The sequence below is a fragment of the Hyperolius riggenbachi genome, chromosome 4 (genome assembly GCF_040937935.1).
Source record: "Hyperolius riggenbachi isolate aHypRig1 chromosome 4, aHypRig1.pri, whole genome shotgun sequence".
Taxonomy (NCBI): Eukaryota; Metazoa; Chordata; class Amphibia; order Anura; family Hyperoliidae; genus Hyperolius; species Hyperolius riggenbachi.
This window is the reverse complement of record NC_090649.1, coordinates 472,684,516-473,261,231: the sequence shown is the minus strand read 5'-3', so window position 1 is coordinate 473,261,231 and position 576,716 is coordinate 472,684,516. Positions and strand designations below refer to the sequence as shown.

At 46.2% G+C, this 576,716-nt stretch overlaps 2 protein-coding genes and 1 long non-coding RNA gene across 11 annotated transcripts in view; all 3 read left to right on the top strand.

Annotated features, from left to right (window-relative positions):
* EPRS1 (glutamyl-prolyl-tRNA synthetase 1) overlaps positions 1 to 42,220 on the top strand; it is a 147,568-nt gene extending 105,348 nt beyond the window's left edge. For all 3 annotated transcript variants that reach the window (XM_068232914.1, XM_068232916.1, XM_068232915.1), the window contains 13 exons: positions 1 to 60; positions 151 to 202; positions 1,737 to 1,946; positions 4,719 to 4,791; positions 6,816 to 6,895; positions 6,975 to 7,076; positions 13,757 to 13,912; positions 25,286 to 25,483; positions 26,188 to 26,361; positions 29,211 to 29,371; positions 34,378 to 34,456; positions 41,286 to 41,350; positions 41,905 to 42,220. The exon at positions 1 to 60 is cut by the window's left edge and continues 212 nt beyond it. In XM_068232914.1, coding sequence (XP_068089015.1) covers positions 1 to 60; positions 151 to 202; positions 1,737 to 1,946; positions 4,719 to 4,791; positions 6,816 to 6,895; positions 6,975 to 7,076; positions 13,757 to 13,912; positions 25,286 to 25,483; positions 26,188 to 26,361; positions 29,211 to 29,371; positions 34,378 to 34,456; positions 41,286 to 41,350; positions 41,905 to 42,055 — 1,561 coding nt within the window. In that variant the 3' untranslated portion in view covers positions 42,056 to 42,220. The remainder of the gene's footprint in view (positions 61 to 150; positions 203 to 1,736; positions 1,947 to 4,718; positions 4,792 to 6,815; positions 6,896 to 6,974; positions 7,077 to 13,756; positions 13,913 to 25,285; positions 25,484 to 26,187; positions 26,362 to 29,210; positions 29,372 to 34,377; positions 34,457 to 41,285; positions 41,351 to 41,904) is intronic.
* Positions 42,221 to 73,591: 31,371 nt separating this feature from the next.
* SLC30A10 (solute carrier family 30 member 10) lies at positions 73,592 to 170,565 on the top strand. Of its 5 annotated transcripts, XM_068232910.1 has the most exons (5): positions 76,213 to 76,663; positions 86,062 to 86,090; positions 145,824 to 145,872; positions 153,238 to 153,477; positions 169,163 to 170,565. In XM_068232910.1, the coding sequence occupies exons 1-5, from the start codon at positions 76,213 to 76,215 to the stop codon at positions 169,642 to 169,644; spliced, it is 1,251 nt and encodes a 416-aa protein (XP_068089011.1). In that variant the 3' UTR covers positions 169,645 to 170,565. The 5 variants fall into 5 exon arrangements, with proteins under 5 accessions (XP_068089014.1, XP_068089011.1, XP_068089013.1 ...); XM_068232913.1 differs by lacking the exons at positions 76,213 to 76,663; positions 86,062 to 86,090 and adding an exon at positions 73,592 to 73,664 and having other exon boundaries at positions 145,789 to 145,872; XM_068232912.1 differs by lacking the exons at positions 76,213 to 76,663; positions 86,062 to 86,090 and adding an exon at positions 120,451 to 120,530 and having other exon boundaries at positions 145,789 to 145,872.
* A 94,138-nt stretch (positions 170,566 to 264,703) lies between these two features.
* LOC137504457 (uncharacterized) lies at positions 264,704 to 505,341 on the top strand. Of its 3 annotated transcripts, none has more exons than XR_011019486.1 (4): positions 264,704 to 265,029; positions 492,099 to 492,288; positions 502,076 to 502,168; positions 505,142 to 505,341. It is a non-coding gene; the product is annotated as an uncharacterized lncRNA (long non-coding RNA). The 3 variants fall into 3 exon arrangements; XR_011019487.1 differs by lacking the exon at positions 264,704 to 265,029 and adding an exon at positions 395,292 to 395,539; XR_011019485.1 differs by lacking the exon at positions 264,704 to 265,029 and adding an exon at positions 465,961 to 466,172.
* Positions 505,342 to 576,716: the final 71,375 nt, after the last annotated feature.

Genomic DNA, 576,716 nt, shown 5'->3' with positions numbered 1-576,716 from the left:
AGACCCTGGAGATGGTTCCTCTGGAACAGGAGATGGGCAAGGTCCTAAGAAACAGACCAGGTACCTCTTAGGTTTACATTATGGGCTTCCCAAGACCATCTTGCAGAATAGTAGCACTTCATTTTTTTTATCGGTTTTCTCCTTATTCAGGTTGGGGCTGGAGGCCAAGAAAGAGGAGAACCTGGCAGACTGGTATTCTCAGGTAAGAATTCTTCAAGAGGAAACCTTTTATTCTTGTCTCTCGGAGGAGCTCACCAGAGATGGCCAATGAGACACTAATAATTTTGGCTTGTATGCAGCTTTGGTTTAGATTTTAGAATTGGGGCAGATGCTTCCTGTCACTTTTCATTGCCCCACTTTAAAGCTGCTTAAAGCGGAACTGAAGATTTTCAAAAAACAAACGTTTCACTTACCGGGGGCTTCCCTAAGCCCCGAGCAGCCGTCCTGTCCAGCGCCGGTCCTCCACGATCCTCCGTTCCCCCGCCGCCAGCTAGTTACTTGTAAGTTGACTGCAACTGTGCCTGCTCGCCCTGGGCTACACGTAGCTTTCTTAGCGTTCCAGGGCCGGAATGCGAGGAAGGCTACATGTAGCCCGGTTTGCGCAGTGACAGTTGCAGTCGGCGGTAATGAAATTAGCTGGTAGCGGGAGAACGAAGGATCCTGCGGGACAGGAAGGCTGCTGGGGGCTTGGGGAAACCCCAGTTAAGTGAAACTCTTAGTTTTTTTGAAGATCTTCAGTTCCACTTTAAAGGGAAGATCCGCGCAGACTATAAAAAACAAACTGCACTTACCTGGGGCTTCTTCCAGCTCCTGGCAGTTGATCGGTGCCCTCGCCGCAGCTCCTTTCCCTCCCGGCGTCCAGCGGTGAAGAAACCATCCTCGCCAGGTCGGCTTCATGTGTGCTCCACGGCGCGGGTCACGTGGTGTAAGTGCCGTCTTCGGGTCTCTACTGCGCAGGCGTAGTAGAGACCCGATGACGTCTCTACACGACGTGACCCCCCGCTGTGGAGCACATAGAAGCCGACCCGGAAGCCGGCCTGGCGAGGTCGGCTTCTTCACCGCTGGACGCCGGGAGGGAGAGGAGCTGCAGCGAGGACACCGATCGACTGCCAGTAGTTGGAGGAAGCCCCAGGTAAGTGCAGTTTGTTTTTATAGTCTGCACGGATCTTCCCTTTAAGGTTTGCCTTAAACTTGTATTCATTCTAATGTAGCCTGCGCAGGAAACAGAAGTGAGACCTGATCACGTGATTGTAGGAAGCCATTCATAGACTTATAAATCAACCACCTATCTAGATTGATCTTCTGCATCTTCATGAATATTTAGAAAAACTGATTGATTCCAATGATATTTCATATGTTCTGCATAATAAAATAGTACGAGCAAAACAAAGCAAATGTGGTTAAATTGTATTATGACTGTTTTAAAGTACACCTTAATTGAGGGGGATTTTGTAGCTGCCATGTTTATTTCCAGTTAAACAATACCAGTTGCCTGGCTATCCTGCTGATCTCATTGGCTGTGGTAGTGTCTGAATCACACACCTGAAACAAGCATGCAGCTAATCCAGTCCGATTTCAGCCAGAAACACATGATCTGCATGCTTGTTGGAGGCAGAGGATCAGCAGGACAGCCAAGCAATTTGCATTGTTTAAAAGGAAATAAATATGTCAGCCTACATATCCTCCTCAGTTGGAAGTATTTTTGCTGCCTCTCTGACTGGCCTTCTGTCCCTTAGGTGATCACAAAATCAGAGATGATTGAGTACTACGATGTCAGCGGCTGCTACGTGCTGCGTCCCTGGGCTTTTGCCATCTGGGACAGCATTAAGGACTTCTTTGATGCAGGGATAAAGAAGCTGGGTGTGGAGAACTGCTATTTCCCCATGTTTGTGTCTCAGGCCGCTCTGGAGAAGGAGAAGACGCACATTGCTGACTTTGCACCAGAGGTAAGGAAACTGTACCCCTTATCACATTTTAAGGCATGGACAGGGGTATTGTTTAGCCCAGGGGAACGTCCGCTTGGGGCCTCACCCACTGCAGGGGCCTCCCATGCTTCCAGGGCTGCCCTGGCTTTGATGTGTATGGTTACTGCTGCTGTCTCCCTGTCAATCAAATACAGACTTAAAGAGAACCAGAGACAAAGCACCCTCATGTATTTTACCATATATATCAGTGGGGACAATAGAGAAAGCACCTACCCTGCTCTCTGCTTCATCCTTCACTGCTCAGCCTGCTTCTTATCGCCCCTGATAAAACCCCTGACTGAGCATTCAGTCTGGCTTTGCTCAGGAATCATTATAGCTGAGTCATTATAGCAGAGCCAGAAGGGGGCAGGCTTGGGCTTAAAAAGACATCAGAGAAGACAGACTCAGCTATAATGATTCCTGAGCAAAGCCAGATTTCGGGGATTTTATCAGGGCTGATAAGCAGGCTGAGAAGTGAAGGATGAAGCAGAGAGCAGGGTAGGTGTTTTCTCTAATGTTCCCACTGATATATATGGTGAAATACATGAGGGTGCTTCATTTCTGGTTACCTTTAAAGGATACCACAACCGAACGGTTGTGGTAAAATTGACTGCAGCACTGTGTAGGGTAAAAGGAGTACATACCTTCCGTGCCTCCAGCCCCCCTCCGTCTGCCGCCGTTCTTAGTTTATAGATGCCGGTGTCCGGCGACTTTCCTGACCCTTACCCCGGACATACTGCGCCCTGTGTGTGCAGTATGTCCTTCCCCCTTGCTTCTGGCCGGCGCATAGTGCGAGGCTCAGAAGCATGCTGTCCCCTTTCTGCTGCGTGTGCGCTCCATTACACAGAGCGTCGCATGTGACGCTCTGTGTAATGGAGCGCACACGCAGCAAAAAAGGGGACAGCGTGCTTCTGAGCCTCGCACTATGCGCCGGCCAGAAGCAAGGGGGAAGGACATACTGCACACACAGGGCGCAGTATGTCCGGGGTAAGGGTCAGGAAAGTCGCCGGACACCGGCATCTATAAACTAAGAACGGCGGCAGACGGAGGGGGGCTGGAGGCACGGAAGGTATGTACTCCTTTTACCCTACACAGTGCTGCAGTCAATTTTACCACAACCGTTCGGTTGTGGTATCCTTTAAAGGACCACTCCAGCGAATAAAGTCAGCAGTTAAAATCTGACAGGTTTTGGACCAATCCGTCTCCACATGGGGGATTCTCAGGGTCTTCTTTGTTTACTAAAGCATTTCCTGAACGGCAGTTTAACTGCAAAAATAGAAAACTATACCAGCCAGCCTCCCTAATCACTGGCACACACTATTTTGTCAGTTACACCTAGCAACTGCCATTCAGGAAATGCTTTTGAACTTTTGAACACAAAGAAAACCATCACAATCCCCCATGAGGAGATGGACTAGTCCAAAACCTGTCGGTTCTGACAGATTTTAACTGCTTACTTATTTTGCTGAAGTGGTCCTTTAAGTTCAACGACGTGAACAGAGGGGAGAGCGGGCGGTGACCAAGCAGTATGCTTTGGATGCGGAAGTGATGTCATTGTTTATTTCCTGCATTTGAAGTGTCCTGCGGGGTTACTGTGCGCTGCTCTTCCTTCGGGTCGCCACTGATCTATAGGTCTATGAGTGTTCGGGATAGGGAGGCACCAGGAAGCTATACAAATCCTCACTGACACCAGTGCCCTATATGGAAGGGGGATTCCTATACTGATGGGACACCTTGGCTACCTAACCTGGGGGATACTTTGGCTTCCTATATTTGGGGGACACATTGGCTACTTATACTGAGGATGGCTACCTAATGGTATTTAGACATAAATGGTAATGGCTGAAATAATTGTTTATGATCGTTTAAAGTGACTGCCACATATTATAAACTAAACAAATCTAAGCAGCCTTCTTGTCCGTAAATTGTTCCACCACAACCCCCACTATTCTTACTTTTTATGGAAGCCATCAAGTGGTGTCCACACCAGTCAGTCAGAAGGAGAGAATAGCTGGCAGCAGAGCTACAAGGAGGGTCAATAGAGTAACCAAGCAGCTCGGGGTGACCCAAACCACTAGGAATGTATAGGGGGCTAAAAGAGACCGAAAGCCCTCCTACTAAAAAGCATTGTTTGGTGTGGTTTGCCTTCTTAAAACAGAAGGAAACTTGCAATAATTCAGCTTTAAGTAAATATTTGTGGTTACCCACAATGCACCGCTACTGAATATGCAAATTATCTCTATGCCCCTATCAGCCAGGCTAGCATCCAGAACCGCTGGTGTATAGCAAGCCTATAGCTTTACATTTTACACAGCCTCATCAACCCCACATGTAGAAAGCCTGTTTCAGACTTTTGATCCTCATCAGTACATGGCAGGGATTGATATGGCTGTATGGGATAGGGCTTTGACCAGTACAACAGAGTAACCAAGGAGGGTCCTGCACTTCAGGTAGTGGAGATGAAGCTAGAAGTGAAGTCAGTAAGGGCAGCAAAGAATACGATTCCAATGTAAACATTGCTGCTGCCCCATAGGTTGGATCTTGCACTGTGGATCTGTACATGCAGTGTAAACAAAGCACTTGTAGGTCCTATTCAGCATTGGGATTGGTAGCTATCTGGCTGGATATTTTTGTCTCTTCGATATGACCCTGGGTGCTGCTAGTGGAACATGTGGGGTGCCATGTGATTGTGGGTAGCTTTGACGTTGGTGATTGCTAGTGATGACTGTGTAAGTGACTTTTGCTGTCCTGCAGGTGGCGTGGGTCACTAGGTCCGGGAAGACAGAACTGGCAGAACCAATCGCTGTTCGGCCTACAAGCGAAACCGGTAAGTGATTGTGGTACAGGTCTGGAAACGTCCACCACGTAGGGAAAAAAAAAACTGAGCAGATCTTGTAACACCATTCACACCTTTCTTATTTAAAGGACACCTGAAGAGACTAGGATATAGAGGCTGCCATACTTATTTTCTTTGAAACAATACTAGTTGCCAGGCAGAACTGCAAATCTCTTTGACATCAATGGTGTCTTAATCTCACACCTGAAACAAGTATGCAGCCAATCCAGTCTAACTTCAGACAAAGCATCTGATCTGCATGCTTGTCCATGTTTGTTTATAGCTAAAAGTATTGGGGTAAGGGTCATGAGGCCGCGGTAAAACCAGGGCTGTGGAGTCGGTACAAAAATCATTCGACGACTCTGTTTATGAAACCATGGACTCCGACTCCAGGTACCCAAAATGGCTCCGACTACTCGACTCTGACTCATTAGTCCAGTGATCTGCAAACTTGGCTCTCCAGCTGTTAAGGAACTACAAGTCCCACAATGCATTTGCCTTTATAAATCATGACTGTGGCTGTCAGACTCCTGCAATGCATTGTGGGACTTGTAGTTCCTTAACAGCTGGAGAGCCAAGTAGTGTGCAGATCACTGCCTAAAGGTGGGTACACACGTCAGATAAGTCTTTGGAAAATGAAAGACCACAGACCAATTTTACCCCCTTCCATGTAGTATGAGAGCCATACTATACACAGTCTATTCTATGGAGCTGAACTCCCCATCAGACAGAAATCTTTGCAAGATGCTGCACACAAAGATGCTGCACACATGCAACAGATCAGTATCTGCAAAAGATCTGTTCCTGCAAAAGATCCATTCCTGCAAAATGCATTCATAGTCTATGACCTAGGTTCTCAACGTGTGGTACGCGTACCCCAGGGGGTACTTCTGATGGTTCCAGGGGGTACTCGGGCTCTATATACTTAACCAAGTATAAAACATTTAGAGTTGTAGGAAATGATCAATCTTATTTAAACACCAAATTGGTGTTTTAGCTATTTAAAAGCAATAGTAAATGCTTGGAAATAGTTTAGAACCAATTATCATGTACTAGCATTAAATATATATTTGTCAAGGGGTACTTGTGATAATGTTTACTATGCTAGGGGGTACTTGGTGAGTACATTGTTTTAAAAGGGGTACTTACCAATAAAATGTTGAGAAACACTGGTCTATGATATCTGCAGATCCCATACACACCTTGTTTAATGGACATTCATCTGCAGATCAGACAATTATCTGCCGATCTGAAGATCCAACCTGGTGGATCTGATCTACAGATAATTGTCCGTTAAACAAGGTGTGTATGAGGATCTGCAGATATCATAGACTATGAATGTGTTTTGCAGGAACGGATCTTTTGCAGATACTGATCTGTTGCATGTGTACAGCGGTCTTTGTGTGCAGCATCTTGCAAAGATTTTTATCTGATGGGGAGTTCAGCTCCATAGAATAGAGTGTGTAGAGTATGGCTCTCATACTACATGAAAGGGGGTAAAATTGGTCTGTGATCTTTCATTTTCCAAAGACTTTTATCTGATGTGTGTATGCACCTTTAGTCTAATAATCTGCATTTTTGGCCAGCAGCCAGCTGACTGTCTGCAATAAGTATTTGCACGCATTTTGTGATAGAGTAGCAGCGTCAGCTCTCCACCGACCTCCCTTCGATGTGTTCCACCCTGCTTTCCAGCTTTTTACACTTCTGCCTCCACAGCAGAAGTTCCAGTTTAGAAGACAGAAGTGTAAGAAGCTGGAGAGCAGTGTGGAATGCATCGGAAGGAAGGCGGTGGCCTTGTTCTCACTCATCCTTATTGAGCAGGTCAAAAACTGCAGGTAGGGCATTCGATTGACCAGGTTCCGAACTATATACAATTTGCATGAAGCCAGAATTTTTAGCTTCTCATTTCCCATCTCTACAAGGGAAGAGTTTAGGAGACGTTCTCAATCTGGAAGAGGTAACGTTTCACAACCCACCAACCGAGTCCTCCTCACTTGTGTTTGTATTTGTTTCAGTCATGTATCCCGCCTATGCTAAATGGGTGCAGTCCCACCGAGACCTCCCCATCAAACTTAACCAGTGGTGCAATGTTGTGGTAAGTGCTGATCTCATGACCGGACATTGGATTGTGCAGTCTGCAGGTCATTGATGGATATTTTCTTTACTTTTTCCAGAGATGGGAGTTCAAACACCCCCAGCCGTTCCTGCGCACCCGGGAGTTCCTCTGGCAAGAAGGTCACACGGCCTTCGCTACCTATGAGGAAGCTGCAGAGGAGGTAGGCGCTGGGGTATTAAGGGACAAGTATTGCAAAAAAATGTAAAATACATAAATAAAAAGTGCATTTCTTCCAAAGTAAAATGTGCTGTAAATTACTTTTCTCCTAGGTTGCAGTCACTTACATTAGTTAGTAGAAATCTGACAGAACTGACAGGTTTTGGGCAGGCATATCTCCTCAAGGGGGATTCTCAGGGTTTTCTTAATGTTCAAGAGCTATTGATGAATGGCAGTTGCTCAGTCCAACTGCCAGAATAGTCCATTGCAGAAGCAGAGTTGCTCACCATACATTGTATTGAGGTGCTGGACAATGTAATCCACAAGGCAAAAAATCCGAAGGTCCAAACACTCAATGAAGTTCTATGGGATTTTTTCACATAGTACACCAAGTGTCCATTCTGGTCATCGACTGTTTCTAGGCCACTGGGGATCAACCAGGGGCGTAGCAATAGGGGGTGCAGAGGTAGCAACCGCATCGGGGCCCTTGGGCCAGAGGGGCCCTGAGAGGCCCTCCCTCAACTACAGTATTAGCTCTCTATTGGTCCTGTGCTCATAATAATCACTTCTATAGATACTTTGAATAGTAGTGATCTCTAACAAACTGTTCCCCATCCCCTTCTTGCACCTCTGACACTGTAGTTGCCATTGGCAGGTTTTGGTGTGCCGTATCAATTGTTATGTATCGAATGCTTGGGGGGCCCCATTGTAAAACTTGCATCAGGGCCCACAGATCTTTAGCTATACCACTGGGGTCAACGACTGTTTCAGGGCCTCTGGGGGTCCACTTTATCAAGGCATATAACAGGATTAAATCATGTTGAACTTCATTGAGTGTGCGGACCTTCGGATTATTCAACTGCCAGAATAGTGTGCAAACAGGTTGGGCGTGGAATGGCCGTCATCTTTGTATGTATCCTTTCCAGACAGTGCTTTTGTAAAGAATAAATTAAATAATAATTATTTTGTTATTTATAAAGCGCATGCACGCACAGTCTGTTCGGGTCAAAGGGCACACACGTGGCTACATCTTTCCGTGGGCGTGTACGCGTACTTCCGCGGACATGCTGCTGCTGAGCCGACCACTACTTTGGAACGGGACCTTTTTTTTTAGATGAATGGAGTCAAACACCTGGCCACGGGAGGGGCGGTAAGCCTTTGCGCACCACCCCACACACACGGCGTCAATTACAGCATTAAAGAGACTCTGTAACAAGAAAAAGTTTCCCTGGGGGGTACTCACCTCGGGAGGGGGAAGCCTCAGGGTCCCAATGAGGCTTCCCCCTCCCCTGTAGCTGCAGGCAATCCAGCGCTGGCTCCCCCGAAGCGTCCCGCAATCCAGGCTCGACAAGCCTGCCAGGCTTGTTATATTTACCTTCCTGGCTCCAGTGGGGGCGCTGTTGCGGCTCTCAGCACGGAGATAGTTGGAAATAGCCGATCTCTTTCAGGTCCTCTGTACTGCGCAGGTGCAGGAGACTTGCACCTGCGTAGTAGAGCGGACCGACAGCGATTGGCTATTTCCGACTATCTCCGAGCAGAGAGCCGATACTGCGCTGGAGCCGGGAAGGTAAATATTTACATCCCCGCTGTTCAGAGGGGCACAGCGACACCGCCGTGGGACACAGGAGGACGGGGGAAGCCTCAATAGGATCCGGAGGCTTCCCCCACCTGAGGTGAGTATCCCCCAGGGGAACTTTTTTAGTTACAAGTTTTCTTTTAGGGCTAATGTATCCTTTAAGGGGCCGGAGACAGCTGGTACTTAGGTGGTTTAAGCTGAGGCTGACACACCAAGCGGCGCAAAGAACATATTAAAGTGGTCTTGTAGAGCAGACCTGAGTGAGGACAAAAAGCGTGTTCGAAAATGAATTGCAATAACTGATAAAACTCAGTGGAATCCTTCTATTTAATTATTTCTTGAATACTTCAAGCTGCTGGCAGGAACATATGGCTTGCAGTTGCTTTTCACTTGCTGACCTCTAGATGGCACCCTCTGCCCGCAGTACCACCTCTTACCTGCCTTTGGTTTCACAGGCAGCTGCCTGGTGTCCTCAGTTCACCTCGCCACGGCTCGTTCCTGCAGGGACGTATAACGAAGCTTTGCTTGAACTCTAGAAGACAGGGAGGCTCATTTTAATTCTATCCATGGTTTACCTGTTTTTTCCCTTCTATAAGTCTGGGTATAAATAACCCCGGCCCCTCCTGTGCAGGAAGTTTGGAGAGTCTTTAGCTACATGAGTGAGTCCATTTTACTAATAAACACTCGGGTATCCCATTTCTTTACTTAGTTGTAATATAAGACAAGGAAAGCAGCCTAAGCTGGAGTCCTGCACAGCCCTGATTTGATGAAAATTCCATTAATAAATCTACTTAGTAATTTATAGCCCCAGTGTTTGTTGTGTTTAGAGAGGAGACCGGGCTCCTGGCTTCTGCTGCCGCCGCGGCGGTTAATAGACGTCTTGTGTCTCCGCTCCGGTCAGGTGATGTCAGCCGCTCGCCCAGCCAGGGATTGTGCTGCCTTCTGCTTGTTGGTCTACAAGGCTTAGACTGGCGGCCATTTTGTACGGCGAACCAATGAATAAGGATTGATGGTAGTCATTCTTGCAAAGTCCCCAGACTTGGAGAAACAACAAGTTTTGAATTAGGACGATGGCATTTATTGGCTAATGGCTACAGACTTTGAGACTGATCTCTGGACCTCGCTGTCTACTATGAAACTATAAATCTTACTGGACTGCAGCAAATTGAAGCCTTTCTTGTTGCTTCCGGCCTTGACAGCCACACCAGCAGGTGGAGCTCTAAGCTCTACAAATTACGTACTACATATCTACATAAATATTTTTCAGATTTAAAAAAGAAAAAAATCTGCTGTTTTGTAATTGACATAATAAAACAGCAATGAAGACAAAGGCATTGACGGCTACCATATTAATTTGCAATTTTCACCATGTAGTTTATCTTGGTTTCAGGGAAGTTTCGATTTTGCCCAAAGACTCTTTGTTTGGGCCCTTTCATGTCCTGTGCTTTGCATCGCAACGCACACCCTTTACAGTGGAGCATGGATGCTGTTATTATTTTATTATTATTATTTAGTATTTATATAGCGCCGACATCTTCCGCAGCGCTGTACAGAGTATATATAGGCTCGTCACTAACTGTCCCTCAGAGGAGCTCACCATCTAATCCATGCCATAGTCCTATGTCTATGTATGTATCATGTAGTGTATACATCATAGTCTAGGGCGAAATTTGGTGTCCGAGAGATATCGGCGCAGGAGACTTGGGCGCAGGATAAAGCCGGTATATGGCTGATCCTGCTTCTGCACAAGTTCCCGGCCGTGTTAAATACTATTCCCCCTCCAGGATGATGTAATTCCTATTACGGCCTATGGTGGCGCCGGGGGAAGCCCATTAACTTATCTGTATGTTTTTGATATGTGGGAGGAAATTGGAGTTCCTGGGGGAAACCCACGCAGACACAGGGAGAACATACAAACTCCTTGCAGATAGTGCCCTTGCTGGTAATCGAACCAGGTAGCCAGCACTGCAAGGCGAGAGCGCTAACCACCACGCCACCGTGCTGCCCCTATGCTGTTCTTTTTGATAAATGGCAGAAGTGTCTGCTGTCTGCAAAAATGTAGGCAGTGGGTCATTGTGCACTGCAGCAGAGGAACTGAGAAAGGAATGTGTTTTTTTTTTTTTTTTTGGTTCTTTTACTTCTTTTCTTTTTACTTTAGTTTAAAGTAACACCTGTAACTTTAAAAGTAGAAAGTTATGTGCTTAAAGGGGAACTTCAGCCTAAACAAACATACTGTCATTAAGTTACATTAGTTATGTTAATTAGAATAGATAGGTAATATAATTTTTTACCCACCCTGTTTTAAAAGAACAGGCAAGTGTTTGTGATTCATGGGGGCTGCCATCTTTGTCATGGGGGCAGCCATCTTTTTGGTTGAAAGGAAGTGACAAGGAGCAGGAGACACAGTTCCAACTGTCCTGTATCCTGATTACCCCTCCCAGCTGCACACGCTAGGCTTCAAATGTCAAATTCAAAATGTAAAAAAAAAAAAATTTGCACCAAAACAGCAGAACGAGAGCAACAACTTCAGAAATCCCATCATGCTTGGCACAGCATCAGGGGAAAAAAGCCCGGGCAGTTTTCTTCTGTGCAGCTAAAAATGAGGCTTGGATAAGAGAAACAAAGTTCTGATGCTGTGAAACTGTTCAAGAAACACCAAGCCTTTTCAGTGCTGCTGAGTCGATTTTTAGTCCGGATGTTCACTTTAAGTCAGTACCTCCAGAACTCCTCTGCGGCCATCCGGGACCCTCTTCTTCTTTGCAGCCCTGCACTTCTATGCGTATGAGCGCAGGTGCATGGAGGGTTTGTACCTGTGCAATAGCACAGAGATACTCATGCACAAAGAAAAAAAGCCTTGCACAAGTGGCTCTGTGCTCCTTCGCAGACACGGGCTGTTCATGCACCTCTGCAGTGTGGCCGGAGGGGTGCACAGCCAGAGCAATCTTAAGGTGTCCATACACTGGTCGATCTGCCATCAGATCGACCAACAGATAGATCCCTCTCTGATCAAATCTGAAAGGTATGGCTTCCTTTGCTGCAAACAGATTGTGAATCGATTTCAGCATGAAACCGATCAGTCTGTGAAGTTGCTGCTGCCGCCGTAACTCCTCCCCTGATTGGCCGCAATCGAGACCAGAATCTAATGGGACGCGGCCCCGTGTTCTACAGATGCCGGCCGCAAAAATTAATGGGACGCGGCTATGAGGCCGCAATCTACCCACCCGGCGGTCGTGATCGACCTATTGGGCAACCCTGCACCTATGCAATACATACATAGACATAGGACTATAGTAGGGACTAGATTGTGAGCCCCTCTGAGGGACAGTTAGTGACAAGACAATACTCTGTATGTCAGCACTATATAAATACTAAAATAAATTTAAAAAATTGAAAACATGGAATGGGGACTGTTAAAATAATGTTTAACCTCACCCACTTTTAACCACTTGCCGACCACGCACTCATAACGCTGGTCGGCAAAGTGGCAGCTGCAGGACCAGCGGCGCACATCTGCGTCGCCGGCTGCAGGCTAATTAATCAGAAAACAGCCGCTCGCGCCTGTCAATTCACGGCGGGGGGCTCCGTGAATAGCCTGCGGGCCGCCGATCGCGGCTCGCAGGCTAAATGTAAACACAAGCGGAAATAATCCGCTTTGTTTACATTTTTACAACGCTGCTATAGCATGACAGGGAGGAGCCTGTTAGAGGCTGCACAGGACAGACCCGTTCCTGTGCAGCCTCCGATCTCCGGGGCAGGGAGGGAGGAGAGGGAGAGGGGGAATCCTGCGGTGGAGGGGGCTTTGAGGTGCCCCTGCCAGCCACACGCAGGCAGGAGCGATCAGACCCCCCCAGCACATCATCCCCCTAGTGGGGAAAAGAGGGGGGGCGATCTGGTCGCTCTGCCTGCTATTTGATCTGTGCTGGGGGCTGTAGAGCCCACCCAGCACAGATCTTCTAAATCAGCGCTGGTCCTTAAGGGGGGGGGGGGGGGGGTAAAGGCTGGGTCCTCAAGTGGTTAATGACCAATCCTAAGATAAAATAAATCGCCTCTCCCGACGTTAATGCTGGGGTTCCCTGAGATCTGAAAATTATTTGAAGGGGTTCCTCCTGGGTAAAATGTTTGAGAAAGGCTGCTTTAGAGTGTTGCAGTGCAGGAGGGGCAATAGGCAGACCGGGGAAGCTTTTGGACCATCCACAGGCTTCCACCTACTGAGGTGTATATCTGTTTTTAACTGACTTTACACTGTGCACGTTGCGTCTTCTGAAAACCACAACCGTGTTAAAAAGTCTCATCACACATTACGAGTGCGAATCGACGCATACTGTGAAACATACATTAAATAGACGCATGTTTCACTGCAACTTTAAGCGCAAGTGTCGCCCATTAAACGCACAGCATGCTGTGCATCATTTTGAAGGAGTCTGCTGCACTATACAACTGATTTGTAGATGTGATCGTACCATTAGGATACAATTGCATCACATTGGGATGCGATTCTAGTGTTTCAGTTTGACGCATGCATTGTGAAAGGACCTTAGTGGAGTTCGGTAGGGGTTACATGTTTAGCACAATGCCCAAACAAGTTAAGGCAGCAGGGACAGCGATGATATCCTTGGAAAATGTGTCAGTACATAAATACTTGTTCTACTTACATATGTCTTGTACTGTCCACATTTTGATTTCAGGGAATTCTATATAGTAAATAAAGAGAAAACTGTTCCAGGCATTGTACATCTTTACTGCCTCTGACTGAAGCCAATCCTGATGTCATTTCCTCCCTTGGGCTTTTTTTTCCCCCTCAGCCTGTCACACTGAACTGCCCTCAGCCAATCAATGAGGAACAGTAATGTGGGAGGAGAGATAACAAACGTCCCTCTCCTCGGCAATGTACCAGAATAGAACCAGGCATTACAATATAATCATTGTTTCTGCTGTAATGAACCATTACAGCAGAAACATTAATGATTATATTGTAATGCAGACTACATAGTAATGTAGTCTACATAATGCATGTAGACTACATAATAAACACGGAGCAGTGGGTAAATGGAATTTATGGCCAACAGCAGGAAGTACAGTTGGATTTATTGCGCTTGTCTTGGTTGCAGGTTCTGCAGATCCTGGATCTCTACGCTCGCGTTTACGAGGAACTTTTGGCTATTCCGGTTGTGAAAGGAAGGAAGACCGAGAAAGAGAAGTTTGCAGGAGGCGACTACACGACCACTGTGGAGGCATTCATATCAGCTAGCGGCCGAGCCATACAGGTGCGTACAACTAGGAAACCGGTCTAACAGTATATGGCAAGCGTGTCCTGGTCTTACAGCTGTGTGACAACCCCTATACTAAGGTTATGTTGCAGGAAAACAGAAGTGTTTGGACCCATAATTGAAGAAATAGCAGAATAGGAGTCTCACACCATTCCTGTGGTGCTGGACCAATGTAAACAATCAGAAAATCCAGCGGGTGCGCACACTCGTTGTGAGTAAAGCCTTGTTTTTATTCACCAACTTGACAGTAGTCCATTCACAAAAACCAACGACCGTTTCGGGGTCCCCTTTGTCACAGTAACAGAACAGAATGGCAGCAAGTTGGCGTAGCGGTTATCGCTCTCGCCTTGCAGCGCTGGGTCTCCAGTTCGAGTCCAGCCAGGGCAACATCTGCAAGGAGTTTGTATGTTCTCCCCGTGTCTGCGTGGGTTTCCTCCGGGCACTCCGGTCTCCTCCCACATTCCAAAAACATACAGAAAAGTTAATTGGCTTCCTCCTAAATTTGCCCTAGACTCCAATACATACACTACATTATACATACATAGACATAAGACTATGGCAGGGACTAGATTGTGAGCTCCTCTGAGGGACACTTAATGACGAGACAATCTATTCTCTGTACAGCGCTCCGGAAGATGTCGGCACTATATAAATACTAAATAACAATGGCAGCCTGCCATTCTGTTACCTTGACAAAGGGGACCCCATCGGGGCCACAACACAGTTGTTGGTTTTTGTGACTGGTCTATAGTTCACAATTGGTGAATAGACAAGGCTTTAGTCAAAGCCCCCTGGATTTCATGGACCCATAATTGGGATTAAAGAGGGGGAAGAGTAGAAGGGGGAAGGGGAAAAGGGGTGAAATAGGGAGAAGAGAGAGAAAACACCAGAGAACAAGCAGGGTAAAGAGAACATTAAGCATAGTGTAATAGAAGTATAAAGGTGCCCATACACTCGTCAGATTGGCAGCAGATAGATAAGAAATGCATCTGATGATCTATCTGATGCGTTTTTAGAACATTTTTTACCAGGATAGAATTCCAATAGATTTCAGTTTGAAATCTATTGAAATTCGATCTGATGGCATTTTTTTGCCATCAGATTTCCATTAAGGCCAATGCAAACTGATAAGCAATCTCATCAGATCGACCTAAATTTTCCACCCTGCCAGTTCGATGGAAATCCATCGAAATCGATCGAAATCGGCCATCGATCGGTCGATTGGCCAACCGATTTGCAATCGATCTATCGATCGATCGATCGGGATCGATCGGTCGGCCAGAAAATCGGCTGAGTGTATGGGCCCCTTAAGGAAGTGTAATAGAAGTATAAGGGCTCAGTCCATGAATCCATGCTTGTCAGATTCACAGGAACTTCTTCTGGTGTTTATCTTCCAGGACACTTGTGATTTTCTTGTTAACCATAAAATTAGTCATCCTGGGTTTAACCTCCATAACATTTGTAGGGGTCTTTTTCCAGATCTTTGCGATAGTCATTTTTGCAGATAAGAACAGAAAACAGCTTCTTGTTAAACATAAAATTAAATAGCAAAGATATAGGATATCTACCAGATAAAGTTTGATCCACCTCACCTACAATGATAGCCTAGTGATTTACAAAACAGCGGAGCCTAGGACAACAGTACAAAATGATTCATGTTTATTTAGACCAAGGGTGTCAAACTTAAGCTGACCATACACTAGGCCGATTACCCGCCGATCGACAGCAGATTCGATCACTGGGATCGAATCTGCTGTCAAATCGTTCAAGCAACACGCTAATTTTCAATCTATTTCGGCCCGAAATAGATCGGTCCCGTTGATCGCGCCGTGCGGGAAATTACCGCCGCCGCGGGTAAGGAGCGCATCGCTAGCGGCGTATGACCGAAACAGGTATACATTACCTGAAGCTTGTTCCCGGCATCTTCTCCGCATCACCACCCGGCTGGCATTTTCTCTGCATCCGCTTCCACATCCCGGCATCCAGCATAACTTCCTGTGTCACTGCAGTGACAGCGGAAGTACAAATATTTGAACTTCCGCTGTCACTGGGGTGACAGAAAGTTATGCCGGATGCCGGGGTGCGGAAGCTGATGCGGAAAAGATGCCCGAGACCAGGCTTCAGGTAATGTATGCGGGGGGCGGCAACTCAGCAGATTGTGAATCGATTTCAGCCTGAAACCGATCACAATCTGTTTGCAGTAAAGATAGCCATACGATCCCGCTCTGATCGGATTCGATCAGAGAAGGATCTATCTGTTGGTCAAATCTGATGGCAAATCGACCAGTGTATGGCTACCTTAAAGGTCCGTACACACGCCTGATCAAAGGCAACGACGGGTCCGCTGTCGCCCCCTGCTGGTCGTGTTTTCAGCAGACTGTACAGCGCCGGGCAGATCGCTCAGAAACAGCCTTATCAGTCCACCGACAGACTGTACACACGCTGTACAGTCTGCTGAAAACACGCCCAGCAGGTGGTTACCCTTTACAGTTTCCTGGTGTCTAGTGGTCCTCTCTCCCCTATACATTTCCCTGGTGTCTAGCGAGCACCCTCCCCTATACATTTTCCTGGTGTCTAGCGAGCACCCTCCCCTATACATTTCCCTGGTGTCTAGCGAGCACCCTCCCCTATACATTTCCCTGGTGTCTAGCGAGCACCTTCCCCTATACATTTCCCTGGTGTCTAGCGACCACCCTCACCTATACGTTTCCCTGGTGTCTAGGGACCACCTTCCCCTATACATTTCCTTGTGCTTCACCTCCAATATGGGTAGAAGACCGAATGTTCTACTCCATATCCTGATAACACGAGGACAAGACCACTAGAATCAGAATCCTTTATTTCCAATTATTTCGGAATTGGTTTTGACTCATACAAGTTCTGGAAGGATGGGGAGGATAATGTCCGAAAGTCAAGAGCCGAGGCTGCCATACTACAGCGTCACCAGTCGCACTTGGCAATCATCTGTTCTCTTTAAGGAGATGGGGGGGAGGGGGACAGAGGGAGGCAAAGGTTCACCTGATATGGAACATAGAACCCTCCTGCCCCACAGCCTCTGAAACACCTAGAGTCTGAGGAATACCCATTAGCTTAGACAGTCTTTCTTGTACCACATACCATCTGGGCTTTACTATAGGCCAGCCAAAAAGATGTGTGAGACCGCACACAAGCGATGTCGGGGAATAAGCGTGCAGCGGATCCACCCTTGTACCCAAAGGGTATAGCGTATAGTTTCTCCAAGGTGATCCAGCCCAGCTCTTTTATCAGAAAATAACTTTATTGGATCATAAAAAGTACATACATCATAGCTGCATAGTGGCTACAGTCCACCGTTTCGGACCATCACAGTCCTTGTTCACGCCACACAGCCAAATGAACAACTGCAAGCATGCTTCTTATATAGTCAAAACTATGACATGGCAACCAATCAGAGGAACCTATGCAAATGACTGGACCTGATGGGGAACTACAGGGCTTGTCCACAAAGGGTACCGCCCTCCCACTCCATTGGTCAAACATTTTGAAATGCATGATGTCATTGCAACAACATAAACATGTAAATGAAAAACATTTCTAACTCTGATCTATTGTACCTATTAGAAGTCTAAAAAGATCCAGGGTAAAATCCAGGGCATCATGATGCAGAGGGCATGGGCACAGACATGTCATCAGCAATATAAAAGTGCATATAAGAGTACACCGAGCGCTGCTCGCCGTCGCCATGGCAACCGACGTCACATGACCGCCAATGTGGAAAGACGTACGCAATGACGCCTATACAGGCGTCCAATTACCTCCGCGATGCAGAAAAACATACGCGTTGTACGCGTATCAAAATACGGAATGGACACAAACAAAAGTACGCATGCCCAATGCTATCAATAGATGACCTGGATTCAACCCATAAAGTAACACCCCTAGTTCTATAATGCATTATAAAAAGTGCAAAAGAACATAAGATAGAACATGACCATAAGAAAAGGACCCTAAAAGGCACCCCCCACCCCCAAAACAACAGACACAGAACCATAGGACATCTACCATACAAAATTTAAATCGTATTCCTTATTTAATCCCCCACGACCAATGGTCCCCAATTCCCTTATCCAACGTGCCTATTTTTTTTAACAATTCTCCACCCCTATCACCCCTAAACCCATCAATTACTTGAACTCTAAGCTGACTAAATTGAACAAAATGTTCTGAAACTGCATGGTCCAAGCTTTTACCCCTGATATTGGAAAAAGCTAATAGGGATACACTATTTTAAGAGGCAAAAAGGCTGCCAAGAAAAATAAACAGGCCAGCAAAGAGGCCTGAATTGTGCAAGTCAAAAGTGCCCAAGTGGAAGAGAAGTGGACCAAGGATCGCCCAGTCGCATAAGCCTTAATGCATTTCGCGGGCTAACTCCCGCTTCTGTCCAATGAAACCCTATGAAAACGGACACTGTCCATTCTCACTGGGCTATTTTCCGCATCCGGGTCACCCATTTTTCCCGCATCCCGTCGCCGCCGCGACTTTTTACCCGCGCTTTCGGCCACCCTTCACCACCACTCGGTGCTTCATAACAGCTCAGTGGCCGGTGGATCTCCACTGAGCTGCAAAAGACCAATGGGAATCCTCAGCAACAGGGATAATTCTCATTGGTTCAGGTTTGACCAATGAAAATTCACCCTGTTGCTAGGGAGAATTGGCCTGCTGCAGCCTGTGGAGAGCCACATGCTTCTGTTGGCCTCTGGGCTGTTGAAGGTCCCGAGCAGCGGCGGGGCAGGTGTGCAGTGACTCTTATGGGCCGACATGATCAACGCTGCAGATGTACAGACGGGGAGTGGACGCGGAACATATGCCAACAATAGTTGCCTGTGGATGCAGAACTGACGGCATGCATCCGCCTTGTGGATGCATTTACTGTTCCGTTCTGCATCTGCACGAGTGTGAACCGGTCCGTACCCTAATAAGTCTACTGATGTTCTAGTAACTGTGGCCAAGTTGGTACCTATTTGCACACCTGCTGATTTTGCCCAGAGATTTTGGTCTCAGTCTCCATGCTTACTAATCAGGTGCTGAAGAAATCACTCCCTCCTGATTTCCTATTGCTGCTTCTGGGTGACCAACCTGTAGGATGGAAATTTCCACATCACCGCCTTGCACAGCACAGCACCAAGGCTGCCAGGTTACGTGTTGCAAGACAGAGACTCTGAATCACACTATCACTAGATCTTACTGAGAAGATTAGAACTAATATGTACTCATCTCTGAGAGATTAATGGCAATTGCCAATGACACTATTTACTAAAACCTGGAAGCCCTGGCTCTCCACCGCTGAGGGAGATGGCTTAGTGCCTGTTCTCTTTCCATTTGAAGCCTAGCAAACACTCTTCCCCTTACACCAATGTCTCCATTATGTGTTTACTAGCTGCTGACTCGGTGTTTCCCTGGTATGCACTTGGCTGCTGTTGGCTCTGCCCACTTTTTCTAACCATAACACAGAAACACTCAATGACCAAGTTTGTGAGCTTTGGGATCCTTGGCATCAATAATTTGTGTTTTCCCAGTGAAATGAAACTGTCATTCACCCAGTGACCAAGTGTACCAAGTTTGAAAACCCTGCGATTAACAGTCTAAGAATGGCTGCAGTTTACATTTTCCCATTTCAAATGAACGGCTGAAATTTGATTGGCTGTTCTATGCTCCGCTCACTTTTCCGGGATTTCCAAGTGACTCTGGCTTGGTTACTGTGAGGATGGCAGCCTTTTACATTTTTTCCATTGACATGAATGGGGGAAATCTGATTTGTTGTTTGTAGCTCCGCCCAGATGTGCAGGGGGGACACTAGACCCCCAGAACATATCATCTCAGGTGGTAAGGGATCTGTATACCAAGTTTCGTTCAAATCGGTCAAGGCGTTTTCAATTGATCGCAGCACGCACGCGCACACACACACACACACACACACGGTCGGACTGGGACACTGGGGGCCCACCGAAGAAATTTCAACCTGGGGCCTACACATCCCATGATTGCGGTGAAAAAAGGGCGTAACCAGGCACCGGAAGGTGGGCGTGGTCATGATGTATTATGGACAGGGCCAAATGTACATGATCTTAGCAGCATTGTAATTCAGAGACACTGCTGCCCAACAAAACTTTGCATAGAGTCCCCTCCTTCAATATAAAGTAATGTCCTACTTTGCAGAGGTAGCGACCGCATCGGGGCCCTTGGTCCAAAAGGGCCCCGAAGGGCCCTCCTTCAACTACAGTATTACCTCTCTATTGGTCCTGTGCTCATAATAATCACTTCTATAGATACTTTGAACAGTGGTGATCATTAACAAGCTATTTCCCATCCCCTCCTTGCACCTCTGACACTGTAGTTGCCATTGGCAGGTTTTGGTGCGTCGTATCAATTGTTATGTATAGAGTGCTTGGGGGGCCTCATTGTAAAATTTGCATCGAGGCCTACAGCTCCTTAGCTACGCCACTGCTCTCAGCATGAGTGATTACAGCACTGAGAAGAGAATTTTTGTGCTGCAGGCAGCAATTGGAGCTCTGTCAGACAAGGAGGGGGGGGGGGGGGGCACCAGAGACCTGGAGGTGGGGCCCACCAGAGACCTGGAGGTGGGGCCCGCCGAGGGAAAAAACTGTACTACTGTGGCCCAGTCCGACCCTGTACATACCTAACGTTGGCGTGTGGGATCGTTCGCCGTCACCTCATGGCTTCCCTGAGAGCATATTCCGGTCTTCTTCTCGGTGATCCCTGGCAGCAATCTCCTCCTCTTCCTCCTTCCTCACTTCCTGTCCCTCGGCAGTGTCGGGCGCACGCAGCGTCATCACATCAGGCAGCCAATTCATATCTTTTGTATTAGATTTAATATAAACATCTGTATTGGATCCAATATGAAAACATTGTAAAGGCGGCCATACATCGGGCAGCTGATGGACCATCCGATTCGATTATTAAAAACTGAATCGGATGAGAATCGGTGCTGCCAAGTACATGCCCGATTGACAATACGACCAATTTCTGGCGAGCGATATCGGTATGAACGCGAGGAAACCCTGCAATGTGTATGTATATGTGTAAGCGTGGGTTTATACATTACCTGTCCTGTGTCACGGTGCCCGTCCATCTTGTACTGCTCTTCTGTTAACTGCATTCACGCTGTCAATGCATAGCACGCCGGAGCGTGATGTCACACTCGCCATGCTGGTATATATACGGGTAATAGAAGACAGACAGGCACTGCAACAAAGGACAGCTAATGTATTAACGCACACTAAGGCCTTGTTCCCATTATAAATCACCAGCGCTATCACAAGCGCTGAGCGATTTATTGAGTGATTTTGAAAGCGCTTTCAGAGCGATTTGCGCTTTGAAAATCGATTTTCTAATCACTTTTGTGTAGCGATGTTTTTTGTTTTTTTTTTCAATTCCTGACGTCAGTCAGGAAGTGAACTCTTTTCCCCGGAAATGAATAAATACAATGTATTTATTTATTAAAGCGCTCGGGAAATCGCTTTTCAAAGCCCTTAGCGATTTTCCTATCATTTCTATTGCATTGTAAACGCTCAGAAAGTGGTGCAGGAGCTGCGTTTGCGATTGGATAGAAAGCTCATTGCTCATGTGAGAACACTCACTTAGAGGAACATTGCAGAAGCCCTTTTAAAGAGACTCTGAAGTCTCAAAAAAAGATCTTTTTATTTAATAAAAGTGTTTAACATAATAACCCTGCCTAATCGGCCGCATCCTCGCCGCTCTAATCTAACTAAATCCCCCCAAACTCTCCGGGGGGCAATCTGGGCAGCGCTTCCGTGAGAGGCAGAGCTATGAGCCGCAGCCCTGCCTCTCAGCGCGTCTGTCAGCGGCGGATCTCCGCCTCTCCCCCGCCCCTCTCAGCCTTCCTTCACTGAGAGGGGTGGGGAGAGGCGGAGAGCCGCCGCTGACAGACGCGTGTGAGGCAGAGCTGCGGCTCATAGCTCTGCCTCACAAGCAGCAAAATCCACGACCAAGAAAGTTGTGAATTTTGCAGGGGAGAGGGGGGAGTTAGGGGGGATTTAGATAGTTTACAGTGTCGGGAATGTGGCGGTTTAGTTAGGTTATTATGTTAAACACTTTTATTAAATAAAAAGATGCTTTTTTTGACACTTCAGTGTCTCTTTAAGGTGATTTAAAAAATCACCAGCGATTAAAACTAAATCGCTCTAAGGGCTTGATTCACGAACCCGTGATATGACTAATAGCACACCTTATCAAAGAGAGCACACCTTATCAAAGTTAACACGCCTTATCAGAGTAGCATAGCCAGCACTACAAACTCGCAGGGGCTCAGGGCAGGATGAGTGCCCTTGCAAATTAGCAGGCATAAGTTCGTAGCGCTCGCTATGCAACTTTGATAAGGTGTGCTATTTGTCATATCACGGTTTAGTGATTCAAGCCCTAGAGGGGCCCATACACTCAGCCGATTAGCGGCCGTTCGATCGATTTTAATCATCTGACATGCTGGAAAATCTAGGTCGATGTGAAGAGATTGCTTATCAATTGGACCTAATGGAAATCTGATGGCAAAAAAATGCCATCAAATCGATTTTCAATAGATTTCATACTGAAATCTATTGGAAATCTGTTCCTAGTAAAAAATTTTCCTAAACACATCAGATCAGAGAATCTATCTGATGATCTATCTGCTGCTAATCTAACGAGTGTATGGCCACCTTAAAGGGGCCCATACACTTACCGATTTTCCCGCCGATATACAGCCGATTCGATCACTGTGATCGAATCGGCTGTGAAATTGTTGCGCAAACGCTGACTGTACAATCGATTTCCGTCTGAAATTGATCGTTCCCGTCAATTCCCGCCCCTGTCCGTGCGGAAGATTTCGCTCAATCGCCGGCAGGTCGGGAGTGCATCAATAGCGGCGTTTGAATGCCCGACGACCAACGCTAGCGGCAATACATTACCTGTTCCGGCCGGCGCGAGTCGCCGCTGCTCCGTCTCCGCGCTGGGCTCAGAGTCCGGCAGGCTTCACTTCTTCCTGTCCCGGCAGAAAGTTTAAACAGTAGAGCGCCCTCTACTGTTTAAACTTCCCCGGACAGGAAGTACACTGAAGCCCAGAGCGGAGAAGAAGACAGCAGAGACCGGGGGACTCGCGCCTGCCGGATCAGGTAATGTATGCAGGGGGGGCAGCGGCAGCTTCACAAATGGTGAATCAATTTCATGCTGAAATCGATTCACAATCTGTTTGCAGTAAGGCAGCCATAGGATCCCTCTCTGATCAGATTCGATCAGAGAGGGATCTATCTGTTGGTCGATCTGATGGCAAATCGACCAGTGTATGGCCACCTTTAGTGTGAACAAGCCCTTAAGCCCCATACACACACTCAAAATCGGTCTTTTAGGCTCTCACAACTTTTCTTGTGAAACATCTAAAAAAAAATCTCTTGCTATTGTTCAAGCAGCTGATAAGACTGATAAGAAGTCGATCCAAATGTTGAATTGGCTTCTTATCAATCTTATCAGCTGCTTGAACAGTAGCAAGAGATTTTATTTTAGGTGTTTCACAAGAAAAGTTGTCAGAGCCTAACGCTGGCCATACACTGGCCCGATTTGCGCCCGTTTCGACAGCAGATTCGATCACTGGGATCGAATCTGCTGCCAATCGTTCACGCTACACGCCGAATTTCGATCCATTTCGTCCGATCCCGTCGATCGCGCCGCGCGGAAAATAACCGTCGATCGAAAAGAGCGCATCGCTAGCGGCGTTCGAGTGCCCGACGACCGACGCAATAGAGCCCGCATACATTACCTGCTCCGCCGGCGCGCGACTCCAGTCTCCCAGTCACCGCTGCTCTGTCTGCGCTCTGGTCTCCAGGTCCGGCATGCCTCACTTCTTCTAGCCCGGCAGGAAGTTTAAACAGTAGAGCGCCCTCTACTGTTTAAACTTCCTGCCGGGCTAGAAGAAGTAAGGCATGCCAGACCTGGAGACCAGAGCGCAGACAGAGCAGCGGTGACCGGGGACTGGAGTCGCGCCGGCGGAGCAGGTAATGTATGCGGGCGGGCGGGGGCAGCAGCAGCAGTACCACCACAACAGATTGTGAACAGTTTCAGGCTGAAATCGGTTCACAATCTGTTTGCTGTAAAGGTAGCCATACGATCCCTCTCTGATCAGATTCGATCAGAGAGGGATCTATCTGTTGGTCGAATCTGATGGCAAATCGACCAGTGTATGGCCACCTTAAAGGTGCGTACACACGCTCTATTTGCAGGAACAACGGGTCCGTCGGACCCTCCCGCTGGGCGGGTGGGTGTTCCAGCGATAGTAGAGCGTGTGTACAGTTTGTCCGCAGACTGATGAGGCTGTTTCTGAGCGATCCGCTGAGCGGATCATTCAGAAACCGTGTAATCAGTCTGCAGATAGACTGTACACACGCTCTACTATCGCTGGAGTGCCCACCCAGCGGGAGGGTCCGACGGACCCGTCGTTCCTTATAGTACTGCGTGTGTACGCACCTTAATGCTGGGAATACGCGGCTCGATTTTGAGCCATTTAGATGGCTCGATTGATCATTTCCGACATGTCCGATCTCCCGCCCGATCGATTTCACGCTCGATAATCCATAGGGAACAATGGGAAAAGATAAGAAAAACTAATGGAAGATAAGAAAATCACCCGCATAATCGAGCGTGGAAAACGATTGGGCAAGAAATCGAGCGACAAAATCGACCTGTGTTTTTCCAGCATAAAAGACCACTGTTGAGTGTGTGTATGGGGCTTTACAGCACATTTACACATTCCATACATACATGCACAGCAGATGATTCTTGAGAGATTTCATGCTGAAGCTGACAGATCTCTCTAATCAGATTTGATTAGAGAGCGATTTGTCTCTTGGTCGATTCTGCCCATCATCGCTAGATGTTTGGCTACATTTAGTGTAAAAAAATAAGTAAAAAAAAGCTATGGGCAGCACTACTGCCTATAACGGCAAATAATAAAGTAAAAATAATAATAAAGTGCTTTTTTTATGTTGTGCACATGCTTGTGGGCAGCTTGCAAGACCATAACTTGCAAGCGTTCTGCAAAAAATGCTTACAATATAAAGCAACGCTTAAAAAAAAAAATGATTCCGCTTTTGGTACAAAAATTGCACGGAAATTAAACGCCAGTAAGGTTAATAATTGTGTTTATATACCATACTTTTCTCTGTGTGACGTTTTAATTTGAAAGTTCCTCTCAATGGGACAGTTATATTCTATATTGCTTACAACGTAAATGACTCTTTTGTCAAACAAAACTTTTTGAAACTTAATGTGACTTTTTCATATGAGGCAAGATAATATCATTGCTTTTACTTGGTTTCGTTATTTCAGGGGGCAACATCACATCACCTGGGACAGAATTTCTCCAAAATGTTTGAGATTGTGTTTGAAGACCCGAAAACCCCCGGTGAGAAGCAGTATGCCTTCCAGAATTCGTGGGGTCTCACCACCAGAACGATAGGAGTGATGACCATGGTCCATGGGGACGATATGGGTCTTATCCTGCCACCAAGGGTGGCCTGTGTGCAGGTAGGTTGCTTACAGCTCCAGGCAAAAAAAACGAACATCCTGCTGTGAAGTCCTCGACACGTGTCATGTTCCTCCTGGTCCTTCTCATCACTACTTAAAATTATTACTTTAAAGAGGAACTCCAGTGAAAATAATGTATTAAAAAAAGTGCTTCGTTTTTACAATAATTATGTATAAATGATTCAGTCAGTGTTTGCCCATTGTAAAATCTTTCCTCCCCCTGATTTACGTTCTGACGTTTACCACATGGTGACATTTTTACTGCTGGCAGGTGATGTCACTGGAAGTAGCTGCTGCTTGCATTTTTGGCAGTTGGACCCAGCTGTAAACACCTGTTATTTCCCACAATGCAACAAGGTTCACAGACATGAAACTGTCAGGACCATGGTCCTGGCATCACACCGTAGGAGGAGTTTCACCATAATATCAGCCATACAGAGCTGTATGATGATCAGTTTGCGAAAAGGAAAAGATTTCTTATGGGAAAGGGAGATCAGCAGAGCCCAGAAACTGAAGTTGGATTTCACCACTGTGCGTACTGCCTGCAATTTGTGCTGGTTTGTTGAGGCTGCTGGTTAGTTGAGTTACAGATAACTGGGAGAATACTGTAATTATATCAATAAAGGAAGATGGAAGGTATTTGTAAGATGTTTAAAAAAATTGACCAAGCCGCTTTATTTAACGTCCTGTGCCTTTGATTCCAGGTGATCATAATTCCTTGTGGTATTACGAACACCTTGTCCGAAGAAGATAGAGAAGACCTCCTTAAAAAATGCAACCAGTATCTCAAGCGCCTTCTAAACGTGGACATCCGAGCCCGGACGGATCTGCGTGACAACTACTCACCCGGGTGGAAGTTTAACCACTGGGAGCTTAAGGTGAGGATCTGACTATGTGGCATGTACTGTGCTTTAATTGCCATGCTGTGTTGCGTGCAAGATGTAGAGCGGCGAAAAACTATATGTCTGCAACCCCGGGATCATTCGATAATTTCTTTATTATTCTTTATGGCCATTTCCTCATCCGGCCATAATGTGCTGTAAAACAGTAAAATTTAAAACTTACTATTATTGAAAACAACCATTACTTGTACTTTATGTGTGACTGATTAAAATACTAAGCTCACACTGGTTAAACATTTGCGTTCGCTGGTAGATAACATTTATACCCGGACCAAATTGCCTTGAATTTATTGTAAAGGGAATGTATTATTTTAACATTATTAAAAGGTGAATTCCAGAAATTTCGGAACATTGGATGAAGTCCACCCGCTTCTGGAAATGTACATTTTATTACACACAAATAAGACCAATTTATATTTCTAGTTATTGCTTTTGTTTTTTCAGCAGGGGCGGTAAGAACAACACTACTTAACCTTTCTAAACTGTTTTAAGTGTTTTGTCATATCGGGCGCCTCCGAAACTAGTTTTTACACCACACTTCCTGATGTCCCCTGAGGAAGCCTTCTTTGTCCATGAAACTCATAATGGGGGTAGGGTTGCAACATTATGAAATTCCACGGTATGATAACTGTATTAAAAATATATATATACCACACTATACGGTATTATATTACATTAAATCATGTCTACCCCCCCCCCCCCCACCCTAGTGTGGGGTGCCCACTCCCTAAAAAAGCTCACCCTGCTCCTGCAAAAGTGCTTGTGGCGTTAGGGATAGGTGTAGCCAGTAATAGGTGGCTTCAGCTTAGGTAGCCAGGATGGGTGCAGCCAGTAATAGGTGGCCTCAGCATAGGTAGCCAGGATGGGTGCAGCCAGTAATAGGTGGCTGCAGCATGAGTAGCCAGGATGGGTGCAGCCAGTAATAGGTGGCCTCAGCATAGGTAGGCAGGACGGGTGCAGCCAGTAATAGGTGGCCGCAGCATGGGTAGCCAGGATGGGTGCAGCCAGTAATAGGTGGCTGCAGCATAGGTAGCCAGGATGGGTGCAGCCAGTAATAGGTGGCCTCAGCATAGGTAGCCAGGATGGGTGCAGCCAGTAATAGGTGGCCTCAGCATAGGTAGGCAGGACGGGTGCAGCCAGTAATAGGTGGCCGCAGCATAGGTAGCCAGGATGGGTGCAGCCAGTAATAGGTGGCTGCAGCATAGGTAGCCAGGATGGGTGCAACCAGTAATAGGTGGCTGCAGCATAGGTAGCCAGGATGGGTGCAGCCAGTAATAGGTGGCCTCAGCATAGGTAGGCAGGACGGGTGCAGCCAGTAATAGGTGGCCTCAGCATAGGTAGCCAGGATGGGTGCAGCCAGTAATAGGTGTAGCCAGGATAGGTGGCCGCAGCATAGATAGCCAGAGATAGGTGTAGGCAGGATAGTTGCCCGCAGTATAGAGAGCCAGCAGGGGGAGAGACGCAGCGGAGCGGGGGGACCCACCGGCAAGTGAGTATTAATCCCTGCCATTGTTTTTGCGCCCACTGCTGCCTCACATCCCTGCCACTACGTCACCCCGAAAACCGGTAAAACGTGATTGTGCATGGTATGATTACCATGTACAATCAAACCACAGCAAACCTACATGAGGGAGCTCCTGGGCATTACCGCTTGTTACACTTCTGTACATCCCAAAAAAGTGTAAGTATCACTTTAAAGAAACTAAACACAGGACATCTCCGCAAACCATGGCAGAAATGGCAATTAGTGCATCTGATACATGACCGTGGTTATTTTTTCTTGGCCGGGCATCAAATATTATTGATACCGTATCAGCTAAATTGCCACAATCTTGCTCAACAGATTGCCTGCAATGTCCCTAGATGTTGTATCAGCAGTCGGCTACCTGTGAGGTTTGTGGCATTGTATGACTGCCAGCACATCGGCTGAGATAGGCCACATGTGCCAATCTCTGCCACGTTCTACATACCTGAGTAACTTCGTTTACTGGTAGGGTGTCTCACCTTGCCACCATCTCTGCACTCCTTTGCCAGAATGCTGTGTACAGTACAGGGGCAGAGTAGGGTCAAAGAGTCAGGCAGCGAGGTCAGCTGAATATGCAAATTGTCAGTTTTCGCCCCTGTAAGCCAGGCAAGCATCCATGCAATCCTCTTTCTGAAGGGATCACTGGCGTAACAATAGGGCCTGCAGCCCCTGTTCCTGCGAGGGGCCCGCCCCCCCCCCCCCCCCAATGGGGCCGGCTCGGGGCCATTTTGTGGGGGCTGAAGGGGTGGCAGCATGAGGGGAAAGCCTTGGTCACAGTCGGTGGGGGGAGGGGAAGTTCCCCCCCCCCCCCCTCTCCCTCACCTCGGGGCGCTCCCCTCCAGCTTAAGTTCCGGTGTGGGCAGCGGCGGGCAGATACATACCTTCCGTACATTCCACCGCATACTCCTCGCTCTAGTGTCTGACGTCACTTCCGGAAGTGACAACAGACGCTAGAGCGAGGTGTATGCGGTGGAACGTACGGAAGGTATGTATCTGCCCGCCGCTGCCCACACTGTAACTTAAGCTGGAGGGGAGCGCCCGAGGTGAGGGGGGGGGGGGGGGACTTCCCCTCTCCCCACCGACTGTGGCCAAGGCTTTCCCCTCATGCTGCCACCCCTCCAGCCCCCACAAAACAGCCCCGAGCTGGCCCTAGGGAAGGGGGGGGCCGCTCTGAAATTCTGCAGCGGGGACCCGGTGGGGCCTAGTTACGCCCCTGGAAAGGATCTTACCAGTTGCTTTTATTGTTTAACAGTTTCCATGTTCACGTTCCCTCTAACGGTCCTTTTGCTGTTTTTGGCAGGGCGTTCCCATAAGGCTGGAAGTTGGTCCAAGAGACATGAAGAGTCACCAGTTTGTGGCAGTACGACGCGACACAGGAGACAAACTGACTATTCCGGAGGCCGAGGCTGAGACTAAATTAAAGGGTATTCTAGAGGAAATTCATAGCAACATCTACAACAGGTATCGGGCCTGATTTCATGAATTCCTCTAATGCCTATAGGTAGCCATACATGGGTCAATTTTTCCCTGCAGATTTTAATCTGTCAGTATCTATTTAATGCTGCCAGTCTATTCAACGGAAACTCTGTGGGTTACGGTCATTCTGTCCGCCCTCTTACAGCAAACGTGTTTACAAGACAGTCTGTGTAGATTCACAGCCAACTGACAGTGTTTTGAGTAGGGCCGGTCAGTGAGATGCTAATTCCAAATTGATGCAAAGTTTATACAAATTTTATGGAAATTCACATAGCTTTTGAAATGGAAAAATCAAATGCAGAATCAGTTCTGAACTAGTCAATAATTGTTGGCCTTTTATCAACCATCCCTAGTTTTTAGGGCAGTCAATACTGTCAGTGTGAACTCAGCCAGCGTGTGTTTGTGAATAGTGATGCAAATTATTCCAAGTTGATGCAGGATTAGGCAAAATTGTATGCAAATGCCGCTTGAAAATGAACCAATCTATTTCAACCTTGGTGGCATCTGATTGGTCAGTTTTCAAGCAGCATAAAATTGCATCAGCTCAGAATTATTTGGTTACATAGAAGCCAGTGGCATTGGCAGTCACTTTGGATCTTATGCGATATTTCTGTAAGGAAATCTGGCTTTGTATAGCAAAGGTTGCTGCATTCATTGGTGGTGATTGCACTTTCTCCTGCTCTGAGTTGATAAACTGCATCAAATGTGTAAGTTGAAGAAAGGGCCGGTTCACAATTGCAGCCGATCAAAACCGATCCTTTTTAAAATGGTTTCGTTTTTTTGAAAATAGATCCGTTTTCCACAATTTGTACTTTTTGTAGCACGTTTCCGGCACGTTTTAATGTATGGTAAAAAGGTGGTGGGTGTTTCTTATTGTAATGGACTTTTTTTGACCAATAGGAAGGAATTGGGAGTGGTTATGATGTACCAAGCAGTTTTTTTTACCCAAATGGCCTTGTTTAATGTACCACTTATTTTTAACCACTTCGGTCTATCTGGACGGATATATCCATCCAGATAGCCTGCCCTGCTGCAGCTGAGCCTGGCGCGCGATCCCATTCCTTCCGTTAGCCCGGAGATCAGTGAATGGGAACACAATTTCCATTCATTGATCTATGTCTCCGTATGAAAAACAGACGGCTTCTCTGAAAATCCACGATTTTTCTAAGTTTCACGTCATCCCTTTCGTTTCTCTAAGCGAGAGCTCTCGCTTACAGGATGAAAAACAAAAAAACAACTGTGGCCATCTTATTGCCAAATAGTAAAATTACATGTACATACATTTAAAAAAAAAAAAATATACACAATCCATTACATTTAAAATTACCTGTTTACCTCCCCACTCCAAAAAATCCCAAATACATTTTTTAATTAAAAAAAAAACTGGAAAAAAAAACAGTTACCTAAGGGTCTGAACTTTTTTAAAATGCATGTCAAGAGAGTATATTACTATAATTTTTTAAATTCTATGCTTGTAAGTAGTGATGAACGCAAATTGAAAAAAATACACCTTTATTTCCAAACAATATATATTGACGCCATACATTGTTATAGGGACATCATTTAAATGGTGTAATAACCGTGACAAATGGGCAAATAAAATACGCGGGTGTTAATTATGGTAGCATGTATTATTTTAAAGCTAAAAATGGCTGAAAACTGAGAAATAATTATTTTTTTCAATTTTTAAAGAAAGCCTAATTAGTGGCGGGGAAAAAAACAAGATATAGATCAATTCATTGTGATAAGTAGTGATAAAGTTATTGGCGAATGAATGGAAGGTAAAAGTTGTTCGGATGCATAAGGTGAAACGACACTGAAGGCTGAAGTGGTTAATGTATCGTTTATTATGTACTGTTTTACATTAATGTACTGAATGTTAATGTGAGACTACTGGTGGTTAATGTACTGCTAAAATACTGCTTGGTGGGCATGGTTGAAGCCCTGCTCGAGCCCTGTTACATAGTTACATAGTTTTTAACAGGAAGTCTGTAATAATGAAGCTTAGGGGAGGAGCAGGAAGTTTAGGAAATCCGCTTCGGCATACAATTTGAGTGTAAAGTTCTGTGTGTGTGAACAGGTCAGTTTTTACATTGGCATTCATTGCCGTGGGGATCCGCTCTCTGGAAAAAAATGGCAAGTTCAGACTCTACGTTCAGGTTTTTTTTTACAGTTATCGTTTTTTATTTGAAAGTCAAGACGGCCAATATTGTTAACATTAGGACCCGTTTTTGTCTGCGTCAAAAAGCGTACCAAATGGGTACTTTTTTTGTTGCAAGTGTGAACCAACCCGAACAGTCAGACCTCGGCACTGCTGCAAAAATAATCCTCTTAATTGAATCACAGGATGAAATAAAGAGTATTTCTTTCGCAGCAGTGCCGAGGTCGGACTGTTCCTCAGAATTATTTGCATCTCATTGACCTAAGGACTATTTGTGATGCACAATCCATAGCAAAAGCGCAATCCTATACAAACCAAAACCTCAAATACCGTGTACTGTATACTCGAGCATAAGTCTAGAAAATTAAGTATAGGGGTCAACTTGTGCTCAAGTCACGAGCAACACTGAGCACACTTGAGTAATGTGTGTACTCTTAAAGGACAACTGAAGTGAGAGACATACGGAGGCTGCCATTTTTATTTCCTTTTAAGCATTACCAGTTGCCTGGCAGCCCTGCTGAGCCTCTGCCTCTAATACTTTTAGCCATAGCCCTGAACAAGCATGCAGCAGATCAGGTGTTTGACATTATTGTCAGATCTGACATGATTAACTGCATGCTTGTTTCTGGTGTGATTCAGTCACTGCTGAAGCCATATAGATCAGCAGGGCTGCCAGGCAACTGGTATTATTTAAAAGGAAATAAATATGGCAGCCTCCATATTCTTCTAAATTTAGTTGTCCTTTAAGGCTCATACACACGTCCAACATGCACACAGCCACATGACCAGCATGACAAACCACACAACCTGACAAACCACATGACCTGTATGTACACGCCTAGATGGCTAAATAACCAACTGAATTAACATACTGCACACGCAAGAGGAATGACTGACTACACATTCAAAACAAGTACAAGTATTTAAAACAACTTGTACACACGTACCAACTGCATGATATCAGACCAACATAGATCCAACAGTTGGATCGGGCAAACCGCCTGTTATCAGCTCATCAAGTTGTTTGCATGCGCACACATGCCTGATTGTCATCCAACAGACTAAAGTCAGATGATAAACAGGCTGCAGGTTGGTCCGTGTGTACTTAGCTTAACCACTTGCCGACCGCACGCTTATACCGTGCGTCGGCAAAGTGGCAGCTGCAGAACCAGCGACGCAGTATTGCGTCGCCAGCTGCAGGCTGATTAATCAGGAAGCAGCCGCTCGCGCGAGCGGCTTCTTCCTGTCAATTCACGGCGGGGGGCTCCGTGAATAGCCTGCGGGCCGCCGATGGCGGCTTGCAGGCTAAATGTAAACACAAGCGGAAATAATCCGCTTTGTTTACATTGTACGGCGCTGCTGCGCAGCAGCGCCGTAAGGCAGATCGGCGATCCCCGGCCAATCAGCGGCCGGGGATCGCCGCCATGTGACAGGGGACAGCCTGTCACTGGCTGCACAGGACGGATAGCGTCCTGTGCAGCCCGGTTCACCAGGGGGGGCCAGGTAGGAGAGGGAGGGGGAGGATTTCGCCGTGGAGGGGGGCTTTGAGGTGCCCCCCCCCCCCGCAACACCCAGGCAGGCAGGAGCGATCAGACCCCCCCAGCACATCATCCGCCTAGTGGGGAAAAAAGGGGGCGATCTGGTCGCTCTGCCTGCACCCTGATCTGTGCTGGGGGCTGCAGAGCCCACCCAGCACAGATCAGCTAAAACAGCGCTGGTCCTTAAGGGGGGGTAAAGGGTGGGTCCTCAAGTGGTTAAGTGACATTCCCATTTGCAGCAATTTATCCAGTGGTAAGTGACATTTTCTTGATAAAGGAGACGCCAGGAAAACACCGGTCTGAAATTCCTGGCATCAACAAGGAAAGAGGCAGGGGGAAAGATACTATGCTGCAGTGCCTACTAGGGAGTGGGGGGGGGTATAATTGCTGCACTTGGAATCCTGGAGGCGTTATTGGCTGAGACAGGAAGGGTTAATGGCTGCAATACTGTATGCAGTGCAGTCATTAACCCCTTCTGGTCCCCAAGTGCAGCCATTAACTTTGCTGGGTAGACTTATACTTGAGGCATTAAAAATTCCAGCTTAAGAGTATCAAATATTGTAGTTGACCTATACACGAGGGGGTAGGGAGACACAACAGAACACTGAGGCAAACCTTAATAGGATCCTGAGGCTTCCCTCTCTTTAGGCAAGTATCTCATTTTGTACCTGAGCTTCGGCTCCGGTACACTTTAACCTTTTGACTGTCTCTCGTACTAAACAGCACTTTTTTTAATATTTATTTATGCCAGACAAACAAGTCTTGAGCTTTTTGAACTTTTTATCCGTTGGCTGAGGCTGGGTTCCCACTTGACCCGGACCTCAAATGGCCAACGGCACAGGACAGTGTAGTGTCCACTCCGATGGTCCGTTTGAAGCCCGGGGCAATTGCATTTCAACCATGGGCTATATAGGTAACGCATCAGTTTGCCCGGAAAAATTGCAGACAGCACAAAAGTGTTGTCCGCTTACCGCAACGGATCCGTTGCTGACAGACTAGTGTGAACGGATCCTACCTATAAAATGGGATCCGTTCACTGTCAGATTTCCAATATGGTAAAATGGACGAAAAATGTCCATCTTCCGCTGTGGTGGGAACACAGCCTGAGAGTTTCTCAGCAAAACAAGAATTTTATGAGCAATAAGCAGGGTTTACACTGAATCAGTTGCTCTCAGATACAATGCAATGGACAGTGCATTTGTTTGGTTGGAGCCTTAAAAGTGGATCTTGGCACTAAATTTAGAAGATTTTCTGACCCATTTACTGACCCCTTTCTTTTGTCTGAATCACAGGGCTTTGAGTGATCTTACCAGCCACATGGTAGCCACTGACAGCATGGAGGAATTCCAGAAGCAGCTGGAGTCTGGAAAGGTAAGCTAGACCATCTCCAACGTGTTCCCAGACCTCCTACTTTCAAAAGTTGAGGTTGCCAGGACAAGGGGATAGGTAACCACCCTGGCGTTTGATTAAATGCGGACATGCGGCAGCGGGTGGCTTTTTAAAAAAATGTGTCTACGTTGGTGTAGCTAGCACTAGGCCAGCTACACTTTGCCCCCAAGTCTCCCGGCACTGTTTACCTGGCCGTGATGGCCGAGACTTCCGCCATAGCTTCAGGCATTGCTATGGAGAGGCTGCGCCGGCGCGGGCCCTGGGGGGGGGGGTGTATGTATAAAACAGCACAATCGGAGGGATCAGAGCGGGCAGGTCGCGATCGGAGGGGTGATGTAGCTAGCCAAGTGCTAGCTACACCCCCTCTGAGAATCTGGTGTAAAAAGACCCTCCAGGGGCTGAGCAATCCACCGCGGCAGTAATGGACGAGCTGAGCTCGTCCATACTGCTCAGGTGGTTAAAGGACAGCTGAACTGAGTGGGCTATGGAGGCTGCCATATTTATTTCTTCCTTCTGGCCCACCCTTGCATCCTATTTACCTCCTCTTCCTCTCAGATCTCGCACATGTGCGCCTGGGCCACTTTACTACAGTCCTCAGCAGCGAGATCTGAGAGGCGGTAACAGGATAGGGCATATCACCCGGCATCATTGACATCCGGCGCATAAGACGACCTCCAACTTTTCAGAAGATTTTCAAGGGTTAAAAAGTAGTCTTATACACCAGAATGTACAGTAGGCACTAGCGTCACTAGCTAAGTGCGGGGGGTGCGATCCGCACCTCCAGCTCCAGCCAGCAGGGCGTGCAACAAGCTCCTAGCTTAAAAAATAAGAATACTTAAAGAGACTCTGAAGCGAGAATAAATCTCGCTTCAGAGCTTGTAGTTAGCAGGGGCACGTGTGCCCCTGCTAAACCGCCGCATACGCGCCGCTAAACGGGGGTCCCTTCACCCCCAAACCCCCCACTGCGACACTTGGTCGCAGGCTTGGTCGCTCCTGGAGGCAGGGCTAACGGCTGCAGCCCTGCCTCCAGTCGCGTCTATCAGCTGCGCATCGCCGCCTCTCCCCTGCCCCTCTCAGTGAAGGAAGACAGAGGGGCGGGGGAGAGGCGGAGATACGCGCTGACAGACGCGCGTGGTTCAGGGCTGCGGCGGTTAGCCCTGCCCCAACCAGGAAGCGCTCCCCCGCTGCACGGAGGGGGATTTGGGGGTCAAGGGACCCCCGTTAAGCCGCGGGATAGCGGCGGTTTAGCAGGGGCACACGTGCCCCTGCTATCTATGAGGTCTGAAGCGAGATTTATTCTCGCTTCAGACTCTCTTTAAAGCCTAATCTAGACGTAGCGATCCGGCTCGATTAGCCGCCGGATCGCCTCTTCCGCATCCCCGTGCATACTCGCCGCGCCCTCGCGCGCGTGCGTCGGATTCGATACCCGCTCGTCCCCGCCGGCGCCGCTTATCTTCCGCTCGATTCCCCGCTATTGTCCGCTCGCGGGGAATCGAGCGGCGGTGAGATCGGACCTGTCTGATCGATAAGTAACATCGCTCCATTTGTACCTAGCTTACGATCGGCACCATCCTGAACTACATTTCCTTCCTGCTCCCTGATGCTGTGCCTAGCTCCAGCTCCTGCCATGCCGACTTCAGAACTGAATCAGAGCTCTCATAATAACAGTTATCAGTGGAGCAAGGAACTTCAGCACCCTCCTGCAAGAGGAGAGTGAGCACGTCCAGCAGCCCGCTCCTCAGGAATGCGAGGATGAGAAGAGACACAGACACGCAGCAGCAGGGGTGACAGTGTTGTGTGAGTTGCTGTTTGTGTGTGCCGTATGTATTGTGTGTGTTGTATGTCTGCACATGTATGGAGTATCAGTGTATAAAAGTATGGTGTGTGTGTGTGTATAGGAAAAGGGTATGTGTGCCCACTGCCTATGTGTGTAAATGTATGGTGGAGTATGGGTGCCTGGCTATGTGAGCAGGCACACATACTTATTTCCATAAACACAAACCATACTTTTATACACTATATATGTACTGTAGTGGTCTATAGAGAGAGATAATGTTTCCCCCAGCATAAACTTTATGGGGCCCTTCTCTCCTCCTTTGTGACCAGTGTAGCAGCCCTCCACCCCATAGCAAGAATTGGTGACCAGACCTCTTTACCTGTGACAGGTCCCGGATCCAGGTTCCCCTGTTCCAGGCTAAAATTTGTCCAAGCCGGGGGACTGTGTGGTCCGCATGCTCCGCTTCCTGTCCACCTCTGATCCATCCGCTCAGTGTACAGTGTGACCAGGAGAAACCACGCACAGCAAAGCTTTAAAACGCATTTAGGGCTGGTTCAGACGGACGTTTGGAGGCGTCGCGTTTGTTGGCGTCGCGGCGGCAATGCGTTCTTGCTTTCAGCAGCGTTCGCATTGCATTCGGATGCGGTCGCGTTTTTTCTTCCCCTAGGGGAACATTACCCATTGTGGTTAACCGCCCCTGGAAGCAACATGTAGCTTCCAAGGGCTCCTTGAACGCCAGTGAAAATCGGGACCCGAACGCCGCGTTCCTGTAAACGTGCGTGAAAGCTTAAAACAAACGCTCCCATTCACTTGAATTGGAGCGTTTAACGCCAAGCCCCGAACGCTGGCAGTAAACGCTCCGCAAGCGTCCGTCTGAACCAGCCCTAAGTGTAAAAGGGCCCTTACAGTTGCTGTCCCTGTGTTTTGGGAGGAAACCCTGGGCACTGCTTTAGAGTTACATTATCACAATAAAGTTAGTGCCGCCTAAGTCATGTTATGGCCACACCCATTTTGTGCTTTGCATGATGCACTCACTTTTTTCTTTTCTTTTTTTTGGGGGGGGGGGGGGGGGGGGGGTGTATGTAATTTATCCGCACCGGGTGTCAAATAACCTAGCTACGCCACTGACAGTAGGTAAAGGTTACAGAAACATCTCTGCTACTTTGAAGGTCCCAGTGAGCATAGGGGCCTCCATCATCTGTAAGGGGAAGTAATTCAAAACCACCAGGACTCTTCTTAGAGCTGGTCGGCCATCTAAACTGAGTGTTCTTTTCAAATGGAGTATGTGAGTGAGTGCACACCAACTTGCCGCCATTCACTGTAATTTCAACCAGGCGGTGCAACTTCCAGGATAACAGGACAGAATTATTAATGATATATACTGAATATTCAAAGAACCTGGGAGCATCTCACCATCATATAAAACTTCAAAGCTTTAATTTCTAATTGGGTCTTGATAAAGCCCCAATGGGGGGGGCGAAACTATCGTCGACCACATCTCCTCCGCACCCCTGTCTGATGTCTACCACCTAGCTGCTACACTTACTTTGGAACTGATAAGTATTTGTGATTTTTCTCGCTCATTTTACTGCCTGATGTGTCTACATGTTTTAAGAAGATTGAAATTAAAGTTTTGAAGTTCTATATAATGGTGAGATGCTCCCAGGTTCTTTGAATCTTTAGTATAGAACATCTAAACTGAGTGGTTGAGGGACAAGGGCTTTGGTCAGGGAGGTCACCAAGAACCCCATGGTCACTCTGTCAGAGGTCCTCTGTGAAGAGAGAACCCTTCTGAAAGGACAACAGTCTCTGCAGCAATCCACCAATCAGGCCTGTGTGGTAGAGTGGCCAGACGGAAGCCACTCCTTAGTAAAAGGCACATGGCAGCCTGCCTGGAGCTTGCCAAAAGGCACCTGAAGGACTTTCATCAGACCAGAGAATTTTGTTTCTCATGGTCTGAGACAAAGATTGAACTATTTGGCGTGAATGCCAGGTGTCACGTTTGGAAGGCACCGCTCATCACCAGGCCAATACCATCCCTATGTTGAAGCATGGTGGTGGCAGCATGCTCTGAAAACTTTTCGGATGCGCTGTATTATATATATATTTCTTTTGGAGATCTCCATTGCTGTGGGCATACATTGCATAAAATTGCCTAATATTTGGTTTGTGCTGCTCACCCTCCTGCATTATTTAAGTGAACCCGAGATGAGAGGTATATGGAGGCTGCCATATTTATTTCCTTTTAAGCAATACCAGTTGCCTGGCTATCCTGCTGATCCTCTACCTCTAATACTTTTAGCCACAGACCCTGGACAGGCATGCAGCAGATCAGGCATTTCGGACATTGTCAGATCTGACAAGATTAGCTGCATGCTTGTTTTTGGTGTGTGATTCAGACACTACTGCAGCCAAATAGATCAGCAGGACTGCAACACAACGCCATGACTCTCTCTAATCGTAATGGTGCTGAACTGCTTTGGACAGCATTATCTGGCTTTCCGAATAAGGAAACCCGGATTTGAACAACACAACAACATAGGACGCCTTGGAGAACTCCCTTGCCTTTTGGTTGTTTATCACACGTTGTTATTGAGTTAACTTTTATGGAGGAAACCAATAATATTCATTATACATATAATATACATTTACAATATCCAGGTTGTTTTCCTCACTTCACACTAAATGTCCCGAAAGTCACATTTCTCAGTGTCCTTCACCTGAAATGGCTCCAAGTCGCAGATTTTTTGCCCCGATAAGTTGCCATAAAACGTTAGTGCGAGATAATGGACTCTGATAAAGGAAAGTACAGAGTCAAGGCTGATCTGGGAGATTATAACCCGTTACATAGACATAGGAAGCTGCCCTGTTTACTGCCTGGTGTGACTGGATAAGGTCTTTATGGTGGGTAATTGTGCAGCTTATATGCTGCTGTATGCAGTATCAGAGCATGGTCTGCGGGGCTGTGTACAGCGCACTCTAGAGTTCTCCACATTCACTAAATCTTTCTGTTTTTTTCCACGACTATATTTCTCAATCTGCTCCCACACCTTGTTTCTTCTTCGCCAATACAAATGTATAGTTCTGTCTTTAGGACAAATGTACATCTTATTTTGTATTTTGCATTCTATAATTTTTTGAAATAGTGGTCCTTTAAAAAAAAAAAAAAAAAAGTACAATGCGATTGTCATGCATCGCGCCATCAGCCCTCCTCTCATTCCAGAGCAACAAGAATGCCTCTGCCGGAAGGATACAGTTCCACTTCCTGCGGATTTTGGTCCTCGTACATATGTACGAGGCATGAGGCAGATTGGATGTGAATTGATGAGATAGGTAGCAGTGAGCAGAATATTGGCAGATCCCATTCTTTGCTCCCTCTGCTTCTTTAAACAAACTTAAACTCTTGCATAGGAGGGATGGAAAACGCAGAGAAATCCACCGTGTGTGTGTTTATAGAGAACAGCCTGTCTAATTCTCCATTTTCAGCAAGTAATGAGCCGGTGTAATTTGAGCTGTCAACTGTCTGCTGAGTTGTGAGCGAATATGTAAACACAGGAGGTTAACCCTTTCTGTACTCCCAAGATACTAGGAAGTAACCACACTACAGTACCTCTGAGGAGTTCTATAAGCCGTAACAAGGAAATGTTTTTCTTTTGAAGGTTATTATGCTGTTGCTTGTCTTTTAGATCAGAGAGGAAGTTCTGAGTTCAGGTCCTCTTTAAAACGGACCTGAACTGAGACCTGAACCTTTAAAGAAAAACATTTCTTAGTTACAGCTGATACAAATCCTGCAATAAATCTGCAGTGTGTCTACTTACAGCTTTCATGGAAGCAGACATATTGTTAACATCCTGTGTTTTCAAACTAGCTGCTCTGCCGTAGCAGAGTTGACACAGCTGAGAGATCAAATTACAGTGGTGATTATAGGAGTAATTAGATAGGCTAAACTCTCTAAATAATACAGGGTGCATTTATCTGTTTTTCTTTTTGTCCCGTGCAAGAGTTCGGGTCAGTGATGTTGAGCGTTATCCTTTGGCCAAACATTCTCTGCCGCTTATCAGCTCTGCCTGTGATAACTGCATAGCTCAGATGGTAGGAGGGGGGAGATAAGATGGCCATACATCTAGCGGTATAGGCTGTTGCCTGCCCATACACCATGGGCTGATTCCTGATTTCGGCATCTGAAATCGGTTCTTTGCCTCCGCTCCCTGCCTGACCGCCACCCTCCCCAAGTGGAAATGTCTTGTATGAAAAAGGGGGTTGCTTGTTTTTTTGTTTTTGTTTTGTTTTGTTCCCTTTTCCAATAGACAGAGTAATGCACAAACTAATATCGTGGGGTTGGGGACTGGAATTTTACATTTGGGAATGAGTTTTAAAACATGTAATTCAAGTAAAATGCAAGATAGATGTGTTTGCGATCTACCGGTATTTAACCTGTTCGGGACCAGCTGCTTAACTCCCCTTAAGGACCAGGCGATTTTGCATGGGGGGGGGGGGGGGCGTTGGGGGGGCAGGCAGCCGGATCCCTAGTATGGCCAGCTCGGCATGGTATCCCCAGTTTGGCCAGGTTTCCTCCTTATTGCGGGCGGCCTTTACTCACCTCCCAGGCTCCAGCAATGAGCAGCTGTGGACCCCTCCACTCTGGCCGGCATCCCCACTCGTACTGCTGCTCAGTTCCGGGTCGCGGCTTGATGACTTCATCAAACCAAGACCCCATACTTACGTCAGAGCGAGCAGAGCGACGATCGCCAGGGGGAACGTCAGGAAGATGAGTGGATCCTCTTCTTACCGCCGCAGCTCTAACACCGGCGATCGTAGTGATCAGGAGCCAAGCGCGATAGCTCCTGATCACTGAGGGGCAATGTCAGCTGTCATGACACCCCCTCTTGGGTGAGCACCACCTGCTGGATGTAGATTCCTACTTCATCGTTCCCCATCTGGTTAATATGAGCGCGTTATAGCAAATTATATTACATGGTAAGAGCCTTCAGATCAGTATGTCACGTGACTGTGATGCGTTTATATTCTCCACAGATTGTGCAGATTCCGTTCTGTGGGGAGATCGATTGTGAGGATTGGATAAAGAAAACCACAGCAAGGTAAGTGTCGGTGATCAGAGTTCATTTAAAGCTTCATGCGATTCGCAATGTAAAATCGCACAGCGCGTTGCTGTGTTCCCACATACAATGCTTTCCTACGCCACTCAAAAACTGACAACCTGTAGCTTTACAAAATAGATCTGATACTGTATTTTTCTTCATGGTATAAAGGCAGATAATTAAAGGGAATCTTTTTTTCAACCCAACTATTTAACCTCAAACTTTTAGGCTGTTACACAATAGAAAAGTTAAACTTACATTTTTGTACACTGTATGGTCCCTTCCAATAGGATGACCTCACTGCGGTGGAAGGGTCTAGTACAATTTTTTTTGCATGGAAACGGTTTTGGAAGCTAACATCCTCCATTAGTGTAAGCATCTGTTTCGGATGCAATTCGGTGCATTTATGCCTTTTTAGAGGCTCTGCACACCTTCTTGCTGTTAAGTCATTCAGATGCTGCCTGGTTTTGGAGGCGCTGCAATTTCTCCCTACTGTGTTTTTTTTTTTTTTTAATGTATGTCTCTAACTCCTCCTCTTTTCTCTTATAATGCAGGGATCAGGATCTAGAGCCTGGAGCTCCCTCTATGGGCGCCAAGAGTCTTTGCATCCCTTTTAAGCCACTGAGAGAACTTCAACCTGGAACAAAGTGTGTATGTGGCAAGAACCCAGCCAAGCACTACACACTATTTGGACGTAGTTATTAATAGGAAGACTCCCGGAACCTGTACTGAGCTCTTTATTTTTATTACCTAACCTCAAACAAAAACAAACAGATTTTAGGACCCTTTGTGTGTATGTGGGGGGAATGCCTGGCATCACTGCACACAATCTTTTGTGAGAACATGCCTATTAATAAAAGCTTATAAGGATCTTGTGCGTCTGTCATTATTAGTTCCGGAACCAAAACACAGCGACCAATCTGATCTGAAGGTTTTCATTGGACAACAAGATGTTTTGTTTCCTAAATCATTTTTGGCGTTTTTGATAATTTTTGATTCTGATCACAGAACTAACTTAGAAAGTGTTAAAGCTAATGGGAACCCACCTTACAAAAAAGTCAGATACTCACCTAAGGAGAGGGAAGGCTCGGTCCTTATGAGCCTCCCCTCTCCTCTCCCGGTGCCCTGTCCCGCTCAGGATCCCCCGTGGCAGTATTCAACCATTTCGGTCAAATACTGCCACTTCCACCGCCGAAGGGAGGTTTCGGAAGACTTCGGGAGCACTCGGGCTCCCGAAGTCTGACCGCTCCGTACTGCGCATGCGCGAGCGCCGTCATAGACGCACTCGCGCGTGTCTATGACGTACATGCGCCTGCGCAGTATGGAGCCGCCAGCCTTCGGGAGCCCAAGTGCACCCGAAGAATTCGGATGTCCCCACGGCAGCAGATTTGACCGGAGGATCCCCCGGGCACCGGGAGAGGGGAGGCTCATTAGGACTCAGAGCCTTCCCTCTCCTTAGGTGAGTATCTGACTTTTTTTTTTTTTTTTTTACAGATGGGGTTACATTAGCTTTAAAGGATGCGTCCAGGGGAAAAAAACAAAAATCCACTTACCTGGGGCTTCCGCCAGCCCCTGGCAGCCATCCTGTGCCCTCGCTGGTGGCTCGGCCTCTTCTGCACACCACCGCTGACGTCATCAGCACCTCGCAGGCGCAGAACTACTGTGCCTGTGCAGTACAGTCCTGATGACGTCAGCGGTAGAGCACAGAAAAAGCCGACCCGGTGAGGTCGGCTTCTGCAGCGGAGAAGATCGGGAGCTACTGGAGCTGCGGTGAGGGCACAGGATGGCTGCCATGGGCTGCCGGAAGCCCCAGGTAAGTGGATTTTTTTTTCTGGACGTATCCTTTAAGCAAAACAGAAGGTAGCACCCTCATGTATTTTACCATATATATCAGTGGGAACATTAGAGAAAACACCTAGCTTGCTTTCTCTTTCATTCTGCACTGCACAGCTTGCTTCTAATCAGCCCTGATAAAATCCTAGAAGGAGCATTCAGTCTGGCTTTGCTCAGGAATATTTATAGCTCAGCCTGTGTTATCTGATGTCTTTTCAAGTCCAAGACTGTACCCTGCTGGCTCTGCTCAGGAATCATAGCTGAGTCATTATAGCAAAGCCAGACTGAATGCTCAGTTGGGGATTTTATCAGGTCTGATAAGAAACAAGCTGTGCAGTGCAGAATGAAACAGAGAGCAGGGTAGGTGTTTTCTCTAATGGTTCCCACTGATCTACATGGTACAATACATGAGGGTGCTTCGTCTCTGGTTCACTTTAAGGTTGGAGTGAGCATATGATGTCTCCCACAATGCATTACTGCTGAATATGCAATTCATCCTTTGTTGTCCCTGTAAGCTAACCACACCTCCAGAACCGCTGGAATGCAATGATGTGTCAGCTTGTTAATTGTACAGAGCCACAATAATCCAGCAGTTCTGGTTCACCATGATCTTTGCTGGGTAGTCTGTAACTTAGAAATCACGTGATGCTTTTTGAGAAACTGGCAATTTTTTATAATTCCAATTTTGTAAATTTTAAATCTGGAAGGTTTCTACATTATAAGATTTTTATATTTTTTTGCTTCATTGAAACTTTTAGCTGCAACTTAGGGCTGTTTCACACTGAAAATCACTGGGGATTTTCTGCAGTCGCTCTCCAAAATGCTGCATGCAGCGCCTTTTTGAACACACAATCCCCCTTCCCTCGTGTTAAACAGCCCTTATGCATTTACTGATACAAAAGCAAGCAAGGCACCGGATATGAATAAAATTCTTAAAAACAGTCTGGTGTTGGTCTTACCTCTTCAGTAAAACTAGGCCAGTTTAACTGGGAAAAAAAGTATGTATTCAAGCTCAATGAAAGGCAAAACGTTTCGTGGGCACTTACATGCTTCCTCAGGTCAATTCAGAATGACTAGTGCCTAAAAACAAAAATATATACATGTTTTAAAAATTAACACACACACAAAATAAAAAAACAAGCATGACCGTTTTAAATCCTATCCTGGTTTCACTTTCCATTGTTATAAGGTACATTTTTTTTCTCCTTCAATGGTTAAATATCAATGTCCATCATAGTTCGTATTTATTATTTATTTATTAAAGTTTATATCTATAGTATAGTTCATATGCACATCACCATTATCCTCCCATACAGGCAATCGGTATTACTTCCATTGCTTAACTTATTGCACAATGAATTCACAATCTATTCTGTGCAACCTTCGATCTGTTGACTATCACAAAAATCACATTAAGGCCTGGTTCACATTAGCATTTTTTGCGGATTGGAACCGGAACGTATACTGTACAAACGGAACGTATGTGAAAGGATCCAATGTTAACCTATGGATCCATTCACATGCGTCCGTTGGTACGGATACGTTCCGTACGTTCCGGTCCCCGGATCTAAAAATTGCTGCAGGCCCTAATTTTCTGGACCGCTCTGCCCAGCGGAACAGATCCGGACAAAAAATGCTGCAGCATTGGGGCAATGGGAAACGGAACGTTTCTTCACACTAGTGAAGAAACGGACCGTTCCTCTAGGGATGGGGGGCATGTGCCGATGCAAACTTGAGCGACTGGAGGGTGCAGCAGCCGGGTGGGTGAGGGAGGGTTTTATACATAACTAATCTTCTGTAGCAGCCAGCAGTAGAGGCTTCCGCGTCATGTGACTACATGACTAGTCACATGACGCGTTGTGAAGTCACAGCGGAAGAAGAGGAAGCCTCTACCGCCGGCTGCTACAGAAGATTATGTCTGTATTTGCTGGCGAAGTTGAGTGAAAATGGATCCGATCAATCATTGATCAGATCTGTTTTCATTTTCCATTTTTAATGTGTGGCCGCAGACAGAGCCATTCGGATCCGGTGAAGCGGAGACCGGATCCGCTCACCGGATCCTTTTGGCTCGAAACGCTAATGTGAACCGGGCCTCTTGCACACTATATGTGATTCCGATTTTTTTTTTTTTTATACGTCCGATTTTTTTATTCAGATTAAAAAAACGTAACAGCATGCAATATGTTTTTTAATTGGAATCAAAAATTGGATCAGATAAAATAAATCAGAATCCCATGTAGTGTGCAAGAGGCCTAAAAAGTATGTAACACATACTAGTTTAATGAAAAAGCACCTTGTACGGTTTATCCATATGATTTGAGGCTCATTCTTAATGTAGGCATATTGCTCAGATCACTTACGTAGTGCGGGTATGTCCAGGTGTGTATTCAAGCCAGGTTGCGTAACATCCATAAAAATACATATTATATAATATTTATTTTTTATTGATATTATATTGAATTATAATCCTATTTCTTAAAGGACTTACGAGGCCAACTATGTAAAAAAAAAGTTAATTACTTGCCTCTCCGTTTCAGACACGGACGACGCCGTCCGCGCCCTCCGTTCCGCTCCGCCGGGTCCCCCCGCTCATTATACCCCCGGGCTGGCTCCCGACCCCAGGGCCCTGGTCGGGCTCTCCTTCCCTTCCAAAGATGGCCGCTTCCTCTGGCCGCGGCTGCGCAGTCCGCCTGGCCGCGAATGCGGCTGCGCAGCTCTAGGGCCAACCCCTCCAATCCACGCTACGTAGAGTAGCTTACAGCGAAGGGCACGGGATAGTGTCGGGTGCGCGGATGGGCTGTGCAGGCGCAGTAGCTCACGACAGCCGAAGTCACTAGCTTAACGGAATAACCAGCAGGACCATGGAGAGAACGCGGGGGGGAATTTTTCCTATCACTTTAGAAGACAGTCCAAATAGGCAAAATGAGTTTTGTTGGCCCAGTTTCAAACTGCGTTACATTTGTGTTCACAAAACGTTTTGGATCTGGATGATGCCATCTACTGGTTAACTTTAATAGATTCAGAGAGAAAGCTTTCATTCAGTAGCCCTTCAGACATTGTAGGAACTGAAGGAGGTCTATTGACTGAAAGCTTCAGGGCCCTTTTACACTAGGGCAGTTAGCAGGTGATTCCCGCCAATCGCCAAAGCGCTAGCACTTTTTAAAGCGCTAGGACAATTCTAACCATATGGCTGTGAACTCATTGCCGCCGATCGCGGATCATGACTGCTGCAGGCAACACGTTTCCTCCCGAAATCGGATCGGTCCATCGATCGCGCTGTGCTGGAAATTACCGTCGATCGCCCGAGGGTAGGGAGCGCGTCGCTAGCGGCGGCCGATCCGATACAGTTATACATTACCTGTGCTGGCTCCCGGGCATCTTCTCCGCGCTGCACCGCTCTGTTTCTGCTTCCATCCCAGCGTACATTAACTTCCTGTGTCACTCCAGTGACCAGGAAGTTCAGATAGAGGGAGCTCTATTTGAACTTCCTGGTCACAGAGTGACACAGTGTACGCTGGGATGCGGTGCGGGATGCGGGCAGCGCGGAGAAGAGGACCCGGAGCCAGCTTCAGGTAATGTATACGGGGGGGGGGGGGGAGGGAGGGAATGTTTTGTATCCACTTGCACGCTCCAACAGAATGTAGTCTAATGCATGCTGAATCTTTATGCAACATCTGGGGACAAATATACAGGTTTGGTTCTCAGCCGAGATGGTCCTGAGTAGTCGCCTGAACAAGTGTCATTAGCGCATGTACATAGCTTAACCTCCCTGGCAATTACTTTGATTACTTATGGATTTTAGGGGCTAAAAGCAGTGCAATTTTTTCACATGCTTTTAGACCCTAAAAACAAGACAAAAAAAAAATCATACCGTATCTGCTGCAGCTCAGCACATTACTCACCTCCCCTGGATCCAACACTACAATCATCCTTCTGTCCACTGTGTGGGGCTGTACCCTTATAGCAAGATTGCTTTCGTTGACATGACGACAGACAGCAAGCTCGCCAAAAGGGATTCAGAGCCTCTTGGGGCCAGAAGAAGAATGGCTGCCGGAGTCTGAATCCCGGGGGAGGTGAGTTACTTAGCCCGCTGCGCGCAAAGCTCTGCATTTACCTCCCAGCGGCTACCACGGCTACCACAAGTCAGGCTTCGGGGTTACCTGGCCCGAGCCTGACTCGGTGTTTACGCTAAGTAGGTTAATGTCTGAAACTACATCCACGAACTACAATCAAACTGCAGTGGCACTTTCTGTAGTGACACTTCTCTCAGACACTGCATGTATCAATCCATATCAGGGAGATTAGAAAAAGCTGCAGATTAGGGAAGTGGATTGGACTCTTTGTAGATGACTGATAATCGCTACAGTCTGAAGATAAGGCTAAACTCTGAACAAACAGCCAAAGGAATTGCTTAAAAGACAAAGATCACATCTGTCCTCACGACCTCTCACCTTGGAACAATGTGTGCTGGATCGGCAGAGGAGATGGGTTGACCTATGGCCGGCAGCCATTCACCTATTAGTTGTGGTCCATTATGCAAATCAGCATTGTTCCTCAGATAAAAAAAAGCCAATCGGTTGCGAATGTGAATACTCGACATTTAAGGATGGTCATTGTCAGGCTAATAATTGTGATTAGATGCAAATTCCATTCCAATTTATGCTTCTAGAAAATGGAACTCTCCAGTGATGAAGGGGATAGTCAATTAGATGTTAATTGTCCAACTGCCCAAATAGTAATATACCAGCCAGCCTCCCTACTCACTTGCACACCATTTTGACAGTTGGGCTGAGCAGCTGATGTTCAGGAAATGCTTTTTGAAAACAAAGAAAACCATAAGAATCTCCTAAGAGGAGATGGTCTAGTCAAAAACCTGTCAGTTCTGTTATATTTTAACTGCTTACTTTCTTCATGTAATGGTCCTTTAACTTTATTCTTTACATAAGAATACTCCATCCTTCTACCAATTACTGAATCTGAGAGAGCCTAAGCGCTTTGAGTCCTATGGGAGAAAAGCGCTATAGAAATGTTGTTGTATTGTATTGTATAAAAGCATTCCCTGGAAAGGATTTCTACTACGATGTCGAAAAACTTCCTTAGGCCTCGTTCACACCTGAGATGTATCAAAAATGTGTGAGGATCTTGGACCTCGTAGGACCGGTTTGTCATACCTGGACTAGTCCAAAATCTGTCAGATTTTCACTACAAACTGTAAGTGACGGACATAGGAAACAGTTTCATCAGCATTTTGGGAGAAATGTACCTAATTTTCCGGCATATACTGTAAGACGACTGGGCGTATAAGTCGACCCCCAACTTTTCCAGTTAAAATATAAAAATTTGGGATATACTTGCCGTATAAGACTACCCCTCTTGACTGTTGGACATGTGTATACTGTACTGTATGTACTAGTGCTATACTGTATAAACAGGTACAGATACTGGTGCTGTACTGTATGTGGTACCCAGTATACAACAACCAGCTAATCAAGGTAAGCGATGTACCTTACTGGCGATTGGCTGGTTATTGTATACAAAGCCTGCTTGGTTTGGTCAGCTATCTCTGTCTCCAAGACTATCAGAACAGTAGCGCAAACATGCCTCTATCACCCGTCTGGCCCTCCCTTGTATACTATTACCTCCTTCTCTGCCTCCCAGATCTCGCACATGCGTGGCTGCACCGCTTCACTGTAGTCCTCAGTAGCGAGATCTGAGAGGCAGAGAAGGTACTGTAACAGGATGCAAGGGCAGGCCAGACGGGTGAAAGAGGCGTGTTTTTCTGGGCTCAGCGCTGCTCTCTTTTTTCCATACCCCGGGAGTCCCGGACGCCTGCAGCTTGCTCCACCCTTCACTTACACTTCCCAGTGAGGTGCCCTCTCACCTCGTCATCGGGAAGTCACTTCTTTGCACGAATCCTGTTGAGTGGATTTTCTTATACCATACTTGTACAGCACCACCCTTGCCGCTTTCATACGGTCTCCGCATAACGCAGGGATGCGGCTGTGGATGTTTTTGAGCTCCCCCCACCATATGCGGCAAACGCAGATTCTCTAGTCTGGCTCGGAAGTTTCAGCACCCGCCCTATAAGATGACACCCAGCGTATAAGACGACCCCCAACTCTTGAGAAGATTTTCATTGGTTAAAAAGTAGCCTTATATGCCAGAATATAACACACACTTATACAGTATGTGGAGGATGTCCTGCTGGGGGGGTCTGATCACCGCCGCTCTGTGTGGCCGAGCGGGGGGGGGGGGGGGGGGGGCTCAAAGCCCCCTCCGCAGCGATTTTCCTCCCTCTCCCTCCCTACCTCTTGCGCTGGCTTTGGGCGGTACTAGGGTTGCCACCTTTTGACTGTGAAAATACCGGCTTTGGGGTGTGGCCTGGGGGTGTGGCCTAAAAGTGGGAGGGGTTAGTTACTGCCCTTTTTCAAAAATAGCACAAGAAAAATTACAAAAATAAATACAAATGTTAAATACCAGTAATTTAAAGAACACCGGTAAGGTTAAAAATTGCCCCTGGTTGGTACTTACCTCGGGAAGGTGAAGCCGCTGAATCCTAAATGAGGCTTCCTCCATCCTCCTTAGCCAGCCTGATACAGTGTTGGGACCCTGTTGCTGCTGCGCGCAGTAGCAGCTTTCCACCTGGGCTCTATCGAAAATAGCCGGGCTTGATCAGGTCTGCTCTACTGCACAGGCACGAGGCACCTGCAAAGCAGATTGGACCCAATCAGGCTTGGCGATTTCTGCCAGAACCTGAGCGGGAAGCAACTAGTACACATTCCAACAAGGAGATCTTGGGGGGGGGGGGGGGGGGTCACAGTGCTGGATCCCCTCTAGTGCGGAGGATGGGGGAAGCCTCTTTAATATCCAGAGGCTTTTCCCTCCCAAGGTAAGTTCCCCCTAGGGGCACTTTTTTCCTACAGGTACACTTTAAAGGTGACCATTAATGATACAAACAATTCCACGACCGATAATTTCCAATCACTGCGGTAATCGATCAGATGCAACTGGTCCTGCCCCATTAATGACCGAATAATTTGTAGCCAAGTCGATCAGATTATCAGAATCGATCTATTTTCGTATGGATTCCATCGAATTGGCTAGCAGGAATTTGGCCATTAATGGGTATGACTGATCATTTCTGCCTGATTACCACAGAAAGGATCAGCCGCAGAATTGTATCATTAATGGGCACTTTAAAGGTAGCTATACATCAGCAGATTATGGGCAGATTCGACAAAGAGACAAATGTATCTCTATTCGAATCTGATTAGAGATAAATTTGTCTCTAGTTGTAGCTGCCCATATACTGCAGGCTGATTCCCGACCGATTTCAGCATGAAATCTTCAGGGAGTCAGCTGAGCCTGCCGTGTCCGCTCCGCCCTCCAATGTATAAATGTGAGACACCCCTTCCCCCGTGTGTGCATTTATACATTACCTGTCCTGTAGCAGCCTCCGCCTATGCACCGCCAGCGTGTATGTGGCTGTTAGAACCCGGAGAGATGGACGGACACCGCGCGGAAGGCTGCTACAGGACAGGTAATGTATAAATGCACACACTACATTACGCCGACAGTGGCGGGGGTTTCGTCATTCATTCTGAAACACCGCTGTACACCTGACCAAGCAATTTCGGCCTGACACCTTGCCGCATGTGCGATCGATGATACAACCTATTTTAGCCCCCAAATTGGTTGCTTTGTCGGTCGTGCATGCACTTTGTGGCACCGATTTTCATCCAATTTGATTATAATAATCGAATCGGATGGTCAATTGGCCGCCAAGTCGCCTGAAGTATGGCCACCTTAAAGGACTTACGAGCCCAAATAGCAAAAAAAAGATAAGTACCTTAGTCGCTTTTAAATGCACGGAGGACGCCATCCGCGCCCTCTGTGCAGTTCCGCCGGGTCCCCGCAGTGTGATTGCCCCCCGTGCCGCTCCCGACCCCCCAGACGGGGTCGGGCTCCCCTTCCTCTCCAAAGATGGCCGCCGGCGCTGGCCGCGGCTGCACAGTCCGCACACACGTTAGTGCGGCTGCGCAGCTCTAGGGCCTCCCCCCTTGATCCACGCTACTGTGCGTGGATCGGGAGGAGGGCCCTAGAGCTGCGCAGCTGCACTGTGTGTGCTGACTGCGCAGCCGCGGCCAGCGGCCATCTTAGGAGAGGAAGGGGAGCCCGACCCCGTCTGGGGGATCGGGAGCGGCACAGGGGGCAATCACACTGCGGGGACCCGGCGGAACTGCACGGAGGGCGCGGATGGCGTCCTCCGTGCATTTAAAAGCGACTAAGGTACTTATCTTTTTTTTGTGTGGCTAAGCTGAGCAGCTGCTGCAGACATGCTAAGAGTACAATACCCAGGACGCACGCTGCTCAGGGAAGGCTGGCTCTCTGTCTGCTCGGCTCCTCCTTCTTCTCCGAGAATCCTCACTGATGATTGGCTGGCAGTGCCTGGCCAGCCAATCCAAGAAGAGAGGAGGGAGATCTGTCTCCAGGTTACTCGGCAGCAGGGAGCCTGGGGCTAATTTTCCGGCAGATAACGTGCCGGTGAAACTTTTATTCCGGCGCCGGTGTAATGTCTGATTGCGCTGCCTGTGGATTTGCGCTGCCCGCATGCGCAGTAGGAGACTGTGCGGCCACATTTCCTATAGAACGATGCTGCTGGAGATAAAATACGAAATATCTCCGCTCCCACACCTCTTACACTCCCCAAATTTTCAGGGTAGGGAGGGGACCCCCCGAACGACCTCTATGCCAAATTGCAGCCCCCGAGACCCGCTGGTTCAGGAGATAGATTACAGTAACTTTTCTCGGGAACCAGCGGGTCTCGGGGGCTGCAATTTGGCATAGAGGTCGTTCGGGGGGTCCCCTCCCTACCCTGAAAATTTGGGGAGTGTAAGAGGTGTGGGAGCGGAGATATTTCGTATTTTATCTCCAGCAGCATAATTAAATTCACACTGAGCATGCGTGCTATTCAGTGTGGAAGGGAGTTTCCGGGTAGCGTAATTAGACATTACACCGGCTTTAAAGTGAAATTTACGGTCAGGCCGGCCAGATACCGGCTAGGTGGCAACCCTAGGCGGTACACAGCCAGCCTATCAGACGGCGGCAATCCCCAGCAACGCTGTATGGATGTAAACACAGAGGATTTCTTCCCCGCGTGTTTACATTTAGCCTGCGAGCCGCGATCGGAGGCTCGCAGGCTGTTCACGGAGACACCCTCCGTGAACTGACATGGAACCGTTTCCATGGAAACAGCACTTCGACCTGCCGACGCTTATCGGCGTTAGCCGGTCGTTAAGTGGTTTTTAAAGGGGAACTGTAACCCAGGATTGAACTTCGTCCCAATCAGTAGCTGACACCCCCTTTCCCCTGAGAAAACTTTACCTTTTCTAGAATAGATAATCAGAGGGGGGAGGGGTTCTGTATGTCAGAGTTTGTGGTAAAACCCCTCCCACAGTGTGGTGTCATGACCTGTGGGAAATAACAGCTGTTTCAAACTGCCAAGCAAGCAATATATTTTTCTTCTCTGCCAATAGTAAAAATGATGTACTGACTCGTTGGAGATGATTCACAAAGCTTTTTCCCATCTTTTGTTTTCATCTGTTTTCACATTATCTTTGTTACATTTTTAAGATCCCAAAGAGAAGACAAATGATATAATTAGGGTAAGAAAAGAAATAATTATCAGGGACAACTTACTTTTATTTTTATTATAAATGTGCTAAAAGGTTATTTTTAGAAATTAGGTGAAAAGTAAGTACCGGTAATTTGTGAGAAGATTTGTGAATCGATTCCATTGTGGATCAAACAATATGAACACATTACATGGGGAATATCAATCATTTCATGATCTGTCCTCTATTTTTTAGTGTTTCACTTTGCAATGTATTGATTTATTTTTTTTCCTCCCTTTTCACTTAAAGTGTAACTGTCGGGCATAAAATCAAAAATCAATTCTTTATTTTTATCTGGTAAACAAGTAATAAGGATGCTAACCAGGCAATCCAAAAGTTACAATCACTATTACTTTTCTTGTTGATAAATGATCATTCCCCAGTTTACCTGACTCTTATTTGGTACGCACAGGTTTTCCCCTCCCACACCTCTGTTCCTCTCTGATTGGTCAATATTTTTCATGCTGAGACAATGCACTTTCTATAGTGAAGGGCGGGCAATGCATACACAATCAGTCAGAGGAGCGTAAGGGAGGAAATGACGTCAGGATTGGCTTCAAAATAGCCACAGTTAAAATGGGAAATGCTAAGAAGGATTTTCTTTTTTTATTGTGGAAAAATCACTAAAATCAAAACGTGGACAGTGCAATACATACGTTATGTAAGTAGAGCAAGTATTTATCTATTATATATGTGTTTTCTTCTGTGATAGTATGGCTGATAGCTCCTCTTTAAGTTCCTCTTTAACAGTAGATGCAAAAGATGTCCAGAAAGAATGTCCCCTCAAGGTAAGTTTAACCATTTCCCTTCCCCGGGACGAGTATCTACATCCCTGCTTTACCTTGCAGGGAGGTAGATACATCTCCCTTGCCGCCATGCGCTCCCACACTCGTTCTTGCTGTGATGGGGGATTAATGAATGTGAATACAGTTCCCATTCATTAATCCAAGTCCCCGTGTGAATGATCACTGGCTATCAATGAGAGACCACTCGCAGGACCCGAAAGCAACATGGCCACTCATTGCTTCCAGTTTAGCGTATTAATAGTACGCAATAGTACGCAACAGAAAGTAATGCACAAGGATATCTTGTGGCCAAATAGTAAAATTATACCTACATACAATTTTTTTTTTAGTAAAAAGTCCCACATTTACATTTAAAATGAACTCTTTCCCTCCCACACTCTCCCATAGTACACTATTTTTTTTTGTATTAAAAAAAATAGTTTAAATAGATACCTTAGGGACTGAACTTTTTAATATGTATGTCAAGAGGGTATTTCACTGTTATTTTTTTAAATCATGGGCTTGTAAATAGTGATGGACACAAAATTTTAAAAATGCACCTTTATTTCCATATAAAATATTGGCGCCATACATTGCACTAGGGAAATATTTTAAATGCTGCAATAACCGGGACAAATAGGCAAGTAAAATGTGTGGGTTTTAATTACGGTAGCATGTATTATTTTAAAACTATAATGTCCGAATACTGAGAAATAATTTTTCATTTTTTTTCTTATTATTCCCATTAAAATGCAGTTAGAATAAAATAATTCTTAGCATAAAGTACCTTCCAAAGAAAGCCTAATTGGTGGCGAAAAAAAACAAGATTAGATTGTTTCGTTGTGATAAGTAATAATACAGTTACAGGCGAATAAATGGAAGGAGCGGCGAGTGTGATTGCTCTGGTTTTTAAGGGGAGAAACACTTGGAGTTAAAGTGGTTAAAGGACTTACGAAAAGCACTAAAAAAGTAAAGTACCTGCATGATGATTAAATGCACGGAGGACGCCATCTGCGAGCGGCACGGGGGTGATTTCAATAAGGGGACCCGGCGGAACTGCACGGAGGGCGCGGATGGCTCCCTCCGTGCATTTAACCTCCCTGGCGGTAAGCCCGAGCTGAGCTCGGGCTATGCCGTCGGGAGGCACCGCTCAGGCCCCGCTGGGCCGATTTGCATAATTTTTTTTTGTTACACGCAGCTAGCACTTTGCTAGCTGCGTGTAACCTCCGATCGCCGCCGCTGCCCGCCGATCCGCCGCTATACCCGTCGCCGCAGCCGCCGCCCACCCCCCAGACCCCGTGCGCTGCCTGGCCAATCAGTGCCAGGCAGCGCCGTGGGGTGGATCGGATTCCCCTTTGACGTCACGACGTCGATGACGTCATCCCGCCCCGTCGCCATGGCGACGGGGGAAGCCCTCCAAGAGATCCCGTTCTTTGAAGGGATCTCTTGATCTCCGTTCGCCGGCGGCGATCGGAGGGGCTGGGGGGATGCCGCTCAGCAGCGGCTATCATGTAGCGAGACATTGTCTCGCTACATGATAAAAAAAAAAAAAAATTAAAAAAAAAGGTATTTGCTGCCCCCTGGCGGATTTTAACAAACCGCCAGGGAGGTTAAACATCATGCAGGTACTTTTTTAGTGCTTTTGGCCTCATAAGTCCTTTAAAGAGACTCTGAAGCGAGAATAAATCTCGCTTCAGAGCTCATAGTTAGCAGGGGCAAGTGTGCCCCTGCTAAACCGCCGCTATTGCGCCGCTAAACGGGGGTCCCTTCACCCCCAAACCCACCCCTGCAAGACTTGGTCGCAGACTTGGCCGCTCCTGGATGCAGGGCTAACGGCTGCAGCCCTGCCTCCAGTCGCGTCTATCAGCGGCGCATCGCCGCCTCTCCCCCGCCCCTCTCAGTGAAGGAAGACTGAGAGGGGCGGGGGAGAGGCGGAGATACGCGCTAACAGACGCGCGTGGGGCAGGGCTGCGGCGGTTAGCCCTGCCCCAACCAGGAAGCGCTCCCCTGCTGCACCGAAAGGATTTGGGGGTGAAGGACCCCCGTTTAGCGGCGCGATAGCGGCGGTTTAGCAGGGGCACACATGCCCCTGCTAACTATGAGCTCTGAGGCGAGATTTATTCTCACTTCAGACTCTCTTTAAAGTCATTTTTAATCCAGGTGCAATCACATATTAATACTTCAAGGCTATCATGTTTGTCTTCTTGGGGATATTAGCTTCACTGCATTATCTAGAATTCTGGCCTTAGAGACATCAATATGTTCTCCACAGAGAGATACTGTTGTCATTCTGTTTATCACATTAGTGGTGGTTTATCACTTAACAGTTCAATTGTTTATTACTTTTCAGTGCATGCTTGAGAATCGAATATCATCTCCAATCTCTATCAAATGAAAATCAATAATATAATGTTATGACAGTAATTTGGATGCCTGCGCTGGACTGGTACCGACATGCATACTGCAAACCTTGTGTAAGCAAGAGAAGACTTTGGCCAAGCATCAGAATATTTTACACGTTGCACACAGGAATCCCAGGTGTTATTTTTATGTATTTGCGCTTCTTATGAGGAGTTTATTGACTCGAGTGTGCAAACTGACTGAAAGGTCCTCCCAGAAGTCACTGTGGATAAGTGACAAGCAGGTCAAAACAAGGATGTGTACCTTTTAGGAACAGAGTAACCAAGCAGCTCGGAGTGACTCAAAACCATTAGAAAAGTATAGGGGACTAATAGAGACCGAAAAGCCCTCTTAAGGGGCCCATACACTTAACGATTTTCCTGCCGATATACAGCAGAATCGATCACTGATCGAATCTCCTGTGAAATCGTTGCGCAAATGCTGACCGAACGATCGATTTCCATCCATTCCCGTCGATCTGTCCATGCAGAAGATTTAGCTCGATCGTCGGCGGGTCAGGAGTGCGTCAATAGTGGCGTTCGAATGTCCAACGACCGACGCTAGCGGCAATACATTACCTGATGCGGGCGGCGCGTATCCCCGCTGTCACCGCTGCTCCTTCTCCGCTGGGTTTCGGCAGGCTTCACTTCTTCATGCCCCGACAGGAAGTTTACACAGTTGAGCGCCCTCTACTGTTTAAACTTCCCCATACAGGAAGTACAGTCAAGCTGCAGCCCTAGAGCCCAGAGCGGAGAAGAAGACAGCGGAGACCGGGGGACTCGCGCCGGCCGGATCAGGTAATGTATGGGGGGCGGCAGCAGCTCCACAGATTGTGATCGGTTTCATGCTGAAATCGATTCACATTCTGTTTGCAGTAAAGGCAGCCATACGATCCCTCTCTGATCAGATTTGATCAGAGAGGGATCTATCTGTTGGCCGATCTAATGGCAAATCGACCAGTGTATGGCCACCTTTACTAAAAAGCAATGCTTTAAAACAGAAGGGATTTGTGATAATTCAGCTTTAAGTGAATATTTGTGGTTACCCACAATGCACCACTACTGAATATACAAATTATCTCTTTATGCCCCTGTAGCCAGGCTTACATCCAGAACCGCTGGTATATAGCAAGCCTATAGCTTTAAATCGCGATCGGAGCCTCTCTAGGGGACAGCCAAGTGACACGGCTGTCCCCTAGAGAGGCTCCGATCACGATCTCCTGTCATAGGCTGATGCCTATGAGAAGGGATCGCCATGATTGGCTAGCTGGTGGGGGAGGGGAGTATTAAAAATAAATAAAAAATAGCGAAATTTATTTTAAAAAATCCCAAACCAAATAAATAAATAAACATCGCAGCAGCGATCATAGCCCACCAACAGAAATCTCTGTTGGTGGGCAGAAAAGAGGGGAATTTCATTTGTGTGCTCGGTTGTGTGGCTCTACAGCGAGCCATTAAAGCTGCAGAGCACTTATTTGTAAAAAATAGCCTGGCAGTCCTGCTGATCTCTTTGGCTGCAGTAGCGGCTGAATCGCACACCAGAAATAAGCAGGCAGCTAATCCAGTCTGACTTCAGTCAGAGCACCTGGTCTGCATGCTTGTTCAGGGGCTGTGGCTGAAAGTATTAGAGACACAGGATCAGCAGCAGAGTCAGGCAACTGGTATTATTTTAAAAGGAAAAATCCATATCCTTCTCAGTTTAGGTTCCCTTTAAATAAAAAAAAAGTGTCCATTTATTTCAGTAATTCAATTTAAAAGGTGAAACTAGTACCGTATATGAACTAGGAACCCTTTGCAGGTGTTTTGGATGAATTAGCTGATTGGAGTCTGACATTTTGAGCCGAGAATATTAAACATATTCACAGTATTCTAATGATCTGAGATTGAGATTTTGAGGTTCTCATAAGCTATAAGCCATAATCATCAAAATTATTACAAATACTTGAAATATCTCGCTTTGCATGTAATGAGTCCAGGGGCGTAACTAAGAGCCCCCGGGCCCCCCTGCAGAAATTGTGAGCGGGCCCCCCTCCCCCCAGGGCTGTTTTGGTGGGCCGGAGGGGTTGCACCATGAGGGGAAAGCTATGGCCACACTCGGCGGGGAGGGGGGAAGGTCCCCCCCCTCCCTCACCTCGGGCTTTCCCCTCTGCGCTCCCCTCCAGCTTCTAGCTATACAAGTGCAGCGGCGCGGCGGGCAGCGGCAGGCAAACATACCTTCCGTGCGTCTGGACGCTTCTCGCTCCAGTGACTGACGCGACTTCCTGTTTTATACAGGAAGTCGTGTCAGTCACTAGAGCGAGAAGTGTCCGCGCTGGAACGCACGGAAGGTATGTTTGCCTGCCGCTGCCCGCCGCTCCGCTGCACTTGTCTTGTATAGCTATTGAAGCTGGAGGGGCGCACAGAGGGGAAAGCCCGAGGTGAGGCCCCGCCGAGTGTGGCCATAGCTTTCCCCTCATGGTGCGACTCTTCCGGCCCCCCAAATCGGCCACGAGCAGGCCCTGGGGGGGGGGGGGGGAAGGGAGGCGGGCCCCCCCGCGGGCGCATGGGCTGCATCCCCTATTGTTACAGGCATGAATAAGTCTATTCCATAATATATTAGTTTCGCCTTTTAAGTTAAATTACTGAAATAAATGGACTTTTTTGCACTATATTCTAATCTTTCGAGTTTCACGTGCAATGTAATTTTTTATCGAAAGTGCAATCACACATTAATATGGCAAGGCTGTCACGATTTTTTTTTGTCCACTTGGTGATGTTAAAGAGAAACTGTGACCAAGAATTGAACTTTATGCCAATCAGTAGCTAATACCCCTTTTTTACATGAGAAATCTATTCCTTTTCACAAACCGAACATTAGGGGGCGCTGTATGGCTGATATGGTGGTGAAACCCCTCCCACAGGAAACTCTGAGGGCCGTGGTACTCCTGACAGTTTCCTGTCTGTGAACCTTGTTGCAATTGTGGGAAATAGCTGTTTACAGCTGTTTCCAACTGCCAAAAAAGCAAGCAGCAGCTACAGTACCCAACCTGCCAGCAGTAAAAATGTCACCATGTGATAATTGTCAGAATATAAATCAGGGATTTAAAAGATTTTACAATGGGCAAACACTGACTAAATCATTTGTACATAATTATTGTAAAAATGAAGCACTTTTTTATTACATTATTTTCACTGGAGTTCCTCTTTAAGTTCACTGCATTTTCTAGAATTCTGGCCTTAGAGACAAATCAAAAAGTTCTCCACAGAGAGATACTGCAGTCATTACGTTTATCACATCAGTGGTGGTTTATCATATAACAGTTCAATTGTTTATTACTTCTCAGTGCATGCTTGATAATCAAATATCATCTCCAATCTCTATCAAATGAAAATCAATAATATAATGTTATGACAGCAATTTGGATGCCTGCGCTGGACTGGTACCGACATGCATACTGCAAACCTTGTGTAAGCAAGAGAAGACTTTGGCCAAGTATCAGAATATTTTACACGTTGTACACAGGAATCGCTGGTGTTATTGTAACAAAGTTGTGCTTCTCAAGATGGCCACACACAGTACAATCAATGTGATTGATTTTCTCATTTTTTTGATAAAAATTATTAATTGTATAAGAAATCGTAAAGAAACATTTTGTTGATCAAGAAAAAAAAGATAGATTTTCCATCTTTATGGACAAAAATCTGATTGGATGTGTTGGAAAAATCAAATAGAGTTTATTAAAACAAATGGTGGCCTTGCACATTACAATTTTTATATTCGATTGTGCCCCAATCGAGAAAATGATCGAATCTCTCATTTTTCTCAGTTTTGTGAGACTGGAAAATTCAGACCAACGTTACCAATAATTGTATGGTGTGTGATGGATTGTCAAATTGTATTCAACCAGAATGAATTACCCGTATATACTCGAATACAAGTCGATCTTGTGTATAAGTCGACTCCAATATTCAACCCTCTTAACTTGTATTTTTTTATTGACTCAAGTATAAGTCTACCCAGCAAAGTTAATGGCTGCACTTGGGGCTCAGGAGGGGTTAATGACTGCACTGCATACCGTATTGCAGCTATTAACCCTTCCTGTCCCTAAAGTGCAGCCAATACCTCCTCCAGGCCACCAAGTTTTGCAATTATTCACTCCTTTTTATACAGCCCAGTATTTCCCCCCTGCCCCTTTCCTTGTTAATTGTTGTATCCAGGACTTTCAGACCTTTCCTCAAAGTATCACTTACCACTGGGTAAATTGCTACAAATGGGAATGTCACTATTAGCACACATATTACTCATTGTGCTCAGCGTTGCCTGTGACTTGAGTATAAGTCGACCCCTATACTTTTATGAAGTTAATCAGACCTACATTTCTAGACTTATACTCGAGTATATACAGTATATATAACTATTCAGTACTTTCCCAAACTTTGAGAGTGTGTGTATATGTAAATAATGAAAATATGAAGAGTATGTTATGTATGTAGTTTGAAAAAAAAAAATATAGAGAGAGAATTGTGTAGTTGTTTTTTTTGTTTTTGTGTGGAATTTTTGTAGAATTTTCATATATGTAACCAATACACAGAAATCATTGAATGTTTATGGCAAAATAAAGTGTGGTAAATGCTGTAAGCAGCATGTGGTGATCAATGATAATTTTTATGCTAATGACGATCGCATGAGATATTGATAGATGCACAAAGATGGAAAATGGTGATATATGTCTGTGGAAAATGTAGTTCTATGAAAATGTAAAATGATCAAAAGTTGATTGAGTGAAAGGTTGCCATGCGGGAGGGTTTTCTAACCAATCAACTTTTCTGGTGTTAAGATGTGTGTTAACCTACTGCAAGTTATTGCCCCTTAAAAACCACAGCAATTTTCACATATCACGCTCCTCCCATTCATTCGCTGATAACTTTATCGCTACTTATTACATCGAAGTGATCTATATATTGGAGGTTTTTTTTTTTTGCCACAAATGAGGCATTCCTTTGGTAATTTTTGCTAGGAATTATTTTATTTTATTTTATATGCATATTAAAGGGAACAAAAAGAAAAAAAATCATTATTTCTCAGTTTTTAACAATTATAGTTTTAAAATAAAATGTGCTACTGTACATTTTATTTGCCCAGTTGTCCCGGCTATTACAACATTAAAATGATGCCCCTAGTACAATGTATGGCAACAATATTTTATTTGGAAACAAAGGTGTATTTTTTCCTTTTTGTATTTCTTTACTTGTACTGTATGCTCTCAGTCCAGTTTCATCTTATTCCATCCCTTTTTTTTGGTTGTTCTTTGCAAATTCTAATAGTGCGTCCAATTTTTTTTTTTTTTTTTTTTTTTTTTTTTTTTAGTATTTAGTACTCTTAGCTTTTTGCACAAATACCTTTTTTTGCAAGTTTGCATATTGTTGAACAATATTGAACAATATTTTTGAGTGCCTTTTGCGTGATCCTGCAATCGTACTATTGCGTGATTTGAAAAATGTTTCAACTACCTTCAGACATTGCACATTTTGCACATCTTTTTGCTTCACAATATTTTTGAACAATTGCATTATTTTGCAATTATACATTCGCATATTGTGAAAATTAGTTTATGCATCCTACAGAGATTTGCATATATAGCACTTATTTGTACATACTTATTGCACAAAGCTTTTGCACATTTTCGCATTTTACTGCACAATACCTTTGAATACTTTTAAATGATCGTACATCTGCATGACTTAAAAAATATTTAATTATTTTATGCAACTCCCAGAGAAGTGTATATTGTTTCTTATTTTTACTATTTTTCCTTTCAGTATCAACATTTTCTATGAAATACTGTACTACAAAATACTCTAACAAAGGTAGGCCATTGATTGCAAACAAGATTTCTTAATTTGCACACACAAAAAAAATGATTTTCCTAACAAATTAATTTCAGCCCATGTTGCAAAAATGAGTACACCCTAATTATAGTCTTAGGAGAAAGGCCACACTTAAAGAGGAACTCCGGTGAAAATAATGGAAAAAAAATGTGCTTCATTTTTACAATATTTATGTATAAATGATTTAGTCAGTGTTTGCCCATTGTAAAATCTTTTAAATCCCTGATTTACATTCTGACATTTATCACATGACATTTTTACTGCTGGCAGGTGATGTAGCTGTTGCTTGCTATTTGGCAGTTGGAAACAGCTGTAAACAGCTATTTCCCACAATGCAACAAGGTTCACAGACAGGATACTGCCAGGACCATGGTCCTCAGAGTTTCTTGTGGGAGGGGTTTCACCACCATATCAGCCATACGGCACCCCCTGATGGTCTGTTTGTGAAAAGGAATAGATTTCTTATGTAAAAGGGGGTATCAGCTACTGATTGGGATGAAGTTCAATTCTTGGTCACGGTTTCTTTTTAACCTCCCTGGCGGTAAGCCCGTGCTGAGCACGGGCTGTGCCGCGCAGGAGGATTTCTCAGGCCCTGCTTGGCCGATTCGCATAATTTTTTTTTTTGCAACACGCAGCTAGCACTTTGCTAGCTGCATGTGCATTCCGATCGCCACTGCTACCTGCCGATTAGCCGCCGATTGCAGCACCGCCCCCCCCCCAGACCCTGTGCGCTGCCTGGCCAATCAGTGCCAGGCAGCGGTGAGGGGTGGATTGGGACTCCCAATCATCCCGTCGCCATGGCGACGAGGGAGGCCCTTCAGGAAATCCCGTTCTTTGAACGGGATTTCCTGATCAAAGATCGCCGGAGGCGATCGAAGCGGGCGGGGGGATGCCGCTGCACGGCGGCTATCATGTAGCAAGCCCTAGGCTCGCTACATGATTTAATTTTTTTTTTACAAAAACACTGCTGTGCTGCCCCCTGGTGGTTTCTAATTGACCGCCAGGAGGGTTAAGACTACACAATTCTAATTAACAGGCATTCAACCACAGGTGAGTCTAATGCTGGGAATACACGGTTCGTTTTTGCCTTCGTTTAAACCTTCGTTTCGATTGTGCCTTTTGTCCTTTTCGATCCCGAAATAATCGAACATACGGTTAATATCACCACCCACGGTTTCGTTTTTTTTTCCGATTCTGATGGTTTCGTTTTTCCAATGATCGAAGGCTGCAAAGAAACGAAACGAAAATCCCTTTTTACAGGGACGGACTAGCATAAACGAATATATAATCGATCTGAACAGCCATCAAGCCTACCAATGGCTCGATTAGATGGATAAAGAGAGATAATATCAAACATGTTCGATCACTAGTCGCTCGTTTTTGGGGTCTATTAATCGAAACTATAATGAGATTATGACTATTTTCACATACGTTTTCAACACTCGATTCGTTTACCGAACGAATCGAAGGTTTAAACGAAGGCAAAAACGAACCGTGTATTCCCAGCATAATGATTCATTTAAGAGGTGTCCAGCAGACAGGTGACTATAAAAGGGCATTACTTAACAAAGAAAAGCCCTTCCCATTTCATGCCGTCAGCAATGGCTGCACATGGAAGAGAAAAGTCAAAAAATCTGAGAAAGGAAATAATTACTTTACACAAAAAAAGGTGAGGGCTACAAGAAGATCGGCAAAGCTTTACATATCAGTGAAAATACTGTAGCAAAAGTGATCCACAAATTTAAGAAAGATGGAAGTGCAACCATCTTACAGAGACGCCCAGGCCGTCCATGGAAGTTAACACCTCGACAGGAGCGTCTTCTGATGAGAAGGGTTGAAGAAAATCACCATGCAAGTTCACTGCAGTTAGCTAAAGCAGTAGAAAGCCAAACTGGATTGACCATTTCACGTGGCACCATACGGCGCACACTGCAGAGGAATGGCATGCATGGGTATCGTCCATGAAGGAAGCCTCTCCTAAAGCCCATGCACAAAAAGCATGCCTAGAATTTGCTAGGGCCCATGCTGAAAATTATGAAGACTGCTGGGACTCTATACTCTGGAGTGATGAGACAAAGATCACTGTTTCTGGAACTAATGGTTTCAAAACTGTATGGTGTCCTAAAGGTCAGGATTTCAAAGAAAAATGCATGGTGCCTACAGTGAAACATGATGGTGGCAGTGTCCTTATGTGGGGCTGCATGAATTCTGCTGGTGTTGGGGAGCTGCATTTCATTGATGGTATCATGAACTCAACAATCAACTGCTCAATACTGAAGGAGAAGGTGCTGCCATCACTCCGTGCCCATGGTAGCCGTGCACATTTCTAACACGGCAATGATCCAAAACACACATCTAAAGCTACTGTTGCATTTCTGAAGAAGAACAGGGTGAAGGTGATTGAATGTTGGATGGCCAAGTATGTCTCCTGATCTGAACCCAATCGAACACCTGTGGGGAATTCTGAAGCGACAGGCTCTAAAAGAGGTTATTCTTGAAGAATGAAAAAAGATAGATGTTGCAGTAAGTCGCCAACTGGTGCTGTCCTTAAAATTCACGGTAGTCATACAAAACACTAGATGTAGTAGTTTGTTGTGTAGTGTATTAATTTCTGCTTCAACCAATAAACCAATATGAGTAAAACTGAAAATTTTGTGATCTAAGTTATATTATTAACCTAAATGGAGAGTGTTCAATAAAACTCAGCCTTGTGAAAATGTTGGAAATTGTTCTTTTGTTCATTGAGCTACTGATTAAATTCGTACTTTTTAAGGGGTGCGTACTCATTTATGTTGAGCACTGTATATATCTATATATATATATATATATATATATATATATATGTATGTATGTATGTATGTATGTATGTGTGTGTGTATTTATTCATTTGCATGCATTTTATGTTGCTCCTGTTTATTATTGTGGTGATTTTACACTTGTATTGAACATAAAGAATTCATTGATTATTTTATAATGAGGATATGTCCCTTTTAGTAAATTGCTTCTATTATATATTTCTTAGTCTCTAATGAGAGTTTTATATTGGATAGGTCATATTATTGTGATGATCCGCTCAGCTGGCTGCACAGGCAGACAGCTGTTTGTCCATTCCTCTAGTCTGTGGGCTGCAGGTCTCTGGAACAGAGACCTGTCTTTTCATTGCAAGTTTCTGTTCTGTTCTCTTGCTGGGGAATTTGCATACATTCGTTATGCAAATCCTCTACCTGCCTTCTTTGATGACTGGCACTATAAGAGCTTTATGTTTCCCAGAATGCTTTGCTGGTCATTTCCCTTCCTTGCTCAGTTCCTGATGGACACTGCTGGAGTGTCAGCCATTGCTATCTAGTATAGTTAATTCCTGGGGGTTGCTTTTGGCTCCCCTTCTAGCCCAGTCAGGTTGTATTATCTGTATTGCCTGTTCTGTCTTGTCTTGCCTGTTTGCCATTGTCCTGTCCCTATGGTGGTTGACAGGAAATGGTTCTGATCTATGTTCTTGGAGTATAGCTGGTGCAGCGGTTGCTACCAGCTATCTCTTCTGTTCTGTTTCCTGGGATCGCGCTTGCTACTTTGTGCTAGCGCTGGGGATCCTTCTGTTCTGTTTCCTGGGATCGCGCTAGCTACTTTGTGCGAGCGCTGGGGATCCTTCTGTTCTGTCTTGTCGGTCGCGATTGCGCTGTCACCAACGGCGGTTGATAGCGAATCGTTCTGTCTTGCTGAGATCGCACTAGCCGCTAGCGTTAGCGGCTGTGGATCTTTCTGATCTATGTTCCTGCTTGGATCACACTTGCTCTGGCGGAAGAGCAGTGGATCCTTCCTGCCTAGTTCTTGTTTTTCGTGTGTCTGTCTTGTCCGCTGCGCTTGCTACAGGCTCGGTGAGGTAACCGTTAAGCAAGCGCTCGCGTCCCCTGTTTCATGTTTGTCTGTTTATGGTTAGTTAGGCGTGCTTGTCTCTATTGTGCTTATCACGTGGAGATCGCGCATAACCGCTTGCACTGTTGCGAATGAGTGCGGTGTTCGCGGTTAGCTAGCGGTTGTTGTTTTCCGTATCTCCTTATTGTATTTGCTGTGCCTTTGCTACCCTTGTATTCTATTCTGTTCTGCCTTGTGTCACGTCTCGCGATCGCACCTCTCGCGATCGCGTTCCTATTTCGTATCTGCTGTTGTGTGTGCGCGGTCGCGGAGTGGCGACTGGATTGGCGCACACACATACAACCTATCCCTTTTGCTCAATCTCATTAACTATCCCCTCTCTTGCGATTGCATTCTGCGCTTCGTACAATTCCTGTCTGGCACTTGTGGAGGTACAGAGGATTGGTTCCTCTGCACTCCCCAGCGCCATCTGCCGACAGGAATTTCCCTCTACAGGTGCGTAGCACCTGTTGCTGGGTTCCTGCAAATTATACGCTTGTGGAGGATCTCCGCCGTGTCAGCGCACGCGTTGTGCGCTGATCACGGGGAAAGTTCCACAATCGTGACAGAATGACCAGCCCAACCCAAAACCCCAGTGTAGACGGAATTTCCGATTTGTACGATTTTGTCGAATATGGCTCTTGTACCTTTAAGAGATTTAAAAAACTTGAACCTGAATCAGCAGACGAATTTTTGTCTGAGTGTACGAAACTGTTAGCGAACCCTGAATTCCAATGCACCCCAGTGTCTACCTGGGCCCCCCAAATGGTCTACATTCTGTTGGGGGGCGAAATGTCAATGTGGGGTTATGATGTGTTAGATCATACCACCCTGAGTCAAAGACCCCTGGAATTCTTGGCCTTTTTAATTCACAATTGGCTGAGATTACCTCAATTACCATACCCCCTTAATGAGTTGTTGTCAGCAGCTCAATCAGCTGTTCCATCTACTCTTTCATCCATAAAGCAGCCATCCAAAGCCTCTAATGCTGCATACACACTTGAGATAAAAGTCTTTGGAAAAGGCAAGATCACAGACCAATTTTACCCCATTCCATGTAGTATGAGAGCCGTACTCTACACAGTCTATTCTATGGAGCTGCACTCCCCATCAGATAAAATCTTTGCAAGATGCTGCACACAAAGACGCCCGTACACATTCAAAAGATCATTATCTGCAAAAGATCTCTTCCTGCAATAGATCCATTCCTGCAAAATGCATTCATAGTCTATGAGATCTGCAGATCATCATACACACCTTGTTTAACAGGCAATCATCTGCAGATCAGATCCCCCAGGATGGATTTTCAGATCTGCAGATGATTGCCAGATATGTAGATGAAGTCTGTTAAACAAGGTGTGTATGAGGATCTGCAGATCTCATAGACTATGAATGCATTTTGCAGGAATGGATCTATTGCAGGAAGAGATCTTTTGCAGATAGTGATCTTTTGAATGTGTACGGGCGTCTTTGTGTGCAGCATCTTGCAAAGATTTTATCTGATGGGGAGTGCAGCTCCATAGAATAGACTGTGTAGAGTATGGCTCTCATACTACATGGAATGGGGTAAAATTGGTCTGTGATCTTGCCTTTTCCAAAGACTTTTATCTCAAGTGTGTATGCAGCATAAGTCTAAACGTAAAAGATCTAGGAAGGCTTCCCAGCGGAAAGATCCGTTGCCCATGGCAACCACAGATAGAGAGGTTATTTCTGTCAAGTCTGAAATGGGCAAAACCATGCATGATGATAATGATGTTTATAATGCATCTGCTGATCAGTTTCCAGGTTTTTTGCCCCAATCCAAAGCTTATGTGGATCCTGCTATAGGTAGGATCGCACACTATATTAAAGCAGTCAAAAAATCTGTACTCGTTCCTGATCCCCACCCATATGGAGATTATTTAGATACTGGGTTGTTCGAACCGCCATTTGCCTCATGGGAAATCGGGGCCTTGGTGGAGGAATTTGATTTGGATTGGAAAGCCTTTTGCGATTTTTACATCGCAAAAAGCGCGGATGTCCTGAACGATTGTCTTGACTCTGTGTGCCTTTTGATTGATTCTGATGAATGTGACAAGTGTGTTGTGGATCTGGTGATGTATGTGTGGCAGATCATTTTGGATGAATTACACACACACCAATTAATTGATCCCAATAAAGAGGTAAAAGATTCCCGTTCTGTTCCTGCTCCAGTTCCATCTGTAGACTGTGCGCACTATGATTGTTCATCCTTTGTTAAGTGTGCATGGGAGCCCCTGTTTGGGAAATGGGAGATCGAGCTCCTGGTCTATGAATTGGAATGTGATTGGAGATCGTTTTGCAATCAATACCGTTCTAAAAACGAAGCAGTTTTGTATGCGTGCATTGAGTCTGCGTGCACTTTGATCAAGGCTGGTGAATGTATCTCTGACTTTGTGACTCCGCTGTTTGACGTGTGGAGAATGATTTTGGATGAACTACATGCGCTTCAATCTGCTAAAAACACATTGTCAGCGGACGATTGTTCCAATCCTCTGGATTTAAAGAAAGTGAGTTTTGAATGTATTCCCTTTCCCAAAGCAACTGAGTGTTTGAAGTCTGAGTGCAAGTCGTTCAGAGCAGTTGCTTGTGTGGAAGTTGAACCAGTGCGGTCTGATGTCGCCACCGCACGTATGGCTGCAAAAGGTCTGTGTGGTCCTGTGTCTAAGGAAGACAGATTTTTTCCCTCAGGATCTCTAAGATCGTCCGTTTGTGAGCCTGCCATGGGGAAAATTCCTAAGTTATGCAACTTTAAGAAAATTATTGATGTGTCTAATAAAGTTTCTCCTGTTGTTGTCGCCACTTCTTTTGCAAATGAATCTATGTCTTATTCTGTTCGCACCTGTGCAGGCCTGTTGCCTGATGACAGTTGCTCCAGTGTTTCTGTCCTAGATGCCTTGCAGTCTGCTCCGCAGATCGCGGAGGTTTGCGATATGGAAGCGTCAGTTTCGCAACCTAAAGCGATCGTGGATCCGCAAATTTTGCGTTCTGACTCCTCGGATTCGACCTTGTTAGCCGAATCTAAGAGTGAGACAGCGCTTCGGTTTTGCGAATCTGATGCTGAAGCTTCTTTGCCTTGTCCAGAGAAGCTTTCTCTGAACCTGCCCTGTACCATGAATGAAGGCATGATGTCCACTTGCATTGACATTTGCGAGTCTGATTCTGAAGAAAGTATTGACTCTCCACCCAGTACTCTGGATGAGTCAATATTGCCTTGTACAATATCTCCTGCCCTGCCCCTAGAGGCTCGTCTAGGTATTGCTGCTATTTTTACCTGTCTTTCTGCAGTTTTGGAGTTGCAAGCTAGTTTGATTACTACGCAGAGTTCTGGGTGCAGCGAGATTAAAGTTAGGGAGTCAGTGTGTGGTCCAGTGAATATTCCTGTACGTTCCACTCATGATGATGAAATTCAGTCTCAGTTTATGGTGGAACCTTCCCTGGGACATCTGCCCTGTTCTCAAAGTAAAGTTCCAGTTTTGCCCTGTAACATGGATAGTACAGAATCCTTCTTAGACAACTTGAAAAATGATGTTCCTGAGGTCTTGTTTGATGATCTGAAGGTCTCCGAGTTCCTCCCAAAGGGTGCAGAACTTGAAGGAGATGTCTCCTGCCCCCCAGGTCCTTCTGAGGTGTTGCCCACTTCAGTAGGCATTGCTGCCTTGCTGACTACTTTTGCAGCTCTTGTGGAGCTTCATTCATGTGTAGTCAATGATGATATTACAGTTACAGAAAATTCTGAATTTGAGTCTTCTTTTGAAAGACCAGTACCTGTGACCTTTACTCGTGATGATTTTCTGCCCGGTACTGGTTTTGGTCTTGTCGTGTCGGACTCTGAGGTTGGCAGTTCCCCGACATGTCCTGAGGTTTCTCCTGTACTAGTGTACCCCGATGTGCTCTGTGACCCAGAAAGCCCAAGTGTGCCTCGGTTACCAGCGTACTCAGATGCTTCCTCAGTGGAGACATGTTCTGATATAGCCTGCTTGCTTGCATGCCCAGAAGTGGTCCCTGAAAGTCCTGATCTTGATGGGTGTCCTGCTAATTTTGAGTCTGGAATGATCATAGGTTCCATAGGGGTTCTTGGTGGTTCTCCATGTGAGCCTGGTGAGCGTTCTGGCTTCTTGGGATCTCTGCGGAGCTTCAAGGCGTTCTGGGAGATTCCGGGAAAGGTTTTGCTTGGTGCCCTGAATACGATCAGCAATGGCTTTGGTGTTGTAAGGGACACTTCGAACAGGTATTGCGGCAGGTTTGGTATTCTTGGACGCTCCTTGGAAGGTGGTGGGTATTGTCTGGAGGGTGTCGATGGCTTCTTCTCTGGTGTCCACAGTCCTGATGGGTGTTACGCTGAGACTTGTAGTGCTGATGGGCATGTTTCGGTGGCTTCTGCTTCCGATGAGGTCGGTTTCGGATGGACTGACTCTGGAATTGGGCCTTGTCGGGCTGTCCTGACCTTCATGAGTCTTCAGTTAGAGTTTTGTGATGTTACCAGTCTTGAGGGATGTCTGGAATCCATCCCTAGAAGGGGGGGTACTGTGATGATCCGCTCAGCTGGCTGCACAGGCAGACAGCTGTTTGTCCATTCCTCTAGTCTGTGGGCTGCAGGTCTCTGGAACAGAGACCTGTCTTTTCATTGCAAGTTTCTGTTCTGTTCTCTTGCTGGGGAATTTGCATACATTCGTTATGCAAATCCTCTACCTGCCTTCTTTGATGACTGGCACTATAAGAGCTTTATGTTTCCCAGAATGCTTTGCTGGTCATTTCCCTTCCTTGCTCAGTTCCTGATGGACACTGCTGGAGTGTCAGCCATTGCTATCTAGTATAGTTAATTCCTGGGAGTTGCTTTTGGCTCCCCTTCTAGCCCAGTCAGGTTGTATTATCTGTATTGCCTGTTCTGTCTTGTCTTGCCTGTTTGCCATTGTCCTGTCCCTATGGTGGTTGACAGGAAATGGTTCTGATCTATGTTCTTGGAGTATAGCTGGTGCAGCGGTTGCTACCAGCTATCTCTTCTGTTCTGTTTCCTGGGATCGCGCTAGCTACTTTGTGCTAGCGCTGGGGATCCTTCTGTTCTGTTTCCTGGGATCGCGCTAGCTACTTTGTGCGAGCGCTGGGGATCCTTCTGTTCTGTCTTGTCGGTCGCGATTGCGCTGTCACCAACGGCGGTTGATAGCGAATCGTTCTGTCTTGCTGAGATCGCACTAGCCGCTAGCGTTAGCGGCTGTGGATCTTTCTGATCTATGTTCCTGCTTGGATCACACTTGCTCTGGCGGAAGAGCGGTGGATCCTTCCTGCCTAGTTCTTGTTTTTCGTGTGTCTGTCTTGTCCGCTGCGCTTGCTACAGGCTCGGTGAGGTAACCGTTAAGCAAGCGCTCGCGTCCCCTGTTTCATGTTTGTCTGTTTATGGTTAGTTAGGCGTGCTTGTCTCTATTGTGCTTATCACGTGGAGATCGCGCATAACCGCTTGCACTGTTGCGAATGAGTGCGGTGTTCGCGGTTAGCTAGCGGTTGTTGTTTTCCGTATCTCCTTATTGTATTTGCTGTGCCTTTGCTACCCTTGTATTCTATTCTGTTCTGCCTTGTGTCACGTCTCGCGATCGCACCTCTCGCGATCGCGTTCCTATTTCGTATCTGCTGTTGTGTGTGCGCGGTCGCGGAGTGGCGACTGGATTGGCGCACACACATACAACCTATCCCTTTTGCTCAATCTCATTCACTATCGCCTCTCTTGCGATTGCATTCTGCGCTTCGTACAATTCCTGTCTGGCACTTGTGGAGGTACAGAGGATTGGTTCCTCTGCACTCCCCAGCGCCATCTGCCGACAGGAATTTCCCTCTACAGGTGCGTAGCACCTTTTGCTGGGTTCCTGCAAATTATACGCTTGTGGAGGATCTCCGCCGTGTCAGCGCACGCGTTGTGCGCTGATCACGGGGAAAGTTCCACAATCGTGACAATTATTCTTGTTAAATCCTGTTCCCTTCTTCTTGCCCTGTTTTTTAAGCCCTCCTCTCCTTTTATAGAGGCCTCTGGTGTGATCCCTTTTTTAGGATTGGTTGCAGGGGCGAGAGGGGTACAGTAAGGGAAGAATTTATTAGCCAAGCAGAGAGAGTTTCTTGCCCAATCTTTTTCAACCTGACCACCCCCTGAGCCACTCCATACTGCTTCCGTTCTCACGAGATTGGGGCCGATTCGCTGCAAGACCGAACTTGTCAATTTCACATGCTCATGCCTACGCCTAGAAAATTCCCCCCAAACTTTCCTGAATATCCTTTACATGTCAGAAATAAAGCTTCTAAATACCTTGAAAAAGTTTGCATACCTAAATTCTTAACCTTTACAATGAGAAAAAAGTACATAGCCTAGTTCTGAGTAGTATGGAATATACATACAGATGTTTATCTCATCATGTCAGGTCAGTTAAGGTACCCTTTAAAGCAAACCTGTGTCATACATAAAGCAATGTTTTCTAAGGGTATAGCCATACATTTCTCCCTATCGTGCTTGTATTGAAAAAGCGAAGCAGGAAAAGAAGGCACAGCAGCCCTTTCAGAAAAAAACAGAGCCACCTTAGGCACCCATTATAAAAGCCACGAATAAGAAGCAATCCGAAATGCTGAAATTTACCTATTTTTTACTTGGCTTTCTGGTAGAGTGGGGAGAAAAGGTTGGGGGGGGGGGAGGGGGGCGGTAAGGGTTAGACGCCACAGTGGGGGTTAGGGTTGGGCACCACCAGGGAGGGTCTTAAGGTTAAGCACCACTGGGAGGGGCGGGGTCTTAGGGTTAGGCACCACCAGGGGGGTTTTAGGACTAGGAACCACCATGGGTAAATATTACTGATATTTTACTATCAGAATTCAGTAGTAGAATATCACTAATATTAGCAATAGTCTACTAGTGGCAAACCTCTGCGCTTTTTTTTTCCAGGCGACGTTTTTTAAATGTATGCTTGAAAAAGAAGAAGACTGTAGTGTTTGTTTTTAAAATTATGCTTCCTCATCCCGTACTTATTGGTAGCTGCACCCCCACCTGCGCCAGCAGAGAGTTTCATCTGGTTTGGAAAGAGGTGTGGCCACAACTTACTCAGCCCCATCCTGCCCACCCAAATGAAACCCACCTCTAAGAGTCAGGTGCATCTTTACAGGGTGTGACCACACCCCTTTCCATCCATGTGACTATAAGCCAGCTTCTGCTCCAGTGTAGAGCTGGTAGAGTGTCAGGGCTCGTTTCCACTGTTGCGGTGCGGAATCGCCTGGATTCCACCGCGGACGAAATCGCATGCGGATGCGTTTCCGCATGCGGATTTCACTGCGATTTCGCATGCGATTTCGCATGGCAAGGAGCCAGGCGAATTTAACCATGTCACTGCCTGTGTAAAGCTCCATAGCTTTACATGTGAAATCGCACGCGAAATCGCGGGAAAATCCGCATGACAAAGCCGCATGCGATTTCCCTATTTAAAGCATTGCGGGCGATTCGCCCGCATTCCTGCCGCACTCGAAATCTGACGGCTCTGCCGTGCAGATTTCCCCCGCACGCCAAAACACACCTGCATGACGCACAAGTGGAAACAATCCCATCCACTTGTATTGACTATGCGAATCCGCATGCGGTGCCTGCATGCGGATTTGCTATAGTGGAAACGAGCCCTCAAGTGGGTGAATAAGAAATGTTGCTATGGTTACTTCAGTACCAGGATGTACTGAGAGCACGGTGACCTCACAGCATGTTGGTGAACCGGTTAAAGGTCAGAAATAATCATACCCATTAAGAGGATGACCAGCATCATCATCCACCCTGTCCTATTGTCCCCACATTCTACTAGGATTTACAAATGAGGTAACATTTGAATACGGTTTTTTTTTTTGCAGGGAATGGGGGAGGGGAGGTAATTTCGCCCCCTCTTACGCACCCTCCGCCCCCGTGTCCCAAGGTACTCCCCAATGTTACTATATAGGCCTTCCTTGCCACCTAACCTGAATGGTTGATGAAAGCTGAATGTCAAAAGCCATTTGGGTAGGTGCTGACCACGTGATACAGTTCTATGCTTGCATGGTGCTTTAAAGTGGACTTATACTTTTTGCACAGGACAGAAGGAAAACCGAGACATACACCCTGAATGCATTTGGAGAGTTTAGCCTGTGTAATTCCCCCTCATTTGTGTCTAATCACAAGTTGTAATTTGATCCTCCTCTGTGTCACATGACTGCCTATGGCAGAAACGCAGATAAGCCCATTTGAAAGCACAGGCTGTTAACAATATGTCTGCTTCCATGAATCAGGAAGTAGACACTGTGCAAATGTATTTTAGAATTTGTATCAGCTGTAACAAATACCTGTTTTTTGTTTAAAGTTTATTATGCTGTTGTGTATATTTTAGAGCAGAGAAGAGTTTTGAGTTCAGGTCTACTTTAAAGGGGAACTGAAGAGAGAGGTATATGGAGGCTGTCATGTTTATTTCCTTTTAATCAATACCAGTTACCTGGCGGCCCTGCTGGTCTATTTCTCTGCAGTAGTATCTGATTAAAACCAGAAACAAGCATGCAGCTAGTCTTGTCAGATCAGACTTATAAGTCTGAACCACTGAAACACCTGATCTGCTGCATGCTTGTTCAGGGGCTATGGCTAATATATTAGAGGCAGAGGATCAGCAGGGCTGCCAGGCAACTGGCATTGTCTAAAAGGAAATAAACATGACAGCCTCCATATACCTCTCTCTTCAGTTCCCCTTTAAGGGTTTAATAATGTAGTATGAGTGGGGTAGAAGTGGATTATTTTTTTTTTCAAATAAAAAAAATGAAAGAAAAAATTATGGTTATAAAAATGTGCATGTTTGCATACTATTCATTTCAAAAGCACAGATAATAGCTGCTATTATTATTTTTACTGGAGGACCTTAAAGAGAATCTGTATTGTTAAAATCGCACAAAAGTAAACATACCAGTGTGTTAGGGGACATCTCCTATTACCCTCTGTCACAATTTCGCCGCTCCTCGCCGCATTAAAAGTAGTCAAAAACAGTTTTAAAAAGTTTGTTTATAAACAAACAAAATGGCCCCCAAAACAGGAAGTAGATTGATGTACAGTATGTCCACACATAGAAAATACATCCATACACAAGCAGGCTGTATACAGCTTTCCTTTTGAATCAAAAGATCATTTGTGTGTTTACCTTCTGTCCCCTTCTTCTCTCATGCACTGAACATTACAGGCTTCCTGCAGACAGCTCTGCCTGTACCTGTGTTTGTAATTCCTCAGTATGTGTCAGCCAGCTACTTTCACAGCCTAACAGAGGAGGATTTTTATCCAGCACTCTTCTATCACTGATAAGATAGCAGAGAAGCTGCTGGCTTATGTAAATAAAACACACACTGGAGTGTGCATAGAGGAACAGACCAGCAGGAAGAGTTGGCAGCCTTCCAGACACAGGCCGACAAGTCTGACAGGGGAAAGATACATTGATTTATTACAGAGACCGTGATAGTACAAAGTGCTGCAGTAAGCCAGAACAGATTAGAATAGGTTTAGGAACTTGTAGGATGGTAGAAAAAACGTAATTTTTGTTACAGAGTCACTTTAAGAGAGCTTGTAGAGGAGGGCTTGCAGGGGTCGGGTTGACCGTCAGGATAGTTGTGGGTGTGCACGAGGGGTTAGTTAACATTTGATCCTAGAATTTGGATAAACTAATAATGCTAGGTACACACCATACAATTTTCTGTTAGATTTTATCTTAGATTTACCTGCCAGATAGCTTTTTTCCATGTTGTAGGTAAATCTAACAGAAGAATCTAACAGAAAATTGTATGGTGTGTACCTAGCAAGGGGTGTTCTAAAGACATGTGACCCCATCACAAGGTACGTATGCACATTGGAGAAAAGACCTGGTCAAGGAAAAAAACTTTTGGGGGCAAAACCTATCTAAGCCTACGTAGCCAACGGCAGTAATAGGACAGCATTTAAATGACAAGTCTTCCACGTCTATATATTTATACGGAGGGAAGACTAACTCAAAGCAATTCAGCGATAACCTTCTGCTGTTTTATGGCATTTGGCTCCCTTATCCACAAGCCTTCCACCTTATAAATCCTGCCACATAATCAATGTTACACAAACAAACTGTTTGAATATCTAAATGCTGTCACAATTATCGGAGAGTGTGCCTTGCAAAGATTGAACAGCCTTGCTTCTCCATAACTGTACCTTGGGTGATCGGGCTTCACTTAATTGGCCCTTCAAAAAAAAGTCTAGAAAGCAATAGGTTTACAGCGCCATAAAAAGACTTTTGAAACATGATGCATGCTGACTGGTAAAGCATATAAAGTTGCTGATAAGCGAGTGACAGGAGAGATTCAGTCTCGGTAGAGAGAGCAGACATAGGACGTCCGTCATGGGTCGTTATACGGGGAGGTCTGTACGGCTCATTGTCATGTGTGTTGTACATTTTTTTCTATTCATAGCGGAGTTGGTAGTAGGTTACATAGGGAATTCCCTGGCGTTGTCCTCCGATGGCTTTGCGGTCCTCTCTCACTTCATCTCGATGATCATTGGGTTGGTGGGCATCCGATTCAGCCGTGTCCAGTGGCACCAGAGGAACACGTACGGCTTTCTCAGGGCCGATGCAGTCGGAGCCTTCGGCAATAGTATCTTTGCTACGGCTCTGATGTTCAGTATCCTGATTGAGTCCATCAAAAGGTTTATCAGCCCCGAGAAGACTGAGAAGGCTTTGCTTGTCCTGCTCGGTGGGGTCATTGGCCTGGCCATTAATGTCCTAAACTACCTCATCTTTCTGGACTGCTGTTATCCCGCAAAGTCAAGAGACCAACTGGACCCAGAAAAAGGTAAACAACTATATATGTAAAATCTCTTAAATGCTAAAGTTTTTTGTAGAATTCACATATCCCATACACCAACAGGGCATGTCAGCTATAAAGGTGTCAAAATACTCCAAGGAACTCTGGAGAACAACTAAAGCAGCTGCCCAGAAGAGCCAATTAGAAGTTTTGGCTATATAGCAGCTAATAAACCTAATTGGAGGCTCTTGGCAACCGGCTTAGCATTGCTCCAGATTTCTTTGTACTTGTTTTTGTACACCTTATTATGGCAAAGTCTCCGTTATCTGAAACTCAGGCAACTGGAAGTCTCAACTAACTGGCATGTCTGAGGGGATAATGGGGACTGTTTCTTTGGAGGGTTTTGGGCAGGTTTGGAGGCATTAAAATACTTACTGAGCCTCCAACGACGTCTTGTAGCCTTCCTGCAGCTTCTAGCGGCTTCCTGGGTCAGGTGACATGCCGGCTTCCATGCATGGAGGTTCCCGGAAAGCCGCTAGGAGCTTCAGGGAGTCTACAAGACGTTGCTTGGGGCTCGATGAGTATTTAGGGGGGAGGTTTGTGCTTTTTTGGCCGGTTGCTCAAGCAACCGGCAAGTAGAAGTTTCCAGCAAAAGGTGATCCCCGCCGGTGCCAGCTACCAGGGACTCTGCTGTATTGTGAGAGAAAAAATAGTCCTTTCTTGCCCCAAGGAAGAAACTGCTGCTTTCTGGCTCCACCCAGTACAGTGTAGGCAGAGCTGGGACAAGGTCCTCCAGCACCCAAGGCTGAGACACCAAAGTGCGCCCCTCCATCCCTCCCACCCCAGCCATCACACACTGATTGCTATTAGACTAAGAAGCGCCCCAGGGCCCCCAACCTTCCCAACACCTTAATATGTAGTTATCTGGCTTGCAGTCACTGCCATGTATCCCCTTTTCTTGTTTATTGCTGCTTCAAACACAATTAGGAATGACAGCTGAATGAATTCTGCGCCCCCTCTTACACTGCGCCCTGAGGCTGGAGCATCTCCAGCCTATGCCCCGGCCCGGCCCTGAGTGTAGGTAGAAAGTCACATGGTCTACGGCTTGGTTTTCAGTCATACAGACCTCCATCTAAGTGGTACATATGAAAAAATAACACAAGTAGTGCATTTAAAGGACACCTGAAGTGAGAGGGGGATATGGAGGCAGCCATATTTATTTCCTTTCAACAGTGCATATTGCCTGGTTGTCCTGCTGATCATCTGCTTCTAATATTTTAAGTCACAGAACCTGAACAAGCATGCAGATCAGTTTTGTCTGACTGCATTAGACACATGCTTCTTTCAGGTGTGTAATTCAGACATTATTACAGCCAAGCAGGGCTGCCAAGGGAACTTTTGGCTTGGCTTTGTTTTAAAGTAATGCCAGATTGCTGGCATGTGACCTTCAGATTAATAAATTACTTATCATTCTTCAATACTCCATTTACATTTAAAGAGAACCTGAACTGAAAATAAAAAGTCAAAATAAACATACGCAGGTCATACTTGCCTCCTGTGTAGTCTACTCCTCAATCTCTTCCTCCTCTCCTGCGTCCTGTTTGTCCACTGTGATCAATGGAATTCTCCGTCCTCCATTTTATAAATAGCCATTAATCCCCTAACAACTTCATGGTCAGCACATTGTTAAACTGTAATATCACCAACTTGAGCCATAGGGAAACATGGACATTACCTTGCACCTTCAGTTGTAACTGACAGCTGCTGATACAGTATATAACTGACAGCAACTGGTATATTTCAGTTCTGACAAAATATTATCAGAACTTGAAGAGATCACTGTAAGAAGATGGTGAGCTTCTGAGAGGAACTGATGGTGAGGTTAGTATGTAATATTCATTTGCAGCTACATCATGAGCTTATTTTAAATAATTTTACTCTCTTCAGGTTCCCTTTAAGCACTCATAAGCTTTCACCCTAAGTATGCTAACAGTTTAACTCGAACTGCCAAGACCATTGCTAAACTTCAATACTTCAGTACACCGTAAACACTTGGGGCTTGATTCACAAAAAAGCGTGATAACTCAGTTATCATGTGTAAAGGCTTTGCACGTATCCTTATCACATGCTAAGTATCATTATCACGTGCTAAGTATCATTATCACCTGAAGTCACTACAAAAATCACGCGAACGGAATGTAGATCATTAATTATTATTGTATATAGTACATAAAGCGATGCGCGTTAAACTTTGTGCGCGCCGTATTACATTAACTGCACTGGTATATAACACTGCGTGCTTCTGTTATGCAGGTGCAGTAAACATCAACAGGTATGCAGGGATTGGTATTACAAATGTGCAGCTGTCACACACACAGGTACCGTGAACAGGTGCAGTGCATTCACATGTTAATGTAAGCACATGTATACAGTAATAATTCATGATCTACATTCCGTTCGCGTGATCTGCAGTGACTTCACGTGATAATGATACTTAGCACGTGATAATGATACTTAGCACATGATAATGATACTTAGCACATGATATCACGTGCAAAGTGGCTTATCACTTCCGTGCTAAGTGTTAGCACCCTTTAGTGAATCCAGCCCTGGTTTTATAAAGGGGTACTTTAAACCAAGTGTTAACTGAGTCTAGTACATTAGTACAGCACAGTCCCCAGTATCCGGCACAGGCGGGGATCGGCTTATGCCAAATACATGTGCTTGCCGGTTGTTTGAGCAACCGGACGAAAAAGCACAAACCTCCCCCCCCTAAATACTTACCGAGCCTCTAGCGACGTCTAGGTGGCCACCACCCCCCGGTGCAGCCGCTTATACATTACCCATCCTGGTTCCAGCGATCGCCGCAGCCTCCCTGCACAGCTCTGGTCTTCTCTAAGGATTGTGACTGCGCATGACGTCGGTGACATCATATATGATCCTCCCCATAGAGAAGACCGGAGGCTGCGGCGATCGCTGGATAGAGGCTGGGTAATGTATAAGCGGCTGGATCGGGGGGATCAGGGGGTGCTGACCACCTATACTATCTAGCCCCGTGCTAACTAAACCTTTTGCAGCCATTCAATCTAATAGATTAAATCTGGGGACTCTGAGGCTAGCAAAACCTCCTGAGCGGCGTAACGCTCAGGAGGTTAATATTTAATTAATAATTCTAGTATATATAAATATATAAATGTTCAGTTACCGGTATAACTGTATTTTGTAAGCAGGTAAAAGTTTAAGACACATATTAGCAAGGATTCCGCTGGAAGTAAGATGTTTTGGTTATGAATGTTCTATCCGGCATTCTGGAATGTCAACAATAATCATATCAGTCATTATTCTTATTGTCTTACCGTATATTTTGGGCAATGATGACTAGACTATGACAAGTAGCACAAGAGGTGTACCTCTGTCTCAAAAAATTTAGAACTGTCCTCGAGGTACCTCTGCTGGCAACTTTCACATCTTCCCCTAAAAACAACTAATCTAGCTGGGAGACTTGGGATGATAATTATTTATTTTGTAGCTGAACAAAATATGTTAAAGTAAATTAATTTGTTGATGGCGGTAATCGGCCTGTTCCGGTTTCACTTTTTCTCTTAGGTGATTTTTCACATCTTCTAAATAAAATGCATTTTAAGCCACCTTTGAGCAAGAAAATACTCAGAATAATTTTATAGTACTTTTTTGTGTATATGGCGTTCTGCCGCTGGTCACTTGACGAATGCCGGCTCACCCTACTGCTGCTGAAATACAGGGTGGCGTTAATTCAAGTCATAGCAAGTAGGACAGGGACCTAATTCGGGGTAGGCTATCGCCGGCACCTGAATTACACTTCTGCAGGGCCAGACACAATAACATTATGTTTACGGCGGTGCGCAGGTCAAGCCCAACGTGTGGAAGAACGAGCGCTGAAATGGCCTGCCTCGTACTAGTTCACCTACTCTGTGTTACTTTTTACAATTACAGGATGTTAAAAAGGAGAAAAAAGTTAATTGGAATGAGCCCAATAACTATTATAATTAGGGCAGCTACCCACCAATTTTTTCTCCAATGCTAATCAGCGGTGTCTATGTGAAATGTGATATATTTATTTACTTATGCAGGAGAACAGAGGCGCCAAGAGGATAAAAGGAAGCTAAATGAGCTTAAAAACCAATTTCTTGGTAAATAGAGGAGGTAGTGGTGGACTTACCTCCTCCAAGTAGACACACAAGGACTGTAGTAAAGACAGTCAATATATTTTATTTATGAACTCCAAATATGCAACGCGTTTCGCAGGTTTGATCCCGCTTCATCGGGTAATAACAATGGAGCAATAGCATATGTGGTCAGTACAAGAGCCAGGCACCTCTGTATTTATTTATTTACTTATTTAAGTATTTATATAGCGTCGACATCTTCTGCAGTGCTGTACAGAGTATATTGTCTTGTCACATAACTGTCCCTCAGAGGGGCTCACAATCTAATCCCTACCATAGTCATATGTCTATGTATGTGTTGTGTAGGGTATGTATCATAGTCTAGGGCCATGTTTAGGGAGAAGACGATTAACTTATCTGTATGTTTTGGGGATGTGGGAGGAAACTGGAGTGCCCGGAGGAAACCCACACAGACACAAGGAGAACATACAAACGCCGTGCAAATATTGCCCTGCCTGAGATTCGAACCAGGGAGCCAGCACTGCAAGGCGAGAGCGTTAACCACTACCCCACACCGTGCTGCCCACTAATTTAAATGCCCGAATATGGTCATGAAATTCATATCAACACATAATTAGTTGCAACTCATTGACCATCCCAATAGACCACTGGACCATAAGTGCTTCAGCCGGTCTTTGGGTGGTCATGGCAGAACCAGGTAATTTGGGCCTCGGTGATGCTATGGTAACCGCATAAACCTGCAACATTAATTGCGGCTATAGCAGTAGCTGGGGGGTAATTTGGGCACTCGATACAAATGGGGATTAGGTGGCTGGCACGTAATAAATAGTAGAGGAGAAGGGAAGAGAAGGGAGTATTTAAAGGTAAAGGCAGCACTAACACCATCGTAATTTGTGTCGGTGGTAGGTTAGTGTTAGGCCTCAGTAGAGGGTGGGTTAGTGTAGGAAAAGGGTTGGGCTTAGTGTTAAACATCAGTGGATTTTGCGTTGGGGAATGGGGGTGTGGGTAATAATTAGAGAAGGAGTACCTCAAAGAGGGGAGAAGGAAAAAGACACAAGGGAACCAGGAGCCTTTTAAGTGTAATAGCTTACCCTTCTATAAGTACTAGCATCAGCAAAGTACCAGAGGTTGCACAATTAGTGTGGCCCGTGGTACATGGGTAACATGAGCGTTTCTATGGTAATGCGTATTACAATACTTGCTTAATGTGCGTTACCATAGTAACACTTAAATGGGTTTGGCCCCCCAACAAGGTTCATCAGCCCTCCCCTTCCCCTCCACCGCGTGGACTAATAAAAAACAAAAATGGTGCATTAGGTGTGTTGTCCCTAAAATCCTCCCATGTGCGCAGCTCCCAAATTCTCCTTCTGCCCTCCCCCCCCCCCCCCCCCCATCTTGTAGAGCAGCTTCAGAGGAGCGTCACACTTTACCTCATCTCAGTGAAAGGACAGGTCCTCTTTACTCCTCTGTGTAGATGCCGTACAGCCTAGCTCTATATGACAGGCAATGGGAGCAGCAAGGTGGCAAGCTACACAGAGGAGCAAGGAGGACCTGTCCCATCGCCTTAATGAGATAAAGTATGAAGCTCCTGCCAATATGCACCCCTGGCCCGGGCCCCCTTAGCCCGCCTCCACCCACGTGGCAGCAGGGGCTATTGGTATGCCCCTGCACCTCAATGAACAGGATGACTATACAAGATATCATTTGAGAAGGAACCCGAAAGTTATCTGATCATTCAATTCATGTAGAGCATTATATGCATTTACCTCAAAAAGTCAGACTCGGATAAAGTTTTAAAGGTTTTGTAATAGCACATGAGGACCAGCCAAATAGGCACAGCAATGGAAAAAGTAGTCCAGATCCACAAAAATAATCTGATACCTTTTGAACGCTTCCTTAACCTCCTTGCCAGTCTAATTCTCCCCGGCAAGGAGGCAGCGCAGCACTTTTATTTTTATTTTTTTCAAATCATGTAGCGAGTCGAGGGCTCGTTACATGATAGCTGCTGAGCGGCGGCATCTCCCCACCCACTCCGATCGCCTTCGGCGATCAGAGTAAGCAGGAAATCCCGTTCAGAACGGGATTTCCTGCAGGGCTTCCCCGGTCGCCATGGTGATGATGATGATGATGTCACGGGAATCCCAATCCGCTCCTCAGCACTGCCTGGCACTGATTGGCCAGACTGCGCAGCGGTCTGGGGCGGGGCGGCGGCGAATCGGCGGGTAGCGGCGGCGATCGAATGTTACAAGCAGCTAGCAAAGTGCTAGCTGCATGTAACAAAAAAAATTATGCAAATCGGCCCAGCGGGGCCTGAGAAATCCTCCTGCACAGGTTACCCCGAGCTGAGCTCGGGATAACCGGCAAGGAGGTTAAAGAGGAACTACGAATATACGAATATGCCTTGACTGATTTGAACAAAACTTGGCATACAGATCTCTTACTACCTGGGATGATAGGTTCTGGGGGTCTTGCGTCCCCCCTGCACACCTGGGCGGAGTTACAAACAGGCAATCAGATTTCACCCATTCAAGTCAATGGAAAAAATGTAAAAGGCTGCCATTTTCACAGTAATAAAGCCAGAGTCCCCACACTTGGCACAGTTGGTCACTTGGTGACCAAGTTGAAAAATTCAGCAAAAGTGGGTGGAGCATAAAACAGCCAATCAAATTTCAGAAATTCATTTTTGAAAAGTAAAATGTAAACTGCAGCCATTCTTACACTGTTAATGGTAGGGGTCTCAAACTTTGCGCAGTTGGTCACTGGGTGACTGGGAGTAAAACATGATTTATATACTATGGGCCTGATTCACAAAGCAGTGCAAACACTTTGCACGCCTGTGAAAAGCCCTTTATCATGCCTAAGCTTAGTTTAGGCGTGATCTGAAGTAACTCGCGCGAAGCTCCCGCGCGCAGCGCCCATTAAGCCCTATGGGACTTTGCGTGCGCGTTTGCGTGCGCAAAACTTTGCGTGCGGGAGCTTCGCGCGAGTTACAGCACAAAGCGGTGATAACTTTGCTAGTGCAAAGGTTATCACGCATAAAGTCTTTTAGGCATGATAACTGAGTTATCACCGCTTTGTGAATCAGGCCCTATATGTCCAGAGACGTATCTAGGGATAACAGCGCCTATGGCAAGCACTGAAATTGCACAATCCCCCATGTTGAAAATACTATATGACACATATATGACACATACTATACTATATGACACATATAGAAGGACATACTATGCGTATGCACAGTATGTCTTCTCCCCTGTGCCCGCATCGAATGTCACTATACAGGAGCACGCACGCTCCCCGCGCTCCCACTGCAGTGAGAGTACACACAGGACAGGAGCGAGCGCGCTCCTGTATAATGACATAATTCGGAGCGGGGACAGGGGAGAAGGACACACTGTGCATACGCAGCACAGTATGTCCGGGTTCAAGGTTATGCAAGTCGCCCGGGTCGGCCAAAAGAACATCGAAAGAGGGGAAAGAGGTAAACGGAAAGTGGTATTTGCTTATACCACCCTGCCCTAACCACAACATATGCCTATTTAACCAGGCTCTGGTATCCTAACTTTGGTCAGTGGACGCTGGGCAGTGGTGAATCAATCACTTAGTTGTTATTATTATTACCTTGTAATAATTTAAATTTCACTGCTGCCAGCAGCCAGATGTGGTCTCTGCTGGACTGCTGCCCACTCTTAGCTGCCTCTGTCTGTCACCTAACCGCCTGTTGCCAGCTACATCCACGCACTATTTCCTCCTAGTGAGTCTCCCCTCTCTCACCTCCATTAGGTATGCAGCCAATCAGGAGGTGGATCCGGGATGCAAGGCAGCGAGAGGCGTCGACGTTGCTATGGCGACCAGAGACGATGTGGGGAGCTCTGTCCCCGCAGCGTCTCTGGTCGCCATAGCAACGTCGGCGCCTTTTGCTGCCTTGTGTTCCGGAATCCGATCCCCTTCCTGGCCGAATACGTAATGGAGGTTGGAGGGCGAGACTCACTAGGAGGAAATAGTGCATGGATGTAGCTGACATGTACAATAGCGCTGGCGGTGAGCCAGCTACTACAGAGGGATGATTAATTGCTTAGTGGGGATGTGCCCCCCCCCAGGTGAGTGACAAGGGGGCTCCCATGGCAGGTGCCCTATATGCACCCCTACAAATACGCCTCTGTATATGTCCAAATCTATAGTTGTCTGAAAGTAAATCATTTATGCACTTTTCACCATGTGTAAGGGCTGGTGCACACCAGAGCGGTTCTGAAGCGTTTTTTTAAAACGCTTGCATAAGGAAAACCGCTTGGCTAATGAAAGTGAATGGGATGGTGCACACCAGAGCGGGTCGTTTTTTCCACAAAGGCAAACTCGGGGGCTGCAGAATTTTTTAGATTTCTGAGGCGTTTCTGCCTCAATGTTAAAGTATAGGAAAGTGGAAAACCGCTCTGAAAAACGCTAGATCATAGCGTTTTTCTTACAAAAGCTGTTCAGTAACAGCTTTACTGTAACAATATTTGAAATCTGCTACACAAAAGCGCTCCAGAAAAGGCTAGGCATGTTTAGAAAATCTCTCTAAACATGCCTAGAATCGCTCTGAAAATCTGCTTCAAAAACCTCTAGCCTTTTGCGGATCTGCTAGAGGTTTTTGGTGTGCACTGACCCTAACACAGGACTCAGCAAAAAAATTCATCTTACAAAAGATCTCCCGGAATGGGGCCTGTGTGCAGATAGAAGACCACCTGTACAGTATTTGTATGAACCACATGTCGATAGAACACTTGCAAAAATGCTGCTCCAATAATTACACAAGGTATGATTTAAAGAGGAACTGTCGCGAAAATCTTAAAATTTTAAAAACGTACAAATAAGCAGTACATTTCTCCCAGAGTAAAAATGAGCCATAAATACATAGGGTACTTAAAGTGATCCTTAAGTCAGAAAAAAAAAAGACTTTTACTCACCTGGGGCTTCCTATAGCCCCCTGCAGCTGTCCGGTGCCCTCGCCGTGTCCCTCCGAGGCGGGGTTCTGAGAATAAAATCCCCATACAGAGGCTGGGTCTGTCTATACAGCCCAGCCTCTGTTGCTATCTAGGGGGATTGCTATCTAGATAGCAGGGGGCTGCTATCTAGATCGCCCCTAAACCCCCCCTGCGATCTGCAATACCCCATAAATCACAGCCGCGCTGCTGACACGCAGCTTGTCAGAGCGGGCTGTGTTTACCTCTCTCCTGCATCGCTCCGGTCCCTGCCTGCGTCCTTTCCCTCGAAGCTGATTGATTGACCGGAGCAATGCAGGAGACGGGGGGAGCAGACAGACAGACCCAGCCTCTGTATGGGTATTTCATTCCCATTACCCCGCCTTGGGTTCTCTTTAAACAAAATTAGGTAGGTGCATAAATTTGTCGTTTTATTGATTCCAAAACCTTTAGAACTAATTATTGGAACTCAAATTGGCTTGGTAAGCTCAGTGACCCCTGACCTACATACACAGGTGAATCCAATTATGAGAAAGAGTATTTAAGGGGGTCAATTGTAGGATTCCCTCCTTTTTATTTTCTCTGAAAAGTAGCAACATGGGGGTCTTAAAACAACTCTCAAATGATCTGAAGACAAAGATTGTTCACCATCATGGTTTAGGGGAAGGATACAGAGAGCTGTCTCAGAGATTTCAGCTGTCTGTTTCCACAGTTAGGAACATATTGAGGAAATGGAAGACCACAGGCTCAGTTCAAGTTAAGGCTCAAAGTGGCAGACCAAGAAAAATCTCGTATAGACAGAAGCAACGAATGGTGAGAACAGTCACAGTCAACCTACAGACCAGCACCAAAGACCTACAACATCTTGCTGCACATGGAGTCACTGTGCATTGTTTAACCATTCGGTGCACTTTACACAAGGAGATTCTGTATGCGAGAGTGATGCAGAAGAAGCCTTTTCTCCGCCCACAGCACAAACAGAGGTATGCTAAAGCACATTTGGACAAGCCAGCTTTATTTTGGAATAAGGTGCTGTGGACTGATGAAACTAAAATTGAGTTATTTGGGCATAACAAAGGGCGATAAGCATGGAGGAAAAAGAACACAGCATTCCAAGGAAAACAACTGCTACCTACAGTAAAATATGGTGGTGGTTCCATCATGCTGTGGGGCTGTGTGGCCAGTGCAGGGACTGGGAATCTTGTCAAAGTTGGGGAGCAATTTTGAAATGTAGTTTTGATTTTGTGTTTCAAGCTTTTATTAAACTCAAAATGTATACTAGACCCTTGCGTGACACATTTTGGTAAGTTACAGGAAAAAAAGTTGTGAAAATTAATTGGATCACTTTTTGTGCAGGCACAGATGCCTTGACACCCTAGATGTTGCCTTTCATGAACCTATGAACACCCGCCAAACTGCACCCCAAGTGTGCTGGCTGACCCAGCTGGCACTTCTCCCTTATGTCCCTTGCCCATCAACAGTAGCTACAGGTGCTTCTTAGTATTAGATAGCCAGAGGTACCCTCAGTATTAAGTTGCATAGGGAAGGAGGGAGGAAGGCGCTCAAGGAGCAGAGTCTGAGTGAGTCGCCTTCCTATCTTTAGGCGCCTGTAGGCACGTGCCTACAGTGCCTTATGGTAAATCCAGCCCTGGAGTCCCTAGAAGTCATTTGGGTCCCTCGCCACAGCTCCAGTCCTCCCTGGTGTCCCGATGCCCGCCTGTAAGGATCGCAGATCGCGCCCACGTCAGGCTGCCAGCGGGACACCGGGTTTAGGACTGGAGCTGTGGCGAGGCTCCCAAATGACTTATAGAGGCTGGAAGAAGCCCCAGGTAAGTAAAGATGGATTAAGATGTTCGCTTCGGGAGTCCTTTAAAGTGATCCTAAAGTAAAAAAAAAAAAATTACTTTTACTCACATGGGGCTTCCAATAGCCCTCTGCAGCTTTCCGGTGCCCTCGCAGTGTCCCTCTGATCCTCCTGTCCCCACCGGCAGCCACTTCCGGTTTCGCCATCAGTAAAAACTCACTTTTTTTTATGACTTAAGGATCACTTTAACACAAATGCGGGAAGAATGCAGCATGCAACATTTACTTTTGAGTAAAAACAAAATGAAATCTCATCAGTGGATTAACACAGTGGTGTAGCAATAGGGGGTGCAGAGGTAGCGACCTCATCGGGGCCCTTGGGGTAGATGCAGGGCCGGTTCAAGTAACAATTGGACACTAAGGCAAAATTAGCCTGGGGGCCCCCCAACAGACACCCCCCGACCAAAAAGCCATTAGAGGCCCTTTGTTGCAGCCAAATTTTTCTCCTGGGCCCCTGAGCTGGCTGCTGACCCTCCCCCAATCACCTCCCAACTTAACAGTCTCTGCAGAGTCCCTGGGGAGCAACAGTTAAGATGGGGGAGGGACACCTTGGGGGCCCCTACAGGCTTTGGAGCCCTGGGGCAATTGCCCATTTTTTCCTATGGTAGCTCCGGCCCTGGGTAGAGGGGCCCGAAGGGGCCCACCCCTCAAACACAGTATTCGCTCTTTATTGGTCCTGTGCTGATAATATTCACTTCTATAGTTGATTTGAATAGTAGTGATCATTAACACACGATTTCCCATCCCCTTCTGGCACCTCTGACACTGTGGTTGTCCTTGATTAGTTTTGGTGCGCCGTATCAATTGTTATCTATAGCATACTTAGGGGGCCCCAATGCTAAATTGGCACTGGAGCCCACGGCTTCTTAGCTACGCCACTGGATTTACATAGTAATCTCAGCTGCTACTGTAGCATAACATTCTCAAGCTGGTGTAGTGATGATTATGGACAATTCGCTGAAAGTTGTAATAAAACCTCCTTTGAGATAGACAGGCAGTTATATAGAGGATAGATAGACAGACAGACAGACAGATAGATATGGATGGATAGATATGGCTAGATAGATATGCAAATACCATATTTTTTTTTTTACAGATTTCACCATGAAACCAATACCCAGGGGTAATATGCGCAGTGAGTGGATATGTGATATAACTGAAACAAGCATTCTGATTGGTTGCTCAGGGCATCTACATCACTTCCTCCTCCATTTTCTTTGCACCTGTTCTAATAAATTACTGCCTATATATACCTGTATACTCCCTTCATTATTTGTGGGTGTTAAATAGAAGCTTTTGTGAATTTTTCCAGCAATGTCTTTGTTCTCCAGTCAGAGATAGGCGTTGAACAAAAATCACCTTTTAATGAGGTTTATTGTTTCAGCTTATAAATATACAAAGTCCATAGTACAAGTCTTCTAAGTAAAATAAAAGAGTTATTAAAGATCTTAAATAAAATAAGAATTAAATAAAGTTTCTTTGTCTTGAAATGTTTGTGAGAATAGTAGGACTTAGGTGTGTGTGCTCAGTCCAAAGTCCATCTAAGAATGACCAGCGTGTGTGAGCTCGCTCAACCCCCCTTCTCCTTATTTAAATAACAACCCGAACTTCTGACGTATCAGATTCCAAGCTGCCTTCTGATTGGTTGATTCAAATGATACTTAGTTCTATTTGCTAACACATATAAGCTTATACTAAACAAATGTACTCATTATAAACTATCTACTCATTACTAACTATATATATGTTCTTACATATAACTCACTATTCTAAAGATGCTATAGTTATTGTACAAATACATTCTTGTTAGAATTCTTGGGTAACTCCTATTCAAGGTTTGAAAGAGTTAAACAGGCTGCTTTGTCCAGTGCTGGCAAAGGAATTTCCCATCCTCCAACCCTCAATAATAGAAGCCAGATGGCTAGCTACCTTGTGGGGGAGACAGTATCTCCTGTTACCATGGGGGGTTGGAGTGGCATAACAACTTTTAAGACAGAGAAATGATGACAAAGATTCTTGTACTAGACTGGAAGCAAAACCATATCCCCATACAACCCTGGTTCACCTTCTAATATTTCCAAATGGGAGATTACTTCCACTAATTAAATAACCTCAGACATAAGTCTAATCAACAGGATCCTTGTCAATTAAACTTTATCAAAATATAATATTTCATATCTCCCCCTTGAAAATATTATAATATTTTAAAATCATACATAATTCCCATTCACGTCACATTCGTATCCATTCATACTGGTCTATGAAGATTTGGCAAAGCTCCTCTATCTACAAGATCTCTGTCCACATTAATCAATTGTCTTAATTTCCTTTGAATTATAGTTCTGATATACAATTCCATTTCCCTAATTTCTATTTTGATTAGTCTATAAAATTTCCTAATTCTAAATGCTAAAAGTATTTGACATATAATACAAAATATTATTATAATAAACAAAAGGAATATAGGATGTAATAATAAATTTCCTGCAGCTGATAACACTGAAGTATTCCCTAAAGTTCTTATCGATTTTTTCAAACTATTCCAAAAAGACGTACTAGAAAATGTGATAAAATCATGTTCTACATTTTCCAATATTCCTTGCTGATGGTTAAATTTAATTTCTGCCGCATGCAACTCTTTAGTCAGGGTTAACAACAATCCTTTGTCTTTAATTATTTCTTGTGTCCATTTATCCCAGGGAAATTCATTTATTTGTGAGACATTATATTGTATAGGGAGACTATCAACATCTTCAGATATCAAAGATGTGATATTAATTCTTAGATCATTTAAACTAACTGCATTTATGTCCCCTTCTACACAGTACAAACCTCTAACTAACTTCTCTGAATGAACACACGATTTAAAATGCCCTTTAACCATTTCTTCACTGGACATTACTTGAAAACATATCTTTCTTTGTTCCACGTGTGTGATTAGATCAGTGTGAGTGTTAACCCTTTCAATCCTTGCAGTACACAGACTCTGATTGTGATAACATGAATGATAAATAGATTTTCCCTGATTAGGCAAACAAATAACCTTTGATTGAAAATGCAAACACGATGATAAATCTAATTGATCAACATTATCACTGTTTTCATCCATGGCAAAATCATTATAAAACATTTGATAATACAATAATTGTGTATTACTCACTGGAACCCCTAATATAGTCACAGGCACTAAAATTTGTTCTTTCCCCGCTATTGGTATCATCGATGTACTAATGCATTCATACTGATTGCATCCGTACCATTTATTAATCCACAAATCTATATGATTTAACGCATATTTATATTTCTTAGGTAAATTTCGTAGTATTCCTAGAGGTGTTATTCCTCCTTGGAAAGCCTGTGCTATAATTTTAAAATTTGTTGAATATTCAGTTTGGGTTTCCAAACATATCCTTGCCAACTGTGATTTCTGTTCACTATCAATCAACATTAAAGCTATATCTTGCAAATGTGATACAGAAGAACCTAATACAGATGCAGTTTGTATTATCATATGCTCCATCAATTGGTTTATATTCCTTTGCACCTTTAATCCTTTACCTCCTAACAAACCCACTGTTTCCAAATCAGATTTCAAAGTTTTTACATCCAAGCTGTTAGTTATGGCACCAATGGTTCCTGCGCCTCCTAAAATACCTTCTAGAATACCTCGTTTGTTCCTAGGGAAAGTTTCAAAACTATTTTCAAACCATTGTTCCATTCCATGTATCGAATTTGCAAGATAATTTTGGCATATTGGATATCTTGTGGAAATTTTCCAACTTGAAATATTAAACTTCCAAACAATTATCACAAATCTACCTTCTCTTAACAGTGGCTTGGTCTGGAAATGATTGAATTGAAAAGGACTTGCCTTGTAGAATTTTTTATCATTACAAATGGTCCTTTCAGGAGATTTTACTGTGATTTGAGTCATATCACATTTAGTAGGAAATCCTTGTAAACTAATACAACATTTATAGGTTCCATTATCCTCCATAGCCACTTCATTAAAAGAATAAACCAATTTAGAATTTATCCATTTTACACTACCTTTAGCACCTTGATTAATCACATGGATATTACCCTTATAAAAATTTCCTAGAAATTCATTATTTTTACTCCATGTTAAAGTTGCATTTGGAGGTAACAATACACTAGTATTGCATATCAATTGTATATCCTTATATCCTTCTCTGATTTCTAAAGAACGTGGCATAACTTTAATCTCTGGATACTCTATATTTGTCACGGTCAAATTAACTTTTATATTTGCTACTACCTCTCCTCTGGATATTTGAAATCTCCAAAATCTATTAATATCTCCTTCAGCATCACTTTTAATGGCATTACTATCAGGAAATAAGAATACCATTACACCTTCGGACAATAAAACATCCTTTTCCCCATTTTCCCCTTTCATATACTCACTTCCAGTTCCTTTAGTAAAATTTCCAGACCAAACTGCTGAGTCATTGCCCTTGATTTGTACATACCAGAAATTAAATTCAGTTAAACTACAATTCATATTTCCTGTTATTTCATTATGGATATATTGTCCTGTCAATTTAGTGAATACATTTCTAGATTCTATCACTGCTTGGACACCTATATTTGTGTTATGTTGGAAAAACAATTGTAAACAACAATCATTATCTGACCCTAGGCAAAAACATCCTACAATGTCATTTGTGGTATCTACAGTGCTTTCTTTAAAAAACTCTTCATAAGAATAGCCTTTTCCTCTGGATAGTGTCTTTTTCTTCATCGAAACTTCAGAGTTTAAGTTTGTTTCTTCAGCTTGCACTGTCACTGTCAAACAATGGATCACCGAAGTCATCAAAGTCACATAAAAAATAAACAACAAGAAAACGTCTGTTGCTTTGTCTTTCAAGGCATCCCCCTTTAATCCATTCTTTGGATTAATCTTCTTCCATTTGGATTTATGCCCAGACATGATACCTGCAAAACAAATGCAGCATCATTATTTTGTAACATACAATTTGCATTGATCTACATGAACCCACATTTCCTGCTGCCTACGAATATTTTTAGCAGAGATCTGAGGTCTCTTAATTTTAATCATCACTTGGCCCAATGTATCAATAATTTCAAAAGGACCTTCCCAATTACTGTGCCATGGTCCTGGTTTTTTAAACATTTTGACCATCACTAATGCCCCTTTCACAAATTTTGAATTATGAGGTGGCACCATTTTCTGCATATGAGATGCAGCATGTGGCAAAATTGCATTCAAATTTTCCTGCAACAACTGTAACCATTTAGTTTTTTCTATAGCCTCTCTCTGTGGAGTAGACAATCTTGGCTCCTGAGGAAACAAAAGTGGCATTTTCCTTCCTGTCATCAATTCAAAAGGAGTGTATTTAGTAGTTGCATTAGGAGTGCTCCTAATACCCATCAAAACAAAAGGAATGGCATCTACCCAAGTATTTCCTTTTTCCATTAGCATTTTAGCAATTCTTTGTTTAATTGTCCTATTCATCCTTTCCACAATGCCTGCTGACTGTGGGTGATAAGGCACATGGAATTGTTGCTTAATTCCCATGATATTACACATTGCTTGCATCACTTTTCCTGTAAAATGTGTACCTCTATCACTGGATAAATTTTGTGGAATTCCCCATGTTGCAAACACATGACTGACTAGAGCCCTAGCCGTACTCAATGCATCATCTTTTCTCAAGGGAATAACTTCTACCCATTTTGAAAAAACATCAACCACTACCAATGCATATCTCAAACCTTGTTTACCCATAGGCAATGGACCTATAAAATCAATTTGCAATGTAGACCAAGGACCATCTGCAGGTGGAGTTCTCTGCAGAGGTGGCTTCTGTCCCTTTGGCCTGGGATTTATCTGTGCACAAATCAAACATGATTGAACTACATTCTGCACTGTTTCTTCCATTTTCTCCCAATAGAACTTCTCCTTCAAAACTTCTAGCAACTTTTCCTGGCCCAAATGTCCCAAACTACTATGATTGAATTTAACAAATTCCACTTGTAAATGTTTGGGAATTACTGGATACAGAATTCCTCTCAATTCGTAAAACAACATTTGATCCTTGCAAACAAAAGGAGATTTAGGATCTGTCATTTGAGCCACTAAAGAAGGATCTTTAGCCTGCTCTGCTGCAAAAGATACCTTTGTGACATCATCATCTTTCCTGACAGCTGCGACAATCAATTTAGACTTTTCCTGTTCTATCTCTACGCCTCTCATTGCTGCTTCTTTGGCCAACATATCTGCCAAATTATTACCTTCAGACAACTCACTATCATCTTTCCTGTGAGCGGGAACCTTTATAATCGCATAAGCTAAAGGATTTCTTTCTGCAATCTCGATAATCGATTGTAACATGTCTTTATACACAAGAGCCTTGTTAGATGAATCTACAAAACCTCTTCTCTTCCAGATTGGCAAATAATCTAGCAATGAACGTGTCAACCAAGAACAATCAGTGTAAATCACTAAAGGATTCTTATTCTCCTTTTCATCCAATTCCAGCACTGTTTTGACAGCTTGCAATTCTGCTCTTTGTGCTGAGTAATGACCAGGTAATTTATGCTGGATCGCATAACCTCTCTTAGGATACCAGATCGCATAGCCTGTACAATACTTCCCATCAACTTGATGTCGAGAACCATCTACAAACACTGGTTCATCAGACCTTTGCTCCTCCCGCCGGAAGAGAGAAGGAAAAGTTTCTGAACCCTCACAAGGACATACATGTTCTTGCCCTTGATAATCCATAAGTTGAGGAAGAATGTACTTAGCATTGTGATCTACCTGGATTTGTTTTGTCGACAAAGCTAATAACCACTGATTGAATCTTTGGTTAGTCACGCCTGGCAAATTCCTCTCTAGCAAAAGTTTCAAAGTAGAATGGGGAGTCTGCAAAATGATGTTATTAAATCCCACAATATGTTCAGTTGCTTTCACTGCATAATAAACTCCTAGCAGATGTCTGACACAAACATCAAATCCTTTTTCCACAGGTGTCAACAGTCTAGAGAAATATCCCAATATTCTCCAGTTTCCACTTTGTTTTTGTAAAAGAACCACTGATATGGACACATCTGAAACATGCACTTGAATAGCAAAACTAGCCTCTGGTGACTTATCAATTGTTGCTAGTGCTGGTGCATTTTGCAAAGCCTTTTTCAAATTTTCAAATGCCTGCATGTGTCGATCTTCCCATGGGCCAAAACAATCTTTACTTTCTCCTTGCAACAATTCATACAAAACCGCTGCTTTTTCAGCAAAGCCTTCTATGAATTCTCGCGAGTAATTTACAAGACCAAGGAATTGTCTCAGTGCTTTGTGATTGGTTGGAATGGGAAGTGACATGACTGCTTTAACCCTTTCCTGCAATGGCTGTCTTACACCATGGGCTATTTTCACTCCCAAGAATTCCACTTCAGTTTTCAAAAGTTTTACCTTGCTGGTATTTAATTTCAGACCTGCTTCTGACAAAATCATGAACAATTCATCTAGCAGTTGCAAATGCTCACTCTCTGTCTCACTAAAAAGTAAAATATCATCGATGTAGGATATAATACAATCTGGCCTCGAAAATTTTGACAAAACCTTTGTCATCGCTTGACAGAAAATTGAACTTGAAGAATGAAAACCTTGAGGCAGACGTGTAAATACAAATTGTTCGTTGTTGTAACTAAAAGCGAATTTGTATTGACAACTTCTTGCCAATTTAATGGAGAAGTATCCATTGGCTATGTCCAGACTTGAAAAGTATTTGGCATTAGCTGACAATTTTGACATGACATCAGGCGTGCTCGAAACTATCGTCGTAATGTTTGGAGTATATTTATTAAGCATACGTAAGTCCAACAGAAATCTATACGTTTGATCGCGCTTGACAATACTCCAAACCGGAAAATTACATACAGAATTTGCCTTTCTTATAACGCCTTGATCTAATAGATCTTTAATTAGTTTCCCGATCGGTTCAATCGCATCTGGCGGCAATTTGTACTGCTTTTGAGGGGGAGGATCTCTGCCCTCAATATTCACTACAACATCTTTCATTGTCCCCACTTCACTTCGAAACTGAGCCCATAACTGAGGATACCTTTGTATGACAGCTGTCAAACTTGGATTGTCATCCACCTCAGGCCATTTACGACAGGTGGTTTTGACTTCTGTCATGCAAATGCTACTCACTTCATGGAAATCGTTAGGGTCTAGCAACACAGGTTTACGGTTGATAGAATCTTTCCAAATTACTGCATTGCCCAGGTCCAAAACCCAGCCTCTTTTCGTCATTTCATTTGAACCAATTATCGACTCCGCCCCTTTATAATGCCAAATATCAATTTCAGTCTGCACATAACCTGGAATTTCAAAAGACACATTTTTGCACAAAGTAGCTCTGTTACCTGTCTTCCCATCAAAGCCCACAACTGCGCATGTATTTGCCCCAGGCTGTAATGGCAAATCTTTTGTAGTGACACTGATCTGAGCGCCTGTGTCTAGCAAAAATAAAAATTCCTCTCCCTCTAAAATGGCTTTTACAAATGGTCTCCCACAATTGTCTAAAAATAAAGGTGCTACAAATTCCAAATTCCTAATCGGTTTAACCTCTGCTAGTCACGGAGTTTTTAACAGCCCCACTGACTGAAACCTGTCATGATCATCATTACCATCATAGCTGATCTTGATTTCATGTAACTGTTTGATCAGAGGTGCATATGGTGAAGATGTCTGAACTTCTACCTCTGCAGCTGGTGCAGAAGGTTTGGATTGAAAATTGACCAATCCATTTTCTTTGCCAAAGTTCTTCCGCATTTGCACATCATTCAAAAATCTATAACATTTCCATTTAATGTGTCCAGGCTTATTGCAATAATAACAAACCATTGGAGATCTTTGGTATGACTGCTTCTCCTTCTCATTCCTGCAGGGGGCAGCATCAGCTGGTTTTGTAAAAGAGACCTTACCCAAATCTCCTCCCTGCATTTCAACATTTTTATTAGCAGAAATTTTAGCTTTGATATTCTTAGTTCTGATCTGCCTGCGAATTTTGTCAATAAACGCAGCTATTTGATTCAGATTCTCTTTTTCTACCGCGATAGTAGCTGAGATAGGGTCTAAATACTGAAATTTCTTAACAAAAGCTTTCCTTAAAGCTGAATCTGACTCATCCTCTACTGTAAACAGCATGTTATATATCTTTAAGAATTTCTGTTTGAATTCAAAAGGATCAGTTTCAAGAGTCGCCTTTAATGACTCTAACAAATCCAAATTTGGAACGTCATCTCCTGTCATAAACTTTAATAACTGTCTTAGTCTATCATCCTCAGTGTGGTGTCTTTCATCACCTCCAGCTGATAAAATAACACTTGGTTCTAACCGTTTACTCATGTGACTAGGTAACCACAAACGGAACAAAGTGTTTTTCTGTAATTGAGATAAATTAAAACGGTCCGTGAAATCCTCAAATATTGTGATCAATTCAACGGCATCCAAACTTTTATTAAAAGGTGGAAGCATCTTAAATATCTTCATCAACTGATCATGTATTTTTAATTTTAATTTTCTAGCTCTATCTAGCATTTCTTTTTTAATTAATTGCCTGGGAGTAAGTGCTTCTTCTTCTTCATCTTCATCCTCTTTATGTTCAGCATTCAGGCTGCTATCACCCTCAACACATGTCAATGGATCTGGAAATACATGCTGTTTACTAGGACAACCACTAGGTGGAGCCCTTAATGGAGAAACTGATGGGTCTGTAATTGTGCCAGATTTAGTAACCACAGAAATATTTTTTCTCTGCATTTCTAGCATTTGCTGTGTCCTAAATTCTAATTGCTTCTCCAATTCTTCTAAATATGCTGCTAAAATGTCGCAGTTTGGACAGCCCTCTGACTTTTGCTGAACCGTACAAATCTGAGATGCAGATTGCACGTCTGTTGTAACTTGTGACTCCTTTGCCTCACCAATAATTAAAGAATTAAACATCTGTACTAACTTCATTACATTTTTCGTTTTCTTTTTAATCTTACACAAAGTAAATCTAGAAGAATCTATTTCTTCATTAGCAGCCATGCATTGGCTATACATAGAAATCCACAACTCAGAATCTTTAGTACATGTCCCTAAATCCTTAAACACCAAATTACTCTTCTCTGCGGAAAAATTAATAAAATCCATACTTATCAGACTCTAGTCGATGGCCTCTGGAAAACCGTCACTTTAAGCCTCTGTAGATTCTCTTGGAAAACTTCCAACACTTTCAGAGATAGGAAGATTTTTTCCCGCCAAAATCAAAGTTCAAAAAAAAATGAATAAAAATTCTTCCAAATATCAATCTTCCCCCGTGATGAAAGTGAAAATATTGTTTTCCAAGTCCTTTGTTGGCTCGCCACTATGTTAAATAGAAGCTTTTGTGAATTTTTCCAGCAATGTCTTTGTTCTCCAGTCAGAGATAGGCGTTGAACAAAAATCACCTTTTAATGAGGTTTATTGTTTCAGCTTATAAATATACAAAGTCCATAGTACAAGTCTTCTAAGTAAAATAAAAGAGTTATTAAAGATCTTAAATAAAATAAGAATTAAATAAAGTTTCTTTGTCTTGAAATGTTTGTGAGAATAGTAGGACTTAGGTGTGTGTGCTCAGTCCAAAGTCCATCTAAGAATGACCAGCGTGTGTGAGCTCGCTCAACCCCCCTTCTCCTTATTTAAATAACAACCCGAACTTCTGACGTATCAGATTCCAAGCTGCCTTCTGATTGGTTGATTCAAATGATACTTAGTTCTATTTGCTAACACATATAAGCTTATACTAAACAAATGTACTCATTATAAACTATCTACTCATTACTAACTATATATATGTTCTTACATATAACTCACTATTCTAAAGATGCTATAGTTATTGTACAAATACATTCTTGTTAGAATTCTTGGGTAACTCCTATTCAAGGTTTGAAAGAGTTAAACAGGCTGCTTTGTCCAGTGCTGGCAAAGGAATTTCCCATCCTCCAACCCTCAATAATAGAAGCCAGATGGCTAGCTACCTTGTGGGGGAGACAGTATCTCCTGTTACCATGGGGGGTTGGAGTGGCATAACAACTTTTAAGACAGAGAAATGATGACAAAGATTCTTGTACTAGACTGGAAGCAAAACCATATCCCCATACAACCCTGGTTCACCTTCTAATATTTCCAAATGGGAGATTACTTCCACTAATTAAATAACCTCAGACATAAGTCTAATCAACAGGATCCTTGTCAATTAAACTTTATCAAAATATAATATTTCAGTGGGCTACTTTAAAAAAAACTTTTCTCAAGTTTACATATACTTAAAAAGACTATTGCAGACGCTGTCCCGGGCCCCCCCCGCTTATCTTTTTGCTGAGTCATGTACAGTATGTGTGGTGATTCCCGACAAAGGGAATGACTCCAAAGTTCATGCCTTAACCAGGCAGAAATGAACCTGGCGGTGCATTTCTGTCTGGAATTATCAAAAGTGGTACATTTTTTTCAAGAATTTTAGGCCTCCAATTCTTAAAGTGAACCTCTAGACTAAAAATCTACTCAGCAGCACTGAAAAGGCTTGGTGTTTCTTTAACAGTTTCACAGCATCAGAAAACTGCTGCCTCTGAAGAAGCGGGTTTTCCCGTGAAACAGCTGTAAGGCTAGATTGTTTGTGCATTTACGTTAGAGGGTGTCGGGAGCATTAATAAAGGTGACATTTTGGTGCCCGGAGAAAACTTTTTTCCTTCTTTTACTTACTGATGTCACTAATTGCTGGAGGCACAATTGCTGCATTGCACCTGCATCTCCTGACCTGCCAGTTCCACATCTAGTGCCGATTTTTTCTTCAGCTTCTTCAACTAATACATGAGAGAGTACTGCCATGCACAGGGGAAGCGATGAGAAGGCGTGTTGCTGGCCAGCTTTAAGGGTTCATCGCTGCTCCCTGGACAGTCGTTGCAACTTGCAAGGCAGAGAGCACAGGATAACTGCAGGGGGCTGCGAGTAGCCCTAGGAAAGTTAAACTGGAGGGGGAAGCCTCTGGGTCCTAATGAGACTTTCCCTGTCCTCCTCTGCACCTCGGTCCCGGCGCTGGCTCCCCTGAAACCACAGCAGACAAGGATGTCGGCTGTGGTGCATGCGCAGTAGTACCTAACCTGCAATAATTACCTTCCCCAGCTCCAGTGCAGGCTCTGCTTTATGGCAGAAATAGCGGAGCCCATTAGAGTCCGATCTACTGTGCAGGCGAGCTACCTGCGTAGTGTTGGGCGAACAGTGTTCGCCACTGTTCGGATTCTGCAGAACATCACCCTGTTCGGGTGATGTTCGAGTTCGGCCGAACACCTGATGGTGTTCGGCCAAACCGTTCGGCCACATGGCCGAACTAAGAGCGCATGGCCGAACGTTCCCCGAATGTTCGGCTAGCGCTGTGATTGGCCGAACGGGTCACGTGGTTCGGACCCGAACGTGCTCTGATTGGCCGAACTGTCACGTGGTTCGGGTAAATAAATACCCGAACCACGTCATATCTCCGCCATTTGTCTGTGGGTTTAGCTTTGGGTAGGCAGGCAGGGTAGTTCGCGCTCCAGCCACGCTAGCCAGGGTCCCCCCAGTCATTGTGTCGCTGCTGGGAACAGTAGTACACCGCTCGCTCAGCCACACTATCTTATCACTGCATCTTGACTATTTTGTCTTATTGATGTTGGCCACGCTCCCGTGTTTTTGAATTCATTTACTTGGAACTGCCATTGAGGCTCCAGTTTAATGGCCGCTCTGCGCGCCCGCTGTGTCCTCCTGGTTTGCGGAGGTCCGCAATCTGCGTTCCAGTTGCATGCTGGGGCGCGTGGCGTGCGCGCTGATTGGCCGCATACTCGTATGAATAGATTGAGTACGTATGATGTTGCGAACGTTGTTGACACGCCCCCTCGAGAAAGCCGGAAGCAAGCCGGCGAAACATGTCGGGTCTACACGGCGTGCCGGTGTGACCCACGTGGAGTTTGCTCGTCCTTCACCACTCCAGCTTGCTTGGTTGGGACACATTGTGACACCTTGTGCATGCCTCGATCTTGGTCCTTTGGCCCGCTGGACTCTGCGGACGCTCCTCCGCCTAGCAGCCGCAGCCTGCTTACACCGCATCTGTTCCTGTGGATTACAAATCCCTTCAAATTCCATCTAAGCGGTAGCGGTCTGTGCATTCACCCTTGAATGGGACTTCTGATATCGAGCCAGTCTACCATCGACACGGATCGGGTAGAGTATATCTGTACAGACTGTGATGCTGCTCTGTTCTATGCTGCTTATGCTGCTTTAATGACGTGCATGCCGCTTTGACTGTTACTGCTAACTTGCATGCTGCGTTGACTGTTGCTGTAAACAAGGAGATGACAGCATTTACTTCTGACACCTCTGTGCCGTAATTCACTGCCAATGGACCGGTACAGGATGAATTGCAGATTAATACTTCGGGGCCAGTGAAACATTGACAACCGAGCACAGCTTCCCAAAACATACGGAAGTTGTTGAACACATGTAGTGCACTACATCCCCGTATGTATGGTGCATGACTGTTGTGGTGTGAAGTATAGGACTAGCTTAAATTACCTCGTGGGTGTACACCCTTTTAAAGTTTCATTTTATACACATTATTGGATGTACTTTTTTTAAAGTGTTAAAATAAAATTCATATTTTAAGCGAGAAGCGTTAAAATTTATTTGCAGTGTACTCCTCCTCTTATTTACCCAGACACATTTTTTTATATAGCAGAGGGACACCAAGAGCCCCAATAGTGTAATTCGTCTTGGGGACAACAAAATAAATGAGAAGTTAAAATTATACTCACAAACCAGGGTTACCAATAGGCAACCACTGTATAGGCAGGTGGGGAGAACAATCCTGACCCCACTCAGGAATAAAAAGTCGCTCTCTGTAGACAGGAAGATAGGGTAACAACCCTCCACCCAGGGTGGACTCAATGTAGTGTACAAGATACAGAGGCGCCAAAAGAATAAAAGGTAATTAAATGAACTTAAAAAACCAACTGGTTAAACAGAGGAGGCAGCGGTGGTCTTACCCCCTCCAAACAGACACAGGCAAGGACTGCGATTCAGACAGTCAACAATTTATTCGGAACTCCAAAAAACAATGCAGTCCTTGCCTGTGTCTGTTTGGAGGGGGTAAGACCACCGCTGCCTCCTCTGTTTAACCAGTTGGTTTTTTAAGTTCATTTAATTACCTTTTATTCTTTTGGCGCCTCTGTATCTTGTACACTACATTTTTTTATATAGCATTGTGTTTACTGCCACTCTGTGTACCTCGCTCAGCCACACTATATAGCATTGTGTTTACTGCCACTCTGTGTCTGCTGGGAATAGTAGTACACCGCTCACCCGCCACTGTATAGCATTGTGCTCTGTGTCGCTGCTGGGAATAGTGGTACACCGCTCACCCGCCACTGTATAGCATTGTGCTCTGTGTCGCTGCTGGGAATAGTGGTACACCGCTCAGCCACACTATATAGCATTCTGTTTACTGTTCTGTGTCTGCTGGGAATAGTAGTACACCGCTCGCTCAGCCACACTATATAGCATTCTGTTTACTGCCACTCTGTGTACCTCGCTCAGCCACACTATATAGCATTCTGTTTACTGCCACTCTGTGTCTGCTGGGAATAGTAGTACACCGCTCGCTCAGCCACACTATATAGCATTGTGTTTACTGCCACTCTGTGTACCTCGCTCAGCCACACTATATAGCATTGTGTTTACTGCCACTTTGTGTCTGCTGGGAATAGTAGTACACCGCTCGCTCAGCCACACTATATAGCATTGTGTTTACTGCCACTCTGTGTACACCGCTCACCCAGCACACTATATAGCATTGTGTTTACTGCCACTCTGTGTCTGCTGGGAACAGTAGTACACCGCTCGCTCAGCCACACTACTCTCCTCCTGCGCCTCCTCCTGTTCCATCACGTCTGCTGCTGCTGGGTTAGCGTTGCCGGTCCCTGTTTATGGAACCTCTCATCTTTATTACATTTATGACTGCATGGCGGTAAAAAGCATGCTATCCGCACGCTTCTTGTCCTCATGCAAGGCCTGGGTTGTTGTGTCTCAAAGCGTGGCCTTCTCCTCCTGCGCCCCCTCCTGTTACATCACGTGTGCTGCTGCTGGGTTAGCGTTTCCGGTCCCTGTTTATGGAACCTCTTATCTTTATTACATTTATGACTGCATGGCGGTACAAAGCATGCTATCCGCACGCTTCTTGTCCTCATGCAAGGCCTGGGTTGTTGTGTCTCAAAAAGCGTGGCCTTCTCCTCCTGCGCCTCCTCCTGTTCCATCACGTGTGCTGCTGCTGGTGCTGGGTTAGCGTTACCGGTCCCTTTTCCTGCAACCTCTTCTCTGTATTACATTTATGACTGCATGGCGACAAAAAGCATGTTACCTGTGCAAAGAAACATGACATTTTCCACATTTAAAAGACAGTTTTTCCTTTGAAACTTTACAATCAATTTTCTCAAAAACTATAAGCTCTTTTTCAAATATTTTTTTTCCTCTTGTACCCACTCCCAAGGTGCACATACCCTGCAAATTTGGGGTATGTAGCATGTAAGGAAGCTTTACAAAGCACGAAAGTTCGGGTCCCCATTGACTTCCATTATGTTCGGAGTTCGGCGCGAACACCCGAACATCGCGGCGATGTTCGGCGAACCCGAACATCTAGGTGTTCGCCCAACACTATACCTGCGCAGAAAATTGGCCCTGATCGCCTGAGCCAGATCGGAAAGCCGCTACTGCGCTGGATTACGGTAAGTAAATATTTACCTCTGTCTGGTGTTCAGGGGCTGCCAGCGCTGAAACTGGAGGACAGAGGAGGACAGGGAAGCTTCATTAGGACCCAGGGGCTACCCCCTTCTGAGGTAAGTACCCCCTAGGTGATGTTTTTATTTTCACAAATCCTCTCAAGATTTCCTTTAGACCTTGTTCAATTTTAAGAGCGGGCAATTTTCAAAATCGCCCTGAAAGCGCTTGTGCAATGATTCTCTATGAGAGAGTTCATATAAGAGCGGTTCATTTGCGATCTGCTTTGAAAAGCGATGCTTGGGCCATTGTTGAGGTGATTTGCCTCAATGGAAGGTATAGGAAAAACGCAAAACGCTCACAAAACCGCTTTGGCAAGCGATTGCATGAGCGTTTTTAACCGGTTCAGCACCGCAGTACCGAAAATCTCATGCATCCGAGCAACGTTCACCTCCCATTCATTCGCCTATAACTTTATTGCTACTTATCACAATGAATTGATCTACATCTTGTTTTTTCCGCCACTAATTAGGATTTCTTTGGGTGGTACATTTTGCTAAGAATTATTTTTTTCTAAATCCATTTTAACAGGAAGGTTAAGAAAGAAATGAAAAAAAATTCATTATTTCTCAGTTTTTGGCCATTATAATTTGAAATTAATATACGCTACCGTAATGAAAACCCATGTATTTTATTTGCCCATCTGTCCCGGTTATTACACCGTTTAAATGATGTCCCTATCACAATTTATGGTGCCGATATTTCATTTAGAAATAAAGGTGCATTTTTTCAATTTGCGTCCATCACTATTTATAAGCTTATAATTTTAAATAATATAATAACATACTCTCTTGACATGCATATTTAAAAAGTTTAGACCCTTGGGTAACTATTTATGTTTTTTTTTTTTTTTTATTGTATTGTTGTTGTTTTTTTTGTTGTTTTTTTTTTTATAAAAAATGTATGTGGGTAATTTTTGGTGTGGGAGGGAAACTGCCTATTTTAAATGTAAAATATTCTAATTGTTTAATTTAAAAAGTTTGTTGGTGCAGTTTACTATTTGGCCACAAGATGGCCACAGTGAAAAAAGTCCTGGATGCGAACGATCTCGCATCCAGGAACTAAAATGCTGGGGAGAAGTGTCCTGGGGGCAGAAACCACGCTCTCTGGATAGAAAGCGTCGGTATTTCTGCGGGGAAGTTAGATCGGTGAATGGGAATTATATTCCCATTCACTGATCGGGGGGCTAGCGGCGGACGGCGGGCGCACGCCCGATCGCGCGCACCACGCAGGGAAAGCAGCAGTGCCTTTCTGGACGAGAAAGCTCGTCCAGAAAGGCCGAACTGGTTAAAAAACAAAGTACATTGTATTTATTTTTTCTGGATTGTTTTCCGGATCAAAAGATGGAGGCGCTCTGAAAAATACGCTTACAAAACGCCTCACAAAAATGAGCAAATGCACAGAAAATCGCCGGAAAAATCTTTAAAAAAAAGCGGAAAAAAAGCGCACCGCGGACGGACACACGAGTCGAACGCAAGGTGAACAAGGCCTTAAAGAGAACCCGAGGTGGGTTTGTGAAATCCTATTAGGACACAGAGGCATATTCTGTATACAATCTCCTGCCTCTGTGTCCTTCTATAGTGCATCCACACGACCCCCCCCCCTTCCCTGGGATCTGCTGTTCCCATTAACAAAAGCACCAGGCTAGCGACATGCAGATTGTCACTAGCCTGGTATCAGGGCCAGGCTGAGGAAGAGGCTGGAGAGGCTCCAGCTTTAGGGCGCAGTGTAGGAGGGGGGCGCACAATTCATTCAGCTGTCATTCCCAATTGTGTATGAAGCAGAAAGAAATAAGAAAAGGGGTTACATGACAGTGACTGAAAGCCAGATAACTAGAGATTAAGGTGTTAGGGAGGTTGGGGGCCTTGGGGCACCTATTAGTCTAATAGCTATCAGTGTGTGACGGGGGGGCGGGATGGGGGGGCGCACTTTGGTGTCTAAGCCTTGGGTGCTGAAGGACCTTGTCCCGTCTCTGCCTGGTATTTACCTCAGGCTGCACTCACCGCCACTCTCCCGCCTTCTGTATAGCGCGGCTCCCCTCCTGTGTCCTTTCCCTCCCCGCCTCTGTAAGCTTCCTCCAATCGGCTTACGGAGGCAGGGTGTGAAGGGGAGAAAGCTGAGTAAGGCCTGGTGCACACCGAGCGTTTTTTGAAGCTTTCCGCAAACCGCTTCCGCCTGTGAAAACGCTTGGCTAATGTATTACAATGGGATGGTGCACACCAGAGGTTTGCGGTTTCTAGCAAACCGCAAGCATGGGTCCTGCAGACCTTTTGCGGTTTGCAGAATGTATTTCAATGGGATGGTGCACACCAGCAGTTTGAGGTTTCTAGCAAACCGCAAGCATGGGTCCTGCAGCACTTTTGCGGTTTGCAGAAGCATTTCTGCCTCAATGTAAAGTATAGGAAAAACTCAAACCGCTCGGGAAAACGCTAGATCAGAGCGGTTTTCCAGGCGTTTGTTGTTCCAGAAGCTTTTCAGTAACAGCTTCACTGTAACAATATATGAAATCTGCTACACGAAAACGCTCCAAAAAACGCTAGGCATGTTTAGAAAACCTCTCTCGCTCTGAAATCAGCTCCAAAAACCTCTAGCGGTTTTGGTGTGCACTGGGCCTACGAGACTGTGTGCATATTCCGAGGTGGGTAGGGAATTCCACTTTGTGTGAACTCTGCCACTTTATGAGGACATTCATTTACATATTCTCATACCCATACTGTACAGACACACATGACAACTCACAAGCACACATAAACAAATATCTACAGTGGGGATGTCACAAGATTGTTTATCTGAAGCTGCATTTGGGTTATGTTATGTGAGTTGTTAAAATGCAAATTTGTAGTGAATTAAAAATAAATAAATAAATAAATCTGAGTATGGCCCTTCCTGTTCCTCTTACGGTCCCCACATTCCAGCACTGTTCCTGGTTCAAATTTGCCACCTCTGGGACCCGAGTGCTTCAGAAGACTGGTCGCTCCATACCGCGCATGCGCAAGTGTGTGCGAGAGAGCACTCGTACATGCGCAGCACAGAGCAGCCGTTTTCAGAAGCAATCGGGGACGCAAGTGTGTGCGAGAGAGCACTCGTGCATGCGCAGCACAGAGCAGCCCATCTTCAGAAGCAATCAGGGACGCAAGTGCTTCCAAAGGCTCCTGAGGATAACCGGTAGCAGGAAAAAAGGGCGCCGGCTGAGGGTGGACGAAAAGGGCGCCGCCATAGACTTTAATGCAATTATCGCTAATACGGCAAAAAAAGCAGAAAAAAGGGGCACCACGAAAAATGTTGTTAATAACATTACAACATTATAGTTTTTAAGGTAGTTATCGTTTTAGAAGTTTACAACGGTAAAGTTTTTGCCATATTATTTCCTTAATAACTACAGATTTTACGTTTTCAAAGGTATTATCGCTAATATATGTAAAAGGGTGTTTCTGCAGAGGGAGTGGTTAGGGCTAGGCACCACCAGGGGGAGTGGTTAGGGTTAGGCACCACCTAGGCGGCGGTTAGTTTTAGGCAACACCAGGGGGGTTGGTTAGGGTTAGGCACCACCGGGTGTGGTGGTTAGGGCTAGGCACCACCAGGGGGAGTGGTTAGGGTTAGGCACCACCTAGGCGGCGGTTAGTTTTAGGCAACACCAGGGGGGTTGGTTAGGGTTAGGCACCACCGGGGGGGGTGGTTAGGGTTAGGCGCCACCAGGGGAGTGGTTAGCTTTAGGCACCGCCAGGAAGGATGGTTAGGGTTAGGTACCACCGGGGGGGGGGAGTGGTTAGGGTTAGGCACCATCTGGGGGGTTAGGGTTAGGTGCCCCCAGGGGAGTGGTTAGTTTTAGGCAACACCAGGGGGGTTGGTTAGGGTTAGGCACCACCAGGGGGGTGGTTAGGGTTAGGCACCATCTAGGCAACGGTTAGTTTTAGGCAACACCTGGGGGTGGTTAGGGTTAGGCACCACCAGGGGAGTGGTTAATTTTAGGCACCACCAGGAAGGATGGTTAGGGTTAGGCACCACCAGGGGGGGGGGTGGTTAGGGTTAGGCACCATCTGGGGGGTTAGGGTTAGGTGACCCCAGGGGAGTGGTTAGTTTTAGGCAACACCAGGGGGGGTGGTTAGAGTTAGGCACCACTGGGGGGGTTATTAGGGTCAGGCGCCACCGGGGGAGTGGTTAGTTTCAGGCACCACCAGGGGAGGGTTCTGTGTGAGGTTTGGGTTGGGTTAAGCAGTATTGACGAAAAAAAAGGAACGACATTTAAAGTTAATATTTATTCGTTATTATTTCTGGGGTTTTTTTTGGCAACAGTAATTATCACTAATAAAGCTTGAGAACGATGGTTCTCATTAGCAAATTTCATTAATACCTGGCACCAAATTCGTTAATAAGTCGGGCCCTTTTTTCACACCGCCTTTTTTTCATGCACGCGGATAAACAAAGGCATATTTGACTAGTTGCTCAAAAACAGGGTGACAGCGCTGGAACGAGAAGACAGTGAGGAAGAGGAGAGGGAAGGCTCTGGATCCTAGAGAGCTTTTCCTCCCCATAGGCGAGTATCAAACTTTTTTTTTTTAATTTTACATTTGGTTCAGTACTACTTTAACCTCCCTGGCGGTAATTCAGAACGCTAGCTGCCGGGAGCACTATGCAGAGTATAGCACGCAGCGGGCATTTTTACTCACCTCCTGGGGGATTCAGACGTCAGTAGCCATTCTCCTTCCTGTCCTCAAAGGCTCTGAATCACTCTGGTGAGATCACCGTCATTGATCTCACTAAAGTGTTACAGCGTCACCCGGAGGACGGAGGTAAAATTGCAGCGCTGGAGCCCACGGAGGTGAGTGAGACAGCTGGGGCTGCTGCTGGTGTTCTAGCAGCATGATTTTTTCCGCCTGATTTTATGGTCTGAAACCTTTTAAAAAGACCCTAAAATCCAGAAATGATCATATTGCCAGGGGGGTTGAAGGGAAACTCTGCTTTTGTTATAACATTTCCATAAACCTAACCTACAAATAGGGGCGTAGCAATAGGGGGTGCAGAGGTAGCGACCGCAACGGGGCCCTTGGGCCAGAGGGGCCCCGATTGGCCCTCCCTCAACTACAGTATTAGCTCTCTATTGGTCCTGTGCTCATAATAATCACTTCTATAGATGCTTTAAATAGTGGTAAATATTAACAAACTGTTCCCCATCCCCTTCTTGCACCTCTGACACTGTAGTTGCCATTGGCAGGTTTTGGTGGGCCGTATCAATTGTTATGTATAGAGTGATTGGGGGGCCCCATTGTAAAACTTGCATTGGGGCCCACAGCTCCTTAGCTACACCACTGCCTACAAAGCTCACCACAATCTGTCACCTGTGTACATCTCCTCACCAGTTTCCAGATACCACCCCAACCACGATCTCAGATCAGCACATGACCACCTTTTGTCCTCTTCTAGAATTACGTCCTCGCATTCACGCATACAAGATTTCTCACTGCTTCACCCCTCCTCTGGAATGCCCTTCCACAACAAATACGTCGCTCTCCAACCTTTGATATCTGTAAACGCTGCCTCAAAACTCACTTTTTCTGATAAGCATACGCTCTACCTTAGACCATTCTCCTTTGACCTAAGGCCACGTCGCACTGTTACTACATAACCTAAAAACACACTGCCTCTAGGTATGTTTATTGTATACTGCTCCACCTCTTGTTCCCCCCTTTTCCTATAAATTGTAAGCTCGCAAGGGCAGGGCTCTCTCACCCTTTTGTGTCTTGTAATTTGTGATGCATTTTATTCATCAGGTTACTTTTGTCACTGTAATTACCAAATCTGTATTTTGTATATTGGTGTATACCATTGTCTGTATTATGTACTTCATGCTTGTTTTTTTTACTTTGTACAGCACCATGGAATACGTTGGTGCTTTTTATAAATAAATAATAATGAATAATACATTTAGATGGGTGCTGCACAAATATTCTTGGCCATTTAAAATGATTGTAGGGAAAGTGTGTAACTACTGTACCGTGTATTCCTGAAAATAAGCCCTCCCCCGAAAATAAGCCCTAGCTGTATACCGTTAGAAAATTGGACGCTATGTTAGTATATGGGGAGGGGGGCAGTCTCTTACTACACCTCCCTTGTGGCTGCTTCCCCCTCCGTTCACCTGTAAATGGCTCCAGTATCCTAACATGGATACTGGAGCCATGCACACTTTTTCCACGGCGATTCCCACCACACAATTGGAAACGGGCCCTTAGGCATATCCTATTTTATGGTGCTATCTAGGCATAATGTATACTTATATAGTACTGCAAGTAAATCAATTAACAAATCATTTAGACTGGGTGCACACATAGCAGAAACGCTAGCGTTGCGTAAAACCGCTAATGGAAGTCTATGGGCTGCAGGAGAAAAGTATATAAAAACGCATATGTGTTTTTAAACCTGCTTTTTTTAAAACCCTGGTTTTGTTGCATAATGTTCATAGACGCATCAAAAACGCACATAATAAAAGTCAGTGGAAACACAATGGTATGCGTTTTTCATGCGTTTTTATATGCATTTTTTCCCCAAAATAATTTTATTTGCTGTATTTCCGCTTCCTGTTATCTTCCTAGTGATTTGCATAAATGGAAATATAAAAATGCATGGAAAACTCATACAAAACACATGCATTTTGTATATGCGAGACGCAAACTCATTAAAACGCACGCAAATGCATGAAAAACGCATCACAAACGCACCAAAAATGCAGTAAAAACGCACAAAAAGCGCACACAACATTAACATTAAACATGACATAAAACACAGCCTTTCACGCTATGTTATGCGTGCACACAGCCTTACTGAATCAGAATTAAAGTTGCCTCTTAAGGTGGCCATACACTGGTCGATTTGCCATCAGATTGACCAACAGATACATCAGAGAGGGATCGTATGGCTGCCTTTACTGCAAACAGATTGTGAATCGATTTCAGCCTGAAACCGATCACAATCTGTGAAGCTACCAACAGATACATCAGAGAGGGATCGTATGGCTGCCTTTACTGTGAAGCTACCAACAGATACATCAGAGAGGGATCGTATGGCTGCCTTTACTGCAAACAGATTGTGAATCGATTTCAGCCTTAAACCGATCACAATCTGTGAAGCTGCCGCTGCCCCCCCCCCCACTAGCTATACATTACCTACTCCGCCGGCGCGATTCCCCCGGTCTCCGCTGTCTTCTTCTCCGCGCTGGGCTCCGAGTCTGGCTGGCTTCACTGAACTTCCTGTCCAGGGGGAAGTTTAAACATTAGAGGGCGCTCTATCGTTTAAACTTCCTGTCAGGACAGGAAGTTCAGTGAAGCCAGCCAGACTCAGAGCCCAGCGTGGAGAAGAAGACAGCGGAGACCAGGGGAATCGCGCCGGCGGAGCAGGTAATGTATTGCAGCTAGCGTTGGTCGTCGGGCATTCGAACGCCGCTATCGACGCACTCCCGACCCGCCGGCGATCGAGCAAAATCTTCCGCACGGACGGATCGACAGGAATCGACGGGAACGATTCATTTCGGACGGAAATCAATCGTTCTGTCAGCGTTTACGCAATGATTTCACAGCAGATTCGATCACAGTGATCAAATCTGCTGTATATTGGCGGGAAAATCGTTAGGTGTATGGGCCCCTTAAGAGGACTGTCGTGAGCCCGGTAATTCTAGCAGTCAGCTTGTCAGATTGGCTATTAAACTGTATCATCTTCATTCCAAACTTTCTGCTTCATCTGCTGGTGAACTCTGTACAATTACTGTACTACAGGCTTTATCAACATTAGCCCCCCAGAACTGCTGCTTCGCCACTAAAATCCCAAACCTAGAGAGTTGTGACGTCACTGTACAGTTATACTATGCATGAAACATCCACCAGAGCCTTTACAATTGACCTCAATTCAATCAATCAGTAGCATCAAAAGGGAATTCACTAATAATTACCAAATGTTTTAGACCTGTTTTTAGGCCTGGTCTAAAACATTCGGTAATTAGGTCTAATTTCCGTACGAGGTCTAAAGATACTAGTAGCTATGACTGACATCCTTCTCCTGTGACGAGCTCTCCTCTGGATATAATTAAACTCTGGCATAAATAATTCAAAAAGCTCCATCCTCACGTCTAAAATACCCCACAGAAGTACTTTACCGACAGAAATCAGCTGGTCTAATCTCTGTCAGAAAAAGTGGGTGTAGTTACTCCTTGTTTGATTTTGTAAATTGTGTAATTACTGAATGTTTTAGGCCAAGTCTAAAAACAGGTCTAAAAAATGTGGTAATTATTAATAATTATTAGTGAATTCCCTTTTGATGCGACTGATTTACACCAAACCATCAGTAGACTAAAACCATCAGTAGAATAGTCTAAACGGAGGCAGGAAATTTGGGCGCATGAGGCAGGTGGACAAAAAGGCCACCGCCATTCACTGCCATAATAAATATCGTTTAATGGGTGCCCAACAGGAAAAAAGGGCGCCGCAGAAAAATAACGTTTTACAAGCGGCGCCCGGAGACTTTTAATGTTTTATAGCTGCTTCTCATGATTACACATTATTTAATGATTTATAATGTTTTAAACATTATTTTTAAACAAAAACAGTTCAATATTTTTTAAAACATTATTTTTAAACGAAAAACAGCACAATATTTAAACGTTATTAAAGGGAAGGTTCAGGGAACTCTTGAAAAAAATAAAAATCCCTATCCACTTACCTGGGGCTTCCTCCAGCCCGTGGCAGGCAGGAGGTGCCCTCGCCGCCGCTCCAGAGGCTTCCGGTCGTCTTCGGTGGCCGACCCGACCTGGCCAGGCCGGCTGCCAGGTCGGGCTCTTCTGCGCTCCATGGCCGGGCTCTTCTGCGTCCCACGCGGGCGCGCTGACGTCATCGGACGTCCTCCGGGCTGTACTGCGCAGGCGCAGAACTACTGCGCCTGCGCAGTACAGCCCGGAGGACGTCCGATGACGTCAGCATGCCGGCGTGGGACGCAGAAGAGCCCGGCCATGGAGCGCAGAAGAGCCCGACCTGGCAGCCGGCCTGGCCAGGTCGGGTCGGCCACCGAAGACGACCGGAAGCCTCTGGAGCGGCGGCGAGGGCACCTCCTGCCTGCCACGGGCTGGAGGAAGCCCCAGGTAAGTGGATAGGGATTTTTATTTTTTTCAAGAGTTCCCTGAACCTTCCCTTTAATGCTTATCACAGGGGGGGTCTTAGGTTTAGGCACCACCAGGGGGGTCTTAGGTTTAAGCACCACCAGGGGGGTCTTAGGTTTAGGCTCCACCAGGGGGGTCTTAGGTTTAAGCACCACCAGGGGGGTCTTAGGTTTAGGCTCCACCAGGGGGGTCTTAGGTTTAGGCACCACCAGGGGGGTCTAGGGGTTAGGGGTAGGTACAGAGAGGGATCTGTGTGAGAGTAGGGTTAGGTATAGTTTTAATAAAATTCTTATTAATCTTTTATAAAACTTTATTATACATTTAACTTTTTAAACAGGGAAGATTAAAGTTTTTACAATTGCCGATTTCATACACATTATTTAATGATTTATAACTTTATAAAACATTATTTTTAAGAGAAATATAGCACAATTTTTTTTTGAAACGTTATTCATGCTTATCGTTTAAAACGCTGCGCCCTTTTTTCCCGACGCCCTTTTTAACATACGCAGTCTAAACTGCGTAGTGAATTGAGGCAAAGTGTGTGGGCATAACATGGTCATCTCATACTACGGTAACTGCAAGGCTCCTCACTGCATCATGTTATGTGCTAATCCTGCCCCCTGGTGGTAGAAATGCCTCATTACTAGCTATAAATGCAGCTCCACATTCAAAGACAAAAGTACATTTCCAAATGGACCCAAAGGTTTTTTTTTTCCCCCAACGTTTTATTGAAAAGATAAGCAAAGTCATTATATAGGAAAAAGCCAATGAACCTCGCACAGGAAGCGTTACTAATCATTGCCTAGCTATCTCCTAATACTAATCCCCTGCCTCTCCCCTGCCAGAACTAGCTGAAAGTGAACTAGTTATGGCTGCACATGAGCTGGCTACCATATAACCAGTGTAAGAAGAGCCGGGACAAGGTCCTCCAGCACCCAAGGCTGAGACACTAAAGGCCACCCCTCCATCCCTCCCACCCCAGCCGTCACACACTGATTGCTATTAGACTAAGAAGCGCCCCAGGGCCCCCAACACCGTAATCTCTAGTTATCTGTCTTGCAGTCACTGCCATGTATCCCCTTTTCTTATTTCCCTCTGCTTCAAACACAATAGGGGAATGCAGTGGCATATCTAAGGAGCTGTGGGCCCCGATGCAAGTTTTACAATGGGCAGGGCCGGATTTGTACTCTTTACCACCAAAGGCCACTGTCACCAGCCGCCCCCCTTCAGTATAGGTAGCAAACTGACCCCTCCTCCTTCCCTCCAGTCCAGTATAGGTAGCAAGATGACCCCTCCCCCCTTTCCCCCCAGTATAGGTAGCCAGATGGCTCTTTTAATCCCTCCTTTTCTTACCCCCTTTCAGTATAGGTAGCCAGCTCACCTTCGCACTGCAGCAGCCATCAGTGTCACTCATTTCTCCGCTCGTCTCCAGTGCCAAAGCTTCCTCTTCCTTTCCATCTCCAATGCTGCCCAAGTCCATAGCCACCGGCCACAATGCAGACGTGCATAGAGAGCAAGGTGGCTGCAGCACAGGCAGCTAGCGGCAGAGTACCATTGTCAGGCGCTCGCCTGATCTCCCCGCATTGCAGCATTTGCAAGCTTGCAAATGCTGCACCAGTTTAGCTCTGCTGCTTTGGTGCCCTTGCTCCTGCGGTGCCCTAGTCCATGGCCTAGGATACCTTGGCCTAAATCCGGCCTTGACAATGGGGCCCCCCAAGCACTCTATACATAACAATTGATATGGCGCACCAAAACCTGCCAATGGCAACTACAGTGTCAGGGGAGCAAGCTGGGGATGGGAAACAGTTTCTTAATGATTACCACTATTCAAAATATCTATAGAAGTGTTTATTATGAGCACAGGACCAATAGAGAGCTTATACTGTAGTTGAGGCAGGGCCCTTTGGGGCCCCTCTGGCCCAAGGGTCCTGGTGCGGTCGCAACCTCTGCAACCCCTATTGCTACGCCCCTGGGGGAATGACAGCTGAGTGAGTTGGTCCCCCCCCCCTTTCACTGCACCCTGAGGCTGAAGCCTCTCGCCTCTGCCTCGACCCAGCCCTGAGTGTAAGTCCCCATATACAGTATAAAAGAAAATGTAGTCTGAAGCCCCCATATAACAAGTGTACCCCCTGTCTCCATATTACAAGTGCTGCCCCTCATTGTTATTATTATGTATTTATGTAGTGCCGACATCGTCCACAGCACTGTACAGAGTATATTGTCTTGTCACTGACTGCCCCTCAGAGGGGCTCACAATCTAATCCCTACTGCAGTCCTATGTCTATGTATGTATCGTGTAGTGTTTTGTAGTCTGGGGCCAATTTAGGGGGAAGCCAGTTAACTTATCTGTATGTTTTTTGGGATGTGGAAGGAAACCGGAGTGCCCAGAGGAATATTTATAAATCAATAATAATAATAATCACCTTAGGTGGCTTTGCCTCGGGTCAGGTGTGTTCTAACTGACTAGCTTTTGTTATTTAGCTGAATAAACCTTACATAAACATAAGATCCTTGTACTGTATACCGTATATAAATGGAACCAGTGGCAACAATGCACTTTGCGACAGATTGTAATGCCAGGCTTTGCCACCAGGAGACAGCAAAGGATCTAAATATCACAAGCAAATGCTTACCGTAGTACAGTATAATAGTGTGATATTAAAGAGGAACTGTCACGAAACATTTAAAACACATACAAATAAGAAATACATTTCTTCCAGAGTAAAATGAGCCATAAATTACTTTTCTCCTATGTTGCTGTCACTTACAGTAGGTAGTAGAAATCTGACATTACCGACAGATTTTGGGCTAGCCCATCTCTCCATAGGGGATTCTCAGCATGGCCTTTATTCGTTATAAAGACATTCCTTGGAAAACATTTATACAAAGTTGCTAGCCAGCCTCCCTGCTCGCTGCACACTTTTTTGGCAGTTGGACAGTGCGACTGCTATTCAATAAGTGCTTTTAAAAATAAAGAAAACCATGAGAACCTCCCATGAGAAGATGGGCTAGTCCAAAATCTGTCGGTAATGTCAGATTTCTACTACTTACTTTAAGTGACAGCAACATAGGAGAAAAGTAATTTATGGCTCATTTTACTCTGGAAGAAACGTACTTCTTATTTGTATATGTTAACATGTATTTTAGGTCCTTTAATGCTTGTTTGAAAGATGGAGCCACTGAACTAAGACAAGAAGGCTCCACATGAAGCATCTAGGATAGGCTACATTTGGCAGTTTTATGTCCTCCAAGGGGGTCACAACGCAACAATGAACCGATGGAAACCGCCGCCGAAAGGTTACCAAATGCTTCTCTGTTTGGTAGCCGAGAAGCATTTCATTTCACTCCCTGAAAAAGATTTATACAAAGATGCTGGCCAGCCTCCCTGCTCACCGCACACTTTTTGGCAGTTGGTCGGACCAACTGAGATTCACTAAGTGCATTTTAAAAATAATGGTACGTACACACCTGCGATAACGATCGTTCGTTAGGAACGATAGTTCCATGACGAACGATAGTTGGACGAGCAGAGCAGTAAATGCAAATTAGGCAACTGAGAACGTAGCGCAGCGATTGTTATTGCAGAAACGAACGATCAGGGGCAGCACGGTGGCATAGTGGTTAGCGCTCTTGCCTTGCAACACTGGGTTCCCGGTTCAAATCCCAGCAAGGTCAACATCTGCAAGGAGTTTGTATGTTCTCCCCGTGTCTGCGTGGGTTTCCTCCGGGCACTCCGGTTTCCTCCCACATTCCAAAAAAAAAAACATACAGATAAGTTCATTGGCTTCCCCTAAAATTGGCCCTAGACTATGATACATGCACTACACGATATATGCATAGACATATGACTATGGTAGGAACTAGATTGTGAGCCCCTATGAGGGACAGTTAGCGAAGAGACAATATATGCTCTGTACAGCGCTGCGTAATATGTTGGCGCTATATAAATACTTAAATAAATAAATAAATAAATAAATAGATCAGTGAAGAATGGTTGCGTGCGCACACGGATATGACGTAATTAATGTTTTACAAAACATTTGGATTAACAGCAAGATTGATGTTTTTTTTTTCAAAATTCTCACAGAACGATTGTTACCAAACAAAATACTCTGGAAATACGTAGGTTCCAGCTATATGCGCATTTGCGCACTACATTCTGTAACGATCGTTCTTGCACAATTGCTGTACACACCTTTCTTTAACAGCGATGATCGCGCAATAGGATCCAACTTGTTGCAATGGTGCAATGATTGCACTGTCCTCGCTCTCCTTATCGATCGCTTCTGATCGCGACGGAAAGAACTTTATGTAATTGTCGGACAAGCGATCGTTAATTGGTGTTTACGAACGATCGTTATCGCAAGTGTGTACGCAGCATAAGGCAATCCTTGTGACCCTCCATGTGGAGATGGACTAGTCCAAAACCTGTCGGTTCTGTCAGATTTTTACTACTTACTGTAAGTGACAGCATCATAGGAGAAAAGTAATTTATAGCTCATTTTACTCTGGAAGAAACTTACTTCTTATTTGTATGTGTTTACATGTATTTTACATTTTAAGATTTTCGCGACAGTGGTCCTTTAATGAACAGGGAAGTAGAGAAGGACGGGGCACATGGAAATGCTGGAATACACCATTCATACTGCAATTCTGCCAACTCCACTCAAACTAAGAAGAGAGATTTTCTTTACTCAGATTAAACTATGAACGTATTTCTTGTGTCCCTATAATGAATCAGTGATATTGTCACCACAGACTCCGCCATCATATCACTACAAAAACTCCTAGCTGTAAGGCAATACTATGTGTTTTCTTTTCTTGGAGATCATTAAAGAGACCATGTACTGAAAAAAAGTTTCCCTGGGGGGTACTCACCTCGGGAGGGGGAAGCCTCAGGGTCCCAATGAGGCTTCCCCCTCCCCTGTAGCTGCAGGCAGTCCAGCGTTGGCTCCCCCCGAAGCGTCCCGGAATCCTCCCTCGACAAGACTGACAAGCTAGATTTATTTACCTTCCCTGGCTCCAGCGGGTGGCGCTGTTGCGGCTCTCAACAAGGAAATAGACGGAAATAGACGATCTCCATCGGGTCCACTCTACTGAGCGGAACTGACGGAGATCGGCTTATTCCGCCTATCTCCGAGCGGAGAGCTGATACTGCACCTGCGCTGGAGCCGGGAAGGTAAATATTTACATCCCTGCTGTTCGGAGGGGCACAGCGAGACCGCCGTGGGACACAGGACGACGGGGGAAGCCTCGATAGGATCCGGAGGCTTCCCCCACCCGAGGTGAGTACCTCCCATGGGAACATTTCCTCGTTACAGGTTTTCTTTAAAGGGACCCTGAACAGACAATAAAAATAGAATTTGAACTTACCTGGGGCTTCCTCCAGCCCTCCTGTAGCCTGCGAGGTACCTCGGCAACATCCGGGTCCCCTCCTTTCTCACACTGGCAGCTCTGGTAGCGCATGACTTTGCCAGGAATCATGCACAACTGCCCATCTGCGCGCCCATCTCGAATGCACCCGTCACCATAAGCGTTCTGCGCAACCGCAGTCCTGGAAAGGATGAACAGCGCTTGTGCAGAACGCTTACGGGGACAGGCGCGTGATTGAGCCAGGAATGCGGACGAGCCATGCACGCACAGTTCCACGACTCCCGCCGAAGTCGCGCGTTACTGGAAGGAGAACAGAGGGACCCAGGGGGTGCCAAGGGACCTTGCGGGCTACAGGAACAGTTCCGATTCCATTTTTATTGTCTGTTCCGGGTCCCTTTAACCATTTTAGCCACAAGGAAGTGAGTCTCATGTCCGTGGCTGCTGCTGCTACAGCCGCAGGGAGGTGTGCACTTTGCGGGGGTCTGCACGCGATCGCAATGGTCACAGAGACGGGCGGATCGCTGAAAACCAGTCTTATCACCTGAACGATAGTCTGTACACACGCCGGATTTGAGGTGCGAATGACGGAACGAATGACGGAACGTTCAAACGATGGGTCGTTTGCAAAAATCCGACGTGTGTATGGGCCTTAACCCTCAATCTCCCCTGGTGGTGCCTAACCCTAAGACCCCCCAGGTGGTGCCTAACCTTAAGACCCCCCCTGGTGGTGCCTAACCCTAAGACCACCCTGGTGGTGCCTAACCCTAAATCTCCCCTGGTGGTGCCTAACCCTAAATCTCCCCTGGTGGTACCTAACCCTAAATCTCCACTGGTGGTGCCTGACCCTAAGACCCCCCTTAGTGATCACTTTATTGTGTGGATAATGTTTTACAAATAGTGACTGTAAAAATTATATTACAACTTACTTACTGATCACTTTATTATGTGGATAATAATGTTTTACAACAGTAAGTGATACAATTTTTAATAATGTTTTAGTTAAATATGATACATATGTTTAGTATATTTGTAAATGTAATTCGTCACAGGCGCATTTTGAAAACTTAAATCATCACAAGCGCAGTTTGAAAACGTTAATAATCTCCGGGCGCCCTTTTTTTCCTGTTTGGCGCCCGTCAAACGATATTTCTAATGGTAGAAAATGGTGGCGCCCTTTTTGTCCACTTGCCTCATGCGCCCAAATTTCCTGCTTCCGGGGACATCAGACAGTGCAGTCTATGCAATTCTGATGTCCCTACAGATCACATAGAATCGGGTAGCCTAAAACGCAGCTGAAAATGCAAACGTGGCTAAGAGGCCTTACTATATAATTTAATTATAACCAATATTTGAGTTGACGGTAAAAGCATTGCCTCTTTGTGTTGAAAATGATGTCGTTTTTTTTTGTGCTGATAAACAGGGATGCTCATTCGGATTCTGCAGAAATCAAATTTCCGCATTTCTGATTGGAACTTGGAAATCAGATTTCTGTAGAAATACCACATTATCGCAACTTTTTTAGACCAATCACAAAACTCGGAAGCATTGGACCAATCAGAGAATGCAAAAAATTACCCCCAAAAAAAGACTCACTGGAAATCTGCGGAATCGGTAATCGGAATTGGCGGAAAATCTGACTTTCCACAGAACCGGAAATCTGCATTTGTGACCATCCCTACAAATAAAAACAGTAGCATCAAGTCCAGTACTTTTGGCTGTTGCTGTTACGAGAGCATTATACACAGCTACAGTCATCGCCTCTTTAAGGACCACTATCGCGAAAAAAGTAGGCAGTTAAAATCTGACAGAACCAACAGTTTTTGGGCCAGTCCATCTCCTCATGGGAGATTCTCAGGCTGCATTTCCACTTGTGCGGTGCGAATCGCCACAGTAAAAATTCGCATGCGGATGCGAATTTCGCATGCGGGTGTATGCGAATTTTCATGCGAAGTCGCATGCGAATTCGCATGGATGACGATGTATGCGAATTTAACCATGGCAGTGCTGGTGTGCTTTTTCCATTGTTTCTATGCGAATTTGCATGAAAATTCGCATACCTAAACCGCATGCGAATTTCCTATTAAATGCATTGTATGCGATTCGCATAGCGGTATGCGGTATGCGAATTCTGATGGCTCTGCCACCTGAATTTTTTCTGCACAGAAAAACGCACAGGAATCCTGACGAGTGGAAACAGTCCCATTCACTTGTATTGCTATGCGAATTTGCATGCGAAAAACGCATGCGAATTCGCGATAGTGGAAATGAGCCCTCAGGGTTTTCTTTGTTTTCAACAGCATTTCCTGAACAGCAGTTGCAAAGGCTAACTGACAAAATAGTGTGCAAGTGAGTAGGAAGGCTGGTATCTTACTATGTTGGCAGTTAAACTGCTGTTCAGGAAATGCTGTTGAACCCCCCTAAAGACCAGGCCATTTTTTGTTAAATTAGCCGCACAACTCAGCACACAAGTGATTCCCCCCCTTCCATTTCTCCCCACCAACAGAGCTCTCTGTTGGTGGGGTCAAAGCACCCACAGGTATGTTTGTTTATTTTTTATAAATATTTATTTATTACATTTTGCTATTTTTTTTTATTTATGCCACTCTCCCTCCCTCCCCCTGTCAGCCTATCACTGCCGATCGCTCCTGTATCCCCAGGAGGACAGTCGTGTCACACGGCTGTCCCCAGTACAGCGCTGCCTTATGCTGGGTACACACGATGAGATTTCCCGTTCGATTCCCGGATCGATTCGATTAAATCAAACATGTTCGATTGGATTTCGATCGATTTTTTCATGACAGGTATGCAAAATCGACGGAAAAAACGATCGAAATCCAATCGAACATGTTTGATTTAATCGAATCGATCCGGGAATCGAATGGGAAATCTCATCGTGTGTACCCAGCATTAGATCGCAGCACTGTACAGCCTAGTCTAACAGTCTCCGAGCGGCGATCACCGCTGGGAGACTGAAGGCGGGGCGGAGCTCCGCCTACCAAGCAGAGATGTGCGCGCATAAGTGCTCACGATCGCCTGCAAAAGCCAGCCCCAGGACTTGACGCCAATTGGCGTTAGGCGGTCCTGGGGCTGCCGCCGCTGTCACGCCCATTAGGTAGTTAAACAGTTGATTTAACAAATACAATGCTGCCAAACAGAAACAAAGACGAAAAAATCATAGCATTGCACAGCGCAGTGTGACGGGTGACAGGCACGTGGCCGGTCTTATTCCATCAACAGGACTTTATGTTGATTAGTGAGGGTGTAACTGAAAGAGTTTAATAGCTAGTTTACTTTAAATCTATTCTTGTAAAACACAGTGATTAGGAAAGTATGGGAGGAGGCCATAAACTGTCTGACCCCAGGCCTCCCTCTCTGGGCCAAGCCTACAATATCCTTCTCAAACTAAACATTACCCATAAGTACGTTCTGAAAGATCGTCTTCCACATCAAGAGCAGCTTCACCTACAGCTGTTATTCTCATATTGGCCTCAATTCACTAAGCGTTATCAAACACTTTACCGAACGTTTGATAATTTACCTCATAGGTAAAATCTCATTTTGAAATTACTAAGGTGTTATAGATCTATTGAACGTTTCGATAAAACATTCGATAAATATATAACACCTTAGTAAATTCAAAATGAGATTTTACCCATGAAGTAAATTATCAAACGTTCGGTAAAGTGTTTGATGAAGCTTAGTGAATTGAGGCCATTGTGTTAGTTTTGGTTAGGGGAATGCCCAAAGTGGGGCTGTCCCTAGTATGAAGCCCCCTAAATCATGTGATCAATCAGGTGGCAACATCTAGGGCAGGGGTGTCAAACTCCATCACACAAGGGGCCAAAATCTGAAACACGGTGGGCCACGTTGTTTATTAACATTTAATGGGGAGGGGCACCCTAACAATATCTGATACAATACCTGAATGTGGCCCATCCACTGATGTGCTCCTCTGAATGGGAAGGTATCATATTGTTGCCTGCGGTAAAAGAAAGGTGGCAGTGGAGAGCAGCAGCCTGTGTTGTATACGGTATTCCACAAATCTGCTCTCAACCAGAAGTTGCAAGTGTATTGCGGGATACCCAGGCCAGTGAATAGGGTTGGAGTGGAGGGTGTGGCAGCTCCAAAAAACAGCTGTCTTGCTTAACCATTTAATGACAATGTAACGCATTAAAACGTCATGCTTTAGCCTATTAACGGCAACATGACGTTTTAATACGTTGTGCATTCCCGCCGCCGCTCCGCACGTGTCCGCGCCGCTACCGCCGCCGTTTCCGTCGGGATCCCTTGTTAAGTGATTGGGGAAGAGGACCGAGCGGTTCTCTACCCAAACGCAATGCCTGAAGTGAATGGACGTGACCGCGAACAGCGGCCACCTCCATTCATAAAACAGGAAACTGTTTACGTTAAATAAAGTGTAAAAAAAATAAAAGTGATCACTTCCTTAATGGGAGAGTGTTCACTAGCGCCATCTTGTGGCCAAAAAGTATATTACACATACAAGCACAAACATACTATGTAAAATACATAATACTAATAAAATAAATAAATTACATTTCCACCCCCCCCCCCCATTTAAAAAAACACTTGTAAAAAAAAAATCTGCTTAAAATCACTAAATAGTTGACTGAGGGAAAATTAATTTTATTTTATTACATAGGAGTTTGTAATTATGGCTAAAATAAAAATAAAAAAAAAAACAGAAAAATAACACCTATATTTCAAAATAATATATTGTCGCAATACATTGTGATAGGGACATAATTTAAACAGTTTAATAATCGGGACAACTTGGCAAATAAAAAGTGTTGGTTTTATTCACAGGAGAATGTTTAATTTTAAAACTATAATGGCTAAAAACTGAGAAATAATGATTTTTTTTCCATTCTTTCTGTATTTTTCCCATAAAATGCATTTAGAATAAAAAAATTCTTAGCAAAATGTACTACCCACAGAAAGCCTAATTGGTGGCGAAAAAAACGAGGTATAGATCAATTTCTTGTGATAAGTAGTAATAAAGTTATTAGGGAATAAAAGGGAGGAGCATGGACAGGTGAAAATTGCTCTGGTCCGTTAGGGTAAAAACCCTTGGGGGTGAACTGGTTAAAGTGAATCTCCGGACTAAAAATCTACTTAGCAGCACTGAAAAGGCTTGGTGTTTCTTTAACAGTTTCACAGCATCAGAACTTTGTTTTTCTTACCAAAGCATCATTTTAGCTGCATTTTTAGCTAAGCTCCACCCGTCAAAGAAAACTGCCAGGGCTTTTTTTCTCTGATGCTGTGCAAAGCATGATGGGATTTCATATGTTGTTATTCATGTTGCCTAGCAACTGGGAGGGGTGATCAGCACACAGGACAGTTGAAACTGTCTCATGCTCCCTGTCACCTCCTTTCAACCAAAAAGTTGGCTGCCCTCATGAAATCCCAAACATTTGCCTGTTCTTTTAAAACAGGGTGGGTAAGAGAATATATTACCTATCTATTTTAATTAACATAACTAATGTAACTTAATTACAGTATGTTTGTTCCTCTTTAAAAAGACTACCGGCTTGCAGCTTTCAGTGGTATGAATGGGAACGCCAAAGATGCCATGCTTTTAAAGAGACTCTGAAGCAAGTCTAAATTAACTTTTTAAACTTGTAGCCAGAAGTAGAACTATAAGCCTGATAAACCGCTACTATCCCGCGTCAAAACGAGGGGTTTATACCCCCCAAAACCCCCCAGCAAAATCCACGACTTTCTTGGTCGTGGATTTTGCTGCCCGGGGAGGCAGAGCTTTAAGCTGTAGCTCTGCCTCCATGCACGTCAATCGCAACGCGGATCTCCGCCTCTCCCTCACCCCTCTCAGTGAAGGCAGATTGAGAGGGGTGGGGAGAGGCGGCGATCAGCGGGGATTAAGGCGCTGAGAGGCAGAGCTACAGCCATTAGCTCTGTCTCATTCAGGAAGCGCTCCCTGGAGTTAGGAGAGGGGATTTGGGGGGTATAAACCCCTCGCTTTGCCGCGGGATAGCGGTGGTTTAGCAGGCTTATAGTTCTGCTTCTGGCTATAAGTTAAAAAAGTGAATTTAGACTCACTTCAGAGTCTCTTTAAATGCATGCCGCTAATGTGCCCAAACAGTAGACCTATACTACAAATCACAATGGGTGATGGGGAGGGTGCATGTATTTAGAGATAAAACTAAAACATGTAAGGATGGGCACTGTCACTTAAATATATTGTCACTCTACCAGGAAATGAGTGAAAAAAGATATACATGTGTACGAGCCATACATCTGCAATGGTCTGCCGTCTCCATGGAAATGGGCCCTTCCTCTCCAACCCTGTACCACTAAAATACGGTGTACCTCAGGGCGCAATATTATCCCCTTTACTTTTCACCATATACATGCTGCCACTTGGAGAAATCATACAAAAACATGGCCTGACATATCATTGCTATGCTGATGACACCCAGCTATATTGGTCATTCAAACCTGACGTCACAGACCCTACTCCACAAATAAACTCATGCTTAGCTGAGCTTCAGGAGTGGATGAATATGAATTGGCTAAAACTTAATGCTGACAAAACTGAGGTCCTTGTTATCGAGGGCCAGGGCTCAACAGCAAAGCAGCCCCAGTCTCAACCAACACCGCTAAGGATAGGGAGCTCAGACCTGAAAAACTCAGCCTGGGAGTACTGATTGATGGGAAATTAAGCTTCAGGAATCAAATCTCAGCTGTTGTGAAACATTATATAATAAAACACTTCAGCGCGGGCTCACTTATGTCCACCACCGAGAACACCATAAAAACAGATGCGCTTACCAGATCCTTACAGACCTTAATTACAGGGTCTGTAATATGGCTTTATGAGGACAGCAGCAGGTGTCTTCACAGCCGGCCTCCTCTCCAGTTTGAACAGAATAACTCAAATCCTCATATGCAGTATTTCACCAAAATAGAAGCATGCAAAAAACAATGCACATCTAAGCGTATCTGTAGCAATTTTAATGTAGCGCAATAAAACAGCATAAAAAGTTTTAAAAGGGGTCACTCACATCAGGGTCCTTGTTACAGGGACCCACAGAGAAGACAGCACATAGATCATAGGACGCCGTCCAGCCACACGTCCGCAGCCCTGCCTCTCAGCGCGTCTATCTCTCAGTCTGCCTTCACTGAGAGGGGCGGGGAGAGGCGGAGATCCGCCGCTGATAGACACGCATGGGGCAGAGCTACAGCTCATAGCTCTGCCTCCATGAGCATCAAAATCTACAACCAAGTTGGTTGTGGATTTTGCAGGGGGGGATTTGGGGGGTAAAGACCCCTCGTTCTGCCACGGGATAGCGGTGTTTTAGCAGGGGCAAACATGCACGTGTAGAATATAAGGGAAAAAGCGAGTTTTATTCTCGCTTCAGAGTCTCTTTAAAGGGATACTGTAGGGGGTCGGGGGAAAAGGAGTTGAACTTACCCGGGGCTTCTAATGGTCCCCCACAGACATCCTGTGCCCACGCAGCCAGTCACCGATACTCCGGCTCGCCTCCGGTTCACTTCTGGAATTTCAGACTTTAAAGTCTGAAAACCACTGCGCCTGTGTTGCCATGTCCTCAATCCCACTGATGTCTCCAGGAGCGTACTGCGCAGACACAGACCATACTGGGCCTGCGCAGTATGCTCCTGGTGACATCAGCAGGATCGAGGACATGGCAACGCAGGCGCAGTGGTTTTCAGACTTTAAAGTCTGAAATTACAGAAGTGAACCGGAGGCGGGGCCGGAGCATCGGTGAGTGGCTACGCGGGCACAGGGTGTCTGCGGTGGACCATTAGAAGCCTCCGGTAAGTTCAACTCATTTTCCCCCGACCCCCCTACAGTGTCCCTTTAAGTGTCACTGCCTATTTATGTGCCTATTTATATGTTGTTGGGTTTTTTTTTCGTATTAATGGAGATGGGGCTTCATCCAACATTTTTCTGGGTAGGCCTACTTAGACTGCTGTTAAGTTCATGTAAATGTGGCTCTACCCATGACCACACCCACATTCTGGTGCATGGACACACCCATTTCTGTCTGGAGTGCCCAAAGTGCCCCAGATCTCTTATGTTCCTAGCAACGCCCCTGCTGCACGCGTTGCCGTCCGGATTTCGCCAATGCGTGCGGAAGGCCGACATGCACAACATCAGACATTGCATAGACTGCACTGTCTGATGTTCACACTGCATGCGTTCCGGATCAGCCTGCCTGTTAACAGCCTGCTCAGGAATCATTATAGCTGAGTCTTCTCTGATGTCTTTTCGAACCCAAGCCCGCCCCCTTCTGGCTCTGCTTTCCTGTTCTGTATACTTGCAGCATCACAGAGAGCTGCAGATGGGAGGAGCTGCTAATTTAACGGTATATTGAAAAACGTTTTTTTTCATTTACATTTGTTAGTCATAAGAGGTTTTTAGAAATGGTGATTTCATTTTGCACACAGTCCACTAAATAATATGCTTTTCTGATGAACTGTGTTGTGCATGGAGTTTTAGTAAAAAAAAAATGGCACACCAGAGCGGCGAAAATAGCAGGTATAGTATTTATTTTGTAAAATCTATCGGGGGATATGTTTATTTTGTGTCAAAGCGTTGATCTCTGGTTTCCTTTAAACCAGTACCAATGAATCGATAAGACGCTATGGAATGAAAGGGGTGTCTTAAAAATAAAACGCAATGATAAAGTAGTGCAGCGCAGTATGAGATATCAGGCCAGTTTTATTCTATAATTAAAACTTTTTGTCGATTACTGAGGGTGTGACTTCAAGAACTTAATAACTACCTTACTTTAAATCACGTACTGTAAAACGGAATCATTATGAAAGTTTGGGAAGTGGCCATAAACTGCCTGACCCCAGGCCTCCCTTTCTCTACCGCCCCCACCAGGTCCTTCATAATCAGTATTGGTACATTTGTACAAAGTACCCAGATAGCTCAGGATGACCCAGAACCAGTAGGTTAGTATAGGGGGCTAAAAGAGACCGAAAAAAGCCGTTACTAAAAATCAATGCTGAATTTAGCCTTTTTAAAGAAAATCTGTACCTAAAAAAAGTTCCCCTAAGGGGTACTCACCTATCGAGGCTTCCCCCGTCCTCCTGTGTCCCACGGCGCAGCGATAGATCTCCCCGAACGGCGGGGATGTAAATACTTACCTTCCCGGCTCCAGCGCAGTATGGGTTCTCCACTCGGAGATAGGCGGAAATAGACGATCGCTGTCCACTCTATTGTGCAGGCGCAAGTCTCCTGCATCTGCGTAGTAGCGCAGACGCGACAGAGATCGTCTGTTTCCACCTATCTCCGTGCTTAGAGCCGCAACAGCGCCCCCGCTGGAGCCAGAAAGGTAAATATTGCACAGCCTGACAAATTGTTGGCTGTGCGTTCCGTGGGCTGCAGCGAGACCGCCGTAAGACACAGGAGGGCAGGGGAAGCCAAAATAGGATCCAGAGGCTTCTCTCTACTGAGGTGAGTACCCTTTTTTCATTACAGAGAACTATTAGCCATGCAATGGATTGAAAAAAACCCACATAAGCAAGTAGATAATTACTTGCTCTACTTACATAACAGATGTATTACACTGTCCACGTTTTAATCCCAAATTAAAAACACGAATGAAATTCAGAGAATTCTGTTCCTGGTAGGGGCCATCTTGGGTCCCATAGGAAAAAGCATTCCCCCCTCGGCATCCCTTCTCCTACCCGCACTATTATAGAGCAGAGTGGGGAGGGATAAAGGCAGCTCAGACAGACTCACCTATTAATGGTTCCAAGCGCTGGAGTTCCCGTCTATAATCTCTGCACTACCACCGGCGGTAGTGCAGAGATTGTAGACGGGAACTCTAGTGCCTGGAACCAAACGTTGGTGAGTCTGTGTGCGCTGCTTTTATCCCTCCCCGCTCTGCTTTATAATAGTGTGTGTAGGAGAGGGGATGCCGAGAGGGCATGCGGGGCGAGAAAGATGTGGCGGGAGTGCGGACATGGCACACTGCAGGAGAGGGGCCGAGGATAGTGATGGAGGACAGCTTCTGGACCCCCTTCCTGTGCCCTAGCACCGTTAAGTGGCCAATCACAGAGGTTTGGGAGGGATAATCGAGAGGGACAGATACTTTAGCCAATCAAGGCTGATTTAGCATGTGACGCAACTTCTCTTTTGCGTCTGTGTACAAGATGAGAGCCAGGTGGCATGAGGAATAGAAATCAATTAGAAAAAATGTAAGATTGATTTTAAACATTTAAATTACCTGGTTAGCATCCATTTTACTTGTAGAACAGCTAATACTAAAGAATTGATTTTTAGATTTTATGCCTAACAGTTACTCTTTAAAGCGGACTTGAACACAGAACTTTCTCTCCCAAAGTATCAAATTTTTTTTTTCATTTTAAAGTCACGGATTCTTTTCAAGCAGCATTTACAGTGGTGTGAAAAACGATTTGCCCCCTTCCTGATTTCTTATTCTTTTGCATGTTTGTCACACTTAAATGTTTCTGCTCATCAAAAACCGTTAACTATTAGTCAAAGATAACATAATTGAACACAAAATGCAGTTTTAAATGATGGTTTTTATTATTTAGTGAGGAAAAAAAACTCCAAATCTACATGGCCCGGTGTGAAAAAGTGATTGCCCCCCCCCCCTTGTTAAAAAATAACTTCAAGGTGGTTTATTACACCTAAGTTCAATTTCTGTAGTCACCCCCAGGCCTGATTACTGCCACACCTGTTTCAATCAAGAAATCACTTAAATAGGAGCTATCTGACACAGAGAAGTAGACCAAAAGCACATCAAAAGCTAGATCCAAAGAAATTCAGGAACAAATGAGAACAAAAGTACTGTAATTGAAATCTATCAGTCTGGTAAAGGTTATAAAGCCATTTCTAAAGCTTTGGGACTCCAGCGAACCACAGTGAGAGCCATTATCCACAAATGGCAAACGCATGGAACAGTGATGAACCTTCCCAGGAGTGGCCGGCCGACCAAAATTACCCCAAGAGCGCAGAGAAAACTCATCCGAGAGGCCACAAAAGACCCCAGGACAACATCTAAAGAACTGCAGGCCTCACTTGCTTCAATTAAGGTCAGTGTTCACGACTCCACCATAAGAAAGAGACTGGGCAAAAACGGCCTGCATGGAAGATATCCAAGGCGCAAACCACTTTTAAGCAAAAAGAACATTAAGGCTCGTCTCAATTTTGCTAAAAAAACATCTCAATGATTGCCAAGACTTTTGGGAAAATACCTTGTGGACCGCGGAGGCAAAAGTTGAACTTTTTGGAAGGTGCGTGTCCCGTTACATCTGGCGTAGAAGTAACACTGCGTTTCAGCAAAGAACATCATACCAACAGTAAAATATGGTGGTGGTAGTGTGATGGTCTGGGGTTGTTTTGCTGCTTCAGGACCTGGAAGGCTTGCTGTGATAGATGGAACCATGAATTCTACTGTCTGCCAAAAAATCCTGAAGGAGAATGTCCGGCCATCTGTTAGTCAACTCAAGCTGAAGCGATCTTGGGTGCTGCAGCAGGACAATGACCCAAAACACACCAGCAAATTCACCTCTGAATGGCTGAAGAAAAACAAAATGAAGACTTTGGAGAGGCCTAGTCAAAGTCCTGACCTGAATCCTATTGAGATGTTGTGGCATGACCTTAAAAAGGCGGTTCATGCTAGAAAACCCTCAAATAAAGCTGAATTACAACAATTCTGCAAAGATGAGTGGGCCAAAATTCCTCCAGAGCGCTGTAAAAGACTCGTTGCAAGTTATCACAAATGCTTGATTGCAGTTATTGCTGCTAAGGGTGGCCCAAATAGTTATTAGGTTCAGGGGGCAATTTCTTTTTCACACAGGGCCATGTAGGTTTTGAGGTTTTTTTTCTCACTAAATAATATAAAACATCATTTAAAACTGCATTTTGTGTTCAATTATGTTATCTTTGACTAATAGTTAACGGTTTTTGATGAGCAGAAACATTTAAGTGTGACAAACATGCAAAATAATAAGAAATCAGGAAGGGGGCAAATAGTTTTTCACACCACTGTAATGGGCATTTTTTAGCGCTTCCAGTTAAAATGACCTCTAAGGGATGATTTACACTGCCAGTGAATACTGCCAATTTAGTGATGCTTTAGACCTCTAGCAAAACACTAGGGCAATGTAAACTCCACCGTTTTAAAGTGGACCTGAACTCAGAACTTCCTCTCTGCTCTAAAAGATAAGCAACAGCATAATAACCTTTAAAGAAAAACATTTCTTTGTTACAGCTGATACGAATCCTGCAATAAATCTGCAGTGTGTCTACTGCCTGCTTTCATGGAAGCAGACATATTGTTAACATCCTGTGGTTACAAATTGGATCAAGTTACGGCGGTGATAAGTAACAGATGAGGTGGAATTAAGATAGGATATACTCTCTGAATAGATACATGGTGCATTTCTCTTTGTTTTTCTTCTGTCCTGTGCAAGAGTTCAGGTCCACTTTAAAACAGAAGGTATTTATGATAATTCAGCATTAACCATTTCAGTCCCCAGGTATTTTTCACCTTATGCATCCGAGCAATTTTCACCTCCCATTCATTCGCTAATAACTTTATCACTAATTATCACAATGAATTGATCTATATCTTGTTTTTTTTTCGCCACGAATTACGGTAGGCTTTCTTTAGGTGGTACATTTTGCTAAGAATTTTTTTTTCTAAATGCATTTTAACAGGAATATTAAGAAAAAAATGGAAAAATGCAAACATTTATCAGTTTTCGGCCATTATAGCTTTAAAATAATACATGCTACCGTAATTAAAACCTATGTATTTTATTTGCCCATTTGTCCCAGTTATTACACCATTTAAATTATGTCCCTATCACAATGTATGGCACCGATATTTTATTTGGGAAAAAAAGGTGCATTTTTTCAGTTTTGCGTCCATCACTATTTACAAGCATATCATTTAAAAAATGTTCGCAATATACCCTCTTCACATGCATATTAAAAAAGTTCAGACCCTTAGGTAACTATTTATGTTTTTTTTTATTGTAATTTTTTTTTTCCATAAAATTTTTTATTTGGGTAATTTTTGGTGTGGGAGGTAAACGTTAACTTTAAATTTAATAACATGGGTTTATTTTATTAAAAACATTTATGTAGATATAGTCTTACTATTTGGCCACAAGATGGCCACAGGGAGAAGTGCTCGCTTCCAGAAAGCAGGAGGACAGGAAACTTTTTTTTTTGTCAGAAAGACTGCGGCCTCTAAAGAGAAGCCATCAAATTATTTTTTTATAAATGCATTTTCACAGGAATATTAAAAAAAAATTGAAAAAATTCATTGTTTCTCAGTTTTTGGCCATTATAGCTTATAAATAATACATGCTACCATAATGAAAAACAATGTATTTTATTTGCCCATTTGTCCTGGTTATTACACCATTTAAATTATGTCCCTATCGCAATGTATGGCGCCAATATTTTATTTGGAAATAAAGGTGTATTTTTTAAGTTTTGCGTCCATCACTATTTACAAGCTTATACTTAAAAAAATGTTCGTAATATACCCTCTTCACATACATATTAAAAAAGTTCAGACCCTTAGATAACTATTTATGGGTTTTTTTTTGTATTTTAACCACGCTCCCGCTGGCCCCCCGTGCGTGCTCCAGCTACCTGCCGTTAGCCCAGCGAACAGTGAAAGGGATTATAAATCCCTTTTACCGATCGCTTCCCCCCGGAGAAAAGCCTTCAGCGTCTCTCCAGACGCTGCAGCTTTTCTGCGTGCCAAAAAGTTCAGAGTCTTCTTTCTTCTTCCTGGGAGCGAGCTCGATCGCTCCCAGGACTATTTGACTGTGGCCATCTTGTGGCCAAATAGTAAAACTACACCCACATACATTTCACAATAGACATATACACTTTTTTACATTTAAAATAAAACTGTTTACCTCCCACACCAAAAATTACCCACATACAATTTTTAATTAAAAAAAATTAAAAATGTACAATAATAATAATAAAAAAAACCAAAACACATAAATAGTTACCTAAGGGTCTGAACTTTATAAAGATGCATGTCAAAGGAGTATATTAATATATTTTTTAAAAATTATGGGCTTGTAAATAGTGATGGACGCAAATTGAAAAATTGCACCTTTACTTCCCAAAAAAATATCGGCGTCATACATTGTGATAGGGACATAATTTAAATGGTGTAATAGGCAGGACAAATTGGCAAATAAAGTACATGGGTTTTAATTATGGTAGCATGTATGAATTTTAAACTATAATGGCCAAAAGCTGAGAAATAATGATTTTTTTCCATTTCTTTCTTATTCTTCCTGTTAAAATGCATTTACAGTAAAGTGGCTCTTAGCAAAATGTATCACCCACAGAAAGCCTAATTGGTGGCGGAAAAAACAAGATATAGATCCATTCATTGTGATAAGTAGTGATAAAGTTATTGGCAAATGAATGGGAGGTGAAAGTTGCTCAGATGCAAAAAAATTTCAACCCTGTGGGCTTAAGTGGTTAATTGTCATTTTTTTTCATTAAAAAATGTATTTGGGTAATTTTTGGTGCGGGAGGTAAACAGTTAATTTTAAATGTAATAATGTATGTTTATTTCATAAAAAAATGTATGTAGATGTAGTTTTACTATTTGGCCACAAGATGGCCACAGTCAACATTTTTTTTTTGTCCTCGAAGCGAACGCTCTCGCTTCTAGGAAGCATAAGGAGGATAAGAAACTTTTTTTCTTTTTTTTTTATCAGTACAACAGAGTAACCAAGCAGCTCAGGGTGACCCAAACTACTAGGAATGTATAGGGGGATAAAAGGAACCAAAAAGCCCTCCTACTAAAAAATTATTGCAAATTTCCTTCTTTCGCGGATGGTTCTCCCTCTAGTGTCTGACGCGTCTTCCTGTTTATACCGGAAGTCGTGTCAGAAGCTAGAGAGAAAAGCATCCGTGGAGCGCACGGAAGGTATGTATCTGCCGCTGCCCCGCCGCCTGCATACAATCTTTATTCAATGCTGGAGGGGAGCGCAGAGGGGAGAGCCCGAGGTGAGGGAGGGGGGGCCCTTCCCCCCTCCCCACCGACGTGCCACCAAGCTCTCCCCTCATGCTGCGACCCCTCCAGCCCCCAAAAACGGCCCTGAGCGGGCCCGGGGGGAGGGGCGGGCTAACTTAACCTGGGGGGTGCCGCCTGTCACTCACTACCTAACCTGGGGGTCCCTGTCACTCACTACCTAACTGGGGGTCCCTGTCGCTCACAACCTAACCTGGGGGTCCCTGTTACTCACTACCTAACTGGAGGTCCCTGTCACTCACTTCCTAACCTGGGGGCGCCTGTCACTTCCTAACCTGGGGGGCACCTGTCACTCACTACCTAACCTGGGGGTCCCTGTCACTCACTACCTAACCTGGGGGTCCATCACTACCTAACTGGGGGTCCCTGTCACTCACTACCTAACCTGGGGGTCCCTGTCACTCTACCTAATCTGGGGGCTCCTACCACTACATACACTGGGGGTCCCTGTCACTACCTGAACTGGGGGTCACCTGTCACTACTTACACTGGGGGGCTCCTGTCACTGCCTGAACTGGGGGGCTCCTGTCACTGCCTAAACTGGGGGGCTCCTGTCACTACCTAAACTTGGGGACTCCTGGCACTACCTTAACTAGGGGGCACCTGTCACTACCTAAACTATACAGGCCAGCCAGCCCAGCATCACCACCAGCCAACCAGCCCAGAATCACTGTCAAAAAGGCCACAGCATCACCACCAGTCAGGCCAGCATTTACTTCAACCAGCCAAGCACAGCCCAGCATCCCCGCCAGCCAACCCAGCCACAGTATCACCGCCAACCCAGCCACAGCATCGGCCACAGCATCACCGCCAGCCAACCCGGACACAGCATCACCGCCAGCCAGGCCACAGCATCACTGCCAGCCAGGCCACAGCATCACTGCCAGGCCTTTCAGCCCACACATCATCCCCAATCCCGCCAAAAACAGTATTGCCAGGCACAGCAGCCAGTACAGGAGAATTCAGAAGCCAGGTGAGAGGTGTCTACCATATTAAGGGGGCATTCTGCCTATTTATGTGAAATGCTGTCTATTTATGTGCCTCATGACTGCTGAATTTGTCTTGTTGGGGGCCTCATGATTGCTGAATTTGTCTTGTTGGGGGCCTCACGATTGCTGAATTTGTCATGTTGGAGGCCTCATTTTTGCTGAATTTGTCTTGATAGGGGCCTCATGATTGCTGAATTTGTCTTGATGGGGGCCTCATGATTTGTTGGGGGCCTCACGATTGCTGAATTTGTCATGTTGGGGGCCTCATGATTGCTGAATTTGTCTTGTTGGGAATCACATGATTGCTAACTGCGAGACTATGGGAAAAGCTGAATCATCATCATATGAGACAATAGCATTAAATCTACTTTTTTTTTGCTTTTTAACCACTTAACGACCGCCTAACGCCGATAGGCGTCGGCGGGTCGTTAGTGGTATAGCATGCCTTTCCATGCCAGTTCACGGAGACTGTCTCCGTGAACAGCCGGAGAGCCGCCGATCGCGGCTCGCCAGCGAACTGTAAACAGGCGGGGAAGAAATCCCCGCTGTTTACATCACACGGCGCTGCTGCGCAGCAGCGCCGTGACATAGATCAGCGATCCCCGGCCTCTGATTGGCCGGGGAACGCCGGCATATGATAGGCTGAAGCCTATCCTTCAATGCGCAGGACGGAAATCCGTCCTGCACAGCCCATTTAGGGAGAGGGAGGTAAGGGGAAGAAGGGGGCACCGAAAACGCTGCGGAGGGGGGCTTTGAAGAGCCCCCCCCCCCCGCAGATTACAAACAGCCGGCGGCGATCAGACCCCCCCAGCAGGACATCCCCCTAGTGGGGAAAAAAGGGGGGGAAGTCTGATCGCCAAGGCTCAATCCTGATCGGTGCTGCGGGCTGGAGAGCCCACGCAGCACCGATCACTGCAGAAAGCTCTGGTCCTTAAGAAAATTAAAACTGAAAATAAAACTGGGAGGTTCTAAAAAAATGAATATATTTTTCAGGAGTAGGATGGATGAAATTGTTTATCTTCACAGTTTATTTTCAACTTGGGTTTTCCACAATGTTCATGTATGAGTTAAAACGTTTGTACAGTATTTAGTTTACAGTGATGTGAAAAACTATTTGCCCCCTTCCTGATTTCTTATTCTTTTGCATGTTTGTCACACTTAAATGTTTCTGCTCATCAAAAACCGTTAACTATTAGTCAAAGATAACATAATTGAACACAAAATGCAGTTTTAAATGATGGTTTTTATTATTTAGTGAGAGAAAAAACTCCAAATCTACATGGCCCGGTGTGAAAAAGTGATTGCCCCCTTTGTTAAAAAAATAACTTAACTGTGGTTTATCACACCTGAGTTCAATTTCTGTAGTCACCCCCAGGCCTGATTACTGCCACACCTGTTTCAATCAAGAAATCACTTAAATAGGAGCTATCTGACACAGAGAAGTAGACCAAAAGCACCTCAAAATCTAGACATCATGCCAAGATCCAAAGAAATTCAGGAATAAATGAGAACAAAAGTAATTGAGATCTATCAGTCTGGTAAAGGTTATAAAGCCATTTCTAAAGCTTTGGGACTCCAGCGAACCACAGTGAGAGCCATTATCCACAAATGGCAAAAACATGGAACAGTGATGAACCTTCCCATGAGTGGCCGGCCGACCAAAATTACCCCAAGAGCGCAGAGAAAACTCATCCGAGAGGCTACAAAAGACCCCAGGACAACATCTAAAGAACTGCAGGCCTCACTTGCCTCAATTAAGGTCAGTGTTCACGACTCCACCATAAGAAAGAGACTGGGAAAAAACGGCCTGCATGGCAGATATCCAAGGCGCAAACCACTTTTAAGCAAAAAGAACATTAAAGGTGGCCATACACTGGTCGATTTGCCATCAGATTCGACCAACAGATAGATCCCTCTCTGATCGAATCTGATCAGAGAGGGATCGTATGGCTACCTTTACAGCAAACAGATTGTGAACCGATTTCAGCCTGAAACCGTTCACAATCTGTTGTGGTGGTACTGCTGCTGCTGCCCCCGCCCGCCCGCATACATTACCTGCTCCGCCGGCGCGACTGCAGTCTCCCGGTCACCGCTGCTCCGTCTGCGCTCTGGTCTCCAGATCCGGCATGCCTCACTTCTTCTAGCCCGGCAGGAAGTTTAAACAGTAGAGGGCGCTCTACTGTTTAAACTTCCTGCCGGGCTAGAAGAAGTGAGGCATGCCGGACCTGGAGACCAGAGCGCAGATGGAGCAGCGGTGACCGGGAGACTGCAGTCGCGCCGGCGGAGCAGGTAATGTATGCGGGCTCTATTGCGTCGGTCGTCGGGCACTCGAACGCCGCTAGCGATGCGCTCTTTACCCGCGGGCGATCGACGGTTATTTTCCGCACGGCACGATCGACGGGATCGGACGAAATGGATCGAAATTCGGCGTGTAGCGTGAACGATTGGCAGCAGATTCGATCCCAGTGATCGAATCTGCTGTCGAAACGGGCGCAAATCGGGCCAGTGTATGGCCTGCTTTAGGCTCGTCTCAATTTTGCTAAAAAACATCTCAATGATTGCCAAGACTTTGGGGAAAATACCTTGTGGACCTATGAGGCAAAAGTTGAACTTTTTGGAAGGTGCGTATCCCGTTACATCTGGCGTAGAAGTAACACAGCATTTCAGCAAAAGAACATCATGCCAACAGTAAAATATGGTGGTGGTAGTGTGATGGTCTGGGGTTGTTTTGCTGCTTCAGGACCTGGAAGGCTTGCTGTGATACATGGAACTATGAATTCTACTCAGGGGCGTATCTGGGTAATATAGTGCCTATGGCAAACACTGAAATTGCGCCCCCCCCCAGTCAGTACCCTTCCCTTCTAAAAACAGCATCTTTTCTCGCTCCATACATGTGTTATGGTGTCCTGTATTTTTTTGGCTCTGGGTTTTGCTGAGGTTTTTTGGGGGAAATGGCTCTTCTTATTTACTCTCTGTCTCTTTTCTAACACTAAGCAAAGTGCGTCCTACATAATTAAGTAGCCATGTTCACCAGATATTCGCATTAATCTGATCTGAGGTCTGAATGACAGGGAGGCATGGAGGCAGGCATGGTGGCACAGCATAGGGGCGGCACGGTGCAGTACAGGTGTAGGAATAGCGCCCATGGTGCTGTGGCGCCCATGGCACATGCCATGCTTGCACCCCTCTAGATACGCCTCTGATTCTACTGTCTACCAAAAAATCCTGAAGGAGAATGTCCGGCCATCTGTTCGTCAACTCAAGCTGAATCGATCTTGGGTGCTGCAGCAGGACAATTACCCAAAACACACCAGCAAATCCACCTCTGAATGGCTGAAGAAAAACAAAATGAAGACTTTGGAGAGGCCTAGTCAAAGTCCTGACCTGAATCCTATTGAGATGTTGTGGCATGACCTTAAAAAGGCGGTTCATGCTAGAAAACCCTCAAATAAAGCTGAATTACAACAACTCTGCAAAGATGAGTGGGCCAAAATTCCTCCAGAGCGCTGTAATAGACTCGTTGCAAGTTATCACAAACGCTTGGTTGCAGTTATTGCTGCTAAGGGTGGCCCAACCAGTTATTAGGTTCAGGGGCAATTTCTTTTTCACACAGGGCCATGTAGGTTTTGAGTTTTTTTTCCCACTAAATAATAAAAACCATCATTCAAAAATGCATTTTGTGTTCAATTATGTTATCTTTGACTAATAGTTAACGGTTTTTGATGAGCAGAAACATTTAAGTGTGACATGCAAAAGAATAAGAAATGAGGAAGGGGGCAAATAGTTTTTCACATCACTGTAAATTGCTGTTGCCACAAGGGGGCCCAGTGATTTCTAGTTACGCCCCTGACTACTACCTAAACTCGGGACACCTATAGACCTGGCTACTTATACTGTACTTAGAGGGGTGTGGGAATGTTGGGGTGGAGGAGGGTCCTGGAAGAATGTTTGGGTGGGAGGTCCGAGGTCCGTGGGGTTGGAAGTTCGTGGGGGGGGGGGGGGCATAAAAATACATATACATACATAGACACATACATAGACATATGACTTTGGTAGGGATTACATTGTGAGCTCCTCTGAGGGACAGTTAGTGAAAAGACAATATACTCTGTACAGCACTGAGGAAGATGTCATCGGTATATAAATACTAAATGATTATAAAGGGGGGAAACAAAGGTGAATGAGGGAGAGAAGAGGAGTGGAGAGAGACACTGAAAATAGCCTGAGATGGAACAGAGAGATTATCTGTATTGCAGTGATATCACTGAGGCTACTTGCCTGTAATGTGACTCCTACCCTTGCTAATCTCTCACACAAGTCAGCAAGCAGCCCTCCTGGAGTCTAGGGACTGTCAAAAACTTTTCAACCTGTGTAATAGGTTATCTAGCATGCAGTCTTTACAATGGTGAGACAGCAGAGTTTTTTTCTATGGACCCTGCAGGAAGCAAGCCTCTGCTTTGCTGCATGCTGTGTAGTGTGTGTACATTTACAGCTTAGCCAGTCTGAATGCAACAGGCACTGCACTGGTTGAAGTTGCCTGGGGGGGGGGGCAGGAGGTTGTGCAGGAATTTACCCCCTTTCCACCTAGCCGGTCAGCAGCACCTGCCTGGCATGGGAGGTAATGCTGATCACTGCACTCACTGCTGTACAGGAGGAGCCCTGGCTGTGTCGTGTCACATGTCACAGTCACCGAGATACTACTGACCTGAAAATAGGAGCGGCCGGGCTGGGCGGTGACGTCATGCAATGACTCTATCAGACTCTGCCCCATATAAGCCGCACAGCCGAGCCGGGAGCACCAGGGGAAGAGGCGTCGGGTGATCTGTCCTTCAGCACTGCAAATCTACACTGCAGCCTCCTCCAGCACTGCCAGATCCCACTGCATCTTCCTCCAGCACTGCAAGATCCCACTGCATCCTCCTCCAGCATTGCAAGATCCCTTTACATACGCCTCCAGCACAGCAAGATCCCTCTGCATCCTCCTCCAGCATTGCCAGATCCCACTGCATCCTCCTCCAGCACTGCAAGATCCCACTGCATCCACCTCCAGCACTGCAAGATCCCACCGCATCCACCTCCAGCACTGCAAGATCCCACTGCATCCACCTCCAGCACTGCAAGATCCCACTGCATCCTCCTCCAGCACTGCAAGATCCCACTGCATCCACCTCCAGCACTGCAAGATCCCACCGCATCCACCTCCAGCACTGCAAGATCCCACCGCATCCTCCTCCAGCACTGCAAGATCCCACTGCATCCTCCTCCAGCACTGCAAGATCCCACTGCATCCTCCTCCAGCACTGCAAGATCCCACTGCATCCTCCTCCAGCACTGCAAGATCCCACTGCATCCTCCTCCAGCACTGCAAGATCCCACTGCATCCTCCTCCAGCACTGCAAGATCCCACTGCATCCTCCTCCAGCACTGCAAGATCCCACTGCATCCTCCTCCAGCACTGCAAGATCCCACTGCATCCTCCAGCACTGCAAAATCCCACTGCATCCTCCTCCAGCACCTGCTACATCTTTCCACCAGCACTGCAATATTCCAGTGCATCACCTGCCAGCACCTTGCATCCTTCACACTGCCTGATTCCACTGCATGTAGCTGTACCAACAGATCTTAGTACAAAATCAACACTGCTGTACTGATTAGTATTTCACTCTGTACACACTGAACAGTTACTCAGGGACTGACTTTTCCAGGTACTTTCTTTGAAAATCAGGCAGTAAGTTTTGCACCCCCACCAACATCCCAGGTCAAGAACGTTACAACGTATGGTGCTCAACCTGGCTGACACACTGCTCGCTGCCCGTTGCCTTATGCCCAGTGTCTCCAGGCACTGCACGGGTATCTCAGCCTATACTAAAACACAGAGCTGACAGTGGCCTTATCGCTGACCCTCTGGAACCCTCCTTTGTAATCCGCACTGACCATCGGCTGTCCTCCAAGCTACCATGGGGCGCTACACTGGGAAGACCTGCCGGCTGATCTTTATGCTGGTCATCACGGTCATCTTCTTCTTTGCAGAGCTGGTGTCCGGCTACCTGGGCAACTCCATCGCCCTCATCTCAGATTCCTTCAACATGCTGTCCGATCTGATTTCATTGTGCGTAGGCATCACCGCCTCCCGTATTTCCCGCCGCACCAAGTGGGGTCCTCGGGTCAGCTACGGTTACGCCCGGGCCGAAGTGGTGGGTGCCCTGTGCAATGCCGTCTTTTTGACCGCCCTGTGTTTTACCATCTTGGTGGACTCGGTGCTTAGGCTGGCCAAGCCACAGAGGATTGATGGTGTGGAGCTGGTGCTGATTGTGGGTGCGCTAGGACTTGGAGTGAACATTATAGGCCTGTTGGTCTTCCAGGACTATGGATCATGTATAAGATCCATCCGACGGCACACAAATGCGCAGGATCCAGAGAATCGCAGGAAACCATCGAACGACCAACTCAACGTCACCCCCTACAAGGCAAACGACCAGGGACCCGAGAGCAATGACCACTCCGGAGCAGGTGCCTTTCGGTTATTTTATCAGGGGTCTTTGGGGGATGGCTAGGCTAGTATTGAACTCTTTAGCACAACACCAACAGGTGTACATAGGTGTAGGCTAGTGTAGGGGACCCAACAGGAAATCTCATAGGGAAAAAACACTTATGTGATTGGGTGGACGGCACCCTCTCAAACTGCTAGGTTTCAGATAGGTTGTAGTAAACTACGCCCACACTGTTCAGCTAATCACAACGCTTTGCGCCGTAGAGGCTGCTGTGATTGGACAACTGTTCCCTATGAGGTTTCCTGTTGGGTCCCCTAAAGTAGACCAGCGCATAGGTGTCTGTAGGCCATATACCATTGCCAAATCAGGTTAGTAAAACTAGCCACACATGTGGTTGTACAATCTTTACATTTTTGATTGAAAGATGCAAAATTGACCATATTTTATGCTAGGCACACACTATTCAATTTCCCGTCAGATCGATGGGTTGCACCCAATGGCGTAGCTAAGGAGCTGTGGGCCCCGATGCAAGTTTTACATTGGGGGCCCCCCAAGCACTCTATACATAACAATTGCTACAGCGTACCAAAACCTGCCAATGGCAACTACAGTGTCAGAGGTGCAAGAAGGGGATGGGGAGCAGTTTGTTAATGATTACCACTATTCAAAGTATCTATAGAAGTGATTATTATGAGCACAGGACCAATAGAGAGCTAATACTGAAGTTGAAGGAGAGCCCTTCGGGGCCCCTCTGGCCCAAGGGCCCTGATGCGTTTGCAACCTCTGCACCTCCTATTGCTACGCTCCTGGTCGCACCAATAATTTCCGACACGTCCAATCTGCTTCCGATCCATAACACGATTGATTTTGTGCAGTAGGGATCAGAAAATCAATCCCGTTATTGTTCGGTGAGCTGATCGGACAAGTCGGAAATAATCATTTTGACCCATAAATCTGCAGGGAAATTCGATGGTGTATACTTAGCATTACAGTCCATTCAGATGATGAGATTGTATTTGTGTGGCTGCCTGCTTTACCGTCTATGTGAGTCATGTGGACTTATCAGATGCATGCATTCAATTTAATACAAAATAGCTCGTCTCATGAGCTCAAACGAGCTTAGAATCCTGTACGTTTGTTAAAAACCAAAAATACTGATTGTGCAACCCACTTGCGATATCTGTAGTCAGTATTGTTCCCGGCATGATGACTAGGCAATTTATGGGCTATCTGAGGTCTCGCAAAGCTGGAAAAAAAAAACCTGTGGTTTTTGTTCTGACAGTTATAACTGTCAGTGTTCTCTTCGTATGCCTGTTGTCTCCCTACGGCCCCAATTTTGGTCTTGGGAACACAACATTTATTTATTTGTATTTATAAAGCACCAATATATTACGCAGCGCTGTACATTAAAAATGGATTAGATCTGTCTTGCTGTTATGTAGATCAGAGATTAAAAATATCTATTTTTGGAACCTAAACACAAGGTTTAGAAAGACATGCCCTTCCTCCTAATGTTTTCTGGCCCCACCCCTATTTCACGAAAGTTGTGAATATTTTCATTGGTGCACACCCCCTTTTGAATGTTACTTAGGACACTGACTGTTATTTCAAGGATAATAACTATAAGAATCGAATTTGCCTGTCCGCTGTCTATTATCCAGAATGGGATTATCCACCAGGCAATTTAGGCAGATGCCTGGGGCCTAGTGGGAGCCAAGGGGCCCACCATCCACCTTCTCTGACCTTTCTCCATTTCATCTTACCTAAAGGACTACATGTTAATCCACCTCTTTTATCCCCTTGCAACACCAAGTCCCCATCACCACTTAGGGCCCATTCACACCTGAGTGATTAGCGGGTGATTCCCGTTAATCGCTGAAGCGCCACCGCTTTTTAAAGCGCTACTGCTATTTTACCCTATGGCAGTGTTCTCACGGTCGAGATTGGCGGTGATCATGGACGTTTTGCGATTAGCGCCAATCGCAAACATGTTACCTGCAGCATTTTTGTCGCGATTCTGGAGCAATCGCGTTACAGTGCTTAATAAAGCACTGACCGCGATCGCTCTGAATTGCGGAAGTGTCCAGTGATTTTTACCGCGCTAATCACGGTAAAATCACTTGTGCAAAACGCTAGCGATTAGCGCTAGAATTTTGCGCTTTTAGATGTGAACGGGCCTAAGGGTGTCCATACACGTTTAGATTCCCACACAATGTGGCAAGCAGATCAATCCCTCTGTGATCTGAATCTGATCAGAGAGGGATCGATCCCCCTGATAAACTGCACATAGATTTTCAATCGAGTTCACAGTGAGATCTACTGAAAATCTATCAAACTGCAGCTCTGGACCATCGATCTTCTGCCGCTCCCCATGTGTATCCAAACTAATGAAATTGGCCATCCAATTGTGGTTTGGATCACTTTTTGCCATAAATCGATGCCTCTACTGCCCTCTGCTATTCACCATTGCATCAAAAATCCAACATGGCTGCCAGTCGACCACATCTGCATGTGTGTTAGGTGAATTCCCGAATGACTGTCTTGTACAAAGCATGGGTGAGGCATTCAGTTCTGCAGCAGCTCGGGGTGCAGGTTATCATGTACTGTATGCATGATAGTACCATTTGTACAATTCTGTTTATCATTACCATGTGCTATCTGGCTTGCTGCAACCTTTGCAGTATGGTAAGAAGAACAAGTCTTATCTGAGGTCAGAGGGTTAAAGACTTCATGAATTGCTGCTTTTTCTTATCTTCATTAACCTTGCAGCCTGTACATGTGGGTTGGCTGATGTGAGGCAGAGAAGCCTAGGCAGAAAACAATGTATACACCAGAGATGGATTAACATGTAATAGGGCTCTGGCAAGGTAGTAGATTTGGGACCCGTTGTGGTCTTTTTGGTAAGCTGAAGTGCAGAGAGGTCAGAGAAGGTGGCTGATAGGCTCAGTGACACCCACTAGGCCCCAGGCACCTGCCTTGGTTGCCTGGTGAATGATCTTGCTCTGGCAGCATGGTGGCCTAGTGGTTAGCACTCCTGCCTTGCCGTGCTGGGTCCCCGGTTTTTATACCAGCCAGGTCAACATCTGCAAGGAGTTTGTATATTCTCTCCCACAGCTTAAAAACATACAGATAAGTTAATTGGCTTCCCTCTAAAATTCGCTGAGCGGATCGTTCAGGAACAGCCTTATCAGTCCGCCGACAAACAGTGCGTACACACTCACTACTGTCTGCTGAAAGTCCGCGCAGCCGGAGGGTCTAACGGACCCGTCGTTGGCTTCCGTAGTGCATGTGTACGCACCTTAAAGACACACTGAAGCGAGACTAAATCTCGCTTCAGCTCTCATATATAGCAGGGGCACGTGTGCCCCTGCTAAAACGCCGCTAACCCGCGGCTAAACGAGGGTCCCTGACCCCCCAACCCACCCCCGCAAACCTTGGTCGGAAATCTGGTCGCAGATTAGCCCTTCCTAGAGGCAGGGCTAACGGCTGCAGCCCTGCCTCACAGCGCGTCTATCAGACGCGCATCGCCGCCTCTCTCCCACCCCTCTCAGTGAAGGAAGACTGAGAGGGGCGGGGGAGAGGCGGAGATACGCGCTGACAGACGCGCGTGGGGCAGGGCTGCGGCGGTTAGCCCTGCCCCAATGCGGAAGCGCTCCCCCGCATTACGGAGGGGATTTGGGGGGACAGGGACCCCCGGTAAGCCGCGCTATAGCGGCGTTTTAGCAGGGGCACACGTGCCCCTGCTATATATGAGGTCTGAAGCGAGATCTATTCTCGCTTCAGACTCTCTTTAAGTGACAAGAATGTATATACTCTGTAAAGCGCTGCGGTAGATGTCGGTACTATATAAATACTAAATAATTATATATAGTACCATATATACACAAACATAACCTGAGCTTAAACTACCCCCGGAGTGAAAACATATTTTGTGGATTAAACAGGGGGCCTAGATAACCTGCTACTGATCCTTTTCGTCATGCTCTTTGACTTACATTCCCCAACCTTTACCCTCCAACAGCTTTCTGGAATGTCACCTACAGGTGATCAAGCAATTCTGAACTGGGCATGTCCCAAGTTCCAAACCGCACATGCCCAGTGAAAGAAAGTGCTCTTCTTCCTGCCATGCACAGACACTTACTTTTACTGGGCATGTGCGGTTTGGAACTCACACATGCGTAGTTCAGATTTGCTCGTGGGGCGGCCGTGGGCTGACGACCCAGTCAAATATTAAAGAGAAACCGTAACCAAGAATTGAACTTCATCCCAATCAGTAGCTGATACCCCCTTTCCCCTGAGAAATCTTTTCCTTTTCACAAACGGCTCATCATGGGGCTCTGTATAGCTGATATTGTGGTGAAACCCCTCCCACAGTGTGATGTCAGGACATGATCCTGACAGTTTCCTGTCTGTGAACCTCACTGCATTGTGGGAAATAACAGCTGTTTACAACTGCCAAAAAAGCAAGCAGCATCTCCTTCCACTGACATCACCTGCAAACAGTAAAAATGTCACCATGTAATAAATGTCAGAATGTAAATCAGGGAGAGGAAACATTTTACAATGGGCAAACACTGACGAAACCATTTATACATAATTATGATAAAAATGAAGCACTTCTTGTATTACATTTTTTTCTCTGGAGTTCCTCTTTAAGGGCCCATTTCCACTGCAGCCAATCGCAGCAGTTACACCCGGATGCAAATTTGTATCAGCATGAGTTCCGCATCCATTTCCGAAACAGACATGGCACTAGTGAAAACCTGCCCTTAGAGGTCAGGTAAAGGGAGGGTTCATTAGAAAAAGGGTCAGTAGAAGGTAATCTAGACCTCCAGGGGTTTAATTCACAAAACATTTTTTCACTTCAGAGGTAGGTAAAATAGGGGTATAGAAAAATATGCACCTCAGAATTCCAGGTCAATTGAATGCAAATCATTTCGTCTTGCAAGTAATTTGTAAGCAGCTTAGAACTGGGCCAATTAGAATCACCAGGAAGTCCACTTGATTGGCCCAAATTCAAGCTGCGATTTGCATACAAGCTGGGAGGTATCGGCATCTATCTCAGTGGCCATCTCCAGGTCATTATTACCTTGTGTTTTGTGATGCTGATGGTGGTTCTTTTTGCCCTCACTTGCTGGAGAAGATGCTGCTTATGTACTATTTTTGGTGAAGCTGATGTTTTAAAAAACTTGGTGTTTCTTCTGTTTGTAGAATTTATACACAACACAGCGTTTCTTCTTTGGCTACAGGTGACCCTCTAGATGTGGAAGATGTTGACCCAGAGGAGGAGATGAACAAGAACAGTAACAAAGCAGCGGCCCTGAACATCAGAGGTAAGCAGAGGTTTTGTGGAACAAGTTACCCTATGGGTTGCATCTACTGTGGTCCTCTAAGTAGCAGGGGCAAATCCAGGATTTTCAAGGAGGGGGGGGGTTCCTGAAAGCGGCATGTGGGCGTGGCCAAAACATGATGTGCGTGTAGCCAAATACTAGCAGTTTCTAGGCTAAATTTCACCCAGGACGAGGGCGTAAAATGCGCCCAATTTGGAGACAGGTATAGGTGCCCACAGTATAGGTAGCCCATATAGTTGCCCTCAGTATAGGTTAGATAGGTATATGCCCCAGTATAGATTAGCTAGATATATGCCCCTCAGTATAGATTAGCTAGATATATGCCCCTCAGTATAGATTAGCTAGGTATATGCCCCTCAGTATAGATTAGATAGGTATATGCCCCCCCAGTATAGATTAGATAGGTATATGCCCCCCCAGTATAGATTAGATAGGTATATGCCCCAGTATAGATTAGATAGGTATATGCCCCCCAGTATAGATTAGATAGGCATATGCCCCAGTATAGGTTAGATAAGTATATGCCCCCAGTATAGATTAGATAGGTATATGCCCCCCAGTATAGATTAGATAGGTATATGCCCCCCAGTATAGATTAGATAGGTATATGTCCCCCAGTATAGGTTAGCTAGGTATATGCCCCAGTATAGATTAGCTAGGTATATTCCCCAGTATAGGATAGATAGTTATATGCCCCAGTATAGATTAGATAGTTATATGCCCCAGTATAGATTAGCTAGGTATATGCCCCAGTATAGATTAGCTAGGTATATGCCCCAGTATAGATTAGCTAGGTATATGCCCCAGTATAGATTAGCTAGGTATATGCCCCAGTATAGATTAGCTAGGTATATGCCCCAGTATAGATTAGCTAGGTATATTCCCCAGTATAGATTAGCTAGGTATATGCCCCAGTATAGGTTAGATAAGTATATGCCCCCAGTATAGATTAGATAGGTATATGCCCCCCAGTATAGATTAGATAGGTATATGTCCCCCAGTATAGGTTAGCTAGGTATATGCCCCAGTATAGATTAGCTAGGTATATGCCCCAGTATAGGTTAGATAGTTATATGCCCCAGTATAGATTAGATAGTTATATGCCCCAGTATAGATTAGATAGTTATATGCCCCAGTATAGATTAGCTAGGTATATGCCCCAGTATAGATTAGCTAGGTATATGCCCCAGTATAGATTAGCTAGGTATATGCCCCAGTATAGATTAGCTAGGTATATGCCCCAGTATAGATTAGCTAGGTATATGCCCCAGTATAGATTAGCTAGGTATATTCCCCAGTATAGATTAGCTAGGTATATGCCCCAGTATAGATTAGCTAGGTATATGCCCCAGTATAGGTCAGATAAGTAGGCAGGGGGGAGCGGGGAGAGAGGAGTTTCCACTTACCTGCCTTCATCCTGCACGCAGCTTCTATCTTCTGTTTGTCCCGGCGCGCGTCGCATCGGTAAGAGCTTCCCCTGTGATGACATGCGGTACATCATCACAGGGGCGCTGTTACCATAGCGTCAGATGCCGGGACAGGAAATACATGGAAGCCACGCAGGATCCAGGCACCGTAAGTGGAAAGTCTTCTCTCCCCGCAGCTCTGCCTTACGCCCGCCGCCAGCGAGGCCCCCCGCAGCGCCGCACACACATCGCGCGGGGGGGGGGGGAGTGGGGGTGGAATACCCCCTTCCGTGCGCCAGTGAAGTAGGAGCATAGATCTAATGGGCCTCGCTTCCCTGTAGACATATGTTGGTCGGTACCCCACTAACCTCCATCACAGAGGGGGAGGTGGGGCGAGCCGGCAGTTGGGGGGGCCCAGTATTGTACACAATGCAGAGTGGTAGGGGAGTGGGGCAATATACATAAACGTCTCCCAACGGCGATGCAGACCCCTCTTCACTGCCTTTTTAGTTTGCAAGTGGCGTGCAGTCAGACAGTCATCATGCAAGTCCTATGCCATGTGACGGGCAGAAGCCGCATGATGATTGACAGGCTGAAGAGGAAGTGAAGACTGAAAAGTAGAAAATAAATATGGACTCAGTCTACTAAAAACTATCTGGGATGTGGTCACAAATGTTTGCAGCCCTCACTCATATCATTGCTGGAGCATTGCTAAGTATTTATCTACTTATATATGTGGCTTTTTTTCTGAGATAGTATGCCTGACAGTTCCTCTTTAACAGGAAACAGAAGCAACACATGATCGTGTCCAGCAAATCAGAGGCTCACAAATCTATCATGTGATCAAAATGATTCTCCGTGACTTTTCCACATGGATCAACTCTAATCATTCTATATGCGTTATAAAAGATACTTATAATTGCAGAGTAACGTACTGCAATGATCTCACAATGGGCCCATCCACATTGTCGCATTTGGTTTGTGATGCATTGGGTTCCGTCATAATCGCACAGGCTTAGATACGCGCATTGCACACATGCTACACATGTCAACGGGATACTGGCAACTAGGCGTCAATTACAAAATCGGTTGCACATTGCAGCATATTGAATGTACAATGTACATTCAGTCCAGCTCTGCGTATTGCTAAATTTAAATGATTTCAACTAGCTTACCTTGTTTCTTGTGTTTATAAATTGCAGTCACTCCCAGGGTCGTATTTAGGGATCATTGTATCCAGGGCAGGGATAGAAAAGAAATGAATTAAAATAACGCTTTCTGTCGATTTAAATCAACATTTTAGGATCTTACCAAAACTGAGCTAAACCGATATTGAGAGTGATCTGAGCTCTCTCCAGTTCGTCTCTCCTTCCCGATTATTTGGCTGCTCTTTACAAAGCTCTATGTGCTGAGTAAAGAAACAATGAGGTTTTCTCAGCCACAGGTGATCAGGACGAATGCGTATGACAAGCAATAAGTCCCATACACTGAGCCGATTAGTGGCCGATCGATCAATCGCAAATCAATTGACCGGCCAATCGATTTGCGGCCGATTTCAATCGATCTGACATGCCGGAAAATCTAGGTCGATCTGATGAGCTTGCTTATCATTTTGCATTGGACCTAATGGAAATCTGATGGCAAAAAATGCCATCAGATTAATTTTCAATAGATTTCATACTGAAATCTATTGAAAATCTGTTCCTTGTAAAAACTGTTCCTAAACACATCAGATAGATCAGAAATCTATTGAGTGTATGGCCACCTTAAGGGCCTATTCACACTTGCTGATCGCAAAACGCTAACGATTTTGCTAGCGTTTTGCTCTGGCACTTTTTGGCGATTAACGCCAAAAAAATCACCATTCACACCTGGCTTTTTTTTTTTTTTTTTTTTTTTTTAGCGATCGCGTTGTGCGCTTCTATAGCACTAACACGCAATTGCTGGGAAATCGCCTGAAAATGGTGCAGGCTACGCGCTTAGCGTTTTTGGGCGATTTGCGGTGATTAGCGCATATCGCCATAGCCTCTGACAGCTGATCACTTCCCTGCCTCTGGAGGGGACAGCTGTTTCACATAGCTGTCCCCTGTACAGCACTGCCTTAGATCGCAGCGCTTTACCTAGTAAATAGACGGCAGTTTCACCTTCTAAGAGTCTCCTAGCGGCGATCGGCCGCTGGGAGACTGGAGGCGGAGCAGAGCTCCGTCATCAGAGCGGGGATGTGCGCGCATCGGCGCGCGCAATCGCCCGCAAACCATGCCCCAAGGACCTTATGCCGATCAGCATTAGGCGGTCCTGGGGCTGCCGCCACATTCACGCCCATCGGCATGACGCGGTCGGCAAGAAGTTAAAGGGATGAGGTGGCAACCCTGTTAGCATAACAAGTAAGTACAGGAAACAGGAAGTAAACCCCACAGTGATATATCATAGAGTTGCACTTACACATACATACCATCCATAACAGGGGGCGGCGCTATGCAAATGACCCTGTCAGGGCCACAATTGTCATTTTTTTGGGTTGCGTTGTGGTGGGATGCAGCAGGAGCATCTCTCCGTAACGCAAAAAACCTGTGCAAAACCGGCCTCACGGGTGATTGACTTGCCTGGCTCTGTGCAAAACCGGCCTCACGGATGATTGACTTGCCTGGCTCTGTGCAAAACCGGCCTCACGGGTGATTGACTTGCCTGGCTCTCTGGTTATTTACTGAGCTGGTTTTGCCTCTGGTGTTGATTCCTGCCGGTTCAGCTGATGCAGTTTGCAAACATGCGGCCATTAAGCTGAAAGAAAATGCGGTACGGCAGGTTTCTCTACAAATATCACTCTACTTTCTTCTCTGGCTGGAGGCGGCGGCTAAACCAGGAGGCGGGAGCTGGGGAACGTGTTGTGTGTTTGTACACATTTCCAACAAGGGGAATGGACCGGCCGAGACTGAGTTTATTTTAAATGCATATATAAGGTTTACATATACAGATCTATAAACTGTTTAAAGGGGACCTGAACTCTTGCACAGGTCAGAAGGAAAATAGAGAGAAATGCATGTATTTAGAGAGTTTAGCTTGTCTAATTCCCCCTCATCTGTGACTAATCACTTGTTGTAATTTGATCTCTCAGCTGTGTCAGCTGACTGTCATGGCAGAGCAGCTAATATGTAAACACAGGATGTTAACCCTATGTCTGCTTCCTTGAAAGCAGGAAGTAGACACACTGCAGGATTTGTACCAGCTGTAACAAAAAAACGTTTTTCTTTGAGGCTACTTTCACACCAAGACGTTGCGTTTTAGGGGACGTTAAGGTCGCATAACGTGCCTCTAACGCAACGCATGGTGATGTTGAAGTTGGACATCAGATTGAGCTGCGTTATGCAGCTCTCAAAGCAGCCGCTCCAGGATAGTGATGGGAAGTCTGGATCTTTTTAAAGATTCGGATCATTCGAATCGTATCATTGAAAAGATCCGGCTCTTTGAACCAAATCATTTTACTAGGGAAGCAGGCTGGGTGAAATGATTAGCAGGACAGGACTTTCCCTGCACTGTACATTCTGTATGTTCCTGTTTCTTCCAGACAGACATTCACTGTGAACCGAATCTTTCATTGTGATGATCCGGATGATTCGACTCACAAAAAAGATCCGAATCATGATCCGGACAACACTAGGAGTCCCACCACAGTCACCACAGTGCAGTGAATATTAATTAGCCATGTGGCTAGTCACTGAGCATGTGCAAACAATCTAACCAGGGCTGTGGAGTCGGTACAAAAATCTTCCGACTCCAACTCTGACTCCGACTCCTCAGTTTATGAAACCACGACTCCAACTCCGACTCCGGGTAACCAAAATGGCCCCGACTCCGACTCCTCGCCTCCGACTCCTTAGTCTAATATTTAACAGGGGTGTGGATTTTGTACAAAAATCACCCGACTTCGACTCCCGACTCCGACTCCTCAGTTTATGAAACCATGACTCTGACTCCAACTCCGGGTGCCCAAAATTGCCCCGACTCCGACTCCACAGCCCTGAATCTAACGCAGCTCTATAGGGGTATAACCTACAGCACGCTGCACTTTCATTTAACGTGCAGCGTTATACCTTAACGCAACGTGGGCACTGTGAACAGCCCATTGATTTTACAGTGCTGTGAGTTGGGCTGCGTTACAGGCTGCTCTAACGTGGGACTTTAACGTCCCACTGTGAAAGCAGCTTAAAGATTATTATGCTGTTGCTTATCTTTTAGAGCAGAGAGGAAGTCCTGAGTTCAGGTCACGTTCAGCTGTTTTAGTAAGGGTCGGTTCAGATGGGCAACAACCGGCGGCTGTACACACTGTTTACTGCCGGGATCCACCACGTCGTGCTTTGAAATGAACGGCAGAGTGCAGCTCAGTGGGTATGAGTCCGGGTTGATCGATTTTTCCGTGACATGTGTAGCTTCTAGCGTCGTTTGCGGCCCCGTGTCCACCTAGGGGCTCAAAACGTGATGTCCAAATACCGGGAACTGATGTCACACGCTTGTCTGCTTAGTAGTAGAAAAGCTTTTAGCATTGGCTAAACGGGCAGCCGGTAGCCAGCTGTGTGAATCAGACCTGAACTGAGAACTTCCTCTCTGCTCTAAAAGATACGCAGCAGCATAATAACTTTTTGAAGTACTCCTGCTGGAATCTTCACCGCGCTGACCCGGAAGTCATCTGAAAGTACTTCCGGGTCAGCGCCATAGCAGTGAAGATGCCGGCCCGGCAGATACGGGGGATACGACAGCAGAACGAGAGAACTGACAAGGCACAAAAGGCAGCGATTGGATCCAGGAGTAGGTGAGGCGCGACAGTGCTTTTTATTTTTACAGGTCGTTAAAGTGAATGGGAATATTAAAAAAAAATGAGACCGATACTTACCCAAGGAGAGGGAAGGCTCTGGGTCCTATAGAGCGTTCCGGCTTCTCTCCTGGTCCCCTCGTTCCAGTGCTGGCTCACCCGGTAGCAGTACTTGACTAATTTAGTCAAATACTGCTTTACCCGGCCGAAGGAGGTTTCAGAAGTCTTCAGGGAGCCCGAGTGCTCTTGAAGAAGGGCAGCCCTGTACTGCGCCTGCGCAAGCATGCTCTCTTGCACGCTCACGCCTGTGCAGTATGGAGCCGCACGTCTTCAGGAGGACACGGCTCCCGAAGACTTCCAATACCCTTTCGGCGGATGATTGAAACGGGGGGGGGGAGCCAGCACAGGATAGAGGGCACCGAGAGAGGAGACGGAAGCCTCTATACGACCCACAGCCTTCCCTCTCCTTAGGTAAGTATTTGCTTAATTTTTTATAAAATGCGGTTCCCATTCACTTTAATGCAGGACAGCACAAGGGAGCGTGAGCGGGGAGGATAACTGCCATATCCTCCCCGACCAGCTTCAACAATCTAGTCTAGTCAATGATTTCGGCTGACTAGAACAGGGACCCGAGAATGGTGCGGGACATATGTTGCAGCACCATTTACACAGCAGAAACTTTATTAATTAAATCCTGTCTCCATTCAGGGGTACTTTATAGGAAAGCGTTTCTTTGCAACAGCTGATACAAATTCTGCAATCAATCTGCAGTGTGCCTACTTCCTGCATTCATGGAAGCAGACATAGGTCTAACATCCTGTGCTTACAAATTAGCTGCTCTGCCGTGGCAGCCAGCTGACACAGCTGAGAGATCAAATTACAGTTGTGATTAGTCACAGATGAGGGGGAATTAGACAGGCTAAACTCTCTAAATACACACAGGGTGCATTTCTCTCTCTTTTCCTTCTGTCCTGTGCAAGAGTTCAGGTCCACATTAAAACAGTGTTTATTTGCAGTCGTTTCTCGAATGTGATGTATGTTGTTATTCCTGATGGTCACCTACAGTACATTTGAATGCAGTTTTTTTTTCTATTTATATATAATTTTTGCTAATAATCCATCCTTCTCTCCCTGCAGGGGTCCTGCTGCACGTCATGGGGGATGCACTGGGTTCGGTGGTTGTGGTGGTGGCGGCGCTTATATTTTACCTCATACCTTTGGATCCCGCCGCGCCCTGTAACTGGCAGTGTTACATCGATCCCAGCCTTACCTTAGTGATGGTGGCGATCATTTTATTCTCCGCCTTCCCTCTCATCAGAGAGACGGCCACCATCCTGCTCCAGATGGTCCCCAAAGATGTCAACGTCGGTGAAATCGGTAAGTGGCTTGTAGGGTCACAGTTGGAGAAGACTATTATAGATGTCCAAAACCATGAAAATCCCAGATTTTTCCAGTTTACAGTGGGGTTCCCTTCCTTCTGGGAACTACGTCGTCATGACACCTTCTTGGAGATTCTTCTCACGCTTCTCCTGTAGCACTCTATGAGAGCCACAGGCTATTGCTAGAACTCTAAGCACATTCCGAGAGGGGCTGTTACTGCGTACATGTGTAAAAGGCTCCTGGAAAAAAAATACCAATATTCTACCACTTAATTCCAGTAGTAAAATATCGGTAATGTTTACCAGTATTTGACTATGTCTTAATCTAACTCTACTCTCACACAGAACCCTCCCTTTACCGATGCCAAACCCTAAAACCTCTCTCTAGCGATGCCTAAGACCTCCCTTTACTGATACTTAACAAAAAGACCTGCTTGTGTCGATGCCCAACTCTAAGACCTCCTACCGATGCCTAACCCTAAGACCTCTTTCAGCGGTGCCTAACCCTAAGACCTCCCTCTACTGATGCCTAACTCTAAGATCTCCCTCTACCGATGCCTAACCCTAAGACCTCCCTCTACTGATGCCTAACCCTAAGACCTCCCTCTACGTATGCCTGACTCTAAGACCTTCCCTTACCGATACCTAACAAAAAGACCTGCTTCTACCGATGCCTAACCCTAAGCCCTCCCTCTACCGATGCCTAACCCTAAGACCTCCCTCTAGCGATACCTAACCCTAAGACCTCCCTCTAGCGATACCTAACCCTAAGACCTCCCTCTAGCGATACCTAACCCTAAGACCTCCCTCTAGCGATACCTAACCCTAAGACCTCCCTCTACCGATGCCTAACCCTAAGACCGCCCTCCATCCATGATGCCTAACCCTAAGACCTCCTTCCACCGATGCCTAACCCTTAACCATCCCTTTCCCTTTCCAATCATAAAGATCATTGCTGCTTCCACACCTCCCAAATGATTGACAGCCTATGGGCAATGGCCTATTAGGGAGGAGTAGCTTAGGCAGTGATCTGCTGTACCTTCCCCCTTATTGCAGGGAGTGTGGATATCATTCAGTGAAGGGGCGATGAATTCCAATAGTATTGCTTACAGAATGATTTTGTACATTTATACATTTATACATTTTTGTACATTTATACACAGGTTATGAAATTGGACTTTATTTTGCACTGCCTTATGTGTCTCTTGGTGCGCCATTTTTGTCGCATACTGATGGCACAAAAACGGCGCATGCGTTACATTTAAAAAAAAAAAACATTACTGAGCATGTGCAACACACAAAACGCAGCAAATTTATTGCTAAGGCTGCTTTCACAGTAAGACGTTACAGGCACACGTTAGAGCAGCCTGTAACGCAGCCCCACCGCACAGTAATGAAAAATCAATCAGCCCATTCACAGTGCCCACATTGCGTTACATTGTAAGGGCCTGTACACACTGCTGCTCATGCGTTTTTAAAATCGCAAGGTCTTTTGAAAAATATTGAAAATCGTGATGACTTGTACGCACTGGTGCGATGCGTTTTTAGAAAAACGCAGTCGCAGTGCCTGCTGAAAAACGCATTAAAAACGCATGCGCTTGCGTTTTTTTGCCTGCGTTTTTCAGAAGTCAGTATCCCAGAAGACTGCAATTTCCTAATTCCTGTTGAAATGTAAACTAGAAAAAAAGAAACAAAGGATTCTTTAGCCAATCAGCAATTACAAGAAAAACGCAAACGCATCAAAAACGCAGGCAAAAGCGCATACGATGCGTTTTTAAAACTACATGCACTTGCGATTTTAAAAACGCATGCGCTTGCGATTTTGCTTGCGTTTTTCAGTGTGTACAGGCCCTAACGCAGCACATCCATTGAGAGTGCTGCATGCTGTGCGTTATGCGCGGCTAAGCCGCACATGGCACATGGCTAATTAATAATCACTGCACGGTGTGACGTGCAGTGTTTACTTCCTGGAGCGGCCGCTCTGTGCGGCGATTGGCCCGGGCGGGACCACGTGATGCTGCATGCGTCCAAGAGTACGCATCACGGCATCACGGACGCCAGAGTGAGCTGCACAACGCGGCTCAGTCTGACGTCCACATCCAAGAGCACCAGGCGTTGCATTAGGGGCACGTTATGTGCCCTATAACGTCCCCTAAACGCAATGTCCTGTTGTGTAAGTAGCCTCAATGCACAGCATCTAAATATTGCTACACGTTACACACAACACAACGTGTGCACTGTGAATGTCGCACAGACTTTGTATTGCTGTGCGTTGGTCTGCGTTATACATTTTTATAACCTGTGACTTTAACGTCCCACTGTGAAAGAGGCCTTATAGTTAACTGTGATAAGTTTTAAAATGTATAAAATGTTTTTATTTATTACTGTCTGGCTAGAATGTGGAATTGCTGTGTTTGTTCTAGAAATTTAGAGAATATTCTGGTCACTTTTTGCTCCGGTGACAACAGGGGATAACAGGAAGTTATGAAATCTCTCCCCTATAGGGTACAAGGAAAGCAATAAATGCCTGAAAGATGGTCTAGCCTTTGCCAGTGCTATTCAAAACAAAAAGAAAAGCTTTTCCTTATGCCTCTTTGGCTGCACAGCTCCACCCCTACTACCTCATTGGACAGGACAATATTTTAGTTTGAGACTCACATGATGGCCACCCGTTTTTTTTCTTCTGGTCCTCCCCTCATAGGACAGATGGCAGTTTCTCTACAAAAAATCTATATTTTGCATCATGGGGTCATCATACATCATGGGCGTAACAATCAACCCTGTGACCCCTGCCATCGCAGGGGGGCCTGAAGGCTTTGCCCCCCCCCCCCCCTCCCTAACCACAAGTGCAGCCTATTAACAAAAAACCCTCCCCGTTTGCTCACAAAAAAATCCCTGCCACTGTCTCCCACCATGCAGAGTAGCAAGTAGCGGGTGTAATTTTTTCCTGCTTCCAGATGCTGCTGCACAGCAGAACACTCTCGCCATACAGGTCTCGCTTTCGCCATACAGGTCATCTCCCCTGTGCGAAGGCCCTCCAGCTAGCCTCTAATGGTCGCTGTGCAGGGCTACCCTGTTCTGCTGGTCTTGGAGGTAATGTAGCTCCAGAACTGACGTCAGGAAGTGAAAATCTGAAGCGCTCTGCAAAAGCGCTTTTCTAAGCGCAAATCACAGGGAAAAGTGCTTATTAAACTCTCAATAAATCGCTCAGCCCTTGCGATAGCACCGGCGATTTATAATGTAAACATAGCCTCAGGGTAGGAACACACTAGGCAGAAACACTAGCGTTGCGGAAAACGCAGCGAAAACGCACATAATGCAAGTCAGTGGGCCGCATGAAAGAATGCATATGCTTGCGTTCTGCAATGTGCGTTTTTAAAAAATGCTAGTCTTGCTGCATATTTTTCCAAAACGCATCTAAAATGCGCCTAATGAAAGTCAATGGTGACTTTCATGGGTATACTTTTTTTTTTACAAAACAAGTTTGATGATATATTTCCCCCAGCCTGTTGACTCCCTAGTGATTTGCATAAAAAACCACATACAAAACGCATATGCGATTGATATATGCGAACCGCAAACACATTAAAATGCACACAAAGCGCAGGAAAAACGCATGTGCTGAAGAAAATGCAAAACGCAAAAGCACAGAAAACTCACGGAAAATGCGCATATGCAGCAAAACGCTACCTAGTGTGTTCCCAGCCTTAGGCCAGAAACCCACTAGGAGCAATTTTCTGAACGCTTTGCGATTTGAAAAGCTCTTGCTAATGTAGTGCTATGGGTGGGGTGCGATCCCACTTGTGCGATGTGATCTTATAAAAATCCCCCATAGCATTGCATTAGCAAGAGCTTTTTCAAATATCAGTAGTGCTTAGAAATCACTCCTAGTGAGTATTTGGCCTAAAGAAGATTGACTCCTTTATTAATCAGATTTTTTATTTTGATTCCTTTTAGCCCTAGAAGACATAGAAATTCCTCAAAGAGTGCTCAATCCTCAGGGAGATATTAGTCAAGGAAACCTCACGGAAGGCATTGGTCTCATGCTTCCAGTAGATCCAGATCCTCTAGAAGATATTGTAGCAGAAGCAGATCCCCCAGAGGAAGGCACTCATCATCAAGATCTCCCCAAAAACAATGCTGGGCCTGTGGTTATCAAGGGGAAACTAGTTTGTACCAGATGTTTTTCAGAGATAAAATATCACCTGAAAAAGTCAGAATTACAGACTACCCACCCAGCAAGCTAATTTTGCTGAAAAAGTTACAAACAACTTTTCCTCTTAGGGCCTATTTCCACTAGCAAGCACTGCAAATCGCATCCGTAATTGCGCATGCGTTTTATGCGTGAGTTTTTCATGCGAAAATCGCGATGCGATTTTAAAACTGCCTAGCAACATCACAAGCCCAGCAGCTCCTTAGCATTAATTAATTTCCTGTGTAGGCCTTTCCTGTGTATGCTACCTTTGTTGGGTTGTAGAAGGCAGGAAATAACATTGTGCATGCTGGATACATTTGCGCTCGGGATGCAAATTTTTGTAACGTGAATTTATGTGGCACCACTGACTTACAGTAGCCGCGATTCGCATCCAGATTGCCGCGGAATGCGAAAAAAATGCAGCATACCATCCAGATTTTTACCGCATCTCATCCAGAAATTTGCATTCACAAACATGTGTTGCATTTTGGATGCGAAAATTTGCATTGAGGATTCGCGTGTAGTGGAAATAGGCCCTTATGGAGGAAATAGAGGTAGTCATCCAAGATGAACGGAGTAAAATTGAGAAAAAGCCTCCACTTAATTATCGATTGGGAAAGTTGTACTAGAAGAAGAATCCAAGCCATTAGACAACCCTCCTGTTATCGATGCTTCTATAATCCAACTGGCAAGGAAACTGACCCTACCTTTCGAGGACTCTGCCTCCTTTAACCACTTCCGTACCTTTGCTACGTATATCTACGCCCTTCTAAACTTTACTTGTGGATCAGGGGCGTAGATATGCGTATTGTTTACTTACCGTCGCTGTTCGCGGTTGTCTCGTCCCTCCCATTCGCCTTCGCCACAATCCTTTCGTTCTGTGATTGGGGTATGGGAAACAGCTGTTCCAAAACCTGATCACCGTGCCTGTAATGGATAAAAGCTGATGTCAGCGAGACGTCTGCTTTTATTTTCAAAGTGAAAGTAAACAGATACATTCATTAGTTTCCATCTTATTAGGAACTAAGTGGGGAGCCATCTTGTGGCCATAAAGTAAAAATACACCAAAATAAACTCTTACACTAATGAATAGAAAAATGAGGTACATTTTTATTATTTTTTAACCCCTTCCACCGCTACCCCATAGTTAACAAAATCAAACACTTGTAAAAAAAAATAAAAAAATTACATAATTAAAAACAAAAACATACAATAGTTACCTTAGGGACTTTTAATATGAGGATAGTATGTTGCTGTTAATTTGCAAATAAAGGCTTGTAATAAGGGATACAGTATTAAAAATCACTAAACGGAAAAAAATACACCTTTATCTCCAGATAAAATATTATCGCCATACATTGTATTTGCCCATTTGTCCCAGTTATTACAACATTTAAATTGTGTCCCTAGTACAATGTGTGAGTTTTATCCACAGCAGCTTGTTACTATTTTAAAACTGAGAAAATATGAGAAAACTGAGAAATAATGCATTTTTTCCTATTAATCCCTTTAAAATGCATATAAAATAAAATAATTCTTAGCAAAAAGTACCACCCAAAGAAAGCCTAATTTGTGGCAAAAAAATAAGATATAGATTATTTCAGTGTGAAAAGTAACGATAAAGTTATTAGTGAATGAATGGGAGGAGCGGGGAAATGTGAAAATTGCTCTGTTTTTTAAAGGGAACCTGAACTGAAAAGAATATGGATTTTTCCTTTTAAAATAATACCAGTTGCCCGACTCTCCTGCTGATCCTGTGCCTCTAATACTTTTAGCCACAGCCCCTCAACAAGCATGCAGATCAAGTGCTGACTGAAGTCAGACTGTATTAGCTGCATGCTCGTTTCAGGTGTGTGATTCAGCCACTACTGCAACCGTAGAGATCAGCAGGACTACTAGGCAACTGGTATTGTTTAAAAGGAAACATCCATATCCCTCTCAGTTAAGGTTCCCTTTAAGTGAAAAAAAAAACCTGTGGTACTGAAGTGGTTAAAGACACCTTAGATCAAAAGATGGACTTAGACTTGAGAGTATATAAAAGAGTATAGAGAGTATATAACTTGGCAGGTGGAGCTTGTGAACCTGCAATTGCTCTAAAGGCTGTAGGAAAGGCCATAATAGCCTGGACAGAAAATATTGAAACAGGAATTAGACTGAATATGGCAAAAGAATCAATAGTCCTGGCGCTAGAAGACTTCAAGTTATCCGCTGATTTAATAGGGAAAGCTGGAATTGATATCCACAGTTGTGCAGCTGAAGTCCCATGCTAGGTTAAGTTATGGCTAAACGTACCTTTTGGCTAAAATCTTGGTCAGCTGGTCCCACTTCCTGCCAGATCTGGTGTAGAATTCCCTATGATGGGAAGTCTCTTTTTTTTAGATAAAATGGATTCAGCTATTAATAGGGTTACAGGTGGAAGATCAGGGATCATCCCCCAGGACAAACGCCAGAGAAAAAAGTTTAAATCATAAAATACTTCATAAACAAGATTCAGAAATGCAAGAGCATATCGATTAGGGAAGAACTTTCAAAGGAATTGTCAAGTTCGCAAGCAAGCTTACACGAACTTACAAAACAGAAGAACTCTTCCACTGTGACCAGGAGCAACAAAAGTCTTTTTGACGGCACGTTAGTCCAGAAGGGTCCATTGGGAGCAAGACTTCTCTCCTTTGTGAACGTTTGGCCTCAGGCCATTTCTTCACCTTGGGTGATACGAAAAATTTCAGACTTTCAAAACAAGACCACCAAATAATCATTTTGTATCTATCAGGATACCAAGATCGACAGAGAAAAAAAAATCTTGTTAACTTAACTGCAGGACCTAATAACGAAGCAGTCAGTGAAGTTAGTTTCTTCAGAGGAGGAAAGGAAGGGGTTCTACCCCCCTCTTTTTTTTTTTTTTTTTTTTTTGTGAAGAAAAATGCGACTAGAGACTGTCATGGATGTAAAGAAACTCAACCAGTACTTACGGCTACAGAAGTTCAAGATGGAGTCCCTGCAATCCATCATGCTGGCAATAAGCCCAGGAGACTGGATGTTGTCAGTAGACTTGGAGGACACGTACTACCACGTCCCGATACAACTAGACCTCCAAAAGTATTTTAGAGTTGCGATAGGAGGTTGCCACCTGCAATTTGCTTCTCTGCCATTCGGCAGTTCAACAGCTCCCCGAACTTTTACAAAGCTTCTAGTAGCCATCATCGCCATCGTCCACCTACAAGGGCTCTGTGTATATCACTATTTGGACATTTTTCTGTTAGCATCCAGGGTGTCAACAATTCTGGAACACAGAACACTGCTATAACATACTTTGACAAAGTTCAGCTGGCTGATCAACACCAAAAAACGTCAATTACAACCAACACAAAATCTGATCTCCATCCATATTCAGTTTTGTCAATGTTACTACCACTACAGATGTTGTCTCAAGGTCCAACCGGGTTGTCTTCCTCACCCCAACCGGGAATGTGTCAACTTAGCAGCTCTGTGATTGAGAGGAGGAAACTAGAGCAATTGGCATGCTAGAAGCAGTTATCAGCACATATCTACAAACAGAATGCATCATAGAATCTGAGAATCTGGTCAGAATTCTCTACATTCCCCACAGAAGAGAACTTTGACCCAACAAAGCCTCAACCTCATCAAGTCTTAGCTTTCTTACAGTCTGAAGTAGAAAAAGGCCTGGGATATCACTCCATAAAAGTTAAAATCTCTGTGATATTGGCACTCTCTGTTGTCAGATGTGTAGATCACCCACTTGTCCGGAAATTTGCTTTCTTAAAGTAAGACCACCTAACATAGCATTTTTCCCAAGTTGTGATCTAACACTAGTCTTGAACTTTTTATCTTCCAAACCATTTGAACAGTTGGAAGAATGCAACTTGTGGAATCTAACAATTAAATATAATCTGTAAGAAAAAAGCTTGAGAAAAAGCAGAGAAGCTGAGAACGGCAGCCTGTCGCCATAGCCATTTTTACTGCATGATTTTTTAAAAACATTTTTTGAATAAAGAGCTATATTTTACTGCTAGTGGTGCCTTCCTCCGTGGACTTTGTAGACTATTTATACTGGTAGTGCTATCTGGGTATAGGAAATGAGAACCGGCCTCGACACGTACCATCTCCTCCTGGCTAATCCGAACAGAATCAGGTCGGCATACAGGGCTATCAATGTGCAACCTCCAGAAAAAGTCTGAGCGGTTTCTACTAGGAGTCTTCCAACATCCTGGCCAGCTTTCTCGACGGTTCCAGCACATAAAATATGCCAGGCCGCTAATTCAAGTTCAATAAATACATTTATCTCTCACCACCATGTTGACTTGTCTGCTTCCACTTGTCAACTTCCACGCAGTTATCTCCTCCACATTTATTGTTTCTTACATGAATTTGTTTTCTTTTCACCTGCAATACAATTAACACCCTCTTTTCTTTCTAGTTAGATCCCACTGTGCTGCCACGGTGGCATAAGGAAAACGGGAAATTGAATACTTACGTAAAGGTAATTTTCCTTTCCTGATGCATCCATAGCGGCACAGGGATCCCACCATATATTTCGGTGAGTTCCATTTGAACTAGACGGGTGGCCTTACGAGTCTCAAATTTAAATATTTACCTGTCCTATGGGGTAGTAGGGGCGGAGCTACTAACCACTGTGCTGCCATGGCTGCTTCAGGAAAGGAAAATTGGCCTTAGGTAAGTATTCAATTTTCTGTTTTCTTGGAGGTTTCAATAAAAAAAAAAAAAATTGGTCCACAACTAGGGTTTTTAAGAAGACTTCACTCCTGGGTTTTGGGGGGGAGAAAAAATGTGAAATGATGCCAGAAGAGAGGTATATGGAGGCTACCATATGTATTTCTTTTTGAACAATGCAAATTGCCTGGCTGTCCTACACAGGGCCACCATCAGAAATTTCTGGGCCCCATACTGGGTAGACTTAGGCTCGGTTCACATTAGCGTTTGCCAACGGAACTGGACTTAATTCCGTGGTCCGTTCCGCTGAACGGACAAAAAAATGCAGCAGGACCCAATTTTCCGGACCGTTTCACTCAGCGAACGGAAACGTAAGGTTTTGCAGCACAATAGGAACCTATATCAAACGGACGTTTTACAGCACACTGGCTATAAAAAGGGACCTTTCCATGATCCAGAAGGCCAGATCCGCAAAAAAACGCAGATGTGAACCGGGCCTAACTGGGTCCCCCTCATGCCAAATTACAATCTTCAGAAAAAAGCTATTTGAAGGCCTGAATACATGGACACTGCACCGCATATGTCAATAAGGCCTGGGCCCAGGACAGGTTCTATACTTTTTGCTGCCTTAAACAAACACTGTCGTAGGCGCCCTTTACTCGCTGAAGTGAATAATGATGAGAAGATGCACTCACAACAGGGGGGTCAGGAGGCCTGTGTGAGAGACAGCAGGACAGTGCTTGGCTGGTGCTACTACTTAATGACAAGCAGAATCTATATTATACCAGCAAGCATCCCGATCAGAACTTGCAGCTCTGATCAAGTGTCTGATAAGTGCCTTCACTTTGCCTCATGGTATGGCCCCCCTGGCTGGGCCCCAGAATCCCTCGGGCCCCATACACCTCTCACCACTGTGATGCCATAACTGCGGCTCTGGTCCTGCGTATCCTCTGCCTCTAATACATTTGGGGTCTGTTTCCACTAGAGCCAAATCTGCAGTGTTTCCCCGCAGGCGTCTCGGGTGGGAAAATGCTTTGTATCCCTACAAATACTTTGACGTCTGAATCGCACTGAGACGCGCACTGAGGGCGGCATGATGCAGTTTTCTGCAGGACGCGCCTGAATACCTATAGTTGCACATGACACAGCTAAGCCATTCAGCTGCATGCTCACATCACCGCAAGTACCGGCATGCGTCCTGCAAGACTCATGCCGGCTCAGTGGAATCCGTCCCTCAGCCATAGCCCCTGAACCAGCATGCAGATCAAATGTTTGACTGAAGCCTGACTGAATTTGCCACATACTTGTTTCAGGTGTGTGGCTCAGACACTACTGATGCATGAATGATCAGCAGGACTGCCAGGCAACTGATATGTTGGCTGTATAGAGTACTGGTTAAGGGCTCTGCCTCTGACATGGGAGACCAGGGTTTGAATCCTGGCTAGGATCAGTACCTGTTCAGTAAGGAGTTCACAGCAAGACTCCCTAACACTGCAGGGTGGCCTCTTGAGCGCATCCCAGTGGCTGCATCTCTTGAGCGCTTTGAGTCCGACAGGAGAAAAGCGCTATACAAATGTTCGGATTATTGTATGTTATTATGTTTAATAGGCAATAAATATGGCAGCCTCCATATCCCTCTCCCCTCTATGATATACAAGCTATCCACACACCTTCCCTTACTGTGTCCAGTCTACCCTCAGTGCTTCCGCTATATCCCCCGTTTGTAGCTCCAGTGGAATCTTTATGGCGCATGCGCTGTCCATCTGCATGCCTCTTTGTACGTGCTCCTGCTCGGCCGCGTGTAGCAGCTGTCGCCGGGACCGTCCTGGGCATGAGCAGGTCCGACTGTTTCCTAACTGGGCATGCCCAGGGCACTCTGGGCCACAGCAGTTCAGGAGTGCAATCCGCAAAGCGCATGCGCTGGGCTCCAAAAGTCCCAGTTGACACTACGAACGAGGGCTACAGCGGCAAGTTGGAGGGGAGGCTGATCACAAAAAGGAGCCTGGAGGGGTCTGCAGAGCTTCTATATCATGGAGGTAAGTATTTCTTTTAATATTTTTTTCCCCTTTAGATACAGTAACAATAGTTTCAGCCTATGATCGTTCTGTGTCTACAGCGGCTGCCAATCAATCCGGCTCAGGTGTCGGGAGTCATTAAAGGACCGCTATTGCGAAAATCTTTAAATCTTTTAAAATACATGCAAACACATAAAATAAGATGTACGTTTCTTCCAGAGTAAAATGAGACATAAATGACTTTTCTCCTATGTTGCTTTCACTTACAGTAGGTAGTGGAAATCTGACAGCACCCACAGGTTTTGGACTAGGCCATCTACTCATGGGGGATTCTCAGCATGGCCTTTATCCTATATAATAATCCGAACATTTGTATAGAGCTTTTCTCCTGTTGGACTCAAAGCACTTAAGAGGTGTAGCCGCTGGGATGCGTTCAAGAGGCCACCCTGCAGTGTTAGGGAGTCTTGCCTAAGGACTCCTTACTGTATAGGTACATATAATAAACTTCTAAATCTAAAATTTGTGGTCCTATCCATGCCTGAGCAGGTCAGACCCCTGATGCCTGTGCACGACCAATCACAACGTTATTTGCAACCCCCTCACACCCCCTCCCTCCCCCTCTCGATTTTCAACTGATGGAAGCCGCACTCCTTCCTGCGCTAACCGTCTTCCCTCCGCCCCCCCCCCCCCCTCCGTAGCAGCAGAATACATCACTAGCCTCAAAACAAAATTGTTCCCCCGATGGGAAAAAATGGTTCCCTCCCGATCGTTTCCCAATCACCGATGGGAATCACATCATGGGCTTGATTCACTAAACTGTGATAGCTCATATCACGGCCGCGCATTTTTGCACGCAATCGCAAATTTTCACGTGCAATCAGCGAAAACGCATGCATAACGTGAAAATGCACGTGAAAAAGCTAGCGCGGCCGTGATATGGGTTTTTACGGTTATCACGGTTTAGTGAATCAAGCCCCATATGTGTGCACATAGCTTTACTTTAGAGCGTGGGACATTTTGCCAGCAAAGTTGCCGCACCGTGCCAGCTTATGTAAACATTAGAAACTATATCTGTTGTATAACATGCCCCTGATCTTGTACGATGATTATCAGGACACTACGGGTGCGTGCGTATGCGCGCGCGCGTTTGTTTGTGTTGTCTGTTGAACCCAATAAAAAGAGATGGAAGTTTTGTAGGGAGTTGCCAACTTGCCCGGAAATCATCACTGTAACTCCACTTACTGGAATGAAGTATCTAAAGATCAGCTCCTCCTGTATGTGTTCCAGGCTGGCGCAGTTCCATCTGCCTTTGCTTCAATGCTGGGAATCGTGCCCGTTGGCACAAACTTTGCTGTTCATTTACAAAGGACATTACGTATGCTATTATTTTATATCTCATGCTAAAATATCCTGGGGGGGGGGGGGGGGGGTTGCAAAATCTGACCAGAAGGTTAAAGAAGCCCTGTAGTGACACATTGTAGAATGAAGTAAATTATTCAGAATACCCACGTTTATGGTAATTTTTGGTTTCAGCATCAAAAACACTTCCTATATCTATATATTGCTGTGTAGCTCCGCCCTTCCACTGATATACATCCCCACTGGTATGTAGACCCCACCCTCCCACGGATGCTTTGCCAATGATGTTAGCTATGCGGAATTCTCCTCCCCAGAGCATTCTGGGAAGCCATGGTATTATTAGCATTGACTCTGGAATTCTCAGAAACAAACATTCTGCAGAGCTGTACCTGACATGACCTAAAATGTTTCTGCCTGTGGTACATTTCTGAATGTAAACTGGGGAGAGGAAAGATTTAAAGAGACACTGAAGCGAAAAAAAAATGATGATATTATGATTTGTATGTGTAGCACAGCTAAGAAATAAAACATTAAGATCAGATACATCAGTGTAATTGTTTCCAGTACAGGAAGAGTTGAGAAACTCCAGTTGTTATCTCTATGCAAACAAGCCATTAAGCTCTCCGACTAAGTTAGTCCTGGAGAGGGCTGTTATCTGACTTTTATTATCTCAACTGTTCCTGGACTATTTACTTTTCCTTTGCTAGAGGAGAGGTCATTACTTCACAGACTACTCTGAAAGACTCATTTTGAATGCTGAGTGTTGTGTAATCTGCACATATTATAGAATGATGCAATGTTAGAAAAAACACTATATACCTGAAAATAAAAGTATGAGAATATTTTCTTTGCTGCTAATCTTCTAGTAATTATTCATAGTACACAACCAATTCACTATATCATATTTTTTTTTCCGCTTCAGTGTCTCTTTAACCACCCTGGCGTTCTGATTAAATCGCCAGGGTGGCTGCGGGAGGGTTTTTTTTAAATAAAAAAAAAACTATTTCATGCAGCCAACTGAAAGTTGGCTGCATGAAAGCCCACTAGAGGGCGCTCCGGAGGCGATCTTCCGATCGCCTCCGGCGCCCAGAATAAACAAGGAAGGCCGCAATGAGCGGCCTTCCTTGTTTTGCTTATATCGTCGCCATAGCGACGAGCGGAGTGACGTCATCGACGTCAGCCGACGTCCTGACGTCAGCCGCCTCCGATCCAGCCCTTAGCGCTGGCCGGAACTTTTTGTTCCGGCTGCGCAGGGCTCAGGCGGCTAGGGGGGCCCTCTTTCGCCGCTGCTCGCGGCGAATCGCCGCAGAGCGGCGGCGATCAGGCAGCACACGCGGCTGGCAAAGTGCCGGCTGCGTGTGCTGCTTTTTATTTCATTCAAATCGGCCCAGCAGGGCCTGAGCGGCAGCCGCTGGCGGTGTTGGACGAGCTGAGCTCGTCCAGACCGCTCAGCTGGTTAACAAAGGGGCAAACCCTGACTAAATAATTTATAAATTAATATTGTAAAAATTCACCACGTTATTTTCTCAACAGTTGCTCTTTAAGACTTGAACATAAGTTAGAGAATTGTCAGGCAAGACAATTGTTCTGAGCTCTGGATCTAATAGCATGTGCACGGCTGCCCCACTACATCGTTTAGGGGTCCACCCTGGCTAATCGGGGGGGGGGGGACTAGGTTCACACTGGGATGCTCCGAAATCACGCGCATATTATGACACACTTTTTTTTTTGTACACCACATGCTTTTGCATTTAAAAATAGGTTTGCGATTTTCCACAGAAGCACATTGGAAAATATAGGGCGAACATGAGTGGTGTCCGATAAACGGACGCCAGCAGTCCGAATTTTAATCACGCAATGCGACACAAATAGAAAAATCACACACGGTGTTAGCCACCATAAACCACGCATTGACTTTCATTGGATATCTGTAAGTTCACATTTCCTGATGGAAAAATGCATGCAAACTTGGACAAGTGTGAACCCTGCCTAAATGACGACTGAGGGCATTATCCGCTTTTGTTTTCTTCTTGCTCATTCTCTGGCAGTTATCCTTCCTCCCCTCTCCATTGAATAGTGCTAGCTGCTTGGTCATAGCTGGGCAGCAATATTGTACAGCATTCATTCCTTAAATGTTGCCTTAAGGATTGATGAACAATTGGTAAGTTAAAGGACCACTATCAGGGAAAATTGTAAAATTTCAAATAAATGTGTACAGATACTGCATTTCTCCCTGAGTAAAATGCACTATAATTTACTTGTCTCCTATATTGCTGTCGCTTACAGAAGGCAATAGAAATCTGACTGGTCTTACAGGTTTTGGACTAGTCCAACTAGTAATGGGGGATTCTTAGTATCTCCTTTATTTTTTACAAAAGCACTCCCTGAAAAGGATCTATACAAAGGTGCCGCCCAGGCTGCCTACTTGCCAACATTCTATTTTGGCAGCTTTTGAAAAAAAAGAGAGAATCCCCCATGAGAAGATGGACTAATCCAGAGCCTGACAGATTTTTACAACCTATTGTAAGTGACAGTGACGTAGGAAAAACAAAAAATTATAGCGTATTTTACTCTTGAACAAATGCACATTTTATACCTATACATACACATGTATTTCAAAATTTTCAGAATATTTGTCCTTTAAAGGGACTCCGAGCAGTGCAAAAACTATGGAAAGATGCATATTATTTTAAAGCTCTCTTTCTCCTCTTTCCAATGATATATAAACCACCACCCTACGTCATTTAGTTTTTGCTATTTTGGCGATTGAAATTGCCGCGGCCGCGATTTCGATCGCGAAAATAGAGAAAACTAAAAGGTGTAGGGCAACGATTTAGGTGTCATCAGAAAGAGGAGAAAGAGAGCTTTAAAATGATATCCATCAAGCCATAGTTATATTGTATTACACAGGACGACACTTTCCCCAGTGTCAGCAGCTCCATTCTGCTGAATGCAGCTGCTGACTTTGACAAAAAGTCACCCTGTGTAATACAATATAACTATGGAAAGATGGATATCATTTTAAAGCTCTTTTTCTCCTCTTTCTGACGACACCTAAATCGTTGCCCTATGCCTTTTAGTTTTCTCTATTTTCGCGAACGAAATCGCGGCCGCGGCAATTTCAATCGCGAAAATAGCGAAAACTAAAAGGCGTAGGGTGGCGGTTTATATATCATTAGAAAGAGGAGAAAGAGAGCTTTAAAATGATGTGCATCTTTCCATAGTTTCTGCACTGCTCGGAGTCCCTTTAAGTGAACTTGTGAACTTTAGGATGAGGATGGAGGTTGATTTTGGTGGGTGAAAGGTGGGGTAGAAGAGACAAAGAGTGGAATGGGGGCTAGGATAGGTAATTTCTCTCTTTTTAGAAGTTATGATTATGACAACACTAATGTCCAGTTCTGTTCTTTTTATCTTCACATTCACAGGTCAGAAAATAGCCTTACTTCCAGGTGTGAACAGCCTCCATGAGATCCACGTATGGGAACTGGCCAGTGGAAAGAACATTGGCACTCTCCACGTCAAGTTCAACAACTTCACGGACTACGAGGCAGCCAACCACGCCATCCGAAAAGTTTTCCACTCTCAGGGGGTCCACGCCGTGACTCTCCAGGCCGAATTCACCAATGAGAAGGACTTCTCGTTAGCTTGCAACAACCCCTGCATCTCCAAGAAGTGCGACGAGTTCCTGTGCTGCAGCCAGGACCTGGTCCCGTTCGAGGCGACGCCCAGCAAAGCTCTGAAGAGAGGTCATTCCTCTCAAGTGTGGTACCAAAGTAACGACTTAAACATACCGGTCGATGCCGAGGAATTTGTGGACTCTCTTCCTGACGAGCCATCGAATGTGAAGATCGTAAATGGTTTTGGCTCAGAAAATCAGGGGCTGAACTCAAAGGGCACTCGTTTTTAAACCAAGAAATCTTAAAAGTGTAACACGGGCCAGAAAAACAAATACATGCACAGATAAGTAAAATGCCCTCTCTTTTAGTAATATAACCATTCAAACTGACAGTTGCCTTGGAAACTACTTTAAATATCCGTTTGAAATTTGAGTCACATGATCCTTGTCTGCTGCTTTTAAGTAAGTGGGCGGTAACTTACGAGTAGCACAGCCCATTCAGTTCTGTGAAAGGGAAGGGCAGAATCTCCACTTCCTGTGCTCAGGCTTCTCAACTCCTCAGCAGCCCTTAGTATGATCGAGCACAGAGCAAATCTAATCAAACTATTTCATAGTAGTTACAAAGATGTTAATTGTTTAAGTCTCTTGATAAAGGTACGCTTTGTCTTCAAAACACCTAGGTAAGCACACAGGTCAACATAGGAGGGGCAGGAGCTTATTCACACCAACACCGTGGTGCTTGTTTTCCTTGTGTAGTTACTGAGTTGTACCTGGAGTGCTTCAAGGCCCTTGGACATGGGTGCCGTATTTGTCCGGCATTCACTGTTGAGTTACTTGTAGCTTTATTGCATTTGACGCAGCCAGGCAAACATTGCAGGAACCTCAGGAATTCATGTCATTTGGTGATTTTATGCACAAGTGGCGTACCATCAGTGCCTACACCTGGCACTGTGTCCTGGGGAACGGATCTTAACCGTGTAGAACAAGACTCTGGCGGTTAACTGCACTTCAGGGAGAAAGGACTATCATTTGAGGACCGGGATGATGCATGTTTTGGACAAAGTGGTTGGCAAGAGGGAGCTGGGAAAAAAGGGCGCATGCCGCTAGTGGACAAAAAGGGCGCCGCCATTCACTCCCATAATAAATAGCGTTTAATGGGCGCCGGGTAGGAAAAAAGGGCGCCGGAGCTAAATAAAGTTTATAAACGGCGCCAGGAGCTAAATAAAGTTTACAAACGGCGCCCGGAGCTGTTTAATGATTTATAACTGAACTTGTGGTGATTTACGTTTATAAAATGCACCCGTGCCGAATAACGTTTATGAAAATAATAAACATATTTATCTTATTTAAATAATTAAAACATTATTTAAAGTTTTATCCCTTACTGTTTGTAAAACATTATTATTCACAAAATAAAGCGATCAGTACGTAACGTAAATTGCAAAATATTTTTTTAATCCACAATTAGTAAAACATAATTATCCACATAATAAAGGGGGGTCTTAGGTTTAGGCACCAACAGGGGGGTCTTAGGTTTAGGCACCAACAGGGGGGTCTTAGGTTTAGGCATTAACAGGGGGGTCTTAGGTTTAGGCATTAACAGGGGGGTCTTAGGTTTAGGCACCAACAGGGGAGTCTAGGGGTTAGGGATAGGTACAGGTAGGGTTCTGTGTAAGAGTAGGCTTAGGTATAGTTTTAGTAAAATTTTAGTAATAATTACTAATGTATTACAACACTTATTACGAACGTAGTTATATTTATATCATCTTTATAAACAATATTTTCAGATTTTATTATAAGAACAAACCATAAATGACTGTTATTCACAATAATATACAATTATAACAATTAAACATATATTATTGGTTTTTTTATAAACGTAATTATAAGTTTAACTTTTGAAACAGGGAAGATTAACGTTTTCACAATTTCCGATTTCATAAACATTATTTAATGATTTATAATTTTGTTAAACATTATTTGTAAACGAAATATAGCACACTATATTTATAAACCCTATTAATGATTAATTATTATTTAGAGTTTGCACCCCGCGCCCTTTTTGTCCAGGCGCCCTTTTTGTACGTACGCTGGCAAGAGAGGAGAAAGAAGCCATGCATGTTAAACTAAAATAATCATCCTTAAACAGGGAGGCGGGGGGGCTTTTGACACCATTTATCATCAACACACTGCGTTATCATGCTTAGATGTACGTTTCATGAACAATACATACAGTTACCCAGGCTGGCACTTAAACTATTAACATCTGCAGGATGATTTGTTGTTACCCAAAGAAGGTTTCAACTAGGCAATTTTAAGTACGGATTACCTGCCCAAGTCTTTATCTCACCAGAACGTTAGAAATAACTTAGTGAAAGTGATGAAACATTTTTTACAACAGAAAAAAAGTATCTTGGTTGACCTCATCTGATTTCTTTCTTTAGATAATAACATAGATAAACAGAGATTATATAAAACTAATGCCAGAACTTTTGTTTTAAAAATAATTTTACCTAAGGACCAAAATGACTTGATGTGGTGATCTTGTAGTCTGGTGTTTTATACGTCACTTCAGTATAGTCGATTCCACTGGTACATTTATTTGTACATCTCAAGCTGGTTTGAGGAGATAATGACTGTTTAAACCATTGCCAGGCTGAGCCTGGCTGCACACTGCTGACACGTTCCCGAACCTTGCTGTCACCTTCTAATGTAAACATTTTTATCTCAGAGATGTTTATAGCAAGATAAAAAAAAGTCTCAGATGCAGGAGATTGCCAATTTTCATAGTTTGCAAAATGCAAGATGGCCACCTCCATAAAAAGGAGACAGCATGGTTCCGCAGTCTTGGCCTGCAAAGTGAGATGACACTGTGAATTTAATAGAATAAAATGTTATTTAGGTAGGTAGAACACAACAGGGGTAAGATTCAGTGAAAGAACGTTTGGTTCAGGTTTATTTTAATCACTTTGTGAAAATGGGGGACAAGGAGCCATTTTGTCAGGTACAAAATGGAGTCCACGTGGCTCTCTGCTGCTCTCTAGTGTAGGAGGGACCAGTTATTGGTGTTTTAATAGCTCTTGGCCCTGTGTCTCCTACTGACTCCTTGCACCAACCCTTGAAATGCAATTATTTTATCTTTGTTTCTGTTTTAAAAACATCCACATGACCTGGAAATTACTATTGGTGTACAGAATCTCCATGGTCCAACCCATCCTTGTTCTCTTTGAATCTAACCTGATTACTGGGAATAGGGAGAAAATTCAAAATGTACCAATGTTGGTGGAATGTAAACAGATCAAACAGAGGCGCCAATAAGATTAAAATATTTTATAACAAAAACGGGGTAAAGTAAATCTTACCTCCCATAGATGATTCCACAAAGTACTGGCATCAAAAATTATTTAATTGCACTCCAAAAATTGCGACACCTTTCGTGGGACTTGGCCCACTTCCTCAGGCAGTGAAAAAACAGGAGCAGCTGCTTTTATCTTATAGCAAGCATAGCGGCTCCTCAATGTTGGTGGGGATAGGTGGAGATTCTGCTCCACATTGTATTCTAGCGCACAGTGATTATGAGTAACTGACTGAAAACTGTCTTTGGTGACAGTTGACCATGCAGCCTTTGACTCCACGCCAAGGTCATCCCTTACCAAACTAGATGCTTCAACTAAACTTCACTGTCAGAAGCAACACTGTCTGTTGCAAAAAAACAAGAGTAGAACTTGAAGAACAAGAGCAGCCCTTCCTCCGGACACGTTCATTGGTTTCCAAAGAATAGGGCCACATTCAGAATGCTAAATGTTGCTATCCCACAGCGGCCAATCGCAAGTCACTTTACTGAAACTGGAGACATACAAGATGGAATTCCTTACTTTATGCTATGGAAATCAATGTGCTGACTACAATAAATGTAAAGCTGCTTTATAAAGTGAAAACAAATATGGAGCAGTTAACTATAGCAAACGATCAGGCATCCTCGATAAAGCAGGAAACTTGATTGGCTTCTGTAACTGCTTTTTTTTCTTTTTAGAGTGGACCTGAACTTTAGCACAGGACAGAAGGAAAACACAGAGAAATGCACCCTGTATGTATTTAGAGAGTTTAGCCTAATTCCCCCTCATCTGTGACGAATCACAAGTTGCAATTTGATCTCTCCTCTGTGTCACCTGACTGCCACGGCAGATCAGCTCATTTGTAAACATGGGATGTTAACAATATGTCTACTTCCATGAAAGCAGGAAGTAGACACACTGTAGATTTATTGCAGAATTTGTATCAGCTGTAACAAAAAGGTTATTAGGCCCCATTCACACTAGAGCGTTTTGCCGGCGTCTTCGGCAAAACGCTAACGCTTTTGAAAGCGCTTGTGTAATAAAACCCTATGGGCCCGTTCTTACTTGGGCAATTTGCGCTAATCACCCAAAATTGCTATACGCAAACGCGTAGCCTACACCATTTTCAGGCGATTTCCCGGCGATCGCGATTCAGTGCTATAAAAGCGCTAAATGCGATCGCGGAGAAATCGCTGCAGTGTCAAGTGATTTTCCGTGTGAAATCGCGGAAAAATCACTCCCGTAAAATGCCAACATAAATCGCCGGCGTTTTGCTCTTCTAAGTGTGAATGGGGCTTTAGGCTGTTGCTTATCTTTTAGCGCAGAGAGGAAGTTCTGAGTTCAGGTCCGCTTTAAATGACCCCCATTGTTTTTTGTATTACTCGATTATCTTTACATGCACTGTACTAAGGTATTGAAGATCAGAGCCTGACTGTATAAAATGTATAAAATATGTATATATAGAGATGGTTTATAAGGAAAATTCTTTGTTTTTTTATTAGTTCTTCTGAACTCAGGTTGTAATTGTGCCTTTTATCTCTGTATGATTAGAATTTTATTTTCGTATGTTGGATTTAAAAGAAAATACCAATAAATGAGGTGATAAAGTGTCTGAAGTGGACAGATGAGAATCAAGGAGGAGGAGAAGAACCATCTGAATTTACGCTGGTTCCATATACAATACAATTACATTAGCATTTGTAAAGCACTTTTCTCCCGCAATTGCCCTGAAAGCGCTTACACAATGATTCTGTACGAGATACCGTAGTTCACGTATGACTGGCTCGTTTGCGTTCCGCTTTGTAAAGCGGTGCTTGAGCCATTTTTGACGCGATTTCGCCTCAATGGAAGGTATAAAAAAAAACGTAAAAAAGGCTCACAAAACCTCAAAGCTTTGTGGAGCGATTGCGTTGCGTTTTTAGGAATAAATGTATTATTTTCCCGGATCAAAGAGTTCACTTCCTGACTTGCGTCAGGGAGTGAATTACCAAAACGCTCGGGATAAACGCGTCGGAAACCGCTAACCACAAAAACAAATTGCCCACCCAAGCGCCGGGAATTGGAAGAAAAAAACGCCTCAAAAAAAGCCCACCGCGGACAGACACGCGAGCGGATCGCAATGTGAACAAGGCCTTAAAGCACATAGATACGTCTTGGATCAATACAGGGTTGCAGGCTGGACTGTGTTACAGAGGCAATAGTCAGGTGCTCATATATGCCAGACTAAACAGGTGGCTGTTCAGTTTGGACTTAAAGGGATACTGTAGGGGGGTCGGGGGAAAATGAGCTGAACTTACCCGGGGCTTCTAATGGTCCCCCGCAGACATCCTGTGCCCGTGTAGCCGCTCACCGATGCTCCGGCCCCGCCACCGGTTCACTTCTGGAATTTCTGACTTTAAAGTCAGAAAACCACTGCGCCTGCGTTGCCGTGTCCTCGATCCCGCTGACGTCATCAAGAGCGCACAGCGCAGGCCCAGTATGGTCTGTGTCTGCGCAGTACACTCCTGGTGACATCAGCGGGAGCGAGGACACGGCAACGCAGGCGCAGTGGTTTTCTGACTTTAAAGTCAGAAATTCCAGAAGTGAACCGGAGGCGGGGCCGGAGCATTGGGGAGTGGCTGCGCCAACACAGGATGTCTGCGGGGGACCATTAGAAGCCCCGGGTAAGTTCAGCTCATTTTCCCCCGACCCCCCTACAGTATCCCTTTAAATGCTTCCAGGGATGGAGATGTCCTGATTGGGTGTGGCAGGGAGTTCCAAAGTGTAGGGGCAGCATGACAGACGGCTCTGTCTCCAAAGATTTTGAGGTGGACTCTGGTGGTGACCAAGGTATTGGACCCTTTGGATCTAAGATTGTGGGACGTGTGTCAATCCATAAACCGTTCAATGCTCTGCAACGCTATGCAGCAATCGACCCCCCGCCGCCCCTCCCTCTCCAGCTCGAACAAAAACTTTCCAACATGTCTGATCACACTTTTGATTTATAAACTGCCCAAACTCTATTGAAAATAAATCGATTGGAAACATTGGGAGCAACAGATGTCTGTCAGATTTGATTAAAGTGACCAAATCATCCAAACAGTTAGTATTCAGCTAATTACAATTCTGCAAAATTTTGCATGAATTTCGAAATTATACACATACATAATTACGATCTCTAGATTTTATTGCTTTTGTGTAATTATTCATAATTTTGCATATTTTTTGCATAATTTTGCACATTTTTTGCATAATGTTTGCTATCATCACCAAAATTGCTACATATGGTAAGGAGAATAGTGGGAACAAGTAAAAAATTTTTTTCAAAAAGACCTTGATAAAAATCGATTTTAAAAATGCAAAAGAAACGTTTTTTTAAACTCAGAAAAATTACAGTTTAAAAAAGCATTTTTCCTACCCACCATTCTCCTTAACATATTTAGCAATTTTGGTGGCAATAGCATGTATGGGAGCTGTGCTACCGGTATTATTTAATTGCTAAAATCGGCGTGGAAATTACACAAAATTACAAATTACTACAATAACAGACTAAATTAATGTTGTTTTTTCCTGAAAATTACCCATTATGATTTTGCATTGTAGTTGCAAATTTTGATGCAAAATTATGTCTATGAGAAATTTGTGCTAATCACTACACAGAATTAAAAATAATGTGTGTGCATAAAACTTTGTTTAAACTTATGGCAAGACACAATATTTCTGTTTCAGGCACGTTATCTTGTCTGTGACTTTACAATGACTAATAGTTTGTGACCACGATCTTGTAAAGCCTATTTTTCCTTCAGCCAAGTTCACGTGGCTCCAGACGATGACATCACAGCGTCAGCTGTTTTCACGGTCATGTGGTGACTTCTTTAAACCACTACCTCTTTTTTCCCCCCTCCTTTGGGTTGGAAGGAATTACTAAATGTGACAGTGGTGAAGACTTGATTTGCAAAAAATGCAGAAAACCGCATCAAAAGTTAAACAGCTATCTCTCCAACCAATCAGTTGTCTTGTGAAAAATTAAAAAATTTTAAATACATTAAACACATACAAATAAAGAATACAATTCTTCCAGAGTAAAATGAGCCATAAATTGCTTTTCTCCTATGTTGCTGTCACTTACAGTAAGCATACCTCCCAACTTTTTGAGGTGAGAAAGAGGGACACTTAAAGAGAGTCTGAAGCGAGAATAGATCTCGCTTCAGACCTCATATATAGCAGGGGCACGTGTGCTAACCGCTGCAGCCCTGCCCCACGCGCGTCTGTCAGCGCGTATCTCCGCCTCTCCCCCGCCCCTCTCAGTCTTCCTTCACTGAGAGGGGCGGGGGAGAGGCGGCGATGCGCGTCTGATAGACGCGCTGGGAGGCAGGGCTGCAACCGTTAGCCCTTGCCTCCAGGAAGCAAAAAGTGCGACCAAGTCTGCGACCAAGGTTTGCGGGGGGTGGGTTGGGGGGTCAGGGACCCTCGTGCAGCCGTGGGATTGCGGCGCTTTAGCAGGAGCACACATGCCCCTGCTATATATGAGAGCTGAAGCGAGATTTAGTCTCGCTTCAGTGTCTCTTTAAGCCATGCCCATGCCACGCCCCTGATTACACCCCTAGTCACTCATACAATAAAAATGTAACGAGGAAAATATGTTGTTTTATAATTCCAACCACACTGGTCCTTTCTATCCTGGTTCATTTTCCTTCATTTTAACATTTTAAAATGAGTAATATATCAATTTAAAGGATGGGAATAAAGTTTAGAGTCAATCAAACACACTTTTTAGTAGAGAAATATATATATTTACATAGAAAGAGGGACAAAGTCCTAAAAGAGGGACAAATTAGGAGGAAAGTTGGACAGGACTGTCCCTCTGAAAAAGGGACAGTTGGGAGCTATGCAGTAAGTAGTAGAAATCTGACAGACTTTATTCTTTTTAACCTCCTTGCCGGTTATCCCGAGCTCAGCTCGTGGTAACCTGCGTAGGAGGATTTCTCAGGTCCCGCTGGACCGATTTAAAAAAAAAAAAAATTCCCTGCACGCAGCTAGCACTTTGCTAGCTGCGTGCAGTTTCCGCTCGCCGCCGATTAGCCGCGCCGCCCCCCCCCCCCCTCCAGACCCCTTGTGCAGCTTGGCCAATCAGTGCCAGTCAGCGCTGAGGGGTGGATTGGGATTCCCTCTGACGTCCATGACGTCGGTGACGTCATCCCGCCCGGTCGCCATGGCGACCGGGGAAGCCCATCAGGAAATCCCGTTCTGAACGGGATTTCCTGCTAACTCTGATGGCGATCAGAGTGGATAGGGGGATGCCGCTTGTCAGCGGCTATCATGTAGCGGAGCCCTGGGCTCGCTACATGATTTAAAAAAAAAAAAATTAAAAAAAGTGTTGTGCTGCCCCCTTGCCGCCAGAATTGTAACGGCAAGGGGGTTAAAGACACTCCCTTTATACAAACATGCTGACCAGCCACCCTGCTTGCTGCACACTGCACACTTCCCACACTGGCCAAAATGTTTGCGATTTCCTGGACTTGAGGTGCCAACTAAGGCATCAGCTTCTGATGTTGGAATCCCGATATAACGCTTCCATTGCCATTGCCTGAGTCACATGACAACCTCATTCTCATTGGTCTGAATTGGTGGAGGGACGGTCTCCTGGATGAAAACTTTAAACTAGAGGCAATCATTTTTTGATGCAATATTACCTCTTTCCTATCCATAGAGTTCCATCAAACTTGGCCCACCAGCCCCAATTTAAAAATGTTTCATCTGTCCACTGCAGACACTCGACTGTAACAAATGGTGGAATAAAGTGTTCATGTTTATTCAGGGATGTTGAAATTTGAAATGTGATTTTGAAGGACTTGATGTTTTACATGCCGAGGATTTCAGTATAAACTTGGAATGTGTTCCACTTAGCTTAATGTGTTCAACGTAGCTATTTGAACACAGCACACTCCGGGGGACATTTATCAAGAGTGTTTGAGACAAAATCTAAGGGGGAGACTCTGAGGAATGCAGAGTACGAGACTAGGATCAATGCCTAGCACTGGAAGGGTTAAGCACAAAACAGCTTCACAGGACACCGGGCAGCAAGGAGAGGAGCACTTCACAAATCATGCCTAGCTTGCACTGCTGCACAGTATGTAGAATTGCTATTAAGCATTTCTTAATATGCTGCAGCTTAAGGATGGATTTGCACTTTTCTTAACTGTAGTGCAGTTCTAAAAATTCATGCTAAACTGTCGCTATCAACTACCTTAAGACGGCTCCACGCCCACGGGCGTGGTCGCGGCGGCAGCCCTAGGACCGCCTAACGCTGATTGGCGTCAAGTCCTGGGGCTGCAGTTTGCAGGAGATCGCAGGATGCGCGCGCATCTCCTGCTTGGGGGGCGGAGCTCCGCCCCACCTTCAGTCTCCGAGCGACGATCGCCGGTCGGAAGACTGGTGGCGTAATGGCCGTCTATTTACATGTACAGCGCTGCGATCGCCAGCAGGGCTGTACTGGGGACAGCCGTGTGACACGGCTGTCCCCTCCACAGGGTGGGCAGTCATAGGCTGAAGCCTATGACAGCTGATCACCCTGATTGGCTGGAGGGGGGATGGAGGGAGCAGGAAATACATATAAAAAAATAGTCATTTTTATAAAAAAACAAACAAACAAAAATATTGATTTATGGACGATCAGACCCCACCAACAGTGAGCTTGGATGGTGGGGAGAAAAGGGGAGGGGGAATGCTGTGTTGTGCGGCCCTGCAGCTTGGTCTTAAAGCTGCAGTGGCCAATTAAAAAACAGCTTGGTCTTTAGGGGGGTTTAGTACTGTGGTCCTGAAGTGGTTAAGTAGAATTTAAGAATGTTCTAATTATCATGCAGAACAGTTCCCCCTACTGGTTAGAACAGTTTAACAAGAAAAAAACTTGGCAATGCTTTGATAAATATGGCCCTCCTTGTTGTGTTCAAATAGTTATTATAAACTCATAGACTCGGGTCTGAAAGGTAAAACTACTGAAACCATTTTGTCTTGAACAACAAACTATATCTGTACACATTTTTTCTTTTTTGCTGTTTTTGTGTAGTTTATGTTCAGAATGATAACATCACTGTGAGCTGTTATCACAGATAGAGAGTATAGTTTATGCCTTGTCAGATACATTGTCTGTATGGGTTCTGGGACACATAATAAAATGTTTATTTTTGTAATAAATGATGTCACGTTTTCTTATTCTAATGCAGTGCTAGAAATTATGATTATAGGAACGCTGCTAACAATTGGTTGCTTGCAGGGGACGTAACTAGAGGGGAGCAGCCACTGTGATCGCAGGGGGGCCCGAGCTGTGGGGGGCCCCCAGCTACTAACCTTCCCTTCCTCCGATAGAGGGGACTATCTTCAGATCCGGTGTTTTTTAGGCTACACTTGTTATGGATTTGGAGTATATGTTGTCTTGTCACTAACTGTCCCTCGGAGGGGCTCACAATCTAATCCCTACCATTGTCATATGTCTATGTATGTATTGTGTGGTGTAGGTATCATAGTCTAGGGCCAATTTAGGGGAAAGCCAATTAATTTATCTGCATGTTTTTGGGATGTTGGAGGAAACCGGAGTGCCCGGAGGAAACCCACGCTGGGGAGAACATACAAACAGCACTTAAGGCATGCACTGAAATTGCGCTCCTCACCAATTAGTTCTATAATAATCCTCCTACCTAATAATCTACAAGTGTCCCTGCATCCCATGTCCCTGTGTCATTGCGCATGTCCTGCACTGACACAGCCGTTGGGACAGGAAGCAGGAGGCAGGATGGCCGGTCGTGTGTGCGCGCGCCGCAGTCGGGTGAGCGCGTGTGTGTATGCGGCGGGAGGGTGCGTGTGCGTGGCGACAGACCTAGAGCTCGTTTTTAAACAGGCTTAGGTCACTAGTATCAGATAAAACACTATGGCCCATGTGCTGGTCTGGTGGTACGCCTACTTGATCGCACTCCCAGGGCTGGAAGCGTTCTGTGGCAGCGCCTTTACATAACGCTCTATGGGAGTGCAGTCAAGGTGCCCTGGGCCCGCACATGTGCAGTAGTGCACACAGTTTACAGTGCCCTGTGGCACAATGGATCAAGAAGGAGGACCGGGAGGACAGCAAGCAGGGCCGGATTTGTACTTTTTACCGTACAAGGCCTGCTATCACCAGCTGCCCCTGGACCAACAGCATCCTAAACTCCCCCCCAAACGTCAGGGATTACATTATATGCTCTTCTGAGGACAGTTAGTGACATGATGGCAGGGATTATATTATAAACTGCTCTGAGGACAGTTAGTGAAGTGATGCCAGGGATGAGATTGTACAGTATGCTCCTTGGTAAGCAGCACAGGCAGCCGAGAGATCACTGTATGTGGCCGTTTGCTGCCCCTTCATCCCCATGTGACAGAACCGCCTGTTGGTAGCCGCCTACAACTAGGTGCAAACTGTGTGTAGCAGGACGAATGTTCGGCAGGCTAACTGCTACTTCCACCCTGCTGCCCACAGCCCGCCCCTTGCTCTCCTGATGCCCTAAGCCGTGGTCTTTGTGGTCTTGCCTAAAATCCCGCTGTGACAACAAGGGAACTACAAGGCTTCAGGGCCTGGATGTGAACAATCTTTATTTCCAACTGGAGTAATCTTATATCGCTCACACATTTACAATTTCTATTGTACAGCAGGCTCTTGTTTTCCCACATAATTTTAGTACTTCTGGGAAAAATCCCAGAAGAACTTATGTGGGGAAAGCAGGGGCCTGCTGTACAATGGAAACTGTAAGAATTAAACCAAATGTGGGAAAGAAGTGGCCGGCTGCTTCAGAATAGATTTTGTAATGTGTCATAAATAATCATTGCAGTGCTGTCAACTTCCTTAGTTGGTTTAATTACCTGTCCTTAACTTATCTCCGACTGCCTACTCAATGGCTATCATTCATAAAGCATTCCCGCATGCGGAAATGCGTAATACCGCTGACTTTACCGAGCACTGAGCAAGTTTTGTATTCATAAAGCCTCTTTCCGCATGCGGAGCTGACATTCCCGTGCAGAGTGACAACGTACCGCCTTGTGCAGTGTGGATACGCAGTTATCCAGAAAAAGTATCAAAATGTTCATTCATAAACATTTCCGCATAGCGGTATGCGGAAGGGGATTACCGATCCCCTGGATGTAGCGGGAAGCTTGCGGAGTACATGTAAGTGAATGGGACGGACCTCCCACACATCAGCAGAGAGAGCACCGCATGGAGGGACTCGGACAGCTTTTCTGTTTCCGCATGCCTACCGCCCGCCTGCCGACACCATTCTCCAGAAAACCTCCGCACTGCTACCGCCCCAGGCACAAAGTTTATGAATGACCACCCAGAAGGATAAACTACCGACGGCGGTATTCTCCCGCACGGGTTCCCCTTACCGACAGCCTGTTCATGAATGATAGCCAATGTCTGTAAGCACACACTCAGCACGCAGCACACACTGTTGTTCTCCTCTCCCCCCCCCCCCATCAGCCCCAGCGGTACACCCAATCACAGGCGCAGGTGTCTACTAGCCAATTACGAGTCGGGCAATGCTGCCAGGGTGACGTATATGTCACACAGACACAGTACCACTGTGGTCTGCCGCCGCGTAACGGTAATGGCCCGGTGTGAACTCAAACCTGGCTGGGAGGGAGGAATGATTTTTTTGATCACACTGATACGCCTCCCCCCCAGGAGGTGAGTCAAGGGGTGCCTATGACAGCTGCCCTATGTGCACCCCATCAGATACGCCACTGCTTGCTGCCATCTGTATGAATCCATGGAGCCAACCTGCGTTGTGTTGGCAGTCCAGGCTAGGGGTGGTTGGGGCTGCGGTAAAATGGGAGATTTGTAGCACCAATGTTCTGCTGACCAATTTTCTGAAATTGTTTGCTGAAGCAGAACAGTGGAGTGACTACATATCCTGGGGACCCCATAGAAGAATGCTGACACGGTCCTTCTTCTCCCCTCCACCATGGACGTGAGTGACTCAATGTACCATGTATAGACAGAGATGTACAATTACACCCCAACACAATGGCCTCAGTTCACTAAGGGCAGTTCGATAAAACAATTAAGGCCGGTAGAATACCTCAATCGGTATTTTACACTTTTTCCAAAATTACTAAGATTTCTCACACGAGGTAGAAGTTCGGTAATATACCCAAAAAGCATGCTTCATATCAGTAAGCCCTGCTCGGGAAGTCTCACCAGCTGTGGAGCAGGTCAGGCAAGAAGCTTTGAGTCTTCCCACAAGTGATGTGCATGAGTCAGAGTTTATGTGTCCACTGCATCCTTGGCATCCCTTTAGATGTGCATGCAGCCACTAGAGGGAGCTCTCCTCTATATCTGCCGTTCTGAAGTCCTGCCCTCCAGAGTAACAGATCAAATGGGGTGAGAAGCAGGGTTGTGTAGCTCTCTCAGTTGGCTGTCTGGCTTTTCCTATTGGCTGTTCCCTATTGGTCCTTAGTGAATTGAGGCCTAAGTGCCAAATGTCTGGTACAAGTATCTTGTGGTCACATGATGGAGGAACAATTTACAGGTAAATAGAGCTGTGAATGCGTTCAGGACCCTGGGTTAAAGTCCCTGCTCCTCCAGTAGCAGAAACTGTAGCTATTTTATTTGCTGTGGACCAGAGTCTCAAATGAGTACTTCTGATCTCTCGTGGAATCCATCCAGGTAGAACCTAATGTTGATGTTAAAGTGTACCTGAGATGGGATGAAATAAAAAATATACATACCTGGGGCTTCCTCTAGCCTCGCCAGCCTGATCCCTCCCTCATCGTCTACAATTGCCTCCTACTTCGCCTGCAACTGGCCATGAAAAATCTTCCAGCTGGCACCAGTCAGGGCAGGCGCAGTCATCCAGGCGCACTCCCGTCTCACTCTTGTTGCCGGGAGCGTTCTGCGCCTGCGCATTCCTACTGCGCAGGCACAGAATGCTCCAGGCGTTGTGAACACGGCAGGGTTGCGTTTCGCGGCCAGGCCGGACGTGCGTAGTTGGTCTTGGATCGGAGGACTTTCCCGGGGCCAATTGCAAACAAATGGGGAGTTGGAGGAGGAAGCGCCAGATATGTATAGTCTGTAGTTTTAGCCCCATCTCAGGTTCCCTTTAACATTTGTATTTCACTTTTCTCCTATAAGTGCTTGATAGCTGCAGCCACAGAGGTCACGCTCAATAGGCCACCCTGGTGTGTTGTGGACTCTTTACTGAACGAGGTACTGGCTTTTTTTTTTACGGGGCTTTTTCCAGCCCAGTGCTGGTCGGGAGGTCACACGACGGCGTACTGGCTCCTCTCCTACTCCCCGCTCCGGAATGGCTGACCGGCCGCAGCTCGGGCGACACTCGGCCGAGTGTCGAGCTGCTCCTTCCGCGTATGACGCGGCTGACGTCACACGCCGGCCGCCTCGCGTCATCACGGCGGCCAGCGTGAAAGTACCATGCATGCGCGCTTTAATCGCGCATGCGCAGTACTTTCACGCCGGCCGCCGTGATGACGCGAGGCGGCCGGCGTGTGACGTCAGCCGCGTCATACGCGGAAGGAGCAGCTCGACACTCGGCCGAGTGTCGCCCGGGCTGCGGCCGGTCAGCCATTCCGGAGCGGGGAGTAGGAGAGGAGCCAGGACACCGTCGTGGGACCTCCCGACCAGCACTGGGCTGGAAAAAGCCCCGGGTGAGTACAACTTTTATTTTTTAGATGAGCTCGGAGTCCCTTTAAGCACCAACTGCGTTAGCACCGCAGTGCACAGCTGATCAAAAGTTTTGCGCTAGCAAAGTCTGGTGCATTTCGCATAGAGTTTAATGGCGCTGCTTTGCACGCTATCTACACTTATCTAAACTTATCACACCTAAACTTGTCACGCCTAAACTGGCTTTTCACCAGCGTGGTGCAATGGTTATCATGCCTAAAGTCTCTAACTGGGTTAGCACCGCTTTGTGAATCGAGCCCTATGTCTGCTTCCATAAAAACAGGAAGTTGAAACACTGCAGATTTATTGCAGGATTTGTATCAGCTGTAACAAACAAAATGTTTTGCTTTAAAGGACACCCGAGGTGACATGTGACATGATGAGATAGACATGGGTATGTACAGTGCCTAGCATGCAAATAACTATGCTGCGTAACTTTTTTCATTCTCTGCCTGAAAGATTTAAATATCAGGTATGCAAGTGGCTGACTCAGTCCTGACTCAGACAGGAAGTGACTACAGTGTGACCCTCACTGATAAGAAATTCCCCTTTTTTTTTACCTCTTTCTTGCTCTCAGAAGCCATTTCCTGCTAGGAAAGTGTTTTATAGTTTGAATTTCTTATCAGTGAGGGTCACACTGTAGTCACTTCCTGTCTGAGTCAGGACTGAGTCAGCCACTTGCATACCTGATATTTAACTCTGTCAGGCAGAGAAAGAAAAAAAGTTACACAGCATAGTTATTTGTGTGCTAGGCACTGTACATACACATGTCTATCTCATCAAGTCACATGTCAGTTCGGGTATCCTTTAAAGTTATTATGCTAGAGCAGAGAGGAAGTTTGGAGTTCTGGTCCGCGTTTAGCTCCCTTTATTTAATAGGTAATCGTATATACAGTGGAGCACCCATGATAAGTAGACTGTAATATGCCTATTTGCCAGCGTCAGAAGAATTATACTAAATCTTTATGTAAATTTGATATATGTGCCTTACCTTTCTTTCCCAGAATTACACCTTGCATAACTGACATATAATCAGTGCATATTCTGATAGCACGGCGGAAAAACACAGCAAGACACTTTCATGAGTAATAAAGTTATCTGCAGGTTACAAGTATTTAGAAGGCAATAAGAAGCCAATGAAAACTGCATCAATCTGCTCCGAGGTGCCAATGGGTGGAAAAAGTCACAGGGAACTCAGAAGTCAGATTTTCCATGCAGTCTGACTGACACATAAGCTGGTTAACGAACCCTGACTGCCGATTTAATTACAGCTGGGAGACGTGCTACTTTATAACACCACAAATGTGAAGGTCACCTGTCATTTGGCCAAAAATGTGTTTGTGTGACAGAACCTCTCCTTGCCTGCTCGGAAGGGTTTAGGGGGCGGGGGGGGGGGGGGGGGGGGGGGGTCAAACACAAATGCAAAGTGGGCCAAAACCGAACACTGGGATCTAGTCACGGGGAACCTCGTACGTTGGGAGGTGTTGCTGTGTGGTCCCCCGATCCATCATAAGGTGAGTATTCAGCTAAAAAGAAATGTCCAGGCTCGCTAAAAAAAAAGGATCTACTTACCCGGGGCTTCCTCCAGCCCCTGGCAGCCGCTATGTTCCCGCCGGTGCAGAGGCCGTCCTCTACTGTGCCTGGGTGAGCTCCACTGTCAATCAAGTCCACATTGTCCGGAGTGTACTGCGCAGGCACAGAACTACTGAGCCTACGTAGAACACTCCGGAGAATGTAGACTTGATTGACAGCGGCGCTCACGCAGGCACAGTAAAGGACGACCTCGTGAGGTTGGCCTCTGCACCGGTGGGGACCCAGGGCCGGCAGCTGATAGCGGAGCTGTGGGGAGGGACATAGCGGTTTCCAGGGGCTGCAGGAAGCTCCGGGTAAGTAGATATTTTTTTTTCTATAGCTTGACATTTCCTTTAAGAATTGCTGTTCCCAAAGCAGTAGGAGAACCCAAACTCTACGGACATAAAATCAGTCCTTGTCCCGGAACCTGCATTAGATTAATAATTACTGGGAGGTGTAAACAAACAGTTCCAGACCAAGTATTCGGTTCATCGGCTCATTAATTTATTACTTCGTTTGCCAGAAAGTGTTTCCTGCAAGCTGAAGTTTCAGTTCAGCTTCTGTTACATCATATACAGCGTTATATATTCCGTGACTGCTGTATACATGTCCTACCTTAAAGAGACACTGAAGCGGAAAAAAAATATGATATAATGAATTAATTGGTTGTGTACTATGAATAATTACTAGAAGATTAGCAGCAAAGAAAATATTCTCATATTTTTATTTTCAGGTATATAGTGTTTTTTCTAACATTGCATCATTCTATAATATGTGCAGATTACACAACACTCAGCATTCAAAATGATTCTTTCAGCGCAGTCTGTGAACTAATGACCTCTCCTCTGGCAGAGGAAAAGTAAATAGTCCAGGAACAGTTGAGATAATAAAAGTCAGATAACAGCCCTCTCCAGGACTTTGAAAGTCTCAGAGCTTAATTGCTTTTTGCATAGAGATAACAACTGGAGTTTCTTAACTCTTTCTGTACTGGAAACAATTAGACTGATGTATCTGATCTTAATGTTTTATTTCTTAGCTGTGCTACACATACAAATCATAATATCATCATTTTTTTTTTTTTTTGCTTCAGTGTCTCTTTAAAATACCCCTGAATCCAAGGCCGGATTTCTGGAAAGGCCACCAAGGCTTGGGCCCTGGGTGGCTGCAGCCTAAGGGGCAGTGGCGTAGCTAAGGAGCTATGGGCCCTGATGCAGGTTTTACATTGGGGCCCCCAAACACTATATACATAGCAATTGACACGACGCACCAAAACCTGCCAATGGCAACCACAGTGTCAGAGGTGCAAGAAGGGGATGGGGAACAGCTTGTTAATGATTACCACTGTTCAACGTATCCATAGAAGTGATTATTATGCGCACAGGACCAAACTGCAGTTGAAGGAAGGACCCTCAGGGCCCCTCTGGCCCAAAGGCCCTGATGCGGTCGCAACCTTTGCTACTCCTATTGCTGCGCCCCTGCTGAGGGGGCACCTGGACATGAAAGCTGCTACATGTGAAAAAGGAGTATTGCAAATGGAGAGCAACACATGAAAAGGGGAAACTGATGCCCGCAGCGCTGTTCATGAAAGAGAGGTGGCTGCAGTACATGGATGATACACATGAAAGATAGGGCTGCTCATGGAATGGGAGGGGCGCTGCTACACATACCGTGTTTCCCTGAAAATAAGACACTGTCTTATATTTTTCCTTTCAGAAGATGTGCTAGGGCTTATTTTCAGAGAGGTCTTATATTTTGTGGTGGTAGCCAGATCCCCTTTAGTATATAGCCAGATTCCCCCTGGATATAGCCAAATCCCCCTGTATATAGCCAGATTCCCCCTGGATATAGCTAGATCGCCCTCATAGGCAAACGTTGGGGGGGATTACAGCTGCCCAGAATCCCCCCTCAGACCAGGGCCGGTGCAGTGTCTGGTGACAGGCACAAGCTGAGACACCAGAATATCTGCAGGTATGCTGCATCTTACAGCACTGCCCCCTTTCTTTCCCTGCTACAGTTGACTTTGGATGGAGCAGCAGTGTGTGTACAGACAGAGCATGGAGCAGCAGTGTGTGTACAGAGCATGGAGCAGCAGCGTGTATACAGAGCACGGAGCAGCAACGTGTGTACAGAGCACGGAGCAGCAACGTGTGTACAAAGCATGGTGCAGCAGTGTGTGTACAGAGCATGGAGCAGCAGTGTGTGTACAGAGCATGGAGCAGCAGTGTGTGTACAGAGCATAGAGCAGCAGTGTATGTACAGAGCACGGAGCAGCAACGTGTGTACAAAGCATGGAGCAGCAGTGTGTGTACAGAGCATGGAGCAGCAGTGTGTGTACAGAGCATAGAGCAGCAGTGTATGTACAGAGCACGGAGCAGCAACGTGTGTACAAAGCATGGAGCAGCAGTGTGTGTACAGAGCATGGAGCAGCAGTGTGTGTACAGAGCATGGAGCAGCAGTGTGTGTACAAAGCATGCAGCAGCTCTAGGGAACTTAACAGAGCCGGTTCTCTCTATTAAGAAATTTGTATCCCCTGCTGCTTATCCCCTGCATAATTCGCACCGCAGATTAGTGGTGAAGACAGCTCATGTAGTCCAGTAAGCGCTGCAGTGTACAGGAAGTGATCTCTGTTTACTTCCTGTATAGGGCGGTGCTGTTACTGGATTACATGAGCTGACGTCACCGCTGATCTACGGTTTAAATTGAATTATGGGGGGGATAAGCAGCAGGAGGATCGGAACTTTCTTAATGGAGGGGGCCAGGAGCCGGTGGGGACCGGATAGGTAAAGCAAGCGGGCGGGGGGACTTCAGGGAGCAGGTCCCCAGCGCCGGCTGTGTCTCCGCGTCGTCCACTGCCATTAGGTCTTATTGTAGGGGAGGGCTTATATTTCAAGCATACTCGAAATATAAGCTAGTTCTTATTTTCAGGGGCGGTTTTAAATGTGGGGAAACACGGTAGAGGGGGAGCCCCAACTTACTTGGTCTAGGGGCACAAAACGCATAAATCTGGCCTTGCCTGAATTAGTGGAAAAATACTGAAAGATGCCCATGGTGGTCTAGATTACCTCCTCACCAGTCTCCTGGTGCTGTTCTTTGTCTTCAGGATCCCTCCAAACATTACAATTAGAAGACGGCACTTTTTCTGTTTCAGTATTTCCATGTACAAGAATATGCAGGGAGTGGGGGGCAGAGACGGGAGCTTGGCTGCACAGGACCGGCAACAGACAGCCGGTTTCACAATGCTTTTATTATTACAGTATTATTTATTGTATTTATAGTGCAGCGCTGGACATTAACCTTCTTGGCGGTCTATTAAAACTGTCATGAAAAAAAAGCCTAGCGCTAGCTACATGATAGCCGCTGTGCAATGGCATCCCCCCACCCCTTCCGATCGCCTCCGGCGATCAGAGCAAACAAGAAATCCCGTTCAGAATGGGATTTCCTGTTTGGCTTCAACGATCGGGATGACATCATCCACGTCATGGCGTCTGCGGGAGTCCCGATCCACCCCTTAGTGCAGCCTGGCGATGATTGGTCAGGCTGCGCAAGGGGTCTCGGGGGGGGGGCCTCTAATGCGGCGGGGTAGTGGCGATTTGGCGTGGAGCGGCGGCGATCGGCTTGTACACGCAGCTAGCAAAGTGCTAGCCGCGTGTAACAAAGAAAAAAGTGTGCAAATCGTGCCGAACCAGGGGCTGAGAAATCCTCCGCGGCGGCTTAGCCCGAGCTCAGCTCGGACTTACCGCTGAGGAGGTTAAATACCTGCAATGATACAAAGGATGACAGACGTAACGTAACAAGGTTATACAACATGGGATAATGCTATACAAAGCAAACAGGGTACCGTACAAGATCCATGATCATGTGACTTTGGGCTGGATAGATAGGCCCAGTAATACAAGTATGAGGCGATCATAGGAAAGGAGCACACGATCTTATAGAATACACTAGGGAAGGGAGGACCCCGCCCAAGGCTTACAATCTATGGGGAGGTGGACACACTAGGTAGGGCTGTGGAATAAATATTCAGTTACTGTGTGGTAGGGGGTGGGTAGGCCATCTTGAAGAGGTGGCTTTTGAAGGCTTGCTTGAATGTGTTGAAGGAGGCAAGTCTGATGGGTGGTGGAATGATGTGCTAGGGATGGGGGCAGCTATTGAGAAACAGAGGTCACAAGAAAAGAACCTTAGGGTTTGTTCACACTACAAGAGCTCTACTAAGCGCTTTGTGATTTAAAAAGCTCTTCCTAATGTCATCCTATGTGTGTGTGTTCACACTGGAGCGATGTGATTTTATAAAAAAAAAACAAAACCATAGCATTGCATTAGCAAGAGATTTTCAAAATCACTAGCACTTAAAAACCCCTTTGCTCTTTGAAGCTATAGACAGGGACGGATTTGTATGCTTTACCACCCAAGGCCACTGTCACCAGCTGCCCCCCTTCGGTATAGGTAGAGAGATGACTCCTCCCCACCTTCCCTCTAGTACAGCTAGCCTTATGACCGCCCCAGTAGAGGTAGCCAGATGACTCCCTTAATCCACCCCCCCCCCCTTCAGTATAGGTAGCAAAATGACGCTTCCCTCCAGTATAGGTAGTCAGATGACCCCTCCCTTTTTCCATCCAGTGTAGGTAGCGTGATGACCCCTCCCCACCTTCCCTCTAGTCCAGCTAGCCTTATGACCGCCCCAGTAGAGGTAGCCAGATGACTCCCTTAATCCCCCCCTCCAGTATAGGTAGCCAGCTCGCCTTCACACCGCAGAACCCATCAGTGTCACTCATTTCTCCGCTCGTCTTCAGTGCAGAAGCTTCCTCTTCCTTTCTGTCTCCAAGGCTGCCCAGGTCCATAGCCACTGGCCACAGTGCAGATGTGCACAGAGAGCAAGATGGCTGCTGTACAGGTGGCTAGCAGCAGAGTACCGCCGTCAGGCGCTCGCCTGATCTCGCAAATGCTGCACCAGTTTAGCCTGCTGCTTTAGTGCCCTAGGCCATGTCCTAGGCGGCCTTGGCCTAAATCCGGCCCTGGCTATAGATGATCAATAAGATACTAATAATAAATCTCACTTCTATGAAAATGTATGCAAATTATATGCAGTTTGGAAATGGGATAATCAATTGCTATTTCCTGCTGATTTTGATTGGTTCAGAGACAAATTTGCCCATGGCATCACTTTTGTCCCACCAATATTTCATAATCAACCTATAGCATCTCTTCCTCCTATTAGTGAATTTATACCCTCTAATTATAGATTAATTTCCATTGCACAGTCTTGGGCGCAGTTAGCTCTAATTATAGCCCTCAATTATGTAATAACATAATTGTCTTAGCAGCCAAGTAACAACCTAAGAGAGAGAATGAATTAGCTGATGACAATGTAAGGCTGAGAAGCAGAGATACAGATTAGAATAGGTGCCCTAAAAGACTATTGTATTTCCAAAAGGTTCCAAGGAAAGTCTATCTTTCCCTCTAGACCAGGAGTATCAAACTCAAATAGACGGAGGGCCAAAAGATAAAACTTAAACCAGGTAGAGGGCCGACAGACATATTTATACCCCCCCCCCCCCCTCCCCCAGAACCACCATTTGGAATGATCGCACAACATTCCACAATTTGCACTGCACTTTATAGCTGCGGTGCAACAAAAAATTACACAAAAAAACCTGTTTAGGTTAACCAGGCATAGCTTCCCCGAGTAAAGGTTAGCCAGGTATGTGCCGCCTGTATAGATAGGCATAGGAGCCCCAGAATAGGTAGCCAGGCATAGCAGGTACCCCAGTATACTGTAGGTAGCCAGGCATAGGTGCCCCACTATAGGTAGCCAGGCAATAGGTAGGTGCCTCTGTATAGGTAGCCAGGCTTAGCAGGTGCCCCACTATAGGTAGCCAAGCAATAGGTAAGTGCCTCAGTATAGCTAACCAGGCAATAGGTAAGTGTCCCAGTATAGGTAGCTAGACATAGGTATGTGCACCAGTTTAGGTAGCCAGGCAATAGGTAGGTGCCTCAGTATAGGTAGCCAGGCAATAGGTAGGTGTCCCAGTATAGGTAGCTAGGCATAGGTAGGTGCACCAGTATAGGTAGCCAGGCAATAGGTAGGTGTGCCAGTATAGGTAGCCAGGCAATAGGTAGGTGTCCCAGTATAGGTAGCTAGACCTAGGTAGGTGCACCAGTATAGGTAGCCAGGCAATAGGTAGGTGCCTCAGTATAAATAGCCAGGCAATAGGTAGGTGTCCCAGTATAGGTAGCTAGGCATAGGTAGGTGCACCAGTATAGGTAGCCAGGCAATAGGTAGGTGTGCCCGTATAGGTAGCCAGGCAATAGGTAGGTGTCCCAGTATAGGTAGATAGGGAATAGGTAGGTGTCCCAGTATAGGTAGCTAGGCATAAGTAGGTGTGCCAGTATAAGTAGCCAGGCAATAGGTAGGTGTGCCAGTATAGGTAGCCAGGCAATAGGTAGATGCCTCAGTATAGGTATCCAGGCTATGGGTAGGTGTGCCACTATTCTAGGTAGCCAGGCAAAAGGTAGCAAGGCAATAGGTAGGTGCCTCTGTTTAGGTAGTCAGGCAATAGGTACGTGTGCCAGTATCGGTAGCCAGGCAATAGGTAGGTGTGCCAGTATAGGTAGCCAGGCAATAGGTAGGTGTGCCAGTATAGGTAGCCAGGCAATAGGTAGGTGTGCTAGTATAAGTAGCCAGGCAATATGTAGGTGCTCATTTATAGGTAGGTAGGTGTCCCAGTAATAGCCCGCTGGCCACTGCATTCACTGGTGCGGCGGGTGGTGGCAGTTCTGCATTCTGCACACCAGCGTGAGCCTCGCACTGGAGAATGACACAGGAGAGCTGTGTGTTCCTGACTGATGGCGCGCATATACAGGAACTTCCTGTATACGTGCGCCAGCAGCCAGGGACACACCACTCTCCGCTCTTCAGTGCTGGTGTGCAGATAGCAGTACTGCCGCCACCTGCCGCACCGGAGAGTGCAACGGCCAGTGGCGAAGAGAGGACAACGGCCAGCGGCGAGGAGGAGGGAGGGAGATACTAGCCTAGGCCGTCATCTGGAGGTGACGGGAGGCGGAGCAAGTTGGGAGGCGGAGCAGGTGAGTGATAGTGCATAGCAACGCTCTATCACTCATCTGAGGATGATGGGCAGGACGGTGTGGCCCTGGGGCGGACCCTCTAGCATGGCTGCCAGATTACAAAGCGCCGCGTGCCACAGCTAATCCTCTATAATAAAGCCCAAGTGTCTCTGCGTCCCATGTCCCTGTGTGTGTGTTTTGTAGCACTGCGCATGTGCAAGGAGGGATGCAGAGACACTGAAGGGGAGGAAGGGGCAGGCATGTGTGCGAGTGCACGCGCAGTGGATGGGCGCACGACAGGCGGGTGCACGCATGCATGCGGCTGGAGCGCGATGACAGACCTAGCCCATTTTTAAATGGCCTAAGGTCACTAGTGTTAATTAAAAAAGTAGTGACGGGCCAGTTTTCTGGCACTGCGGGCCAAATTTGGCCTGCGGGCCAGAGTTTGACACATGTGCTCTAGACCAAGTGACCTTATTGATTCACAGTGGGCCCACTGGTAGAATATGGCCAGGCCATATGTTAACCAAACCCAATTTACACTATTAACCTTCCTGGCGGTAACCGCGGTGCAGGAGGTTTTCTCAGGCCCTGCTGGGCCGATTTGCTTCATTTTTTTGCTGAACGCAGCTAGCACTTTGCTAGCTGCGTCAGCACACCGATCGCCGCTATCCGTCGCGCCGCGCGCCCCCCCCCCCCAGCCCCCGTGCGCTGTCTGGCCAATCAGTGCCAGGCAGCGCTGAGGGGTGGATCGGGACTCCCAATTACGTCACGACGTCGCTGACGTCATCCCGCCCCGTCGCCATGGCGACGGGGGAAGCCCTCCAGGAAATCCCGTTCTTTGAACGGGATTTCCTGATCGGAGATCGCCTTGGGCTCGCTACATGATTTAAAAAAAACAAAAAAAACCTGTTGCGCTGCCTCCTGGCGGAAATCATTAGACCGCCAGGAGGGTTAATGTAAATCTCAAAGCAAACCTGAACTGAGAATTTTAAAAGTGAAAATAAACATCCACACATCATACTTACCTCCCATGTAGTCTGCTTATCCATCTCTTTCTCCTCTCCCGTGTTCTGTTTTTCCACTGTGGTCAATGGAATTCTCCATCATCCATTTTGAAAATGGTCATTTCAGTTTCCTGCTCAGCACACTGTTAAACTGTAATATCGCTCACTTGAGCCATAGGGAAACATGGACATACCTTGCTCATCAGTTGACCTTTCGGTTACAACTGACTCACAGCAACTGATATATTTCAGTTCTGACAAACTCTTGTCAGAAATGGAAGGAATCGCTGTAAGAAGAAAAGTGATGAGCTTGTGAGTAACTGACAGCGAGGTAAGTATGTAATATTCATTTGCAGGTACATCATGTGTTTATTTTAAATCATTTTACTCAGTTCAGGTTCATTTAAACTAAAATCCATGGTCCTACTCTGAAAGAGATTATATGAACCTCTCAGCGGCCATTTTGTGCTGAGACGCCATTTTCTTTCTTTAACCACCTGAGCGGTTTGGACGAGCTCATCTTGTCCATGACCGCCGCGGTGGATTGCTCAGCCCCTGGTGGGTCTTATTTTATTTTAAACATGCAGCTAGCACTTTGCAAGCTGCGTGTTTCGTTCAATCGCTGCCGCTCACCGCCGCTACCTGCCGCGGAAGAGGGCCCCCCCACCCAGACCCTCAGCGCAGCCTGGCCAATCACGACAAGGGAAGCCCTGTTCAGAGCAGGATTTCCTGTTGGGTATTATCGCCGGCGGCGATCGAAGGTGTGGGAGGGATGCCGCAGAGGGGGGGGGGGGGGGGGGGGACCATGTAGCTAGCGCTATGCTAGCTACATGATAAAAAAAAAATAGGTTAAAAAAACCCACCCGCGGCCAAGCGCCGCAGATAATCAAAACGCCAGGGTGGTTAAGATGCCACTTTTCTTTAGTTTCATAGCTTTTGCGATTAACACAAGTAAATTACAGAGAGACATTGAGAAGTCATTTTTATATGAAACCAGTATATTAAATGCAGTTGTCCTCTTTAACAATAACTAACAACTTATTTGTATCTGTCTTGTATTCAAGGCTGGAAAACAGCATCTGGTCTTTCAAGGTCTATTTTTTCCTAGCGTGAAATGCGCCATAACATGGCAGCTTATTAGCCTAAATACTGCAGGCTTTAATAAGGAAAAAATAATTGTAACTGATTGGCGTCTCTGAGTTTCTCTGAGAAGAATTTAAACTCATGAGCATATTCTTTTGTTTAAAGTCAATGGGAACTGTAAATAAAATCAGCCAGATACTCACCTAAGTAGATGGAAGGCTCTGGGTCCTATAGAGCCTTTCTGCTGCTCTTTTGGTCCCCGTTCTAGCTCCTGAAGACGGGCGACTCCGTAATGCGTGTGCGCAATCGCGCTCTCTCTCACGCTCACACAGGCACAGCGTGGAGCCTCCTGTCTTGGGGAGCACTCGGGAAGACTTCCGAAGTCCCCCATGGCGGGGCATTTAATACTAGAATTCAATTCTATAAGACCCAGAGCTTTCCCTCTTCTTAGGTAAGTATCTGGCTGTTTTTTTTTACAGTTCCCATTGCTTTTAAAGTGAACCCAAGGTGAGAAGGATATGGAGGCTGCCATATTTATTTCCTTGTAAGCAATGCCCTGTTGATCTTCTTGCATAAGTAGTGTCTGAGTCAAAACTTTGGAACAAGCATATGGCTAATCCAATAAAACTTGAGTCACCTCAGTCAGAGTCCCTGATCTGCTGCATGCTTGTTCAGGTTGTATGGGTAAAAGTATTAGAGGCAGAGGATCAGGAGAACTGCCGGGTAACTGGTATTGCTTAAAAGGAAATAAATATGTCAGCCTCCACATCACTCTCACCTTGGGTTCCCTTTAATAATGTAATGTCGTTTATTGGTTACTTTCGCTGTGATGCTTGATGATGTAAAATACGTCATTCTCTCATATTTTATTGTGTACATCTAATTAAGGCCCCGGGAAACTTGGGCACAGAGTAAAGCCAAAAAACGTCTCACCCTACTCCTGCAAAAGTCCCGGCGGCGCTAACTCCTATTACCCCTCCGGGCCGCCATGGACTCTGGCGTAAGACGTAATTCAGCTGACAGCTATTGCTGGTGGCCGATTTACACTATCTTTTTATCTTAATTTGGGTGCCTTCTTTTGCCGGCGCCCCAAATTAATGACTGTGAGGGCGATTGTAGACACTTTGTAATCTTTGGCGGCACCTAGTGTGCCCAAATTTCCAGTAATTATCATAAAGATACATAAACTTTTGAGTAAGCGTTGGGCATACATACTGCCTTGCATGTTCCTTTTCTTATTCCCTGCGCCACTGATTGACTGATTACTGAGGCCGACTGTGGTGTATGTGTTTATTATGTTATTGGAGTTTCGAGAACAACCCACTATATGATCATTTCATACTCCTAAATAGAACTTTCCTTAAATCCCTCAGTCTTAGTTTGTGTTCAAAATCAAAAATGTAGATTTAAAGCAAGCCTGCAAGAAAGAAAACTTTATAAGATAAATACTTTCTGGCTGGTCCAGAGCAGTGCTGTCCAACTGGCGGCAGGGTCTGGCCAGCAGGCCCTACTCGCTTTCCCGGACAATTTTTTGTGGTAGTTCCCCCTCCTCTGGCAGGCCCTCCTCTCGTTCGCACTTGGCTCAAACCCCCCCTCCCCAAGCTGGGACGTTGATGCTTTGCCCTTTCTAGCAGAAAAGTCTGACGCTAGTCACACTCCCAACCCATGAAGTTGGACAGCACTGGTCCAGAGGAATTCTAGAACCTTCTCGAGCCCATTACTGCCCCCCAGGACCTTCTTCTAGCTTGCAGCCAATCTGAAGTCCAAGTATTAACTCCTCCATACTGGACATGCAGGACTCAGGAGCAAGGGCTTGTCAAACATGATTAGAGTGCCCCAGCTTTGGAATGTTGAGGTGTAAGAAGATCAGGAAAGGCTCTGGACTATCCTGAAGCATTCTACTCCAGATGTATGTATTTTTTGTATTTCAGTTCAGAAACGCTCTAATGTTTTGATGGTGTCAGCTGCTCATAAGGACAACGGGCATTGCATAGAAAGCAGTGACTCCCCAGTCGGTGTTTCCCTGATCAGTGCTGCACTGGAAAGGAGTGCAGGTGCATGGCTGGATGACATGTGGCCGCCTATGTTGCCTAGAGTGACAATCCTAACTGAGTGTCTGTAGGTAACTTTAGTAAATCATCCCTGTCATGGTCTTAGCTTAGAAGAGTGGGTGACTGTCTGATGTGATCTTTGTGTTGCACAATTTGGTAGCTTTTGTTCAGTTTTTACACCTTATCTGCCCTGTGCAGCCTTTATCAGTGCTATGCATGTTACCCACCTCCCATTCTGTGGTTGGAGTGTGCTCTGTCTCCTGATAATGGACTGTATGCCACAGGCAATGTGCTGACATGTGCAGCTGCAAGTACAGTGTATATCCTTGTGCTGCTGAACAATTTATGAAAGTCTAAAGGCTTGTACACATATGCAACTTTTCCACCCAACTATCCTCCAAACTTGGTCTGTAGGACAATAGCTGGGCGTCTGTACGCATTACAAACGATTAGCGAAGCGGCTGGTAACAGGTGGTCTGCCCGATCCAACCAGCGGTTCAACTCATACGACTGTTGAGCTGATATCCTGCAGTTGGCCACGTGTGTACAAGTTGTTTGAACGACTTGTTCTCATTTTGAATGTGGCTATACCATGCACTCCGTCCTTCCGCTTGTGTGCGCAGTATGCAAAGGAGTTGGTTTTTCAGTTGGTGCAGAAAATACAAGTCGTCCAATCACTTGGTTGTGTGGTCAGTCATGTCGTCAAGTTAGCTGTGCGCTTTTGTTGGATGTGTGTACGAGCTCAGAGCCGGGATAAAGTCCTCCAGCACCCAAGGCTAAGTCACTAAAGTGTTCCACCTCCATCCCTCCCACCCCAGCTCTCCCACACTGATTGCTATTAGACTAAGAGGCACCCCAGGGACCCCAGCACCTTAATCTCTAGTTATCTGGCTTGCAGTCAATGCCATGTATCCCCTTTTCTTATTTATTTCTGCTTCAAACACATAAGGGCATGATAGCTGAGTGAGTTGTGCGTCCCCCCCTACACTGCGCCCTGAGTGTCTGTCTGGCCCTGTATGAGCCTTAAGGCACACACCTGCAACAAGCATGCAGCCAGTGGAGTCACAGCATCTGATCTGCATGCTTATTCTGGGCCAGTCACTTATAGTATCAGAGGCGGAACATCAGCACAAAGGTCAGGCAACTGGCATTTATTTATTAGAGAAGGAGGATGGCAGCCTCCATAGTTCTCTCACTTCAGGTCCCCTTTAAACACAACTAAAACCAAAAGCTCAGCATGACAGTCAGATGACTGACATTGCTTAAAATACATAAAAGGATACGCACCTTTATAGAGTAATACATTTTATTCCATAACCAAAACAAACCTTAAAATATACTTAACTCCTGGCAGACGCATTAGAGCGGTGTGAGTTGTTACAGCAGCTGCCCGAACTAAAAGCCGTGGCCAGCGGCTTATGACACTGGAACTCCAGATAGATCCGTGCACTCCCCTTGCACAGAACACCACGTACCTACGCATTTTGTGGCTCCTCCTCCTTCATCAGGTGACCTTTTCACCCTCTCTACATACATTTATAGCCAGAGAATCTAAGTCCTATGCTACCTATACTGGGTAGACACCTGAGTTACCTAGAGTGGGGGTAGCTACCTATACTGGGTAGACACCTGAGTTACCTATAGTGGGGGTAGCTACCTATACTGGGTAGACACCTGGGCTACCTATAGTGGGGGTAGCTTCCTATACTGGGTAGACACCTGGGCTACCTATAGTGGGGGTAGCTACCTATACTGGGTAGACACCTGAGCTACCTATAGTGGGGGTAGCTACCTATACTGGGTAGACACCTGGGCTACCTATAGTGGGGGTAGCTTCCTATACTGGGTAGACACCTGGGCTACCTATAGTGGGGGTAGCTACCTATACTGGGTAGACACCTGGGCTACCTATAGTGGGGGTAGCTACCTATACTGGGTAGACACCTGGGCTACCTATAGTGGGGGTGGCTACCTATACTGGGTAGACACCTGAGCTACCTATAGTGAAGGTAGCTACCTATACTGGGTAGACACCTGGGCTACCTATAGTGGTGGTGGCTACCTATACTGGGTAGACACCTGGGCTACCTATAGTGGGGGTGGCTACCTATACTGGGTAGACACCTGAGCTACCTATAGTGGGGGTAGATACCTATACTGGGTAGACACCTTGGCTACCTATAGTGGGGGTAGCTACCTATACTGGGTAGACACCTGGGATACCTATAGTGGGGGTAGCTACCTATACTGGGTAGACACCTGGGCTACCTATAGTGGGGGTAGCTACCTATACTGGGTAGACACCTGGGCTACCTATAGTGGGGGTAGCTACCTATACTGGGTAGACACCTGGGCTACCTATAGTGGTGGTGGCTACCTATACTGGGTAGACACCTGGGCTACCTATAGTGGGGGTGGCTACCTATACTGGGTAGACACCTGAGCTACCTATAGTGGGGGTAGATACCTATACTGGGTAGACACCTTGGCTACCTATAGTGGGGGTAGCTACCTATACTGGGTAGACACCTGGGATACCTATAGTGGGGGTAGCAACCTATACTGGGTAGACACCTGGGCTACCTATAGTGGGGGTAGCTACCTATACTGGGTAGACACCTGGGCTACCTATAGTGGGGGTAGCTACCTATACTGGGTAGACACCTGGGCTACCTATAGTGGGGGTGGCTACCTATACTGGGTAGACACCTGAGCTACCTATAGTGAAGGTAGCTACCTATACTGGGTAGACACCTGGGCTACCTATAGTGGTGGTGGCTACCTATACTGGGTAGACACCTGGGCTACCTATAGTGGGGGTGGCTACCTATACTGGGTAGACACCTGAGCTACCTATAGTGGGGGTAGATACCTATACTGGGTAGACACCTTGGCTACCTATAGTGGGGGTAGCTACCTATACTGGGTAGACACCTGGGATACCTATAGTGGGGGTAGCTACCTATACTGGGTAGACACCTGGGCTACCTATAGTGGGGGTAGCTACCTATACTGGGTAGACACCTGGGCTACCTATAGTGGGGGTAGCTACCTATACTGGGTAGACACCTGGGCTACCTATAGTGGTGGTGGCTACCTATACTGGGTAGACACCTGGGCTACCTATAGTGGGGGTGGCTACCTATACTGGGTAGACACCTGAGCTACCTATAGTGGGGGTAGATACCTATACTGGGTAGACACCTTGGCTACCTATAGTGGGGGTAGCTACCTATACTGGGTAGACACCTGGGATACCTATAGTGGGGGTAGCAACCTATACTGGGTAGACACCTGGGCTACCTATAGTGGGGGTAGCTACCTATACTGGGTAGACACCTGGGCTACCTATAGTGGGGGTAGCTACCTATACTGGGTAGACACCTGGGCTACCTATAGTGGGGGTGGCTACCTATACTGGGTAGACACCTGAGCTACCTATAGTGAAGGTAGCTACCTATACTGGGTAGACACCTGGGCTACCTATAGTGGTGGTGGCTACCTATACTGGGTAGACACCTGGGCTACCTATAGTGGGGGTGGCTACCTATACTGGGTAGACACCTGGGCTACCTATAGTGGGGGTGGCTACCTATACTGGGTGGACACCTGGGCTACCTATAGTGTAGGTGGCTACCTATACTGGGTAGACACCTGGGCTACCTATAGTGGGGGTGGCTACCTATACTGGGTAGACACCTGGGCTACCTATAGTGGGGGTGGCTACCTATACTGGGTAGACACCTGGGCTACCTATAGTGGGGGTGGCTACCTATACTGGGTAGACACCTGGGCTACCTATAGTGGGGGTAGCTACCTATACTGGGTAGAAACCTGGGCTACCTATAGTGAGGGTAGCTACCTATACTGGGTAGACACCTGGGCTACCTATAGTGGGGGTGGCTACCTATACTGGGTAGACACCTGGGCTAACTATAGTGGGGGTGGCTACCTATACTGGGTGGAGGTACATCTTTGGCTATCTACCTAAACTGGAGAACTACCTATTGGGCGAGGGGAGGGCACTTTTAGCTTCCTAATATAAAGGGAGAAGGAGCCTCTGACAAGGGGGAAGGCACAAATTATGTGCTGCATGGATGGCACCACAAAAACCTTAGCAGCGCCCCTGCTAAAAAGCCAACCACAGTAGCCTGAATATGAACTTGAGGTGAATTTGAAGCTGGTGTAGAGATTTGCGGAGAAGAACCTCACATGTGGAATTGTGAGAATGACAAAGATGTCTAGCTGCCTGCCTGGTGCATTCATTATGGAACTGCTCTTCTCCAAATGTTTATGAAGAAAATTGAATGGCTCTATGTAGCTTTCTTGCACCTGACTACAATAGCAAAACCTATTAATTAGAAGGTCTGTACTTTTGCCAGGCTGTTTTACTATAAAAAAACAGCCCTGCTCTCCACATACGATTAGCCATGGGATGTAGTTTCATTATTGAGGTGTTTTACCTGACCTCACAGCTGAGCCTTTCCTCAGGAAGCAAGGCTCGCCTCCATCTTCTCTCCCCTGTGGATGGAAGTCGTTTCCACACGCACCTGAGGGAACTGGATACGCACGCACTGGGTAACATTAGCCTGTGACTAAGCAGATTTATGACACCTGGCGTAGCTTATCACCATGTCATTATCAATTATTAATTGTGGCAATGTGAGCTGTGGCAATGTGAGCTGTGATGTGAAATGCCACCTCTTGAGTTTGCTCAAAGTTTCCTACAACGGATGTCAGTGTTACACAAGCCATTTTATGATCAATGGTATTAAAATGGCATTAAAATGTCCTCTCTGCCTCAGTTTACAGCCAGTTAGGATTTTTTAAAATTAGTACGAGGTTCATATTCACCCCTCAATGCAACCAATGCTTTCACTGAACAAAGAGATAAAGGCCTCAATTCACCAAGATTATGCTGGTGACAATAAGGCAAGTGAAAACTTATCACCACACATTGATCAGTATTTTAAGTGTTAATTCACTAAAGAAGCTTGCCTTATTAACAAGAAGTTATAAACTTTCACGGTGAGAGTGTTGTCTTATCACTTCAGACCTTAAGTTATCATCTCTGTAGTTATTTTCACATGCAGTAGATAGGGAGGGGAGGAGCACAAGCAGGCAGGATGTAGCTCCACCCCTACTGCTGCCAGGACGACTACAGCTAGCCTGTGTAGGACAGCCAGGAAAGGAGATAGAGCGAGGTTGTGTGTACTGTATGTGGGTTGCTGTGTGTGTTAAAATGTATAAAATGTTTTGCCACACCTGACCACTGTGTACTTGTATTTACATGCATATTCATATGCAGTATGCAGCATAAAATCTCACCTGTCCCGCTGCCGCGACTCTCGGCCTCCTCCGCTGTCACCTCCGTGTCTGCCATCCCACCGAGTGCCACCATTTGGTGGTGCAAGCACCACGTGGCATGCGTTTCACATCAAACACACACGTCTGATGCCACACAAGGAGGTAGCGGTGCCCGGCAGAATCGCGGGCAGTATCCGGATGCGCCTGTCATCTGTCAGGAGACAGGCGCATCCGGATACTGCCCACGATTCTGCCGGCACACATTTGACCTGAGGAAGCGGCTTACGCCGAGAAACGCGTTGTCACAGTGCTGTTCGCAATTAATAAATGAAATCATATTCAATCCGGTTATGAATTATCCTCTTATTTTTTAAAGAAAACGTTTTAATATATAAAAATACGGTTTAATTTGTTTTGCATTTACATAACTTCTTCAATTGGGCGCCTCCTATCATCCAAATTAACCTAAGCATTTGTTGGTTTTGGAAAGCGACTGTCAGCGGTTTCTATTGTCGTTTAGTAAACGTTGACGACTCTAGAAGCTGCATGGGACTTTTGAGAGAAATCAATCAACCATGACCCTTTTGAAAACGATTGTCAATGCTGGCAAACGTGAAAACAAAAACACTCCCATTAAAAACCTTTTGGAATTGGTAGAAACGGGATTAAATGACAATAAAAAACGCTGACAGTCGTTCGTGTGGAGTGGCCCTTACTCGCTAGACTACCAGGTCTATTTATAAATTGGCAGTTGTATCTCGCGCTGTCCCTTTGATTGTTTTGTTTGTGAACGTTCAGCTGCATATGCCCTGCTTACCCTGATGACAGAAGACATGTGTTCCATTGTTCAGATACAGCTTGTTTGTATGTGTCTTATTGGCCAATATGTTGTGCATCCATGTTTGACTTAGTGCTTAGGAGTTGCAAAAGCAACGTTCATACACCCGCAACAGGCTGGCACAGTGAAGGGACTGCCACAGGGATGTTGGCACACGGATTAGTAAAGATTGATGTTCCCTTTCATAAGGACTTGAGAGGTGAAATGTTCCATTCAAGAACAGGTTCTACCGGTTCCACAGTAACACTGCTGTTTTGTCAGCAAAGTACGGATCACAGACGGCACTGTGCAGGTTCCCTATGCAGTGATTATAAAGAGGTGGATCACAGGGGCGTAGCAATAGGGGGTGCAGAGGTAGCGACCGCATCGGGGCCCTTGGGCCAGAGGGGCCCCGAAGGGCCATCCCTCAACTACATTACTATCTCTCTATTGATCCTGTGCTCATAATAATCACTTCTATAGATACTTTGAATAGTGGGAATCACTAACAAACTGTTCCCCATCCCCTTCTTGCACCTCTGACACTGTAGTTGCCATTGGCAGGTTTTGGTGCGCCGTATCAATTGTTATGTATAGAGTGCTTAGGGGGGCCCATTGTAAAACTTGCATCGGGGCCCAAAGCTCCTTAGCTACGCCACTGGTGGATCGCATCACTTGTATGAATACAGGGTTCCCAGGTAAATTAAACGAGGGTGTACCAGAATCAACCGGATTTTTATGGTAGGTCAATCAGGCCCGGATTTACCTCACAGGAGCTTGTAGGCACAGATGTCCTGGCACCTAAAGGTGGCCACTAATGATCCAATCTTTTTCATCCAATTTTACCAAATCTATGTAGTATGAGGGTAAATTGGGTTAATATATTGAATGGATAATTTGAGTGTGAGGAAACGCGGAAAAGCCGCCGTCTCTCGAGGTGAGGCGGCTGTTTCCGCGTCCAGCATGGCGTCACAACGCGGAAAAAACGCTGCATGCCGCATGTGCAGTGTGGCGGAATCCGCATTGGTAACGGCGGAATCCACATCAGAGGCGACCCCCGCATTAGATACATTGCAAAACAGTTCTGGTGTGGCTGGGACTGATAGTCCACCAAGATTCAGACTTACACGCGCGCGAGCACTGAGGCAGAATTTAAATAGCAGTTAGAAGGGTGTCGGCTGACCAGCTGGGTCAGCTGACAAATTCCACTGCTCCCATTGGACCAGCAATTAGGGAGGTCCTGGAAAGGTCCTAGAGTATATATACTGCTGGTTGTTCACTTGCTCCTTGTCTGGCGTTGCGTTCACATATGTGGGAGCACCCAGATCCGTAGTTAGATCCGTTAGTGTGCCGGGACCAGCTGGAGCTGTAATCCTACACTAAGCTAGATTCTGTTAATAGCTAAAGTACTAGTTTGATTGTGATTATCTGTTATGACTTTTGCCTGCCTTGACTATCCTCCTGAACTCTGATCTTGCACCTCGATATTTCTGATACTCTGTTGCCGAACCCCGGCTCGTACTTTGACTCTGCTTCTGCCTCCTGATTTTGTACCCCGATATTTCTGATACCCCGTTGCTGAACCCTGCCTGTACTCTGACTCTGCCTTTGCCTCCTGATCCTGTACTTTATCTGTCCGTGTGTGTACGACCTGGCTTGTCCGACCTCGAGAACCGACCTTACCGTTAGAGGCGGTTCCTCGCTCTGTTAGCGATCCTTTCTCCTGAGGGTCACTTTCAGATATCCCTTCCTACTGTCAGTCTGACTCCTCCCGTCTTGGAGAGCTCAGGTCTGCGGAAGGAATCTGTGCAGTACTCCTTACTGCATTGAGGCCTTGTCCTCTTAGTGTTACAGTTACACCAAACACTACACTCTATTCTGGTGATCAGAGGTTAGTTTGTATATCGGATTATCGGTGAGACTGCAGTTCACTTATAATCTGGTATATATCTGTGTTTCCGGTGATACTGCAGATCACCGGTAATCAGATACTCTCTGCGCCCACCGATCGTTACAGAACGCCAGACCAAAAAACAAAATGGACGCAAACACTGGTCGTCTGGGTATGCTTGCCACTTCGGTGGATAACCTCCATCAAGCACTGGGCCAGCACAAAGCTTTGATTGATGCCCTTTCAGGCTCTGTGCAAACCCTCCAGACGTCAGTTGATTCAGTGCGATCCCCTCCTAGTGATGACATACGTATGCCTGTACCTGATAAATTTTCCGGCCACAAGTCTGACTTCCGGAATTTCAAGAGTAGAGTGTTGTCATACTTCGAGTTAAGACCCCGATCCTCGGGGACTGAGACCCAACGGGTCATTTTCATTAAAACACTGTTAACTGGTGATTCCCAGTCCTGGGCATACAACCTGTCCCCCACTAATTTAGCTCTGACCTCAGTCGAGGAATTTTTTAAGGCTATGGCCGTAATATACGACGACCCTGACCTTGCGGCAACTTCAGAGCGGAAGCTCAAACTTTTGCGGCAAGGCAGAGGGTCGGTCGAGGATTACGCAGCAGAATTTCGTAGGTGGTCTGTTACCGCCAGATTCGACAATTTTGCTCTGATGGATTATTTTCTATCTGGGTTGTCGGAGGAGGTCTCTGATTTGATGCTAACCTTACCCGAGCCCGCAACAGTCGATGAGGCCATATCATCGGCCATCAGAGTCGATCGTCGACTACGCCATCAGAGGCAGACTAGGGGCAGTCACCGGGTCAGGGTGACTTCGTATGTGGCACCTTCTGGTACACCCGCAGTAACGGCATCTCCACCGGTGTCACCCTCTCCAGCCTCACCACCACCCGAACCCATGCAAATTGGTCGATCAAGATTGACCCAGGTGGAACGTAGGCGGAGAATAACAGAACAACTGTGCCTGTATTGTGCAGAAGCAGGGCACAGGGTGCGAAACTGCCCTAACAAGTCGGGAAACGGGTCTGCCTAGGAGTAGTGGGGGGTGACACCCTAGGCACTTCATTCTCACCCCAAAAAGAGAAGAAGTTACTTCTCCCCTGTACTATTACGTGGGATGATAAGTCTGTGGACACTGAAGCTTTTATTGACTCTGGCTCAGCGGCCAATTTTATGAACCTTGAATTTGCTCGGGAGTTGGGTATTCCTCTCACTCCAGTAAGTCCCCCCATTCAGGTCACGGCAGTAGACGATTCCCCGCTGCAACGGGATCGTCCCCTGTCTCAGACTCCGCAGGTGAGGGTTACGATAGGGGTATTGCATGGGGAACAGCTACAGTTTTTCGTTTTGAACATGTCAACCTCCACTATTATCTTAGGCATGCCTTGGTTACAGGCCCACTCTCCACAAATCGACTGGGCCACGGGTCAGGTAACCAGATGGTCTGATCGTTGTCACCAACAGTGTCTAGGAAAGGTGACATTGGGTCAGACCAAGGTGTACGTGGAGGGTGTTCCCGAGGTGTATTCCGATTTTTCTGATGTCTTTTGTCCCAAGTCTGCTGATCAATTACCTCCTCATCGCCCGTTCGATTGCCCCATTGATCTCCGTGCTGGTTGTATGCCCCCTAGGGGTCACCTGTATAACTTGTCCGGTCCCGAGAAGTTGGCCATGCAGGATTACATTCGTGACAACCTGGCCAAGGGGTTTATTCGGCCCTCTCGGTCACCTGCTGGGGCCGGTTTCTTTTTTGTTAAGAAAAAAGACGGGGGTCTTCGACCTTGTATCGACTACCGAGGTCTCAATAAAATCACGGTGAAAAATCGCTATCCGTTACCATTGATAGACGACTTATTCACGCAGGTCACTACTGCAAAGATCTTTTCTAAGTTAGATCTGAGGGGGGCATACAACCTAATCCGCATTAGAAGGGGCGATGAATGGAAGACGGCCTTTAACACACCCGACGGGCATTACGAATACTTGGTGATGCCCTTCGGGTTGTGCAATGCGCCCGCCGTCTTCCAGGAACTAATCAATGAGGTATTCCGGGAGGTATTGGGTAAATTCGTACTGGTATATCTCGATGATATATTAATTTATTCCAATAACCTCCCCGAACACAGGGTCCATGTGAAATTTGTCCTAAACAAATTAAGACAGAATAGACTCTATGCCAAGTTAGAAAAGTGTATTTTTGAGGTGACATCCGTCACGTTTCTGGGGTATGTGATTTCTACCTCAGGTCTGTCAATGGACCCCGCTAAAGTCACAGCTGTCCTAGAATGGCCGCAACCTGTGGGTCTGAAAGCCCTCCAGAGATTCCTGGGTTTTGCAAATTATTATAGGAGGTTTATAAAAGGGTACTCCACAATCATTGCACCCCTTACCAGTCTTACAAAAAAGGGGGCAGATACTACCCACTGGTCTCCGGAGGCTCAGAATGCATTTTCTAGTCTGAAAAAATTGTTTTGTTCCGCACCAATCCTGAGACATGTCGACACCGCTTATCCGTTCATTGTTGAGGTCGATGCCTCGGAGGTCGGGGTAGGGGCTGTGCTGTCTCAGCGATCAGGGTTACAGGGAAGACTACATCCCTGTGCGTACTTTTCCCGTAGGTTCTCTCCGGCGGAGAGAAACTACGATATAGGCAACAGAGAGCTCCTGGCCATTAAATTGGCATTTGAGGAGTGGCGCCACTGGTTGGAGGGGGCAGAGCACATGATCACTGTTTACACCGACCACAAGAACTTGGAGTACATCGAGGGGGCTAAGAGGCTTAGTCCCCGTCAGGCCCGGTGGTCCTTGTTTTTTACGAGATTCAGGTTTATAATCACATACACTCCAGGTAGCAAAAACATCAAGGCAGATGCCCTCTCCAGGTGTTTCGAACCTGAGACAGCACAGCCCCCCACTCCTGAATCCATCATTCCGCAGAAACTGGTGTTAGCCGCCACGGAGTCTTGGGAAGAGTGGACAGAGATCTTGGGTCCCTTTCAGCAGGAGGTTCCTGAAGGGAAACCCGAAGGGGTCTTGTTCATACCACTACCATTCCGGTTACAGGTTCTGCAACTCTTTCACGCCCATAAGAATGCTGGTCATCCTGGAGCTGCCAGAACGCAGGATCTGATTGCCAGGTGTGCTTGGTGGCCTTCCTTGGCAACAGATTGCAAGGAGTATGTTAGGGAGTGTGCGGTGTGCGCCCAGAGTAAGCCCTCCCGGCTGGCACCTGTAGGAAGGTTGCAGCCTTTGCCCACCCCGAGTGAGCCATGGACCCACTTGTCCATGGATTTTGTGGGGGAATTGCCCAGGTCTGAAGGCATGTCGGTCATTTGGGTGGTAGTCGATCGGTTTAGCAAAATGGCCCATTTTGTGCCCCTGAAAGGACTCCCCTCGGCTCAAGAACTGGCTGAATTGTTTATCATTCACATCTTCCGGCTGCATGGCATTCCGGAAGACATCGTGTCTGATAGGGGAGTCCAGTTTGTGTCTGGATTCTGGAGGGCATTTTGCCACCAAATGGGCATGAAATTGTCTTTCTCGTCAGGCTACCACCCACAGACCAATGGGCAGACAGAACGCATTAACCAATCCCTGGAGCAATTCCTGAGATGCTACGTTGCTGAGGCGCAGAGTGACTGGGTGAAATTTTTGCCCTTCGCGGAATTCGCTCAAAATAATTTAAAGAATTCCTCGTCTGGGTTTTCCCCATTTCAGATTGTAACAGGGAGGTCACCCAAATTTTCCCCTTTTCCAGTTGTCTCGTCTCCATTTCCAGCACTGGAGGATTGGCAGAGGTCACTCAGGGACAAATGGGGAGTTGTTAAGGGGAATTTACAGAAGGCGTTCCAGAGTCAGAAGGGTCAAGCAGATAAGAGACGGTCCGTGGAATGGAAGTTTCGGCCAGGGGATCTAGTCTGGGTGTCCACGCGTCACTTGACCCTGAAGCAGCCATCTGCCAAACTGGGTCCCAGGTTTGTGGGCCCATTTTCCGTGACCAAGAAGATTAATAATGTTACTTATTCCATTGACCTTTCCACCAGCATGCGGGGGGTGAGGTCTTTCCACGTATCCCTTCTTAAACCAGCAGTCCAGGTGGGTCCCACTCCTCCTCCTCCCGTGTTGGTGGATGCCCAACCCGAGTACGAAGTGGAGAAGATCATAGATTCACGTACTGTACAGAACTCGGTACAGTACCTCGTACATTGGAAGGGGTACGGGATTGAGGAGAGGCAATGGGTACCTAGGAACCGCATGCATGCGGACGAGTTAGTGAAGGAATTTCATGCTGTACATCCCGAGAAACCTGGTGGGAGTTGTCCGGAGTCCACTCCTCGGGAGGGGGGTACTGTGAGGAAACGCGGAAAAGCCGCCGTCTCTCGAGGTGAGGCGGCTGTTTCCGCGTCCAGCATGGCGTCACAACGCGGAAAAAACGCCGCATGCCGCATGGGCAGTGCGGCGGAATCCGCATTGGTAACGGCGGAATCCACATCAGAGGCGACCCCCGCATTAGATACATTGCAAAACAGTTCTGGTGTGGCTGGGACTGATAGTCCACCAAGATTCAGACTTACACGTGCGCGAGCACTGAGGCAGAATTTAAATAGCAGTTAGAAGGGTGTCGGCTGACCAGCTGGGTCAGCTGACAAATTCCACTGCTCCCATTGGACCAGCAATTAGGGAGGTCCTGGAAAGGTCCTAGAGTATATATACTGCTGGTTGTTCACTTGCTCCTTGTCTGGCGTTGCGTTCACATATGTGGGAGCACCCAGATCCGTAGTTAGATCCGTTAGTGTGCCGGGACCAGCTGGAGCTGTAATCCTACACTAAGCTAGATTCTGTTGATAGCTAAAGTACTAGTTTGATTGTGATTATCTGTTATGACTTTTGCCTGCCTTGACTATCCTCCTGAACTCTGATCTTGCACCTCGATATTTCTGATACTCTGTTGCCGAACCCCGGCTCGTACTTTGACTCTGCTTCTGCCTCCTGATTTTGTACCCCGATATTTCTGATACCCCGTTGCTGAACCCTGCCTGTACTCTGACTCTGCCTTTGCCTCCTGATCCTGTACTTTATCTGTCCGTGTGTGTACGACCTGGCTTGTCCGACCTCGAGAACCGACCTTACCGTTAGAGGCGGTTCCTCGCTCTGTTAGCGATCCTTCCTCCTGAGGGTCACTTTCAGATATCCCTTCCTACTGTCAGTCTGACTCCTCCCATCTTGGAGAGCTCAGGTCTGCGGAAGGAATCTGTGCAGTACTCCTTACTGCATTGAGGCCTTGTCCTCTTAGTGTTACAGTTACACCAAACACTACACTCTATTCTGGTGATCAGAGGTTAGTTTGTATATCGGATTATCGGTGAGACTGCAGTTCACTTATAATCTGGTATATATCTGTGTTTCCGGTGATACTGCAGATCACCGGTAATCAGATACTCTCTGCGCCCACCGATCGTTACATTGAGCAGTTCCCTTATATTACATAGAAATAGTAAGATTGGATGAAAAAGATTGGATCATTAGTGGCCACCATAAGACTTCGCCCTCCATAAACCTACAAACTCCCATCACACTGCCCCGCAAGTATGCTGGCTGTCCCCGCTATGGCTTTTCTCTTACTTCAGTGCAGCATAATATGTTGGCGCTTTATAAATACAATAAATAAATTAAATACTTCCCTTGCCCGCCATAGGCAGCTACAGGTATCCCATAGTATTAGGGAGCCAGAGCTAGCCTGAGTATTAAGTAGCTAGTGGTGCCCCCAAGCAGGGGCATAACTAGAAATCACTGTGCCCCCTTGTGAAAATTTGGATGCCCCCCCCCCATCGGTGCAAAATAATTGTAATGGGGCAGCGTTTCACCATAAAATATTTGTAATGCAGCAATTTTTCACCATAAAGTAATCGGAATGCGTCAATGTTTCACCATAAAATAATCGTAATGTGTGCAGCATTTCACCAGAAATTAATCGTAAAGTGGGCAGCATTTCACCAGAAAATAATCATAAAGTTAGCAGCATTTCACCAGAAAATAATCATAAAGTTAGCAGCATTTCACCAGAAAATAATCATAAAGTTAGCAGCATTTCACCAGAAAATAATCGTAAAGGTAGCAGCATTTCAGCAGAAAATAACCATAAAGTTAGCAGCATTTCACTAGAAATTAATCATAAAGTGGGCAGCATTTCACCAGAAAATAATCGTAAAGTTAGCAGCATTGCACCAGAAATTAATCGTAATGTGGGCAGCATAAGCATTTCACCATAAAATAATCGTAAAGTGGGCAGCATTTTACCAGAAATTAATCGTAAAGTGGGCAGAATTTCACCAGAAAATAATTGTCTAGAGGGCAGCAGAAAATAGTGTGCAATACACCTGCAAAAAAAATAAATTTACTCACCTGACAGAAGTCTCCTCTCCCGGGCCGGCCTCTGGCACGCAGCTCCCCTGATGATCCTCCTACAGTAAATCTCCCACACTGACAGGCAGAGAGCAGGGCTGTGGGAAGATGGCCCCCGAAGCCCTGTACTGGAGACACAAACAGTCTCCAGTGCAGGGCTTCGGACGCCATCTTTCCGTAACCCTGCTCTGCCTCCCGAAGACTCCTGCAGGCTAAGGTGAGCTGCCGGCTGCGGGGAATGAACTGGCGCAGCGTCTATTAGAAGCCGCGGCCAGTTCAACACCTGGGGGGTTCCACAATCGTGCGGCAGCGCTCCCCCCACACACAGCACTTCTGCCCCCCCCCAAATGGCCCTGGGTAGGCCCCAGGCCCCCCTGCGGCTGAAGGAGTTGCAGCCCCTATAGCTACGCCCCTGCCTCTAGGTATTAAGTAGATAGAGGAGACTCAGTATTAAGAGCAACATCTCCAGGGGGCTGTTGGAAGCCCCAGGTAAGTGAACCTTTTTTTTCCCTCACAGTTAAGGTTCACTTTAATAACCTTCTCAGAATAATTCTGAGAATCTAGCTTACATTGACATTTTTTCATTTAAAAGCTATATTAAAATCTCTTTTAAACCACAGTTATAACTTAAAGAGAGCAAATATGAAGTAAAAGTCATATGACTCATGTCTAAAGTGACATGCATTAAAGTTTATTGCGGAATGAGTGTATTTTTTCGCCTGTGTCAGCAACATGCGATGCCGCCGAGCAGAGGAAGCACTACACAGTCACGTATTAAAGTCTGTTTTATGATTTACATACACTGTATAGAAAATGCTGCAGTGCCACAATGCATTATGGGATTGATTCAATAAGGTTTAAGAACAACGTGAAACTGAAACTTGATTTTCCCAAAAAAACAAAAACGTATCATTAGTGGCTGACTGGGTGTTGTAATGGTTAGCGCTTTCACCTTGCAACGCTGGGTCCCCGGTTCAAATCCCAGCCATGTCAACATCTGCAAGGAGTTTGTATGTTCTCCCCGTGGGTTTCCTCCGGGCATAGGATAGGTTTATTGGCTTCTCCCTAAATTGTCTCTAGACTATGATACATGCACTACACGATACACACATATGACTAGGGTAGGGACTAGATTGTGAGCCCCTCTGAGGGACAGTTAGTGACAAGATAATATAATCTGTACAGCGCTGCTTAATATGTTGGCGCTTTCTTAAATTACAATATATTGAGAGGTGCGCTGAATAATTGCTTTCTTACTATATGGAATTTAAATCTCTTGTTTTATTAGTTCACTTTGCATTTGATTTATAGCGAAATATACATAAAAATGCTGCATTCACCACATCCACATTACTATCACTCACTACTAGTACACCAATACTCATGGGCGTCCTGGTTCCCTTAAAAAATACACATACATATATGTGTCTGTAAAAATATTCTACACTTTAAAAATATATATATAAAAAAATGCAGATTATGCACGTGTGTACAAAAATTCCGATGAGAATAAAACTAGGATTGCAGAAATTATGACCATTTTGTCTAGAAAAAGTTCATTTCATCTTCTGATTTCCAATATGACAGCAGGATGTCCCCACGTTATCACAATGTCCAATTAGGTATATATTGTCTCACCTGGTATTCCAACAGCGTTATGTTATTTCTAGAGCAGACACCCCCTCGGGTATTCCTCCCGCAGCTGAGGACACCGATTGGGTCTATCTCACCTCGTATAGTGTAGCTCCCGTGGATGGTTGTAATATCCTATTTCCACATCAGCTCTGGGCAGCTCGTGTCATTCGGGTGATCAGTCCCCGCAATCCTCCTCAGGGAATCGGCGGCGAGAGGCCGGCTCGCCACGCTATCCCTCACCCAACAAGCGGCTTCCGGTTCTTCGCTCTTCCGTGTTGACGTCACTTCCTCCAGTGCGTCTCACACTCTGTACAGATTACTTCCTTGCGTTCCACCCAACTTATATTGTATCTTGCACTCTCTTCGGGTGATATAAGCAATTGAAGTGCACTGGCTAGTAGGTAGAATGGGGCGCCCCTTCACCACTACTACAGTATACAGATGATTGACATGTTTCGACGGTAACGTCCGTCTTCATCAGAATCTAGAGAGCCATTGAACCAGTTGCCTTTTTTATACCAGCTGACATTCAGATCGTAATCCCTCCCATCTCTTCCATTAAAGGGACAGTCCTCCAAATAGCTTCACACAATCCGGCTGATATGTATATATTATATTGAGTTATAGTCCACTGCAACACTTCTTAGTGTATTGCAAAATCTTCTACAGCCCTCATTATCCAGAGGAGAGTGTAAAAAATTGCACATATTATAATGAACCATTATAAACTTATATACACATATAAAATCCTCAAGGGAACCAGTCCTCCCACAAAGAACCAGAATACCCATGTGTAGCACTCACACCCTAGTTCATAAATCCAAATAGCTCCATCTCCTCATTCAATCCTTTGGGGGCAAGGCTATCCAAATTAAAAATCCATCTGCTCTCCTGTCTTGACATTTTAGCAAGATAGTCGCCCCCCCTTATATCCCTATGTACCACTTCCAGCCCAAAGTAGATCACATTTCTCACACAGCAATTGTGGTGGTTTGCGAAATGTTTGGAAAGTGGGTGCCCCTGCCACCCCTTCCCAATATTGTTTAAATGTTCCCCAATCCTGCTGGACAGAGATCTTTTAGTGCGCCCCACATATATTTTCTTGCAAGGGCAGATCAGGCAATAGATCACACCTTTTGTATCGCATGTGATCAATTCCCTGATCCTGTATCTATCATGACCCCCTCTAACCTCAGTAATTTTCTTATAACCCACTGTCTTCCTACAGTTAACACATCTCCCACATCTCACAAATCCCCCCCCATCTCCCCCCTTAGGTTTCGTGATATAATCACCAGCCGCCAAGGCTACCCTCAGACCCACATTTTGGGATTTCCTATAAACGATGGCTGGGTTAGTAGGCAGGATCCCATTCAGCACCTTGTCTTCCCTTAGAGTGGGCCAATGTTTGGCAATAATGTTGCGTACCACTCGACTACGTGGGCCATACCTCAGGCTCATTTTCAGGGAATGGTCTTGTACACTTCCAACCCCTCTCTTACATAATAGATCTTTCCTATCCATCACCCCTACTTCCCTCTTGGCTGCTGTTATAATGTTCTCAGTATATCCCTTTTCTCTAAACTTATCTGCCAGGATATCTACTTCTGCTTGATATTGTATATCATCTGTGCAATTACGTTTCATACGTACAAATTGGCCTTTAGGGATATTTTCAAGCCACATAGGTAAGTGACAGCTGGTAGTTAAGATATAGCTATTGAAATCCGTAGGTTTTGTGAACGTGCGTGTTTTTAAACAGTCATTTTCTACATAAATGTTCAGGTCCAGAAAATTGATTTCCTTCTCGCTAATTTCTGATGTAAATCTAAGATTGACCACATTACAGTTGAGTCTGTTAACAAACTCTCTCAGGGATAGCTCAGGACCTCTCCAGACGAGCAGGACGTCATCTATAAAACGCTTCCAGAGGACCAGGTCCGCGCCGGGGCCCTCAGGCCATATATTCGGGTGTGGGTCTGAGGGTAGCCTTGGCGGCTGGTGATTATATCACGAAACCTAAGGGGGGAGATGGGGGGGGATTTGTGAGATGTGGGAGATGTGTTAACTGTAGGAAGACAGTGGGTTATAAGAAAATTACTGAGGTTAGAGGGGGTCATGATAGATACAGGATCAGGGAATTGATCACATGCGATACAAAAGGTGTGATCTATTGCCTGATCTGCCCTTGCAAGAAAATATATGTGGGGCGCACTAAAAGATCTCTGTCCAGCAGGATTGGGGAACATTTAAACAATATTGGGAAGGGGTGGCAGGGGCACCCACTTTCCAAACATTTCGCAAACCACCACAATTGCTGTGTGAGAAATGTGATCTACTTTGGGCTGGAAGTGGTACATAGGGATATAAGGGGGGGCGACTATCTTGCTAAAATGTCAAGACAGGAGAGCAGATGGATTTTTAATTTGGATAGCCTTGCCCCCAAAGGATTGAATGAGGAGATGGAGCTATTTGGATTTATGAACTAGGGTGTGAGTGCTACACATGGGTATTCTGGTTCTTTGTGGGAGGACTGGTTCCCTTGAGGATTTTATATGTGTATATAAGTTTATAATGGTTCATTATAATATGTGCAATTTTTTACACTCTCCTCTGGATAATGAGGGCTGTAGAAGATTTTGCAATACACTAAGAAGTGTTGCAGTGGACTATAACTCAATATAATATATACATATCAGCCGGATTGTGTGAAGCTATTTGGAGGACTGTCCCTTTAATGAAAGAGATGGGAGGGATTACGATCTGAATGTCAGCTGGTATAAAAAAGGCAACTGGTTCAATGGCTCTCTAGATTCTGATGAAGACGGACGTTACCGTCGAAACATGTCAATCATCTGTATACTGTAGTAGTGGTGAAGGGGCGCCCCATTCTACCTACTAGCCAGTGCACTTCAATTGCTTATATCACCCGAAGAGAGTGCAAGATACAATATAAGTTGGGTGGAACGCAAGGAAGTAATCTGTACAGAGTGTGAGACGCACTGGAGGAAGTGACGTCAACACGGAAGAGCGAAGAACCGGAAGCCGCTTGTTGGGTGAGGGATAGCGTGGCGAGCCGGCCTCTCGCCGCCGATTCCCTGAGGAGGATTGCGGGGACTGATCACCCGAATGACACGAGCTGCCCAGAGCTGATGTGGAAATAGGATATTACAACCATCCACGGGAGCTACACTATACGAGGTGAGATAGACCCAATCGGTGTCCTCAGCTGCGGGAGGAATACCCGAGGGGGTGTCTGCTCTAGAAATAACATAACGCTGTTGGAATACCAGGTGAGACAATATATACCTAATTGGACATTGTGATAACGTGGGGACATCCTGCTGTCATATTGGAAATCAGAAGATGAAATGAACTTTTTCTAGACAAAATGGTCATAATTTCTGCAATCCTAGTTTTATTCTCATCGGAATTTTTGTACACACGTGCATAATCTGCATTTTTTTATATATATATTTTTAAAGTGTAGAATATTTTTACAGACACATATATGTATGTGTATTTTTTAAGGGAACCAGGACGCCCATGAGTATTGGTGTACTAGTAGTGAGTGATAGTAATGTGGATGTGGTGAATGCAGCATTTTTATGTATATTTCGCTATAAATCAAATGCAAAGTGAACTAATAAAACAAGAGATTTAAATTCCATATAGTAAGAAAGCAATTATTCAGCGCACCTCTCAATATATTGTTATATCTCTCTTTGTGAACGGTGGGGAACGGGGGTTTCACCCCACCTGAGTAGGTTGCAGCAATAAAAAGGATATATAATATTAAACTGTATCCGAATATATTATTTGGGCAGCGCCCTCCAGTTATTGTATAGTTGAGATTGCTTTCTTAAATTAAAATAAAATATTATTTCTTTAGGTTTGCGGCTAAATGAATTAAATTTTACAGCAGACTGTCATGGCTGCAGTTTAGAATTCAGTCTTGGAAATGGAAGCCCTTAACCTGAAAATAAAAATAAGAGAATCCAGGAAAGTTCTCTTTACCAGGAGTACTACACCTACAATTAATTATCTCATAAGTTTATTTTCAGTTCAGGTTTACTTTAAGTCTCTATTTTGGAAGGAAGTTGTGTCAAATGGTTACCTGGCAGCTTTCCACACACAACAGGTAACAGAGAGTAAGAGTAGGTTCACACTTGTTCTAAAAACGTATCCGTGGCTCCGGCTTTTGGCCCGGATCAAACCCGGAGCCACGGATACCAATGTTAAAAATAGCATCCATCTTCACTAAAAAAAAAAAAAAAAAAAGGATCCGTGGCCGTTCAGGAGGATCCGTTTTGAAAAATGGATCCCCCCCCTACACAGGCGTCTTTGGACACAGAAACAGATCCGTTTTCTGTGTCCCAGCCTGTGGGTGGGGAGTGGGCCGCCATGCTGGAGGGGCTAGCGCCAGGACGGGGGTGACAGCGGTCAGCGGGGAGGGGGTGGCCCCCCCACCTCACCTGGGTCCCCCATCCCCTTTCCCCCTCGCTGCCTACATTACATTAGCAACTTTTGCGCAAATAGTTGGAGGGGGAGTGGGGAAATGGGACCCAGGTGAGGGAGGGAGGAGGACAAAGCTAAAGCAGAAATTGTGGAGGACCAAGCTAAAGCAGAAATTTTAAATGCTTGTTTTGCTTCTGTCTTTACCAAGATGATGCCTTTAGCTGATAATATGGCTGATAAAGCTGAGATAAAGGTGGATCAGCCTCGGAAGAAGCACCTCCGTGCGAAACGGCTGTTAGGCTACCGTTTTTGCCCTGCACCCACCACCACCACCTTTGATATGGTAGGACATCCTCCTCTTGAAACTGTTTGAATGTTCAAGATGTTTGCACATGACGATTTTTTCTACAGATGATGATGTTTTGTACCTACCTTTTTGAATGTCACAATTTTTGATATAACAATGGTGATTTTATTCACAATCAGAAACACCATTAAAACAGTAATTACTGCAGTGCCTGACTCAACTGATAATATGGCTCTGGGTTTTTCCCACTTTACCTCATTCAGCATGAATTTTCTAGCACAGGAAGGTGTGCAGGCACAATTAACTACTTTCGCTTTTTGGACGTTGCTATTAAGTCCAAAAGCTGCTTCTGCATTGCTGAAAGCGGCTGCACGCTCCCGCACCGGCGCTCGTAGCCCGGTGAACAATGAATGGGAACACAGTTCCCATTCATTGATGGAAGTCCCCGTTAGAAGCCCCGATCTTTCTAAAGAAAAAACAAGTTTCCCGTCCTCCATTCACTTCCTGTAAGCGAGAGAGCTTGCTTACAGGACTAAAAAATGTTTTTGATTGTGGCCATCTTGTGGCCAAATAGTAAAACTTAATCTCTAAAGTTGCTTGAATGCATAAGTTGAGAAACAACTGAAGGCTGAAGTGGTTAAATAAGATCAAGACAGACAAGACAAGAATTCAGTTATCGATAGGATCCATTATCTTATTTTCTTTCAAGTGGATCAGTTCCGTATGACTGGCATTCAGCTGATGTTTTCCCCTTATTCAAAACGGGGAAAACATCAGAACCAGTAAACTATAGAACTGTAAGCTTCACATATACATTGGCAAATAAAAGTATGAAAACACTTTGGAATTATATGGATTTCGGCACAAATTGTTCATAGAATGTGATCTGATCTTCATGTAAGTCACAACCATAGACAATCACAATCTGCTTAAACTAATACCACACAAATAATTAAATGTTTCTATGTTTTTATTGAACACACCATGTAAACATTCACAGTGTAGGTGGAAAAGGTATGTGAACCCTTGGATTTAATAACTGGTCGAACCTCCTTTGGCAGTAAAAACGTCAGCAAACGTTTTCTGTAGTTGCAGATCAGACGTGCACAACGGTCAGGAGTTATTTTTGACCATTTCTCTTTACAGACCTGTTTCGGTTCAGCAATATTCTTGGGATGTCTGGTGTAAATCGCTTTCTTGAGGTCAAGCCACAGCATCTCAATCGGGTTAAGGTCAGGACTCTGACTGGAACACTCCAGAAGGCATATTTTCTTCTGTTTAAGCCATTCTGTTGTTGATTTACTTTTATGCTTTGTGTCTTTGTCCTGTTGCAACACCCATCTTCTGCTGAGCTTCAGCTGGTGGACAGATGGCCTTAAAGAGGAACTGTCATGAAAAACATAAAATTTAAAAGACATACAAAAAAGAATGATGTTTCTTTCTGAGTAAATGAGCCATAAATTACTTCTCTCCCATGTTGCTGACATTTACAGTAAGTAGTAGAAATCGGACATTACCGACCGGTTTTGGGCTAGTCCATCTCTCCATAGGGGATTCTCAGCATGGCCTTTATTATTTATAAAGACACTCCCTGAAAAAGATTTATATAAAGATGCTGGCCAGCCTCCCTGCTCACCATACACTTTTTTGGTAGTTGGATGGAGCAACTGCCATTCAATAAGTGCATTTTGAAAATAGAGAAATCCCTGTGAACCCCCCATGAGGAGATGGGGTAGTCCAAAACTTGTCGGTTCTGTCAGATTTCTACTACCTACTGTAAGTGACAGCAACATAGGAGAAAGGTAATTTATGGCTCATTTTACTCTGGAAGAAACTTACTTCTTAAAGGAATCATCAGGCTGCAACGGCTTCCCCCCGATCTACTTACCATTGGCTTCCTCCAGCTCCTGCCTGGCAACATGTCCCATGACGCAGCTCTGCTCGCAACCCGCGGCCCGGTATCCCTGCCGGCACTGAGGCTGACCTCAGGATAGGCCCGTACTGCGCCTGCGTGAGCGGTGCTGTCAATCACGGCCACGTTGTTCGCGCTGTACTGCCGGAAGCCGTTGCAGCCTGATGATTCCTTTAACTGTATATGTTTACATGTATTTTACATTTTAAGATTTTTGTGACAGAGGTCCTTTAAGTTCTCCTGCAAAATGTCTTGATAAACCTGGGAATTCATGTTTCCTTTGATGATAGCAATCAGTCCTGGCCCTGATGTGGCAAAGCAGCCCCAAACCATGAAGTTCCCACCACCATACTTCACAGTTGGGATGAGGTTTTGATGTTGGTGTGCTGTGCCTCGTTTTCTCCACACATTGGGCTTGATTCACTAAGGCAAATAGCATGCCTTATCAGAGATAACACGCTTTATCAATGTTAACACGCCTTATCAAAGTAGCATAACGAGCGCTACGAACCCGCAGGGGCTTAGGGCAGGATGAGTGGAGCTCTCGTCATTGCCAATTAGCAGGCATAAGTTCGTAGCGCTCGCTATGCTACTCTGATAAGGCGTGTTAACTTTGATAAGGCATGTTATCTCTGATAAGGCATGCTATTTGTCGTAGTGAATGAAGCCCATTGTTTTGTGTGATTCTTCCAAACAACTCAACTTTGGTTTCATCTGTCCACAGAATATTTTGCCAGTACTGCTGTGGAACATCCAGGTGCTCTTTTGCAAACTTTAAACTAGCAGCATTGTTTTGGGACAGCAGTGGCTTCCTCTGCGTTATCCTCCCATGAACTCCATTCTTGTTTAGTGTTTTACGTATCATAGATTCGCTAACAGGGATGTTAGCATTTTCCAGAGACTTTTGTAAGTCTTTAGCTGACACTCTAGGATTCTTCTTCACCTCATTTAGCATTCTGCGCTGTGCTCTTGCAGTCATCTTTACAGGACGGCCACTCTTTGGGAGAGTAGCAGCAGTGCTGAACTTTCTCCATTTATAGACAATTTGTCTTACCGAGGGCTGATGAACTGCATGGCTTTTAGAGATACTTTTATAACCCTTTCCAGCTTTATACAAGTCAGCAATTCTTAATCGTAGGTCCTCTGAGAGCTCTTTTGTGCGAGGCATCATTCACATCAGGCAATGCTGGTATTTTTTATAGGGCAGGACAGCTGTAACCAACACCTCCAATCTCATCTCATTGATTGGACTCCAGCTGGATAAAGGTGGCGTACATCAGACGAGTTGACGGCCAATCGACCATCCAATTCGATTATTATACTCAAATTGGATGAAAATTGGTGCTGCCAAGTAGTGGTGCTCGGATATCCCTATCCACGAATTCAAGTAAATACGGAAATTCCGAATTCCCTCATCGACGGATTCAACAAACCCGGGCGGGTGGTTAAAAAAATAATTCGGAACTGTCATGATTAACCCATTCGCGTTCCGTCGTTTTCACTTGAGAAATGTTCACCTCCCATTCATTAGCCTATAACTTTATGACTACTTATCACAATGAACTGATCTATATCTTGTTTTTTCCGTCACCAATTAGGCTTTCTTTGGGGGGTACATTTTGCTAAGAGCCACTTTACTGTAAATGCATTTTAACAGGAAGAATAAGAAAAAAATGGAAAAATTCATTATTTCTCAGTTTTCAGACATTATAGTTTTAAAATAATACATGCCTACATAATTAAAACTCACGTATTGTATTTGCCCATATGTCCCGGTTATTACACCGTTAAAATTATGTCCCTATCACAATGTATTGCAACAATATTTTATTTGGAAATAAAGGTGCATTTTTTCCGTTTTGCATATATCACTATTTACAAGTTTAAAATAAAAAAAATATAGAAATATTTCATCTTTACATTGATATTTAAAAAGTTTAGACCCTTAGGTAAATATTTACATGTTTTTTTTTTTTTATTGTAATGTTTTTTTTTTTTTTTATATTAAACATTTTATTTGGGTATTTTTGGGAGGGTGGGATGTAAACTATAGTTTTATAATGTAATTGTGTGTTGTTTTAATTTTTTTTTACTTTTAGTTGTAGTTTTACTTTTTGGCCACAAGATGGCGGCCATGAGTTTGTTTACATGACGTCACTCTAAGCGTAACACACGCTTAGAGTGACGCAGGGGGGAGGCAACGGCCAGAAAAAGCACAGCTTCCGAGAGAAGCTGTCGCTTTTTCAGCGGGGGGGGGGGGGGGGGGGGGAGGAATCAGTGATCGGGCACCATAGCCCGATACATTGATTCCGTGGCTACCGAATCTGCGGCCTGGAGTGCGCGTGCACGCGCGCGATCGGCCACGGGAGCGCGCGGTAGCACAAATGGTTCCTGGACATAGTTTCTACGTCCAGGAACCAAAATAGGTTAAAATCAGGATTTGAAACTGAATCTGGATTTTCGAACTGGATTTTCGCTGTGAATGAGTCAATCACGGCGATCCATGGCTGTGATCCAGATTTTCTTTTAACGTTAATAGCGTTAATAGCAAAGCCCCCATACATACTACCATCCCCAAAATTGCATGGATTATAAAGGTGATCAGGGGCTACAACTTAAAACTTAAAGAACTTTTAGTTTCTGAGAAAATGGATTTTAGAGTGAAATCAACACTTGAAATGCAGCTATTAATTGATACTAATTGTTTTTAAACAGGGAAATACACTTTAAGCAATCGCAGAGGTATTGGCGAGTCCCAATGGCACCTGGCGGTGGTGGTACCACTGGAGGGAGGAGGATGAGACAAGTGGGCGATGCCACAAAAAAAACCCCCAGAGGTTTTGTCAATATTTTTTTATCATTTTTTTGCAGCAATAGCAATGACATGACACAGCAGAGCTGTCAGTGGACCCTGGCGTTGGGAACGCAGGCTTTAGTAGAGAGTCAGGAGGACTAAGTGATCAGTGTGGCAGCACAGAACGACCATGGCACCTCATTGGTAGTACCAATGCATGATTAATGCTGCCCAAACAAATTAGATGCATTCCGTGGACCCTGGCATTGGGAACACAGACTTTAGTAGGGAACTAGAACATCGGCGGCAGCAAGAGGAGGACTATGCTGTCAGTGCGGCAGCACAGTACGACCATGGCACCACACTGGTAGTACCACAGCAAAAAAAAGGAACCAAGGCAGGCAGGTTCTAACTTGCTTTGCAAAGGCAGGCATGGTTAACAAATTGCAGCAGCCACTTCATGTCCCCTTGTGGGTAGCACCCACAGCATGATAATCATACCCCAAAAAATTAGATGCATTTGGTGGACCCTGGCGTTGGGAATGCAGACTTTAGTAGTTAAATAGAGGAACATCAGTGGCAGCAGGAGGAGGAGGAGGATTAAGCAGCAGCAGTCAGCACGGCAGCACAGAACGAACGACCATGGCACCTCACTGGTGGTACCACAGCATGATAATGCTGCCCAAAAAAATTAGATGCATTCCGTGGACCCTGGCATTGAGAGCGCAGACTTTAGTAGTTAAATAGAGGAACATCAGCGGCAGCAGCAGGAGGAGGACTAAGCAGCAGCAGTCAGCACGGCAGCACAGAAAGAACGACCATGGCACCTCACTGGTGGTACCACAGCATGATAATGCTGCCCAAAAAATTAGATGCATTCCATGGCGTTGGGAAAGCAGACTTTAGTAGGGAAATAGAACATCAGTGGCAGCAGGAGGAGGACTAAGCGGTTAGTGCGGTAGCACAGAACAACCATGGCACCTCACTGGTAGTACCACAGCAAACAAAACGAACCAAGGCAGGCAGGTTATAACTTGCTTTGCAAAGGCAGGCATGGTTAACAAATTGCAGCAGCCACTTCATGTCCCCCTGTGGCTGACAACAGGGGCCAGGAAGTCACCTTCCACCCAAGCCTGGTTTATTTTGAGGAAGGTGAGTTTGTCCACATAGGCGTGGAATAACCGAGAGAGCTTCTCGGTGACCACGCCACCAGCCGCACTGAAGCATCTCTCGGAGAGGACACTGGAAGGGGGGCAGGACAGGACTTCCAGGGCGTACTGGGCAAGCTCTCTCCAGATGTCCAGTCTCTTGACCTGGTACTCCAAGGGTTCCATGGGGCTGTTGGTGTTATTAAGCCCGCTGAATGACTCCATGTAGTCAGACACCATGCTGGTCAGTCGCTGCTGGTGCTGGTTGGAGAAGGATGCTGTGTCTGCTGGTGGTGGCAGCCACAGTCACCTGTAGTTGGGTTGGCAGAACAGCTGGGGGAATGCTTCCAAGAGTCTGCGCACAAGGGCCTCCTGCAACTCCCTTGTGTGTTGCTCGGTGGTGGATGGTGTCATGAACTCTCCCAGCTTCCCCTTTAGACGTGGGTCCAGCATCAAGGTGATCCAGATGTCCTCCCTTTGCCACATCTGGATCGCCCGGGGGTCCCTGTGAAGACAGCACAACATATGCGCAGCCATGGGGAACAAGTGGGCATTGGCAACATCTTCATAATCGTCGTTGTCCCATATGACATGCCTGTCCTCTTCCTGTGCCATGTCCTCCACCCTAAGCCACCGCCCTGTACAACGGCAGCAGCGCTCTGCTTCTCCTCCTCCTCAGCATTAAGGTTAGGGACCTCCAACTCCTCCACTACCTGTAAACCCTTTTGTGAGCTGGACTGTGCTGCCATCTGCTCCTGAACCAGGTGCATCAGGGATGCCTCTCCCTCTTCCATCAAATCGCACATTGACCTGTCCAACAGGCAAACCAAAGGCACCCACTCACACACAGAGGCCCGCTCCTCGCTGACCATCTTGGTTCTCTGCTGGAAGGGGCTCAGCACGAGGCACACTTGCTGCATCAGTGTCCACTGTACTGCAGTGATGACAGGGAGCTGCCAGTTGCTGGGGACACTTTGGTCTAAAATGTAGGCCCTGAGAGCCACCCTGTGCTGACACAGCAGCTCCAGCATGGCCAGAGTTGAATTCCAGCGAGTTGGCACATCAATAATTAAGCGGTGTAGTGGCTTGCCATATGGCTGCTGCATGCTGGACACGATTGTAGAGGCAGTGGCTATGCGGCGGAAATAGTGCACCACCTCCGGGGCATCTTTCAGCAGGTTGCTCATCCCCCAGTAGGTGCGCAGGAAGCGCTTCACCACGAGATGCAGAATGTGGGCCAGCAGGGGATGTGCTGGAGGTTTCCCTGCTGCAATGCGGCCACCAGGTTGGCCCCATTATCGGCCGCCACATAACCTACTTTCAGGCCTCTGGGGCTCAGTCATCTGTCCTCCTGCACCCTGAGGGAGGCCAGAGTGTGGGCGCCCATCAATTTGTCCTTCCCCAGGCTGACCAATTTCAGCAGCGCTTGGCAGTGGCGAGGCTTGGTGCTGCTGCTGCTGAGGCGGGCTTGCTTGCTGTGGGGTGTAGAGGGAATGGGATCAGAGGAGCCTGCTGAATCCCCAATGATCCCGTGTGGTGGCACCACCAAGTGGCCTTCTGCGCTCTTGTCCTCCCCCGCTTCAACCAATGTCACCCAGTGCGCTGTAAAGGACAGGTAGCGGCCTGCCCCAAATCGGCTGCTCCACGAGTCATTGTTATGTGCACCCACTCGCCCACGGCGTAGTCCAGCAAATGGGCCACATTTGCCACCACGAACTTGTGGAGTGCTAGGATGGCGTTCCTTAAGAAATAGTGGCAGCTGGGTATTTGCCACTCGGGGATGCCAAACTGGAGCAGCGTGCGGTTATTGCTCCCCTCCTGCACCAGGGAGTAGGGAAGGAGCTGTGATGCCATGGCCCGGGCCAGCAACCCATTTCGTTTTCTGATGTGCCTGTGATTAGGAGGCAGAGGCTTGGTCAGACCCTGAAAGGTGTCGCTCAGCAGGGTCTGACATCGACGTTTTAGTGCAGGGGAAATAGAGGAGGCCAAGGAGGAGGACTTGCTGGCCTCACCAGCCACAATTTCTGTGTCACCTGCCGAGGCCGCACTGGAGGGTGTAGTCCGCTTGCGGCTGCAGTGGGGGCTTCATGACCCTGAGGGAGGGATGATGCTGCTGCGGTGGTGGGCCTTGTGCTCTAAGCCCCCCCTGCTTGCAGTTCCTGCATCCTCTTGAACTCAGCATACTCATTGCAGTGGGAGCTCTTCAGGTGTCCCTGGAGGGATGAGTTACCCATCTTGGACACGTTGCGCCCACGGCTCAATTTTTTTCTGCATAAAGTACAGAGCGCATACATTTTGTCCTGGCTTGACACTACAAAAAAGTTCCATATTGGGGACTTTAATGACCTGTGGCCCTGGCTGCTATGGCAAGAAGAGGGTGCAGCGGCAATCTCTGTGGTTGCGGTCTGCGTAGTGGTGGTGGTGGTGGTAGTAGTGGTGGTGCTACTGCTGGCGATGGTGGTGCCGGCTGAAGCAGCGGCCTGTCTTCTTCCACACCCACTGCTGGACCTGCCCCTGACATATGTACTCGCCTAGGTGACTCATCATCCTGCTCCGAGCTTTCTTCCACGGACTGAGGCTGCACATACAGACAGTCCACAACATCATCATCATCATCATCATCATCATCATCATCATCAGGAAAAAAACTCTTCTTCTGACTCCCCCACCTCCTCTTCCTCCCCTACATCCCCAGACATAGACCGCTCTTCATCCTCAAAACAGACTTCTGATCCTGGCCTGAGCACAATCTCCTCCACATCAGTCCCCAGTATGTCCTGAGCTTCAGCCATTAACTTGTTCCCAGACACCAGACTGAGGGACAGAACGCTCTTGTCCGGGGAGGGCTGGTGACCACTTGCTGCTGGGGTGAATGTCACAGCAAGCTAGGGGCGTTGGCTGCTGCTGCTGCTGGGAGTGCTGCTCACAGCGGAGGTCTGGGATACAACCATCATGTCCATCAATACGTCAGGTTCAAGCTGCTCAAAACACGGGGACCCGAAGGTTTGAACAATTGTGACACCGGTGTCGGCTGACTAGGCCCAGGCTCTGCTGCACCCCGGCCCTCTCCCTGGCCATGGATAAGTCCCAGAAGTGGCGGAGGCAATGGCACTCCCTCTCCTGCCACTCCCACGATCCCTGCCAGACATATTGAATGACAAATATTTCAAGGAGTATAAAGTGTGTTGATTTTTACAGTCAATACGTGTGTGGGCCTGGGGACAGACGGAATATAACAGGGGGCTTTTATTGATTTTTCAGAAAAGAACAAAAAAACCCAAAACAAAACAAAAAACAAACAAATGCGCAGACGATGCAATTTAGAAATACCGAATACAGTAATAGGACTCGAAAATCACTGGGCAGTGCCGCAGTTTGACTGCACTATGCGCACAGCAAAGTAACTGCCTGCACTAACTGTACAGTACAATGTCACTGAGTAAACTTAGTGACTGACCAGTGGCAGTGAATGTAACTAACTGAAGTTGATCACTGGCTATGACATAGCTCCCAACTGTCCCTTTTTCGGAGGGACAGTCCCTTTTTGGGAGCCCTGTCCCTCTGTCCCTCTTTCACCCTCATTTGTCCCTCTTTCAGGACTTTGTCCCTCTTTCTATATAAATATATATATTTCTATACTAAAAATGTGTTTGATTGACTCTAAACTTTATTCCCATCCTTTAACCTGCTGGGCGGTCTGGACGAGCTCAGCTCGTCCAGTACCGCCGGAGCCTGCCGCTCAGGCCCTGCTGGGCCGATTTGGCTCAAATAAAAAGCAGCACACGCAGCCGGCACTTTGCCAGCTGCGTGTGCTGCCTGATCGCCGCCGCTCTGCGGCGATCCGCCGCGAGCAGCGGCGAAAGAGGGTCCCCCCAGCCGCCTGAGCCCAGCGTAGCCGGAACAAAAAGTTCCGGCCAGCGCTAAGGGCTGGATCGGAGGCGGCTGACGTCAGGACGTTGGCTGACGTCGATGACGTCACTCCGCTCGTCGCTATGGCGACGATGTAAGCAAAACAAGGAAGGCTGCTCATTGCGGCCTTCCTTGTTTATTCTGGGCGCCGGAGGCGATCGGAAGAACGCCTCCGGAGCGCCCTCTAGTGGGCTTTCATGCAGCCAACTTTCAGTTGGCTGCATGAAATAGTTTTTTTTTTATTAAAAAAAAACCCTCCCGCAGCCTCCCTGGCGATCTTAATAGAACGCCAGGCAGGTTTAATTGATATATTACTAATTTTAAAATCTTACTATGAAGGAAAATTAACCAGGATAGAAAGGACCAGTGTGGTTTGAATTATAAAACAACATATTTTTCTTATGAAATTTTTATGGTATGCGTGACTACATGCGTGGTGGGTGCGTGGCCAGGGGTGTGGCAGGGGTGTTGCTTAAGTGTCCCTTTTTCTCATCTCAAAAAGTTGGGAGGTATGGCTATGAGCTGAATACAAGTGATACAGTAAAATAATATAGAACACAAAAATGAGTGGACAGCGGTCTGCCTGCACTAACAGTATGGTGGGGGGGGGGGGATTACTTGTGTGCTGAGTTGTGCGGCCCTGCAGCGAGCCTTTAAAGCAGCAGAGCACTGAATTCTGAAACATAGCCTGGTCACTTGGGGGGGTTATACGGTCCTGAAGTGGTTACAAGGAGATAAATATGGCAGCCTTCTTATTCTTCTCACTTCAGGTGTCGTTTAACAGAATTCGGTTGTAACGTATCCCCGCATGGCCATTTCATGTTTTTCACATTTCCTGAAGCTAATAGGCCATTCATTGACTGCCAAAACAACTTTGACCTTTAATCTTTGATACATTCCACATAATCTCCACGTTTTATTATTTTGCAATGTGTTTTTTCCCTTGAGAGCTAAGGTGTGCCACAAGGTCACTAAAGGGTTACGTTCTGGTCGTCAGAAACATTGTGAACGTGCAGCCCTAGCATGAAATGTTCCACTAAAGACCGGGTCACACTGGGGGGATTGAGACGCGCTTGCCAATGGCCGGCGAACAGCAAAGACTGAAGTTTGCCTTCTTAAAACAGAAGGAATTTGGGATTAATCAGGTTGAAGTGAGCATATGATGCCTCCCATAATGCATCACTGCTGAATATGCATCAATAATCCAACATGCCTACAGACTGTTTCGGACCGGTTGATCCTCATCTGTGCATGGCATGTTAATCAGGTCACCGCTCATTTTCCAAGCTAAATAAATCCAGTTTGTCCAACCTTTCTTGGTAAGTTAGACCTCCCACCCCCCTGATTAACCATTTCAGCCAGCGGGGATTTTTCACCTTATGCATCAGAGTAATTTTCACCTCCCATTCATTCGCTTATAACTTTATCACTACTTATCACAATTTATTGATCTATATCTTGTTTTTTCCGCCACTAATTAGGCTTTCTTTGGGTGGTACATTTTGCTAAGAATTATTTTTTTATAAATGCATTTTAACAGGATTAATAAGAAAAAAATTCATGATTTCTCCGTTTTCGGCCATTATAGTTTTAAAATAATCCAAGCTACCATAATTAAAACCTATGTATTTTATTTGCCCGTTTGTCTCAGTTATGACACCATTTACATTTTGTCCCTATCGCAATGTATGGCGCCAATATTTTATTTGGAAATAAGGGTGCATTTTTTCAGTTTTGCGTCCATCACTATTTACAAGCTTATAATTTAAAAAATGTTTGTAGTATACCCCCTTCAAATGCATATTTAAAAAGTTCAGACCCTTAGGTAACATTTATGTCTTTTTTTTTATTATTGTAATTTTTTTTTCAATTAAAAATGTTATTTGGGTAATATTTTGGTGTGGGAAATAAACAGTTAATTTTTAATGTTATTATATGTGTAAATTGTAATGTAAAAAATATGTAGATGTAGTCTTACTATTTGGCCACAAGATGGCTACCTTGAATTTTTGTCCCCCTCCTTGTTCTTCTCACTAAGCGGAAGCACAAGGGGAATGCGGAAATTTTTACGTGCAGAAAGACTAAAGCTTCTAATAAGAGCGCTTCGGTTTTTCTGCTGGGGAGACGAATCGGTGATCGGGAACCATGTTCCCGTTCACTGATCCCAGGGCTACCGGGGGACACCACGGGGGGACGGGATCACGCCGAAGCGCGGCACCGCAGCAGAGCAGCCGCCCGGACGTGAGCGTCAGGGCAGCAGAAATGGTTAATTTAATTGCGCTTCTTTGCTATTATAGTATGTCAATGCTCTGTATAGGTAGTGTTTGTAGCCTGGGGGGAGGGGGGGGGGGGCAATGTGTAGGCACGGACAGATTTGTACTTCCCAGTGCCCAAGGCCAGGGGCATAACAATAGGGGATGCAGCCCGCTCAGGAAGTAGTGTGAAGCACTTAGATATTGGAACCTCCGGTGGTGGATGGAGGTATGTGTCCTGCCTGCCACCGCTGCTGCCAGTGATAGATGCTGGTGTCTGTCCCCCCTCTCCACCGATGTCCAATGCTCTCCCTTCATGCTGCGACCCCTCCTGCCCCCCCAAAACAGCCCTGAGCGGGCACCCCAGGGGAAGGGCACATCCAAATTCTTGCTGGAGGGACCCGTGACTTCTAGTTACGCACCTGCCCAAGGCTCGCTGTTTACAATGGCAGCAAAGCTAAGCGTTTTTTCTCACTAAGTCCTACTTTCCTTCTGCTTTTACTTCCTAAGGCCATGGCCTTTATGGCCTTCACAGAAATCTGGCCCTGAGTGTAGGTATGCAGAGGGATCCCCGTATAGGTAGCCCCCTTAGTAAAGGTAGCCGGGGGGAGGGGGAGGCCAACGTAGGTAGGCAGTAGGACCGTATAGGTAGACATATGAACACCTCCACCGGAATGCAGAGCAGCAGCAGTAGACGAGTTTCCACCCTCTAGAGTCTGCTCTGTAGTGGACGCTCTAACCATAGAGACAGGGATGCCTGGAGAGGATAGATCGTCGGTGGAGCTGAGAGGTGAGTAACTTGTCTAAGGCTGACATTTTTCACCTTAAAAATGACAGCCCTATTTCAAAAGGCAAAATAATATTGTTGCCAGGAATTCTACTTTAACCAGTTCAAAGCCTCGGTAAGTAGAACCTGCGCAGCATCTGCGACTCTCTAACTCTGATGTGGCGTAGATTCTAAGCTGCAGCTTACCACGGTCATGAGCCAATCGCTGCTCCTGGAGGAAGCAAAATTGACTGTCATGTGCAGAGTTTCCTCCTCCGGTGAGGAGCCAGTTTCATTGGCTCTGTACCAGGTGATCACTGTGAGCCAATCACAATGATCACAGAATGGTCACATTAAAACAAGACTCTGGTCTTTATAGAGGAACTGTAGTGAAAATAACATAATGAATAAAATTGCTTATTGTTTACAATATTCATTTATAGATTATTTAGTCAGTGTTTGCTGCCCTGTGTAAAATCTTTACATTGTGACATTTATCACTGGTGGTGACATCTTTAGTTCTACCAGGCGATCTGTACGGAATGTTCGTTACTGAGAGTTCTATGCACAGAGTACACTTCTTGCTTGGCAGTTGGAAAAAGCCGTTATTTCCCACAATGCATCCAGGTTCACAGGGCCAGATTTATCAAAGCATTACCGACAGTTTTTTCTTCTTAAATAGTTGTAGCCAGCAGGGGGAACATTTCTGCATGATAATAAGAAAATTCCTAAATCCTACTTAATAGTGGCAGTTTAGGGTGGATTTCTAGAGCTGCACTAAAGTTAACAAAAGAGCAAATCCATTCCTAAACTGTCACAGATTAAGAAGTGCTTGATAGCACTTCTACAGATTGTGCAATGCAGGCTAGACATGATTTGTGAAGGGCTCCTCCCCTCTGCTGCCAGGTGTCTTGTGAAGTTGTTCTGTGCCTAACCCTTCCACTGGTGGGCATTGATGCAACACGGCAGATGTATCAGCAACAGAAATTTCCCTCACACACTGCTCTGTCTGAGAAACCTTCCTAACTCCTCCAATTTAAGGACAGTTTAAAATGTACCAGAGCTCACTGCAATAAAAAGATTTATACATTTACATTCCAGCGGCTGCTGGAGAGATACGCAAAGAGCGCACTTCTTCTGCATAGACTGGCTCCGATTGACGACAGTGACGGGACCCAGTATCAGAGCTGCAGGCAGCGGAGGACAGCGGCGTGGGAGCGATCCGAGCGGATTGGGCTGGAGGAAGCCGCAGGTATGTATAAATCTTTTTAGTGCAGTGAGCGCTGAGTCCCTTATAAGAAGGAAACTGCACTATCTAGTGATTTATCTGAGAAAGTTCTGCACGGATTTCTAAAAACCTACCAATCTTTTGTCTCAGACACTCTTGATAAATGTCCCCCACAGACAGCAAACTGCCAGGACCATTGTCATGACAATACAATGTGGGAGGGGTTTCACCACAATATTAGCCATACAGAGCGCCCTGATGATCTATCTTTCTCATGGGAAAGGGGATATCAGCTACTGATTGGAATTAAGTTCAGTCCTGGGTTAGTTTGTTCCTCTTTAAGGGGTGAGAGCCTTGCGATCCATGAGGTGTTATTGTGACACCTCAGCTAAGCGTACTTCAAAATGTTATGTCTCCAGGTGTCCTTTATCAGCCCTCCATTGATCTGGTTAATAAGTTGTAGACTTTATTACGTTGGTGTAAAGGAGTGACCTCAGCCTTACTGGTTGTCAATGAGTAATGCTGCGCCAGCTCTTCTGAGGGTAATATGATATCATAAAAACTGTATCTTTATGTAGAAGAGATAAAATCAAATCTAGATTGCGCCGAGCTGCATGGAGAAATCATTAGGCAAGGTTACCATGGCGACAAATGTTATTATATTCTATGTAACCCATTAGATCAAAACTGGAGCAAAGACAACTGCCGGTTACCGTGACAAGCCTGCCAATTGGGTTGCATTTTACATTCTTCAGCAGACTAAAACAAGGAATGTGATTGGCTGATCTAGTCATTAGTAGAGTGTATCATCATGTGCAGTGTGTGTAACTGTATACTTATCTGAAGGGGCACATTAACAACAATCTCGATTGTACAATCTTACCACATCTATGTTAAGGTGCCGATCAACGGTGCGATTTTTAGCAAACAATCTTATTTTCAATAAGGTCCTTTAAATCGAAAAAAAGATCATATTTAATCAACCCACAGGATCAGTGGCGGACACAGCCAGCAGTGGGCCCCTGTGCAAAATACCAATTGTGGGCCCCTAACAGGCAACTAAAAGTGGGTGTGGCCATAACTAAATTTGGTGTGGTTACACATTGCATATATTTACCAATACCTTCTATGGCAGCGATGGCGAACCTATGGCACGCGTGCCACACCTGGCACACGTAGCCGAATCTGCTGGCATGCTATCGCTGCTGCGCTATGTCCCGTCCATTGCATGAATTGGCCGCGGCGTCTACTAGACGCCGCGCCAGTTCATAGCCCGCAGCCCCGCTCCAGCCTGCATAGTCTTCTGGCAGGCAGAGCAGGGCTACGGGAAGATGGCGTCCCGTAGCTTTGGGCACCATCTTCCCATAGCCCTGCTATTCCATTAAGCATGGGAGATATGCAGGAGCAAGATGGTCCGGGGAAGCTGCGCGCCAGAGGCCGGGAGAGGAGACGTCTGCCAGGTGAGTAAATTCCTTTTTTTGCAGGTGAAATGTTGCCCACTGCGTTTGTTTTCTGGTGAAATGTTGCCCACTGCATAGTTACATAGTTATTTTGGTTGAAAAAAGACATACGTCCATCGAGTTCAACCAGTATAAAGTACAACACCAGCCTGCTCCCTCACATATCCCTGTTGATCCAGAGGAAGGCGAAAAAACCCTTACAAGGCATGGTCCAATTAGCCCCTAAAGGGAAAAATTCCTTCCCGACTCCAGATGGCAATCAGATAAAATCCCTGGATCAACATCATTAGGCATTACCTAGTAATTGTAGCCATGGATGTCTTTCAACGCAAGGAAAGCATCTAAGCCCCCTTTAAATGCAGGTATAGAGTTTGCCATAACGACTTCCTGTGGCAATGCATTCCACATCTTAATCACTCTTACTGTAAAGAACCCTTTCCTAAATAAATGGCTAAAACGTTTTTCCTCCATGCGCAGATCATGTTCTCTAGTCCTTTGAGAAGGCCCAGAGAAGGCCTAGGGACAAAAAGCTCATCCGCCAAGCTATTATATTGCCCTCTGATGCGTTTGTTTTCTGGTGAAATGTTACCCACTGCGTTATATTCTGCTGAAATGTTGCCCACTGCATTTGTTTTCTGCTGAAATGTTGCCCACTGCGTTTTGTTTTCTGGTGAAATGTTGCCCACTTCGTTTGTTTTCTGGTGAAATGTTGCCCAATGTGTTTATTTTCTGCTGAAATATTGCCCACATTGCGTTTATTTTCTGCTGAAATGTTGCCCACTGTGTAGGTATATGCAGTGATGGGTATTACAATGTGCACCTGTCACACACATAGGTAGTCACTGAATGTGCTGGGCCTGGCAGTGGCACACACAGTTGGAATTACCAAGGCTGTCTTGGGCAGCACGGTGGCGAAGTGGTTAGCTCTCTCGCCTTGCAGCGCTGGGTCCCTGGTTCGAATCCCAGCCAGGGCACTATCTGCAAAGAGTTTGTATGTTCTCTCCGTGTCTGCGTGGGTTTCCTCCGGGCACTCCAGTTTCCTCCCACATTCCAAAAACATACAGATAAGTTAATTGGCTCCCCCTAAAATTAGCCCTAGACTACAGTACATTACACTACATAATATAGACATATGGCAATGGTAGGGATTACATTGTGAGCTCCTTTGAGGGACAGTTAGTGACAAGACAATATATATATATATATATATACACTGTACAGCGCTGCGTAATATGTTGGCGCTATATAAATACTAAATAATAATAATAATAATAATAATAATGCAACACAAGTGTCTGTGAGACACACACACACACAAAAAAAAAGATCACAAGAACAAGATTAGCTCTCAAAAGAGCTGTTGAGGGGTGCTTTTTTAGCAATAAGAATCAACAAGGAGCAAGCTATGAAGCCTACAAGAGCCTAACTAAGCTTTCCCTATAGGTCTCTGCACAGCAGCTCTCCCTTCTCTAATTACTGCAGGCACACGAGTGAGTCCAATGCCTGACACTGCCTGCCTTTTATAAGGGGGGGGGGGGGGAGTGGCTCCAGGAGGGAGTGTAGCCTAATTGGCTACAATGTACCTGCTGACTGTGATGTAGAAGGCCAAAGTTGACCGTAATGATGCACTATGGGGTAGAATCGAACTTCCGGAAAAGTTTGCGGTTCTCCGCGAACGCGAACCACCGAAGTTCGCCGGCGAACCGTTTGGGCCATCTCTAATGATTTCCTGGTAGGGGTGGGCAAATAGATAGCCTGGTGGGAGTGGCAGGGTGGGCAGATAGATAGATGGATGGATGGATAGATAGCCTGGTGGGGGTGGTAGGGTGGGCAGATAAGATAGATAGCCTGGGGGGGGGGGGGGGCAGATCAGATAGGTAGCTGGGGGGGGGGGGAGGCAGATCAGATAGCCTGGTGGGGGAAGGTGGGCAGATAAGATAGATACCTGGGTGGGGTTAGGAGGGTTGGCAGGTAGATAGCCAGGTGGGAGGGTAGGCAGATAGATAGCCGGGTGGCAGGGTGGGCAGATACCCGGGTGGCAGGGTGGGCAGTTAGATAGCCGGGTGAGAGGGTGGGCAGATAGATAGCCGGGTGGGTAGATAGATGAAAAGATACATAGATAGATAGTTGGGTGGGCAGACAGCCGGGTGGCAGGGTGGGCAGATAGCCAGGAGGCAGGATGGGCAGATAAATAGCCGGGTGAGCAGATAGGTAGCATCAGATAGATAGCCGGGTGGGAGCGTGTCCAGATAGGTAGCATCAGATAGATAGCCGGGTGGGAGCGTGTCCAGATAGGTAGCATCAGATAGATAGCCGGGTGGGAGGGTGGCTAGATAGGTAGCCAGGTGGGAAGATAGGTAGCTGGGTGGGAGGGTAGGCAGATAGGTAGCCTGGTGGGCAGATAGGTAGCCAGGTGGCAGGTTGGGCAGATACGTAGCTGGGTGGCAGGGTAGGCAGATAGGTAGCCGGGTGGGCAGATAGGTAGCCGGGTTTGAGGGTAGGCAGATAGGTACCCGGGTTGGCAGATAGGTAGCCAGGTGGGCAGATAGGTAGCCGGGTGGGAGGGTAGGCAGATAGGTAGCCAGGTGGAAGGGTGGGCAGATAGGTAGCCGGGTGGGAGGGTAGGCAGATAGCTAGCCAGGTGGCAGGGTGGGAGATAGGTAGCCAGGTTGGCAGATAGGTAGCCAGGTGGGCAGATAGGTAGCCGGGTGGGAGGGTAGGCAAATAGGTAGCTGGGTGGGAGGGTAGGCAAATAGGTAGCCAGGTGGCAGGGTGGGAGATAGGTAGCCGGGTAGGCAGATATGTAGCCGGGTGAGAGGGTAGGCAAATAGGTAGCCGGATGGGAGGGTAGGCAAATAGGTAGCCGGGTGGCAGGGTGGGGAGATAGGTAGCTGGGTGGCAGGGTAGGCAGATAGGTGGGAGGGTAGGCAGATAGGTAGCTGCGTGGCAGAGTGGGCAGATAGGTAGCTGGGTAACAGGGTGGGCAGATAGGTAGCCGGGTGGCAGGGTGGGCAGCAGGGGCGTAACTAGGCGCCACCGGGCCCCCCTGCAGATTTTCCCCTCCCTGGGGCCCGGCACGGGGTCGTTTTGTGGGGGCTGGAGGGGTGGCAGCATGAGGGGAAAGCCGTGGCCACAGTCGGCGGGGAGAGGGGAAGTTCCCCCCTCTCCCTCACCTCGGGGCTCTCCCCTCTGCGCTCCCCTCCAGCTTAAGTGTGTGTCCGTGGGCATCGGCGTGCGGGAAACAGATACATACCTTCCGTGTGCTCCAGCCTGCGTTCCTCTCGCTAGCCTCTGACGCGACTTCCTGTTATAAGTCCCAGGTAAGTTATACCGTTTTCTTTTTTTTGGCTTTAGTAACCCTTCAAAGCTGGAAACACACTGCGGAAAACGCAGTGTTTTTGCCTGCAATGGTAGTCAATGGGCCGCATCAAAAATCGCATATGCGTATGCGTTTTCAAACATGCGGTTTTTAAAAATGCTGGTTTTGTTGCGTCATGTTTAAAAACGCATCAAAAACGCACATAATGAAAGTCAATGGTAACGCAATGTAATGCATTTTGTATGCGTTTTTCATGCATTTTTATATGCTTTTTTTTATTGTTTTCTGGTGTATTTTCGCTTCCTGTTGTCTTCCTAGTGATTTGCATAAAATGCAATAGAAAAACGCATACAATATGCATATGCGTTTTGTATATGCGAATCGCAAACGCTAGAAAAAAGCATAGGCGGTAAAAAAACGCAAACGCACAAAAAAATGCACTAAAAACACAAATGACAGAAAACGCTACCTTTCACGTACTGACAAGTGTGCATCCAGCCTAAGGAAATGATCAATAATGCAATAGTTCAGAATCAATTGGGTCCATCGGGATCTCTGTTTTCATACAATACAATCTGATGAAAAATCCAATCATAGTGCTGTGTTGTGATGGTCTGGTCTGCAGATATGCAGATGAGATAACCTGTTTGTATTGATTTTATTATATCTCTGTGAGTAATAAACTTTGATTTACTAAAAAAAATAAAAAATACAGTCATATACGAGGTTTGCTGTAACATAAAATTGGTGTCCTATATAATGTATTATATTCTACCACACAATATGTATGAAGACAACTGTAATTTACTTTACTTTACAGTAAGAGTGATTAAGATGTGGAATGCATTGCCACAGGAAGTCGTTATGGCAAACTCTATACCTGCATTTAAAGGGGGCTTAGATGCTTTCCTTGCGTTGAAAGACATCCATGGCTACAATTACTAGGTTATGCCTAATGATGTTGATCCAGGGATTTTATCTGATTGCCATCTGGAGTCAGGAAGGAATTTTTTCCCTTTTGGGGCCAATTGGACCATGCCTTGTGGGTTTTTTTTCGCCTTCCTCTGGATCAACAAGGGTATGTGGGGGACGGGCTGGAGTTGTACTTTGTACTGGTTGAACTCGATGGACGTATGTCTTTTTTCAACCAAAATAACTATGTAACTATGTAACTGTATCTCTTACACATATTTGGCTTGGATGTTTTTTTGGGGCCCCCTCTTCACTTTCCTCAACTGCAAGTGTAGCCAATTAGCAAACCCCCTTCCCCCATATTAAAGTTAAACCGTGACCAAGAATTGAACTTCATCCCAATCAGTAGCCGATACCCCCTTTTACATGAGAAATCTATTCCTTTTCACAAACGGATCATCAGGGGGCGCTGTATGGCTGATATTGTGGTGCAACCCCTCCCACAAGAAACTGTGAGGACCATGGTACTCCTGGCAGTTTCCTGTCCGGGAACCTTGTTGCATTGTGGAAAATAGCTGTTTACAGCTGTTTCCAACAGCCAAAAAAGCAAGCAGCAGCTCTATCACCTGCCAGCAGTAAAAATGTCACCATGTGTTAAATGTCAGAATGTAAATCAGGGAGCGGAAAGATTTTACAATGAGCAAACACTGACTAAATCATTTATACATAATTATTGTAAAAATGAAGCACTTTTTTTTATTACATTATTTTCACTGGAGTTCCTCTTCAAAGCGGATCCGAGATGAAAAACTAACTATAACAAGTAACTTGTCTATACAGCTTATCTAAAGTTTAGATTAAGTTTTACATAGCAAATCTAGCTGCACACAACTTCAATAGAATATGATTATTTCTTCCTTTGATACAATGACAGCAGCCATGTTGTTTGTAAACATTACACATAGGTAAGCTTATCTGCATCTTCAGCACTCAGCCTCCTCCCCTCTGCCTCTGAAATCTCTGGCTAGTAATACCTACCCCTCCTCCTGCCCAGACTGAGCTCCCATGAGCCCTTGCTACTGTCTGAAAATGCCAAGGCTCTCTGAAAGGCTATGGGCGAGGCTTGTTTAGTTTATAGGGAATTAGAGTATTAAAACAAAAACAAAAAAGTATTTGGCTTGAGGAATGCCCTATAAACAATAGGAAAGGAACACAATTATGCAATGAGTAAAAGTTCATCTCGGATCCACTTTAAGTCTAGTTTTGCCCCTGGACACATTGTAACTCTAGTTATAGGGGACTGTCTGTAAAAACAACTGGTACACTCAAGCTGAATCCCAGTAGCATGCAGGACAATGAAGATCGAGCTTGTGTAGAGAAACGTTAGACAGAGTGGAAGTGACGGTACATATCTGAGCTCTCCTGGCTTTGCTGTGCAGGTGATGAACATGAGTGACTCAGCAGGAAAATCTGACAGCTCACCCGTCTCCTGTGCCTCTAATGCATCCACAACAATGTGTTCCTGGGAATGAGAGATGCCTGTAATTACACCCACTTGTCTCATCAATCTTACATCAAACTTCCAATAATAGTAGAGAGAGAGATGCAATGTTCCTTTATATTGTGATAGCGATCAGAACCGACCCCACCCCTATGATGTGATCCGTGTCAATGGGGGTATTTAGCAATTTAAGGGGAACTTGAGATGGCATGTGTGGGCCAATGTATACTTACCTGCATGGCCGGATTTCTGGCAAGGCCACATAGGCCATGGCCTAGGGCACCCGATAAACAAGGGGTGGACTGCAGCCTGCCAGTGGGCTTTATTTGCAGATTAAGTGTCCAAACAAATGAAAACAATATTTGAACCAGCTAGCAGCTTCCTTTGCTGTGCTGCAGGCAGCTGCACTCAGTTAACCAAGCATGTGCGAATAGTGTGTGATTGGCAAGCAGCCAGACCTGGTCCAATCACACAGCAAAAGCTGTGGGCGGTTACGGAAGGCTGGGTCAGGCACACACGTGGTGTGGCACGTGGCACACACGATCGCTGGGCATGGGAGAGCGGTGGGAGTGCATGTATGGCTGAACCACGCATGCGCAGAAACACCACGACTGGCCGCGACTGACCAGTCTACCAGGAAGGATTCTAGGAGATCGGAGGGGCTGGGGATGGCGGTGAGGGACTCCAGGCACCTCACTGGGCTGGAGGAAGCTCCAAGGAAGGTTGGCCCACACACGCCTTTTCTGGGACACTTTAAGGGGGAGTACAAGGAGGTTGCTGTCTGGATATTTAGGAAGTTAATGTCAATTTTCTTTCATTATGGAATTTCTATATAATTCAGTTACAGAACCCATGCTAAAATGTTAAACTAGAGTTTTAAAGGGAACCTGAAGCGAGAAGTATATGGAGGCTGCCATATTTATTTCCTTTTAAACAATGCCAGTTGCCTGGCAGCCAAAGAGTAGTGTTTGAATCACACGAGAAACAAGCATGCGGCTAATCTTGTCAGATCTGGAAATAATGTCAGAAACACCCGATCTGCTGCATGCTTGTTCAGGGGCTATAGCTAAAGGTATTAGAGGTAGAGGACCAGCAGGACAGCCCGGCAACTAGTATTGCTTAAAAGGAAATAATAAGGCAGCCTCCATATACCTCTCACTTCAGGTCCACTTTAAATACTATTCATTTTTCTACAATATGACGTGATGACTGAGAGGCAGGGAGGGCGGCCTCCTGAGCTGAGATTTTCCATGTGGGCTCATGATGTGATACAGCCAGCTCAGTGCAGTTTATGTGTTATGAATTGCTGATGCAGTGAACCTAAAAAAAACAAGTGCTATTATGAGTTACATTTAATAATAGAAAACACCAATAGTTTTCATCAGCCTGTTTTGGGCAAAGGAATTGTGATCTGGCGGCAGTCAATCGAGAGGCCAACATCCCCGGTCACATGACAGGCCAACATCGCCGGTCACATGACAGGCCAATATCGCCGGTCACATGACAGGCCAACATCCCTGGTCACATGACAGGCCAATATCCCCCGTCATGTGACAGGCCAATATCCCCGATCACATGACAGGCCACCATCCCTGGTCACATGACAGGCCAATATCCCCGGTCACATGACATGCCAACATCCCCGGTCATGAGACTGGCCAACATCCCCAGTCACATGACAGGCCAACATCCCCGGTCACATGACAGGCCAATATCCCCGGTCACATGACAGGCCAATATCCCCGGTCACATGACAGGCCACCATCCCTGGTCACATGACAGGCCAATATCCCCGATCACATGACATGCCAACATCCCCGGTCATGAGACTGGCCAACATCCCCAGTCACATGACAGGCCAACATCCCCGGTCACATGACAGGCCAATATCCCCGGTCACATGACAGGCCAATATCCCCGGTCACATGACAGGCCACTATCCCCGGTCACATGACAGGCCAACATCCCCGGTCACATGACAGGCCAATATCCCCGGTCACATGACAGGCCAATATCCCCGGTCACATGACAGGCCAATATCCCCGGTCACGAGACAGGCCAACATCCCCGGTCACATGACAGGCCAATATCCCCGGTCACGAGACAGGCCAACATCCCCGGTCACATGACAGGCCAATATCCCCGGTCACATGACAGGCCAATATCCCCGGTCACATGACAGGCCAACATCCCCGGTCACATGACAGGCCAATATCCCCGGTCACACGACAGGCCAATATCCCCGGTCACATGACAGGCCAATATCCCCGGTCACGAGACAGGCCAACATCCCCGGTCACATGACAGGCCAATATCCCCGGTCACGAGACAGGCCAACATCCCCGGTCACATGACAGGCCAATATCCCCGGTCACATGACAGGCCAATATCCCCGGTCACGAGACAGGCCAACATCCCCGGTCACATAACAGGCCAAAATCCCCGGTCACATGACAGGCCAATATCCCCGATCACATGACAGGCCAACATCTCCGGTCACATGACAGGCCAACATCCCCGGTCACATGACAGACCAACATCCCCGGTCACATGACAGGCCAACATCTCCGGTCACATGACAGGTCAGCATCTCCGGTCACATGACAGGTCAACATTTCCGGTCACATGACAGGTCAACATCCCCGGTCCCATGACAGGCCAACATCCCCGGTCCCATGACAGGCCAGCATCCCCGGTCCCATGACAGGCCAGCATCCCCAGTCACATGACAAGCCAACATCCCCGGTCACATGACAGACCAACATCCCCGGTCACATGACAGGCCAACATCTCCGGTCACATGACAGGCCAACATCCCCGGTCACATGACAGGCCAATATCCCCGGTCACATGACAGGCCAATATCCCCGGTCACATGACAGGCCAATATCCCCGGTCACGAGACAGGCCAACATCCCCGGTCACATGACAGGCCAATATCCCCGGTCACGAGACAGGCCAACATCCCCGGTCACATGACAGGCCAATATCCCCGGTCACATGACAGGCCAATATCCCCGGTCACGAGACAGGCCAACATCCCCGGTCACATAACAGGCCAAAATCCCCGGTCACATGACAGGCCAATATCCCCGATCACATGACAGGCCAACATCTCCGGTCACATGACAGGCCAACATCCCCGGTCACATGACAGACCAACATCCCCGGTCACATGACAGGCCAACATCTCCGGTCACATGACAGGTCAACATCTCCGGTCACATGACAGGTCAACATTTCCGGTCACATGACAGGTCAACATCCCCGGTCCCATGACAGGCCAACATCCCCGGTCCCATGACAGGCCAGCATCCCCGGTCCCATGACAGGCCAGCATCCCCAGTCACATGACAAGCCAACATCCCCGGTCACATGACACATTGCTTGATAAGAATTCACACGTAGGACTTGATTTACAAAGGCATCCCCGAGCGAGTATGAATTTCAGCATCAGTTGAACGCTGGGTGATGCGGCTAATACTAAATTATCAGTAATTTAAATGACCGATATTTTACTCTGTACTATCTGGCACCTATTCTTACTTTATCCATTCGTTATAAGCTCCTACTCCTAACCTCCTAACCCCCCTGTAGGTGCCAGTTGCCACATGGAAAGCGTGCTGTCCAATTTAAGTTACTTGAGATGCACTTGTATAGATATATTTTAATTTATTAGACATTTAGCTTGAATTGTATTCTTTTTATGTGTGAGTTCACCTTTAAACAACACTGGTAAATAAACTTGAAATGCCTTTGGCACAAATACTGTTCATATTTTTATTGCTAGGTATGATGAGTGACAGGTGAATGTTGCAGCTGACCTCTGATTTTTCCATACGGGTATTTCGTATTACGCTGTTCATCTTAACGCCGGAGAAAGAATCTGTGTAATTGACCACTGATGCACTTAAAGGGAACCAGAGAGGAACGTTAAAAAAAAAAAAATGGAAAAAGCTTTTATATATACCTGGGGCTTCCTCCAGCCCCATACGCACGGATCGCACACACGCCGCCATCCTCCGCTTCCTGTATCAGTGGTACCGGGTCCCGTCACTTCCGGCGGACGCGGCCAATTGTCCGCATCACAGGGGCTCCCTCCATACTCGTACGCATGCGGCTGCGCAGTAGGCAGCCTCACGCGTACGTATATGGAGTGAGCCCCGTGTGATGCGGACAATTGGCTGCGTCTGCCGGCCGACTGGTGGCAATGACGGGACCCGGTACTGGCGGATAGAGGCAGCAGAGGACGGCGGCGTGCGAGCGATCCGTGCGTATGGGGCTGGAGGTAGCCCCAGCTATGTATAAAAGCTTCCCCCCAACGTCTCTGGTTCCCTTTAAAGGACTGCTGAAGTGAGAGGGAAATGGAGGCTGCCATGTTTATTTCCTTTTAAAAAATACCAGTTGCCTGGCAGCCCTGCTGATCTTCTACTGTATTTTTTTTCAGACCATGAGATGCACTCCCCCCCCCCAAAAGTGTGTGTGTGTGTGTGTGTGTGTGTGTGGGGGGGGGGGTGTCCCTGTGTCCTCAGCCTTGACTGCAAGATATAACATGTGTTCCCCCCCCCCCCCAGATCGCGACGCAAATGTGTCCATCCATGATTGGAATGCGAACGCACATACCCGATCGCGAACCGTACTTGCCTGTCCCTCTGTGTCCGCTTCTGCTGATTGATGTGCAGCCCTGTCAGTCACAGCTGCTGCTAAGTTACTGGCTTCGGCGGTGTCTCGGGCTGGACCACTGTGCCATCATTGGGCCAATCACTTACTACTGTCAAGATGAAACACTGTGAAATTTTTTTTGATCGGTGAGGTTAGCTGGAATATCACATGTTTTCCCAGAGTGCTCTGGGGCAGAAGGCTGCATGTCATCATAGCCTAGGCTGACATATAAGAAACATTTCTGATGTTGAAGCCAGGATAATTAAAGGACCACTATCACAATTTATTTTTTAATTTTAAGTACATACCCAGGGGCGGACTGACAACTCATGGGCAATAGGAGATTATGGGGCCCTGTACACCCGAAAAGCCACACCTGCCTATCCTCAAGCCCCACCCCCACACAGCCCCACCCACACAACCTACACTTGTTACAAATTTTCTCTTTCTCTTCACTATATTCAAAATAAATGTTTACTAATAAAAATGTGGCCACTATGACCATCAAATAAATAAATGCAGCAACCATTACCTCCGAGTCTCCGACACATGAAATGCAAGAACCATTACCTCAGACACATGAAATGCAAGAACCATTACCTCAGACACATGAAATGCAAGAACCATTACCTCAGACACATGAAATGCAAGAACCATTTGTAAAATATGTTGGTCACTCATGGCAGCGGAACACCGAGACCCACGCCCTCGGTCCATGCCCGTGCGCCAGAATGGGTCAGTCTGCCCCTGTACATACCTACTTATAAGAAGTACTGTACATCTCCCAGCGTTTGCTCTATACATTTATTTTCTCCCATGTTGCAGTCACAATCTGAAAGGTTTTAGACTCTTTCATCTCCTCATAGGGGATTTCTCAGTATTTCCTGTATACTATAGAAAATTACCCCGTGGAAAGGATTTATACAGCAATGCCGTGCAACCTAACTACACACTTGTATGCTGTTTTGGCAGTCGGACAGAACAATTGCCATTCAGTTAGCGCTTTTGAAAATGAACAAGCACCTGAGAACACTCCCCCCCCATGAGAAAATGGACTAGTCCAAAACTTGCCAGTTCTGTCAGATTTTTACTACTTACTGTAAGCAATAGAGATGTAGGAAAAATACATTTGACGTGCATCTGGCAATTGTTCTGTCTGAAGGGCCTCCCTAGGTCACAGCGCCACCTAGTGACTGTCCCTTGTATTACATCACACAGGTGCCCCGGGTACAGGAAGTAAAGAAGACGGAGCAGCTGGCGGGGAAAAGCAGAGACCACGTGATGGACAGGTGAGAACAACAAGGCTCGGGACTAGGACCCGTCAGGAACACACAGATGTTCAAAAATGTCATACTGAAATCGATTGAAAATCTGTGAGCGGTGTGTGGGGGGAATCAAGCAGATAGATCCCTCTCTGATGAGATAATGATCAGAGAGGGATCTATCTGCTGGCCATATCGACCAGTGTATGGCCACCGTAACACACACCTGGGGTTCACAAATTGCATATCGAGAGCTAGACTTCAAGGATAGTGTCACAATGGCGGCCGCAGAAAAATGTCAGCGTTTTCCTGTGGCTGAATCTGCATTCTTGGCCGGCAGCCAGCTGAGAACGCCTGACTGTCGGCAAAGGGGAATCGCATAACATGTGCGATAAAAAGCCACAGTCAGTGACAGCTTTTTTTCCCCTACTGTGGAAAAACGAACATTGATCTCAGTGCACTGGCATTTTGCATTTGGAAACATTATGTGCGTTTTCATGTTGCTGTAAATGCTCAAGATTTTGGCACGTCTGACCCTAGCCTGACATGAGAAAAGAAATGTAAAAAATCTCACGCTGTATAAAATGACTAGTGCCCTTTTCCACTGCAAAATGCAAGCGTTTTTGACCTATTTTGATGTGCGTTTTTTTATGCGTTTGCGTTTTCTGATTGGCAAGTGTTGTCTTGATTTTTGAATATAGATACTAGTGGTTAAATAAAATCAAAACAAAACGCAAACGTTTTTCATGCATTTCTATACTTTACATTGAAACATAATCTATATCTTTAGAATAATATCTGCACTCCATAATGTGATATGAGGGTGTGCAAATACAGGCCAACACGATCAAATAGCAAGAGGAGGAAAGCAACCTGTATATAAACACTGCACCACCATATGGAAATATACAAATTATAATTTATTTATTGAATAACAGCAAAAACACGAGTAAAATCAATTAAAACGTGAAAAAATAGTTTGAACACATGATAATGTCAAAACAGGATTCAAAAAACGTCACTCCACCTAACAATGGATAATAAAACTGTGCTACCTATGTACTCGGCTTGGGGTTCATATGAGCCCCAAAGCAGGAGGAGGAGACCTGGGTCTGAACTGTGATGACTAAAGCCTGATCATTATGAGTTGCAATCAGGCCCGGATTTACCTCACAGGAGCCTATAGGCACAGATGTCCTGGCACCCTAGACTCCGCCCTCCATGAACCTACAAACCCCATCGAACCGCGCCGCAAGTGTGCTGGCTGTCCCAGCTGTCACTTCTCCCTTACTTCTCTTGCCTGTCATAGGTAGCTACAGGTTCCCCTTAGTATTAGGTAGCCAAACTCTGCATAGGGAATGAGGGAGGCACTAAGGGAGGGGACTGAGCCGCCTTTCCATCATCCGGCGCCTGTAGGCACGTGCCTATAGTGCCTTATGGTAAATCCGGCCCTGGGTGCAATGCACACAGGGAAAGTGAAGCGTAGAACTTGATGATAAAGAGGTGAAGAACATATGCTCACAATGAGACCAGTGCTAATGAAGTGCATGAATCTAGGTATGGCAGGCATACAGATGCATGAATGACAGTGAGTAATTACTACACCGGTAAGCATCTCCAACGGTGCGGGAGTGAGGTAGCAATAGATCCAGGTGGTGGGGGGCGTACAGGAACGCTCCACGCATGGTGTGGTCCATGTATCGTAATCGCACAAACATGCGTTTTTTTTTTTTATTGGAATGCAGCAGTGGAAAAGGCCACCCAAGATTCTTATTTTAAACAGGCTGCACTTAAAAATCAACAAACGCATGCGTTTTGCGTTTTTGGCAAAAACGCAGCTAGTGGAAAAGGGCCCTCATATGAGTAGGAATTGCCCTACAAAATATGTATATGATCTGCGTGGTTGGACCATCCAGAATTAACTTCAGAAGACCCTAAGTAAATACATGTAATAAGGAATTCATGAATTTCCTTCCCATTACGCACTATTCACTGGCAACAATACTTAGATGAAGGTCATGGGGCTGGGAAGTCGACCTGGAACCTTTCTCTCTTTCTTCTCCTCTTCTCCCTTCCTCCTTTTTTCTTTCCTTCTCTTCTTCTACTTACTTCTTCATCACTGTCTACCTTACTTCGGAGTGTAATTGTAACGATCGGTGTCAGCACACAGAGAGAATCTGATTATCGGTGATCTGCAGTATCACCAAGAATACAGATATATACCTGATTATTGATGATCTGTAGAATCACCGATAATCCAAGTATAACTAACCTCTGGACACCAATATAGTGTGAGTGTTTGGTGCAACAGTAATGACTTTGAGTTGGACCACCCGAGGAGCAGGTGGTCCTTGGCAGTATGGGTGATACTGCCCTCTGGGAAGTGCGGAAACCTTCCAGCAGCCTGGGACCTCCTAAGGGGTGGAGCCCCAGGCTGAAAGTAGGAAGGACCTGACTGAGTGACACCTGGAAGGTGGATGTCACTAGTAGGTCTGGAGACTATCTCTTAAGGAGAGAGATAGCTCTCAAGGTCGGGCAAGCCAGGTCGGCAACACACGGGCAGACAAGGTACAAAGACAGAAGGCTGATTCGGTAACCAAAGGCAGGCAAGGTTGGCAACAGATAATCAGATGTGCATCGGTACCGAATCAGAAAGCAGAGGGGTAGTCAGAAGTGCAATAGGTCATAACAGATATCAAACAATGCCTAGTCTTGGGTGTGAGGTCCGTGGTCTCAACACCCTGGAACTAGTCTGAAGTATAACACAATGATAACACAGAATCCCTAGTCTTGGGTGTGAGGTCCGTGGTCTCAACACCCTGGAACTAGTCTGAAGTATAACACAATGATAACACAGAATCACTAGTCTTGGGTGTGAGGTCCGTGGTCTCAACACCCTGGAACTAGTCTGAAGTATAACACATTGATAACACAGAATCCCTAGTCTTGGGTGTGAGGTCCGTGGTCTCAACACCCTGGAACTAGTCTGAAGTATAACACAATGATAACACAGAGTCCCTAGTCTTGGGTGTGAGGTCCGTGGTCTCAACACCCTGGAACTAGTCTGAAGTATAACACAATGATAACACAGAATCCCTAATCTTGGGTGTGAGGTCCGTGGTCTCAACACCCTGGAACTAGTCTGAAGTATAACACAATGGTAACACAGAAGTAATCTGGCTAAGTGTGAATTCCCAGGTCCTCCTGGTTCTAACACACTGTAGGAGCTGACTGTGGTCTGAGTGCTTTCACGTAAGTGTTCGCAATGGCAGACAACCCGAGACTGACCAGCAGTAACTATATATAGAGCAGCACTCTCCGGCGCCACCCATCAGTGATCAACCAATAGTCACTTGCTCTGAGGTCAGCTGATCCCTCCTCGGCTGTCATAAGGGTTCTGCCTCTCCGCGCGCATGCGTGTATTCCTCAACCTGTGTGAACTAACAGACCCAGCCACACCAGACGCACGCCGCTGCGTGCAAACCGCCGCGCTGGACGCGGAATCAGCCACCTTGCCGCCAGTACACGCGGCGGCTATTCCGCGTTCTATTACAGTAATATGGTTACATATGTATGGAGATACAGTATCAACCAGTGATTTCTTTAAAAAATTTGATGTATTTGATACTGCTGATGCATTGATTACACTAAACATATCAGGAACCCCTCAATGCAAAAAGGGCGTCGGGAAAAAAGGGCGCGGGGTGTAAACGATAAGCGGTAATAGCGTTTATAAAAATATTGTGTTGTATTTTGTTTACAATGATGTTTTACAAATTGAAAACCTTTAATAATGTCTATGTAATCGCAAATTGTGTATACGATAATCTTCCGTTTTGAAAGTCAAAAAACGAATTAACGAGTTTTTTTATATGTATAATTGTTATAATTGTATAATATTGTGTATAACCTTAATTTATAATTTCTTCATGCAATAAAATCTGAAAATATTGCACGGCTGTGCAGGAAGCTCTGTGCAGGAAGCTCTGGGAGGAGATTTCCAGGGTGTACGTGGAGGGGTTTGAGGACCTGAGCCGGGCCGCAAAAAGCAAACATGGTATGTTGACAGCAAAAATTTGTGGGGGGGGGGGGGGGGGGCTAGTGGTTAGCATCTGTATTTTTTGTGCTTGGGGTGGGTTTCACCTTGCCCACACACCTGTGTCCCTGCCACGTTGTGGACCTGCCACCCGTGTCGCCCACCCATGTCGCCGGCACATGTGCCCCTGCCGCGTGTGGTCTACCCAACCGTGCCCCTGCCACCCATGTGTGTGCCCCTACCTTGTGTGGCCCACCCACCCATGCCCCTGCCACGTGTGGCCCACCTACCCGTGGCCCTGCCACGTTCAGTACCACCTTTATATCACGCACGTGTGTCTGGGCGGCAGTGCAAGACCTATTGTCCTGCGGCCTAGCCACACATGCTCTGTGCACGCACACACACAACAGACAAGATGACCATTCAAATTCTTGAACCAAAACTTTATTATAAACAACTATAAAAATGAAGAAATAGTAAAAAATAGAAACATTATAGGTAAAGTAACCAAACGAAAAAATTTTATGCTTGTCCCTCCCTGGTCATTAAGTAGTCTGCCAATTTGTCCCTATTTCGGAGGTAGACTGTTCTGGCCCTTGTCGCATACCTCCTCATTGGCTCTAGTGGAAGCACATTTGGTGGTTCTGGAACGTCCACATCCTCCTGGCGCACAAAGTTGTGGAGGATGCAGGCTGACTTCACAACATCGACCGCGTTGGCCGGTTTCAACATCAAGGGGGTGTAGAACATCCTCCACTTTGACGCCAGGATACCAAATGTGCATTCCACCATTCGTCGAGCACGGCTGAGCCGAGCATTGAAGTTGGTCTGCTTGGCACTGAGGCCCCTGTCTGGGTATGGCCGCATCACGTGGCTAGACAAGGCAAAAGCCTCGTCTCCCACAAACACAAACGGGTAGGCGGGTGCCGTTGTCCCAGGCCACGGTCTGTCTCTGGGTAGCTGCAGTCGGCCTTCCTCCATCCACTGGTGCAAGGTTGTTCTTTGGAATATGCCAGAGTCATTGGAACTTTCATACGACCCCACATCCACATAGACAAACTTATAGTTTGCATCCGCTCCTGCCATGAGCACTATGCTAAAGTACTTTTTGTAATTAAAGTAATGGCTGCCACTCCGCAGGGGTTTTTGAATCCTGATGTGTTTTCCGTCGAGCGCACCAACACAATTCGGAAAACGGCACTCGGTCCAGAAGAGCTGGGCGATCTCCTCCCATTTCTTTGTGTCAGGTACAGGCATATATGTGGCCCTCAGCCTTCTCCATAGGATTTTGGAGGTCCTAACAACAATGCCTGCCACTGTGCTCTTCCCTATCCGAAATGTGACATGTAGTGATGCATAACTTTGCCCAGTTGCGATGTACCTAGGAGAGAAATAATCAAATTACTTTTTTTTGTCTTTGCAGTGGAAAAGTTGAAAACAAGATGGAGGAGCGTCAGAGACGCGTATGTGAAGGACCTGAGGCTGAGCCAGAAGGAGCAAAGAAGCGGGAGGGGGTCATCAAAGAGGACCCCGTATTGCTACGTGCAACAACTCTCGTTCCTGAGATCGTCTGTCGACCCCAGAGAGTGAGTACCACTACTTTGACCATTTATCGACAACACATTGTATATGATGTTGACCGACAACACAATATATGATGTTAACATTCTCCTTTGTATTATCTACAGGACGGAAGACAACTTTGAAGAGGGCCAAGAGACCGACATGTGCGAGCTGCAGGAAAGCGGAGAGGAGATGGATGATGCGGTGTAGGACAGAACCTATGTTCCACCTACTCGCAGGGATTCATCAGACTCGAGGAGGTCGAGTGATGAGTTTGGTCTTGGCAGTTTTGTGCCCACTCCAGCTGGTACGTCAGCCACAGAAGCTGTTGATGCTACAGCCCCTGAAGTAGAGACCAATGAGCCAGGTCTTGACAAGACTGAGGACATTCCTGTGGCACAGGCCCAACCCAGGCGCACTACGTCCACCATAAGAAGGTCCAGAAGTGAGGAGACGCCAACAAGCAGGCGTAGAGTTCCTCCTGGTCCTGTGCCGACAAGAAGAGAAACTGAGGCAGAAATGTCTGGGGCTGTTTCCGGCCTACTAGGCATCTTGCGCAGCCAGGAGAGCGTACTGACAAGGCAGCTACAGGATGGGGACAGAGGGCATCTCATGGAGCAGTATCGTGCTCACATTGACTCGCTGCAGAAAGAACTGGAGACTGTGCACAGGTACTACCAGGAAGAGTATAAGCTTATAACTGATCAATATCGTGCACAAACAGATCACTTGGTACAGCAACATCACCACCACATTGCCCAGATGCAGCAGCAGATGCAGCAGTAAAACTTTGAATTGATGCGTCAGCAGACGCACCCTGCATATCATACCCTGATGTCCTTAATTCCATTTATGGACAAGGTACCGAGTGTACACATGTTGGCGTGCCACTCGAGCTTGATAGAGGCTGTCAAAGTGCACATGGACCAACAATTCAGACAACAGACCAGGTTCAGAGCACCTACACCTCAACCTCAACATAGCTGGACATCAGCATCACAAAGCTACATGGGGTACAGAGGGAGTACATACACACAGTTGGGGACTGGGTCAAGCACCTCAATGGTCAGTACCCCTGAAACTCCTGACCTCTCCACTTCACCGCAGCTTTACCAGCCAACTGGTGCTGACCCCAAATTTTGAGGAATTCCTTTGCCTCTTGGTTCTCCCCCCTGGACATGGCCCTCAGAGCCTGGGATGAAGGAAACCTATCAGGACATAGCTTGGCCTCTGGCCTTCATTGTCCTGTTTCCTTTATCCCAGGTTCAGAGGCCCATGTCCAAGGGCCTCTCTTGTTCACTTTAAGTATCCAGGGTCTAGAGTCCCTGTTGGGTTCTGTGTCTGCTGCTGCATCTGCTGCTCTGCCCAAACTTGCCTCTTGGTCCTCCCCCTTGGGCATGGCCTTCAGAGCCTGGGATTAAGGAAACTTGGCAGGACAGAGCTTGGGCACTTGCCCTGCTTTGTCCAGTTGACTTTCCTCTACCTCAGGCTTGGAAGGGCATGTCCAAGGGCATCTCTTGTTCACTTTAAGTATCCAGGGTCTAGAGTCCCTGTTGGGTTCTGTGTCTGCTGCTGCATCTGCTGCTCTGCCCAAACTTGCCTCTTGGTCCTCCCCCTTGCGCATGGCCTTCAGAGCCTGGGATTCAGGAAACTTGACAGGACAGAGCTTGGGCACTTGCCTTGCTTTGTCCAGTTGACTTTCCTCTACCTCAGGCTCGGAAGGGCATGTTTAAGGGCATCTCTTGTTCACTTTACTATTATCTAGGGTGTAGTGTCCCAAAACCACTAGTAGCTTTGGCCTCTGTGGTCCATACCACTGCCTGCAGCTCTGCACAAGCCTGGCTCTTGGTCCTCCCCCTTGCGCATGGCCTTCAGAGCCTGGGATTCAGGAAACTTGACAGGACAGAGCTTGGGTACTTGCCTTGCTTTGTCCAGTTGACTTTCCTCTACCTCAGGCTCGGAAGGGCATGTTTAAGGGCATCTCTTGTTCACTTTACTATTATCTAGGGTGTAGTGTCCCAAAACCACTAGTAGCTTTGGCCTCTGTGGTCCATACCACTGCCTGCAGCTCTGCACAAGCCTTGCTCTTTGTCCTCCCCCTTGGGCATGGCCTTCAGAGCCTGGGATTCAGGAAACTTGACAGGACAGAGCTTGGACACTTGCCTTGCTTTGTCCAGTTGACTTTCCTCTAACTCAGGCTCGGAAGGGCATGTTCAAGGGCATCTCTTGTTCACTTTACTATTATCTAGGGTGTAATGTCCCAAAACCACTAGTAGCTTTGGCCTCTGTGGTCCAAATTACCTCCACTTGTGACTTTTGATTAGCACTATTGGCCTCAGTGGCCTAGTTTGTGAATTTTGATTAGCACTATTGGCCTCAGTGGCAGGGCCGGGCCAAGGCATAGGCTGGAGAGGCTCCAGCCTCAGGGCGCAGTGTAGGAGGGGGCGCAAAATTCATTCAGCTGTCATTCCTAATTGTGTATGAAGGAGAAAGAAATAAGAAAAGGGGATACATAGCAGTGACTGCAAGCCAGATAACTAGATATTAAGGTCTTGGGGAGGTTGTGGGCCCTGTGGCCCTCTTAGTCTAATAGCAATCCGTGTGTGACAGCTGAGGTGGGAGGGATGGAGGGGCGCACTTTGGTGTCTCAGCCTTGGGTGCTGGAGGACCTTGTCCCTGCTCTGCTCAGTGGCCTAGTTACCTCTACTTGTTTGACTCTATATATTTGCACTAATTGGCCTCAGTGGCCCAGCCGCCCAAGTTCCACTTGTGTGACTCATCTACCTTGGACATGGCCTTCAGAACCTGGTAGGCAGGAAACCTTACACAACATGACACGACATGGCCCAGACTACACCTAGGCCTTGTCGTGTCATGTTGACTTTCCTGTCTCCCAGGTAGAAGGCCATGCCCAAGGTACACACTTTGCATTAGGATCAAGGGTATAGAGTACCTCGATTTGTGTTCTGTGGCCCATGCTACATGCACATGTCAACATTGTGTCCATTTTTTCAATATATCTTGTAAAAAAGTTTGTCTTCCATGTTGGAAGAATGTTGTTTCCATGTTGGAAAGTGTTGAATAAAAAATGTTGTTTTGTTACGTACCTCAGAGTGATCAGTAGTTGTTCTTGTGGTGTGACAGCTCTCCTCATGCTGCTGGTATCCTTCTTCCTTAGGTCACCCTTCACCATCTCCAAGAGGGTATCAAACCTGACAGGAGATGGAAAGGAAGACATTGTAAAGTTTGCTGTGGGAAACGGTGTTGTGGGGAGGGTGGGGATTGTATTCAGCTATGTGTACAGGGGTATGGGTGTTGTGGGGAGGATGTGTTTAGCCATGCATACAAGGGTAAAGTGGAGGGTGGGGGTGTGAATACAAGGGTTAAATAAGGTGTAGTAGGGGTTGGGGGTGGTTTGTAAAGGTATGGGTACTTACAGGGGTATGGACATCCTGGTGTAGCTGTAGAACTTCTCTGGGTGTCGTCTCAGGTCTCGGTACAGGGTCTGGAACTGTCCCTTCCTCTGTCTGCTCATGAGTAGAGGGTGCACCCACCATCTCCTGCGAGGAGCACGCTTCCTTCCCACATAATAGGAGGTGAAAATCAGAAAGTAGGCTATTCCAAGCCAAAAGCTGTACAAAATCACTGGATCCATGGTCCACACAGCAGTCTCCCTCTCCAAGGATGATGTCCAGACAGCAGTCTCTCTCCAACAATGACCCCAGTGCTTCTCCAGACCTTCCAGACCCAAGGTATTTATATTGTATGTTATCTCTTTAAAAAACGGAAACTGACCGGATCCGGATTGGAAACGGACCAGAACGGATCCGCATCTGTGTTCCGTTTTGTCAGAAAACGCAGGTGTGAATCGGGCCTTAGGCACCACCAGGGGAGGGTTCTGTGTGAGAGTAGGGTTGGGTTAAGCTGTGTTGTTGAACTATGTAATGATTTTTAACGTTAATGTATTTTTGTTATTATTTCCCGTCTGTTTTTACAACGGTTTTCATCGTTAACCAAGCTTGAAAATGATGTTTATCGTTATCAGATTTCGTTATCCACCTGCACCATTTCGTTATCTAGCCGGGCCTTTTTTTCACTGCGCCCTTTTTTCATGCACGCATTACTGTTGTATGTTGGCCCTATGGGCAGTTGTTATAATCAATAAAATGATTTGTTTAAAAAAAAAAAAGAAAAAAAAAGCATTGTTGAAGATAAAAATGACTTTACTGCCATCTGCTGTTTGAAAAGTAAAAGCTACTTTCGGTTAGTTCAGTTTTTTGTTAGTCCGATCTGAACCTGAAGTGCATGTGGAAAATCTGTTTGTCCTACATCATATATCCCAAAATGAGTGCAGTCACTGAAACAGGTTTTGTAATCCAAAAACGTATGTAAAAATGTCAGTGAAGACAACTACGTCAACGGCAAACAAGCAATGAGGAAGGAGAAGAGTATTGTAGAGAGCTCGGGTCACTCCCAGTCATAGTTGAGATGGTTTTTGTGAGATCTCAAAAGAGTGCTTCTGAATAACAGACTTTTTTAAAAGGTTATTTATTGAATTTTAAGAAACAATATACAATACGGGTCAAACAGATGGACCAAAATTAATGTAATGTTTTCTTATAAAATTCACAATTTACACCCGATGTTATACGAAATGTTCTTTTATTTTTCTCTATTTACCTAACGTAGGGGATACAGGACCAGGAATATGTTCTTTGTACTGGATTGTTTGGGAAGAAGGTCCTTTAGATTCTATTAGAATGTTTCGTCCCCAGCCCATCCATGAGAGATTCCTGTCCACAGAGAAGTGGAGATTCTCTTCAAGCATTGCAGTGTTGGCAACTTGGCAACAAATAAAGCTATCTTTGTAGATAGAGTCTTAGAAACCCCATCATTTCATATCCCCGTAGACAGAGCTGGGACAAGGTCCTCCAGCACCCAAGGCTGAGAGCTGGGACAAGGTCCATCAGAACCCAAGGCTGAGAGCTGGGACAAGGTCCATCAGCACCCAAGGCTGAGAGCTGGGACAAGGTCCATCAGTGCCCAAGGCTGAGAGCTGGGACAAGGTCCATCAGCGCCCAAGGCTGAGAGCTGGGACAAGGTCCATCAGCGCCCAAGGCTGAGAGCTGGGACAAGGTCCATCAGCGCCCAAGGCTGAGAGCTGGGACAAGGTCCATCAGCGCCCAAGGCTGAGAGCTGGGACAAGGTCCATCAGCGCCCAAGGCTGAGAGCTGGGACAAGGTCCATCAGCGCCCAAGGCTGAGAGCTGGGACAAGGTCCATCAGCGCCCAAGGCTGAGAGCTGGGACAAGGTCCATCAGCGCCCAAGGCTGAGAGCTGGGACAATGTCCATCAGCGCCCAAGGCTGAGAGCTGGGACAAGGTCCATCAGCACCCAAGGCTGAGACACCAAAGTGCGCCCCTCCATCCCTCCCACCCCAACCGTCACACACTGATTGCTATTAGACTAAGAGGTGCCCCAGGGCCCCCAACACCTTAATCTCTAGTTATCTGGCTTGCAGTCACTGCCATGTATCCCCTTTTCTTATTTCTCTCTGCTTCAAACACAATAGGGGAATGATAGCTGAGTGAGTTGTGAGCCCCCTCCTACACTGCGCCCTGAGGCTGGAGCCTCCCTCGCCTCTGCCTTGGCCTGGCCCATAGACAATTAATTTTTTATAGTAAAGCCACATAGCCCTGTGGAGATCCCAGGGACAGGAAGAGAGGCAGTACCTTTCCTGTGGTGATAAAAACACCATTAACCTCCCCTTACCAATCCCTTCTTCTTGCACTATGGTATACCAAAATAATAAAGAAAAAATCCTGGCTCCGGTATGGCTTCCCCAATCTAAACCCCTTCACTCCCCTTTTGTTTTTTTCCCCCTTTTTTTCTTTTCATGTCCACTAGTGAGAGCGTTTAACGTCAAGTCCCGGATGCTGGCGGTAAACGACCACCAAGTGCCTGTGTGAACCATCCTTTAAAGTGTACTTGAGCTAAAGCTCGGGTACAAAACCACATACTTACCTAAGAACACTGACAGACCTACCATGACGCAGCCTTATGCAGGGCCGGATTTGTACTTTTGTTCATTTTGATCAAAGTATTGCTTATGTGCTGGTAGACTAAATTCTTGAGATACTTAGGCTAAGGAAACTAAGCTAAGCTAAGATAAGAGGATTTCTACTGCCTCCTCTACTTTACAGAGGAACTGTTGTGAAAGTAACATAATGAATAAAATTACTTATTTTTTACAATATTCATTTATAGGTGATTTAGTCAGTGTTTGCCCATTGTACAATCTTTCCTTTCCCTGATTTATATTCGGACATTTATCACTGGTGGTGACATCTTTAGTCCTGCCAGGTGATCTGTACGGAATGTTCGTTACTGAGAGTTCTATGCACAGAGGTGATGCTGCTTGTTTGGTATTCGTAAAAGCTGTTATTTCCCACAATGCAATAAGGTTTACAGACAGCAAAGTGCCAGGACCATGGTCATGACATCACACTGTGGGAGGGGTTTCATTACAATATCAGCCATACAGACCGCCTTGATGATTCGAGAAAAGTTAAAGCTTTCTCATAGGAAAGGGGCTATCAGCTACTGATTGGAATGAATATCAATCCTGGGTTAAACTTTCTCTTTAACCACTCTGCGACCGCCTAAGGATGGCGGCCGCAGAGTGTCTCTCTCGTTCCTCCCGGACGCATATGTGCGTCATCTCGCGATGCACCAGATTTGCAGGGAGCTGGCGCCCGCTCTAGCACAGGCTCCCGTAAACAAACATTGCGGGGATCCGCTAGGAATAACAAACTATGTCCCAACAGGGGACCTGACCTATATGTACAAAAATAGTGACAGAGAGAATATCACTTGGTTGGTCAGCTGGGTATGGAGTGATGTACACCCGTGATCAACAGGTCACAAACATAAACGATTTATATGCGAGATCAGCAACTAGCAAATGATTGCCATTGTAGGTCTGTCTCGCACCAGTCAGTAACAATACATATATTTATTAAAAACACAATGCTTTGTAATGAGAGGTCTTTGCTGATTCCCCCCAGGTGGCTGGAAATCAGTCAACAAATACTGGGGTGCAGCTATTCACATCACAGCAAGGTGATAGAGCAAATACAGATACTTATATATGGCATTTAGGAGTGCGGTTAATATCTCAGCAGTGAATGATTGGTAAACAATTACCAACAGTCACAAACCAACCAGGCTGCTCCTACGTAGTAGTATAAAAATGCCTTCACAGAAGGTATAAAGCTGAGGTAGAAAGGGTGATATGTACAGTACATTCATTACAGTGCTCAGGTGTCAATTCAACTAGAACCAGTTTCACTCTATGAAAAGAGCTTTGTCAAAAAATAAGACACAGTGTACAAATAATAAATAGTAACCCCCCACCAGAGATTCCCCCAGCATTATAGCCCAAGACAGATCTTATAGCTCCGTTAGGAGGCTGCCAGCCATGGCTGGATCTTAGAAGAAAAAATCTATTTACTATTTGCACAGCACTACAATCTAGTGCAGCGCTGTACTGGGGACAACCCTGTCACTTAGCTGTCCCCCGGAGTGGCTCAGAATTGGATCCCTCTCATAAGCTGTTGCCTATGAGAGGTGATCCTTGTGCTGGATCTTGGAGAGAGGGAGGGGAAGGGAGGGGAAAAAAAAAAAAAAAAAAAAAAAAAAACTAAATTAAATAAAAAAAAAATGTTTTAAATGAAAATAAAAAAAAAAGTCATCGCAGCAGCAATCAGATGCCACCAACAGAAAGCTGAAAAAAGTACCGCCCAAAGAAAGCCTAATTTGTGGCGAAAAAAACTGTATAGATCATTTTGTTTTGATAGGTAACGATAAAGTTATTGGTGAATGGGAGGAGCGTGATGTGAATATTGCTCTGGTATTTAAGGGCAAAAAACCTGTGGTTGGGAAGTGGTTAACCACTTCAGGACCACAGGCTTTCCCCCCCTAAAGACCAGGCCATTTTTCACAAAAATGCCCACTGCAGCTTTAAAGAGGAGCTGTTAGGTATAAGGTCTCAGAGAAAAAAAACACATATATCAGTAGCTAAAGATTGGCTGTACTTACATTACATATGCATTTCACTGTCCACATTTGGATTTCACAGAATTTTTATATAGTATTTGCAGAGAATGATGCACCTGACAGCTCATGGCAGGTTCCATGTTTGTCTGTCTCCTATGAAGCCAATTGTGTCGTCATGTCCTCCCTGCTTCCTGATGATTCGACTCGCAAAAAAGATCCTAATGGACAACACTACTGTGCAGTGAATATTAATTAGCCATGTGGCTAGGAACAATGGCGGACTCATGCAGTATACTCTGCCCTTTGATTTTTCAGTGCTGTGAGCTGGACTGCATTACAAGCTGCTGTAACATGAGCCTGTAACTTCTCACTAGCAGCCGAGGGGAGGACCCAAGGTGGGGAGAAGCAGCCCCAGAATGCTTTGCAGTATGTTATGCGGCCTCTCGTCCTACTTACAGAGCTTGGGAATAACAGCCTTGCTGTTCAGCACACATCAAAAGTAAGAGAGATTTTTAACTTCAGTATTGCCTTTTTGGCTTCCTTCTAAACTGTTTAACACAGGAGAATAGAGGTTTAAATTAGCTTTTGCAGCCTGACAGTTACTCTTTAAGGCCTCGCTGCAGGGCTGCACAACTCAGCACACAAGTGATTCCCCCTTTTCTTCCCACCAACAGAGCTTTCTGTTGGTGGGGTCAGATCGCCCCCCAGATGTTTGTGTATTTTTAGTAAATATTTGTTTTTTTTTAAAAAAATTAAATTTATGTGTTTTCCTTTATATTTTAATACCCCTCCCTCCCCCCGTCTGCCTATTACAGCGATCGGCTGTGATAGGCTTCAGCCCCCCCTCTGTGCCCAGTGTACTATACATTACCTGTCCATGGCTGCTGCTTGTCCTCTGCTGGTTCCGGGCGTTATCCTTCGTCCATACAAGCGACTCAAGTGGTTTCCAGAGTAACGTGGGCGTGTGTTTGACGTCACATATGTGCTCCCATTACTCTGGAAACCATGTGAGCGCATGTATGGATGAAGGAAGGTGCCCGGAGGCAGTGGTGGCCACGGACAGGTAATGTATAGATTGCACTGGGCACAGGGGGGAGGGCATTGCACATTAGGAGGACAGGCTGATTACAGATGGATTTCACTCAGCATGAAATTGTTTGGGAATTTGCCTGCGGTGTATTATTATTATTATTTAGTATTTATATAGCGCCGACATATTACGCAGCGCTGTATAGTGTATATATATATTGTCTTGTCACTAACTGTCCCTCAAAGGAGCTCACAATCTAATCCCTACCATTGCCATATGTCTATATTATGTAGTGTATGTATTCTAGTCTAGGGCCATTTTTTTTTTTTTTTTTTTTTTTTTTAGGGGGAGCCAATTAACTTATCCATATGTTTTTGGAATGTGGGAGGAAACCGGAGTGCCCGGAGGAAACCCACGCAGACACGGAGAGAACATACAAACTCTTTGCATATAGTGCTCTGGCTGGGATTCGAACCAGGGACCCAGCGCTGCAAGGCGAGAGAGCTAACCACTACGCCACCGTGCTGCTAACTACGCCCACCGTGCTGTGTATGGGCAGTTGACAGATCTCTCTCTAATCAGATTAGATTAGAGAGAGATTTGTCTCTTGATCGAATTTGCCCATCCTCGCCTGATGTATGGGCACCTTAAAGTGGACCCAAATTAAAAATACAAGATTTCAGAAATAAAATCAATTCTCTAAATTATAATAATAAATAGCAGCCTTTTTTCAGCTGCATGATGACAAATATAATATATTTTACATTTATTGGAGGAACCCCTCCCTTCCTTTCATATTGCCGGGACAGAATCCGGCAGACTGGTGGAGTAGGTGGTGTCAGGCAATGGAGGAATTGCTAATGGCTGCCACCTGTATAATCCTAGTTATAAAAGAGAAGGGTGAAAAGCATGCACTGAAATGCTCATAGGTTTGAAGGATTGTTTATTTATCTTTGTACTGTTTGGGCTTGAGTCACAAAACGGTGCTAACCTACTTAGCACGTCTAAAGTCTTTAGACGTGCTAACCAGGGTGCTAAGTAGGTTAGCACCATATTTCTCAATCAGATCGCGCACAAAGTTTTGTGCGCAAAGTTTTGCGCGCCCAAAGTCCTATGCGAGTGCTAAGTCCCATAGGCTTTAATGGGTACTTCGCGCGGAGCGCCCTGCGCATAAAGTTTTACGCGCGAAAAGCTCGTTTAGACGTGCTAAGGGGGTTTTCACAGGCGTGCTAACAGTTAGCACCGCTTTGTGAATCAAGCCCTATGTGTCAGAGTGGTGCAACTAAATATCTGTAATTAAAAAAATGTTTGGTTTGGGTCCGCTTTAACACCCAGGTATATGAATCTTTGAGTAGATGGGTGAGTGTGTAGTGACCCTTTTTGCATAGATGCTGCCTGTCTTGGCCCAAACCTGTCCATGGGTCACTCACTGATTGGTTCCTGCTCTGACCTCTTATTATTATTTTTTTAGTATTTATCTAGCGCTGAAATCCTCTGCATTGCTGTACAGAGTCATGTCACTTAACTGTCCCTCACAATCCAATACTTATCATATTCATATGTCCATCATATTCTAGGGCCAATTTTAGGGGCAAACTAACTAACTTATCTTGAAAAACACAAAGCGAGACCGAGAGCCCAATATAGTGTAGTACCCTAGTAGCAGATGATATGGGGCTTGATTCACAAAGCGGTGCTAACCTACTTAGCACGTCTAAAGTCTTTAGACGTGCTAACCAGGGGGCTAAATAGGTTAGCACCAGATTTCTCAATCAGATCGTGCACAAAGTTTTGTGCGCAAAGTTTTGCGCACACAAAGTACTATGCGCGTGCTAAGTCCCATAGGCTTTAATGGGCACTTCTCGCGGAGCGCCCTGCGCTCTGTGCAGTGCGCGCGTAAAGTTTTACGCGCGAAAAGCTCGTTTAGATGTGCTAAGGGGGTTTTCACAGGCGTGCTAACAGTTAGCACCGCTTTGTGAATCAAGCCCAAAGTGTGTAATCAAGCAATGGTTATACTCACAAGTATAGGTTGCCACAAAAGGCAACCACTAGAGAGGCAGGTGGTGAGAATTATAACCTGACCCCACTCAGGTATAAGAAGTCGCTCTCTGTAGATAGAAAAAAGGGGATACACCCCTCCACCAGGGGTGGACTGGTTGATTTGTAAAACAGTATAACAGAGGTGCCAACAAGGGTAAAAGCGATTAAAAACCGTTTAAAAGGGAGAAGTTGGTGGACTCACCTCCCTTGTAGAAAGAAACGGACAATAGGAAATTACTCACATACAAAGTAACTTTTATTAAAAGCTCCAAGATTTGCAACGCGTTTCACGGGTCACTATCCCGCTTCATCAGGCAATAGTTTGGAGGGTACACAGACGGGTCAATATCCTGGCTAAGTGCCATTGTCTGTTTTTTCTACGAGGGAGGCGAGTCCACCAACTTCCCCCTTTTAAACGGTTTTTAATCACTTTTACTCTTGTTGGCGCCTCTGTTATACTGTTTTACTAATTAACTTATCTGTGTGTTTTTGGGATATGGGAGGAAACAAGAGTACTCCCTGCCCTGATGCTGGCCTGTTTGTTGGTAAATACTGTCCATGGGCACTCTTATTTTGTCCGGCCCACTGCTTATTCACAGTTACCCGTCCTGACACCAGTTTGTCTATAGTTATCCCCTGATTGCTCCTTGCCCTGATTCTGGCTTGTATACTGGTGAGGTGCAGTCATCCACCTGTTCTAACCATTGTTTTGTGACGATCACCCTCCCTGCCCTCCCTGTCCACTTTCCTTGTCAGATCTGTGACAACCATGGTTCTCATGGAGAGAAGGGCTGTAACTACAGGGCAGCAGCCTTTACGATCGCAGGGGTCCCAGAACTGTGGAGGGGCTCAACTAGTAACCTTCTCTTCCTCCGATACAGAGGACTATACTTCAGATCTGGTGTTTTGTGGCTCTGCTTGTTATGGGTGTGAAGATCATGTTGGCCAAACTTATGTTTTATGACCCTTGTGAGATGGGCCCCAAGGCCGTGAAGGGCACCAAGGGAAGGGGTGTGAACATTGGGGGGGGGGGGGCGTTATCAACGTTCACCTGGGAGGGCTCTTGAATTGTAGTTACACTGCTGATGGGCATTGTACTCGAATGATGTTTTAACATCAGATTTTAGTGTCTTTTTGCCAGAAGTGGTGCCAACCAAGTGAATAAATACAAATTACAGCAAAGCATCACCTAATTTACCCCGAAGTGCCGGCAATAAACTCTCCGTCACCTGGGTTATCAGGTTCATCGGTGTTATCGTTATCTGTTTTACGCCTGTTGATAGGTTAATAAACGTCTCCTTCACACCGGACCATTGCCAAGTGGTGCAGCTGAACTTGTTCAACTCAGGGCTGATGGGTAAATATTGACTTTGTAGCCATAAAGTAATTCAGGCTAAGTGAGACACAACTTTGCCAAATGCACTTTGAGTTCCACCAATGCTGTAAGTGGCTGCCACGTGGCCTGATGTGTTATATAATAGGAATGATGGTGTGTTGGTGCACCTGATTTATTAAGGCTCTCTGGTGCTCAAGAGCATTGGAGAACATAAGCAATCCTGCAGACCTGGCTTGCATAATTTTTAAAGAAGAAATTTAACCAAGGTTTGAACTTCATCCCATACCTTTCCCACCAGAAATATTTACCCTTTCTCAAATAGATCATCAGAGGGGGTCTGTGTGGCTGATATTGTGGTGAAACCCCGCCCACGTAGTGATGTCAGGGCCAAGGCCAAGGACAGATTCCTTACTGTGAGCCTCATTGCATTGTGGGGAATAATGGCTGTTTCCAACTGCCAAGCCAGCAGTATCTCCCTCTGTGCATACAGTATACAGTATATACTGTATATATCTTCTAGGAGAAAATTACTTGAATAAGGGACCAGGGCACTTTACATGAGACAGCATCTCCTCCCTGGAGGCCCGCAGCATCTGATCCCCCGGGATGCCGGGTAGGTGCTGCACTAGCGCCGCATCACTCACCCGCTCTCAGCAGATTAGCGATGGGAATCACCAGCCACACATAAAGTCCTGCTTCCTCTCTGACTACAGCGGCGCCTTATGTGACCCGTCAGCATGTAGTAGGTCACATGAGGCACTGCTATAGCCATGGATACAGGATGCTGGATGGAGATCCCATCGCTGGAATGCTGAGAACAGGTGAGTGAAGCGGCGCTGCGCATCTATGGAGGGGGAGAGAGAGACTGCAAGGACGGGTGTACCGATTGGGTGCTGCAACTCAGACGTCTGATTATTTGTGATCTGCAGAATCACTAATAATACAGACGCTATACCTGATTATGTGGTGATCTGCAGTATCACCAATAATACTAGTATAGCTAGCTGAGAGTAAGGTGTGGTGTTTGGTGCAACAGTATAGACTTCTCCAGAGGAGCTGGAGGGTCTACCAACACAAATAACAATACCTTTATCAGAGGAGCTGGCAAAGTACTAACAATGAGAGAACTAAAGAAGTTTGGCTAAACCTTACCAGAGGGGCTGGTAAGGTACTGACAGTACAAATGACTGAATAGTTAACTAGACCTTTCCAGAGGAGATAGGAAGGTAATAACAGCACAGGTGGCTGAATAGTTTAGCAAGACCTTGTCAGAGGAGCTTGCAAGGTACTAACCAGGGCCGTTTCTTGCCCCGTTCAGCCGGTTCTGCTGAACGGGGCGCCGATGAGAGACAGATTGGGGGGGCGCCAGGCAGAAAGGTGTGACGTCACAGGTCACATGACCAGAGGGCTCCTCTCCTCTTTCTCCTATGGGCCAGCGGCAGCGTGACTGACAGTAACAGGTGCCAGTCAGTCATGCTGCAAGTTGAAGTTAGTGCTGGTTCTTCCTGCTCCTCCTCCCTCCCCTCGGCTTAGTCACATGACAGTGACGTCTTTCTGGGCTCTGGAGTCTGGCGCGTAGTTCGAACCTGCACAGCTGCTGGTCTTACACACATTTCGCACACACTGTGCTTGAAGTGTGGGGCAGCGACAGAAGAGAGACTGCTAGGAGCACCCAGCCATGACGAGGAGGAGGGAGAGAGCCAGCCCGGCAAGAGAGAGAGGGGGGCCTGGAGACACCGAGACAGCACACAGAGCCTGTCATCAATAATCCTGTGGCAGGAGCCTGAGCCAAGCAGGAGGAATGGACTGTACACACTGCAGAGAGCCAGGCCAGGGGGAGACAGTAACACACTAAGGTACAATCATAGGGCAGCAAATCTATTACTGTGTGAAACAGAGACTGAAACTCTGTCATACCCTGTGATAATAGCCTTTGAGGTGTGGGTAATATTTATTTTTCACATTTATTCATATTACTTATGCTTTGTTTGTGCGGGTTCCTTGTGTGTGTTATGGCTGTTTTGGAGAGAGATGGTTAGGTGACACTGACAAGGTCTTTGACGTTTGAGCACTGAGCCCAGAAGTCTGTGTGTCCCTCACTGCAGCTTTGGTCCTGGTCCCACTGTCAGTCCCGTAGTGATGGGTTAGCAGCTTGCGCGGGCGCACTTTTCACAATCACACCCAGGAGCATTATACTCTGTGCAGAGAAGGCTTCTGGCCGTGGGATCATGAGAAGCACCTGCGCATGCACTATGGGACTGACAGCAGTACCTAGGAGAAGACCAGAGCTGCAGCAAGGGACACACAGACCTCTAGCGGCTGAATGAAGCCCCGGGTAATTTTCAGTTATCTAAGGTTTTTCTGGGCGGAACTTTGGGTCTGCCCATGATCCATCATCACCATGCTCATGTTCCAGTGCATGGCCACACCCCTTTTATTTTATTTTTTTTGCTGCGCGTGCCTCATATGGCAGTCTCCCATGCCAGTGAACCCAGGACCTGTATAGCCGCCCCACCACCCTCTGGAGCAGCCCCTGCATAGTCATGCCATAGACTCCTTAGAAGAGCTCACAATCTATTCCCTGCCGTAATCATAGTCCAAATAAAATTATTTTGTAGTTATATAGCACTGACATATTTGTGAATCCGGGGGGGGGGGGGGGGGGGGTGGGTGGGAGGGAGGGGGAAGGTTGGAGGCAGGGGCGGGGGGTGGGCGGTGGGCCCCAGGTTGAAACTTCCCTGGTGGGCCCTTAGTGTCCCAGTCCGACCATGATGTGACGTCACGTCACTGCTAGGCAGGGCCGCGCCTGGGTCTGTGCATTGCACCCAGGCGCCGGCCTCTGACAGGCGCTGGCGGGTCTACCGTCCTAACTTATCTCCCCGGGATGAGGATCTCCCCACTCCATTCCCAGCGACACACTGTGCGGGGTGGGCGGCTGTGCCTGACGTCACATGTAGACGTCGGCGCAGCCCAGTGGGGAAACAGGCAGCCCACCTGACCTCATGTCACGCTTGATGGGGGGAGGAGCCACAGCCTCAGCGTGTGAGACTGACGCCCACCCGACCCGTGGTATGTGCGTGGACAGAGCCAGAGTAGAGTCTAGAGAGACTCACTCTGAGAGAGCGACTAGCAGCGCCACCACAGACACAGTGAGTGCCCGCAGCCCGGCCAGCTCCTCCTAATGCCGCCCGCCACCGTGGTCACAGTCAGCTGCAGCCGCCTGCCTGCCTGTCTGCCTGCCTATATCCTCCTACCTCCTCCACCCAGACCCAGCCAGAGGTGAGTGAATTGCTGTGCTGCCAATAAGATTGCATTTGTGGGGAAATCTGGCTACCATTAAGATTGCATTTGTGGAGAAATATGCTGCCATTAAGATTGCATTTGTGGGGAAATCTGGCTACCATTAAGTCTTAATGGCAGCAGATTTCCCCACAAAGGCAATCTTTATGGCAGCAGATTTCCCCACAAAGGCAATCTTTATGGCAGCAGATTTCCCCACAAAGGCAATCTTTATGGCAGCAGATTTCCCCACAAAGGCAATCTTTATGGCAGCAGATTTCCCCACAAAGGCAATCTTAATGGCAGCATATTTCCCCACAAAGGCAATCTTATTGGCAGCAGTCGATTTCCCCACAAAGGCAGTCTTATTGGCAGCAGTCGATTTCCCCACAAAGGCAATCTTATTGGCAGCAGTCGATTTCCCCACAAATTGTGGGGAAATCGACTGCTGCCAATAAGATTGCCTTTGTGGGTAAATCTGCAGGACATGGGTGTGGTTATGTGGTTGGGCGCGGTTAATTTAACCACTCCCATAGGCGCCAGAGAAAATCTTGCACCCAGGTGCCAGGCACCCCAGGCTCACCCCTGCTGCTAGGAGTCGGTGACGCGCGGACACGGTGCAGCAAGACTGAGGCAGGAGGAGCTGTGTGCACCAGCATTTGAAAAAAAATAAAAATGGTGAGTTGGTTTCAAGAAGCCTTTTGACATGATTTCACTTAGCAGCTCTGATTTTGGGGAAGGGGGGGGGGGGGCATATTTTTGGACTCTCGAACTGGGTGAAATTTAGCCTAGAAACTGCCCTGGTACTAACAATCACTGGTGACTAGAGTAGTCAGACAGGCAAAGTACGATAACAGGCACTGGCAGGCAGAGACAGTACCAAAACGGCAGGCAAGAGAGTAGTAATATCAGGCAGAGGTTCAGCAGCTAAAGTCAGAAAGGCAGAGGTACAGAAACATTTAGCAATAGCAAGGTTAGAGAGTAGCCAGAATCATACACGGGTTATCAGAAATACAATGTAATATTAACTAACTATAGATAGATGTATATTGCAAACACTGCATATACATCTATCATCAACTGGAACGGCACTAGGTCTGAGCGCTAACACAAGTGTATTCGCAACAGCAGACGAGTTGCCAATGATTAGTGAAGGCTTAAGAAGCCGAAGAGAGCCCAGCGCCACGCCCCCTAACAATCAGCCAATCTGAGCAGCGCGAGTCAACCCTGACGTCAGCCGACCGGCAGGTCAGCTGACGCGCCTTCTTCCAGCATAAAGGTCCTGTCTCCGTGCGCGCCCGTGCGATACAGAGACCCTATGAGCAAGAGACAATGCCGTTCCCAGCGTGCTAGACGCCGCCGGGACGGACAAGGCCTGTGAACAGGGAACAAAGGCGACTGCGGGTATAACATGCGTATCCGCAGCCGCCAAGTTTACAGATGTTACAACGGGGACATTTGGGGAGGGGAGCCGTCTCTTGCTGACCTCTAATGTTTGCCACCTGATGCACGTTGCTTTATGGAAGAAACCCAAAGATAGAAATTCATGAAGTAACAAATGCTTATCCAGCCCAAAAGTATATGGAATATATAGATCCAGAAGAAACAAGTTATTTGGCAAGCAACAGAAGTTTCTTAACGGAGCTCAATCTAAGTTACAAAAAAAATATGCATCTTTCAGATGGCAATTCCGTTGCTGCTGAAGGAATTGCACATGGAATTCTTATTGCAATGCCTACAGATTCAGTCTGACTATACCACAAATGGAAATGCTGCATGTCGCTAAGCTAGAGGGTGGAATGGACCCTTATCTCTAAGACAACTGACAACCAAAGGCCTAATCATAATACCATCCAAAGTGATCATGGTACTATCCAGAATGGAGAAATATGGTAGCCACAGCTAGAGCAGATAAGAACCTTTATCAACTGGTCACAGGGACCAAGCTAGACTATACAACAGAAGCCAAACAGGCTGTCTGAGGTCATCGAGCCCACACCCCGTTCATTTGTCCAAAGAAATCTTGGAAACAGACACACAAGCCACGTAACCAATATTTTTGGGCCTCTTAAAAGGTACCTGGGTATTATTTATTTCTGGGCTATTTAACTTGTGTCGTGGTGGGGGGAGTATACAGGATCTTCTCAAAAAATTAGCATATTGTGATAAAGTTAATTATTTTTTGTAATGTACTGATAAACATTAGACTTTCATATATTTTAGATTCAAATACACACAACTGAAGTAGTTCAAGCCTTTTATTGTTTTAATATTGATGATTTTGGCATACAGCTCATGAAAACCCAAATTTCCTATCTCAAAAAATTAGCATATTTCATCCGACCAATAAAAGAAAAGTGTTTTTAAAACAAAAAAAGTCAACCTTCAAATAATTATGTTCAGTTATGCACTCAATACTTGGTCAGGAGTCCTTTTGCAGAAATGACTGCTTCAATGCTGCGTGGCCTGGAGGCAATCAGCCTGTGGCACTGCTCAGGTGTTATGGAGGCCCAGGATGCTTCGATAGCGGCCTTAAGCTCATCCAGAGTGTTGAGCACAGTAATGCCATGGTAAGTGCTGCTTCTCTGTAGCCCAGGTCAGGCGCTTCTGCCGCTGTTTCTGGTTCAAAAGTGCGTTCATGCTTCCATCTGCTGAAAAGCTTTATGGAGATGAAGATTTCATTTTTCAGCACGACCTGGCACCTGCTCACAGTGCCAAAACCACTGGTAAATGGTTTACTGACCATGGTATTACTGTGCTCAATTGGCCTGCCAACTCTCCTGACCTGAACCCCATAGAGAATCTGTGGGATATTGTGAAGAGAAAGTTGAGAGACGCAAGACCCAACACTCTGGATGAGCTTAAGGCCGCTATCAAAGCATCCTGGGCCTCCATAACACCTGAGCAGTGCCACAGGCTGATTGCCTCCATGCCACGCCGCATTGAAGCAGTCATTTCTGCAAAAGGATTCCCGACTAAGTATTGAGTGCATAACTGAACATAATTATTTGAAGGTTGACTTTTTTGTTTTAAAAACACTTTTCTTTTATTGGTCGGATGAAATATGCTAATTTTTTGAGATAGGAAATTTGGGTTTTCATGAGCTGTATGCCAAAATCATCAATATTAAAATAATAAAAGGCTTGAACTACTTCAGTTGTGTGTATTTGAATCTAAAATATATGAAAGTATAATGTTTATCAGTACATTACAGAAAATAATGAACTTTATCACAATATGCTAATTTTTTGAGAAGATCCTGTATATACATAAACTCTTGGAAACTGTCCATTAAAAAACAATCCTGAGATATATTTAAAAACAAAAGTTTGGTACTAACTTCGGTAGTGGAACTATTTCAAGGCTTCACCGGTTCATCTACATGCCAACCATCTAATGCTAGGACATTTGTTATCTTCTAATCAGGAGCGCGGCTGTGAATTAGCACAATTGCACTGGGCATGCACGAGTATGGTCCGCACATGCCCAGTAGAGGGAAGCCCTGGGGCACAGAGGAATTTGTAATAATAATAATAATATACTCATCCACGATCATGTTCCTGGCCAGGAGGAACCTATTTGGTCCAATGGATCGAATAGGAATAGAGAGAACCAACGCTGGATCGATGGCATGAAGAAGGACCAAGGAAGCCTCTGGACCATTCAGATACTTCCCTAAGTAAGTATCAAACTTATGTTTTAAAATTCAGTTCAGGATTGCTTCGCATCCAGACCTTGTTTCCCCCTTATGGACCAGAGCAGTTTTAAAATTTTAGCTATGTCCCTATTTAATCAGCAATAACTTTATCCTTACTTATGACACCTAAATGAAATATATATATCATTTTTTTCAAGACAAACTAGGCTTTCATTGTATGGCATTTATCTTGAATTTTGTTTTCTATGCATTTTAATGCAAAAAGAGGAATAAAATTGAAAAAACACATTATTTCTGTTTTACCAATTCCAGTTTAAAAATAAAAAGAGCTATTGTAGATAAAACCACGAATTTTGTTTGGCTATTTCTACCGTTTATCACAAAACTTAGTTTACGTTTCTGTCACAATCAATGGTGAGGATTTGTGATTCTGAAATAATGCTACAGTGTTTATTTTTCACTATAAGCTGAGAAAATAAAAGCATTTTTAGTGGTAAAGATCAATCTTATTGGCCCAGGGAATATATATTCCCTTTCACCAATAAGTGCTACTGCAAATAGTGCCAGAGGTGTGCACAGGAGCAATGCCCAACCCTGCAAAACTGTGCTTTAGCTACAAGACATATATGTACTTATATATCTTGTAGCTAAGAGGAAATTACACAGGACGTAGATATACTGTAGTGGTGGATAAAGTGGTTAAAGAACAAACCAAAATTGCCTGTCATAATAATCAAGTGCCAGTAAACATCACTCATTCTGAAAAACACTTTTAACTGTTTAAAAGCCTCATAAAGTAAAAATGTATGTGGTTGCAGGGTTAAAAAAAATTCTGCCGCCTGGCAGGGTATGCAGAAAGCGTTTTTATAGTGTCCTGTTTCGGATGTTGGACTGGCTTCTCCTCTTCATCCACCAGTGATGCTGCACTCCCGACATCCTCTTCTGACTTCCGATCACATGTGATTGTATGTGGTCGGGGCTCAGAAGATTGTGTCAGCGGTGCAGTGTCATCGGGGTCGTGGAAGAGGGGTGATGGAAGAAACTCTTCCATTACCCCTCTTCCACCACTGGGTGGCATTGCCACTGACACTATCTTCCTTAAACCCCGACCACATGCAATAACATGTGATCGGAAGTCAGAAGAGGATGTTGGGAGTGTAGCGCCCAGGGCTGGTTATAGACTTTTTGCTGCCTGAGGCAAACTTGTGAGGATGCGTCCCACCCCAAATTGGAATGATCGCACAGCACCCGACAATTTTCACCGCAAATTATAGCTCAGTATCGGTAGGTAGCCAGGTATAGGTGGCCCCAGTATTGGTAGCTAGGTACAGGTGCCCCCAGTATAGGTTAGTCAGGTACAGTGTCCCCCAGTATAGGCAAGCCAGGCACTCTCTTCACTTCCTGTTTCTGCCTGGTGCTGACCCCAGACTTTGCCACCCGAGGAAGTTGCCTCACTTGGCATCATGGGTGGACCGGGCTTGGCAGCGCCACAGGTGAATGAAGAGGAAAAGCTGATCCAGCAACTGGAACAGGTAACTAGAAAACGCTCCCTGCACCACTCTGCATAAACTCATTAGACAGAACAATTAGTTCTGCCAGCTGACGTAAAAATGAATGCGCATCTTCAAACAAAATATTTCGTTTGAAGATGCTAATGGGTTAAACCAAAAAGATCTATATTTTTATGCTTAAAATAATTGTTTTTTTTAAAAAACAAAAAGCTACTTTGGAAAGCTGACAAAAAGAAGTGCCAAAGAAACAAATAAAATGGCCACACTCAGAGGTTGTTGGGTTCACCGTAATATATCATTAACAGCTGCTGGTGGCGTTCCATTTGGAACCAAAATGCCCGGCTTTTACGGGACTAAACCTGTTCACCTCGGCTGCTACTGGGAAAACATCCACCTGGTGCCAACATGAAATTGTTACAGTTCAGGTGCTGTAAATCGTATCAGTAGATGGTTTATCTGCAAATATTATTTCACTGATAAGTGGCTGATAAGAAAACTCATGGCAAAACCAATCGTGCAACTTTTATTGTGCAGCCAGTCTGAAAAGCGGTTATTTTTTCTGTATCAAGTAGGGATGGTTGGAAATTCCAATTCCATGGAAATTCTGATTGCCGAAAATGTCGATTACCGATTCCATGGATTTCTGAAATCTGATTTCCGATTACCGATTTCTGAGGAAAGTAATTTTTTTGTGATTTTTTTTTTAAATATGAAGCAGAGTCCCCAGTATCTGGCACTGGTGGGGATCGCCTAATGACGGATACATGTGCTTGCCGGTTGCTTCAGCAACTGGCCTAAAAAGAAAAAACCTCTGCCGAAATACTCATCGAGCCTCATCGAGCCTCCAGCAATGTCTTGCAGCCTTCCTCTTGCTCCTAGTGGTTTTCCGGCTTCTCCGGTGCTTGGAAGCCGGCGTGTCACCTGACCTGTATCGGGTCATGTGACATGCTGACTTGCGTACATGGACGCTGGAAACGTTAGGAGCCAGCTAAGAGCATCAGGAAAACTAGGAGCCAGCTAGGAGCATCAGGAAAGCTGTAAGATCGTCACGTCTGTCGTCACCACGCCGGCCGCCTCGTGTCATCACTGCGGCCGGCGTGACAGTACTGCACACGCGCGATTAAACCGCGCATGCGCAGTACTGTCACGCCAGCTGCCGTGATGACGCGAGGCGGCCGGCGTGGTGACGACAGACGTGACGTTTCAGGAAGAAGGAGCCCGACACTCGGGCCCAGTGTCACCGGGAGCCACCGGGGAGCCATTTCTGGCCAGGCCCTGGGAGAAGAGCCAGATGGATGCCGTGGGACCTCCCGACCTACAGTGGGCTGCAGAAAGCCCCAGGTGAGTACCAATTTTGTTTTTATTTAGAGCTCGGAGTCCCTTTAAGAGCCTACAAACACCCCACCAGCACCACAAAAACAAAGTCATTGTTATCCCTCAGACATGACTTCCAGTTGCCTGAAATCTGGATGATGAGGACTTTGCTGTAGTCAGTTAACTATAATACTTCTGAATATTGGACCAATCAGAGACTGAAGAATTTTACTGTGGTAATCGGAACACCATAGAAATTTTAGGCCAATCACAGGACTCAGAAATACTCAGCAGTATCCTAGTCTTGTGATTGGTGTAAAATTACAGCAGTACTCCGATTTTCCCTGAAAAATTCGGCATTCTCTGATTGGTCTAGTGCTTCCCAGTTCTGAGATTGGGCTAAAATTCCTAAGTTGCGGTGATGCAGCATTTTCACAGAAATACGATTCCCAAGACTTCCGCTGCAGTAAGCCCATTTCTGATCAGAGATGTGGAAATTTCAATTCCGCGGACACTGCATAAGCATCTCTAGTATCTAGCTCAAATGACTGACATTTAACCAAACGTTTTATATACAGTATTATAAAAGATATTTCGCCAGTAATCCAAGAGGCTTCAACAAACTCAACCGGGGTGAGGGGCATTGCCAACACTTCAGTTATTGGGTCATTCAAGCACCACAGGGTAGATTTACTAAATAAGGGGTTTAAAGGGAACCAGAGACGTTGGGGGTAAGCTATTATAAATACCTGGGGCTTCCTCCAGCCCCATAAGCCTAGATCGCTCCCACGCCGCCAGCCGGTGCCGGATCCCGTCATTACCGCCAGTCGGCCGACAGACGCGGCCAATTGTCCGCATCACAGGGGGTTCCCTCCATATAAGTACGCGTGAGGCTGCATACTGCGCAGTCGCATGCGTACGGGTAGGGAGGGAGCCCCTGTGATGCGGACAATTGGCCGCGTCCGCCGGAAGTGACGGGACCCGGTACCGGCGATACAGGAAGTGGAGGATGGCGACGTGGGAGCGATCCAGGCTTATGGGGCTGGAAGAAGCCCCAAGTATGTATAAAAGCTTTTTCTATTTTTAATGAAGGTTCCTCTCTGGTTCCCTTTAAAGGAGCTTGAGACTTACCAGCATAATGGGCATTGCTCAAATAGCGCAACACATATTATACACAGCCTACATGTTGCTTGTACATTTTGAGCAGTCGGTGTTTAGGAGGAGGCTGGGTGACGAAGGTAGGCTGTGTGATAATAATAGGCAACAGCATGAGCGCTGCCAATTTCTCCCTGTTTCCCCCAAAAATGTGTAAACCATTTTATGGCCAGCTGCCCCCAGGTTCACACTATGGGCTTGATTCACTAAAGCGTGCTAAGCAGTGGCGGACACAGGCAGCAGTGGGCCCCTGTGCAAAATTGTAATTGTGGGCCCCCTCAAAATATGGGTGTGGCTACAAGGCAAAAAATAGGCGTGGATAGAACCTGCGGCGCGTAGCGACGCGGCAAAAAAATGGGCATGGCAATGACTGGATGAGGGCGGAGCTAACTAACTTAAAGCGAACCCGGGGTGAGGGTTTATTTCCTTTTAAACAATACTATTTGCTTGCTGGCCCTGCTGATCTATTTGGCTGCAGTAATAAACTGAATTACACCAGCAACAAGTATGCAGCTAATCTTCTCAGTTCTGACAATATTGTCAGAAACCCCTGACCTGCTGCATGCTTGTTCAGGGTCTATGGTCAGGGGCGGCGCCAGGGGGGTGCTTGGGGGTGCTCGAGCACCCCCTAGAATTGTCCAAGCACCCCCAAAGCACCCCCTGGAGTGAACTGAATTCAGGCGTCTAAAAGACGCCAAGTCAGTTCACACAGCGGCAGCACGGAGCAGCAGGCAGGGCTACGGTAAGATGGCCGCCCGGAGCCCTGTTCTGCAGACTTCGAGTCTGCAGTGCATGGCTTCGGGCGGCCATTTTCCCGTAGCCCTGCTCTCTGCATGCAGGCAGGAAGTCTCGTCGTGACGTCGGGAAGGAAGAGGATCGTGGGCGCGCGGGCGCTGCGCGCCACAATGAGGTCGGGACTCGGGACAGGAGGTCGGGAAAGAAGGTCTTCTGGCTGTAGGTGAGTAATGGGTTTTTCTTTTCTTTTTCAGGTGATGCTGATTGTACATATTGGGGTCATGTCTGCTACGGATTGTGCATATTGGGGTCATGTCTGCTATGGATTGTGCATATTGGGGTCATATCTGCTACGGATTGTGCATATTGGGGTCATTTCTGCTACCGATTGTGCATATTGGGGTCATTTCTGCTACCGATTGTGCATATTGGTGTCATTTCTGCTACCGATTGTGCATATTGGGGTCATTTCTGCTACCGATTGTGCATATTGGGGTCATATCTGCTACGGATTGTGCATATTGGAGTCATATCTGCTACCGATTGTGCATATTGGGGTCATATCTGCTACCGATTGTGCATATTGGGGTCATATCTGCTACCGATTGTACATATTGGGGTCATATCTGCTACCGATTGTGCATATTGGGGTCATATCTGCTACCGATTGTGCATATTGGGGTCATATCTGCTACCGATTGTGCATATTGGGGTCATTTCTGCTACGGATTGTGCATATTGGGGTCATATCTGCTACCGATTGTGCATATTGGGGCCATATCTGCTACCGATTGTGCATATTGGGACCATATCTGCCACCGATTGTGCATATTGGGACCATATCTGCCACCGATTGTGCATATTGGGACCATATCTGCCACCGATTGTGCATATTGGGACCATATCTGCCACCGATTGTGCATATTGGGACCATATCTGCCACCGATTGTGCATATTGGGACCATATCTGCCACCGATTGTGCATATTGGGACCATATCTGCCACCGATTGTGCATATTGGGACCATATCTGCCACCGATTGTGCATATTGGGACCATATCTGCCACCGATTGTGCATATTGGGACCATATCTGCCACCGATTGTGCATATTGGGACCATATCTGCCACCGATTGTGCATATTGGGACCATATCTGCCACCGATTGTGCATATTGGGACCATATCTGCCACCGATTGTGCATATTGGGACCATATCTGCTACCGATTGTGCATATTGGGACCATATCTGCTACCGATTGTGCATATTGGGGCCATATCTGATACCGATTGTGCATATTGGGGCCATATCTGATAACGATTGTGCATATGCACTTTTAAAGGGAACCCAAGGTGAGAATAATATTGAGGCTGCAATATTTATCTCCCTTTAAGCAATACCAGCTGCCTGGCTGCCGTGTTGGTCCTCTGCCTCTAATTCTTTCAACCATAGACCCTGAACAAGCATGCAGCAGGTCAGGGGTTTCTGACAATATTGTCAGAACTGACAAGATTAGCTGCATGGCTTGTTTCTGGTGTAATTCAGTTCACTACTACAGCCAAATAGATCAGCAGGGCTGCCAGGCAACTAGTATTGTTTAAAAGGAAATAAATATGGCAGCCACCATATCACTCTCACCCTGGGTTCACTTTAAATTACAGTTAGCCCCGCCCTCATCCGGTCATGACCACGCCCATTTTTCGCCGCGGCGCGCCTTGCGCGCCGCAGGTTGTAGCCACACCCATTTCGTCAGCTCCCCCGGAAATTGGTCCAGCACCTGCATAGCACCCCCTAAAAAAATTTCCTGGAGCCGCCACTGTCTATGGTTGAAAGAATAAGAGGCAGAGGACCAGCACGGCAGCCAGGCAACTGGTATTGCTTAAAAGGAGAGAAATATGGCAGCCTCAAGATTATTCTCACCTCAGGTTCCCTTGAAAAGTGCAACGCAAAGACAGTGGGCCCAGGTTTTGGTGACCCTTTCCCCAGAAAATTCACATAATTGTGCAGGTTTTCTCAAGAAAATACACATCATGTCGGCAGATATGCCCAGAAAATACGTGCAATCATGTCGGCAGATATGCCCAGAAAATACGTGCAATCATTTCCGCAGATATGCCCAGAAAATACGTGCAATCATTTTGGCAGATATGCCCAGAAAATACGTGCAATCAAGTCGGCAGATATGCCCAGAAAATACGTGCAATCAAGTCGGCAGATATGCCCAGAAAATACGTGCAATCAAGTCGGCAGATCTGCCCAGAAAATATGTGCAATCATGTTGGCAGATATGCCCAGAAAATACGTGCAATCAAGTCGGCAGATATGCCCAGAAAATAAGTGCAATCAAGTCGGCAGATATGCCCAGAAAATATGTGCAATCATGTCGGCAGATATGCCCAGAAAATACGTGCAATCATGACGGCAGATATGCCCAGAAAATACGTGCAATCATGTCGGAAGATATGCCCAGAAAATACGTGCAATCAAGTCGGCAGATATGCCCAGAAAATACGTGCAATCAAGTCGGCAGATATGCCCAGAAAATACGTGCAATCAAGTCGGCAGATATGGCCAGAAAATACGTGCAATCAAGTCGGCAGATATGGCCAGAAAATACGTGCAATCAAGTCGGCAGATATGCCCAGAAAATACGTGCAATCATTTTGGCAGATATGCCCAGAAAATACGTGCAATCAAGTCGGCAGATATGCCCAGAAAATACGTGCAATCAAGTCGGCAGATATGCCCAGAAAATACGTGCAATCAAGTCGGCAGATCTGCCCAGAAAATATGTGCAATCATGTCGGCAGATATGCCCAGAAAATACGTGCAATCAAGTCGGCAGATATGCCCAGAAAATATGTGCAATCAAGTCGGCAGATATGCCCAGAAAATATGTGCAATCATGTCGGCAGATATGCCCAGAAAATACGTGCAATCATGTCGGCAGATATGCGCAGAAAATACGTGCAATCATGTCGGAAGATATGCCCAGAAAATACGTGCAATCAAGTCGGCAGATATGCCCAGAAAATACGTGCAATCAAGTCGGCAGATATGCCCAGAAAATACGTGCAATCAAGTCGGCAGATATGCCCAGAAAATACGTGCAATCAAGTCGGCAGATATGCCCAGAAAATACGTGCAATCAAGTCGGCAGATATGCCCAGAAAATACATGCAATCATGTCGGCAGATTTGCGCAGAAAATACATGCAATCATGTGGCAGACCTGCCCAGAACATACACCTGCTAATATAAATAAAAAAACAAAAACATTTACTCACCTGCAGCAGCAGACCTCCTGTCCCAGCCTCCATCCGGCGCGCAGCTCTCATGGGTGGTTGGGTGGATAGGTAGCCTGGTGGGTGGGTGGGTGAGTGGGTGGGTGGGTAGGTAGCCTGGTGGGTGGGTTGGTAACTAGCCCGGTAGGTAGGTAGCCTGGTGGGTGGGTAGGTAGGTAGCCTGGTGAGTGGGTGGGTAGGTAGGTAGCCTGGTGGGTGGGTAGGTAGCCTGGTGGGTGGGTTGGTAACTAGCCCGGTAGGTAGCCGGGTGGGTGGTTAGGTAGGTAGCTGGGTGGGTAGGTAGGTAGCCGGGTGGGTGGTTAGGTAGGTAGCCGGGTGGGTAGGTAGGTAGGAAGCCTGGTGGGTGGGTAGGTAGCCGGGTGGGTAGGTAGGAAGCCTGGTGGGTAGGTAGGTAGCCGGGTAGGTAGGTAGCCGGGTGGGTAGGTAGCCTGGTGGGTAGGTAGCCTGGTGGGTGGGTAGGTAGCCGAGTGGGTGGTTAGGTAGGTAGCCAGGTGGGTGGTTAGGTAGGTAGCCGGGTGGGTAGGTAGGTAGGAAGCCTGGTGGGTGGGTAGGTAGCCGGGTGGGTAGGTAGGAAGCCTGGTGGGTGGGTAGGTAGCCGGGTGGGTAGGTAGGAAGCCTGGTGGGTGGTTAGGTAGCCGGGTGGGTAGGTAGGTAGCCGGGTGGGTAGGTAGCCGGGTGGGTGGTTAGGTAGGTAGCCGGGTGGGTAGGTAGGTATTTTTAATGAAGGTTCCTCTCTGGTTCCCTTTAAAGGAGCTTGAGACTTACCAGCATAATGGGCATTGCTCAAATAGCGCAACACATATTATACACAGCCTACATGTTGCTTGTACATTTTGAGCAGTCGGTGTTTAGGAGGAGGCTGGGTGACAAAGGTAGGCTGTGTGATAATAATAGGCAACAGCATGAGCGCTGCCAATTTCTCCCTGTTTCCCCCAAAAATGTGTAAACCATTTTATGGCCAGCTGCCCCCAGGTTCACACTATGGGCTTGATTCACTAAAGCGTGCTAAGCAGTGGCGGACACAGGCAGCAGTGGGCCCCTGTGCAAAATTGTAATTGTGGGCCCCCTCAAAATATGGGTGTGGCTACAAGGCAAAAAAATGGGCATGGCAATGACTGGATGAGGGCGGAGCTAACTAACTTAAAGCGAACCCGGGGTGAGGGTTTATTTCCTTTTAAACAATACTAGTTGCCTGCTGGCCCTGCTGATCTATTTGGCTGCAGTAATAAACTGAATTACACCAGCAACAAGCATGCAGCTAATCTTCTCAGTTCTGACAATATTGTCAGAAACCCCTGACCTGCTGCATGCTTGTTCAGGGTCTATGGTTGAAAGAATAAGAGGCAGAGGACCAGCACGGCAGCCAGGCAACTGGTATTGCTTAAAAGGAGAGAAATATGGCAGCCTCAAGATTATTCTCACCTCAGGTTCCCTTGAAAAGTGCAACGCAAAGACAGTGGGCCCAGGTTTTGGTGACCCTTTCCCCAGAAAATTCACATAATTGTGCAGGTTTTCTCAAGAAAATACACATCATGTCGGCAGATATGCCCAGAAAATACGTGCAATCATGTCGGCAGATATGCCCAGAAAATACGTGCAATCATTTCGGCAGATATGCCCAGAAAATACGTGCAATCATTTCGGCAGATATGCCCAGAAAATACGTGCAATCAAGTCGGCAGATATGCCCAGAAAATACGTGCAATCAAGTCGGCAGATATGCCCAGAAAATACGTGCAATCAAGTCGGCAGATATGCCCAGAAAATACGTGCAATCAAGTCGGCAGATCTGCCCAGAAAATATGTGCAATCATGTTGGCAGATATGCCCAGAAAATACGTGCAATCAAGTCGGCAGATATGCCCAGAAAATAAGTGCAATCAAGTCGGCAGATATGCCCAGAAAATATGTGCAATCATGTCGGCAGATATGCCCAGAAAATACGTGCAATCATGTCGGCAGATATGCCCAGAAAATACGTGCAATCATGTCTGAAGATTTGCCCAGAAAATACGTGCAATCAAGTCGGCAGATATGCCCAGAAAATATGTGCAATCAAGTCGGCAGATATGCCCAGAAAATACGTGCAATCAAGTCGGCAGATATGCCCAGAAAATACGTGCAAGCAAGTCGGCAGATATGCCCAGAAAATACGTGCAATCAAGTCGGCAGATATGCCCAGAAAATACGTGCAATCATTTCGGCAGATATGCTCAGAAAATACGTGCAATCAAGTCGGCAGATATGCCCAGAAAATACGTGCAATCAAGTCGGCAGATATGCCCAGAAAATAAATGCAATCAAGTCGGCAGATATGCCCAGAAAATATGTGCAATCATGTCGGCAGATATGCCCAGAAAATACGTGCAATCATGTCGGCAGATATGCCCAGAAAATACGTGCAATCATGTCGGAAGATATGCCCAGAAAATACGTGCAATCAAGTCGGCAGATATGCCCAGAAAATACGTGCAATCAAGTCGGCAGATATGCCCAGAAAATACGTGCAATCAAGTCGGCAGATATGCCCAGAAAATACGTGCAATCAAGTCGGCAGATATGCCCAGAAAATACGTGCAATCATTTTGGCAGATATGCCCAGAAAATACGTGCAATCAAGTCGGCAGATATGCCCAGAAAATACGTGCAATCAAGTCGGCAGATATGCCCAGAAAATACGTGCAATCAAGTCGGCAGATCTGCCCAGAAAATACATGCAATCATGTCGGCAGATATGCCCAGAAAATACGTGCAATCAAGTCGGCAGATATGCCCAGAAAATACGTGCAATCAAGTCGGCAGATATGCCCAGAAAATATGTGCAATCATGTCGGCAGATATGCCCAGAAAATACGTGCAATCATGTCGGCAGATATGCGCAGAAAATACGTGCAATCATGTCGGAAGATATGCCCAGAAAATACGTGCAATCAAGTCGGCAGATATGCCCAGAAAATACGTGCAATCAAGTCGGCAGATATGCCCAGAAAATACGTGCAATCAAGTCGGCAGATATGCCCAGAAAATACGTGCAATCAAGTCGGCAGATATGCCCAGAAAATACGTGCAATCAAGTCGGCAGATATGCCCAGAAAATACATGCAATCATGTCGGCAGATTTGCGCAGAAAATACGTGCAAACATGTGGCAGACCTGCCCAGAACATACACCTGCTAATATAAATAAAAAAACAAAAACATTTACTCACCTGCAGCAGCAGACCTCCTGTCCCAGCCTCCATCCGGCGCACAGCTCCCATGGGTGGTTGGGTGGATAGGTAGCCTGGTGGGTGGGTGGGTGAGTGGGTGGGTGGGTAGGTAGCCTGGTGGGTGGGTTGGTAACTAGCCCGGTAGGTAGGTAGCCTGGTGGGTGGGTAGGTAGGTAGCCTGGTGAGTGGGTGGGTAGGTAGGTAGCCTGGTGGGTGGGTAGGTAGCCTGGTGGGTGGGTTGGTAACTAGCCCGGTAGGTAGCCGGGTGGGTGGTTAGGTAGGTAGCTGGGTGGGTAGGTAGGTAGCCGGGTGGGTGGTTAGGTAGGTAGCCGGGTGGGTAGGTAGGTAGGAAGCCTGGTGGGTGGGTAGGTAGCCGGGTGGGTAGGTAGGAAGCCTGGTGGGTAGGTAGGTAGCCAGGTAGGTAGGTAGCCGGGTGGGTAGGTAGCCTGGTGGGTAGGTAGCCTGGTGGGTGGGTAGGTAGCCGGGTGGGTGGTTAGGTAGGTAGCCAGGTGGGTGGTTAGGTAGGTAGCCGGGTGGGTAGGTAGGTAGGAAGCCTGGTGGGTGGGTAGGTAGCCGGGTGGGTAGGTAGGAAGCCTGGTGGGTGGGTAGGTAGCCGGGTGGGTAGGTAGGAAGCCTGGTGGGTGGTTAGGTAGCCGGGTGGGTAGGTAGGTAGCCGAGTGGGTAGGTAGCCGGGTGGGTGGTTAGGTAGGTAGCCGGGTGGGTAGGTAGGTAGCCAGGTGGGTGGTTAGGTAGGTAGCCGGGTGGGTAGGTAGGTAGGAAGCCTGGTGGGTGGTTAGGTAGCCGGGTGGTTGGGTAGGTAGGTAGGAAGCCTGGTGGGTGGGTAGGTAGCCGGGTGGGTAGGTAGGAAGCCTGGTGGGTGGGTAGGTAGCCAGGTGGGTAGGTGGTTAGGTAGCCGGGTGGGTAGGTAGGTAGGTAGCCAGGTGGGTAGGTAGCCGGGTGGGTGGGTAGGTAGGTAGCCGGGTGGGTAGGTAGGTAGCCAGGTGGGTGGTTAGGTAGGTAGCCGGGTGGGTAGGTAGGTAGGAAGCCTGGTGGGTGGTTAGGTAGCCGGGTGGGTAGGTAGGTAGGTAGGAAGCCTGGTGGGTGGGTAGGTAGCCAGGTGGGTAGGTAGGAAGCCTGGTGGGTGGGTAGGTAGCCGGGTGGGTAGGTGGTTAGGTAGCTGGGTGGGTGGGTAGGTAGCCGGGTGGGTAGGTAGGTAGGTAGCCGGGTGGGTAGGTAGCCGGGTGGGTGGGTAGGTAGGTAGCCGGGTGGGTAGGTAGGTAGCCAGGTGGGTGGTTAGGTAGGTAGCCGGGTGGGTAGGTAGGTAGGAAGCCTGGTGGGTGGTTAGGTAGCCGGGTGGGTAGGTAGGTAGGAAGCCTGGTGGGTGGGTAGGTAGCCGGGTGGGTAGGTAGGAAGCCGGGTGGGTAGGTAGCCGGGTGGGTAGGTGGTTAGGTAGCCGGGTGGGTGGGTAGGTAGCCGGGTGGGTAGGTAGGTAGGAAGCCAGGTGGGTGGTTAGGTAGCCGGGTGGGTAGGTAGGTAGGAAGCCTGGTGGGTGGTTAGGTAGCCGGGTGGGTAGGTAGGAAGGAAGCCGGGTGGGTAGGCAGGTAGCCCTTTGAGTATCCGGGTGGGGGGCCCGACTCCCATCCTCCCTCCCTCCCTCCCTTCCTCACCTTGGAGGGCCCCCCTCCCAATATGCGCGGCGGGAGAGCGAGCGAGCGGCAAATGCAGGAAGTCTTCAGGGCTCCAGGCAGACGCTAGAGGCCCAGCCGCTTAGTCTCCAATATGTCGCCAACTCTGTCGACATATTGGAGACCAAGCGGCTGCCGGCGGAGCCCTCTAGCGTCTGCCTGGAGACCCGGATTTGCCGCTCGCCGCGCATTCCGGGAGGGGGGCCCTCCGAGGTGAGGGAGGGAGGATAGGAGTAGATAAAAAAAATATATATATATATATAAAAAAAAAACAAAAAAACTTAATAGGCCCCTGAAGAAAACGGAACTTCAGGGGCCCTGGTGCAGCGGCACAGCCTGCACGGCCGTATGTCGGTGCTAAGTGTTAGCATGTCAGTGAAAAGCCACTTAGCACGTGCAAACTGGCTTAGTTTTGCGTGCACCGCTTTGCGTGAAAAATCAGCCTCTTCGCGAAACGGCTGATTTTGCACGCAAAGGGGTGCGCGCAAAACTTTACATGCACAAACTTTTACGCATGCTAAAGTAGCATGCAAACAGTGACAGCTTTGCAGTGCAAACTACTTAGCACCCTAGTTTACACGTGCAAAGCTTTTGGGCGTGCTAATCCTAAGACCCCCCAGGTGGTGCCTAATACTAACCTCCCCTGTACCCTCGAATCCAAAATCTCGGCTATAAAAGGGTGCCTTTTGTAGCAGAATCAAAAACCTTGTGGCCTGAAACCTTATAGCTGAATAAAAAATATGGGCTACAAAGGGGCGCCCTACTGTGGCCGAAAACCTTGTAGCTGAATAAAAATATGGGCTACAAAGGGGTGCCCTACTGTAGCCGAAAACCTTGTAGCCGAAAAAATAATAGGGACTACAAAAGGGCGCCCACTTGTAGCCCTTTATCAAAACTCGGGAGCCCTTTTCACCACCTTGTAGCCCATATTTGCAGAAATAACATTGATGTCTATGGAGGCACCCTTTTCATACAGGCAGCTCAGAAGTGGATCCCGTACTAGACTCTTCCACCGTGTTGAGGGATCCTCATGAAAGAGACCATAACCACTAATTAACACTTAGAGCTTGTTGATTCACTAAAATGATATCCATCTTTCCATAGTTATATTGTATTACACAGGGCGACTTTTCTGCTGAGTGGAGCTGCTGACTTTAGGAAAAAGTTGCCCTGTGTACAATGTAACTATGGAAAGATGGATATCATTTTAAAGCTCTCTTTCTCCTCTTTCTGACGACACCTAAATCATCGCCCTACGTCTTTTAATTTTCTCTATTTTCGCGATAGAATTCACGTCCGCTGCAATTTTAATCGCGAAAACTAAAAGGCGTAGGGTGGCGGTTTATATATCATTGGAAAGAGGAGAAAGAGAGCTTTGAAATCATATGCATCTTTCCATAGTTTCTGCACTGCTCGGAGTCCCTTTAAGACTATCATATATTACTAAGTACAAGCCCTTAATTGCAAGAATACTGGTTAAATTGGTTAAAGAGACGCTATAGTGACATATAATAGAATGCAGAAAATGATTCAGGATACCCATTTCAATGGTAATTTTCCTGGTTTCAGCATCAGAAACACCTCCTATATCACTGTATATATTGCTGTACATGGAATGTAACCCTGCCCTTCCAATGATGTTTAGCCTAGGCTGATTAGCTATGTGGAATGCTCCAACCCAGAGCATTCTGGGAGACTAGGTAGTTTTTGCACTAGCTCTCCCAGTATTCCCAGTAAATGAACATTCCTCAGAGATCACCTGGCAGAATTTAAACCAGGGTAAGAAAATATTTTACAATGGGTAAACACTGACTAAATAATATGTAATAGAATATAATAAGCAATTTTATTCATTACGTTTTCTTCACTACAGTTCCTCCTTAATATTTTTTAAACCCCCCCCCCCCAAAAAAAAATAATAATAATAATAATAATGTTGGTTTCTATGCGAGAATGTACAATACTTTTTCAGTAATTACTTTAGTGTTAGCATTTTTTCCTAGGCCTCACAAGAATAACCCCTTGAGAAAAGAATAATTCCCTCCCCTGAAAACTGACTAACGCATTTTCAGTTCATGAAAAGCCCCTCCCTTCCTCAGAAAACTGACTAATGCATTTTCTGTTCATGAAAAGCCCCTCCCCAGAAAACTGACTAACGCATTTTCAGTTCATGAAAAGCCCCTCCTCTCCCCAGAAAACTGACTAACGCATTTTCAATTCATGAAAAGCCCCTCCCCTCCCCTGAAAACTGACTAACGCATTTTCAGTTTATGAAAAGCCACTCCCTTCCCCTGAAAACTGACTAACGCATTTTCTGTTCATGAAAAGCCCCTCCCCTCTGCAGAAAACTGACTAACGCATTTTCAGTTCATGAAAAGCCCCTCCCCTGAAAACTGACTAACGCATTTTCAGTTCATGAAAAGCCCCTCCTCTCCTCAGAAAACTGACTAACGCATTTTCAGTTCATGAAAAGCCCCTCCCCTCCCCTGAAAACTGAATAACGCATTTTCAGTTCATGAAAAGCCCCTCCCTTCCCCAGAAAACTGACTAATGCATTTTCTGTTCATGAAAAGCCGACTCCTCTTCCCAGAAAACTGACTAACGCATTTTCTGTTCATGAAAAGCCCCTCCCCTCTGCAGAAAACTGACTAATGCATTTTCTGTTCACGGAAAGCCCCTCCTCAGAAAACTGACTAACGCATTTTCAGTTCACGGAAAGCAGACAAGTCCAATTTTTTTTTTTTTTGCTTTGGGTACTGTTCTCCTGAAGAATAATATTCAACCTCTGCCATGATAACTTACAACTGCTGCCACGAGAATAGAAAAAATAAACAACAAAAAAAAGTCTAAACCCTAAGGGTCTATAAAAACCATCATGTGTGAAGGAATCAAAGCGGAGGACCCTTAAGAATTATTGTTTTGAGTGCGTGTAATAGGTCATAAGTACATTGGTAATGTATTTACGTTCAAGTGTGGCTCAGGCATGCCAGATGTCCTAATTTTTCTGAAATTGCAATGGTTACGAGGCTTTATGATGTAACTAAATGTTCTTTATTAACTTTTAGGGCCTATTTAAAGTTATATATGCGTGTACATATGCGCAAGAAATTAGGCCGCTCTTAAGCGAGCGTTTGGTCCCTTGCCACGTCGTATATAAGAAACGCAGTTCACAGCCAGTTCATTCTCAGACCCGGCTTTTTTTTTATTTTATTTTTTTATTCTATTTTTTTCGGTCTATGTTATTTGGCATGGACATCAAAGCTCTGAAAAGATCATTTGGAGCTGAGTTGAAATACGTTGTCAGTTTGCAGCAACCTCAATGTAAATTTGGTGTGGAAACACCAAAAATCTCATCATCGGATGGTAAACACTGGAGCCTTTGTTGTCGGAAAGGCCCGGAAAGGTTTAGGGGGTTAATTTATTGTTGATCTTAGTGGATATTGGTTTATGCTAGCGGAACAGCTGCCCAGCTTCATCTGTTGGTCTATCGGCTTTGTTCTTCGATGTGTCTTACGTGGTGGTGGTGGTGGGGGGTTCTTACATGACATTTAAACCTGGGCCTTTTTTTTTGTTAAGAAGACTGAAGACCACAAATGTGTTGGAAATGAACTGACGATGAGTAGAACCATTCCAGCTCCAGGAATATAGCGCTGGCCACACACGTGGAAATTTTGACGGAGTGTTCCAGGACTGTACAGGTAGCCAGCAGATGACCACACTTTGCAAAGAGAGATTTATACATTTTCCATCCCTAGGCCATTTTTTTTGAGAAGTGGTTTGGTGGTTCTTGTAGAGACCAAGAGCACCTAAATGAGAAGTAGAGAGAGACCAGGAGCCCAAAGGTGCAGTATCGTTAGGTATATAGGGATGATAGTATATAAGATTATATACCCACAAAGGTGGGTTGCAGTTCCTGTAACCACCCTATAAACCTGCGGGGAATTCACCACCCCGCTCGGTGCTCCAGGTCCTACCGGATACTGGCCTGTCGCTCTCCTGTACCTCAATACACTTTTGACAAAAAACGTAAAGCTATTACCTCCAAAAGAGATCTGACTGATAGAAAAGTGGGGTGGTGGTGCCCAAAACATATAGGTGTTAAAACTTTAAAACATAACGTGTTTGGCGGGTCATGACCTGCTTCCTCAGTTTTCAAGTTTTTGAATAAATATTTTTCCAGTTGAACTGGTGCCTGTATCTTCTGGAGAGGTAAGCGAATACCCCTCATTTACACGTTACATAGTTACATAGTTACATAGTTATTTTGGTTGAAAAAAGACATACGTCCATCGAGTTCAACCAGTATAAAGTACAACACCAGCCTGCTCCCTCACATATCCCTGTTGATCCAGAGGAAGGCGAAAAAACCCTTACAAGGCATGGTCCAATTAGCCCCTAAAGGGAAAAATTCCTTCCCGACTCCAGATGGCAATCAGATAAAATCCCTGGATCAACATCATTAGGCATTACCTAGTAATTGTAGCCATGGATGTCTTTCAACGCAAGGAAAGCATCTAAGCCCCCTTTAAATGCAGGTATAGAGTTTGCCATAACGACTTCCTGTGGCAATGCATTCCACATCTTAATCACTCTTACTGTAAAGAACCCTTTCCTAAAAAAATGGCTAAAACATTTTTCCTCCATGCGCAGATCATGTCCTCTAGTCCTTTGAGAAGGCCTAGGGACAAAAAGCTCATCCGCCAAGGTATTATATTGCCCTCTGATGTATTTATACATGTTAATTAGATCCCCTCTAAGGCGTCTTTTCTCTAGACTAAATAAACCCAGTTTATCTAACCTTTCTCGATAAGTGAGACCTTCCATCCCACGCATCAATTTTGTTGCTCGTCTCTGCACCTGCTCTAAAACTGCAATATCTTTTTTGTAATGTGGTGCCCAGAACTGAATTCCATATTCCAGATGTGGCCTTACTAGAGAGTTAAACAGGGGCAATATTATGTTTTAACGTTTTAACGCCCATATGTTTTGGGTGCCTCCATCCCACCCTTCTACCATTTTTCTAGAGGCTCCCTTTCTATGAGCAGAAGCTGGTCCCCATTCCAATATGCAGCCCCCTCTTCCATGTGTAACGTCCTTGTACAGCAGCCTCTGTCTTTCATGTATTTCTCTCTTTGGGAGCAGCACCTCTCTTCCACGTGTTGCATTGACAGCCTCCATTTTCCATTTGTAGCCACCGCCCAAGATCCGGGTCTTTGTGACCATTCTAAAAATCTGGATGATATGGACTGCGATACACATGCTAGATGCTCAGCAGAGACAGCCCTGACTGGTCGCCTTGGCTGGGAACCATCTACCAGGTACAAGGTGTCAGGAATATAGCAGCTTGTTATGATGCCGAGGATGTTAAGGATAATACAGGAACATATTTCTTTCATTTTCCTGACTGTATCACATGTGATGTCGGCTACAGCCATTCTGGCTTTGGGGAAAGCTGTGTTTGCTGTATGACAATAGGAAGTACTTTTGAGTTTTTGTATGCAGTTCCTCAGAGAGTGGGTCACTGCTAATTGGGTTGTCTGCATAGCTTTTGAACTCTTTGACATGTAGACACCCAATTGTCCCAAAAGACAATCGGACTAATTGAATCTGCCAACTTCCTAGGCTATCAGGAAACTCTGTAATTTACATATGATAGCCTGATGGAATGTTGTAAAGCCTCACTTCACAATCTTTTGATGCATGGACTAGACCTGTGGAACCGTAGATGTTTGCCTGTGAGAATTGGATTTTGAACAAACACAGGATTGCTTTGAAGTCTGCAAAGTGTGACAAGGGGCTCGGCAGACTGTGATGTCACAGTCTGGGAAATTGCGTTAGTTGTGGGACTTGTACCCTCAGGCACCAAATCGGGCTATAAAACAGCAGCTAGGATAGTCACAACTGGTAGTTCCAGGAGATAGCAACAACGCTAGAACTTCCCCGGCTACCGGCCGGAACCGCATTCTCCCGCAAACAACGTTTAGACCTTCAAGTTGGTAACGTTTTGAACCCCGTTTTTATTTTTATGCAAATAGCCTTGTGTGTATCTTTGTAACTTTTATCCTTGCAACTTTTATTTTGTAACTTTTACTGCTTTTGTAAATCTTTTGTATATATTATTTTCTGCATTGTTCCACTTTTTTCCTGGAAAATTAAATCGTTATTTAATAAGTTTGACTTCTGCTGTACTAAGCTAACACTCATAGCCTAGAAGAGACTGAAGTGTAACTGTGTATAAGTCCATGCCTGATTGTAGGTTTGAGCAACCCTACCGTATGAGATTGTAATTGCATTGTGTGTATGGGGCACTTCTGCGCTCGACAGCAGAGAGGGAATTCCCGGAGTGGCTAACAGTATCGTTCGGAACGACTGTTAGTGGTTTTGCTTCACTATAGTGTAAGATTGCAATTGTGCATGTGTGTGGGGCATTTGTCAAACTCTGGCCTAAAGCGCGCAGCTGACCCAACGTACGAAAACGCCAGTGCGAGTAACTCGACAGCAGAGTGGAAGTGTCTAGCAACAGCTAGTGGTGGCAGTGAGAAGTGTTCTGAGAGGTCACAGCCTTGTTTTAGCTTGACTAAGGCTGCTTCCCCTCTCGATCTGGTCAAACCCGCAGTCGGGAAAAGTATACGCAGGCGTGCCGCGGGCCGGTTCCTGACACAAGGCTTAACGACTCCAATGAAAAACAAGAGGCTAAAGGGACACTTTATTCAGATATATACAGCCAGGTTTAAAGTTTCTATACAGGTGCAGGAAACATACAAGGTCAAGGATGCTGGGCCAAAATGTTAAACTTGGAGGTGTAATCTCCACAGTCAGCATACAACACATAAGCTGACGTGAAGAAGGTACACACACCAGCACAAGGGATCAGGATATCCCCAGTTTAGTGGAGGAGAGGACTGACTCCAATAGGAGATTGTGGTGCACAGAGCCGGTGCAGATCCGAACAGCCACAAACAACACTTTCGTAATAACGTCTCAGCGCAAAGTAGCGCTGGGCGCATAAACCAGGACTGAGGGGATCAGAACAAGTAGACAGAATGAACGCTTGCTAGCTAGCGGCTACTTAGCGACAGCAAGCGTCCAAAACCAGACAGACTGGAATGAGGCAGCCAATGCGTTGCGGCGATGGCGTGCCTCACAAAGACAGGACAGGATAGTCAGAAAATAGCAGGATCGAGATAGATGAACGTAACACAGATAAATATACAATAAGTATGATTTCCTAGCGTATTACAATTACAGCTATCAATGAAACTATTCGTAACGTCTGACTAACATATGTATATATTGGCAATGAACCGATATATGACATAAGCAGGAACTCTGACTAAGACTGGAGTAATACAGGGAACAGGACTCCGAAGGATTCGCTATCTCTTCGCAGAGATGAACGCAATCCACAAACAGGACCAGGAACAGGATAACTAGCTCAGCGTGCTGGAACGCTGACTAACGGAACACAGGATATAAACAGTTCGTGTACGTATATATCAGCGACACTGATGTATCAACGTAACACGAATACAAGGAAAATAACAAAATGCGCAAGTATGCGTATATATTGGCGATGAACCAATATATGACACAAGACAAGCAAGTAACAACTTCTAGAACAAGAGCAGAACTAGGAGGACTCGCTGACCCCTTCGCAGGAGTCAGCGCAGTCCACACGGACCAGGAACGAGGTGGGGCACGAGCAGAGTAACAGATAGAATCTGAGACTATGGTAGCCCATGAGACATTGCAGGAAGCAGTTCTTTATACTGAGGTCATCCAATGGGAGCAGACCTGCAGATTCCCACACATGTGAATGGTAATTAATCACAGGCTGATAGCAGGAAAAGGCAGACAATGATATGCAGCCTGCAGGAAAGGGACTGCCCCTCCACTGCAGCAGACAATGTCTGTTTACACAAAAGCATATTAAACTGTCATTAACCTCAGAGCGACTGCAGATGGAATCAGCAACCAGTTCAAGTGCAAACCAAACTATGCAAGCAAATGCATGTAATGACATTAGAACTGCTTGGTTTGCAATACCACTGCAGTCAGCAGTAAACGCTGCAGAAGCGATCATAACAGTACCCCCTCCCTTAAACGCGGCCTCTGGACGCCTATAAAAACTGACATATTTCTCCTGAACCACCCAAACCAAAAAATCAGAAGTGGGAAATCCAGCAAACTGATCTGACTGAAAATTCATGAAGGTCGGATCAGCCCGACAAAACCAAATTCCCGAATCAGTCTCACCAAAACTAGACCAATTGGAACCAGAACCTACCGAACCATGCCCGTCAGCACTACAAGCCTCAGTGTGACACCCATCAGAACCACGACTTCCAGAAAACAACCCCAAGAAACTCTCTGAGCGATACCCACCGCCTTCCAAGGACTGTCCAAAAACGCCAAAGCCTTTGCAATGCCCAGCGGAACTGTCCTTACCAACACAAAACCCACTGTTGAACCAGTCCAAGGTACCAGGACAAGTTTCCTCAGAGATCTCCCAGAACACTTGAAAGCTCCAAAGAGATCCCCACAGGTCAGAACGCCCCTTAGGCTCACATGGAGAACCATCAAGAACCCCTATGGAACCCAGGGCAACTCCAGAGTCAGGGTCACAAGGACAAACATCAAGAGCAGGGCTTTTAGGGACCAGAACCATCTCCGGGCATGCAGGCCAACCGGCAACATCAGAACATGTCTCCACTAGGGAAGCACGTGAGCACGCTAACACAGACACATCTGGGCACTCTGGCATACGAAGCACATCTGGGCACACCGGCACAAGAGAAACCTCTGGGCATGTCAAGGAACTGCGAACCTCAAAGTCAGTCAAGACAGGACTGAAACCAGAACTGGGCAAAAAAAATTCATCATGACTAGACTTCCCAGTTACTGGATTCTCACTAAAAACTGCAGGATCAGACTTAGATGTCGCTGATTCCAGCAGGGTTATTAACAAATCATGTTCAGGGGCATTTACAAGACAGGGCAAATCTTCTGATGTATGCACTGAACTAGACAAGGTTCCCATAGCTTCTTCTGGACTAGACAGAGACTCATCAAATACACTGGATTGGAGCTCATGAAGGGCTGCAAAACAAGTCAATATTGCAGCAATCCCCACTGAACTAGGCAAAACTGAGAAACTCACTGGACAGGAAGGGGACTCTGGAACTACTGCCACACCGGGCAGAAAACCAGAATTTTCCAGGATACAGGGCTGGGTTTCAGAAACACTCATTAACCCGGACTGAAATTCTGAGATTTCTATTATTTTTTCCAGCGAGTCAGAATTATCCATGTTACAGGGCAAGACTTTTGAAACATTCAGAGGACAGGGCTGGAGTTCCTCGGCTGTTACAACACTGCATAGGGACTCAACAACATTGGTTAAATCAGACTGTGTACAGGGCAAGGTATCTAACACACTTGCTGACGAGGACAATATTTCAATGGCTTCTGCTTCGCTGGGCAGAAATTCATCAAGTTTTATTAGAGCAGACTGTAATTCCAAAACAGCTGCTAGACAAGTGAATATTACTGCAACACCAACTGAGGTAAGCAGTGCTTCAGACTCTTCAGCTAGAGGGTTTGAAGTATCCAAAGTACTGGGTGAAGCATAAGACTCTGTGACCACAGCTTCACTGGACAGGATCACCGAACAGTCCACACTGCAGGGCAAAACCATGGAAGCACCTGCTGGACAGCATAATGATTCTGTGACCTGAGTTTCATTGGAGAGATCTACTGCACAATTCATGGTACAGGGCAAGTTCACTGGAACATTTTCTGAACACGGTAATAATTCTGCGATTTCGGACTCACATAGCAGACGCTCTGAGTTATTCATGAAACTAGAGTGAGGTGTAGAAACAGGAAGATCAAAACACAATGTTTGCGCATCTAAATCACCATTCAATTGTGAAATTGGAAAATTCAGATGCTGGGGTTCTGAGGTTTCTGGACAGGATTGCTGGGACTCAGAAACTGATGTAGTGCATCTATTGGCATCTGCTGGATCAGACAGGAGTTGAACTTTATTAACACAGGTAATTTCTGCAGAAGTGTTTGCAGAGACAGGCAAGATTTTTCTGGTGTCTGTTTCACTGAACAAAGACTCATGAGTACTGGCTAGGCTGGACTCAGAAGTCAGCAGGACCTCTGGGTCCTCTGCTGAGAAATTTGTGCAGGGCAAGATTAAGGAAGTATTAGTAATTTCTGTCTTACTGGGAAGTAACACTGAGTTATCCATGGTACAGGGTGGAATTACAGGAACTTCAATTTCACACAAAAGGAGCTCTGAATCACTCGCTGAATCAGCCAAAGGTGCTGAAGCAGACGAGTCCTCAGGAACTGAGGAAGTGGAACAATCTCCACTTGACAGTGTGTCTTCCCTGGTATCAACTGATTGAATCGCATAAAAATCGTCCAAAATCATTCTCCACACATCGATCAATGGAGCCACAAAGTCATACCCACACACACCAGTTTTTATTAGGTTATAGGCAGACTTAATGCATGCATTCAATACTAATTCACTTTTTGCACTGTAAAACTGACAACATGAACTTGCATCTTTCTTCCATTCATAGACCAGGGCTTCCATCTCTCCTTTCTCAAATGGAGGATCCCATGCATATTTAACAGCTGAGCATTCCGGCTGATCATAGTTTGCAAATGTGTTGGTGGCAGAAACATACATTGGGTTATTTAGCAGGTGATTGGCCGATTTCTTATTCCTAAGGATCTCCAGTACCTGTAGCAAGTGTTGAACTGTAGTGTATGCAAATTTCCCTTGCTGCACGAATAAATTGATCTGTTCAATACTCTGTAATATATCTTCATAATCATATTCAGATAATTCATTTAAACAAGAACTTTTATTTTCCCTGGCTAGCAATGAAAGTTCATTAGTAGTTTCATAGGTCCATTTGACTCCCCTGAATGGTGACTGAATTTCATTATCTGATACTGGCGGAGTCTCATTACAGATCTGATGCGCAGTCGCCAAGGGCAACGACTCCGCTGATTGTAACGCTTTTCTTTTGGAGAGTTTACGTTTGGCTTTAGACCCTACTGCCTTAGCAGAAGAAAAGTTATCAGAACAATTATCTGCTTGCTGATTATTTTTGTAGGCAGTAGAAGGAGCAGCTGATTGACAAGCTGCCAGGAGCTTATCAAAAGGGCTAGGCAAATCGGTTTTGCGCAGCCAGTTATGGATCACAAACGCTAGAAATTCCAGTGGTCTCTCTTTTAAATTGGTATGATCCAAGACATCGTAGGCCCACTGAAACAATCTTCCCTTAAATAAAACATAAACTAGCTGGGGGGCCCACGTTGAAACAGGAGTAGCCTGGAGCTCGGGATTGGCCAGGAACCTGGTACATTCAGAAAAAAACTCATTTTCTGTTTCAGAATTGAGTTTTTCAAATTTCTTAAAGGAACAGGAACCATAACAAACAGTGTAATTTTTGCTGGGAACCCCCCCCCCCCACAATGGGAATTGGTAATGGGGCTACCATAATGTTAAACTTGGAGGTGTAATCTCCACAGTCAGCATACAACACATAAGCTGACGTGAAGGAGGTACACACACCAGCACAAGGGATCACAGGATATCCCCAGTTTAGTGGAGGAGAGGACTGACTCCAATAGGAGATTGTGGTGCACAGAGCCGGTGCAGATCCGAACAGCCACAAACAACACTTTCGTAATAACGTCTCAGCGCAAAGTAGCGCTGGGCGCATAAACCAGGACTGAGGGGATCAGAACAAGTAGACAGAATGAACGCTTGCTAGCTAGCGGCTACTTAGCGACAGCAAGCGTCCAAAACCAGACAGACTGGAATGAGGCAGCCAATGCGTTGCGGCGATGGCGTGCCTCACAAAGACAGGACAGGATAGTCAGAAAATAGCAGGATCGAGATAGATGAACGTAACACAGATAAATATACAATAAGTATGATTTCCTAGCGTATTACAATTACAGCTATCAATGAAACTATTCGTAACGTCTGACTAACATATGTATATATTGGCAATGAACCGATATATGACATAAGCAGGAACTCTGACTAAGACTGGAGTAATACAGGGAACAGGACTCCGAAGGATTCGCTATCTCTTCGCAGAGATGAACGCAATCCACAAACAGGACCAGGAACAGGATAACTAGCTCAGCGTGCTGGAACGCTGACTAACGGAACACAGGATATAAACAGTTCGTGTACGTATATATCAGCGACACTGATGTATCAACGTAACACGAATACAAGGAAAATAACAAAATGCGCAAGTATGCGTATATATTGGCGATGAACCAATATATGACACAAGACAAGCAAGTAACAACTTCTAGAACAAGAGCAGAACTAGGAGGACTCGCTGACCCCTTCGCAGGAGTCAGCGCAGTCCACACGGACCAGGAACGAGGTGGGGCACGAGCAGAGTAACAGATAGAATCTGAGACTATGGTAGCCCATGAGACATTGCAGGAAGCAGTTCTTTATACTGAGGTCATCCAATGGGAGCAGACCTGCAGATTCCCACACATGTGAATGGTAATTAATCACAGGCTGATAGCAGGAAAAGGCAGACAATGATATGCAGCCTGCAGGAAAGGGACTGCCCTTCCACTGCAGCAGACAATGTCTGTTTACACAAAAGCATATTAAACTGTCATTAACCTCAGAGCGACTGCAGATGGAATCAGCAACCAGTTCAAGTGCAAACCAAACTATGCAAGCAAATGCATGTAATGACATTAGAACTGCTTGATTTGCAATACCACTGCAGTCAGCAGTAAACGCTGCAGCAGCGATCATAACACAAAACTACTGCAGGGGCGGATGCCGCCTCACATTTTTTTTGGGGAGGGGGGGGGGGCACATAGGGGGCATGATGACTGGCTGGTGAGGCCCAATTGGGTGATTAAAATCAATGTTTGCATGGCAAGCTTTAGATATTTTTCACCTAACTCAGGTGATAAAATGAAGCCTAACTATTTTTTGAGCTTTCTTTTGAGCTGAGCAGATTGTCCAAATGATGGTGCTATGATTGAAGAAAAGTTACCTACAGATGTGGTTGGCTAGTTGACTGGCATGCCAAATCCAAAAAAGCTTTATTGGTAGCACTAAATACATTTAGCATTGCCAAAGCAAGATGTTAGCATTAACATGGCATGGGAAGGGGGGGGGGGATTGGGATTAGGAAAGGGGAAGGGTATACGGGGTTAGGGTATACAGTACATAAGGGTGTGGAGGATATAAGGGACAGTATGGGGGGCTCTCTTTAACTCTGCCAGGCACATGGGGCTCTCTTTAACTCTGCCAGGCACATGTTTAAAAAACTGTAATTCTTTGGAAGAGAATGATACTCTGATGTGGCATGAAATCCTTGGTCATTGTAATTATGATGATATCTTGAAACTACAGAGTCTAGTAGATGGAATAAAGATCAAAGGTAAGGTTGATAAGCCAAATCTGAATTGTGAGATTTGTTCCCAAAGGAAATTTGTCCAAAGTAGTAACAGAAAGCCTGACACAAGTGGAAAACACCCACACTGATTTAGCAGGTCCTTTAGAGCCATTTGCAACAAATGGATTTAGATACAACATTAGTGATGTCGCAAACATCAAATTTTCGGTACGCAAACACAAATTAACTGCAAACGTTAGTGAAACGGCGAACCACCAGAGACGTCAATGGGCAAGCGAATTCTTAAAGCGGAATATAACCCTGCATTTCAACTTTGCTCTAAAACATTATTTACAGTATATTATATGCAACCAGCATTTTTTTTTTCACTAGACCAGCATTGGAAGGGTTACACAGAGCTTTAAAGTTCCTGGAGAGAACTGCAGACTCATCTGAAGCTTACATAGATACATTTTGTTTACTTAAATGTATCTAAGTGTTGAATGTGACTCACTCTCTGACTGAGAAGGAGCTGGAGGACAGCCAAAGAGTGTGTAACATTTCTCACTTGTTACATTCTATTTAGATAAATGTATCTATCTGAACTTCTGCATATCTCTCCACGGAACTTTAAACCTCTGTGTTTAACCCTTCCAATGGTGGTCTAGTAAAAAAATGCTTTAAATAATGTTTTAGAGCAAAGTTGAAATGTAGGGTTATATTCCGCTTTAAACTTGTTTCTGGCCACAAAAGTGATGGAAAAGTTGTTTCAAGGGGCCTAACACCTGGACTGAGGCATGCCGGAGGAGAAATCTATGGCAAAAGGCCCAAGAAAAATTACGTAGTTGATGCAGAGTCGTTTTTTAATCTTTAAAGGGCAGAAATCACATCACATTCCTAAATTTGTGGAATAAAGTGCTTTAAAACGTCCGGCGTTTGTACCTGTCCATCAGGTAGTGTAAGGGTTAGGCCCGGTTCACACTGAAAGACGAAATGCCGTGCTTATCGCACTGCAAACAACCATAAAAAGCATTAGTGATAACCTCAGGAGAGCCAATCATTGTTTTTACCAGTCGACACCCTCAGGACACAAACGTTAGTCCTGTTGGCGACAGTCTTCGTGTAGTGGTGTATAGTGGTCACCGTGCTTATGCGCACGTTCGTGGGAGTGCAGGCGATGGCGGTTTTCCAGCCCCTATGGTTGGGCTGAGGTAGTTCAATGACAGAAAAGTGACCAACAAAAACACTGATTCTGTAGTGCCGAAATGTTTTTTTTTTTTTTGGAAACTGAATGTCATTTCATGCAGGTGAGGTGACAGATGGGTTTATACTATCTGCAACAATCACTTCACAATATAGGCCCTATACGGGGGGCAGTAGTGGATACTAGATAATGCCAGTAGTGGTGGTGAATTATTATTGGGTTATCTAGTCGGTGCACTACTAGGACCAGCAGACTGGTCTCCAACGGCTAACGTGTGCACTGGACACATAGTACTTCAATATAACAATAGCAAGAGAACCAATGCACCAGCCCTTATAAGGGCTCTTGGGTGTTCAGGACGCTGTACTAGCAGCAAGAAACTCCACTGGGGACCCAGAACAGAGGCCTAACTACCGCTGTCCCTATTACCAGCACAGCTCTCTCCCTACTCTCCTTCACAGCAGCCACAGACAGAGTGTAAAATGACTGCCATGCTGGCATTTTTATAGGGGGGGGTGGTCCAGGAGGGAGCGATATCCCTGATACTAGCCTCTATGGGACCATCAAGAGAATAAGGTCAGACAACGGTACTGCATTTGCATCAAATGATTTCCAGTCACTACTAAGAAAGAGGAGCGTAAGGCCCGGTTCACATTAGCGGTGGCCGTCCGGAATCGCCGTGCCGGAGCCGCACCGCTTGCAGAACGGACGGAACGGACGCACGGCATAGCAATGAAAGCCTATGCGTCCGTTCACATGCGTCCGTTCTGCCGGACCGGAGCCGGACCGGATCCGGGCCGGATCCGGACTCCGGCCTCCGTTCCAACATGCGCTATTTTTTGATCCGGCTCCTCCGGCAGCCGTATCCGGGGCGGAGCCGGACTGCACCATCCGGCCAATACAAACCAATGGGAACCGGAGAGCGCACAACACACTGGCTGAGAAATCCGGATGTTCTACCCCACTTCCTATGCGGATTGTTGCGGCGATATTGGATGGGGACACATGGGCAAGCATTTTGGAGTGGAGCAGCACAGCTGGATCCGAATCCGGAGATGTTGGCAGCATGTCGCAGGTGGAGGTGAGTGCTAAACAGCAGAGGGCCTGATTCCACAGGTCCCCCTTCTGCTGACCTCCCAGACCCCAACATTTTTTTTGTTTTTTACGTTACTTTTGCCAAACGGATCCGGATCGCATCCTGATGAACACCTGATGCAACCTGACCGGATCCGGATCGGATCCGGATCAGAACCGTACGGTTCCGATCCGGATCCGGTCCGGATCCGGTCAGGTCTTCCGGTCCGTTTGGCAAACAACCGCAAGTGTGAACCGGGCCTAAGACTTCAGCACTTTGCTCACCTCATAAAAACGGAACTGCTGAAAGAAACTGGAGAACACTAATTGATTTGGCAAGATGGATGCTGATAGACTAGAGAATAAAGTACTAAAAGAGTGATGGACATATGCAGTAATGACAGCAGCTAGGATTCCAAACCAAAGTTTTAACAGCCGTTTGATAGATCAAAAAGAAAAAGTAGACCCCATGGACCGCATCACATCCATAATAATGTCACAAAATAGCCTTTATTAATACATTGCAGAAAGAGACAAGCTAAAAACACCATTAAGAACAAATATGCGGGGTGGACAAAGTGCATAATATTGTATACAAATGTATACATCCGACTCACTCAAACACGCCTAAGGAAAAATGATAACCACTAACTCTGAATTAAGGTGGGTACACACGTCAGATAAAAGTCTTTGGAAAATGAAAGATCACAGACCAATTTTACCCTCTTTCGTGTAGTATGAGAGCCATACCTACACAGTCTATTCTATTGAGCTGAACTCCCCATCAGACAGAAATCTTTGCAAGATGCTGCACACAAAGATGCTGTACACATGCAACAGATCAGTATCTGCAAAAGATCCGTTCCTGCAAAAGATCCGTTCCTGCAAAATGCATTCATAGTCTATAATATCTGCAGATCTCATACACACCTTGTTTAACGGACAATCATCTGCAGATCAGATCCACCAGGATGGATGTTCAGATCAGCAGATAATTGTCTGATCTGCAGATGAATGTCCATTAAACAAGGTGTGTATGATGATCTGCAGATATCATAGACTATGAATGCAATATGCAGGAACGGATCTTTGGCAGGAATGGATCTTTTGCAGATACTGATCTGTTGCATGTGTACAGCATCTTTGTGTGCAGCATCTTGCAAAGATTTCTGTCTGATGGGGAGTTCAGCTCCATAGAATAGACTGTGTAGAGTATGGCTCTCTTACTACATGAAAGGGGGTAAAATTGGTCTGTGCTCTTTAATTTTCCAAAGACTTTTATCTGACGTGTGTACGCACCTTTAGAGCGCAAAGTGCCTGTGCAATAAATAACATACAATTGACAGAAATTGATATGCAATAACAAGCTGCTAGTGACCAGGGGCGTAGCAATATGGGGTGCAGAGGTAGCAACCACATCGGGGCCCTTGGGCCAGAGAAGCCCCGAAGGGCTCTCCCTCAGCTACAGTATTAGCTCTGTATTGGTCCTGTGCTCATAATAATCACTTCTTTAGATGCTATGAATAGTGGTAATCATTAACAAACTGTTCCCTATCCCCTTCTTGCACTTCTGACACTGTAGTTGCCATTGGCAGGTTTTGGTGCGCCGTACCAATTGTTATGTATAGAGTGCTTGGGGGGCCCCACTGTAAAACTTGCATCGGGGCCCACAGCTCCTTAGCTATACCACTGCTAGTGCCTGTGCAATAAATAACATACAATGGACAGAAATTAATATGCAATAAAGTGCTGCTAGTACCTGTGCAAAAATATGCAAAAAGGGAGAGAAAGTGCAATAACCTAAGACACAAATGAACCATGATACCCACGCTACCCCAGGTGTGAACCCGCAGGTATTGAAGACTGGTGTAACCAGACAAAGAAGTCGATTCATAAAGCATTACCGCATTCGGTAATGCAGAAATCAGCTGACTTTACCAAGCAGTCGAGCACTTAGGAAAATGTCAATTCATAAAAGCTGTTACAGCATGAAAAGCTGAAATTACTGAGCAGTGAAGTACATTTCTGACTTGTGCCGTAAATACCTGAACACATGTCGGTAAATGTCAATTCATAAAAGCTAGAACATACGGCAAAGCACTGGAAAATTACCGTCAGGTTTGATGTGGCGAAATCAGAGGGAGTCTTTGCGAGACTGGGCAGGGAGCCGTGACCCTAAAGCAGAAGCTTCCGTGAGCTATGATTGACAGGAGCAGGGAGGCTATAGAAAGACCCCCTGTCTCCTGCAAGTCCCACTGATCGGATGCTGATAGGTTGTGCAGGCTTTTCCGGGTGGGTCCAGCATCTCTACCCCCCACGCAGCTAGCAGAGAGATTATGAAAAAAGCTGGCTTTCCCTGCCTCTTTTCGGCATTTAACCTCTTAAGTTCCTGTTTGAAGATGCAGATATGGCTTCTGGGGAAATCATCAAAGCAGGGCATGTGTAACATCTCCTGGAAGTTTATCTCAGCTGTGGCAACCATGGGCGTCCACACGTTGGGGAAACTGGGGCGCGCCCCCCCTGCTAGTCACAGCTGCCAGCCCAGCGTCAGACCTCCGATCAGCCAGCGACCAGTGAGTGCAGGCGCTAGGACCTCGCAGACACCGCACTGATATGCGGAAGTGACATCACTTTCGCATATGCATCGCTGTGTCCACGGAGTACCGTGCGCCCGCTCTAACTGGTCCCCGGCTGATTTTGAGGTCTTACGCTGGGCTGCTGCTGTCACTACAGTGAGTGGGGAGACCCTGTGGGCTCCTGTCGCTACACTGTGGGCTCCTGTTGCTACTTAAACTGGGGGGCACATATTACTACGTAAACTGGGGGTTTCTGTCACTACATAAACTGGGGGTCTCTGTCACTACATACACTCAGTGACACCTGTCACTACATAAACTGTGGGTCTCTGTCACTACATACACTCGGGGGCACCTGTCACTACCTAAACTGGGGGCACCTTTTACTACATACACTGGGGGTCCCTGTCACTATCTAAACTGGGGGGCCCTGTCACTACATACACTGGGAGTCCCTGTCACTATCTAAACTGGGGGGCCCTGTCACTACATAAACTGGGGGGCACCTGTCACTACCTAAACTGTGGCTCCTTGTCACTACATACACTGGAGGACACCTGTAACTTCCTAAACTGGGGGCACCTTTTACTACATACAGTACACTGGGGGGCACCTGTCACTACATACACTGGGGGTCACTGTCACTATCTAAACTGGGGGGCCCTGTCACTACATAAACTGGGGGGCCCTGTCACTACATACACTGGAGGGCACCTGTCACTACCTAAGCTGGGGGGCACTTGTCACTACCTAAACTGGGGAGCCCCTTTCAGCTGTCACTACCTAAACTGGGTTTACACACGAAGGAGGGTGGCACTGCAGTATAAATAAGCTCTTTTATTCAAAAAAAGATAAAATCGTAGGGCTATGGCCACATAGCCCTATGATTTTATCTTTTTCTGAATAAAAGAGCTTATTTATACTACAGTGCCAGCCTCCTTCGTGTGTAAAGCTGTATTGGGGACCGAGTGGTACAGAGGTCCATTGAGGCTTGGGAACGCCATCCCCTTGGAGAGAGTGCCACTCTTTTTACTACTGTGAAGTTTGGACTACCTAAACTGGGGGCACCTTTCACTACATACACTGGGGGGCACCTGTGACTACCTAAACTGGAGGGCTCCTGTCACTACATAAACTAGGGGGCACCTGTCAGTACATACACTGGGGGACACCTGTCTCTACCTAAACTAGGGGGCACCTGTCACTATCTAAACTGGGGGCATCCTTCACTACATACACTGGGGGGCTCTTGTCACTTCCAAAAAACGATTTTTGGAGGGTGCAAAATCAGGTCATGAACCAGATAGAGCGCAGAGCGCCTCTGACAGAGGCGCTCTATCTGGTTCATGACCTGATTTTGAACCCTCCAAAAATCGTTTGCCTGAAGAAGCGGGACTGTTACCCGTGAAACGCGTTGCACTTTTGGAGTTACTAATAAACGTTACTTTAGACTGTAAGTAACCTGTCCATTGTCCGACCTTTTTTTCAGAAGGGAGGTGAGTCCACCCACTTCCCCCTTTTTAACAATTTTAACTAATTTTATTCTACTTGGCACCTCTGTTATCGTATTTCAATATTTTGTGTATTAACGTTCGCATTCGCGCGATAACTAAAAATTTGTGTTAATGCGTGAATGTCAATTTTTGCGCGCGATAACCGTTATCACGTGAAGCACTTTTCACAGCGTGCTAACAGTTAGCACGGTTTTGTGAATCAAGCCCAGAGTGTGGTTTGTAATTGCACATATGACAGAATAATGCAATGCTATAAAAAAAAGTTATATACCTGAAAATAAAAACACAATACTCTTTTCTTTGCTTCTCTATAATGTTTTATAATAGAATGTTAATAATATATTTATAATATAATATAATACTATAATAATATAATATAATGTTCTATCAATTATCCCTACTACACATACAATTCATTATATCATAAGTTTTATTTTTATACTTCAGTGTCACTTTAATAAAGACTATTTTGTGACATTATTATGGATGTGGTACGGTCTATGGGGTCTACTTTTTTTTTTTTTGGTCTATACAGTTGGTGTTTTTTGACCCTTTCTGCACACCGTTATTGATGTAACCTTTACTCTAAGGCCTCTTTCACAGTGGGACGTTAAAGTCGCACGTTATAAAAATTTATAACGCAGACTAACGCACAGCAATACTAAGTCTGTGCGACATTCACAGTGCACACGTTGTGTGTAACGTGTAGCAATATTTAGAAAGTGCTGCATGCTGTGCGTTTAGCAATACATTTGCTGCGCTATGTGTGTTGCACATGCTCGGTAAGGTTTTTTTTATTTTTTTTAAATGTAACGCATGCACCATTTTCGTTCCATCAGTATGCGCACCAAGAGATACAGAACGCAATGCAAAACAACGCCCAATTTCATAACCTACATGCGCTGCGTTAGGGGCACGTTGCATCAAACGCAACGTCCCACTGTGAAGCAGTTGGCTGATGGTGTAATGGTTAGGGCTCTGCCTCTGACACAGGAGACCAGGGTTCGAATCTCGGCTCTGCCTGTTCAGTAAGCCAGCACTAATTCAGTAGGAGACCTTTGGCAAGTCTCCCTTACACTGCTACTGCCAATAGAGCGCGCCCTAGTGGCTGCTGCTCTGCTCTGGCGCTTTGAGTCCGCAAGGAGAAAAGCGCAATATAAATGTTATTTGTCTTGTCTTGTCTTGTCTTGAAAGAGGCCTAAGAGTAGGTTCACACTAGGGGCTTCATTCACAAAGCTGTGATAACTCTTATCACGGTCGCGCTAGTGCGCAATCACACATTTTTGCACGCAAACGTGAATTTTCACGTGAAAACGGTCGCGCGTTGCGGGGATCCGCTTTCAAAACCTGAACAGAAGGTCCAGATCTGCTGCATTTTCCCGCGCCGCATTTGTATCCTGATACATGGAGGGGTATTGGCAGGCAATAGGAAAATGGATCCCCCTCTACACAGGCAGATTTGGACACAGAAACGGATATGTTTCTGTGTCACAGCCTGTGGGGAGAGATGGGGCCGCCATGCTGGAGGTGATAGCAGCCAGGACGGGGGTGACAGTGGTCGGTGGGAAGGGAGGACACCCCCCCTCACCTGGGTCCCCCGTCCCCGCTACCCCTCCACCCCTTTACATGCGCAAAAGTAATGAAAATGTGTGTATGCGGCAACCAAGCCTACTTTCTTTACTTCCTCTGCTCGCCGTTTCACTTCCTGCAATGCCGCCCTCCGAAGTATAGAGGGTGGCATTGCATTGCAGGTAGTGATGCGGCGAGCGGAGGAGGTAAAGAGGATAAGATCCCCCCTCTCCGCCGACCGCTGTCACCCCCGTCCTGGCTGCTTCATCCTCCAGTTCGGCGCCCCCCCCCCCCCTCTTCGAGCATATGTTTCCACGAACACATAAAGCGTATGCTCCAAACGTATGTAAAACATAAAAATGGAGGGGGGGGGGGGGGGTAACGGATGAGTTTCAAACGGATCCGATCTGTCATGGACCTAGTGTGGACCTACTTTTACAGCCCATACCCGAAGCATTATATTTGCGGTGATGTTATGTAACAAATGCATGTTAAAACAATGTCGCCCCCTTTGGCGATCGCGCGTCATTATGCGATGAACACGGCGGCTCACTTCCATTTCTTTGCGCCTGCGCAGGACGCTCACGGCATGAGCTGGAGCAAGGGTGCATGCGGACAGGGCCAAGCAGGCACAGTGGCCAGCAACATTAAAATCGCAAAAACCAGAAGTCAGCTGCGGTGGGGGGCCGGAGGATCGTTTTGTCCAGGCGCAGGCAAAGGGCGTCTGTGAAGGATCGGTAGAAGCCCCAAGGGGGGAGGGGGGTTTACAGTTCTACTTTAAAGTGGAACTGAAACATCCCTAAAACAAAGATTTTCACTTACCTGGGGCTTCTGCAGCCACAGGCCCCCTGCAGCCGACCTGTGCCCAGGGCGTCACAAACTGATCCTCCGGTTCCCCACTGCAACTCACTTTCACTTCACACAGTGGGTGTCCACTGCGCTTGTGCGGCCCGGGCCTCTGGCCCTCCCCGTCGCCGGGAGCGTACTGTGCAGGAGTAGTACAGAAGTACAGATTTTCTATTACTGCGCCTGTGCAGGACGCTCCGGGCCACAAGAACGTGTATGAGGATACGTGTGGCCAAGGCACAGTGGATGTTTACTTGGAAGTCGGCTTCCACTACGAGAAGAAAAGTGAGCCGTGATGGGGGAACGGAAGATCGTTTTGAAATGGAGTAGGCACAGGTCGGCTGTAGGGGGCTGGCAGAAGCCCCAGGAAAGTGAAACTCTTTTTTTTTTTTTTTTTTTTTAGGGATCCTCCAATTCCGCTATAAAATAGGCTGAGATTAATTATTTTCTGGAATTAAAACTTAGGCACCAATGAGTGGGAGTTCGGAGCATTCTTCTGAGCAGATTAGCTGAACCCAAAGTTCAGATGCCACTGATATCTCACAGGTACTATAGCGTTATAAAGACATTTCTTACATAAGACCACAAAGTAGAGCCAAGTGATATACAGTACTATCCTTCATGCAAAGAATCCACAGAAACCTAGACACACACTGCCACCAGCAGGTGACACAGGAAAACTGCAGGCTTCTAACAAGGACCTCAAAGATTGCCCTACTAGCAAATTAGTTCCTGTTAGGCACTTGTTTGCATAACAGCGCAAAATGGCGCTGTAACCTGTAAATTTTGGCACATATGAATTACAGCTATAGCTGTGCTCAGACAGTAGTTTAGGGGCTGTCAAAAGACGGAGACCAGACTACTTTAACCTCACTGGCGTTATGATTATTTCCAGATTTAGGGTCTAATAGCTGTGCAATTTTTTCACAAGCTTTTAGACCCTAACAACAAAATAAAACGAACAAAACAAAAAATATACAACATCTGCAGCAGCTCCTGCATAAAACTCACTCGCTCTGAGCTGCGGATTTCCGCCCTGAGCCTGACTTGGGATTACTGAAAAGGAGGTTGAATACAACGTAATTCGGACACCCTCAATAGCTGGCAGCCGAATTAGGTCTTTCCCCTGGCAGTCTGGAGGGGGAATAATCATTAACGCCGCTGGGACTTCTGCAGGAGAAGGGTGAGACATTTTTCTGCTTCACCTTGTGCCCAAATATCCTGGTGCTGTCTTTGCATGTATGAACTTTTATGTCCATGCCTAAAGTCTGGTACACACTTTCAATTATGATTGGCCAATTGTTGACCAAATGTACCACCTCCACGTAGTATGAGGGTTAACAGATATTGAATACTGTGGGCAGATTTTGTAGCTAAAACCCTCATACTACATGGAGGTGGTAAAATTGGTCAGTGATTGGCCAATCATCGCACCGCAATGCCAAAAAAAGATTCTTATGACCCTGCAGCAGAGTGCGCCGACCGAGTACCATGCATGTTCCCCGCTCACCTTTTGCCGCCTGCCGCCACCCCTCGCTCAGTGACGTGCCCCCTGCTGGACGGAAGTACATCACTGGGATTCCCTGCTTTCCTGTTGTATTTGCGTTGTTTCGCACATGCCCCTAAATCCCTTAGAGACTGCGGTAAATTTGAACACGGGTCCGACGGTGTAACAAGGAGACCCAGAGAGGACCGGGAAGGCTCTAAAGGATCCAGAGACTCTCCCGGATCCAGAGACCCTCCCTTTCTTAGGTGAGTATGTAACTTTTTTGTTTTTATGTGGCTACAGGTATCCTTTAAAAAAATAAATCTAATTTACAGGTTTGGCCATGCCACCTTGCTGTTTTCACACACATTAGGAAAATAAACAAACATTAACGTGTGTGCAACCAGCACCACCTTGTGGTGAACTAGAAAAGTAACACATGCTACACACAGTTGTAACTGAAGAATGATTTTATTACAAAAATAATGGGTTCAAAGCCACTCTAAATATACCACAACACTAATTTGTCACACTTATTACAGCTCATACTATTGTCTCTGATACTTCAATCTACTCCTAATCAAAAACCCTCCCCTCAGGCCTCAACAAACATTAACTTTTCCCAGATCTAACTAGGGTTGGATGGGATTGCAATTCCATATACTGTATGATAAAATTCTGAAATTTAAAGGATACCAGACCTGAAAACATTAGGAGAAACGAGGGAAGTAGGTATGTACTGGGAGCTGTCCTGGTCGCCACTGCTCCCCCCGTTTTCCTGTCCCCCCCTCTTTTCTTACCTAAAGCCTCCCGGCAGCCTCTTCCGGGGCACTGGAGTCGGGCATCAATGCGCAGCCGCTGGCCTTGCTGCACGCATCTTACATCGCGTGACCGCTGAGGGGAGTGCTCTGCGCATGACTTAATCGTGACGTCATGCGCATTCCGTGGACTCCAACATCACAGCTGCCCAGCTCCCCTATGGCTACGGGCCCTATAGCAGGTGCTATTACTGCTATGGTTATCTCTAAGCCACACTGTCTAAGGCCCGGTTCACATTTGCGTTTTTTACCAAAACGGACCAGATGTCCGGATCCGTTCCGTCCGGATCCGGTCCGGATGCATCAGGTTGCAATCCGGATCCGGTCAGGATCCGGTCCGTTTGCATCCGGATTTTCATCCGTTACGGATCCGGTTGCTATCCGGATCCATTTTTTAAAGAGATAAAGACTATATAAATTACAGGGGTATGGGAGGTCTGCAGAAGCCCTGGAGTCATTGTTGGAGACAGCCTGACGTGTGGAGACCATCCTTGGATAGAGAGACTGCAGCGTGGACCATGGATCCAGTGTATTTTTACTCATTTTACCTGGGAATTGTCTCCTTTTTAATTTTTACCTACTACTATGTGGGAAGGAAGCGTGCTCCTCGCAGGAGATGGTGGGTGCACCTTCTACTCATGAGAAGGCAAAGGAAGGGAGAGTTCCAGACCCTCTACCAGGACCTTAGACGACACCCAGAGAAGTTCTCCAGCTATACCCGGATGTCCATACCCCTGTCAGTATCCAGACCTAAACACACCACCCCCACCATCCCTAAACACCCCACCCTAATCCCCACAACACCTCACCCCTGTATAACTAGCTAAACACACCACCCCCACCCTCCACAAAACACCCAGACCCCTCTAAATACACCTCCCCCCATCCTCCAATGCTGGGCCCATGTGTCACCATCCAAAATGGCCGCTATCACCATAGAAAACGCTACGGAAGTGGGGTAGATAGGCCAGATTTCATAGCCAGTGTGTTGTGTCATTTTAGTTTCTCATTGGTTTCTGCTGTGCGGATGGTGTAGTCAAGATCCGGTCCGGGTGCGGCGGCCGGATGAAACGTATGGCAAAAATAGTGCAGGTTGGAAAAATCCGGACCGTGGCTTAGAGTCTGGATCCGGTCAGGATCCGGATCCATAGAGTTACATTGGATCGCCGAACGTCCGTTCCGTTTGTACAGTATACAGGGTCCGGGTCCGGAAAATCGTGACGGCGAACGCCAATGTGAACCAGGCCTAAAAGGGAACTCGAAGTGAGAAGTATATTATTATTATTATTATTGATTTATAAAAGTGCCAACATATTCCGTGGCGCTGTGCAAAGTATATAAAAGCTGCCATATTTATTTTCTTTTAAACAGGTGCCTGGCAGTTCTGCTAAAACTTCTGGCATCAGTAGTCTCCAAATCACTCACCTGAAACAAGCATGCGGCTGTTCTTTGAAGGTTTTCATCAGAAACATCTGATCTGCATGCTTGTTCAGGGTCTATGGCTAAAAGTATTAGAGGTAGAGGATCAGTGGGACAGCCAGGCAATTGCTATTGTTTAAAAGGTTATAAATATGTCAGCCTCCATATCCCGCACACTTCAGGTTTCTTTTAAAAGCCAAACATTTCTGTTGTTAGCATTCCGATTAACCACAGACCACAATATTGTTTATAGGTAAACATTATTGTTCACAATGTATAACCTTGCCAGATCAGTAACAAAAACAATATTGAAAGCCAATAATAATCATGTGCTAATTGTCTAGCTGTTCATAGAGCAATAAAAACAGTTTATTTGCGATTCTGTGAATGCAGAAAGCCTGTTTAGAAAAGTTAAACCAATACATTTACTGGGATGGTTAATATTCATCCACCAGGTGGCAGCATTGTACTGACTCTAAATACTTAAATATTTGGCTGCCTTTTTTATTTCAAAACTTTTGAGGCTTTCCCTGGAAATCGATTTGGAGACACCATTAAAAGGCAGTTTTAACAAGACTGAGGAAAACTGAAGAAAAACTGAAGCAGAGTTACTCAGGACAATGAATCGGGATCCTGGACCTGACAGCTGCTTTAAGAATTTAGCCCTACGTTTCCCTGCACTGGATTCAGTAAAACGGCCCTATGTGCCCACTGCCCATTGATTTTGTGGACTGGGGATCATGTGACTGGGAGATCAGGTGACTGGGAGATCAAGCTACCATTAGCTAAGATCAGGGTAGGTTTACTGACCAGGCAAACGAAGCAGTAGCTTGGGGCCCCAATCAGAGTCTAAGGGCCTCATCTGCAGGTAATACAGCCCTGAATTTGTGAGAAAAGTGTCGCCCATTAAAGTGTCGCCCATTGCCGTGATGATGGCCCTCGGGTGCCAGCCCACTCACTACAGCCCAGCCTGTGCAGTCATGTGTAGACTGATGATGTCGTCAGCGTCAGCCACATTGAGCACACTGACGTGATGCACGCTGACTGCACAGGCTGTGGCGCTGGGCTGGAGAGAGCAGGGCTGGCATGCGACACGTGGCCCCATCACCATAGCTACAGATGCTGCTTGCTCACTCATCTGGGCTGGATTACGTGCTGCTGCAGAGTCCGTAGAGAGGAGTTGTGGCATAGAGGGGCTCCAGGGAGCAGCTGATAGAAGGTAAAATGCTGGCTCCTTGGTTGGCAGGCGGGAGAGGGGGCTCAATCTGTAACTCTAGGGCCCAATTTGGCCTTAACACAGCTCTGGCTAAGATAGATAGGTACCTTTCACACAGAGGTCGAAGGTGGTTGATTCGGCGCTTGTCAACTACTCCCATGCACAGGTGTTTGCTAGCACTCGGCACGGGCAGCAGAGAGGCAACCTCCTATAAAGTCACGCTGGTAAACGGAATAAAAGGGCACCTGGAAATGTTTGAGCCCAGGAAAGCCGATAGTAGTATATCTGTCAATTTACCGATGTTCTACTCTAAAAGTGTAAAAAGGATCATAAAATATTGGTATTAACCACTTGAGGACCGCAGTGTTAAACCCTGCTAGTGACCAGGCCATTTTTTAGTAATTGGGCCACCGCAGCTTTAAGGCCTCGCTGCAGGGCCGCAGAACTCAGCACACAAGTTGTTTATTATTTTTTTTAATAAATATTTATTATTATATTTTTTATTAAATTTGCCTATTTTTATATTTATTTTGTTATTCCCCTCTCCCTCCCTCCCTCCGCCAGCCAATCAGCGTGATCAGCTGTCATAGGCTTCAGCCTATGACAGCCAATCACTCCCCAGTCTATGGAGGGGACAGCCGTGTCTCATGGCTGTCCCCAGTACAGCGCTGATGCAGATCGCAGCACTGTACACAGTTGTTAGACGGCGGTTTTGCCGTATAACAGTCTCCGAGCGGCGATCGCCGCTGGTGTTTATCCACTTTGCATCCAGACCTTGTTTTCAACTTATTGACCAGAGCAGTTTTGACAGTTTAGCTATGTCCCTATTTAATCAGAAATAACTTTATCCCTACTTATGACACAGAAATGAAATATATATTGTTTTTTTCAAGACAAACTAGGCTTTCATTGTATGCCATTTTTTTCCCTCAAACAATTTTGTTTTCTATGAATTTTAATGGGAAAACAAAGAAAAAAATTGAAAAAACATGTATTTCTCAGTTTTACCAATTCCAGTTTAAAAATAAAAAGTGCTACTGTAGATAAAAAACACACATTTTGTTTGGCTATTTTTACTGCTTATCACAAAACTTAGATTATGTTCCTGTCACAATTTATGGTGAAGATATTTGATTCTGAAATAATGCTACAGAGTGTGTTTTTCACTATGAAATGAGAAAATACAAGTATTTTTAATAGTAAAAATCAATCTCATTAGCTCAGGAAACTTATATTCCCATTCACCAATTAGTGCTGCATCAGATAGTGCCAGAAATGTGCACAGGAGCCAGCCCAATCCTGCACAGCACTGCTTCAATACAGGTCAGTAGATCTACTGACCTGTGGCTTAGATGAAGTCCCAGAGGACATATATCTACTGACCTGTGGACGAAGTGGTTATTCTCGGCTGACATGTACGGACTGGCACAGGGGACTTTTGTCCCCTGCAGCTAATCCTCCCTTCTACCAGCAACATCACGATGGCGAGCATCTGCTCGGAAGATTGCGCGCACAGCCCCCCAAGCTCCAGGGACGAGACTAGCACGTCCCTGTGGCAGTAGCATGAGGCTCACGTTTGTGAGGCATAAGTGGTTAACCACCCCTTCATGCCTAACCTTAATCATTCCCCTTATGCTTTACACCAATTGCTACCCCCTGCCACCAATTGGCACAAACATAAAACAACAAAATATAATTTTCCAGGCACCACCATAGGCGCCCGTTGAAAAAAATGGCATGGGGGTCATTTGGGGATCCGTTAGCTGGACTTGGCTCCTGCTATCTATTGGGTGCCCAAATTTCCCCTCAATACTGCTATTTCAATGGGTGCTCAAACTTCTGCCTATAGCTGGTGTCCAAATTTCCTGCTTCTGTCACAGGGACCCATGTAGGGTTACAAATGCTGCCATTCAGCTGCATACAGAGATGGATTAAAATTGGACCCTAAGCAAGGTGGTATCTGTGGCTCCCCTTAGGATCTCTTTGGTAATCTGGGGTGGAGAGGGGTAAGAGAAGGTGGCAGGTGGGCCCCTTGACACCCACTGGACCCCAGGCACCTGCCTGGGTTGCCTTGTGGATGATCCTGCTCTGGCTGCATGTACTTCCAGCTGAAAGGACCTCACCACCGGCAACGGAGTGGCTGAACTACCCGACAAGTGCCCAGTTCCGCCTTCTGCGTGAAAGTGCAAAAGCTTTTTATAAAGATATTATTACTTGGTCTGGGTGTCTTTGCTCAACTGCAGGAACTGTGCAGTGTCAGCGGGATTGTGGGAAGTGTTTTTTTTTATAAAGCTACAGTAACAAGCTTATTTCAGCATGCCAATAACAGAAAGTTTCCTATTTTGGATAAGATAGGGACACTATGAACACACGGTTGTTAAATCCCCCTCCCTTTGAAGAGTTTACACAGTGATGTAAGTCTGTTGTCTAGGTGATATTTTCTGTGGGCGGGACAGCAAGCTGTAGCAGTAGGGAGGCAAAATTAACATTGAGCTTGGTTGAAAAAAAAACAACAGAATAGGGCAGAAGTAAGGTTACTTTTGGCATCAAAGAAAAACAGTAAAATGTAAACAGTAACAATGGAAACCAGCAGAAATATTCTTTACCTTTTTTTCATATCACATTGCCAGGGGCGTAGCAATAGGGGTTGCAGAGGTAGCGACCGCATCGGGGCCCTTGGGCCAGAGGGGCCCCAAAGGGGGCCCTCCCTCAACCACAGTATTAGCTTTCTATTGGTCCTGTGCTCATAATAATCACTTCTATAGATACTTTGAATAGTGGTAATCATAAACAAACTGTTCCCCAACCCCTTCTTGCACCTCTGACACTGTCGTTTCAATTGGCAGGTTTTGGTGCGCCGTATCAATTGGTATGTATAGAGTGCTTGGGGGGCCCCATTGTAAAACTTGCATCGGGGCCCACAGCTTTTTAGCTACGCCACTGCATTGCTCCTAAATCTGACAGTAAGCATGAAAGACAACAGGCTAGGTAAACAGATTTATTTTTGGATGATACTTTTCATAGTAAAATATAAGCAAGGCAAAAATGGCATGCAAAGGCAATGGCACTAACTAATATAATCAGTTGGATGCTGTTATTAAACTAATTGTGGAGTTCTCCTTTACGACTCCAAAGTACAAGTACAGCCTAACAGAGGTTCCCGGAGTCAAGCCCAGCGCAGCAGGAATTAAAAGTAAAAACATCTCATTTTAAACAAATATCCCGTTTTCTGTTCTTTTTAATAACTTGGGAGCACTGAGGGAAAAATCTAAGACTTTCCCCTAAATCTCTTGTAATTCTCCAATGAATATCTAAATCTTTTTACAAAGAAATGTCAAGACAGCTTCCTGAGCTGAACTTCAAGACACCCTCTGAGATAATTACAGGTCAAGGCATCCGGCACGAGATAAATGAATCACCAGAAACAGAAAGGCTCAATATTATTACTCAGCACAACATGTCCGCTGATGATGGCTTATTTGACAAGCAAAGAAAATGTGATAGTGGAGAGAGAGAGAGAAGACAAGGAGGAGAGAAAAGATAGAGGGGAGAGAGCGAGAATGGGAGAAGAGAGGAAAGAGAAGACAAAGAGGAGAGAGAAGATAGATGTGAGAGAGCGAGAACGAGAGAAGAGAGGAAAGAGAAGACAAAGAGGAGAGAGAAGATAGAGGTGAGAGAGCGAGAATGAGAGAAGAGAGGAAAGAGAAGACAAAGAGGAGAGAGAAGATAGAGGGAAGAGAGCGAGAACAAGAGAAGAGAGGAAGGAGAAGACAAAGAGGAGAGAGAAGATAGAGGGGAGAGAGCGAGAACAAGAGAAGAGAGGAAAGAGAAGACAAAGAGGAGAGAGAAGATAGAGGGAAGAGAGCGAGAGAACAAGAGAAGAGAGGAAAGAGAAGACAAAGAGAGAGAAGATAGAGGTGAGAGAGCGAGAATGAGAGAAGAGAGCAAAGAGAAGACAAAGAGGAGAGAGAAGATAGAGGTGAGAGAGCGAGAACGAGAGAAGAGAGGAAAGAGAAGACAAAGAGGAGAGAGAAGATAGAGGGGAGAGAGCGAGAATGAGAGAAGAGAGCAAAGAGAAGACAAAGAGGAGAGAGAAGATAGAGGTGAGAGAGCGAGAGCGAGAGAAGAGAGGAAAGAGAAGACAAAGAGGAGAGAGAAGATAGAGGGGAGAGAGCGAGAATGAGAGAAGAGAGCAAAGAGAAGACAAAGAGGAGAGAGAAGATAGAGGTGAGAGAGCGAGAACGAGAGAAGAGAGGAAAGAGAAGACAAAGAGGAGAGAGAAGATAGAGGGGAGAGAGCGAGAACAAGAGAAGAGAGGAAAGAGAAGACAAAGAGGAGAGAGAAGATAGAGGGAAGAGAGCGAGAGAACAAGAGAAGAGAGGAAAGAGAAGACAAAGAGAGAGAAGATAGAGGTGAGAGAGCGAGAATGAGAGAAGAGAGGAAAGAGAAGACAGAGAGAGAAGATAGAGGTGAGAGAGCGAGAATGAGAGAAGAGAGGAAAGAGAAGACAAAGAGGAGAGAGAAGATAGAGGTGAGAGAGCGAGAACAAGAGAATAGAGGAAGGAGAAGACAAAGAGGAGAGAGAAGATAGATGTGAGAGAGCGAGAGCGAGAGAAGAGAGGAAAGAGAAGACAAAGAGGAGAGAGAAGATAGAGGGGAGAGAGCGAGAATGAGAGAAGAGAGCAAAGAGAAGACAAAGAGGAGAGAGAAGATAGAGGTGAGAGAGCGAGAGCGAGAGAAGAGAGGAAAGAGAAGACAAAGAGGAGAGAGAAGATAGAGGGGAGAGAGCGAGAATGAGAGAAGAGAGCAAAGAGAAGACAAAGAGGAGAGAGAAGATAGAGGTGAGAGAGCGAGAACGAGAGAAGAGAGGAAAGAGAAGACAAAGAGGAGAGAGAAGATAGAGGGGAGAGAGCGAGAACAAGAGAAGAGAGGAAAGAGAAGACAAAGAGGAGAGAGAAGATAGAGGGAAGAGAGCGAGAGAACAAGAGAAGAGAGGAAAGAGAAGACAAAGAGACAGAAGATAGAGGTGAGAGAGCGAGAATGAGAGAAGAGAGGAAAGAGAAGACAGAGAGAGAAGATAGAGGTGAGAGAGCGAGAATGAGAGAAGAGAGGAAAGAGAAGACAAAGAGGAGAGAGAAGATAGAGGTGAGAGAGCGAGAACAAGAGAATAGAGGAAGGAGAAGACAAAGAGGAGAGAGAAGATAGATGTGAGAGAGCGAGAGCGAGAGAAGAGAGGAAAGAGAAGACAAAGAGAGAGAGAAGATAGAGGTGAGAGAGCGAGAACGAGAGAAGAGAGGAAGGAGAAGACAAAGAGGAGAGAGAAGATAGAGGTGAGAGAGCGAGAACAAGAGAAGAGAGGAAAGAGAAGACAAAGAGGAGAGAGAAGATAGATGTGAGAGAGCGAGACCGAGAGAAGAGAGGAAAGAGATGACAAAGAGGAGAGAGAAGATAGAGGTGAGAGAATGAGAACGAGAGAAGAGAGGAAAGAGAAGACAAAGAGGAGAGAGAAGATAGAGGTGAGAGAATGAGAACGAGAGAAGAGAGGAAAGAGAAGACAAAGAGGAGAGAGAAGATAGAGGTGAGAGAATGAGAACGAGAGAAGAGAGGAAAGAGAAGACAAAGAGGAGAGAGAAGATAGAGGTGAGAGAGCGAGAGAAGAGAGGAAAGAGAAGACAAAGAGGAGAGAGAAGATAGATGTGAGAGAGCGAGACCGAGAGAAGAGAGGAAAGAGAAGACAAAGAGGAGAGAGAAGATAGATGTGAGAGAGCGAGAACGAGAGAAGAGAGGAAAGAGAAGACAAAGAGGAGAGAGAAGATAGATGTGAGAGAGCGAGAACGAGAGAAGAGAGGAAAGAGAAGACAAAGAGGAGAGAGAAGATAGATGTGAGAGAGCGAGAACGAGAGAAGAGAGGAAAGAGAAGACAAAGAGGAGAGAGAAGATAGATGTGAGAGAGCGAGAACGAGAGAAGAGAGGAAAGAGAAGACAAAGAGGAGAGAGAAGATAGATGTGAGAGAGCGAGACCGAGAGAAGAGAGGAAAGAGATGACAAAGAGGAGAGAGAAGATAGAGGTGAGAGAATGAGAACGAGAGAAGAGAGGAAAGAGAAGACAAAGAGGAGAGAGAAGATAGAGGTGAGAGAATGAGAACGAGAGAAGAGAGGAAAGAGAAGACAAAGAGGAGAGAGAAGATAGAGGTGAGAGAGCGAGAGAAGAGAGGAAAGAGAAGACAAAGAGGAGAGAGAAGATAGATGTGAGAGAGCGAGACCGAGAGAAGAGAGGAAAGAGAAGACAAAGAGGAGAGAGAAGATAGATGTGAGAGAGCGAGAACGAGAGAAGAGAGGAAAGAGAAGACAAAGAGGAGAGAGAAGATAGATGTGAGAGAGCGAGAACGAGAGAAGAGAGGAAAGAGAAGACAAAGAGGAGAGAGAAGATAGATGTGAGAGAGCGAGAACGAGAGAAGAGAGGAAAGAGAAGACAAAGAGGAGAGAGAAGATAGATGTGAGAGAGCGAGAACGAGAGAAGAGAGGAAAGAGAAGACAAAGAGGAGAGAGAAGATAGATGTGAGAGAGCGAGAACGAGAGAAGAGAGGAAAGAGAAGACAAAGAGGAGAGAGAAGATAGATGTGAGAGAGCGAGAACGAGAGAAGAGAGGAAAGAGAAGACAAAGAGGAGAGAGAAGATAGATGTGAGAGAGCGGGAATGAGAGAAGAGAGGAAAGAGAAGACAAAGAGGAGAGAGAAGATAGATGTGAGAGAGCGAGAACGAGAGAAGAGAGGAAAGAGAAGACAAAGAGGAGAGAGAAGATAGATGTGAGAGAGCGAGAACGAGAGAAGAGAGGAAAGAGAAGACAAAGAGGAGAGAGAAGATAGATGTGAGAGAGCGAGAACGAGAGAAGAGAGGAAAGAGAAGACAAAGAGGAGAGAGAAGATAGATGTGAGAGAGCGAGAACGAGAGAAGAGAGGAAAGAGAAGACAAAGAGGAGAGAGAAGATAGATGTGAGAGAGCGAGAACGAGAGAAGAGAGAAAAAGAAGACAAAGAGGAGAGAGAAGATAGAGGTGAGAGAATGAGAATGAGAGAAGAGTGGAAAGAGGAAGAGAAGACAATGGGGGGAGAGAAAGAGAGAAAATATAGAGGCCCATATGCAATTCACTTTTTCACCTGAGTTTTCTCCTAGGTGATAATTTTAAACTTGCCAATAAAATTTCTTTTAAGCCACCAGCAAGCAAGAAAATACTCAAAATATTTTTAATAGTACTTTCTCACCTACTTTTTGGTACTTTTTAAGTTAAAAAGTACTGGAAAGTTATTTTAAATTGAAGATGAAAAATTATCTCCTAGGAGAAAACTCAGGTGAAAAAGGGAATTGCACACGGCCCAGAGAGAGAGAAGGGTCGGTGAAGAGAGAGAAATAAGAGAGAAAAGGGAAAAGAGGGCGTACATGAAAAAGAGGTGGCTGGAGAAAAAAGGTATTTGCCGCTAAAAGAATACCGGTAAAATTAGCGATAGTCTACTTCGGAATTTCAAAAGTAAAATCTATACTGATATTTTACTATGACTAAACCTAACCCTACTCTCACACTGAACCCTTCCTCTATCGATGCCTAACACAGGACCGTCCCTCTACCTACACACTTAACCTTTTTACCCCCTGGTGTCACCTAACCCTTAACCATCCCCCTGGTGGCGCCAAGCCCTAACTCCCCCCCTAGTGGTGTAGCTAGCAATTATGAGGCCTCATAGCAACATTTTCATGGGGCCCTCAGAACTAGGCACTCTTGGGCCCCTACCCTATGGATATGAGTTAATCAGGCAATTGGGCAAATTACATTCCCATGCAATGTACACTGTGTATAGTGCTTGGGCAAAGAGACACAGTCAGAGGGTGGAGAAACAAAGGAAAGTTAATAGTGAACACATTAAGTACAACCTGGGCCCCCTCTGCTCCAGGGCCCCATATCAGTTGCTATGGCTGTTGCTACACCCCTGCTCGCCCTAGTGGTACTGAAACCTTAACCAGCCCCCCCCCCCCATATATTTGCAGCATTACATAGCACTCCATTTACATAGTGGAAAGCCTTGGCACCCACGATTCTATAGTACACCTACAGGCACACAAACTTCACTTTATTACTGCAAATTGCGGTTGCTCCCAAATTTCCCTTCTTTGCCGCTAGTAGCGGCTTTTATAATGGGCTCCTATAGCAGTGCCCTTTTTTTCTGCCAAAGCTCCTGCACCCTTTTTTCCAGTTTCGGGAAGGTGTGGGTGAATGAAGAGAAAGAGAAATAAGAGTGAGCTTGAAGCTTGTGAAATTGGCACTCGTGATTTTGGTGTTGGTGCATTGGTATTATTTGGCACTTGTTCAGCCTTTATATAGGTTTTTATTTCTGTGGACTTAGTTTTGGTTTCTCCTCCTGCTACACTGCAGCAAATACACACCTGTGAGGACCGCCCACTTCTCTGCTGACATATCGTATTTCACCTTCACAGATGAGGCAAGGAAACTTTATATCCCGCCAGTGGCGAATCTAGAGGGGTGAAGGTGTGGCTGGTGCCATGGGCGCCAGCGCACCATGGGCGCCATGCCTGTCCCCATGCCACCTCGCCACTGATGTCTGCCTCCCCGTCCGGTGCCGCCCCTGCCTCCGCCGCCTGTCCCCAAATCTCTTCTTATAGTGATAGACCTGTTCACTTGGTGATTACTTGATGAATTATCTGATGGAATGTGACTGCTCGATGAATTATCTGACGGCATGTGACTACTTGATGAATTATCTGACAGCATGTAACTGTGATGTGTGTGTGTTGGGGGGGGGGGCGCAATTTCAGTGTTTGCTATATGTGCCGTATTACCCAGATACGCCTCTGCATCCCGTTGGGGGAAGAGGAAACATCTGCCTCAACCTGCACTCTGCCCCAACCAGCACACAGCAAGCACCCTGCACCCAGCCAGGCAGCAACTGGGGGACCGCTATGGCTACCTAATATCTAGGGGCACATTTTTCTACCTACAGTTTTTTTTCGAATGCTTACACATTAAAATTACAACTTTCCCACAATTTACAGAACCTAACACTCAAAGAGCAAAATACATTCTCAAATAGGCACAACTATAAGCACATTGTCAGCTTCACACTTTTTGCAAAACTCTACACACAGTGATTTTCAAAACACTAAACACAATTTGTGTACATTTGACTCAAAAATCCTTCATATAGACACTTCCTTGCAATATCAAAGCAAAGGCTCTCAAATGAACACTCACATGAGCCAATTGGTTAAACACAGTGACCAGGTGTGCACACACACAAGTGCATAATTATGCACACACCAATCAGGTTTTTAACCTATTTTGGTTCCTGGACGTAGAAACTACGTCCAGGAACCATGCGCGCTTCCGCGGCCAATCGCGCGCGTGCACGCGCACTCCCGGCCGCGGATTCGGTAGCCACGGAATCAATGTATCAGGCTATGGTGCCCGATCACTGATTCCTTTCCCCCGCTGAAAAAGCGACAGCTTTTCTCGGAAGCTTCGCTTTTTCAGGCCGTTCCCTCCCCGATGCGTCACTCTAAGCGTGTGTTACGCTTAGAGTGACGTCATGTAAACAAACTCATGGCCGCCATCTTGTGGCCAAAAAGTAAAACTACAACAAAAAATAAAAAAAATTAAAATCAACACACATTTACATTAAAAAACTTTGGTTTACATCCCATCCTCCCAAAAATACCCAAATAAAATGTTTAATATAAAAAAAAAAACCATTACAATAAAAAAAAAACATGTAAATATTTACCTAAGGGTCTAAACTTTTTAAATATCAATGTAATGATGAAATATTTCTATATTTTTTTATTTTAAACTTGTAAATAGTGATAGATGCAAAACGGAAAAAATGCACCTTTATTTCCAAATAAAATATTGTCGCCATACATTGTGATAGGGACATAATTTTAATGGTGTAATAACCGGGACATATGGACAAATACAACACGTGAGTTTTAATTATGGAGGCATGTATTATTTTAAAACTATAATGGCTGAAAACTGAGAAATAATGAATTTTTTACGTTTTTTCTTATTCTTCCTGTTAAAATGCATTTATAGTAAAGTGGCTCTTAGCAAAATGTACCCCCCAAAGAAAGCCTAATTGGTGGTGGAAAAAACAAGATATAGATCAGTTCATTGTGATAAGTAGTGATAAAGTTATAGGCTAATCAATGAGAGGTGAACATTGCTCAAGTGAAAACGACGGAACGCGAATGGGTTAAACACTATAAAAAGGCAACAAGATGCCTATCTTCAACAAAAATGGATGTTGTCAGAGCAAGAGGGAGAGTGCGGATGGGAGGAAGCATCCAGACAGAACAATGAGAAAACTAGATAGGAGATAAAGATAGAGAAGAGTGAGACATGCAAAAGCACATGGGGGAGGGGTCAGAAAAATTCGATTGATTATTCCGTTTGGTCGAATAACTTTTTAAAAAAATTTCGAGGTACCATACTCAAACATACAATTTTTCCAAAAATCTGGGTAAAACGATCGAATATGAAAAAAAAGTTGGTTTATTTCATAGTATTTGGTTGAATAAGCAGGAAAATTAAATGTTTTAGTTGAACCATGTATGGGCACCATGAGAGAGCGAGAGAGGAAGGTAAAGACCTGTGTAGGCCCGAGCCTCTGTTCTACGGCACGATTTTGTGGCACTTTGCCCCCACGGCTATTAAACACCAAAGGTAGATCTGTCTTTGAAAATAAGTAACTCAAATATTTTCTCTCCAAACATCTGCAGATAGTTAGTTTGATTTATTTTGATCTAAAAAATCTTTTTCAGTAGACTGAGACCTTATTTTAATTTTCAGCTGGTAAAAAGTTTCTGTGAGGTTGGAACGGAGAGAGAGAGAGAGACGCGCCTTTGATGTTAGGGGAATATACCCTCCGCTTCAGGTACACCTGGGCTGCTGACCAATTTGTGGTGGCAGACTGCCACTGTCAAGATGGGCGCTAACAGAAGTACTTCCTTCTGCTGGGAGGACTGTGAAGCCTCCGCATATTTTCAATGTGTATGTCGTTAGCCCTTAACTGTTCTGTTCTGCTAGGACAGGCCTCCCTGATGGATTGCTTTCATTAACATACAGTGAGGACTGCCTTTCTGCTAGAGCAGACCTCCCAGGTGGGCCGATGCTCAGTGAGGGTGGCCTTAACTGATTCGGTACTTCTCAGAACCTAAACTGATCCAATCAGAGCAATAATGACCACTTCTGATTACTGGAAACATCTTATGTCACATGCAGCAACTTCCTCCTTGTATGCCAGTGACTTTGTATGGACTACATGTCTTGTCCATGCCAGTCAGGTCATAGAGGTAACACAGAGAATGCATGTACTTCTGTTGGAACCAAAGACAGGGCTGTTTTTAGTTGAAGTTATTCCGGGCTGTCGCCTGGAGCGCTATTAGCTCTGAGGGGTGCATGTGCCATTTGTGTGCTCACTTTAGGCTATGTGTCCGCTCCTGGCCATCATTTCCGACTGCAAGGCCAATAGAGAATTATGTTGCTCTGTTCTGCCATTGTGCTCCACCTCTGCACCTCCTTCTGACCAAAAGAGAATGGGTGATGCTCAGGTCTCTGCTGCCAGCTTTTTGGCACTGATTTTGATGGACATCAGTGCCACGGAATATGTCGGCATTTTATAAATTAATAATAATAATAATCTACATCACCTGAGATACAAGTACTTTCTGCTACCAGTGTTATTCTTATCTGGTATTATTCTTGCCTTGAGAAAGGGACCTTAAGTGGCTCCGAAACATTGGGATTATACTTTACCATTGCATACATTTATTAGGAGTGGTCGCTGATTCTATTTTCATTGTTTATAAATAAGTGGGGCCAACCATAGACTGAATGGTGTGTGAATTTCTACTACTTTCGTATAGTTTGTGCAATAGTAGAGACATGCTTTATACATCGTTTTGATACAATGGCTTTGACACGTGAGCTCAACTTTCTACTACCTTTTGTGAGTGATGAATTATAAATGGCTGCTGAGCTCTTTGATAAACCATATGCTTTTTAAGGTGGAAGATGTTCCCACATGTTCGTTGTTTGAAGAAGCAGAAAGTACGAGTCAGCTAATCTATGCTCTATATGACAATTCCCTGTCCAGTTGGACTGCCAGGTAACTGACAAGATGGTGCCTGAGCGGGTAGCCACGGCCACAGGGCTCCGGCAGTAACTTCTTTTTTTTTTTCTGTTCCCCATGGGGCCATGGATCGCTGCATGAGCTCCTGCCAGACCCCCCCCCCCCTACACCATCGGATCGATGACTAGTGCCCTGGCTCTCCGGGCTCCGGCTCCCCAGCGCTCGTTGTGAGGACCGGCTCATCACATGGGATGTCGCAGCTGATGGCCCATGTGATGACGGCCCCCATAGTGGATCTAGACTACTCCGTGCCGGCACTCTGCTGGGATCCCGAGCCCCCGAACTGCTGAGGACCTGAATATCGGTTCCCTCCCAGGACCCAGACCGCATCTGTCCTCCGGCAACATCTCATCTGCCGCCACTGCACAACACTTCCCGCAGTGCCAGAGCGCATCACATCATCTCCATTCCCAGCGGCCCGGCACAGGAAGGAGAGGCAGTAACATGGTACAGGCAGCTCATCTCCAGTGAAAATAATGTAATAAAAAAAGTGCTTAATTTTTACAATAATTATGTATAAACTATGTATAAACTAGTATAAACTAGTGACCTAAGCCCGTTTAAAAATGTGCTTTAAATCTGTCTCCGCCACACCCGCACACCTGCCCACGCACCTGCCCGCCGTCTGCGCACACGCGCCGGCCTGTCCTGCGTCCTGTCCCAACGGCTGTCAGTGCAGGACATGCGCAGTAGCGCAAAAGCACTGACACAGGGACAGGATGCAGGGACACTTGTATATTATTAGGTAGGATGATTTTAGTCAGTGTTTGCCCATTGTAAATTCTTTCCTCTCCCTGATTTACATTTTGACATTTATCACATGGTGACATTCTTACTGCTGGCAGGTGATGTCACTGGAAGTAGCTGCTGCTTGCTTTTTGGAAGTTGGAAACAGCTGTGAACAGCTATTTCCCCCAATGCAACGAGGTTCACAGACAGGAAACTGCCAGGACCATGGTCCAGACATCACACTGTGGGAGGGGTTGTACCACAATATCAGCTGTACAGATTCTCCTAATGATCCGTTTGAGAAAAGGAATAGATTTCTCATGTAAAAGGGGTAATCATCTACTGATTAGGATGAAGTTCAATTCTTGGTGAAATAGACCACATGCGTCTCCTTGAATTTGCTTCCAGGAGAATTTCTGCGGCCTAAGCTGGTGCTCAGCTGTTGCCCCCAGTAGGTAGGTTTTGCTTTACTTTGCACCTCATGGCTTTCATTTTTCCCTGTTGACTTTATTCACGTGTTTCCCGGTGCTGGATTAAAATAGAAGAATACACTGCTGGAGACAATGCCGGAATGATTCGGTAATTGGAACAATCGCCCGGCTGAATGATGTTTGTTCCTGTAACTAAAAATAACGATAGATGACTGGGACATGTCCGCGAATTCTAAGGAGAGATCATCATCCTATCGCTGCCAGCTGTTTGATGCGGACGAATCGCACACAATAAATCTGGGTCATTACAGACATTAATATCTATTGTGGACGCATTGTGAAGAGTAATGGATGGATGCGATGCGCAACAGGAACAGGAGATGTGTTGTGGACACCATATGGAGCACAGAGAGAGCTCTGGGGAGCTTGAGTGGAAGATTAAGCCAACTGGGTTAAAAACACATTTGAAACGCATCTCCTGGAACTGTTTTATCTGCAAAACGTTTTTCAAAGTAATGCAGTCAATTCATTTCCCGCGTGCATCAAAAAAGGGCGCAGTGAAAAAAGGGCCCGGCTGGATAATGAAATGGCGCCGGTGGATAATGAAATCTGATAACGATAAATATCATTGTCAGCCTTGGTTAACGATAAATACCGTTAATAAAAATAACTGTAAATAATAATGAATAGATATTAACGTTAAAAATTGTTACGTAATTCAACAATACGCCTTAACCCAACCCTACTCTCACACAGAACAATCCCCTGATGGTGCCTAAAACTAACCACTCCCCTGGTGGCGCCTAAACACTCCCCAGTAGACATGGCCCGAGCGGTTCCCGGCTAACTTCGGTGGTTCGCGATCGCGGAGAACCATGAAGTTCGATTCACCCCCATAGTGCATAATGAGGGTCAACTTTGACCCTCTACATCACAGTCAGCAGGCACATTGTAGCCAATGAGGCTACACTCCCTCCTGGAGCCCTCCCCCCTCCCCCTTATAAAAGGCAGGCAGCGTCAGGCATTGGACTCACTCATGTGCCTGCAGTAATTAGAGATTAAGTAGGGAGAGCTGCTGTGCCGAGACATTAGGGAAAGCTTAGTTAATCTCTCGTAGGCTTCTTAGCTTGCTCGTTGCTGATTCTTATTGCTAAGAAAGCACCCCTCAACAGCTCTTTTGAGAGCTAATCTTGTGATCTATTTTTTTGTGTGTGTGTCCCACTGACACATGTGTTGCATAAACAGCCTTGGTAATTCCTACTGTGTGTACCACTGCCAGGCCCAGCACATTCAGTGACTACCTGTGTGTGTGACAGACAGGTGCACATTGTAATACCCACCACTGCATATACCTACCTGTTCACTTCAGTGCACCCACCTACCTACGTGAGCGCACGTAGTGTCACTGTGCCTGTCCAGTACCTGTCTGTGTGTGACAGGTGCACATTGTAATACCCATCACTGCATATACCTACCTGTTGTTCACAGTGCACCCACCTACCTACGTGAGTGCATGCAGTGTCACGGTACCTGTGTGTGTGTGACAGTCACTGACAGGTGCACATTGTAATACCCATCAGTGCATATACCTACCTGTTGTTCACAGTGCGCTTACCTACCTACGTATGCGCACACAGTGTCACTGTGCCTGTCCGGTACCTGTCTGTGTGTGACAGGTGCACATTGTAATACCCATCACTGCATATATCTACCTGTTGTTCACAGTGCACCCACCTACCTATGTGAGTGCACGCAGTGTGATATTTAATACCACCAGTCACTGTACCTGTTCACAGTACGTGTGTGTGACAGGTGCACATTTGTAATACCCATCACTGCATATACCTACCTGTTGTGTTCAGTGCACCCACCTACCTACGTGAGTGCACACAGTGTGATATACCACTCCGTGCATACCTGCTAACTGCAACCAGTGTGACTGCACATTGTATTAGACAAGTCAGTGCATACCTTTCACTTCATCCCCCCCAATGTGGACAAAACTGACAAAACAGGTAGAGGCAGAGGTAGAGGCAGACCCAGAGGAAGGCCACCCGGCAGGTCTGTGCGAGGTCATGCTGATGTGATTTCGTGTAGCCCTGGCCCAAAGTACAGTGCTCAGAAGATTGTCAGGACGTGGTTGACTATTTAACACAGAACACCTCATCTTCCGCAGCCACCACGCTACTACAAGCACCTCATCCGCTGCATTTGACAGTTCATAGGAGTTATTTGGTAGGGAAATCACTGATGCACAGCCATAATTGTTACAACCAGATGAAGGCGCTAAGCAAGTTACACCACCACCTCATATGTCTGAGTTAGGCGACACTATGGACGTAACGTGCGAGGAGGAGGATGATGAAGTACCTGCTATTGGTGCAGTTTTGGAGGTGTCTGAGGCAAGCGAAGCTGGGCAGGATGATTATGATGATGACGATGATACGGATGTCACGTTTGTTTCCAATAGAGGAGATGAACAGGGGAACAGTTCAGAGGGGGAGTCAGAGAGGAGTAGGAGGAGACGAGTTCCTGAAAGAAGCAGGGGGAGCTCATCATCAGAAACAGCTGGTGGCAGTGTCTGGCGCTATGTATTGCCACCTATGGACAGCCAGCCAACATGCCCTTCAATGTCAGCTGCTGATGCCACCATAGTGCCATCACCCCAGGGGGGCTCAGCGGTTTGGAAAAAATTTTATGTGTCTGCCTCAGATCAGAGCAATGCCATCTGTTGTCTCTGCCTCCAAAAATTGAGCCGTGGAAAGGCCAACACCCACGCAGGGACAACTGTCTTACAAAGGCACATGCAGAAAAGGCACAAACTGCAATGGGAAGAGCACCAGAGTAAAAGCAGCACACAAAAGAAAAGCCACCCTCCTTCTCCTCTTCCTCCTTCAGATGCAGCATCTTCAGCCGCTTTCTCCCTTGCACCTTCACAGCCACCCTCCTCCACTCCGCCTCTCACATTGAGCGGTTCCTGCTCCTGTGCTCACAGCAGCCAGGTGTCTGTGAAGGAAATCTTTGAGCGTAAGAAGCCAATTTCTGCCAGTCACCCCCTTGCCCGGCCTCTGACAGCTGGCGTGGCGGAACTGTTAGCTCGCCAGTTGTTACCATACCAGCTGGTGGACTCTGAGGCCTTCCGTAAATGTGTGGCCATTGGGACACCGCAGTGGAAGATACCAGGCCGCAATTATTTCTCTAAAAAGGCGATACCCAACCTGTACCGTGAAGTTGAGAGGCAAGTGGTGTCATCTCTGGCACACAGCGTTGAGTCAAGGTTCCACCTGACCACGGATGCCTGGTCTGCCAAGCACATTCAGGGCAGGTACATTACTTACACAGCCCATTGGGTCAACCTGGTGACCGATGGCAAGCAGGCAGTACGTGGCTGTGCAGCGGACCAACTTGTGACACCTCCACGGCTTGCAGGCAGGTCTGCTGCCACCTCCTCACCTCCTGCTACATCCTCTTTGCTGTTGTCATCCTCCTCCTCCTTGGCTGAGTGGCAGTTCAACTCTACTGGTGCTGCGAGCTCCTCTCCAGCTACACAGCCCCAGCTCCCCAGGGCCTATGCTGCATGCCAGGTACGACGGTGTCATGCCATCTTAGACACGTCTTGCCTCAAAGCGGAGAGTCACACTGGAGCATCTCTCCTGGCTGCTCTTAACAAACAGGTGAATCAGTGGCTGACCCCGCTCCAGCTGGAGATCGGCAACGTGGTGTGTGACAACGGCAGCAATCTCATTTCCGCTTTGAATTTGGGAAAGCTGACACATGTACCCTGCATGGCACATGTGCTGAATCTAGTCATTCAAAGATTTTGTCAAAGTACCCAGGCTTAGAGGACGTCCTGCAGCAGGCCAGGAAGTTATGTGGGCATTTCAGGTGGTCTTACACGGCCATGGCACACTTGGCCAATATTCAGCGGAGAAAAACTTGCCGGTGAGACGCCTGATTTGCGATGGCCCGATTTGCTGGAATTACACCCTCCTTATGTTCTCTCACCTGCTAGAACAGCAGAAAGCTGTCACCCAGTACCTCTACAACTACAGTAGAAGGACACAGTCTGGGGATATGGGGATGTTCTGGCCCAACAACTGGACACTCATGCGAAATGCATGCAGGCTTATGCGGCCGTTTGAGGGGGTGACCAACCTGGTGAGTCGCAGTGAAGGCACCATCAGCAACTTGTTCCCGTATGCTTACTTCCTGGAGCGTGCCGTGCGTAGAGTGGTGGATCAAGCTGTGGAGGAGCGTGAACAGGAACAGTTATGGGAGGAATCGTTGTGGGATCAATTCTAATCAGAACCAGATGTTTCCTCAACACCTGCAGCAGCACAGAGGGGGGGGGGGAGGGGAGGAGGAGGAGGAAGAGTCGTGTGGGGAGGAGGAGTCAGACTCGGATGATGATGAAGTTGTTTCTTTGGAGGAGGAGGAGGCGGCAGCAGAACAACTGCAGTAGGCATCACAGGGGGCTTGTGCTGCTCAACGTTCCCGTGGTATTGTTCGTGGCTGGGGGGAGGAGGAGGACTTACCTGACATCACTGAGGAAGAGCAAGAGGAGATGGATAGTACGTCTGCATTCAACTTTGTGCAGATGGCGTCTTTCATGCTATCCAGCCTGTTGAGGGACCCCAGTATAAAAAAAACCTCAAGGGGAATGAGCTGTACTGGGTGGCCACGTTACTAAACCGTCGGTATAGGCACAAAGTGGCGGACATGTTTCCAAATCACCAGAAGGCAGAAAGGATGCAGCACTTGCAGAACAAGCTGGCAACTATGCTTTACAATGCGTTTAAGGGTGATGTCACAGCACAAAGCAATAAAGGTACCACTGCCAGTAATCCTTCTCCCATGTCCACGCAGGCAAGGACAGGATGCTCCAGCGATCTCATGGTGATGTCGGACATGCGGACATTCTTTAGTAAAACGCCTCGCCTTAGCCCTTCCGGATCCACCCTCCACCAATGCCTGGACCGGCAGGTAGCCGACTACCTGACCTTAAGTGTGGATGTAGACACTATGAGCAGCGATGAACCCTTGGACTACTGGGTGCGCAGGCTTGACCTGTGGCTAGAGCTGTCCCAATTTGCCATCTAACTTCTGTCTTGCCCTGCCTCAAGCGTCCTGTCAGAAAGGACCTACCTTCAGCGCAGCTGGAGGTATTGTCACTGAGAAGAGAAGTCGCCTAAGTCACAAAAGTGTTCAGTACCTCACCTTTATCAAAATGAATGAGGCATGGATCCCGGAGGGCTACTGCCCGCCCCAAAACTAAGTCAGTCCCCACTCACAGCATCTCTGCCTGCACGCCGTGTGACTGCCTGCCCCAAGACTAAGTCCCTCCCCACACAGCACCTCTGCCCGCAGGCTGCTTGACTGTCTTCTCCACCACCACCAACAGGGTCCAGGACTCCAGGTGGATTCCTGAATAGCAGCGGCCGCTATACTAATTTTTCTGGTGCGTGTACATGCCTGCCTAATATTTCTGGCCGTCACTACACAAAAAGCTGTTTGCTGTCACTGCATACCGTTCACTGCATCTTTGACTGCACATTGTATTATACCTGGCAGTCAGTGCATACCTTTAACTTTAATGGATGGCAGACTGGCCCTCTATAACAGATTCCCGTTAAAGGATTTAAAGTTGATTCATCTCATATACAGCAGGGCCTAGAAAGTCCTCCTGTAATGTTTTTTGGTCACTACCTCGGGACGTGCATGACATGACTGCTGCCTTCCTTGGATGTGTGGTGGTAGTCGTTCCTGCTCCTTTGCCCACAGCGTGCCTGCTGCCTTCCTTGGATGTGTGGTGGTGGTAGCCATTTCTTAGGCTCCCACCCCGGACCAGAATCGAACCAGGATTACCCGGCCATTACCCGTGGTCACCATGCTACTGAGAAAGTACCATCGAAAGTTTCACACAGTTGAATGAGTGGCAGACTTGCCCTCCATAACAGATTCTCGTTAAAGGCAAGTGGTGTCATCTCTGGCACACAGCATTGGGTCAAGGGTCCATCTGACCACAGATGCCTGGACTGCAAAGCACGGTCATGGCAGGTACATTAATTATACAGCAAATGGGTCCTTACTTGGATGCGTGGTGGTGGTAGCCAGTTCTCAGGCTCCCACTCCAGACCGGAATCAAACTCTGATTCCCCGGCCATTACCCGTGGTCACTCACAATGGCAGACTTGCCCTCCATACCAGATTCTAGTTACAGGTACTGAACAGCTAGCAGAAAATGTAAAAAAAATAGATATAAGCTTTAACAATGGTAGAGAAAGAATCATCGAAAGTTGATAAGGCAGTCAGACATTACCTGATATCACTGAGGAAGAGCAATCTCGCCATGGTGCGCACCAGTCCAGCACGGCCGTCACAACACAAACAGCTGTTTGGGGTGCGTTACACAGTGAGTTTGGTGTGTCAGTGTGAAGCAGTACTCTAATTACACTCCCTGATTGATGTATACACGTGCAAGATGTTTTAAAGCACTTTAGGCCTGCAATTTAACATTCAATGTGATTTCTGCCCTTAAAACGTTGCTTTGCGTCAAATCCAGTTTTTTCCAAAAACTCTGATCTTTTCCATCACTTTTGTGGCCAGCATAAGTGTTTCTAGTTTTCAAAGTTCGCCTCCCCATTGAAGTCTATAGCGGTTCGCGGAAGTTTGCACAAACCAAACTTTTGTGGAAGTTTGCGTACCCGGTCCGCAAACCGAAAATCAGAGGTTCAGGCCATTTTGACCCCCCCCCCCAGGTGGTGCCCAATCCTAACCACCTCCCAGGTGGTGCCTAACCCTAATCCCCCCGGTGGTACCTAACCCTAACCACCCCCCCCCCCAGTGGTACCTAACCCTAACCACTCCCTCTGCAGAAACACCCTTTTACACATAGAAACGATAATATATTTGATCATGTAAAATCTGTAAATACAAACGAAATAATATGACAAAAACTATAACGTTGCAAGCTTCCAAACCGATAACATACTTCAAAAACTGTTATGTTCTAATGTTGTTAACGATATTTATCGCGGCGCCCTTTTTTCTGCTTTTTTCACCGTATTAACGATAAGTGCATTAGAGTCTATGGCGACGCCCTTTTCGTACATCCACAGCTGGCTTCGTTCAAGGCTGGATTTATACTTTTTGTGCCGCTGGGCAAAGTATGCAGTGGCTCCCCTTTATTGTTCAGCAGAGCCCATCCCATTAAATGTGCAGCCCCCTCTTCTATGAGTATCATGCATCTATAGCAACCCCTCTCTTTCACGAACCCCTTGAGATTCAAGTTCCCCTTTTAATTTTTTACTCCCTATTTTCAGGTGCCTCTTGCATATAGAGCAGCCCCTCTTTCATGTCCAGGTGCCAAATTGGTCTCCAGCCGCCCAAGGCTCGGGCCTTTGTGGCCTTTCTAGAAATCCGGCCCTGGCTTTGTTCTGTGGCTAATCAGGATCAGAATCGCATTTATTTCGCCAAGCACGACTGGGTTGTGCCCGGAATTGGGCTTGGCACATGAGTACAGGGCATGTACATAGAAACATAAGAAACAGCATTGCATAGAGCCTAGTGGCATCACTTCATCTAACAAAAACATATACATAAAAGTTTCTAAACACAACTGGATCCAAACATAAACATACTACTTTTACATTTCCAAACACATCTGTCAAGTGGATTACAAGCAGAAAGTCAAGGGTAAGGGGGGGAGGGGCAGTCAACGGGGGGAGTGCATGGCAGAGTTTATTGAGTTCAGTGTAATTACAGCCGAGGGTAAGAAGCTGTTTTTGTGTCTCGTGGTCTTTGTTGAGATGGACCGGTACCTCAGATACCTCCGCCTCAAGGGGAGCTGATTGAAAAACTGGTGGCAAGGGTGGGAGGGATCCCTGGCAGTCTTCAGTGCTCTGGAGCGTAGTCTGGTATTGTAGAGGGAGTCCAGGGCAGGGAGTGTGTTCCTGATGATCCTTTCCGCTGACCTGATGACTCTCTGTAGTTTGCGTCTGTCGCCTTCGGTGGATCCAGCATACCAGACAAGGATGGAAGCGCAGAGGACGAATTCGATGGTTGCGGTATAGAAGTTCGTCAGGAGTTTTAGTGACATGCCGAACTTCTTCAGTTGGCGGAGGAAGTAGAGCCTCTGCTGGGCTTTCCTCTTGGTGGAGACAGTGTTTGCCTTCCATTTCAGTGAGTTGGAGATGGTGGTGCCCAGGAGTTGGACACAGGGCACTTCCTCCACTGCCGTACCTCCAATGTGCAGTGGAGGTGGGGTGGATGCATGTTTCCTAAAGTCAATGATAATCTCCACGGTTTTTGCATTGTTGAGGAAATCCTGTCCACTTGCTGGCGGTATGCCTGCTCGTCATTATTGGAGATCAGGCCGACTATGGGGGTGTCGTCTGCAAATTTGATTACCTTGACAGAGCTTGCCGAGGATCCAGTGCCGTCACTGTCACTAGGCAACAATACATTTTGACCTAGGGCGCTATGTGTGGGCGTGGGCGCTCTCTCGCCGTGTGTGTGTTATTTATTTATTTTTTTTAATTATCAGGTCGCGCTGCCGGTGTAATGTCTGATTGCGCTGCCCGGAAGCTCCCTTCCACACTGAGTAGCACGCATGCTCAGTGTGAAGTTAATGGTGCTGCTGGAGATAAAATACGAAATATCTCCGCTCCCACACCTCCTACACTCCCTAAATTTTCAGGGTAGGGAGGGGACCCCCCGAACGACCTCTATGGCAAATTGCAGCCCCCGAGACCCGCTGGTTCAGGAGATAGATTACAGAAACCTATCTCGGGAACCAGCTGGTCTCGGGGGCTGCAGTTTGGCATAGAGGTAGTTTGGGGGGTCCCCTCCCTACCCTGAAAATTTGGGGAGTGTAAGAGGTGTGGGAGCGGAGATATTTAGTATTTTACCTCCAGCAGCATCATTCTATAGGAAATGTGGCCGCACAGTCTCCTACTGCGCATGCGGGGCAGCGCAAATCCTCAGGCAGTGTAATCAGACACAACACCGGGCCGGCTGTGACAGGCAGCTCAGCCTGTCCCGCCTACTGATCCGCCCCCTTCCTCTCCCAGAGCGAGCAGCCGCACGCTAGTCAACTTCAGCCGCTCGCTCTGCACGGAGAGGGAGAGGGGGCGGACCAGTAGGCGGCGGCACGTGTGGTGCCGCCGCTAACTGGTCTGCCCCCTCTCCCTCTCTGTGCAGAGTGAGCGGCCGCACGCTAGTTTGTTTATACGTGCGGCGCCGCCCCTAACTCCGCCCCCCGCCTGTCACATGCACTGGAACGCATCGCGTGACTTAGAGTCACAGTGTGTGAGTGTGTGTGTGACGGCGCACCAGGACCAGTGCCACCGCTGGCTGCGCTACACTGTGCAAACACACTATCTGCAGAGGCGACACCTCACAGTGAGTGCCCTCTGCTTTTGATCATTTCTTATTTACCCCCCTGGTTGGCCCTGAGTCCCCCTCACACCCCATAACACTTTGCAGGCAGTGGCTCCTCTAGGCTGCATATGCTGGCACATTACAATTATTTTCTGGTGAACGCTGGCCACATAAAATTACTTTCTGGTGAACGCTGGCCACATTACGATTATTTTCGGGTGAACGCTGCTGCATTACAATTATTTCCTGGTGAACGCTGCCACATTACGATTATTTCCTGGTGAACGCTTCCACATTACGATTATTTCCTGGTGAAGGCTGCCGCATTACGATTATTTCCTGGTGAACTCTGGCCACATTATGATTATTTCCTGGTGAACGCTGGCCGCATTACGATTATTTCCTGGTGAACGCTGGCACATTACGATTATTTCCTGGTGAACGCTGGCCGCATACGATTATTTCCTGGTGAACGCTGCCACATTACGATTCTTTCCTGGTGAACGCTGCCACATTACGATTCTTTCCTGGTGAACATTGGCCACATTCGATTATTTCCTGCTGCCACATTACGATTATTTTCTGGTGAACGCTGCCGCATTACGATTATTTCATGGTGAACGCTGGCCACATTACGATTATTTTATGGTGAATCATTGCTGTGTTATAATTATTTTATGGTGAATCATTGCTGCGTTATAATTATTTTATGGTGAATCATTGCTGCGTTATGATTATTTTATGGTGAATCATTGCTGCGTTATAATTATTTTATGGTGAATCATTGCTGCGTTATGGTTATTTTCTGGTGAAAGATTGCCGCATTACTTTTATATTATGGTGAAACTATTATTTTCATCAGGGGGGCACCACACGGGGGGAGGGGGGGGGGGCGCCACAGTTTTTCTCGCCTGGAGTGACAAAATGGCTAGAGACGCCCCTGCGAGGATCTGCAATTGTTCCTGTACAGGGAGAACAGGAATGGTGACAAGACGCAGCCTTGTGGGGCCCCCGTGTTGGTGGTCTTTGGTTGCGAGGAGGTGTTGGCTTTTGATGTTGAGGATTCATTGCCAAACAAATGCACAAACCAAGGGCTAGTTCACATGAAAAATTGTCAAGCGTAATTGCAAACGCTTAGCTCTTTTTGTAGTGATTTGCAGTAGCGGTTTGTGGCATATGCCTAGCAATTTTCAATCTATGGTAAAGAAACATCTTTACTTTTCTACCTATCTATGCCTAGCGATTTTGGAGGGTTTGTGTTTAACGATTATGTATTTCTTGTGTCAAAACAGAAAGTACACTTTGACCTGGAAGTGGACAGCTCCCCCCCCCCCCCCCTAAAGCTTTGAAAACCGCTCTGCCGCACTCAGACTCGACATATTGCAGTTCACTGCAGCCCTGTAACACCACCGTGTGCCAGTGCTTGACATGTACAGTGTTACAACCGCTGCACTTTGGCTGCATTTAAATTGCACCCGATTTGCACTGGCGGGCGGCAGACAGGAGGCTGAACTGCTTGGTAAGCGCACAGTTCATCCGTCCATCTGAAGGGGGCCTAAAAGGCACAATTGTGCTCATTATAGCTAAAACAGATGCTGAAAACAAATGCAATTAACGTTACTACAACTTATTAACCTCCCTTTCTTCCAGATTTTTATTGTCTAAAAGCGATGTAATTTTTTTCACAAGCTTTTAGACCCTAAAGATGATACCCCTAGATAGATCTGCGGAAGCCCTGCAGATTATACACCACCTCAGGATCTCGTTTGGAGTTACTGCTCTGAGCTGCTGATTTCCGCCCCGAGCCTGACTCGGGGTTACCACTAAGGAGGTTAAAGGGGACCTCACTTTGCTTTTCAGGAGAGACATCCCAGCGTGGTGGAGGATCCAGAGGCTTACCTCAACTTAGGTAAGTACCCAAAAGGGGAACTTTTTTCCTTCAGGTACACGGTAAAAAAAATACACAAACGAAAACCATGGTATGTTCTCTTTGATCACACAGCAAGGGGAATTGCTGCTACTTCCTGTTCTAAACTGAGATTACACAGCAGTGGAAAATACTTCAGTAATCAAACCCAAGACACAAGTGCGGACCTCGGCAAACCTTGATAATATGCTCTCCATGTGATGCTTCGGAACGGAAAGAATTCCCTCCCAATCTTCGTAGGAACCCATGTTAATGTTTCTCAAACTGTTTCTTCTGAGACACAGCAGCTGAACTATGTTCTACAGGGGGGTCCGGCATACATATTTATAATAATATCTGCTCTTCTGAACGTTCTGTGGGGTCAACTGATGAGATTGAGCGTTGATTTGAAAGACGCAGGAGGAGAGCGATTCAAGGAAAACTGGAATTCCATTCGTCTTTTTTTAATATCATTAAATATTTCAATATCCAAGCCAAGAGATGAAGAGGGCGCGAGATCAATCAGCAGCTACACTAAAGGGCTTGAAAGGCCTTCAGAAATGCTAAAGTTAGCATATGTGGCTCGCTGGTAGTCGGAGTAATCGGAAACAGATCCATACTGTCCAATTCTCTCCGAATCTATCCCCGGCAGCTCCAAAGTCCTGTTATCAGAGAATTCCACCCCTCTTTCCTCTTTTCCTGGGCTACTGTGAGATAGTCTTGTAGTGCACTTCTCAGTAGGAACTATTTTTTTTAATTTTCAGATAAGACAGCAGCCTGAATACAGAGATGGCCAGCTCACCACTGCTGAAAACCCTAAGCAGAAACCCAATGCTTAAAGGGGCACTACAGCGAAAAACTGTAAAATTTAAAATATGTGCAAGCATATACAAATAAGTACATTTTTCCAGAGTAAAATGAGCCACAAATTACTTTTCTCCTATGTTGCTGTCACTTACAGCAGGTAGTAGAAATCTGACAGAAGTGCCAGGTTTTGGACCAGTCCAACTCTTTATAAGGGATTCTCAGGGATATATTTATTTTCAAAAACACTTAGTGAATGGCAGTTGCTCTGTCCAACTGCCAAAAAACTGTGTAGGGAGCAGGGAAGCTGGCCAGCATCATCGTCATCATCCTTTTTAAGGAATATCTTTATAAAGAATAAAAGCCTTGCTGAGAATCCCCTATGGAGAGATGGACTAGTCCAAAACCTGTCACTTCTGTCAGATTTCTACTACCTACTGTAAGTGACAGCAACATAGGAGAAAAGTAATTTATGGCTGATTTTACTCTGGAAAAAAATGTACTTCTTATTTGTATATGTTTGCACATATTTTAAATTTTACAGTTTTTCGCTGTAGTGCCCCTTTAAAGAGACTCTGTAACAAAATTTTCAGCCTTATTTCTTTTATCCTATAAGTTCCTATACCTGTTTTAATGTGGTCTGGATAACTGCAGCCTTTTCTAGTTGCACTGTCTCTGTAATATATCTAATCTTCATTTCTCTGTCAAGCTTTGTCGACCCAGGGAGGAATGGGCTGCCTCTGTTGTAATGAATACAAGTTATGCACGCCACCTCCAGGCTCACTCCTGTGTGCTTTGTTTATTACAGTGATGTAGTTTGTGAGGCTGAAGGGGGAGGGAGCTGCCTGTCACATGCTGAGGAACTGTGAGAATCCCAGACTGGAGTGCAGATAGTTCACTATGTAATAAAAACTTGTAGTATATACAGTATATATATATATATATATATATATATATATATATATATATATATATATATATATATATATATATATATATATACATACACACACACACGTGTCACACACACAAATACACACATATTAGTGTGTGTGTGTGTATATATATATATATATATATACATATATATATATATATATATATACACACACACACACACACACAAACATCACTTCCTGGTTAGCTGCCATGTTTTTTGTTTGTAAACACTGCCTAAAACTGGCGATTAAAAGGAATCGCAGCAGGGAGCGGCGGAAACAGCAAGGAGATCACAGTAACTCGATTGGTATGTTTTTTATTGTACAAATCGGACAGTACAGATTCTCTTTAAAGGAATCTTTAAGTCTGAAAAAATGTGTTTTAACTTACCTGGGGCTACTTACAGCCCCCTGAAGTCGTCCTGTGCCCACGACGTCCTCCTTATTCCCTCCGACCAGCAGTGGCGACCACGGCACAGCTCGCCCGTCGCCGCCAGTTGCCGGCTACAGCACACGCCTGACCTTTGAGATTCAGGTTCTCTTTTTTATTTGCTGCTCTCCATTTTCAGTTGCCTTTCATATATAGCAGCCCCTCTTTCATGTCCAGGTGCCAAACTGGTCTCCAGCCTTCCAAGACCCAACGACCCAGGCCTTTGTGTGCGTAAATCATCACAGCATGCGTAAATCGCCTTAGCAATAGATTAATTCCTTGACACTCCGTTAATCTGCAGTATAAAAAAAAGCTTTGTGTCGGCTTACATCTTGAGGGCCCATTCACACTTGAGCGTTTTGCCGGTGATTTCGGCAAAACACTCAAACGCTAGCGCTTTTGAAAGCGCTAGTGCAATGAAACCCTATGGGCCCATTCTTACTTGGGCGATTTGCGCTAATCGCCGCAAATCGCCCAAAAATGCTAAACACAAACGCGTAGCCTGCACCATTTTCAGGTGATTTCCCGGCAATTGCGTTTCAGTGCTATAGAAGCGCTAAACGCGATCGTGAAAAAATCGCCAAGTGTAAATGACGATTTTTTTTTTGCGTTAATCACACAAAATTGCTATAGCAAAACGCTAGCAAAAGCGTCAGCGTTTTGCGATCAGCAAGTGTGAATGGGCCCTAAAACAGATAAAGTGCTGACATCATTAACACGCATCAAGCACCTCTGTTCCTACTCACTATAAGGGGGTCACTGCTGCTGGCTGGAGGGAATCAGGATGACATTGTGGGCACAGTATCACTCCAGGGGGCTTTAAGAAGCCCCAGGTAAGTTAAAAAATTTTTTTTAAACAGACTTAAAGAGAGCCTGAGGTGGGCTCAAAAAAAAAAAAAAAAACTAGGCTACCTGAACTGGGGGCTGAGCGGATCAGGTAGCCGCAAAAAACGCCGCTTCCCACCGCTCCCGTGGGCTGCAATGGCCCACTTTCAGGGCCCGTTTCCACTTGTGCGGTGCGAATCGCCGCGGTAAAAATTTACATGCGGATGCGAATTTCGCATGCGGTTGTATGCAAATTTTCGTGCGAATTCGCATTAAAATTCGCATGGATGACGCTGTATGCGAATTTAACCATGGCAGTGCCGGTGTGCTTTTCCGTTGATTTGCATGCAAATTCGCGAACCGCAATAGACTTCAATGGGGAGGCGAACTTGGAAAACTAGAAAAATGTATGCTGGCCACAAAAGTGATGGAAAAGATGTTTCAAGGGGTCTAACACCGGGGGGGTAGGTTTGGCGGGGAAGGGGGGCATGGCTGAGTGGGATAGACGCCAAAAGTCCCGGGGGGGAAATCTGTATTTGACGCAAAGCAGCGTTTTAAGCAAAGCCGGGACAAGGTCCTACAGCACCCAAGGTTGAGACACCAAAGTGCGCCCCTCCATCCCTCCCACCCCAGCCGTCACACACTGATTGCTATTAGACTAAGAGGCACCCCAGGGCCCCCAACACCTTAATATCTAGTTATCTGGCTTGTAGTCACTTCCATGTATCTCCTTTTCTTATTTCTTTCTGCTTCAAACACAATTAGGAATGACAGCTGAATGAATTGTGCGCCCCTCCTACACTGCGCCCTGAGGCTGGAGCCTCTCCAGCCTATGCCTCGGCCCGGCCCTGGTTTTAAGGGCAGAAATCACGTTGAATGCTAAATTGCAGGACTAAAGTGCTTTAAAACATCTTGCATGGGTATACATCAATCAGGGAGTTCTCTTTGAATACATCCACTTACTATTATTGACTGTAGTTTTGACGTTTTCTTGAACAACGGAAATGTAAAGTTCACACAAGGGCCCATATGCAGTGAACTTCTTCTCCTGGGTTTTTTCCCAGGAGATAATTTTTCATCTTCGATTTAGAATACCTTTTTTTTGCACTTTGCAATGTAAAGTACCAAAAAGTAGCTTGCTGGTGGTTTAAAAAGCATTTTATTGACAAGTTTGAAAATATCTCCTAGGAGAAAACGCAGGAGAAAAAGTTAATTGCATATAGGTCAATGTGTCTCATAAATGATCTAATTAGCAGCTAAATTAACTCTCCTGAAAAACTAGCTTAAAGGGAAGGTTCAGGGAGGGGAGTGAAAGAATAAAAATCAATTTCCACTTACCTGGGGTTTCCTCCAGCCCGTGGCAGGCAGGAGGTGCCCTCGCCGCCGCTCCGCAGGCTCCCGGTGGTCTCCGGTGGCCGACCCAACCTGGCCAGGCCGGCTGCCAGGTCGGGCTCTTCTGCGCTCCAAGGCCCGGCACTTCTACGTCCGCCGGGCTGTACTGCGCAGGCGCAGAACTACTGCGCCTGCGCAGTACAGCTTGAAAGACGTCCAATGGCGTCAGCGCGCCAGCGTGGGATGCAGAAGTGCCGGGCCTTGGAGCGCAGAAGAGCCCGACCTGGCAGCCGGCCTGGCCAGGTCGGGTCGGCCACCGGAGACCACCGGGAGCCTGCGGAGCGGCGGCGAGGGCACCTCCTGCCTGCCACGGGCTGGAGGAAGCCCCAGGTAAGTGGAAATTGATTTTTATTTTTTCACTCCCCTCCCTGAACCTTCCCTTTAAGCACACCGCCCCTTCTAGTGCTAAAAGAAATCTATCACCCCTTAAATTACGGTACTATTATTATTATTAGTATTTATATAGCGCCAACATCTTCCACAGCGCTGTACGGGGTTTGTTGTCTTGTCACATAACTGTCCCTCAGAGGGGCTCACAATTGAATCCCCACCATAGTCATATGTATCTGTATGTATCGTGTAGGGTATGTATCATAGTCTAGGGCAGGCATTGGCAAACTTGGCCCTCCAGCTGTTGAGGAACTACAAGTCCAACAATGCATTGCAGGAGTCTGACAGCCACAGTCATGACTCATAAAGCCAAATGCATTGTGGGATTTGTAGTTCCTTAACAGCTGGAGGGCCAAGTTTGCCCATGCCTGGTCTAGGGCCAATGTAGGTGGAATCCAATTAACCTATCTGCAGGGCTGGATTTACCATAAGGCACTGTAGGCCTGTGCCTACAGGTGCCTAATGATGGAAAGGCGGCTCACTCCCCAACCAGAGCGCCACCCTCCCTTTTTCCCTATGCAGAGTCCTGATGAGAGTGTAAATGAGAGGTTACTAACACTGCTCTCGCCATTCCACTGATGAGATCTCCCTCCAGTCAGGGGCACCTCTAGCTACTTAGTACTGAGGTTCCTCTAGCCACCTAATACTTGGGGGCACCTCTAGCCACCTTATACTTGGGGGAACCTTCAGCTACCTAATACTAAGGGGCACCTCTAGCCAGCTATTATGGGCAAGGGAAGTAAGGGAGAAGTGACAGCTGGGCCAGCCAGCACACTCGCGGTGCAGTTTGGTGGAGGTTTGTAGGTTCATGGAGGGCGGAGTCTAGGGTGCCAGGACATCTGTGCCTATAGGCTCCTGTGATGTAACTCCGGCTTGCTTATCTGTATGTTTTTGGGCTGTGGGAGGAAACTGGAGTGCCCAGAGGAAACCCACATAGACATGAGGAGAACATACAAGCTCAATGCAGATAGTGCCCTGGCTTTCAAACCCGGGGAACCAGCACTGCAAGACGAGAGCGCTAACCACTACGCCACCGTGCTGTGTAGTAAAGAGTGTACATACTTGTATAGGTACTGCCATCCAGATGAGGACTCTGTCCCCCGTTCAGTCCCACACTGCTCAGTTTATTAATAATTACCCCTGGACTAGACCCTGAGCCAAGGTGGGTCGGGGACCTTTGAACCAGATCTAGTACTGGCCGCGCATGCGCTGTTCGAATCATCTACCTCGTGCGCATATCGTTCCCAAAGGACGCAGTGGCCACACTCCTGACAGCCTCCTGACGGCAGTGCGTGCATTCACAGCATTGGCAGTAGTGCATGTGAGGCCGTGCCTACTGTAACATGACGTAGACAGTGTGAACAGTGCATGCGCGGCCAGTACTAGATCCGGTTCAAAGGTCCTGGCCCGAGGTGGGTTGGGACCTAGTTTGGGGGTAATTACAAATAAACTATCTTGGATGACATTATCTGTACAAGTATGTACACTGTATACCACACTTGTCTCACCTCGAAATTCCTAAATAAAATAAAATAAGCAAGCATCTCCCTAGTGCTAAATAATATACTCTTGTCCAAACCATAGGGTAAGAGTTGTCTGCCTTAAAGGACAGGACACCCGAGGTGAAAATAAACAAATTAAATAAATGATTGTATCTATCCTCCTTCTCCTAAAATGACTTGTTAAGATATTCCACAGTTTTATTTTATGTTTAAATCTAGTTTTTAATTGTTTTATTGTTTTTGCTCAATGACACATTCATTGAAGTATGCCAAAGCTAAAATCTATGAACTATTGACCCTTTTTATCTCTTTCCTGCTTTCAGAAGCCATTTTCTGCTAGGAAGTGTTTTATAGTTGGAATTTTTTATCAGTGAGGGTCACACTGTAGTCACTTCCTGTCTGAGTCAGGACTTAGGGCCCGTTTCCACTTGTGCGGTGCGAATCAGCGCGGTAAAAATTCGCATCGGATGCAAATGTTGCATGCGGGTGTATGCGAATTTTCATGCGAATTCGCATGAATGACGCTGTATGCGAATTTAACCATGGCAGTGCCTGTGTGCTTTTCCATTGATTTCATGCGAAAATTCGCATACACCCGCATAGCGGTATGCGAATTCTGATGGCTCTGCCATGAGAATTTTTACCGCGGACGAAAACGCTCAGAAATCCTGACAAGTGGAAACAGTCCCATCCACTTGTATTGGCTATGCGAATTCGCATGCGGCAAACGCATGCGACTTCGCGATAGTGGAAATGGGCCCTGAGTCAGCTACTTACATGCCTGATATTTAACTCTTTCAGGCAGAGAAAGAAAAAAAAGGAGCACAGCATAGTCATTTGTGTGCTTGGCACTGTACATACCCATGTCTATCTCATCATGTCACATGTCACCTCAGGTATCCTTTAACCACTTGCCGACCGCCCACAGCCCATGGGCGGCGGCAAAGTGGACGCCTAAAGGACCGCAATACGCCTTCAGGCGGCGCGTCCTTTAGGCATGCCGGGGGAGCGATCGCGTCATTGATGACGCGCGCTTCCCCCGGCAACTGGCTCCGCCCACCCGCCGTAACATCCCGCCGGCCATACGGAAGCGCCGGCGGGATGTTAACCCCGCGATCGCCGCTACAAAGTGTATAATACACTTTGTAATGTATACAAAGTGTATTATACAGGCTGCCTCCTGCCCTGGTGATCCCAGTGTCCGAGGGACCACCAGGGCAGGCTGCAGCCACCCTAGTCTGCACCCAAACACACTGATCTGCCCCCCCCCGCCCACTGATCGCCCACAGCACCCCTCAGACCCCCCCCTGCCCACCCCCCAGACCCCTGTTTGCACCCAATCACCCCCCTAATAACCCATCAATCACTCCCTGTCACTATCTGTCAACGCTATTTTTTTTTTATCCCCCCCCCCTGCCCCCTGCCCCCTCCTGATCACCCCCCCACCCCTCAGATTCTCCCCAGACCCCCCCCAGACCCCCCCCCTGTGTACTGTATGCATCTATCTTCCCTGATAACCTGTCAATCACCTGTCAATCACCCATCAATCACCCATCAATCACCCATCAATCACCCCCTGTCACTGCCACCCAACAATCAGCCCCTAACCTGCCCCTTGCGGGCAATCTGATCACCCACCCACACCAATAGATCGCCCGCAGATCCGACATCAGATCACCTCCCAAATCCATTGTTTACATCTATTCTCTCCTCTAAACACCCACTAATTACCCATCAATCACCCATCAATCACCCCCTATCACCACCTGTCACTTTTACCTATCAGATCAGACCCTAATCTGCCCCTTGCGGGCACCCAATCACCCGCCAACACGCTCAGATTGCCCTCTGACCCCCCCTTATCAATTCGCCAGTGCATTAATTACATCTGTTCTTCCCTGTAATAACCCACTGATCACCTGTCAATCACCTGCCAATCACCTATCACCCATCAATCACCCCCTGTCACCCCCTGTCACTGCCACCCATCAATCAGCCCCTAACCTGCCCCTTGCGGGCAATCTGATCACCCACCCACACCATTAGATCGCCCGCAAACCCGCCGTCAGATTACCTCCCAAATGTATTGTTTACATCTGTTATCTTCTCTAAACACCCACTAATTACCCATCAATCACCCATCAATCACCCCCTATCACCACCTGTCACTGTTACCTATCAGATCAGACCCTAAGCTGCCCCTTGCGGGCACCCAATCACCCGCCCACACGCTCAGATTGCCCTCAGACCCCCCCCCCCTTTTCAATTCACCAGTGCATTAATTACATCTGTCCTTCCCTGTAATAACCCACTGATCACCTGTCAATCACCTGCCAATCACCTATCACCCATCAATCACCCCCTGTCACTGCCACCCAACAATCAGCCCCTAACCCGCCCTTGCGGGCAAACTGATCACCCACCCACACCAATAGATCGCCCGCAGATCCGACATCAGATCACCACCCAAGCGCAGTGTTTCCATCTATTCTCTCCTCTAAACACCCACTAATTACCCATCAATCACCCCCTATCACCACCTGTCACTGTTACCCATCAGATCAGACCCTAATCTGCCCCTTGCGGGCACCCAATCACCCGCCTACACGCTCAGATTGCCCTCAGACCCCCCCTTATCAATTCGCCAGGGCATTATTTACATCTGTCCTTCCCTGTAATAACCCACTGATCACCTGTCAATCACCTGTCAATCACCCATCAATCACCCCCTGTCACTGCCACCCATCAATCACCCCTGTCACTGCCACCCATCAATCAGCCCCTAACCTGCCCCTTGCGGGCAATCTGATCACCCACCCACACCAATAGATCGCCCGCAGATCCGACGTCCGATCACCTCCCAAGTGCAGTGTTCACATCTGTTCTCTACCCTAAACAACCACTAATTACCCATCAATCACCCCCTGTCACTGCTACCTATCAGATTAGACCCCTATCTGCCCCTAGGGCACTCAATCACCCGCCCACACCCTCAGAATGCCCTCAGACCCCAGCCCTGATCACCTCGCCAGTGCATTGCTTGCATCTATTCCCCCCTCTAATCACACCTTGAGACACCCATCAATCACCTCCTGTCACCCCCTAGCACACCTACCCATCTACCCATCAGATCAGGCCCTAATTTGCCCCGTGTGGGCTCCTGATCACTCGGCCAAACCCTCAGATCCCCCTCAGACCCCCTTCCGATCACCTCCCCAGTGCATTGATTGCATCTATTTTCCCCTCTAACCACCCCCTGAGACACCCATCAATCACCTCCTGTCACCCCCCTAGCACTCCTGACAACATTTTAGAAAAAAAGACACCCCAAGGTATTCTGTTAGGTGTATGACGAGTTCATAGAAGATTTTATTTTTTGTCAAAAGTTAGCGGAAATTGATTTTTATTGGGTTTTTTTCACAAAGTGTCATTTTTCACTAACTTGTGACAAAAAATAAAATCTTCTATGAACTCGCCATACACCTAACGGAATACCTTGGGGTGTCTTCTTTCTAAAATGGGGTCACTTGTGGGGTTCCTATACTGCCCTGGCATTTTAGGGGCCCTAAACCGCGAGGAGTAGTCTAGAAAACAAATGCCTCAAAATGACCCGTGAATAGGACGTTGGGCCCCTTAGCGCACCTAGGCTGCAAAAAAGTGTCACACATGTGGTACCGCCGTACTCAGGAAAAGTAGTATAATGTGTTTTGGGGTGTATTTTTACACATACCCATGCTGGGTGGGAGAAATTTCTATGTAAATGGTCAATTGTGTGTAAAACAAATCAAACAATTGTCATTTACAGAGATATTTCTCCCACTTAGCATGGGTATGTGTAAAAATACACCCCAAAACACATTATACTACTTCTCCTGAGTACGGCGGTACCACATGTGTGGCACTTTTTTACACCCTAAGTACGCTAAGGGGCCCAAAGTCCAATGAGTACCTTTAGGATTTCACAGGTCATTTTGCGACATTTGGTTTCAAGACTACTCCTCACGGTTTAGGGCCCCTAAAATGCCAGGGCAGTATAGTAACCCCACAAATGACCCCATTCTAGAAAGAAGACACCCAAAGGTATTCCGTTAGGAGTATGGTGAGTTCATAGAAGATTTTATTTTTTGTCAAAAGTTAGCGGAAAATTGATTTTTATTGTTTTTTTCACAAAGTGTCATTTTCCACTAACTTTTGACAAAAAATAAAATCTTCTATGAACTCACCATACTCCTAACGGAATACCTTGGGGTGTCTTCTTTCTAAAATGGGGTCATTTGTGGGGTTCCTATACTGAACTGGCATTTTAGGGGCCCTAAACCGTGAGGAGTAGTCTGGAAATCAAATTTCGCAAAATGACCTGTGAAATCCTAAAGGTACTCATTGGACTTTGGGCCCTTTAGCGCAGTTAGGGTGCAAAAAAGTGCCACACATGTGGTATTGCCATACTCGGGAGAAGTAGTACAATGTGTTTTGGGGTGTATTTTTACACATACCCATGCTGGGTGGGAGAAATACCTCTGTAAATGACAATCTTTTGATTTTTTTACACACAATTGTCCATTTACAGAGTTATTTCTCCCACCCAGCATGGGTATGTGTAAAAATACACCCCAAAACACATTGTAATACTTCTCCCGAGTACGGCGATACCAGATGTGTGGCACTTTTTTGCACCCTAACTGCGCTAAAGGGCCCAAAGTCCAATGAGTACCTTTAGGATTTCACAGGTCATTTTGCGGAATTTGATTTCCAGACTACTCCTCACGGTTTAGGGCCCCTAAAATGCCAGGGCAGTATAGGAACCCCACAAATGACCCCATTTTAGAAAGAAGACACCTCAAGGTATTCCGTTAGGAGTATGGTGAGTTCATAGAAGATTTTATTTTTTGTCACAAGTTAGTGGAAAATGACACTTTGTGAAAAAAACAATAAAAATCAATTTTCCGCTAACTTTTGACAAAAAATAAAATCTTCTATGAACTCACCATACTCCTAACGGAATACCTTGGGGTGTCTTCTTTCTAAAATGGGGTCATTTGTGGGGTTACTATACTGCCCTGGCATTTTAGGGGCCCTAAACCGTGAGGAGTAGTCTGGAAATCAAATTCCGCAAAATGACTTGTGAAATCCTAAAGGTACTCATTGGACTTTGGGCCCTTTAGCGCAGTTAGGGTGCAAAAAAGTGCCACACATGTGGTATTGCCGTACTCAAGAGAAGTAGTAGAATGTGTTTTGGGGTGTATTTTTACACATACCCATGCTGGGTGGGAGAAATAACTCTGTAAATGGACAATTGTGTGTAAAAAAAATGATTGTCATTTACAGAGATATTTCTCCCACCCAGCATGGGTATGTGTAAAAATACACCCCAAAACACATTCTACTACTTCTCTTGAGTACGGCAATACCACATGTGTGGCACTTTTTTGCAGCCTAACTGCGCTAAGGGGCCCAAAGTCCAATGAGCACCTTTAGGCTCTACAGGGGTGCTTACAAATTAGCACCCCCCAAAATGCGAGGACAGTAAACACACCCCACAAATGACCCCATTTTGGAAAGTAGACACTTCAAGGTATTCAGAGAGGGGCATGGTGAGTCCGTGGCAGATTTCATTTTTTTTTGTCGCAAGTTAGAAGAAATGGATTCTTTTTTTTTTTCTTTTTTTTGTCACAAAGTGTCATTTTCCCCTTACTTGTGACAAAAAATAATATCTTCTATGAACTCACTATGCCTCTCAGTGAATACTTTGGGATGTCTTCTTTCCAAAATGGGTTCATTTGGGGGGTATTTATACTATCCTGGAATTCTAGCCCCTCATGAAACATGACAGGGGGTCAGAAAAGTCATAGATGCTTGAAAATGGCAAAATTCACTTTTTGCACCATAGTTTGTAAACGCTATAACTTTTACCCAAACCAATAAATATACACTGAATGGGTTTTTTTTTTATTAAAAACATGTTTGTCCACATTTTTCGCGCTGCATGTATACAGAAATTTTACTTTATTTGAAAATTGTCAGCACAGAAAGTTAAAAAAATCATTTTTTTGCCAAAATTCATTTCTTTTTTGATGAATATAATAAAAAGTAAAAATCGCAGGAGCAATCAAATAGCACCAAAAGAAAGCTTTATTAGTGACAAGAAAAGGAGCCAAAATTCATTTAGGTGGTAGGTTGTATGAGCGAGCAATAAACCGTGAAAGCTGCAGTGGTCTGAATGGAAAAAAAGTGGCCGGTCCTTAAGGGGTAGAAAGACTGTGGTCCTCAAGTGGTTAAGGTTGGACGGGGTGGTTTAGTTGGAGGATGGTGTCATGTTACTAACTTCCAAAGCTAGGAGTGGGGACCTCATAGGGGAGTACAAGCGGGGAGTTGGGGGGCACATTGTTAGGTAAGAAGAAGATGCAGCAAGGATAAAATTACCTGGAATTGGGCCACAATTTGTAGGTTGCATTTCACAAAAACAATGAATTCCTTGTAAAAAAAATCCGGTCTTCACAAAACTTTTTATTTTATTTACACGGAAAAAAACACGGAATTCTAGCAAAGCACGCTATCCCTCGGAGCCACTCCAATTATCGATTCTTCAAAGAGAAAAGAGAAAGCGTTAGATGATCTAGATGGAAAATCTATGATATGCAAAATAAATTAGAACCATTTAGCGGTTTGGAAGACCGGGGGCTTTTAGAAAATCAAATATAAGAGTAAGTGCTGGATGTACGTAAAACAGCAGAGATAAAAGAGGAAAAGAAATCAAGGAAGCTATAAAACTTAAGCCACAGATAATAAATTTAATTACACGAAAAAGAGGAAAAAAAAACCATATACAGCGAAAATATGCTGAAGAGTAGCCTAGCCTGACCTTATTTACAAATGTATATATACTGTATAAAGCCTAAAGGTACCCATACATTTAGCAACTTGGCGGCCGATCGACAATCCAAATCGATAATTATTATCGAGTCGGATGGAGCTACCAAATGCATGCCCGATTGACGATGCGACCAATTTGGGGCCAAGCGTGCCGGTCACACATGCTGCAAGATTTCAGGCTGTCGTGGTTGATCAGGTGCGCGGCGGTCACAGTGAGCGATATCGGGACAAGCAAGGAACGCAACAACCCCCGGAACTGTCCCCCCAATGTTAAATGTGCCCCCTCAGTGCACCACACTTTACCTGCCCGCCGCTGGCTCCAGGCCATGCCGCAGTCCCCATGCACGCATGCCACGTTTACCGGAGTACCTGGGCGTGTGTGTGATGTCACACACGGGCCCACGTATACGCCGGCAATCACGTGGGATGCGTGCATGGGGACTGCGGCAGAACCTGGAGCCAGTGGGGTACACATACAGGTACAGTATAGTGCACCAGGGGGCACATTGAACATTAGGGGGGGACCCCAAGCAAGAAGTCGTGTGTCACTCCCCCTCCAAAAATAAATGAATAAACCACACACACACACACTAGGGAATATAAACCATGGGTCGCACAAGGTGTACGCATAATACAGCAAGTCACCGAGATACAAACAATCTGCCGATCCTGTTGTTGCACGCCCCCTTCCTGCAGTTCCTGCACTCACCCAGCTTAGTGTGTAGGGGGGACAGAAGGAGACACAAAGGGGACAGAACGAGGCACATAGGGACAGAAGAAGGCAGAAAGGGGGACAGAAGGAGGTACAGTGGGATAGAAGGATGCACAGGGGGCAGAGGTAGCACAGGAGGAAGCACAGGGGACAGAAGAAGGCACAAAGGGGGACAGAAAGAGGAACAGGGGACTGAAGGAGGCACAAAGGGGGACAGAAAGAGGCACAGGGGGACATAGGGATGCATAGGGGGAAGGGGAGGTGGCACAGAGGGGCACAGTGGAGGCTGCCTGCAACTTACACTGTCTGAACCTTGTGATATCTGTTTTTCTCGAAACAGAACTTCCTGCTGCTACACACACACACAAACACCCATGGGGTGGGGCTTCATTTAGGGGTGGGGCTTAATCCAGGGGCATGGTGTCCCCCTGGACCAATGGCACTCTAGCCAATGGCCTGTAAAAAAATGGTTAAATATGGCTGAAATGGCCTGCAATACTTTTGGTTAAAAAACGTGCAGAAAGCCCCACCACTCTGTCTCTCTACAGTGAGGCGTATCTAGAGGTGTTTAGGCATGGCTCGTGCCATGGACGCCATGCCTGCTCCTGACCTGTGCTGCTCCCCATGCGTCTCTGTCACTCAGACCTCAGATCAGATGAATTCTGTTATCTGGGGAACATGGCCACTTGACTATGTGACTATGTAGGCACTCAGCTTAGTGTTAGAAAAGAGGACAGAGAGGACAAAAAGAGAAAAGAGAACAGAAGAAGAGATATTCCCCCCCCCAAAAAAAGGTTTCAGCAATATCCCGAGCCAAAAACACAGGCAACCATAACAAATGTACACGAAAAACAATGCTATTTTAAGAGGGGAAGGTGGCTCTGACCAGAGGTGGGGGCACAATTTCAGTGTTTGCCATGGGCACTATATTACCCAGGTACACCCCTACTCTACAGTTCTGTGACTGAAGAAGCTGGCCCTTTTATAAAATCTTTCTTTATTGAACAAGACAAACACTAAACAAAGATGGTGCCTCACAATGCATACATTTAAACACAATGACATTTCTTAGGAAGGAGGAGGAATATGCTCTAAATAATAGAATTGGTCAGTGCAGGCGGCAGACAGAGAGTAGTCAAAATCCAGGCAGAGGTCGGTTCAGGCGGCAGGCAGAGAGTAGTCAAAATCCAGGCAGAGGTCGGTTCAGGCGGCAGGCAGAGAGTAGTCAAAATCCAAGCAGACGTCGGTGCAGGCGTTCGATCCGCTCTCCCGTCACTGAAGCCCACTCGCTCTGCTCTCGGTGTGACAGCAGAGCTCCGTGAGTTGGTCAGGAGCTGATTTAATTGGCTCCTGGCCCTGTGATCACTGTGAGCCAATCACAGTGATCACAAAGTCAGCAGCCAAGGAAACTGGCTCCTGAGTCCTGACTGGCCCACGTGCTCTGCTGTCATAACGCCAACAGAGCGAGTGGGCTGCAGCGGCAGAGAGCGGTGCGATAGGCACGGATAGCGCGGGTCCCAAACATGGAGTAGATTTCAATTACTAAAGTCCAGAAGCGGTTAAATAATTATAATCAAAATAATTTCCAGCTATTTTGCACCTCCAACTCCCAATATCTGGAATCAGCTTATAATTGAAGTCAGCAGACACGAGTGTATCCTCTATCAGAAACAAAGTAAAATAATTCTAGTCTCTGCATTACCCAAAAGGCTTTCGCTTTCTGAGTTCACGCAAAGATGAGAAAATTAATTTAGGTCACATCTGCCTAAAATTACAACTACGATAAATACGAGGTTCTATTACCTCGATGTTACTTTCGCTTAACGGCAAAGGCCAATATTTTCTTTTCAACGAGTCTTCAGTTAAAGTAATATAGATCGGTGCGTGCGTATAAAGTTCACAAGTTCAAACGCTAAGAAAAAAATCAAAACATCTTCCCCGCGGCCAACTATAATTTGTACAATTAACGAGGCTTGCTCGCTGGGACCCTATAGATGTGTCCGCATAGCAAAATATCTTTGACATGGTGTGGATTTGAGTCTCCAGTGTACGTAATTGTGTAATGAACAGAGGAGAAATATGTTTTGATTTCTGCGACCTCGGCACCTGCTCCGAAATGTTATGACATCCAACCCCATGGTTAGCTTTCCTTCGGGGTACTGGATCTGAGTACAGTTACGCCTCTCCCGTAGAGCCGAAAAAATCCTTGTTTACACATGTGTGTCTGTTTTGCATGCATGCCGTGCCTTGAATTAGATTTGACCATCTCCAACGTTCACATGATCGGCATACATCTTCTTAATAAGAATCTGACAGACGGTTTCAGTTTCTGGGGGACCTCGGGGATGCATAGAGCTGGATGTTTTGGGGTATTGTTTTTGCCAGTAAACTAAATAATTTGCAGATTTCAATTGGAGCGCAGGGACTTCACTGTGATTTCAAAGGCAAATAGTATTACACGCGGGGGATGTAATTTAACAAAAAGATGACAGTTCAAAAAAATGAACTCGGGAAGAGAAGAATGTGAACTTGGAATTTTTTACTGGGCCACACTTCAAAGTTGCTGGACCATGGACTGGACCATACTGAGACGGGAGGTCAACTTCTGGATGAGACTTCTTTCACCAGATGTGGAGGAGGCGGTGATCAGTTTGCGCAAAGTGCAACTGTACTCAGATGAGGAAGTATCCTTTGCTTACATGGAAATAAGTGTTCTCTTCTGTGCTTGTATTGCCAATTAGCCACGTTTCACACTGAGGCCACACTTACTCTCTTAAGGCTTATAACGACCGACTCCGCCAACAATCAAGCGTAAGTATGGCTGCCCCCGACCACGAACCCTGTGAGTGATCCGAACAGTGGATTGACTTCTTTGAGGACACTGCCCCCCGCTCACCACATGACGTCACGCATGCAACTCTCCATCGTCAGGGACGTAACTACAGGGAACCAGCCAATTGAAGGGGGGTCCCAATTGAAGGGGGGCCCCAAATACTACTTCACTCCCTCTGATAAAGAGGTCCATGCTTCAGATCAGATGTTTTGTGGCTACACTTCTTATGGGTTTGAAGATTAGGATGTCCACACTTGTTTTATGACCCTTGCAAGATGGACCCCCAGGCTGTGAGGGTCAGAAGGGGTTAGTAACGAAAAGGGTGTGGACCTTGGGGGCCCCCATCAAAGTTTTGCTGAGGGGGAGCCCTATGATTCGTAGTTACACCCCTGTCCATCCTCCCCTTGCCCCCCCCCCATCCGCATAGCAACAGTGTCATCAGCTACATAACAGACATGCATCTGTACAGGCTGCCCCAGCGATGTAGCCCAAAGGGTCAGGTTCCGATCCCTGACCCTGACGGGGCAACACACATTACAGGTGTGTACACACCTTTTTACGAGGTAACTACATATCACAGCCTAATGGCCCATCTGCCAGGGGCCATCAATTCATTAGGCCATCATTATTTCCCCACATACAACAAGTGTGTCCGCAACCTCACCTGATCTGGTGGGTGGAGTCCTGTGTTCAAGGGAGGCTAAGCGATACTTCCCCACAGATCTGGGTCTCTCTGTGGTTACAGGGCCTGCTCCCCCTATACTTACACACTTGCTCATAAAATCTGTGCCATGGAGTACTTCCAAAGACTAGTGCATGTCAGGGTTGCCAACTGTCCGTCTCTAGAAGGACAGTCCGTACAAAATAAAGGAACAAATGGGCTGTCGGTACTTGTCTGTACTTTCTCTGTGGGTGTCTGTTCCTTTATAGAGACTATGGTTCAGTCCAGAACCTCTAGTGCCCATACGTGTTTAGTATGGATGCAGCACCTTTAAGCCACAGCTCCCCCTCTGGCCGGGATGCTTGCTAGACTTGCTGGCTGGGATGTATTTAAGCATTTAAATGCTGTGTTGAATGTCTGACCTTGTGCATTCCCCATATATGGCTGTGTACGATAGGCCTGAACGATTTTAGGAAAAGATTGAATTGCACGATTTCTGCCAGAAATTGCGATTTCGATTCAATACACGATTTTCTACTCACAACGATGGATCAGATCGCTCTGACCATCCATGACACAAAACCTCAACGTGTGTGAACCCAGGTGTAGAATTTAGTAATAGGTGCCCCTTTTATGCAGCTTGTTACTAAGTCTGGAAAAAAAAAAATATAACGCAGCACAGTGGCGTAGTGGTTAGTGCTCTTGCCTTGCAGCGCTGGGTCCCTGGTTCAAATTCTAGCCTGGTCCTAGCCCTGCGAGGAGTTTGTATGTTCTCTCCATGTCTGTTTGGGTTTCCTCCGGACACTTCGGTTTCCCCCCACATCCAAAAAAACCTACAGATAAGTTAATTGGCTACTGAAAATTGGCCCTATACTATGGTACATATATAGACATATGACTATGGTAGGGATTAGATTGTGAGCCCCTCTAAGGGACAGTTAAGTGACAAGACAATATACTCTGTACAACGCTGCGTAAGAGATAGAGATATATCTATATATTTATATTATATATTACTATACATTTCTCAGTACTGTGTGACATGACAGCAGTGACTCCCCATGTAGCCTATCAGGGTGACATTTTCAGTGTCAGTCACTGTCACCCAGGCAGCCAGGCAGCAGCACACACCACAGGGCATGCAGAGAGGGGACCACAGTAATAGTAGTTTGCTGACTGTCCCCTGCCAGGTAGAGAGCAGACAGAAGTGTTAATTAATTACTGTGTGAACGGCTCTTCTCATTTTCCCGGTGAAGGGGGGCGGGACAAGCCCATCCTTCCTGTGTATGCCTGTGTCTGCCCCATTAACCAGCCTGGCTGTCACCCGGAGAGGGAGGGGGAATGATCCGACTCATTAACCCCTCACTGGCCGCCTCTCCAGCACCTACAGGGAGCATTTCTGCTTTTGCTATACGCTACTGAGGAGGAGGGAGCCGGAAGCAGAGCAGGAATCAGCAGCTGCAAAAACCGCAGCTCTGACGATCTTGAGATCGTCACACTGCTGATCATGATTTTCGGTTTAAAACCGAAAATCGTTCAGCCCTAGTGTACGACATAGGTTGTTTCGGCACAGGTTGCTTCAGCGAAGTTGGGCGCCGTTGTTTAAGTAATGCTACAGTGCACGCCCCACACAAGAGTAATTAGGGGTTTCCAGAGATTGCCTGACCCCAAATTACATCTCCCTCCGAGTTGCTCCCACCTTTGCATTTTAAAAATTGATTTTATCACAATCTGCAAGGTCTTTTAGAAAATTTACATTATTTTTACAAAGTTTACATTATTCTCCTTAAAAGGATCTGAGATGAACTTTTACTCATTGCATAATTGTGTTCCTTTCCTATTGTTTATAGGGCATTCCTCAAGCCAAATACTTTTTTGTTTTTGTTTTAATACTCTAATTCCCTATAAACTAAAGAAGCCACGCCCACAGGTTTTCAGAGAGCCAAGGCACTTTCAGACAATAGCAAGGGCTCATGGGAGCTCAGTCTGGGCAGGAGGAGTGGGAGGTATTACTAGCCAGAGATTTCAGAGGCAGAGGGGAGGAGGGAGGAGGAGAGGGGGATTTGGCGGATGGCTCAAGATGCAGATAAGCCTGCCTCTGTGAAATGTTTACAAACAACATGGCTGCTGTCATTGTATCACAGGAATAAATAATCATATTCTATTAAAGCTGTTTGCAGCTAGATTTGCTGTGTAAACTATCTAAACTTTAGATAAGATACATAGGCAAGTTATAGTTAGTTTTTCATCTCGGATACGCTTTAATGATGGTGACAATAGCATGTACTTTATTATGAACCGCTAAAGTCGGCAAAACAAGTGAAATTACAAATGGTCTACAAATAAATCAATTGAATGTTCAAATTGTAATTACGTATGGCCGTAATTGCAAAAATGTATGCAAAATTTTGGGTAATCGTAATTAGCTGATTACGATTACTATTGATTACATTTATGGTATCCAACTGAACTAAATACAAATGCCCTACTTCACTACTTGCCACTGTAAATGTAATTTATGTGACAGTAGCTAATCAAGGTACTTATTGACAAATCAAAATTAACTTTGAGTGAAGAAAACACTTGCACACATGAGTATGGCCTCGATTCATAAAGCATTCCCGCATTTGGAAATGCTGAAAGCTGCTCACTTTACCGACCACACAGCAAAATCTGTATTCATAAAGGCTTTTTCCGCATGAAAAGCCGACATTCGCTAGCAGAGTGATCAATCACCGCCTTGCGCGGTGATTATCATAGCAAAAGTAACAAGTAGTCAATTCATAAAGATTAGAGGTAGCGGTATGCGGACGGGTATTACCGCTACCTCTGATGTGGCGAGAAGCGTGCGGAATACATTGCAGTGAATGGGACAGACCTCCCAAGCAGCTGCAGAGAGAACACCGCACGGAGGGATTCCGCCTGCTTCTCCTGTTTCCGCATGTCTACCGACAGCCTAACGCCTGCCTACAGCGGAATATCTCCGCACGCCTGTCACAACTAGCAAAATTTTTATGAATTACCACCCTGAAGGCGGAAATACCGACAGCGGTCTTTCCCCGCTCGACGTTACCTTCCCGACAGCACTTTTATGAATCGAGGCCTATGTCTTTAACCATTTAAGCCGCCTGGACGTGATTGTCACGTCCAGGCGGCTGCTGTTGCGCTGCTGCACGCTCTCGCACGCGCCCATGTTTCCCCCCGTTAGCCCGGAGATCAATGAATGGGAACTTAGTTCCCATTCATTGATCTAAGTCCCCAGTAGATAGACCGACGGCTTCTTATCAGAAGCCGCTGTCTTTCTGATAAAAAAAACAGTTTCCCATCCTCCATATGCTTCCTGGAAGCAAGCACTCTCGCTTCCAGGACTAAAAACATTTTTTTTTACTGTGGCCATCTTGTGGCCAAATAGTAAAACTACATCTACATACATTTTTTAATGACATAAACACACATTTCAAATTAACTGTTTACCTCTCACACCAAAAATTGCCCAAATAAAATTTTTAATGAAAAAAAAATGTAAAATACAAAAACAAAACATAAATAGTTACCTAAAGGTCTGAACTTTTTTAATATGCATGTGAAGAGGGTACATTACGAACGTTTTTTGAATTATAAGCTTGTAAATAGTGATTGACCAAAACTGAAAAAATGCACCTTTATTTCCAAATAAAATATAGGCGCCAAACATTGTGATAGGGACATAATTTAAATGGTGTAATAACCGGGACAAATGGGCAAATAAAATACATAGGTTTTAATTATGGTAGCATGTATTAATTTAAAACTATAGTGGCCGAATACTGAGAAATAATGATTTTTTCCGTTTTTTTCTTAATATTCCTGTGAAAATGCATTTAGAAAAAAATAATACTTAGCAAAATGTACCACCCAAAGAAAGCCTAATTGGTGGCGGAAAAAACAAGATAGAGATCAATTCCTTGTGATAATTAGTGATAAAGTTATTGGTGAATGAATGGGAGGTGAAAATTGCTCTGATGCATAAGGTCAAAAATACCCGCTGGCTGAAATGGTTAATGGATACCCGAGGTGACATGTGACATGATGAGATTGACATGGGTCTGTACAGTGCCTAGCACACAAATAACTGTGCTGTGTTTTTTTTTTTCTCTGCCTGAAAGAGTTAAATATCCGGTATGTAAGTGGCTGACTCAGTCCTGATTCAGACAGGAAGTGACTACAGTGTGACCCTCACTGATAAGAAATTCCAACTATAAAACACTTTTCTAGCAGAAAATGGCTTCTGAGAGCAGGAAAGAGATAAAAAGGGTCAATAGTTCATAGATTTTATCTCTGGCATACTTTAATGAATGTGTCATTAAGCAAAAACAATAAACCAGTTAAAACTTAAAAAGTAGATTTAAACATAAAAAAACTGTGGAATATCTTAAAAAGTCATTTTTAGGAAAAGGAAGATAGATACTGTACAATAGTTTATTTCATTCGTTTATCTTCGCCTCGGGTGTCCTTTAAATTGGCAAGATCCTGCTGCAATATTCTGTTTTCCATACAGGAGCAAACAGCGGCATTCATTCTATGAATCCAGTCTATGAAGGATGCAGCTCGCGCATCTTCTTCCATGGGTGGCCTCTTACACACATTGACGCCTCTTCTTGAAGATCTCATGTTTATGTTTTCACAATCAATGCTTGGACCTTGAACATGCTCCAGAAATTCCACCGAAAGAACCAAGCGACCTCTCAACAGCCGCCATAGATCAGCGCAGGATGGGAGTGATGCTCATCTAGAGGTTCCTCTGTGGTCACACAAGTGTCGAGGCAGTCAAGGCCAAAGCCTGGTCTCTCTTCCCTCGGTCTTTATGGAAGTGCAGCAAGCTATGTCTCAGCATTGCCTTCTTACGGGGCTGCGGTCGGAGTAATTGCAGCCAGACTCGGCAATCACGGAAGACGGGGAGAATTGAAAGAGATGTACAGGAAAAACGGGCACAATCATTTTTTCTTTGATTATGAAAGGCCTGCGCGGCGGGGAGTCACGCAACCCTGACAGCTGAATGGGCTTCCTAAAAACAGTGCCGTGTGCTTTGTGCAATCATACCGCTCAGCAATCAGGGCGAGCGGAGGATGTTTAATTTGCCGTTTCACCTGTCGCTTCCAGAATTCAGATTTCTCTCATCTGTAATGAGGAGCACTAATTGGGAGAGACGCCTAAGATTTTGAAGAAGCACAGCTGAGCACAGCTAGTATCCAAACTAGCCACAGAATACAATCTCAAAGTCATGGGACAGCAGGCGGGTACCCCTTTAAACAGGGTTAATGCACAAGACTCTGAAGCGAGAATAAATCTCGCTTCAGAGCTCATAGTTAGCAGGGGCATGTGTGCCCCTGCTAAACCGCCGCTATCGCGCCGCTAAACTGGGGTCCCTTCACCCCCAAACCCACCCCCGCAATAGTTGGTCGTAGAGTTGGTCGTTCTTGGAGGCAGGGCTAACGGCTGCAGCCCTGCCTCCAGTCGCGTCTATCAGCGGCGCATCGCCGCCTCTCCCCCGCCCCTCTCAGTGAAGGAAGACTGAGAGGGGCGGAGGAGAGGCGGAGATACGCGCTGACAGACGCGCGTGGGGCAGGGCTGCGGCGGTTAGCCCTGCCCCAACCAGGAAGCGCTCCCCCGCTGCACCGAGGGGATTTGGGGGTGAAGGGACCCCCGTTAAGCCACGGGATAGCGGCGTTTTAGCAGGGGCACACATGCCCCTGCTATCTATGAGGTCTGAAGCGAGATTTATTCTCGCTTCAGACTCTCTTTAAAGGAAACAAGAGGTGAACATAAACTGATGAGATAAACAATTGTATCTCTCCTCCTACTCCTAAAAATGACTTTTTTTCTTTTAGATATCCCACAGTTTTATTTTATATTTGAATCTACTTTTTAAGTTTTTACTCTTTCTTTGTCCCTGCTCAATGACACATTCATTGAAGTATGCCTGAGCTAAAATCTATGACCTATTGACCCTTTTTTTCATCTCTTTCCTGCTTTCAGAAGCCATTTTCTGCTAGAAAAATGTTTATGGTTGTAATCCTTATCACTGAGGGTTACAACACAGTCATAAACTGACAGAGACTGTCACTTGCATACCTGATTTTTAACTCTTTCAGGCAGAGAGATAAAAATAGGAGCACAGCCTGGTTATTTGTGTGCTTGGCACTATACATACACATGTCTATCTCATCATGTCACATGTCACCTCGTGTATCCTTTTATTTAATAATAAACACTGCACAAACCAAAGCATTCAAATGATTGCAGGCACTAGGCTTGAGATTCTGAATTCCGTGGCAGAAATCACAGCTATGCAAAAATTACCGCAACGCAACTTAAAAATTTTAGGCCAATCACAAGACCAGAAATTGGGCCAATCGGAGAATCAGTATTTTACTGATTCTAGGCCATTCACAAAACTCAGAAGTATTAGATCAATCTGAGAATTCAGCCGTGTACCACGATAGTGTGCCTTATAGCCTATATCCACACAGTATAGTGGATTCCACAAAATATAGCAGTTTCTGCAGATTTTACCTAACGTTTTTAACAAAAGCGGCAGAAAAAAAACCATTCTGCGCAAATCGGAAAATCAGATTTCTGTGGAATCGGAAATAGGCATTGTCGGAAGGTGGAATTCCGTTGGCATTTCTGGCTATTCCTGGCAGGCATTTATTGCTGGGGTTCAAATTGACTATTAACCATAAATGACACATTTTAAAGGGATACTGTAGGGGGGGTCGGGGGAAAATGAGCTGAACTTACCCGGGGCTTCTAATGGTCCCCCGCAGACATCCTGGGTTGGCGCAGCCACTCACCGATGCTCCGGCCCCGCCTCCAGTTCACTTCTGGAATTTCTGACTTTAAAGTCAGAAAACCACTGCGCCTGCATGCCTGTGTCCTCGCTTCCGCTGATGTCACCAAGAGTGTACTGCGCAGACACAGACCATACTGGGCCTGCGCTGTGCGCTCTTGATGACATCAGCGGGATCGAGGACACGGCAACGCAGGCGCAGTGGTTTTCAGACTTTAAAGTCTGAAGTTCCAGAAGTGAACCGGAGGCGGGGCCGGAGCATCGGTGAGTGGCTGCGCCAACACAGGATGTCTGCGGGGGACCGTTAGAAGCCCCGGGTAAGTTCAACTCATTTTCCCCTGACCCCCTTACAGTATCCCTTTAAGTTAACCAAACTTAACCACATAAACCAATGACCTTCCAGATAAGACTCAAGCTAAATCTAAAATCAAATACATATATATAAATCTGAAAATCCAAAATGGTAATGTGACCAAGGCCAGGTTTATTCTTTTTGTGCCTCTAGGCCAAATGTGTTGTGGCTCCCATTCCTTGTGCAGCCTCCTCTTCCATGTGTATCATACATGTAAAGCTGCCCACCCCCATTCCATGTGCAGCCCCCTCTTCCATGTGTATCATCCGTGTACTGTAACCCCTCCCATTCCTTGTGCAGCCCCCTCTTCTATGTGTATCATCCATGTGCAGCAGCACCACTCCAATTCCATGTGCAGCCACCTCTTCCATGTGTATCATCCGTGTACTGTAACCCCTTCTTATTCCTCGTGCAGCCCCCTCTTCCATGTGTATCATCCATGTACTGCAGCCCCTCCCATTCCATGTGCAGCCCATCTTCTGTGTGTATCATCCATGTACAGCAACCCCCTCCCATTTTATAAGCAGCCCCCTCTTCCATGTGTAACATCCATGTACTGCAGCCCCTCCCATTCCATGTGCAGCCCCCTCTTCCATGTGTAACATCCATGTACTGCAGCCCCTCCCATTCCATGTGCAGTCCCCTCTTCCATGTGTATCATCCCTGTACTGCAGCTCCTTTCTTTCTTGAACAGCTCGCATGGATATTAGCTTCCCTTCTTCTTGTGTTGCTTCCCATTTGCAGGCTCCTCTTTTATATGTATCAACTTCTTTTCCATGACCAGGCAGCCACCCAAGGCCCGGGCCTTTGTGGCCTCCCCTGAAATCAGGCCCTGAATGTGACTTTACCGGACACTACAGTTTCCTCTGTCCCTCAGATGTGATATCACAGGACACCACAGTCTCCTTTGTCCCTGAGATGTGACATCACAGGACACCACAGTCTCCACTGTCCCTCAGATGTGACATCACCGGACACCACAGTCTCCACTGTCCCTCAGATGTGACATCACCGGACACCAATGTCGCCTCCGTCCCTGGGATAGGAAATCACAGGACACCACAGTTGCCTCTGTCTCTGAGATGTGACATCACAGGACACCACAGTCTCCTCTGTCCCTCAGATGTGACATCACCGGACACCACAGTCACCACTGTCCCTCAGATGTGACAGCACCGGACACCACAGTCGCCTCTGTCCCTGGGATAGGAAATCACAGGACACCACAGTTGCCTCTGTCCCTGAGATGTGACATCACAGGACACCACAGTCTCCTCTGTCCCCCAGATGTGATATCACCGGACACCACAGTCTCCGCTGTCCCTCAGATGTGACATCACAGGACACCACAGTCTCCTCTGTCCCTGAGATGTGTCATTACAAGACATCACAGTCTCTTCTGTCCCTGGGATAGGAAATCACAGGACACCGCAGTTGCCTCTGTCCCTCAGATGTGACATCACAGGACACCACAGTCTCCTCTGTCCCTGAGATGTGACATCACAGGACACCACAGTCTCCTCTGTCCCTCAGATGTGACATCACTGGACATCGCAATCTCCTCTGTCCCCAAGATGTGACCAACCAAACCACGCTGGTCCTTCCTATCATGATTTGTTTTTATTCATTTTAACATTTTAAAATAAGAAATATATCAATTGAATTTAATTGATGGGAATAAAGTTCGGTTGAACGCATTTTTTCAGTAGAAAAATACATATATATCTGTACATCAGTCCTTAAAAGGGGACAACTAGGGAAGAAAGAGGGACAGAGGGATTGGGTTGCCAAAGAGCGACTGTCCCTTCCGAAAGAGGGCCAGTTGGGAGCTAAAGATAAATCTTTGGGTACTGAGTTCTGGGTACAAAACTAAAGAGTTTGCACCAAAAATCTGTTTGGATTGCGAAAAAGTACAGTCTTTCTCAGGTTTCCCAAACTTGCTGAACTCACACATTACATCTTGTAAGAGGCTTGGAGAAAATGTCATAACACACAGAATAAGGGATCACAACTCGGGCATCACCCGTGATTGTTGATATTACACGAGTCAGCTCCCAAGCTTACAAGGAAAATGCTGCAATTACACCAGTTTGTTTCAAAACAAAACAAAGTAAAGACTCAAATTGAAAGGACAAGTTGAAAAGTAAACTTTGCTGATAGGACAAGAAAAAGAATACTTCACTGAACAACTTTTTTCTGAGAACCACAGTGACAAGTCTTGACTTATGTTATAATCTAGGGGCCATACCTCATTGCTTCCTTCTCCAGCTGGGCTTCAAACATGGAGAAGTCAATGGTATGGGGGATGACAACAGGAGATACAGAACAATTACGGGATGGAAACAGAAGGATTTTTTTTCCGCTATCACGAAAGGAAATTGAACATGGGCAGGTATCAGATGCACAGCAGTACAATACTCATCTAAACAGTAACTACAATTCATGGGGCCCCCCAGCGAAACGTTAATGCCCCCCCCAATATTCACACCCCTTCCCTTGCCTCCCCATGGTGCCCTTCACAGCTTTGGGGCCCATCTCACAAGGGCCATCAAACCAGTGTGGCCATCATGATATTCACATCCATAACAAGTGTAGCCACACAAATGCCTGATCTGAAGTATAGTCCCCTGTATCGGAGGAAGGGAAGGCAATGTTAATAGTTGGGGGGTGGGGGCCCCCGACAGATCTGGGCCTCCCTGAAGTCACAGGTGCTTCTCCCCTCTAGTTACGCCCCCTGCATCTACACCAACTATTTTCAAACTAAGGTTTGGGCCACACTAGTGAGGAGCAGGGGCGTAACAATAGACCCTGCAAGGGATGCCTCTGCAAGGGGGCCCAGAAGCCGCAGGGGGCCCATGGGGGGAAAAGTTTGAGAGACTGACAGCTTAGGGCATGGAGAAAAAAAACGTATTCTGCTCTCACACCATTGTTATATTGACTGCATGCGTCCACCACACAGATAAGGAATCACACACACTTTGGAATTTGTACACTGTCCCTGCGCCCTAGAGTTTGTAAAAAAACATCTGTCTCTCACTGCTGCAAAAGTTCTGATGAACCACTACACAAAGAATTGAATGTGTGCATTAAACACCAAGTGAACACCTGACATATCTAGCTAAGCAAATTTGGCCTAATTGGCTATTCATGAGGCAATGCTCATGCAAATATGCATTCGCTTTCGCATGCCAACTTATGCAGGGTCAAAAACCAATGCCGTAAAGCGGTCGCCCTGTGGGAATTAGTTCATGCTGCAATAGCACTATCCAGGAGCACCACGGGGAGGCTTCTGATGACTCGATGTACAACCTTACAAACAAAGGTTTTTGAAAAAACATTTTGAAAAAAGTTGTAGACTTTCCCTTTTCAGCCATCAGCGGCTCGATTGATAAGGAATAATCCTACCGTGTATGCCCAGCATAAGTCTAAGTGTTTTTATCTGCATGGGGAAAACACATTGGTCCTCAGTTTTCCTGTGCAGAAAGCGAGGGGGGTGGAATGTAAACATTCTCTGGCAATTCAGACACTCCAGAACACAGACAGACACTCGCAGTGGCGTAGCTAAGGAGCTGTGGGCCCCGATGCAAGTTTTACAATGGGGCCCCCTATGCACTCTATACATAGCAATTGAAACAGCGCACTAAAAGCTGCCAATGGCAACTACAATGTCAGAGGTGCAAGAAGGGGATGGGGAATAGTTTGTTAATGATTACCACTATTCAAAGTATATATATATAAATGATTATTATGAGCACAGGACCAATATAGAGCTAATGCTGTAGTTGAGGGAGGGCCATTCGGGGCCCCTCTGGCCCAAGGGCCCCGATGCGGTCGCTACCGCTGCACCCACTATTGCTACGCCCCTGACACTCAGAAAGCATTTCTTTGGACATTACAACATGAATACACCAGTTATGAGTAAAATGCAATGTCAGCTCTCAGATCAAAAACATTGTACTTTGGAAACTTGTAATTTCTAAATGAATAATATTTCTTATGCACAAAAGCAAATATGATAACTGTATGGGGTATAAAAAGTAGGAAAATATGTCTTTATTGAATATTATGTTAGAGTTTTATACCACTTTAAGTCTATGGCGAGGCGTGTTTTTAAATAAGCTTGCCACAAGTTTTAGGTGTCACGCATGTGTGAAAGCGTATTTTTAGCACTTTAGCAATACACTTCTGCGCACATCATCGTTTTGGGTGTCACTTCCTGTTTGACCGGCTCGCATACTTATGTGGTAATCCCCGAAGACTGTTTTTTTGCGGTGCGGTCCCCAAACCAGTCCGCCAATCCGCAGTCACAAACCGGCCTCAGTCTTTGGTCTGGAGCAAAGTATACCTGGTACAATCTTTCCTTGGCCTTCCATTAGACGTGACCAACCATCTGTTTCATAGGGCCATCCACCCATGCTGTGCTGTCTAATTAGTCCCTGCGAGACCAGGAACAGCCCCGATTAAATGAAAGTATCACCGTAGAGTCACGCTGAGCCACTGTGAGTAGGAAATGAGTCAGATATCTTTCTGTGATTTATTACGGACCTGCCCCTACACCTAATCTCTTCCCTCTGTACGCCAGCTTGTATACAACAGTTGCGTTGGCTCGGAAAAGGAAACAAGGTAAATCTCAAATACGTTTTCGGGGTATTGTGTTTTATTAGCTTACATGTCGCTTTCGAAATCCTCCAGGTCTCGTTTGGCGTGATGGAAAAAAATATGAGCTATGGATGGAGGTATGGATGATTTTCATTAAAGACGCGGATGTATGGGGAGAGTGTCAGCCCATCTGTCTGGGCCAGGAATTGCTGGGCTCCGCTTAAACCATTCAATATGTTCTCGCTTGTATCTGCAGTTCAGTGTGTCAGCACATGTGAGCTCTGTACGGGGCCTGCTGGGACTTCCTGTTGCCTTTATGGTTCTGGAATGGAAGATTTACGGCTATTTTTGCTTCTGCAAGAAAATGCAAGACAGGCCTGAAGGTAAAGCTCACATGTACAGGACCTTAAAGAGAACCAGTCGCTGAAGGTCTTTGGTAAGAATTTGTATTGTGGTATCCAAGCCCGGATTTAAATCACAGGAGCTGGTAGGCACAGCTGTCCTGTCAACTTAGACTTTGTCTTCCATGAATTCACAAACCCCCACTGAGCTGCACTGCAAGTGTGCTGACTGGCCCGGCTGTCACCTCTCCCCTACTTCTCCTGCCCGGTGTAGGTAGCCACAAGTGCCCCTTGGTATTAGGTAGCTAGAGGTTCCCCTAAAGTAGTAGGTAGATAGAGGTGCCTCCAGGCTGAAGGGAGATCTGGTCAGTGGTATACAGAGAGCCTGGGTGAGTAACCTCTCATTTACACTCTGCTCGAGATTCTGCATAGGGAAGGAGGGAGGCGCTTGGGGAGGAGAGTGAGACACCTTTCCATCAGCTGGCACCTGTAGGCACGAGCCTACAGTGCCTTATGGAAAATCCAGCACTGGTGGTATCTATTTATGAGATCAGAAGAATCACACCATTCCTGCCTCTTAGCCCCCTCTGTTCTGATTAGTGTCTTTACATTTCTATGCGGTAGCAGCAGAATTTAATAAATCTGTGACTGCCCACTTTGATGATGGCAATAGCACTGCCTGGTCATAGCTTTCTCGGCATGACTTAGAGGGAATCCGTGATCAGAAGAACAATCCTATTACAGGTGAGGCAAAGAAGGTAAACCCTCCACATTACCCACTAGGTGTGTGTGATGATGGGGTAGTCAACAATTGGGTAACCCAGTTGACAGTCCAAGAATTGGGCAGGCAGCAATTGGAGAAACCAGTAGACAGGACACGGATGGGGCAGGCAGCAGTTATGGTGAAAACAGTGGACAGGCCAATGATGGGACAGGAAGCAGTAATGGAGAAACCATTGGACAGGTTGATGAGGATGGGGCAGGCAGGAGGCAGGGGGAAACCCATAGCCAGGCGAAAGATGTTGCAAGCAGCAATCAAGGGAAATCTGTAAACAGATCAAAGATGAGTCAAGCAGTAAAAAAAGGGAACCCTACACACAGACTAACCCACCGTGCTGCCCAATTAGGATCCAGGAATCCCGATCACTTGTGTCCCCCAAGCCCAACGGGGAGAGAGGGGTGGACGATTGGTAATCAGGAAATAGGATTGAAAGGGGTTAAGCATGGGCTAGTGTGGAAAGGTTTGCGCTGGACATAAGCTAGTGCAGTAAGGTTAGTGTTAGTCATAGGTAAGAGGGGTAGGGGTAAACATGGTGGGCATAGTTTTGTGGGAGGGTAGGCCAGAACAGTATTAGACTTAGTTTAGACTAGAGGGTTAGTGTTGGGCAGAGAGTAAAGTTTTTGTTAATTTTAGAAATAGGGTTTTATTGTTAGTTATTGTCAGCTTTGGCCAACAATAAACATTTACTCTGGGCGGCTCTGCACTGAGATAAATGGACGCCTACTTTTCAGTTGCTGAAAGGACCCTATTTTTATCGGATACCATACATCAAATTTTAGTGAACCAGATGATTCATCACTGCTGGAGATACAATAAGAACTTGGTTCTGTTTGGCCAAATCAAAAGGAATAAAAAAAGGAAAAAGTTTGCGCTTGTGTGGATGAATGTGTTGCTGCTAGAGGTGGGGTCGGCTCAGACCCAATGATGAAGGGGAAAATGTGTATAGTACCTCAGCGCAAAAAGGGGTGTGGAACTTGCCCCGGGCTATGCAAGCTCACTCGAGATGTAAGCAGATGACAGTACAGTACCTTAATAGAGGTTACATCTAGCTGCCCAAATACTTGCTGTAATCCCGATCTCTGTATTTCAAGTAATCCCGATATCACAGCAGCGGGGGATAAGAGCTACCACTTCCTGTTTCCGGTCCGTCCAGCCCTACTGCCAGTAGGGTGCGTGCTGCACTGCAATGTAGTTCCGTGCGCCAATAAAATCGCACCGGACAGCCTAAAAAAGAGATAGGCAACATATAGTGCAGAGAGTAGCGAAATGAGTGGCCACCGCTTAGGAATCACTTACTAAAAGCAGAGCTTGTTTATTGCACGTAATAAAACACGTAGACTCCTCTCCCGACTCGAGTTTCGGCTGTATGCCTTCCTCAGGGCCTGTCACAAGTTAGTGGAAAATGACACTTTGGGAAAAAAACAATAAAAATCAATTTTCCGCTAACTTTTGACAAAAAATAAAATCTTCTATGAACTTACCATACTCCTAACGGAATACCTTGGGGTGTCTTCTTTCTAAAATGGGGTCATTTGTGGGGTTCCTATACTGCCCTGGCATTTTAGGGGCCCTAAACCGTGAGGAGTAGTCTGGAAATCAAATTCCGCAAAATGACCTGTGAAATCCTAAAGGTACTCATTGGACTTTGGGCCCTTTAGCACAGTTAGGGTGCAAAAAAGTGCCACACATGTGGTATCGCCGTACTCGGGAGAAGTAGTACAATGTGTTTTGGGGTGTATTTTTACACATACTCATGCTGGGTGGGAGAAATAACTCTGTAAATGGACAATTGTGTGTAAAAAATTCAAAAGATTGTCATTTACAGAGGTATTTTTGCACCCTAACTGCGCACTTTTTTGCACCCTAACTGCGCTAAAGGGCCCAAAGTCCAATGAGTACCTTTAGGATTTACAGGGGTGCTCAAAATTTAGCACCCCGCCCACTTGCCAGGACAGTTAACAAACCCCACAAATGACCCCATTTTGGAAAGAATACACGCTAAGGTATTCCATGAGGGCCATAGTGAGTTCATAGAAAATTTTATTTTTTTGTCACAAGTTAGCGGAAAATGACATTTTGTGAAAAACAAAACAAAACACAAAACCACAATTTCTGCTAACTTGTGACAAAAAATAAAACATTCTATGAACTCACCATGCACCTCACGGAATACTTTTGGGTGTCCTCTTTCCAAAATGGCATCATTCGTGGGGTCTGTCCTGGCATTTTAGGGTCTCTGCAATCATTACATGTATGGCCAGTATTAGGAGTTTCTGCTATACTCCTTATATTGGGCATAAGGGTAATGCACTGTGGGCTGAAAGGAAAAATGAACGTCAAACAATCAATCAATGTGGATGAAAAAATATCTGCCAAAAAATTTTGGAAAAAAAAAAAAAAGAGGAGGAAGGCGTCTGCCAGGACATAGGAGCTGCCGCCCCAAAAATCCAAACCCACCAGCTCGTATGCCCTGGCAAACCTGATTTATCCATTCACACCGATCGATGTGGATGAACAAATCATTGCCAGAGTTCTTTTTTGATACAAAGTGTTTGCCAAAGCATATGAATCCCCAACACCACTCCTCGGCCCATATGCCTCGGCAAACGTATCTTTTTGACTGCGGAGGAGAAATCTCGTCCTGCAGCGCTGCATGCACCGACTTATGTGTAAGCTGACAGACGCGCAATGTTCTGTCAGGATGCACCATCAGTGCTGCAGCTGATTGGTCGGTCTGGATAGAAAAAAGAGAGAAGAAAAAAGACAAAACAATACAAAAAGGAGGGGAAGGCGTCTGCCAGGACATAGGAGCTGCCGCCCCAAAAATCCAAACCCACCAGCTCGTATGCCCTGGCAAACCTGATTTATCCATTCACACCGATCGATGTGGATGAACAAATCATTGCCAGAGTTCTTTTTTGATACAAAGTGTTTGCCAAAGCATATGAATCCCCAACACCACTCCTCGGCCCATATGCCTCGGCAAACGTATCTTTTTGACTGCGGAGGAGAAATCTCGTCCTGCAGCGCTACATGCACCGACTTATGTGTAAGCTGACAGACGCGCAATGTTCTGTCAGGATGCACCATCAGTGCTGCAGCTGGTTAGTCGTTCGCTCGGTCCACCTGGAAGGTTATTGGATGGAAAAAGGAAAAAAAACACACAAAAAAAAACAAAAAACAGGCAAGCAGCAAAGCAATTACTTCATTAACATTAATAAAACTGAACTTTTTTAATAAAAACCTTAACATTGCAAACTAAACATTAGCTTCTTTGCTTACCTGTTTTTTTTTTTTTTTTTAACTTACCTCCCGAGGACAAACCTCTCCTCCCCCATGGGACAATGTGCGAAGTGCAAATCGCACAGAGTTGTGGCGAAGTACATTACGCATTTTGTCCCAAGTGAAAGGAGAGGTTTCTGGCAGCCCTGTGTATTACGCTCTCTCAAAACCAGATGTTTGGTTTCACACTGCATATTGACATATCCGGTGGGTCGAGCCCGCCGCACCGTATCGTCCAAAACAGACCTTCAGGGAATACCACAAGAGTAGCATTCGGCCTAGTAATGGACTGCGTCGCCATAGACTAACATGACTTCCGGGCCGATCGAAATTGCCACAGAAGCCACGCAGTAACGTAGGCATGCACTAGCGTTAAGTCAAGCACTTCCGGCGTAGGGGGGGACCGCAAAGTGTGACTTTCGCTAGGCATTTTGCCCTAACGCATCGCAGCAGTGTGAAATAGCACTGAGAGACCCTTGTGTGCCTACCGCTGTGTCTGTAGTTCCCTACTCTCTAATAGTGTACCTGCTCATGGTACCTCTCAAAACACTCCCCTAGGCATAGTCCAGGCTGGTCAGGGCAGCGGGGACAATAAACAGTGGTGTCACGCCTTGTTCCAGCCCTGCTGCAGACACGACAACGTTTTCTTCGGATTCGGTGACCTGGGGTACTCGGAATCGGATAGGCGTAATGCCTTCCATGCAGCCTGCTAGTTGCATCTTGGGGTTGGGCCCGGGCACCTCCTGGATACAGGAGTTCCATAGTGATCTGTCTCTGAAATTGTAGAAACGATCCAGTTCTCCCAGCCTTACTGTAGAGAACAAAGCTGTTGTAAACTGCCAATTGAATTAAATAAAAGGACACTTTTTTATACCAGCGCCTTGTTTTGCGGGAAAGTAAATAGGGCGCTAACCTCTGGTCATTGAAGTCCACCCCTCCCATGTTGGTATTATACTCGTGGACGACAAGGGGTTTTTCAATGACCTCAGTTCGCCGTTGAATTTGGACTGTCGTGTCTGCGTGAATGGTGGACAGAAAGTAAACGTCCCTCTTGTCCTTCCATTTCACCGCGAGCAGGTCGTCAGCACTCAATGCGGCCCTCTGCCCCCGTTGAAGTTTGGTGGTAATGAGCCGTTGGGGGAAGCCCCGGCGACTATGCCGCACGGTGCCACAGCATCGGATTCCTTCTAACTTTAAGTGCTGATAGAGGGCCACACTTGAGTAGTAATTGTCCACATAAAGATGGTACCCCTTCTGGAACAAGGGTGACGCCAAGTCCCACACAACCTTTCCACTGCTCCCCAGGTAGTCAGGGCATCCGACCGGCTCCAATTTGGAGTCTTTTCCCTCATAGACCCTAAAATAAGATGTATAGCCTGTGGCCCTTTCACAGAGCTTATACAGTTTCACCCCATACCGGGCGCGCTTGCTTGGGATGTACTGTTTGATGCCAAGGCACCCGGTAAAACGTATGAGGGACTCATCTACGCAGATTTGCTGTTCAGGGGTATAAGCATCTGCAAATTTTGATGACAGGTGGTCTATGAGGGGCCGCATTTTGTGGAGCCGGTCAAAAGCAGGGTGGTCACTTTCATGACAGGTTTCATCATCATTGAAGTGCAGGAAGCGCAGGATGTTCTCAAATCGTGTCCTGGACATGGCAGCAGAGTACAAGGGAACATGTTGTGATGGGTCTGTAGACCAATAAGACCGCAACACATTTTGTTTGATTTGTCCCATGTTTAAGAGAAGGCCCAAAAAAATTTTAAGTTCGGAAACTTGGACTGGTTTCCACCGAAATGGCTGGGCAAGGAAGACATTCGGATTGGCGGTTAGAAATTGTGTGGCTTTACGGTTGGTCTCTGCCACGACTAGGTCTAAGAGATCCTGGGTGATGAACAGATAAAAAAAGTCTAGGGGCGATCCTAGATTATCTGTCATCACCTGGACTCCAGACTGGGCGGTGAAAGGGGGCAGTACGGGTGCGGCGGTATCAGGGGATTGCCAATTTGGATTTGCCAGCACCTCAGGTAAACTAGGGGTAGTACGGGCCCGTCTACTTGATGGCTGCGACTGGGGTGTTACTACACGTGCCACCGAACCAGTTTCAACTTCCACGCTGGTGCTCGCCACTTCACCAGGGTGTACGGAAGTACTGGTTCTAGGTCCAGGAGATGCTGTGCTGCCTGCCCCACCATGAAATCTCAGACCAGCACGAGCACCACTCTGCTGCCCTTGAGGCTGATCCTGCGCCACCTGCGGTCCAACGACATGGGGTGTGGTACGGCTGGCTCTAGCCGGGACCTCAACCTCGTCATCACTATCGGTCAGTGAGCCACTGCTCAATTCAGGTACAAACTCTGACCCAGATGATTCGTCGAATGGTTCGTCCCAATCGTCCTCATCCGACTGGGCCATGTACCTGAGAACCTCATCATCGGAATACCCCTTTCTTGCCATGGTGGACTGCTAAATTTAGGGGGTATTCCTCTGAGACTACCCAGAAAAAAGAGCACCTACTTAGCGAAAGGGAGTATTTGAGCGGTAGAAAGCTGTGATCACTGAGTTTTGATAAAAAAAAATCAAAACTGATGTTTACAGTGCACAGCTAGTGTACAGTAGTTTTTGCAGTGATCAGAAAAAAAAATTCTGTCACTGCGGTGGGGTGGGCTGAACGCAAGTGCAGGCGAACGATCAGACCTGATCGGGCAAACACTGCGTTTTTTAGTGGATCCTAGTGACCCTAATAGATCTGACTGCGATCAGTAATGATCACTTACAGATACTATATAGTAACAATGTTGATTAGCGACAGTGATGACGCTAATTAGTGACTGTGGTGCAGTGGGCTGAGCACTAACTGACACTAACAAAGGGGCCTAGCTAACTGGCCTAACTGCTAACACTAGTGATACTAAAAAAGTGACAGTTTCCACTGATCACTGTTTTTAGATCACTAGGATAGTGACAGGGGGGTGGTGGCGAGTGGGGAATCAGAAGCAATCAGAAACAATCACAGGCCAATCACGGGACAATCAAAGCCAATCACAGGCCAATCACGGGACAATCACAGGCCAATCACGGGACAATCACAGGCCAATCACGGGACAATCACAGGCCAATCACGGGACAATCACAGGCCAATCACGGGACAATCACAGACCAATCACAGGACAATCAAAGCAAATCACAGGGCAATCGCAGGACAATCAAAGCCAATCACGGGACAATCACAGCCAATCACTGGACAATCACAGGGCAATCACTGGACAATCACAGGGCAATCACGGGACAATCACAGGCCAATCACGGGACAATCATAGGACAATCACGGGACAATCACAGGCCAATCACGGGACAATCACAGGCCAATCACAGGACAATCAAATACAATGACAGCACAATGAAATACAATGACAGCACAATCAAATACAATGCAATGGGAAGGTGATTGGGGGGGGGGGGGGGAGTCTGAGGGCGATCTGAGGGTGAGGGGGGTTGATTAGGTGCCCGCACGGGGCAGATTGGGTCCTGATCTGATGGGTGGCAGACACAGGGGGTGACCGATGGGAGGTCAGTGAGTGATTACAGGGGAGAATAGATGTAAACAATGCACTGGGGAGGTTATCAGGGGGGGGGTCTGAGGACAATCTGGGGGTCTGGGTGGGTGATCAGGTGCCCCCAAGGGACAGTTTAGGGTCTGCTCTGATGGGTGGTGGTGACAAGGGGTGATAGAAAAGTGACAGACAGGTGATAGACAGGTGGTCAGTGGGTGAGGCAGATTTATACAGTATACAGGGGTGGGGGGCTGGGGGGGGGGTCTGGGGGGATCTGAGGGTAGGGGGGGGTGATCAAGGGACCCTAGGGGGCAGTTAGGGACCTAATCTACAGATCAGCGTCGGCAGATAGTGGCAGGGGGTGATTGATGGGTTTATTAGGGGGCGCTTGGGTGTAAATAGGGGTGTGCTGGGGTGGTCAGGGGGGGGTTCTGAGGGCTGGGGTGGGCGATCGGGGGGTCTGTGGGTGAATAAACACGTGTTGTGCAGCTTATGGACAGGGCTGCCTCCTCCTCTGATGATGCACGGACGAAGAGTGCGGAGGAGGAGGAGGCAGCATGTATAATACACTTTGTTACGTAAACAAAGTGTATTATACACTTTCATTGGTCCAGATCGCCGATTCAAACCCCGCCGGCGCTGCTAATTGGCCGGCGGGGTATCGGGCAAGGTGGGCGGGGCCTATCGCCGCGGGGAGCGCGCGTCATAGATGACGCGATCGCTCCCCGTACACGCCTTAAGGACCCGCCGCCGTCAGGCGTATTGCGGTCCTTAAGGCATCCACTTTGCCGCCGCTCATGGGCTGTGGGCGGTCGGCAAGTGGTTAAAGAGAACCTGATGTGAGAGGGATATGGAGGCTGCCATATGTATTTACTTTTAAACCATGCCCATTGCCTGGCTGTCAGGGGCGTAACAATAGACCCTGCAAGGGATGCCTCCGCAGGGGGGCCCAGAAGCCACAGGGGGCTCGTGGGGGGAAAAGTTTGAGACTGACAGCTTAGGGCACTGAGAGAAAAAAACCTATTCTGCTCTCGCACCATTGTTATATTGACTGCATGTGTGCAAAACACAGATAAGGACTCTTACACACTCTGAAATTTGTACACTGTCCCTGCTCCCCAGGGTTCGTAAAAATCATCTGTCTCACACTGCAGCAAAGATCTGATGACTGCATGTACAACCTAACAAAGAATGGAGTCACGTTTTGAAAAAAAGTTGTAGACTCCCTTTTTCACTCTGGAAGGATTCCTAGATTCTTATCACACACAGGCTAATGACCTTATGGCCTCTAATTACTTTTACAACACAACAGAGTGGAGACTGATGTCTTACTGTTGCTGCTTCATTGTGAGCTTGTTGTCTCATACTGAGTCCAAGATCCCGTAATAAGGGTGAATCAATCAGTGACATTCTCAATGTTGTGCCAAAGTTACAGTGAATACTATATCTTAAGTTCAGCATGTCATTGTTGTTCCTCCATATAGCATGTGCTCTCATGTAGTAAAATAATACGGCTGTGTGTGTATGTACAGTATGTACTGGGAGCAGAGCTGCGACGAGGGACTTGTCAGCTGCAAGGGGCTGGAGGAAGCCCTGGTAAGTAGATGTGGGGGTAGCATAGATTGCCTGACGTTTCATTGAAGTCTAAGTGTTTTTATCTGCGTGTGGAAAACACATTGGTCCTCAGTTTTCCTGTGCAGAAAGAGAGGGGGTGGGGGGCCCCATCCAAAGTTTTGCAGGAGGGCCCAGTGATATCTACTTACTCCCCTGCTGGCTGTCCTCTGCCTCTAATACTTTCAGCCATAGACCTTGAACAAGCATGCAGATCAGTTGCTCTGGCTGAAGTCTGACTGGATTAGCTGCATGCTTGTTTCAGGTGTGTGATTCAGACACTACCACAGCTAAAGATATCAGCAGGACAGACAGGCAACTGGTATTGTTTAAAAGGAAAGAAATATGGCAGCCTCCAGATCACTCTCACCTCGGGTTCCTTTTAAGCATTTGACTTGATGAAGTCAAAAACATGTTCTGCTCTAGGCTAACATAAGTAACATGTATGTGAAATCTGCAAGCACGAGAGTTCTATTACTCTTCTGCCAGCAGAGCTAACCCATAAAAGGGACAGATAAGCATGAATCACTATAAAAAACGCCAGGATTACAACACGATCGGTGCAGGTGTGGTCCAGATGCAGCGGGGCCAGCAGTCCTGATCTCTCTTGTATACATGGTAGCAGGTCAGAGAAGCAGAGTTCTGTTCTGTGATCTCACAGGAGACCACGTCTTTCAGGTTGTAAACAATAACTTTATTGGGCCTAACATTCTGAGATTCCCAAGAAAAATATCCCCCATAGAAAATAACTGTCACGTGCGGAGAGGACTGAGACGTGAACATCTCAAACTCGCGCTTGTCGAAACGCATAACTGTGAAATTAAGTTAAAAGGAGCCATCCGTGCATCATTTCAAAGTCAGTCTGGCCCAAAACTTTTCCCATGAGTTATTTCATCTTTCAACTGTTTAACTACTTATTTATATAGAAACTGCTCAGCACGTAATGAACAAACAGTCTCTATATAAATCATTGCTAAAAAAAAAACCAAAAAACAATTCCTTCCAGTTCCGACTAGATGTAGTGTGTGTGTGTGTGTGTGGTGTGTGTATGTGTGTGTGGTTAGTGTTAGGCATTAGGCAGGTAGTGTGGGGGGTTAAGGGTTAGGTAGGGGGGAAGGTTCTGTGTCAGAGTAGGGTTAGGTTTGGCCATAGTAAAATATTGCTATTCAATATCGATATTTTACGTTTTTATAGTAAAATATCGGTATTTCAGAACGATATTTACTAACAACGTTACTGTGCGCCCTTATTTCCTCTCGCCTTTATTTGATGTACGCCAAAAAAAGAGCCCCTTCAAGGTCATGAGTATAGCTGAGCATACCTTGAAGGCAGTGGACCAACTAAGGGATGACAGTGCTGGGAGCAGATTCCATGGGAGGAGTAAGGAGGGTAACAATGGACTTGGCTGACAATGGGGGTTTAAAGATCCAACATGCCGGATCATGAAGCAACCTTGGCAGACCTGGGCAACACCTGTAGTCCTGTTACATTCTCGGTCATTATGGTCCTGACCGGCCGCCTTGGCTGAGAACAGTCTAGCTTGTGTACGAGACTTGAGGGTTAAGAATACAGGTATGCAAATGACACAAACTCTTTTGACTTGTGTCAGACTAATCATAAGCCTGAAAAATTTGTAAAACGGTACAAACAAGGCACCAGAATATTATGCAGTATGTAAACATATACACCTAATACACCTCCCACGTGTGGTATATTTTAAAAGAGGGAACAGCACAGAGGGCAACATCACAACAATCGATGCAGCAGAATTGGGATTCCTTATAGACCTTTTTCCCTATCTCATCAGTCTTGCTGCAGCATACAGCACATGTCCTGGTTTGCGCATTGTTTTTAGTAATGGGCAGAATATACTCCATGAAGTGACGGCCAGTGAGCGCTCTGGGTTGACTACTTAGGAGGCTTGGCGCCCAACTCTGGCATCTGGCGAGTTCTGGTTTTTGAGGCAGATGCACTCTCACATCTTCCAGACAATGTCAGCATGTGTTACTGGCTTGTTACCGCGTTGCTTGTGGAGGATGTAGGCATCCCACAAGCTTTGGTCCAGGAGATAGCAAAAGATCTTTTTGTAATATTTCTTTTGCTGCTTCCTTACTGCATGGTATTAAAGTGAAGGTCCAAGCTAAAAAACAAAAACAAACTCCACTTACCTGGGGCTTCCTCCAGCCCCTGGCAGTTGTTCTGTGCCCTCGCCGCAGCTCCAGTTGCTCCTGGTCTTCCCCGCTGCAGAAGCTGACCTCGCCAGGTCGGGTTCCGGGTTGGCTTCTTCTGCGCTCCACCGCCAGAGTCACGTGGTCCGGCTGACGTCATCAGGATTATACTGTGCAGGAACCTGGTGAGGTCGGCTTCTGCAGCGAAGGACACCGGGAGCCACCGGAGCTGCGGTGAGGGCACAGAACGACTGCCAGGGGCTGGAGGAAGTCCCAAGTAAGTGGAGGTTTGTTTCAGCTTGGATGTTTCCTTTAAGTAACTGCCTGGTTGGCTCTGTCCACATCACCCATCACACAATTGTAGTCTACCACGACCTGAGACTTTGGAATGTCTTTACCTCCTCTTGTTCTGGTGGTGACAGTCGAGGTGTTATGGACTGTGCTCAAGAGACAAACATCCTTTTTTTTATTCCAGCGGAGAGCTAGCATTTTCCCCTTTTGCCAAGCCACAATGTCGCCAGTTTTCAGCTTCTGTTTGACGAACGTTGATGGCATTTCTCGCTTGTTAGGCCTAACAGTGCCGTAGGCATCAGTCTTGTTTTTAATGAGAAACTCAAAAAGTTCAGTGGAACCGTAAAAGTTGTCAGATGGTAACACAATAGCCTTTGTTCAGTAGAGGCTCAACCAGAGACAGTGCAGAGGATGCCGCCACTCTGCAGTTGTTCAACCAGCGGTTGAACTTTGTGCCTTTGCCAGTAATAGTATTGTACTCCAGATGTAACAGGATTACGACTCATATAGCATGTACAATTTTATGCCAAAGTGGGCCCACTTAGATGCTATGTACTGGACCCAATTCAGCCTCCCCTTATGGGCCATCAGACTCTCCTCAACACCTCTGTCCCTCTGTGGTACATAAGTGGTACGGAAGTTGTCAACAACGAGCTGATACACCTCCCAAATTTGTTTTCGTTTTGGTGCAGGGTGGTGGACTCCTTGAAGTTGTAGTTGTTGCTGAAGTGCAAAAACTTCATAATCAAGCTAAACCGATATTTGGACATCACAGTTCCAAAAAAAGGGTTATCAATAATTTTATTGGTAGACCAAAACAATTTTTGCAGGGGCTTCCTCACCATCCCCTGCAGAATAATTAGGCCGGAATAGAGCCAAATGTCCTGTTTGGTGACCGGCTCCCATGACCTGCTTCTTGAAAAGCGCCCTTGAGGAGCAGCCATTGTTGGGCGGCATAGCGGTTCATCTCCTCCACTATTATTTAAATGACCGCGTCAGTGAAAAAGAGCATCAGGGGGTTGTACTCAGTCTACCTTCAGGCCAGGCTCCCCAGTAGGGATACGTCGGGGCGCCGCTGGCAGAGGATGACTAGTGTCAATGGGCACCAAATGCGGACATCACTGGGCTCGGTGGTGATGGAGTCACTGTCTCTGTCGCTACCTGGGTCAGATGACAGATCTCCAGGTGCGTCACTGTCACTTGTGTCCACCAGTGACTGCAGATCGCTGTCCTAAAACTCCACCAGCGCTTCCGGTGTGAGACGCCTTCTGGAGACTGACGCCATAACAGATGACAGGCAGGCAGAGGTAGGAGCAGGCGGCAGGCAGAGAGTAATGAAATCCAGGCAGCGGTTGGGGCAGGCGGCAGGCAGAGAGAGTAGTCAAAATCCAGGCAGAGGTCGGTACAGGCAGCAGACAGAGAGTAGTCAAAACCCTGGCAAAATCGGCAATAGAAGACAATCAAAGTCCAGGCAAAAATCAGTGCAGGCAGCAAGCAAACAATAGTCAAAATCCAGGCAAAAATCAGTAACAGGTAGGCAGAATAGTAAAGCAGAGATCAGCAGATCACACAAGTACTTAGCTCAGATGCAGCTGGGAACCAAATAGCTACATTGCATTGGATACAAATCCCCTTGTAACCAATACAATGCATAATTGGGCCAATCACCTTTAAGAAATTTTTTCCCCTCTCCTCTCCCATGACGTCACGCTGCCCCAACATCAATCCGCACCGCCGCAGACCGCCTCTCCGCCATCCTGATTGAAAAACCGCAGGGGTAAAGGGGATCCCAGTGGCCAGGGAAAGAAGCCTGGAGTCCTGCAGGCCAGTGCTGATCACGCGCGGGACCCAGGAAACAAACAGGAGCGGTGGTTCAAGCTAGCCCGAGCTGAGCTGGAGCTTACCGCTTTCAGCTCCTGTCACTCAACTCGGGAATACCGCCAGAGGGGTTAATGCAAAACTTGAAACATTTGTTGATTGATTGAATGGACATCTGACTTGCCTTGGTATGTATAAATAACTGTAAAGTGTGGCGCCTAAGAAACTAGCAGCTGCTCTACCTAGAATGGGGTAATCCCAAAGACCCCGGATTAAAGATAAAACTATAAAAACAATACTAGGTAGGCGCTAATAGTGCAATTGATTTAATATGCAAAATATACAATAAAGTAAAAGCTGTAGCATACGATAAATGGTCACTCATACACACTTCAATCACAACCACTGCCCTGCTGCAGCAGAAAAATCTAAAAAACTAAAAACTGAAAAACTAAAAGTGTATGGATAAAAAAGGTGCAAAATAATGCAATGAGGTAATGAAGCCCAATGGATTAATGGGTGGAAATAACGGAGTCTTATCCAATAGTGGTAGTGGGGCTTAATAATCTGGTGATGAATGTCACAATGATCAAGCATGCAGAGGTAAATAGCAGCAAAGGTGGAATTAATGAATAATCCGGGAAGTGGTAGTTACTCACAACCTCCGTTGATGTTCCGTATATCAGTCCTGGAGCCGCTCTATCCTGTCCGCCCCGGCCGGTGGCTGGGCAGGAGAGACTTAGACCCGCTGTTTAGCTGGTGAATGACAGCAGAGTCGGGCAAGCTGACCCGGCTTCAGTACGGATATAGCAGCGCTTGGTGTCCGGAAAATCTTGCCGTAATCCCGAACTCCACCAAGTAACGCTGTGCGTGCTGGATGCACCTCCTTCCGCGATGGTGCTCGTGACGTCACTGCAGCCTGGCCAATCGCTAACGCGTTTCGGAAGGTACGCCTTCCTTTCTCAAAGCTGACTGCGGTTGGAGGGTTCCTGCTTTTAAGGAGGTTATGGGGTCAAACCCCTTCATGTAAAAGCATACAATTCAAGATCTTTATTAAGACCAAACGGAATCAGTGTATTTAACTGGTAGATCCAGTGCGTTTCATGCCTGGACATTTCAAGAATGTAATCCCCTCCCCTCCACGATCTCTTAACCACTTCTATCCCACTAAAAATAGTGCCCCTGATAGAACAATTGTGCTGTTGCTTAAAATGCTCAGATAGCGGATGTTTCATGTTGCCTTTCAAGATGTTATTACAATGTTCTCCCAACCTTTCTTTTAATGGGCGTTTAGTCCTGCCCACATATTGTTTGTGGCAAGGGCATATGATAACGTATATGACCCCTTTTGTGTCACAGTTCATAATGTCCCTGATTTTAAAACTAGTACTATCTGCAGTGGACACAATTTCATTCATTCTGCTGACAGACATCCCTGTTTCCCTGCACATCCTACAAAAACCACAATTCCTAAAATAGCCCTCTCTACTCTTGACCTTCATTTCTCTAGTAGTTGGGGCTACTATATTTCCCAGGTTTCTAGTTCTTCTAAAGATCAATCCAGGATTGTCCGGTAATATAGAATTTAATAGGTAATCTTCCTTCAAGGTGTCCCAATGTTTTTTCACTATCTTCCTCAGTTTCATGCTTTGAGAGGAATAATTAAGTATTAATTTCGGTTGTTCTTCTAATTTACTGGCCTCCTTGTTCTTTTCTTTCAATAAATCTTTTCTTTCGGTGTTTGCAGCGTGTTCTCTGGCAATAATGATATTCTCAACAGGATAACCTTTTTCCTCAAACCTCATTTGCATCCTGTTGGCTTCTTCCTCAAAATCTAACAGCTTCGTACAGTTCCTCCTTAAACGGAGGAACTGACCTTGGGGTATATTGGATAGCCATTTGAGGTAGTGGCAACTGTCTATCTTGATATAGCTATTAATATCAACCTCTTTGCGGTAGGTTTTGGTAATAACCCGACCTTCATCTACTAAAACTGTCAAATCTAAAAAATTAACTTGGTTCCTACTGAAATCCCCTATGAAACTCAAATTATAACTATTAGTATTTATCCATCTGAGAAAATCCTCCAGGCTATCCTGGGTGCCCTTCCAAATAAAGAAGGCATCATCAATAAATCTCCTCCAGAGCACCAGGCTAGCTCCGGGGCCCTCTGGCCCCTTGAGGGCAAACTCCTCCCAGTGGGCCATATAAAGGTTCGCGAACGCCGGTGCGAACCGGGTCCCCATCGCAGTCCCGGTGCCCTGGAGGAAGTACTCACCCCCAAAAACAAAATAGTTATGTTTGAGGATGAACAGGATACCCTGAAGGATAAACTCGATCTGTTCCCTGGGGGTTTCAGTGTCCAACTCTAAAAAATATCTAGTTGTTTCTAGTCCCTTATCGTGTGGAATCATGGTGTACAGGGAACTGACATCGACAGTACACAGCCAGTAGTCCTCCTCCCAATTCAATTCACCCAATACTCTTAGGAAATGACCTGTATCCTGGATATATGAGGGGGTAGTTTTAACCGCCTTCTGCAGGTATTGATCTACATATCTCGACAGATTAGATGTCATGGATCCTATTCCCGAAATGATCGGTCTCCCGGGTGGCTCCTCCAATCTCTTGTGTATCTTGGGGAGGTGATAATACGTTGGTATCCTAGGATTATCAACATATATATAGCTGAATTCTTATAAGGCTATATATCACCAAGGCAACCATGCACAGGAAGGCTGATAATCAATGAGGGAGTGCATCAAACCAATGCAAATTGATTGTAGATCCAACAGGTAGAAAAAGAGGGCTGTGCACATCCCTTGATAAAACATCACTTTTATTCAAATTCTAAAAAAGGCATACTTTACATATTCCATGCAGCATAGAGAGAGGTACAAGGCTGGTGGGGAGGCTGGTGGGGAGGTCCTCCCCACCAGCCTTGTACCTCTCTCTATGCTGCATGGAATATGTAAAGTATGCCTTTTTTAGAATTTGAATAAAAGTGATGTTTTATCAAGGGATGTGCACAGCCCTCTTTTTCTACCTGTTGGATATATATAGCTGAATTCTTCTTCATTGAGGATTCCCTCCTGTTTACCTTCCATTAACAACTTCTCCATTCTCTTAAGAAATTTTCTGGTCGGATCCAATTTCAATCTTGTATAAGTATTAATGTAATTCAATTGTCGTAATGCCTCTTGGTTGTAGCTCACAGTGTCCTGCAGTACTAACCCACCCCCCTTGTCAGCCGGGCGTATGGTGATGGATTGATCGTCTCTTAATTCTCTTATAGCCCTTCTTTCATTAGTTGTTAGATTATCTATAAATCTAGTGTTCATTTTCTTAATATCTTTTAAAACCAAAGTTTCAAAGGTGTTCATTGCCTTACTCATTTCCTGCACTGGATGAAACCTGGATGGATTTTTCAAACCAGAGTGAAAAATAGAAACTTGTGTGTTATCAACTTGATCCAGTGGCATAGTAGTCTTAGTATTCTTCATAAAATATTTTTTCAGGCATAGCTTGCGCATAAATTTTTTAACTCCTATAAAAGTGTCAAATTTATTTAGTTTGGTGCCTGGTGCAAATTTGACACCCCTCATTAGTAGAGAATGTTCACCCCTGGTGAGCTGCCTGGAACTCAGGTTAAAGATGCCCCCCTCCCCCACCTGTGGGACCTCAGTGATAATCTGTGCTAGCTCTTGGATTTTTTTGGCTTTTTTATTGGATCCCCTACCTCTTCTACCTCTAATATGTTTCCTGAACGTCGATTTTTTTGTACATATGTGTCCAGATTGGGTTGCAATTTGTCGGGAGGGTTCCTCCGCTGGAAGTGTCGTTGTTTGGTGGTGCTCCTTGTTTCTCTCTGTGTGAGTGGGGCTCCGAACTTGAGTGCGGTGCGATAGTCTAAAAAATGAGTTTTAGAATTAGACGTGGTTGGAGGATTTAATTGTTCATAGCGGTTAAGAACCGGTATCGAAAAACTGTCCTTTGATTCCTTACTGTTGGCCCTGGGTTCAACTAAGTTGACTCCCATCTCTGTAGGGTCCTTGTCCCCAATATCCACATCTCTTATGTTCACCTGTGTAGGATCATTAGGGTTTGGTGCTGGATTATTAATATCTATAGGGTCAACCTGATTTCTGACCTGTGTATCCCTTCCCCCACTAATGCTGATGGATGTAGTTTGGCTAACGTTATCACTATTGCCCTGTAGCTCCACCCCTTGATTTTCCTGAACGTGACCCTTCCTAGATGGATCTTGATGGCTTCCACATTGAGGAGTCCCCAATTCATTAGCTTTAAAAATTGTTCCAGGGTTCACCTGGCTAACTGATACTATTTCTTGATTGGGGGGTTCTATCTGATTGTTTTCATTATTTTGTTGGTGGTCGTCAGTAGTGTCAAACTTAAAAGATCCTTCACCGTCACTGATATCCTCCATTGATAATGTTCTTAAGTCCCGCCTATCTAAATGCATACTGAGATGTTTATCTTCCCCATATAGACCATCTCGTTCAAATTTCTTGCGTTTCCTTTTAATGATATCTTCCTCCATATTGGTCAATCTTTTTTTTTTTTTTTTTTTTTTTTTTTTTGAACATTAGATTTTTATTGGTTTTTTTTTGTACATTTACAAACATAAATTACAACTTAAGATATTAAACAATTCCTTTAACAATTTAAAGTCAACATTCTTATATTAAGTACATGTGACTGAAAAGACATAGAAATCACTAGTCAACAATATCTGTAACACGTATATCAAAAACATATCTAAATATAGATTAATATGGTGAGTCTATCCTGTCAGAGCTGCATTTACTTGGCCACTTGGGCTGCAGATCCAGCAGGTGCATTTTAATGGAGAACCAAGACCGGAATTGGTTCATCCAAGTCAAAATACCATATAAATGCTTTGAATTAGAGAAATGACTAGAAAAATGTATGTTAGTTTTATACTAGTTTGGTAAGTGTTGTAGAGACCCAGATCATATCACATGTGCTTTATTGCTAACCAAGTGCTAAATATTAAAAATATTTATAGGAGAAACATGGATCTAACTATAAAGAGGAAAACTGGAAATAAGTATTAAAAAATAAAATAAAATAAAAAGAATTAAATCAAAAAGTTGCTAATTAGTCTCAGTCTTTTGAGGAATGTAATCTTTTCTGTATTAGAACTTGTATACCTATGGCCTCTTAATGTTTTTTTTGTTTGTTTTATTCTACTTTCTGAAGCCTTGTAAGTACTAGATTAAGTAGAATAGAATTTCTGGACTCTATAAATATAAATAACAGATATATAGTAATAAAACTAATAAATATTTATTAACAATCTAATTATCTTTTACCCATTTGCATGTTGTCTCTTTAATAATAAGCATGGTTACTATCGATAGTTCAGGGGGTTTGTACCTTTATTAAAGACCAGTCTATTAACCAAAGATTTGTATTCGTTTGAGGAGATAATCTTGCTGTAAGGGATTTTTCTAAGAAAAGATTTTGCTGAATCAGGTTTTTGAGGTGAGAGAAAGTGGGAATATCTTCAGATTTCCAATTTGATATAATTAAGTGTCTGGCTGCACATATAACATGGGTTATAGTAACTCTAAATTGAACAGGAAATTTATCTAAACCAATATGCAAAAGGGCTAAGAGAGGGCAAGGGTGAACATTAAAGCCTGAGTATTGCTCAATGAGATTGAAAATGAGGACCCAAAATGTCTTTATTTTAGGACAATTCCAAAGGATATGAAATAGAGTACCTGATTGCCCACAATTCCTCCAGCATAAGGAGGAGGAGTCTTGAGAGAAATGAGCGATTTTATGAGGCGTCATGTACAATTTCATAACAATTTTATGCCAGGTCTCCTGGTGAGTCATAGAGTGGGAAAATGTTTTAATGTTTTTTATCCCTGAGATCAATTGCACAGTATTAATTGAAACACCTATATCTTTACTCCACAATTCAGCATATTTATTTAGCCTATTAGAATGTTTATATTATTGGTCAATCTTAATTGTATATTTGTTTCTAGATTCTTATAACAATCAGTCGCTTGATATGGTTCCAATTTCTTATAAGCTTGTCTAATATCTTCACTTGTCTTTAAAAGTTGTATCTTTCTGACCTCCAATATAAATTCCATGACCTGTAGAGTGAATCCGTGAAACATTCGGTCCCACTCGAGTTGCACCGATTCAGACTGGAGGTCAAATGCTAAGATCTTACTGACAATCAGTCCGGGTGGACTAATGCCATGTAGATGATATCTCTCAAGTGTGTATACCTCCCATAGATTTTTAGTTTCCACGGCTAACATTTTCTCCAGAGATCTACAGTGGGACTTGATAATGTCATTCTCCAATGGGTTAACAGATTTGATCGCTTCTCGTCTAAAAAAGCTTTCGAGTCTTTCCAGTCTGTCTTCCCTATATTTCCACAAGTATGCCTTCTTTATTTGGAAGGGCACCCAGGATAGCCTGGAGGATTTTCTCAGATGGATAAATACTAATAGTTATAATTTGAGTTTCATAGGGGATTTCAGTAGGAACCAAGCTAATTTTTTAGATTTGACAGTTTTAGTAGATGAAGGTCGGGTTATTACCAAAACCTACCGCAAAGAGGTTGATATTAATAGCTATATCAAGATAGACAGTTGCCACTACCTCAAATGGCTATCCAATATACCCCAAGGTCAGTTCCTCCGTTTAAGGAGGAACTGTACGAAGCTGTTAGATTTTGAGGAAGAAGCCAACAGGATGCAAATGAGGTTTGAGGAAAAAGGTTATCCTGTTGAGAATATCATTATTGCCAGAGAACACGCTGCAAACACCGAAAGAAAAGATTTATTGAAAGAAAAGAACAAGGAGGCCAGTAAATTAGAAGAACAACCGAAATTAATACTTAATTATTCCTCTCAAAGCATGAAACTGAGGAAGATAGTGAAAAAACATTGGGACACCTTGAAGGAAGATTACCTATTAAATTCTATATTACCGGACAATCCTGGATTGATCTTTAGAAGAACTAGAAACCTGGGAAATATAGTAGCCCCAACTACTAGAGAAATGAAGGTCAAGAGTAGAGAGGGCTATTTTAGGAATTGTGGTTTTTGTAGGATGTGCAGGGAAACAGGGATGTCTGTCAGCAGAATGAATGAAATTGTGTCCACTGCAGATAGTACTAGTTTTAAAATCAGGGACATTATGAACTGTGACACAAAAGGGGTCATATACGTTATCATATGCCCTTGCCACAAACAATATGTGGGCAGGACTAAACGCCCATTAAAAGAAAGGTTGGGAGAACATTGTAATAACATCTTGAAAGGCAACATGAAACATCCGCTATCTGAGCATTTTAAGCAACAGCACAATTGTTCTATCAGGGGCACTATTTTTAGTGGGATAGAAGTGGTTAAGAGATCGTGGAGGGGAGGGGATTACATTCTTGAAATGTCCAGGCATGAAACGCACTGGATCTACCAGTTAAATACACTGATTCCGTTTGGTCTTAATAAAGATCTTGAATTGTATGCTTTTACATGAAGGGGTTTGACCCCATAACCTCCTTAAAAGCAGGAACCCTCCAACCGCAGTCAGCTTTGAGAAAGGAAGGCGTACCTTCCGAAACGCGTTAGCGATTGGCCAGGCTGCAGTGACGTCACGAGCACCATCGCGGAAGGAGGTGCATCCAGCACGCACAGCGTTACTTGGTGGAGTTCGGGATTACGGCAAGATTTTCCGGACACCAAGCGCTGCTATATCCGTACTGAAGCCGGGTCAGCTTGCCCGACTCTGCTGTCATTCACCAGCTAAACAGCGGGTCTAAGTCTCTCCTGCCCAGCCACCGGCCGGGGCGGACAGGATAGAGCGGCTCCAGGACTGATATACGGAACATCAACGGAGGTTGTGAGTAACTACCACTTCCCGGATTATTCATTAATTCCACCTTTGCTGCTATTTACCTCTGCATGCTTGATCATTGTGACATTCATCACCAGATTATTAAGCCCCACTACCACTATTGGATAAGACTCCGTTATTTCCACCCATTAATCCATTGGGCTTCATTACCTCATTGCATTATTTTGCACCTTTTTTATCCATACACTTTTAGTTTTTCAGTTTTTAGTTTTTTAGATTTTTCTGCTGCAGCAGGGCAGTGGTTGTGATTGAAGTGTGTATAAGTGACCATTTATCGTATGCTACAGCTTTTACTGTATTGTTTTTATGTATAAATAACTGAAATTGCTGAGTGTGCGGACCTTTTGAATTTTTTGCTAGCCTCAAGACTAGTACAGCATATTTCCGCGAATTGTTGCCAGAAGGATCATTTCTCTATCTCCAATGGGCGACAATACTGGCATGTTTGTACGTAGCTTAAGGCAGGTCATACACTACGAATTGGCGTTAGCGCCAAAAACAGACCATCAGGGAACACAGCGTTAGTACATGGTGTTCCGTCTGGCGTGAGCTCGCAGTCCTGTTTCGGGTATGTGGAAGTCCACGGAAGTGTATTGTAAAAATACGCTTCTGGGCATGTGCGCCGCGACAAGGCGATGCCAACGAGCTTAAAGAACCCTGCATCGCCATAGACTAACATGACTTCGGGGCCGACGCAGATCGCCGCAGGAGCTGCACGGTAACGTAGGTATGCACTAGTGTTAAATTGGGCACTTCCGGCGCAGCTTACCGCAACGTGGGAAGTACAGTATGAACTTCCCCATAGATTTTCATTAGGCTGCAGTAGCAGTGCGACAATTTGCCGCAACGCACTGCGCCAGTGTGAAAGGGTCCTCAGACACTTTATTCCATTCCGTGATGTTTTTGCCCCAACGTCAGGCTCGCTGCTTCGCGCACACACACACACACACACACACACACACACACACACACACACACACACACACACACACACACACACACACACGCGCACACACACACACTACCTCATTCAACCACACCACAACAAACTCGCAGATACATTCATTTTCCCTAATTAGCTCTCGGCTGATCCCCGCGCTCGTTTGCTTAGCGCAGCTGAAATGCAGAGAGCTCTGCTTTTATTGGAAAGAGGATTTGTGAAAATCTTTTCCTCTAGCCTTGATTACGGCCCCTGGGGAGGCCTGAGAAACGCAAACACAAAGCTGCAGCGATGGCTCTGGGCGCCGTCCTGCTCCCTCCTTGACTTTATTCACACTTATTATTATTATTACGCACCAGAAAATGGATTGATGAAAATGGCCTGTGCCCTGAATGCTGACTGAGCACCACAATATCTTTACCTCAAACAAGCATGTCACTTCAGGATGAATTCTAACAGTGCTCCGCTCACCTCACATACCCCTTCGCCTTTGGACTAGTTGTGCGCATGATGTAAGGCAATTACTGATTTTACACGCTGAGGGGGGAGAGATGTTGTTGTTTCTTGTTTGTGGGAATGTTTACACTCTATGACATTGTTTACCAACTCATTAGCAGTGCCGTTTCTGAGCATAAGCAACATATGCAAGCAGCTGGGGCAGAACCTTTTTGTATCAGTGCTGTATCGCTGGCCTGATTGATGTCTTTATTTGCATTAAAATAAGAGATTTAGTTGCATATGAATACAACCAAGGCCTGATTTTACCGCCCAAGGCCAGGGCCGGCTTTACTATGAGGCACTGTAGGCACGTGCCTACAGGTGCCTGATGATGGAAGGGCGGCCCACTCCCCTCCCCGAGTGCCTCCCTCCCTCCTTCCCTATGCAGAGTCCTGATGAGATAGTAAATAAGAGATGACTCAACCTGCTCTCTGCATTCAACTGATGAGGGGCTTGTAGATTCCTAGAGGCCAAAGTCTAAGGTGCCAGAACATCTGTGCCTCTGGGATAAATCCGGGCCTGCCCAAGGCCCGTTGTCACAAATCCTGCCTCCCCCCCCTCAACCGGGTCAGGAAAATATGGCGTGGGGAAAAAATGGCGCACAGTGATAAATCTTTTAAAACGGTATTTATAGTTTTAAGGATATGCAGTAACTGTATTTAAAACGCTATTTATCGTTGGTCTGACCCCCGCCCCTCATGTCCTGCGGTGTCCCCCGGTTCCTGTCTTCTGCCTCCCCCGCCCCCCCTCGCACGTCCAATTTTGTCTCCCAGTGATTTCATCTCTGCCCCGGACTGGAGTGTAATGCTACAACAGTCCTACCTAAGCAGATCTTACGAACAGCTGGTGGATGTATCTGCTCGCTGCCGCTGAAGACTTTCTGATGCACCAATCACGCTGGGGGCGCTGCTCCAGAATTGCCAATCACCGCTGCTCATTTCTCTGCTCCGTCTGCTAATTGGACCCAATGCTCCCGCCTCCGAGACCATCGCGTCCAATTAGCAGACGGAGCAGAGACATGAGCAGCGGTGATTGGCAGTTCTGGAGCAGCGCCCCAGCGTAAAATAGGGTAACCCAACGCACTGAAAACACCCCAGTGTGAAGGGGGCCTCATAGAGAAGGAAATAATTGGTGCCAACCAATTAAGAACAACAAGATCGCTGCTGAATAAAGCAAAGTCCAAAATTCAATATCGATAGCAGATGCAGCGCAGGTTCAATATGTCGTTTGCAATAGTACACCTTCCTACCCAATTCACTTTTGTGACCAATAACAATAACAAGTAAAGGGGTAACTTACCACAAGACAGGAAAAAGGACATTTAGGCATTGCTGGGTGCTGCCATAGGCTGCAATGTGAATTACGGCTATAGCGGAGCTCAGAGGGTAATTTGGGTGCCATCAAAAGACGGAGCCCAAATTACGAGAAAACAGTTAAATTCGTCTGAAAGCAATAGCTGGCAGCTGAATTGCATCTTCCTCCTGAGTCCACGGAGACCTGAAGTGGAAATAGTGAATAAAGCTGTTTTCCAGCTTTACCCAGCGCCCAAATTTCCTAGCGCCATTTTTGGATGTATGCGGCTTACCAGCCCATATCAACCCCAGTTCATAGCTCCCAACTGTCCCTCTTTTGGAGGGACAGTGCCTCTTTGGGAACCCAATTGCCCTGTCCCTCCTTCCTCCTCAATTGTCCCTCTTTCAGGACTGAAGTACAGATCTATGTAATTATATGTATTTTTCTACTGAAAAATGTGTTTAATTGTGACAGTTTGCTGTCTGTGAACCTCATTGCATTGTGGGAAATAATGTCTGTTTCCAACTGCCAAACAAGCAGCATCTCTCTCTGTGCATAGAACTCTCAGTAACAAACATTCCGTACAGATCATCTGCCTCCCCCCCCCCCACACACACACACACTCGCACACACACTGCGCCCTGAGGCTGGAGCCTCTCTCTGCCTGGCACTGCCAATTACAACCGCACCATATGGACATCGACGTGCTGTGATCACCACTGGAGTCACAGGGATTCAATGTATAAGTTGGAAGGATCCGCACCGTCTTAAAAGGTAAGTATTTATTTAAAGCTCTTTAAAATCCACAGAGTCTTGACATCATAGTGTACCGGGTCACCATTGACGCATGGCGTTTCGGATTGTTTTATCCAAACGCTGTGCGTCAATGGTTACCCGGCACACTAAGATGTCAAGACTTCCAAATTATACATGTCCCTGCCTGAAGGCACCTCTAGCTACTTAGTATAAGGTAGCCAGAGGTACACTCAATATGAAGGGACACCTGTGGCTACCTATTCCGGGAAGCAAGGAAGAAGTGACAGCTGGGCCAGCCGGCACACTTGCGGTGCGGTTCGGCGGGGGTTTTTAGGTACATGGAGGGTGAGGTGTAAGCAGGGACGGATCTAAACCAAGTTGCACCTGGGGCAAGGTCAGGTTTTGGCGCCTAAAGGTCAGGTTTTGGCGCCTAAACTGCCATTCCCCATCCAAATTTTGCCACCTTTTTAAGAATTCAACAAACTGCGCCTGGGGCAAGAGATCCGCCTGCCCCCCCCCCCCCCCTTAGATCCGTCCCTGGGTGTAAGATGCCAGAACACCTGTGCCTATAGGCTCCTGTGATTTAAATCCAGGCCTGACTACAGTTCCAGTTCCTACAGTATATGCAGCAAACCTTAAAAAAATGCACTGGATTTTCCAATATTTGACATTAGGCATACTAATAAATAAAGTCTTGCCAATTGTCTTCATGGTCCAAATAAAAGTAGCTGCTACTGGCCAATCAGAACTCCTACAGTCGCTGCCTTCAGGTGTTTAATCTACGGCTTTGCGTGGCATTAAATGCGCCTGATTGGCGTACAGTGATGAGGTTGTTATGCTTTGGCTCGGATGATATGAAATACTAGCTTAAATCAGCACAGTAAACAGGAAACTAATCAGGCTGATTATACAGAGTTATACATAACCATACATAACCTCATTACAGTCGGTGCCTCCATTATGACTGTGCATATAGTACTTTGCAGCAGGGATATGGTGAATAACACGGGTATTCCTGCAGTCTGCTAGGTGGGATCTCTTACTTCTTTTGCTTCTTTAATTTTGACTTCATTCATAAGGATAGTTCACTGAGAATCATGTAGAGCTGGATAGGTCCTGCAGGCACGTGCAGAGGGGGGTGCTCTGGATGCTCTAGCAACCCCTCTTTGGGTGACCCACTACCCTAGGCCCTTCCACCACACTTCCTCCTTATTATGAGTGTGGAGGATTGTAGCAGACTTGCAGCAAGTAACTTATATTCACTGGTCGCCGACAGACACGGACACAACCTAAAATTAGGAAGTTTCTTGAAGTTTGGCGTCTCCATGGCAACTGTACTGCGTTTATTTGAAAAGGGCGTCTGGAAAAAAAGGGCACCTGATGTAACCCATATACCAACTTCGGCTACAAAGGGCACCTGGTGTAGCCTATATACCAACTTCAGCTACAAAGGGGGCCTGGTGTAGCCCATATACCAACTTTGGCTACAAAGGGGGCCTGGTGTAGCCCATATACCAACTTTGGCTACAAAGGGGGCCTGGTGTAGCCCATATACCAACTTTAGCTACAAAGGGCGCCTGATGTAGCCCATATATTCCAAATTCGGCTACAAAGGGAGTCCGGTGTAGCTCATATATTTCAAATTCGGCTACAAAGGGCGCCTGTTGACTGTAGCCCATATAAGCCAAATTAGGCTACAAATGGCGCCTGGTGTAGCCCATACATGCCAAATTAGGCTACAAAGGGCGCCTGGTGTAGCCCATACATGCCAAATTCGGCTACAAAAGACACCTGGTTTAGCCCATATATATGTCAAATTCGGCTACAAAGGGCGCCTGTTGTAGCCCATATATGCCATATAGTTTTAGTTTATAAAAAGGATGCTGTTATAGGCAAAATTTGTTCGGCTATAAAAGGGCTTTATATATAGCTGAGAAAGTGATTACTATGACCTAACCTCTCCCTACTCTCACACAGAACCCTCCCCTGATGGTGCCTAACCCCGCTGGTGATGCCTAACCCTAACCCCTCCCTGGTAGTGCCTAACCCTAAGACAGCCCCTGGTGATTACTATGACCTAACTTCTCCCTACTCTTACAAAGAACCCTCCCCTAACCCCCCCTGGTGGTGCCTAACCCTAAGACTCCCCAGGTGGTGCCTAACCCTAAGACTCCCCAGGTGGTGCCTAACCCTAAGACTCCCCAGGTGGTGCCTAACCCAAAGACTCCCCAGGTGGTGCCTAACCCTAAGACTCCCCTGGTGGTGCCTAACCCTAAGACTCCCCTGGTGGTGCCTAACCCTAAGACCCCCCAGGTGGTGCCTAACCTTAAGACCCCCCAGGTAGTGCCTAACCGTAAGACTCCCCTGGTGGTGCCTAACCCTAAACCCCCCTAGTGGTGCCTAACCCTAAGACCCCCCCCCCACTTGTGATGCCTAATCCTAACCCCCCCCCCCCCCCCTGCACCCCCGAATCAAAAATCTCGGCTATAAATGGGTGCCCTTTTGGAGCAGAATCAAAAACCTTGTAGCCGAAAACCTTGTAGCCCCCAAAAATATGGGCTACAAAGGGGCCCCCTACTGTAGCTGAAAACCTTGTAGCCTCCCAAAAAATGGGCTATAAAGGGGCGCCCTAATGTAGCCAAAAACTGTGTAGCCCCCAAAAATATGGGCTACAAAGGGCGCCCTACGGTAGCTGAAAAATATGGGCTACAAAAGGCCGCCCACTTCGGGCGCCCTTTTCAACACCTTGTAGCCCATATTTGCAGAAATAACATTGATGTCTATGGAGGCGCCCTTTTCATACAGGCAGCTCAGGCACCCTTTTCAACTGATCCCACTGTACTCCGCACGTGTCATGCACCGTTGTTGCCATCCTGACATGACAGTGGAGACACGGCTGCCAAGGAAACAGAGAGGCGGAGGAGGGAACGTGCGGTCACCGGTGACAGGCCTTACTGACTCCACACCATTGAATGCAGCCAGGGCCTCTGTGACTGAATGTGTGTGTGAAGCGGAGGGGCTCAGAGGGATGGTGTAGGACAGTGGAGGAGCCATGCAGTCTGCATTGCAAGCATTCCAATAAAATCATAAATGTTTCTGCTGTAATCTTATCTCAGTCAGCCTGGCTCTATTCTGGTACATTGCCAAGGAGAGGAAATCTTGTTATCTCCCCTCCCACATTCCTGCTCCTCACTGATTGGCTGAGAACAGTTCAGTGTGACAGGAGGCTGAGAAGGGAAATACACCTCATACCTCTGCAGAAGCTGCTGAAATATGCATGATCCATGCTATGCTCATATGTGTTTACAAAGCAAGCTAGATACGACAGTGCAGTTTCTAGAAAAAAACAAAAGAGTAAGGGAGGAAATGACATCAGGATTGGCTTCAGGCAGAGGCAGTAAAGATGGGAAATGCCTTAAACTGTTTTTTCTTTATTTACTATATACGGTAATTCACTGAAATCAAAACATGGATTACTATGACCTAACTTCTCCCTACTCTTACAAAGAACCCTCCCCTAACCCCCCCTGGTGGTGCCTAACCCTAAGACTCCCCAGGTGGTGCCTAACCCTAAGACTCCCCAGGTGGTGCCTAACCCTAAGACTCCCCAGGTGGTGCCTAACCCTAAGACTCCCCAGGTGGTGCCTAACCCTAAGACTCCCCTGGTGGTGCCTAACCCTAAGACTCCCCTGGTGGTGCCTAACCCTAAGACCCCCCAGGTGGTGCCTAACCTTAAGACCCCCCAGGTAGTGCCTAACCGTAAGACTCCCCTGGTGGTGCCTAACCCTAAACCCCCCTAGTGGTGCCTAACCCTAAGACCCCCCCCCCCCACTTGTGATGCCTAATCCTAACCCCCCCCCCCCCCCTGCACCCCCGAATCAAAAATCTCGGCTATAAATGGGTGCCCTTTTGGAGCAGAATCAAAAACCTTGTAGCCGAAAACCTTGTAGCCCCCAAAAATATGGGCTACAAAGGGGCGCCCTACTGTAGCTGAAAACCTTGTAGCCTCCCAAAAAATGGGCTATAAAGGGGCGCCCTAATGTAGCCAAAAACTGTGTAGCCCCCAAAAATATGGGCTACAAAGGGCGCCCTACGGTAGCTGAAAAATATGGGCTACAAAAGGCCGCCCACTTCGGGCGCCCTTTTCAACACCTTGTAGCCCATATTTGCAGAAATAACATTGATGTCTATGGAGGCGCCCTTTTCATACAGGCAGCTCAGGCACCCTTTTCAACTGATCCCACTGTACTCCGCACGTGTCATGCACCGTTGTTGCCATCCTGACATGACAGTGGAGACACGGCTGCCAAGGAAACAGAGAGGCGGAGGAGGGAACGTGCGGTCACCGGTGACAGGCCTTACTGACTCCACACCATTGAATGCAGCCAGGGCCTCTGTGACTGAATGTGTGTGTGAAGCGGAGGGGCTCAGAGGGATGGTGTAGGACAGTGGAGGAGCCATGCAGTCTGCATTGCAAGCATTCCAATAAAATCATAAATGTTTCTGCTGTAATCTTATCTCAGTCAGCCTGGCTCTATTCTGGTACATTGCCAAGGAGAGGAAATCTTGTTATCTCCCCTCCCACATTCCTGCTCCTCACTGATTGGCTGAGAACAGTTCAGTGTGACAGGAGGCTGAGAAGGGAAATACACCTCATACCTCTGCAGAAGCTGCTGAAATATGCATGATCCATGCTATGCTCATATGTGTTTACAAAGCAAGCTAGATACGACAGTGCAGTTTCTAGAAAAAAACAAAAGAGTAAGGGAGGAAATGACATCAGGATTGGCTTCAGGCAGAGGCAGTAAAGATGGGAAATGCCTTAAACTGTTTTTTCTTTATTTACTATATACGGTAATTCACTGAAATCAAAACATGGACACAGTACAATACATATGTTATGTGAGTACAGTATAACAAGTATTCATCTACTTATATATGTGTTTTTTCCATGGTTAGTATGGACTACTACTAGCTCACACTTTCCAATAATTCTGTCCCGGACCAATGAGATATCCGGAATAAAGTTTCAAATTTCAAAAAACAAGAAATAAAATGGTGACTTGCAGGGGCGTAACTAAGAGCCCTCGGGCCCTCCAGCCAGGGCCGTATCTCTTAAAGAGAATCTGTATTGTTAAAATCGCTCAAAAGTAAACATACCAGTGCGTTAGGGGACATCTCCTATTACCCTCTGTAACAATTTCGCCGCTCCTCGCCGCATTAAAAGTGGTTAAAAACAGTTTTAAAAAGTTTGTTTGTAAACAAACAAAATGGCCACCAAAACAGGAAGTAGGTTGATGTACAGTATGTCCACACATAGAAAATACATCCATACATAAGCAGTCTGTATACAGCATTCCTTTTGAATCTCAAGAGATCATTTGTGTGTTTCTTTCCCCCATGCACTGAAGTTTCAGGCTGCTCTTTCTTCCTGCAAACAGCTTTGCCCTTGTTTGTAATTCCTCAGTATGTGAAAGCCCAGCCAGCTCAGAGGACGATTTATCCAGCTGATTAGAGCAGCTTCTCTCTTCTCTCTTATCTAAATAACACACAGGCAGTGTGCATAGAGGGGCCAGAAAGGGTGAGTTCATAGCAGAACCACAACACTGAAGAACTTGGCAGCCTTCCAGACACAGGCCGACAAGTCTGACAGGGGAAAGATACATTGATTTATTACAGAGACTGTCATAGTAGAAAGTGCTGCAGTTAGCCAGAACACATTAGAATAGCTTTTGGAACATGTAGGATGATAAAAAACAGGATGCAATTTTTGTTACGGAGTCTCTAGAGGCACCCGTGGGCCGGTGCCATGGGCGGCCCCTCAGGGGGGGGCGGCCTCCTATATGGTGTGTTATTTAATGTATTTAAAATTTTTCCTCTGGTCCTCTGGAGTGGACCTCTGGATTATTATTTTTTTTTTAAGGGAGGGGGGGAGGGGGGGGGGGGGTTGGGGGCGAGTCTGGTCCAGCCCAGGGTAGCTGCAGCTGGCACCTGCCCTCCCCATCCATGCCTGGCAGTGGTTTAGTCCCGACCTCCTCTTCAGCGGGGCTGAGCCTGTGAGTGTGTGACAGAGCAAACCACTTTCCAATGAACTGCAGGCGGGCAGGGTCGGAAGTGCGACCTGAAGCTGCATAATTCATTTCCTGACAGCTTAGCAGGCAGCTCGTCTAAAATGACTCTGCAAGGGTCCCTGTCTTGCCTGATGTCTGCAGCTTTTCTGCGCAGCGTCAGGTTTTCTCCCTCAATCCCAGCCTCCTGCCTCATCAAGCTCAAGGGGAGAGGGACACTGGCTGCACAAACATCACGGGCACTCTCCATGGTAAGACGACACCTCCTCTCAACTTAATTTGCCTTATCTGCCTGTCACATGTCAGCCCTGATCACACAGTCCAGCATCTCTCTGTCTCTAGTGTGTAACCCTTTTACTGCTGGTGTAAGCTGATTTAGCTAGCTGCAGCACTGATACTACTACCTAAACTGGGGACACCTATATACCTACTATCTAACTGGGGACACCTATATACCTACTATCTAACTGGGGACACCTATATACCTACTATCTAACTGGGGACACCTATATACCTATTACCTAAACTGGGGACACCTATATACCTACTATCTAACTGGGGACACCTATATACCTAGCTACTATCTAACTGGGGACACCTATATACCTACTATCTAACTGGGGACACCTATATACCTACTATCTAACTGGGGACTGCTATATACCTACTATCTAACTGGGGACTGCTATATACCTACTATCTAACTGGGGACTGCTATATACCTACTATCTAACTGGGGACTGCTATATACCTACTATCTAACTGGGGACACCTATATACCTAGCTACTATCTAACTGGGGACACCTATATACCTACTATCTAACTGGGGACTCCTATATACCTACTATCTAACTGGGGACTCCTATATACCTACTATCTAACTGGGGACTCCTATACACCTACTATCTAACTGGGGACTCCTATATACCTACTATCTAACTGGGGACACTTATATACCTACTACCTAAACTGGGGACACCTATATACCTACCTACCTACTATCTAACTGGGGACACCTATATACCTACTACCTATACCTAAACTGGGGACACCTATATACCTACTGTCTAACTGGGGACACCTATATACCTACTACCTAAACTGGGGACACCTATATACCTACTATCTAACTGGGGACACCTATATATCTAGCTACTATCTAACTGGGGACACCTATATACCTACTACCTATACCTAAACTGGGGACACCTATATACCTACTGTCTAACTGGGGACACCTATATACCTACTATCTAACTGGGGACACCTATATACCTACTATCTAACTGGGGACACCTATATACCTAGCTACTATCTAACTGGGGACACCTATATACCTAGCTACTATCTAACTGGGGACACCTATATACCTACTATCTAACTGGGGACACCTATATACCTACTATCTAACTGGGGACACCTATATACCTACTATCTAACTGGGGACACCTATATACCTACTATCTAACTGGGGACTGCTATATACCTACTATCTAACTGGGGACTGCTATATACCTACTATCTAACTGGGGACACCTATATACCTAGCTACTATCTAACTGGGGACACCTATATACCTAGCTACTATCTAACTGGGGACACCTATATACCTAGCTACTATCTAACTGGGGACACCTATATACCTAGCTACTATCTAACTGGGGACACCTATATACCTACTACCTAAACTGGGGACACCTATATACCTACTATCTAACTGGGGACACCTATATACCTAGCTACTATCTAACTGGGGACACCTATATACCTACTATCTAACTGGGGACACCTATATACCTACTATCTAACTGGGGACACCTATATACCTACTACCTATACCTATACCTAAACTGGGGACACCTATATACCTACTGTCTAACTGGGGACACCTATATACCTACTGTCTAACTGGGGACACCTATATACCTAGCTACTATCTAACTGGGGACACCTATATACCTACTATCTAACTGGGGACACCTATATACCTACTATCTAACTGGGGACTGCTATATACCTACTATCTAACTGGGGACTGCTATATACCTACTATCTAACTGGGGACTGCTATATACTTACTATCTAACTGGGGACTGCTATATACCTACTATCTAACTGGGGACACCTATATACCTACTACCTAAACTGGGGACACCTATATACCTACCTACTATCTAACTGGGGACACCTATATACCTACTACCTATACCTAAACTGGGGACACCTATATACCTACTGTCTAACTGGGGACACCTATATACCTACTACCTAAACTGGAGACACCTATATACCTACTATCTAACTGGGGACACCTATATACCTAGCTACTATCTAACTGGGGACACCTATATACCTACTACCTATACCTAAACTGGGGACACCTAAATACCTACTGTCTAACTGGGGACACCTATATACCTACTGTCTAACTGGGGACACCTATATACCTACTGTCTAACTGGGGACACCTATATACCTACTGTCTAACTGGGGACACCTATATACCTACCTACTATCTAACTGGGGACACCTATATACCTACCTACTATCTAACTGGGGACACCTATATACCTACCTACTATCTAACTGGGGACACCTATATACCTACCTACTATCTAACTGGGGACACCTATATACCTACCTACTATCTAACTGGGGACACCTATATACCTACTATCTAACTGGGGACACCTATATACCTACTACCTAAACTGGGGACACCTATATACCTACCTACTATCTAACTGGGGACACCTATATACCTACTATCTAACTGGGGACACCTATGTACCTACTATCTAACTGGGGACACCTATGTACCTACTATCTAACTGGGGACACCTATGTACCTACTGTCTAACTGGGGACACCTATGTACCTACTGTCTAACTGGGGACACCTATGTACCTACTGTCTAACTGGGGACACCTATGTACCTACTGTCTAACTGGGGACACCTATGTACCTACTGTCTAACTGGGGACACCTATGTACCTACTGTCTAACTGGGGACACCTATGTACCTACTGTCTAACTGGGGACACCTATGTACCTACTGTCTAACTGGGGACACCTATGTACCTACTGTCTAACTGGGGACACCTATGTACCTACTGTCTAACTGGGGACACCTATGTACCTACTATCTAACTGGGGACACCTATGTACCTACTATCTAACTGGGGACACCTATATACCTAGCTACTATCTAACTGGGGACACCTATAAACCTACTACCTAAACTGGGGACATTTTCTGCTGAAAAACCGCCCACGTTGTGATTATTCTCTGCTGAAATGTTGCACTCATTGGGATTATTCGCTAGTGAAATGTTGCACTCACTGCGATTATTCTCTGGTGAAATGTTGCACTCACTGCGATTATTCTCTGGTGAAATGTTGCCCTCACTGCGATTATTCTCTGGTGAAATGTTGCCCTCACTGCGATTATTCTCTGGTGAAATGTTGCCCTCACTGCGATTATTCTCTGGTGAAATGTTGCCCTCATTGCGATTATTCTCTGGTGAAATGTTGCCCTCATTGCGATTATTCTCTGGTGAAATGTTGCCCTCATTGCGATTATTCTCTGGTGAAATGTTGCCCTCATTGCGATTATTCTCTGGTGAAATGTTGCCCTCATTGCGATTATTCTCTGGTGAAATGTTGCCCTCATTGCGATTATTCTCTGGTGAAATGTTGCCCTCATTGCGATTATTCTCTGGTGAAATGTTGCCCTCATTGCGATTATTCTCTGGTGAAATGTTGCCCTCATTGCGATTATTCTCTGCTGAAATGTTGCCCTCATTGCGATTATTCTCTGCTGAAATGTTGCCCTCATTGCGATTATTCTCTGGTGAAATGTTGCCCTCATTGCGGTTATTCTCTGCTGAAATGTTGCCCACATTGCGATTATTTTATGGTGAAACGCTGCCCCATTACGATTATTTGGCACCTATGGGGGGGACCCCATCCAAATTTTTGCAAGGGGGCCGCGCAGGGGCGTAACTAGAAGTCACTGGGCCCCCCTGCGAAACTTTGGATGGGGCCCCCCTACCCCCTTCACTTTCTGCACAGGTAACCGGAGAACCAATGTTAATCAATTGGCTAGTGCACACTTGAATGTGTTTTCCCCATGCAGATCAGAACAGACCGCAGCAAACCACTGCACGCATTTTCTCGATCAATTACATTAGCTCCTGTGATAAAAATTGCATGTTTTCACACATACAGACACACATGGTGTGCAGAAAACACGTACAGAAAACGGACATACAGTGTGCTCCCAGCCTCAGCTTATTACACTCACGCTGTCCATCTCTGATGGAGCAGAACTGGCTCTGCAGACTCCTCCAGCATCACTACAGTACAGAACACTTGGGGAGGGGTAGAGGTTGGTGGCTGGGCGCTGTACACAAGAGCCTGCCATATACTGAATAGGGACTGTCTACAAATCCTTGTACGATTCTTTATCAGTATCTGAGCAGATGCAGTCATTAGAACAATTCCCTGGCTACCTATACTGCGGCCACCTATTTCTGGCTACACCTATCCCTGGCTACCTATACTGCGGCCACCTATTTCTGGCTACACCTATCCCTGGCTACCTATACTGTGGCAACCTACTACTGGCTACACCTATCCCTGGCTACCTATACTGCGGCCACCTACTACTGGCTACACCTATCCCTGGCTACCTATACTGTGGCCACCTACTACTGGCTACATCTATCCCTGGCTACCTATACAGCGGCCACCTACTACTGGCTACACCTATCCCTGGCTACCTATACAGCGGCCACCTACTACTGGCTACATCTATCCCTGGCTACCTATACAGCGGCCACCTACTACTGGCTACACCTATCCCTGGCTACCTATGCTGCAGCCACCTACTACTGGCTACACCCATCCCTGGCTACCTATGCTGCAGCCACCTACTACTGGCTACACCTATCCCTGGCTACCTATACTATGGCCACCTACTACTGGCTACACCTATCCCTGGCTACCTATACTATGGCCACCTACTACTGGCTACACCTATCCCTGGCTACCTATACTATGGCCACCTACTACTGGCTACATCTATCCCTGGCTACCTATACAGCGGCCACCTACTACTGGCTACACCTATCCCTGGCTACCTATACTGCGGCCACCTACTGCTGGCGACATCTATCCCTGGCTACCTATACAGCGGCCACCTACTACTGGCTACACCTATCCCTGGCTACCTATGCTGCAGCCACCTACTACTGGCTACACCCATCCCTGGCTACCTATGCTGCAGCCACCTACTACTGGCTACATCTATCCCTGGCTACCTATACAGCGGCCACCTACTACTGGCTACACCCATCCCTGGCTACCTATGCTGCAGCCACCTACTACTGGCTACACCTATCCCTGGCTACCTATACTATGGCCACCTACTACTGGCTACACCTATCCCTGGCTACCTATACTATGGCCACCTACTACTGGCTACATCTATCCCTGGCTACCTATACAGCGGCCACCTACTACTGGCTACACCTATCCCTGGCTACCTATACTGCGGCCACCTACTACTGGCTACACCTATCCCTGGCTACCTATACAGCGGCCACCTATTTCTGGCTACACCTATCCCTGGCTACCTATACTGCGACCACCTACTACTGGCTTCATCTATCCCTGGCTACCTATACAGCGGCCACCTATTTCTGGCCACACCTATCCCTGGCTACCTATACAGCGGCCACCAACTACTGGCTACATCTATTCCTGGCTACCTATACAGCGGCCACCAACTACTGGCTACATCTATTCCTGGCTACCTATACAGCGGCCACCTATTTCTGGCCACACTTATCCCTGGCTTCACCTATCCCTAGCTACCTATGCTGCGACCACCTATTACTAGCTACACCTATCACGCCATCAGGACTTTTGCAGGAATAGGGTGAGCCTTTTTACAGTTCCCGAGGGAGTGGGGCACCCCACACTGGGGTGGAGGGGCACAAAATGTAATGGAAGGAGGTGGGGCCCTGGTCCAAAAAATTGCATAATACCGTATACCGTCATACTGTGGTATTTTTTTTGACGGTTATCATACCGTGGAATTTCATACCGTTGCAACCCTAGTCACTTTACTCATACCCGGGGAGAAAACATGGCCTTTGACTTTGGGCTGCACTCTTACTAGGAAGTTTTAATTGGTCACACCCACTGTATGTTATGGACACGCCCACTGTATTATGCGGCCACGCCCATTTTTCGCCGCGGCACGCTCCGCGTGCCGCCAACGCCCTCGGGGGGGGGGGGGGGGGGCGCCATAGGTTTGGGGTGCCTAGGGGAGCCCAAACCCTAAATACAGCCCTGCCTCCAGCAGAAATTGTGAGCGGGCCCTCCTCCCCCCAGGGCCCGCTCGTGGCTGTTTTGGGGGGCTGGAGGGGTCGCACCATGAGGGGAAAGCTATGGCCACACTCGGCGGGGAGGGGGGAAGGTCCCCCCCCCCTCCTTCACCTCGGGCTTTCCTCACTGTGCTCCCCTCCAGCTTCTAGCTATACAAGTGCAGCGGAGCGGCGGGCAGCGGCAGGCAAACATACCTTCCGTGCGTCTGGACGCTTCTCGCTCCAGTGACTGACGCGACTTCCTGTTTTATACAGGAAGTCGCGTCAGTCACTAGAGCGAGAAGTGTCCGCGCTGGAACGCACGGAAGGTATGTTTGCCTGCCGCTGCCCGCCGCTCCGCTCGCTGCACTTGTATAGCTAGAACCTGGAGGGGAGCATAGAGGGGAAAGCCCGAGGTGAGGGAGGGGGGGGGACCTTCCCCCCTCCCCGCCGAGTGTGGCCATAGCTTTCCCCTCATGGTGCGACCCCTCCAGCACCCCAAAACGGCCACGAGCGGGCCCCAGCAGGGGCGTAGCAATAGGGGTTGCAGAGGTAGCGACCGCATCGGGGCCCTTGGGTCAGAAGGGCCCCGAGGGGCCCTCACTCAAGCACCATATTAAGTCTCTATTGGTCCTGTGCTGGTAATAATCACTTCTATAGATGCTTGGAATAGTTATAATCATGAACAAACGGTTCTCCATACCTTATTGTACCTTTGACACTGTGGAAATCCTTGGCAGATATTGGTGCGCCGTATCGATTGTTATGCATAGAGTGCTTGGGGGGGCCCCACATCAAACTTGCACCGGGGCCCATAGCTCTTTAGCTACGCCACTGGGCCCCAGGGAGGGGGCTGCCCCCGCGGGCGCACTGGCTGCATCCCCTGTTGTTACGCCCATGGTGACTTGAGCTGGGAAGCCCATTGCATTTCCATAAAATCAGAAGGATCTCCAGTGAGGTTTTGGGATGCAAAGGAGAGGAAGGTGACTGAAGACCCTCCGGCCCACTATGAGTGAGAATTTTACAACCAATAGCTGCTGGGAGTGATAAGTAAGTAAAAAAAGTATTCTTTCTGCAAAGCCCAGCAGCCATTTCTGTAACAGAATCCTGTGGATGTGTCCTGTGACTCTCTTATCTGCCGCTTTCCCCTGTATAAACATGACCAGCACTGTAATTCTCCAGATTATTATTTTTAAAATGTCTTCCCTCCCCAAAGCATTAGGATGACATATGGTTTTCCTCTTCCTCCTCTGCCTGTAATTGAGCTTTTTACGGTAACCCTGGAGGTTTCTGTGGTGTGCAGATCCTGACAGGCACTAATGCAGGTCTGGGGAGAGAGGCCTGAAGATTGCATTTAGATTCAGGGAGCAGCCTAGAGATTACATAGCGATGTTTACAGAGCAGCTTCCTGAGTGCTACCTCACAGAGGAAGACACGTTCACCTTAGGCCTATTTCACACGGGCAGAGGACAGGCATAGTGCTTCCAGCAACCTGTGTCAGTTGCTCCCGCTTACCTGCCGGATACTTCACTGCGTACGTAATAAAATGGCGCTCAGGAAAGCTGATAGTAGAATATTGGTAGATTTACCCACAGCCTTCTATTAAAGTTTAAAGAAGGTTGGTAAAATATCGGTATTAAAGTAGATCCAAGATGAACTTTTACTCATTGCATAATTGTGTTCCTTTCCTATTGTTTATAGGGCATTCCTCAAGCCAAATACTTTTTTGTTTTTGTTTTAATACTCTAATTCCCTAAAAACTAAACAAGCCTTGCCCACAGTTTTTCAGAGAGCCTTGGCATTTTCAGACTGTAGCAAGGGCTCATGAGAGCTCAGTCTGGGCAGGAGGAAGGGGAGGTATTACTAGCCAGAGATTTCAGAGGCAGAGGGGAGGGGGGAAGAGGAGGAGGGATTAGGTTTTTTTTACAGGCTGAGATAAGTTTGCCTGTGTGCAGTGGTGCTCACCGCCAGGTCGTGATCACGCTTACGCGTGGATTCACGACCATTTTGACGCATTCCGCCTCGGACACGCTAAGCCGTGAATAGATTTTCAACCACGAAAATCTGCTTCTGCTTCGCGTGAATGTGGACAGAAATCCGCATTCACGCTCGTGAAACCCGGCGCTGAAGTCGTGGTTAGCGGAAATGCGTCAAACTATGCGGAAGTGACACATTGCAGGCCAATCAGAGGGCCCCAGCCAGGCCCTAGCAACCAATCACAGGAGGGGAGCTATGCCCTCCCCTCCCCTCCTGAATATAAAGCGGCGGCCATGATGGAAAAGCTCTGTCCTTGCTAGACTGTGGTGCTGAGAGGATTATCTCCAGGCCATTGTTGTTTGAGCAAGTGCATTTATTGTGTTAAAAACAAAGCGGTTTTTTTTGCTAACACTGCTCTTATACTGTACACAGTTAGCTAGTCAGTGAGTGATTGCTGTAGTTAGTTGTAGTCAGTGTAGTGTAGTGGGAGTGTGGGAGTCTAGTGATTATTTAACTGTGTGTAGTGCAGGCAGGTTCAGTGCTGCAGTGTAGTCAGTGTAGTGGGAGTGGGGATTATCTGTGTGTAGTGCAGGCAGACAGGTTAGTGCAGCTGCAGTGTTCACTTGTATATTCTAGTGACAGTTATACACTTGTACTATTTGCAGGCAGCCAGTCACACCGCCGGCGCCGCCACTCTCTGCCAGCGCTGTTCATTCATTCTGTCAGTGACCTTGTGTCGTGCCCAGTGCCCACTGCTCGCTCGCTGGCATATAAGCATCTCATTACACACTTGTATATTATTTCAGTGACAGTTATACACTTCACTTGTACTATTTGCAGGCAGCCAGTCACACCGCCGGCACCACCACTCTCTGCCAGCGCTGTTCATTCATTCTGTCAGTGACCTTGTGCCGTGCCCAGTGCCCACTGCTCGCTTGCTGGCATATAAGCATTTCATTACACAGTGTGACATCCTTGTGTGCCCACTGCATCCTTCAGTGATCTAGTTGTATATCCAGTGCCCACTGCTGTGCCCACTGCATCCTTAAGTGACCTTGTACTGGGCCCACTGCATCCTTCAGTGACCTCGTTGTATATCCAGTGCCCACTGCTGTGCCCACTGCATCCTTCAGTGACCTTGTACTGTGCCCACTGCATCCTTCAGTGACCTAGTTGTATATCCAGTGCCCACTGCTGTGCCCACTGCATCCTTCAGTGACCTTGTACTGTGCCCACTGCATCCTTCAGTGACCTAGTTGTATATCCAGTGCCCACTGCATCCTTCAGTGACCTTGTAATGTGCCCACTGCATCCTTCAGTGACCTTGTACTGTGCCCTCTGCATCCTTCAGTGACCTTGTACTGTGCCCACTCCATCCTTCAGTGACCTTGTACTGTGCCCACTGCATCCTTCAGTGACCTAGTTGTATATCCAGTGCCCACTGCTGTGCCCACTGCATCCTTCAGTGACCTTGTACTGTGCCCACTGCATCCTTCAGTGACCTAGTTGTATATCCAGTGCCCACTGCTGCGCCCACTGCATCCTTCAGTGACCTTGTACTGTGCCCACTGCATCCTTCAGTGCCCTTGTACTGTGCCTGGTGCATCCTTCAGTGACCTTGTACTGTGCCCACTGCATCCTTCAGTGACCTTGTACTGTGCCCATTGCATCCTTCAGTGATCTAGTTGTATATCCAGTGCCCACTGCTGTGCCCACTGCATCCTTCAGTGACCTTGTACTGTGCCCACTGCATCCTTCAGTGACCTAGTTGTATATCCAGTGCCCACTGCTGTGCCTACTGCATCTTTCAGTGATCTTGTACTGTGCCCACTGCATCCTTCAGTGACCTAGTTGTATATCCAGTGCCCACTGCTGTGCCCACTGCATCCTTCACTGACCTTGTACTGTGCCCACTGCATCCTTCAGTGACCTAGTTGTATATCCAGTGCCCACTGCTGTGCCCACTGCATCCTTCAGTGACCTTGTACTGTGCCCACTGCATCCTTCAGTGCCCTTGTACTGTGCCCACTGCATCCTTCAGTGACCTTGTACTGTGCCCACTGCATCCTTCAGTGACCTTGTACTGTGCCCACTGCATCCTTCAGTGACCTAGTTGTATAACCAGTGCCCACTGCTGTGCCCACTGCATCCTTCAGTGACCTTGTACTGTGCCCACTGCATCCTTCAGTGACCTTGTACTGTGCCCACTGCATCCTTCAGTGACCTAGTTCTATATCCAGTGCCCACTGCTGTGCCCACTGCATCCTTCAGTGCCCTTGTACTGTGCCCAATGCATCCTTCAGTGACCTAGTTGTATATCCAGTGCCCACTGCTGTGCCCACTGCATCCTTCAGTGACCTTGTACTGTGCCCACTGCATCCTTCAGAGACCTAGTTGTATATCCAGTGCCCACTGCTGTGCACACTGCATCCTTCAGTGACCTTGTACTGTGCCCACTGCATCCTTCAGTGACCTAGTTGTATATCCAGTGCCCACTGCTGTGCCCACTGCATCCTTCAGTGCCCTTGTACTGTGCCCACTGCATCCTTCAGTGCCCTTGTACTGTGCCTGGTGCATCCTTCAGTGACCTTGTACTGTGCCCACTGCATCCTTCAGTGACCTTGTACTGTGCCCACTGCATCCTTCAGTGACCTAGTTGTATATCCAGTGCCCACTGCTGTGCCCACTGCATCCTTCAGTGACCTTGTACTGTGCCCACTGCATCCTTCAGTGACCTAGTTGTATATCCAGTGCCCACTGCTGCGCCCACTGCATCCTTCAGTGACCTTGTACTGTGCCCACTGCATCCTTCAGTGACCTTGTACTGTGCCCACTGCATCCTTCAGTGACCTTGTACTGTGCCCACTCCATCCTTCAGTGACCTTGTACTGTGCCCACTGCATCCTTCAGTGACCTAGTTGTATATCCAGTGCCCACTGCTGTGCCCACTGCATCCTTCAGTGACCTTGTACTGTGCCCACTGCATCCTTCAGTGACCTAGTTGTATATCCAGTGCCCACTGCTGTGCCCACTGCATCCTTCAGTGACCTTGTACTGTGCCCACTGCATCCTTCAGTGACCTTGTACTGTGCCCACTGCATCCAGTGATTCATTACTAGCAACATGTCTGGCAGGGTTTCGCGGGGTGAGAGGAAAGGGAGTTCAATTGCCTCAGCCACTTCTGGGACTGCTCCACGTCCAGGGAGAGGACGCCCAGCTGTACGTGGTCGTGATGCAGCAGAAAGGGGGGCAGCAAAGCCTGGGCCAAGTCAGCAGACGCCATTGTCCAAATATTTTAAAGTTTCTGGTCCCCGTGTGGTGGTTGAGCAAATGAAACCTGACGTACTCATGGACATCATGACTTCCTCCCAGACCTCTACTGTGAGCACCACTCCAAGCAGCAGCAGCAGCCAACGTCCCACGCTTGTTGTGACATCCACCCCAGCACCCACTGGTCAGCAGCCCTCCCAGGATGACAGCGTTCTGTCCCTCAGTCCGGCATCTGGGAACCTGCTGATGTAAGAAGCTCAGGACTTACTGGGGACTGATGTGGCAGAGATTGAGATCGGGCCACAATCACAAGCGTTGTTGAGTTCTGGTGATGAAGAAGAGGGGTCTGTGTCTGGGGATGTAGGGACAGAAGAGGAGGCGGGGGAGTCAGAGGAAGAGCTGGATTATGATGATGCTGCTGATGATGACGACGTTGTGGACTCTAACTATGCGCAGCCTGCTGAGTCCGGGGAAGAATGGTCAGAGCAGGATGACGAGTCACCTCGGCCTAGGCAAGGATATCGCCATATGTCAGGCAGGGGCAGGGGCATCGGCAGCAGTGGGCGTGGAGGAAGTAGACAGGACACTGCTTCAGCCGGCACCACCACCATGCAACCCCCGGCAACTACTACCACACATTGTTCCGCTACACCCTCTGCTAGTGGGGGCCGCAGTAAATTAAAGTCCCCAGTGTGGGATTGCTTTGACGAATGTACTGATGACAAAAGGTATGCGGTGTGCAGGTTATGCAGCAAAAGATTGAGCCGTGGGAAAAGTCTGAGCAAGATGGGTACCTCATCCCTCCAGGGCCACCTGAGAAGCCGCCACTGCCGCGAGTATGCGGAGTTTAAGAGGAAGCAGGCACTGCTGGCAGGGGTTCCTGAGAGCAGAAGGCCCACCAGCGCAGCAGCATCATCCCTCCCTCAGGGTCGTGAATCCCCCACAGCAGCAGCAGTAGTAGCACGCAAGCGCTCTTCCACCTCGGCTACTTAGGACACAGACATTGAGGCTGTCAGCCAGTGGTCGTCTCTCTCCTCTGTCTCCCCTGCATCCCAGCATCGTCAGACCCTGCTGAGCGACACCTTTCAGGGTCTGACCAAGCCTCTGCCTCCAAGCCACAGGCAGATCCGCAAACTAAATGGCTTGCTGGCCCGGGCCATGGCATCACAGCTGCTTCCCTACTCCCTGGTGCAGGAGGGGAGCGCCATGCGGACGCTGCTCCAATTTGGCATCCCCGAGTGGCAAGTCCCCAGTCGCCACTATTTCAGCAGGAGCGCGATCCCAGCACTCCACAAGTTTGCGGTGGAAAACGTGGCCCGTTCCCTGGACTACTCTGTGGGCAAGCGGGTCCACGTGACTATGGACTCGTGGAGTAGCAGATTTGGGACAGGTCGCTACCTGTCCTTTACGGCCCACTGGGTGACACTGATGGAAGGGAGGGAGGACAAGAGCGCATCAGCCCAGCTAGTGGTGCCACCACGCGGGATCAGGGGGGATGCAGAAGGGTCCTGTCACGACACTCCCTCTGCACCCGGAAAGCAAGCCCGCCTCGGCAGCAGCAGCGCCAAGCCTCGGCACTGCCAAGCCCTTTTAAAATTGGTGACCCTGGGGAAGGAGAGGCTTACGGCCACCAACGTCCTGGCCGCCCTCAGGAAGCAGGAGCGGAGGTGGCTGACCCCCAGAGGCCTGGATGTGGGGTATGTGGCAGCCGATAACGGGGCCAACCTGGTGGCAGCAGTGCAGCAGGGAAACCTCCAGCACATCCCCTGCTTGGCCCACGTGCTCAATCTTGTGGTGCAGCGCTTCTTGCGCACCTACCAGGGGATGAGCGAGCTGCTGCAGGATGCCCGGGCGGTGGTACGCTTTTTCCGCCTGTCAGCTACTGCCTCTGCACTCTTGTCCACCTTACAGCAGCAGTATGGAAGGCCACAACACCGGCTGATCATCGACATGCCAGTTTGCTGGAATTCGACTCTGGCCATGTTGGAGCGGCTGTGTCAGCACAGGCTGGCCCTTAGGGCCTACATGCTAGACCCAACTGTCCCCAGCAACCAGCAAGTGCCCATGATTACTGCCACTCAGTGGACACTGATGCAGCAAGTATGCCTGGTGCTGAGTCCCTTCCTGGAGGCAACCAAGATGGTCAGTGAGGAGCGGGCCTCTGTGTGCCAGTGGGTGCCCTTGGTTTGTCAAATGGAGCAGGCAATGGACAATTTAATTGAGCGTGGGGATGAAGCCCTGAGGCAGTTGGAAGAACAGGAGCAGATGGCAGCACAGTCCAGCTCAGAGAAGGGCTCACAGCAGGTAGTGGAAGAGTTGGAGGTCCCTAACCTGAATGAGGAGGAGGAGGAGGAGCAGAGTGCAGCAGGCGTTGTACGTGGATGGCGGTTTGAGGAGGACAACGACATGGCACAGGAAGAGGACAGGCATGCGTTATGGGACAATGGCGAGGACGAGGAAGATCTTGCTGGCAGGGCCCACTTGTTTCCCATGGCTGTGCACATGTTGCGCTGCCTTCGCAAGGACCCCCGGGTGATCCAGATGCGTTCAAGGGAGGACATCTGGATTACCTTGATGCTTGATCCCCGTCTGAAGGGGAAGCTGGGAGACTTAATGACGCCATCCACCACCGAGCAACGCACAAGGGAGTTAAAGGAGGCCCTTGTGCGCAGACTACTGGAAGCATTCCCCCAGCCTTCCACCCCCACTGTAACTGCTCTGCCAAGCCAGCAAGAGGTGCCTGTCATTGCCACTAGCAGCAAAACAACAACCACCAGCACCAGCAGCAGCAGCAGCAACTGGCACCCCGGAGACCTGAAGAGCCTAAGCAAGAGCCTGTATGCAGTGCAGCAGCCCAGAACAGAGGTGCCCGCCACAGCATCCACCACCAACCAGCACAAGCAACGACTGACCACCATGGTGTCTGACTATATGGGGTCATCCAGCGGGCTCAATGACACCGACAGCCCCGTGGACCCCTTGGAGTACTGGGTCAAGAGACTGGACATCTGGAGCGAGCTTTCCCAGTACGCCCTGGAACTCCTATCCTGCCCTCCTTCCAGTGTCCTCTCAGAGAGATGCTTTAGTGCGGTGGCGTGGTCACAGAGAAGCGCTCTCGGCTCTCCCACGCCTCTGTGGACAAACTCACCTTCCTGAAAATCAACCAGGCTTGGGTGGAAGGTGAGTTCCTGGCCCCTATTGTCGGACACAGGGGGACATGAAGTGGCTGCTGCATGTGCTGTTGTTAACTATGCCTGCCTTTATAAAGACAGTTACTACCTGCCTAGTGCCTACCGTGGTTAATTTTTGTGTGTTATGGTACTACTACCAGTAAGTTGCCATGGTCCTCCTTCTGAGCTGCTGAACTGACCGCCCGCTTTGTCCTCCTGACTCAGTCGCTACTACACTCTGCGTTCACACTGCCCGGGTCACTGGGTGCAGTTAATTTTTTGGCCAGCACTATGACGCTGTGCTACTACTACTACCACCAGTATGTTGGCATGGTCCTTCTGTGCTGCTGCTGAACTGAACGCCCGCTTTGTCCTCCTCCTCCTCCTGACTCAGTCGCTACCACGGTACCACCAATGTACTCTGTCTGCGTTATCACTGCCCGGGTCACCGGGTGCATTTAATTTTTTGGCCCGCACTATGACGCTGTGCTGCTACTACTACCACCAGTATGTTGGCATGGTCCTTCTGTGCTGCTGAACTGAACGCCCGCTTTGTCCTCCTCCTCCTCCTGACTCAGTCGCTACCACGGTACCACCAATGTACTCTGGCTGCGTTATCACTGCCCGGGTCACCGGGTGCATTTAATTTTTTGGCCAGCACTATGACGCTGTGCTACTACTACTACCACCAGTATGTTGGCATGGTCCTTCTGTGCTGCTGCTGCTGCTGCTGAACTGAACGCCCGCTTTGTCCTCCTCCTCCTCCTGACCCAGTCGCTACCACGGTACCACCAATGTACTCTGTCTGCGTTATCACTGCCCGGGTCACCGGGTGCATTTAATTTTTTGGCCAGCACTATGACGCTGTGCTGCTACTACTACCACCAGTATGTTGCCATGGTCCTTCTGTGCTGCTGCTGCTGCTGAACTGAACGCCCGCTTTGTCCTCCTCCTCCTGACTCAGTCGCTACCACGGTACCACCAATGCACTCTGTCTACGTTATCACTGCCCGGGTCACCGGGTGCATTTAATTTTTTGGCCAGCACTATGACACTGTGCTTCTACTACTACCACCAGTATGTTGGAATGGTCCTTCTGTGCTGCTGCTGCTGCTGAACTGACTGCTCGCATTGTCCTCCTCCTCCTGACTCAGTCGCTTCCCGCTGCTGCACTCTGCGTTCACACTGCCCGGGTCACTGGGTGCATTTAATTTTTTGGCCAGCACTATGACGCTGTGCTGCTACTACTACCACCAGTATGTTGCCATGGTCCTTCTGTGCTGCTGCTGCTGAACTGACCGCCCGCATTGTCCTCCTCCTCCTGACTCACTCGCTTCCACCAATGTACTCTGTCTGCGTTCACACTGCCCGGGTCACCGGGTGTATTTAATTTTTTGGCCAGCACTATGACGCTGTGCTGCTACTACTACTACCAGTATGTTGCCGTGGTCCTTCTGTGCTGCTGAACTGACCGCCCGCATAGTCCTTCTCCTGACTCAGTCGCTACCACCACTGCACTCTGCGTTCACACTGCCCGTGTCCACTGACAACTCTGCTGCGATGTCATTGCTAATTGCTGCGAAAAAAAAATAAAATTACAAAAACCTCTCTGGGGCCTTTTTGGCGTCAGCCACTCATCCTCCTCCAGCGGTACCTTCGCCGCCAAGTGCCATTGGAACTCGCCTTCACCTCTTTGATTGCTTAACGCGTATATCCCTTTTTAAAACCATGTATTACCAATTAATAGCCCCATTTACAGTGGTGATTTGTTTTTAAAAGCCATTAAAAAAAAAATTGGGGGGATTGTAGCATATATGGGGGCTTTGTTATTAACGTTAAAAGAAAATCCGCCTCCGGGCGGGAATCCACGCGTGATTACGCCATTCACGGCAGAAAATCCGCGTGGTTGCGTGGACGCGGACGAAAATCCGCATGCGGCGGGGCCGAATGTGGATTTTTTTTGCAACCACGCGGATTGCCGAATTCGTGGATGAGGCACATCCGAGCACCCCTGCCTGTGTGTAATGTTTACAAACAACATGGCTGCTGTCATTGTATCACAGGAAAAAATAATCATATTCTATTGAAGCTGTTTGCAGCTATATTTGCTGTGTAAACTATCTAAACTTTAGATAAGATATATAGACAAGTTACTTTTTATAGTTAGTTTTTCATCTCGGATCCGTTTAAATACCAATATTTTACTATAGTTAAAGCTAACACTACTCTCACATAGAACCCCCCCCCCCCCCTCCCGACACCAAACCCTAACCACTCCACCACGCAAACATAGCGTCCAACTGACCCTCTTTTGGAGGGACAGTCCCTCTTTGGGAGCCCTCTCCCTCTTTCCTTTTCATTTGTCCCTCTTTCAGGACTTTGTCCCCCTTTCTATGTAAATATATATTATTCTCTACAAAAAATGTGTTTGATTGACTCTAAACTTTACTCTCATCCTTTAAATTGATATATTACTACCGTATTTCGCGCCGTATAAGACGCTCCGGAATATAAGACGCACCCAAATTTAGAGGGCAAAAACCAGGAAAAAAATACTAAACCTGGTGCGTCCATATTCCAGGAGCGTCTTGTACATGTTGTGTGCTCCTGTGTACCTCATGTCTCTTCCTGTGTGCCCCATCTGTCCTGCTGTATGCCCCATGTGTTTTTCTATGTGTCCAGTGTGCCCCTTCTCCCCATGAGTACCTGTCTGCCTGTCTCCCCCATGTGTACCCTGTCTGCCTGTCTCCCTCTGTGTCCTGTTTCCCCCATGTGTCCTGACTGCCCCTTCTCCCCATATGTCCTCCTGTGTCCGTCTCCCCATGTGTCCTGTCTCCCATATGTGTCCTGTGTGTCCCTTCTCCCCATGTGCACCTTGTCTACCTGTCTCCCACGTGTCCTGACTGCCCCTTCTCCCCATGTGTCCTCCTGGTTCAGTCTCCCCATGTGTCCTCCTGGTTCAGTCTCCCCATGTGTCCTCCTGTGCACCTCTCCCCATGTGTCCTCCTGTGTCAGTCTCCCCATGTATCCTCCTGTGTCAGTCTATGTCCCTCTCCCCATGTGTCAGTCTGTGTCCCTCTCCCCATGTGTCGTCCTGTGTCAGTCTGTGTCGACTCCTCTCCATGTGTCCTCCTGTGTCCCTCTCCCCATGTGTCCTCCTGTGTCCCTCTCCCCATGTGTCCTCCTGTGTCAGTCTGTGTCCTCCCCATGTGTCCTCCTGTGTCAGTCTGTGTCCTCCCCATGTGTCCTCCTGTGTCAGTCTGTGTCCTCCCCATGTGTCCTCCTGTGTCAGTCTGTGTCCTCCCCATGTGTCCTCCTGTGTCCCTCTCATCAGTCTCGTTTCCCCCCTTGTGGCATGTGCCTGGCTCCCCTGCGTGGTGTCCCCCTCTAATTTCCACCTGCCCCCTCCATCCATGTGTGCATCTCCCCGGGGCCCGCCCCACCCCCCGCGCGTGTCTCCGATATCCTCCGATGTAAAGCCTTCCTCCCTCCGGGTCTGCAGTTGCAGCGGCTTACCTCATATATGCCGCCGGGAAGACTGCAGACACCCTGCTACTCCATGTGTTCCCTCTACTGCGCGGCTTGTACTGATGACGCAATCAGTACAAGCCGCGCAGTAGAGGGAACACATGGAGTAGCCGGGTGTCTGCAGTCTTCCCGGCGGCATATATGAAGTAAGCCGCTGCAGCTGCAGACCCGGAGGGAGGAAGGCTAGATATCGGAGACACGCGCGCGGGGGGGGGGGGGAGGCGGGCACCGGGGAGATGCGCACACGGAGGGGGCAGGAGGAAGTTAGAGGGGGACACCTTACGCACGCAGGGGAGCCAGGCACAGCGAGCGCACACACAGGCAGGGAATCCCCAATGGCGTCGGGTCGGCGGTTCATATCGGCGGGCGTTCGCAAGTTGGGGATTCCCTGCCTTTGCCATATAAGACGCAGGGACTTTTTCTCCCTATTTTGGGGGGAGAAAAAGTGCGTCTTATACGGCGGAAAATACGGTAATTTTAAAACGTTAATATGAATGAAAATGAACCAGGATAGAAAGGACCAGTGTGGTTTGAATTATAAAACAATATATTTTTCTTATGAAATCTTTATGGTATTTGTGACTATGGGTGTGACGATTAGAGGTGGCGCGAACGGTTCGCCGGAGAACTTGTTCGCGCGAACTTTGCTGGTTCGAGTTCGCAGTGAATCGCAAATTTTATGCGAGTTTGACCCGCCCCCTATACTACATCTTTGGGCTAAACTTTGACCCTCTACATCACAGTCAGCAGACACATGGCAGCCAATTAGGCTGCACTCCCTCCTGGAGCCCCCCTCCACCTTATAAAAGGCAGCAGCGTCAGCCATGTTCCCACTCTGTGTGCTGCTGTATTAGTGAGAGAAGGGAGAGACATTGGAGAGATAGGGAAAGCGATAGTTAGGAGGTCTGTTAGCTTTCTCCTTGCTGATATTTGTTGATGAAAAGCACCCCAAAACAGCTCTTTTGAGAGCTAATGTTCTTCTGGTGTGTGTGTGTGTGTGTGTGTGTGTGTGTGTGTGTGTGTGTGTGTGTGTGCCACTGACACTGCATATACAGCCCTGTCTGTCACAGTTGGCACTTGCTAATTGCTGTACTGTGCCAGGCCCAGCACATTCAGTGCATACCTTTCACTGCCTCTGTGTGACTGCACTTTGTATTATAGAATACCACCACCAGTCAGTGCATACCTTTTCCCTGCACCTGTGTGACTGCACAATTGTATTATAGCAGCAGTCATTGCATACCCTTTCCCTGCACCTGTGTGACTGCACAATTGTATTATAGCAGCAGTCACTGCATACCTTTTCACTGCACCTGTGTGACTGCACATTGTATTATACCCCCAGCAGTCACTGCATACCTTTTCACTGCACCTGTGTGACTGCACATTGTATACCAGCAGTCACTGCATACCTTTTCACTGCACCTGTGTGACTGCACAATTGTATTATAGCGGCAGTCAGTGCATACCTTTTCACTGCACCTGTGTAACTGCACATTGTATTATATCACCAGTAGTCAGGTAAAAAAAAAGTGTTCAGTACCTCACCTTTATAAAAATGAATGAGGCATGGATCCCGGAGGGCTACTGCCTGCCCGAAGACTAAGTCAGTCCCCACACAGCATCTCTGCCTGCAGGCCGCTTGACTGCCTTCTCCACCACCACCAACAGGGTCCAGGACTCAAGGTGGCTAGCAGCGGCATCCACCAAACATAATAATAATTTTTCTGGTGCGTGTACATGCCTGCCTTATTTTTTTTGCTGCACTGCGACTGCAACAACAAAACAAAAGGCATGTACATGTGTCAATTCCCCTTCATGATCGTTACCTAGCTGCGGTGAAGGGGCTTGCGTATCACAATGAAGCAAAGACCTATATGAGTGTGTTGGTGGGGGAGGGGGGGCACACCCAAGATAATAAGGTCATTGCTTCATTGTGGACAGACCAAATTCGATCAGCTGGACCAGTGCAGTTTCTAGGCTAAAATGCACCCAGGGCGAGGGTGTAAAAATTGCGCACCCCCCCCCCCCCCGAAGCAAGGTATGGGTGCCCGCAGTTTAGGTTAGCCAGGTCTAGTTGCACTCAGTATAGATTCCCCCAGAATAGGTACCCCAGTATAGGTAGCCAGCTATAGGTCCCCCCAGTATAGGTAGCCAGGCATAGGTGAGCCAATATACAGTAGGTAGATGCCCCCTGTATAGGTTAGTTAGGTAGGTGCCTCCAATATAGGTAGCCAGTATAGTTGTCACCTGTATAGACTAGCTAGGTAGGTAGGTGCCCCCAATACAGGTTAGATAAGTTAATTCTTCCACTATAGGTTAGATAGGTAGCTGCCCCCCAGTATAGGTTAGGAAGGTGCCCCCAGTATAGGTTAGATAGGTAGCTGCCCCCCAGTATAGGTTAGATTAGGTAGGTGCCCCCCAGGATAGGTTAGATAGGTAGGTGCCCCCCAGGACAGGTTAGATAGGTAGCTGCCCCAGTATAGGTTAGGTAGGTGCCCCCCATGATGGAGGGGGGAGCCGCAGCCGCGGGGAGGGCAGCCCGACCTCTCCCTTCCTTCCTCTGCCCGGGCCGCCCTCCGTGCGATCCCCCCTCGGACTGCAGAGTAATGCGCAGGGAAGCACAGGAAGCAGCGTGTGTGTGTATCAGCGTGTATGGAGAGAGGAGACTGGCGGCGAGAGAGAGACTTGGAGCCAGCGAGGTGAGTAGTTATGCACAGCGCTTCCCTGCGCATTACTCTGCAGTCCGAGGGGGATCGCACGGAGGGCGGCCCGGGGAGAGGAAGGGAGGGAGAGGTCGGGCTGCCCTCCCCGCGGCTGCGGCTCCCCCCTCCATCACAGCGCCCCCCTCCCAGCAGCGCCCCGGGCGGCGGCAAGCCCCGCACGGCCGTAGAAACGGCCATGAGCTGGACAGTCACTGTTGTTCTGTCATTGAGCTACCTCAGCCCGTATGTGACCATCGCCTGCACTCTCGCCATGGTGCGCACCAGTCCAGCACGGCCATCACTACACAAACAGCTGTTTTCGGCGCGTTACACAGTGAGTTTGGTCTGTCAGTGTGAAGCAGTACACTAATTACACTACCTGATTGATGTATACACACGCAATATGTTTTCAAGCACTTTAGGCCTCCAATTTAGCAATGCAATCCGTAATTTTCCCCGGGACTTTTGGCGTGTATCCCACTCTGCCATGTCCCCCTCTAGGTGTTAGACCGCTTGAAACATCTTTTCCATCACTTTTGTGGCCAGAAACAGTGTTTGTAGTTTTGAAAGTTCACCTGCCCATTGACGTCTATTGCGGTTCGAGAAGTTCGAGGTTCGTGAACCGAAAATCGGAGGTTCGAGCCATCTCTAGTGACGAGGGTGTGATCAGGGGTGTGGCAGGGGCGTGGCTTAAGTGTCCCTCTTTCTCATCTTGAAAAGTTGGGAGGTATGCTCAAATATCCTTCCTGATGCCTAACCCTAACCACTCCTCTCCCTCCCGCCCTCCCCACACAAACAGCCTACCTTATGCCTTACCATAACCATCCCCACACAACTAGTACTGTAGGGGGTAGGGGGAAAAACAGTGTCCTCGCTCCCATAGCAACATCTATGACACGGCCGCACAGGTGCAATGGTTTTGAAACTTTAAATTTGCAAATTCCGGAAGTGAACCGGCGGCGGGGAGTCAGGACCAGAGCATCGGTGAGTGCCTGTGCGTGTACAGGAGCACAGGATGTCTGTGGGGGTCTGTTAGAAGCCCTAGGTAAGTTCAACTCTTTTTCCCCTTACCCACCTACAGTACTCCTTTAACTACCTCCCGCCACCAATCGACATCCCCGCCACCTTTTGCCAAAAAAATATTAAAAAACTCAACCCATTGAAATAGCGGCATTTAGGTACAATTTGGGTTCCTGCGGGGCCTAATAAATAGTGGACCTTAGACCCAGCGCACCACTATTTGTTAGATGCCCAAATTTCCCCTCATTACTGCTATTTCAGTAGGCGCATATGGCGATGCCCAAACTTCCGCCATTAGCCAGGGCTCAAATTGCCTGCTTTGTGCTTCAGTTGCTTACCAAGTGGTGTCTGTTTCTTTGTATACACATCTGAAAATGGGTGCAGTCCCTGGTGTCTAGTGATTCTACACTCCCTCCACTGTATAGCATCCCATGGTGTCTAGTGGTTGCCCCATCCCTGCCCCATATGGCTTACCTGGTGGTCTAGTGGTTCCCCCCTCCATCCCCCATATATCTTCGCTGGTCTCTAGTGCATTCCCCTATACCTCCACCATATAATGTTCCCTGGTGTCTAGTGCTTCCCCTCTCCCTCCCCCTTATACCTTCCCTGGTATCTATATCCTCCATCCACTACAGCTCACTACTCGCACTCTGCCCATCTCACTCTCCTTATGTAATGTGTAATTACGCAACATGCAGGAGCAGAACCAGGCAGTAGAGCAAGAGGTGAGAAGTAGAGGATGGATGCACACCATTGGAGCCTGGGGGAGGTGAGATAAGCTCCACTACTGCTGCGCCAATACTCCGCATACACTGGGCCTGGATAGCCCTGGATGAGGGGTGCACCTGGACACAAGGGGGGGAGGGAGGAGGAACCAGTAGGGATGAGCAGACACATTTTCCAACCTTGATTTCTAACTTTGATTTGGACCATTTTCACTTACTGAACTTTTTTTTACGGCATTGCAGCATATTTTGCTTTAAAATTCAACTTTCACATTTCTGTGAATACCCCATCAAGTTTGGGGCCCCAGATGCCACCATCAACATCCCCAGGACCTACACCCACAGGAGTTGGAGGAATTAATGACTCCACCCTCCTGGGCACCAGAGAAAATTTGCGTGTTTTGGGCAGGCCCGGATTTACATCACCTATAGGCACAGATGTCCTGGTACACTAGACTTCACCCTCCATGAACCTGCAACCCCCCTGCGAACCGCACTGCAAGTGTGCTGGCTGGCCCCGCTGTCACTTCTCTCTTACCTGTCATAGGTAGCTACAGGTTCCCCTTAGCATTAGGTAGCCAGAGGTACCCTCAGTATTAAGTTGCATGGGGAAGGAGGTAGAGAGGCACTTGAGGAGAAGAGTGAGCCGCTGCTGCTGCCAGTAATTGATGCTGAAGGGGAGCGCAGAGGGGAGAGCCCAAGGTGAGGGTGGGGGGGACTGCCCCCCCTCTCCGATTGATGAGCAATGCTCGCCCCTCATGCTGCGACCCCTCCTAAACGGCCCTGAGCAGGCGCCCCCCCATGGGTACAAGGGCTGCATCGCCTATTGTTACACCCCTGTCCATGGCCTAGGTGGCCTCAGCAGTTGAGGTTAAAAGATTAAAAGCCATGGCGGTCCCAGAGATGGAAGTGAGAGAATGTCCTAAAGTCTTCCAGAGATGGGCTTTATTGGTGTATTTATACTTACCTGGGGCTTCCTCTCCAGTGCCTTTGTTCTCTTATAAAAAAGGGACAGTTGGGAGCTATGGAGGTTCTGCGCCTGTGCACTAGTACTGGGTGAGTGCACAACTGGCCAGATTACCAAGAATGATCATTCCTGGTAATCCGGCCAGTTGTGCGCTCACCCAGTACTAGTGCACAGGCGCAGAACCGCCATAGTTCCCAACTGTCCCTTTTTCGGAGGGACAGTCCCTCTTTGGGAACCAAATCCCTCTTTCTTCCTCATTTGTCCCTCTTTCAGGACTTATGTACAAATGTATGTAAATATATGTATTTTCCTACTGAAAAAATATGTTTAACTGACTCTAAACTTTATTCCCATCATTTAAATTAATATATTTCTTATTTACAAATGTTAAATTGAAGATAAACTACCAATTATAGAAAGGACCAGTGTAGTTTGAAAGATAAAACTACATCTTTTGCTGCTGAATTGTTTGTGATATGCATAATGAGGGGTGTAGTGGGGGCGGGGTTAGAGGTGTGGCAGGGGCGTATCTTAAAGTGTCCCTCTTTCTTACCTCAAAATATTGGGAGGTATGAACCTCCCTGGCTGCGGGAGCGTGATACATGACTGGCCGCCACAGGCCAGATTCCCGGGAAGGATTATAAGAGAACGGAGCTGCCAGAGAGGACGACAAGGTAGCCCACGCACCTCATGGGGCTGGAGGAAGCCCCAGGTAAGTATAAATACACCAATAGAACTCATCTCAGGTTCAAAGTACGTGGAACTCCGCTCACAACCTCCGTCTACCGACAGTGCAGGAAAGCAGGCTGCCAAAACCTCGAATCCAAGACTGTGCATAAAGTGAAATCCGCACAATGTCGGTAGGATCTGTATGTCTTTATTGAATCATGATACACGACAGGCTAAAACCAGCACCACATGCTGACATGTTTCGGGCGTTACACGCCCTTAATCATAGCAAAGGCACAAGCGAGAAAGGGTGACTCCTATATAGAGTAAGGTTACACCCAAAATCACATGCTCAGATGACCCCACCCACAAAGAAAGGTGCATATAAAAACACGGGCAGAAATCCCTCAATTGGTGTAGTCTAATACATAAAAACATAATACAAAAGTAAAAATGTAAATGCATATAATTACACTCAACATGGCAATACACAGCAATAAATATGGTCAAAAGTTTACAGTTTGATCAAAGATTCACGATTAGGTTCAAATAGCTACATAATGACAACAGGCAAAAATAGATAAACAACCAGTCACATCAAGTGACTGTGTTGAGGTCACTTGATGTGACTGGTTGTTTATCTATTTTTGCCTGTTGTCATTATGTAGCTATTTGAACCTAATCGTGAATCTTTGATCAAACTGTAAACTTTTGACCATATTTATTGCTGTGTATTGCCATGTTGAGTGTAATTATATGCATTTACATTTTTACTTTTGTATTATGTTTTTATGTATTAGACTACACCAATTGAGGGATTTCTGCCCTTGTTTTTATATGCACCTTTCTTTGTGGGTGGGGTCATCTGAGCATGTGATTTTGGGTGTAACCTTACTCTATATAGGAGTCACCCTTTCTCGCTTGTGCCTATGCTATGATTAAGGGCGTGTAACGCCCGAAACACGTCAGCATGTGGTGCTGGTTTTAGCCTGTCGTGTATCATGATTCAATAAAGACATACAGATCCTACCAACATTGTGCGGATTTCACTTTATGCACAGTCATCTCAGGTTCCTTTTAACAGTATCCAAACTCAAAATATATTTTTTTGGCCCAAGTTGGACTTTAACCCCCCTGGGACCGCCTAACGCCGATGGGCGGCTGGCAGGCTGCGCGCACATCTCCTGCTCGGGGGATGGCAGTCTCTGAGCGGCGATTGTCGCTAGGGAGACTGTTGGATGGTGAAACTAAGTACAGCACTGCGATCAGCAGCAGCGCTGTACTGAGGACAGCCGCGTGACACGGCTGTTCCCCTGGGGGACAAGAGAGCGATCGTCTCTCATAGGCTGAAGCCTATGACAGCCGATCACCAGGATTGGCCGGCTGGGGGGAGGGAGGGGTTTGTTTAAAAAAAAAAAGACTGAGTAAAAATACAAACAAAAACACTCAAATAAATATTTATTTAAAAATAAATAAACAACTGGGGGGAGATCAGACCCCACCAACAGAGAGCTCTGTTGGTGGGGGGAAAAGGGGGGGGGGGATTAATTATGTGCTGTGTTGTGCGGCCCTGCAGCTTGGCCTTAAAGCTGCAGTGGCCATTTTATTAAAAATGTGCTGGTCTTTGGGGGGGTTTACCACTGTGGTCCTCAAGTGCTTAAAGGGATACTTAAGTCTGAGCAAAAAAATGAGTTTAACTCACCTGGGGCGTCCCTCAGCCCCCTGTAGCTGATCGGTGGCCTCGCAGCTCCGCTCCAATGCTCCTGGACCCGCCGGCGACGATTTCCGGTGTCGCCGTCACCGGCCGACAGGCATGGGAACGCGAGTGATTGTTCGCGTTCCCAGCCACAATAGCACCCCCTATGCGACTATTGCGGCAAGAAGGCCGCAATAGTCGCATAGGGGGTGCTATTGTGGCTGGGAACGCGAACAATCACTCGCGTTCCCATGCCTGTCGGCCGGTGACGGCAAAACCGGAAGTCGTCGCCGGCGGGTCCAGGAGCATTGGAGCAGAGCTGCGAGGGCACCGATAAACTGCAGGGGGCTGAGGGATGCCCCAGGTGAGTTAAACTCATTTTTTTGCCCAGACTTAATTTAAGCATGTGCCAGATGCAGAACGAGCTTCTAAATCTCGATGTTGCCTCCATCTGATCTTCATCTTAAAAGAAAGGCGGAGTATTTCTCCTCTGGTGGGACAAACGTACAAGTGGCCAAATATCACCAGTGGTTGGGGAAGAAGGGGGGTAAAGATCACATCCTGGGAGGGAATCTGGACAATTTACACCGCTGAATCCGTCTGCGCTGACATAGCACAGAGACAAAGAGAATGGCCAGAGCCAGAATACAGGCAGGATTTGTTTCATATTACGAGACGCGCAGCTCCTGTTTGTGTTTGTTCTTTTTTTAAAACTTAAGACCGCCTGTCAGATCATGCTGTTCTTTATTAAGCACAAATACATATTTATAAAAATGTCATATTCGGGCTCCATGGGACTTAAAAGCGTCTGAAAGGAGGGGGATAACAAGAAAACCACAAAAAGGAAAAAAAATATATAAAAAAAATGAAAGCTAACTAAACATAAGCTAAAATACAAAATAATCTAATATATTAATGTTTACAGGCATAACTCAGTTCAAGGGAATTTAAACAGAAACCATCTTGTTTGCACACAGTGCAAATGTGCCCAGACTTCTATTTTCCGGTGTACGGCATTCTGTGTACCAGACGTGACCGCGATTTTTCAGCTTGCGAGCTACTTCGAAAATGACGATATGAAAATGATCTACCAGGTATGATAAGAGATGAGAATACTGAATTAGGAATGCTCGTTCGGATTCCACGGAAATGCAATTTCTGCATCGAAATTCGGAAATCGGTAATGCAAGTGTGGTAGGCGGATTTTTGCGGAAATTTTTGCGGAAAACTCTGAAATTTCAGCTGACTTTAACAACAATTTTTTTCAAAAACTACACGGTCTTTTTGAAAGATTTTTTTCCCTCTTGTTCCTACTTTTCTGCTTAACATTCCCTTTAAAATTTGGTGTTTCTAGCAACTATGGAGGCTTTGATATTATTAACCTCTAAAGTCGGCATCATACCACATAGCGGTTCCAATGTGGATTTTCGCAGTAATTTCTGCCAATTTTGGTGTTTCTAGATCCTACGGGGGCTTTGCTATTAACCGCCAAAGTTGGCTGCTGTTCACTGTAATGTAAAATGCAGAAAATTTGCATTACCGATATGCGGTATGATGCCGACTTTAGAGGTTAATAGCAAAGCCCCCATAGGTGCTAAAAACACAAAATTTTCAGGGAATGTTAAGAAGACAAATGGAAACAGACATTTTTTTTTTTAAAAAACCTTGTCGTTTTTGAGAAAATCAATGTTAAAATCGGCGGAAATTACCATGAAAATCCGCATCGGAAAGCGGAATCGGTAGTGGTGGTGGTAATTGGCAATGGTGGAAAGTGGATTTTGGGCGGAAAAGGAAATTGGCATTTCCGACCATCCCTACACTGAATCACCTACCATGTCTACTGAGGAACTTGTATGCAGGTCAAGAATAGGGATGCTCATTCAGATTTTGTGGAATTAAAGTTTCCATATTTCCGATCGGAAATCGATTTCAGGGGAAAACCTGCATTTCACAATTCAGTAATTTTAGCCCAATCAAAGAACTTGGAGGCACTGAACAATCAGATCAGAGAATGCAGAATCAACTCGAAAATATGTGGCCAATCAAAGAATGTGAAAAATTACCCCAAAAAACTCTTCGGAAATCGGATTTCTGTGGAAATACCACATTACCACAACTCGGTAATTTTAGCCCAATCACAGAACTCGGAGGAATTGGACCAATCAGAGAATGCAGAGTCAACTCAGTATTTGGCCAGAGAAAGCAAAAAAAAAAAAATTACCAGAAAAAGACTCCTCAGAAATCATACGTTTACTCCTTGGAAGGTGACAACCTTACACAAACCAAAGATGTCAACAAAGGTTCATATAGGCAAAGCCATGGTTTTTCCAGTAGCAATGTATAGTAATGAGAGTTGGCCCATAAACAAGGCTGAGTGCCAACGCCTTCGAATTGTGGTGCTGGAGTAGACTTTTAAGTCCTTTGGACTGCAAGAAGATCCAGTCAGGAAACCCTTAAAAAAACTGACCCCAATGGTTCATTGAAAGGAGCGATGCTAGAGTTAAAGCTGAAATACTTTGAACAAACAATAAGAAGGGAGGACTCATTGGAGAATGCTGGGAAAAGTCGAAGGCAAATGGAGAAGGGCACGTGATAGAATGAGTATATAGAAATATAGAATATAGAAATATAGCATAGTATCATGGAAGCAACATGAGCTTCGAGAAGCTTTGAGAGGCAGTAGAGGATAGTGGAGCCTGGAGTGCTGTGGTCCATTGGGTCGCATAGAGTCGACTTGACTGAATAGCGACTGTACACCAGGTAGAATCTACCTACAGATGCAAGCCACAACTGCAACACATGCACAGCAGCAGTCCATCAGGCGTACGTTAAAAAAGGGCGCCGGGAAAAAAGGGCGCACGGTTTTAAACGATAAGCATGAATAACGTTTAAAAAATAAATTGTGCTATATTTCGTTTAAAAATAATGTTTTATAAAGTTATAAATCATTAAATAATGTGTATGAAATCGACAATTATAAAAACGTTAATCTTCCGTTTACAAAGTGAAACGTATAACGTTTTAAAAAAAAAATACTAAGTAACCCTCCCTGTACCTACCCCTAACCCCTAGACCCCCCTGTTGGTGCCTAAACCTAAGACCCCCCTGTTGGTGCCTAAACCTAAGACCCCCCTGTTGGTGCCTAAACCTAAGACCCCCCTGTTGGTGCCTAAACCTAAGACCCCCCTGTTGGTGCCTAAACCTAAGACCCCCCTGTTGGGCGTACGTTAAAAAAGGGCGCCGGGAAAAAAGGGCGCAGGGTTTTAAAAGATAATAATGAATAACGTTTAAAAAAAATGTGTGTTATATTTCGTTTAAAAATAATGTTTTATAAAGTTATAAATCATTAAATAATGTGTATAAAATCGGCAATTTTAAAAACGTTAATCTTCCATGTTTAAAAATTGAAATTTATAATAACGTTTTATAAAACATTAATAAGAATTTTACTAAAGCTATACCTAACCCTACTCTCACACAGAACCTTCCTTGTACCTATCCCTAACCCCTAGACCCCCCTGTTGGTGCCTAACCCAAGGTCTCCCTGGTGGTGCCCAACCCTAAGACCCCCCTGTTGGTGCCTAAACCTAAGACCCCCCTGGTGGTGCCTAACCCTAAGACCCCCCTGGTGGTGCCTAACCCTAAGACCCCCCCTGTTGGTGCCTAAACCTAAGACCCCCCTGTTGGTGCCTAAACCTAAGACCCCCCTGGTGGTGCCTAAACCTAAGACCCCCCTGTTGGTGCCTAAACCTAAGACCCCCCTGGTGGTGCCTAAACCTAAGACCCCCCTGTGATAAGCATTAATAACGTTTTAAAAAAATATGGTGCGGCTTTTCGTTTAAAAATGTAAAAAAAAAATTGTACGGTTTTTCGTTTAAAAGTAATGTTTTAAAAAATATTGTACTGTTTTTCGTTTAAAAATAATGTTTTAAAAATTATAAATCATTAAATAATGTGTAATCATGAGAAACAGTTATAAAACATTAAAAGTCTCCGGGCGCCGCTTTTAAAACGTTATTTTTCTCCGGCGCCCTTTTTTCCTGTTGGGCGCCGATTAAACGATATTTATTATGGGAGTGAATGGCAGCGCCCTTTTTGTCCACCTGCCTCATGCGCCCAAATTTCCTGCTTCCCCCTGTTGGTGCCTAAACCTAAGACCCCCCTGTTGGTGCCTAAACCTAAGACCCCCCTGGTGGTGCCTTAACCTAAGACCCCCCTGTTGGCGCCTAAACCTAAGACCCCCCTGTTGGTGCCTAAACCTAAGACCCCCTGTGATAAGCATTAATAACGTTTTAAAAAATATTGTGCGGTTTTTCGTTTAAAAATAATGATTTTAAAAAAAGAAATTTTTTTACAATGTTTCGTTTATAAATAATGTTTTAAAAAATATTGTACTGTTTTTCGTTTAAAAATAATGTTTGGAAAATTATAAATCATTAAATAACGTGTAATCATGAGAAGCAGTTATAAAACATTAAAAGTCTCCGGGCGCCGCTTTTAAAACGTTATTTTTCTCCGGCGCCCTTTTTTCCTGTTTGGCGCCGATTAAACGATATTTATTATGGGAGTGAATGGCGGCGCCCTTTTTGTCCACCTGCCTCATGCGCCCAAATTTCCTGCTTCCGTCCATCAGTGCTTACCACAAGCCTCCACTCAATTATATGCAAATCACAGAGTCCTCCACAGTAAGCCAAACAGAACAGTGCAAGACCAAAATAGAGTCACAATATCATGTGTACAATATCATGGCAAAAGTGCAACCAGCAGTAGCACATAATGTAAATGTATGGCTCCTTGCCTTGCAACACCATAAGCCTCTGCACTGCAAAACTTCAGGACAGCATATGGCACTAAGCTCTGGACTCTTCACTCCCATTTGGACCACATATTAGCAAATTGAATACCTCCTGCTACTTCCATATCAAAAACATTTCCAGAATTAGTCCTTTCCTTTCACAAGAGGCTTCTAAAAGCTTGTACTGTACATGCTCTAACCACATCCCGTCTTGACTACTGTAAGCCTCATCTACACGCGTAGATGAGGCGGTGATGTGGCAAATCAATCGAGCCGCTGATGCGGCTCGATTGATAAGATCCGACAGGTCGGATCTTGCTACCGCCGATTCCCTGGTCATTCCCCACGAGGGGACAATGGCAGGGAATCGAGTGGAAGATAAGCGGTGCGGCGCGGGGACGAGCGGGTATTGAATCCGGCGCACACACGGGCGAGCGGGGATGCGGCGGGGACGCGGAAGAGACGATCCGGCAGCTAATCGAGCCGTCAAATCGGAGCCTCATCTACGCGTGTAGATGTGGCTTTACACCCTACTCTGCAGTCTATCAAAAAACAGACTGGCATCTCTCCAGTCCCTACTAAACTCTGCTGCCCATCTCATCCACCTCACCTCCTGCTTCTCTGACACAGCCCCTCTCTGCTAATCTCACCATTGGCTACCTATTACCCAAAGGATCCAGTTTATACTCCTCATCCTATCATACAAATCTCCACACAAGTTGTTGTCACCTCCTTACATTTCTTCTCCAGATACACTCCCACCCGGAAACTTTGCTCCTACCAGGAGACCCTCTTGTCCTCTAGCTTAGTCACCGCCTCTTACCCCCTCATCCAGGACTTCTCACAAGCATCATCTCTCCTTTGGAACATTCTCCGACAGCCAGTCTTGCTCTTCAAACATTCTCTCAAAACATAGCTTTCCAGACAAGCCTATCATTTGTTATAGGTAGCACTGGAGGTTTATTGCATCATATGCTAACCCCTGTGACTTCTTCCTTAATGTCTCCACCTTACTACCCTCTAAATCAGTGGTCCTCAAACTAAGGCCAGCGGGCCGAATGTGGCCCCCTGAGGCTTTTTTACCGCCCCCCCCCCCCCCCCCCACACACACACACACAAAATGTATTATTTATAGATGCGGTCAGCTACATCTTTAAATACTGGTGGTCCGCATATAGAATTGCAGTGCTTGCACCACCCGTCCACATGGAAGCCAGAAAGCAGTAATTCGCTGGTTTCCAATCAAATTCCACATCCGGTGACACTGCTGTCCAATTGGACTGCAAGTTGTCACCTGGGTATGCTTCACTGTCTGGCCTGCAAAGACTTCTACATCATTTTTTATGTATACTCCGGCCCCCCAGCAGTCTGAAGTATGTTGACCCGGCCCTTGACCCAAAACGTTTGGGGACCCCTGCTCTAGATTGTAAGGTTGCAAAAGCAGGGACTTCCTCCTAGAGGTTCTTATTCTGCTGTATATCATATGAACATGTAACAGTATCGGTGATGTCTCAAATCACAGATCAGCATTGTCTGTATTTGTATATGTATTGCTAGATGTCCTTATTGTACAGAGTCTTGAACCTCTCATGTATCTATTTTCCTCACTATTTGTTCGTATTATGTACAGCAGTATGGAAGATGTTGGTGCTATACAAAAAAAATTATAATAATAAATCTTATCCAAGTCAAAGAGAATGAGTACGACCCGTAGGTTGCTCAGGTGGGTGGTGTTGGATCTACCCAGGAGTCCTTTGTGATCTACAGGTAGATCAAGATCTACCTAATGGGCACCGCTGCTGTAATTCTTTCTAGCTGTTTACTTTCTCATTCTAACCAGCAGGGGGTGTTCTAAACAAATATTAAATAATTTTTAACGTTCTAATTTTAGTACTTTTACCTATAAAGAGTCAGGCGTGAAAGCAACGTAAGAAGGTTCTCTTCGTGGTGGACATTCTCATGTCCAGGCATCCAGCACTGAAGGCGCTACATTTTATGCTACATTTTTTTTTTCTTTTTTTAATGCCAGGGTTCAATTTGAAACATGAAAATTTTTAGCTAGTGTAAATAATCTTCTAAGCTTTTCTGCTTGCTGTTTTTTTCTAACAATGTCAGGTCGATGAAAGCGCTCGTTCTTGGAAAATGCAGACACCTGCTGCCTACGGGAACATGAGAATCCTCTGGCTTTAAATAAAGTAAATATTTTAGCAAAAAGTGATTTCTTCAGTAGCTCCAAGTATGACAGTTATCTGAGAAGCGCCGGCTCCATGGAGTCTTGTGCTGGACTGCTGTGTGGCTGGCTATGGGGGAACATCAGTGTGACGGGGCTCCACAGAGTCTTGTGCTGGACTGCTGTGTGGCTGGGGGAACCTCAGTGTGACGGGACTCCATGGAGTCTTGTGCTGGAATGCTGTGTGGCTGGTGATGGGGTAACCCCAGTGTGACGGGGCTCCATGGAGTCTTGTGCTGGACTGCTGTGTGGCTGGTGATGGGGGAACCTCAGTGTGACGGGGCTCCATGGAGTCTTGTGCTAGACTGCTGTGTGGCTGGCGATGGGGGAACCTCAGTGTGACGGGGCTCCATGGAGTCTTGTGCTAGACTGCTGTGTGGCTGGCGATGGGGGAACCTCAGTGTGACGGGGCTCCATGGAGTCTTGTGCTGGACTGCTGTGTGGCTGGTGATGGGGTAACCTCAGTGTGACGGGGCTCCACGGAGTCTTGTGCTAGACTGCTGTGTGACTGCTGATGGGGGAACCTCAGTGTAACGGGCAGTGGCGTAGCTTAGGAGCTGTGGGCCCCGATGCAAGTTTTACAATGGGCCCCCCCAAGCACTCTATACATAACAACTGATACGCCGCCCCAAAACCTGCCAATGGCAACTACAGTGTCAGAGATGCAAGAAGGGGATGGGGAGCAGTTTGTTAATGATTACCACTATTCAAAGTATCTATAGAAGTGATTATTATGAGCACAGGACCAATAGAGAGATAATACTGTAGTTGAGGGAGGGCCCTATGGGGCCCCTCTGGCCCAAGGGCCCCGATGCGGTCGCTACCGCTGCACCCCCTATTGCTACGCCCCTGGTAACGGGGCTCCATGGAGTCTTGTGCTGGACTGCTGTGTGGCTGGTGATGGGGTAACCTCAGTGTGACAGAGCTCCATGGAGTCTTGTGCTGGACAGCTGTGTGGCTGGTGATGGAGGAACCTCAGTGTGACGGGGCTCCACGGAGTCTTGTGCTGGAATGCTGTGTGGCTGGTGAAGGGGGAACCTCAGTGTGACGGGGCTCCACGGAGTCTTGTGCTGGACTGCTGTGTGGCTGGCGATGGGGGAACCTCAGTGTGACGGGGCTCCATGGAGTCTTGTGCTGGACTGCTGTGTGGCTGGTGATGGGGGAACCTCAGTGTGACGGGGCTCCATGGAGTCTTGTGCTGGACTGCTGTGTGGCTGGTGATGGGAGAACCTCAGTGTGACGGGGCTCCACGGAGTCTTGTGCTGGAATGTTTTGCGGTTGGCGATGGGGCAGCATCAGCGTGACGGAGGTGCTGGCTACCTAGGTAACGTCCAGCATGGTGTGCCATAAGTCGCAGAAAAGAATGCTGAGGCTTTCAGTCCTGTGCTAGTCTGAGGGAACCTTTATTATTTGTATTAATATTATTTAGTCAGGGCCAGATTTACCATAAGGCACTGTAGACACGTGCCTACAGGCACATGATGACGGAAAAGCCACTCACTTCCCTCCCTGAGTACCTCCCTACTAGGGCTGGGCCAGGGGCAGAGTAGTGTTGGGCGAACACCTAGATGTTCGGGTTCGCGAACGTTCGCCGAACATCGCCGGGATGTTCGGGTGTTCGCGCCGAACTCCGAACATAATGGAAGTCAATGGGGACCCGAACTTTCGTGCATTGTAAAGCTTCCTTACATGCTACATACCCCAAATTAGCAGGGTATGTGCACCTTGGGAGTGGGTACAAGAGGAAAAAAAATATTTGAAAAAGAGCTTATAGTTTTTGAGAAAATTGATTGTAAAGTTTCAAAGGAAAAACTGTCTTTTAAATGTGGAAAATGTCATGTTTCTTTGCACAGGTAACATGCTTTTTTTCGCCATGCAGTCATAAATGTAATACAGAGAAGAGGTTCCACGAAAAGGGACCGGTAACGCTAACCCAGCACCAGCAGCAGCACACGTGATGGAACAGGAGGAGGCGCAGGAGGAGAAGGCCACGCTTTGAGACACAACAACCCAGGCCTTGCATGAGGACAAGAAGCGTGCGGATAGCATGCTTTGTACCGCCATGCAGTCATAAATGTAATAAAGATAAGTGGTTCAATAAACAGGGACCACGCGGCAACGCTAACCCAGCAGCAGCAGACGTGATGGAACAGGAGGAGGCGCAGGAGGAGAAGGCCACGCTTTGTGAGACACAACAACCCAGGCCTTGCATGAGGACAAGAAGAGTGCGGATAGCATGCTTTGTACCGCCATGCAGTCATAAATGTAATAAAGATAAGTGGTTCAATAAACAGGGACCACGCGGCAACGCTAACCCAGCAGCAGCAGACGTGATGGAACAGGAGGAGGCGCAGGAGGAGAAGGCCACGCTTTGTGAGACACAACAACCCAGGCCTTGCATAAGGACAAGAAGAGTGCGGATAGCATGCTTTGTACCGCCATGCAGTCATAAATGTAATAAAGATAAGTGGTTCAATAAACAGGGACCACGCGGCAACGCTAACCCAGCAGCAGCAGACGTGATGGAACAGGAGGAGGCGCAGGAGGAGAAGGCCACGCTTTGTGAGACACAACAACCCAGGCCTTGCATGAGGACAAGAAGAGTGCGGATAGCATGCTTTGTACCGCCATGCAGTCATAAATGTAATAAAGATAAGTGGTTCAATAAACAGGGACCACGCGGCAACGCTAACCCAGCAGCAGCAGACGTGATGGAACAGGAGGAGGCGCAGGAGGAGAAGGCCACGCTTTGTGAGACACAACAACCCAGGCCTTGCATGAGGACAAGAAGCGTGCGGATAGCATGCTTTGTACCGCCATGCAGTCATAAATGTAATAAAGATAAGTGGTTCAATAAACAGGGACCACGCGGCAACGCTAACCCAGCAGCAGCAGACGTGATGGAACAGGAGGAGGCGCAGGAGGAGAAGGCCACGCTTTGTGAGACACAACAACCCAGGCCTTGCATGAGGACAAGAAGCGTGCGGATAGCATTCTTTGTACCGCCATGCAGTCATAAATGTAATAAAGATAAGTGGTTCAATAAACAGGGTCATCGCGGCAACGCTAACCCAGCAGCAGCAGACGTGATGGAACAGGAGGAGACGCAGGAGGAGAAGGCCACGCTTTGTGAGACACAACAACCCAGGCCTTGCATGAGGACAAGAAGCGTGCGGATAGCATGCTTTGTACCACCATGCAGTCATAAATGTAATAAAGATAAGTGGTTCAATAAACAGGGACCACGCGGCAACGCTAACCCAGCAGCAGCAGACGTGATGGAACAGGAGGAGGCGCAGGAGGAGAAGGCCACGCTTTGTGAGACACAACAACCCAGGCCTTGCATGAGGACAAGAAGCGTGCGGATAGCATGCTTTGTACCGCCATGCAGTCATAAATGTAATAAAGATAAGTGGTTCAATAAACAGGGACCACGCGGCAACGCTAACCCAGCAGCAGCAGACGTGATGGAACAGGAGGAGGCGCAGGAGGAGAAGGCCACGCTTTGTGAGACACAACAACCCAGGCCTTGCATGAGGACAAGAAGCGTGCGGATAGCATGCTTTGTACCGCCATGCAGTCATAAATGTAATAAAGATAAGTGGTTCAATAAACAGGGACCACGCGGCAACGCTAACCCAGCAGCAGCAGACGTGATGGAACAGGAGGAGGCGCAGGAGGAGAAGGCCACGCTTTGTGAGACACAACAACCCAGGCCTTGCATGAGGACAAGAAGCGTGCGGATAGCATGCTTTGTACCGCCATGCAGTCATAAATGTAATAAAGATAAGAGGTTCAATAAACAGGGACCACGCGGCAACGCTAACCCAGCAGCAGCAGACGTGATGGAACAGGAGGAGGCGCAGGAGGAGAAGGCCACGCTTTGTGAGACACAACAACCCAGGCCTTGCATGAGGACAAGAAGCGTGCGGATAGCATGCTTTGTACCGCCATGCAGTCATAAATGTAATAAAGATAAGTGGTTCAATAAACAGGGACCACGCGGCAACGCTAACCCAGCAGCAGCAGACGTGATGGAACAGGAGGAGGCGCAGGAGGAGAAGGCCACGCTTTGTGAGACACAACAACCCAGGCCTTGCATGAGGACAAGAAGCGTGCGGATAGCATGCTTTGTACCGCCATGCAGTCATAAATGTAATAAAGATAAGAGGTTCAATAAACAGGGACCACGCGGCAACGCTAACCCAGCAGCAGCAGACGTGATGGAACAGGAGGAGGCGCAGGAGGAGAAGGCCACGCTTTGTGAGACACAACAACCCAGGCCTTGCATGAGGACAAAAAGCGTGCGGATATAGCAGCAATGCTTTTTGCCGCCATGCAGTCATAAATGTAATACAGATGAGAGGTTCAATAAACAGGGACCGGAAACGCTACACCATCCCAGATGTTCATTGGTCATGTTACTTGGTTGGGGTCCTGGAGTGTTGCGTAGTCATTTCCAATCCAGGATTGATTCATTTTAATTTGAGTCAGACGGTCTGCATTTTCTGTGGAGAGGCGGATACGCCGATCTGTGACGATGCCTCCGGCAGCACTGAAACAGCGTTCCGACATAACGCTGGCTGCCGGGCAAGCCAGCACCTCTATTGCGTACATTTCCAGTTCGTGCCAGGTGTCTAGCTTCGATACCCAATAGTTGAAGGGTGCAGATGGATTGTTCGACACAGCTACGTCATCTGACATGTAGTCCTTGACCATCTTCTCCAGGCGATCGGTGTTGGAGGTGGATCTGCACGCTTGCTGTTCAGTGGGCTGCTGCTGCATGGGTGTCAGAAAATTTTCTCACTCCAAGGACACTGCCGATACCATTCCCTTTTGGGCACTTGCTGCGGCTTGCGTTGTTTGCTGCCCTCCTGGTCGTCCTGGGTTTACGGAAGTCAGTCTGTCGGCGTACAACTGGCTAGAGGAGGGGGAGGATGTCAATCTCCTCTCTAAAGTCTCCACAAGGGCCTGCTGGTATTCTTCCATTTTGACCTGTCTTGACTCTTTCTTCAAGCAGTTTTGGAACATTGTGTTTGTACCGTGGATCTAGAAGGGTATAAACCCAGTAATTGGTGTTGTCCAGAATGCGCACAATGCGTGGGTCACGTTCAATGCAGTCTAGCATGAATTGAGCCATGTGTGCCAGAGTCCTACCAGAATCCTCATCATCCTCTTGTGAGCGTTGTGATAGTTGTTGAGATGCATCATAGTCGTCACTTTCCTCCTGGTCTGCTTCTGCTGACCATTCGCACTGAATTGTGGAAGTCCAACGTGCACCGCTCTGGCCCTCGTCAGTGGTGGCATAAAATTCCTGCTCCAACTCCAGCTGTTCCTCCTCCTCTTCTTCGTCATAGCTGCTGGGGCCAGCGTTCCCTGAGGCGGATGGCCTGATGTTGGTACCATCACGCTGATCGTTTTCTCCTTCAGATTCCCCCAGTTGCATCATGACAGCTGTTTCCTTGATTTTCAACATTGACCTCTTCAGTAAACACAGCAGTGGTATGGTAATGCTGACTGAAGAGTTGTCACTGCTCACAAGCAACGTGGATTGCTCAAAATTTTGGAGGACTTGGCAGAGGTCCAACATGTTGGCCCAATCGGATCCACAGAAGCTTGGCAGCTGTCTGGATGCGCCTCGGTACTGCGCCGTCATGTACTGGACCACTGCACTCTTCTGCTCACAAAAGCGGGCTAGCATGTGCAGCGTAGAATTCCAGCACGTAGGGACATCACACAGCAAGCGATGGTGGGGGAGATTGAAGCGCTCCTGCATCTTGGCGAGTGCCCCCGAAGCAGTACTGGGATTTCTACAATGTTTGGCCACTCGACGCACCTTCAACAGAAGATCGGCCACGCCTGGGTATGTCCTCAGGAACCGCTGAACTACTAGGTTCATCACGTGCGCCAGGCAAGGGATGTGTGTCAGCTTAGCCAACCTTAAAGCGCGAATGAGATTACTCCCATTATCACACACAACCATGCCCGGTTTCAGGTCCAGCGGTGCCAGCCACAAATCCGTCTGTTCCTTTATTCCCTTCCAAATTTCCTCCCCTGTGTGCTGCTTATCCCCAAGGCAGATCAGCTTCAGCAACGCTTGCTGACGCATGCCAACAGCTGTGCTGCACTGCTTCCACGATCCTACTGCTGCTGGGTTAGCGTTTCCGGATGAGGTACAGCTTTGAGATGCGTTGGAGGAGAAGGAGTCAGAGAGGTAGGTGCTGCTATTGTTATCCAGTGGGAGGGACGGCGGTGCAGCTGTTTGCGGCGTGGGCAACACCCGCGCCGTAGCAGGTGAGGAATCGCTGCCAGGCTCCACAAGGTTCACCCAGTGCGCGGTAAGGGAGATGTATCGACCCTGGCCGAACGCACTCGTCCAGGTGTCAGTGGTGAGGTGAACCTTGCAGGCAACGGCATTCTTCAAGCTTCGGGTTATTTTGCTGACCACGTGCTCATGCAACTCAGGCACTGCAGAGCGCGCAAAGTGGTAGCGGCTGGGAACCACGTAACGTGGGATGGCCACTGACATCATGCCCTTGAAGCTGTTTGTCTCCACCACTCGATATGGCAGCATTTCGCAGGCCAGAAGCTTGGCTATGCTGGCTGTTACTGCCACGGCCCGGGGGTCATTTGCTGGCAATTTCCTCTTGCGCTCAAACATCTCCGACACAGACAACTGAACCGTAGCGCTGCACACGGAAGGGCTGTTGGTTGTTGTGTTTGATGAACACTGGGAGACCTCAAGAGCACTACTCCGGAAAGTGACAGTGTCAGCGTCGTCTGATGTTTGTGAATGTTGTGAACCACGCAATGGCTGGGCTACTGCTGCTGCTGAGGCGGGTCTGGTGGTGAGTCTGGTGAACCCAAGGGAGGCAGTGTTGCTGGTACCCTGTCCTGCCGCGTTTGCCCACAGAGTGGGATGTTTGGATAGCATGTGGCGGCTCATGCTGGTGGTGGAGAGGTTGTTAATACTTTTCCCCCTGCTCAGGCGGGTCTTGCACACTTTGCAAATCACCATGGTAACATCCTCAGTGCAGTCTTCAAAGAAAGCCCAGACTTTGGAGCACCTGCCTTGCTGGCGATTTCTGTTTGCTCCTCTTTTGCCTCTCACTTAAACTTCCACGCTTGTGGTGCCTGAAATTGCGCGCCGCCTACCTTGTGGCACAAGGCGAACTCGTGCAGCAGTGGGTTCTTCAACAGACTCATCTGTGCTGCTGCTACGACGGCGATGTTCTCGTTCACAAACAAAATCTGGGTCTCTGTCCACATTGTCCATACCCTCCTCTTCCATCTCCTGAAACTCGTCATATGTCATTGTGGGGGGCCGCCGCCGTGGAGTAGAGCTCCCCAGAACAACCTCTGCGCAGCTCACTCCAACGTCGTCTTCCAGATCTTGTCGGCCGACCTCCTGCAATTGCAACCCCTCCTGCCCAACTTGCTCTGGGATTTGGGTTTCCGAGTCCTCCACGGACTCGCCTTGTATTTCAGTGCGCGGTGCATTTCCCACAGTTAATGGTTGTGAATCCAGGCACAACATTTCTGGCTGTTCCTCCATTGAAGTTTGTAGGTAGAAGTTTGTTGGGCTGGGAATAGCTCCTGCGAATACCCCATTGTGTCCTGAGGTAATTCATCGGACTGGTTATCTGGCAGTTGTGTGCGTGGTGTCGCTGACGGTTGTGTCAGCTTTGTGCCCACTGGCTCCTTGTAACTGGCTGAGGACTCGGACCTCGTGCGTGATGTGCTGGTGCTGCTTAACCCACTGCTGGACGCTTGAGAGGTCATCCAAGTAATTATCTGGTCCTGTTCTTTTGGATTTGTGAGGGTTGTTGTCCTGGACAACATGGGCGGTATTGAGTGGGTTTTCTTGGGTGCTCCCCTGTGGCCTGTACGTGAACCGTCAGGGGAAACACCTCTTCCCTTGCCCCTCCCTCTTTCACCGGATTTCTTCCTCATTTCACTTATCCTTACAGTACACGCTGACTGGCAGCAGTACAGTGGCAGTACAGAAATGCTATACAGTACCACTATTCCCAGCAACGACACAGAGCACAATGCTATACAGTGGCGGGTGAGCGGTGTACTACTATTCCCAGCAGACACAGAACAGTAAACAGAATGCTATATAGTGTGGCTGAGCGAGGTACACAGAGTGGCAGTAAACAGAATGCTATATAGTGTGGCTGAGCGAGCGGTGTACTACTATTCCCAGCAGACACAGAACAGTAAACAGAATGCTATATAGTGTGGCTGAGCGAGGTACACAGAGTGGCAGTAAACAGAATGCTATATAGTGTGGCTGAGCGAGCGGTGTACTACTATTCCCAGCAGACACAGAACAGTAAACAGAATGCTATATAGTGTGGCTGAGCGGTGTACCACTATTCCCAGCAGCGACACACAGCACAATGCTATACAGTGGCGGGTGAGCGGTGTACCACTATTCCCAGCAGCGACACAGAGCACAATGCTATACAGTGGCGGGTGAGCGGTGTACCACTATTCCCAGCAGCGACACAGAGCACAATGCTATACAGTGGCGGGTGAGCGGTGTACCACTATTCCCAGCAGCGACACAGAGCACAATGCTATACAGTGGCGGGTGAGCGGTGTACTACTATTCCCAGAAGACACAGAGTGGCAGTTAACAGAATGCTATATAGTGTGGCTGAGCGAGGTACACAGAGTGGCAGTAAACAGAATGCTATATAGTGTGGCTGAGCGAGCGGTGTACTACTATTCCCAGCAGAAACAGAACAGTAAACAGAATGCTATATAGTGTGGCTGAGCGGTGTACCACTATTCCCAGCAGCGACACAGAGCACAATGCTATACAGTGGCGGGTGAGCGGTGTACCACTATTCCCAGCAGCGACACAGAGCACAATGCTATACAGTGGCGGGTGAGCGGTGTACCACTATTCCCAGCAGCGACACAGAGCACAATGCTATACAGTGGCGGGTGAGCGGTGTACTACTATTCCCAGCAGACACAGAGTGGCAGTAAACAGAATGCTGTATAGTGTGGCTGAGCGAGGTACACAGAGTGGCAGTAAACAGAATGCTATATAGTGTGGCTGAGCGAGCGGTGTACTACTATTCCCAGCAGACACAGAACAGTAAACAGAATGCTATATAGTGTGGCTGAGCGAGGTACACAGAGTGGCAGTAAACAGAATGCTATATAGTGTGGCTGAGCGAGCGGTGTACTACTATTCCCAGCAGACACAGAACAGTAAACAGAATGCTATATAGTGTGGCTGAGCGAGGTACACAGAGTGGCAGTAAACAGAATGCTATATAGTGTGGCTGAGCGAGCGGTGTACTACTATTCCCAGCAGACACAGAACAGTAAACAGAATGCTATATAGTGTGGCTGAGCGAGGTACACAGAGTGGCAGTAAACAGAATGCTGAGCGAGCGGTGTACTACTATTCCCAGCAGCGACACAATGACTGGGGGGACCCTGGCTAGCGTGGCTGGAGCGCGAACTACCCTGCCTGCCTACCCAAAGCTAAACCCACAGACAAATGGCGGAAATATGACGTGGTTCGGGTATTTATTTACCCGAACCACGTGACAGTTCGGCCAATCAGAGCGCGTTCGGGTCCGAACCACGTGACCCGTTCGGCCAATCACAGCGCTAGCCGAACGTTCGGGGAACGTTCGGCCATGCGCTCTTAGTTCGGCCATGTGGCCGAACGGTTTGGCCGAACACCATCAGGTGTTCGGCCGAACTCGAACATCACCCGAACAGGGTGATGTTCTGCAGAACCCGAACAGTGGCGAACACTGTTCGCCCAACACTAGGGCAGAGGTGACAGAGGCTCCAGCCTCAGGGCATTGTGTAGGAGGGGGAACACAACTCAATCGGGTATCATTCCTCTGTTGTGTTTAAAAGTGGATATATGGCAGTGACTGAAAGCTAGATAACTAGAGATTAAGATATTGGGAGGTTAAGGGCCCTGGGGCACCTCTTAGTCTAAAAACAATTAGTGTGTGTGTGATGGCTGGGATGGAGGGGCGCACTTTGGTGTCTCAGCCTTGGGTGCTGGAGGACCTTGTCCCGGCTCTACTCCCTCCCTCCTTCCCTATGCAGAGTCCTGATTAGAGTGTAATTGAGAGGCCACTCACCATGCTATCCCTTCAGTCAGGGGCACCTCTACATATTTAATACTGTGGTTCCTCTAGCTACCTAATACTTGGGAGCACCTCTAGCTACTTAATATTGAGGGTACTTCTGGCTTCCTAATACTAAGGGACACCTGTAGCTACCTATGATGGGCAAGTGAAGTAAGGGAGAAGAGAAAGCTAAGCCAGTCAGCATGCATGCCTTGCACTTCGTTTGTAGGTTCATGGAGGGGGAAGTCTAAGGTGCCAGAATATCTGTGCCTATAGGCTCCTGTGAGGGCCAATTTAGGGGGAAGCCAATTAACTTAACTTATCTGTATGTTTTTGAAATAAAGCTCAATCCTGGTTTTAAAGAAAACCTGAACTGAAAATTAAAATTCAAAATAAGCATACACAAGTCATACATCCCTTCCATGTAGTCTACTCCTCAATCTATTTTTCCTCTCCTGCGTCCTGTTTGTCCACTGTGATCAATAGAATTCTCCATCCTCCATTTTGAAAATGGCTATTACCCCATAACAGCTTCCTGGTCAGCACACTGTTAAACTGTAATTACGCCCACTTGAGCCATAGGGAAACACGGACACATCAGTTCTCCTCTCAGCTGTAACTGACAGCAACTGATATATAATTGGCAGCAACTGATATATTTCAGTTCTGACAAAATGTTGTCAGAGCTGGAAGGCATCATTGTCAGAAGAAAATGGTGAGCTTCTGAGAGGAACTGATGGCAAGGTAACTATGTAATGTTCATTTGAAGTTACCTCATGTGTTTATTTTAAATAATTTTACTCAGTACAGGTTCCCTTTAAGTTCCTCTTTAAAAGGAATTGTATTGATAAGGTGTTAAAATATCACCAAGGAGAAAACCTAGGAGAAAAGGTGAATTGAATAGGGGCCAGTGTCTAGTGCACAATTCATTCAGGCGTCTGCCCGCAAAATTTTCAACAGAATTTTTGTTTAGCAAAGTCAGCCAATGTCAAGGCTGCCTCACTGAAAACAATAGGAGGTGCAATGTCCAGGCACTTGGCTGGAGCCCTAAAGCAAACAAAACAGATATAAAAGCAGAACATGCACTTCCTCATTTGAGATGGCCCGAACCTTCAATTTTCGGTTCGCGAACCGGGTTAGCCAAACGTTCAATTCGTGCGAACTTTCGTGAACCGCAATAGACTTCAATGGGGAGGCGAACTTTGAAAACTAGAAACATTTATGCTGGCCAAAAAAGTGATGGAAAAGATGTTTCAAGGGGTCTAACACCTGGAGGGGGGCATGGCGGAGTGGGATAGACGCCAAAAGTCTAGGGGAGAAATCTGGATTTGACGCAAAGCAGCGTTTTAAGCAGCAAAATCACATTTAATTCTAAATTGCAGGCAGAGGCGGGACAAGGTCCTTCAGCACCCAAGGCTGAGACAGCAAAGTGCGCCCCCCATCCCTCCCACCCCAGCCGTCACACAAGGATTGCTATTAGACTAATAGGTGCCCCAGGGCTCCCAACCTCCCCAACCCCTTAATCTCTAGTTATCTGGCTTGCAGTCACTGTCATGTATCCCCTTTTCTTATTTCTTTCTGCTTCAAACACAGTTGGTAATGACAGCTGAATGAATTGTGCGCCCCCTCCTACACTGCGCCCTGAGGCTGGAGCCTCTCCAGCCTCTGCCACGGCCCGGCCCTGATTGCAGGCCTAAAGTGCTTTAAAACATCTTGCATGTGTATACATCAATCAGGGAGTGTAATTAGAGTACTGCTTCACACTGACACACCAAACTCACTGTGTAAGGCACCCCAAACAGCTGTTTGTGTTGTGACGGCCGTGCTGGCCTGGTGCGCACCATGGCGAGATTGCTCTTCCTCAGTGATATCAGGTATTGTCTAACTGCCTTATCAACTTTCGATGGTTCTTTCTCTACCATTGTTAAAGCTTACATCTATTTTTTTAAATACTTGTTCTGCTTGCTGCTCAGTACCTGCAACGAGAATCTGTTATGAAGGGCCAGTCTGCCATTGTGAGTGACCACGGGTAATGGCCGGGGAATCAGGGTTCGATTCTGGTCCGGAGTGGGAGCCTGAGAAGTGGCTACCACCACCGCACATCCAAGTAAGGACCCATTTGCTGTATAAGTAATGTACCTGCCCTGACCGTGCTTTGCAGACCAGGCATCTGTGGTCAGATGAACCCTTGACCCAGCACTGTGTGCCAGAGATGACACCACTTGCTTTTAACGAGAATGTGTTATGGAGGGCAAGTCTGCCATTCATTCAATTGTATGATGGTACTTTCTCAGTAGCATGGTGACCACGAGTAATGGCTGGGGAATCCTGGTTCGATTACGGTCCGGAGTGGGAACCTAAGAAATGGCTACCACCACCACACATCCAAGGAAGGCAGCAGGCACGCTGTGGGCAAAGGAGCAGGAATGGCTACCACACATCCAAGAAAGGCAGCAGGCATGGCATGCAAGTCCCGAGGTGGTGACCAAAAATAACAATACAGGAGGACTTTCGAGGCCCTGCTGTATATGAGATGAATAAACTTTAAATCCTTTAACAAGAATCTGTTATGGAGGGCAAGTCTGCCATCCATTCAAGTGAAAGGTATGCACTGACTGGCAGGTATAATACAATGTGCAGTCAAAGATGCAGTGAAAGGTATGCAGTGACTGCAACCAGCTGTTTGGGTAGTGACAGCCGGGCTGGACTGGTGCGCACCATGACGAGAGTGCAGGTGATGGCGGCTTTCCAGCCCATATAGTCGGGCTGAGGTAGCTGAATGACAGAACAGTGACTTTCCAGCTGATCAAATTTGATCTGTCCACAATGAACCAACGACCTTATTATCTTTGGTGTGGCACCCCCGAGACACTCATATAGCCGGCGGTCATTGCTTCATTGTGATACGCAAGCCCCTTAACCACGGCAAGGTAATGATCACGAAGGGGAATTGGCACATGTACATGCCTTTTGTTTTGTTGTTGCAGCTGCAGTGCAGCCAGAAAAATTAGGCAGGCATGTACACACACCAGAAAAATTATTATAGCAGCCGCTGCTAGCAGCGGCCTTAAAAATTCAGGAATCCGCCTGGAGTCCTAGACCCTGTTGGTGGCGGAGAAGGCAGTCAAGTGGCCTGCGGGCAGAGGTGCTGTGTGGTGAGCGACTTAGTCTTGGCCAGGGCAGGCAGTCACACGGCGTGCAGGCAGAGATGCTGTGTGTGGGGACTGACTTAGTCTTTGGGCGGGCCGTAGCCCTCCGGGATCCATGCCTCATTCATTTTGATAAAGGTGAGGTATGGAACACTTTTGTGACTTAGGCGACTTCTCTTCTCAGTGACAATGCCTCCAGCTGCGCTGAAGGTCCTTTCTCACAGGACGCTTGAGCCAGGGCAAGACAGAAGTTGGATGGCAAATTGGGACAGCTCTGGCCACAGGTCAAGGCTGCGCACCCAGTAGTCCAAGGGTTCGTTGGTGGAGGGTGGATCCGGAAGCACAAAGTGTTACACTCGATAAAGGGTGCAGGCCGAAACGTCGTGTGTTTTTTCTATTACTATGGTGCAATAAAACCAGCATTTTTGCACAAATCCAGGTGGAGACCCAGTCGTTTTGTCTTTGCTGCCACCCCCTATAGCTGTCACTCCAGACATCTGCCTGTTTTGCCTATGCCTAAAAACAGCCCTGCAAGTACTTATCCCTCCCAAGCTTGTATTATTCTCCAGGATCCTGTACCTCAACCATGCGATTTCTGAATCCCCAGGGTTTTGAGATTTGCATATGTACTCATGTGACCCCACTTGTGCTCAGTGATTGGTTGGCAGCATTACACCACAGTCAGGGACGGATTTGTGCTCTTTACCGCCCAAGGCCACTGTCAGCAGCCGCCAGCCGCCCCCCTTCAGTTAAGATAGCCAGATGACCCTTCCCTCCAGTATAGATAGCCAGATGACCCTTCCCCACCCCTCCAGTATAGGTAGCCTGTTGACCCTTCCCGCCACTATAGGTAGCCAGATGACTCTCCCCTAGAGATGAGCGTAATGACCTAATTACGATTTCGCGAAATTTCGCGGAATTAGTGTAATTACGATTATGGCCGTAAGTACATAATCGTAATGAAGAAGGATTTCGCGAAATTTCTCGTAAGCGTAATTTTCGCGTAATTTTCGCATTACAGTGGGTTCATGCCGTAATTTCGCATTAAACGCTACCGTAATTTCGCGTTAAACCGTAACGCTCCGTATAATATAAAAAAGCCGCCGACTTTAAGGGTTAATAGCAAAGTCCCCTTAAATGCTAAGAGCCTCAAATTTGGAGAATATATTAAGGAGATCAGGAGGAATAAGAGGAAAATTTTTTTTTTCAAAAAGACCTTATAGTTTTTGAGAAAATCGATGTTAAAGTTTCAAAGTAAAAATGTATACATTTAAAAACCCGCCGACTTTAACGGTTAATAGCAAAGCCTGCTTAAAGTTTAGGAACACCAAATTCCTAGGGTATATTAAGGGGATCAGTGGGAATAAGAGGAAAAAATTTTTTTTCAAAAAGACCTTATAGTTTTTGAGAAAATCGATTTTTAAGTTTCAAGGGCGAAAATGTCTTTTAAATTCGGAAAATGTCAGTTTTTTTTGCACAGGTAACAATAGTGTATTATTTTCATAGATTCCCCCAAGTGGGAAGAGTTTTACTTACTTCGTTCTGAGTGTGGGAAATATAAAAAAAAAACGACGTGGGGTCCCCCCTCCCAGACCTCTTTAACCCCTTGTCCCCCATGCAGGCTGGGATAGCCAGAATGCGGAGCACCGGCCGCGTGGGGCTCCGCACCCTGACTATACCAGCCCGCATGGTCCATGGATTGGGGGGTCTCGGAAGGGGAGGGGCAGCCAAGCTTTCCCCTCCCCCTCCGAGCCCTTGTCCAATCCAAGGACAAGGGGCTCTTCTCCACCTCCGATGGGCGGTGGAGGTGGAGGCCGCGATTTCCTGGGGGGGAGGTTCATGGTGGAATCTGGGAGTCCCCTTTAAAAAGGGGTCCCCCAGATGCCCACCCCCCCTCCCGGGAGAAATGAGTATAGAGGTACTTGTACCCCTTACCCATTTCCTTTAAGAGTTAAAAGTAAATAAACACACAGACACTTAGAAAAAGTATTTTAATTGAACAAAAAACATAACCACGAAAAAAGTCCTTTAATATTCTTAATTAACCATTAATACTTACCTGTCCCTTTAAAAGCCAGTTCCCACGCAATATCCTCGGAAATATACTAAACAGTTACAATATAACAAAGTTATTACAATCACGTTATTTTAGGATGAAATACAGGCGCTGCTCCAATTGGGGGTATATATCACCAGCTGCTCAGGAGGAAACCACATCCACAATAGGTGTCACAAACTGCACAAGAGACTCCACAGCGCTAGGCAATACCACGGTATCTGCAGTTTCACCACAGTGCAGATATTCAGACAGTGACCATCACCAAAAGAGAATTCATCAAAGGGGTCACTAACTGTCGTTTAAAACATCACAGTTTAATAAAATTCAACAGTAATAGCACATATACAATAGCTTACTTTAAGGGTCCTTTTGACAGGGACCCTCGATAAAAACAAGCAAATAGTGTATACCAATACACAACATAAGGATTCTCACGGAAACTATAAGTCTGCCCAGTCTCCAGTTCCGACCGGTTTCGGCTTTCCGCCGTCGTCAGGGAGCCAAACAACTTTGTTACATTGTAACTACGCCGCACCCGACGCCACTCGCCGCTCAGCCGCCGCACCCGCACGCACCCGACAGAGCTCTGAGCTATATAGCTCAGAGCTCCCTAAGCATCTTTGTATTTGGGCTCCAAGGAGCCCCATTGGTCCTTAGCAGACCAATGGGGTTCCTTTAAATCAGAAGGAACCCCATTGGTCTGCTAAGGACCAATGGGGCTCCTTGGAGCCCAAATACAAAGATGCTTACAGAGCTCTGAGCTATATAGCTCAGAGCTCTGTCGGGTGCGTGCGGGACGCTAAGTCCCCGCCGGCTCCCGCTGTCCACCCCGCCCACATCTGTCACCCACATGTCACCCACATGTGGGTGACATGTGGGTGACATGTGGGAGAGGCGGGGAAGGCAGCGGGAGCCGGCGGGGACTTAGCGTCCCGCACGCACCCGACAGAGCTCTGAGCTATATAGCTCAGAGCTCTGTAAGCATCTTTGTATTTGGGCTCCAAGGAGCCCCATTGGTCCTTAGCAGACCAATGGGGTTCCTTCTGATTTAAAGGAACCCCATTGGTCTGCTAAGGACCAATGGGGCTCCTTGGAGCCCAAATACAAAGATGCTTAGGGAGCTCTGAGCTATATAGCTCAGAGCTCTGTCGGGTGCGTGCGGGTGCGGCGGCTGAGCGGCGAGTGGCGTCGGGTGCGGCGTAGTTACAATGTAACAAAGTTGTTACATTGTAATAACTTTGTTATATTGTAACTGTTTAGTATATTTCCGAGGATATTGCGTGGGAACTGGCTTTTAAAGGGACAGGTAAGTATTAATGGTTAATTAAGAATATTAAAGGACTTTTTTCGTGGTTATGTTTTTTGTTCAATTAAAATACTTTTTCTAAGTGTCTGTGTGTTTATTTACTTTTAACTCTTAAAGGAAATGGGTAAGGGGTACAAGTACCTCTATACTCATTTCTCCTGGGAGGGGGGGTGGGCATCTGGGGGACCCCTTTTTAAAGGGGACTCCCAGATTCCACCATGAACCTCCCCCCCAGGAAATCGCGGCCTCCACCTCCACCGCCCATCGGAGGTGGAGAAGAGCCCCTTGTCCTTGGATTGGACAAGGGCTCGGAGGGGGAGGGGAAAGCTTGGCTGCCCCTCCCCTTCCGAGACCCCCCCAATCCATGGACCATGCGGGCTGGTATAGTCAGGGTGCGGAGCCCCACGCGGCCGGTGCTCCGCATTCTGGCTATCCCAGCCTGCATGGGGGACAAGGGGTTAAAGAGGTCTGGGAGGGGGGACCCCACGTCGTTTTTTTTTTATATTTCCCACACTCAGAACGAAGTAAGTAAAACTCTTCCCACTTGGGGGAATCTATGAAAATAATACACTATTGTTACCTGTGCAAAAAAACCTGACATTTTCCGAATTTAAAAGACATTTTTGCCCTTGAAACTTAAAAATCGATTTTCTCAAAAACTATAAGGTCTTTTTGAAAAAAAAAATTTTCCTCTTATTCCCACTGATCCCCTTAATATACCCTGGGAATTTGGTGTTCCTAAACTTTAAGCAGGCTTTGCTATTAACCGTTAAAGTCGGCGGGTTTTTAAATGTTTACATTTTTCCTTTGAAACTTTAACATCGATTTTCTCAAAAACTATAAGGTCTTTTTGAAAAAAATTTTTTTCCTCTTATTCCTCCTGATCTCCTTAATATATTCTCCAAATTTGAGGCTCTTAGCATTTAAGGGGGCTTTGCTATTAACCCTTAAAGTCGGCGGCTTTTTTAGATTATACGGAGCGTTACGGTTTAACGCGAAATTACGGTAGCGTTTAATGCGAAATTACGGCATGAACGAAACGCGAAATTTCGCATTGAAAATTACGCTTACGGTATTTTCAATTACGATTTTAATGGCAATTACGCTACCGCAATTTCGCATCGTAATCGCGAATTTCGCATGCGTAATTATAGTAATGCGAAATTTCGAAAATTTCAGCTCAACTCTACTCTCCCCCCCCTTTCAGTTTAGATGACTCCCCTTCCCTCCAGTATAGGTATCCTGATCACCCCTTCCCCCATCCTTCTTGCATAAGAAGCCAGATGATTCTCCCCACACTTCCATATGGATAGCCTGATGACGCTCCCTCCCTCCAGTATAGGCTGCAAGGTAATGCTTCCCTTCCCCTTGAAATCGCCTGCTGTCCACCCGCCCTTGATCCTTTGGTGCCCTAGGCCATGGCCTATGTGGCCTTGGCTTAAATCCGGCCCTGACCACGGTGAAGGACCCTTTTTACACACATCAGGAAGAGACTGCCTAACCGCATCTAATGCAGATTTTGGCCCTGCCTAAATTTCCATTCAGGATTTATGCCACGCAAGCAACAATGGACCGATACCGAAGCCAAGATATTTTGCATAGCTCTATAAATAGTCTTTGAAAGGCCTAAAAAACAACTACCGGCCGTGGCTTAAATAAGGCTGTCTACTGTGTTTGTTTAAAAGTCATCTCGGAGATAATATTAATAACAACGGAGAGATTCGCCACCAAGAAGAAGCGTTTCATGTTGCGTACATTCTTCCAGATGTTTATTTTTTTACGGGAGAATTTGAAGAGGGTGATTTTTTTTTCCTTCCCGGCCTCTGCGAGCGTCTTTGAGTGAAGTTTTGTGTTACGTGGAGCTGCGTGGACTAAATCCAGACGGAAAACCCACCCACTTGTTTCTCAGGGTCTCTCGTCCAAACCTCATTCCATAGGGGGTTTACAGTTTATAATACGGCCAAGCGCTGGCTCGCACTTAGCGTTCCCTGCCGTGTAAAGATCCAGCGCAATCTGCAGATTGCTCCCCCCCACCTCCTTCTTTTAATAATGGAATGTGTAACTATTTTTAGTGTTTGTTTAAAAAAGGGATGCACGGATCTCGGGCCACAAATTACACGTTCTTGTTTTAGGGCCACATCATTTATTTTTACACATTATAGACACGGAGGAATGAATAAAACAAAACAAAAAAAAGTTGAAGAACCTAATTTAACACATTTGCTAGCCAGTAAAAAATGTACATAGAAATCAGATTTCTCTAGGCTTCAAGGGAACTAAGCGCTGTTTTTTTCTCCAGGTTTCTAATAGCTATAGCAGCTGCCATGTTCCCCCTCTCCTAATAGATGCCCATTATTTATCCAGGGGAAGCTGTGAAGATAGCATCTGTGACTTCTATAAACTCTTTGAAGAACAGTGGCCTATCCCCCTCCACTCCCTGCTGATGAAAGCTTTTGTTTTCTCTCTGCTAATGTGTGCAATAAAATAATTACATCAGTCCTTATCTGCCTGAAATTTCTCTGGTTGGGAAGGCCTAGGAAGTGGTGTAGAAAGTCTCTGCTAAACTTTTAAATGTAAAAAGAAGAGGTGAAATTGAATTTTTTTTTTTAGTAATGAGGCACATTATTGGCATGTATTCTTTATGTGTTATTGAAATGCCCTGGGTGATAAAAATGGTGCTTGGTTCACTTACAGCCAATGAACCCAAGAGACAATGTGCAGTTGGGCCCTGTAGCACACTTGCAGCTTTATTCACTAACCGGCGCTAAGCCGGTTAGTGAACCTTAAGAGGTAGTGGGCGCAAACCACGGAGTTAGGTGGTTCGCGCCCACACATCGCGCACAGCCCAGCGTAGTGCGCGCGCAGCGAGGTGCGCCAGATAACGTTGCACCCGCTGCCTTGCAAGCGTCGCACCCGGTGCTCCGAAAACGGCGCGTCGGGTGCCCCCCCGAAACGGCGCATCAAGGATGCATCCTTCAGGGGGTACCCAATGCGCCGTTTTTGGTGCAACGGGTGCTACGTTTACAAGGCAGCGGGTGCGACATTATTGTCGCACCACGCACTATTACCGGCGCACTGCGCTGCGCGCACACTGAGCGGGGTTGTGCGCGAAGTAGCACTAAGAGGCTTTTCACTCCGGCGCTAACACTTTAGTGAATCAAGCCCTTGGTGGCCTGACACAACAGGTGATCCTGATACTAGGGAATGCGCTTTCGGGGTTAACCAGGTTACTTAAAGTCCAGGCAAGTAAGGACTTTTTTGTTTGTTTTCCTTGATAGGCCCTTTGATTAATTGCAGCACATTCTAGTTGGAATTAACAATTGCCAACAACTACTACTAGGTGGAGTTGATGAGCTTTGGTTCACGAGGAACCACCCACTGCTGTCAGTATAAGTTTCTGTTAGTTATAACTGAAAGGACAACTGATGTGCAAGGTAGTAACCATGTTTCCCTATGGCTCCAGTGGGCGATATTGCAGATTATGGGCATTCTGGCCTAGAAGCTGTTATGGGGTTATCGCCATTTTTAAAATGAAGGATGGAGAATTCCTTTACTTGCAGTGGAAAAACAGGATCCGAGAGAGGAGAAAGAGATTGATGAGTAGACTATACGGGAGGTAAGTATGACGTGTGTATGTTTATATTGACATTTATTATTCAGTTCTGGGTTGCTTTAAAGGACACCTGAAGTGAGGTGGATATGGAGACTGACATAATTATTTCCTTTTAAAAAATACCAGTTGCCTGGCAGTCTTGCTAATCTCTTTGGGATCAGTAGTGTCTGAATCGCACACCTTAAACAGGTATGCAGCTAATCTAGTCAGATTACAGTCAGACACATCCGATCTACATGCTTGTTCGGGGTTTATGGGTAAAAGCATTAGTGGCAGAGGATCAGCAGGACAGTCAGGCAATTTGCATTGTTTAAAGAGGAACTCCAGTGACAATAATGTAATAAAAAAAGTGCTTCATTTTTACAATAATTATGTATAAATGATTTAGTCAGTGTTGCCCATTGTAAAATCTTTTAAATCCCTGATTTACATTCTGACATTTATTACATGGCGACATTTTTACTGCTGGCAGGTGATGTAGCTGCTGCATGCTTTTTTTAGCAGTTGGAAACAGCTGTAAACAGCTATTTCCCACAATACAGCAAGGTTCACAGACAGGAAACTGCCAAGAGTACGTACTTTTCTTGTTTCTTGTGGGAGGGGTTTCACCACAATATCAGTCATACAGCGCCCCCTGATGGTCTGTTTGTGAAAAGGAATAGATTTCTCGTGTAAAAAGGGGTATCAGCTACTGATTGGGATAAAGTTCAATTCTTGGTCGGACTTTCTCTTTAAATGGAGATAAATATGTCACCCTCCATATTTCTCTCACGTCAGGTGTGCTAAAGGGATTGTCCAGCGGTCTTCCTAACAGATTTACATTGTACAAGGTGAAGAGAGGCACCAAAAGAATTAAAATAGATAAAATGTTTTTAAAACATGGGGAGGCAGAGGTGGACTTACCTCCTCCAAGTAGACACAAACGCAGTAGCGTAGCAAAAGGGGGTGCAGAGGTAGCGACCAAATTGGGGCCCTTGGGCCAGAGGGGCCCCAAGGGGCCCTCCCTCAAGCACAATATTAGCTCTCTATTGGTCCTGTGCATATAATAATCACTTCTATACATACTTTGAATAGTGGTAATCATTAACGAACTGTTCCCCATCCTCTTCTTGCACCTCTGTAGTTGCCATTGGCAGGTTTTGGTGCGCCGTATCAATTGTTATGTATAGAGTGCTTGGGGGGCCCCATGTAAAACTTGCATCGGGGCCCATAGCTTCTTAGCTACGCCACTGCACAAACATTTAAAACATAGAAAATGTATTGATACACTCCAAGGTTCTTTGCAATGCGTTTCGCAGGTATGACCCTGCTTCATCAGGCAATGGGGTAGGAGTATGCGGCAAATGCAGGTCTCAGTCTGGGCCAATGGCTTCTGTGGCTGATTTGCAAAAGAATAAGAAATATGACTCTTTGCTTTGGGCAAGAAGCACAAATACTTCTAATTCACAAGATGCTGGGCTGCGACTTTCTCAATCCCTCTCAAGAAGAGCTTATACTAGGTTAAAGCAAACCTGCACTAAAAATTAAGTCATAATAAACATACACGCATCATACTTACCTCCCGTGTAGTCTACTCATCAATCTCTTTCTCCTCTCCTGCATCCTGTATGTCCGCTGTGATCAGTGGAATTCTCCTTCCTCTATTTTGAAAATGGCCAATACCCCATAAAAGCTTCCGGGTCAGCACGCTGTTAAACTGTAATATCATCCACTTGAGCCATAGGGAAACATGGACATTACCTTGCTCATCAGTTATCCTTTCAGTTATAACTGACAGCAACTGATATATTACTGACAGGAACCGATACATTTCAGTTCTGACAAAATTTTGTTAAGAACTAAAAGGAACCATTGAAACAAGAAAATGGTGAGTTTCTTAGAGGAACTGATGGCGAAGTAAGTATGATATTTATTTTATAAATTGTGTAAATAATTTTACTTGGTTCAGGTTCAATAATTAGAGCAGAGGTAGGGAACCTATGGCTTGGGAGCCAGATGTGGCTCTTTTCATGGCTACATCTGGCTCACAGACAAAGCAGTATGGGTTGATTCACTAAGCTACACTGCTCAAGCAGCGCAGCTTAGTGTGGCAGCGCAAGTAACATTTTCAAAGTAGGCACACTACTGCTGTAGCAGCACTACTAACTTACTCGCACTACCCCAAAACTAAAGGCTGCTTCAATTGTCCCAATCTGGACCCTGTCAGGTCCAGTGACTTTGTAGGGCGATATCACTTGACAGGCAGCATATTGGGCCAATAAAAGTGCAGGGATCTCATCCTACAAAGTGAATCAACCCCCAAGTCAGCTAGCTAATTGTACAAGCTGTTAGTCGGTATTTCTCCTCTCTGGCTCTCGGGGAAATTGCTGATGTTGCTGAAACCCAAGAGAAGCCGAAGACGTGTCTGACACTGTATACACATCACCATGGCAACAGGCACGTGAGCCCTACTGTCCCAGTTGGCTGTCACAGAATTACATTTTAAACTATGTGGCGTTTATGGCTCTCTCAGACAAAAAGGTTCCTGACCCCTGAATTAGAGGCTGAAGTCCAATAGTTCTTTTGCTAATATCACATGACCAAGGTGGTGACAGCTGGCGGCCAATAAAGAAGCCGACAAAGGGAGGAAAGGGCCTGCAGAATGTACAATCCATACACAAATGAAAAAGACCATTTTTGAGCAAAGACAAGTTATACTGCAGTCAGGCATGAAGGAACCATAAGACAGCAACATGTGCGAGGTTTTCACAGGTTTAAAAGATTAAAAAGGAATAGAAGTGTTGGTTTACCACAAACACTCGTTAGTCATAAGTGTTGGCTTACACATGCTACAACCAATGATTAACCAAGACGTTTATTACACAGACAGCATATGTTGTGGGCACCACCAACCACTTCATCAAGTCCAAAAAGTGCCAAAGTGTGGCTTTCGTGGAGTGTAAGCACTTCCATTACCTCCTTTACACAAACAAAGGTTTTTCATGCCTTCATTTCCAGCACATGCCCGCAATAAAAAGCACGGATGTCTTATTTCAAGGTGTACGTTTTCATGGCCTTTAAGCAGAAGAGTAGGATTTTTTCTGGCTGTCCATGTCCTCAGTCACCTCCAACCCTATACCTCCCAACTTTTTGAGATGAGAAAGAGGGACACTTAAGCCACACCCCTGCCACACCCCTGATCACGCCCCCGTCACAACCCTAGTCACGAATATCATAAATATTGAAGAAGAAAAATATGTTGTTTTATAATTCAAACCACACTAGTCCTTTCTATCCTGGTTCATTTTCCTTCATATTAACATTTTAAAATTAGTAATATATTAACCACTTAAGGACCAGGCTATGCTGCGCAGATCTGTGCTGCGTGGGCTCTCCAGCCCACAGCACAGATTGTGTAATAGCCAGGGCGACCAGACTTCCCCCCCTTTTTTCCCCACTAGGGGGATGTCCTGCTCTGGGGGTCTGATCGCCGCCGGCTTGCTGCGTGTAGCGGGGGGGCTCCTCAAAGCCCCCCTCCGCAGCGATATTGGGCCGTCCTCACCTTCCCTCCCTCTCCTCTTCATTGTGGGCGGCACAGGATGGCAATGTGTCCTGTTCCGCCTCTGATAGGCTTCAGCCTATCAGATGCCGGTGATCTCCTTTACTGCGCAGCAGCGCCGTATGATGTAAACAGCGGGGATTTCTTCACCGTGTGTTTACATTTAGCCTCCATGGGAAACCACTTGCGACCTGCTGACGCCTATCGGCGTTAGGTGGTCGTTTTTAAAGGATGGGAATAAAGTTTAGAATCAAACACATTTTAGTAGAGAAATATATATATTTACATAGAAAGAGGGACAAAGTCCTGAAAAAGGGACAAATGAGGAGGAAAGAGGGACAGAGAGACAGGGCTTCCAAAGAGGGACAGTCCCTTCAAAAGAGGGACAGTTGGGAGCTATATCCAACCCTAGTCACCGCAAACCCATTCTCCTTCCCCTATGTTATTGCAGAAGCCCGGCCTTCCTCAGTTTCTTTGATGTATTAGCAGGGCCGGTTCTCTCATGAAGCAAGGTGAAACATTTGCATCAGGGGGAAGAGATTACAGGGGCAGTATTTTTGTACTGTGTTTACACTTGCAGCATGTAGACAGAGTAGGAAGAGAACGAGACTCACAGACTCACAGCCAGCCAGTGTGCTATTGTGTTGTGTTGAGCTGCAGCATGTCATGTGAGAACATTAAATGAAGCAAAGCAAATTGTCGGGTGCTGTGCGATCATTCCAAATCAGGTGGGGGTGGGGTGCGCATCCTCATACGTTTGTCTCAGGCAGCAAAAAGACTAGAACTGGCCCTGTGTATTAGATATGTGTCTAAAGTTTAGGAATGGAATGATTGGTATATTTAGTGTATTTACATGTGGTTATGCGGTATGGGTTGTTTTCTGCTGGTCTTCTTATTTTCTTTCAGGTGTTGTGTGAGGTGATAGAAGCTGTTGCTTAGCAAAGGAGTAATTCTGCTCACCTGTCATTGGCTGGCGGCCAAAAGTACGGGAGATGCTCTGTCCAATTTTAGGAGAGGTAACCTCACTTGTGACTGAACTGCATCCTGTATCCGTGGTTACTGCACGGATTATGCAGCAATGCAAGTCAATGGACGTTCAGTGAGTGTGAGCAATGTGCGATGTGGGAATACTGGTGGGAATGCCAGTGACGAACTTCCTGCCTAGCAGAGATGACATCACTGGGGGGGGGGGGGGGCGGCACTGGCTGCACCATGGCGCAGGGTCATATGAAGGCTGGTTTCTGCGGTGCGATGCAGTGCTTGCAGGGCCGGATTTAGGCCAAGGCCAACCTAGGCCATGGTCTAGGGCACCACAGGAGCAAGGATACCAAAGCAGCAGGCTAGACTGGTGCAGCATTTGTAAGCTTGCAAATGCTGCAATGCAGGGAGATCAGGCTAGTGCCTGACCGCGGTACTCTTCTGCTAGCCGCCTGTGCAGCACCCACCTTGCACTCTGTGCACGTCTGCATTGTGGCCGGCGGCTATGGACTTGGGCAGCATTGGAGACGGAAAGGAAGAGGAAGCTTCTGCACTGGAGACGAGTGGAGAAATGAGTGACACTAATGGCTGCTGCAGTGTGAAGGCGAGCTGGCTACCTATACTGGAGGGAAAGGGGAGGGGTCATCTGGCTACCTATACTGAAGGGGGGGGGGGGGCTGGTGACTGTGGCCTTGGGCGGTAAGGAGAACAAATCTGGCCCTGAGTGCTTGCACCGGTAGTAGCAGATGTAAAGTTGGCCTCAGTGTAACTCGACTGATCAGTCTATCAGAACAAGTTTTTGCAGCTCCTGCTGTGCTAACATAGATAGGCAAGTTTTCTGAGGCAGAGTCTATTGTTCCTCATGGTGACTCAGTTATCTGTGTATCTGTCTGTTGTGTTCTCTACACTTTGTCCTGCTTCTGTGATTTTTTTTTGTTCTCTACTCTGTGCTCGGCAAGCCCTAGCAGTGTCGTAAACCATGTATTGCAATGAAATAAAGGGATTGCAGGACTCACGGTTCTATTTTGATGGACCTGAAAACATCCCACGAGCCAGGATCCCGCCATGATTTAGAATCAGAGGGGGGGGGGGGGTAACGGGCGTCGAGATAATAAGAGAACACTTTAAAAATGAACATAACAGGAAACGAGTTAATTTACGTTTGTACCTCCTGTTAAACTTTTACTCACTCCTTGGCTCAGTTTGTTTTTCAGATTAATGGCGCGCAGTAAATCACGTAAATTTGCTTTTCACCCATGTGCACTTAATATAATACATCCACAGTAAAGAAGTTATTTGCTCCAGAGTCGCTCCTATAATGTTTAAAATCAGAGTTATACAGGAATCGAATATTTGGCAGGACTCGTCCGGTGCATTGTCGCAAAGCTTCACAGGCATTTAAAGAGTCCATGAGGTAGTTTGGCCAGTTTTATGTGTTTCGAGTAAAAAAAAAAAAGAGAGAACGATTGGCACAATTTCTGGGATCAATAGCCAAGTCGTTACAAAGTGCCGCCCCATCAAAAACGGTGCAGGCAGAAACCACACGTAACTCCGAAGGGTGTCTGATTTTGAGCCATAAAAGACCCCAGAAACTATTTTCTAACTGGTTACAAAAAGGGCAAGCAGAATTTAGGAGGTCTTACATTGGATTAAAATTAAAAATCTCTAATTACATATATTCAACCTGAGCAGTGCCCTGAGAAACAAATTTGGACTTACCTGGGGCTTCTTACAGCTCCTCGTAGGCCTCAAGGTCCTCCGGCATCCTCTTCTTCCTCTCCGCAGTCCCACCAGCTGCTCCCAGTGGCGTAGCTAAGGAGCTGTGGGCTCCGATGCAAGTTTTACAATGGGGCCCCCCAAATACTCTATACATAGCAATTGATACGGCGCACCAAAACCTGCCAATGGCAAATACAGTCCCCCCTGATGGCTGCCCTGAACAAACTCATCCCTATCATGAAGCCAACTGAATAATGAGATTCAGGGCAGGGCACTGTGTGAGCTGGCATGCCTCTTAATTAAATATGCACTGCTCTCTTCTAGTGCCGCCTCCTCTCCATGTGCTCTGAGCATCCTCACAAATTTGCTTCAGGCAGCAAAAAGTCTAGGACCTGCCCTGTGTAAGGTAGTGTTGGGCGAACAGTGTTCGCCACTGTTCGGGTTCTGCAGAACATCACCCTGTTCGGGTGATGTTCGAGTTCGGCCGAACACCTAGTGGTGTTCGGCCAAACCAGTCGGCCACATGGCCGAACTAAGAGCGCATGGCCGAACGTTCCTCGGGTTCTGCAGAACATCACCCTGTTCGGGTGATGTTCGAGTTCGGCCGAACACCTAGTGGTGTTCGGCCAAACCAGTCGGCCACATGGCCGAACTAAGAGCGCATGGCCGAACGTTCCCCGAACGTTCGGCTAGCGCTGTGATTGGCCGAACGGGTCACGTGGTTCGGACCCGAACGCGCTCTGATTGGCCGAACTGTCACGTGGTTCAGGTAAATAAATACCCGAACCACGTCATATTTCCGCCATTTGTCTGTGGGTTTAGCTTTGGGTAGGCAGGCAGGGTAGTTCGCGCTCCAGCCACGCTAGCCAGGGTCCCCCCAGTCATTGTGTCGCTGCTGGGAATAGTAGTACACCGCTCGCTCAGCCACACTATATAGCATTCTGTTTACTGCCACTCTGTGTACCTCGCTCAGCCACACTATATAGCATTCTGTTTACTGTTCTGTGTCTGCTGGGAATAGTAATACACCGCTCGCTCAGCCACACTATATAGCATTCTGTTTACTGCCCCTCTGTGTACCTCGCTCAGCCACACTATATAGCATTCTGTTTACTGCCACTCTGTGTCTGCTGGGAATAGTAGTACACCGCTCACCCGCCACTGTATAGCATTGTGCTCTGTGTCGCTGCTGGGAATAGTGGTACACCGCTCACCCGCCACTGTATAGCATTGTGCTCTGTGTCGCTGCTGGGAATAGTGGTACACCGCTCAGCCACACTATATAGCATTCTGTTTACTGTTCTGTGTCTGCTGGGAATAGTAGTACACCGCTCGCTCAGCCACACTATATAGCATTCTGTTTACTGCCACTCTGTGTACCTCGCTCAGCCACACTATATAGCATTCTGTTTACTGCCACTCTGTGTCTGCTGGGAATAGTAGTACACCGCTCACCCGCCACTGTATAGCATTGTGCTCTGTGTCGCTGCTGGGAATAGTGGTACACCGCTCACCCGCCACTGTATAGCATTGTGCTCTGTGTCGCTGCTGGGAATAGTGGTACACCGCTCAGCCACACTATATAGCATTCTGTTTACTGTTCTGTGTCTGCTGGGAATAGTAGTACACCGCTCGCTCAGCCACACTATATAGCATTCTGTTTACTGCCACTCTGTGTACCTCGCTCAGCCACACTATATAGCATTCTGTTTACTGCCACTCTGTGTCTGCTGGGAATAGTAGTACACCGCTCACCCGCCACTGTATAGCATTGTGCTCTGTGTCGCTGCTGGGAATAGTGGTACACCGCTCACCTGCCACTGTATAGCATTGTGCTCTGTGTCGCTGCTGGGAATAGTGGTACACCGCTCAGCCACACTATATAGCATTCTGTTTACTGTTCTGTGTCTGCTGGGAATAGTAGTACACCGCTCGCTCAGCCACACTATATAGCATTCTGTTTACTGCCACTCTGTGTACCTCGCTCAGCCACACTATATAGCATTCTGTTTACTGCCACTCTGTGTCTGCTGGGAATAGTAGTACACCGCTCACCCGCCACTGTATAGCATTGTGCTCTGTGTCGCTGCTGGGAATAGTGGTACACCGCTCACCCGCCACTATATAGCATTGTGCTCTGTGTCGCTGCTGGGAATAGTGGTACACCGCTCAGCCACACTATATAGCATTCTGTTTACTGTTCTGTGTCTGCTGGGAATAGTAGTACACCGCTCGCTCAGCCACACTATATAGCATTCTGTTTACTGCCACTCTGTGTACCTCGCTCAGCCACACTATATAGCATTCTGTTTACTGCCACTCTGTGTCTGCTGGGAATAGTAGTACACCGCTCACCCGCCACTGTATAGCATTGTGCTCTGTGTCGCTGCTGGGAATAGTGGTACACCGCTCAGCCACACTATATAGCATTCTGTTTACTGTTCTGTGTCTGCTGGGATTAGTAGTACACCGCTCGCTCAGCCACACTATATAGCATTCTGTTTACTGCCACTCTGTGTACCTCGCTCAGCCACACTATATAGCATTCTGTTTACTGCCACTCTGTGTCTGCTGGGAATAGTGGTACACCTCTCACCCGCCACTGTATAGCATTGTGCTCTGTGTGTCTGCTGGGAATAGTGGTACACCGTTCACCCGCCACTGTATAGCATTGTGCTCTGTGTGTCTGCTGGGAATAGTGGTACACCGCTCACCCGCCACTGTATAGCATTGTGCTCTGTGTCACTGCTGGGAATAGTGGTACACCGCTCGCTCAGCCACACTATATAGCATTCTGTTTACTGTTCTGTGTCTGCTGGGAATAGTAGTACACCGCTCGCTCAGCCACACTATATAGCATTCTGTTTACTGCCACTCTGTGTACCTCGCTCAGGCACACTATATAGCATTCTGTTTACTGCCACTCTGTGTCTGCTGGGAATAGTGGTACACCGCTCACCCGCCACTGTATAGCATTGTGCTCTGTGTCGCTGCTGGGAATAGTGGTACACCGCTCAGCCACACTATATAGCATTCTGTTTACTGTTCTGTGTCTGCTGGGATTAGTAGTACACCGCTCGCTCAGCCACACTATATAGCATTCTGTTTACTGCCACTCTGTGTACCTCGCTCAGCCACACTATATAGCATTCTGTTTACTGCCACTCTGTGTCTGCTGGGAATAGTGGTACACCTCTCACCCGCCACTGTATAGCATTGTGCTCTGTGTGTCTGCTGGGAATAGTGGTACACCGTTCACCCGCCACTGTATAGCATTGTGCTCTGTGTGTCTGCTGGGAATAGTGGTACACCGCTCACCCGCCACTGTATAGCATTGTGCTCTGTGTCGCTGCTGGGAATAGTGGTACACCGCTCGCTCAGCCACACTATATAGCATTCTGTTTACTGTTCTGTGTCTGCTGGGAATAGTAGTACACCGCTCGCTCAGCCACACTATATAGCATTCTGTTTACTGCCACTCTGTGTACCTCGCTCAGCCACACTATATAGCATTCTGTTTACTGCCACTCTGTGTCTGCTGGGAATAGTGGTACACCGCTCACCCGCCACTGTATAGCATTGTGCTCTGTGTCGCTGCTGGGAATAGTGGTACACCGCTCACCCGCTACTGTATAGCATTTCTGTACTGCCACTGTACTGCTGCCAGTCAGCGTGTACTTTAAGGATAAGTGAAATGAGGAAGAAATCCGGTGAAAGAGGGAGGGGCAAGGGAAGAGGTGTTTCCCCTGACGGTTCACGTACAGGCCACAGGGGAGCACCCAAGAAAACCCACTCAATACCGCCCATGTTGTCCAGGACAACAACCCTCACAAATCCAAAAGAACAGGACCAGATAATTACTTGGATGACCTCTCAAGCGTCCAGCAGTGGGTTAAGCAGCACCAGCACATCACGAGTGCCAGGGTCGATACATCTCCCTTACCGCGCACTGGGTGAACCTTGTGAAGCCTGGCAGCGATTCCTCACCTGCTACGGCGCAGGTGTTGCCCATGCCGCAAACAGCTGCACCGCCGTCCCTCCCACTGGATAACAACAGCAGCACCTACCTCTCTGACTCCTTCTCCTCCAACGCATCTCAAAGCTGTACCTCATCCGGAAACACTAACCCAGCACCAGCAGCAGTAGGATCGTGGAAGCAGTGCAGCACAGCTGTTGGCATGCGTCAGCAAGCGTTGCTGAAGCTGATCTGCCTTGGGGATAAGCAGCACCCAGGGGAGGAAATTTGGAAGGGAATAAAGGAACAGACGGATTTGTGGCTGGCACCGCTGGACCTGAAACCGGGCATGGTTGTGTGTGATAATGGGAGTAATCTCATTCGCGCTTTAAAGAGAATCTGTATTGTTAAAATCGCACAAAAATAAACATACCAGTGCGTTAGGGGACATCTCCTATTACCCTCTGTCACAATTTCGCCGCTCCCCGCCGCATTAAAAGTGGTTAAAAACTGTTTTAAAAAGTTTGTTTATAAACAAACAAAATGGCCACCAAAACAGGAAGTAGGTTGATGTACAGTATGTCCACACATAGAAAATACATCCATACACAAGCAGGCTGTATACAGCCTTCCTTTTGAATCTCAAGAGATCATTTGTGTGTTTCTTTCCCCCTTCAGTTCTCATGCACTGAAGTGTCAGGCTGTTTCTTCCTGCAGAGTGCAGACAGCTCTGCCTGTATGTAATTCCTCAGTATGTGAAAGCCCAGCCAGCTCAGAGGACGATTTATCCAGCTTGTAAAAGATAATAGAGCAGAGAGAAGCTGCACTAATCTATATAACATACAGCAGTGTGCAGAGAGGGGCCTGGAGGGGGGAGATACATCACAGAACCACAACACTGAAGAACTTGGCAGCCTTCCAGACACAGGCTGACAAGTCTGACAAGAGAGAGATAAGTTGATTTATTACAGAGATGGTGATAGTAGAACGTGCTGCAGTAAGCCAGAACACATTAGAATAGCTTTTGGAACTTGTAGGATGATAAAAAACAGGATGCAATTTTTGTTACGGAGTCTCTTTAAGGTTGGCTAAGCTGACACACATCCCTTGCCTGGCGCACGTGATGAACCTAGTAGTTCAGCGGTTCCTGAGGACATACCCAGGCGTGGCCGATCTTCTGTTGAAGGTGCGTCGAGTGGCCAAACATTGTAGAAATTCCAGTACTGCTTCGGGGGCACTCGCCAAGATGCAGGAGCGTTTCAATCTCCCCCACCATCGCTTGCTGTGTGATGTCCCTACGCGCTGGAATTCTACGCTGCACATGCTAGCCCGCTTTTGTGAGCAGAAGAGTGCAGTGGTCCAGTACATGACGGCGCAGTACCGAGGCGCATCCGGACAGCTGCCAAGCTTCTGTGGATCCGATTAGGCCAACATGTTGGACCTCTGCCAAGTCCTCCAAAATTTTGAGCAATCCACGTTGCTTGTGAGCAGTGACAACTCTTCAGTCAGCATTACCATACCACTGCTGTGTTTACTGAAGAGGTCGATGTTGAAAATCAAGGAAACAGCTGTCATGATGCAACTGGGGGAATCTGAAGGAGAAAACGATCAGCGTGATGGTACCAACATCAGGCCATCCGCCTCAGGGAACGCTGGCCCCAGCAGCTATGACGAAGAAGAGGAGGAGGAACAGCTGGAGTTGGAGCAGGAATTTCATGCCACCACTGACGAGGGCCAGAGCGGTGCACGTTGGACTTCCACAATTCAGCGCGAATGGTCAGCAGAAGCAGACCAGGAGGAAGGTGACGACTATGATGCATCACAACAACTATCACAACGCTCACAAGAGGATGATGAGGATTCTGGTAGGACTCTGGCACACATGGCTCAATTCATGCTAGACTGCATTGAACGCGACCCACGCATTGTGCGCATTCTGGACAACACCAATTACTGGGTTTATACCCTTCTGGATCCACGGTACAAACACAATGTTCCAAAACTGCTTGAAGAAAGAGTCAGACAGGTCAAAATGGAAGAATACCAGTAGGCCCTTGTGGAGACTTTAGAGAGGAGATTGACATCCTCCCCCTCCTCTAGCCAGTTGTACACCGACAGACTGACTTCCGCAAACCCAGGACGACCAGGAGGGCAGCAAACAACGCAAGCCACAGCTAGTGCCCAAAAGGGAATGGTATCGGCAGTGTCCTTGGAGTGGGAAAATTTTCTGACACCCATGCAGCAGCAGCCCACTGAACAGCAAGCATGCAGATCCACCTCCAACACTGATCGCCTGGAGAAGATGGTCAAGGACTACATGTCAGATGGCGTAGCTGTGTCGAACAATCCATCTGCACCCTTCAACTATTGGGTATCGAAGCTAGACACCTGGCACGAACTGGCAATGTACGCAATAGAGGTGCTGGCTTGCCCGGCAGCCAGCGTTATGTCGGAACGCTGTTTCAGTGCTGCCGGAGGCATCGTCACAGATCGGCGTATCCGCCTCTCCACAGAAAATGCAGACCGTCTGACTCAAATTAAAATGAATCAATCCTGGATTGGAAACGACTACGCAACACTCCAGGACCCCAACCAAGTAACATGACCAATGAACATCTGGGATGGTTTAGCGTTTCCGGTCCCTGTTTATTGAACCACTTATCTTTATTACATTTATGACTGCATGGCGGCAAAAAGCATTGCTGCTATATCCGCACGCTTTTTGTCCTCATGCAAGGCCTGGGTTGTTGTGTTTCAAAAAGCATGGCCTTCTCCTCCTGCGTCTGCTCCTGTTCCATCACGTCTGCTGCTGCTGGGTTAGCGTTGCCGCGTGGTCCCTGTTTATTGAACCACTTATCTTTATTACATTTATGACTGCATGGCGGCAAAAAGCATTGCTGCTATATCCGCACGCTTTTTGTCCTCATGCAAGGCCTGGGTTGTTGTGTCTCAAAAAGCATGGCCTTCTCCTCCTGCGCCTGCTCCTGTTCCATCATGTCTGCTGCTGCTGGGTTAGCGTTGCCGCGTGGTCCGTTTATTGAACCACTTATCTTTATTACATTTATGACTGCATGGCGGTACAAAGCATGCTATCCGCACGCTTCTTGTCCTCATGCAAGGCCTGGGTTGTTGTGTCTCACAAAGCGTGGCCTTCTCCTCCTGCGCCTCCTCCTGTTCCATCACGTGTGCTGCTGCTGGGTTAGCGTTGCCGGTCCCTGTTTATGGAACCTCTTATCTTTATTACATTTATGACTGCATGGCGGTACAAAGCATGCTATCCGCACGCTTCTTGTCCTCATGCAAGGCCTGGGTTGTTGTGTCTCACAAAGCGTGGCCTTCTCCTCCTGCGCCTCCTCCTGTTCCATCACGTCTGCTGCTGCTGGGTTAGCGTTGCCGCGTGGTCCCTGTTTATTGAACCACTTATCTTTATTACATTTATGACTGCATGGCGGCAAAAAGCATTGCTATTTCCGCACGCTATTTGTCCTCATGCAAGGCCTGGGATGTTGTGTCTCAAAAAGCGTGGCCTTCTCCTCCTGCGGCTCCTCCTGTTCCCTCACGTGTGCTGCTGCTGCTGCTGCTAGGTTAGCGTTTCCGGTCCCTGTTTATTGAACCTCTCATCTTTATTACATTTATGACTGCATGGCGGCAAAAAGCATTGCTGCTATATCCGCACGCTTTTTGTCCTCATGCAAGGCCTGGGATGTTGTGTCTCAAAAAGCGTGGCCTTCTCCTCCTGCGCCTCCTCCTGTTCCATCACGTGTTCTGCTGCTTGTGCTGGGTTAGCGTTACCGGTCCCTTTTCCTGGAACCTCTTCTCTGTATTACATTTATGACTGCATGGCGACAAAAAGCATGTTACCTGTGCAAAGAAACATGACATTTTCCACATTTAAAAGGCAGTTTTTCCTTTGAAACTTTACAATCAATTTTCTCAAAAACTATAAGCTCTTTTTCAAATATTTTTTTTCCTCTTGTACCCACTCCCAAGGTGCACATACCCTGCAAATTTGGGGTATGTAGCATGTAAGGAAGCTTTACAAAGCACGAAAGTTCGGGTCCCCATTGACTTCCATTATGTTCGGAGTTCGGCGCGAACACCCGAACATCGCGGCGATGTTCGGCGAACGTTCGCGAACCCGAACATCTAGGTGTTCGCCCAACACTAGTGTAAGGTAGCAACTATGCCTGTACTTTACAGTCTATCAAAGTGTCAATTCTTCAGAGTTGTCCAATGAAAAGATATAATAATACTGTATACTTACAAAAATGTTAGAGGTGTAGAGAATAGTATCTACTAATGACCTTAGCCCATTAAAAAACGGTCTCTAGGTCTGTCATCGCTGCCACATGCCAGCGCATATGCGTGCACGCGCACCCGCCTGCCGCGTACGCACACAAACGCCGGCCCCCTGGCCCGTCCTGCTCCTGTCCCAACAGCTGTCCGTGCAGCACATGCACAGTAGCGCAAACGCATGGATACACACACACACACACACACACACACACACACACACACACACAGGGACAGGACACAGAGACACTTAGGTTTTATTAGGTAGGATATATGTATGGAATTCAAATGAACATCTATATGCATTCAGTGTTGAACACTGAAATAGTTAATAGGCCTGTGAAAATAAGTGTAATTTTTTTTTTTTACTTACTTAGCCGGAGTGTTGCCTGTGCATAGCAAATTATATCTTTATTAACCTAAAATTACAGTATAATTTTCTCTTTAATCCCTTTTCCATTTAAATACATATTTTCTAGCTTACCCTTAATCACCTCCAATTGGATCCGGTTACTTTTGCTGATCAATAAATTCCGCGTGGGGGGTACTGACGAGAGTCAGCGCAATTTACTCTAGGCTGGCTTCAGGAAAGTCGGCTTAGCCAGACCTAGCCCGCGGCTAAAGTCTGCCTCTTAAGCCGCAAGACCGTAATGATTTCACAGACTGAATCGTTATCCGCTCAGGAGAAGCAGAGGTGACCGCCATTATGGGGTCTTGCTCTTTAATATTTGACAGCAGGAAATGGAAGTATGAGTCAGGTTAGGGGAATTCCATTCTTCCTCTTTTACCGTACATATAGTTAGGTGAGTCTGCAAAGCCCCCTATATAGATAATCAAAAACATCAGAGTGCCGTAGGAACAAAAATAACAAAAAATAAAAAAATAAAAAGCAGACCACAAAAGGCCTTTACACCTCCGTTCAAAGAAGAAAGCTTTGGATTAAAGTTAATTTTCCGTTGTAAATAGGCTGTGAAATAAAAAAAATGAGCTTAAGTGGAACGGGAAGAGGGGCTGAGTAGGAAAAGGGTTGTTGGACGTTGCCAGGTGGTGGAGCTCATCGAGGTACATGAAACACCTTATAAACCAATAAAACCCCATTGAGTGGATTCTGTGTGTGTGTTCTGGGTATATTTACGATCAACTTTAAAGGTTTTTGCTTGAAACAACCAACGGAACCATGCGTGGCCGAGATGTTGTGGGAGTTATGAAGTGAGGGAACCGGCTGGAAGTCTGGAAGCTAACGAGGAAGTAATATGAGGACGTAAGGGGGAAAAAAATATTCTGTAACCTGTAAAGTTCAAATTGTTTGGCTACAATGGGATTCTCAAAATGAAATCTTCTTAAAGAGATCCTGTATCAAAAATAAGTCCCCTGGGGGGTACTTACCTCGGGAGGGGGAAGCCTCAGGGTCCCAATGAGGCTTCCCCCTCCCTGTAGCTGCAGGCAATCCAGCGCTGGCTCCCCTGAAGTCTTCGGCAATCCTGGCTTGATATATTTACCTTCCTGGCTCCAGCGGGGGCGCTGCTGCGGCTCTCAGCATGGAAATAGACGGAAATAGCCGATCTGTGTCAGGTCCGCTCTACTATGCAGGCGCAAGAGACTTGCACCTGTGCAGTAGAGTGAACCGACAGCGATCGGCTATTTCTGCCTATCTCCAAGTGGAGAGCCGATACTGCGCCTGCGCTGGGAAGGTAAATATTTACATCCCTGCTGTTCGGAGGGGCACAGCGAGACCACCGTGGGACACAGGAGGACGGAGAAAGCCTCGATAGGATCCGGAGACTTCCCCCACCTGAGGTGAGTACCCACCAGGGGAACTTTTTTTTTTAGTTACAGGTTTTCTTTAAAGTGTTACCAAAGTTCTTCCACTTCTTTTCGTCTTTTCTCTATGTAAAGGTGCCCAAACATCTAGCGGTATGGGCCGATCGAACAAGAGATGGATTTCTCCCTGATCGAATCTGATCGGAGAGAGATCTGTTGGCTGCCCATACACAGCAGGCCGATTCCCGATACTCTGTACATTGCCACCAAAGAGGGTGGCGCTATATAAATCACTGTGGCCTCAATTCACGGAGCATTATCAAACGTTTATCAAACACTTTATCAAACGTTTGATAATTTACCTCATGGGTAAAATCTCATTTTAAATTCACTAAGGTGTTATATATTTATCGAATGTTTTACCGATAAAATGTTCAACAAATATATAACACCTTAGTGAATTCAAAATGAGATTTTACCCATGAGGTAAATTATCAAACGTTTGATAAAGTGTTTGATAAACAATTGATAATGCTCCGTGAATTGAGGCCTAATTGATAATAACTACTACTGATGATTCCCATTTTAAGCCCCGGTCACGAAGCTCCAATGACATGCTAGTTATTTTGTCATGCGATCTTCACTGATTTTAACCTCAGGTTATGTATTGTAGTTTATTTTGACTATATATTTGATGATGTATAATGAGTTCAGGAAATTTTATTCATGTATATTCTCATAATATGAAAGACATGTTTAACGAAATAACAGGATACAGTACATGGGAAAAAATGTGTAACGGTTAAGACCACCCTTGGAACTCGCTACATGATAAGTTTTGGGAACCTCAGTATCTCCTGGTGGAGTTTGTGGGAGTTTTGACACCAATGAGCTCAGCTGTTTCCTTTTCACATGGATGAGTTGGTCGCTCTCAACTAAGTTCTCACTTTACTGTTATAAATACTGAAATCAAGGGAGGAAAGTACATAAGCCATAGCGGGAGTCTCTATAACATGGACATCAATCATATGCTCCTTCTAACCTTCTCTAGAATGTCTTCACATCAGATCTGTGAAGATGGCCCCCAACGTTTAAAGCTACATACTCACCAGAAGTTGGATTGGGTAACCCACGGCGACGCGACCCGAGTCACCTGACAATCAAGTGTTTTACCGATCCATCTTCCTACTATGGGATAACGCAACGGCATACAACAGGCGGCACTTGGCACTGGAGTCGTCGGGGATCTTAACCAGTTCCCCACCACAGGTGATTTCCCCTTAAAAACCAGGGCATTTTCACACATCATGCTCCACCCATTCATTGGCCAATAACTTTATCGCCACTTATGACACCGAAATGATCTATACATCAATTTTTTTTTTTGCCACAAATTAGGCTTTTTTTGGGTGGTAATTTTTGCTGAGAATTTTCTTTTACCTGCATATTAAAGGGAATAGTAAGAAAAAAATTATTATTTCTCCGTTTTTAGCCATTGTAGTTTTAACAACTTGCTGTCCCTATAATGTAAAAATAAAGCTGGTCATACACTGGCCCGATTTGCCGCCGTTTCGACAGCAGATTCGATCACTGATATCGAATCTGCTGCCAATCGTTCGCGCTACACGCCGAATTTCGATCCATTTCGTCCGATCCCGTCGATCGCTCCGTGCGGAAAATTACCGTCGATCGCCCGCAGGTAGGGAGCGCGTCGCTAGCGGCGTTCGAGTGCCCGACGACCGACGCAATAGAACCGCATACATTACCTGCTCTGCCGGCACGACTACCCCCAGTCACCACTGCTCCTTGTCCGCGCTGGTCTCCGGCATGCTTCAGTTCCTCCTGCCCGGCAGTAAGTTTAAACAGTAGAGGGCGCTCTACTGTTTAAACTTCCTGCCGGGCAGGAAGAAGTAAAGCATGCTGGACCTGGAGACCAGAGCGGAGAAGACAGCGGAGACCTGGGGACTGGAGTCGTGCCGGCGGAGCAGGTAATGTATGCGGGCATGCGGGTGGGGGGAGCGGCGGCAGCACCACCACCACCACAACAGATTGTGAACGGTTTCAGGCTGAAATCGGTTCACAATCTGTTTGCAGTAAAGGTAGCCATACAATCCCTCTCTGATCAGATTCGATCAGAGAGGGATCTATCTGTTGGTCGAATCTGATGGCAAATCGACCAGTGTATGGCTACCTTAAGTCTCTGCACTCTCCTTCCTACAAAATCTTAGATAACACTGTTTATTTATCTCTGACCAGATCACATTATCACAGAGTTGTAAAATAATGACAGCAAACCCCTCTGCTCCTCCATGGGAATTCAATAACAGAGTTAATTAACAAGTGTAAAGTACACATTCCAGGAGCAGACAGTAGCAGATTGTATACATTACTTAATTGTTACACCTAATACATTATCAAAACAAATGAACTGTTTAAATTAACAGGAGGGATAGCCAAATAAAATGTGTGGGTTTAATGTACAATAGAACTGTTTACATAAAAGCTATAATGTATGACAGTGGATAAATTGTGTATTTTATTACTTTTAAAATGCATGGAAAATAAGTGAATTACTAATAACAAATATCAGCCACAAAAAGCCTTATTTGTCCTGAATAATTTATAGATCATTTAGTTGTGATAAATATTGATAAAGTTTTAGAGATGGCCCGAACGGTTTGCCGTCGAACTTGTTCATGCGAACAATGCGGGTTCACGTTCGCGTTGAAATACGAACATATAGCGAGTTCAACCCGCCCCCTATACTACATCATTGGGCTAAACTTTGACCCTCTACATCACATTCAGCAGTCACATGGCAGCCAATCAGGCTGCACTCCCTCCTGGACCCCCGCCCCCCCTTATAAACAGTTAATGTATACCTTTCACTGCATTTGTGTGACTGCACATTGTATTATACCAGCAGTCAGCACCTTTCACTGCATCTGTGTGACTGCACATTGTAATAGTCAAGTCAGTGCATACCTTTCACTTCATCCCCCCCAATATGGACAAAATAACAGGCAGAGCCAGAGGCAGACTACCCGGCAGGTCTGTTCAAGGTCGTGCTGCCGTGATTTCGTGCGGCCCTCGACCAAAGTACAGTGTTCAGAAGGCATGTGCCAACAACTCCCAAGATTGTCAGGACGTAGTTCACTATTTAAAACAGAACACCTCATCTTCCTCAGCTTCCGCATGGAACCGTGACATATATTTCTCCTCCTCCTCTGAATCTGGCAACCCACATAACACTCAGCCTGCAGCCATCACTGCTACTACAAGCACCACATCCGCTCCATTTGACAGTTCACAGGAGTTATTTGGTTGGGAATTAACTGATTCACAGCCATTAGTGTTACAAGATGAAGGCGCTAAACTTGTTACACCACCTCATATGTCTGAGTTAGGCGTCAGTATGGATGTAAGGTGTGAGGATGATGAAGTACCTGTTGTTGGTGCAGTTTTGGAAGTGTCTGATACAAGCGAAGCTGTGGAGGATGATTATGATGATGATGATGATGATGATGATGCTGCCATGGATGTCACGTGGGTTCCCAATAGACAAGATGAACAGGGGGACAGTTCAGAGCGGGAGTCAGAGAGGAGTAGGAGGAGACAAGTTGCTGAAAGAAGCAGGGGGAGCTCATCATCAGAAACAGCTTGTGGCAGTGTCCGGCGGCATGTATTGCCACCTATGGCCAGCCAGCCAACATGCCCTTCAAGGTCAGCTGCTGCTGCCACCACCACAGTGCCATCATCCCAGGGCTCAGTGGTGTGGAATTTTTTTTGTGTGTGCCTCAGATGAGAGCAATGCCACCTGTACTCTCTGCCACAAAAAATTGAGTTGTGGAAAGACTAGGACCCGCCTAGGGACAACTGCCTTATGAAGGCACATGATGAAAAGGCACAAATGGCAATAGGATGACCACCTAAGGAAAAGCAGCACACAAACACAAAGCCACCCTCCACTTCCTCTCCCTCCTTCAGGTGCAGCATCTTCAGCCGCTTTACCCCTTGCACCTTCACAGCCACCCTCCTCCACTCCACCTCTCACCTTGAGCGGTTCCTGCTCCTCTGCCCACAGCAGCCAGGTGTCTGTTAAGGAAATCTTTGGGCGGAAGAAGCCAATGTCTGCCAGTCACCCCCTTGCCCGGCATCTGAGAGCTGGCTTGTCGGAACTGTTAGCTCGTCAGCTGTTACCATACCAGCTGGTGGACTCTGAGCCCTTCTGAAAATGTGTGGCGATTGGGACACCGCAGTGGAAGATACCAGGCCGCAATTATTTTTCAAAAAAAAGGTGATACCCAAACTGTACCGTGATGTTGAAAGGCAAGTGGTGACATCTCTGGCACACAGCGTTAGGTCAAGGGTCCATCTGAACATGGATGCCTAGTCTGCAAAGCACGGTCAGGGCAGGTACATTACTTATACAGCACATTGGGTCAACCTGGTGAACGCTGGCAAGCAGGGAGTATGTGGCTGTGCAGCGGACCTAGTTGTGACACCTCCACGGCTTGCAGGCAGGCCTGCTGCCACCTCCTCTCCTCCTCCTACTCCTCCTGCTACATCCTCTTCGCTGTTGTCCTCCTCCTTGGCTGAGTGGCAGTGCCACTCTACTGGTGCTGCGATCTCCTCTCCCACTACACACCCCCAGTTCCCCAGGGCCTATGCTGCATGCCAGGCACGACGCTGTCACTAGTGTTGAGCCGAAATTTTCGAATTTTTGCGTTACTATAATTACGCATGCGAAATTTGCTATTACGATGCGAAATTATGGTAGTGTAATTGCCATTAAAATCGTAATTGAAAATACCGTAAGCGTAATTTTCAACGCGTAATTTCGCGTTTCGTTCATAACGTAATTTCGCGTTAAACCATAACGTAATTTTGCGTTAAACCATAACATAATTTCGCATTTCTTCGTAATTTCGCGAATTTCGTAATTACTTGTTAGCAGGGTTGCTCGCGAATTTTCGCCAAAGGCATTTTCGTCTGTATGGCAAATTTTGATGCGAAATATCACTACATGGCGAATTTTATATGCGAAATAGCATTCCGTAACGTGAAAACGACGCGAAAATTAACGCTTACAGTAATATGAACCATCGCGAAATTACGTTATGTAACTACGCTTACAAACGGTTGCATGCAAGGCAAACGTAATTTCGCGATACCCTCTGTAATGCGAAAATTACGCTTACGCGGAATTTCGGGAAATCCTTCATTACGATTATGTACTTACGGCCATAATCGTAATTACACTAATTACGCGAAATTTTGCGAAATCGTAATTAAGTCATTACGCTCATCTCTAGCTGTCACACCATCTTGGACATGTTTTCCCTCAAAGCCGAGAGTCACACTGGAGCAGCTCTCCTGGCTGCTCTGAACAAACAGGTGGAGATCGGCAATGTGGTAAGTGACAACGGCAGCAATCTCTTGTCGGCTTTGAGTTTGGGAATTCAACGCTCCTCATGTTTTACCGGCTGCTACAACAGGAGAAAGCTGTCAATGACTATATGTACAGCTATGCTCAAAGGGCATTTTCTGGCCAAAGTACTGGACACTCATGCGTAATGCCTGCAGGCTCATGCGTCCGTTTGAGAAGGTCACAAACCTAGTGAGTTGCAGTGAAGGCGCCATCAGAGACTTGATCTCATATGCTTTCTTCCTGGAGCGTGCCGTGCGTAGAGTGGTGGATCGAGATGTAGAGAAGCATGAACAGGAAGAGGAGGAAGAGTTGTTGGAAACATCACGACCAGAACCAGATTTGTTATCAACACCTGCGGCAGCACAGAGGAGGGGGGAGGAGGAGGAGGAGTCGTCTGGGGAAGAGGAGTCAGATGAGGAAGGTGTTTTTTTTGAGGAGGAGACGGAGGAACAACCACAGCAGGCGTCGCTGAAGGCTTGTGCTGCTCACCTTTCCCGTGGTATTGTTCGTGGCTGGGGGGAGGAGGAGAACTTACCTGACATCACTGAGGAAGAGCAAGAGGAGATGGCTAGTAGGTCGGCATCCGACTTTGTGCAGATGGGGTCTTTCATGCTGTCCAGCCTGTTGAGGGACCCCCGTATAAAAAACTCAATGGGAATGACCTGTACTGGGTGGCAACGCTACTAGGCCCTCAGTATTTATGTATTATTATTATTTATTGTATTTATAAAGCGCCAACATATTACGCAGCGCTGAACATTAATTTAGGTTACAGACAATATTTAGGGGTGACATACAGCAATATGACAATACAGGAATACAAGAAAACCAGATCACACAGCACAATATGAGTACCAGGTAATGCTTAGTCAGTCACTGGATGGAGCATGGAGATTAGGCAAGTTAGGTTCACTCAGATGCCTAGCATGGGTGCACAGTAATGGAGGTGCATGATCAGGTAGGACACAAAAGGAGGAGGACCCTGCCCAAAGGCTTACAATCTAGAGGGAGAGGTAAGGACACGAACGGTAGGGGACCAGAGTTCAGCCAGCTGTGGGTCAGCACAAAGTGGTGGAGATGTTACCAAATTACCAGAAGGCAGAAAGGATGCAGCACTTGCACAACAAGCTGGCAAGTATGCTTAAAGAGAACCAGAGCTAAAGTAAAGAAAAGATTCTATACATACCTGGGGCTTCCTCTAGCCCCATACGTGCTGATCGATCCCACTCCACCATCCACCGCTGCCCGCATCTACGCGAACCGGCTCCCACTCTTCCGTCAGTCGAAGCCAGTCTAGCGTAGCAGAGGTGCGCTCTTTGCGTATCTCTGCAGCAGCCGCTGGAGAGATACGTAGAGGGCGCACTTCTCCAGCGTAGCCCGGCTATGATGACGTCAGTGACGGAAGCCGGTTCTCGTAGATGGGGGCAGCGGTGGATGGCGGCGTGGGATCGATCAGCGCGCATGGGGCTGGAGGAATTCCCCAGGTATGTATAGAATCTTTTCTTTACTTTAGCTCTTGTTCCCTTTAAGGGTGAAGTCACAGCACAATGGAATAAAGGTGCCACTGCCAGTAATCTTCCTCCTCTTCCCATGTCCACGCAGGCAAGGACAGGACGCTCTAGCGATCTCATAGTGATGTCTGACATGTGGACATTCTTTACTTTAATACCTCGCCTTAGTCTGTCTGGATCCAACCTCCACTAACGCCTTGACCGGCAGGTAGCCGATTACCGGCAGGTAGCCGGATACGTCTGCCCCCTGCACTCATCCTCCTGTAGTGTGTAACGTTCGTGTGAAGCGCATGCGCGATGGCAAAAAAGCACGGACACGGGCAGGGGATGCAGGGACACAGGGGCAGGGGATGCAGGGACACAGGGGCAGGGGATGCAGGGACACAGGGGCAGGGGATGCAGGGACACAGGGGTTTTATTGTATAGGATACTCGCTTTTACATAAAATATCCTGGGTTCAGCATCAGAAACACTTCCTATATCTTTATAATGCTGTATGTTGGTCTGTAGCCCGTCCTCCCAGGGAGGCTTAGCTAAAGCTGTTTATTAGGAAGCAGGAGATTTGGGCACATGAGACAAGTGGACAAAAAGGGCGCCCCATTCACTCTTATTATAAATATCGTTTAATGGGCGCCGAACAGGGAAAAAAAGGCGCCGGATATTATTAACGTTTTAACAAACGGCGCCCGGAGATTTTTAAGGATTTAAAACTATGTTTGTGATGATTTAACTTTACAAAATGAGCCCGTGACGAATAACGTTTATAAAGATACTAAATCACTATTTCTAAAACATTTCTAAAACATTATTATCCACCCAAAAAAATTAATTACATTTTTTTATTTACATTTTTTATTTATTAATGTCTGTAAAACATTATTATCCATAGGGGGTCTTAGGTTTAGGCACCAACTGGGGGGTCTTAGGTTTAGGCACCAACAGGGGGGTCTTAGGTTTAGGCACCACCAGGGGGGTCTTAGGTTTAGGCACCAACTGGGGGGTCTTAGGTTTAGGCACCAACAGGGGGGTCTTAGGTTTAGGCACCACCAGGGGGGGGTCTTAGGTTTAGGCACCAACTGGGGGGTCTTAGGTTTAGGCACCAACAGGGGGGTCTTAGGTTTAGGCACCACCAGGGGGGTCTTAGGTTTAGGCACCAACAGGGGGGTCTTAGGTTTAGGCACCAACTGGGGGGTCTTAGGTTTAGGCACCAACAGGGGGGTCTTAGGTTTAGGCACCACCAGGGGGGGTCTTAGGTTTAGGCACCAACTGGGGGGTCTTAGGTTTAGGCACCAACAGGGGGGTCTTAGGTTTAGGCACCAACAGGGGGTCTAGGGGTTAGGGATAGGTACAGGGAGGGTTTTTAACAAACGTAAATATAAGTTTCAGTTTACAAACAGGGAAGATTAACGTTTTAAGAATTGCCGATCTCATACACATTATTTAGTGATTTATAAATTCTTAAAACGCTATTTGTAAACGAAATTCTACACAATATTTCAATAAACGATAATACTGTTTATCGTTTACACCACGCGCCCTTTTTTCCCGACACCCTTTTTTGATGTACGCGTTTATTATGTGGAATTCTCCCCGAGCATTCTGGAGATCAGAGATCTTTTCTACCGGCTTTAGAACTCTAAGTAAATGAACATTTCGCAGAAATCACCTGCCAGTACCAAAGATGTTGCCACGTGATAAATTTCAGAAAGTTAAGGTGGCCACACACCATACAATTTTTTAAATATCTGTTCAATTTAAGAATTGCAATCAATTTTTCTGACTGATTGCAACATTTCAAAAATATGACCAATGTACCACACACCTATGTTCAATCTTTCCCCAATTATCATAAAAATGATTGGAAACTCTGAAAAAAATTGCTAGGGTGTGTATATTAATAAATTGACAATCCAACACACACCATACACTGGCGCACCAAAAGGGGGTGTTCCGGGTGTCTGGAACCACCCCCTGCACTGAGACCGGAAGTGGGGCTGCCGTGCATGCAGCCATGGGGCATCACCTCCCAAGGCGGACAAACGGCTGTGCAGCCGCACGGGGCCATCAAGATCATTTTCCCATGAAGTATCAATGACCTGTCACTAGAAGGTCACATCACAGACAGCGCATGCAGAGCACAGCACAGCTCTGTTCTAGTTCCTGCTCTTCGTGTGACGCCCCTCCCCCGTCTTTCTGGCTGCAGAGCGGCAAGTTTGGATTTATCTTGAGAAGCACAGCCACTCGCTCCTCCAGCAATAGATCTGCAGAGCAGAAGGGTTAGAGATGGTCCGGAGTGCTGTGCTGCAGCTGGGAGCGTCTCTAACAGGGAGAGGTGACAGCCCGAGCAGAGCCCGCTGTGTAAGCTGGATAATTAAGCAGCCCATACACTCAGCCGATTTTCTGGCCGATCCCGATCGATCGATAGATCGATTGCAAATCGGTTGGCCAAACGACCGATCGATGGCCGATTTCGATCGATATCGATGGATTTCCATCGAACTGGCAGGGTGGAAAATTTTGATCGATCTGATGAGATTGCTTATCAGTTTGCATTGGCCTTAATGGAAATCTGATGGCAAAAAAAATGCCATCAGATCGAATTTCAATAGATTTCAAACTGAAATCTATTGGAATTCTATCCTGGTAAAAAATGTTCTAAAAACGCATCAGATAGATCATCAGATGCATTTCTTATCTATCTGCTGCCAATCTGACGAGTGTTTGGGCACCTTTAACTGTTTATTTACCTTCTGACATTTTATCTGTTATCTCTGCCTGTGTCCCCCTGACCCCCTCCCTCTCTCTCCTGTCTCACCCACAGTAAATTAGCTTCCTCTGCATGTCGGAGCCAAACAGAGAGGTGAAGACTGGAGCCTGGTTAGAAATCACGCTGCCATTATTCATCTCCCCCAATCTCTCTTGTGTCTCTTCCACTTTATCTTCCCCTCTCTCTTATGTCCCCCTCTTCTCTTTTCCACATTTATCTCCCTCCCAATTCTCATACCTCTACTTTCACACAGTCCCTATTATTGTTATTAAGGTGCCAATGAATGGGCAGAGCGACCAAGAGACAGATCTCTCTCTAATCGGAGAAAGATCTGTTATCTGCCCACACACCACAGGCCGAAATTCTGATTGATTTTAGTATGAAATCTCTAAGGAATCGTCCTTGTGACGCCACATCCGCCACCTCACCATTGTCTCCCCCCCCCCCTCCTGATGTAAAATGTGCCCCCCCTCCGAACCCCATGCTGTATACTTTACTTGTGGTTTTCTGCCGATGGCTCTGTCTGCCTCCAAAACACACACCCCACGTGGTTGCCGGCATATACGTGGGCACGTGTGATGTCACGAATACGCCAGCAACAAAGTGGGGTGTGTGTTTGAGGATGGAACCCGGAGCCAGCGGCGGACACCGCCAAGTAAAGTATACTGCAGGTATGGGAATGGGGTGGGCACTTTTTACATTAGGATTCGATTTGATTTGCGTTGATAACAAACGCAAATCGAATCCTGATCGAAACATATTGGATTTTATCGATTCGATCAGCGATCGCATATCGATCGCATGAAAAATTGTATGGTGTAGACGGGGCTTTAGCCACAAAGTGGGGAGGGGGGGGGGGATCATATGGACTTTTAAAAACCTACAGGGGAGGGGGGGGGGGAGAGAGAATATGCATGACAGATGAATTTTCAGCCTGCTATCTAAACCCTAAAAGTGACCCTGTAGTGTGTGGGAGTGGGGAGACTGGTTTAGATAGGCTTCAAGTTCATGTGTGTTCCACCAACACACACACACACACACACACACACACACACACACTACAGGTTCACTTTTCGGGTTTAGATACAGGGCTGCAAGTTCATCTTTCATGCATACCCCCATATGCCCCTTCCCCACCAGTCACTTTTAAGGTTCAGATGGCCACCTTGCATGCAGATCCCCATGCCTACCAACACTCCACCATAGGGTTACTTTAATTTAGGGTTTAGGTAGCAGGTTATATATATTTTGGCGAAATACTATTGTATCATGTGTACTTTGTAGGGAAACCCTGTCCGTTGTGTGTATTTTGTGGAGAAATGCTGTGCATCATGTGTATTTTGTGGGAAAACGCATGCGCGGTAGTGTGCGGCTTGCCAAAAGAGACCTTTCAGGAATCCCCCCCATTGAAAATCCTGGGTTTTCCCCTGCCATACAATCTTTAGGAAGATTGAAGAAAAATATCTGGCAGTCCGGATCGATTAAAATCGAAGAAAACGGGAAATCCGATCGGATTTTTCAGTTGAATGAAAAAAAAGCTTTCGATTTTTTCGGGAGATCCGATCCTTTTTATTGAATTACCGTAAAATCGGATCATTTTATTGTATCGTGTGTGGCCACCTTAAATCAGGGAGAGGAAAGATTTTACAATGGGCAAACGCTGACTAATAAATCTATAAATTAATATTGTTAAAAAAATAAGCAATGATATTCATTATGTTATTTTGACTACGGTTGCTCTTTATTTATGGTGAAAGGTATATGACAGGTTTGCCTTCTGTGTGGCCACGGGAAATCCTATAGCTTCAGAACCTGTTTTAATTATGTCTTGAAATGTTGCTGCATAATTAACTGTATGGCCTGGTGCACACCAGAGGAGTTTTTCTGAGCGTTTTGAGTTTTTAAATCTGCTGCTAATGTTATCCTATGTGTCTGTGCACACTGGAGCAATGAGGTTTTGTAAAAAACCCCATAGCATTACAGTGGGAAGAGCTTTTAGAGGTTTCAAAAGCTCTTCCCACTGTAATGCTATGGGGTTTTTTACAAAACCTCATTGCTCCAGTGTGCACAGACACATAGGATAACATTAGCAGCAGATTTAAAAACTCAAAACGCTCAGAAAAACTCCTCTGGTGTGTTTCAGGCCTATGAGTGTCCTGTCTTCTCCTTCCAGACCCTGATTCTTGTTTCCTACAGCCTCTTTTTGGAATAATTCGCGAAAAGGCATTTCTATATTTACCAATTACCATGGTGCTCTTTTCTACACAGGGAGGGCCTTAAGCTACGCTCAAAAAATTTTGTTCAAAAACAGACGAACCCCTACGAATGATCGACATGACTGCTTTGAAGTCAACAACTGCATAACGATGATCTACGTGACATGAACCTACCTATATCTCGGAGCTTGTTCACAGGTCCCCTTCGGTCCTCCAACAACTTTCGCCTAACTGCCCTGTGCATTTCCCACTCCCATGCGCGTCTTCAGGATTTCTCAAGAGCCGTCCCCACCCTCTAGTACTCCCTTCCACCGCCCATCAGACTTACCCCTAGGGATGCTCATTAGGATTCTATGGAATCGAAATGTCCGAATTTCCGACCGGAAATCAAAATTTCTAATTGGAACTCGGAAATCCGAAAATGGAAATTGGAATGCCACAGAAATTCGATTTATCACAAGTCGGTAATTTTAGCCCAATCACAGAACTCGGAAGCATTGGACCAATCAGAGAATGCAGAATTGTTCTGGAAAACTTGAATTGTAGACCAATCACAAGACTGATTTCCGTTTTTCGTTTTTCTGATTTCCGTTTTTTTTTTTGTTTTAGTTTTTTCCTTCAATTTTTGCATTCTCTCATTTCTCTGGTGCAAAAAAAATGACCAATAAAACACTCCTCAAAAATCAGAAAAACGGAAAATTGGAAATCAGAAAAACAGAAATTTAGAAATCTGGAACTCGAAAAACCTCAAATACAAAAAATGGGAATTTCCATGGAATCAGAAATCGGCATTTCCGGCCATCCCTACTTGCCTCCTCCTTCAACACATTCAAGCGAGCTCTCAAAACCCACCTCTTTAATATTGCCTGTCCACCCCCTACCACACAGTAAGTCTTTACTGAATATCTATTCCACAGCCCTACCTAGTGTGTCCACGCTCAAAGTCGCCGACTAACGGAGCCACCAGCCGGACCGGGAGAGAAGCCATGAGGATGCCGAGGGACCTTGCGGGCTACTGAGGGCTGGAGGAAGCCCCAAGTAAGTCCAAATTGTGGTTTTATGCAGCGCTCAGGGTCCCTTTAAAGAGACACTGAAGCGAACTTATTTTGCACATGTTACCTTCAACAAGGTCAAGTGGGTGTCTCATAGTTCTGCATATATAGGTTTGGTCTTAGGCTGTATCATCACAAAAGATCAAAACTTAAAGAGGAACTTTAATCCAGGATTGAACTTCATCCCAATCAGTAACCAATACCCCCTTTCCCATGATAAATCTTTAACGTTTCTCAATAGATCATCAGAGGGGCTGATATTGTGGTTAAACCCCTCCCACAGTGTGATGTCATGACAATGGTCCAGGCAGTTTGCTGTCTCTGAACCTCGTTGCATTGTGGAAAATAACAGCGTTTTCCAACTGCCAACCAAGCAATATCTCCCTTTGTGCATAGAACTCTCAGTAACGAACATTCCGTACAGATCACCTGGCAAAACGAAAGATGTCACCACCAGTGATACATTTCAGAATGTAAATCAGAGAGGAGAGATTTTACAATCGGCAAACACAGACTAAATAATCTAAAAATGAATATTGTAAACAATAAGGAATTGTATTCATTATATTATTTTCACTACAGTTCCTGTTTAACCACTTAAGGACCACAGAATTAAACCCCCTTAGCCTGCTGGGCGGTCTGGACGAGCTCAGCTCGTCCAGTACCGCCGGAGCCTGCCGCTCAGGCCCTGCTGGGCCGATTTGGCTCAAGTAAAAAGCAGCACACGCAGCCGGCACTTTGCCAGCCGCGTGTGCTGCCTGATCGCCGCCGCTCTGCGGCGATCCGCCGCGAGCAGCGGCGAAAGAGGGTCCCCCCAGCCGCCTGAGCCCAGCGTAGCCGGAACAAAAAGTTCCGGCCAGCGCTAAGGGCTGGATCGGAGGCGGCTGACGTCAGGACGTCGGCTGACGTCCATGACGTCACTCCGCTCGTCGCTATGGCGACGAGGGAAGCAAAACAAGGAAGGCCGCTCATTGCGGCCTTCCTTGTTTATTCTGGGCACCGGAGGCGATCGGAAGAACGCCTCCGGAGCGCCCTCTAGTGGGCTTTCATGCAGCCAACTTTCAGTTGGCTGCATGAAATAGTTTTTTTTTTATTAAAAAAAACCCTCCCGCAGCCTCCCTGGCGATCTTATCAGAACGCCAGGCAGGTTAGTGACCAGGCCATTTTTTACAAATTAGACCACTGCAGGTTTAAGGGCTCGCTGCAGGGCCATACAACTCAGCACACAAGTGACCCCCCCCCCCCCCTTTTCTGCCCACCAACAGAGATTTCTGTTGGTGGGCTGTTATTGCTCCCAAAGTGTTCATTTTTTTTACAAATATTTATATCATTATTTTTACAATTAATTTTACTATTTTTTATTTATTTTTGTATCCCTCCCTCTCACCCCCGCCAGCCAATCAGCACAATCAGCTGTCATAGGCATTAGCCAATGACAGCGGATCGCTGTAGTGCCTCCCAGGGGGACAGCTGTGTCACATGGCTGTCCCTAGTACAGCGCTGCTATAGATCGCAGTGCTGTACTATGTAAACAGTACTAACAGTCTCCTAGTGTCGATCGCCACTGGGAGACTGATGATGACGGAGTGGAGCTCTGTCATTCCAGCATCGGTGCGCGATCTCCATCAAAACACGCCCCCACGCGGAGTGGTGCTGGGGCTACTGCCGTTTTCATGCCCGTCAGCATGGAGCGGTCGGCAAATGGTTAAAGGCCCTCAACACACCAACTTTTTAGACACCCTGGCCCATATGCAATTCACTTTTTCACCTGAGTTTTCTCCTAGGAGATAATTTTTCATCTTCAATTTAAAGCACAGGTGTGGAACTCCAGGCCTGGAGGGTCGGATCCATGCCAGTGTTTAGGAAGGACTGAGAAAGAGAGGGATGTGTTCTACCTGATGGACCACGCCTTTCCTGATTCAGACCCATCAATCAATTTGAGCTGTGTCAAAAATATGTGAGGACCTCGGCCCTCGTAGGACCGGTTTGACATCCCTGATTTAAAATAACTTTCGAGCACTTTTCAACTAAAAAAGTACCAAAATGTAGGTTAAAAAAATACTATCAAAATTATTTTGAGTATGTTCTTGCTTGCTGGTGGCTTAAAAGGCATTTTATTGACAAGTTAAAAAAAATTTACCTAGGAGAAAATTGAGGTGAAAAAGTGAATTGCCTATGCCCCATCTCCTTTAATCTTACTTTAGGGAAGAGTCCCAGAATGTCTTAAATGTATAGCCTTGGGTGATGGGGGGGGGGGGGGGGGGGGGATGATGAGATCAAATGTTTACCAATTTGGTTTATGTTGAAAACACCACTGGTGGTATTACCGGGGCACACATAATAGCTTGCTTCAGCTAAAAGCATGTAACTTCTAATAGATCAGACAATTTCCATGACGTCCTTGAAACCATTTCCACATGTCATGTGCAACTTTTAGGGCCCCCAAAACTCCTTGAAAGAGGATCAAAAATTAAAGGAGAGACAATAAAGGAAAAAAACAAACAAACTATTTTATGTCGTTTTATTTAGTTCCAGCACTATAAACAATTGTGGCATGTTTTGACCAAAGTATAAGCTAGTTTCAACCATAACGTTGTAGGCTATTGGCTACAGTAGACGTTCATGTGCCCATGTGACAGTGTCACTGGTCTCTTTGGTGTTGTCAAAGGGAGGGGAGGGGTTGCCTGCTTTCGGTTACAGATAATTACAGATAAGCTACAGCCGGCCGTCATTTTCTGACCGCAAACTCAACTCGGTCAATTAAAAAAAAAAAAAATGCCCAACCAGCATGGAATTTAATCACTTCCAGGCAGGCTGAAATTACCCATTAACTTGTAAGAAATACTAATGCTCCCATTTTCCAGTCAGAGCAATTAACCTTAAATCTATGAGCGGGCAAACGTGTATTTACTTATCTGATTAGTCAACGGAGAGCTGAGCAATTTCTACTTTACAAGTTGAAGAGTTTGGAGGATATATTTTCTACACTTTGCTACTCTAAAACATCTACTGGATAGTCCTCTTATCCACGAAATCCTTCTTTTCGTTGAAGAGCATCAGCCAGAAACAAGTAACTAAATCTGCGTCTCGAAAAAGAAAAACATTTTGGCGACACAAATGTCAGGCGGAGAAATCCAAAAATAAGAACGCCCTTCCAAATAAATACAGTCTATAATGAATAGAAGGTCACAAATATTTCCACAGTAGCCCAGTACACTTGCATGTTTGAGATGGTGATTCTACTTGAAGGACATAATGGAAGCGCTTGTTATTGGGGGGGGGGGGCAATAACTGCTTCACTTGTACGGGGGTCCGGGGTATTACATGTTGGCTGGACATGTATTGGAAATGTAGGGGGAAGAGTATTGCTGTATTTGGGGAAGGGGAAGAGGGGAGCATTAGCAAGACTTGTTATTTGGAAGAAAAAGGTGTGTGTGTGTGTGTGTGGAGGGGGAGGGGGGGTTACTGTCTGCAAAATATGATCTTTGTGTATTTTGTATAGCATTGACATCTTATGTCACCCTTTACAAGATTCATTGCCATGTCACACAATCTAATCCTACCATAATCATAGTCTAAAGCCCTACCATAAGATTATTATTATAATTATTATTGTGTATTTATATAGCACTGACATCTTCTGCAGCATTTTGCAGAGTACATAGTCATGTCACTGACTGTCCTCAGAGGAGCTCACAATCTAATCCTACCATAGTCATAGTCTAATGTCCTTCCATATTATTGTTATTATTATTATTTTGCATTTATGTAGCACTGACATTTTCTGCAGCACTTTACAGGGTACATAGTAACGTGCAAAACACACAATTTGCTCACTCTCAGCTAAAGCACTTTCCTACCTTTATCTGGTCAGCAGGTGCCAGTCAGCCAATCAGGTATACTGTCATACACCCTTTGCCTGCTGTACCAGATCTAGCATGAATGGCATAATATAGCATTCAGATGGGAGGCTTCGGTTGGACGTAATCGTAGATAACATCTTTTACAGGGACGCCCTGTGTAGGCACATCTCCCACACGGTCCCCTCCCTAACCACTCACCTGTCAACCGCATCCTGGAAGCTGCAAAAAAGAAATTTAAAATCACAAACACTGGTTCGCATGACAGCCTTTGCCTGCTGTACCAGATCTAGCAGCAATTGCATAAATTAGCATTCAGGTGGGAGGCTTCGGTTGGATGTAATCGTAGAATACATCTTTTACAGGGACGCCCCGTGTAGGCACATCTTCCTGCTAGATCTGGTACAGCAGGGAAAGGGTGTATGACAGTATACCTGATTGGCTGACTGGTGGCTGCTGACCAGATAAAGGTAGGAAAATGCTTTAGCTGGGAGTGAGCAAATTGTGTGTTTTGCAGTTAGCATTCAGTTCAGAGGCAGTGAGGGGGGGGGGGGGGGGGAAGTTTCCCTGGTGGTGAGAGGTCCAGGGCCCACCCGCACTTCCCTCTGGGTATAGGGTTGCCAGGTGTCCGGTTTTACACCGGACAGTCCGGTTTTTGTGCGCTGTGTCCGGTGCAAAAAGGCATGCTAAACCGGACAATTAAGTTGTCCGGTTTAGAGCCCCCCCCCGCAGCGCAGGAGGAGAACAGCGCAGCAGAGAGAGAGCTGGGAGCAGCGATGGAGAAGGGGGGCAATCTCCCCCCCCTTCCCTCACCTTAGGGTGCTCTCCCTCCCTTGCTGTCTCCTCCAGGATGATGTGCAGGCTGGCGAGTGGCTGCAGGCGGAACTTACCTCTGTGTCGCTCCAGCGCCGGAAGTTCGGGTCCCGCAGCCGCTGAGATTCGACTCAAAAAAGATCCGGATCAAAGATCCGAATCATTCATGAGCCGGACAACACTATTCAGACTGATTAGTGTTGTCCGGCTCATGAATGATTCGGATCTTTGATCCGGATCTTTTTTGAGTCGAATCTCAGCGGCTGCGGGACCCGAACTTCCGGCGCCTGCGACACAGAGGTAAGTTCCACCCGCAGCCACCCGCCAGCCTGCACATCATATTGGAGGAGACAGCGGGGGAGAGAGAGCACCCTAAGGTGAGGGAAGGGGGGGGGGGAGATTGCCCCCCTTCTCCACCGCTGCTCCCAGCTCTCTCTCTGCTGCACTGTTCTCCTCCTGTTTGGGGGGGGGGGGTCACCTGGCTACCTATTCTGGGCACATATAGCCGGGCACATATACCCCCTGGCTACCTATTCTGGGCACATATAGCCCCTGGCTACCTATTCTGGGCACATATACCCCCTGGCTACCTATTCCAGGCACATATAGCCCCTGGCTACCTATTCCGGGCACATATAGCCCCTGGCTACCTATTCTGGGCACATATAGCCCCTGGCTACCTATTCTGGGCACATATAGCCCCTGGCTACCTATTCTGGGCACATATAGCTCCTGGCTACCTATTCTGGGCACATATACCCCCTGGCTACCTATTCTGGGCACATATACCCCCTGGCTACATATACTGGGACATATATACCCCTGCCTACGTATACTGGGACATTTACACCCCTGCCTACATATACTAGGACATATATACCCCCTGGCTACATATACTGGGCACATATATCCCTGGCTACATATACTGGGAACACTGGCTGTTTGTCATTATGTGCATTTAGTGGTGAAAAGCTGTCTCTTTTGTGCATTTACTGGTGAAAAGCTGTCTCTTATTATGTGCATTTACTGGTGAAAAGCTGTGTCTTATTATGTGCATTTACTGGTGAAAAGCTGTCTCTTGTGCATTTACTGGGGAAAAGCTGTCTCTTATTATGTGCATTTACTGGCAAAAAGGTGTCTCTTATAATGTGCATTTACTGGTGAAAAGCTGTCTCTTATGTGCAGTTACTGGTGTAAAACTGTCTCTTATGTGCACTGGACCAGTACTACTGGTGAGGACAGTTAGTGACATGGCTATGTACTCTGTAATGTGCTGCAGAAGATGTCAGTGCGATATAAATACTATAAATTTTTTTTTAAAAAAGCCCATTGCTTAGCCCCACTCTACATAAAAGTGCGCTTCTGACTCCGCCCCTAACTCCACCCCTAACCCCACCCCCTGTCCGGTTTTCTCCATCAGCCGACCTGGCAACCCTATCTGGGTATCACATGGTGGTTTGGGGGCCCCAGCCAGTGAGAGAGACTGGGGCCCCCGGCTTTCATGCGCAGAGCTGGGACAAGGTCCTCCCAAGGCTGAGACACCGAAGTGCGCCCCTCCAGCCCTTCCACCCCAGCCGTCACACACTGATTGCTATTAGAATAAGAGGCACCCCCAGGGTCCCCAACCCCTTATCTGGCTTGCAGTCACTGCCATGTATCCCCTTTTCTTATTTATCTTTGCTTCAAACACAATAGAGGAATGATGTTGTGTGCCCCCTCCTACACTGCGCCCTGAGGCTGGAGCATCTCTCGCCTCTGCCTTGGCCAGACACTGGTCATGCGAGCCAGTGTTTGTGATTTTACATAGTAATGTCACTGACTGTCCTCAGGGGAGCTGACAATCTAATCCTACCATAGTCATTGTCTAATGTTCTTCCTAATAATAATAATTATTATATTTGTAAAGCACTTTTTTCCTGTCGGACTCAAAGTTCTTATTATTATGGGCTTGATTCACAAACCTGTGCTAAACAGTTAGCACGTGAAGTGCCGCTGGCGGAATTTTGCGTGCGCAAAGTCCTGCGATCGCGGACATTCGCACCCGATAACGTGAATCAAGCCCTATGTATTTTTATAGCTCTGACATCTTTTGCAGCACTTTACAGAGTACAAAGTCATGTCACTGACTGTCCTCAGAGGAGCTCACACTCTAATCTCTAACACAATTATAGGCCTCAATTCACTAAGCTTATCTCCTGTCTTTAATAATGTTTCTAGAGTTATCACCATGGTGATGAGGCATGTAGTATTTAGGAAACAGTTTACCTCAGGCAAACATGTTACATAATGTTCGCTTGGCGGATCGGTCGAAACCAGTTTTATCAGCTGAACAATCGTTTGTACACACGCCCGATTTGACGTTGTTTGGAAAAATCAGACGTGTGTATGTACTTTTAAAGTTAACTCTTCTGTCTTTAAGTTAAGGAGAGATCTCTAAAGTTAACGTTTCAATCCTTAAATTAACTGCATGTTAAATCCTTAATTAACTGCATGTGAAAATAACTACAGAGGAGGTAACTTAAGGAGACACTGTAAAAAGAAAAATGTCCCCTGGGGGGTACTAACCTTGGGAGGGGGAAGCCTCCGGATCCTAATGAGGATTTCCCGTCCTCCTCTGTCCCACGGGGGGTCTCGCTGCAGCCCTCCAAACAGCGGCCCGACAGACCCAACAGCCTGTTCAATATTTACCTTTCCAGGCTCCAACGGGGGGGCGCTGTTGCGGCTCTTCTGACGGAGATAGGCGGAAATAGCCGATCTCCGTCGGGTCCGCTCTACTGCGCAGGTGCAGAAGACTTGCGCCTGCATAGTAGAGCGGCCCGACTGAGATTGGCTATTTTCGCCTATCTCCGTGGGAAGGAGCGGATACTGCGCCTGCGCTGGAGCAAAAAGGTAAATATTTACATCCCTGTCGCTCCGGGAGGATTTTCGCCGCCACCGTGGGACCGAGGAGGAAGGGGGAAGCCTCTATAGGATCCGGAGGCTTCCCCCTCCCGAGGGGAGTACTCCCTAGGGGAGGTTTTTTCGTTACAGATTTTCATTAAGAACTGAAGTGATAAGAAAACTCTCTCACTGTAAAAACGTATCTCTACACCTTAATAAGGCAAGATCGATGTGTGGTGTTAAGTTTTCTCTTGCCTTATTATCTCCAGCATGATCTTAGTGAATTGAGGTCATAGTCTATAGTGTCCTACCATATTATTAACATGTATTTATGCCACTGACATCTTTTTGCAGCAGTTTACAGAGTGCATAGGGCTTTGTTATTTACTGCCAAAGTCGGCACGAAATTATGTGAAATTACGAATGACTACGAAAATTCCATTTACAAATCGTAATTACGTATAGGCGTAATTGCGAAAATGTATGTGAAATTTTGCGTAATCGTAATTAGCTGTTGACGATCATCACTACTACACGTGGATTCTGGATGCAGAAAACTGACTCCAATGAATGCCTATGGGAAATCTGCATCAGAAAATCGCGTTTAGGGGAAACAGGGCGATAGGCTTTCAGTTTTTCTGCATCCAGAATCCGCATGTAGTGGAAACAGGCCCTAATATAAAAAGAAAAACAAATCCCTGCCCCACGCTACGTACCCTGCGCCCAGAACACAGCCATGTTAGCCGATCCTTTCAATTTTATAGATCTGTTCCTGATTCCTCCTGAACAGATTTCAGAGCGCAAGGGAAAAAGTTCAAGTGGAATGTATATAATAAGTTACGGTAACATATGGTAGACCGGTTTAGAGGCAGCCGACTTTTCCAGACGCGGACAGAAATATTTACACCCCAGCTTTTCAACACGGCCATCGATGTGTTACATCTCCCGTCACATCCAGGCTGAGGAGCACTTTTTAGGCTGCCTTTTGGCTAAATTTAGAAGCCATTTGAGTAAAACAGGAATTCCATACTCTGCAGCGAAAGCCATTCCTGCTCATTAGGAAATACTTAGCCCTGATCTCTTGTTGAGTTAATGGAGGCAGCAAAGGGACCATCGGAAAAAAAAAAAAAAACACGAAAAGTTGTGTCTTGAGGATTCTGGGAAGGTCGGTGCTGAATTTGACAAAAAAAAGTGCCTTATTTATATTATTTTTCTCCGGCTAGACGTTCTCTCATTTACTTGCTTATTTCACATAGTTTCCGAGGCTCGGGTGAAAATAGAGAATTTTTGCAGTGTATATAATAGAAAAAAAATTAAATTAATATGGGTAGGATCCCAGTGTGCAGGGACAATATCATCATTTGAAACCCGTCCAAGCCAAATCTTGTTTTACCTGTGGGTAACAAGGGTGTAAAGTGACACTGAAGTGGAAAAAAAAGATATGATGTAATGAATTGTATGCGTAGTGCAGATAATGAATAGAACATTAGTAGCAACGAAAAGAGTCTCATATTTTTATTTTCAGTTACGGAGATGATTTTCTATAACATTGCATCATTTTCTAATATTTGCACTTTACAAAGTACACTCTGTATTTTAAATGATGAAACAGAGCGGCGCTAATGACCCCTTGAACTTCGTAGGAGAAAAACCTTAATAAAACAAGAAACAGTGAGAGATAAGTGCTTCAGAAAACAGCATTGAGCTCTGACTAAATTAGTCGGAGAGCTCAGAGAAGCTCTTTTGGATAGATAACAACTGATATTTCTTAACTCTTCCTGTACTGTAAACAATATGAGATTCATGTCTGTGTTACTAATATTCTATTTCTTAGCCGTACTACACACACAATTCAAGTACCTCCTAGGTCGCGGCTTATGATTGGAGGAAGTTCTCGGAGGCGGGCAGCGGCGGGGACAGAGATGGGGGAGAGCTGAGTGAAAGACACGCTGCAGGTAAGTAGAGGGCTGGCGACAAGCAGATTGCAGCTAGCCTGGCACTTTTTTCGGGGGGGGGGGGGGGGGGGAAGCAGACTAGAGGTGGTAATAGAGAGACACAGAGGCATGTGCCTATGCACATGATTATCATTTACGAGTCATTTGTAATCGATCGTTCTGCAAATTGTATCATTAGTTGCCACCTTAACCCAGGGGAACAGGGCTGGTTCAAGCCGCAATGGGCCTCTGGGGCAAAAGTAACCTGGGCCTCCCCCCCCCCCCCCCGAACCCAACCGCCTCCTCCCACAGCAAACCCAAAGCCAGCTGCTGATCTGACCCCGCGACCCCCCTAGATCTCTCCCCTTGACTTTACTGTGCTCCATGTGGCCCCTGCACTATTTTTAGCAGCATGACATCTCATCTGTTTCGCCACACTGCTCCATTAGATCATGTGCTCTCATCCTCATCCTCACAGAGGCGTCTCTTCTCCATTACCTGGTGCATGTTGTTACATAATGAGATGCGACGGGTCATGGAGAAGAGGCAACCAGAGGGGATGAATGGGGGGGGGGGAGCATGAATCTGTACTGTAAAATTCTTACAATAAAAAGCATACCATTCTATTCATTATGTTCTCCTGGGCCCCTCTTTGCTGTTTCTGCCTCTACCTGCTGCAATCCTGGCTTGTAATTGCCATTTTTACGCAGTGTTTACAAACAAAAGACACAGCAAGTGATACGCTGAGAGTAGCTCAGTGTGTGAGTCATACAGAGTGTGCAGGGGGCCTGGAGAGGGTGTGTATAGCTTATATCCAATCACAAGCAGCACAGCACATTCCAGCCTGACTGCCTCAGCCTGACAGAGGAGAGAAGATTAGATCATATAACAGAGATAATACAGCCACTGTGCAAATAGGAAAGGCTGCAGTAAGACAGAGCACATTAGAACAGCTATAGGAACATATAGAATAGAAGAAATAAGGCTCAAAATTTTGTTACAGAGTCTCTTTAAACAGACTCTGTAACAACATTTTCAGCCTTATTTCTTCTATCCTATAAGTTCCTATACCTGTTCTAATGTGGTCTGGATTACTGCAGCCTTTTCTAGTTGCACTGTCTCTGTAATATACCTAATCTTCTTTTCTTTGTCAAGCCTTGTCAAGCCAGAGAGGAATGCACTGCTTCTGCTGTAATAGGGAGAAGTTATGCACACCCCCTCCATGCCCCCTGCAGGCTCTGTGTATGTGCTGTGTGTATGAGTCACATGCAAGGTCAGCCAGCCTGTCTGTGACTTTGTGAACAGCTGTGAGTACAGAAAGATCAGTTCAAAGCCCAGACAAGCAGCTAAGGCAACAAATGGGAGAAACATTCCAGCAGTCAAGTCACGTTTGAGAGGAGCCTCTGCAAACAGGCACCTGCTCTGATGTTGTATTTCCTGTTTGGCGGCCATCTTCATTGTTTACAGAAACGATTAATAAAAATTGTATCACCAAGAAAGCAGCAGGAGCAGCGAAAAAGTCAGAGGGGGCTAGGAGAAGACAACAAACAGGATAGTGCCAGCTGTTTTGCACAGGAGCAAGCCCAATCGTGCACAGATGTGCTTCAGCTACACGACTTATATCTACATCCTCGTGGCTTAGATGAAGCCACAAAGGACATAGATAGATATACTGTAGTGGTGGAAAAGGTAGTTAAGAAGGAATGGGGCCATAGGCAAGGTAGTAGGTTTTGGGCCTCCTTGTACATACCTCCCAACTTTTTGAGATGAGAAAGAGGGACACTTAAGCCACACCCCTGCCACACCCCTTATCACGCCCCCATCAGAACCCTAGTCCCGAATATCATAAATATTTAATAAGAAAAATATGTTGTTTTATAATTCAAACCACACTGGCCCTTTCTATCCTGGTTCATTTTCGTTCGTATTAACATTTTAAGATTAGTAATATATTAAGTTAAGGGATGGGAATAAAGTTTAGAGTCAATCAAACACATTTTAGTAGAGAAATACATAAATATATATATATATACATAGAAAGAGGGACAAAGTCCTGGAAAAGGGACAAATGAGAAGGAAAGAGGGACAGAGAGACAGGGCTTCCAAAGAGGGACTGTCCCTCCAAAAGAGGGACAGTTGGGAGCTATGCCTTGTGGTCTGAAGTGGAGAGAGGCCAGAGAAGGTAGCAGGTGGGTCCATTGACACCCACTAGGCCACAAGCCCCTGTCTAGGTTGCCTGGTGAATGATCCTGCTGAATCCATCCCAGACAGGTACTCTTTATCATACCATGAAGAAGATGACCATTTCTACAAACCCCGGTTTTGGATTCAGCCTCCCCATAGCTTGCTCTGTGCCTTTTGCTTCATTTGGAATCGCCTTACTCTTCAATGTTGACTTTGGAAGGCGGACGCATTGACGAAGCCCTGTCTAAACTTGCTAAGCAATAACTTTCTTGATTGACAAAGGTAATCGAATTCCACTTTTAAGTCTTTGGAGTTTTAATGTGTTTAGGGAGGGGAGCGGAGAGAGAGAGAAAGAGAGGGTTGATGTTTGGACTGGCATGAAGCAAACTATGTGATCTCCTGAGCTCAGCCACAAGTGAGGGAATCGAATGAGCTGCCACCTTTATGAAAACAAGTTATTTTATCTCTCTTAATCTTTCTACATGGGTATATTTAGCAGAGAATATGATGTTATTGGAGAGCCCATCTGAAAGTGGTGTTTACTTTCTAGGCGTAGGAGTGAAGCCTCTGGCATTCGTACAAGTGGATGTTTCCTTACGGGAACTTAATTGGATCAGCGTACGACTGCCCACCATCAAGAACTCCTTAAAAAAGAATTTCACCAAGTGTGGACAGGTTCCTCACTGCTTCATAACAACTTTTTGTTATTTAAGTAGCAAAATTGATGTAACAGAGGCGCCAACAAGAATAAAAATTATTAAAACTGGTTAAAAAGGTGGTAGTGGTGGACTTTCCTCCTAATGATGAAAACTCCAAAAATGCAATGTGCTGTACACAGCCCGCTCCCCATGAAGGTGCCGAGTTTCAGATACGCCTGTCATTGCTTGAGGAAGCGGGGCGTGTCCTACGAAACGCATCACATTTTATGTCACCCTGTTCTTCAATACAGAGAGTGACTTAACCTGAATTGGGTCGGGTAGGTGCAGGTCTCGGGAGATCACTTCACAAAAGGAGTGGACGTCTCGATTCCTAAGAAAAAGGGGATGACCGGAAGCCCAATGGTGCAGTATCGTTAGATACAGGTAACTAGCAGGATGTCTAGATGGTGAATACTCACAAAGGCAGGTTGCAGTCCTGCAACCACCGTATTGGCATGCGGAAAAAAACATTCCTGCTCGGTAACCCGGACCCTTTGGATCTGGGCAGCCACTCTCCTCCTATGGTCCTTTTCCACTAGTCGACACACTCCACGAGTGGGAAGGGTTAACACCTCTTTTGAGGTGTGGGGTAACACTGACTAGGATGGTTGGGGAGGCGCCCAAGGTGTAATGGATAGGTGAAGCTTAACTTCTAAGGTATATGTATTAAAGCTAATGTAACCCGGGATCTAAAAAAAACATAAGTCAGATACTCACCTAAGGAGAGGGAAGGCTCTGTCCTAATGAGCCATCCCTCTCCTCTCCCGGTGGCCTCCGTTCTCGTCCCATGCCGAGGGGACTTCGGAAGTGTTCAGGAGCCGAGTCCTCCCGAAGACAGGTGGCGCACATGCGAACGCGTCATAGAGGACGTGCGCGCATGCGCAGTGTAGAGCAGCCCGTCTTCGGGAGCCCTAGGGCTCCCGAAGCATCTCCGAAGCCTCCCTTCGGCTGGGAGCCAGCGGTATTTGACCGAAATGGTCGAATATCGCTACGGGGGAGCCAGCGGAACAGCGGGGACCGGGAGAGGAGAGGGAGTGCTCTATGTAACCCAGAGCTTGCCTCTTCTTAGGTGATTATCTGACTTTTTTTTCCTAAACCCTGTTCCCATTATCTTTAAGGAGGTATCTTACCTCCAAAGAAGACCCCCATGGTGTAAAGAAAAGTCTTTATTGTAAACACGGTTATACTGTAGACAACACGTTTCACGGGTCTCAGCCCACTTCCTCAGGTCAATACAAACAGCAAACCTTTTGACACTGTTGTATATACAAACTGCGCCTGCCCGTTATTATGGCTATCTAAAAAGGGAAAACCTTTTGAGATAGCCGTGCGGTGGGCACCTTACATTTAAGGCAAGATTGCAGGATTTTTCTTATGTTCGTTTTGGATAGTGCAAAGAAGCCCTCCCAGGTGTTGTTTCTGCTCACTTCGCAACACACAACAGACAAACATTCCACAGTGATTCTCTCTGCCAGCACTAAAGATGTCGCCACCTGTGATAAATGTAAGAATGTAAATCAGGAGGAGGAAAGATCTTGGGGAAACAATGACTAAATAATAATAAGCAATTATAAGCATTACGTTCAGACAAGTTTCTCTTTAATTGCCCAGCCCTGTGATCTCCCCTGTGAGCTATAAGCTTGATTGAGGAAAGCACCACAGTTCTCTGATATTTCTTATGTCCCACGTGATTCCAGCAGGTGGCGCTCTGTATAGCACAGGTTGCAGATAGTGCCCATACACAGCTTTGCGGTAGGATCTGATTACCCCACACTGAAGACCGATGATTGACGAGTGAGTCATACAGGATGACTCATCACTCACCTTCTCTCCTCTCGTTTTATTTCAGAGAGCCGGCTGACAGATTGCTCCACAGATGAAGTGTTGGGTTTGTTTTTGGCTTGAGAGATTGTATTTATACGATACAGGATTCATTTTGTTTGGAATTGGGTGAGGAACCATAGACCTAACATATGCTGAGAAAGTCATATGGGGTCCAACATGAACACCACCCCCACCAGCTCCTGCTGTTCTTGATGGTAAGTTTAAAGGAAAACTCCACATCTGTAATTTATGTACTTCAAAGTTGTTTTTTTTAATGTAGACATTTTAAAGAGGAACTTTAGCGAAAAAGGGTGAAACAATAAATCAATACATTCAGTGGCGTACCCAGGGGCATTTGACACCCGGTGCTGGGAATTATAAGACCCCCCCTCCCCCAAAAAAAGGAAAGGAGCGAGTGCGGCATACTAAGTGCGCCATGGCAGGTAATGCTAGGTAGTATAGGTGCCCCCAGTATAGGTAATATGGTTGCCCTAGTATAGGTAGCATAAGTACCCCAGTATATGTAATAAAGTTGCCCCAGTATAGCTAGTATAGTTGCCCCCAGTATAGGTAGCTATTATAGTTGCCCCGAGTATAGGAAGTATAGTTGTCCATAGTATAGTTGCCCCAGTATAGCTAGTATAGTTGCCCCCAGTATAGGTAGTATAGTCGTCTGCAGTATAGTTGCCCTAGTGGAGCTAGTATAGTTCCCCCCAGTATAGCTAGTATAGTTGCCCCAGTATAAGTAGTATAGCTGCCCCAGTATAATTAGTATAGTTGCCCCCAATATAGGTAGTATAGTTGCCCCCAGTGTAGTTAGTATAGTTGCCCCAGTGTAGATAGTATAGTTGCTCCCAGTGTAGGTAGTATAGTTGCCCCCAGTGCAGCTAGTATAGTTGCCCCCAGTATAGGTAGTATAGTCATCTGTAGTATAGTTGCCCTAGTGGAGCTAGTATAGTTCCCCCCAGTATAGTTAGTATAGTAGCCCCAGTATAATTAGTATAGTTGCCCCCAATATAGGTAGTATAGTTGCCCCCAGTGTAGTTAGTATAGTTGCCCCAGTGTAGATAGTATAGTTGCTCCCAGTGTAGATAGTATAGTTGCCCCCAGTGCAGCTAGTATAGTTGCCCCCAGTATAGGTAGTATAGTCATCTGTAGTATAGTTGCCCTAGTGAAGCTAGTATAGTTCCCCCCAGTATAGTTAGTATAGTAGCCCCAGTATAATTAGTATAGTTGCCCCCAATATTGGTAGTATAGGTGCCCCCAGTGTAGCTAGTATAGTTGCCCCAGTATAGATAGTATAGTTGCCCCCAGTGTAGGTAGTATAGTTGCCCAAGTATAGCTAGTATATATGCCCACAGTGTAGCTAGTATACTGGCCCCCAGTGTAGCTAGTATAGTTGCCCCCAGTGCAGCTAGTATAGTTCCCCCCAGTGTAGCTAGTATAGTTCCCCCCAGTGTAGCTAGTATAGTTGCCCCCAGTGCAGCTAGTAGAGTTGCCCCCAGTGCAGCTAGTAGAGTTGCCCCCAGTGCAGCTAGTATAGTTGTCCCCCCAGTGCAGCTAGTATAGTTGCCCCCAGTGTAGCTAGTATAGTTGCCCCCAGTGCAGCTAGTATAGTTGCCCCCAGTGTAGCTAGTATAGTTGCCCCCAGTGTAGCTAGTATACATATACTGATTTGGATGAAGTATTATAAAGGGGGAGTGCAGATTGGGGGACCCAGGAGAGAGGGGGTCCGACCCCCCTCCCCAGCTCCGGTTGTCAATACCCCCTTCCTGCCCACTACCCCCTCCAGCTCAGCGGTTTCTCACAAGTTTGCTTCAGGCGGCAAAAAGTCTAGAACCGGCCCTGCGCTCAGGTCATACTTACCTCCAGCATAGTCTAAATTTCTGCTTTTGGTGCAAGATAACCGATATTTGCATGAGCGCCTATGGGACGCCCACACTGTCCATTAGTCACAGGCGCCCATATTTTCTGCTTCTGCTGCAGGGTGTTTTTTAATCTTGAAACATTACAAGGCAGATGCGCTTCCCCTCGCATTGCACTTGTTGGTTCACCCGAGCCTCGTAGGAGAAGAGTTATGACCACAGCGCTGGGATCCTGGCTCCGGATACAACTTTCCTTCATTCTGGAAGCCAAATAGATCTGCTTGCTGAAAATTTCACTCGCGTCGTATATTTTGTGACTATTTAAACTCATGACACCCATTAAACATGATAAACGCAACACAAATTGATTTTCCATTCTGAAATGAAAGAACGAGGATGCTGAAATGGGCAAACAGTGGATCGTTTCATGTTATTGTGGGCTCGACGCGAGAAATCCCATTAAGGACCCAAAATAGTTTTCAGTTCAAATAATCCTTGTAATCAGAGCATCTGCCTTCTCTTTCGCTGTCCAAATGATTGGACTCAGCATAATCCTCAGTGTGAAATATAGACTGGAATGCCGTCACTTAAAGCATACATGTCAAACTCCGGCCTGCAGGCCAAATCTGGCCCTTAGTGCCATTAAATTTGGCCCTCAATTAGTTTCCCCACTTTGCATTATGTTTGATCCACTATATATTTTTATTTTTCACAGAGGCGATTATCGTGACCTTGAGACTGTACTGGGTGTACTACTATTTGTTATTGCCTGAAGAAGTAGGAATATACCTGCGAAACACATTGCCAGTTGTTTCTAGGAGTATGTGAATTGTGACTAACTCAATCGATAGTGTCGTGTCCATTTTGGAGTGGCTGGTCCACCACCGCCTCCTGAACATTTTATACGATTTTAGCATATTTTATCCTTGTGGCGCCTCTGTACACCTTGTATTTGAGCTTGACACCCCTGTTAAAGTGTACCAGAGTTGAACTAAATAGAAAAATCGATTCTTACTCGCTGCTTCCTCCAGCAGCATAAGCCTATCACACGCCGTCCACCAGCGGTCTGCTGTTCAGCTGCAATCAGCCCCGATAACAAGCTCAGTCAGGTTCAGTCTGGGTCTTCTGCACATGCGCGGACCTCCCGCAGTAGACCCGGACTGATGCTACTAAGCCTATTACCGGGGCTGATCACGGCTGAACGGCAGACCACGGGAGCACGATGTGGGACTCAGACGGGCTTATCCTGCTGGAGGAAGCCGCGGATAGGTATCAATATTTCTATTTAGTTCAGCTCTGGTTTACTTTAACCACTTAAGGACCACAGGCTTTACCCCCCTAGTGACCAGGCTATTTTTTACAATTCAGGCCACTGCAGCTTTAAGGGCTCACTGCAGGGCCATACAACTACACACACAAGTGATTCCCACCCTTTTCTGCCCACCAATAGAGCTTTCTGTTGGTGGGCTCTGATTGGTGGTGCAGTGTTCGTTTGTTTTTTTCATTATTTATTTGTTTATTTTTGAACACATTTACCTATTTATTTTATTATTTTTTTTATCCACCCTCCCTCCCCCGCCAGCCAATGACAGCGATCGGCTGTCATAGGCTTCAGGCTAGGACAGCGGATCGCTTCTCTGCCTCCCAGGGGGACAGCCGTGTCATATGGCCGTCCCCAGTACAGCATTGCCGTAGATCGCAGTGCTGTACAGTGTAAATAGAGACTGGGAGACTGATGCGGAGCTCTGCCATTCAAGCGGAGATGCGCGTGCACCGGCGTGCGCGATCTCCAGCAAAACCCCGCCCGGGGACTTCACGCCAATTGGCATTGAGCGGTCCTGAGGCTGTCACCGCGTCCACGCCAATTGGCATTGAGCGGTCCTGAAGCTGTCACCGCGTCCACGCCAATTGTCGTGGATCAGTCGTTAACAAGTTAAAGTGAAATGACAGCTTTGTTTGGAACTACAGTCATTCCAATAATTGGCAGTGGAACGCAGCGTGACCAAGCCTCCAGAAAGATGCAAAACGGCCATCGCTTGTCCCATCTCAGTGCCCGCCACCTCACCTCCACTCCCACGGCTGCCATAGCTGTTCCCATTCTGGATGTACTCTATGAGAGATTCAATGTAACGGATAAGATAAAGCAAACGCGGATGCAATACACAATGGTTGCTTTAGGATGGTTTGATACATGTCTTTTTCTTCTTTTTAAGTACAGTATAATCTTGTTATAGTAAACTGTGATATAGTAAACATTCAGGTATAGTAACCTAAGTGTCCAGGTCCCGGCCAAGCACCATTATAAGTATATGGGAGTTACGCCTAGTAAACCCAGATATAGATGTTTTTTGGCCCCTTCGGTATTCTATAGTGGAAAGTGGGCAGGTACATGCATGTCAGTTGGAGACCCATGAGTCGTGGTTGGTGGGCGGGCTGGCAGCCACTTGTAGCTATAGCTCCCAACTGTCCCTCTTTTGAAGGGACAGTCCCTCTTTGGGAACCCAATCCTTCTGTCCCTCTTTCTTCCTCATTTGTCCCTTGTCACGGAACAGCCGTGAGAAACGCGGGTGAATTGGAAGGATCATTACAGGAATCAGAAATGACATCCCTGGGTTTTTTTTCTCTCTTTCCCTCCTTCCACCAAAAGGGCCCTAGCCATCTGCAGAGAGTCCCTGGCTTCAAGCTATGCTGATGGCCCATCCATCAGGTATAGGTGACAAGCACCATTACAGAAGCAATCTAGAGTGGAAAAACTCAGACACTCTGGCTCCTTCCCCAGCAGGGGAGCCGACATGTGGCTTGCTGCTGCCAGCTTCAAAAAGAACCTCACCTAGGGATGACCTGCTGTCAATCCCAGATGCAGATCATAGTCCACAAACTGCTATATGTGTCATATTTTCTGTGTTGCCAGGCTGGCAGACCCTCCAAACTAACAGAGCATGTAGGGCCCTGTCTGGCGCTGGTTCTGAGAACATTTCAGAACATTCTGAGGTAAAGACTGTCAGTTAGGCAGTTCGAAAGTGCCCTGATGATACCACAGGGGTCCCACCCCTCATGTTTGGTATCAGGCTGCTGGGTAAATCGAGGCAGACCTGAAAATATTAGTAAATCTGCCCTGACCTGTACGGTTCTGTGAGATAGAGCCCATATGTGGTTAAGACATGATTTCTGGTCCCCAGGACAAGGGGAGGACTCATCTCATGTTCTAAAGGGGGTGTGTGGCCCTGCCCTCACTCCCTCCTACTGAATCAGGGGCATAAGAATGGCAGAGGAGACAAACTCAGTGTCCTCCACCCTGAAACATCCTGAACTCATCTGTGCCAGCTTGAGGATATGCTGGCATCCACCTGGTCTGAACTCTGAACTTTGATTGAAACCAAGAACTTTATGATTCTTCCCACAAAAAGGACATCTTTCCAGGAACTAAGTATTTTTTCTCCCTTTTATTTTTCATACTGGCTATTACTGTTTTAATAATTGTTGATTTTAATAATTGTCTGTATATATTAATTATTTATATTGCTTTCAATAAACCGACGCTATCGTCAGTTGTTGTTCTAGCTACCCTACTATTCAGCACGCACACAACTGAACCAGACCTCTGAAGAGACGTTACTATTGTTTGTTGTTGGCTAGACAGAATACAGCGTGTTTTAACCGTTTTTATTCGCAGGACCAGTCAGTCAGTAAATCGGGTCCACTGGCCCATACCAGTGGTGGTGGCAGATACCCTGGAATCGTGTGTAAGTTGTAATTACCCATATCTCACAGGCTCCCTTCTGGTTTGTCTGCGGTCTGTCCCAACGGTTCCTGCGCATTGACTGCGACCAGAGTTTGCACGATCCGTGCGCTGGCACCGTTTGGAAGGCCATTTGCGGTCTGACCACCAGGGCTCCTGTGACATCCCTCTTTCAGGACTGATGTAAAGAAGAGATCTATGGCCTTGATTCACTAACCGGCCTTATCCCTTAGTGGGCACAAACTACAGCGCTAACCTTATCTGAGGTTAGTGTGCCTTATCTGAGTTAGTGCATTACGCTGTGCGCGGTGCAGTGCGCGATGTAGCTTTGTGCATACTAACTCAGATAAGGCACACTAACCTCAGATAAGGCACACTAACCTCAGATAAGGCACACTAACCTCAGATAAGGCACACTAACCTCAGATAAGGCACACTAACCTCAGATAAGGCAGACTAACTGGCTTAGCACCGGTTAGTGAATAAAGGCCTATGTATGTTATCTACTGAAAATGTGTTTAATTGACTCTAAACTTTATCCCCATCCTTTAAATTGATATATTTCTTATTTTCAAATGTTAATATGAAGGAAAATGAACCAGGATAGAAAGGACCAGTGTGGTTTGAATTATAAAACAACATATTTTTCTTAGGAAATCGTTATGGTATGCATGACTAAGGGAGTGCTGAGGGCATAGTCAGGGGTGTCTCAGGGTGTGGATTAAATATCCCTCTTTCTTATCTTAAAAAGTTGGGAGGTATGTTGTAGCCTGCTCAGGGGCGTAGCAATAGGGGTTGCTGCAGAGGTAGCGACCGCATCGGGGCCCTTGGGCAAGAGGGCCCCAAAAAGGTCCTCCCTCAACTACAGTATTAGCTCTTTATTGGTCCTGTGCTCATAATAATCACTTCTATAGATACTTTGAACAGTGGTAATCATTAACAGACTGTCCCAGGGCCGGGTCGAGGCAGAGGCGAGAGAGGCTCCAGCCCCAGGGCACAGTGTAGGAGGGGGCGACTCACTCACTCAGCTATCATTCCCCTATTGTGTTTGCAGCAGAGTGAAATAAGAAAAGGGGATACATGGCAGTGACTGCAAGCCAGATAACTAGAGATGAAGGTGTTGGGGGCCCTGGGGCACCTCTTAGTCTAATAGCAATCAGTGTGTGACGGCTGGGGTGAGAGGGATGGAGGGGTGCAATTTGGTGTTTCAGCCTTGGGTGCTGGAGGACCTTGTCCCAGCTCTGGACTGTCCCCCATCCCCTTCTTGCATCTCTGACACTATATCTGCCATTGGCAAGTTTTGGTGCGCCATATCACTTGTTATGTATAGAGTGCTTGGGGGGCCCCATTGTAAAACTTGCATTGGGGCCCACAGCTCCTTCATTACGCCACTGAGCCTGCTTGCTATCTGCACACTACTCTGGGCTTGTATGGATTACTTCAAAAGCACCAGCCAGTGCAACCTATACTTCCTGTGTATGCTGCTGCCTGATTACTAAATTTGCGGTTCAGCGCAAATTCGCATTTAACGCGAAATTTCATAATTTTGTGTTTTCTATAGTAACAAAGTTCTTTTAATTACGAAAATGGATGTAATTTCATTTCTAATAGTAATTATGCACATTTAGGTAATGATTAACCACTTTACCCCCGCGCGTACGTATTTCTCCGCCCCTTTTTCCATCCTTTAAAAACCAGGGACGGAGAAACACGTACTTTCCGCGTTCCCGACGCTGCCCGCGCTCCCGCTCGTAAACACGCCGCCCGCCGCTAGTAAAACCGCCGCCGCCCGCTCGCCCAGAGATCAATGAACGGGAAAATCCATTCCCGTTCGTTGATCTAAGCCCCGCAATGATCAGCTGCTCTCCTATGGGCAGCGCGATCATTGTGAGAAAAAACTCACGTGTCCATGCTCATTATACTTCCTCCAAGCTTCCGGAAGGAAGCTTGGAGGTCGCATTAAAACAAAAAGTTACTGTGGCCATCTTGTGGCCAAATAGTAAACTACACCCTACACATTTTTCACATACAAATAAATGACTTTTACACATAAAATTAACTCATTACCTCCCACACTCCCCATTTTTTTTTTTTTTGTAATTAAAAAAAAAAATAAAAAATTTACAATTAAAAAAAATACATAAATAGTTACCTTAGGGACTGAACTTTTTAAATATTTATGTCAAGAGGGTATAACACTGTTACTTTATAAACTATGGGCTTGTAATTAGGGATGGACGCAAAACTGAAAAAAATGCACCTTTATTTCCAAATAAAATATTGGCGCCAAACATTGTGATAGGGACATAATTTAAATGGTTTTATAACCGGGACAAAAGGGCAAATACGTTTCATGGGTTTTAATTACAGTAGCATGCATTATTTAAAAACTATAATGGCCGAAAACTGAAAAATAATTATTTTTTTCCCCACATTTTTCCTATTTTCCCATTAAAACACATTTAGAAAAAAATAATTCTTGGCATAATGTCCCACCTAAAGAAAGCCTAATTGGTGGCGAAAAAAACAAGATATAGTTCATTTCATTGCGATAAGTAATAATAAAGTTATAGACGAATGAATGGAAGGAGCGCTGAAAGGTGAAAATTGCTCTGGTGCTCAGGGGGTAAAACCCCTCAGTGGTGAAGTGGTTAAACTCAGGAAAGTCACTCATTGATTGCAATTACTGATAATGCAAAGGCCCCTGCACATGATGTAGCTTTAAATGTATCAGGAGGCTCTATCTGCAGCCACTTTTAAGACAGGTGCTCTTTGCCATGGTGCACGTAACGGTCATGCATGCTGAGACACTTGGTTTTGGGCCTTGCCATATCTGATAATGCAAAGGTCCCTGTCGCTTTAAATATTTCAGGAGGCTCTGGACTGGAACACAATTTCAAAAACAGACGAATTTCCGTGTTAAACACGAAACTCGGATTTGTTTGTGTTACATTAACTATCGTAATTTTGAAAAATGACCGTAATTACGAAATTACCCATAAACATGAAATTTCGTGTAATTGTGTGAAATTCGCTAAATTTCGACTATGGCCTAATTGTAATTTTGTGAATTATGCAAAATTTTGCTTAATTGTAATTAGGTCATTACTAGTCAGAAACAAGTAACTATATCTGCTCGTTTGGCTGCTTAGTTTGCTGGCAGAGTTTTAGAATGCACCAGCTGCTTTCAAACTTAAAATTTTGTTTGAAGCTGCTAATGGGTTAATATTGTGGGGTACCTCTGGTCACCTAAAACTGGGGGGCACAAAGTAACCTCCTTGGGGGGAGAACCAAAACTTGCTATTTGGCCCCATGGTTTCTAGCTACATCCCTGACACACAATATGAAAAGAACCATGGTCCTGACATCACACTGTGGGAGGGGTTTTCACCACAATATCAGCCATACAGACCCCCCTGATGATCTTGATGATTTTTTTGAGAAAAGGTAAAGATTTCTAGTGGGAAAGGGGGTGTCAGCTACTGATTGGGATGAAGTTCAATCCTTGGTTACAGCTCCTCTTTAAAGCGCCATCAAAATACTCACCTAATGAATACATCCTACACTCATTCACTCAAAGCCTTTGCCAAAACATACGACTCCGACATGAACATGTCCAACATCACACTGAATAACCTGTTGTTTTATCTGGAACGTCTAAAGCTTTGGGTAGGTACCGAGGTAGATTTGGTGTGGCTGGATTCAGTGCTTTATTTAAATGAACGGAGCTTAGCTGAGGGACAGATATATCACCTAAACACCTCAGTGAGTGTCAGAGCCAGCTGCTTGCTTGAGGAAAGCCTATAGCACAAGTCGTAGAGCCTTATTGCATTAGAGGCATCTCTTGTCCAGGGCCGGTTGAAGTAACATTTTGGCCCTTTGTTGCAGCCAAATTTCCCTCCTGGGCCCCTGAGCTGGCTACTCACCCTTCCCCAATCACCTCCCAACTTAACAGACTCTGCAGAGTCCCTGGGGAGCAACAGTTAAGATGGGGGAGGGACACCTTGGGGGCCCCTACAGGCTCTGGGGCCCTGGGGAAATTGCCCATTTTTTCCTATGGTAGCTCCGGCCCTGCTCTTGGCCTGAGTGACAGGTCAAGCACGCCAGCGATCTAATTTCCGTGTTTCTTCTGTGCCTTGAGAAATTTTCAGGACCAACATCGGAGCTGCAATCTTTCTGAGTTGGGCAGGAAATTATCTTTGGCTTCACATCAAACTGTAGAGACACATCATGATGTGTAGGAATGGGGCCTTCAGGGCATTTTTAATGAAGATTCATAGCTATTTTTCTTAGTTGTGTCCTGTCCTGTAGGCAGCAGAGCCACATGTGGTCAATTAGCATGTTAGAAGACTCTCGGCTGATGCATGATTCTTTTTTCCCCCTTTTATTTTGGAATAGGTCATGACAGCCTTGAACTTTCACAAGGATCTGCACAAGGAACGCCTTGTTTTCCAACAACCTGGACTTAGGCTGAGACAGCATGATGGAGAGGTAAACTTGGTTTCTGCTCAAAGCTCCAAGACACTATTCAGTTGTCCTATTCTGGCCAAAGAATTAAAACTGGAGAACCCTCAGAAAGGGATAGATGCTAGCTGAGAGGCCAACAATGACTGAGGAGGTAAAACTAGAGTGCAGAGGGAGACCATAACGAGACAGGTAAAAAGGGCGCTTGACATTTGGGCGCCGCCATAGACAGTATTTTGAACTACGGCTATAACAGCGCTCAGAGGGTAATTTGAGCACCAGCAAAAAAACAATGCAATTCAACTGCCAGCAACAGTGGGCAGCTAAATTGCATCTTACCCCTGAGTCCATGGTGGCCTGGAGGGGGAATAGTAAGTTATGCCAACAGCAAATTTGCAATAACGGTAAGCTGTTTTTGGCTTCACCCTGCACCCAAATTTCACAGTGCCCTGTTTTGAATGTTTGCGACTATCATAGGAGGACAACCCTGAGGAGATGGATACCTGCTAACCCATTAAGCGATCTAAGCATTACTATAAGACTTTTAAAATAACTTGTAGGAACAGAGTGGAGCCAGGAGAGGCGGAGCAGAAGAGGAGGAGCTATCTGGGAAGAAATATAAAGATAGCATTGGAATAACTACAATTGGTGAGGCCCCCCAGCGAAACTTTTATGGGGCCCCCAATGTTCACAGACCTTCTCTTGCTTCCCCTTGGTGCCTTTTACAGCCTAGGGGCCCATCTCACAAGGGTCATACAACAAGTGTGTCCTTCATGATCTTCACACCCATAAGTGTGGCCACAAAAACACCTGATTTGAAGTATAGTCCGCTGTGTCGGAGGAAGGAGACGTTAGTAGTTGGGTCCCCAAAACTGCTTAGGGCCTCCCCTGCAATCTCAGGTGCTGCTCCCCTCTAGTTATGCCCCTGGCTGCACTTTTTATAGAGGGGACACGGGACGGCATATGTTCTTAAAGGGACAAAGAGCTCCCACGTGACGGTGGGGGACTAAAGGGCCACAACTATAATGATTGTTGCATACCATAAGAGAAGGTGATCAAGATGCTTTCAGTTAGCTAAGCTGAAGCCGTTTTGGAGCAGTACACAAGTCATGTGACCAACAATTTGGAATCTACAAAAGGGTACCTGTGCATTATTTGTGGTGCTGTTTTACTGGTGCGGGAGTCAGTAGGTACAATTTTACTGTGATCTTATCTTGCTCGCAAAATGAAGGTTTATTATGTAACTAGTAGACCTAAGCTCGTTTCAAAACGGGCTCTAGGACTGTGTTGAATCACCTCCCCTCCCCTCTCCTCCACTCCCCTCCTCTCCCCTTCCTTCTCTCTCACTCTCCCCGTGAACATCGCAGTCACCGCGCATGCGCGTGCCCGCCGCGCACATGCCACGCGCGCACGACGCCCACCCACTCCACGTACACACCATGCACGCCCGTCCTCCCTCAGCTCTCCTCAGTCTCTGCGCACCTCCCTGCACATGCGCAGTAGTGCAAAACACACACACACAAACAGGAAGTGCAGGGATGGGACGCAGAGACAGTTAGGTTTTATTAAAGAGGATATCTGTTGAACACACTTTACATGCTATAAGATTATTGCAGGGTATATTTTTTTTCTCTCATGTACTCCAAGGGGCCCCACCAGCTAACCATTGTGACCCCCTAAAAATCTTAAACTGGAGCTGCAACTGGCCAGAAGTCGGTCAGGAATGTGTATAAGGAGTTTTCTTGAAGTTTGGAGTTTCTCTTTAAAGTGGACCTCCAGACTAAAAATCTACTCTGCAGCACTGAAAATGCTTGGAGTTTCTTTAAAAACAGTTTTACAGCATCAGAACTTTTTCTTTTCTTACCCAAGCCTCCTTTTTATCTGCAAAGAAGCTAAGCTCCGCCCCATCAAAGAAATCTGCCCAGGCATTTTCCAGTGATGCTGTGCAAAGCATGATGGGATTTCTGAACTTGTTGTTCTTGTTGGCTAGCACGCGCAGCTGGGAGGGGTGATAAGGACACAGGACAGTTGGAATTGTGTCTCATGCTCCCTGTCACCTCCTTTCAACCAAAAAGATGGCTGCCCCCATGAAATCACAAACCTTTGCCTGTTCTTTTAAAACAGGGTGGGTAAGAGATTATATTACCTATCTATTTTAATTAACTTACTAATGTAGCTTAATGACAGTGGGCTTGATTCACAAAACAGTGATAACTGAGTTATCACGCCTAAAAGCTTTGCACGTGCAAACGTGTGTGCAAGCCATTTTGAGTGCGCGTCGTGCATGCAAAGTTTTAGCGCTCGCGCACGTGAAAACTACAGTGCTTCGCGTGCTAACCTATTAGAGTGTATGTTTAGCCCGCCGGTGTTAAGCTGGTTTGCACGCGATGTAACACGCGCAAAACTTTGCATGCGCAAACTATTGACTTCACGCGAAGTCATTAGCTTGCACGCATAAAGCTTTACATGCATGATATCACGTGCACAGCAGCTCTGCATGGGCGTGCTAAGTGTTAACACTCTTTTGTGAATCAAACCCCATATGTTTGTTTAGGCTGAAGTTCCTCTTAAAGAGAAACTCCGACCAAGAATTGAACTTTATCCCAATCAGTAGCTGATACCCCCTTTTACATGAGAAATCTATTTCTTTTCACAAACAGACCATCAGGGGGCGCTGTATGACTGATATTGTGGTGAAACCCCTCCCACAAGAAACTCTTGAGTACATACTCCTGGCAGTTTCCTGTCTGTGAACCTTGCTGCATTGTGGGAAATAGCTGTTTACAGCTGTTTCCAACTGCCAAAAAAGCATGCAGCAGCTACATCACCTGCCAACAGTAAAAATGTCCACATGTAATAAATGTCAGAATGTAAATCAGGAATTTAAAATATTTTACAATGGACAAACACTGACTAAATCATTTATACATAATAATTGTGAAAATAAAGCACTTTTTTATTACATTATTTTCACTGGAGTTCCTCTTTAATCTTTTACAGCTCCAAAAACCCAACCCTTCTGCATGACGCAAGTTTCCCGCCAGAAAAAGAGGATGTAATGAAACCCTTAGCTCAGTGGCAAGCCTTCAGACATGAACCAACACAGAAACATCCTAATGTCCTTTTAATAGTTATCTCAAAACTCATTTTCTGGTATTAAATGTTCGAGGAAGGGAAAAAATAAAACAGCTTCCCAGAAATATTAATTTGTCTGACTTAATCATGGAATATTCTGTACAATGGGTTCATAAATGATGAAAATGTACTCGTCATCTTCCAGGTACAATCATTTTTGTATTGCCAATTTGCCATTACTCTCTGACTTAAACATTTTAATTTATTTTTAAAGCTGAAGGGTCCCCTTAGTGCCTTCATCTATGCCCGTATCTCCTTCTGACCCTCTGTGCCTCCATCCATGCCCCTGTGCCTCCTTCTGCCTCTATGCATGCCCCTGTTTCTCCTTATGTCTCCTCTGTGCCACCATCCATGCCCCTGTGTCTCCTTCTGACCCTCTATGCCTTCGTCTATGCCCCTGTGTCTCCTTCTGACCCTCTATGCCTCCATCTATGCCCCTGTGTCTCCTTCTCACCCTCTGTGCCTCCATCTATGCCTCTCTGTCTCCTTCTGACCCTCTGTGCCTCCATCTATGCCCCTGTGTCTCCTTCTCACCCTCTGTGCCTCCATCTATGCCCCTGTGTCTCCTTCTGACCCTCTGTGCCTCCATCTATGCCCCTGTGTCTCCTTCTGACCCTCTATGCCTCCATCTATGTCCCTGTGTCTCCTTCTGACCCTCTGTGCCTCCATCTATGCCTTTGTGTCTCCTTCTCATCCTCTATGCCTCCATCTATGCCCCTGTGTCTCCTTCTGACCCTCTGTGCCTCCATCTATGCCCCTGTGTCTCCTTCTGACCCTCTGTGCCTCCATCTATGCCTTTGTGTCTCCTTCTCATCCTCTATGCCTCCATCTATGCCCGTGTCTCCTTCTGACCCTCTGTGCCTCCATCTATGCCCCTGTGTCTCCTTCTGACCCTCTGTGCCTTTATCTGTGCCCCTGTGTCTCCTTCTGACCCTCTGTGCCTCCATCTATGCCCCTGTATCTCCTTCTGACCCTCTGTGCCTTTATCTATGCCCCTGTGTCTCCTTCTGACCCTCTGTGCCTCCATCTATGCCCCTGTGTCTCCTTCTGACTATCTGTGCCTCCATCTATGCCCATGTGTCTCCTTCTGACCCTCTGTGCCTCCATCTATGCCCCTGTGTTTCCTTCTGACCCTCTGTGCCTCCATATACCATTGTGTCTTCTTCTGACCCTCTGTGCCTCCATCTATGCCCCTGTGTCTTCTTCTGAGCCTCTGTGCCTTCATTCATGCCCATGTGCCTCCATCTATCTCCCCTGTGCCTCTATTCATCTCCCTGTGTCTCCTTCTGTCTCCCATGGTTTCCATCCATGCACCATTGTTTCATCATGCTGTCCCCTCTGTGCCTCCATCCCCCTGTACCTCAAGCCATGCCTCTAAATCTCCTTCTGTCCCCCTGTGTCTTCTTTTATCCCCCTGTGTTTCCTTCCGTCCCAACTGTGCCTCTATCAGTGGCACAGCAATAGGGGCTTTGACCGAATTGGGGCCTTGGACCAGAGGGGCCCATTAGTGGACCTCCTCAACCACTGGATTAACTCTTTAATGGTGCTATACTGGTAATGATCACTTCTATATATGCTTTGAATAGTGATAACCATTTAACAAGCTGTTCCCCTCTTCTGCTTACACCCTCTCATACTGCGGTAGTCCTTGGCAGGTTTTGTTGCTCTATTCCAGAGGTCCTCAAACTAAGGCCCGCGGGCCGAATGTGGCCCCCTGAGCCTTTTTTACCGGCCCCCCACACACAAAATGTTTTATTGATGCAGTCAGCTACATTTTTAAATATTGGTGGTCCGCATATAGAATGAAGCCAGAAAGCAGTAATTTGCTAGTTTCCAATCAAATTCCACATCAGGTGACACTGTTGTCCGATTGGACTGAAGGTTGTCACCTTAGTATGCATCACTGTCTGGCCCGCAAAGACTTCTATGTATACTCCGGCCCCCCAGCAGTCTTAAGTATGTTGACCTGGCCCTCGACCCAAAACGTTTGGGGATCCCTGGTCTATACGAATTGTTATGCATAGAGTGTTTGGAGGGGTCCAATGCAAAAACTTGCACTGAGATCAAAACTTCCTAGCTTTGCCACTAGCCTCCATCCATGCCCCTGTGCCTGCTTCTGTCGCCCCTGTACCCATTGCTCACCTCTGATGATGGCCCATGGCTTTCTGAGAAGCTTCCAGACAACTATGACCCCTATTCAAGTCACCTAAGTTTTCTCCTAGGAGATAATTTTTCATATTCTGTTTAAAAATAACCTTTCAGCGCTCTGCAATTGATAAAGTATCTAAAAAGGGTGAAAAAGTACTGTCCAGTTACCCTGAGTGTTTTCTTGCTTGCTGGCAGCTGAAAAGGCCTTTTATTGACAAGGTGTAAAAATATTACCTAAGAGAAAATTTAGGAAAAAATAGTGAATTGAATAAGGCCCCGTGGGGGCAGACTCAGAAAGATTTTCTGTTATGTTACCTCACCTTACTTATTAACTCACAATTTATTTCTCCTTAAAGGACATCCGAGGTGAAAATAAACTGATGAGAAAAACAATTGTATCCATCCTCCTTCTCCTAAAAATGACTTTTTTTTAGATATCCCACAGTTTTATTTTAGATTTGAATCTACTTTTTAAGTTTTTTCTGTTTCATTGGGCCTGATTCACAAAGCGGTGATAACTCAGTTATCACGCCTAAAAGACTTTAGGCGTGATAAGCTTTGCACCGCTGAGTTAGCACCGATTTGTGCTCTTTATCGAGCGCAAAGTCCCGCTGCGCGCGCAATCGCGCAACTCCGCGCGCAGCGCCCATAGGGTTTAATGGGCACATCGCGCGCGCGCACCGTGCGCCGCGCGATTGCGCACGCAAAACCTTGCGCGCGGGAATTTCGCGCGAGTTTCATTTTATCACGCCTAAACTGAGTTTAGGCGTGATAAGGGGCTTTTCACAGGCGTGCAAACACTTTGCACCGCTTTGTGAATCAGGCCCATTGTCTCTTCTCAATGACACCTTCATTGAAGTATTTCAGAGCCCAAATATATGAATTATTAACCCTTTTATCTTTTTCCTGCTCTCAGAAGCCATTTCCTGAGAGGAAAGTATTTTATGGCTGTAATCACTAATCAGTGAGGGTTATGTTATAGTCTGACCCAGCCTGACCTGGACAGAAACTCTCATTTGCATACCTGATCTGATTTTTAACTCTTGTAGGCAGAGAAAGAAAAAAAGGAACACATCCTAGTTACTTGTGTGCTTGGCACTATACATACACATGTTTATCTCATGATGTCACATGTCACCTCAGTTGTCATCTACCCCTTTAACTAAGCTTGTTAGTGCTTCAGGACAATTTGTCTAGCCACATTTTTTTTATTTCTTATTAGTTGTATTTCCCTGCTTCTAATAAGTACTGTTGTAATGTGAATGTATGGCTACTTGTCACTAGGGGGCAGTATGAGACAATAACAGAGGACCTTTGCTTTCACTTTCTGTATTTTCTGTTAGTAGAGAGAGAGACCAAAGCATTCCAAGAATTTACAGCACAAGTTCTGCCAACTGAAATCAAAAGCAGTACACATCTCAAATGAGATAACTCTGTTGAAGTTGCTAATGGGTTAAATTACTTAACTCTTGGTTTATCTCTCCTCCTGATTTGACATAACTCATGATTTATCTCTTCTTAACTGACTATTTAACCATTTACCGACATCCTATCGTATTAAACCGTCATGCTTACCGCTATTAACGGCAACATGACGTTTTAATACGTCGCGCATTCCCGCCGCTGCTACCGCCGTGTGCGCGCCGCTACCGCAGCCATTACCGTCGATATCCCGTGCTGGGTGATTGGGGAAGAAGACCGAACGGTCCTCTACCCAATCGCAGTGCCTGGAGTGAATGGACGTGACCGCGAACAGCGAACAGTATATTACACCTACAAAATACATACATTTTCAAGTATATACACATCATTAATAAAATTACACTTCCAACCCTCCCCCTCCCCCCCCAAAAAAAAACACTTGTAAAAAAAAAATCAGCTTAAAAAAAAAAAATAGTTGCCTTAGGGACTCAGCTTTTTTTATTCTATATTTTATGGGGGGAAATTAATTTTAATTTATTACATAGGGGCTTGTAATTATGGCCAGAACAAACAGAAAAATAACCACTTATATTTCAAAATAATATACTGTCGCCATACATTGTGATAGGGACATAATTTAAACGGTTTAATTATCGGGACCACTGGGCAAATAAAACGTGTTTGTTTTATCCACAGGAGAATGTTTAATTTTAAAACTATAATGGCTGAACACTGAGAAATAATGATTTTTTTTCTTTTTTTTCTGTTTTTCTCATTAAAATGCATTTAGAATAAAAAAATTCTTAGCAAAATGTACTATCCACAGAAAGCCTAATTGGTGGCGAAAAAAACGAGGTATAGATCATTTTCTTGTGATAAGTAGTAATAAAGTTATTAGGAAATAAAAGGGAGGAGCGCTGACAACTAAAAATTGCTCTGGTCCGTTAGGATAAAAACCCTTGGGGGTGAACTGGTTAAATTAACTCATGATTTATCGGTTTATCTCATGAATTACCTCTCTTTATTTGTTTATCTCATGCATTAGCTCTCCTTACAGTTAAGTAATACTATATGTGTATTAACTTCCAAGTCTATGACATCAAAGGAGAACTAAGTAACTTGGGATTTTGCTGTTTATTTAAATGCCAATTATAATGAATAATAAAAAAAAAATCTTTGCTGTTTTTATGACGGCTGTCTGATTTTCCAGTGCGCACACTGGAGCCAATTTTCCATATAGTACTTCTTTCAAGTGTTTGAGATGTTGGCCCCTCTGCATGCCCAGAAAAGTTTTTCTGATATGTAACTTTTCCAATATTTATTAGGCTATTGCCTTCTTTTTATAATAAGGAGAAATTAATGGTCAGGTCTGTTTGTGTACATAAAGCACCCATTGTGGCACCATTCCCACACCCGGGTACTGGACTTGCACGGTGAACAGAAGCAATTCTATGGTTAAAGGACTTACGAGGCCAACGGTGCTACGGTGCTACGTAGCGTGGATCGGGGGGGGGGGGGGGGTTGGCCCTAGAGCTGCGCAGCCGCACTCACGGCCAGGCGGACTGCGCAGCCGCGGCCAGTGGAAGCAGCCATCTTTCGTGAGGCAGGAGAGCCCGACCCGGGCCGTGGGGTCGGGAGCCGGCCAGGGGGGCTAATGAGCGGGGGGACCCGGCGGATCGGCACGGAGGGCGCGGACGGCGTCCTCCGTGCCTGAAACGACGATAGAGGTAATTCACTTTTTTTCCACCGTTGGCCTCGTAAGTCCTTTAAAGATAATTTTACGCTAAATGCATTCTGTCACACGCCACCTAGTGGCGCAATGTGCACAATGCCATCCAATCGGATTCAGCACACAGACCATCCAATCTCGTGGATGCAATCAATGAGCTGAAACCGTTGGAATTTTGGCAGCAGACAGACTAGAAGGAGGCGTGCGAACTATAAAACCAAACCAAAACTAGGCTGCCACAATCTCTTTTTAATGGGAAAGAGAAGCCCACTGACTGACTCTAATGGTGGCCATACATGGTACAATAAAAACGTTCGATTATCCTGTTTATTCGATCTAAATGATCGAATCGAACAAAAGCTTAAAATATTTTTTTTTTTCAATCAAGAAATTCGAACGATTATCCCGGGTTTTTTTTGCGAAAAATCAGATCGGACATGCTGGAAAAATCTTTATATTCGATCTAACGGAATAATCGAACTAAATAATCTAATCGGAAAAAAATGAAAAATTGTACCATGTATGGCCACCATTAGACCTGCGAATAAAAACAGTTAAAGAGAACCAGAGATGAAGCACCCTCTTGTATTTTACCTTATAAATCAGTGGGAACATGACAGTAAACACCTAATCTGCCCTTTGTTTCATTGTTCTCTGTGTAATCAGACTGTTATCACGTCTGATAAGAATCCCCGACTGAGAAGTCAGGCTGCTCCGTCTAGCTTTGCTACAGAAAGATTATAGCTAAGTCTGTATTCTGTGGTGTTATTTCAAGCCCAAGCCTGCCCCCTTGTGGCTTTGCTATAATGACTCAGCTATAATCATTCCCAGCAAAGCCAGATTTAATTGCTCAGTCTGGGATTCTTGTGACTGCTGTTAACAGACACTTTTAGCAGTGAGGAGGAAACAGAGAGCATGGTAAGTGTTTTCTCTAATGTTCTTACTGATATACATGGTAAAATACACAAGGGTGCTTCGTCTCTGGTTCCCTTTAACAGGCTGTTCGGACTAACAACAACACTTCTCGGTAGCGAATCTTCAGAAAGCTAGGATTCGTTCTGTGTGGCTGAATAGTAGGTGTAGCCGAAAAATAAATGACCTTTAGAAGTCTTTTATTTATAAATGCAATATAAATAATTAATATATACAGAAAATCATTAAAAGTAACAATTAGACAATGATAAGTGCAAAAAATAAAAAGGGAAGAAAATAAACTAATACTTCGCAGGTCTAATGGTGGCCAAGCAGATGGCTCAAATCTGATCTTATTAGCTGAACGACAGACTGTACACATGCCCGATTTGACGTCCAAACAACGGGTCGTTTGCGCAAATACCCCCAAGGCTGAAGTCTGCTAGGACCTAAGCATCCAATTTTGATCTGGCCTGTTAACGACAATCTGTGCAGAAAACCAATTGCGATTGCGTTTTCTTTTCTCACAGCTCTTCCGTGACATATTCAGTAGTGATTATCATAACCTGCTAATTACGATTATGTGAAATTTCATGTAATTTTTTCGCAATTCACGTAATTACGATTTGGATTAAATAATTTTGCGTAATCCATTCATAATTTTGCTTTATTTTGTGCCAATTTTAGTGGTTAATAGCAAAGCCCCGATACATGCTCTCACCACCAAAATTGCAGACCTTACTTTTGAAAAAATTGATTTTCAAAATACAAAGGAAAAATGGTTTTGAAACTGCAATTTTTCTAAGTTTAAAAAAACAACATTTTTCTTTGCCTTTTCAAAATTGATTTTCTCGAAAACTTCAAGGTGTTTTTTTGCCCTGTTCTCACAATTCCTCTTAACAAACCTAGAAATTTTGGTGATGATAGCATGTATGGGGGCTTTGCCATTAACCGTTTAAGTCGGAATAAATTTACGCAAGAATTACGCAAAATTGCTAAACTACGGGTCACGATTATGCTTACAAACAAAATTAATTACCTTTTTCCCAAAAATTTGAATTACAATTTTGCATCGTAATTGCAAATTACAATGCGAAATTACGATTATGCGGAATTCATGCTCATCACTAGAATTCAGCTTTGACATGCACAATGCAGCTGCATTTGCTTAAGTCATAAATTTGCATCAACTTGCGTTTAATAACATCTCACTGGCCACCTATAATGGTTGGTAAACTATGCAGGTCAAACTCCACTTTAAACTCTACATTACAGAAATTACAAGGCAGGGTCTGGATGGGTCAAATGCAGGCATGGGCAAACTACGGCCTGTGGGCAATACTCGCCTAGAGATGGCCCGAACGGTTCACCCGCAAATGTATTCGTGCAAACTTCGCTGGTTCACGTTCACGATCGAACGCAAACTTTACGGCGGTTTGACCCGCCCCCTATACTACATCATTAGGGTCAACTTTGACATTATACATCACAGTCAGCAGGCACAGGGTAGCCAATCAGGCTACTGGTACACTGAAGTAAAAAATTGCACCCGGCACCCGGCTGGTTATCTTGAGGGTTGGCCTCTCTGCAGGAGCTTGTACACGTAATAATAATGCTTCACTTAATCCACACACTCCTCCATAAGCTGTAAAGGCCATAGCATGAGACGTGCAGCAAGTACAGTAGTGCAGAGCACAACTAAAGGACATGAAGCACATAAAGAGATGACTGTGCACCTGTCTCTTTAAGACCTTTTATTCAGTCAACAGCATACAGCCACGAATGCAACAGTTTGACAAATAGTAAAGATGCATCAAACCTGGGTGGTGGAGGGTGTCTGGTGAGCTGGGAAGGGTGACCAGGGGGTGAACAGGACGGCACTACAGCCGTTTCACGCCCCCCCTTATAAAAAGCAGGCAGCTTCAGTCATTTCACTCACTCGTGTGGCTGCAGTAATTAGAGAAGGGAGAGGTGCTGCAGAGACATTAGGGAAAGCTTAGTTAGGCTTGTTAGGTTGCTCTTTCTTGCTGATAGTTATTGCTAAAAAGCACTCCTCATCCTCAATAGCTCTTTTGAGAGCTAATGTTGTTCTTGTGATCTATTTTTTTTGTGTGTCTGTCCCACAGACACTTGTGTTGCATATACAGCCCTGTCAGTCAGTCGCAGCTGCTGGTGGGACCTTGGCCCCTTGGTAATTCCTACTGTGCCACTGCCAGGCCCAGCACATTCAATGACTACCTGTGTGTGTGACAGCTGCACATTTGTAATACCCATCACTGCATATACCTACCTGTTGTTCAGTGCACCCACCTACCTACGTGAGCGCACGCAGTGTCACTGCACCTGATCATGGTGGTACCTGTGTGTGTGACAGCTGCAAATTTGTAATACCAGTCATTGCATAATTGTTCATAGTACCTGTGTGACCGCACACTGTGTAATATACCACTCCGTGCATACCTGTTAACTGCACCTGTGTGACAGCTGCACATTGTATTGTAATACCAGTCACTGCATACCTTTCACTGCACCTGTGTGACTGCACATTGTATTAGTCAAGTCAGTGCATACCTTTCACTTCATTCCCCCCCAATATGGGCAAAACAGGCAGAGGCAGGCCACCCAGCAGGTCTGTTCGAGGTCGTGCTGTCATGATTTCGTGCGGCCCTGGACCAAAGTACGGTGTTCAGAAGGCGCGTGCCATCAAGCCCCAAGATTGTCAGGACGTAGTTGACTATTTAACACAGCATCTTCCTCAGCTTCTGCACGGAAGCGTGACATATCTTCCTCCTCCTGCTCTGATTCTGGCACCCCACTTCACACTCAGTCGGCCACCACCACCAAAGTGCCATCACCCCACGGCTCAGCGTTGAGGAAATTTGTGTCTGCCTCAGATGAGAGCAATGCCACCTGTACTCTCTGCCACCAAAAATTGAGCCGTGGAAAGGCCAAGACCCACGTAGGGACAACTTCCTTACGAAGGCACATGATGACAAAGCACAACTGCAATGGGATGACCACCTGAGGAAAAGCAGCACACAAAAGCAAAGCCACACACCGCAGTGGAAGATACCAGGCCGCAATTATTTTTCAAAAAAGGTGATACCCAAACTGTACCGTGATGTTGTAAGGCAAGTGGTGTCATCTCTGGCACACAGTGTTGGGTCAAGGGTCCATCTGACCACGTGGTCTGCAAAGCACGGTCAGGCCTGCCCCAAGGCTAAGTCGCTTCCCACACAGCATCTCTGTCTGCAGGCCGCTTGACTGCCTTCTCCGCCACCACCAACAGGGTCCACCAGGACTCCAGGCAGATTCCTGAATTTTTAAAGCTGCTGCTAGCAACGGCCGCTATAATAATTTTTCTAGTGCGTGTACATACCTGCCTAATTTTTCTGGCTGCACTGCAGCTGAAACAACAAAAAAAAATGTTCATGTGTCAATTCCCTTACGTGATCGTTACCTTGCCGCGGTGAGGGGGCTTGCATATCACAATGAAGCAATGACTGACGGCTATATGACGGCAAATATGGTCGTTGCTTCATTCGGGGGGAAAGGGGGGGGGGGTATCACTAAGGCTCCTGCGACAAGACGTGTCTATTATCCGAGATAGAATTTCTGCAATAGAACAACGTACCTCAGATGCAGAAGACCGGGTGAGAGAACACGAGGTAGCCATTCCTGACATGCGACACCGCCTCAAAGCACTGGAAGACAGATCCGAGGATGCAGAAAACCGCAACCGAAGGAATAACATTAGACTCCTCGGATTACCAGAAGGAATGGAAGGTAAAGATGCAACTACCTACGTTGAAACCCTTCTAAAAAAGCTACTTCCCGACAACACTTTCTCACCCTTCTTTACAGTGGAGAGAGCTCACCGAATCTCTACCAAGAAAACCCCTCCTGGGGCACCACCACGAGCTCTCATTTTCAAAGTCCTTCACTATAAGGACAGGGATGCTATTCTCTCTGCAGCACGCCGAGAGGGAGATCTGAACTTTGAAAATAATCGTATAATGCTCTTTCCGGATTTTTCAACTACCACCCAGAAATTGAGGAAATCTTTTGTGAAGGCTAAAGAGAAGCTTAGAGAACGGGATCTTCAATATGCCATGCTTTTCCCTGCTAAGCTAAGGGTCCAACACAATGAGGATACCCACTTCTTTGAAAAACCGGAGGAGGTTTTTAAATGGCTAGATTCTATTCCAGCTCAGCCTCGCCAGCAGCAGTAATCAATGTTCCTATGCAACATAAACTGTAAGTACTGTTCCCCATACTCTGGGGGTTTGCTCACTCCTATAATCCACTGCTGTGGATCTCTTTAACGCACGATGCTGGATGTGCCTGCTTTCTCCTCGGCCCTGTACATTCTTAGTTTTATTTATTTTTCTTCTATCCCCGTTTTTAACTTCCCTATTCCCATGCCCCTGGATGCTCTGAAGATTCTCTCTTCAACCTGTTATTTATACTGGAACGTTTCACCTCTTGGAACTAACGAACAGCTCAAGATGGCGTTTTTTGGCGGCAACCCTGCTGCATGAAGGAGCTACCTCCCGCCATTTCGTAAACACGTACTGTCCTTTCCTCTTCTCCATACACTTGTGGGAGATGACAAACATTCCCTCTATATATGAGTGACTATATAATCCATCATCTACCCTTCGGTTTACATAGACCTGGTTGTACCTATCACCCACCTGCCTGACGGAAACTCTTTCTAATATGGATCATTATTACTAATCCTGCCTCACTAGTACTGCTATATGATGTTATATTATGTTACCTCTCATTAATAAGGGTTATATGATTATCCTGTATGTATGATACAACTGCCCTATATATATACTGTTCTCTTCCAATTGCTGCAATAATGGTTGGCGTCCCTCTAACAGCAGACCACTAAATTACATATCCGAGATGCATATATTTCTCCCCACTCTGTGCCAACACTATATGTGTATATACTTAATGTCTATACAGCGCTCTATACCGGTACTAAAATTATGCGCGCGCTTTCTTCCACACTTATGCTGCTCTGTATGCATGGATATCTTTATAACGGCACGACACCTTTAAATGCTCTACTCGTTTTTGTCACTGCAATGTAATTTTCAACCGCCTATGGTCTGCTGTGGGAGGGAGTGAACATCCGACAATACTAGATATAGCTGCTAACTAAAATATTTGGAACTTTATATATTCTGTCATTCCTGCTACTTGGTACAACTGAGGTGAGGCGAGACTTCTTCAATGTGCTGCCACACGGGGGGTGGGATCGAGATGTGCCGACTCATACCCCGGTCCACACGTAACTCCCCGTCACTGTGCTAACCCTATAAATGTTAGTTCATACCCCGGTTTTGTGTGTGATACCCCGTCACTGTGCTGGTGCTCTTGATTCCATCCCCCTGATCATATAATTGATTAATGTTCTACAAAATAGTCGCTAGAGGTTAGAACTAAGCCATGTCACTCTAAGCAACCAGCTATAATCCCCCTATGAACTCCTGGTACTCTGGGATGATGGGAATACTTCCCAGGGAAGTTTTCTTTTTTTTTTTTCTTTTACCCATCATATTGATGCAACTGCCGCTCCTGTACTTTACGTCCCAGCGTGGTGACCTTCCAGCATGTCGTACCTCTCGGTCATTACTCACGCACGATGAGACTATTATAAGATGCAGCCAGTAGATGGCGATAAATCTCAGACTCTGATTTTCCTTCTTAGCATTAATATTAATACGTTGCTATGACATAGCACCGTTTCCCCACCGCTTCATAGTGATTGGGAAATAAACTATATAAGAATATTCTCCTCATTAACTCAGAGGTACATCTTTCGTTGGTGGATAATTAGCCGACAGGTGCACACAAAGGCTATCCAGGAAAGCTTAAAAAAGAACACCACCATGCTGGGACGATTCTATTCTATGCAGGGAATGCTGATTAGATCCTCTGCCGAGTGACACTCCTACTCATGTACGTAATAAGACACATAACTGCACATCCAGCTCGTGCATTGTTATTATATTTCGCAACGTTTAAGATATGTACCCCCAATACAAATTGGGAGAAGTTGGGTGGCGGAGCTCACCCGATACAAGGACGACTGCCCCAGTCAGAATCCTCATTTATACTATTACACTACACGACATTTTTAATAGCTTAGCTATATAAGGAAGAGGAAGTTTAAGGGGGAGGGGGAGGGGAAGGGAATACCTTATATATAACGGGGTTAGGGATTAAGGCAGCTTCAGTTTGGGTGAAGATGCAGGGTGGGGGTCCTACTTGGTTCCTAGGGGTAAACACCGGTTCTATTCCTCAGGCATTATACATAGCCCATATAAGCATGATACTCTTTTACAATGGCAATATTTTTACAAATGGCACCTAAGCGTGAACGAATTGATTGTATACTTTGGAACACCAGAGGCTTAAACTCTCCCTTTAAGAGATCACTAGTATTCAACTATATTAAGAAATACTCACCACATATAGTCATCCTTCTAGAGACCCATCTTCATGGGAGTAAAATACTCGCCCTAAAAAAACCCTGGGTGGGGCATTACTATAACTCTACTTACTCCTCCTATTCTAAGGGAGTCAGTGTATTAATTAGGAAAAATCTCCCCTTTCAACTCCTTGACCTTAAGATTGATGACTCGGGCAGATACGTATTAGTCCATGGGAAATTCCATAATACTAAAATTATACTAGTAGGGTTGTACAACCCTCCTCCAGGCACAACAGACTTACTTCATGACCTAGCTCAACTGTCCCTTAGTTACTCCACCTCTAACTGCCTGTTCCTAGGCGACTACAACATGGTTCCCTCTACACAGGCAGACCGTTTACACTCTAAATTACCTAATTCTCCAGTGCTTATGGACTGGGCACAGGCGTACTCCTTGACGGACGTATGGAGGTGGAAGCACCCAGATGAACCTGGATTCACTTGTCATTCTGCTTCATACCGTACGCTATCCAGGATTGATCTGGTTTATGCATCCCCTCCTGCCCTGTCATTGATTCATGACATTAAACTGCTGCCGCGAGGCATCTCAGACCATAGTCCGATACTGCTAACCTTAGACCTGGGCAATTCGATATCCACCATAATATGGAGACTATCTCCACACTGGCTATTAGAGCCCAGAGTTAAATACTTAGTTCAAGACAGGATGAAGGAATACCACTCCCTAACTCACGACCCAGTCCCCCCTCTGATCACCTGGGATGCATATAAAACAGTAATACGTGGAGCATACATTTCCAGCATAGCGGAAGAAAAACGTCAATCCAATATTATAACAACTAATATTGAGGAAAAAACTAAACAAGCTGAGCAGGAGTATATAGCAAACCCTAGTCCTGAAACCTATCAACGGTGGCAATCTCAACTTCTATCACTCTCAAGCAAGCAGATTGATAATACAAAACAAGAAATTCAGTTATACAAAATTAGGCTCTTTGAACATGGTGACCGCACTGGGAAACTGCTTGCTCGTTTGATTAGACAGGACCATTCCACCACACAAATCGCACAATTAAGAGCAGATGATGGCACTGTGATCACACATCCGGGAGATATTAACAATGCATTTCGATCCTACTATCAAAAATTATACACTTCAACCGTGTCAAAGGCCCCTGCTGAGATAGATTCCTATCTGGAGAGTATCGCTCTTCCTGCCCTTAGTGCAGACGAAATGAACTTGTTAGAAGAAGACATATCACTTATTGAAGTAACCCAAGCCATTCTCTCTCTTAAGAAGGGAAAGGCTCCTGGCTTAGATGGGCTTCCATCCGAACTATATTCCACTTATAAAGGCCAATTTGCGTCTCAATTACTAACTATATACAAAGAAATTCTTCTTATGGGCAACGTTTCTCCGACAATGTCGGAAGCCCTAATTACAGTAATACATAAGCCAGGACGAGATCCTATGCTATGCTCATCTTACCGCCCCATTTCATTATTGAACGTTGACAGTAAAATCTTAGCCAAGATCCTTGCTATGCGACTCAATGGAGTCATTACATCCATTATACATAGAGACCAGTCAGGTTTTATCCCTGGGAAGGGATGCGATATCAATCTCCGCAGATTATTTACTCACTTATCTATACAGCATACTAACTCTAAGTCCAGAGCTATTGCCTCCCTAGACGCTGAAAAGGCCTTTGACACGGTTGAATGGCCCTACCTGTGGGCAGTTCTGAAAAAGTTCAACATAGGCCCTAAATTCATTACTTATGTTAAAGCACTCTACCACTCCCCTAAAGCTAGAGTCCGCACTGGAAATCAGGTCTCCTCCTTTTTCTCCTTAGAGCGAGGCACCCGTCAGGGATGCCCCTTGTCCCCAGGGCTATTCGCCCTAGCCATGGAACCGCTGGCAGCAGTACTTCGATCTCAACATGATATTATAGGTCTGCAAGTAGGTTCTCTCAATGAGAAAGTTTCGTTATATGCAGACGACCTGCTGTTATATCTAGCTGACCCTCATGTGTCCCTTACATCGGCCTTAAACTCTATTGAAAGTTTTGGCTCTTTTTCTGGCCTAGTCATCAACTGGCATAAATCTCTCCTCATGCCCCTTGATCCACTTCCCTCACCTACCACCCATAATACCCCATTACAAATAGTGCCTAAAATAAAGTACCTTGGGATTGAACTAACGCCTAATATCAAAGACTTTTACACTCTTAACGTGGAACCCTTACTTGCACAAGTCAAAGATAAACTAAGGGCATGGTCAACCTTACCAATATCTCTCGTAGGCCGAGTCAATCTAATTAAAATGTGCATTCTCCCGAAATTCATTTACGTGTTTAGACACACTCCTATCAAACTACCAGCTAAACTATTCCATACACTTGATTCCATGTTTTCCTCCTTTCTTTGGAAATCCTCCTCTCCACGGATAGCTTTGTCCAATCTACAACTCCCGGTTGATCAGGGGGGACTTGCTCTACCCAAAATGAAATTCTACTACTGGGCCGCTGTGCTCCCTACCATATACTGGTGGTTCGAGCAATCTTCCTACAATCCAGCCTCCGCACTAGAGGCAGCAATCATAGGATCCCCATTAGCTCTAGCCAGCCTACCCTTTAGAGGACCTAAAGCCTCCTCATCCCTAACCTTACCCATGATCACCACAGTCCAAATTTGGGAAGATGTAGGGCATTTTGTATCCAGCACAGGTCAATGGTCACCAGTCACCCCCATATGGAATAATACTAAACTCAACGAATTTCTGTCTGTTCCGGATCCATCAGTTTGGGTAAATAGGGGCATAACGAGGCTCAGGGATGTGGTTGAGGGAGATGAGATTAAGCAATTTAACACCCTTAAACAGCAATTCTCTCTTCCTAATTCAATGTATTTTCGATACCTCCAACTTCGACATGCATTTCAATCACAATTTACTGTGCCAAAATTAATTCTGCGTTCTCACCCTATTGAAGATATCTTAAGTCATTCAGGCCAGACAGGTCTCATCTCCCTCGTCTATACCACGCTCATAAACACTAATAACCCGAGCAAAACCAAACCCTACCAATTATGGAAAAACGCAATACCGGACCTAACAGAAACTGAGTGGAATGACTCAATCTCTCTGTTTATAGCTACCCCAATAGCAGCCCGACACAAGTTATCTGCGATTAAATACTTATATCAAGTATACTTTACACCATATAAGCTATCCAAGATTAACCCTGAACATGAAGACAAATGCTGGAGATGTGGTGACTCGAATGCTCATTTCCTACACATATTCTGGACATGCTCCAAAATAAAACATTATTGGGAAAGTGTTCATAACCTGCTTTTTGAATTAGTGAGCCCATCCATCCCGAGCACATCTAAAAGCCTGCTACTTAACATCTTTAGTGTTAAAACTCTCTCTGAAAAGAAACTACTCCTATGCAGAGTGATTTTATTCTATGCTAGGAGGCAGATCGCTATGAAGTGGAAATCTATTGATGCTCCCACCACACAAGAAGTAATTCGCTCCATTAACTGTGATCTGCCTGTCTACAAGGGTGTATATACTAACAGAGGGTCGTCAAAGAAATTCTATAAGATATGGACTAAGTGGATGTCTAAATTCAAACTAGATATGTAAATAATTTCTCTGCTGTACTGCCTCTGAATGTTCTTTATCTAACCAAGCGATTTTGATGTAGAAACATGATGTAAATTTCTTATTGTCTTTCTTATCTGCTTAACTGCAGTTCTTCAGATGCTATAATCCTGATATCATACTTGTTATATGGACTATGAACTTTGATGCTCCTTCGGACCGGAACCAACTAGGGATGGGAGGGTAGGGGGGATACAGATGTATGTTCTTATGTCTTGTTTATATGTTTTATAAAAATAAAAATTGTTTTCCACAAAAAAAGCACAATGAGAGTAAATGAAGCACTGCATACTGGCTCTACATACTCTGGCACTCTTATTGGCCTGAGGATGCGGGCTTAGACCCATGAAATGCGTTGCCTGCGCATAAATAAAATTCTCTTTTTTCCTATGAGAATGTCCTTATTGAGGTAAGCCACCTCATGTATCGTCTCTACTGTTGTTTTTAACTCAGTTTTATTAACCCATGGCCTAGGCAACGTAGTAGCTTTGGCTCCCCACTTTACACTAGATGTATTTTCAGCAAACAGAAGCTCGTCTGTTTGCTTGTTACATTTGAGTAACAAATGCCACTGAGTCCTGCACCCCTTCCTTGTTTAACACCATACAGAAAAAGAAAAGCACAATACCACCCAGATACATAAGAACTGGATTGTTAAGGTAGTATAAAGTTAGCAGTGTTTGAATGAATGCATACAACATGGAACCTGAGTGACATCATGTGATCATCTGCTGATTAGCCTGCTATTTCCCAGTTGCTGCCAATGGAGTAGCAAAGCAAAATGAATCATGAATGAGCAGCAATGGTCCGAGTACCCTTCAGACTGATGGTGATGCGTCTAAGTCAGGAAGCATAATCACGTTGCCAGATAATATGTGCTTTTACAAGCGCGTTACCTTTGACTGGCCCATTTGTTTGGTCTGTAATATAGGTAAATGATTTTTTTTCCCACTAACTTTAGAAGGAACTCATGCATTAATGTAAAACTTTTACATTAACTTTGTAAAACGCTGTTTTTTTAAAGAAAACCTGAACTGAAAATTAAAAGTGAAAATCAACATACACAGGTCATACGTACCTCCCATGTAGTCTACTCCTCAATCTCTTTCTCCTCTCCTGTGTCCCGTTTGTCCACTGTGATCAAGGGAATTCTCTGTCCTCCATTTTGAAAATGGCAGTTACCCCATAACAGCTTCATGGTCAGCACACAGTTAAACTGTAACATCGTCCACTTGAGCCATAGGGAAACATTGACACATCAGTTCTCCTCTCAGCTGTAACTGACAGCAACTGATATATTTCAGTTCTGACAAAATGTTGTCAGAACTGGAAGGGATCATTGTCAGAAGAAAATGGTGAGCTTCTGAGAGGAACTGATGGCAAGGTAACTATGTAATGTTCATTTGACCTTACCTCGTGTTTATTTTAAATAATTTTACTCAGTACAGGTTCTCTTTAAGGTTCACTGACATTTGTTAAGCAGGAACTAAAACTATGCAGAGCTCCGAAATGTATGTGTCTTGTTTAACTAAACCAAGCGTTAGAATTTTCATATTTATAGATGCGAAAGTTTTTACATCTGTTTAATGATTTCACATTGCACCCAAGTAAAAAACTTTAAAGAGACTCTGAAGGCTCTTTAAAAATCAGTTTTTACCTCTTATTTATGTTAAGGATCTATGTCCGACCTAAAACGCCTCTATCCCGCGGCTGGACGAGGGTTTTATCACCATCAAATCCTAGGGCATAAATCCATGACTTTCTTGGTCGTGGATTTTGCTGCCCATGGAGGCAGAGCTTACCGCTGTAGCTCTGCCTCCATGCGCGTCAATTCACCACGGATCTCCGCCTCTCCCTCACCCCTCTCAGTGAAAGAAGACTGAGAGGGGCGGGGAGAGGTGGCGATCAGCGTAGATTGCTCTGCCTCCTCCAGGAAATGCTCCCCCATTTTTGCCCTGGGGATTTGAGGGTGATAAAACCCTCGTTCAGCTGCGGGATAGCATCGTTTTCGGTTGGGCATAGATCCTTAACATAAATAAGAGCTAAAAACTGATTTTTAAAGAAGCTTCAGAGTCTCTTTAAGGCCGGTTTGTTTTTTTCCATTGCAGTGCAATGTGATGCTCCTGCCATCCTGCCACACTGCCCTATTTCAAGAAAAAAGCAAATAAGCGTGAACCTTCCGTCCAAATTGTGCGGTTTAATGGCAGATTAGACAAACTGTATAGTTGTGCAAGCACTTCATGTACAGATCAACATGGCGTAACATGTGTTGCCAGACATTTCTTACGTGACCGACGGTGACAGGGTGGCTGGTGCTGGAGGTGGGTGTCCGGCTAAGAGTGGAGGAGCGACGGCCGTTTCGCGTCTATGCGACGCTTGGTCACGCGTACCACTGTACAGCTAATCTGCCATTAAACCGCACAATTTGGACGGAAGGTGCACGCTTATTTGCTTTTTTCTTGAAATAGGACATTGTTGTGAGTTTCTTCTTTGAACCAGCAGTGCACACGTCTGGTTTGGCATTTTGACAACTAACCAGCAAGCTCATAGCACAGGGTGCTGGAAAGATTGTTTTGCTAAGTGTCATTTTTTGCTACTCACATTTTTCAATTGATGGAATGTGCCATACACTAATATTTTTCTTCCTCTTGAAGTGAGATCCTGCCACACTGCACCACAACACAAAAAAACCTCACTCATATGACCCTGCTGCGGAATGCTCCGACAGGTTCATATGCATAGCCCCGCCCCCTCGCTCAGTGATGTACTCCCTGCTGGGCAGGAAGTACATCACTGGGATTGCCTGGGTTTCCTGTCGGTCCGCACATGCACAACCCGATGCACCACGCTTCCTCGTTTACACTACGTGCGTCGCCCAGAGACTTCCATTACTTGAAGCACCGTGTGTTAAAGGGAATGTGAAGTGAAAATAAACTTATGATTTAATGATCTGTATGTGTAGTAAAGCTAAGAAATAAAACATTTGAAGCAGAGACATGAGTCTAATATTGTTTCCAGTACAGGAAGAGTTAATAAACTCCAGTAGTCATCTATGCAAAAGAGCCACTGATCTCCATGACTTACAAAGTCGCAGAAGCTCTGTCTTCTGAAACTTGTTATCTCAACTGTCAGTCATTGTATTTTCTTTTTCTCTGCAGAGGACAGTTCTAAAGTTCACTAGCCTGCTTTGTAATATCATTATGGGGGGTTGATTGACTATAACAAATAGAGTGCCTTATCAGAGTCAACATGCCTTATCTGAGTTAGCATACCTTATCAGAGCTAACATGCCTTATCAGAGTCAACATGCCTTATCAGAGTTGACGTGTCTTATCAGAGTTGGCATGCCTTATCAGAGTAGCAAAGCGAGTGCTACGAACTTATGTCTGCTAATTGGCAATGAGCAGAGCTCCACTCGTCCTGCCCTGAGCCCCTGCGGGTCCAATCACTTTAAAGGACATTATCCCCGCACTTTGATTGGCCCAATAGGCTGCCTGTCAAGCTTCCTGTCGAGTGTCAAAATTTAAATCAGGGAGAGGAAAGATTTTACAATGGGTAAATACTGAATAAATCATTTATACATCATTATTGTAAAAATTAAGCACTTTTGTTCATTATGTTATTTTCACTGGAGTTCCACTTTAACTTTGCTGTTTCCCTTTCTTCTTTCTCCCATTTGGGAAAGATTTGGAACGTGGGGGTTTTATGGAAATGTCCAGAGTTCTGGGAGGTAGGCAGTAATGACAAAATAGGAAGCCTAAAAATAAACTCTAAAAAAGAGAAGCCCTGGCAATTTTATCATTAAGTCATTGGCTCGAGAAGTCGAGGAAAGTATTTTTATTGCTCTGTCAGTTTGTGTTTTGCGAGCCGGAGTTAGGGAGCCGTCGGTAGATGCGGAGAGTGCGTGCCGAACGGTGCTAGGTGTCTCTTTACTCAGAGCTGGAGAATTAACGTAAACAGAAATTCCTGTGGTCACATCATTGTTCAAGAGGAAAAAATGTTCCCAAGCCTGGCATGCAAAATAGTGATTGTTGGGAAACCTCTGGTTATTATTATTTGTTTAAGTGGCACCATCGTCTTCCATGCCGCTATTCAGAGTTTGTCACAGATAAGTCAGGCCCTTATTCAATTCACTTTTCCTCCTAAGTTTTCTCCTAGGTAATATTTTCACACCTTATAGGACAAATATTTCCAGTAATTACTAGCAAATAGCAATTCAAAGGCTTTTTTTTTCATCTTTTCATGTTTTATATGAAGAAAATTAAATTTAAAGAGAACAGTTCTCACTGTGGACATTACTATGGAGGACTGTGCCCAGCACATCCAGCATACAGAAGCAGTCTCGCTGGCTGTAATCCTGTGACTGGAATCTGGTCAGAATGATTTGAAGCAGAAATATATCTTCAAATGTGTGTAAATTGTGTGTAGATAATCATTAGTTGAACCTCTGTGTTCCTGTCTGTGTCTCTCTCTCTCTGCCTCACAGTGCAAAGTAAACAGTTTACAGCCAGGTTACAGTTTAGCTCTGCCTCTCCCTCCCCCACAATGCCGACAAATTGTTGCAAAACAGCTGGTAAACACAGCTTTTCTTTTAACACACGCTGTGCTGAGAGACCTCTGAAAAGCTTTCTAGTGTTGGTGGCTAAAAGCTCTATAGGTATGTGGGGTTTACAGAAAAACAGTTTCTTTGATAGTTGTTCTTTATCAATAAAAATGCTTTTTTTTTAAAGTACTTACAAGGTGAAATGTTTAAAAAAAAAGTTCAGTACCTGTGTTTATTTAGTATCCACAGAGGACGTCATCCGCGCCATCCGTTTACTTGCGCCGGGTCCCAGACCCCCGGTCGGCTCCTGACCCCACCGCCCAGGTCGGGCTCTCATTCCACATCTAAAATGGCTGCCGGAGCTTGCCGCGGCTGCGCAGGCCGCATAGACGTGAGTGCAGCTGTGCAGCTCTAGGGCTCCTCCCACAGCGTCCTCGCTACAGGCTGTCTCCTGTGCGTGGATCAGGGGGAGGCCCTAGCGCTGCGCAGCCACACTCATGTCTTTGCGGACTGTGCAGCAGTGGCAAGCTCCGGTGGTCATTTTAGATGTGGAATGAGAGCCTGACTCGGGCGGTGGGGTTCGGGAGCCGACCGGAAGTCTGGATCAGAGCAGGGGACCTGGCGCAAGTAAACAGAGGGCGCGGAAGGCGTCCTCTATGGATACTAAATAAACACCAGTACTGAACTTTTTTTAGACATTTCACTTCGTAAATCCTTTAAGCCACCAGCAAAGAAGGAAAGACTAAAGATAATCTTAAAAGGGCCTTTTCACCAACGTTTTGTTACTTTTTCAGTTGTACATTGCTGAAAGGTTATTTTAAACAAGAGATGAAAAATTATCGTCTAGAGAAGAATATTTAGGAGAAAACATCAATTGAATAAGGTCCTCGGTGTGTTACACAAATCAGGTGAATTAGACATGATGTGCGCCTGGTAAATTGGGCACCGCTATAGGTCCTAATGTAATTAGCGGCTATGGCTAGGAATATAGGGCTATTTGGGCAGGTACATGCACATAGGGGGGCTTTGGGTGTTCAAGCACCCCCCCCCCTTTGTGTGAGCCACTACTCCAGCCCTTCCCCCTGACTTCCTCCTTATTATAAGTGTGGAGTCTGTGGTGGGGAATGGACTGGAGTGTTGTAGCAGACTTGTAGTACGTAACTTGTACTCACTGGTCACTGACAGATGCAGCTACCCAGGCGGTGCAGGAGCCAGCAAGTAGGAAGTTCCTCAAAGCTTGGTATCTCCAGGAGTGTGACACGAGTCTGAATGCGGAAGTGAGGTCATTGCTCACTTCCTGCAAGTAAAGTGTGCCACATGAGTACTGTGTGCTGCTCTCCTCTCTTTGGGTCTCTGCTGGTGATCTGCAGGTCAGTGAGTGTGGGGGTGGGGAGGCATCAGGAAGCTACATACCCCCACTGTGACCAGCGCCGTATATGGGAGGAATCACCTTTGGTTACCTATACTGGGGTGACTACCTATATTGGGGGACTTCTTGACTACTTATACTGTGGTGGCTACGTATAGGGACTTCTTGGCTACCTACACTGTGGTGGCTATCTATATTGGGGACTCCTTGGCTACCTATACTGTGGTGGCTATCTATATTGGGGACTCCTTGGCTACCTATACTGTGGTGACTATCTATATTGGGGGACTCCTTGGCTACCTACACTGTGGTGGTTATCTATATTGGGGAACTCCTTGGCTACCTACACTGTGGTGGCTACCTATATTTGGGTCTCCTTGGTTACCTACACTGTGGTGGCAATCTATATTGGGGGACTCCTTGGTTACCTATACTGTGGTGGCTATCTATATTGGGGACTCCTTGGTTACCTATACTGTGGTGGCTATCTATATTGGGGGACTCCTTGGTTACCTACACTGTGGTGGCTACCTATATTGGGGGACTCCTTGGTTACCTATACTGTGGTGGCTATCTATATTGGGGACTCCTTAGCTACCTATACTGTGGTGGCTATCTATATTGGGGACTCCGTTACCTGCCTTCTTTTGATGACTAGCACTGTGGTGGCTATCTATATTGGGGGACTCCTTGGTTACCTACACTGTGGTGGCTATCTATATTGGGGGACTCCTTGGTTACCTACACTGTGGTGGTTATCTATATTGGGGACTCCTTGGTTACCTACACTGTGGTGGCTATCTATATTGGGGGACTCCTTGGTTACCTACACTGTGGTGGCTATCTATATTGGGGGACTCCTTGGTTACCTATACTGTGGTGGCTACCTATATTGGGGTCTCCTTGGTTACCTACACTGTGGTGGCTATCTATATTGGGGGACTCCTTGGCTACCTACACTGTGGTGGCTATCTATATTGGGGACTCCTTGGTTACCTATACTGTGGTGGCTATCTATATTGGGGGACTCCTTGGTTACCTACACTGTGGTGGCTATCTATATTGGGGGACTCCTTGGTTACCTACACTGTGGTGGCTATCTATATTGGGGGACTCCTTGGTTACCTATACTGTGGTGGCTATCTATATTGGGGGACTCCTTGGCTACCTACACTGTGGTGGCTATCTATATTGGGGGACTCCTTAGTTACCTATACTGTGGTGGCTACCTATATTGGGGTCTCCTTGGTTACCTACACTGTGGTGGCTATCTATATTGGGGGACTCCTTGGTTACCTATACTGTGGTGGCTATCTATATTGGGGGACTCCTTGGTTACCTATACTGTGGTGGCTATCTATATTGGGGGACTCCTTGGTTACCTACACTGTGGTGGTTATCTATATTGGGGACTCCTTGGTTACCTACACTGTGGTGGCTATCTATATTGGGGGACTCCTTGGTTACCTACACTGTGGTGGTTATCTATATTGGGGACTCCTTGGTTACCTACACTGTGGTGGCTACCTATATTGGGGACTCCTTGGCTACCTATACTGTGGTGGCTATCTATATTGGGGACTCCTTGGTTACCTATACTGTGGTGGCTATCTATATTGGGGGACTCCTTGGCTACCTACACTGTGGTGGCTATCTATATTGGGGGACTCCTTGGCTACCTACACTGTGGTGGCTATCTATATTGGGGACTCCTTGGCTACCTATACTGTGGTGGCTACCTATATTTGGGTCTCCTTGGTTACCTACACTGTGGTGGCTATCTATATTGGGGGACTCCTTGGCTACCTACACTGTGGTGGCTATCTATATTGGGGACTCCTTGGTTACCTATACTGTGGTGGCTATCTATATTGGGGACTCCTTGGTTACCTATACTGTGGTGGCTATCTATATTGGGGACTCCTTGGTTACCTATACTGTGGTGGCTATCTATATTGTAGGACTCCTTGGTTACCTACACTGTGGTGGCTACCTATATTGGGGGACTCCTTGGTTACCTATACTGTGGTGGCTATCTATATTGGGGGACTCCTTGGTTACCTACACTGTGGTGGTTATCTATATTGGGGACTCCTTGGTTACCTATACTGTGGTGGCTATCTATATTGGGGACTTCTTGGTTACCTATACTGTGGTGGCTATCTATATTGGGGACTCCTTGGTTACCTATACTGTGGTGGCTATCTATATTGGGGGACTCCTTGGTTACCTACACTGTGGTGGCTATCTATATTGGGGACTCCTTGGTTACCTATACTGTGGTGGCTATCTATATTGGGGTCTCCTTGGTTACCTACACTGTGGTGGCTATCTATATTGGGGGACTCCTTGGTTACCTATACTGTGGTGGCTATCTATATTGGTGGACTCCTTGGTTACCTACACTGTGGTGGCTATCTATATTGGGGACTCCTTGGTTACCTATACTGTGGTGGCTATCTATATTGGGGGACTCCTTGGCTACCTAGACTGTTGTGGCTACCTATATTGGGGACTCCTTGGCTACCTATACTGTGGTGGCTATCTATATTGGGGGACACCTTGGCTACCTATACTGGGAGTGGCTACCTTTAATGGAAAGACACCTAGGCTACCTATACTGGGGGTGGCTATTTATACTGTGGAGACACCTTGGCTTCCTATACTGGGGGACTCCTTGGTTACCTATACTGTGGTGGCTATCTATATTGGGGGACTCCTTGGTTACCTACACTGTGGTGGCTACCTATATTGGGGGACTCCTTGGTTACCTATACTGTGGTGGTGTGAGAATCTGCTCAGCTGCCTGTGCAGACAGGCAGCGTTTTGACCACTGTTCACGTCTGCATTCTGCAGGTCTCTTTAAGAGAGACTTTCTGTCAGTTCTGCAGCTTGTGTTGCTGAGGAATTTGCATACATTAGTCATGCAAATCCGTTACCTGCCTTCTTTTGATGACTAGCACTATAAAAGCATTCTGCTCCCAGAATGCTTTGCTGGACATTTCCCTTCCATGGTCTGTTCCTGATGGACACTGCTGGAGTGTCAGCCATTGCTATCTAGTATAGTTAATTCCTGGGGGTTGCTTTAGGCTCCCCTTCTAGTCCAGTCAGGTTGTATTATCTGTTTTGCCTGTTCCGTCTGTCTTGTGTTTGGATCGTACAAGCCCTAGCGTTAGCGGCTGTAGATCCTGCTGATTGAGTCTGGAGTGTAGGTTGGAACAGCGGTTGTTTCTGCCTACCTCATCTGTTCTGTCTGCCGTGTGTTTAGATCACACTCGCCCTAGCGCTAGTGCTGGGGATCCTTCTGTTCTGTCTCCTGGGATCGCGCTAGCCACTTTTCGCTAGCGCTGGGGATCCTTCTGTTCTGTCTTCTGGGATCGCGCTAGCCACTTTTCGCTAGCGCTGGGGATCCTTCTGTTCTGCTACTCTGTCTCCTGGGATCGCGCTAGCTACTTTTCGCTAGTGCTGGGGATCCTTCTGTTCTGTCTTCTGGGATCGCGCTAGCCACTTTTCGCTAGCGCTGGGGATCCTTCTGTTCTGCTACTCTGTCTCCTGGGATCGCGCTAGCTACTTTTCGCTAGCGCTGGGGATCCTTCTGTTCTGTCTTCTGGGATCGCGCTAGCCACTTTTCGCTAGCGCTGGGGATCCTTCTGTCGCTTGTCCCTGTTTGCGTGTGTCTGTCTTGTCTGCTGCGCTTGCTGGAGGCTCGGTGAGGTAACCGTTAAGCAAGCGCTCGCGTCCTCTGTTTCATGTTTGTCTGTTAGTGGTTAGTTAGGCGTGCTTGTCTCTATTGTGCTTATCACGTGGAGACCGCGCATAACCGCGTGCACTGTTGCGAATGAGTGCGGTGTTCGCGGTTAGCTAGCGTTTATTATTTTCCGTATCTCCTTATTGTATGATTTGCTGTGCCTTTGCTACTCTTGTGCTCTGTCCTGCTCAGTCTTGTGTCGCTATTGGCAATCGCCATTCTTGCGATTGCGTTTCCTACTTCGTTTCCGCCGTTGTGTGTTCGCCGTCGCTGGGTGGCGACTAATTTGGTGGGCACACATTGGTTCTGTCCTTTTGCTCTGTTCCCTGTGGGCTATCCAGCCCTGCCTGATTGTACCTTGTCCCGGATCTGTACATTTCCCATGTGGCATCTGTGGCTGTGCAGCGGCTGTGTTTGCCTGCACTCCACAGCGCCATCTGCCGGTGGGAATTTCCCTCTGCAGGTGCATAGCACCTAGCCTGGGTGTCCGCAATAATACGCTTGTGGAGGAAATCCTCCGCGTCAGCGCACGTCTGGTGCGCTGACCACGGAGACGATTCCACAATCGTTACAGAATGTCCAGCCAAACCAAAATCCCCAGGGCAGAGGGAACCTTCGATTTTGTTCAGATGTCATTGCCTGAGGCAAAGGCATATGTGGATCCTATTATAGGTAGGATCGCACACTACATTAAAGCAGTTAAAAAGTCTGTCCTCGTTCCTGACCCCAACCCATATGGAGATTACCTAGATACTGGGTTGTTTGAACCGCCATTTGCCTCATGGGAGATTGGGGCCTTGTTGGAAGAGTTTGATTTCGATTGGAAAGCCTTTTGCGATTTTTATATCGCAAAGAGCGCGGATGACCTGAATGATTGTCTCGACTCTATGTACCTTTTGATCGATTCTGATGAATGTGATGAGTGTGATGTGGATCTGGTGATTTATGTGTGGCAGACTATTTTGGACGAATTGCACACACACCAACCAATTATTTCCAATAAAGAGACACCATTGTCACATGATTATTCCTGTCTTTCTGTGGTAAAGCAAGTGAGTTTGGACACTGTGCGACCTGAAATGAATGGGTGTGCCTTGACTGTGGACACCTGCGTGAATTCTGATGGAGTTTCTCCCGTTTGTTTAGAGGTTAAATCTGTGCGATCTGATGCCGGTTTCTCAGATGTTCCTGTCGATTGTGATCGGCGTGAGTGTGTCAGCTTTGTCAATGATTTGTGGGATCCCTTGTCATGTAAAAACAGATCTTCTCTCAGTACTACTTTAAGATCCTCCATCTATGATCTCGCTATGGGGAAAATTCCCAAACGATGCAGTTTCAAGAGTAAAATTAATATGATTCCTCATGTTGTTGTCACAACTTCCCCTAACATTGTTCAGTATGAATGCTCAGACCTAGTCAGGTGTGAATGGGAGCCCCCGTTCCAGAAAAAACAGCTCGAAGCGTTGGTGTATGAATTGGAGAACGATTCAGAGTCGTTTTGTGAGTACTACATTGCCAGAAGTGAATCTGTCTTGAGAGCATGTATAAGTTATGCTTCTGCCTTAAGAGAAAAAAAGGGGTGTGAATTTGACTTTGTGAGTCCGCTGATTTGTATGTGGAAATTGATTCTGAATGAATTACGTGTACGTCATTCAGGTGACGTTTGTAAAGATACATTGTCAGCTGGCGTTTCTGAGATCCAGCAATCCAGCCTGGAGACCTCAGAATCCCTGTCTTTGGAGTGTTCGGTTTCGCAACCTAAAGCGATTGTGGATTCGCAAATTTTGCGTTCTGTCTCCTCGGATTCGACATCGTTAGCCGAGTCTAAGAGTGAGACAGCACTTTGGTTTTGTAAACCTGATACTGAAGCACCTTTGCTCTGTCCAGAGAAGGTGTCTCTGAGCCTGCCCTGTATCATGAATAAAGACATTATGTCCACTCGCATTGACATTTGCGAGTCTGATTCTGAAGTAAGTACTGACTCTCCACCCAGTAATCTGGATGAGTCAATATTACCTTGTTTAAAATGTCCTGCAGTGTCCCTAGAGGCTCGTCTAGGTATTGCAACCATTGTTACCTGTTTCTCTGCTATTTTGGAATTGCAGTCTGGTTTGACTGCTATGGAGGAATTTCCCTGCAGTGAAACGAAACTCAGAAAGCCAGAGTTAGTTTCACTAGATATTTCTGTGTATCCCTGTCCTGATGATGAAATTCAGTCTCAGTTTATGGTGGAACCTTCCCTGGGACATCTGCCCGGTTCACAAAATAAAGTTCAAGCCTTGCCCTGTAACATGGATAGGTCAGAATCCTTCTTAGGAAACTTGAAAAAGGATGTTCCTGAGGTCCTGTCTGACCTCCTGGAGATCTCCAAGTTCCTCCCAAAGGGTGCAGAACTTGTAGGAGACGTCTCCTGCCCCCCAAGTCCTTCTGAGGTGTTGCCCACTTCAGTAGGCATTGCTGCCTTGCTGGCTACCTTTTCAGCTCTGATGGAGCTTCACGCCTGTGTAGTCAATGATGATATTATTGTCACAGAAATTTCTGAATTTGTATCCGAGTCTTCTTTTGAAAGTCCAGTGCCTGTGACCTCCACTCATGATGATTCTCTGCCCGGTACTGGTTTTGGTCTTGACGTGCCGGACTCTGAGGTTGGCAGTTCCCCGACATGTCCTGAGGTTTCTCCTGTGCTGGTGTACCCCAGTGTGCTCTGTGACCCAGAAAGCTCAAGTGTGCCTCGGTTACCAGCGTACTCAGATGCTTCCTCGGTGGAGACATGCTCTGATATGGCCTGCCTGCTTGCATGCCCAGAAGTGGTCCCTGAAAGTCTTGATCTTGATGGGTGTCCTCGTAATTCTGAATCCGGAATTGTCATTGGTTCCATGGGGGTTCTTGGTAATTCTCCATGTGAGCCTGGTGATTGTTCTACCCTCTTGGGATCTCTGTGGAGCTACAAAAGGTTCTGGGAGATTCCGGGAGAGATTTTGCTTGGTACCCTGGATAAGATCAACGGTGGCTTTTGTGTTGTAAGGGACACTTCGAACAGGTATTGTGGCAGGTTTGGTATTTTCGGACGCTCCTTGGAAGGTGGTGGGTATTGTCTGGAGGGTGTCGATGGCTTCTTCTCTGGCGTTCACAGTCCTGATGGGTGTTATACTGAGACTGGTAGTACTGGTGGGCATGTTTCGGTGGCTTCTGTTTCCGATGAGGTCGGTTTCGGGTGGACTGACTCTGGAATTGGACCTTGTCGGGCTGCCCCGACCTTCATGAGTCTTCTGTTAGAATGGTTTGGAGATATCGGTTTTGAGGGTCGTCTGGAATTCGACCCTAGAAGGGGGGGTACTGTGAGAATCTGCTCAGCTGCCTGTGCAGACAGGCAGCGTTTTGACCACTGTTCACGTCTGCATTCTGCAGGTCTCTTTAAGAGAGACTTTCTGTCAGTTCTGCAGCTTGTGTTGCTGAGGAATTTGCATACATTAGTCATGCAAATCCGTTACCTGCCTTCTTTTGATGACTAGCACTATAAAAGCATTCTGCTCCCAGAATGCTTTGCTGGACATTTCCCTTCCATGGTCTGTTCCTGATGGACACTGCTGGAGTGTCAGCCATTGCTATCTAGTATAGTTAATTCCTGGGGGTTGCTTTAGGCTCCCCTTCTAGTCCAGTCAGGTTGTATTATCTGTTTTGCCTGTTCCGTCTGTCTTGTGTTTGGATCGTACAAGCCCTAGCGTTAGCGGCTGTAGATCCTTCTGATTGAGTCTGGAGTGTAGGTTGGAACAGCGGTTGTTTCTGCCTACCTCATCTGTTCTGTCTGCCGTGTGTTTGGATCACACTCGCCCTAGCGCTAGTGCTGGGGATCCTTCTGTTCTGTCTCCTGGGATCGCGCTAGCCACTTTTCGCTAGCGCTGGGGATCCTTCTGTTCTGTCTTCTGGGATCGCGCTAGCCACTTTTCGCTAGCGCTGGGGATCCTTCTGTTCTGCTACTCTGTCTCCTGGGATCGCGCTAGCTACTTTTCGCTAGTGCTGGGGATCCTTCTGTTCTGTCTTCTGGGATCGCGCTAGCCACTTTTCGCTAGCGCTGGGGATCCTTCTGTTCTGCTACTCTGTCTCCTGGGATCGCGCTAGCTACTTTTCGCTAGCGCTGGGGATCCTTCTGTTCTGTCTTCTGGGATCGCGCTAGCCACTTTCCGCTAGCGCTGGGGATCCTTCTGTCGCTTGTCCCTGTTTGCGTGTGTCTGTCTTGTCTGCTGCGCTTGCTGGAGGCTCGGTGAGGTAACCGTTAAGCAAGCGCTCGCGTCCTCTGTTTCATGTTTGTCTGTTAGTGGTTAGTTAGGCGTGCTTGTCTCTATTGTGCTTATCACGTGGAGACCGCGCATAACCGCGTGCACTGTTGTGAATGAGTGCGGTGTTCGCGGTTAGCTAGCGTTTATTATTTTCCGTATCTCCTTATTGTATGATTTGCTGTGCCTTTGCTAACCTCGTATTCTGTTCTGATCTGCCTTGTGTCTTGTCTGGCGATCGCACCTCTGGCGATCGCGTTCCTATTTCATATCTGCTGTTGTGTGTGTGCGGTTGCGGGGTGGCGACTGGATTGGCTCACACACATACAACCTGTCCCTTTGCTCATTCTCATTCGCAATCGCCTCTCTTGCGATTGCGTTCTGCGTTTTGTACAATTCCTGTCTGGCATTTGTGGAGGTACAGAGGATTGGTTCCTCTGCACTCCCCAGCGCCATCTGCTGACAGGAATTTCCCCTTTACGGGTGCGTAGCACCTTTTGCTGGGTTCCTGCAAATTATACGCTTGTGGAGGATTTCCGCCGTGTCAGCGCACGCGTTGTGTGCTGATCACGGGGAAAGTTCCACAATCGTTACAGGTGGCTATCTATATTGGGGGACTCCTTGGTTACCTACACTGTGGTGGTTATCTATATTGGGGACTCCTTGGTTACCTATACTGTGGTGGCTATCTATATTGGGGACTTCTTGGTTACCTATACTGTGGTGGCTATCTATATTGGGGACTTCTTGGTTACCTATACTGTGGTGGCTATCTATATTGGGGACTCCTTGGTTACCTATACTGTAGTGGCTATCTATATTGGGGGACTCCTTGGTTACCTACACTGTGGTGGCTATCTATATTGGGGACTCCTTGGTTACCTATACTGTGGTGGCTATCTATATTAGGGAACTCCTTGGTTACCTATACTGTGGTGGCTATCTATATTGGGGGACTCCTTGGTTACCTACACTGTGGTGGCTATCTATATTGGGGACTCCTTGGTTACCTATACTGTGGTGGCTATCTATATTGGGGGACTCCTTGGCTACCTAGACTGTTGTGGCTACCTATATTGGGGACTCCTTGGCTACCTATACTGTGGTGGCTATCTATATTGGGGGACACCTTGGCTACCTATACTGGGAGTGGCTACCTTTAATGGAAAGACACCTAGGCTACCTATACTGGGAGTGGCTACCTTTAATTGGAAGACACCTAGGCTACCTATACTGGGGGTGGCTATTTCTACTGTGGAGACACCTTGGCTACCTATACTGGGGGACACTTGGGCTACCTATAGTGGAGGTGGCTACCTGTACTGGGGGAGAGGTGCATCTTTGGCTACCTACCTATACTAGAGGGCGACATATTTTTTCTTGGGGGCGGGGGGCACTTTTGGCTTCTTATTATTATGGGAGAAAGGGCCTCTGACTGGGGGTAGGGCCACAAATGATGTGCCGCTTGGGGTCACACAAACCTTAGCAGCACCCCTGCTTTTATATTGCAGATTTGATGCATGTACTCAGTCAGCGATACTTTATGTTTTGTTCAGTACGGACTTGAGGCAGTTTTTAACAGCCGGTGATTTTTTTGAGCGGCGGTCGATAATTTCTCTGATCTTGCGATGTGGGTACATTCATGTGATTACACGAATGACATTTTGCTTTGCACCAATAACAAATGTCAAGACAGATTGGATCTTTAAAATCCCAGACTCCCGTGCCAAACGTTCCACGATCATTTGAACTCCTGTTTACACCCATTGTGTGCTGTCACGTGACATCATGCATGTGTGTCTGCAGAAAATTTTCCGGGGAGGGGGGGAGGGTCAAGTCATGCGGCGCGTGTAAAAATGGGTGTGGCCATTAACCCGAATGTTGGTGTGTCAGGGGTGGAGACAAATTTATATGAATTTAGCAATGGTGGAATATTAGACTAGGACTATGGTAAGGATTAGATTGTGAGCGCCTCCACCACAGGTCCCGATGACAGATGCCCCCCAGTTTGGGTAGTGACAGGGACTCCCCCCAGTTTAAGTAACGACAGGGGCCCAACAATTTAAGTAGTGACAGGGACCACCCACCCACCTTGATGTGTCAGACCTCAGCTCCACTGGCCTGCTGTGTCCCGTCCGTCCCTCGCTGCCTATATCATGTAACAGGCAGCGTCAGACCTCCAATCAGCCGGTGACCAGTGAGAAGCAGGCACATGGTAACACATGTGGACACCCCACTGCATATGAGGAAGTGACATATGACGTCACTTCACTTCCTGGGGCGGCTGATGACCGGGGCTGCAGCTGCCCCATTTTGCCCCTATATGCAGATGCCCATGATGTCATGTTATACCGCGGATAGGAAGATGGATCGGGGGAACCTCGTTCATCCGGAAGTGTTGCTGTGGGGTTCCTTGATCCGTCTTCAGCTGAGTATTAAGCTTTACAATATCTTATCTTTACCATACAGCAGTAAAACAAGACCCTTTTGTGCTTAGAAAATTGCCTGTTGAACCAGCAAGTGGCATTCCAATGTGCTGTGAGTCCTATGGGAAAAAAAACGCTTTACAAATGTTATTGTATTGTATTGTATTGTTCCAAAGAAAATTCACATTTTCAGTGTATCATTTTGTCATTTCCTGGAAAAAAAACATGCATTTGTGTGTAGTTTAAATAATTTATTTTTAGTCACTGATTGCCCAGCAAGCTCATGGTGTACCAGATATCCTAGGAGCGTAAGGGGCTCAAAAAGACCAAAAAGTCTTCTTACTAAAAACGCAAAACAGAAATTGGCTATTTTTAGTCCAGAACTTAATAAATAAATAAAAGAAAAAAGATGACTATACATTCCGCTTAACTCAATATATTGCTCTGAAGACTTTTTCGTGTCTAGATTTAGGCAGAGAGGTATTCAACGTTCCCTCTTCAAATGTAGAAAAATAATAACGAAATATAATATTAAGACTATAAAATACTTGGAGTTCAATGTGAAACCTAAATCAAAAGATGCTGGGGGAGTTTAATATTTTTCTAAGCGTAACACAAAGCCGGGCAGATAGAGGGCTGTAAATCCATCCAAAATATGGTAACTTCGTTTAGGCCATCTGGGTAATCTAATTATTTTTGTTGGCACAGAACTTTTTTTTTTAGCTACAAGAGTTAAACTGAGATACGCATCGTTGTAGATCATGGGAACCCAGTCGAACGTCTGTCACTGGGCCTCTTACAGGCGTAGATGTGGCTCCTGTGAAATTTCGTCTCTCTAGGCATTTGAAATATTTCCATTAAACTGCTCTTTACAAAGAGTTTTACCAGAAGGAGAGATGAAAGAGCATTGTGGGAGGTCACCCTTGTAAGACGGACTCCATGCTGTTTATATCGGTGGACTTGCAGACTCGTGGCACCTTTCCTCATCACTTATGTTTCCCTTCTAAATATCTTTATTCCATGAATGGCAGAAGTAGGGCTTGATTTACTGAACAGTCAAATATAGGAGCTGGATGTAGTCCAAAAGGGTATTGGGATCAGGCGGTAACTTTACTGGGCAGCTCTGGGATCCTCTAGAGAAGAGAGAAAAGACAAAAAGAGCACTCACAGTATCTGTATTCAGGGCTTGTACTCTTTACTGCCCAAGGCCACTGTCAGCTGCTGCCCCTCTTCAGTATAGGTAGCCAGATGACCCTTTCCCCTCCCTCCAGTATAGGTAGCCTGATGAGTCCTTCCCTCTAGTGTAAGAAGCCAGATGACCCCTCCCTTTCCGTATAGATAAACTGATGACCCCCCTCCCCCAACTATAAGTAGCCAGGTGACCCTTCTCTTCCTCCTAGTATAGCTTGCTGCCCCCCCCCCGCCCTTTATCCTGTGCTACCCTAGGCCATGGCCTATGTGGCCTTGCTTGGCTTAAATTCGGCCCTGCTTGTATTAGGGTAGGAAAACTGCCCTATGTAGGACAGATCTCACCTGGATTCTGATGTCTGTGTGTTAAGAAAACCAATTAGAGCATCGACGCCAATCGCATCTGTTTGCTCCGCTCCCTCGCCCACCACATGACTACATACATGTGCCGCTCATCATCCCCCAGACCCCCGCATAGCAACACAGTGCAGCATCAGCTACAAAGCTGACACGAGTGTGTACCACCTGGCTCAGCGATGTCGCCCAAGGGGATCAGCTCCTGATCCCTGACGCGTGACATCAGTTGGTAATGTGTATGCACCATAAGTTAAGAGAACAATCAGAAGCAGTCAGTGAGATACAGACAGTAGACAACGCATTTCATGGGATGTCCCACTTCCTCAGGCTATGGGGATTTTTTGTTATTCCATGACCTGCACTGATAAGGAACAAACAACTTGATTCATCATCTTAGTAACTATGTTAATTAACATAGTAGCGGCCGCACTAGTGAAGCATCGTGGCCGCGATACATCACTGTCAAGCAGCACATGAAAGGAGCTGCCGTTGCTAAGGATGCCCGCTATGCCTGCTACTAGTGCGTGTAGCGGGCCTGCGGTAGGAGGAAGTGGCACTAGTTTAAATAACGAGCGTAAGAAGATTTACCTTGACCTAATACAGCGAGAAAGGGTTTGTGAAGCAAGCCCAAAAACTCTGATACAGCGTTATGCATGTTGGATTAGTATAGCTCTGTAAAATGTATAGACTATAGGCACTCAGCACTGCAGTGGTTCTGGGTATGTACAGGTATCTGGCTTTTAGAGGCATAAAGAGCTGATTGCTGATGCATCATGGGGGTCTTTCTTGCTCACAGAAAGCCAAATTATTGCATATTCCTTTTTTTTAAGAAGGCACATTTATATTAAGCTTAGCTTTTAAGTAAGAGGGTTTTTTGGACTCTTTGAGATTCTTACAACATCCTAGCAGTTTTTGGTCATTATTAGCTAAAATTTGCCAATCCGGATCCGAATCGGATATCCGACCTCAATATCCGTCCGGATTCGGATATCTGGATAGAAAACCGTAAGCTACCTGAAAATGGCTTAAAATGCTTCCAAAAGTCTCTTCAAATTGCCAAAATCCCTTTCGGAGGTCTCTCTCTCTCTCTCTCTCTCTCCCCCTCCCTCCCTCTCTCTCTCCGAAAGGGTTTTGGCCATTGAAGGTGATTTTGGCTTCTGCACGGATATCTGAACTAACTATCCGCCCGGATTTCGGATTTCAAATGGGAAATCCGAGTTTGCTCAGATAGTCAATTCGGATTTTAAAAAATATCCGAATTGGTATTCAAATTTCAGATAGTGGAAAAGTTCGGATTATCTGGGTAGTTCGGATATCCGAAATCTTGCTGAGCACCACTGCGTGGCGCAGCGGGGTTATGAAAAGACTGAGAGAGAGGACTAGGAAGACCCCATAGGACCCAGAGCCTTCCCTCTCTACTTGTAAGTATCAAACCTGTTGTAAGTTTCTTCAGGTTTATGTTAAATACAAAACAATGTTAGATGGGAAGGCAAATCCACATTTAAAAAGAACAAAACCTATATATATATACCCTCTAATAACAAGTTGGTTTTCCTTTAGCTCTGATCACAGCCGATATTCTTCTTGGCATGGACTCAACAAGATGGTGATACCGTTGCTGAGGAATGTTGGCCCATGCTGACATAATGGCAGCTCTAAGTTGGGTCAGATTGGATGGTGGCGTTTCCGAGCTTGGAAGTGATCTTTCGCCACAAATGCTCATTAGGATTTAGGTCAGGGGACTGAGCTGGTCATGGAAGCAGGTTAAACTCTGATTGATGTTCCTCAATTTGAGACCGATCAAGCACAGTGGCAAGGGCTCACAACGGGCGTCTTTTCCTATTTTTCTGCAATACCAAAAGCACTGTTGATGGTCTCCTGCTGTTAAAGCCCATTCTTTGCGAAGTCTGTCTTGTTGTTGGTTGGGATATGCTTTGTGATGCACCGGCATTGAATTCAACTGTAATTTGCCGTGTTTTTGCCCTTCTGTTGCTGCGAACTATGCGTGCTACTCACCTTTCACCTCTCTCGTTCACCAGATTTTTTTTGACCAAAATAGTCCCTATCACTTGAAGTTTTTCTCACAACTGCTACTCTCTAAACACCCAGGATACTATTGGGTGAAATATTCCTAAAAGAGTCATCTTTTCAGAGGTGCTAGTACCAACTCTTCTTGCACCGACGATCATTCCCCAATTTGACATTAACTTTAACTTCTGTCTTAAAGTGGATACTCATTGCATAATTGTGTTCCTTTCCTATTGTTTATAGGGCATTCCTCAAGCCAAATACTTTTTTTGGTTTTGTTTTAATACTCTACCTACCTAAACTTTAGATAAGATGTACAGACAAGTTACTTGTTATAGTTAGTTTTTCATCTCGGATCCGCTTTAACTACGTCGTCCAAAGCTGAACGTTCCTTTTATTAGCAGCTCTGCATTGTTACACCACTCTACGTCACTGTTGGACTGGTTTACGTTCAAATAACGAGTGTCTCTAATTTTTTGGACACTCAGTATATACAGTATATACCCGTATATATATCTCCGAAGAGAGAGTAGATTCACTTTAAACATTTTTAAATATAGATATAGGTTAATTGGCAAACCACAAGCATGATTAAAACACATTCACAAATAACTTTAAATAATGATTTATTGCTTTTAATGGCCTCATAAACCAGAGGGAGGTGAAACAAGTTCAGCAAGTTAACGACGTCTTGATTTGGTGCTGCAATTATGGATGTGTTGTTGCTGCTTACATTGCTATGTTAATCGTTAGATAAGGCCCATCCATTTTTTTAAAAACAAAAACTAATACGGCCTTTCCTGGCCAAGGCTTATTTTTCAGAATGTCATTCTATCTGTTGCTAGCTGTACCCACTCAACAGACGATAAATCTGCTCATTTATCTGCCTCGGCCCAGACGTGGAACATTAAGGAGTAACGATTATAGATGACTACGACAAATGAGTGGAAAGCGTGAGAGAGCTTCGAGCCTTCAAAGATGTTACCCAGGTGGCAGCTGAGAGGCAGTTCTGGAAGCTGTTCCCAGAATGAGATGCCCAAACCAGGAAGAACATGCATTCATTTAGGCTTCTATCATCGAGTGGAGCTGCTCCTTTCATCATTCTCTAGACTTCTTGCTGTACTGCAGCCTTGTGCCTCCTACACTATTTTATTCTCATTATTAGAGAATTTCACCACTAAATTAACTAGGGGCATGAGTGGCGCCAGGGGGGTGCTTTGGGGTGCTGAAGCACCCCAAAAATATTGAAAGCACCCCCTGAGCAAGCGCAGCAGCAGCCACTCGCCATCCCGCTCTCTTTCCCTTCTCCATCTGTAGTGCTACAAGAAAATGGGCGCCGCCGCCGATGTTCACAAATGCGGACACCGGCGGCCATTTTCTTGTAGCACTACAGAGGGAGTTGAGGCCGGGAGAAGCACAGAAGACGCCTGTGACGCAGGAGAGGAGGCGGCGGCAGGAACAGACATTGAGGTAGCGGCCGTCAGCTCAGAAGGATACACGAGCGGCGGCCGCGGGAGCGGAGGGTGGAGCAGGCTGGGGCAGCTGTACTACCTATACTGGAGCAGCTCTACTACCCACACTGGGGCAGCTATACTACCCATACTGGGGCAGCTATACTACCTACACTGGGGCAGCTCTACTACCTATGCTGGGGCAGCTGTTCTACCTACTTTGGGACAGCTCTACTATCTATACTGGGGCAGCTCTACTACCTATACTGGGGCAGCTCTACTACCTATACTGGGGCAGCTATACTACCTATACTGGGGCAGCTATACTACCTACACTGAGGCAGCTGTACTACCTATGCTGGAGCAGCTGTACTACCTACACTGGGGCAGCTCTACTACCTACGCTGGGGCAGCTGTACTACCTATGCTGGGGCAGCTGTACTACCTATGCTGCGGCAGCTGTACTACCTATGCTGGGGCAGCTGTACTACCTACACTGGGGCAGCTGTACTACCTACGCTGGGGCAGCTGTACTACCTACGCTGGGGCAGCTATGCTACCTATGCTGGGGCAGCTATACTACCTACACTGGGGCAGCTTCATTACCTACACTGGGGCAACTCCATTACCTACACTGGGGCAGCTGTACTACCTACACTGGGGCAGCTGTACTACCTAAGCTGGGGCAGCCCTACTACCTACGCTAGGGCAGCAGTACTACCTATGCTGAGGCAGCTGTACTACCTGCGCTGGGACTACCTACACTGGGGCAGCTGTACTACCTATGCTGGGACTACCTACACTGGGGCAGCTGTACTACATATGCTGGGGCAGCTGTACTACCTACGCTGGGGCAGCTGTACTACCTATGCTGGGGCAGCTATACTACCTACACTGGGGCAGCTCTACTACCTACACTGGGGCAGCTGTACTACCTACACTGGGGCAGCTGTTCTACCTACACTGGGGCAGCTATACTACCTACACTGGGGCAGCTGTACTACCTACGCTGGGGCAGCTATACTACCCATGCTGGGGCAGCTATACTACTCACACTGGGGCAGCTACTTACCTACACTGGAGCAGCTCTACTACCTATGCTGGGGCAGCTGTACTACGTATACTGAGGCAGCTGTACTACCTACACTGGGGCAGTTCTACTACCTATGCTGGGGCAGCTCTATTACCTATACTAGGGCAGCTCTACTACCTATGCTGGGGCAGCTATACTACCTACACTGCGGCACCTCCACTACCTACACTGGGGCAGCTGTACTACCTACACTGAGGCAGCTGTACTACTTACACTGGGGCAGCTGTACTCCCTACGCTGGGGCAGCTATACTACCTATGATGGGGCAGCTATACTATCTATGCTGGGGCAGCTAGACTACACATGCTGGGGCAGCTATATTACCTATTCTGGGGCAGCTACTGTATACTACCTACGCTGGGGCAGCTATACTACCTATGCTGGGGACGCTAGACTACCTATGCTGGGGCAGCTATATTACCTATTCTGGGGCAGCTATATTACCTACACTATCTATGCTGGGGCAGCTAGACTACACATGCTGGGGCAGCTATATTACCTATTCTGGGGCAGCTACTGTATACTACCTACGCTGGGGCAGCTATACTACCTATGCTGGGGACGCTAGACTACCTATGCTGGGGCAGCTATATTACCTATTCTGAGGCAGCTATATTACCTACACTAGGGCAACTATCGTACCCATACTAAGGCAGCTATTCTACATATGCTGGGGCAGCTATACTACTTATACTGGGGAACTATACTACCTTTACTGGGGCAACTTTATTACCTATACATGCCCACTTTCCAGTGCATAGACACACCCCTTTTTGACCATGCCCCTGTTTTTTGACCACGCCCCTGCTTTTTTTGCACGCTGCAAGTTTAAAGCTACCCCTAGAAAAGATCCAGCACCTGCATAGCGCCCCCTGAAATAATTTCCTGGAGCTACCCCTGCTGAGGGTTTTTTCCTTATTATGGACCAGAGCAACTTTCGGCTTTTAGCGCTCCTTCCATTTAGTCACCAATAACTTTATCACTACTTATCACAACAAAATGATCTATATCTTTTTTTTTTTCACTACCAATTAGTCTTTCTTTCAGTGGTACATTTAGCAAATAATTATTTTATGCTAAATGCATTTTAATTGTAATAATAAGAAAACCAAATTAAAAATTGTATTATTTCTCAGGTTTCGGCCATGATAGTTTTAAACTATAACCTGCTACTGTGTATAAACCCCACACACTTTTTATTTGCCCATTTGTCACAGTTATTACAACGTTTAACATTTGTCCCTAGTACAATGTATGGTGACAGTATTTTATTTGGAAATAAAGTGTGTTTTTTCAGTTTTGCATCCATTACTAATTACAAGCTCTTATTTGCAAAAATAACAGTAATAAACCATCATGACCTAAATATTAAAAAAAAAGTTGAGTCTCTAAGTACTATTTATGTTTTTTTTTAAATGACACTTAAGAGGTTAATTAATGGGACATTTTATGTATTTTTATTTAATTTGATGACTGTAAGTGTAATTTTACTATTTGGACACTAGGGCCCATATGCATTTAACTTTTTCACCAGGGTTTTCTCCTAGGAGATAATTTTTCAACTTCTTTTTAAAATAACTTTTCAGCATTTTGCAATCACAAAAGTACCAAAATGTAGGTGAAAAAGTACAATGAAAATTAATTTGAGTATTTTCTTGCTCGCTTGTGGCTTAAAAGGCATTGTATTGACAACTTTAAAAATATCAACTTGGAGAAAACTAAGGAGAAAAGGTGAATTGCATATGGGCCTAGATGTGAACAGTGCACAGGAAGTGTGTGTTTGTTTTACGTTCACTTTGTCAATGACCACCTCATTGATGCCGGTAATCATTGATCACAGGCACTTTGATTGGTGAATGGGAACTGTGTTCACTACACTGATCAGTGTACTAACAGGTGGCAATGAGAACGCAGGTAATTGGGGCGGAAGACTTATATGTACGTCCCTGGAACTTTAGAGGAGGTCCTGTGGGGCGTATATATACTGCTGCAGGAACAACAAGTAGTTAAAGCAAGAATTTTTATTCCTTAAAAAAATACTATTGCGAAAAATGTAAAATACTTTACATTTTAAAATAGATTTACACACATAAATAAAAAGTACATTTCTCCCAGAGTAAAATGAGGTAAATTACTTTTCTCCTATGTTGCTGTCACTTTTAGTACAGTAGAAATCTGACAGAACTAACTGGTTTTGAAATAGCCCATATCCTCATGGGGGATTCTCAGGGTTTACATTACTTTCAAAAGCACTTAGTAAATGGCAGTTGCTCAGTCCAATCAGCCCAACTGCCAGAATAGTGTGCTAATAGGTTAGAGAGGGGTGGCCTGCATCTGTAGAGATCCTTTCTGGGGAGTGCTTTTGTAAAGAATAAATGAAATCCTGAGATTTCCCCTATGAAGAGTTGGACTAGTCAAAAACCTCTCAATTCCATTAGATTTCTGATCACTACTGTAAGTGACAGCAGCATAGGAGAAAGGCAATTTATGGCTCATTTTACTGTGGAAGAAACATAATTTTTATTTGTGTGTGTACATCTATTTTAAATGTCCACACAGACAAGGGAACAGGACGCTCTAGCGATCTAATGGTGATGTCGGACATGCGGACATTCTTTAGTCCAACGCCTCGCCTTAGCTCTTACGGATCCACCCTCCACCAACGCCTGGACCGGCAGGTAGCCGACTACCTGGCATTAAATGTGGATGTAGACACTCTGAGCAGCGATGAACCCCTGGATTACTGGGTGCACAGGCTTGACCTGTAGTCAGAGCTGTCCCAATTTGCCATCCCACTTCTGTCTTGCCCTTCCTCAAGCGTCCTGTCAGAAAGGACCTTCAGCGCAGCTGGAGGCATTGTCATTGAGAAGAGAAGTCGCCTAAGTTACAAAAGTGTTCAGTACCTCACCTTTATCAAAATTAATGAGGCATGGATCCCGGAGTGCTACTGCCCGCTCGAAGACTAAGTCAGTCCCCGCACACAGCATCTCTGCCTGCCGCCGTGTGACTGCCTTCCCCAAGACTAAGTCGGTTCCGACACAACATCTCTGCCTGCAGGCCGCTTGACTGCCTTCTTCGCCACCACCAACAGGGTCCAGGACTCCAAGTGCATTCCTGAATTTTTAAGGCCACTGCTTGCAGCGGCCGCTATAATAATTTTTCTGGTGCATGTACATGCCTGTAGAGTGTAAGGATCGGTGTAACACAGAGAGGGTCTGATTACCGGTGATCTGCAGTATCACCGAGAATGCAGAATATACCTGATTATAGATCTGCAGTATCACCGATAATCATATATATCTACTAACCTCTGGACACCTGAGTAGTAAGAGTGTTTGGTGTAACAATATACTTCAAGAACGGCACCTCAGGAGGAGGTGCAGGAGCAGTAAGGAGTACTGCCCAGAAGTAAGTTCCTTCCTATGGCCTAGACTCTACCTGGGGAAAAGGTAGGCTAAGAGTAGGAAGGACAGAGCATGAGTGACACCAATGAGGGGGTGTCACTAACAGATCTGGGAACTGCCTCTAACAGTAAGGCCAGTTCTCGAGGTCGGACAATCCAGGTCGTTAACACACAGACAGATAAGGTACAGATTCAGGAGACAGATTCGTAATCCAATAGACAGGCAGGGTTTGGCAACGGGTATGGGTATCAGAGGTAGCGAGGTACAGAGTCAGAAGGCAAATACAGAGTTCAGGTACTAGCAGAGTTTGGCAACAGGGTATCAGAAAATAGCAAGGTACAGAATCAGAATTCAGGAGGATAGTCAGGCAGGCAAAAGGTCATAACAAATAATACAGTTCAAATTCCTAACGCTAAGGTGTGAGGTCCGTGATCGTCAACACCTTTGGAAACTATGCTAGAACACAGATACAAACAAGGCCTGAGTGCTACCACGTTGTGATCGCAACGCCAGACAACCAGAGAATGACCAGCACCCAGTATATATACACCAGTGCTCTCCAGCACCTCCCCTAAGTGCTGGACCAATGAAAAGAAGCAGAGTTGTCAGCTGACCGGCTTGGTCAGCTGACCCTTTTCTGGCTGCCATATAAACTCTGCCTCTCCGCGCGCGTGTCATTCTGAATCTAGGTGGACTACTGGTCCCAGCCACACCTGTCGAGTCTTGCAATGTCCCTGCAGAGCCATGCGCAGGGTTGGCCGCACCGCTACCTGCATAGGCAGTGGCGGTCTCCCCGCGCTGGGACAAATTGTCAGTGCCAGGTCCATGCGTGCTTGGTCAGCTGACCCTTTTCTGGCTGCCATATAAGCTCTGCCTCTCCACGCGCCCGCGTGTCATTCTGAATCTAGGTGGACTACTGGTCCCAGCCACACCTGTCGAGTCTTGCAATGTCCCTGCAGAGCCATGCGCAGGGTTGGCCGCACCGCTACCCGCATAGGCAGCGGCGGTCTCCCCGCGCTGGGACAAATTGTCAGTGCCAGGTCCATGCGTGCTAACCGCGTTTTTCCGCGTTCCGCCAAGCCATCCGCGGAAACAGCCGCCTTGCTCTGAGTAGAAGCAGCGGCTTTTCCGTGTTTCTTTACAGTTCATCCCCCCCCCCCGAGGAGTGGACTCCGGACAGCTCCTTCCAGGCTTCTCAGGGTGTACGGCGTGGAACTCCCTTCTCAAATTATCAGCAAGCATGCGACCCTTAGGTACCCATGTTCTTTCCTCAATACCATACCCCTTCCAGTGCACCAGATACTGCACCGAGTTCTGTACTACTCGTGAATCTAAAATCTTTTCTACCTCGTACTCAGGTCGGTCATCTACCATCACAGTAGGAGGAGGAGGAGTGGGACCCACATGGACTGCTGGCTTGAGTAGGGACACATAAAAAGGATCTCATGCCACGCATGCTGACCGGAAGATCAATGGCATAAGTGACATTGTTGATTCTTTTAGCTACCGGAAATGGACCTACAAACCTGGGGCCCAACTTGTCTGAAGGCTGCTTCAGGGTCAAGTGACGTGTGTGGACACCCAAACCAAATCTCCTGGTTGGAACCTCCACTCTAAGGTACGTCTCTTGTCAGCTTGACCCTTTTGACTCTGAAACGCCTTTTCCAAATTGTTTCTCACGGTCCACCAAATGTCCTTAAAAGACTTTTGCCAGGCCTCCAGAGCTGGAAACGGAGTGGAGGCCACTGGTAATGGGGAGAACTTGGGCAATCTCCCATTCACTACCTGAAACGGAGAGAATCCAGAGGAAGAACTCTTTAAATTATTTTGTGCAAATTCTGCGAAGGGCAGAAATTTGACCCAGTCATTCTGCGCCTCGGCAACGTAACACCTCAGAAATTGCTCCAATGACTGATTAACTCTTTCAGTCTGACCATTGGTCTGTGGGTGGTAGCCTGACGAAAATGACAGCTTCATGCCCATTTGGTCACAAAATGCCCTCCAGAATCTAGAAATGAGTTGGACTGCCCGATCTGACACTATGTTTTCTGGAATGCCATGCAGCCGGAAAACGTGGATGATGAACAAGTCGGCCAATTCCTGGGCCGAGGGGAGTCCTTTCATGGGCACAAAATGGGCCATTTTGCTGAAGCGGTCGACTACCACCCAAATGACCGACATGCCCTGAGACCTGGGAAGCTCACCCACAAAATCCATGGACAAGTGGATCCACGGACTTACTCGGGGTGGGCAAAGGCTGCAACGTACCTACAGGTGCCAGCCGGGAGGGCTTACTTTTTGCACAAACCGCACACTCCCTAACGAACTCTTTGCAGTCCGCTGCCAGAGAAGGCCACTACGCACACCTGGCCACGAGATCTTGTGTTCTAGATGCCCCAGGGTGTTCCGCATTCTTGTGCGAATGGAACATCTCCAAGACCTGGAGACGAAATGGTAGCGGAATAAACATAACTTCATCCGGCTTCCCTTCCGGGATGTCCTACTGGAAGGGACTTAAAGTCTCCTTCCAGTCTTCCCAAGTTTCAGTTGTTGCTAGCACCAATCTTTGTGGGACAATGGTCTCAGGAACAGAGGGCTGTGCTGTCTCTGGTTCAAGGCACCTGGAGAGGGCATCTGCCTTGGTATTCTTGCTACCCGGAGTGTACGTAATAATAAATCTGAATCTTGAGAAAAACAGGGACCATCGAGCCTGACGAGGGCTCAACCTTTTAGCCCCCTCGATGTATTCCAGATTTTTGTGATCAGTGTAAACCGTGATCGTATGTTCTGCTCCTTCTAACCAATGACGCCACTCTTCAAAGGCCAGTTTAACCTTCCTGGCGGTAACCTCGAACGTAGTTCGGGGTAAGCCGCGCAGGAGGTTTTCTTCGGCCCTGCTGGGCCGATTTTCTTAATTTTTTTTTTTTGCTGGACGCAGCTAGCACTTTGCTAGCTGCGCCAGCACACTGATCGCCGCGCCCGATCGCCGCTATACGTTGCGGCGCGCGGGCCCCCCCCCCAGACCCCATGCGCTGCCTGGCCAATCAGTGCCAGGCAGCGCCGAGGGGTGGATCGAGACTCCCAATGACGTCACGACGTCGCTGATGTCGGTGACGTCATCCCGCCCCGTCGCCATGGCGACGGGGGAAGCCCTCCAGGAAATCCCGTTCTTTTTCACTCTAACACGGTGACTACCCCTGGTCTGTTTTTGATAGCGCAGCCTGCGGTCGATTCGAATGGCCGCTGAGATGGCCTCATCGACTGTTCTGGGCTCAGGCTGACTTAGCATCAGATCAGAGACCTCATCGGACAGCCCTGACAAGAAACAATCTAATAAAGCATAAGTGCCCCACCTAGCTGTAACTGACCACCTCCTAAATTCCGCTGCATAATCTTCGACCGGACCTTTGCCTTGACGCAAGAGCTTGAGCTTCCGCTCAGAAGTCGAGGCAAGGTCCGGATCGTCGTAAATTACATCCATGGCTTTAAAGAATTCTTCTACAGAGGTAAGGGCTAAATCTCCGGTGAGCAAACTGTATGCCCATGTCTGGAAGTCACCAGATAACAAGGTTTTAATAAATGTGACCTTTTGGGCCTCGGTTCCTGAAGATCGGGGTCTCAACTCGAAATAGGATAACACTCTACTCCTAAAATTACGAAAGTCAGATCTGTGGCCAGAAAATCTTTCGGGTACGGGCATACGTATGTCAACGCTAGGAGGGGATCGCACCTCATCCACTGACGTCTGGAAGGTTTGTACAGACCCTGATATGGCATCAATTAACGCTTGGTGAGTACCCAGCACTTGGTTGATGTTATCCACCGAGGTGGCAAGTGCGCCCAGACGGTCAGTGCGTGCGTCCATATTGTTTTTTAGGGTCTGGCGTTCTGTAACGATCGGTGTAACACAGAGAGGGTCTGATTACCGGTGATCTGCAGTATCACCGAGAATGCAGAATATACCCGATTATAGATGATCTGCAGTATCACCGATAATCAGATATATCTACTAACCTCTGGACACCTGAGTAGTAAGAGTAGCAAAGAAATGAACAGCGCTACTTAAAAACAGATGAATGCTTACCTGCAAAAAAGTGCAGACCCCACTCATGGGATACAAATACACAATGAGCACACATACAACCTGTCTACCACTTGGAGGATGTTAGTTTCCATTACTGGTAGCGCGCCCAGGCTATGCATATGCATAGGTAGGATTTAGTTAGTGTTAGGTCCCCTCCCATGGAGGAAAGACTTCTTCGACAGTGGGAGGGACGAGTACCTAACAAATTGCATGCAAGCTGTTAGTGGAAACTAACATCCTCCAAGTGGTAGACAGGTTGTATGTGTGCTCATTGTGTATTTGTATCCCATGAGTGGGGTCTGCACTTTTTTGCAGGTAAGCATTCATCTGTTTTTAAGTAGCGCTGTTCATTTCTTTGCTATGTTTGATTTAATTCTGGTCAGCTGCTCCCACTTGTTGCCACCAATGAGGGGGTGTCACTAACAGATCTGGGAGCTGCCTCTAACAGTAAGGCCAGTTCTCGAGGTCGAAAAATCCAGGTCGTTAACACACAGACAGATAAGGTACAGATTCAGCAGACAGATTCGTAATCCAATAGACAGGAAGGGTTTGGCAACGGGTATGGGTATCAGAGGTAGCGAGGTACAGAGTCAGAAGGCAAATACAGAGTTCAGGTACTAGCAGAGTTTGGCAACAGGGTATCAGAAAATAGCAAGGTACAGAATCAGAATTCAGGAGGATAGTCAGGCAGGCAAAAGGTCATAACAAATAATACAGTTCAAATTCCTAACGCTAAGGTGTGAGGTCCGTGATCGTCAACACCTTTGGAAACTATGCTAGAACACAGATACGAACAAGGCCTGAGTGCTACCACGTTGTGATCGCAACGCCAGACAACCAGAGAATGACCAGCACCCAGTATATATACACCAGTGCTCTCCAGCACCTCCCCTAAGTGCTGGACCAATGAAAAGAAGCAGAGTTGTCAGCTGACCGGCTTGGTCAGCTGACCCTGTTCTGGCTGCCATATAAGCTCTGCCTCTCCGCGCGCCCGCGTGTCATTCTGAATCTAGGTGGACTACTGGTCCCAGCCACACCTGTCGAGTCTTGCAATGTCCCTGCAGAGCCATGCGCGGGGTTGGCCGCACCGCTACTCGCATAGGCGGTGGCGGTCTCCCCGCACTGGGACAAATTGTCAGTGCCAGGTCCATGCGTGCTAACCGCTGCGTCAGACGCGGCGGTTTTTCCGCGTTCCGCCATGCCATCCGCGGAAACAGCCGCCTTGCTCTGAGTAGAAGCGGCGGCTTTTCTGTGTTTCTTTACATAGAGTAAATACTGTGGCGCCCCACTCTAATGAAGAAAATAGTTGCAGCTGTGTTAGGATAAGTCCTTGTATCCAGGTAGTATTGTAGTAGTTATGCACAGCACAGGTATATTCCTCTTATGATGTCTCTCCACACCACCTGTATGCACCAAGGTGCAGATAAAGCAGACAGGGATGCTCTCAGTGGAAAATATCAAGTTCAATTTATTTCTGGATAAAAAGGCAGTACAGGCATTATGAGGTAAACACTTACTGCCCGCTGTCCATGCTGCCCGCTCCCAAACAAGGGACAAGAGCGGGCAGCACGGATACAGGATCGTATATTGAGGTTTTAGTACCACATGGAGTGGGAAGCGTTACATGCCTGGGGAGGGTCCTAAGTGGATTAGGGCCCTCTGAAAGTAAGTGTTTACCTCATTACGCCTATACTGCCATTTTATACAGAAATAAATCGAACTTGATATTTTCCACTGAGAGCATCCCTGTCTGCTTTATCTGCACCTTGAGTGCATACAGGTGGTGGAGTGGAGAGACATCATAAGAAGCATGTATATGCCTGCCTAATTTTTCTGGCTGCACGGCCGCTGCAACAACAAAACAAAAGGCATGTACATGTGTCAATTCCCCTTCGTGATCATTACCTTGCCGTGGTGAAGGGGCTTGCGTATTACAATGAAGCATTGACCGGCTATATGAGTGTGTCGGAGGGGTATACCTGGCCCAAGATAATAAGGTCGTTGCTTCATTGTGGACAGACCAAATTCAATCAGCTGGACAGTCACTGTTATTCTGTCATTGAGCTACCTCAGCCCGGCGACCATATGTGCTTGAAAACCGCCATCGCCTGCTCTCTCGCCATGGTGCGCACCAGTCCAGCACGTCCATCACTACACAAACAGCTGTTTGCTGTGCGTTACACAGTGAGTTTGGTGTGTCAGTGTGAAGCAGTACACTAATTACACTCCCTGATTGATGTATACACATACTAGATGTTTTAAAGCACTTTAGGCCTCCAATTTAGCATGCAATGTGATTTCTGCCCTTATAATGCTGCTCTGCGTCAAATCCGTAATTTTCCGTGGGAATTTTGCCATCTATCCCACTCCGCCATGCCCCCCTCCAGGTGTTAGACCCCTTGAAACATCTTTTCCATCACTTAGTGGCCAGAATTAGTGTTTGTAGTTTTGAAAGTTCACCTGCCCATTGAAGTCTATTGTGGTTCGCGAAGTTCGCACGAACGAGAACTTTTGCGGAAGTTCGCGTTCGAGGTCTGCAAACCTAAAATCAGCGGTTTGAGCCATTTCTACTAGCTAGGATTTAGAACACGGACCATGTGCTGAACTGCAGTATATTAGCCTGCATGGGCCATGATGTATGTTTGGAAATGAGGGGCAGCAATGCCTCCCCCTCTTCCACAAAGCCCTCTACAGTGCCCATTTTAAATAAGTATACAGAATTTGGAACACAGTATATATTAACTACCTGAAGACAGCTCAACGCCCATGGGCGCGGTCGCGGCGGCAGCCCCAGGACCGCCTAACACCAATTGGCATCAAGTCCTAGGGCTGCATTTTGCAGGAGATCGTGTGCAGGCTGCGCGTGCATTTCCTGCTCGGGGGGCGAAGCTCCGCCCCGCCTTCAGTCTCTGAGCAGCGATTGCCATCTTTACAGTTAGTACAGCGCTGCGATCAGCAGCAGCGCTGTACTAGGTACAGCCGTGTGACACGGCTGTCCCCTGGGGGACAAGAGAGAGAGGTATGTAGTGACTGCAAACAGCTGTTTGTGTAGTGACGGCCGTGCTGGACTGGTGCACACCATGACGAGAGTGCAGGTGATGGCGGCTTTCCAGCCCATATGGTCGCCGGGCTGAGGTAGCTGAATGACAGAACAGTGACTGTCCAGCTGATCAAATTTGGTCTGTCAACAATGAAGCAACAACCTTATTATCTTTGGTGTGCCCCCCCCCCCCCCCGAGACACTCATATAGCCAGCGGTCATTGCTTCATTGTAATACGCAAGCCCCTTCACCACGGCGAGGTAATGACCACGAAGGAGAATGGACACATGTACATGCCTTTTGTTTTGTTGTTGCAGCTGCAGTGCAGCCAGAAAAATTAGGCAGGCATGTACACGCACCAGAAAAATTATTATAGCTTCAAAAATTCAGGAATCCACCTGGAGTCCTGGACCCTGTTGGTGGTGGCGGAGAAGGCAGTCAAGCGGCCTGCATGCAGAGGTGCTGTGTGGGGAGCTCAAAGTTCAGTGTAATCAGCGCTCAGAGATACTTGTACTTTAAAGATCAAGAAGATGAATGAAAGCAACCCCCCCCCCCTTCAGGGGGAAACTCACCAGACCCTGCGGCCACCTGGGCCCGTCCTCACATTTGGGGTATTGGCCACCGCGCAGCCTCACTGGCAGTCCACTTTCAGTTGCTCCCGATAGGACTGTGATAAGATCTGTCACTCACCTCAGTGCATGCTGGACCTTTCTCCTGTGTCGCTCCTCCAAAATCTGTCAGATCTATCAACTTTTGACTGCCTGGATTCCTGTGTGAAAGTAGGAGCAGCAGACTACATCTCTCGACACGCCTCGGGGCATGAAGTCAGTGCAGCACAGGGGCGTAGCAATAGGGGGTTCAGAGGTAGCGACCGCATCAGGGCCCTTGGGCCAGAGGGGCCCCGAAGGGCTCTCCCTCATCTACATTATTACCTCTCTATTGGTCCTGTGCTCATAATAATCATTTCCATAGATGCTGTGAATAGTAGTAATCACTAACAAACTGTTTCCCAGCCTCTTCTTGTACCTCTGACACTGTAGTTGCCATTGGCAGGTTTTGGCATGCCGTATCAATTGTTATGTATAGAGTGCTTGGGGGGCCCCATGTAAAACTTGCATCGGGGCCCACAGCTCCTTAGCTACGCCACTGGTGTAGCAGCTAATGCTTTGTTGCTGGGAGATGATGACACAGACTTCCTGTGGTGTGGGAGCTTCTCTTGATGCCGGTAGAGTTGGCAAACAAATGATGTAGTATAGGGGGCGGGTCGAACTCGGATAACGTTCACGTTCGATCGCGAACGCAAACCCGCGATGCTGGCGCGACTAAGTTCCCATGCGAATCATTCGGGCCATCTCTATATACCAGTCTGCATGGGTGGCAGGGGGTTTGTGAGGCTTGGTGGTGTATTCTCCACAGTCAGCATGCAACGCATGAGCTGACGTGGAGGAGGTACACACACTAGCACAAGGAAACAGGCTATCCCTAGTATAGTGGAGGGGAGGACTGACTCCAATAGGAGATTGTGGCGCACAGAGCCGGTGCAGATCTGACAGCCACAAACAATGCTTTCGTTATAACGTCTCAGCGCAAAGTAGCGCTGAGCGCATAAACCAGAACTGAGGAGATCAGGACAGGTAGACAGAATGAACGCTTGCTAGCTAGCGGCTACCTAGCGACAGCAAGCGTCCAAAACCAGACAGACTGGAATGAGGCAGCCAATGCGATGCGGCGATGGCGTGCCTCACAAAGACAGGACAGGATAGTCAGAAAATAGCAGGATTAAGATAGATGAACGTAACACAGATAAATATACAATAAGTATGTTTTCCTAGCGTATTACAATTACAGCTATCAATGAAACTATTTGTAACGTCTGACTAACATATGTATATATCGGCAATGAACATATGACATAAGCAGGAACGCTGACTAGGAATGGAGTAACACAGGGAACAGGACTCAGAAGGATTCGCTATCTCTTCGCAGAGATGAACGCAATCCACAAACGGTAACAGAACAGGATTCAGAAGGATTCGTTATCTCTTCGCAGAGATGAACGCAATCCACAAACAGTAACAGAACAGGATTCAGAAGGATTCGTTATCTCTTCGCAGAGATGAACGCAATCCACAAACAGAACCAGGAGCAGGGTAACTACCTCAGCACGGGTGGTCACGGTACGCGCAACCTACCAAAACGTGCTGGAAAGCTGACTAACTGCACACAGGATATAAACAGTTCGTGTACGTATACATCAGCGACACTGATGTATCAACGTAACACAAATACAAGGAAAATAATAAACGTGCTGGTATGCATATATATTGGCAATGAACCAATATATGATGCAAAGACCAGCAAAGTATCTTTATAACAAGAAACACGATCGGGGGCTAAAGCGACAGCAAGGCAGGCTTAAGCTGAAGCTATGAAAACCCAAGGAAACCCTGCAGGAAGCAGATCTTTATACTGAGGTCATCCAATGGGAGCAGACATGCAGATTCCCACACAGGTGAATGATAATCAGTCACAAGCTGACAGCAGGGAAAGACAGACAAAGCTATGCAGCTTGCATGGAAATAGATCAGAACTGCCTGAGCTGCAGCACTACTACTTCCAGTAATAGCTGCTGCAGCAGCGATCATTACAGTACCCCCGCCTTTAAAAGCGGATTCCAGACGCTTTTCAAAACCGAAATTCCCAACAAAACAGTCTGACTGATAATTCATGATGACCGGGACAGCCCGGCAAGACCGAATTCCAGAATCAGTCCCCACAAGACTGGACCCATCAGAACCAGAACCTACAGAACCACGCCCATCAGTACCACAAGCCCCAGTGTGACACCCATCAGAACCATGATTTCCAGAAGAAAGCCCTCCGAAATTCCCTGAGCGATACCCACCGCCTTCCAGGAACCGTTCAGAAACGCCAAAGCCTTTGCAATGCCCACCGGTACTGTCTTTACCAACACAAAACCCACTGTTAAACCAGTCCAAGGCACCAGGACAGGTTTTCTCAGAGACCTCCCAGAACACCTTGAAGCTCCAAAGAGATCCCCATAGGTCAGAACGCCCCTTAGGCTCACATGGAGAACTATCAAGAACCCCTATGGAACCTAGGGCAATTCCCGAGTCAGGGCCACAAGGACAAACATCAATATCAGGGCTTTCAGGGACCAGAACCATCTCTGGGCATGCAGGCAGACTGGCAACATCAGAAAGTGTTCCCACTAAGGAAGCATCAGAGCACGCTAACACCTTAGACACACTTGGGCATTCTGGCACACAAAGAACATCTGGGCACACCGGCACAAGAGAAACCTCTGGGCATGTCAAGGAACTGTGAGCCTCAGGGTCAGCCAAGACAGGACCAAAACCAGGACTGGCCAAAAAAAAATCATCATGACTAAACTTCGCAACTACTGGACTTTTACACAAGAATGCTGGATCAGACTTAGATGTCGCTGATTCCAGCAAAGTCAGTAACAAATCAGATTCAGGGGCACTAACAAGACAGGACAAATCTTCTGATGTATGCACTGAACCAGATAGGGACTCCACAACTACCTCTGGACTGGACAGAGACTCATCTAATACACTGGATTGGAGCTCATGAGGCGCTGCAGAACAAGTCAGTATTGCAGCAGCCCCCACTGGACTAGGCAAAACTGAGGAATTCCCTGGACAGGAAGGGGACTCTGGAACCTCTGCCACAGCGGCCAGAGAACTAGAATCTTTCAGGATACAGGGCTGGGTTTCAGGAACACTCATCAGACCGGACTGAAATTCTGAGATTTCTATTATTTTGACCAGAGAATCAGAATTATCCATGTTACAGGGCAAGACTTCTGAAACATTCAGAGGACAGGGCTGGAGTTCCTCAGCTGTTACAACACTGGAGAGGGACTCAACAACATTGGTTAAATCAGACTGTGTACAGGGCAAGGTATCTGACACACTTGCTGACGAGGACAATATTTCAATGGCTTCTGCTTTGCTGGGCAGAAATTCATCAAGTTTTATTAGAGCAGACTGTAATTCCAAAACAGCTGCTAGACAAGTGAATATTACTGCAACACCAACTGAGGTAAGCAGTGCTTCAGCCTCCTCTGCTAGAGGGTTTAAAGTATCCAAAATACTGGGTGAAGCATAAGACTCTGCGACCACAGCTTCACTGGACAGGATCACTGAACAGTCCATATTGCAGGGCAAAACCATGGAAGCACCTGCTGGACAGCATAATGATTCTGTGACCTGAGTTTCATTGGAGAGATCTACTGCACAATTCATGGTACAGGGCAAATTTATTGGAAAATTTTCTGAACAAGGTAATAATTCTGCGATTTCAGGTTCACATAGCAGATGCTCTGAGCTATTCACGAAACTAGAGCGAGGTGTAGAAACAGGAAGATCAAGACACAATGTTTGCGCATCTGCTGGATCAGACAGGAGTTGAACTTTATTAACACAGGTAATTTCTGCAGAAGTGTTTGCAGAGACAGGCAAGATTTTTCTGGTGTCTGTTTCACTAAACAAAGAGTCATGAGTACTGGCTAGGCTGGACTCGGAAGTCAGCAGGACCTCTGGATTCTCTGCTGAGAAATTTGCGCAGGGCAAGGTTAAGAATGTATCAGTGGCTTCTGTTTTACTGGGAAGTAACACTGAGTTATCCATGGTACAGGGTGGAATTGCAGGAACTTCAATTTCACACAAAAAGAGCTCCGAATCACCTGCTGAATCAGCCAAAGGTGCTGAAGCAGGCGGGTCAGAACGCCAAATTTGCGAATTCGGAGTCACATAAAAATCATCCAAAATCAGTTCCCACACATCAATCAAGGGAGCCACACAGTCATACCTACACACACCAGCCTCTATTAGGTTATAGGCTGACTTAATGCATGCGTTCAATACCATTTCACTTTTTGCACTGTAAAATTGACAAAATGAACTTGAATCATTCTTCCATTCACAGACCAGGGCTTCCATCTCTCCCCTCTCGAATGGAGGATCCCATGCATACTTAACAGCGAAACCTTTAGGCTGATCACAGTCTGCAGATATGATTGTGGCAGGCACATGTATAGGGTTAATTAGCAGGTGATTGGCAGATTCCTTATTCTTAAGAATCTCCAATACCTGTAGCAAGTGTTGAACTGTAGTGTATGCAAACTTCCCTTGGTTCACAAATAAGTTGATTTGTTCAATACTCTGTAATATCTCATCATAATCATACTCAGATAATTCTTTTAAACAAAAATCTTTATTTTCCCTAGCCAGGGAGGAAAGTTCATTAGTAGTTTCATAAGTCCATTTAACTCCCCTGAAAGACAATTGCATTTCATTATCTGTTAATGGCAGAATCTCATTATAGGTCTCAGTCGCTAAGGATAACGATTCTGCAGATTGGACACGTTTCTTAGAACGTTTGCGTTTTGCCTTTGACCTTGCGGTTTTTGGTGATTTATTCAAAGCTGCAGGAAAATTATCAGTAACACTTTCTGCTTGCTGCTCATTCTTGCAAGCAATTGAAGGAGCAGCTGATTGGCCTGCTGCCAGGAGTTCATTAAGAGGAAAAGGCAATGGATCTATGCGCAACCAGTTATGGATCACAAACGCTAGAAATTCCAGCGGTCTCTCTTTCAAATCGGAATGATTGAGAACATCAAATGCCCACTGGAATAATTCCCCTTTAAACAAAATATAACTTAGTTGGAGTGCCCAGGTTGAAACAGGAGTTGCTTGGAGATCAGGATTGGCCAGGAACCTGGCACATTCAGAGAAAAACTCATTTTCTGTTTCAGAGCTAAGTTCTTCAAATTTCTTAAAGGAACAGGAACCATAATTAACAGTGTCATACTTTCTGGGAATCCCTCCCACAATGGGGATTGGTAATGGGGTTTTCATAATGTGAGGCTTGGTGGTGTATTCTCCACAGTCAGCATGCAACGCATGAGCTGACGTGGAGGAGGTACACACACTAGCACAAGGAAACAGGCTATCCCTAGTATAGTGGAGGGGAGGACTGACTCCAATAGGAGATTGTGGCGCACAGAGCCGGTGCAGATCTGACAGCCACAAACAATGCTTTCGTTATAACGTCTCAGCGCAAAGTAGCGCTGAGCGCATAAACCAGAACTGAGGAGATCAGGACAGGTAGACAGAATGAACGCTTGCTAGCTAGCGGCTACCTAGCGACAGCAAGCGTCCAAAACCAGACAGACTGGAATGAGGCAGCCAATGCGATGCGGCGATGGCGCGCCTCACAAAGACAGGACAGGATAGTCAGAAAATAGCAGGATTAAGATAGATGAACGTAACACAGATAAATATACAATAAGTATGTTTTCCTAGCGTATTACAATTACAGCTATCAATGAAACTATTTGTAACGTCTGACTAACATATGTATATATCGGCAATGAACCGATATATGACATAAGCAGGAACGCTGACTAGGAATGGAGTAACACAGGGAACAGGACTCAGAAGGATTCGCTATCTCTTCGCAGAGATGAACGCAATCCACAAACGGTAACAGAACAGGATTCAGAAGGATTCGTTATCTCTTCGCAGAGATGAACGCAATCCACAAACAGTAACAGAACAGGATTCAGAAGGATTCGTTATCTCTTCGCAGAGATGAACGCAATCCACAAACAGAACCAGGAGCAGGGTAACTACCTCAGCACGGGTGGTCACGGTACGCGCAACCTACCAAAACGTGCTGGAAAGCTGACTAACTGCACACAGGATATAAACAGTTCGTGTACGTATACATCAGCGACACTGATGTATCAACGTAACACAAATACAAGGAAAATAATAAACGTGCTGGTATGCATATATATTGGCAATGAACCAATATATGATGCAAAACCAGCAAAGTATCTTTATAACAAGAAACACGATCGGGGGCTAAAGCGACAGCAAGACAGGCTTAAGCTGAAGCTATGAAAACCCAAGGAAACCCTGCAGGAAGCAGATCTTTATACTGAGGTCATCCAATGGGAGCAGACATGCAGATTCCCACACAGGTGAATGATAATCAGTCACAAGCTGACAGCAGGGAAAGACAGACAAAGCTATGCAGCTTGCATGGAAATAGATCAGAACTGCCTGAGCTGCAGCACTACTACTTCCAGTAATAGCTGCTGCAGCAGCGATCATTACAGGGTTAAAGCAAGGCCGGATTTATATTTCACCTTCCCTAGGCCAAGTATCCAGATTTTGCATTTTCACGTAATTATGCGGAACTGCCAAATTACAGAACATAATGACTGTTACCCGAGAAATTAATTACGAATTTGCCAGAAATTTGGCATTACAACAACAACAACAACAACGAAACATTTGTAAAGTGCTTTTCTCCCATAGGACCCAAACTGATTTCACATCATAATAGTCATCGTAATCAAACATTTTTATGCAAAATTACGATTATGCCAAATCTGTCTCATAAAAATGAAACTAATGGATAAAAAAAATCTATCTCTTTGTTACTTTGTAAGTGAGCAAACTTACACATTCAGTAGGATATGAAATAATTATTAACCAAATAAGTCAAAAGCAGCTGAGACATAGTGGTTATATTTAAAGTGAACCAGAGACGAAGCACCATCATGTATTTTACCATATAGATCAGTGGGAACATTAGAGAAAACACCTACCCTGCTCTCTGTTTCATTCTTCACTGTTCAGCTTGCTTCTAATCAGCCCTGATAAAATCCCCCACTGAGCATTCAGTCTGGCTTTGCTATAATGACTCAGCTATAATGATTCCTGAGCAGAGCCAGCAGGGGACAGGCTTGGACTTGAAAAGACATGAGAGAACACAGACTGAGCTATAAATATTCCTGAGCAAAGCCAGACTGAATGCTCAGTCGGGGATTTTATCAGGGCTGATTAGAAGCAAGCTGTGCAGTGCAGAATGAAACAGAAAGGTGTTTTCGCTAATGTTCCCACTGATCTATATGGTAAAATACATGAGGGTGCCTCGTCTCTGGTTCCCTTTAAGGGCCATGGGTTCAAGGCCTAAGTTGTGATCTGTCAGTCCATCAAGATTGAGGTTGTTGTTTTGAAGGTGTTGGGGTGACAAACCTTTCAAGGAATGGTATTTTATTAGTGATACTGCCTGAAGAAGCCTGTACAGAGATGAATTAAGGTGTAATGGGACTCTGGGCAAGGTAGTTGATTTGGGACGCCCTTGTGGTCCATTTGGTAAGCTGAAGTGAAGAGAGGTAAAAAAAAAAGTGGCAGGTGGGCCCCTTGATACCCACTAGGCCCCAGGCACCTGCCTAGATTGCCTGGTGGATGATCCTGCTCTGAGCCTGCACACCATTCAGGAAGTTGCTCTCTCAAGCACTTTTTTTAGATACCCCACCTACCAATTTGCAGTATTGTTTGGCGATATTTATAGACACAAGTGAGAACATGTATCTGATTAAAAAATGAGAACTATTGTGCAGACAATTTTTCCACCTTTATTAATAGCAACAAAGTGGCCACTAGATGGAGCTGTTCAGTTGGATTTTCACAAGGATCTATAATTCCGCTTTTGTTTTCTTTACCATTAGCCTGCATAGGGGTCTGGCAGCTTCCAAACTTAACGGTAAATGCCAATCTGCAGAAAGAAAGCAGGTTTCTCCGTGCAGAACGAGTGAAGCCTGCACCGTCTAACTAAGCATTTCAAGAAATATACAGTGAAAAGAATAAACCCCACATTGATTTTGCCTTGAAGGCGGACGGTTTGTGCCTAATGTATGGGATTGTAATGGGTTTATTTCTATCCTGTTGTTGTAATCTGGGTTAAGATAACTTGCACGGAGGGCTTTTCCTGTTAGGAAGGCAGATCTACGCCTGGGCTCCCTTTCTCGCCTTCTTCCACGGAGTGGAAACAAACGGGACATTGTATAGTTGGGCATTGTGCTCCGAGAGGTCCCGTGGACGCGGCAGGAAAGGCAGTCGGGCCCCAGTATAAATACACAGGCAGAGGAAAGCATGGCCACTTCACACACTTTAAATCTCAACCAGTACAAGAACCATGAAATTTAATAAAACTTGCAAATCTAAACTGGAAGAGGATGGGGATAAGATTCCAACTGTGTAAATCAATATCCAAAACTTGCTTCGCACGTTCAAGTATGACGTGCCCTGGTCACCAAGTGCTAAATCGTGGCTTGCAACTGACCTTTGGAACGTTCCTATTTTGCACGCAAATTCCTCGTCTCTCTTCCCAACTTATTGGCGCCTCTTTTTAGCGCTGATGTACAGATCTGCATAAATATGTTTATCTACCATAAAGGTGTTTATAATATCGTGTTAACATTGGCACGGTAGCCAAGTAGCTAAGATCCTCATGCGGTGATCCTGGAGCCTCGGATGTGTTTCCTGGCTAGGGCACTATCTGCATAGTCTGTGGATGTTCTCAACGTGTTTGCAAGGACACATTTTTGGAAAGGCAATGAAGGCTGGGCCTTGGGCGGCAGGTGGTAAAGGGGCGGTTAGACATGAACGTGGGATTGCTGCATATGGAAGAAGAGTCTGAAAATGGAATATGGAAGCTGCAAATAAGGAGCAACACATGGACATAGGGAGCTGCTGCTGCTCAAGGGATCTGTATGTAACTGAAGGAGCTGCTGTACATAAAGGTTAGATATGCTGCCCTCCTTGCACGATACCACCCCATGTTAAAAGCCATATGGGTAAGGGTCTGAGCACACTAACCTACCCACTACCTACTCCTAACACTAACCTCCTCCCACCTATGCCTTACACTACGGTGACCATACGTCCCGCTTTACCCGCGACGCGTCCCGCCTTCGGGGGGCGCTGTCCCAGGCTGCATGAGGTCCCGGGAAACTTCCCGCTTTTAGCAGCGGGACGTCCCGGCCTCGGGACTCTGGCCGCTATACTGAATGAACTAGCTGCAGCGTCTCATAGACGCTGCGCTAGTTCATTCCCCGCAGCCCCGCTCCAGCAGCCTGCATATTCCTCCGGCAGGCACAGGCAGAGCAGAGCTACGGGAAGATGGCGTCCGGAGGCGGAGCCCTGTACTGGAGACTATTTGTGTCTCCAGTACAGGGCTCCGCCTCCGGACGCCCTCTTGCTGTAGCCCTGCTCTGCCTGAGTGCCTGTGAGCCTGGGAGCTGCACAGACACCAGAGGCCGGCTGCGTGAGGGGACTTATGTTAGCCAGGTAAGTAAATGCTTTTTTTTCCCAGGTGAAATGTGCCCACATTGCGTTTATTTTGTGCTAACATGTTTGCCCCCATTGGCGTTTATTTTGTTCTGACATATTTGCCCCCATTGGTGTTTATTTTGTTCTGACATGTTTGCTCCCATTGCGTTTATTTTGTACTGACATGTTTGCCCCCATTGCGTTAAATTTGTGCTGACATGTTTGCCCCTATTGCGTTTAATTTGTGCTGACATGTTTGCCCCCATTGCGTTTATTTTGTGCTGAAATGTTGCCCGCAATGCGTTTATTTTGTGCTGAAATGTTGCCCCCATTGCATTTATTTTGTACTGGCATGTTTGCCCCCATTGTGTTTATTTTGTACTGACATGTTTGCCCCCATTGCGTTTAGTTTGTGCTGAAATGTTGCCCGCAATGCGTTCATTTTGTGCTGACATGTTTGCTCCCATTGCGTTTATTTTGTGCTGAAATGTTGCCCACAATACGTTTATTTTGTGCTGACATGTTGCCCATTGTGTTTATTTTGTGGTGTTCCCGGGGTAACTGTTGCTGCATTTATTATTTAATGGTCATAGTTGGCTATGTTTGCTGCTTTGGGGTTACGGTATACTATTAAATAGCATCACACAGTTTCTGCACACCCACGATGCGTTTGACCACATCATGGCATAAACACTGCTTTCTTATGCCTCGCTGTTACATCATTACGTTAGATCCGCCCATAGAATGTCATGACCACGCCCATTTTTCGGCGCGCCGCAGCCACCGCATTTTTCGGCGCGGCGAAGCCCCCCCCCCCCCCCCCCCCCCCCGCCACCCTGTCCCAGGTTGAGCCTACAAAATCTGGTCACTGTACTTACACTAACTTCCCACTTACCTACACCCAACATTAACCCTCCCCCTACCTACGTTTAACACTAACCTCTCCCTACCTACACCTAACACTAACCTCCCTCAACCTGTGCCTACTGCCTAACACTAACCTCACTCATACCTACATCTAACTCTAATCTCACTCCTACCTACACCTAACACTAACCTCCCTCCACCTACTCTTTACACTAACCATGTATGTTCTCTGTGTCTGTGCGGGTTTACTCCAGGCACTACAGTTTCTTCCCACATCCCAAAAAACATACAGATAAGTTAACTTGCTTCCTTCAAAAATTGGCCCTAGACTATGATACATACACTATATGATACATACATAAACATATGACTATGGTAGGGATTAGATTGTGAGCCCCTCTGAGGGACAGTTAGTGACTAGACAATATACTCTGTACAGCGCTGTGCTATATAAATACTAAATAATAATAACAACCAACGCCCTACCTACACCTAACACTAACCTCCCTCCTACCTACACCTAACATGAACCATTCCCCCTTACACCTACCCTACCTACACCTAACACTAACCTCCCTCCTACCTACACCAAACCTCCCCCTACCTACACCTAACACTAACCTATCTCCTACCTACACCTAACACTAACCTCACCCCTTCCTACACCTTACACTAACCACCCCCTACCTACTTCTAACACTAACCTACCCCCTACCGACACCAAACCTCCCTCCTACCTACACCTAACACTAACCTTCCCCCCTTACACCTACTCTACCTACTCCTAACACTAACCACCCCCCCTTACACCTACCCTACCTATACCGAAAACACTAACCTCCCCCTACGCACACCAGACCTCCCCCTGCCTACACCTAACACTAACCATCTTCCCTTACACCTAACACTAACCTCCCTCCTACCTACACCAAACCTACCCATACTTACACATAACACTAACCATCCCCTATGTACATCTAACAGTTGTATGGACACTATACCGTTATATCATTCATGTAATCAGTGATCATCATTATATTGTCGTGCCAAAATTTACCAGCCTGTACTTACGATAATCTCGTAAATTAACATTGAAATATATCGTCTTCCAAATTTACTTTCAATATCATGTTATGCTTCAAGGTACACTCTCCTGGAAGTGGTTTATATTTGTGAACCTGTCTCAGAAGAACAGAAGACATCAGGCAGAAGGAAGCAGACGGGGAGGTTTAGCGACACCTCTGCATCACCGTTTACCTAAACAACACCTGTGTCGCAGATCCCAGCCTCTCCAGCTGCTATTCCACTACAAGTCTCGGATGGGCGCCAACCCTGCACATGCTAAAAGTTCAGCAAGGACCGCGTATTTCCACTTTGGCTAATGCTAAAGACATGGCTAAACCCAAACGTGAAAAACGCCTGTCAGTTCTCAAAGAAAAAAAGGTCTCCTCCGGCAAATAATGGGTGGAGTAGAAATATCACCGTAATGGTAAATATTATGTAATACCCCCCATGACATCGCAGATGTGTGAACTTGTTTAAAACTTTTTATGTGGAGTTTTACAAGTTTATATTCGACATTCCAAATCCTCTGCCAAGCTGTTGCATTGGTCATAGCTTTGGACACAATCACAAAACACAATGCCGTTATTTATACTGGGCATTGGTCCATGCAGCAAACTGGGGGTTTTTTGCCTAAAGTATAAGGCTTAGTTTATTTTGATCCCAGCGACTAGCCTGAGATCTAACTGAACTGCAGTGTTCAGAGACTTAACAAGTCCTAAAGAGGAACTCCAGTGAAAATAATGTAATAAAAAAAAGTGCTTCATTTTTACAATAATTATGTATAAATGATTTAGTCAGTGTTTGCCCATTGTAAAATCTTTTAAATCCCTGATTTACATACTGACATTTATTACATGGTGACATTTTTACTGTTGGCAGGTGATGTAGCTGCTGCATGTTTTTTTGGCAGTTGGAAACAGCTGTAACAGCTATTTCCCACAATGCAGAAAGGTTCACAGACAGGAAACTGCGAGGAGTACCACGGTCCTCAGAGTTTCTTGTGGGAGGGGTTTCACCACAATAGGAATAGATTTCTCATGTAAAAGAGAGTATAAGCTACTGATTGGGATAAAGTTCAATTCTTGGTCGGAGTTTCTCTTTAAGTGACACTGAAGCGGAAAAAAACGTATGATATAATGAATTGTATGTGTAGCACAGATAATTAACAGAACATTAGTAGCAAAGAAAAAAGTCTCATATTTTTAATTTCAGTTATATAGCTTTTTTTAAACATTGCATCATTCTGTCATATTTGCAGTTTACAAACCACACACTGAATTTTAAACTATGAAACAGAGCAGAGCTAATGACCCTTTGAACTCCACTGCAGTAAAACCTTATCTGAAGCTGCCTCTCACTGTTTCGATGTATTAGTGCTTATGATAATAGGACAGTCTCTGACCCAAGTTGGGTTGGAGAGCTCAGAGAAGCTCTTTTGCATAGATAACAATTGAAGTTTCTTAACGCTTCCTGTACTGGAAACAATATGAGACTCAGTTCCTTGATACTAAAGGCCCATATACAAGTCGGATTTTTTTAAACAACGGGTCATTTGGACGTCCCGTCGTTCAGTCGTCTGGACGTCAAATCGGGCGTGTGTACAGTCCATCGTTCAGGTGATAAGACTGGTCTTGAGCGAGCCGCCTGACTGTACACACGCCCAATTTGACGTCCGGACGACTGAACGACGGGACGTCCAAAGGACCCGTCGTTTAAAAAAATCTGACGTGTGTATGGGCCTTTATGCTCTATTTCTTAGTTGCACAACACATGCAATTCATTATATCATAAGTTTATTTTCACTTCAGATTCCCTTTCATTTCACTTAAATCTTAATTTTGCTCCTTTTGACAACTTTGATTTTGGAAAGACCAAAATAATACACTTTGAGAACACAAGAAAGGCACACCATTTTTTTTTTTTAGTTTAATACAGTACGAAAAGTTTGGATAGAGTTGGATCATTCTCCAGGCAACGTAGGCAGGCGTTTAAGGCTTGGAGAGAATCTAGGGGCCTGTTTTATGCTAACCCCCTGCAAATCTTACCAAAAATGCCATCATGGGTGGGTCCAAAGTTATTGCTTGCCTCTGGCCCTATTTCACCTTAATCTGGGTTCGAACCAGTCATGCTTTTTTTTGTGTGTGTCTGTCTTTGGTGGAGAGATTCCCATTCACTTCCTGTAATATAGACTTGGGAAGGTTGGAGGAGAAAGTCTTCCCAAAGTAGGTGGAAATCCCACCTTCAGCAGCAGCCACTAGAGCAGGTGTACCCACTGAGATATTTTCCATAAACAGTATTCCTAGTGTGCCAACTAGGGGATGGTCAATAAGATGCAAATAATTTCAAGTTGATGCGAGATTTTGTATGCAAATGTATGCAGCTTGTATGTACTTCCCGTGTCTGCGAGGGTTTCCTCCGAACACTTAGGTTTCCTCCCACATCCCAAAAACATGTACATAAGTTAATTGATTTACCCCTAAAAAATGGTTCTAGACTACAGTGGAAATATGACCAGTAATGTGGAGTCAGAGTCGGAGCAATGTTTGGGTACCAAGAGTCTGAGTCGGTGGTTTCATAAACCGAGGAGTCAGAGTTGGATGATTTTTGGAACAACTCCACAGCCCTGCATATGACTATGGTAGGGATTAGAATGTGAGCTCCTCTGAGGGACAGTTAGTGACAAGCCTCTGTAAAGTGCTGCGAAACATTCCCAATCATTTCACAGCCAACGATTCTAGGAATTATGTTTTTGAAGAAGCTTTGTGTACCTTTAGAAGCAAACACATTTAGCAGTGGAATACTATAAAAGTAGAAAACCATGGTTTCCTTCACAGTTTGATTTTTTTTTGTCTTTCAGACTTCCGATGCGGTGGAACTGCTTTGACATATTTTGGTCTACAATAAAAATAGTGCCTTGTTACCAGGATTTGGCTTGGTTTTTTTTTAGCCTTTTAAAAGTACAGTTTTTAAAGGGCTGTAATCAAATGTATCCAAGGTTTGGTGTTCTGGTTGCTTTCCAAGAAGCGTCAGTAGGTTCGAACCGAAGCAAAATTCCACTTAAATTGTTATTGCAGTTATACTTACGAGTACTAAAACTTGAATTCTAATGGGAAATATTTCTATTTTAAATCTGAATAGCCTAGATGGGGGAAATTATGTTTTTTTAGCCTTTTCCTGACTTCAGGTAGGCTTTAGGGAATAGGGATGGTCAGAAAATTTCCGAAATCTTCTTTCCACAGTGGTAATCAGAAAATCGGAATTCCACGGAAATGCTGCATTATCGCAACTCGAAAATTTTAGCCTAATCACAGAACCTAAGCATTGGGCCAATCACATCTGCGTAAATTGGAATACCACAGAAATTTTAGACCAATCAAAAAACTCAGATATTACTTAATTACTACATTATTACTTAATTTCCGTGGTATTCCGATGTTCACTATAAACCTCCACATTCTCTGATTGGTCCAATACTACTGAGTATTTTTGAATTCTGTGTCTTGTCACTGGCCTAAAATCGGATATTTTAGGCCAATGACAAGGCTTGGAGATACTATGTAATATTGGACCAATCAGAGAAATTGGAATACCACTGAAATTTTAGGCCAATTACAAGATTTGGAAAAGCCTTTGATTGGTCTAAAATGTCTGCGGTATTCCGATTTCCGCTGTAAACTTTTGAATTTTCTGATTGGTCTAATACTTCCGACTCAGAGGTAGTCGGCCAATCAGAAAATGCAAAAGCTTCCAGCAGATGTCTGCAAAGTAGTGGACAGCCACAAAATATAGCGGATTCCGCAAAAACAATTTTTTTTCCAATTACATACCTTCATTACCAAAAATAGCAAAAAAATCCCTTTCAGCAGGAATCGGAAATTCCAATTTATGAGGAAATGAGTGGAATCGGAAATCGGAATTTCCACGGAATCGTAAGTCGGTATTTCTGACCATTGCTATTAAAGCGGATCCGAGATGAAAAAATATAACAAGTAACTTGTCTATATATCTTGACTAAAGTTTAGATAGTTTACACAGCAAATCTAGCTGCAAACAGCTTCAACAGTAGATGATTATTTCTTCCTGTGAGACAATGAGAGCGGCAATGTTCTGTTTGTCACATTACACACAGGCAAGCTGCTCTGCAACTCCACCCCTCAGCCTTTGAAAACTTCACTCCCCTCTCCTCCCCTCTGCCTCTGAAATCTCTGGCTAGTAACCTCCTCCTCCTCCTGCCCAGACTGAGCTCCCATAAGCCCTTGCTACTAAGGCTCAGACTGCCAAGGCTCTCTGGAGAAGCTGTGGGCGAGGCTTGTTTAGTTTTGTAGGGAATTAGAGTATTAAAATAAAACAAAAAAAGTATTTGGCTTGAGGAATGCCCTATAAACTATATGAAAGGAACACAATTATGCAAGGAGTAAAAGTTTATCTTAGATCCACTTTAAGAAAGCTCAGGTCACTTGACAGTGACTGAACAACAACTGGCTCTTGCCAGGGTTCCAGTTCTGTTACTGGTTCTAGTGTGTTTTCTTATGACCAAATCTGCCTACTGCAGGGCTTCCTACTGGTTATTTGCTGTTCACTACTTACTCTGACTTTGGGCTCTATACTGGTTATCTGCTGTCTGTTACTTACTCTGACTTCGGGCTGTCTACTGGTTATTTGCTGTTCACTACTTACTCTAACTTCGGGCTGTCTACTGGTTATCTGCTGTCTGTTACTTACGCTGACTTTGGGATGTGTACTGTCTGGTTATCTGCTACTTACTCTGACTTTGGGCTCTATACTGGTTATCTGCTGCTTGTTACTTACTCTGACTTTGGGCTATCTACTGGTTATTTGCTGTCTGCTACTTACTCTTACTACAGGCTGTCTACTGGTTATCTGTTGCACGCTTCTTAACATGACTTCGGGCTGCCTACCGATTATCTGCTGTCTGTTACTTACTCTGACTTTGGGCTGTCTACTGGTTATTTGCTGTCTGCTACTTACTCTTACTACAGGCTGTCTACAGTACTGGTTATCTGTTGCACGCTTCTTAACCTGACTTCGGGCTGCCTACCGATTATCTGCTGTCCGCTACTTACTTGCTACTTATCCTTACTTTGGGCTGCCTACTGGTTATCTGTTGTCCACTGATTACCTTGACTTTGGGCTGTCTACTGGTTATCTAATGCGTGCTACAAACAAACACAGAACATTTATATTGCACTTTTCTCCTGGCGGACTCAAAGCGCCAGAGCTGCAGCCACTAGGACGCGCTCTATAGGCAGTAGCAGTGTTAGGGAGACTTGCCCAAGGTCTCCTACTGAACAGACAGAGCCGAGATTCAAACCCAGGTCTTCTGTGTCAAAGGCAGAGCCCTTAACCATTACACTTTCCAGCCACCGCATGCTACTTATCCTTACTTTGGGCTGCCTACTGGTTATTTGTTGTCCACTACTTATTCTGACTTCGGGCTGTCTACTGGTTATTTACTGTCCCCTAATTACTGTAACTTAAAGCAGAACTGAAAAGTACTAAAAAAAATAAGAGTCTGACTTACCTGGGGCTTCTGCCAGCCACCGGCAGCCGACATGTGTCTGCGTCATGACATACTGATCCTCCGTTCCCCCGCCGTGGCTTACTTTCACTTCTTGCAGGCAGAGTCCACTGCGGCCCTGGCAGAGCGCATCTTGGTTCATGCTCTCATCTACGACTTAGTAGTCGGCAACCACTACGAGAAGAAAAGTGAGCCTTGGCGGGGAGCGGAGGATCGGTATATCACGGCGTGGGCAGAGGTCGGCTGCAGGGGGCTTGCAGAAGCCCCAGGTAAGTGAAACTCTTATTCTTTTTAGGACCTTTCAGTTCCGCTTTAAGGCTCTCTACTGGTTATCACTGTCCTACTTATCCTGACTTTGGGCTACTTATCCTTACTTTGGGCAGTCTACTGGTGGTTATCTGCTGTCCACTGATGGAGCTGACTGGCACTGAAGGATGCTTTGTAGCTGTATTGTTGATCAGGGACATTCAGGGGTGCTTTGAAGTTCCTTCCAGATTAACAGAGTGCCGGACGGTCTTTGGAAAGTGGGCGCTGAGCGGACCAACGTTTTGCTTTCAGGAGGAAACGAGCGTCCTCAGAAGAGGGTTTATTGAGACAAGTGCTCTGTTTGTTTTCCTTGACTAGAATACCGGTTAGAAGAAGTTGTTCTGCGAGGGGTTTCAAAAGAATTCCCCGTAATGAGCCCAGCAGACAAATAAATGCTACCGAGGTGTTCCCTGATTTATATCAGCAGGAATGGCGGGAGAGAATTTTCCATTTTAACCATCCCGCAGGAGCCTTCTTTTTCCACTTTTAGGTGGTCGTGGGCCTAATTAATTTAAGAATTTAGAGTTCACCAGGAAAGTGATATTTTTAGGATAACACAGATTTTCCAGAAGCCCTGAACATAAAGAAAATGGATGTGAAGCCTTCTCAAAGGCTTTCATCTTACACACATTGTAAAAACAGCTATGTGTAGACATTGCTTTGTTATCGCACTAATATAGTTTGTTTAAAGGATTAGCATACTTTTAAATATGCCAAATCCCAAACTGGTCACCATCAATAATCTGATTAAAAATAATTTCTAGTATTACTTTTACCCCCAGGGGCGGTCATCTCACAGCTGAGTGTAGTGTAGGCCAATTTTATCCAGAGGACACGTCAATGTCGTGAAAGAGTCTAGTACTGAACAATCTGCATGTAAATTGTTTCTGGAAGCTAACGTCCTCCATTTGCTGCATCTGTATTGAATGCAAGTTGTGTAACCTGCCCATGTTTCAGGCTCTGCACATCTATGCAGCTGGTCAATTAAGTTGCAGCCTATATAATGAAGCGCTGCCATTTTCCCCCTGTTGTACAAAATATAAGTCTACTTTTGGCTAGCTGCATTCAATGTATGTAGATTAAAGTTTAGTGCATAGTGTTGCATCTGAATTGTATTCAAGGTGTGTATTTAAGTTGGGAGGGGGATGCATGCCTCTGTTGGTTTCATTTCAGTGGCAGCCTGATTAGGAGCACTGCTAATTTTTTTTTGCTATATTTTTAGGATAACACAGAATTTCCAAAAGCTCTGAACAGGCCCGGATTTACCTCACAAGAGCCTATAGGCACAGATGTCCTGGCACCTTTGACTTCTGACTTCTCCAGGATCCTGCACACCCCTATTACACTGCACTGCTGTCACTTCTCCCTTACTTCCCCTGCCTGCCGTAGATTACCCTTAGTATTAGATAGCCGCCAGAACTACCCTCAATATGAATTAGTTAGCGTTGCCCCCAAGTATAATTAGCTAGAGGAACCTCAGTATTAAGTAGCTATACATTCCCCTGACTAAAGGGAGATCTCATAAGTGAAATGCTGATTGAAAAACCTCTCATTGACACTCTTATCAGGATTCTGCATAAGCAAGGAGGGAGCCAGGCGCTCAGGGAGGGGAATTAGCCGTCTTTCCATCATCAGGCACCGGTAGGCAGGTGCCTACAGGGCCTCATGGTAAATCCGGCCCTGGCCCTGAACATTAAGAACATTTATGTGAAGCCTTCTCAAAGACTTTCATCTCACAGCTGAGCTCCAGACATTGTACAAACAGCGGTGTGTAGACGTTGCTTTGTTATCAAACTAATAAAGTTTGTTTAAAGGATAAGCATACTCTTAAATGAGCCAAATCCCAAATCAAAGCCAATAATCTGATTAAAAATAATTTCTGGTATTACTTTTACCTCCCGGGGGTGGTCATCTCACAGCTGAGTGTAGTGTAGGCCAATTTTACCGGGACACTTGGGCTGTGCGCAGGGGCGTAACAATAGACCCTGCAAGGGATGCATCCGCAGGGAGGCCCAGAATCCACAGGGGGCTCAGTCCTGAAAGACTGACAACTAAGGACGAGGAGAGAAAGAACTTTCTGCTCACTGCACAATTGTTCTAATGACTGCATCTACTCTGCCACTGATAATGAATCATGCAAAGTTTTGCAGACAAAGATTTGTAGACAGGCCCTATGCAGCATTCAGCCTGGTCTTGTGTACAGCACTGTTTTACCCCCAGTCTTTCTACCCCTCCTTTGGCGGTAGGGGGCCCCATCCAAATTTTTGCAGGGGGTCCAGTGATTTTTAGTTACGCCCCTGGCTGTGTGTATGTAAGGATGCTCTGTTGTTGGCTCGGATGATGGTCGCATTTAAAGAATCGGTTTTAAGGATCTTACAATCGAATTTACCAGAATTCACTTCATGACCCAAAAATACTGGCTCCCTCTAGGAATCTCCAAATGTTTCCGATCATGTTTATCTCCATCTCTTCACAGGTATGTGATTATCTCATCTACATGAGATCTCTCTTGATTGTATCTGCGCCTGTGCCTGTGTATGTGATTATCCCATCTACACATTGATAACCTTGTGAGATAGAGGTGTTACAAAAGTGTTCCTGGAGGAGCCAACAAGACCCTACTACTAGACAAGACACAGAACATTTATATTGCTCTTTTCTCCTGGCGGACTTAAAGAGTAACTGTTGAGCATAAAATCAAAAATCAATTCTTTATTTTTATCTGGCAAACAAGTAATACGGATGCTAATCAGGCAATCCAAAAGTAAAAATCTCTATTACTTTTCTTGTTTATAAATGATCATTCCCCAGTTTACCTGACTCTTATTTGGTACGTTGCCGCACAAAGGAAGTTGCAGGGCGTGCTGGGTTGTCTTTTTTTTGCTTCTTTATTTCCCCTCAGACTTAACTAATGCACAGAAGCAAAAAAGGACAACCCAGCATGCCCTGCAACTTCCTTTTTGCGGCAACGTACTAAATAAGAGTCAGGTAAACTGGGGAATGATCCTTTATAAACAAGAAAAGTAATAGAGATTTTCACTTTTGGATTGCCTGATTAGCATCCTTAATACATGTTTACCAGATAAAAATAAAGAATTGAGTTTTTATTTTATGCCCGACAGTTACACTTTAAAGGACTGCTGCCACTCAGGGCGTGCTCCATGGGCGAGCAGGAGCATTAGGGCGCCTTGCCCAAAGGCTCCTTACTGTTTTACGTACTGGCTCAAGCCAGGATTTGAACCCTGGTAAAAGGCTCAGATCCTACACCAAAGGCTACACCCTTAAACAGTATGCTATCCAGCTGCCCCTCTAAACCACTAACGAGGTTATGGCAAAGGAAATTAATAAGCCACAAGTCTGTTAGGGCTCTTTCACATTAGGGCAGATTTTCTGCGTTTCAACGCAAAGGATAAAGTTTGCGTTACCCAAGGTGAAATGAAAGTCCATAGACTTTCATTTTAGCTTTCACATATAACGCAGCCTTTTTGTGCGTTGCGTTCCACTGCACCCAGGCGCAGTTTTTTGGCCAACGCTAGCTTTATGCGTTACAATGTTAGTCAATGTAAAACGCACACTATGCGCGTTTTTAATCCGTTAACGCAGGCAATCAGTCCCAGAATGCAACAGAGGAACAATGTAGAAAGTTGACAACTAAAAGAAAAAAAAATTACCTGCGTTTTTCTATGTGCAGTAACGGATTGAAAACGGATTAAAAACGCACACTCACTGCAGTGCAACGCATATCAAAACGCAGTAAAAGGCATACAACAAAACGTATGCTTTGAGCGTTCTCCAACGCAAGCTCTGATGTGAAAGAGCCCTTAAAAACTGGCAGTTCTGGCTGCATGATTGGCTTTTCAGGGACATAATGGAATGATGTGCATATTCACATGTTGTCCGGTAGTGATGCGCTACTGAGGTATTTGCAAACTTGCAAATACCTTCTATTTTAAAGTAAACTGCCAAGGCGGCAATAAACAACAACAACAAAAAAACAGATACAGATCCTACAAAGGCTTCCTGTGTCCTCCACCAGATCACCGTCAAGGCTCGGGACAATCTTCAGACTGTGCTCCTCTTCATGTGCACTTTCGGCCCTGCTGCACCCACGTGAGTACTT

Bases quoted from the DNA above. Each gene is read 5' to 3' on its own strand.
- SLC30A10 (XM_068232909.1), top strand. From the start codon at position 140,006: ATGGGGCGCTACACTGGGAAGACCTGCCGGCTGATCTTTATGCTGGTC. The intron at 140,559-145,788 runs GTGCCTTTCGGT...CTTTGGCTACAG, and splicing joins CAATGACCACTCCGGAGCAG to GTGACCCTCTAGATGTGGAA. The intron at 153,478-169,162 runs GTAAGTGGCTTG...TCACATTCACAG, and splicing joins TGTCAACGTCGGTGAAATCG to GTCAGAAAATAGCCTTACTT.